Source organism: Desmodus rotundus, chromosome 3 (genome assembly GCF_022682495.2).
Source record: "Desmodus rotundus isolate HL8 chromosome 3, HLdesRot8A.1, whole genome shotgun sequence".
Lineage (NCBI taxonomy): Eukaryota > Metazoa > Chordata > Mammalia > Chiroptera > Phyllostomidae > Desmodus > Desmodus rotundus.
In genome coordinates, this window is record NC_071389.1 from 85,044,167 (window position 1) to 85,590,413 (window position 546,247).

The window sequence follows — 546,247 nt, forward strand, 5'->3', positions numbered from 1 at the left end:
GGAATAGAACCCAAAACCCTTTGGTTATAGGTCAACGCTCCAACCAACTGAGCCACACCAGCCAGGGCTCTTGCTTTTTTTAAACCATCAAAGCAATTCTTTTTTAATTTAATTTTTGTTGACCTGAGGTTTCTTAGGAATGCAACCATGGCCTTATTATGTAATAGAGTGCACCATGAAATCTCAGTTAACCAGAACGCCATGCTCCAGTTAAGCAAGCATCAGAGGGACTTTATGCACAGAGCACTGGGTCAGGCCTTGGTCGGGATACATAACAATCCACCAGGGCACCACTGCCTGGTGGAAGTTATTTCCTACAGGGCTCTGTTCCTTTTGTTCTAACTCTGTACATCAAGTCATTGCTACCCTCCTCTTTGGTGAAGCCCATCAGGATCAGCCCACTGGGAGGAAAGGCCTTGGGCATATGACTGGCCTTGATTTTAGCCAGGTTTTTATCAATGAGAAATAATTAATTTCACTGACATAGAAGGGTATTCCCAATGTACTGTTAACTAAAATATCAGTTTGAAAAACAGTACAAACACAATTTTGTAAAGGGTCTACTCCAAGATTGGATTAGGGAAGAAGGTTGAGTGACAAGAATAGATAAAGGGAAAAAACACAAGGAGAATGTTGCAATAATCCAGACAGATGACATGGCTTGAATCAGCACACTGAACAGAGTGGTAAGAACACAAATTAATGGAATTTTGATTAATTGGATTATAGGTCACAGAGATTTTAATGTAGGTTATATTCAAAACCTTATTTGGCTCAAGTGCACCTCTCAGTCACATGCTTGAAACTAGGTATTAACCATTCATTGCTAATATATAAGAGGGAGTGGCCAATTTATTGTATCAGTCAGGGCTAGGTTATATACTTAACAAACAACCCCATCACCTCTGTGGATTAAATTACAAGCTTACTGCCCTCTCCCTCCATTGGCCAACACTGGTCAGCTCAGCGTAGACAATCAGGCCTCCAGCTGACAGAGGCTCCATTTCAAAACCTGCTTCCACAATTACCACAACAATGGGGAAGAAACTTGGTGAATTGTACCACTTCTGCTGACATTTAATTGGCAAAGTAAGTCCTGTTTTGTTCCTCAGTTTGGTTAGCGTGAGTCATTCCCCTAGATAACAGGTAACAGATACAATCCATTCTCAGAACCTGAGAATTTAATTAATGACTGACTAAGGAAATGGCCCTAGGAAGTCTCTGTCTGCAGCAAACGGTCGATCTGTTTCTTTACATTTCCATTCCACGTGTGTAATAGATCTATGCATTTGCATATGTGAGTTTGTATATGCGTGTGTATGTAGGTATACACATGAGTGTACCTGTAAAAAACCATAGGGGATTGAGTTAAAATCTTCATGGACCCTAGATGGACCCTATAAGAAGGTTTTCTGAATAAATGCTTCACAGAGGCAGAGTTGAAGGGGAAAAAAGTGGGCTTTGAAATCAAATAGTCATGTCCATTATTAGCCCTGTCTGTGACTCCATAAATTACTTAGCCTCTCAGCCTCAGCATCCTCATATGTAAAAAAGATACAATAGCTACCATGTGGCTATTGTAAGTAAAGTACCTAGAAACAGAATAAGTATATAGCAAATGGTAGTTGCTCTTTATTTCATTTTGTTTGCTAAAAAAAAAAGTTTTGTGTTTATTTGCCTTATCTTCTAATAAAATGGCATGTATAAACATTCTTACTAATTGACATCTGATTAAATAGATACTGATAAACAAACATTTTGTTTAAAATGCATGTTGGCATTCAAGACTATTTCTCTAATTTCCTTATCCTGGGTCAGCTCTGCTATATCCTCCTAGAGTAACTGATTTTATTGAAATGTCAGGGATAGCAGTTCTATTCTCATCAACGAAGGCTTGGAATCATGAACAAACTTTGACTTGAGAAGCTATTTATACACTACATGAAAACATTTCACTTTGGAAACTGAGTATTGTGTCATATCTTAAGATCAGTCAGCAATGTGGTGCTTTTCTGCTCTAAATTATCTAAGATGTTAAAAGATTTTGCATCCTGTTGTACCAGCAACTGATATTTTTATTCCATTTCAATGAGTACTTTTTAAAGTGTCAACACCCATTTATTCCATCCTGAAGGGTCAGTCCCTTATCGCCCCCTCTGCCCCCCCAATTTGACAAGCAATTGCTTCACTTGCCTGTTGCAGTTGCAATCATCCACTGCCTCGTGGTGGTAAGCACATGGTAAGCCCATTGTGTGTCTTCATCGCACATCATTATACTGCACATGTAGTAAAAGGATTCCTTAACTCTAATGATAATATATAGGGAGGATGTCCAAATTCATATACTTTCTGCTCTAAGTCTTTTATGGCAGTGATTTTCAACCTTTTTCATCTCATGACACACATAAACTAATGACTAAAATTCTGCAGCACACCAAAAAACTATTTTGCCCATCTGACCAAAAAATTAGGCATAATTTTGATTCATTCATACCAGGTGGCTATTGTTGTATTAACTAGTGTCATTTTTTTTTATTGGACAACCTAAGGGAAAAGAGGTCAGTGCCTCTGCTAAATAGTCAAGTATCGCATGTCTTAAAAATTCTTGTGGGACACCAGTGACCCGTGGCACATCAGTTGAAAATTGGTCTTATGGTGTTAGAACTGCTTGCTTCAGTTCCTAAATATGCAAAAGTCAGGGATCTATGACTATCTATCTCAGTGAAGACCCCAGTATCCACTGGAACCATGAGAAACGGGTCAACACAATCTGTAAGTGGTCCATAGTTGATTTCAGTCCCTGTGTTTTTGTTGACAAGCAGAACAAGTGTTGGTCATACTTTTTGTTTTTGAGAGATAGAAAACATCTCTTTTTGCCCTTAATAGTACATTTATGAATGTATTTATCTTTATCTTTAACAAAAAATTCATATTACGTTAAATAGAAAATGTATCATACTAATTGAAACAAATTGCCTATTTCTATGATCAAAATATATATTAATTCAAATTCACGTAAGAACATTGTGATATTTAGTGAGTGTATATTCAGCAACACCCAAATTATACCTAATTAAATGGCCAGAAAAAGAAAGGTAACATAAGATGATTTATTTATACTACCTTACTTGCTGTTTGTCTCTCTCTTTTTTAATCCTCACTTGAGGATATGTTTATTGATTTTAGAGACAGAGGGAGGGAGTGAGAGAGAAAAACAATACTGATGTGAGAGAGAAACATCAATTGATTGCCTCCCATATGGTCCCCGACCAGGGATCAAAACTGCATCCTAGGTAAGTATATGCCTTGACCAGATATTGAAACTGCAACCTTTTGGTGTATAGGACAATGCTCCAACCACAACATCTGGCTAATTCACTGTTTTATTTCAATCCCTAACTATTCCCCATTTGCCAAATCAAGTCATTCGCTTCACCCTGGATTTCTTATAATGGCTGCCAATATTGTCTGTTGGTTATTAGTAAAGTTTCCTTTGGCTGGTCAGAAATTTAGCAGGTGTGGTACAGGGTCCTCTTCCCTTTGCATTCTAGTTGGTCCTCTGGAAGGAGCTAAGAAAGACTTCAAAGATAAAAAGCAAGGCCATTGTGCTCACTTAGCTGAGTCATGCCCTATGGCCATATACCAGATTAAATCTGTGGGCTGGTCAGAGATGAGAGGACTCCTAGGTCAGCTGCTCTCTTAAAGAATGAGAGAAATGCCCTAGGTTGACCATGCTGGAGGTGATTGATCCCCTCGAGCAAGGGTGAAACTCATGACCTATTCAATAGGCCCTCAGATTCTCCATCACCAAGCTGTGTCCATTGAAACCTGGGCTAGTCATTGATCTCTTTCTGTAAAATTAGATGTCAGAATCTCCATGGTGGCACATCCATTGGATTGTCTCATTAACTACCCGCTTAGTACATAAACAGTATCATAGAATGAAAAAAAGTTAAATATTTTTGACACGAGTGGCTCTCTGTAGGATTCCATCATGAAAATAGATCTGAGCCTTAAATTCATCACCTATAAACCTGAGGTGAGTAATACTTCCCCTGACCTCCACCTACAGGTATTAGAGGATCAAATCAAATGAGAATGAGAGCAAATGTGAACAGGCTTGGGGAGCTGCCAAACTCTGCCCAAATGGGAGCCAGGATTATTTAGGCTGGAAACATGCAGTAACCTTGAGATGATTCTTTAGTCAATTCGCTATAAGCACAAGAAGATCAACTATTTGGGGGTGTGATCATTTTTTTGATGAAGCAAAATGTCAGAAATACAGGATGGGAGACCTCAAGACTCCTTATTTTGAGATTTGCCTGTCCCAGACCCAGGAGACTGCTTTGGCACACTTCCAGCACTAAGTGTGACAGGGGACCCTGCCCACCTCTCCTCTCTCCCATGGCACTCTGCCCTCCTGACACATTAAGAGAAGCCAACAGTATCAGAGCCCTTTCCCATTCTCTGCTTTCTCCTCCTCTCTACTTGGTCTGTAATCTCTTCCCTACATCAAGACCTAACTGAAGAACTGGATCTCCTCACACAGGTGGTCCACAATTGAAGGCTTAGCCAGGAGGAGAGAAGAAAGGGGTTCATCAGCTGTCCCCAAATCACCAAGGCAGAACTGGGATAAACTCTCCATATTCCTTTCCATCCATGGTCTCCAGATGGCCCTTTGTGATGTCCTTGTCCTTAGAGACAGTCTGGATGATTTGTGAACCATCCCCCAATGAGACACCCGTCTGATAATGTGAGCAGGTCCAGGGAGCACACACATGGACAACGTCCCCTCTCACTCGTCCAGCACCCCGAGGGATTTAACCTCTAGCATCTCTGTCAGACCAGCTACTCCTCAGCCAAGAAGGGCTCGACTCTAAATAATATAGGCATTCTCTCCTCCATCGTCTTTTGTTTTCTTGGGGTATATAAGATAGGATTCAGATCAATGTACCCCACAGCAAAATATGGACAATTCACCACTAGCCACGAACTGGTATTAATTCCTGGAGGTTGATCTCAGATGAAGTTATAGATCCAAATTTCTGAAACATCAGCTCAATGAGGGAATGAAGCATTACACAGAGACCATGACACATAAAATGGGTCCCTGCCCAGAAGAGCTTATACACTAATACATATACAGGCAGGAGCAAAACATGTTTTTCCCATACGGCATGCTGTTGAGATCTTGCTCTTAATGGTATAAACCTTTGTAAATCCTCCAGATTGAAAGATTAATTGAGGGAAGCTGGTGTGTATAGCAAGAGGCATTTCAGGCTGCCTGTGGATAATGTGACAAGCCCAGAGACTCACAACCAGAGTTACTGCGTGGAGGGTCCTGCCAGGAGGGGCAGGTGCTGCTACTGCTGAAGAATATCCCTTCAGACTGTTCTCTCTGATACCCTCTAAGCCTAAGCAGCCACCCCGCCTGGCCTAGCCCACACCCACCTCCCAGAAAGAGCATGCCAAATGCCAGCCAGCACTCTGTTAAGACTGGGCTTGAGTCATCACTGGGTTCCCAGCACCTAACACCAAAGCAGGCACAAACAGTTCATGCTTAATAAATATTTACTGCATGAACAAATAAATAATTTATGCACCTGTGGAAAACAGCACTCCTTAAAGAACTTTCATTACAGGATAAACATGAGATACATCCTTGGTCACTTTTATAAATGAATGTCTTAATTTTGTTATACTCGCAACATGGGATCATTGAGTTGTAGTATGTTCAAGCTTGAAAGAATTTTAGTATTGGCTGGTCTGACCATTTCCTCTTCCTCATGAAAAAACATTGATTCTACCACGTGGGGAGCAGCTTAATTACTTGTCAAAATAGGACTTCAGTAACCTAAAGGCAAATAATTTCCATGAGATAGCATAAGGACCACAAAACCCTGGCTAGACCCAAAGAGGTTTTTTTTCAGGGGTTTACACTGATTTACATTGTAAATCCCTGTTTCATTGTAAATTCTACAAGGTTAAGAGGTCTATTCATGGGTGAGAAGAGATGGGCTTAGATTTTCTTTTTTCTTTAATTTTTCCTTTTTTTTAATTATAAAGATATATCTAGCAGCAAGAAATTCTTTTAAAATTCTTTCAAACTTAACACTTACTGAATACCTGTTACATGTAAGGTGCTCTGATAAGTACTCTAGAAGGATCCAAAGATAAATTCAATATCCTCACCCCCAGAGGCTCTTGATTTCATGAGAGGACAAATATGTACAAATGATCTTGATACATCCTGATATGGACATGCTATAATAGAGGGAAACGTTTCAGAGAGAAAATGAATTATAGCCAACTAGAGCCAAGCAGGTGGAGAAGGAAGGGTGTGACCAGGCCTTGAAGAGGAGACAAAAAATCAACAGGCAGATGGAAGAAAGCAGAGGTGTATCACATGAAGGAGTCAGTCTTCACTAATGCAAGGAGTGGAAGGGAATATTTTTTGTTTTGCACCAACTATGTGTTGGGCACTTTAAAGTACAATCATTTAGTACTCACAGCAACTCCATGAATTAGGTGCATCTATTTCCTGGAGGAGGAAAGTGAAGCTTGAAAAGATTAATAATGTGCTAAGTGAGGGTCAAGATTATATAACCCACATGGGGGCAAAGCCAGGATTTAAACCCCTGCATGGCTGAGTCCAACATCAGCGCTTTTTCCATTTCACAAGGCTGCTGCCCTGGGGGGAATGAGACAACCACATTTCAGGGACTTTAGCTCAGTGTGGCTGGTTCACTGGGACAGGGAAACATGGCAGAACCTGGACCAAAAGAAGGAAAAAGATGATAGAGGAAAGAGGGAGGGAGTGAAAAGAAAAAGTAAAGGCTTTGTCAATGGTTTTTTTTAAGGTGAAGGAATTAGTGTCAAGACTCAGGGCTCAGAGGAAACTGGGGCTGAAGATGAGGAGAGGTGACGAAGGAGCAGGATTGTATAGGAAGAAGAGATGATAGAGCGAGGGGCACAGGGTTAGGGTTAGCCTTGGAGCGAATAAGGAACACTTGTTCCCCAAAACAGGGTGAAAGGAAAAAAGAATAAGTATCCATGTTAAAGGAAAGAGATGGGAGGGAGGGAGGCGAGAAAGCTCGGTAGATGGAGGGGAGCGTTTCTTCACCAGTCCAGGGAAGCAGTCTGTTCTGGGGTGAGGAGGCAGTAGGGTCAGTTAGGGCTTGAGCAGAGTGGAAAAGATTTGAAGCAGCTGTTGTGGGAATCTGATAGGGAGCTAAAAATGGAGTTAAAGGAAGATGGCTGAGAACATAGCGAGAGTCCAAAGGAAGGAACAGGCAGTGAGTCCGATTACTTTCAGTGCACGAATCCCTTCAACAGAATTCAGCAGTTTGGGATCAGAAATGGATGAGAGGGTCATCCAGGAAGACACCAGGAAGGTCAAGAGGGTAAGGGAATGGGGCACCTTTGAGGACTTGGCCAAAATCAAGGAATCCAAACACGACAGGGAGGGAGAGGACAGCTGGAACCAGGATGGGTCCAAGATGCTCCCAAAATAGGGAGGGCTCCAGGGGGCACAGTAAAGGTAAAGAAAAGATTTAATAAGAATGAGTGAATGGGACATGGCTACAAAAGGCATTTCAGATGTGGCGATCTTAAAGGTGGAGTCCCCTGTGAAACAGTGGAGCCTAGGGTGTATCTGTGCACTGAGAATAGAGATGCAGGGGACAAAGAGGATAGGGAGCAGTATGACTGAAGATTGTCCTGCACACATTGCAGAGGAGCAGGGCAGGTCAAGGGCAGAGGGAGGACCAGGAGCCATGTGCTGATGCCCTCTGCCAAGCGCCCAGCAAAGGATGGGGCTGGTCGGGCACTAGACAGAGGTAGAAGGGTGAAAGAAGAGTTAACTTATTAAAAGGGAAGATGAACTTGATTTCTAGTGAAATAATGTCACAAATACTGCTGTCCTCCCCCCCCAAAAAAAAGAACAAGCAAGTAAAATAGGCTTTGGAGAGTTCTCCCAAAGTAGACGAGCTACAGTAGGATACTGTGCAATGCGAAGGAGGCAAGGGTGAGTAAAGAGAGTAGGATGGTGAGGAACAAGCCGTGGGTGTCATGAGTGGAAAACTGCTGAGGCTGAGAGCTTCAGATCCAAAAAATGTCCACTTCTTTGACCCTCTGCCTTAAATAAAACTAACCTACCCATCTATCCAAAACTCAACAGAAAGGGCCTCTGGGCATCCCAAATGCTATTTACAGCAGAAGTCCCAGAACGCACACACACACACACACACACACATCACACATCATGCATGCCAGCTTCTTCATCAGCTCCTACTCTAGACCTGCATGGGCTATGCTCCACCGCCCGGCCCGGGTTCATACACTGACTTGAAACCAAGTTTGATTCTATCTGGCTAGGCCGTGAATCTTGCCTGGACACAGTTTTAGGGTCACCTATAGCATCCACCCCCCAATGCTGCCAGTCCTTGCCCACTGCAAGAGAACATTTAATATAGATAACATTTAGAGGTGCTTAGCACCTGCAGGGCCTGGACTGAAGAAGGCCTTCAAAGTCACTCAGTTCCATTTTTATTGCTTTTATAACATTTCTACCAAAAACCATCCCACTGTTGCTTGAATATCCCAGCACCTAGGAACTCACTCTCATGACAGTCTGTCTTGCTATTGGAAACTTTGCATTCAGTTATGCAAAACAAGCCACATTCCTTTCCCTTCTGATAGGAATCTGAAGACAACAGTCATATCTCAACAAAGCCTCCTCCTTTCCAGAAGAAATAGCTCCAATTCATTATACCTTTTTTGATGAGGCACCGGCTCAGGTTCCTTCACCATCCTGCCTGTCCATGTGCCAAAGTCCCTCTTAACATGTGCATAATAAATGGCAAACACGGAGTGCTTACTATGTGCCTGCCAATTTCTAAGCCCTTGGTGCATATTAACTCATTTAATCCTTATACCAATACTATGTGCTATTATTGCTGCATATATTATTATTCCACTGTGCAGATGAGGAAACTGAAGCAGAGAGCAGTAAATAATTTGCTCAAGGATAGTACCAGCAGCAGAGCCAAGATTCAACTCAAACAATTGGATGTGCTCATAACCCCAATGCCAGTGGTTTTCAAACTTGGCAGTCACTGAAATTACCCTGGGAAGTTCTAAAAACTACTGAGCTTGGGATCCTCCCCTAGAGATGCAGATTTTATTGGGCCATGTGTCATCTGGGCACCTGAACTTTTTAGAGATGTCCAGGTGATGCTAGTATGCAACCAATATTGACAACACCTGGCTGTATAATCACAACCCCTTCAGGGCAACCTGGCCAGTGCAGGGTAGAGTTGGATTAGAGGGGAGTGATGGAAATTTTCAAGTTTCCCTCTTGGAAGATAACACCGGGACAGGCCCAGACGTGGTGACGAGAGGGAGCCTCGCAGGAAGGCTAAGCAGACGATCAGCTGGTAAGGCCCTCATTCTCCAAGGGGAAAAATAAGATAAGGGAAAGAAAACACAAAACCTTTCCTGATCAGACACTTGGCTTCAAGGGCTTCCTCTGAGAAGAACTTCTACCATCCCCAAACCACCTTAGGCACAGAGCAATAATTTCCCCAAAGTAGCAGCTACTTCTACAGTCAACAACAGCACAACCTCCCAACCTCCTTTCAAAAGCTACAGATGGATAGAGCGGGGCTGCCAGCCCTCCCACCCCTCACCTCCTCTTTTTACTGATTACCTGAATTCAATCAAGAAAGCACTGGGGCTGCTGGCCCTACAGGCTGAGGGAAAGCCCAAGGTACGCTTCAGCCCCTACCTGAGAGGTCTCCAGGCCCACGGGACACCTCAGTCCATTAGACATCTGCACTGGGCTCTCCCACTCTACCACAATTTCCTGTCCCTCCACTGTGTTCTCTGTGGACCCTACACTCAGGTTGTTGCTTTCTAACGCATGAGGATGTTTCATTGGTTAAAGATTGGCCACCAGACGTTCTCCAGTTGCTGGAAACTTCCATATCTCTCAGTTCCTTGAACTTACTGTTAGTGGTCTGGGCCACAGTGCCAGGGCATAGGGTGAGGACCTGAACCCTGGGCTGCTCACAGGGGTATGGTCTCCCTTTCCCTTCCTCCCTCCCTCTCTCCTCCCTCCCTCCCTCTCTCCTCCCTCCTCTCAGAGCCAGCCCTGCAAACCCCAGATAGCCATGGCAACCCGAGTGTGAATAAAGGAAAAGCTACCCTCACCCCCAAACCCTATTAATATTTAATGCAAACATCTGAATGCAAATTGACCTCACTTTTGTTTTATTCCCCTTCCTCTGATCTCTCTCTCTAATTTAGATGCCTTTCATCCAAGCCCCTGGAGCCTGGGTGCTTCCCTCAACTAGGGATGCAGGGCACTGTCCTGTCACTGAGGAGACAGGCAGACAGTCCACTGCACGTGGGTGGAGCAGATTCTACAACTCCAACTCCATACTTTTAGGATATTTCCAAATCAGGCCTTATTCTCCGTGAAGTCACAATGAGTTGTGGAAGTCTCAACTTGGGAGAGAAATTCTACAAACAGGGAAACCCCTAAAATAGTAGCCTAAAAGCCTAAAAGCATTCTGCCCCCAAACCTGTAAATCCTCTTTTTTTCATAGCAAAGAAAAAGCAGAAGTTTCAGCAGACGTTTTTGTTCCCATTCCTCTATCGTCTATGAACCTGGCTTTTACCTGGTCTGTGTTGCAAGACTAAGGTTCAGAGTGTTTAAAAAGGGGGGTGGAAAGGTATTAAATGTTAAACGGAGAGTGAGAAAGGCAAATGTTGATACAAACATACTTAATTGCTTGGGACAGCAGAAACATAGGTAGGTGCTTGAGGAATAAGAAAATTGAACAGATCTGGGGTTATTTTTTAATGAGTTACGTAAGTTTCTGGTAACTGGCTAGGGGCAATGTTTTTGCAGGGAGGGGAGTGATAACAAAGATGCAGTCCCAGGCAAATGTCTATTTACTGTGGGATGCATTTCCTTTTTTGCCTCTCCATCAGTGTATACGTGCGCACGCTCACACCAGGAGAGTAGATCCTCCCTCATGTGAGAGGTGTGTGTACGTATAAACAATGGAAGAAACTGGGGCCAGAGCACAAATCTGTTAACACAAAACATCTGTGAGGACAAAGATGCCATAATTCTTTAAGAATTGCTTTCTAGCTTTGCAGGAGACGGGTAGCATCCAGAGAAAAGAGACTCAGCCAAATAGGCTAAACCATGTACCCAAGGCCACACACTGAGTCAGGGATCAGCCTTGGAGGCAGCCCCTGCTCCGTGGACTCCTCACCCCAGTTCATGTATTCAGTGGGATGTGTTTGGATGCGTTCCCCCTGTCGTTGTGGGTGGCCATGACTACCAAGGTGAGCCCAGGACCCACGAGGGGCACTCTTCACCTGTCTATCAGAACACTTCAACAGCAACACCAGGGTCAGGAAAGAAAACAGGGCAAAGGGGTATAAGGCAGGGGAAAGAAAAAATAAAGCAGAGTTACACAGGTTATTCTCAGATGGTTAGATCTAGAAGTTAATTTTTAAATCTCTAGCCAGCAAATATAATCAGTAACAAAGTCTACTAATTTAAATAGGAACTCAATTTACATTCTCAATACTTTTTCAGTGGATGTGAGGGAGAGAGAATAAAACCCAAAACACCTGGACTTTTAATCATAGTAGAAACATTTTCCTCACTGACATGTGTAAAATAAGGGTATTTCAGTGGAGATGAAATGCTGCCCGAAAAGGAGGATGTGTAGTGGTGACACGAGGCTGAACAGCACTTCCACACACCTGAGGGTGATTCTGCAGCAGGAGCTGCCTAACAGGTGCCTGACTCAAGCTTTGAGGATCACAGAAACGAACAGCAAATACCTCTTAGACTTAGGCTTTATGTAACCCTGCCTTCACCTTTGTAAATAAGTTCTGTCATTAAGTTCTCCTAAATGACCTGCTGAGACAGTGTCTTCTGTTTGCTGCCAGGAGCCTGAGAGCTATGCCAGGGTGCTACAGGCCTATTGATGGAGGACTCTCATTGGGAGGGGGATGGGTGGTAGTCTTCCTAGAAGTGTTTGCTAAGCTGGGTCTGTTTCTTCCATGGTTTAGTAGAATCACACTAAGTCACTCAGTATTCTTTGGAATTCTACATGATCCATGCAGAGCCTCACATCATGTGCACAGGGTCCTTGTGAAGAATTTGTCAAGCTGGGAATAACCACTGAGAATTTTAAGTTTCTCATATAAAAATAGTGTGGGAAACACAATGTAGTAATCATAAAACTAACTGTAGCTTAAAGAAAGTGGGTGGGAATCATACGTAGTTTGAAAAATCCTCCTCAACCTGATAATAGTTATGTCAGCACACTAAAGGGATTGTTTTTGAAATACTCTAAAAAGTAAAATTCAGCTGGTTCTGTTTGGCTGTTAGAGGCCCAGCACATGCTGTCCCCCTCCTCAAGAGTGCCAGCCATCTCTCACAGGCACATTAAAGCCGGGGGCTGGGGCGGGTGACAAAGGAATGTAATTTGTGTATTTATCAACAGCAGGTAGAAGTTTTAAAGGGTAAAAGAAGCAAACAAGCAAAGGGTCCTACCAATTTAAAGCCTTGTTGCTCAGCTGGTGTTCAGCACCCAGCTTCAGCATCTCCTGGATCTTGTTTAAAGTGGGAAAGCTTGGCCCCACCCAGACCTAGAGAGTCAGAATCTGCATTTTATCAATATCCTCAGGAGATTCCTATGCACAAGAAAGTTTAATAAACTTCAGATACCCTTTTCTGTGTGTCAACAACAAACTCACCACAAGCCCCACCCTGGGGTACTGGAAAAGGAGTTTCATCACCAAAGGAGAACAGTGGGGGGATGGGGGGAAATGGACGAAAGCTAAGTGGCTCTTCCCAATACAGCCTCTTTAAATAAGCTGTCCAGTCCCTTTTTAATACTCTGCATGGTCCTAACTATGCTAGCTACTTTGCACTAACTTTGGTAACAAATTCTTTCAGAAGTTTGCTATTTTTTTCTTAAATTAGAGGATATGACATTTGACCAGTGTTTCTCAACTATTATGAGCATAGATGTCTTTAATCTCTTTCTGTATGGGACACATCTACATATTTTGACACAATTATTCTAATTAACAGGCTTTGCTTTTGCCATTGTGATCCTGTGTTCCCTGTCACAGTGGGTCACAAGCCCACCCAGAGAACCCTTGCATGGCAGTACAATGACGTCCCAGCTGGCTTGCCAGACTCCTTCCCTTGTGATGACATTTCTAATCCTCCACTCTTATACACAGAAGACTTGTGAATATTACTGTGCATGCAACGGACCTTCCCCCTTTCAAGTGATTTCCTGAGGCATGGTTCCTGACATCAAAGATCTTTCATAACAGTGTGGGACACAAAGATGGCAATATGCAAGGTCATACAGTTGGGCAGGTGGTGGACATTGGGTCACCTCCAGTTTTACTCTCCTCCCCTTCTCTGCCCTGCTCTCAGCTGCAGGTTGTTGGCCTTTATGAATTGTACCCAAGGCTTCCCTTGCCTCCTGGCTTCTACAGAGCTGACCAGTACAGGCTCTAGTAGGAAGGGGAGAATAGGGGAGAGGAAGGAGAATTCCATCCCTGCCAGGCCACGGGTTGTCACCTTACATGCACCCCTCCCAAAACTTCTATAGGAGTCTTCTCTGAGCTTCAGGAACTTCTTTTTCTTCCCCTTCAGACTTAGAGATGGTCATGGTTTCCCTGATGCTAGCCCAGGTGCCCCACCTTCCCTTGTTGGCTTTACTTAACCCTGCCTTCACCTTTGTAATAAGTTCTGTCATTAAGTTCTTCTAGATGACCTGTTGAGACAGTGTCTTCTGTTTGCTGCCAGGAGTCTGAGTGCTACGCCAGGGTGCTACAGGACTATTGATGGAGGGCTCTCACTGGGAGGGGGGATGGATGGTAGTCTTCCTAGAAGTGTCTGCTAAGCTGGAATGTAAAAGGCAAGGACAAGTTAGCCAGGCATGGGAGTCAAAGGGTAAAGGAAATATCAAGAACAAACAGAAAGGGTGAGCTTTTCACAGTGGCAGTATCATAGCCAGTGAGGTTTATCTGACATGTGATTACTGGTAATTGAAAATAAATAAATAAATGGAGAGGGGGAGAAGGAGAACCAGTGCATTCTAGAACCTCCTAGAGATTCAGGATGGCTGAGGCATGAGAAGACAGGTGGCTGGAGAGAATGGAGAGGGTGGTCTCAAATGCTTCTGTGAATTAGGGCAGGTCCGTAAGAGGAATTTCATGAAACTGTTAAAAGCTCTGTTTACAAAGACGTTTCAATGACTTAATAGAGTCACTCAATGAATATCCTCAGTTCTAGGCACTGGGGATAGAGCTTGAACACAGATAAAAATCCCTGATCACATACCTTAATGATGGTAGAAATGCTTATGGTAAAACAACAATGAAGAAGACAAAATAACTGCTTATCTATATAGATTATATATGATCTCAAATCAGGAAAAAAATGAAAGAAAATACACTAAAATGTCAATTGACAATATCTTTAATGGATAAAGTTATTAGCACTTCTTACTTTTTCTTTATATTTTTCTATATTTTTCAGATCAAATTTTTGTCAATGTTTTGTTTTTATATTTTTAAGGATTATTTTTAAATGTTTGGCTTAACACAATTCTTCCTTTGTAAAGATGGAAGCATCCATTAATAATTGTGAAAAACTACTGTGTGTCATGTTCAATATTTTTCACCCAGCACTTTACTCACAGATGCCCATCAAACGTTGTCTTTAAGACAACCCAAAAGAAAACAAGAAAGCAGGATCTTGGGGCTTTAACAAGGAACCCTAAACCAAGGAGATTACCTTGGACAACACAAATCTGCTCCTCAAGCTTCATTTCCTTGTACTTCACTCACCTGGGCTGGCCCAGGACCTCAGCTGAAGTTCACCTCCAAATACTGGTATCTGTTCCACTGGTTTCTTAAGTTTTCTGCCCAACACTTGGTGAGGGATCTTGCTGGCTTCCACTCACAGCCCCACCCTTGCTCACAGGCTCATGTGGCATTTTGATTGATGACAGCTGTTAATCAGCTCTCCTCTCCCAACCCAGCTTCCTGGACACTATTTGAGTGCTCTCCCAGCTCCTTCTTCAGTGACACACTCACCTCCACCCCTCATTGTAAGGCCCTAGTTCCTTTCTTGTTGTGCCCTGCCCCATGGTACAAAAATGACATCTCCAAGCTGACAGCTTCCAGAGCCTTTAGAGGCTACCTCAGGTTAACCAACTGTGACATCCATTGCTAACTGAAAACTGTGTTACATTTGATAGCAACAGTTTTTAAAGTGGAGGCCTTTGGGAGGAGGTTTACTTGGAGAAGGAAAAATAGTATTAATATTGAAGAAAAGCAGGCATTTCATAAAATGCAGGACCCAATCCCCATTTTAAGAAAATATGATAAAAACTATGAAACCAAAACCAAACATTATTAAACAATGAAATACTAAAGCTTTTAAAATCTGGACTAACACATAGATGGCTCCCTCACAAAAATCACTCAATCTACTTTTATGAATTCTCCTTAATGCCAAAAGATAAGAAAATTAACTAATATTAGAGAAAATAAGACTGTATAGATGTGAATATACAGAAATAGATATACAGAGTGAGGCAAAAGTAGGTTTATAGTTGTGAGTATGCAAAACACAGAGTTTATTCTTGTATTATTATTTATTAATTACTATGTTATTTACTATATGAACAACTGTGAACCTACGTTTGCCCTGCCCTGAATATGACTGTACATGTAGAAAACTAAAAGGTTCTATTTTTAAAATCTATTATAAATTGAGAAAATTTTATGAGGTAGATACATATAATAAAGGTACCAAATTCAAAAGTTCTTATTTATACTAACAATAACCAGTTTAAAAAGGATATGGAGTTGCAGGACACTAGGTTAGTATACAAAAGTCTTTCGCTTTCCTATATGTCAGCAATAAACAAGTGAAATTTGAAATTAAAACCACAATACCATTTATATAAGCAGCCCCAAAATGGAATACTTAGGTATAAATCTAACAAAACATATATAAGATCTATATGAAGAAAACACATGACTCCAATGAACAAAATCAAAGAAAACTTAAAGAAATGGAAAGATATGCCATGTTCATTTATAAAAAGACTCAATTTTCATAAAGATGTCAACTATCTCCAAACTGATCTACAGATTTAATATAATCCCAATCAAAAGCCCAGAAAGTTATTTTATGGATATCAACTGATTCTAAAATTTATATGCAGAGACAAAAGACCCAGAATAGCAAACAAAATATTGAAGAATAAAGTTGAAAAATTGACACCATGCAACTTTCAGACTATTTACTATACAGCTACCATAATCAAGACGGTGTGGTATTGGGAAAAGAACAGACAAATCAATCAGTGGAGGAGACTAGAGAGCCCACAAATAGACCAACATAAATATAGTCAACTAATCTTTGATGAGGAGCAAAGGCAATTCCATGGAGCAAAGATAGTCTTTCAACAAATGGTTCTGGAACAAGTGGACATCACATGCAAAATAATTAATCTGGACACAGTTCTCATGAGACACACAGATAGACACACAGCTTGCAGCATGTGTGGCTTGCCCACCCATGAATAAAGGCATGCCAGACATCCCAATGGCTCCGTGAATATTTTTCTTTCTGCATGAATACCATGAACCTCACAGGTCTTGAAGGGTGGCAAAACAGTTCACAAACCCACCCACCCAGGAATCACCACCAGAAGGGCCCAATTTGCTTATGGGAAGTGAGGGAAGTAATGGAAAGTGGGACAAGAGCTAAACAAACGGCATTATTCCCTCTATGACCTCTCTTCCATAGACAGCACCAGAACGCAGAAAACAGGGTTGCCCCGCCCTGGCAAATACCTAAGGCTCCACCCCTTACCACATAACAGGTGCGCCAAGACAAAGAAATATGGCCCAAATGAAAGAACAGATCAAAACTCCAGAAAAAGAACTAAGCAATGAGGAGATAGACAACCTATCAGATGCAAACTTCAAAACACTGTTAATCAGGATGCTGACAGAATTAATTGACTCAGTCACAAAATGAAGCAAGAAATGAAGGCTACACAAAGTGAAATAAAGGAAAACAGAGAACCAACAGCAAAGGGGAGGAAATGGGGACTCAAATCAACAATTTGGCACAAAAGGAAGATGCAAACATCCAACCAGAACAGAATGAAGAAACAAGAATTCAAAAAAATGAGGAGAGGCTTAGGAACTTCTGGGACAAATTCAAATGCTCCAACATCTGAATCATAGGGTGGCAGAAGAAGAGGAAGAGCAAGAAATTGAAAACTTATTTGAAAAAATAATGAAGGAAAACTTCCCCAATCTGGCAAAAGAAATAGACTTCCAGGAAGTTCAGGAAGCCCAGAAAGTCCCAAAGAAATTGGATCCAAGGAGGAACACACCAAGACACATCACAATTAAGTTACCCAAGATTAAAAATAAGGAGAGAATCTTATAAGCAGCAAGAGTAAAGGAGACAATTACCTACAAAGGAGTTCCCATAAGGCTATCAGCTGATTTCTCAAAAGAAAACTTACAGACTAGAAGGGGCTGGAAAGAAGTATTCAAAGTCATGAAAGGCAAGGACCTACATCCAAGATTACTCTATCCAGCAAAGGTATCATTTAGAATGGAAGGGCAGATAAAGTGCTTCTCACATAAGGTCAACTTAAAGGAGTTCATCATCACCAAGCCCTTATTATATGAAATGCTAAAGGGACTTATCTAAAGGAAAAAAAGATCAAATCTATAAACAGTAAAATGACAACAAACTCACAACTATCAACAACTAAACTTAAAAAACAAAAACTAGGCAAATAAATAGAACAAGAACAGAATCACAGAAATGGAGATCATTAGGAGGGTTATCAGGGGGGATAGGGACGGGGAGAATGGAGGGAAAAGGTAGAGGAAATAAGGAGTATAATAGGTAGGCACAAAATAGACAGGGGGAGGTTAAGAATAGTGTAGGAAATGGAGAAGCCAAAGAACTTATATGTATAACTCATGGACATGAACTAAGTGTGGGGAGAGGGAAATGGTGGAGTGGAGGGCTGCAGGGAGGAGGGGGATAAAGGAGAAAAAAAATGGGACAACTGTAATAGCACAATAAATGAATATGCTTTAAAAAAATCCCCAGAATAAGAAAACAAACAGCCCGATTAAAAAAGAGCCCAAAGACCCTAACAGACACTTCACCAAGGACAATATAGAGGTGGCAAATAAACACATGAAAACACATTCCACATCATGTATCCTCAGGGAAATGCAAATTAAAACAACAATGAGATACCACTACACAACTACTAGAACAGTCAAAATCCAGAACATTGACAATACAAAATGCTGAGGAAGATGTGAAGCAACAGGAACTCTCATTCATTGCTGGTGGGGATACAAAATGGTACAGCCATTTCAGAAGACAGTTTGGCAATTTCTTACAAAATTAAACATGCTATTAGCATACAATTCAGCAATCACACTCCTTGTATTATCCCAAAGGAGTTGGAAATTTATGTGCACAGAAAAGCCTACACAACAATGTTTATATCTCCTTTATCCATAATTGTCAAAACCAAGATGCTCTTTGGTAGGTAAACTATAATACACCCAGACAATGGCATATTAATCAGCACTAAAGAGAAATGAGCTATCGAGCCATGTAAAAACATAGAGGAAATTTAAGATATATATTACTAAGTAAAAGAAGCCAATCTGAAAAGGCTATATCCTGCATAATTCCAACTATATGACATTCTGGAAAAGGCAAAACAATGGTGACAGTAAAAAGATGAGTGGTTGGTTACCAGGTTAAGGAGGAATCAGTAGGCAGAGCACAAAGGATTTTTAGGGCAGTGAAAATACTCTGTATGACACTATGGATGCATGTCATTATACATTTGTCCAAATCCATAAAATATACAAGACCAAGACTGAGTGGAAAACAGCATGGAATTTCCATTGAAAACTAAAAATGGAACCGCCTTTTGACCCAGCAATTCCACTGCTGGGATTATACCCTAAAAGCCCTGAAACACCAATCCAAAAGAACCTATGTACCCCAATATTCACAGCAGCACAGTTTACAATAGCCAAGTGCTGGAAGCAACCTAAGTGCCCATCAGTAAATGAGTGGATCAAAAAACTATGGTACATTTACACAATGGAATTCTACACAGCAGAGAAAGAAGGAGCTCCTACCCTTTGTGACAGCATGGATGGAACTGGAGGGCATTATGCTAAATGAAATAAGCCAGGCAGTGAGGGACAAATACCATATGATCTCACCTTTAACTGGAACATAATCAACAAAAGAAAAATGCAAGCAAAATATAACCAGAGACATTGAAATTAAGAACAATCTAACAATAGCCAGAGGGGGTGGGGGAGGGGATAATGGGGAGAAGGGTTTTCAGGAACTACTATAAAAGACACATGGACAAAAACAAGGGGGAGGGTGGAAGCAAGGGAGGGAGGTGGGTTTGGCTGGGGTTGGGGGGGAGCGGTGGGGAGAAAATGCAGACAATTGTAATTGAACAACAATAAAGTAATTAAAAAAAAAAGACCAAGAGTGAACCCTAACATTAACTATGGACTTTGGGTAATTTGTCAACGCAGGTTCATCAATTGTAACAAATGTACCACTATAATGTGGGATATTGATAATGGGGGAGGCCATGTATGTATAAGGAAGGAGTACATGAGAAATCTTTGTACCTTCCATCCAATTTTGCTATCTAAAACTGCTCTTAAAAAATACAGTCTAATATTAATAATAAAAATGGAAAAATAATCTTATTCATAGTAGAGAAGGAAAATATCTTTGAATAAATGTAACAAGAAACATAAAAACTTAAGCTATAGAATTTTATTAAAAGACATAAAATAAAATGATCCTGGATGAGAAGACAATGAAATAATATATCTTCCAAAATTAATATAATGATTTATTAAGAATTCTAATCAGAATACCAGGAAAATGTTTACATGCTAGATAAGAGGATCTCAACATCTCCTTTGAAAAATAAATGTATAATAATTGCTCCCAAAAGTTTTAAAACAAAAATGGTGAGGGAGCTTACCCTTCCACGTATTAAAACTAATTTTATAGCCATTATAAACTCTATAGAATTGGCACAGGAACAGACAAATAGATCAATGAAAAGAGAAAAGAGAACCCGGAGCAGATCCAAGGGTATATGAGAACTTACTATATGATAGAGGAAGCACACCAATTCCAAGGGGGGAAATGATTTATTTCATATATAATGTTGGCATAACTGGAAAGTATCTGGAAAAAATTTAAAAGCCTGTTCCCCATACCATATTACAAAATAAATTCCAAGAAAGATTGAGTTTTAACATCAACAATAAGCAATAAAAGTTTAAGAAAATGTTGGAAGAAAATGTTTGCTTAAACTAAAGAAGGCCTTAGGCAAAACAAAAATCTCAGAAGTCAAAAGAAAGAAAGAATAAGAGATTTGACTACAAAAAATTTTTTGCCATGTTGTCATGGTGTGATGTGTGGTGACAAAAGAGACCACAAATCAAAAGATGATCCATAGGCCAAAAGGAAATATTTGTATCATATGACAACCTTAGGATTAACATCCTTACTATTTTTAATCATATAAATGAATAATAAAAAAGAAACTGTCCCTCCAAATATGAAAAATAATATATAGCCAGGCAATTCACAAGAGAGAAGATGCAAATAACCAATATGTTTATGAAAATATGTTTAATCTCACTAGTATTCAGAGAATTAGAAATAAAAACAATGAACTATCAGACAAAAAATTGAAATACTGACAGCATCAGTTTTTGTGAGAATGTGGAGAAATGGGCTCTCATACATTGTTGGTGGCGGTGTGAATTGCTCTATTTTTCAAAAATTAAACTCTTTCAATGTATGCTAAAACTGGATGTACCCAGCAATCCCACTTCAAAATATCTGTTCTACAGAAATAAAAGCTTCAATACTTACATATACAGGATTTCAGTTGCAATATTATTTATAACAGCAAAAAACTAGAAACAATTGGAAAGTATATCCCTAATTCATAGGACTAAATAAATTACAGCAAATTTGTGTATAGAAACATGCAACTCAAATGATTTAGGTCTCAACACATTGATCTGGGGAGATATTCGTGATATATTGTCAAGTGAAAATCAAATTGCAAAACGATAGGTATAATATGACTTCACCTCTTTAATACAAAACAATCTGATAAGAGATTTGCTTTTCTATAAGGTGGAAAAGAACAAGAGTCATATCCAGTTCTCTGGTGATGGGAGAAACCAGAAGCAAGGAAAGGAGAGGATTAAGTTTTCTTCTTTATGCTGTTCTTTGTATTTAAAATTGTTTCAATCAACATGTAATACTTTTATAATAAAAAAAAAAAATCATGAAAGGCCAAGAGAATTATGTACCAGGTAGAAAGAGGCCCACGGGCCTGTTATTTCCCTGGTGTAAATCAGCAGTGCCAGGTGGGGCAGTGGGAGGTGGGGTGGAGGGGTGGGGATGGGTGGGGCAGACTCAACCCCAGCTGCCTGTGTGGGGAGATGGAGGGAATGAAAGCTATTAGATTAGGTTGCTGCCAGGCTTCTGATTTAGTGGACAGCCCAATGTTTGGTGTCCTGAATGGTGACATGAGCCAGTGCCCTGTGGCCTCAAGTGGCACCAGTCATAAACTCCGCACCAACCCTCCCTAAAGCTGCAGGACAGGGAGGGAGACCCTGTTCTTCACTCCAAAGTCACCTTCACTCCCAAGGCCACACTGTGAGTCCTGTGTCTGAGGCCTCTGGGTCTACCTTTCCTTTAGCTTTCATCTTTAAAGAAAAATTAAATGTTAGGCCTTTATAAACTACCCTCATGAAACTCAAACTCGTGTTGTGAAATTCCTTTTAAGAACTAAATGATTGAAATGTGGAGGCTTGGAGACATTTTGCTCACTCAAAGCTCTGTGTCAGTGAATGGCCTTCAGCCTCTCCTTGACTTCTGTTTCTGAGCAATCTCTAGTTAACCTGCTACAGACATGTCTACTCATAAACTAAGGATGGAGGTCAGAATTCACAACAGCACTCACTTTCAAAAATTTTTCTTTGTGGTATTACAATTTACCTCAGCCTTTTGATTATTCATTTGTTGAATTTAAATTGAAGGGAAATTTGAGACTTGCACAAAGAGAGGAGCCTTTTATGGAGACTTCCATCTGGGAAGCAGATTTATGAGGCCTTTTGAGACCCAGAATAACTTCACTGTGATGAAGCACAGGGCAGGACTCCTCCCCTCCCCCTACCCCGGAGCGGTGGGTGTAGGGCTCAGGGAAACTGAAATGCAGAAAGATACACAGATGCAAGGGTTCAGGAGGCATCATGGTTGAGCCACAAATGAAGATGAACATTTTAGAGGGAGTCAATAAAGCTGGGCTATTCTTTAAGGGCTGATTATTTTTTTAATGACTTCTCAACCAGGAGTCTACTCAGGCTTTGGAAGCTGCATTTGAAATACAGGGATGGAAGTGACAAAGTGATGTAGCAGGGCAGCTGCCAGTCTCAAGTGAACATGTGCAGAACGTCATAAAGGAGCAGAAGAGCTGGGAGCCCCGCATCACACCGGGGGGCCCTCCACCCTTCACAACCTCTCTACAAACCACATGTTGGTGAGTAAACAGAAAGATCAATGGCTTGTCATGCCCTGAAGTGAAATTAAAAGTGGGCAATTTAATAGCAAGATTCAAAGCAGGAAGCAAAGTAGCTTTTCCACAGGTTTATTGTCAGAAATATTTTTCCAATCATTTTTTGCTTGGCTTTACAGTCTTTAGTATTGAAAGAGGACCTCAAAATGCTATTCTGGGAGACTGGAAAGAATATTAATTCTCAGTGCAAAAGATGACACAGGATATGAAAACAAGCAGGCTAAATTGAAAGCAGGGGCTGGAATGGAAAAAAGAGGGCCCCATCCAAAAGCTGTAAGTGAGAGCAACACTGTTCCCAAGGGCCAAAAGGTGGACACAGCCTGAGTGTCTGGCAATGGGTGAATGGATACATGAAATGCAGTGCGTGTACACAACAGTAATGATTCAGCCTGAAAAGGGAAGGAAATCCTGACACATGCTACATTAGGGATGCACCTAGAGGACAGTATGTTCAGTGAAATAAGCTAGTCACAAAAAGACAAATATTGCTTGCTTCCACTGATATGAGGTACCCAGAGTACTCAAATTCATAGAGAGAGAAGGCAGAATGTTGGGTGCCAGGAGCTGCAGGGAGGAGGGGATGGGGAGTTAGTGTTTAATGGGCACAGAGTTTCAGTGTGGGAAGGTGAAAAAGTCCTGGAGGTGGATGGTAGGGATGGTTGCACAACGAAGTGAGGGTGCTAAATGCCGCTGAACTGTATGCCACTGAACTGTACACTTAAAATGGTTAAGATGGTGAATTTGGTTATGTATATTTTAGAAGAATAAAAATAATAAGCTGGCAAGGCTACATTTTTTCATGAATTCAACAAATACTGCTTGAGCATCCATTCCATGCCAATGACATGTACCCATGCAAAACCACACACTGAGAAAACACGATTAACAATCCAAGTCAGGCCCCAACTCAATGTCATCCCATACACTGAAAAGGGTGCACGTTCAACTCTCATTCAGGGTACATACCTAGATTTCAGGTTCAATCCCCAGTCGGGGTGCCTACCAGAGGCAGCCAATACATGTTTCTGTCTTACATTGATGTTTCTCTCTCTTTCCCTTCCTCTCTCTATAAAATCAATAAATATATCCTTGGGTGAGGATTTTTTAAATAATAATAATAATCCAGTTCAAGTCTGACTCAAATGCTGCGAAGCATCTCATTGAGAATGGAAGAGAGTAGGTACATTCAATCATTTAAATATTTCCATCCCAAAGTTGGGAGTGCTAAAGACAGATTACATATTCCAAAAATCTTATTTGCTTCTGTGTGAGTTTAATTTCCCAACTCTCATCATTTTGCCTGTGGCTAAAAGTATGTTTGCAAATCAACAATTCAAATTTTTTAGGGTAGCAAGCTCATTTTGTATTAAATATGACCTTAACCACTAGTACCTTCAGAAGACACTGAACTATTGCTCTTTTGAGCCCTCCCACTGTGTTCTGAGGGAATGGACCAGGTAAAAACAGGCTTTCTTTAGGTGAGACAAAAAACACCAAGAGACTGAGATGGTAAGACTCATCAGGGTGAGGCACTAGTCAACAGTAAAGTTAAAGATAAATTCAGTTCTCCTTAAGTTTCAGTTCATGAAACAGTATATGGCAGTGTGTGGTAATGGGAACAGTTAGACAGAAGAGCAATTTAATCCTAACTCTGCCATGGAATTAATTATGTGATGTTGGGCAAAAGCAAATTTCTGAACCTTGTACCCTCAGACATCAAGTAGGGGAAGTCACTGTAATTTCACTGGGCAGAGTTCTCAACAGGAGGGCTGGGGAAGGGAGGCTGCTCTCCCCTACCCACCCCTTTTCAGAGTCCCTCTGGGGTCCAGGGTCAGAGCACAGTGGATAGGAGACTCTATTTTAAATATAATTCAGAAATCAAAGGCATTTATGTACACCAACAATGAAATATCAGAAGCAGAAATCAGAAAAAAAATCCCATTTGAAAAAACAACAATAAAAATAAAGCACCTAGGAATAAACCTAACCAAGGATGTAAAAGACATATACTCAGAAAACTGCACAACACTGAAGAAAGAAATTAAGGAAGACACAAACAAATGGAAGCATGCACCATGCTCATAGATAGGAAGAATTAACATCATCAAAATGTCTATACTACCTGAAGCAATTTATAGATTAGATGCAATCCCTATTAAAGTACCAATGACATATTTCACAGATATGAAACAAACATTTCAGAAATTTATATAGAACCATGACCCTGAACAGCTGCAGCAATTTTGAGAAAGAAGAACAAAGTAGGAGGGATCACAATACCTGATATCAAACTGTATTACAAGGCCACTGTAATCAAAACAGCCTGGTACTGGCATAAGAACAGACACATAGACCAATGGAGTAGAACAGAGAGGCAAGAAATAAACCCAAGTCTCTATGGTCAATTAATATTTGACAAAGGGGGAAGAAGCATAAAATGGAGCAAAAATAGCTTCTTCAACAAATGGTGTTGGGAGATCTGGACAGCTACATGCAAAAAATGAAATTTGATCACCAACTTTCACCATACACAAAAATAAATTCAAGGTGGATAAAAGACTTAAATATAAGTCGTAACACCATAAAAGTCCTAGAGGAAAACATTGGCAGGAAGATCTCAGACATTCCATTCAGCAACATCCTCACAGACACGTCCCCTAAAGCAAGGGACATAAAGGAAAGAATAAACACATGGGACCTCATCAAATTAAAAAGCTTCTGCATGGCTAAAGAAAACAGCATTAAAATGAAAAGAGAACCAACTATATGGGAAAACATATTTGCCAATGATACCTCAGACAAGGACCTGATCTCCAAAATATATAAAGAACTCATATAACTCCAGGAAGACAAACAATCCAATTAAAAATGAGCAAAAGACTTGAACAGTCACTTCTCCAAGGAGGACATACAGAGGGCCCAGAGACATATGAAAAGATGTTCAGAGAACCAAGATGGCGGCGTAGGTAGACACACTGCGCCTCCTCGCACAACCAGAACTGACAGAGAATACAATGGCAAGGAAGTCCGACAGCAAGGAAATGGGAAATGAACATTCATCCAGACCGGTAGGAGGGGCGGACACAGGCAGCCGTGGTGGAGAGGACTCGCATGGTCGTAGTGGGACTGAGACTGGAGGAGTGTGGGACAAACGGGGCAGGCAGTCTGACCACTGGCAGACCCTGCGGCCCCACATTTGCCCGGATAAACCGAGAGGGCCAGTCTCAGAGTGGCAGAGAACAGGGCAGGCAGAGTGGTGGGTAGCACCCCGCAGCCCCACATTCGCGCACAGATAAACAGGACAAACGGCGGGGAGCAAAGCAGACCGAGGAACCCAGGGCTCCAACGGGGGAAATAAAGCCTCAAACCTCTGATTGAAAACACCCGTGGGGGTTGGGGCGGCAGCAGGAGAGACTCCCAGCCTCACAGGAGAGGTCGTTGGAGACACCCACAGGGGCCTAGGGCATGCACAAGCCCACTCACTCAGGAACCAGCACCAGAGGGGCCCAGTTTGATTGTGGGTATTGGAGTGAAAGATTGAGGTCCGGTGGAGAGGGGAGCAGGCGCCATTGCTCCCTCTCAGCCCCTCCCCCATGTACAGCATCACAGCGCTGCAACTAGCCTTACCCCACCCCAGGGAACACCTAAGGCTCCGCCCCTTTAAGTAACAGACGCACCAAGACCCAAAAAAAAAGGCCCAAATGACAGAACACTTCAAAGCTCCAGAAAAAATACAACTAAGCGAGGAAGAGATAGCCAACCTATCGGATGCACAGTTCAAAACACTGGTTATCAAGATGCTCACAGAATTGGTTGAATCTGTTCAAAAACCAGATGAAAAAATGAAGCCTATGCTAAGAGAATCAAAGGAAAATGTACAGGGAACCAATAGTGATGGGAAGGAAACTGGGACTCAAATCAACGGTGTAGACCAGAAGGAAGAAAGAAACATCCAACCAGAAAAGAATGTAGAAACAAGAATTTGGAAAAATGAGGAGAGGCTTAGGAACCTCCAGGACATCTTGAAACGTTCCAACATCTGAATTATAGGGGTGCCAGAAGGAGAAGAGGAAGAACAAAAAATTGAAAACTTATTTGAACAAATAATGAAGGAGAACTTCCCCAGTCTGGCAAAGGAAATAGAGTTCCAGGAAGTCCAGGAAGCTCAGAGAGTCCCAAAGAAGCTGGACCCAAGGAGGAACACACCAAGGCACATCGTAATTACATTACCCAAGATTAAAAATGAGGAGAGAATCTTAGAAGCAGCAAGAGAAAAGAACACAGTTACCTACAAAGGGGTTCCCATAAGACTGTCAGCTGATTTCTCCAAAGAGACCTTACAGGCAAGAAGGGGCTGGCAAGAAGTATTCCAAGTCATGAAAGGCAAGGGCCTATATCCAAGATTACTGTATCCAGCAAAGCTATCATTTAGAATGGAAGGGCAGATAAAGTGCTTCTCAGATAAGGTCAAGTTAAAGGAGTTCATCATCACCAAGCCCTTATTATATGAAATGTTAAAGGGACTTATCTAAGAAAAAGAAGATAAAAAATATGAACAGTAAAAATGACAGCAAACACAGTTATTAATGACCACACCTAAAACCAAAACAAGAGCAAACTAAGCAAACAACTAGAACAGGAACAGAACCATAGAGATGGAGATCACATGGAGGGTTGTCAATAGGGTAGTGGGAGGGGGAGAGGGAGGGAAAGGTACAGAGAATAAGTAGCATAAATGATAGGTGGAAAATAGACAGGGGGAGGGTAAGAATAGTGTAGGAAATGTAGAAGCCAAAGAACTTATAAGTATGACCCATGGTCATGAACTATAGGGGGGGAATGTGGGAGGGAGGGGGTGGGCAGGATGGAGTGGAGTAAGGGGGGTGGGAAATGGGACAACTGTAATAGCATAATCAATAAATATATTTTTTAAAAAAAGAAATAAGCCAGGTGGTGAGGGACAAAAACCATATAATCTCACCTTTAACTGGAACATAATCAGCAAAAGAAAAAAGCAAGCAAAATATAACCAGAGACATTGAAATTAAGAACAATCTGACAGTAACCAGAGGGGAGCTGGGAGGAGATATTGGGGGGAAGGGTTTTCAGGAACAACTGTAAAGGACACATGAACAAAACCAAAGCGGAGGGTGGGGAGTAGAAGCAAGGGAAGGAGGTGGGTTTGGCTGGGATGGGGGGAGTGGTAGGGGAGTAAATGCAGAAAACTGTAATTGAACAACAATAAAATAATTTAAATAAACAAACAAACAAACACTCCCTCACCCCCATTAGCTATAACACACCCTGCATCTAACAGAGGGTCATTATCATGGCAGCTCTTTTAAAGGATTTAATGAGGAAGATGTTAAACACATCTGGTTGAGCACGGAATAAGTAGTCAATATTATTAATATTAGCTTCCTTCAGGCCTCTAAACAAAACGTGTTTGAGTAAAGTCACTTCTGTGAAGGGTCAATAACTTTTCTGGCATCCCTTCAGATTTCTCCCTTCAGAACTCCTACATATAATGCACATAAAACATGGGGTTTTGCCTTCATCACTCATGCATTCACTTGCAGGTGATATTTGTTGAACATCTTCTATATTCCAATGAGGTGGGCCTGGCCACCTGCTGTGGCTGCTAAGCAGTAAAACCACAGAAGGACTTGCCTCACAAGGAAGTGGGCAGACCCAGGCATGCAGACATGGCCCAGCCCCCAGCTGAGCCACTGGAGACTGCTCACTCGCTGAGGGCAGAAAAGACCACAGATCTTGGGGGAAGGAGGCCCTGGAAGCTTGTCCACTGACTCTTTTGTAGCCATTACTCATATTTCCTTTGTGCTCTTGAGCAGCTTGCAAGTAAATCAAACTGTGAAAATTTGTCCCGCAAAATTGTGCAGAGCCTGAAGGTCATTTTGCCAACTTTTACTCCAGGACTGAACTCAGGCCCTATGGGAAGTGCTAGCATGACAAGCCTGGGGAGGCAACTTAGCACGATGGTGCCAACAACAAGCATAAATGTTAGCAAAACATGGATTTAATATTGACTGGATCACCTAACAGCAGGGTGACCTCAGTTAAGAATGTAACCTTTCTGGGTCTTTATTTCCTCATCTATAGAACAGAGGGGGGGGGAAACTTGCAGAGTTTTGTGAAAATTAACTGGGGCAAAACACATAACAGATATAGCATATAATAAGAGCCCAATAAATAATAATAAATAACATCACAAAGGAACAAGACTCGGGCTTTCTGCTCACCCTAATACCTAACATTTATTGAGCATTTGCTATGTGAAAGTTACTGTGTGTGTGTATACACACACTCACACATACAACCTCAAGCCTCACAATCATTTTATGAGGTAAATGGCATCTTCGTTTTGTAGATGAAAAAAACAAGGCTTAGAGAGATGAAATACCCAGCATAAGGCTACGAAGGGAGTAGCAAGCAGAGCTGGGATTCAAAGCCAGTCTATGGTACTCGAAAGCATTTTTGCCTATTATCTGAGGCAAGGTGTTTAATTCTTACCTAGTCAAGGTAAGAATAGGTAGTCAAGTATATGATGTTCCACTCCATCTCCCTCCCAAAGTGAACATCCAATGACATGATAAATACAGAAGGTTCATACAGTCTGTGTAAAGAGGTGGACAAATGCAAGGTGAAGTCAATATTAAAAGACATGGACTCTGCCCAGAGAACCACAGTCTAGCAAGGGAAGACAGACAAGGCCACCAGTAACTATACCTGAGGATAGGAAACGATCCACTGTGAGAGTGGTACCAGTGCAGGACAAAGAGGCTGTTATTCCTTTCCTTTTTCTTTCCTTCTTTTTTGGGAGGCAGGAGGACTAAGTGTTCATACTCCACAGGTAGAAGACAGAGGGGCACATCAGTCATCCCCCTCAAAGGGACTTTGAAAGAACACATTTGCTTTGACTTGAGTTTGCTTTGGCAGGAGAGGCTACATGAGAGATAGCTGTAACATACACATACATTATATTGTCTTTGTACTTGCTCCAAAGTATGTTTTACTCAACTAGTTATGCATCCTGAATGAGTTGTTGTTTACCTACGGGACAGCAGGGAACTCATCAGGACTGTCTTCTGAATGAGTGCTCTTGGGAGGAGGAAATGGGCAGCCCTGTGACCATAGGCCTGGAGAAGACAGGACCCAGGACCTCAAAGCCACACAGCATCAGAGTGAGGAGGGTCCTTGAAGACCATGGGGTTCACTCTTGCCTCAGCCTCCAGCCAATGCTTGCAGCCCCGAGCCAGAGAGCTGGTCAGGGGCCTCCCAGCCCATACTAGAATATTCTCAGGATATTCAGCACCCATTGCTGCCCCCCTCCTAGTATCCCTCTGCTGTGGCTTCTAACCATAAAACCCAGCTACACCCCCGGGAAGGTACGAATTTCCTGAGGAATGGCTTTAGTAACACATTCACAGATTAGGTGCTTTTGACAGCTTGTAGGAGTTTAGTGAGAACAGAATTCTCTTCTTTCGAAAATAGGTCCCAACAGCATGTGTTATGTATAAAATTCCCTTTCCACAGAGACATGGTGTTTTTGTCATTTGCACTTGACCACTATGGCCTTGGTCAGTCCATCACTATCCCTAGCCTGCCTGTTCTCACAGCTGAAGCTTACAGACCCTGCGCTGCAAGCCTAGCTCAGCTATGGTATCCAGGATCGGGACCCAACCCAGGCAGAAGGGGTTTAAGGACTGTCAGCTCAACCCTCTGACACTAATTATCTCCCTCTATCTCATCCAACTGTGTCTCATGTTTCACTCAGCTGTGAGTCTGTGGATTGTACCAGACACCATAGCCCTACCCTACATTTCAGTTCCGAAAAATGAAATTTCATCTCATTCCCCTTGTCTGGTTGTTCTGGAAATCAGCTTCCTCTCCCCAGGTCATCTCAAATACCACTTGGACAGGGGTTTTGCTTTGCTTTTGCAAGTAATGAGGCATGTTACTCTGAGGGCCCACCAGGCACACAGGCAGCTCTCTCCATGAGACCACATTGCCACCTTGGGCTTTGCTTGAGCCTGGTTTTGGACCTTCCCCAAAAGTAGCCACCTATAGACCAACCTGAGAGGTAGATTGTGACCTACCCCCTTGCCCACTCTCAAACTATGTCTTTATTCTAAGGATTTCTAACTATAATACACACAGAATCAACAGGGAGCAGAGTGGTAATAGGAAGTAGAGAGAAGTATAAGGAATGGCAGCAGAGGGACCATGAGGAGGCAGGAAAAAGAGCCAGTCTAAACAGCAAGAGAGCAGACAGAGATAGTGGAAGTAGCAGGGTTCCCCCACCCCCACCACCCCAGTTTCAAGGGAAGAATGACTGGTTGCTAGAGGAACACTCGACCTTGAACAACCCTCCCATTCTCCATGAGGCCTATGGAAATGTTTCCCACCTCCCTTCCTTCCCTGGGCATCCCCATACCAAACCCCAGCACCTGAGGCAACCCACTCTGGTCTCTGCTTTTTACCACCTGAAAGAGCCGAACTAGCTCAGCAAGGATCTTTTCCAGGGGCCAGGTCCATCCCTGAGCCATGATCAGGCCTCCCATCCTGCTGTACCACTGAGACATGCCCAGGCCTGACTCCGAGCACAGCAGCCTGTGGCCCACACCAGTTCTCAGAAAAGGCATGTGCTCCAGAACAGGAAGACGGAGCTCTGCAGCTGTCCCTGCCTCTTCTGTCAAGCTCCATATTTTCTCTCTGGTCATTTCCTTTTCTGTAAACTGAAATCAATAGTACCTGCTCTACAAACTCACGGGGATGATGGTAGGGGATCAGATGAGGTCATGGAAGGGCAAGTTGTCTGAAGATCCTCTCCCCTCATCCTTCCCTCTGCCCTTGGTGGGTTGCCATCCTGCACCTCAGACCCACAAAGCCAGCCCACCCCTTGCAAGCCCTTCCCCAGTTGCTTTGACAGGAACCCCTGCTTTATCAGGGCAAACTCCCAAACCTTGCTTCTCACTGCATCCCTCTTTTCCTCCACTTTTATAGAACCTGAGCCTCCCTTACCCCAAAAGTCTAATTTCCCTGGGGGCCATCAATATCACTCAGAGACCCTACAACTTCTAATACCAACAGATGCAACAGGTGAATCAGAGGACCTGGGGTCACACTTTGCCAACTTATACTGAGTTGAGTTCATCAAACTGTCCCTTTTCCACTCTTAAACTTTCACATCCTGGACTTCAAGACTAAAAGGCACTTAAATCAATGGCCCACTCTGGCTCTAGCTGACCTCACTGACCTTCAGAGAGTCTGTGGCCAGGTGCTGTACCAGTGGTTCTCAAAGTGAGGTCCCCAGACCACCTGGGAACTCATTAGAGAAGCATTTGCTCAGGCCCCATCCCAGATCTCCTGAGTCAAAAATTCTGGGGATGGGGCCCAGCTCTGTGTTCAAAAAGCTCTCCAGCTGATTCTGATGCACTTTCAACATGAGACTCACTCTCCTAAATTATAAGCTTCTCATCCCCTGACTGCACCAAGTCCACTATGTGCCTCCTTGGCTCCCACTGAGGGCATGTTTGGAGACCTCCCCCAGTGGAACTGAAGGACCTCTTCCACTGATGAGTTATGAATGCCAACAGGTTTGCTCCCACCCTGGCTCAGCCTGGTTCCCGGTCCCTGGGTGATTTCCCGCAACAGTATCTATAGATGTCCTTCTTTCTTTCTAAGCTCCCATTCCTTCTCTCTCTCCCTTTCATTAATTATGTCCTCTTGTTTCCTGGAGAAGACTGCTGAGGGTCATAATAATGGACACTGAACTTGGAGTTGGGAGACCAAATGTCACCACTTAACACTGTGGAAGCTGAGGAAACTGGGTAAGTGAGCAGCAGAAGGAAGGACCTGGCCCAGTGCTCAGCAGGATGACGGAGCACAACTGTCCAGGGCACCCTCCACTCCTCATCCCTTCTCAGATCTCTGCTTCTTTGGAACAGTAAACCTGCTTCATATTGGCCATATCATAAGTCATATGCACAATAAGATGGTGGACAGGAGAGCACTTTGTAAACACTAAGCCTTGATGATATGAGTGTATGAGCCAGTAGCAGTGGCATCCCCTGGGAGTATGTTAGAAATGCAGAATCTCGGGCCTCACCCAGCCCGACTGAATCAGATCCTGCATTTTAGCAAGACTCCCAGGAGATTCATCTGCACTTTAGAGTCTGAGAAGTGTGATTAGAAGAACTAGGAAAACATAAGATATCATATATGTGTTACTATCTTCAAGTATCTCCATCAACCTTCTCTTCCTCTCAACAGGGCAGCGCTCCTCCCACAAGAAGAAACGCCATCCCCTTTCCTAGGTCTAAAGCCATCATTCTTCACCAGCTGGCACATTAGAATCACCTGGGCCAAATCCCAGACCAATTACTAAGATGATCTTGGAAGAGAGCCCAATATCAGTATATTTTTTTAAAAATCTCCCAGCTGGCCCTGGCTGATGTGGCTCCATGGATTGAGCCCCAGCCTGCAAACCAAAAAGTCACCGGTTCAATTCCCAGTTAGGGCACATGCCTGGGTTGTGGGCCAGGTCCCCAGTTGAGGGCATGTGAGAAGCAATCAATTGATGTATCCTCTTGATCGTTGATGTTTCTCTCCCTACCTTTCTCCCTCCCTTGCCCTCTCTCTAGAAATAAACAAATAAAATCTTTAAAAAAAACCTCCCAGATGACTCAAAAGTGGGTCCAGAGTTGGAACACCCCACAAACCAACACACTGCAGCTCCATAATATCATCTCCTGGGACACTCTGCTGCCACACTCTCTGCCTCCTCTCTGCTCCTCCACTTGCTCCCACTCCCACCCCTGCATTATCCACTGAGTTTTCAGATCCCCACCCCCTTTACATCACCATCCCCAGCTTGCTTGCTTTTCTCTTTGGTTCCTATCACTGTGCCTGCCTTTCATTTAATGAGAGTTCAATATATAGGGGCCAGCAGACGTAAGGTCTGCTTGAGTGTGGTTGGTAGGGTAATACTATAGGTGTAATAATTTATAGTTTAAATTTGAATATTTCACCTAAAATGTCATATGGTATGCTTGAGTGTGATACGGTTATGTTATAGAATTACATGCTTATGATTCTGTAATAAAAACTTTTGTAATAAAAAAGTTATTTGTGCCAGACCCCATACACACTGACAGGGATTTTTAACCTCACACATAGACAAAGCCTTTCAGCTGGGTCTGAACTCTCCCCTGGATCTCATTCTCCTTCCAGCTCTCATACTGCCCTGGTTCTTTCCCAGCCAGTCCACACACACACACAGCTCCTGCCTGCTGCCTCCGTTTCCTCAACAGGATGACACCCTGCTCTTCTTAAGTCCGAAAGCCTCTCCTGTCACCTCTCTGAGGCAGTCACACCACAGCCTTCAGACTACCCCCTCAAAGCTGGAAAACTCTATAAAAAGTTGTTAAGAGGTCATTGCTATTAGGTAAACAAGGGAGGAGTCTTCTTGGGACCTCCAGTTTCCATGAAACAATAGATCAAAGAGCAGCCCAAATATGCCAAGGAAACACCTGCCCTAGCACCAGGGACCTCAAGGGATCTTTTTCCTTCTGAGGAAAATGAGCCAGAAAGGAGTTCCACCTGGACCTGAAGCAGAATCCAGACAGGACCAGAAGAACGTACATCTTCTTGAGGAATCATGGAAAAAAAGCCCCAGGGGCTGACCCCTGGCACTGAACAAAGGAATCAGGAGCTTGTTGCTCTAGGAGTCAGGACTGAAACTAAGTAAAGCTGTATGGACCATCCCCTCCCTGTGTGGTACTCTCAAACACACATACCTGTAGCTTGTAGGTATTGAATTCTAAGAGCCAGACTTGAAAATAAGCCATTGCTCACTACTTAGCCTTTAATCACTTATTCATCAAATATGTGATCAATGCCTTCTCCGTGTTAGGTGAGAGAAACACACATGGTCACAACACAGCTCCTGATGCAAGGACCCCGAAGTCTAGCAGGGGTGTCCAACCTGTGACCCATGGGCTGCATGTAGCCCAGGAGGGCTATGAATGCAGCCCAACACAAAATCGTGAATTTACTTAAAACATTGTGAGATTTTTTTGTGAGTACATGTTGCAATGTATTTAGTGTGTGGCCCAAGACAACTCTTCTTCTTCCAGTGTGGCCCAGAGACACCAAAAGTTTGGACACCCCTGAAGAGGGAAAGACGAAAACATGAACAGATTACAAAGTGATGCCAATAGGTTTTTATTTTTTAAAGGGAAGTAACCAATGTTATGGGACACAAAGGAGGGACCCACCTGTGGGACTAGGAGATAAGGCAAGGTTCATGGCCCTGAGATCACTAAAAGCTTCCAGGATGAGAGCAGAGACTCATGGGGACCTTACCTTATAAAATGTGATCCCTTTCACCTATTCTTCCCATTCCCCATAATTTAATGAAATTAGGAGATCAAAGATCACCATTTTTAAGGTTTCTTGTCATAATTGTGAAATGGTTGTCTGAAATGGATGTACTACCGATCCTGCTGGAGAATATGAGAATGTCCATTTTTAGAAACCCTTAAAATCCCTGGGCACTCTCATTGGTGAATGGAATCTAATGGTTGTGTTGATTTTTATCTCTTTGATTACTAGTAAAATTAAGCATATTTTTAATCGCATGGAATTTACCTTTAATATGCTACTTCCTTCTTTAGTCCCTACTCTAAAACCATGTTATTTTTCCTTTGACAGAGTCTCTTTACTTTGTTCCTGTCTCTCTATCTTGATGTCCCCAACCCAGTCCAAGTCCACATCACTGCTCCCCTATTTGCCTGGCTTAACTTGGCCCCCTGACCCCAGTCTTCCCTTCCTCCAGCCCATTCTAAACATTGTTTATGTCACTAAAGCATCCCTTTCATCAGATCACTCCATGAGAATCTCAGAGGCCACCAGTTGCCCAAGGATGGAGTCTTCTGCTAGCTTTCCAGGCCTTCCAAGGAGGGGCCCTTCTCTGCTATTTGAAAATCCTCCTATCCTTCATCTCAGCCCAGCCCTCTTCCCATCCCTGACTCTAGCCAACACTGCACACGCCTTCCAGTCATCACACTTTGAGCTACTCACCAAACCTTTCCCTAGTTACTCAATAGGAAATCTATGACTTGTCTCTCTACAATGCAATATAGTTAGCCATTTGTGACTAAGAACACCATATCCTATGGAAACATGTTAGATGTTGATAGGCTGCCTCACCGAAACAGCTAAAACCTGGAACAGAGCTGAACCACAGTGCTGATGGTCCTTCCCTACATTCAGGGTTTTGGAAGGTGTATGGTACTTCTAGAAACAGCACATCACATCAAAGAGACCACAGCACAGTAAAACCCCTGCCCTACCATCCACCACACTGTGACCTTGGGAAGGTTAACTCACTCTCTACACTTTGGTTTCCTTGGCGTCACAGGTTGGGGGTTCCAGTGTGAAGATGCTGATGTGGAGTTTGGCTCACAGGCCATTTCTTAGGAATTGATGCCTGCAGACAGAGGAAGTGGGGGGAATCAAGGTTGGGTAGAGGGAGAAGAAGCTAAATTGCAACAAAGCTTCAGTCAACCCTGTGGGGAAGCCTGGACCATACATGGTACATCAGAGTTGGCCCCTTTTGGCTGGGGTGGCCAGGCTTTTACACTCTGGCCTGGATCCATCATCTATGTAGACACCCCAGGACATATATGACATTGACCAAGAGGCTGACTGCTAGGGGCTCTCTGCTGACAGAAGTCCCCCCTGCTGGGAAGTACAGGCTTTCCTCTCAGGAGGGCCTGGCTGTGCATCTCTATGCCCACTACACTGGTGTGTAGAAGGGGGATGATAATGCTAAGACCGACCCTATGTTATTGTGACAATGAAATAAACTAAGCATTTAGCACATAGCGTATGTGGCACAGAGTGGGTATTTTATAAATATTTGCTATTATTGCTATTGTCATCACAGGTAGAGCAAGAATTGGAAGGAGAGGTCTCCCCTTTTTTCATTCATCCAAGATATATGTATGGACCACTACCATGTGTCAGGCGGTTTTCTACAACCAGGAGCGCTGGGCTGAGGATATATGTATTCAATAGATGGCCATGGCAGGCCTCATCAAGGAGGGACAATTTGAGCCAAGACTTGAAGTAAGTAGAAACAGGTGGGACAGCAATGCAATAGCACTGTGGAGGGAACTACCCTAGGATGTACAAGGCCAGATGGGGCAGAAACAAAATGAGCAAGAAGAAGTGGTGTGGGTGAGGTTTGATAGGTGACAAGATCACTTCGCAGGGGGTTGTGTGCCCAAACAAATCAAACTCGATGTGGTCAGATCTCACCACCAATCAGAGGTTCAGAAATCTAGGTGATGAAGCATCATGATAAGCAACTCCCTGTAGGTGTAATCAGCAAAATTAAAACTGTGGGAAACTCCACAGGAAAAATGACCTGGTTTCTTCTAAAGCAACCAAAAATTCTAAAAATTGTAAGGAAAAAGAGGTAATCTATAGATCAAAAAAAGGAATCTATAGATCAAAAAAAAAAAAAAACATGTCAACCAACCCTACTACATAATGTGGATGCTGATTGAAACAAGTAAACTGTCTTATAATTAACAGTAATCATCACCATTTTATAGTCAAGAAAATGTAAATGTTGAGAGGATATTGAATGATAATAAGACTCTGGAACGGTTCTGGTGGCCGATGATTTAGGGAAAGGAGGTGGTAGAACTGTAATCTGCTGAGAATTAAGGGAGGCCTCTGGTCCCAGTGCTACAGACAAGCATTTAGATAAAAACTTTCTTTTACTTTCCCAAATTCTTGCCCAATGTGTGCAGGAAGAGCAACCCCAGGCTACCCTGGTCAGTATGGCCAACAGTCCGAGGACAGTCCTGGTCTTGCCCATCACGCCTCCTTTCCTTGTAATTTTATGTGAGAACCAAGGAAACTCGTCCACCTCAAATTCCAATCGTGTGCACAGTATACAACGTTGCCATCAGTCTCTCTGCCTTCAACATCCCTGCCTTCTCTTCTCAGCTCTGAGGAAGCTCTCTGTCTTCATCTTCATACTCAGATCCTAGACTGGAAGTCCAGCTTTTGTCTCAGACTTGACTTGAAGACTGTCCCACCAGACCCTTCATACGTCTTCTCTCCATAAAGAAAGCTCACACTCAGTGTATTCTGAAAATCAAATGCATTGCACGTCGAAAAGCATGCCCCTAGATCATGTGGAGTACTTTTTAAAGTATCATAGGAAGGAGGTTACTGAATCAAATGATTTCTACTGATACCCTTTTGCCCACAAAACCAATTTATGTCACCATTTGTTCTATCTAAGAAACTGCTTAGCTTTACCTGGTAACTGAGCTCTTCAGAGCCATTTCCCTGTGACCAATACAGCTTGCACTCCCCCTGACCCCAACAGACAGAATTGCATTTGCTTTCTGCTAAGTGAAAGATTCGCTTGAAGACACAGTATCCAGAAAAGAGTAACTAATGATATTCTTCATAAATGCTGTTTCACGAAGGAGTGACAAGAGAAAAAAAAACTTGAAGTAGAACCAATTTTCAAACCTGCCATGAACCAGCTATTAGACATCTTTTGCCTCTTGAAATACTAATTTCCTCATCTGTAAAAGAAAGCATTTAGGCAACATAATGTTCATGGCCCCTTTTACTCCAAAATGCTGTGATCTTTCTAATTGACTGCGTTCTCTCACTTATTTCCAGTGCAGTTAACACGAATTGAATGTATATTCAAAACAAAATAAGGTAATAAATGATTATCATGCAATATGTAGTAAAGGTTCAGTAAGTCAAATAGTTGCTAAATACATGAAAAGATGCTCAACCCCACTTAGCAATCAGAAAAATTAAAATGAGATGGCATGTTTCCTCCATCAAACTGTCAAAAATGTAAAGGATTAATAATAACTGTTGGCAAGGATATGAAGAAACAGGAGGCATAACTCAGTTTAAATTTGGGTGATAATTTTGCATTATCTACCAAAATGTGAATGTTCATAAATCCTTTGGCCTGGCTCTATGAACTTATCCTTTGGAATATTTGTATATGTTACATCATTGTGTGTAATAAAACAATACTTAACAAAAACTAAGTGTTTCTACAGAAGGGTAGTTAAATACAGTACAATCATGCTACAGAATATCTGAAGCCACCAGAAAGAATGAGGTAAATTTGTGTAAATTGATAGCAAATTATATCCAAGATACATTGTCAAGAGATAAAGTATGACTGAGTGGTGAAGGATAGGTGGGAAGGCAGGTGGGGGATTCTTGGCATGTGTGTGAAAGGTACCCTATAGCCAGAGCACTAGATGTTGTGAAAGAAATGAGGGAGTTGATTGCATGCAAAGAATTCTGGAAGGGATTAGACAGTTCATGGGGAGCCACTGAAGGAAATTAAATGGGAGAGAAACACAACACCTGTTTTGTTGTTGTTGTTGTTTGTTTGTTTTCTAATATAGCCATAGTAGTGGTCTGAAAGATGACCTAAGGAAGCAGGACTAGCATCAAAAAGATCAGCTAGCTAGTCTGGGCATATGGCCTTTAAAAACTGATAGGTCCAGATAAGAAATGATAGTAGGCTCCAAGGTGAGCCTACTATAGTCTGAAATAAACTGCATTATGTTGAACCTCCAATGTTCTTCCATTTGATACCAGGTTTGAATTTTAAAATGATACAGAAATTTAAAACTCTGGTTCCAATAACACATTCTTGACACCAACCAGAAGAACAGAAGTTGACTAGATATGCTTCATCCAAAGTTTGGTTACAGATATTTAGCTTTTTTTTTAAAGGAATCTGCACATTGGACTTGGGGTTTAAAAAGAAGAAGTTGCACTTAACTATCTTCTCAGCCACAAATGAAAACCAGCCACTTAGAATTAGTAGCTTTCCTTTTTCTTGCATCAAGCACACACATAGCTCACGTTGCAAAATGGAAGTTCACTTCCCCACCTTTCAGGCCATTCTTCAAAACAGTAAAGCAAAATCAGAAGGAAATCAGGCAGGCAAAAAGAGAAACCCATGAAAAGGCTCTCTCTTTCCCTCAAAGTTGAGAACTACTTTCCTGTCTGCAAAACAATTGGGTGAGTCAGCCTAAAAAAATCGAACGATTACAAAATTCCACACGTTTCGCCTACAGGTAACTTCACTCTGATCTTCATTATTTCATAGGGTCAAAAGCCAAAGTGAAGGGAGAAAATCCAGGTCAGCGATAGCAGAAGGAAGACCAGTCAGAAAACAAGTCCATCAGGACAGAGGGTGTTATTTGATCGTCAAGTTTAAACAAGACCCAAGTGCTGCTAAGGGGTGCTGCCTACAAAGAAAGCATTTCAAAAAGGAAGGTAAGGGATGCAAAGAGTTTTACAGATGATAGATACTTCTCACAAAAGCACAAATTTTTAGCTAAAAATTTGCAACTTTTCCAAGCACATTAAAAATTAACTGAAGCCCTGACTGGTGTGGCTCAGTTGGCTGGGCATCACCCCACAAAGCCTAAGTTCACTGGTTTGGTTACAGGTCAAAGCACATGCCTGGATTGCAGGTTCGGTCCCTGGTTGTGGTGCATGCGAGAGGCGACCAATCCATGTTTCTCTCTCACATCAACTTTCTCTCTCTCTTTCTCCCTCCCTTCCCCTCTCTCTAAAAATAAATAAAAAAAAATATTTTAAAATTAACTGAAAAAGAAAAAGTTCTGTTCAGCCCATTCTTTTTATATTTGGGGTGTTTTATTAACCCATATATATACATAGGGGTTAATCCATATATATACATATATTTGTAATAATATATATATTTTATATATGTGTACATATATACATATTTGTGATAAATATATATATTTTATATATGTGTGTATATATACATATACACACACACATGGAAAGCATTTTTATAAAATAACCTAGATACAGATTCTAGGCTGAAGAGTTAACCATTAAGTACACACACCAGTAAGCACTGCCAATTTCCACACCAACTAAATGCCTTTAACAAATCAATATCCTGGGTGTTTAAATTTTCCCTTCAGGAGCCCAGTGTTTTCACAAACTCCATCTCATTTCCATGGGCAATTTTCCCTGGACACTGATAGAGGCAGAGATTGTTCCCATTTTATAATTATAAAAAAGTGGGATGCCAAAAGGCTTACTGACTTACCCTAGGTCACAGAGTCATTAGTCAGGACCCACCAGCCAGGCAGAGTTAACAGGAAACTATCTGTGCTTCTCCGAGGCCAAAGCCATTGACACTAAAAATAATAATTTTAGCATTTCAATAACCACTTTGGACCTGATCTTCCCCCAAGCCGAGCTGTAATAGAGTTGTCATTTTTGTTCCAAAAGTGCTCTTTGATGGTAAAGAGTTCAGCAAGCCTCTTCCTTGATCCAAACTGGTTTGCCCAGACCTCCTCACTCAACAGGTGGGAGGAAGTGAAAATCTGGGAACCAGAACCGGCAAACAGAGCCAGCTCAAAACAGAATCCAATCATCACCACAGCAAGTTTCCCCAAACTGGATACTAGGTTAATTCCCACTCTGGGCATAAGTCAAACCTTTACACTTAGTGTAAACAGCAACCAACCAGTGAGGTCCCTAAGGGATTTTCTCAACGTGCCTTGACATTGCCTGCTCATGCAGCCCTATGAGACTCTTCAGAATCGAGTTTCAGTTCTTGGCTCCAGTCATCAGGGGATGTGCCATGATCTCTGTCACCTCTGGGCTTTGCATATGCCAGGTGTCTCTCCAGAAAACTGTCTGTTTGTTCCCTCCTCTGCGCCATTCCTTGTCCACTTCTCTCTGCTCCCATGCTATATGTCACTTCTTCCATGAAGCCCTCCTGACCTCCCTAGTTTATGTTACCCATTAACTTTTACCCCCGGTTTAAACCATAAACTCCATGAGGACAGGGTCTGGGTCTGTCTCTTTTGCCATCATATCCCCAGTATCTAGCATAGTGCCGAGTTGTAAATAAATGATTGAATAAATATTTGAAATCAATGAACATTGGTGGCTTACCATGAAGGGCAGGCATGTTACTAGACACTGGGGATAGAAAGATAAAGAAGTTATGTCTTCTGCCGTCAGATAAATTATAATCTATTAATCCGTGATGACTCTTATCTTTATTTCACATACAAATAGGTTTTTCAAAAAAAATAAAATAAAACCCCTACCCAATGAATGAACTGTTAAGAAGGGGCCCAGTGAGCCCTAGAGCTGGTTACAACTAGCACAGGAAGGTCCTTCTCTTTGGTATCAGTGTTATTTCTGAAATGTTTAGACTCAGATCTGATCTTTAAACTTCTGCTTCATGAGAACTAATAAATAGATGAGAATTTTCTAGGCCACAACATAGCATCTTGCCTTAATACCAACTAAATGGCCAGTTTCCCAGAGCAATAAGATCCAAAATGCAAAGCTGAAATCTGAATAGGAACAAAGTAGAGTGAGAGAGGAGGGAGACTCGGGTTTCCTTTTCTTTGCAGCAGTTCTTTCCACAGAAGAACTGCAGATAACACGCAGCCCCCATCCCTTCCACCTCCAGCCAACTAAAAGGAATGCAGTGCTCAGCCCTAGACCTAATCTTCCTGAGCTCTCTTTTCTAAATTAGCCCTCACCCTTGATCCCTGCTCCCCATATCAGTGGTTCTCAAAGTATGGTCCATCATCTGAGGATTTATTAGACAATTCCGGTCCCTCCCAAGACACACTGAATTAGAAATGCTGTGTTTTAAGTGACCCTCTAGGTGAGCCTAATGTAAGTGTGAGAACCACTGCCAAGTTCTTTATCTTCATAATGCTTGCTGCTCGCTGAGTCCTCTTGTTTATTTATTTCAGCGCTTTATTTATTTCTTGTTCTTCCTTGCTGGAATGGAAGCTGTATGAAAACTGGGGACTTGTCTGTCTCACTTAGCGCCCTGAATCTTCTGGGGCTTAGAACAGGTCAATAATGATGCTGAATAAAAAAAAACAAATCTCCCCTTTTTTGCTCGTTTTCCCCATTTTCCCCAGGGAGCTGATCTTGAACAATCCCAGAAGGAGTTAAACCGCCCCAGTGAGTCATCTGGCCAAGACTGGTTATCTATCAGCAGATGATGATAAGGCCCCAAGGACAGGACCCGTAACAAGGCCAACTTAATGACCCTTTTGCCCGAATCCCCAAGGCTAGAGTGCTTACAATCATTCTGAATTCAACTATCCAAATGTCAGAGGCCTGATGTCATTCCATAATCAAGACATCTCAGGCCCCAAATGAATTCAGGATCACCAAAGATCACCCTGCAGGTGAACCGACTCTTTGCTCTCCCTCTTCAGAAAATAGCTATGCCTAAGAAAAAAGATAATAGCTGCCACCTATACCAAGCTGCACTCACTGTACATACTATGATGTCTGTTTTCCTCAGATAAGGAAACAAAGGCTTAGAGAATAATCTTTCCAAGGCTTATAAAACCGTAGACATTGACCTCCAACCTCCAACCATGGTCTGACCCCAAAGTTATTCTTTTTTTTTAAAGACTTTATGTACTTTTAGAGAGAGAGGGGAAGGGAGAGAGAAAGAGAGGGAGAGAAACATCAATTGATCACCTCTCGTATGCACCCCAACCAGGGACTAAGCCTGCAACCCAGGAACGTGCCCTGACCGGGAACCAACCCAGCAACATTAAAGTTCACAGACTGGCACTCAATTCACTGAGCCACACCAGCTAGGGCCAAAGTCATTCTTAACCTCTAAAAACTCATGACCATACTATAACCCTTGGGAGCCTCCCTGACATGGGCCAAGCCAGTTGTATTTCACCCAAAAACCTGGACATTAGGGAAAGAGATAATGAATTTTCAGGAGGGGAAAACCTGGGTGATTTGAAGCATTTAGGTAAAGAGGACTCTTGGCTCCTGTCTCTGCCACCCAGCCACCCAGAGGATGCCGCACCTCTCTTCCTGGATTTGCCTTGGGCCTGCCTGGACAGTTAATATTAACCTGAGGTGATGAACATCCTTGCTGGGTTCCCAGGGCCTCTTAGAAAGGTGTGATGCTGACTCACTGCGTCTGTGACTGCCATGTGTTTTCACAGCTCCCAGGAAGCAGCAGCTAGCAAGGGGCAACCTAGGATAAGCAAAAGGTGGTCCTCCATCTGGTGAGGAGGGAGAAGTGGCTGGTTTTCAGTGTCTCCATCAAAGAAGGAAGGGTGGAGGCACATTAGCAGTGGAAGGAGAACTTACCAAAAGCTTCCTCTGATTGGCTCCTTGCTGCTCCCTCTGCCTTCTACATCTCCAAAGACTTTACCCATTTTTCATCAATCATACCAGCTAACATGCAAAGGGATGCTAGGGTGTGGTGGAATGAAGATTTATAAAAAGCTCACTGACACAAGCAAGAAAGGGTTAAAGGCTACCTATGAAGTGTCTGCAGAATGCTGAGCTCCTCCAACCCACCCCTGTGGTCTCCCTCCCCCTCTGCTTCCCCCCTCTCCCCGCCCACCCCCAGTCCAAATTCAGGCCTGCCCTGAAGACAGGGGTGCCTGAGGCTTTCACCTACCCCAAGCTGTTAGCAAACCTCTGGATAAAGATAGAGAAACAGGACTTGACACACCTTGCCTTCTACCCCATGGGCCTCCAAAAACAACAACAACAACAACAAAACAAACAAACAAACAAAAAACCAGAATTAAATAAAACGAAAAAGTTATGAGGTTGTGAAAACTGACCACTACAAACTTGGCACATACTGGAAATAACAGGTGACAGCGCTGGACCCACAGATTTTCAATAACATTCTTCTGAATGGAAGTGCTCAGGCCCCACTACTGCTCCTGATGCCTTTAAACCTAAAAATATCACAGAGATGCTGAGATAGACTGGGGTAGGCTGGACCAGATATATCCATCCACTCAGCTCTGGTACCCAAGAAGATTTGAAACCTCAGTGAGTACCAGGAAAGCCACCCTCCACCCCTGAGCTGTTGGTATTGGGGAGGTGAAAAGGCAGCTGAGTGGAGGGAGGAGGGGGACCGGATGCACCCGCAACAGTAAATGCAGCCCTTGGCCGCAGCCTTGAAATAAAGCCCTGACTGTCGGGAGGCTGGAGCTCCTGCAGCTTCTGTTCCGCTGAAACATGCCTGCCTGCTACATGCTTGTGGGTGCTGGCTAATCACTGCTTCTGATTCACACCATTATTAAACCGGCAACTTGGGCAAGAAGTGAAATCAGCCAGGACTCAGCACTTCAGGCAGAAACTGAAGAAAGTGCAAACTTGGAGCACACAGGCAGATGGTACGTATGGTGTAACTGCCGGACCCACTTCTGCCCAGACAGGGCTGCTTTTCCTCCAAAGAGGAGGGGGCCTGGAGTACAGAAGCCTAGCTCCCCATGGACCACATTTGCTTCTCCAGGGAGTCGCTGCTTCCCACTACCATCACAGCCTGTTTTAATTCACCACAACAGCCCAATGGGCTGCGGGCAGCCTGTTCCTGCTGTGCAGGTCGGAGCATGCGGTTGCCAGCCAGCCAGCAGTCCGGTTAGCTGTACCGGGACCAGAGCCTGTTCTTCCTGCGTATGACCCCAGTTGCAACGGTAGGTTAAAGTTCAGAGGCAAGCTGGTGAAAACATCCATGGTGACAAGCTGCACCCCTCCTGATAAATAACCCAGCAAGAGAGAACACAAGGCCTCTACACTGTCCTTCCCGCAGCCTCAGTAATGAAGGCCTCTCACCAATCTTTCTGGTGCTGATCACCAATTACAACAGGAATAACAGAATTTCATTATTTTTTCCAAAAGAAACAATTATTCCAGCACTTTATTTTTTAACATGCTGCTTAACATCCAGCTTCTATTTTTAAATTTAATTTATTCAAACTAAAAAAGAAACAAAGAAATGTTCACCCATTTCTTATATTTAGTAAAATAAACCACCAGTCTTCCTAGGGATGTGTTCAGAGCTAAGGCCAAGGAGGTTCTTCTCCTTTCAGGCTGCTTATGGAATCAGGGCTTGGAATCCACCAAGACACCCAAGAAATGTTGATTCAGTGAGTCAGTCCTGAGCCCCAGCTGCTGGTAGGAAAGACACGGGTTTGGGATTTTTCAGGGGAACTGAACTTTGTCCTCTAGTCAAAATATTTAACTGGACCCAGAATCTTCAACTAAGGTTCCCATAGCCCTCATGGGGGAACTGTACTAGGGTTAGCTGGTTTAGGCTGAGGGGGGAAAGAACACAAAAATGAAGCTCCACTGGATTTGGGAAGACAGGAGCAAAACACAGAAAACATTGACAGAAACAGAGCTGTTGAACCCAAAATTTCTCCAGAATCATGATTATTTAGATGGCACATGAGTGGTTTAGAATTTAAAAGGATGGGGTAATGCAGATACAAACACAGTGGGCTGTGGGTTTGGAAAGGGATCATGGGAGGAGGGACTTGAGTGGATCTGATAGGAATGGAAACTGCTATTGTTCCTCAGGACCTCATCCTACTACCCTCTGTACCCTTTCTCTTTCTACACCATCCTCCCCACCCCCAGGGCAATCTCACCCACAGCTTTAACTACTACCTCAATACAATGACCCACAAATCTTTATCTTCAACCTGGTCCTCTTTTTACTGGAAAAGGGACCTGGCCCTGAGCAGGTCTGCCTTGGATCAGCCCCTAGTGTGTGGGTTCTTGACTTCGTGCAGGAAAGATTTCAAAGTATGAGTCCAGGTGATTTTTAGAGGACATTTATTAAAGCTGGGGACAGTGAATGTAAGGAAGGGCCTAGGATAGAAGCAGCAGGAGAGGGACTAGGTGGGGAAATGAGCCTAGGCTGGGCTGCCTTAGCTCACTGAGAAGTCAGGAAAAAGGGGGCCTTGGGGGCAGGTTCAAGGCTTTATCCCAGGATGAGATGCTGCTGCCCATTGCTCCTCTGGTTGCAAGCCTCATGGGGTCCCTTAGGATTTAGGGGATGCATGCCTGTAGGGGAAGAAGAGGGGAAAGGGAAAAGTGTGGGCAGACTCTGGGGAGGAACAGCTTGCTGGGTCCTTTGCCCTAAAACCTTTAAAGCCTGGGGCTTAAGAGAGGTCTTAGGGAGGACCTCAATAGAATATTCATCAGCTTTATGCTGATGTGCCAAAATGAGATTTATTCCCTTAACTTCATCTGTCCTTCAGTGTGGTTGGCAAATGGCACTAATTGGATTTCTGCTATCTGTCTTCCTGAGTAGAGTAATCTAAGCTATTTACCCTCTGGTTGGGGAGAAGTGCAAACCATTTACTCTTAAGTGTCCTTGGTTTAGGGAAGGTAGGATTTACTGGATGGCTGAAAACTGTTTAACTATCTGCCTCAGTTTCCCTATTCCCCATTCCACTTGTCCTGGCTTACTAGCCTGTCTCTTTCTCCCTGACTCCAAATTCCAGTGGTCTATAAGGTAATTTCCCTTCTATCCCACCTCTGACTTGTCACCTGTGTCCTCCCCACATACTTGTTTTGGCTCTTCTCTCAAACTCCTATCTCTGTGCACCTACCAAAGGAGGATGTCCAAACCTGACAACCCATGCTAATTGGGGCTGCTCCTTCCCCTCCCCAGACCCCTGTCAGGCCAATTATACCTTTGAATGGACTCATACACCAGCTCTCCTCTCTATCCCAGGTGCATCGTGTCTTCATTTCAGGTCCTCATTATTTCTGTTGCCTTCTACCTGCTCTCCCAGACTCTAGTCATGGAGCCATCTGATGTTCCTTGGCAGGTTGTCCCCCTATGATGAGATCTGCTGAACCTTCCTCACTGGTTCCTGGTGAGTGCAGGGCCTGAGACCTGGGCTTTGCCCCAAGGCCTCAAACTTTAGTGGAAAGCATTTTACGGTAATGATTTGTAAAGCTTAGAGTGTACTTAGCAAGACTAATTAGTTATAATAAGAACTGCCAAATGGTGCATAGTGTTAATGACACCCATTGGTAAGCCACCGAGTAACACCCCGAGTTGATTGTGAAGTGCTGTCCCTGTAGCTGCCCCTGCACCTAAGTGGTGAGTTTGTGCTTTGCATGTGAGACTTTCCGAGCGCAGCTCCATTTACCTTCCGGGCCTCCATGCAACCTGAGTTCCACCCACTTTGAATCACTTGACAGTGCCCGAATGGGCCAGTTCTCTCCCCTCTCCATGCCTGTGCATGAAAGACTTTTTCCTCTGTGATGTCCCTAGTGACTCAGATTCTCTACCAGGGGCAATTTTGTCCCCCAAAGGACATTTAGCTATGTATGGGTACATTTTTCGTTACTATAGACTGGACAGAGAAGGTTACTATCCCCATCATCTAGTGGGTAGAAGCCAGACTCTGCTCCACATCCTACAATACACAGGACAGTCCCCACAACAAAGAATGATCTGGTCCAAAAGGTCAACAGTTCCAAGGATGAGAAACCCTGGTCTGGATTTAGCTCAACCTTCACTCACCCTATTCCCCCAAAGCTCTCCTTTCCTCCATGAAAGAGAGAGAAGCAGTGGCCCTGCATCAGGCCCAAACCTCTGCAGTAACAAGAATCATGTTGCATATGAATGTTTAGTTCTCAGTCCCTTCCTGAAGCTCCTTGGGGGCAAGGAATTTGTCTTCTTCTTATGCCACTAGAACCTGGTACATAGTAAGGTCTCAGGGACTGACATGCAAAAAAGAAAAGTAATGGAGTCTGATCTAAGCCAGAAAGTGTTACACAATGTATTGAAAATAAGGTCTACCTCTGAGATTCACATCATCTCTTATTTATACTACCATTAGTGGCATTTAACATACCCCAATGTGCTAAATATCACAGAGAACATAGATTTTAGACACGGCTTGTTTTTTGCTTCGGCTTACACAATCAAATTCTGGCAAGCCAGTACATCAAGGTCAAAAGAGTATTTCAAATACCAAAAATTGCTCTTAGCCAATCATAAATACATATATGTACACTCTCAGTACATGTGCTGCCTTGCAAAAAGGGAGGAAATAGAGGAAGGAACATCAGTCAGAAGACCAAATGCTTGGAGAGATTGTAAAAAGGAAAGAGCCCCAGGAGTTGTTACCCTCCCTCTTGACCACAAGCAATGAAAAGTTAGGTATAAAATGTGTGGAAGGAAAAAGACAAAAATTCCCCCAAAGCAAAGTTTCCTCCATGTAGCTAACAATCAGATTCTAGAAGGCTACTGAAAGTCAGCAGATAGGAAATCATATGTGTGAAAAAGTGAGGAAAATGTTTTTTAAAATCTGTTTCGGTCCCACCCAGCTCAACCAAGTGTCTTCTCGATGCTACCCAAAAGAATGCTCAAGATGCAGGTGCCCCACTGACACTGTCAGTGTCAGGAGGCTCTTTATCCAAAAGCCTGGACCACCATTCAACCAGCCAGGAGAATGAAACTCACCACAAGGAAGGACAGATATTCAGATAAATAGGCTGGAAGAAAAAGAAAAACAGATTCAACACCAAAGAAGCTAATTAGAAACCATGAACCTCCTCCTTTCACCCACATGGATTTTCTGTTCCCTTTGCTAAGGGATCAGGAGGTCCACACCCAAGGCACATGTGCCAAGATGCTCCAGGTCACTGCTGGCCCCCAGCACCCACACAGGAGCCACAAAGAAGGCTCATGAGTGAGATCACATGGTCTCATCACTGAGGAATGCATCTTCACCCAAGGACTCTGCTCATGGAACCACCTGAGGCCACTATGAGCCCCTTTAAGATGAATATGCACTAGCAAGAGATCAATGTTGTGCTGTGATTGTTTGTGTGATATAGCATTTGATAGGGAAACCATATCAGATGGTAATACCCCCTGAAGATCAAGATCTTCATGGACAGTGTTGCTCTGGAGCAGTAGGGTTGCACAGGTGCACTCTGGAGAACAAGTATGATGCCCAGATGTGGCAGCAGGTGGAGAAGGGTTACCCCTGCTTTTTCTCCCAGCAAGCCCAGGATTAGCTAGCATTGATTCCTCATGGGCCGTGAATACTCTCTCACTGGCTTTCTAGCTATCTTATCAGGTATAGAAGTGTCACACTGAGGGGCTGGGCCTTCCTGGGGCTTAGCCAGCAGGATCAGTAACCCTCCAGCTAACCTGTCCTTAAGGAGTCTCTAGTCCAATAGGACAGTCAGCCACTTACTTGGCCATTTAAACATATTGTTGTCAGCACTGTGGGGGAGACTTACATGGAGCAAAGCAGAGGGTCATTTAATAGACTACTGTTCTGCTTGTCACTGACAAGTACTACAGTAGTCGTACTTCACATCTCTCTAAAACAACACATGGAAATAAACTCTCCTTCCCTCCACTCCTCAAGAATTTAGGGGGGAAGAGAGCTGAAAATCACTGGTTGTAAACCCTAATCAGAAAACATGTGTTCTGTTCCAAAAAACACTTACTGAGCATCTCCTGTATGGGACCCTCCAGATGCTTACAACTTGTAGAACTTTAAGTTAAAGAAAAGGTATATACTGATTCGATTTTAAGGGCAAAGAAAAAACTTAAACTAAGGAAGAATTTTTCCCAATAAGCCCAATAAACTCTTGTATAATAAGTGAAGAAACTCATTTTGTGACTGGCTATGTAAATGCCATACCATGCTTGAGCATATGGCTGAAAGTGTGTCCATGCAGTTTACTTACTAGAAGAGAAGATCACTTTCAACAGAGCACAGGAGTTTGGTTTGTCTTTGGTCAAATATCTCTATGTGTTAAACCTCCCAAACCCAAAGCAATAGTACTTCCTACCTTATTGGACAGGAAAACATGAAGAAAGTACAGCCTTATTTGGCACCTAATGGGCCATGTGCCATTGTACTTTTTAGAATGTGTACCTATTGTTTATTTATAGCTTTAATTAAGCATCTGAAGGTGCCAGTACATCTCTATACCCATTACAAAGATGCCTACCATTGCTGTTAAGAATGTCAAATGGTGCAGCCACTGTGGAAAAGTTTGGCAGTTCCTCAAAAAGTTAAACATACAATTACCATCTGATCCAGCAATTTCACTTTGGGATATATGCCCAAAAGAATTGAAAGCAGGGACCCAAATTGATATGTATACATCAATATATATAGCAGTATTATTCACAATAGCCAAAAGGTGTCCATCCACAGATGGATGGATAAAAATGGGGTATATACAATGAATATTATTCATCCTGAAAAAGGAAGGAAATTCTTACACAGGCTACACCACCAGTGACCCTTGAGGACAGTATGCGAAGTGAAATAAGCCAGACACAAAATGATAAATATTGTCCTTTTCCCACTTACATAAAGTACCTAGAAGAGTCAAATTCATACAGACAGAAAGTAGAATAGCAGCTGCCAGGGAGTAGGGGGAGGGGGGGAGTTAATATTTAATGGGGACAGAGTTTCAGTTTGGGCAGATGAAAAATTTCTGGAGATGGAAGGTGGTGATGGTTTCACAACAGTGTGAATGTACTTACTGCCACTGAATTGCACACGTAAAAATGGTTAAGATGGTAAATTTTATGTATGTGTATTTTACCACAAAAAATAAAAATAAGGAAAAGCAGTGCTTACTCTGAGGATAATCTTCCCATTGAGACCAACTCAAGAAACCCTTAATGTCTGTGGCTACACTGGCCCTGATCTTTCCCAGCCAGACCTTTAAAACTGTCACCCTCATCAGTAGGTGACAGGTAGATGCTCAAAGACATTGGAAGATGGGAACTTACCCCACCTGGGCAAGATTAACATATTTCATAAAGAGAAAAGAGAAGAAGAGGCCTCATTTTCCAACAGTGTCAACATAAGCCAAAGTGTTTGAGTATCTGCTATATATCACCATCAGGACAAAGGTGCTTTCTTTCCAGCTTTCCAAGGCCCTTCTGGATTAAAGTAACATGAGATGGTCCCTCTTAATTCCAGCTGTCTATGGTCCTTACTAAAATTAAGAGGGAGAGGCAGGGTGTTGATATGGGAATGGGAGAGGAAAGAAGTTAGTAGGGAACAAAGAGGAGGGGAGGGAAGACAGATAAATTCATGGAAGCCATTCAGAACAGCAAACTGGAACCAGAGTGTGGCAATTGTGTTCATAATTTGCTAGTCCAAGAAGTCAGCATGGCAGGGAGGAAATTCATATTTCTGAAAATTCTGTTCACAAAATGGTAGGCTCTTATCTTAAACCAGCATTGCACACCATTTATCACAGCTACAAACAACAACAACAACAAAAAACATCATATCAGCCCCAGCAGTTCTAACAACCTGCAGGAAAACAGGTGGGTGGGGCTTTAGGGTAAAAAGTGCAAAGAGTTTCTTCCAAATAATACCAATCCTTCTGCACTTTTAGCTGCTCTACTTAACTGTCAGCCCATTTCACCCACTCCATAGAATGCAAAGCAGCAGGACAAGACAAAACTATTGCAAGTCTTCATCATGCAAGAAATCTATACATTTAATTGAATCAAATTTTTACCATGTCAACAAAAAATAAAAGTAAAAGAATATGCACAAGAAAGTATTCTGTAAATTTTATTTAATAATTTTTATATATTTTTTCATCAACATTTAGTCCCCTCTTACTCCCCTCCACCCCACAATCACCACAGTGCTTTACATGTCCACAAGTGCTTTTTCCTTAATCCCTCTATCCCTACCCCCTCTTAGCTGTCATACTGCTCTCTGTCTATGAGTCTGTATCTATTTTGCATGTTAGTTCAGTTTGTTGATTACATTCCACATATGAGTGAAATAATATGGTATTTGTCATTCTCAACTGGCTTATTTCACTTAGCATAATATTCTCCAGGTCCATCCATACTGTCTCAAAGGGTTAAATTTTCTTCTTTTTTACAGCCCAGTAGTATTCCATTGTGTAAATGTCCCACAGTTGTTTTATCCACTCATCTACTGATGGACACTGGGCTACTTCCATATCTTGGTGATTGTAAATAATGCTGCAATGAACATAGGGGTGCTTATGTTCTTTTGAATTAGTGTTTTGGGTTCCTTCATATATATTCCTAGAAGTAGGATCGCTGGGTCAAAAGGCAGATCCATTTTTAATTTTTTGAGGTATCTCCGTACTGCTTTCCACAGTGGCTGTACCAATCTGCATTCCAATCAACAGTGCAAAAGAGTTCCCCTTTCTCCACATCCCCACCAGTACTTGTTTTTTGTGGACTTATTGATGATAGACATTCTGACAGGTGTAAATGATACCTCATTGTGGTTTGAGTTTGCATTTCTCTGATGATTAGTGATGTTGGGCATCTTTTCCTACATCTATTGGCCATCTGTATGTCCTCTTTGGAGAAGTGTGTCTTCAGATCCTTTGCCCATTTTTTTCAAAACATTTTACCTTTTATTTATTTTTTTAATATATTTATTGATTATGCTATTACAGTTGTCCCATTCCCCCCCCCACTCCTCTCCATCCTGCCCACCCCCTCCCTCCCACATTCCCCCCCTATAGTTCATGTCCATGGGTCATACTTATAAGTTCTTTGGCTTCTACATTTCCTACACTATTTTTACCCTCCCCCTGTCTATTTTCCACCTATCATCTATGCTACTTATTCTCTGTACCTTTACCCCCCTCTCCCCCTCCCACTCCCTTATTGACAACCCTCATGTTCTAGTTGTTTGCCTAGTTTTCTCTCGTTTTTGTTTTATGTGTGGTCGTTAATAACAGTGAGTTTGCTGTCATTTTTACTGTTCCTATTTTTGATCTTCTTTTTCTTAGGTAACTCCCTTTAACATTTCATATAATAAGGGCTTGGTGATGACGAGCTTCTTTAACTTGACCTTATCTGAGAAGCACTTTATCTTCCCTTCCATTCTAAATGATAGCTTTGCTGGATACAGTAATCTTGGATGTAGGTCCTTGCGTTTAATCTTGGGTAATGTAATTATGATGTGCCTTGGTGTGTTTCTCCTTGGGTCCAGCTTCTTTGGGACTCTCTGAGCTTCCTGGACTTCCTGGAAGTCTATTTCCTTTGCCAGACTGGGGAAGTTCTCCTTCATTATTTGTTCAAATAACTTTTCAATTTTTTGTTCTTCCTCTTCTCCTTCTGGCACCCCTATAATTCAGATGTTGGAACGTTTCAAGATGTCCTGGAGGTTCCTAAGCCTCTCCTCATTTTTCCGAGTTCTTGTTTCTTCATTCTTTTCTGATTGAATGTTTCTTTCTTCCTTCTGGTCCACACCATTGATTTGAGTCCCAGTTTCCTTCTCATCACTATTGGTTCCCTGTACATTTTCCTTTGATTCTCTTAGCAGAGGCTTCATTTTTTCATCTGGTTTTCGAACAGATTCAACCAATTCTGTGAGCATCTTGATAACCAGTGTTTTGAACTGTGCATCTGATAGGTTGGCTATCTCTTCCTCGCTTAGTTGTATTTTTCCTGGAGCTTTGAAGTGTTCTGTCATTTGGGCCATTTTTTTTTTTTGTCTTGGTGCATCTGTTACTTTAAGGGGCGGAGCCTTAGGTGTTCCCCGAGGCGGGGTGACACTGGTGGCTGCGCTGTGATGCTGTACATGGGGGAGGGGCCGAGAGGGAGCAATGGCGCCCGCTCCCCTCTCCACCAGACCTCAATCTTTCACTCCAATACCCACAATCAAACTGGGCCCCTCTGGTGCTGGTTCCCGAGTGGGTGGGTTTGTGCACACTCTAGGCCCCTGTGAGTCTCTCCAATGACCTCTCCCATGAGGCTGGGAGTCTCTCGTGCTGCTGCCCCAACCCCCACGGGCATTTTCAATCAGAGGTTTGAGGCTTTATTTCCCCGAGCTGGAGCCCTGGGTTGCATGGTCTGCTTTGCTCCCCGCCATTCGTCCAGTTTATCTGTGCGCGAATGTGGGACTGCAGGGTGCTACCCGCCGCTCTGCCTGCCCCGTTCTCTGCCACTCTGAGTCTGGCCCTCTCGGTTTAAATGTGCGCGAATGTGGGGCCCCAGGGTCTGCTAGTGGTCGGACTGCCTGCCCCAGTTCGTTCCACACTCCGCCAGTCTCGGTCCCGCCACATCCACTCGAGTCCTCTCCACCCCGGTGCCCGTCTCCGCCCCTCCTACTGATCTGGATGAATGTTTATTTTTTATTTCCTTGGTGTCGGACCCCCTTGCCGTTCGATTCTCTGTCAGTTCTGGTTGTGCGAGGAAGCGCAGTGTGTCTACCTACGCTGCCATCTTGGTTCTCTATCCCATTTTTTAATTAGGTTGTTTTCTTGGTACTGAGTTTTATAAGTTCTTTATAAATTTTGGATATTAACCCCTTATCAGATATATCAGCAAATATGTTCTCTCATTCTGTGGGTTCACTTTTTATTTTGCTGGTGTTTTCCTTTGCTGTGCAAAAACGTTTGAGTTTGATATAGTTCCATTTGTTTATTTTTTTCTATTGTTTATCTTGCCTGGGAAGGTATATCTGATAAAATATTGCTGCCTATGTTTTTTCCTATGATTTTTATGGTTTCCAGTCTAACATTAAAGTCTTTAATACATTTTGAATTTATTCTTGTGTGTGGTATAAGAAGGTGGTCTGGTTTCATTTCTCTGCACATATCTGTCCAATTTTCCCAACACCATTTATTGAATAAACTATCTTTAGCTAATTTTATGTAATTGGTTCCTCTGTTGAATATTAATTGGCTGTAAAGGTGTGGGTTAATTTCTGGGCTCTCTATTCTGTTCCATTGATCTATGTGTCTGTTTTTATGCCAGTATCAGGCTGTTTTGATTATAGTGGCCTTGTAATATAGTTTGATATTAGATAGCATGATTCCTCCAACTTTGTTCTTCTTTCTCAGGATCGCTGTTGCTATGCAGGGCCTTTTGTGGTTCCATATAAATATTTGAAATATTTTGTGTAATTCTGTGAAATACATCATTGGAATTTTGATATGAATTGTGTTGAATTTATAGATTGCTTTGGGTGGTATGGACATTTTAATGGTGTTAATTCTTCCTATCTATGAAAACAGTATGTGCTTCCTCTTATCTGTATCTTCTTCAATTTCTTTGTTCACGGTCTTATAATTTTCCAAGTACAGGTCTTTTATATTTTTGGTTAGATTTATTCCTAGTTATTTTATTCCTTTTGAAGCAATTGTAAATGGGATTGTTTTTTCAATTTCCCTTTCTGTTAGTTCATTATTGGCATATAAAAATGCAACTGATTTCTGGATATTAATTTTATATCCTGCTACTCTACTGAATTCATTTATCAGTTGTAGTAGTTTCATGGTGGAATCTTTGGGATTCTTCTGTACAGTATCATATCATCTGCAAATAGAGACAGTTTTACTTCTTTCTTTCCAATTTGGATGCCTTTCATTTCTTCTTGTCTGATTGCTGTGGCTATGTAAATATTGGTTTTCTTCTGTACTAGCCTGCTGGGGCTGCCATAAAATACCACAGGCTAGATGGCTTAAACAAGAAACATTTATCTGCAAGTCCAAGATCAACGTGCCAGCACTGGTTTCTAGTGAGGCCTCTCTTCCTGGCTTGCAGATGGCAGCCTTCTTATTCCATGCTCACATGGCCTTTCCTCTTTGTGCGTGCACAGAGATCTCTCTCCCCCTGTGCACGCACAAAGAGGAAAGAGGCTGGTGTCTTGTTTTAAGGACACCAGCCCTGTTGCATTAGGGCTCACCATTATGACTTCATCTAACCTTAATTACCTACTTAAAGGACCCATCTCCAAATTCAGTCACATTGAGGATTAGGCCTTCAACATAGTAATTGGGGGAGGAGGGAACTGAATTCAGTCCATAACAACTTGCTACCTTAACTGCATAGAAGTCTACAGTTGTCAAAGCACTTTCATGTGCATCCTCATTTTTAATCCTCACAACAAATCTGAAGAGAAACCAAGCAGGCATTACCCCACTGTACAGATGTGGGTTCCATGACTCATCCAGGGACACAACTGGTATGTGACTGAGCTAGAATTCAAATCCAGGGTTGTGGGACTCTAGTGCCCTTAACAAAAATAAAGAATTTTACTAGTTCAATTACAAACACATGTAGTTAGTGCTTGCCCTGACACTTTGTTGGTGAAAGTATAAAAAATGAGAGGTGCCACACAGAGTGAGAAGCACGTGGCCTTTGGAGTCAGAAGCATGCATGCATATGCACATGTCCAAGACATACCTCACTTTCCTGCCCATTCCTTTGGCAACTAGGTTGGGTAACTCCTTCTCTCCCAAAGCTCTGCAGCTCATATGACCTTGCCCTACTCTGAGATGTTGGTCTCCGCCACTCTTTTGAAAATGAATTGCTTTCTGCCTCGAAAGTGCTTCCAATTTTCATGGATTTGCCCAGCTTCAGCCATGCTCTGGATGTAAGTCTGATTTTGCTCTATGTTGCCCTAGCACAACAGTTCCAAATGTGTTTTTGAAAGGTCTCCCTGAATCTCAGCTATCGTCTGTGAAGAAATTATTGTACTAATAACAGCATAAATTTCAGTGACATTACAATGTCCTTCTGACAAAGTTGAAAAAATATGGAACAAAGAACTATAAATCTCGGCCGTCATGGAGTCAGAATGTCACATTCTCTGTTGTCCAGGTCATGCACTCCTGTGTGAGAAGTGTTGAGGGAATTCCTTGTCTTTATTTTTGCTTTTTTCTAGGAAATTTTTCAGAATAAAGAGTTCCTGCAAGTTGGTACTTCCTGAGTATTCCAAGAGGGAGTAAATATTCCCTCTTATAGTGCAGTGTTGTGTAATTATGTTTGTTCTGGAGACAAAGTGCCTGAAGCATTAGTGACCCGACAATGTGTTCAATTCCAGACATGAACACATGACTATCTATCTGGACTCTCCAGGGCGGTAAGCCCTGTGTGCTTGTCCTCAATCAGGCCTATACCTGAAGCATTGGGAAAAAATGGCATGCAGCTGGCTCATCCTAGAGAATGGAATACTCTGTAAAAGTGATACTCTAAAGTTTATCTTTTTCAGGTTGATGAATGCATTTTGAGATTACAATATCATTGTTTCATCAAGTAAACTAAATGCAAGAGGTTCTTCTAATTAAAACAAGTTGTTTTCAACATTGTTTTTAAGTTTTAGGTTAACCAACTATCCAGGTTAGCCTACAATCATGGGGTCTCCCTGGATGTAGGATGCAGTGTTAAACTGGGAGAGTCCTGGGCAAACTGGGACAGTTGGTCACCCTATTAAATTATATGAAACTGGAAACCCATTATGGAATGCATAGTCTTTGGGGGGTGAGAGGGTTTCTGCTTGGTTATTTAATTATTCTGTACTCATTCCTACATTAGTCCTAAAACAGTGACACTATCACTAGCTTCACAGTTCTGTCATGAGAGTTCAAGTACTTAGTACTTGTGCATGTATACAGAGTCAACACTTTGCATTGTGCCAGGTGGGAACTGGAAATATCGGGGAACACTCTGTAAAGTATATGATTGTCTAACCACTATCCTGTACACCTGAAACTAATACAAAGTAATATTAAATGTAAACTGTAATTGAAAAATAAAATTTAAAAATAATGAAGTAATCAGAGAAAAAATACTGTGCAGTGTTAAGAGGGGTTGTGGGCAGCTATGATGAATAAGGATGCAATTGGCTGCTCCCAGTGATCGTAACCTGGCACCTATGTAGTTTCCCTTTGAAAGGTGTCTATGCCTGGAGTGTATGCAATATAATTAGTATCGAGGGCAAAGATGAGGTCAGGTCTGGGACACAAAGCTGGGCTCAGAGACACACAGACAAGTTTCAATATTGAAGTAGGATATTGGGTCAGTGTTGAGAATCCTAAGCAAGAGGGTCATAAGCAGTGCCTGGAGGATGTGCAGGCTGGGCCAGTCAATAGAGATGTGAGCCAGGCAGCAGGCACAGGACACCTGTGGTCAGAGCAGAGAGGGATATGGAGCTTGGAGACCAAACTGAGACAGAGGGCGCAATCCAGAAGCTATTCCATTCATCTGGAACATGGCTAAGAAGCTAGAAATATGAAAGAAAAAAAACAACTCAGAAGAGCCGAAATCAACATCACAGACAGAGACCTCATAAAAGAGCTCTTCTCAGACAACTCTTGAGAAAGTGATTCTAAGATGCTGGGTTATCTGTGTTCCGTTGCAACACAGAAGTCCAAAATCAGCAAGAGAAATGACATACGCAGGCTGAATGTGAGCAGATAAATGTGTCAAACATCAATCTAATGGCAGAAAAGAGAAGAGAAGCAATAAAACAAATGATCAGTCTGGTGCCATTTACCATACCTAACACCTGACCTTGAGAGGCCATGTTCTACTCTCACTGATGCCACCATCCAAGTTTACAGGACGGCTTATGCTTCTCAGATTTTCAAGATCACTCACATATACTCAGAGGATGGATAAGTGACTTGTGATACACTCCTGCAACAGAATATTTCAAGCAATAGAAAGGAATGAACTATCACTAAGCAAAACAATCTCAAAAACATTATGATATGAGGGGAAAGGGCAGATACAGAAAAGTTTTAACTATGTGATTCCATTTAGATGAAATTCTGGAGCAGGCAAAGTTATCCCATGGTGATGGAAGTCCAAAGTGGGTCTGAGAAAGTGAAGGGACTTTTTGAGGTGATAGAAATGTTCCGTCATGCTTGAGTTGGTGATTTCACAGGTATATACAAATTTTCAAATGTATTAACCTAAATGTTTAAGACATGTGCATCTTATTATATACTAATTATACACCATTTTAAATTAATTTTTAAAACACATTTAATGATGGCATTTTTTTAAGATTCAAAAATAATGTCAATCTGCTGTTTCAAAATTCGGAAAATCAAAATAAGTTTTAAAAACAATATAATTACTCAGTACTTTATATATATATAAAATTCATTAGCTCTTCCTATATGCCCAACATTGTGCTAGTCACTGGAAATACAAAGATGAATAAACATTATTCCTACCCTCATACCATTGACAGATGCATGGCCAAATGCTTACAATATAGTGTGATAAGGTATGAAAAGAAGAGAGAGATTGGGAAGGGGTGGGGATCTAGGAAGACTTTCTAGCACCAGAAACATTTGAGCAGAGTCTTGAAGAATTGCATACATCACAGGAAGATGAGGAAAGGAAAGATGGAGAAGTCCAGGCAGAAATAGCATATGCAAAGAAAGAGGCATAAAGTTACTTTTACTGCAGAACAGGGAATCCTGAGCAGCTGATGCATAGAGTGCAGGAGGGGAAAAAAGAAAGTGAAATTGAGAAGACAGAATGGGGCCAGACACTGAAAGGCGAAAAGACTTGATCCTGTAGCCAACCAGGACCCCATGGAGGTTTCAAGCAAGAGAGTGAATGATCAGGATTGCTTTATCCGTAGATAAATAGATACTAAGAGAATGACCTAGAAAGGGGCAATAATAGGGCAAAGACACTAGTTAGTCTATGTAAGGTGACAGATGTTAACGAGACTTATTGTGGTGATCATTTTGCAATGTATATAAATATTGAATCATTATGTGGTACACCCAAAACTAAAGTAATATATATTCTAATGATACCTCAATTTTAAATATAAATAAAAATAAAGACAAAGTTTCCCCTTCTTGACACATCAAATATATATATTATAAATTTAATTACAAAATAAAGTGTTACCAACTAAAAAGAGAGACAGACCAGTTACCACAGCTGTAAAATCTAGCAGAGATAACCAAGACACACACACTCTGAGGCAGTAGGAAAGGGGATGGGACATTTGGGGAGTGGGGAATGCCATAGAATTTAGTGATGTTGAGAATAAGAGAAAAGAAAGAAGTGGAGATAACTTAAAACATTCAACTGGGGCATTTGACCAAGAAGTGACTTCCTATGAGTAGAAAGGCAAGCTGAGAGAATGGGGGATTTGCTTGAGGTACCTGCAGAAATACCAGCTGCATTTGTCCCAGTTGGTGTCTGGAAATAAATGTCTGGAATTCAGAAAGCAGTTGTCAACTAGAGATTAAAGCTGGAGAGTCATCTTCCCAACTGCAAATAAATCCAGCCAGAACACAAAACATTGATGTGGGCGTATGAATCTGGACTAATCAAAGAGTTGCTAAAACATTTGAAACTAAAAAGCACACCTGTCTGTCCACAGGTAGGGTTGGCAAGGAGAGTGTGGGGTTTGGAATCAGGAGACCTGGGTTCTGATCCCAGCACTCCATTGTAGGGTGAAGGCTAGCAACAGAAGGGGAAGGAATGAACCTGCAGAAAGAAAGAGGCGTCAGACAGGAGTGGGGTAAAGCCAGTACCTATAAGGGAGCTCCTTCCACCTCCTTCTTCCACCTATAGTCACTCTTCCCCTCGTCATCACATAACAGAGCTATGCAACCTGCCTCTTGAGGTCGAGGAAGTTGAGGGCAGTTATGACCTCCACAGGAAGAGACCTGGGCACTTGAAAAGTACAAGTGTTAGTGCTTTTAAACAAGATTTGCTGCATAATTTCTGGAATGCACTACAGAATGAAAATTCAGGGCCTCCTGCTTAAAAAATTATTAAAAATTTCAAGATGGTAATAATAGAGCATTAAACCATACACAGGACAGGCCCTCTCTAAGCTCGGGGACCAGTGGCAACTGCACAGATTGCATGCTGTGAACTTGAACAGCTTAATCTCTAAGCTTTAAAATTCTCTGTAAAATAAACATTGTTCATAATGTTCTTGGAAGGATTAAATGATAAACATGCCTGTGAAAGAAGCCTGACTCATAGTAAATGATCTCTATACATGGTAGAATTTTTCGTACCACTGAGCAACTCCACTTGCCCTCAGAATCTGTAGTGGGCTCTGCTCAGCAGGCTCTCAACTGCTGATAACCAACACCTCCTTAGAAAAATAGTCAGTAGTTGTCCTTCTGGCTTGTCTGGGTAAAAAAGTGTTCAGACTAGACACTCATTAAATGACATGCTTCAGACACTCTTAGCAAATATAGCAGCAAAAACAGGAAACAAGGCAATGTTAAAGGAAGCTTCCCTCCCCTAGGAGTCCACCAGTTGTCATGTTTCATTGCCCACATTGTATTGCTGGGCACTGTATGTAGTGCTATAAATAACATATTCTACCAGGAACCCTTGGCTGGTACAGAAATGAGGAGTCCATTTACTGAAAAGATTAGACAGACGTTGTCCATCACAAATTTGTCAACTTCATCTGCCGTGTGCTTATTTAATTCCTATGCAACTTGGGCCATTGTGATAAAAGAACTGAAGAAAGCTGTGTTCTTTAATTAACAGGCAAATGTGTAAAGATTTCTTTTTTTTCCTGAATATCTTTATTTATAAGCTGTGAGAGTTCATTCCAAAGCATGCTAGGACCTCTGTGGCAAGCCAGTAGGGAAGGTGAACAAGTTGGGATATACCAGGAAAGGGTCAAAAGCAATTGAATTGTGGTACAATCACAGAAAAAATGATGCTCAATAGTACAATACACAAGATCCTAAGAGAAATAGCCGAGTGGCTTGTCCTCAGTCCATAGAAATATCCAAAATGGCACAAGATCACATTTGGGGTGCTTCTGTTGATCTCTAGAATCAAAAGCTCTATGTACACACACAGCCAATTTATAGTGATTAAGTCAATCCAAAACCAGTTGTCCAAACAACTGGTTTGTGAGATAAACCAACCATTTTCCCAGTTCTAGTCAGATAAACGGACTTAAACTCCCTAAATATCACAATTTCATTATTAAAATCAAATTAGGAGTCTTTAACAAACACTATCTTTACACTAGAAGTTACTTTAATGCCCCTTAATCCTAGCAAGTCATTAGCACAAATATTTCAGGCATTTGGGACCTGTGAAGTCTGTCAAATGTCATTACAATGACATCAACCTGGCTTTTCTGTGTAAAAGCCAAGCTTTGTCATGTACATCTACAATGGATATAGTTCATGCATTTTCCATGTCCTTCCTACATTAGAGCACTTTCAATCTTATGAATCCCACTTTCACAAGGTGGAAGCCAGAAACTATTTTCCCAGCCCCCTCTGCACCTAGAGCAAAACATGTGACTTAAACTCAGCCAATCAGATACAACTGCATGAGATTTTTTTTTTTTTTTTCTGTTGTGTTAGGAAGTTTCAAAGAGAAACACATACAGAGGGAATTCTAAGAGGATGGAGACAGGGGTATAGTTTTTTAATCTCTCTGAATCCCCACGTAAAAACATATAAAGTAACTAGATAGCAAAACCAAACTGCCATGTAGAACATTTACAACAAAATTAGAGTGTAATATTACCCCCACAAACTGCAAATTACAAGACCATCAACTGTCACCCTATGTGCATGGCCTCAGCATTTGCGCAGGAGAAATCAGAGAGAAGCAAAAGGGTATCTGCTGGACCTGAGAATCAGAGAACTCCCAAACAGCCAACAGGGGTGTAAAGGAGAGCTCACTGGGACAATTTGAGAAGAGCAGCTGAAGCTGGAAGGGCTTTTCCCACTCCAATAGTGGGTGAGTACAACAGGCTTTCAATAAGGACCAATGGGTCTGGAGAAGTCAAGCTCCTGTGAATTTTTTAAAGTATTAAGTCAGGGCTTTCTTTCAGGGCAGGGCTCCACACTCAGGAGAACTTCTAGAAATAGAATCAAAATTGAGATGGACAGAGACAAAGGAAAGAGACGGTCCAGTTAAAAGCAAAGAAATATGTAATATTTCTGACTGTTACAGAAACAGTCAGAAATATTACATGAAAACAACCAAAGATAAAAGTTAGAAAGAGTACTGTCAACCATGGCTCCTTCTAAAAGTTTGAGATAATTAATTTTTAAAATAAGCAACATAAATATTTCAAAACCAAATTCCACATGAAGTTATTATATTTTTAAAAAGAGATTGAGAAGCTGAAAAATATCTCTATAGATCACAAAAAGCCATATGCCTAAAAGACATGTCTAGAAAAACAGATCAAAAATTTAACTTTCTATTTAAAAAAACTAAAATATAAACTTAAAGGATACAAGGCATAAAAGGACAACATAAATTAGAAGTAAGAAAAAGTCAGAAATAAGATGACAGAACTCAGGAAATAATTGTATATAAAAGAAAACATCATTTCAAAAATAAAGAGAAAATTACAATGAATAAATAAAATAGATAATGCCTTATGAGAAATAGAAAAAAAATTAAAGAAAATTTAAAAATAAACAAGAAATGAACAAAAATAAAAAGGATATGGAAGAAAGTAATAAATATTGACAATAGGCAATAAAGATCCAACATCAAGTATAATAGGAGACACTGAAGAAGAAAACCATAACAAGGGAGCAGAACAAATACTAAAAAGTTTATTTCAAAAAGTATCCAAGAAAAAGAAAAAACTAATTGAAACTACATTGAAAGAGCACATGGAGCATCTAAAAATATCAACTCAGAATGACTAACACCAAAATATATTCTAGAAAAAAATTACTGGACATTAAAAGGCCCTTTGTGCATCTAGGCAAAAACAGGTAGTGATGTTTAAGATAAATTTTCATCAAACTTTTTGACAGCATGACTGTATGCCAGATGAAAACAAAATAATATAAAAAGATTCTGAAGGAGGAAAGATGTGATTCAAGGGTTTTATATCCTGAGAAAATGATTTTAAAGTATAAAGAGCATAAACCATTAACATGCAAAATAATCAGGGAATATTATTACTATCCATAAGCTTTTTCTGAGGAATGTAATGGAGAACAAGCTTTAGACAACCAAAACGGCCAGAGAGATATTGACATTAGGACTGGTATGAGCATTAAACATACAATTATTCGTAGAACTAAGACTAAATGAGGTTTAAAGGAGGGAGACTACAGTATGCAATGACCATATGTTCAGGTACATTAGATATATCAACTATTTAAAAATCAAAAGAAAGGAACACATGAATAAGATATTAACTACTCACAATTATTCCATTTGTGGTGGTGGTAGCAGTAGTAGTATTACTCTAAGACTATTGTGTGGTTAATATGAGAAAAAAATAAAGGGGTAATCATAGGATATTCTAATTATATCATCCTCTGCATTTTTGAGGATCAGGGTTTTCAGTATGAAAAGAAGGATATATAGATTTAACTTAGAAAAGGTTAAGTTAAAAAAAAAGAACTAGTTATTTGAATTGGAAGTTAGAAACACATGAAATACTTTGTCTTACCTTTTATTTTATTGTTAAAAATATATATTACATATGTGTAATATTACATGTATAGATCTTCCAGCTCTGCCCACTGAAGAGACTCAGGAATAATACCAACCCAGTAACAACAAATATTTGTGACCAGATCATGGTCTTCAAATGCTAGTTCTCACTAAAAGAAACCAGGGCTTCTTGAAGAAATGATTGATTTTAGATTGAGGCACAAAATGTACAAAATGAGCCTGAAACTCTTTGTCATATCAGATAGTGAGAAAAGTATTAAAGACCACAAAGGTCATGTCAAAAGACAGGCAGGAGTCTGTTCCGACTGGTGAGGCTCAGTTCGTCAGGCATTGTCTGCAAAGAGAAGGGTCACCAGTTCAATTCATGGTCAGGGCATGTGCCTGGGTTGGGAGCTAGGTCCCTGATCTAAGTCAGGCACCCATGAGAGGCAAACAATAGGTGTTTCTCACATTGATGATACTCTCCCACTCTTTCTCCTTCCCCTTACTGTCTCTGTAAAAATAAATAAATAAAAATCTTTTTAAAAATATTTTATTTATTTATTTTAGAGAGGGGAAGAGAGAAAGAGAAGGAGAGAAACATCAATGTGTGGTTGTCTCTCACTCACCCCCTACTGGGGACCTGACCTGCAACCCAGGCATGTGCCCTGACTGGGAATCAAACAGGTGACCCTTTGCTTCATAGTCTGGCACTCAATCTACTGAGCCACACCAGCCAGGGCTAAATAAAAATCTTAAATCAAAAAAAAACCCCAGCAGGAATCAAATTGAAGAAGCTTCCACTAGCAAAATATAGACCAATTGAGCTGCAAAAATGATAACTTCAATTTGATTGAAAAGCATCAAATATGTTTTTATTCAAGAAGTCATGCTAATGTATTTTTTTAAAAACTAGTCATTTTAAAAGAATAATAGGGTGCTAGGAAACCAATTTATGATCTTGAAAACTAATAAATAAAGGGAGAGAATCAAAAATCAAATACTTGTCCTGCCTTTCCATTATGATCTGAACAACCAAGTAACTCAAAAGTAGATAAGGGGAAGAGTATCTTTATTAAATTATTTTAACTAAAATTATTTTAAAATATTAAAATTAGAATAACCCCTGATGAATTAATGGGTCTAGGCAACAATTACCAATAGCTGATATCATCACAAAAATAAAAATAAGCGGACACATATGCATCCTGATAAAAGAACATTCCAGAGGGGATATTGTCATATGCCGTAGTGCATCATGTAGGAGACATGCTATATCAGATTTTCTCACTATTAGGAATGCCAAATTTGATCACTTGGTTAAGGGGCTGAATGCAGGAGATGTTGATTTGGAAAAGATTGTTTTAAAAAATTAAAGTTAAAGAAAAAAGGAGGAAGTCTCCCAGAATCCATAGTGGCAGAGCACAGGGAAGGGAGGCATCGAGTTTTCGGGGCAACTTGGCAGAAGTTCTAGTAACAGTGTCTCATGCCCAATGTTGGCAGCAGTCACTTCTCTCCTGGAACAGCCGGCAATGTAATCAGTGTAATTCAGCCATTGTTTCTAAGTACAAAACTCTCCTGGAAAGTTTCTGAAATACCTAATTGCCATTGCTAGATTTATCCCCTCTAGAATGGATTCTGTTGTTTGTAACTAGCAGACCCTGACTGATATAGGATCCAAAGGGTTGACAGTCCTGTGTGTGTGTATGTGTGTGTGTGTCTGCTTAAACTAATGACTCTCCAAATGCCATTAATTTCTCCAAATTCATTTTAAAAGCCTAGATTGGCTGACAAAACAGAACTATTTGCTTTGATCGGTGTTTGTTCTGAAAGCCTTCAAGAAGATAAACAGAAGCTCGGCTTTCATAAAAATCTGTGTATTTGACAACTGTTGGGAGTGTATGTACAGTAATCTTTTGTTTTATATAAACCTGACAAGAGAGTTACAATGACAAGCCTTTCTCAGAAAATTCTTAAAGAATCATTTATTCTGGAAGCAATTAAGCCTGAAAGCACACTCAGCGTTAATGTTTTATTCAGCGTTTACTTGTCTTTTCTGTTCCATACGTTCTTGTCCTTCCTACAAGTTATTTTGTATTGTGGTAAACTGTAATGGTGTTCAAAAATACTTGCTGCCTCTACCTAAGAAGGAATTTTATTTTTCTTTCCAATTGTGTCAGACTTGGCTATGTGATTTGATTTGGCCAATAGGAGGTGAGAAGTAACGTGCAAGATCTGTCCAGAAAAAGTTCAGCCATTGTTAAAATAACAAAAATGGTTTGTGCAACATCGATGTAACCTGGCAGCCAAGGAGAGTGGACTGGAATGTGCATGCATGAACACTGTACCAGTCGGTGGGGGCAGTAGATGCCATTGAGTGAGAATGTGCACTGTGTGCCTGTGAATCTGCATCAAATTTTGTGTTAAGTTTGAACATTTCTCCACGGAAACTATTTGGATGATTCAGAAGCCTGCAGCTATGGGCAGCTGGTGATTGGCAGTTTCATCACAACAATGCACCCACTTATGTATCATGTCTCGTGCAGAGTTTTTGGCAAAACATTAAATCACCCAGGTGACTCTATAGCCCAGATTTGGCTCCCTAAGACTTCTGGCTTTTCCCAAAATTAAAATCACCTTTGAAAGGGAAGAGATTTCAGACCGTGGACAAGAGTCAGAAAAATACAACGGGGCAGCTGATGGTGATTGGGAGAACTGTGTTGTGAGGTCCCAGGGTGACTACTCTGAAGGGGACTGAGGTGTCATTGTCTTATATACAACGTAACTTGTATCTTCTTCAGTAAATGTCTGTATTTTTAATATTACATGGCTGGATACCTCCTGGACAGACCCTGTATGTCACTTTCATCTCTAAGAGCTAGTTTGGGCCTTACCAAGTTCTCTCTTTCCTCTGCCCTGGCATTCCTGGTAAAAGCTCTCAGTCAGCCTGAGTCCCAAGGAAAGATGACTTGGAGCAGAGCCAAGCCACCCCACAATGGACAGAGAGAATAAACACAGGGAAACAGAGCAGCAGTAAACCACTGAAATCTAGAGCCCCTTTTGCCACAGTGTAACCTCACTTGTCATGGCTGGCATGATTATTAATTGCTTATTACTGATAATAGCTAGTATTTTGAAGCACTGTTTAGAAACTACACACTTGCATTCCTACATCATTCTGAGGTAGATATTCATTTATCCATTTTATAGATGAGGATACAGGAACTGAGGAGGTTAAATAACCTCATACCTGACTAGAAGCAGATTGAGACCTAGACCTGCATCAGTTTAACACCAGGGGCTCCTGCTCTTACTCAAAACTACCATCACATCGAAAATCTGGCAGACACAGCCAACTCTGTGTAGCCTCCACGGTGTTTATGATATCGTCGCTAGGCTCAGGAAAGCACTCAGCAAACGCTTACAGCCCACTAACTGAAGGGCAACCACTAAGTGACAACTTCTGAAGGTGTGAATAAATGAACAATTACTTATTAAATTCCAGCTGACAAATTCACTGTATAAAGTTGCTTAGAACCTCTCACAGAACACAAAAAAGATGTAGACTGCACCCACAGAAACTGTATGATGGAGCAGAATGAACCAGGCATAAGACTTAAAAGCAGACTGTGTAACAAATGGAGCACCAGACCCGGAGTCCAAGGGCCTGCACTCCAGTCTCTCCCACTGCTGTGTGGGGCTGGCCATTATCTCACCTCCCTGAGGCTGCTTCGTCATAAAAAGAGGTACTAATAAAACTCTCCTGGGTGTCAAATGCAAGAATGCAGGTACATCACTTTCAATTCTATAATGGGGCAAAATATCCAAACATAGAACCTGGATGGACAGGGAAGTAACTGAAAAGATTCCTTATTCAGGGGCCCTAACCTCTGAACTTTGTGGCAGGGCACTTGGAGATAATAGGATTTTTGAGTTACTAAAATGTCTCTTTTACAGAATAGATTAGGACACATTGATTTTTTTTTAATGTTATTAAAATGTCCTGACTTAAAATAACATACACCATAAAGACTATAAAATTCTAAAAGATTAAGGAATGCAAAACTGAAACGTTTCATATACAATCTATAATTCAGGACCTCTTGTAGGTAGACATAATGAGAGGTGGTTTCTCCCTGTTGTCATGGAGAGGCAGGGAACCCCGATGTAAACATTAAAGCTCTCGGCACACATACATATACACCAAAGAAAGAATACACCGCAGCCAACTGAAAAGGCTTCATGACGTAAGAGACTTTGCACTCTTGTCAGTGAACTCCAGTTTTAGAAAGATCTTTAAAGGAAAGAACAAGGAACTAGCACATACTGAGTGCCCTCTGCATGGTGAAAATCTTACATAAAGCATCTCTAATTTTCACAGCAACTCTGCAAGGTCTAGCACTTAAGAGGGTTGTATAACCTGTCCAGGACACACAGCTAGTAAGTGACAAGAGCAACTCAAATTCTTATCTGTCTGGCCCTCAAGTTCAGCCTCTTTCCACTATACCAGGTGTTGCCAAACTATAGTTCATGGACTAAATCTAGCCCACAACTTTTGTTTTGTACTGCCTATGAGTTAATAATAGTTTTTATGTTTTTAAAGGTTTTTTTTTTTAAAGAATACTCTGTGGCATGTAAAACAACATAGAACTCAAATTCAGTGTTTCACTGGAACATACCAACACCTATTTATTGACATATTTTCTATGGCTGCTTTGGTGCTACAAGGGCAGAGTTGACTGGTTGTGACAAACCACATGGTCTCCAAAGTCTAACATATTTACTGCCCAGCCCTTTAAGAAAAAAATTTGCCCACGCCTGCTCCAGACCACATAGCCTATAGGTGACCCAGCCCTCTCCTTTTACGAATTAGGAAACAGAAGTCTGTGGAGACTGAATAAATCTGCTCCAAATCAGTCATTGTGGGAGACAGACAGGTCTGACAAATGAGAAATGCTAAATGACACGCACAGTAGGTTGAGAGGGGATCACAGGCCGGCAGTGCATGTGGCTGGCCATGATGGTGAGGGTGAGTGGGGTGGAGAGGGAAAGCAGAGAAACTGGCCCACTATAGAGGGTCCAGGAGTTCACACTGAAAATTTAGACCCTGGTGGAAAAGCACGGAATCATTTTGGAAAAATGGAATGACAAGAAGGCAGGGAAGATGCCCTCACCTGCAGCACAGAGACTGCATGGAAGAGAACTAAGGGAGGCAGAACCACCAACCAGCACAAGGCAATCACTCTCGGAACTTTTTCTTTCACTCAGTGACATGATAATAAATGAAAATGTGGTACAGAAAACTGCAAGCTAGTCAATCATATGGTGCCAGGATCAATTTCCTGGTTTTGATGGCAAACCATATTATGTAGGATGTCACTGCTAGGGGAAGCTGGATGATGGGTTCATGGAACCTCTATTTTCCAAACTTTTTGCTCATCTAGAATTAAATTAAAATAAAAAGTTTAAAAACCTATTAGATTGAACTATATGAAGTTGTTAATACTTGGTTGTTTTTGATCCACAAATACAGCAAAGTTTGTATAGCTAATTCTATAATTAATCTAAAGGAGAGCTTTAACCTAACGAATTATATTTGAACCTGTCTGGAGAACTCTAGTAAGAGATGTAGGGTGGTCTTCATGGAGTATGAGAACCCATTGGCCTTGTGGGAAGCATTGGTCATGAGGCTATCTCAGGGCTACCAGCTCCCTTTGCTTGGGTGCATCCTCATTAAGCAGCACTGGACTAGGAGCATGGGTACCCCAGTTACCAGAAAGTCACACACCGTTTGACATGCAGGCTTATACATCATTCCCTTAAAAGTTTTATTGTCATGGAATAGTCTGGGTAAGTGGACAAAATTAAGTTTCAGGCTCTATAAAGACGAGGATAGCCCTTAAAAGTGAGGGTCACAACAAGTCTGCTATGGTGAGGATCTGACTGCAGAGGAGGCTGCTCAACTCTGCGACCTGGCTTCTGAGTGGTCAGTGCAAGCTAAAGACATATAAGGATAGTAGACCTCAGAGGCACCCAGAGTGAGAAGTGGGACCTTTTAGCAGCAGCTCCACAGAACCAACGATCCTGGTGCTCGGGCCACCCTTCTGACATAGCTAGGAACTGTGGGTGATATTTAGGCGAAGAAGAGGAGCACATTGTCTATTAGGTCGAGTTGGACACAAAACTGGGAGATAATAGAAACTCTGGGACTGGGTTGAAGGATAAATAACCTTGGTGAAAATGCCAATAAAATCCCTAAGAAAAATTGTCAAATAATTTGCTTTAGAAAGTGTTTTTCACTTTGTGGCAAAAAACAAAAATAAACGAAACCTAAACATCTTAAAATTAAGTGGGGTGATTACTCCTCCCTTAATTATTTTGCCCTGTTACCACGCTCTTTTCAGGACTAAAAATATGTGTATTAGGGAGCGTTAAATATGTGGGTGAGAGAAAAAGCTGACACAGAGCATGCAGCAGACAGCCAGTGAGTGTGCATCCCAGGAGAGCACTGAGTAAGGGGAGCGTGCCCATTTTGGGGATGGCATGACAGAGGGCCACACACTGGGTGGCTTACACAACAGGAATGTCTTGTGTCACAGCCAGAAGTCCCAATCTGAGGTGTTGTCAGGATTGCTTCCTTCTGAGGACTGCAAGGCAGATTCTGTCCCAGGCCTTTCTCCTAGCTTCCAAGTGGTCTGCTGTAGCAGGAATATCTTTGGCATGTAGAAGCATCACCCTGATCTCTGCCTTTGTCTTCACACAACATTCTCCCTGTGTGCATGTCTGCGTCCAAATTCATCTTTTTATATGGACACCCATCCTATTGGATTAAGGTCCACCCTGCTGCAGTATGACCTCACCTTAACTAATTACATCTGCAAAGCCCAGTACCAAAGAGGGTCACATCCTGTGTCTGGGCTTAAGACTTCAACATGTGAATTTTAGGGGACCAATTCAGCCCACAACAAGGGGCAGAGAACAGTATTCACACTGAAACCTCCCAAACTCCTTCTCTTGTATGCACTCTCTTTGTGGTTGTCTATAGTTACACCTCTTTCATTAAGTAGGAAATGTACTAAAAGTGGAATATCCGAAGCATCAAGAAAACTGCCAAAGGAGAAAAAATCTGATGCCAAGTCACTGAAATTAAATAATTTTAGTAACAGAAGGCACCCTGGCCTGGACATTGAAGCATGTGGGCTGCAGTCCTGGTTCTGACTCCAATCAGCAGGAGAAGTTGGAGCAAGACAGAGGGGTGCACAGCAGGGTCTCTGAGTGGGTCCACCCACCAGCGTGGTCAGAAGCAGAACTGGAGCCCAGATCTCTGTTTGCCTGGAGCTTTCTCCAGTCTACCTCCATGGTTCTGAGATTCCAGGCTCAGACTTTCCCACTCTAACTGCATGCTTTAAATCTAACCTTCCTCCCAAACCCCTGACCCACCTAAAGATCAGTAAGTCACCCCATAATCTTTCCAGAAGGCCTGGTGGCTGGGCAGCCTGTAATTTCCATGACTTGCATCACCCATCCCCACAGAGTGTAGAACTGGTCTCAGCAGGACAATCACTGGCATTTAGAAGACTCTGAATTTGCTCATCTCAGCAGACGGTTTCCACAGCCACAGTCCTCAGAAGGCTGTCTGGACTCATGCTGAAACCAAGTTTGGGTAGTATTACAGGTTTGCATAAAATCAGATCCAGCACAGCAAAGTTTGGTTACTCCCACTCCTGTGCCCAGCAAGGATCTCCACAGGGGTTCCACACCTCTGAAAATGGAAAAAGCACTAAAACCTTAACCATTCACCTTCCCTCTGACTGTGCCATTTTGCACTCCCAACCAGCACAAGAAGTCCTTTTTCTTTCTCCCCATGAGAACAGTCTGAAAATGGTTAACACAGATTGCTAGTTAGCATTAACCACAGTGAGGGAATATGTAAGACATTAATGTCACTTTTTTATATAGCAGTGTGAACATTTGAGGATAATAATAAACTCTTATTTACAGGGTCAAACACCACAATATGTACATATTGCTAAAGTGTGTTTGCAAAATAGGCAATAACTGCTCTAAATAGACTGTCTCCGAATGACTAATAAATAATAAGCATCTTGCCTTCAAAATTAACAACAGAGAAGAAGCATATTATTTTGGGCACTACAGTAAGAAGTAGGTTTCATTGGGAGGGGTGAGGGCCATAGCAGGAGTGCAGGCCTCAGCTCTTGTCCTCACGTTACTCCCCACAGAACAGGGAGGCAGGGCCACGTAAAGTCATGGCAAGAGCAGAGCCTGCAGAGTAAACACTGCCTGAACTTCAGAATGTAGATCTGGAAAGAACCTTCGTATCCCTTGAACTCCAGCCTGCCCGGTCCTCAATTTGCAGTAACGTGCCCAAGTTCACACAAGGCAAAGCAGGAAATACCCATGAAAACTTTCCAGCCAGGGACATTCAGATTCTGGGGATTTGGTAGAAATACAATGGCCTTGAATGCCAGAGCATTCACCCCCAGCTCTGTTCCTGCGTGACATGGGATAAATCACTAAACCTCACAGGACTGCATGTTCCTCTGTACTAGAAGAAGCAGCAGCTACATCATGCTGCTATAGGGATTAAATGTAACAGAACTGTGCAAATGTAAAATGATGGCAAATAAAATACTAACAGCAATAATGTAAGAAATGCTAGAGTTTTTAAAAGTGATGCTGTTACTCTGATAATAAAGTCTGACATAGCCGGTTGTTTTCAAAGTTGATCAACATCACCACCATCTTTGCAGCACCAAATAATTGCCCTGGGCCTCAGTAACACAAAAAGCTTATTTAGATATTTGCTGGTTTCAAAATCTCTTTAAAAGAGCCATCTGAGTTGATTCTCACTAAGGAAACCAAGGGAAAAACCAACATTCAAAGAAGGGAGCAACGTCCCCAAGGTCACCAAGTTAATGAATGGCAGGGCTCAACTTCCAAATCTGCGTGAGGTGTTCTGTTGACAAAACCGCATGGCCTCTGGAAAGAAACTGGCTAGTCTGGGCAGACCAGAATCACCAAGCCACTGCCCACTATTGACAAAGATTCGTCAGGACCAGGACTGCTGCTGGGCTTGTTTGTAACATGACATGGACAGTTCTAGAGGATGGGGTTGAGTGTCCAGCCTTTCCCCATGCAGCAAGGACCTCACACAACCGTTCCAGTGGGAGACCCTCCATCCCAGCTTCACTCTCAGGGTAGCAGGAAGTGAGGCCAGTCTTAGCCCACAGGATGACCCAGATCTCACACCCTCCCTCAGGCTATCATCAACTCCTGTAACAGTACAAATCCCTGAGCCCTTCCCAGCCCCTGATCCTGGATCCCAGCCAGACCTGCACAGGGTACCAATAGTCCTGTCTCTGAGTACAGAGACGTGTTCAAGTACCAAATCTCTGATAGATAGATCATGGAGAGCAAGAAATCAACCAAGTACCCAGATATTTGACTCATGTGGTGCCAATAGTGTGCACTTGTGAAATTTCTTTGTGAAATTACTCAGTTGAATGTGTAAGTTTGGTTTTTATCAGAACATTTTTTCACCATAAAGAGAGTCACAAAGACAAAAAGAAAGACTTTCTACTACTCAGTTTTCTAGTGTTAAAACTGCAGTTATTTCTGGAAAGCATTTTGGCATTATCCTTCAAGTGCTTTAAAAATGTTAACACCCACTAGCCCCATCACTTCCTTTCTAAAAAACACTATGAGAAATTTAAACAAAGAAACGTTCTTGGAGATGTCTTCCCTTATGACTGGGAGGACTTACCCACAATGCCAGTGTTCACTATGAAAAGGAAATGTGCTGAAGTGTTCACAATGATTGCCTCTCGGCAACGGGAGTATAATAAAACTTTACTTTTTTCTTTTTCTCTACGTGTCTTTGTCTTTTTCAAAATTATCTTCGGTGAGAAACAACTCAAATATCCATCAACAGATGAATGGATAAACAAAATGAGATATAAATGAGACATATACAGACAATTGAATATGATTCAGCCTTAAAAAGGAAGTCAATTCTGACACGTGCTGCAACACAGATGAACCTTGAGGACATTATGCTCAGTGAACTAAGCCAGTCACGAAAGGACAAGTACTGTATGTTCAATAATACTTGTCTGAGGTTCCTAAGGTAGTCAAATTCATAGAGACAGAAAATGGAGCAGTGGTTTGCGGGAGCTGGGGGAAGGAGGGGCTGGGGAGTTAGTGTTTAACAGATGAAGAGTTTCAGTTTGGGAAGATGAAAAGGTTCTAGGGATGGATGGTGGTGATGGCTACAGAACAACGTGAATACACTTAATGCTATGCAACTGGGTAAAATGGCAAGCTAATGTTATGTCTATTTTACCAAAGTAGAAAACTTTAAAGAAGAGTATCTATAATGAGTATGTGTTTTACTCTGATACTCAGGGAAAAAATAAAATCTAAAAAATTAAATGAAAACACTAGTTTTGACTAGATGGCCTCCCTTCCAGCTTCAGCCTTCCCTGCCTTCACACCATGTTCAACATTCAGCTTCAGCATAAACATGGTGAGTGCCCCAAGGCTGAGCTAAAGAGAGAGCTTCAGACTCAAAGCTCAGATGAATGGAGGGGCTGTTAATTAAGTAGAAAGAATTAAGCCCGATTATTTTAAATTTTTTTATCCTCACCCAAGGACATGATTATTGACTTTAGAGAGAGGGGAACAGAGGGAGAGAGAGGGAGAGAAAGATCGAACAGTTGCCTCTTGCATGTGCCCCCACGGGGAACCGAACCCTGAACACAGGCAAGTGCTCTCACTGCTCTGACCGCTCCAATCAGGAATCGAACCTGAGACCTTTGGGTTACAGGGGAGCTCCAACACACTGAGCCACACTGGCCAGGGCAAGCCTAATCATTTCCTTTTGATAAGTTTTTTAAATATTTTATACTAAATATTAACACTCCCCCTTAACAGGGGGCGGGGGGAGAGGGGGAGAGAGAGAGACAGAGAGAGAAAGAAAGAAAATAAATAAAATTACAAATTGAAACTCAGTGTTTTATGGTAAAAGATATAAAAATTTTCATAATCATAAGAAAGAAATTGAGGCTGGTGTCACATTACCTGTGAATTCCTATATTATGTCACATTTGTTCCATTTATTTTTCAATATGTATTTTCTTTAAGATTTTATTTATTTTTACAGAGAGGGGAAGGGGAAGAGAAAGAGAGGGAGAGAAACTTCAATGTGTTGTTGCCTCTCACGCGCCCCCCACCGGGGTCCTGGCCTACAACCTAAGCATGTGGCCTGACTAAGAATTGAACCAGCGACCCTTTGGTCCACAGGCCGGCACTCAATCCACTCAGCCACACCAGCCAGGGCACATTTGTTCTATTTAGATGAGTGATAGTACTTGGCAAAATGCACTATCCCTTCCCGTTCAAGGATCTGAAAAACAAAGATGAGGCAGAGTCATGACTGTTCAGACCTCTGCCTCTCCAGGCCAACTGTGGTTGGAGGACCTGCTGTGTAAAAACCAGGTGAAGAGCTGTGGTAACATGTTTCCCTACTTTTAGCAGGTACAAACCAACAGGGTAAAATAAAATGACTACAAATTGAAATGTGATGCACTTGTGTTCTCATATTGATCAATTATCAAGTATCAGCACTCACTTTACATTCAATGCAAAATTTTTATTGTGACAAAATAGACGTAACATTTTAACCATTTTTTAGTGTACAGCTCACTGGTATTGAATACACTCACATTGCTCTGCAGCCGTCCCCACCATCCATCTCCAGAACTTCTTCATCTTCCCAAACTGAAACTCTGTGCTCATTAGACACTAACTCCCCATCACCACCACTCCCAGGCCCTTGCAAGCACCATTCTACTTTCTGTCTGTATGAGTTTGACTACTGTAGGTACTTCGTGTATGTAGAATCACATAGTATTTGTCCTTTTGTGTCTGGATTACATCACTCAGCATAGTGTCCTCAAGGTTCACCCACACTGTAGCTTGTATCAGAATTCCCTTCCTTTTTAAGAATGAATCATATTCCATCATTTGTATACACCACTTTTTACTTATACATTCATTCATTGATGGATTCTTGGGTTGCTTCCACCTCTTGGCTATTGAATAATGTTGCTATGAGCATGAGTGTACAAATAGTCAATGCAAATTTTAAGAATTGGTGAGCTGCTTATGTCCAGGAAAGTCAAGGTGACCTCTATCTCACTTGAGCTGAGAAGTCACTCATTTCATGGAATCAGAGCAGGAAACTGTTATAAAATCATCATCTACATTCATTAACAGATGAGGAAATGGACATGAAGTGACTTAACCAGGAGGTTTGTAAAATGTTTAGTTCCTACACTTTTCGAGTCAGATAACCCCTCTCCCAGACAAAAACATCTACCCAACTTGTCTTGCCACATACCTCAAATTCCCAACACCGGAGATGGATTTACTTAGATGAAGGCACTAGAACTTTTTACAGGAATCTTCTAGTAAAACAAAAATAGGTCTGCGGGAAAGTCATTATTGTCCCCTGTGCCTTACCTTGAAAGTCTGGTTTTCCATGGGACAATAAGCTCAGTGGGGTTCTTAGGGAATAGAGACTGTACAGGAGAGCTCAGTGAAAGGACTGGAGGTGGTGTCCCAATGAATTTTAAGCACAGATGCCTCACAAAGAGACCAGAATCACCTGGGGAGCTCTGAGCATCCAGGGGCAGTCCACACCAGTGTTGTGTCTTAAGGCCCAGAAAAATGAAGTAGAAAAAGCTACAGACCTACTTGGGCAACATTACCATTTCTCTCTGGCTTGCTTCTTACTATATATCTGCTTCATGCCAAAGTATAGGTCTTCCATAAATGACTTGGGACCATGAGTCAATTCTAAATGTTAATAAAATATTTTGCTAGGTTTCCTCAGCCATATAGGAATGACATTTTTTTTCCTGTTAGCAAAAATGAAGTATGCTCAAATGTATCACTAACTGAGGAGTCACTTTGCTTCAACAGGCTTCAATCTCTCATTCAGATGTGCTTCAGGATGGAGTTGAGGGAGCTCTGTCAAAGGTAGTATTCAAAGACCATGATAACGCCATGATTAGCACAAACATCTGAACATTCCTCGGATCAGAAAGTGCTTACTGTAGGTGCAATAAGTATATTGGCTTCATAATAACAAGGTTGATTCTTAAGGGGAGCATTATTTCTACCTCCAATCCAGTGTTGTGTAGTGGTTCCACTATACCTGTGTTAGAAGTTTGAAAGTAGTATTATGGTAGCCCAAGGAAAGCATGTGCATACAAATACATTTGACAATTGATACAAATGAGGTATAGAGATTTTTGCAATCCTGAAAATCAAGGCTAGTGACACCAGAAACCTTTCTACTCATTAAAATAATGACAATTAACCAGGCAATAGGACATAAGATTTACTGTTACACCTGCAGAGAAGTCAAGAGGATATTGAAATTGAGTAATTAAGGCAGAGCCAGATATTAGTAATTAGGGAAGTTTTATATACATTACCTTTACAGATTATGAAACTAGGAATCTATCATGCTCTCATGAAAATCCAGAACACAGTATTTCCAGGGTTCAGCCGTAGTAATGTATAGTATCTGATAAGGAAGTCCACACTAACAAAATGTGTTCACACTAAACTAACCCAAACAATAAAAATAAAATAGCAACATTAATCTAATTCCCGTTGTGGTGATGTTTAGTTTGCATCATTGGCAAGTCAATTGAGTAAACATCTGTTCTGTTCTCTCACATCTCCCAGTAGGGCAAGCTCACATTACCTATTAAAAGCCTTCCCAGAGGTCTTCTTAACCTCTGTCTCACACAGCCGAGGGAAGCACCCTGAACTGCTTTCAGCTAACCCCTCGCTGACAGGGCCCGAGACGATCTTCCCTACAGATCCTGTCATGTGGTTGGCCACCACCAAGGACTGGATCAGGATAATCAGGGATGCCAACAAAGGTTAAAATTATATATACAAGACACACTATATTAGTACATTCTCTTATAAAAGACTGTAGAAGGAAGAACGGAAGAACAGAATATTCGTTTTGTTGGTTTGGTATACTATATTCTTCTAGCACCTTTTCTAAGCATTTGTGCATGTCCTTTTCACTGTTCTACAACTAGAGTAGTGTGTTTTGTTCGGGAAATAGGGCTCAGATCCTAGCTCTTCTGTAGGTTCCCTGTAGACTTTTTAGCAGAAATGGGAGAGGGGTTGGCCTCTAGACTGCCCCCTCAGAACTTGCCCCTTTAACCTGCTCCCTCAATCTAGCCCCTCTCACTTGAGTAAAAGTCACATAGAAGCAAAGCAATTGCCTATCTCGACAAATGCTGTGCCAGAAGGGATTGGCTCTGGCCAGACCAGAAAGCATGCTAGAGACCAGAGATCCAAATAGAGGTAGCAAGGGAGATCAAGAGCCACATCTAGGAAGGCCAGAGAGGGAGACTGTGGACTGAGCTGCAGCACAGAGCCAAGGGCCCGGAGTAAAAGGAGAGATGGAGTACAAACATGCGAGCAAGGGTGTGATGTGTGGGCTGGTCAGCCAGATTTAAAGAGTTCAGGATGGTACAGACCAAAGAACAGACCACTGGAACCTGGGGAAGGGAATAGGAAAGTGGGGAAAGAAGAGACAGCTGTGAGAGAAGAAGAAGACAGCTATTGGACTTGCCCCGGCAGGCTCTGGGCAAGTGAGAGCAGCAAGGAGTCCCACGTGACCCACAGTGGGCGGAGGGTGATGCGGGCATGGAAATGGGGAAGTACGGGCCTGGGCAGCTTTGGAAAGCATGGGTGAGATAAACATGCTGGATGGAGAACAGGATAAGTAGGCTTTTCCTTCTGGTTCTTTCTCCCTCCCTGACATTATTTAGTATAGTGAATTCATGAAGGAAAGGGGTGTCTAGGTGAGAAAGCAGGTTACTTGTAATGCCCTAAAGAGCCTTCAGCCCACCATTCTTCGGGTTGTCATCCTTGCCTAACTTCTATTCCCTACTGGGCTCTGGGGTCCCTAAGAAAAGCCCATCTGTCTTCCCCCTTCCCCCATCCCCTGTAATACTTTATAAAGAATTCAAAGGAAATTTCAGGTTTGAAAAATCTCCATCCTTCATACCTAACTTAGAGTGGCACCTGCACCTGTGGTCATAACAACAGAGGCTCTGAAGCCCACCTAAGTTTTCCAAGGGTGACCCACCCAAAGAAGGTGCGATGCAGACTGCTGAGAGAAGTACCTACCAATGATCATGGCATGGAATCTGTCCAAGATGTCCTGGTCACAGCCAAGCCACAGGAAGGAAGAGGCGGGAAAAGGAAAGATGAGGAGAGGCTATGCAAAAGAGACAGAAATGGGAAATTCCAGGCCATCTTCATAGAAAGTCCTTACAAAAATGTAAGTGGAAGTTATGCCTAGGGGAGAAAAGAAATGGGAGACAAAACCCCCATGGTTTAGCAAGCTCAGAAGTTGCACAAAACATTTGGAAACACTGTGACTCCTTTTTGGCATGAGAGCAAATATGAAAGTTGACAGATTAAATTGGGATCTTGAGTGGCATGGTGCAGACCCAAACCTGGAAGAAGATTCCACAGGTGTCCCTGCAGGGACCTGGGTTCAAGGTCAACCAGGTGGCTCATCCAACCAGCCAGACTGATTTACTGGCAAAAGGCAGTAAGGACCTCCATTTTAGCCAAGGTCTGGAATAGTTAAAGCCAAGAGCAAAGATGAAGTAAAAAAGTTGTTGAGGAAAAAGCAGACTTTGCCAAGAGTGGGGGTTAGGGCCTCTGGGAGCCTTCATCCTCCTCCAGTCTGACCAAAAACCAACAGTAGAACAAGTTTCTCAAAAACAAGTGAACATAAAGTAGGGGGAGGGGAAGTGTCAGAAGCATTTGCAATGTAAAAAGGATAGTCATCTAAAGCCACTTGGCTGCCTCCACTTTTGGAGATGCATTGAGGAGTCAACCAAAGACAGGCCTTCCTGGGGACCAGCAGCCCGTCTCCCAGAATTCTGGGACTGGTGAAGGTACCACAGCAGGTCCTTGCCAGTGTTGGAGTCAGTTCATCACTGGGCAGTTGTGTGCCTATATATAATTCTAGGTGAATAAGAATTATTTCATTGTATTTTCTCTCAGGGCTCCAATCTGCCACAAACATTTTCCCTTTGTTTTTGTCATAGGGAGATTCATATCCTGAATTCCAGCTTTTCTGAGGCAGTGCCTAGGGCTCTAATTTTGAACAAGGAAGTATGACTTGAAAACTTTTTTTGAGGAGTTAGAGATAAGAATTGGTGGAGGAGAGGTGAGGAGAAGGGATTGAGAAAGTCAAGAAATGAAAATGCATAGATGAGAAGAGGGGAATGAGAAAGCCAAAAAGCCATTCATTTCACTGGATTTGCTTTTCTTAATTTCTGATTTTGGTGTGCTCTGCTTTACTGCATTTCCCCTTAGCAAGAAAACCCAGTGTCTCCCACCCCACACTATGTAATTAGCTCTAGCACCTCAACCTTAGCACCACCCCTACAAAAAGGAAACAGGGTTAATGACTCCAGTGGTATTTAAAAGAAAAACAACTAGAAAGCTAAGTTTTAGTGATAATTAATACTTAAATAATGTTTGCCACTTAAATCCAGGTGTTTGATTTTTAAAGTTTTTATGATTACTTCACCCAAATTCAGGTTGAGTAAAACCATTTTTTTCTGATATGGTTTTGCACCTGGCTGGTATAGCTCAATGGACTGAGCACTGTGAACCAAAGGGTTCCTGGTTCAATTCCTAGTCAGGGCACATGCCTGGTTTGCAGGCCAGGTCCCCAGTCGGGGGCATGCAAGAGACAACCACACACTGAAGTTCCTCTCCCTCTCTTTCTCCTTTCCTTCCCCTCTTTCTAAAAATAATTAATTAATTAATTAATTAGTTAATTAAAGTAAATGAAATGGTTTTGCAGACAGTGATTGTTAACTGTTTTGTTACACTTTACACCATACAAATTCACTGAAAAGAAGATGGAGAAAAACCAGCCAGGTCAGTTTCTGGACATTACCCTCTCCCCAACAGGACAAGCATCCAGAGCACTCTGTACCTTTTGGCCTATCCCCCCAGGGACACTGAATACCTGGCTCTCCCAGGAGGACTTGCTGGCATTTATCTGGAACAGACGCACCAGGAAATGACAAACGCAGAGGTGCAGGCAGGGCCTTGACTTTGGAAAAATGGCTGCCTCCTGCTTTAGCATGTTTTCCAGGAGTCTCAGGAAGAGGGGGTGAGTCACTCGTACTTACCCCTTCCTTGTCCATCCTTGGACATTGGTTGCAGATCTGTACTGGGCAAGGAGCTCAGCCACACACTAGGAATAGCAAGATGAGTTATCCTGGGCCTCCAGGCTCACTGGGCAATGGGACAGTCAGATAGGAAGGCAGTTACAACCCAGTGTAGAAGGTGCTGGACCGAAGAGAAGGCAAGATTCCATGTAAGCACATCAGAGTAGGGCCTAAACCAGAATGGGGTGGAGCAGGAGTCAGGGAAGACTACCTGGAGGAGGTGACCCTACCACCTACATCCATTCAACTGATATTGAGTGCTTCTCATGTGCCCTGAGCTGCTCTAAGGACTGAGATAGAGCAGTGGACCAGATACACAAGGTCCTCCTACTAGAAACTTACATTGCAGGGGGAAGAGACCTACTAATGCACAGAATAATGTGACAGAGAATGACTTCATGGCCAGAGAGCCTTGAGGAAATGGTGTTTAAGCTGAGACTTTAATGATTAGAAGGAGGGAGGGGTTTTTCAAGCAGAGGAAATGGCCTCCAAGGACAGGCTTGTTGTAGGGAGGAAAAAGGACCAGTGTGGCTAGAACTTAGTGGGCAAGGAGCAGCATGAAGGGGCTGAGATAAGCAAAGACCAGATCACACAAGGCTTTACAGACTGGGGTTACAAGTTTGGATTTTATTGTATACATCATGGGAAATTGTTCAAAGGTTTTAAGCCAGAAAGTGACATAATTAGATTTGTGGTGTAAAACCCAGCTGCTTGGGCAGATGAGGGAAAGGGGAAAAGAGTGATGAAAGCAGCAGCATGTACAAAGGCCCTTGAAGAGATAGCCCACTCCAAGGGATGTGTGCAAGGCCGGATGCAGAGGACCAGGTGGGATGCAGAGAGGTGAGGCTGGAGACACAGGCCAGGGCCAGACCCCCAAGGTTGTCACATTCCACACCGGATGCACCGGCTTCACCCTAAAGGCTCCAGGCAGGTTCTGGAGGCCTTGAAGCAGGACTGACATAATCAGGATTTACTAAGCTCACCCCATAGCTTTTAGATTGGTGGGTAGTGGGAAGGTCATGGATTCCCCAAACAGCAAGGACACAGCATATAGATTAAATTATACCTTTAACAACCCAAAATGTATATTATCTTTCAGAGTTACCAAAATGTATTAATAGTTACCACATTCTTACACATGAAAAACAATGGTTTTCTCATTCTCCAGGGTTCAGTGGCTAGAGAGTAATAACCCCCAAGGTGATTAATATCGCTACTTTATTGTTGTTGTTACTTACCTTCCTACTGCACCTCACACTGATCGCTCACTTCCTTCTTCAAACTCGAGACCATTCTGACGTTGCTTCTTCTTCCTGGCTGCTCCTTTTCAGATTGTTTTTCTTCTTCTTTACCCTCCCACTCCTGAGGGCATCCTCAGATCCCTGGCCTCAGTCCCTCCTCTGCAGCCTCGCCCCTGCAGCTGTCTCAGCTATTACTTCTCTATGGATGACTCCCACACCCTCCTCTGCTGTCCCACCCCCCTCCCTGAGTGCCACACCCAGGTTTCCAACCTTGGTGCTCCATTAGATGTCACAGTAGCTTCTCAGATTCTGTGGGAGTCAGTCTTCTTGGCATCTTCCCCAAACCATTTCCTTCTTCTGAAGTTCTCCTTGGGTGTGTGGCTTCTATTCACCCAGATGAGAGTCCCCAATCATTTTCGACTCTTCTCTTCTATGTTTTCTCATCAATGTCTTTGGAATACATCCCCTCCTTTCCTTTCCTGCAGCTACCATCCCAACTGCAGCTGTCATTCTACACTGTTGTAAGTGCCTCACACTCGGTCTCCTAGACTACAGGACTTTTCCTTTATCTCTAGGTGCTGCCCTCAAGTCCCAACACCGCCTCCAAACTGGCCTCATGCCACTCAGAGTAAAAAGAAGCGATTCAATTTGAAATTTCTCACTTTCCATCCCAAAATATGAAGTCAACATAGATGAAACTGTGGAATACAAGAAAAAGCAGCAAGCAAAGCAATAGTTTTACTATGGTAAACTTGTGGTAAAATCTGAACATGTCTGTCCAACATGGTAGACAACAGCTACCCGAGACTGTTGAGCCCTGGGAACGTGACTAGTGCGAACTGAGATGTGCTGTAGGCGGAAACCATGCCTTCAAAAGACCTTATACAGGAAAAAAAGAATGAAAAAGTACTACTAGCATTAATTTTCTTTTTCTTCTTGTTTATTTTTAATGTGGCTGTGGTTACTAGAAAATTCTAATTACATATGCAGCTGGCATTTGTGGCTAGCATTGTATTTCAACAGGACAGCATAAATAATTGGGGATGACATGGCTGCGACACTTACTGTAACTGTTCAGAAACTGTTCTGAAGGGAACAATGGAAGTACCGATAGCCCAATGGAAAGTGGGCAAAGGATGTGAACATACATTTCTACAAAGAACATATACAAATGGCCAATGTTCAACATCATTACTCACTAGGGAAATGAAAATTGCAGTCACTAGGATGACCATATTGGAAAAAATGGAAAATTACAAGTGTTGGGGAGGATGTGAAGAAATCAGAACCCTTGTGTTTGGTGTAGGAATGTACAATGGTGCAGCCACTGTGGTAAACAGTTTGCTGGTTCCACAAAATGTTAAATGTGAAGCTACCACATGACCCAGAAATTTATTTCACTCCTAGAGAAATGAAAACATATTCACACAAAAAGTTGTACCAGAATGTTCACAGCTGCATTATTAGTGAAAGCTAAAAGGTAGAAACAACCAAATATCCATCAAATAAGGACTGGATAAACAAAATGTGGTATGTCCATACAATAGGTATCAACCTTAAAAACATTATGCTAAGTGAAAGAAGCCAATCACAAAAGACTACATATCTTTTATATGAAATATCCAGAATGGAAAGCCTGGAAGCAGAAAGTAGATTGTAGTTGCCTAGGGCCGGGAGTAGGGAGATTGGAGAAAAATGGGGAGGGACAGCTAATGAATACAAGGTTTTTTTTGAGATGATGAAAATCCTCTAAAACTGAATGTGGTGGAGGCTGCACAAGAAACAGATAACAGTTGTCACTTCTAGAAAGGGAACTTGACAACAAGGAGACAGGGGTACCCTGTATACATATTTTTACTGTATATCCACTGTGCATATTGAATTTTGTAGCATATGTATAATAACATTCACAGATAAAATATTTTATAAGAAATTACATTAGCAATGGCAAAAGAGTCATAACTATAGATTTGATAAAAATTCAAGAAGTATTCAGAGAACCTCATTTAAATGTTCATACCAACACATATATAAATCTAAAGGGTAGTTTTTAGGAAAATATAAGTGTTAAAAACTGCCTCAAAGATAGAAAAATAGACCAGGCTAATGGGCAGACAAGGAATTAAAAACATAGCCCTGGCCTGTGTGGCTCAGTTGGTTGGGCATCACCCTGCAAGCGAAAGGTCATCAGTTCACTCCTGGGTCAGGGCACCTGCCTGGGTTGTGATTTGGTCCCCAGTGGGGGCCTATGAGAGGCAACTGATCAATGTTTCTCTCCTGCTCTTTCTCCCTTCTTTCTCCTACCTCTAAAAATAAATAAATAAGTGAAATCTTTTTTTAATAAGAAATTAAAAAGGTAACCAAAAATATACCCTTTCCAAAAAAGGGAACATCAAGTGCAAATAGGTTTATAGGTGACTTCTTCCAATCTCTCAAAAACCAGATAATTATTACCTATAAAGTATTTCCAAACATGGGAAACTACCCAAGGCATCCTCACTCATTTAATAGGAATAAATACCGTTGTACCAAAAAATAAGTAAGGAGAGCAAAATGGAATGGAGCACAGGGAGCACACTAGTGGTCTTGTTTGACCCATAAAATTGGCTGTATTGATTTTTTTAATTAAAATATAGTTGATCATTGACCTATCTATTAATTTTGATTGGCTGAATTTTTTGCCAACATTTTAAAAATTGAATTTTTTCATAAAAATCACACTGAAATAAAACATATGCAATGATTATGAGAGTAATAGGATATTTATATATTCTTTAACTTTAATTTTTTTGTTTTTATTATTGTTCAAGTACAGTTATCTCCATTTTCCCCCTACCACTTCCCCCCAACCCAGCAATCCTCACCTCCCACCCTCAATCCTACAGTACATTTACACAATGGAATACTACGCAACAGAAAGAAAGAAGGAGCTCCTGCCCTTTGCAACAGCATGGATGGATCTGGAGAGCATTATGCTAAGTGAAATAAGCCAGGCAGTGAAAGACAAATACCATATGATCTCACCTCTAAGTGGAACCTAATTAACAAAACAAACGTGCAAGCAAAATATAACCAGAGACATTGACATTAAGAATATTTGTATTCTTAATTCCTATGAATCAATAGCAGTGAATATGATGATGGTGATGATCAGTAACATTTATCAAGCACTTAGGATGTACCAGAACCTTTTTATATTTTTTTCATCATAGAAGAAAAAATACCCAAACTTTATAGAGTAAAAAACAAAGAATATTTTTGTAAAAAATCAAAAATGGGATACCATTTTTATTCTCAGAGTTGCAAAACTTAAAAACTGATAATAATCAGTGAGAATATGAGAAAATAGAAAGTTTTACTCTCCCCTGGTGGGAATGTGAGCTGCAGGACAATTTGAAGATAATTATTAAAAATGTAAACGTGCATACCTTCGAACTCCAAGAAATCCATTGCTCTATGTCTGCCACAGGGAAATACTGGAAAATGTATTCAAATGGTCAAGATATTAGTTTTCTATTGCTGCATAACAAATTACCACAATTTTTGCAACTTAAAGCAACGCAGAATTATCTCAGTTTCTGAGGGTCAACAGTCAGGCACATTTTAGTTGAGTCCTCTGCCCAGGATCTCACAAGACTGAAGTCAAGATGTCAGCTTGGTGTGTTACAGTCTGCAGGTTCAATTCAGGAAAGATCTGCTTTTGAGCTCCCTCAGCTTGTTTTCAGAATTTCCTTGCAGTAGTATAGGGAGGTCCTGTTTTCTTGTTAGCTATCAGAGACAGACCAGTCTCAGCAACTACAGCCCACTCTCGGGAGCTTGCCAAGTGACCCCCTCCTTATTCTCCTCACACTTCAAATCTTTCCCTTCAGAGATTGCTTTTATGGGATTCCCTGTTTAAACCAGGCCCACCCAGAATAACTCAGGTTCATTAATCAAATCATAGAAGTTCTATATCTCACCCTATTCAAAGGCCTGTATTAGGAAAACAAGGCTTCTGGTTGAAATTGGCCCCAGCACCCCTTCCTCAAGGTCACCCATTGGGTACATGGGGTGTCTTAGGTGTGAAGGACAATATTCTCAAAATTGGGGGACAGATGTATTGTCAATGGTCTGTGGTCCAGTTGGGCAGCAGTTGTGGTCCTGGGGCAGGCCTTATGGGATCCCACTATGATCTCTTACTCATAATGGGGTGTACTCTCAGGGCCCCTCCTTCCAGGCGGGACACCCTGTTCCTTACATTGGGTCCTCCTGGGTGCTGATTAAACTTCTATCGCCTATTGTCATACTTGCAACTGACCATCTTCTTCCTCCTGAGAGGACCTCCCTCCCTCCCAACTACTGCAATGGGATGCCTCTCCCAGAACCTGCTCCACCCCTTCCTGCTGCAAGAATGCTGGCTCCCTGCTGGGTGCCCCACGGGCCCCCCACAAGGGTGTAGTGGAGAAAAGGGAGAGGCAGGTTGTTGTCTATTTGTTCACCTATCGCCCATTTCCTGAGCTCTTCTCTGGGCTGAGTGCTGAGCTGAGTGCCAGGCTGGTTGTGATGGAGAGGAGCTCACAGTCTGCCAGGGAAGCTCAGTCTGTGAGCAAATGATCCAGTATAGACACTGAGTGCTGGGAAACAGACACACAGATGAGGGGATGTCTGACAGCACAGAAAGGCAAAGCTCCCACAAGAGGGGGAACCTGGAAGACTGAGAAGGGAATTCACTTGCTGCCTCATGAAGCAAATATTGACTGGGCCCCTATTTTGTGGCAGGCACCAGGGGATGCAATGATAAGCAAAATCAAAAAAGGTTCTGCCCTTGTGGAGTTTAGTGTCTATTGGGGGAGACAGATTATCAATCAAATAAGCACGATGATACTGAATACAGAAAAACTATAGGAAGGATGAGGAAGCATGGAGAGCTGACAGGGGACCTAGCTGGTCTGGCGGGTGGAGGAAGAACTGAGATTGGAAGAAGCAATCAGAGTTAACCAAGTGTACAGGGGTTCACTGAGAGCATTTCAGGCAGAGGGACAGGGCTGGTGAGGGCTCAGTGGTTGGGGGGGAAACCAGGCATCCAGGGAGCCATGGCTAGAGCACAGCAGTGGAGAAGGGGAGAGGCTGGATAAGCATTTGTTTAGGCTTTCTCCTAGGCATGATGGGAGTCCAAGGCCAGGTTTTGAGGGTGGTACAGAGCAGGTGCAGGACCAGATTCTGGCAGCAAAATAGGGGATTACAGAGTATAAGAGTAGAGGCAGGAAGTCAATATTTATTTATTTATATATAATGGGATTCTATTGTATGTGTTGTTCTATAACTTGCCTTTTAAAAAAACTTATTATGTCATATTGATCTATCTCATTCAGTTTGATGATGCCTCCCAATATTCTGTAGTATAGAGGTACATGATGGCCTGTGCAACCATTTGTAGTTTATTTGATGATTTCTAAGTTGTTCTTAATTTTTCATTTTTACAAACTCTACTGGCAGAAACATCCTTGAATGCGAGTGTGGTAGGTAGAATTCTGAGATAGCCTTAAGATTCCCACTCCCATTCCATGCCCCCAACTTTGAAAATACTGTCCTCTGCACCTAAAATGACACCCCATGCACCCAAGTGGGTGACCTTGAGGAAGGAGTGCTGGGGCCAAGTTCAACCAGAAACCTTGTTTTCTTTATACAGTCCAGAGGGAGGAGGAGCCTGAGCCAGCTGGAGAGAAGACCAAGGTCAACACCCTCATGGCTATGTCCTGTCCCAAGGACTAGGCTATAATGCTGAGACTCCAGAGCAGAAAAGGGCAGAGCAAGCAATCAGTGTGAGCACAGCTCAGGAGGAAGCTTGTGAACACAGCAATAGTGTGGAAGTTCCCCTATAACCTGGTACCTGTAGCCATTTGCCACATTGGATAGCCACCCCTCTGTTAAGCTTTCCCAGATCCTCAGCTACAAACATCCCTTTCTCTCTCTTCTATCACCAGGCCGAACCATATAAAACTGCCAACAGTCCACTGGGTTTGCCCCCTCTCCCTGCCACACACACACAAAATGGCAATTTCATGTGGTTCAATTTAAAAGACCAAAAGCTTTTGACGGCAGAGCCTCCATTCCTCCATCCATTTCTCCACAAGTCTTGCCAGGTAGTGGATAAAACAAATGTAAACCAATGAAGTTGTTGGTTTTATGAATTTAATTTTACTGTACCAATTAATTCACCGGTAGTTCTTAGAGAGTTGCTCTAAAGCCCTTAAATAAAAATCAATTTGTGCACAACCTTTTGTTGTGTACAGCAGGGCACAGTCCAGGGACAGTAAACACAAAGAAGAAGGGGACTGAACTGGCTGAGAATCTGTTGGTGACACTCGCTGTACTTTTATTCACTCTTTCATTGACTCACAATGACAAACTCAAAAGGACCATATTCTTGGTCTCATTTCCAAAATTAGAAAATTTGTCTTATAGATCAATCTTAAATATAATAAATGACACATCCCCTTTAAGAAAATAGGGAATTGAGCCCTGGCTGGTAGGGCTCCATGGATTGAGTGCTGGCCTGTGAACCGAAAGGTCACCAGTTTGATTCCCTGTCAGGGCACATGCCTGGGTTGCAAGCCAGGACCCCAGAAGGGGGCGTGCGAAAGGTGATTGATGTTTCTCTCACACATTGATGTTTCTCTCTTTCTCCTTCCTTTCCCCTCTCTCTGAAAATAAATAAATAAAATCTTTTTTAAAAAAATAGGGAACTGCGGCTCCCGGATGTCAAGAAATGTATTGACGATCACATAGAACTGGTATAAAGGACGGTTCTAATTCTGGTCTATATGTCTGATAATCTTTCAACCTCACCACCAAAGAGATTTTCTTCTAAAGCCTTTCATTCTTACTTAGTGAATGAACACACCCTAAAGAAGGTGAGTTCATCTAAAACACAAACACAAAGCTTGCAAAGAAGAAAAATCATTGAAAAGTAATGAAACCCCTCTTTAAAGATTCTGATAGTATAGTTTCTTTGCCTTTGTAAAATATTCCATTCTGGTTTGAATTGTGCACAACTCACGTGTACCTGTCACTGCTATTTGTCCTGTGTGTTCCAAGTTCATTTTGTGTGATCCTCCTTGTCATTGGTAATTGGGAACCATGGGTTCTTGTGTATTTCTGGATTTCTGGAAGTGAAGCACCTTTCAAATGTAGCAAGACTTGCTATGCAGATTGAGGCGTGTAAAACAGTATTGATGAGTTTACAAAACAGGGGCCTTGTTTCTGAGGCAGCCCACATTTTTGCACGTAGTAATGTTGAAAAGTACTCCCCTTCCGCCCCATGCACAGCAAGCAGCTCCCTCATGCTTGATATCGCCTGTCAGTGAAGGACAAGAAGTGGAACCTTGACCCTGAATTCTAAGCCCTCTAGGCCAATATTTTCCTAGCGGTTTCCCCTACTGCTTCTGGTTCTGTGCTCTCTTGCTACTTGGCATCAAACTCTGAAAAATGAAGCACTGAGCAGCGATGTGGGCAGAAAGTAAAAGGAAAATGATCAAGTGCAAGGCAGAAAAATCAAGAAATAAAAATCGTAAGGGGTGTAAAATGAAAATGTTCCTTGCTAACTGTTGAGAGCAGTACCCTCCCTCCAGTAAGAGATGCAAGTCACAGAAATTTGAGAAAATCGTCATACCAAAGTCACTTCGCACATTTATTGGGCACCACATGCAAGGTTCCCCAGCCAAAGGTCTAGGCACTGGATCACTCCACTTCTCTGTTAAAATCCATTACTCTCCATTGTGCAACTCACTCAGATAAATCTGACTTTCAGAACTGAGCCCCAGAATTTACAAACTAAAATGAAGGCAAAACTAGGAAAAAACAACTGAAGTTATTCAAAGGAACTTCCAAAATAAAAATTCCCGTCTAATAAGGACATTTAGGCTTTCAAGAATAGCAGCTCTTGCCTTTACTGCCTTTCAAAATAGTGTGCATCGTACAGGAGGCGCTGTGAACAGCGAGGCTATCCTGGATTGCAAAAAAGAGAATCACTGCCAAGGAGAGGGGGAAAGAGCATTTCAGCACTTCAAAAGCCGAAAAAACAAGCCCCTCCCTCTTCCATCTCTAAATGTTCTTAGTAAAATAAAGTTGGAATTGGGGTTAAATAAAGCCATCCAAGTTCCTGCCCCTATTTGGTTTGTGCCACAAATAATCCATTTGCTGCCTATAGGACCTTATCTGAAGCTTATGTCTTAAGTTATCTGCATGGGGATAAGAAAATCAAAAGAAATTTAAGCTACATGCTTAAGCTACTGGGGTTATGTAGAAAGTTGGACTCTGTTTCTGCAAAATAGCTACAGGAAAAAAAAATAAAGCAGCTACAGGTAATTTTCTAAGGGAAAATTTCCCTTTGAAAGAACTAAAAGGAAAAAGAACACCAATACTTGGAAAATAATGAAGCACAAGAAAGGGCATCATGAGTGGGCACAGGATCCCACTTCAGTCACCCGGGGAATAACACCTGGCAGAGAAATTTGCCCAGGCATTCCTGGGTCCCATTTGAATGAATCTCATTATTTTGATCATTACCTTAGGGAATTGTGATACAGGTTTATCCTCAAATAAAATTATTCTCAACTTGCTTTAATTAAAAAAAATATTGGCAGAGGGAAAGTCATTAATCAAACAGAAAGCAACATGACAAAGGAACTTTAAAATACTTGGTAATTATTGACTTACTTTATGGTTCCTTCCTCAGATGCCAATACCCACCTTTAAATATGTTCCCTTTCCCTAAGTAGTATAGATGGTAGGTACAAAATAGACTGGGGGAGGTTAAGTATACTATAGGAAATGGAGAAGCTAAATAACGTACATGTACAACCCATGGACTAAGGTGGGGGCGGGGCAGAATGCTAGTGGGAGGGGAATACAGGGCAGGGGGGAATAAAGGGGAGAGGAAAAAATGGGACAACTGTAATAGCATAATCAACAAACTACACTTAAGAAAAATATTCCCTTTCCCTTTCTCTTCTTATCCATGTAGTTAAGGAGAATGTGCCCCATTTCACTCTCCATAACTCAGGCAACAAATAGCCAGTCTCTGTCCCAGTCTAAGTTTCTGCCAATATCTCAGCTGTATAGGTATGAAGCAGGAGTCTTCAATCAGTTGACTTAGCAGAGTAGCACCACCAACAGTCTCGTAACCAAAAGCAAACATTTTGACAGTAAGAAATTTTCTGCAACGTATCAAACAAATAGCGTACACATGTCACCACCACCACCACCTTAATCTTAAACTGTCAGAAGCTACTAGCAAGATTTCTACTTCAGAGAAATACACATATAAATTATAAAAAGAATGGCTCATTTGGAGTTGCTGATTTAGGAAACAAAAATGAAATATAGATCCTCAACTGGCATGGGTAATGCAGAATTTTTTCTAATCACCTACCTCTGCCCCCAATAAAAAATAAGTGAAGATGGTATAATATTATACTGCTAATATTCACTGAGCACTTATATGCCAAGCTGTGCATGGATTATCTCATTTTGGCCTCACAGCAATTATTGTTCCCATTTTACAGATGATCAGCTGAGGCTTAAACTGTCTAACAAGAGGCAGCACCAAGCTACTCACCCAGACAGTCTTCCTACAGAACCCATACTCTTAACCCTGGCCTCCTTGTAGAAGAGTGGGGACAGAGCACATGATAGGAGTCAGGAGACTGACCCAGCCTCAAGTCTGACTTCTGGTAGCTGCCACTAGCTCATTCTAAGATACTGAGTAACATAGAGGAAGATCTGAAAAAGTCCGGCCAAACTATGCTCTACTGCTATTTTCTACTCTGGCTTTCCAGAACCACATGTTTGACTTCCCTGAGTATTAGGGATTGCTGGGGAAGGAAATTAGGCAATCTTTGCAAACAAGTGTTAAAAAGGAGGAAGGGCTGTGGCAGAGGTTGACAACCTATCAAAAAGTGAAGTCAAGGTTATGGCTCTTTCCATGGGCTCAGGGACAGGGGTGGAGGTGGGAGAAGGGCCCTGGGGGGTTCCCCAACTCTCTGAACAAGACAGTAGTGACAGACCTCTGTGCTGCACAAACTGAAGCTTCTGTGAAGTGCACACCCTCACACATCATGGAGAAATTGCACCTACACAGTTCCATTTATTTGGCAACCGATGTGTGCAAAGTTCTGCACTAAACATGATACACCTCAGCTTTGTCTTCCAAGAGCTTATGGTCTGAGGAGATAGAGGACAAATAATCATGAAAAAATGGTTCCAAAATATACATTAGGAAATAAAAACAAGGAAGAGCTACCATGAAAAGCACAGGGGTAATGAGAAACAAGCAATGGAGATGGGTGAAGATAGACCCAGAACTGGCACAGTGTGAGCGCAGCAATGACAGGACCCCTGGGGTAGAGTGGCCCTTTGGCCTTTGTCACACACATGTTTGAGAGATGAGGCACCAGGGCCACCTCTATTTCTATGGTTTCCACTCTCCCAGGGGGATTTCAGCCTTCTTCTACCCAGAGCAAGTCCTTCAGTAGCAAGTGCTCAGTAAGTACCTGGCTGAATCAATTAATAAGGGGGAGGGGCCTTATATTGGTGCATTTATTCAAAATGTTTCATTTATTTAGAAAGTCCTGTGGTGGTTTCAAAATATGTGCACACATTCTTTGATACTCTTGTCTATCAAAGTGTGCTAAATACAGTGTGACTGCATTTAGTCAGTTCTAATTAATACACTGTGACCAATCGGCTGTAACAGTGGTTTACCTGCAATTAGGACATACGACACATAGCAGTTCCCATGCTCTCTCTCGCAAATCACTCTCCCTGCGAAAAACCAGCTGCCCTGTCATGAGGATACTCAAACAGGCATTTGGAGAAACTCACATGGGGTGAGTGGCTAAGGCCTGCTGCCAACAGCCATGTGAGGGAGCCAGCTTGGAAGAAGAGCCTCTAGCCCCAGTCAAGACTACAGATGACTGGGTGATATTGTGACTGCAACCCCATGAGAGAACTGCCCAGCTGAGCTGCTCCTGAATTCCTGAGCCACAAAAACTATAAGACAGTAAATATTTGCTGTCTTAAGCCATAAAGTTGTGGGTCTTTTTTATGCAGGAGTAAATACCTCATACAGGCCTTTACTCTATTACTTGCAAGACTCTGGAGAGAAAACGTAAGATGTTCTGTCCCTGCCCTCATGGAGCTCAGTCTTTGAGGCAGCACAGACAAAAAACAGTTAATATAGAGTGACACATGCTCTAATAGAGGGAATGAGATTCCAACGAGGGGGAGCTTCAGAGGAGCACAGAAAAGGGTCATCTAGTCCAGTCCAGGAGGTCATAGCTAAGTGATTACTGAGTTTGGGATTTAAAGGATAAGCAGGAAATATCCATGTGTCTTAGTCTGCTAGGGCTGCCATAACACAGTCCCATGGGCTGGATGGCTGAAACTGCAGACAGGCATTCCCTCACTGTGCTGGAGGCTGGAAGTCTAAAATCAAGGTGAGGCTGTGAGGGAAGGATCTGTTGTAGGCCTCATTCTTTGGCTTACAGATGGCCATATTTTCTAGGTGTGTCTTCACCCCATCTTCTCTCTATTCATATCTGTGTCCAAATTTCCCCCTTTTATAAAAACACTAATCATATTGGGTTAGGGCTCACCATAATGACTTCACTTTAATTGGACTACCCTATAGAGACCCTACCTCCAAATAAAGTCCCACTCTGAGGTACTGAATGTTAGGGCTTCAACATACAAATGGGGGGAGGAGGTCACAATTCAGCCCCTAACACCAGGTGGAAGCATATTGGTAGAGGAGAGAATGGATCAGGCAGACAGATCAGTGTGTATTAAAGACTAAATAGGCAAGATATAGCATTTTAAGTTGCAGAATTATGAGTGTGAAGCAAGAGAATACACCATAAACAGGGGCGGGGCCACACAGGGTCTATAAGCCACGTTAAAGCATTACAATTTTATCCCCAGAGCAGTTGCAACCACTGGGAAGTTTTAAGGAGGGGAGTCACATCATCCACTTTAGAAAATCCACTTTAGCTGTCTGGATTGGTAGGAGTAAGAATTCACAAAGAGAAGACTCATAGAAGGCTATTACAAGAAGCCAGCAGCAGATGATGGCCGCATGAATGAAGATGGCAATAGCAATTGGATGGAGAAAAGTAAAAGATTCCAGTAATTACAGAACACACAACAACAGAACTTGTTGAAGGAATAGCTGTTGTGGGGAGAAAAGAGGGGAGAATCAAGAACACTATCATCAAGGCCCCTGGTTGAGCAAGTGGCACATTTCACAGACAGAATGTGAGAAGAGGGTTTGGGGTAAAGAGGACAAGTTTGGTGTGGGGCCTACTGAGTCTGAGGTGACTGTGAGCCACACAAACTAGGTGGGCATATGTTCCACACTTCAGAAGAAAGAGCCAGTCTGGAGACAGACTTGGGAGCCCTTTAGGTCAAGCTGTTAATTGACACCCGGAGAATGAATGAGATCCCTGAGAATGAGAGTGCTTTGGAACAAGACAATATATCTTTGGAGAGCACCGATACCAAAAAGACAAATAAAGCATTTCCAGAGAGATGGGAGGGAAATCAGGAAATCAAGAGCATAGATTCATTCAAAAGATGGCAGTCAGCAGCACATTATTCTAAAGGGCACATAATGAGAACTGAGATGTGCCCCTTGAATATAACAACAAGGTCTCTGTTGATGATCTTGGTAAGTACATCGGCCTCAGGGATGCTCATCTGAGGTCTACAATGTAATCTTAATAGTTTTAAATACATTATAAAAATGTTTTTCTTCATGAATAGGTGAGGGAGAGCTACTTTGCCACTGGAGTCACCCCAAAATTTCCCTTTCTAAGGAGATAACCCCTCATTGCATTGGCAGAATGACCCAAAGTCCAACAGAGAGCTCACTGAGCCTGAGGTAGCACTAGGTTAGAGGAGCCTAGAATCCAAGGCATCGATGTGCTTCAGAACACAGCAACTAAATTCAATGTTCCCCTAAGACAAAAGTAACAAATTCTTTTTTATTTTCAGGGAAATGTGGAGGAGAGGACTTAATTTCTAGTGTTATCCCAGGTACAGGCAGGACCAGATCCAAAAGGGCCCTGGTCAGTTTTTTTTCCCTGGACAGCATAGACTCCCTACCTAAGTTTGAAATTAGCTAATAACCTATACTCTTACTTAGCCTCCTCAAGTCTGCATTCCCTCACTAGGAAAATAAAGATGAAAACAGAATTCAGCACAAAGACTGAGTGAGGATTAAAAGAGAGTACTTAACACATAGAAAGGGCTCAGTGAAATATATTTATTATAATAAATAATAACATCATGCTATGAATGACTATTGGGAATATTATGAGTACTAGATCCCAAGTACCTTAAGAAACTTCTGAGTCAGTGGGTCTTTCTAACCCTCCCCATCACCCTGCACCTCCATCCCCTGCCCCACCCTCAACACTGCTCTCAGAGAGCAGGGACTCAAGCCTCATAGCTCCCATCACACACGTAGTGTCTAGGGTGCCTCACACATGCAGGAAGTCAATCGTGCTTGTGGAATGAATTAATCAATTCCAAGTGTATCTACCAAAATGTACTGATGAGAACAGAGAAACGCTGCTTCCAGGAATGGCAAAGTCATCTACGAGGAGCCCAGGAAAAGCTTAGTCTGAAGAGGAAGAGATCTGAGGTTGGCACCACATTCTGGACGACAGGCATGGAGGTCCACTCTTCAATGAGGTTCAGATAATGAGCAAAGCAGCAGAGCAGCCTGATGGAACAGCAGGAAGAAGAGATAACAGCAGTGTGGGTTTTGTTGGCTTCTGCCCTTACAGGGGAACTCCCTTTGTAGGCAACAGAACCAAGAGGGTAGTTACACACAATGCATTATCTCTTGGTAAGTGCTGAGGCCTACACATTTCTATCACACTGTGAATCAGGAGGTAGAAGTGGCAAGGGTTCTGGTGACCAGTGATGATTTGGGAACATGAAAAACAACCAACCAACCAACATAATCCAGCAAAACCCAACAAATTATATGACATTTCAAACCCGGCAGGAGACAAAACACAGGACCCCCTCCCCAAAAGAGGAAGTGATATATTCACCCACCCTAGGCAAACAATGAGGCCAACACTTTGAAAGGAGAAAAGAAAATCAAGTACAGATGGACAGCAGAAATTCCCTAAAAGAACATGGAGGGTTGTATCTGCAGTTAGCAGCATCCCATCCCTTTCCTCAAAAACACCTCTCTCTCTCTTTCTCTCATCTAAGTTCTGGAATGATCGTAAAGAAAGTCTCCTGTTCAGAAACAAAACCATGAGAAAGAAAACTTGAAGTCCACAGGGAAAAGAATAAAAGGAAAGGGGGAAGGAATGTCTTGAGTGGATAAGCAGAAAGATTGTCTGGAAGACTGAAGCTATTCCGTGTATGCCTGGAGTTGACAATAAAGATGTAATCTTCCATGTAATGATGCTTTGCAGTAATAGGACCTCTTAATCCCAGTTATCTCAAAGAAGCATAAACAGTAATTAGGTGTTCCTGATGCCTCTAGGGGAATTCCATGTTCATCCTTCATTTAACTGAGAAACTGAGGTACAGAGAAGCAGAAGGATATCGCCTAAGGATGACAGTGTGAGTCAGCAGCCTGACCAGGAAGCCGGGTCTGTGACTGTCACTTCCTGGTTTCCTCTATAAATATTAGAGTAAGTTCCTTTCAGAGAGGCAGCTTTCCAGGAGGGAAGTGGAGGTTCGGGTCATTCTGGGGCGGGGCAGGTACCTGACACCAGGCACACAGGTCAGCAGATACTGAAATTGCTTCTGAGATGGGGCTTTCCCTTTCCTTCACCCGCCTTACTCAGCCTAGAAAATCAATGTACCCGATGCCCCGACTTCCTGCTTCTTCACTGGGTATCCTCCTCGCTCACACTCTAAAGCGGTGGCTGCACAAATTAGCAGCACTCTGGCCCGGGCACTCCAGAGCCAACTTGTGCCCCAGTGTATGCTAGAAGCTTCCTACTGATGTGTGCTGTGATTGTAAAATGTTGGCACGTGCTTCACCAAAGAATTTTGTCCTTAATGGCCACCAGAAAGTTTGTTTGGCGATCTGTCCCTCTAAAGCCAAAAAAGGAAAAGAAAAGAAAAGGCTGTGGACTGCTTATTATAAGCTTCCAAAGCTCAATGGAGGCTTAACCAACTTCAAAGCAAGTACACACACACTAAACCCCCAACTGCTTGAAGACTTTCCACTTTTTAATGCACTGGAGCTGATTCTGGAGCAAAGGGCAACAGCGATTATTCTAGAAGTTATGTCATAGATGGTGTAACATTACCTTCTGCCCACTGGCATCTTATCAGCCATGTGTGCTGGCTCTATTTTGAGACCCATCTGAGCCTGCTACCTGGGACATGGATAGTGTTAAATCAACGGATGGTTGACAAGGGTTTAACCTGCCTCATCTGGTCAAGAACAACAGCCAGAGCAAATGGTCTCTCGGCAGCTGAATGTGGTTTGAAATACTGCATTTTCTTCCACATGAAATTTAGAGGCATGGTGCAAACTGCAACTGTAACCCAAATCAACCAACGGGGTGGGGGGGGGGAACATAGACACACATTTTTATTTCAATTTCTTGGTTATTCAGACAAGAGGACAAACAGTATTGAAAACTGAGCTCTTTCCATGAGGCAGGGCTGAGGTCAGGAGTCCCAGGCAGGCAGGCAGGTGTGTCAGGCCCCAGGTGAGGAAAGGCTGTCGTCTGGCCCTATGTATGGGAGACCCTGGCTTCTCTTCTTGCCTCTGGCAGGCAGCCAGCACTCTGGGCCTAACCTTGCACTGTATTTTCAGCTACTTGCACAAAGTATGCAGCCTCTCAGTCTCACTGAGGGGTGAGAGCTGCTTTGAGAGGCAGAGTCTGGTCTTCCCACTGTCCTGTTCCCCACCTCTCCCCCCACAGGCTTTCTGCACCCCCTCCCTCCCCACTGACCCCAACCTTGCCGCCACCACCACCACAGGCCCAGGGCCAGCAGCTACCTGACAGCTGGCACATGCTCTCAGCTGTGCTGTCTCACTGCTTCCTAGGACCCAGACACCACTGTTTCTCTGGCCTTGTTGAGACACTCCCCTTCTTCCCAACTCCCAAATGTAAGTGGCTTCCTCCTACTTCTGCACCAAAGGAGTGATGATGATTTATGCAGTGCATGAAAGATATTATGTCAGCCTGTGCTACTGCCTATATTTGGTTTGGGTCTTCCTCATAAAAGAAGGGGAAGAGCTTATTTCTGGCAGACAGTCCTATTGAATTTTAAGTAGAGGTGGTCAGAAAGGCTTACTCTTCATCCCTCTCAATGAGAGGTACATTGATGAAAACGGCCAGTCCTCAGCTATGATGGCAAAATGGCTTAGGGTCCTGAAATGAGTTTAGGAGGCGAAGAGAGTGAGTTCCATGTCAAAGCACTCGAGAGGCTAGGGGAGAAGTCACATCAAGATGTCCCAGTTTTTTAGCCACTGTGTGGTAAGTAGTGGGATCGTTCAGTTTCCACGTGTCATTACTGACTTAATAGCTATTGTGTGCAATATCCTTTTAATTAACTTCTACTAGACAAATAACAAATAAATAATCCCCCTTTCTAAAAGCTAGGACTCATTTGCCTCAAAAATAATTTCCCCCTTCTTTAAGGTAGTAAGACCTGAGTAAGTCTTTCGAAATCTCCCCTTTTTTGATGACTATCTCTAGAAGTGAAATGTTAGAAAGGCCAGAGTAATTAGGTTAAGTCACGACTAGCCAGTGCCATCTGTGCATAAAATGTGCAGATGATCTTGCTAACAGTTAAGCCACTTACTAACCTACTATTCACTGGGAAGTGATGAAGGAAAAAGTGACTAATGATGGATGGTCTGAGGAAACAGCTGCCATTATTTTGGTTCAGCTTATAGCACTTCTTGCCTCTCTAAAGATAAGAATAGGCAGGTGCTTTAGGCATTAAACCTAAGGGCTAGAAAGGAGGCCCCACAAGAATTTAAACTCCTGTCTGAGGTGGAGTCATCTGTACTGGCTAAGGGATTGGAGTCGCAGCCCTAGGTTTAGCTTCTACTTCTGCCAGCTGCATGCCTTAGATAAATTACTTAGCCTCTTTAAGTGTCAAATTCCTCATCTGTAAAATGGAAGAATAATAGTGTCCACCTTGTAGGGTTGTTGCAAAGATTAGCATAACGTGCCAGATGCAGAGTAAGGGCTTAGTAAGTGGCAAATAATTATTGGCGAATAAGTGAAATGAAGAGGATTTGTTAATAAACAAGACTCTCCCAACTAATCCCACCTCCAGTTATGATTTGGGAGCTTGGTGTATCATCCTCCACGCTGGATCTGCTCAGCAATGATGCCATCTGCTTGTTTGCTGTAATAATTCGAGACTTACATCCCCCCAAAACAACAAGATACCCTGCTGAAGGGAGAGTGCATGAAAAGCAAGGAGAGAAATGTAGAGACTACAAATTTATTGTATTAGCTTTCTGAGACACTCTGAACAACATTTAAATTTCTGACAAGTATCACCTAATTTTAAGTTTCCATTACTGTAAAAAGTTCCTGCAAAGATGTATATCCTGGGTATTTCAGGTCTGATAGTGTTCATAGATGGCGAAACTTTTCTTGGCTTTGGACACTAGAATGTAAAGAAGTGGCAAAGAAGGTATGCCTTCTTTAGCCAAATAGTAAAATAAATCAGACGAGTGCACTGAATTATTCCTGGCACCAAGAGATTGTGTCATATACTATTGTATGTAAGTAAACAAAAAAATTGTGTTACTCGGAATAAGGCTAGAGAGAGAATTTGCTTTACCAGATTGATGAAGAAGAGCCTCTCAGCTAGACAGCTGGTTCTCCTGTTTGGCCCTCCTCCATACAGAAGATGGTACAGTTGGCCCTTGAACAATGTGGGGGTTTAGGGTGCCAACCCTCTGTGTAGTTGAAAATCCATGTATAACTTTTGAGTCCCCAAACTTAACTGATAGCCTACTGTTGACCAAAAGCCTTATGTTAGGTTACTGACAACATAAGCAGTCAATTAACACGTTTTGTATTTTAAGAAAATCATAGGTAAGAAAAGATACATATATAGTACTGTACATACTTACTGAAAAAAATCCATGTATAAGTGGACCCACACAGTTCAAACCCACCAACTGTAGTCCTGCTTTCAGTATTCATTGATTTAAAAGACACTTAAGAACAAAGTGATAGCATACATTTTGAAAAACTTTTAAGCGGATTTTTAGTTCATCAATTGACTAACACCTCCATTTGGAGAGAGTACATCTCCATGCCAGTCATTTTATTATTCAGTCTATGGAAAGTGTTTGATACTCTGCCCCCTTGCATTAACTTGGTGTCCCTGAGGGGTATTCAGCTGCCAACGGGGAATCGCTGAAACATGACATGAAAACAGGAAGAGATGCCGAACACATCCTTAAAGTGTTTTCTGTACGTATGCAAGGTGAGACACAACTACTTTCCCCTAAACACCTGTGCACATGAAGTTAGTCTCATCTTGAAATCAGTCTCATTTTTATGTGCTTGGAAATCCCACCCATGTTACAGTTTTCCAGCTCTCTACAAAACAAGAAGCGTTGCCAATAAAATATTTACTGAATGATAATGATCTTGCTTATAACTTCTGTGGTGTCTATTCCTTTAATTAACCGCGTTCATTGTGTTGTCTTTATGATATTTTGATAGTTTCCAGATGCAGGTATAACATACGAATGGGGGAAAACCCAAAATTACTCCAGATAGGACCAGAACTGTAGCTACCACATGTGTTTTAAATATATTACCCATACAATTAAGAATACAGTATTATAAACCAGCTCTATAAATCTTATAATAAAAACAGTGACACACCAACTCTTCTTAGCCACAAAGAGGCCCTTAATAATACTGTAGATTCCATGATAGTGTGGCTTTGGGATTGACTTCATACTCCATAAGAAGAATGTTAGCTGGCTGAAATAAATCCTAGCACGTCCCCTTTCACATACCTACAATGAAGGGCAAAATATCTTCTTGCAAGGCAGAAGCAGCTCAGCATGTGCCTGGTTCCAGTATTCCTGGAAATCCTTCAGATTTTTACTGCCACTTAAAAGTGCTAGGAAAATTTAATTTTCAGACAGGGCTTCAGGCACACAAGTGAGATCCTTTGCCTTCCACTTCAGACCTAAACAAATCAGGAGCGTGAAGAAAGGTCTGTGTTGATGTGAAGTGAGTTTGTAAATTATAAGGCGCTGGCCTATGCAAATGTCAGCAATTAAAATGACTGATTATGCTTCTTCTAACCTCGACTCAACAGTTAGGAAAAAGAACTTTCTGAAACTTCCAACAAGAAGGTATTCCAACATGATGAAGAGCTTTTCTTCCTGAGGTGGTGGGGAGGGAAGTAACAAGTTTTTCTGTTACATAGATAAAAGTTTAACTTTGGAAATTTTTGAAGATACACAAAAATAGAGATAATAGTATGAATTCACACATACCTACCTCCTTGTTTCAGGATGTGGCATCGTATTTCATTGATTGTCATTTCTTTCCTTCCCTCCAACAAAAAAAAGCTGGATTATTTTCATACCAGACATCACATAAATTCAGTGCAAATATTTCACTATATATGTCTGAGACACGGAACTCCTTTTTTAAAATAGCACAATGACAAATCGACTCATACTTAAACCAGTAACAATAATTCCTTAATATTCTCTAATATATAGTCAATGTTCAAATTTCCCCAAATGTCCCATATTTATTTTTTATCAAATATATCTTCAACTTTTAATAATAGTGGCTGTTTTTAAGGAACTCACACTGCTGAAATCCCCTTGCAGTTCCTCTTAGAAATATTTCTGTAAGTGCTTAGTCATGGGACATTTTATCACAGATTTAACAACCACTCTAGGCCTTTATTGAGGTGGGCCCACACGCAGTACAACTGGAGAAACAGACCCCACTAAGGCTACTTCTCACCGTCTCTAACTGTAAGGCAGCACCTTATGGTGCAAAAACCCGGGAGTCAGGAACCCCTGGTTCCGACCTTAATTGTGTCACTATATTAACTGTGTAACCCTGAGCACACCCATGTTCTTCTCTGTGTCTCAGTTTCCAGGCCTGTAACCTCTGAATTTCTTTCTGGCTCCTAAGGTTCAATATGTTCAATTGTACATTACATTTCAAAAACTGTATCTACATGATGTCATTTGCAAAAATAAGAGTATGTCTGTTATAGAAGAGAGCAGGGATCTGAAATCATAAAAGCAGTTAAATCCTGAACTCTAGTTCCCTTGGATAAGTCATGAACATTTCTAAATCTGTCATACTGTATTACAATTATTTATCTTACTTATCCATCTCTCCTATAGATGTAACTTCTAGAGTGATATTTTCTTATATTCATTTTTCTCTTATCAAAGCCTAGTGTCCTGCCTGGAACCTGGTAGAGACTTGATACGTGCATGTTATATAAACCAGTGGATGGATAAGCAAGCTGAGGTGAAACAAGCTAATATATGAAAATGCACCTTTTATATTATGTATTAAAAAAATTAAATGTTATTATTTGTTATTTTAGATATTCCAAGTAGAATATTTTTTTCACTTATAAAAATCCAACCTTGCCTCTGACCTTTGGTAAGGGACAAATAATAGGCATGTTTTTCTTTCCCATGCTAAATTTCATCTCTTTTTGGAAATTTTTATATGCTTCTTTCTTTCTCTTTTTCTTTTTAATTAAAATATACTTCTACATACTCACCATCTAATTTTCCATGATAAACATTTATGGGAATTTGTTCTGAGTAACTAGTTAGTAGCTTAGTGCCAGTCTAATTTAAATAAGGCTTTAACTTCTACAAAAAAGAAATAATGCAAGAGGTAGTATACAGCAACTGTATCTATCAGATACATCAATCTTCTAAGGACCTAAATATTCACTGGAACTAATTCCCTAAAGATGACCCTGATTTAGTTTCTACTATAGCTGAATGTGAACAGCTCTACCATTGAATATTTCCTCCAGGGTCTCTCCCCTACCCCAGGACCAGCCTCCCCTGCCAACTTTCCATCCCGCCAGCGCCTGCCTCTTTTGGTAATGATGCTAAATTTGGTATATCACTTAATGACTCCTGATTACACTTGGGTACCATTTTGAAGGGTGAACATTTCCCTTTACTGTGTTCAAATCTGGCACAACCCTCTGAGTAGCATTTCCTGAAAGGATACTAGTCCTAAGCAATAATGCTCACAAAAAAATGGTGAGCGGACAAACACATTTAGGAAAGTTTGCTTATTTTAACCTCTTTTTTGGTGATTCAAAAACACCTCAGCACACAGAAGATTCTCAAAGGCCTTGCAAAAAGCTCTATATTGCATTTTTGGTTGTAGAACCAAAAAAAACCAAACTTGTTTAACTCAGCATTTCTCAAACTTCCTTATTTTATGTACCACTAAGAAAGAAAAACGCTACCAATTAAGCTAGGACTCAATGCTAAGATGCCTCGAGTATAACAGAGATGTTAAAATTTATAAATGTGTATGTGCATCTGGGAACAGATGAAATGTCTCTGTCCGCAGCCCCCGCCCCCCCCTTTAAACATCATCCCTGGACATGCTGAGGATCGTGTCCTCTGGAACAACACTCTGGAAAACCATGCTCTAGTCTAGAGCCTTCAGTTACTGCAGAGAAAAAGGGTAATGCCTATTTCTTCATAGTAAGAAGTAAAGGAAATTTAAAAATTTGAAGATAAAAAAAGAAATATTGGTCACCCGGTTTTGGTGTGAAATAGATCTTGTTCAGTTAAAAAAGTAATTTCCAGGTCCACATCAGGATGTAACTGTCCAGCTGTCCTCAGTGAGCGTATAAAGCTCTTTAAATTAAGGTGCCATGTAATTAAATCATTCAGGAAGTTGACAGGCTTCTCAAGGAAGGTGGTTTACTTTCGCTTGAAGTAACTAACCCCTTTGCCTCTGAAAAGCCCCACACCCAGTAGTGACTGACTCAACTTCGTAACATCGTCATTAAAATCTCTAGCATTTTACAGGCAACAGTCTAGAGCGTAAAGAAAGTATAGGTAACTCTACAATGAGTTAGATGATGTGAGTGTTGGAGGTAGTTTGGAAGATTTAGTAAATCCGTTTACAATGAAAGTGTGCGGTGGATGGCTTGGCTCTTGGGGGTCCCTATGCAAGCGCACAGCCTGACCGAAGTCTACCCACTTACACCCCCCTCCACTTTGCCAATCCGACTCCTGGGAGGGTGTGGGCATGAATTCTGGGACAGCGTGTGCCATTCCCAGCCTGGCCCAGGGCCCCCCGCACGCCCAAATTTAGCCCCTCCGAAGCTCCTTAAAGTCTGAACTGGATGTATCCACTTTTCCGAACAAGCGCCTGGCGGTTCCCCCAAGTTCTCCGGGCTGGTGGGACCGGTCAGGCCCTCGCGCCGTCCTTCGGGGCCAGAACAAACAGCAGATGAACCCCTGAGGGCCGAGTCTCCTTCGCACTCGTCTTTACGCCGCAACTCGCAGCTCTCTCCTCTGCCCCGGGACCCGTCTCCCCAGCCGGCTTTCGGCCCGGCCAGGGCTTGCCTCTCCAGGCGGCACTCCCTTTCCCCAGCCTGGAGGAAACTGCGGGGTGGGAGGAAAAACTTGGGCGACCTCAGTCTCACTTCCTAGGGCTCTGCATCCGCCGCTGAGATGCTGGCAGTCTGGGGACAGCCTCCCGAGGCCCTCTCCGTATTTATCCACCCCGCACAGTTTCCATGGCTCCGCCGCCATCCTCCGCCCCCTTCTCGCGCCCAACCGGACCGGGTGGGAGCCGTGGGGGGCGTACGCACCGCGGGAACCCGGGGCGGGGATCGCGCGTCGTTTCCAGGACTGGAGTGCGTAGAGGCGCACCCCCAGTCTGACCCCGGGGTAGCGGTGCCACTGCCGCAGCTCCAGCCCGGCCCCCTTCCACTCGCCTGCGCCCGGGTCTGTTCCCCGCCGGGCCCCGCGCCCTGGCCCCAAGCAGAGCGCAGCCCCCGGCCCGGCCTGGCGGCACGGGGGAGGGGCGCGGCGCAGGCAAAGTTGCTGAGTTGCTTTGCACGCTCAGAAGTTGCAGCTGAGACGGCAGCTTCCCTCCCCCTTCCTGGACTCGGCAGCTCGGAACACACACACACACACACCCGTCACCACCCGCTACCTGCCCTCGCCCCAGCGGCCCCCGCCGAGACTCCGCAGCATCCCTCCCGACGCCCGCGAGGAGCCCAGGTTTCCAGCGGAGGCGGGCTGGGGGCGGACGCACCCCACCTCTCCGCTCCGCCGTTGCGGGGGCGGCGGGGGAGGGTGGATAGGGAGTGAGGGGAGGATGCCTTCCATCAGGGCGCCGTACCGCCGTGGCACTTTTGCACTTTGCTTCGCCTGCCGGCCCCCTTGCCCTCTCAAAGCAAAGCGGGGTGTGCCCAACGGGAGTGGGGATGTGTTTCCATCCCCTCCGGCAGGGGGCTTCGCCGGAGGCAGCGGGAGGGGCTTTGCCAGAGGATGAAGTCGCCAACAGGTGCTCGCGAGCCCATGTGACCGGGGAGGGGCCGCGCGGGGGAAGCCAGGGGTGGGGGCAGGGGCCGGCTCGCTCCCAGTCTGCAGTGGAGCCCGACGGCCCGTGCGCCCGGCCCGCAGCGGCCTGGGGAGTTTTGGCGAGTGCCCTCGCGGCCTGCCCGGGAGGAGAAGGAAGAGGAAGGGGAGGGAGGCAGAGGGGAAGGGAGGGATGCAAAAGTGGGTCAGGAATGTAACTGGACGCTGCGCACCCACGACGCAGCGCCCCCTCTCCGCCCCCGTTCCGGGTAGAGGCGGCCAGTGCCAGCCGTGGAAAGCAAGTCTTTACTGTTGTGGTTCCCCAGCATTATCCGTGGACGGTTACCAGGGGATCCCGAGGGATGTTTCCCTGTGACCTTTGGGGAAGAAAAACTTAGTTACCTCAGTAACCGACTTTGGCTTGGATGCAATGATACAGTGTGTGTTCTAGGTGTGCCTGAGCAAGAGGAGGCTGCAGTTGCACTGATGGGGGTTGGGAGGAAGATATTTAACTTTTTTTTATTACTGACCCAAAATGTGAAAGGAAAGCTGGAGAGGAGGTGTTTTGTTGCCCTGTTTCATGTTTGTTTTTTACTGTTTCAGAGAACATAAAAGATTTTGCATCAGAGTTTGAGTCTCTCCAATGCAGTCACAGGCTGCCATAAATTTACCAAAGTTCTTAGCAAATGCCGACTTAGTTGTTACAAAGATTTGAAGTTGGTATCCTACAGTTGGAAGGAGCAGGAGACAGTGACAGTTTTGTATTTGGGGAAGGCTTGAGAAACAAACGTGAAAAGGCTTTTATTAAAAGGAGAAGAGGAGGAAAAAATAACAACCCCAAACCCCAGACCTCCTCAAAGCAGAAGGAGAGCAGCCCAGTTAGTTCCCGCCCAGCACAGTGGCACCTTACATCCAAACCTGTGATCAGGGGAGGGAGGGGTCCAGAATGAAAAGTGATGGGCTTTGATTTGAATGCTGGTGACACAGGCAGAGTCCAGGAAAAAATAAAACTAAAAGATGAGACTGCAAAGACAAAGCTTAGTTGTGTCGTGTTTGCAGCCAGCTCTTCTTGAACACCTTTCCCAAGTTTGGTCCCATTTTTCCGTCTGCTGGTTTTGTCCAGTGCACTGTAGTCACACAGCACGGGATAGGCCTGCAGAAGCAAGCCCAACAGCCATGGTGCCGAAAACTCAAAAGAAACGTGTAGTTGCTGGAGTTTTATTCAGAAGTCAAAACGTTGTGTTATCCTGTAAAAAAGATGTTAAGAGTTATCTGAAAACTTAGGACATGTAAATTTCTGTTTCCAAGGCAACTCTAGATCAATCTAAATTGAGATGCATTTTGAATTAAAGAGTATATGTTCATAGGAAGCAAAACTAGTAAGTTGAACTTTTATAAATTGAATCATATTCTAAGTATGTGAAAGAGGTCAGTTTGTTGTGAAAACTTGTCATCCTGCCATCCTCAGTTTGTCTTTAGAAAGTAAAAAAAATTCCACTGAGTTGCTCATTAGTATAATACTACTACTAATAATAAAATAATAATAATAGTTGGCCTTCTTTGGAGTGGTAGACTGGACATTGTTACGTTACTGTCTAGATAGAGGATCTTCAGTTCAACTGGCAAAAGCCTTTATTTTCACTTATGGTGTTTGCCGAACCTGTAGAACAACTGTAGTTGGAAGCTGACAAATTCCATACGTTCAATAGTCTTTCATTCTGAATGAAAATGACAGAGTTATACAAAAGTTTTCTGGAAACTTGAAAAAAAATGAACATATTCATGATCTTAGATTTTGTCACTCTTTAAGGGGCATGATTCCTTCTTTTCAAGATAATTAGACTTTAAAATCTTAGTTCAAACCAGAATTGTTGCTTGAGAAATGAATTGAAATTTAAGTTAAAAATGAAGTGGCAAACTTCCTTTTGCTCTCATTCCTTCTCCCTACCCCCCAAGTTTTATCTGAATTGATGAAACGTATACAGGTTGATCTTCATTTTAGTTATAAATCAGATTATAAAGCAAATTAATTAAAGAATGAATATCTGTTAAAGGATTAACAATAAGATTCTTAAAGTGAAATGTTCTCATATACTTAAAACAATTGTTACGTAAGTTTGCGGGCACATTTTAAGAAATCATTTATATGTAAGCAGGTTTTTTCATAGATTATTTTGGACAGTGCCTTTGTAATCATTCACTTTCCTCAAAACATTTTTTTGAATGAACATATACTTTAAACATCTTAGCCACCTATTTCATGTATAGAATTATGTTAAGCACTGTGGAGATTACAGAGAAACATATTCACGTTCCTAAAAGAGTCAAGTCTAATATAGTTTAGTTGGAGGTGACAACTAGATGACAAATATAAGAAGTTTAACTGTTCACACACTGGCCAGGTGGCTCAGTCAGCTGGAGCATCATCCAGTACACCAACAGGTTGCTGGTTGAATCCCCTGGCAGGGCACATACCCAGGTTGTGGGTTTGATCCCTGTTTGAGTAGGGGAGGCAGCCCGTCAATGTTTCTCACATTGATGTTCCTCTCTCTCTCTCTCTCTCCTTACTCTCTTTCTCTAAAATCAGTAAGTATATCTTCAGGTGAGGATTCAAAAAAAGTTGTTTAACTGTTCATTAATTAAATAAAAACACAGTAAACATATGCATATAGGCATAAGAAAAGATGATGGATTCATTGGTGAAAGTTATGAGTTAAAAAGTAGAATAATGAGGGGTAGGGTGGAGGGATGGGGTGAAAAGGCATACAACTGTAATTGAATAACAATAAAAATTTTTAAAAAAGTAGAATAATGAGAGATTAAAAAATTTTTTCTTCTGCATATTCTCTAAAATGTTGACAATGAACTTGCGTTGTTTCTGTGAAAAAATAAAGGTTTGCTTATTGTAGGGAGATGTTGCTAGGCAGCCTTTATATAGTTGACTGTCAATGGGAGTTCAGTCATAAAGTGCCCAACAACTTCCTGGGGGGGTTGGGGGCAGAGAGCAGAGGGTGAGAGGGAAGGTAAGAGAACACACCCTTACTTAAGAAAGGCTAAGATGTTGCAGGGTGCTCTTTGAGTTCTGGGAGGGTAGCAGTTGGCAGCCATCAGGAAGTACTCCAGAGGGAGTTGGTAGAACTTGTACTTAGGTCTTAAAGGATGCACCCGATTTTTATAGCTAAAGAGAGTAAGGCCTTTGTAGTGGTAGAAGTGAAATAAACCAAGAGGCAGAAAGTTGCAGGAGATGGAGCAACTATGAAATTATGTCATTTAAATGGTTGTTTAGGGACAGGCCAATGACAGGCCATAAATGCTTGGCCAAGTTTGATTTAGAACTGTGTTTGCAGTTGATGGGGAATTGTGGCAGAATTTTGAGAAAGGGAAATACACAAAGTTAGATTTGAGGAAAATTAATCTCGTGAGTTAGAGTAGAGTAGGAGTTTAGGGACCACAATGGCTATTGCAGGGGTCCAAGGAGGGCTGGGAAAAGGTAGTATCAGTGGGAATTGGCTGGAAGACAATGCTTTGTGGGTTGTTATAAAAGAAAATGGACAATATTAATAGTGTTTGGACACAGTACACAGTGGACTTGAGTCCAAGGTGGCCAAGGATTTAAATCTAGATGCCTTGAGAGGTAGTACATCAACAGAAATTGGAACAGGAAGCCAGTGTTCGAAGTAAACTGAAGAGCTGATCTGAGACAGGAATTTGAAGCCATGATTGGCAGTTGGGTTTAGGAAAGATGGATGGGTCTTAGCTGAAAGCCAAGATGTAATTTATCTACAAGAAGTAGGTGATTGTCAGTCAGAGGTGCAGAATGAACTAAATTTGAACTTGGTGGCAAATAACCAGTTTTAGGGGACATTAGAATATACATATAAAATTTTCAAAGTTCTCCTCCTTCCTCATAAAAGCACAACAAGGTCATCATTCCTGGGGCGTTAGAAATGATGTACTGAATCAGCACTGCCTCGCCAAGTGCCTTAACCCAGTAGCTCCCTAACCTGGCTCATCAGAGTAATGGGTCCCACCCAGTAGGCACTGAATTACAATATCCCGGGCTGGCTGGCTGCATTTTAAATAAACTTTACAGGTCAGTCTTGTGTGGATTCCTTTGGGGGTACCAGTGCCTTAGCCAGTTTGTTCAAGACCTCCCCCTGAGCGTGCTGTCTTCCCTTGGGAGAGCAAGAGCTCTTACTTTCCATGTGTTGGCTTCAGCCTATTCTTTTGCTTTTGTATCTCATGGACAGTCATTGATAGGCAGTGCTTGAAATTGTTTATATCCAGATGACCTGCTGCTTTCCAAATTTAGCACTGGTTTGGAAGCCTGGATGGGTATGTCAAAAGTTCCCTGCCCCGCTGGGTAGGAAGGATTGGGGTTGACGTGCCATGTGTGTGCTGAGTGACTCATGCTGTGTCCATCGAAGCGTGTTGAGGGTGATGCAATAACTCAGGCCCTGGGCAGACCACTTCCTGTACCTTTGGCTACGGAGACTCAGGGTGTGGCATTTGGCAGTATTCTTAGGAGACTGACTGAGCCTCTCCTAGGGAGAGTAGTCAGAGGTAAGGCAAGGTAAGCTCTTGGCTCTAAATACCACAGGTCTTCTAGTTTAGAGAGAAATGAGTAGTCAGAAATGTGGGCTTGAATTTCTGAAAGGTGACGACTATTCACACCTCTCTCAAGGAATACCTGTGTGTGTATAATATATATTTCTCTATTATCAGAAAAACAAAAGTCTCTCCTGAGGAACAACAAACATTTTGTCACAGGTGACTTTCAGTTAGCCTAATGCCAATTGTCTGGCTACAAATGATCATTTGCTCTTCCTTTTCCTTTCTTGTTTATAACCTATAAAGAGACAAATTCACATGTCCACATTACTGCATGTCTGGGGGACTAGTAGGCAGAAACTAATGATAAAAATTGATGGTGGAGGTTGTAGGGACAGCAGCCCCTCTCCCACACATACACACTTAAACTCCCCATTTTTCTAAGCCTATAACTATTGTAGCCAAGGGTGGGTTACTTAGTTGCTGAGCCTTTTCCCCTCACCAAAGAATAGTAGAAGATGATAGAATATAGGGTTTTTTCCTTCATTGTGGTAAAATACATATCACATAAAATTTACCATCTTCACCATTTTTAAGTGTGCAGTTTATACTGTTAAGTACATCCACTTTGTTGTGCAAGAGATTCCAAGTTTTTAAATCCATTTAGAATATAAGGGAGTATTCCTAAAGTGTCAGAAAATGAAACCGAAGTTACACACACAAAAAACTCTGAATGAGACAGAATAGGGTTACGTGTAAATGCATACAGCATTCATATTTTCTCCTGCGAGGAGGCAGGTAGATGCCTGTGCATGATGGGCTTACCCAAGTGCATCCTTTCACAGCAGCCGATGTGTAGTTAATCAGTACAAAGGGAAAAGACAATTTTGTGCTTGAGATTAAAGTTTTTCTAAAGCTGTGAGTATAGAATGAGAGAAGGTGCTCAGTCAAATGTGAATTTAAGAATTTAACTTACATAGTTTCCTAGAGTTTCCAGAGTTTATTGTTGTATAATCTATGGAAATACTTTCTTGATGTACACTGATGGCCAGGTAGTATTTGCTGTTCTCCTACTTTTTCTACTGAAATACATCTTTTTATGAAAATATGGGTATCAACAAAAAATTATAAATGATCAAGCACCTTTAAATTTATTGATGTAAATGGTCACATCATTAAATGAAACAATTTTTAAGGTTAAATAGTTAAGATTCACAGGAAAGACTGGAAACATTATTGCTATTCACCAGAGTTCTTAGTAGACCCACTTCTTTTTTTTTAACATTAGGAAATTTATTTTTACAACCCCTTACTGTTTGCACTCGGTCATTCATAATACCCACAAAACTGGTTTGAAGCTAGTCGGTCCAACAGGATGTCAACTGCAGTTCCAAAGGAGTTGTGGGTTCGTGTTTTACCAAGGGAGACGCGCCCTCATTCATATCTCCTGGCTGTGGACGTTTATAGCTTGTATAGCAACCCTCCGTTTAAAAAGTGCTGCTGATCGAGAAAACTTAAAGAATCCTTCTGAGTTTACCTTATTCAAAACTGCCTCAGTAAACTTTTGCTTATCAGTCCTGAGAAGATGTGTTAAAACCAGTTTGGCAACTTTTTTTTTTTTTTTAAGTATAGCATGCTAGAGGGCTTTGAGAAAAGAGTTTTGAAATAATGTCAGTGTTGGAACTAAAACTGAACGATTTCTTAAAACAAGACTATTCATGATATATATTTCTCGGTGCTTTGGAGGACTCATCTTTTAAAAGCCGAGATTTCATGGTAGGACTTAATTACCAATGGAAATGTAATAATGCCAGGCATGGGCAATTGAGAGTTCCACTAAACTCAGAAGACAGTTTCTTTTGTATGAATACTGACGAATTCACAGTCCTGCACACATGCATACCCAATATAATTGACTACTTCTGGTTTTTCTAAAAAATCCATTTTTTTTTTACTGTAAACAAATCAAAATATATTGGTAGCATGAGGTAAGTTGCTACTTTTGACTTTTCAGCATTCTGAATTTCTTTTCTTTTTGCATTTTTTTATTTTTCAATTACAGTTTACTTTCCATATTGTTTTGTACTGGTTTCGGGTGTACAGCATAGTGGTTAGACAGTTGACTGATTCTGTTTAGAATCAGACTTCGAATACTTTGTAGTCTACTGATACAGAAATACAGTATTTCAGATGAGAGCTCTCTCTCTAAAGGATTAACTTGGAGTCAATTTGAAAGGTATGAATCAACTATATCATAGGGCAGTTTCAGATGCAAGTTCAGATGATCCTGGGAGTCTAGCATACCTCAATCTTGACTTTTAAAACTGAGTTTTTACTTTTTACTAGAAAAATGTTCTTAAAATCCAACCATCCTGCAATCCACATGAGCCTATTTTACGATGAAATTCGATGATAAACGCAAGACATTTCTGTGCTGCGTGTTAGCACAGAAACAGATTGTTCTACTGCAGCCATGCCCTGCCCCTTTGCTTTGTCATTTCTGTGTTTAGCTGGGCCTCTGCCTCCTGAAATGTCAGTCCTCCGACTCATGTGTATTTTGCTTTTGATTACCTTGGTCCTCAGCCAGCCTCACATTCGACACTTTCCGCATAGGCTGTGTATAGGTGCTTCTTGATGTTGAGCTGTTAATCTTTTTATTATTTCCTGTCACTTTCGCCATGATTGATGCTCTTGAGCCTGAGGGGGGATGGGGGGGAGTGATGAAATGACTTTGAAAACAACTTTGAAAAGGAGCATTTTAAGTTGGAGTTGGGCCTTACCTGAGACCATAACAACGATTGAGAAAGCACACAGTCTGTTTTGTGAGGTGGTGCTTGAACACTTTGTAGTAGAAGTGAAGAGGCTTTTCCTGGTGTTTTTGCAGTGGTTCAGATCTCCAGGTCTGTGGGGTGAGGTGTGGCGAGAACTCACAGAAGGCTGGGACTTAGTGCTGTGGGAAGGTTGCAGAAAGGGGTCCTCTTCCTTTGGGATTAAAATAAAATTATTTTTGAGTTGTAGGCATTACCAAAACTCAGACTCTGTCATCTCCCTGATATTTCCCCTACCCCATACGCACTACCCTAATGCTTGGTTTGGCTTTGGAAGTTCTTCCCCCACCCCCACCCAGGCCTATAGCATTCAAGTAACCCACTAGAATGTGAGAAGAAAATGTTAGAACCTCTATTATATTTTCAGCTTGTTACTTTATTTATTTTTTTACTTTGTTAAAATTGTGGTAGAATAGATAAAACATAAAACTTGCCGTTATAATCATTTTGAGAATACTACAACTCAGTGTCATTAACGACATTCAGTATTTTGTACAACCGTCATCGTGGTCTATTTCCAAACTTTTTACCACCCCTACAGAAACCTACACTCCTTGTGCAGTAGCTCCCCGTGCACACCTTTACCCTCTGACCTACTTTCGGCCTTTCGTGCTCATTCTAGATACTTCCTACAAGTGTGATCATACAGTACATGTCTTTTTGGATCTGGCTTATTTCATTTAGCAGAATGCTTTCAAAGTTCATTCATGTTGTAGCATTTTCTTTTTATGGTTGAATAATATTCTATCTCTATATAACCACATTTTGTTTGTCCATTCACCTATTGAGGGAGATTTGGGTTGTTTTCATACTTTGGCTATTTTGAATAGTGCTGCTGTGAGCTTGTACAGCACAGCTGTACAAGTATCCGTTCAAATTCCCATTTCTGGCTGTGGGGTATACACCTAGGAGTAGAATTGCTGGGTTGTGTGGTAACTCCATGTTTACCCTTCTGAACCACCACGCTGTTTTCCACATTTTACATTCCCGCCAACAATGTACAAGGGTTACAATTTCTCCCCATCTTTGCCAGTCCTTGTTATTTTCTTTTTATCATAGTCATGCTAGTGGAGATGAGGTGCTATCTCACGGCTTTGATTTTCATTTCCCTGATGACTAATGATATTGAGCATCTTTTCATGTGCTTATTGGTCAATTGTATGTCTTCTTTAGGGAAATGTCTATTAAGTCCTTTGCATTGTCCATTTTATATATGTTTTATAGTGTCTAATAGTAGACTATGGTTTATAAATAAAAAGATGAATATGCTTGGATATATGCATCATGTTTTTTAAATATGGGGGACATACTTTTAAAAGTTTGGAGACCATTATGATGGACTATAATAACGATCCATTTTATTCATTTGCTTAACAGTAGGAGACTGTCGATGAAAATTCTTAAGCAATTCTGATTTTAAACGAATATAATGTTTTTACTGGAGCCTCCATATGAAACTAACTGCAGGGTCCCAAGGCTGCCTTTTAGGATGTTTTCTTTTGGTGCTTAAGAAAGTAAATCTTCTTGGATGGGTTTCAAGTTAGACTGACCTTATGCTCAATCCTATTCTGTAGTTAATAATGGGATTTCAGGGTTCTAGTGTATCTTATTAAGAGATAGAAATGGTCTTTTATGCTGTGTCACATAGGAGAACCACAAGGTATAGAATAAATCTAAAGGGAGAGGCTTGGCTCTAAATAGTAATAATAATAATAGAATGTCATTTATAAGATTTGTTTGATTATGTAAAGAGATTAGCTTTTGGAGGGATTGAACTGCCCTGTTTAATGACCAAGTAAGAGCATTTTTGGCCTTGGGTTGATTTTTTTTTTTTTAACAGATAGGTTTCCTATTGTTCTATTCTTTGAAAGTAAACTTTGTGACGTTGCCTTAAAATGCCAGCTTTTGTCAAGGGCGTGACATCACCATCCTAGCACATCCTGGCGTATTTCTTGGATAGGGTCCACTCTGGCAGGCGTTTTCCAAATAAAACATTTGATTCAGTAAACCAGTGTTTTATCCAGCAGCCCAAGTGGAGAATTTTAAAACCAGTGTTTGTTTGGCCAGCAAACATTTTGTTTCAATCCTTGCAGCTAAACAAGTGGGTAAAATTTAAGTGGCCTGCTAGTAAAAACAAATGCAGAACCCACTTCGGAAAACTCTGGCTGACGAGAAATCTATTTGCTGTCAGAGTGTTAGTTTAGATGTTTGGGAAAATAATTTGTACTTCTGTATAGCTTTGTACTTAGCTGCAGTCAGAGTGGAAAGTCTTAGGTTTGGGCAAGGGCTCTTAATTCTTTTTTTAAAAAGGAAGAAGATGAAAAGATCAAGATGAAGGAATGTAAAAATTATTAAATAAAAAGTATTGTTCTATTGCTGTATTTAACTTTTATAGCTTGCCTTTAAAACGTGACCAAAACATCAACACATATTTGCTCTGCTCTGCATTTCTTTCTGCTGCTCTAACTCTTTCAGTGGTGATTCCTCCGGCATCCACCACCACCCAACACCCATGCTTCTTGTCAGGCCCTGTCTTTTAACTTTTATAAAAATGGTAGTAAAATCAGATTTTGATGAGCTTGTTGTTGCTTTTACTTAGGATTTCTTGTAACCGAACATTCTTGCTGTCTTTAATGGATTATCTTCTGAAATACCTCTTTGAATTTTTGAATTTGGAAGTTTGTGGTGTACCTTTCTTTTTAAAAGGCAGATCTCTTCTAATCGGGAAATGAATTGCACTTTCTTAAGAGGATAGTCAGAAATTAGGGAATATGGCATACATGCAGAAGAATGTAGAAAATACATGTACCGCTGAATGAATAATTGGCAAGTGGACACACATGTAACCCCGTCCAGATTAAGAAATAGAACATTGCCTTAGAACCTTCTCTACTTCCAAAACCACCTTCCTTTTCTCTCCATAGGAAGCTTACAATTATGTAGATACACTTAAACGGCATCATTTAGTTTTGCAAGTGTTTGATATGTAATACTTTTTGTTTTGTTTCTATCAACAATATGATTGCCAGACTTAGCCACGTTGATGCCTATAGGTGTGGTTTATAGGTTCTCACTCTGGAGTATTCCTCTGTGCCGGGATAGTGCGTTAATCCACTTGCTGCTGACAGATGTTTCCAGCTTTTGGCTTTTATGAAAAAGGCTGGTGAGAACATTTATATATGTGTATATATAATCTCCTGGCACAGATATGCCAAAGATCTCTAGGATGTATGTGGGAGATGGATTGTGAGGTCATATGGTATTTGTATGTTCAACTTTATACCACATTCCAAACTATTTTCCGAAGTGTTTGTTCTGGTTTGTATTTCCTTTAACGGCGGATGAGAGTTCTGTGGCTCCGCATCATCACCACCGTTTGGTGAGGTTGGACTCTCTAATCTTTGTCAATCTGGTGAATGTGGTATGGTGTCTCATTTTGGTTTTCATCTGCTTCCCCTAATTAATATAAAGCTTATCGGCCATTTGGTTACCCTTTTCTTCTTTTAGCATTTATTCAAATGTTTGCCCATTTTTTCTTTTTTTTTTTTACTGATTTGTAGGACTCCCTTACATATTCTGGAATTAATCTTTTGTCAATTATATGTGTTGCAAATATCTTTTACTACTTTGTGACTTGTCTTTTTACTGTTTGTGTTGCCTTTGTATACACACAAACTCTTAATTTTAATATTTTTGGACTTTATGGCCAATAATTTTTGTATCTTTAAAAATTTTTTTGTATTTGGTTTAAGAAATTCTTTCCTGTCCCAAGCTCATGAGTATATTCTCCTTTATAGTTTCACCTTTCATATGTCATTTTATTGTATTTTATTAACCTGAAACTGATTTTTGTGGAAGTTGTAAGGTAGGGGTGTGTTTTTGGATTTTGTCTGAATGAATAGTTGTCCAGCCACTATTTACTGAAGTGCCTCTCTTGTCCACATAATCTGGAATACTGCCTGTGTCATATATCAAGTGGCCATCTGTGCTGTATCTGTTTCTGTGCTTTCTATTCTGTTCCATTGGTCTTTGTCAGTCCCTCATTCAACCCTACACTGTCTTAATTATCACAGCTTCCCAGTGAATTCATGACACCTGGGAAGGCATGTTCTTCCCTAGTTCTTCAAGCATGTCTTGTCCTTGGCTTTTTGCCCTTTTATATAAATTTTACAAACAGGTCAAATTCTCTAACAGAACCTGTTGGAGTTCTTGTTAGGATTGCACTGAATTTGCAGACCAGTGTGGGGAAAACTGACATGTTTACAGTGGGGAGTCTACCATACTGAAATGCAGTATGCACGATCTTTAAAAGGATGCTGCCCAGCTTTCTGGGTTTGGATCTACCACTGGAGAATTTATTTAACCATAGTGTGCCTCAGTTTCCTTACTTGTACTATAGGGATCATAATAGTACCTACCTTATAGGGTAATTGAAAGGATTAAAGGATTAAATGTGGTACGAGCTGTATGTGTAAAGTGCTTAGAATAGTGTCTGGCGCACGTAAGCATTATATAAGTACATGAACGTTGATTTCTCTGTGTCTACTTATAACCTCTTCAATGTGTCAAGAAAGCTTTATAATTTTCTTTATAAAACTATACAAAATATATGAAATATATTGCTACATATACATATATGGAAACATATATAATCCTTGAAACTTAAAAATTTTAATGCTACTATAAATGGTATTTTTAAAGTTTTTTGTGGGCGTAAATATTATTGTGGTTTTATTAGTATGTTTTATAAGCTAATTAGGATAATGTGTGATTACTACTTAGCAAATGCATGTGTCGCATAAGAGGCTTCTAGGAGCAGGCAAGAAGCACGGACACTTCCATCTGGGTGAGTTCCCGTCCCAGTTGCTGCTCTGGTTTCACAGGATTGAACATTTTATGAATTTTGCATAATTTTAAACAATTGTATCTCATGGATTTCTGTTGAAACCTGTCTGAGAGTTTTGGCGGCCTGGCTCATTTCATCTTCTATAGCAGGCTACCTCCAGCTCATTGTTTCTTTTAAATATATGAGATCATTATGTATCAATATTTGCTTATAGACCACCCACAGTGTGCTTCAGACCCTTGTAGGTTTTATGTCCAGTGCTCCTATTTTTTCCCTAAATTCTGCACGGAAGACGCCACATCTTTGAGACTGGAGTCACAGTTTTGTGCATTGACTCACATCCAGCATAAGTTTTCTCTGGATGAAAACTCATGTTGTTCCTTTTGTATTTGTCAGACATGTCACACACATCTCTTTAGGGTTATAATTTTTCTTTTTTAAAAAACTTTTTATTGATTGATTTTAGAGAGACAGAGGAAGGGGGAGAGAGAGAGAAACATCGATTTGTTGTCCCACTTATTTATGCATCCATTGGCTGATTCTTGCATGTGTACTGACCGGGAATGGAACTCACAACCGTGGTATGTGAGGATGATGCTCTAACCAATGAAGCTACCCAGCCTACTTAATAAAAAGGAAGAAAGGAAAGGAAAAAATAGAGAGATTCCCCTTGACTAGCTAGCGTCTTCCTCTGGTTTCAGTTCTAAGCTTTCTGGTCACATGGCACTCCACCTCACGTGGGAGGCAAAGACCCAAACTGCCAGGCTCTGTGTGATTTCACTTTGTGTCGCCGGAGGCAGAAACTCAAAGTGAAACCAATGAAAAAAACCAATGTGTTCTTAATGGTTTTACCCAAACCATAAATCTGTCTCTTGGAGGGAGAGGGGAATCACCCAACATTTGATCCGGTTTCTTCAGCATCTTCCAGAGTAGTATTTGTCAGTTCAGTGAGCACCAGCTGGGACTCACTCAAGGGGGTCATTGAAAATGCAGATTCTTAGGCCTGACCTAGGCCAAGGGAATCAGACAGGAGGCAGGGATTTAAATATTTTAAGGTGCCCTGGTGGTACTGACAGTCATCAGGACCTAATAACAAGGCTGAAGTTGTAGTAGGCTCAGGTTTTCATTGATCACATATCACTTAATGGAAAGTTTCACAAGAGGTTTAAAATACTGTAGCCAACACCTGAGAAGTGATGTGTGTTAGGCATTTCACATTTAAATCTAGGAGTAGACTACTGTTATTAGTGACACTTTACAGAAGAGGAAACTGAGGAACAGATAGGTTAAATAACTTGTCTAGAGTCAAACAGCTGATACACAATTGTCATTTTTTTCCTGGACCCTCAAAGCAAAATCCTGACCTTTGTTAATTACCAACCCCCCCCCCCCAAAAAAAAACCCCAAAACAAAAACTGGCCTAGAGCAGAAATGGGCCCAAAAGGTCGACTTATATTAAACTGTGCCTTGGTATTGTGTTATGTGCCTTAAAAATTGTTCCTTTGGGAAGTCCTCATTGAACATTCAGAGACCCCATGGCCTGGGGTAGGATTCCACAAAGGGAAGGCATTTATAGGAAATTATAGTCTCTCAGCAAACCAGTAATGTCTTAGCAAGTGCCCATACAGAGATGAGAGGACTTTGGAGTAGAATAGAAAAATTAGTATTCATTGAGCTGTTTCCTTGTACCAGGCTCTGTGATTAGTGTTTTACATGTATTTTCCCATTTATTTCTCAAAGAACTCTCTTCACTAACTTCTGTTAATAATCAGTTGGACAGGTAACTAAGGCTTAGTTACATAAAGAAACTCGTCCATAGTCATACAACTTCCGCATTGTGGTTGTGATATGAAGACAATGCCTCTCTCTTTCCAGAGCCTATCCTTATTCCACTGTATTTTATGCTTTTGACTGCATAATCAAATAGAATTCTCTGTTTTCTAGAGAATTGTTATCCATGTGATAGTAACGCAGACATCCCAGTCACTAAGGTCATTGTGAGGTTTAAAGAGACCTTTTTGATGACTTACAATGTCATTGATCACTTGCTTGGCTTTCACATTTTATTCCTCGGTTCTGTTGTCTTTGCCTGGTCTCTGGGACAGGTAAGAATCCTTCAAAGCTAATATTATCATGGCCAGGATCATGGCCTCTAACAGGACTGACAGATGTCTAGAAACTGGAAGAGGACCAGATGTTTTTTAAGAAATACTAGAGCTTTGCCCATAAGCTTTACTCCATTTGGTTACCACAAAAGGGGGTGGCCTTCTGTGCCCTAACTGGGTTCCTTAATTTTCATGAGAGGATGTTCAAAATCTGGTAATGTGCTATATGCAGGTGGGAATTTAATAAAATTGTTTTTAGAGTTCTTGGTCATGAAGAAACCTTAGTAATAATCTAGCTTGCACAGCAAAGGAAACCATCAACAAAATGAAAAGACAACCCACCAAATAGGAGAATGTACTCGCCAATGATACATCTGATAAGGGATCACTAGCCAAAATTTATAAAGAACTTACAAAGCTCAACACCCCCCAAAAAAATCCAGTTGAGAAATAGGCAAAGGACCTGCATAGATACTTCTCCAAAGAGGACATACAGATGGCCAATAGACATATGAAAAGATGCTCAATGTCACTAATCATTAGAGAGATGCAAATTAAAACCACATGAGATATCACTTCACACCTGTCAAAATGGCTATCAGGAATAAATTTTTTAACAAACAAGTGCTAGCGAGGATGTGGAGAAAGGGGAACACTCATGCATTGTGGATGGTGGAAATGCAGATTGGTGTAGCCACTGTGGAAAACAGTATGCAGTTTTCTTGAAAAATTAAAAAATGGAACTGCCTTTGGACCCAGCCAAAGCACTTCTGGAAATTCAAGGAAACTTGAAACACTAATTTGAAAAAATATATGCCCCACTATATTCATTGCAGTGTTATTTAACATTGCCAAGATTTGGAAGCAGCCCAAGTGCCCATCAGTAGATGAGTGGATAAAACCGCAGTGGTACATTTACACAAAGGAATACTACTTGTCTGTAAAAAAGAAGGAAACCTTTTGCAACAGCATGGATAGACCTGGAGAGTATTATGCTAAGTGAAATAAGCCAGTTTGTGAAAGACAAATACCATATGATTTCATTCATATGTGGAATCTAATGAACAAAATAAACTAACAAACAAAATAGAAACAGACTCATAGACACAGAGAACAGACTGACAGTTGTCACAGGGGAGAGGGATTGGGGTCTGGGTGAAAAAGGTGAAGGGATTAAGCAACCACCACAACAAAAAACCTCATAGACACAGACAACAGTCTGATGATTGCCGGGGGGAAAGGAGGGTGGGGGGACATAGAAGAGGATAAGGGGGGATAAATGGTGATGGAATAAGACTTCACTGGGGTTGGTGAACACAATACAATATACAGATGATGTGTTACAGAATTGTACATTTGAAACATACAGTTTTATTAACCAATGTCACCTCAATAAATTCAATTAAAAAATTATCTAGCTTGCCCTGGCTGGTGTGGCTCAGTGGATTGAGCTGGCCTGTGAACCGAAAGGTCGCTGGTTCGATTCCCATTCAGGGCACATGCCTGGGTTGTAGACCAGGTCCCTGGTGCAGGGCGTGTGAGAAGCAACTGATTGACATTTCTCTCACACATTGATGTTTCTCTCTCTCTCTTTCTCCCTCCCTCCCCTCTCTCTAAAAACAAATAAAATCTAAAAAAACAATTTATCGAGCTCAATTTCTCCATCTTACTGAAAAGGGAAGGACATATCTACATATTAAGTGACTTGTTCGGGATAACTAGTGGCAAGACTAGAACCTGTGTCCTGACACCCAGCACAGTACCTTTGTTCTACCCTTTTAATCTGATTACATACTGGCACTGCCTCAGGCTGAATTATGGCATGAATAAGCCATAAGAATTTTAATTTTAAAATGATTCACATGATAAGGCTTTCCTTGAAATGCTATTTTAGATGTCTAAATATACAATGGAAGATGCTGGGAGAAGCTCTCCTAAAATATTATCAAGCCTGCAGGATAGTGTCATACTCAGCAAAGTGGAAAAGCTACTTAGGGATATTACATTTGTTTATATATATATTTAATGGTGAAGAAGAAAACCGAACAAAAAGATAATAAAGGAAGAAGTATATGCTGCAGTCACCATCATCATTACTTTTCAGTCTGTTCAAGGCCGCCTGCCTTACTGTGGAGGCCGCAGACACACATGCATGGGTTGTAACTCATGCCATCCCTCTGACCCAGCGTCCTTGGAGAATGAACATAAGAGCAGAAGGGACCTAATAAAGAAGCCATTCATTAAATTCAGTATTTCATTCATTAAATATAATCCCATCAGTGTTGAATAGATAAGGCAGCAACATCAGGGCTCCTGCCTCTCAATTCATCACTTGGCCCTTCTGCTCCCCTTCATACTAATTTCGTCCCATTGACTTTGCACTGAGAGAGTAGAAAAGCCCCATGGCCTTTTTCTCTCTGACATTTTACTGAAGTGTGATAGTCACACAGAAAGCTGCACATATTATGAACGCACTACTCCCTGAATTTCACAAGGTGAACACACCCCGGCAGCGTTGGAGGACCACACACCTGGTTTCACATTGTGGCTTCACCACTTAACCATCTGCATAACTTCAGGCAAATGTTTTAATCTTTCTGAGCCTCAGTTTGCCCACCTATTAAATGGGAAAGAAATAATAGCATTTCATAGGTATTTGTGGGGAGCAAAAGATAATACATATAATTTACCTGGCATTCTTCTTCCTTTCCCTAATCCCAGGAAAGTTCTGGAAATGAAATCCCTCAAAGTGAAATAGACATGTGGAAGTTGAAAGTTTGTAATGTTTGGTAACAGCTCATATGAGTCAGGAATTGTAATGAATAATATGGACTATAGAAAACAAATGGATACATGTTAACTGCTTCTTTGCTACAACTGATTTTGGCCCATTCTCTTCAAGGGCTCCTCTGAGAAACTTAGTTTGAGGTAGATTAAAGATTCACGCTATGTATTTATTCACATATATCCTGCTTCATCACAAAAAAGGATTACAAAAATACATATAGCACAACAGTATTTAAACTAAATAAATAGGTGAATGGAGGCCAAAGTAGAAATGTAAGCTAAAGCTTGAGGTAAGGTTGATACACAAAGTGCATGAAATTCAGATCATTTGCTAGGTGTGGTTTTCAGAATTGGCTTTGAGCTTCCTACCAGTCAAAGCAAGTAAGGGAAATGATTAGTAACAAAGTTCAGAGTGCCCTTGTAATATGAAAACAAACGAGTGGAGCAGGGGAAATACAGTTTTATTCTGGCACCAAGACCTTCCATGCGTCTTCACAAAGAGAACTTGATGTAAAGTGGTGGGATTCCCCATATTAAATAAAAATGATCTGGTTTATAGTACTGTATCTTAGTACTATTAGTACTGTATACTATATAATACTGTATACACTGCTCTGCCTCAGTGTATACAGGTGGTACAAAACAAATACCTAATTTAGTACAAATAGTCTCATAAATGATCATAAACTGATAAAATTCCATTCTCCATTTTATTGCAGTGATACAGTGCAAATCAATAGTACAGGCTGGTTACATGCATCCAGTAAATCTGTCTGTGAAGTTTCTAACCCCACCAAGCAGTGGCGTGGTGAGCAGGAGTTGTATGTTTAGGCTGGATGGGGAATAATGAATTTTCAACAACTCTTCTAAAGAAGACTCGAAGAGGGAAGCATCATTTTTAGGAAGTGCTTGGGAAAATGAGGTTGGGAGAAGCTGAGGCAGAGTGGACTTTCTAGGTGAAAGCTCCACTCTGAGAGAGATGCAGGCCTGTCCCATGAAGGACTTGACCTTGGGGAGGTGAAAAGTATGCTTCCCTGAAAGGATTATGGTACCCTCACCACTGAAGAGCAGGTTTAGGAGTAGGATAAGGAGGTTCTTTTGGACATGTTGGATTTGCAGCTTCCCTGCATGGGAAGCTATATTCTACACACACAGACACCCCTCACTCACTCGTACCCTTGTCATGTTAGCTGCACTCTCTGGCAGATTCCTGCTGAATGAAGGCCTATACATTGAGGCAAATGATTAAAAATGGGGTTCAGTTTTGAAATTTGGATGTGTGTAAAATAAACTAGCATTAATAGAAACAAATACAATGTTTACTGTTATCAGTGGTCAAGTAGTCGGTCTCAAAAAGTCTGGTTTAGGGGCCCCCAGGGATCCCTGATAATCCTTTCAGTGATCTGGAGAAGCAGCACATGAGGGAGGTCAGAACTGTTTCTGTAACAATAAGATTTGTGTTGTTTTGTTTTGTTTTGTTTTTTTATACTGTTTTGCTCTCTGGACTAACCCAGAGGATACATGATGTGATATCCAGTCACCTTCTCCAGAGCCTGGAATTAAAAGAGATTTGAAAAAATGTAAAGCGATGCACATTTCTAATAAAGTTTTGTTTTGGAAAATAGAGGGTTTTTTTATGTAAAAATATATGCTATTTATGTCAACATGTGATAGGTTTATCATTGTTATTTTAGATAAATTAGATTTAGATTGAGTTTTAACATGGAAAATACCATTATATATAACTGACATAAACAAAAGCTCTTTGGAGTCATCAAAGGAGTCCTGAGAACAAGAAGTGTGAGACCCCCTGTGTTGGGAGCATGTGTACCAGAGTCCATAGTGGCGCCAGGCATTAATCACAGCTCAAAAAGCAGTGTGGTCCCGAAGTTCCAAGACATGCTCTACATCACTGCCTGGACACTACCCTCCAAGCATACACATACAACTGTCCCAGATAGTGTGGGCATATCTGCTTTGTTTATCAGTGTGTTCATAGATATTTAGTTGACATTGGGGTTATGACAAGTATTAAAACAGAAAAGGTCTCAGCCTTCATGGAACTTATTTCTAATAAATGTGTGTTGACAAAGCAGGATTGTCAAGCATTTACAGAACAGGATAAATATATACATATTACAGATAAATACATATACTTGGTATCCAGTTGTGACTCTGGAATTGGTACAAAGTGAACCTCTGACTGAATGAATACCTCTGTTCACTGTGGGCCAGGCCTTGTGCTGAGTGTGTGTGTGTGTGTGTGAACTTCACAGTGATCCTATGCAGTATATAACGTCATGTGCCTTTGCAGGAGAGGAAACTCAAACTCAGAGGGTTTAGATAATGTGTCTAAGTTGTCAGCTAATAAGAGATCAAATCAGGATTTGTGCATTTTTTTAGCATCTTTGACATAGGTAGTCTTTCTGTTTTAAGGAAACAATAGACTTCCCCTTTAACGATCCCCACATCCCAGTTAGAGAAGGGACTGGCCTTGCTGTACTAAGGCAGCATGTCTTTGGACCACGTGCTTGCACAGGTGCAGGGAGCAGCGGCAAAGAAATCTTCACAACCAGGTTGGGGATCTTGCACCACCAAAGCAGCCAGTGAAATAACCACCGCAAGGCCTGTTTTCTCATGTCACCTTTCTGCCAGTGAAGATTTCACATCTTTTCTTTCCTTGCCAGAGCTGAATATTGTTAAGTCTCTCCTAGATTGGACCTTCCTGGACCTGTAAATGGCTTAATTTGGACCCTGATAGGTATGGGGTGCCCAAAATAAGAGGACCTTTGGCTTCGAAGCCACTAAGTTTCAGCCACTTGGGTTTTCCCTGGCAGCTGCCACAGCCTGGAAGAGCCTCCTCTGAGCTTTCTGGTGCACCGGCTCCCCTGCCCCTTCCACCCTCCCACAGAACTCTCTCCATACCTGCCAGGTGACATTGTCACTGGTCAGAGCCCTGTGTAGTGACTGCTTTGTGTATCAGCACCTCCAAAAAGAAAATCCAAAATCTGTGCCTAATTCTGGAGTCTTTCGGAAGTTTCCAGACCTGGAAATGTCTCATCTAAATGGAGATTGCACATGCATACACACCCACAAATAATCTTAATTTCAGGAGGGACTTAGGGCCTCTGCTTGCCAGAGTTTTGAGTGACATCCTAACTCCATGCATATCGTTCTATAGTTTGAAACACTTACTGTGAGTGTAGCCAGTGACACATGGAGAGGTACCTGGAGTGGTGGATGGTGCAGAGAGGAACACTGTTTGTAACATAGCTGAGCTCAAAACGTTCAGGTGTACCAGTTTCTCTGGATGGTTTCTCCTGTGGAAACTGTAGTTAGCTTGCCAGTGAAGCCCCTCACCTGTGATGCCGTGTTTCATCTCACTGTCCTCCCCTTTGTGGCCGCCCGTCATAGCATTTACTTAGCTACAGCAGTCTCAGCTGCAGGCCTCTTGCCCAACTGATCAATCACTCCCTAACCTTTGTACTGTTAGCTTGGTGAACTTTTGGTACATTCACAGGGCAGGCAGGAAAACAATACCTCTGTGCTCAGAACAGTTTCCCCTGTTTTATTCCCCAGTCTCCTCCTTACGTCTTGTAACTCTTTCGACCATAGTTTAAATAAGGGCCCTTCCCCAGCTTTCTCCAATCTGGCATCCTGGTTTGTGTTTGGGGGAGGGGGAATAGAAATTCCAGGAGGGTATTTACAGCTAAGTGTGTTTTTAGCTGGCGAGCAGTAATTGTGAATTTACTCCCTTTCTCAGAAATGGGTAGTCAGCTTCTGCCTTCCACCTGGCGTTTCAGCAGCTGTGTCACGTCCTACCTCAGGGCAAGGCACGTTGGTCCGGGAGGGAGGTATTCTACAGACTGGTGCCCTTCAGAGTTGGGCACCTAACAAAGCAAGTTAGATTTGTTGGTCTGGTTTAACCACAGCCCCTTTGACGACGGTCAGAATCCTTATTTCAAGTAGGGCCCAACCCAGTTGGAGAGACACCCCCCCGCCCCTGCCCAACACACACACACTGGTGCTACTCCACTGGCAACAGTGCTGGTAAAGTGGGGACTTTGGAGTGAGCTGGGGTCATTCTCACCTTAGGCAATTTTACCTGTCTAAACCTGTCTTCTATACAATGGGGGCATGTATCTGCCTCCAAGGGCAGTGGCAAGGGTTAAATGGATCATGTAGGCAAACCTTTGGGCTCAAGACTGAGTCAGGGCTCTTGATACATGCAAACTTTTATTTGTATCCAACTTCATGATCTAAACCTGCTCAAGTGCCAGTTTTTGTTGATCTGACCCCTCCCTACAATTAGCATTAATAAGGCCAAAGGAGACCATGTCCACAAGGGTGTCTGTCGTTCCCTGCTTGGAAGGATGAAAGTGGAAGAGAACAGAGCAGCAATGAGAAGTCATGCTTCAGGCAGCTTGAGACTCCTGGGGAACTGCTAGACAGAAGGCCTGGAGGCGGATGGAAAACAGAGAGGTGCAGGCTGGGGGAGCCATCTGCATATGTGTGTGCCCCAGCCTGCTGGCCAGTTAGGTGCTTTCCCCTCTTTTCCTGACTTCTTTTACTACTGAACGGGCTGCCACCAGATGACTGGAGAGCTTGGCAGGGTTCTGGGACTCTGTACCAATGCCATGCCTCCTGACCGTGGAGCAGACGCAGATGGTGCTTGCACACGCAACGTGGCCTTGTCAGGCTGCCTTCGCACTGACGCTAGCACCAGTGAGTGCAGTTCCACTCCAAGTAGTGAGAAAGAGCCTCAGCTCTGGGAGTCAGGAGACCTGAATGCAAGCCCCAGCTTTGTATAGCTTTGGACCTTTAGTGAGTCACGTCTTTGTGACTGTGTGTGTGTGTGTGTGTGTGTTACACTTGCTAGGCCCTGAGGTCTTGCCCACATGGACATGTGCGCATTTGAAACCCTCTCTCTGGGCCTTTTCCTTAGAGGCAGCCCCACCTGGTCAGGATTAGTACCCGAGGAGCAGTTTCTAACTACCAGCACCTCTCAAACCCTGATCTGTTTTTGAAAAATTAGTTTTTGCACTCTTCTACACAACTGTGACCAATGTTGCTGGAACTGGGAACTCACCAGCTCCCAGCACACCCTGCAGCCCAGCTGCCCTGCTGCTTGCCCTCAGTTCAGCCTCTCAGCTTCCACCAGGAACCTGCTTCTCCTCTGCCACACAACTGAGAGTTAGAAACTTACCAATGAATCTTTGGCTCTTGCTGTGCTCTTCCTGAATGAGTCGTAACTCCCCCCCTTTTTTTTTCTAGCTTTGCTCTCTGATCTCAAGAGCCACATCCAACAGAATGCTCGTGTTTTGTTTTTTTTTAAGTTTTTTTTCAATATCTCTATTAATCAAAATGACCTTGGTTTAAATCGCATGCCTTACACAGACAGAACTCACTTAGAAGACTAGAGTTGTTCGTTAGAAAGTGAAAGTAGCTGATAATCCTTTTTCATATGTGAAAAAACCAGCAAGTCGTTTAAACCTTTTTCCTCCTGGTAACTTAGAAACAATAGCAAAGTTACTTGAATTGTGTCGCCTTTTATTTTTCCCTCCTTGTGCCTAGGATAAAGATGTCGTAGAAGCTTTTATGTTCCACTCTCCTGCTAAACTCTTTAGGTAGGAAAATAATTGGCTTTTTCCTTAAGAGGAGGGTAGGAACAGACTGTGTCTGAGCTATTCTTTTGCAAATCCCGGTGGGTAGTGAATAATAAAGTCTGTCTAGCTTCTAGTCCGCAGCTCTTCTCACTTTCCTTTGAACAAGGGCAGTAAGTTGCTCTTTTCCTGCTCAGTTCTCACACTGAAAAAATCCAGTAGGTGGCCAAAGAGTCTTTAAAAGACTAAAGACAGCTTCAGCGAGCCATTGGAAAGAAAAGTGTGCTTGTAACTTTGTCCAGCAAACAATGCTGGAGAAGTTGAATAGTGCTTCTGGATCCCGGCTTAGGGACAGGTGACTTATTTAGGCAAGTTACAAATGGACATGTTTGACTACAGCTAAATTAAGTCCTCAAAATAATCCCCCAAACTGGGGCTCAGACTGTTGAAGCAAGTACTCAGGCCAGACCTCTCAGCTGGCCTCCTTCTAGCTTCATTTTAGAACAAGGTGTCATCATTTGTGGCGCCACAGAAAGAGCGTTGCAGGGCTCTCTATGGAGCGTGAAAGAACTCTGTCAGCACCGCAGGAGCCAAACCCCAGGAGTTCCGTGGGCTGAGAACTTTGCCCTTTGTAAATTGCTTTTGTAAGAAACTCTAAGTTGAGGAGACGGAGATAAGGAAATTGCTATTGCTTGGCACTGTTTTGTGGTTCTAGCGTTGTGTCCTGTGGTGTCCCGTGTTCTTTGATTTGAGTTATGTGAAGCTAAGAAGCAAACACCACCCTGCTCTTGTTACCTAGAACTGGCTACAGCTCAGTGCACAGCTGGTTACCTGTATGAGCTGTGTCACTGAATGTTGCCAGGAGCAATCTTCATCTTTGAGTAAAATACTCATTGAATGTGACTGGTGCCTTCAGCAGTCTCATGTACACACACACACACACAGCAGTAAAATATACATTACATAAAATTTACCATTTTAGCCATTTTCGGGGACATTAAGTGCCTTCATATTGTGCTATCATCACCGCCATCCATCTCCCCATCGCCCCACTGCCCAGCCACTGGCACCCACCATTCTACTTTGTATCTGATATAAATGATCATAGAGTATTTGTTTTTTTGTATCTGGCTTATTTCAGTCAGCATACTTTCCTCAAGATTCATCCATGTTGTAGCATCTGTCAGAATGTCATTCCTTTTTAAGGCTGGATAATATTCCTTTGTACGTGAACACAACATTTTGTTTATCCATCTGTGAACACCTAGGCTGCTTCCACTTTTTTGATGTTGTGAATAATGGGCTTTTGATTCTCTTGGGTAGACATGCAGAATTGGAATCACTGGATGGTAGGGTAGCTCTACTTCTAATTTTTTGAGGAACTGCCATACAGTTTTTCATAGAAGCGGTACTATTTTCTATCCCCACCAGCAGTGCACAAGAATTCATTTTCTCCACATCCTTGCCAACAGTTGTTGCTTTTTGATTTTTTGATACTAGGCATCCTAATGAGCAGAAGGTGGTGTCTCATGGTGCTCTGGGACAATGGTTGCTGTAATGTTGGTGTTTGCTGACATGCACAGCTGAACTCTCCTGCTGGGTTCTGTGGGATAGAACAAGGCCCGAAGAGAAGGCCCCTTACCCTTTTTGTTTCCTGGAGTCTGTAGCTGCAAGCATGTGTTCTGTCTGCCCTAGCTGAGCTCTGAGGCTCTTCTGGACCACTACGGAGAGGAGACGTGTGAGCAGGACTTGCTCTTAGCTCTATCCTGAAGAAAGGAGGCTTAGTAGCTTGGGATGGGTCAGGACTCCTTGAAGATTTTTGTCCCAAGCACATAGGCAGGAGCTGAGGCACTTAACTGGACCAGTCTGCTGAGGTGTGTGCTTTCATTGGGAGGCTAACTCATCACTGACACATTTTTTAGTTTTACAAAGATCTTCTACTGCTTTTAAAAAAGACACTTGCCTACTGCAAAAGCATTAGTTTTCTAGGGTAAATGGAAAGATGCAAGACCTATTTATCACAGGTTTATGTTTTAAGTGGAATGATTGCTTTTTAGATGATTTTGAAAATTGTGTCTCCAGTCCCAGATTCTGTAATACAAGGAGACAACACACACAGTTCAATATGTGTAAGACTCTCTACTTAAATTAGTAAAATACAGTAATGCTATTACATGAGATTTGGGAAATAGAAAAAATATAACCCTCTTCACTTCTTTTTATTATTTTGGTAAATTTATTTCCAGTCCTTTTCATTTATTTTTTAAACACGTAGCTGTAATAATATGTACATATAGTGTAAATAAACTTTCCTAAAGGTTTATGCCCATTTACAATGCCACTAACAATATAGCATATGAAAGTATTCACTCATTTTATTATACCTCGACGGACTTTGGGCATTTTTTCTAATTTAAGAAACAACTAAAAGCTACTTTGCTTAATATATATTTGTTTTGTAATTTTTGTTACAAAATATTTTTTCCAGTTTGTGTTTTGCTTTTTTATGTTCGACACAGAGATGGTTCACATTTATTTTTCCCTTCCTTCTTTCCTTCCTCCCTCCCTCCTTTCTTTCCTTCCTTCCTTCCTCCCTCCCCTTAGAGCTTAGGAGAAAGAGTTAGGCAAGGACAACGCACCTGGGGAAGGGGATGGGGAAAGGCTTAGACGTGCTCCACAAAGAGAGCTGCAGAGATGGTTTATATTTCTGTATGGTTAAGCCACATATGGTTAAACCACTGGTTTTCAACCTTTTTCATCTTGCGGCACACATAAACTAATTACCAAATTCTGCAGCACACCACAAAATATATTTTTTGCCAATCCGACAAAAATTGGTATAGTTTTGATTCATTCACATCACACACACTGCTATTGTTGTGTTGACTGTTGTCCTTTTTTTTGACAGTCTAAGGGAAAAAGGTCAGTGCCCCTGACTAAATAGTCAGGTAAATTGCATGTTTTAAGAATTCTTGTAGCACACTGGTTGGAAATTGCTGGGTTAAGCAATTTATGTTCTTTTCTTTTTTATACATCCCTTTAATTTCTAATTTTATGTAGTCTATTCCTTATTTGCATTCAAGTTTAAAATTTCTTTCCCTCCCAGTGCTAGAATACATTTTTTTCTCCCCAGCAGTATGACAAATATTGTTTTATTCTTATTTTTCTGTTTTAAAAATACATTTCTAACTGTTGACCCTAAGGAATTTATTTGGTGTAAGGTGTGAGGTAAGAATTTACCTTGATGTTTCCCCCAAATTGGTAGCCAATTGTTCCAACAATAACTAATTACTGAATAATTCTGTCCATCTCTGATGATTACTGGTGCTACCTTTAACATACTGACTTCTAGTAAGTATATTAGATGTAGTCCTAGTTTATCTATTCTTTTCTATTAATTGCTTTTCTTTTCTTGCATAGTCCTAGGGTCTTTTAACTATAGACGTATAATTGTTTTAATATTACTACCCCTTTTGCCTATAGTTCTTTGCAAAATTTTCTGGACTATTTTTACTTGTTTGTTTCTTTTAGACACATGGCAATTATCTCCCTATAAAATATTTAATCCAGTTGGGGTTTTGATCAGAATTGCATTTAACATAAAAATTAAATTAGCATATACATTTTAAATATTGAAATTTATTCTTCCTATCTAAATCTTGCCTCATCTCTATTTCTTATTACATACACACATACACACACACACACACAGGGTTTTTTTTCCCTTTCTTTGGTTACACACAAATCTTGTTGAATTTATTGCTTTGTGAATGGGGTTTTTTAAATTAGACTTTTGTGAGGGTTATTGCTTTCATATAGGAAACGTGTGTGTGCACACATGTGCCTTATAACTATCCACTTCATAGAGCAAAGCATTGAAAAGAACACAGTCTGTGCAGTCTTTGAGATTGGTCAGCCTTGAGTTTGAATTTCAGCTCCCTGCCACTTAACAGATGCCTGACCCTGAGAATACAGCGGTACAATGTTGGAAACACAGGGTTTTAATAAGTGATAGCTATCACTGTTAGGTTTCTCTTGAATATAGTTTCCCCTTCATTTCTTTGGGTTTTCTATTTAGACTATGATATCATCTATAATTAATGATAATGTTAACTTTTTTCTCCCCAAATTTAAATATCTTTATCTGTTTCGTGTCTTATCGCATTGGCCAGAAAAACTTGCAAAACAATACTAAATAATTTTTTTCTCTCTAGGAGATTTTTATTCTTATTTTTAAAGGAATTCCTCTAGCTTTTCACTATGAAGTATAAAGTTGGCTGTGGTTTGAAATGGATACCATTTATATGTTGGAGAAGTGTATTTCAGTTCTTACCTTTTAAATGTTTTAAAATTAGAAATCAGTTATCTCAGAAGATTCATACAATTTGAACAATTTTATTTATAAATTCAAATATTGATGTTACCTAAGAGGAAAGGTAGAAAATTAAGGATCAATCCTATCTTGAATATACATGTTATTATTTCCTCTAAAAATACCTATCTCTGAGATTTTTATAAATCCTCTTATGGATTTTAATACTGAAAAGCAATTAATCTCCCAGGGGTGAGCTGGTGATGGTGGTAGGTTGGAAACCTTCCTTTTAATGCCTGACTGCTAGCTTCTTTATATAGAAATCTGTACCATGCTTTTATATCTGGTTCGGGTTGCACGGGAACCTTTAATCTTTGATTCTTACTTTGAATTTCCATGTATACCAAAATTTAGAACATTTAAATTTTATAATCTTAAACTAGGTATTCTTCTGATTAAAGTCTACTGGTATTTTAAAATAAAAATTGTCTTCCTGATATAAAAGTAATCTATATTTATTGTAGAAATTTGGAAAATGTGGACAAGCACCAAAACAAAAATTAAAAATGGTACATACAGTTTTGTAAGATTTTTTTCACTTACTGTATTTTGAACATTTCCCAATTTTAAGTAGTTTTATACATAATGATTGCTAATGGTTAACATGTTATTCCATCATGAAAATATTTCACCATTTATGTATCAAAGCCCTATTAGTAGACATTTAGCTTGTTTTTAGTTTTTAATAATGGTAAATAATTTAATGACAACCATCCTTATACAAATATCTTTGTTATATCTCTGGGAAAGTTTCTAGAATTCTTTTTTTAGAAGTTGAATGGCTGGCTGAAAGAGGTATACATTTTTAAGGACAAAATGCTTAAATTTTTAAATCTTTGTTTAAGGTAATTGAAAGCAATATCACTCCCAAAACATATATCTATTTTTCTTAGTTTTGCCAAAATTAGATGTTGAAATTTTAAAATATTTTTGCTAATTAATAGGGAAAAATATCTTACAGGATATTTCAATGTACATTTCTTTTGTTATCACTGATGTTTAACATTAAAAATATGTTCATTAAGTATTTATATGTGTTCTTCTGTAAATCACTTTGCCCACTTTGTAGCTGAGGTGTTCTTTTAATATTGACTTTTTAAAAAGTCAATAGAGCATAAAAGTTAGGAGCATGGAACTGAGAAACAGTTATATATCCAAATCTCCGTTCTGCTACTTATTCACTATGAGACCTTGGACATGTTACTTCTTAGCCACTCAGTGTTTCCATTTCTTTATTTTAAAAGTGGAACTGCCCTGACTGGTGTGGCCTCATCCCAACTGAAATATCACCAATTCAATTCCCGGTCAGGGCACATACCTAGGTTGCAGGTTCAGTGTATGAGAAACAACAAATCTATGTTTCTCTCTCACATCATTGTTTCTTTCTTCTCTTTCTCCCTCCCTTGCCGCCCTCTGAAAATAACAAATAATGAAAAATAAAAAATACAAGTGGAACTAATTGTATCTCCCATATAGGATTATGAAGCGATCTTGAGTGCAAAGCACTTAGCTTGTCTTACACCTAATAAGGGCTAAATACAATGTAGCTTTTATCATATTGAGGTTCTTCACCAACTCTGCCTGTAAAGATGCTTTTTTCCTAGTTTGTAATTTCCCTTTCAATTTAGCCTATAGTGTCTTTTATGTATTTAAACTTAAAATTGTTATGTAAATGAAATGTAGCTTATTCCTTTATAGCTATTCCTTTTCCCTAAAAAACCCTTCTATACCCCTGATGATCAGATAAATATGTACCTACTTTTCTTCTGGTTCTTTTATCATTTTATGTTTTACATTTAAATTTGAAACATTAGAATAAATTTTATTTAGCCTTTGGTGTAAAGTTAGTGTGAAGTTACTATTTGGTATAATTTTTTTTCTTCTTTAAAACACTTTTATTGATTGATTTTAGAGAAAGGAAGGGGGAGGGAGGGAGGACGAGAGAGAGAGAGAGAGAGAGAGAGAGAGAGAGAGAGAGATTTGTTGCTCCACTTATTTATGCATCCATTGGTTGCTCCTTGTATGTTCCCTGACCTGGGATCTAACCCACAGCCTTGGCATATGGGGATGGCATTCTAACTGTCTGAGCTACCCAGCCAGGACAGATTTTTCCCTTTCAGTTGTTCTAACTACATTAACTAATCTATCCTTTTGTCCCAGTAATTTGAAATGCCATACTTCTCATATACCCAATACTTGCAGAATTTCTGCTTGATTCCATCGATTTGTCTATCATTACATTGGCACCATAGCATAGTGGATATAGCATATGCGCATTATGTACATTCTAGCTTTATTGCATGTTTAGTATCTGGATGCACTCATCCCCTCTCCCTCCTGTATATATTTTTTTGGAACTGGAAATTTGTTTGTGTATGTAACTACAGGCTCACAGCCTACTCGAGATTTAAATGTTTCTGCCACTCTATTCAGTGCAGGAGAGAGAACTTGGGCTTTAGACTTCTAGGACTTGGATTCCACACTTGGTTCCACCACTTCCTAATTGTTCAAGTTGGGCATATCATTCACTCTCTGTGTACCTTAGGCTGTCTATTGAAGTAATCATGTGAAAATCAGTACTTACTCCAAATTCATCTGAAGCAACAAGACACATCACTCACATCTGTCCCACTCTAGAAAATAAGTCATTGTTTTAATGCTGCAGAAAATTTCAAAGTCAGTATTTTGATTAGAACTATTGTATCTTGTCGATTGTCACCATAATATAACTTAAATAACGTTAAGATGGTATGAGCCACTTTATAAGCACCTTGTATGCATACACATCACATGTGTATAAATTCAGCTTCATAATCATACTCATAAATGAATAATGATCATGGGGCAGTTAAGAAATAATGACCTTGATGTGGCACTTTTGTGGGTTGTTTTTTTTTTAAGATTATGTGAGGAGTATGATGCAACCTTAACACTTTCATTGGATCAAGATGTATGTGTTTGGCTGCAAAATGTAAGTATTAAGTATCAAAGTTTTATATGTATAATAACAGTTACAGTTTACTGTACACCTATCATGGGCCAGATGCCTGTTTTGCATGCCTTATGCATGTCATCTCTTTTAATCCTCATGACAGTGCCCAGGTGGTAGTGACATCTGTTTTGTAGTTGAAGGAACTGAAGTTCACCAGATTGGACACCTGTATTAGTGACAGCCAGTAAGTGTTAGGGCCAGGATGGAACCCAGAGCTGTCTCATGTCCTAGTCAATGCTTTTTCCATGTAATCTGCCACATCCAAGTACATTTGTAGCTTTTGTTTTGCTTTACAAAAGCCAATTTCTGAGAAGCTGGAAGAAAAAGAAAAAACTTCTTTTAGCTGAGCCTGAAACTTGGATTTTAGTTTAGGAATAAAATACCATCTGATACACAATGTTATGGCTGTAATCCGCAGGATATTTGAAGAACTGATGCAATTATAGTGTAAAGATAAACTGCGGGGAAGAAGAATGGATTTGATGTGTGTTTTAAAATTTGAATTACCTGTATTGTCTATCACATTCTGTAGATAATTGCTTCAAATCCTTGACTTTGATGAAGATACTTATGACATTAAACATAGTCACATCGTACTTACCTGGCAGAGGAGATGCCCTCATCACAAAGGTGGTTTTCCAGGGCGAAGCTTGTGCATTGCACTCCGGATGTACTGACCCCTGAGACACCCCAAACGTGGGAAACTCGACTGCATAATTTGTGGCAGTGAGGGACTGTGTTCATGCTCTCCCCTAAAAATTAAAAAAAAATTTTTTAAAGATAGTCACTTCATATAATGGATTTAATGAAAGGATTTAATATTTTTCCTTATAACAAAATCATTGCATGCTTATTGTAGAGAAATAAGAAAATAGAGATAAACAGAATGGTGAAAGAAAAAGTCCCTCATAATCTCATAGCCTGGAAATAACCACTGTTTAACTTTTTGGTGTCCACGGTTCTGTATCTTTTTTAATTTATCTGTGAGTATATAATTTTTTTTATAAAAATGGGGTTATCTATTTGTAGCCAGATTTTTTTCACATAAAATATATCATGAACTTTAAAAATGAAATTAAGTATTCTCCAGGATCATTTTTAAATTTAATTAAATATAGTTGGTATACAATATTATATTAGTTATATTAGTTACAAGTGTACAATACAGTGATTCGACATTTTTATACCTTACAATGCATTCACCCAACTAATATAGTAATAATCTGTCACTGTGCAAATTAATCACCGTATTATTGATGATATTCTCCTACCTTTCCCCTACCTTCCTCCTCTCCCCATTTTTCCCACCTCCTCTCCCCATTGGTTTCTGTCCAGGATCATTTTTAATAGGTATCAAGTATTCATTTCATGGATGTATGATAGTTTAGTAGTTAGTTTCCGATTCTTAAACAGGTTGCTTCCAGTTGCCTTTACTTGTGGGATTATCACAAATTTTACTTACTATGATATCTAACACTGTCTTATTCCTTTAGGCTCTTCTCATTCCACTGTGTCTACACATAGGCAATTAGATGCCAACATCCTAGCATATAGCTCTAATGAAATTGCTCTAGTTTGTAGTTACCCCATACACTTGGGCAGATAAGGTTTAGGCTGTGGAGGCTGTATCAGTCTGCTAAGGCTGCCATAACAAGGTAGTATAGACCGGGTGGTTTAAGCAACAGACCTTTATTTCCTCACAGTTCTGGAAACGAAAAGTTCCAATTCAAAGTGTCAGCAAGGTTGGTTTCTTCTGAGGCCTCTCTTCTTGGCTTGTTGATGCTGTTCTTCTTCCTGTGTCTTACATGGTCTTCTGTGTGTGTGTGTGTCTGTGTCTGTGTCTTAATCTACTCTTCTTACAAGGACATTAGCCACTTGGATTAGGTCCCACCCTAAAGACCTCATTTTACCTTCATTACCTGTGTAAAGTCCCTATGTCCAAACCCAGTCATGGCATGAGGCACTGGGGGCCAAGACTTCAGCATATGAATTTGGCAGGGACGCAGTTCAGCCCACAACAGAGGCGTATAACTTTATTGTAAACGGTCCTACTGAGGAGGCAATTTGTAGAGCAGCTTTTAAAGTGTCATGACAATTTTTTGTTTCACACACGGTGAACAACTCTGTAGGCCTGCTGCGTTGTTGCTTAGCAAATCTTAGCCTGTAAGACTCACTAGGGCAGGGATCGTGTGTGCTTTGCTTGCTGTTGTATGTAGAGCCTGGAACATCATCAGTGTCTACCAATGTTGATTGAATGAATGAGTAAATGAATGTCAAGTTTGTTTCATAACATGAAGTAACAAAGTCAATCTACATACTTATTTTCTGCATGTATTTCATTACTTACCTGGGGTGTGCACTTGATGCAGTGCCTGAAATTGCCAAGTTAATCACCATGTAGCAGTCAGAAGCAATGGGTAAAATCACCCCAGTTCTCTACTCACCATGAAATAACAAACACTCAAGCACTAGATATGACTTTCTTTCTGAGGGCTATACACATATTATTTTCCATGTTTACAAATGGTCAGGGCTTTTCAGGGCTATCCAGGTGTGTGATTTTACTGCAGCGTCTTCAGCACTTTTTACAGTTGAAAACTCTGGTCTGATCCTTGGACCTGGGAACGTGGGGACCTGTTCCGTGAGCAAGATGAGCCAGGCAGTGTGAACAGCGTCACTGGGGGTATTAAAGCATTGCCAATGGTCTCCACTTATGCGTGCCGTTTGGGGGTCTACTTAGCTGAAACTGCAGGAATTCTACTTTAGTTCTCTGCATTCCCCATTCACTGAACACACAAAGGTGCACATACAAGCTCCTTATTGAAGTCTTTTATTTATTTATATTCTGCTTTGTGAATGAAGAGCTCTGTCTTACAAAGAAGCAAATACTGAATTATAAGTATTTTAGGCACAGAAAGAATCTTCATCCAATGAGAATAGCACAATGTTTTCTAATATTTGCTATCTTGTTTAAAGTCAGAAGGGGGAACAACTGTGTCCCCTGAAGTTAAATCATTTAAAAACTCTAGTAAGCAATGAATGTTACCTCATGGAGGGAAGGTTGGCGAAGAGAGTTATTTAGCCTTTCCTGATATTCTGATATCTTTGAAACAACTTTTATAGTTTAGAAGTATGATAATAACTCATCAGTGTAAAATTCAACTGAGAATCAGGAAATAAGCAACTTCTGGCTTCTGGGCAGCAAAAGGCGATGCTCATGCTCATGCTTACTATCCATATATTTCTGACATCTTGATATTCAGTTCTCTAATGTCTGTAGATCAGAAATGATCAATTAGAAAGGCAAGAAGAGGTTGCTATTAGCAGTCTACTGAGTTCAGAAAGAAGTGATAAGTGATAGCCAGATGGTAAGGTTGGAAAAAGAACAAAACTAGACAAAAAACTCAAGTTGGAATTTACGGTGGAGTCCTAGGGTGTGCTAGCAAATAGCAACCTCAAAGATGTGTAGTTTCTGAGAATGTGACCATCTTGTGGCCTAGTATAAATCTTGTTATAAAAAGTAATCTTTTTTTTTAATCCTCATCCAAGGACATGCTTACTGATTTTAGAGAGAGGGGAAAGGAGTGAGAAAGAGGGAAGGAAACATCTATGTCCTGACCGGAAATTGAACCTGCAGCCTTTTGGTTTCAGGGAGGACGCTCCAGCCAGCTGAGCCACAGTGGTCGGGGCTAGCTGTAAAAAGTAATCTTTTTATGACAATCCAATGTAATATTTGAAGTTTATGATAATGTTTTGTGTATATATTAACTTTATGATTTTTTAGAAAAGGGAGGAAAAAATAAGGCAGTGTATAATACATTTTAGAAAAATTCTACTCCAAGTGGTTACCATTTAAAGGGAAAACCATTAGCCATTGGAAATAATGCATTCCTCAAGTTATCTGGGTAAAGTAGTGATGTATTTAGGGTAATAGTTACACAAAGATGTTGTTAGGAGCCCATCCCTAGGACTGCACTGCTTATCTGAGAGGGAGAGCTTAACTGGCTGCATTACTATGGGGAGTTGGAAATTTTAAATATCTCACTCCCTGCCTCGAAGCTTCTGCTTACTTGCCACTCCCAGCAGGTCCCTTATCCCCCCAACCTCTTCCACATTGTGCCACTCCTCCTATGTGCCTGTTCCGCCTCTGCACACTTTACAAAATATATTCCTTAAGAACCTGCAATATGCCAGCCCTGTGCTGGCACTGGGATAGAGAAATAATTAGCCAAGACTTGTTTCGACTTTCAAGAGATATCCCATCGATTAAGCCTGTGGAACCCCTTGTTCTGAGAAACTCAAATTCTCAGGCTTCTCCACAGCACTCCCCCTACCTCCACACCCCAATGGGAACTTGGTTCCTCCTTAGAGATATCACTTCCTTCAAAAGCCTTTCCTCAAGAAGACTAGTTCTCCCAGTTCACTGGGGAGGCCATGGAGTCTACGAATGAGTTTTCTGCTATCCCTTCTACACCAGGCTCACCATCTCCTTCCAGTACCCCCTTCCTGTTTCAGTCAGCTTGGGATGCCTTAACAAACAAGAGAAATTTATTACCTCAACATTCCAGAGGCTGGAAGTCTGAGATCAAGGTGTTGGCAGTGGTGGCTTCTTCTGAGTTGTCTATTCTTGGTCTGCAGGTGCTTCCTTCTCTCGGTGTCCTCACTTGGTCTTTCCTCTGTGTGTGTGGAGTATCAGTAGGAATACTTACTCCTGGTATCTGTGGTTCCACAAGGGACATTCAAATTTTCTGATGCTGAAGATTTGATGAGTCCAACAAAGATGTCCTACTCTAAGGCCACCAGTCCTATTGGATTAGGGCCCACCTCAGTGACCTCATTTTACCTCAGTTACCTCTGTGAAGACCCTATCTCCAAATACAGTCACCTTCAGAGGTGGTGGGGACTAGGACTTCAACATATGACTTTTGGGGGACACAATTTAGCCTATAATACCTTAATAATAATATCCTAATAATACCTTAACAATAATATCTGATGTTGGTGACATCTGTTTATGCTTGCTTCTCCTCATCTGTACCCGTGTGATCTACTGATCTTTAAGCCCTTCCTTCACCATAGCCTGAGACACTAACTACACATTTTTCCTTTCCAGCCTGTCCCCATCTTCATTTTCAGTGACAGCACCATCCATATCAAGGGCATTATCCTGTCCTTTTTTCACAGTTTTCTCCATTTCCTCAACCCTGTGAATAGGATTTCTGCTCCATCTCACAAGCCATTGAGTTCTCTTTTTCCTCTGAGGTCTCCGGCCCTGTTTCCCCACTCTCAGTCCCTTTCTTTTCTTCACACCCTGCCTCCCCTCCCAGCCACTAAACCTGCTGCTCTCCTTCATCTTCCTGTCCCTAGACCACTCCCAGTTCTCACAGTCTCAGCCCCCTTCCGGTGTCATCCCCCTTGTGATGGGTTCCACTCATTTCGATTTCCAACCGTCAGTAATCCCTACCATCTGCTTGCTTTCCTCTGTGGCTGCACGGTTCTGAAGCTAAAGCAGAACTGAACTTTTCTACCACCAATTCCTGGTTTCTTCTCTGGGGCTTTCCTACACTGCTGCTTCTCCATATCCAGAGACATCACATAGGAACCCCTGCACCTTGCCTTTTTCCCATGGCTAGTTCTCGGTATGTTCCTATTTTCTTTCCCCCTTCCCTCCTGTCATAGAATACGAATTGTCTTTTTACCTAAGGAGGATCTGTCTGCCATTCCTTCTCTACCATAGACAGACAGATAAACACACCCCCTCCCCTTGTTTCTGTCTCATATATCTGTTCTCTCCCCTCTGGAACTACATTCCTTTCCTGTTGACATAAATGGGCTGGGTGGTTACCTTCTCTGAAACCCCTTTCCAGGCTCCGATATTCCTAGAGATCATTTTCAAGGCTCTGTTGAGCAGGGAGTCTAAGCTTTGGCACCATTGCCATTTGGGGGCTGGATAATTTTTTTGTTCTGGGTGCTGTCCTGTGAATTGTAAGATACTAAGTAGCATCTCTGGCCTTGACAAATGACCCATAGATAACACTGGTACCATTCCCCCAACTTGTGACAACCAAAAATGTCTCCAGACATTGCTGAACATCCTTAGGGGTCGGAATCCCCCCTAGGTGAGACTCACTGGTGTAGACGTAACAAGGGTAGACTTTGCTAGATCACCTGTAGCCAACAGTGCTGGGTACAGAGAATATCCAGCTACAGCTTTAGAATATGGTCTGCACATATGGAATACAATACTTGGAAAACAGAAAGAGGTTCATACCTTAGGTTGATGTGAAGGAGAGGTAGTTAGGAAGCAAATTAACAATACTTAATGCTGTACATTCACTTACCTTTCCAGTTAAATCTTTGTTAAACAACTGTACAGACAGCAATGGCCCTTCTGCAGAACTCTAATCCAGAGCATTTTCTTGAGATCAGTCACGACAGTCAAGTAGGCATTGCTATTAGCAAACTAATTCTCAATTGACTAACAATTGACCAACAGCTTTTGGAGTCAGACAGCCTGGTGTGCATCCCAGCGCTGCGTACCTGCTGTGTGATGTTGGGACTTGGCTTCAGTTTCCTCAGCTGTGAAGTGGGGAAGATAATAGCACCTACCAAATTGGAGGTTGAGCGGACTAAGCAAGATAATACACAAGGCCTTTGACAAGGCCTGGCACATTGTGGGTGTTCAATAAATATTAGCTACTGTTATCCATGCTCTTGATACTTTCCTCTCTGTCCCTTTTATCATTGCACTTCTCAGGGATCATGGCCTTCACTTCCTTTTCTTTGAGTCACTGTTTAACCCTTTGTTTCCTGGGCCTTGCCTTTCACTCTCAGGTCACCTTAGTTTCTCCTATCTCACCTTTTTTTTTTTCAGCTACATGCCTTGATTTCTCTTTAACACTGTTAACCACCTTTTCCCTTGCCAGCCCTCCCCCTCAGTGCTTCCTTGACTGTTCTGCTTCTTTACAGGAATGTGAGACAGCACTTGTCACTCCTTTTTCTTTCACCTAATCGCAGGCATTTCCCTGGGTTCAGCCTCTAGCCATTCATTGTCTACCCTCTTCATCTCTCAGGTGTCTCTCCAGGCATTTTTCCTGGACCTGACCTCCTCTAGTCTTCCACACACTACCTCCTCCTCCCCATCACCCACCCAGGTGCCCGAATTTTCAACCAGAGAAGCAGTCTTCCTTCATGCTCTTTTCTTCTCACTCCACAACCACTTGGGACCAAACCCAGTGGATTCCATTTCTTTAACATCTCCTACTTCTTGTCCCTCTGCCTGTCCCACTGGTTTTGCTTTAATTCCTCACGGTCATGGGTCACTCTACCACTGCTGCAGTGATTTACCTGCTTTTGGTGACACACCTTTTGGTCAGTGCTCCAGAGGGATTTTTTTTGTTCTTCCTCTCATATTGAGTTGGTCAAATTCTGTTGAATCTACGTCCTAATTGTGGCTCAAATCAATCCATTTCTCCCCACCTCCAGAGCCAGTGGTTTACTAGGTCCTTATTGTTTCTTAGATGGACTCTTCTATTAATTCCTAACTAGCCTTCCTGTCTTGAGTCCTCCAGACCCTTCTCCACAGTACCATGAGGGATGCTCTGTCTACCCTCCTCCTTAAGCCCTTTCAGGGCCTCACTGTTCGATAAAGTACGCATCACCTGTGAGATAGAGCTCTAGGTGGTCTGGCCCACTGGCTATTTCTCCAGCTCCATCTCTTGCTGCCTCCCCTCCTCCCTCTGCTCTAGCTACAGAGGGAGGTATTTACAGTCCGGGAGACTGACTTTGTTTTACACCTCAGTCTCTTGCACTTACTACTCACAGCTCCCTCTGCATGGAGGGCCCTGCGCCCTCCTCTCTGCCTGCGGGACACCTACACATCTTATGAGATTCAGTAGATGTGTCACCTTATCCAAGTGGCCTTTCCCAATGTCTACATCCTTTCTCTTCTTGATTCTCTTCCATGGCAGAGCTCTGTTTTCCATAGATTTCAATAGCACCTAGTCTGTCACCTTGTACTTCATTGTGCTCCCACCTCTGACTTTCTCATTTTGTCTTTCATTCTCTCAGTCACCTGGCCAGGACCCAGCATTATCTTGTTCCTCACTTCTTCACCCCCACATTCCCAGTCCATCAGCTGATATTCTATCACTTCCTCCTCTGAAGTGGTTCTTAATAATCTCTTCTCCATTCCCTCTATCTCTACCCTAGTTCACCCTCATACCTAAGGTTTTCCACGGATTGTATTCAAAATTCTTGTGGGGCAGCTTCAGCTTGCTCACCTCTCAGTCTCATCATCTCTATATTCCTGTATACGTTATAATCCAGCCACACTGGAATCCTTACTGCTCTGAACAGGACCCATGACTTGCTACAGTCATGCCTTTGTACCTGTTGTTTCTAATCCAATCCCCACCTACAAAATTTCTAGCCATTCTCCAGGGCTCAGCTCCATTGCTTTCTCTTCCATGAAGCTTACCCCAGTTATTCTGATTAGAAATGACCTTTTTTCTCTGAGCCCCTGAACTTTGTACTTATTTAACAGTTCTTATGATATGTTGTGGGTTTGCATTTCAAGATTACTTCAGGTACTTGTGAACTCTTTTAAGATGCAGATTATAAATTATCCATTTTTGTGTGGCTTCTCCACTACAGAACCTAACACAATTTCATATAGGTATACACATATCAGCTTTATTGAGACATAACTTACATTCCATACCATTTGCATATTTAAAGTATACAATTCAATGGTTTTTAATATATTAAGAGTTGTGCAGTCATCACCGCAATCAATTTTAGAACACTTTTTATCACCCTTAAGAGAAACCTCTTACACATTAGTCAATCCCCGTGTCCCCCCAAACCCTCAGCCCTAGGCAAACTATTTTCTGTCTCTGTAGAGTTGCCTAGTCTGGACTTTTCACAGAAACAGAACCATACAATATTTGTCCTTTTGAGTCTGGCTTATTTCATTTAGCAGGTTTTCTACATTGATCCATGTTGCAGCATGTATTTGTACCTCATTTTTTATGGATGTATAACATTCCAGGTATGGATAGACCACATTTTGTTTATTCATCAGTTGATGGGTATTTGGGTTGTTTCTACTAAAAAGCTATTATGGATAATGCTGCCCTGAACATTCGAGTACAAGTTCTCATGTGAACTTATGTTTTCACTCCTTGTATATGTACCTAGGAGTAGAACAGCTGGGTCATGTGGTAACTCAATGTTTAACATTTTGAGTAATCGACAAGCTGTTTCCAAATGTGGCTGCAGCATTTTACTTCCCACCAGCAATGCACAAGTGTTCCAGTTTCTCCACACACTTGCCAACGCTTGTTATGTGTTTTTGATTTAGCCATCCTAGTGGATATGAAGTAGCATCTCGTTGTGGTTTTGACAGCATGACTCTTTTTACCTATTAATTTGATAAATATTTCTCAGATACATGATTTTTATATATAATATGAACAAACAGAACTTTCAGCAGGTCATTTGACTTGCAAGTTTATTAATCAGCTAGAAAAGATGACACAGTGCCCAGTATCATTAGAATTCAGTTTTTAAAAGTTACTTTTAAACTGTTTTCTTTCTCTTTTTAGTTGCCAGTGTTATCTAGGTGACATTATAAAGGTGGTGATTTGTCATGACAAATTCATGTAGCTTTGCAGATTTGAATGTATTCTACAGAATAAGCTAAATCACAAGCAAAATTCCAACTTCGATGTTTTTCCTACTCAAACCCTACCACTGAATGAAGAAACCAGGACAGGCTAATTCCTGAGTCCAGGACAGAGCACATGAATAAAGTAGCATCCCCTACACGGCCCTTCCTTTGCCTTGTCATTGGAACTTGTTACAACTTGGAAGCTCCAGACACCAATTCTGTGGTGCTGTGTGAACTATTACTCCTGCTTAAAGACTTCCTCCCAAGGCAGACCTGTCTTCAAAAAAGCATTTGATAATACAGGTGGGGACATGGGGTAGAAGAGACTTAGAAAAATGCAAGTGCTAAAGCGTCTTTGCACAGAGTTTTCCTCCGTAAACAGTAGACCATGGGAAACATAACAGGTTTTGAAAACTTAATTTTGATGAATCTGGACATCAGAGATACAGCCAGCTGAATCAGTTCCCTCTTGGGCAGTGGTTTAGCCTTATCTCAAGTCAGAGGTAATAGTCCAACTGTTTTTGCTTTGTTCTAGAGAGTTCTGTCTTGGCCAGGACCCATCCATTTAGTCCATCCCTAGTTAGACACTTCTACCTGCAGCCCTGAAAACTAGAGTGCCACTGAAGGCTGGAAATTAAAGGCCTATGATTGGGCCTAAAACTTTGTCTGGTGTGCAGGTGTCCTCAGAGGAGCTGGTGTGGTGGAGTCAAGGTCAAAGGTCGTAATAAGTAGAGTAGGGACCTTTCTGTACATATACAACATCATCTTGCCTAACTAGTCTCAAGTGCATAATTCTACAGTAGTATTCTCTGCAACCATTAGGAAGCATATTTGTCTTTAGGATTTGGGGTGTGTGGTGGTGTTTATTTTCCACAACCACAGTCACCCTTTATCTGTCTGAAGTTGTTTCCAAAGGCCGAGAACAGGCCCTTTCAGAACCTCGGTAGGAAAAGTATTAACAGTTGGAAACATGTCAGCTGCTTTAAGGAGGAAGCACAGCCCAGGCCTGGTTTCCCTGGGCTCCCTGATAATTTGGGCCACAGCAGCCAGGGCTAAGCACGGTGGAGGGAGCTGTAGAGATGGAGAGCGGCCCGGAGGAGGCCCCTGCTTTTCAGAGTTGAAACAGGAGCCCTCTGAGAGAAAGAGATATTGCATGTGGCTTCCCTGATGCCTAGGAGGGTGATGTGGATGACACAGCATCAGCCGTTCCTTCGCGGGGTGGGGACACTGTGGCCCTAGAAACCTCTGCCTTCCTGCCCCTTGGGGGCCGGCAGCTCCCGCCTAAACATCAGTTGTGGAAGGTGGTGAGGAAAGAGTGACAAGGGCCAAGTCAGCGTTGAGTTTGTCGGACGGGGAACACGCTCCCGGATGGCAGCACCAAAGTTGAAAGGACCAAGTACCGCTCCCTGGGAGAAAAAGCCCTAAGTTGGGGGCCGGGTGAAGAGCCTGTTCCTTTATCTCCTGACCCATCATCTACTCGCCTCACCTGGATGCGGAGCGAGAACCTCGTGGAGAGGGAAGGGCACGGGTGGGGTTCACCTTACCATTCACCTCCAAGATCCCAGAGGGGCGGCGCCAGGCCAGGCACCTCGACCCCCACGCTACCCCCTCCGGGCCTCCGAGGAGCCCCTCTCACACACCGGGGCGTTGCTACCTCTCTCCTCTCCTGCGTTAAAATAGTGAAACAAACCACGGAGTAAAGTGATGGAAAGCTGGGGGCGGAGAGTCGGCTGCCGTGAGGGGCGGGAGGGGAGGGAGCGCGGTGGTCCTAAAAGGTGGCCGGCCCGCGAGCGCTGGGCTGATTGGGATCAGGCTCAGCTGCGGCCGCTGAGACCCTTACCCTGGGGCAGCCCGACCCAAGCCCTGGCCCGGGGCGCCTGCGGAGGGCTCGCGGCAAACCTGGGGCTGCGGTGGGGGTGGGGTGGGCGACTGCACCTCCATCCATCCTGGAATGGAAACAGCGGTCACCCCGCTAAAGCCGGGGCGGGGGGCCAGGCGGGTACCGCGGCCCCTCCCACCCCCAGCCCGAGCCGCCGCCGCGGCGGTTCTGTAACACGTCCCCAGGAGACTGGCAGGAGCAACACGTGATGTGTCTACTTATCAGGGTGAGCGGGGGAGAGCGAGTCTCCGAGCGTGCGGGCGCGGACGCGGGGCGGGGGGCCGAGGCGGGGGCCCGGACGACGGCTGGGGCGCCGGGGGCGCCAGCTCCTCGCCCACCTCCCTCCCTGAGGGAGCAGAGGAGGAGGGGAAGTGACTACGGAGTTGATGAACTTTGCACATCCAGAAACGCCATTTTGATTCCTTTTCCGGAACAAGTTTGCATCTCTCCTCGCTCTCTCCCCGAAGCCCACCGGTCCCCACGGCATCATGCCTGGGAGCCGAGCGCCCGGCCCGGCCGTAAGTACGCGCCCGGGGTTCCGGCTCCCTGGACTCGGGTGGCAGCGAGGTGTCCGGGGCTGAGTGGGAGCGACCTTTTAAAGAACTTTTGGGGATGGGGAGGGTGAAGTCTCCACAGCGCGTCGTACTTTTCAAACTCGCTGTCTCGCGGAGTCGAGGACCCGAGCGCCCCGCGCCGCGCTACGTGCTCCCGGGGCGGCGGGGCTGGCCCGGGATGAGCTGGGCAGCCCTCTCCCCTCGGGCTGCGCGCCGGGCCGCTCCTCCTCCTCCCCCCCCGCCCTCCTCCCCTTCCTCCGCTCCTTTCCCCTTCCCGAGCCGCCGGCTCTGCCAACCAGCTCCCAGCGCGAGCCGCCGCGGCCGCCGCAGCGCCCCGCCGCCGGGACCTGATGCGCATCCATATTAGCCGTCCGAGCGCAGGAATCCGGCCCGACCCGCGCCGCCGCGCCCGCCGCCCAATTTATTTTTAACCACCGCCGCGGGGACTCGGATGGTGCACGCACCGCCGCCTGAAACATCTTCCCAGCGCTGCTCTCCATCTTCCGCCCTCGCTCCCCCGACATCCTCCCCCCCCATGTGGGAGGGGAAACTTTTCTCCTACATACTTTCGAGTCCCTCTCGGGCCGAGCAGCGCGGAGATGACGGCGCCCGCCTGCGGCCGCAAGGTATCGGGGGGTGCCCGCCCAGGGTGCCGGCTCGGGGGTGCCCGCTCGGGGCTGCGCGGTGGGAGCATCCGCCGCACCCTGCTTTGCGGACTTTGATCCTCCCCGGCGGACGGCGCCGGCCGGGAGGGGGCCGCGGGCAGCCCTGCTCCCTCGTCCGTTCCGGGCTCGTGGCTGGGGGTCACGCCGACCACCGTCCCGGGTGACCGGGGGCTGAGGGGGCCGGAGCCCTGCCCGCGTATTGTTCCCTTGCCCTTCCGTTGGCCGTGTACGTGTTTTCGTGGGAGCCATCGGTGCGGAGCTGAGCCTGCATCGCGGTGGGGGGTGGGGGGGCTCGGCGCCCGGCGCCGTCACGAGCACAGGAAGGAGGCCGGGAGCATCCGAGGCGGGGCCGGCTGCCGGGGCCCGCTTCGCCGCCCAGCTGTGGAGCGCTCTCGGAAACTTTTGTCCGCTGCCCGCTGGACCAATTTTTTGCGAGTTCCTGGAGCTTCCTTCCTCCTCCCATCCCGGCCCGCAGCGCCCAGCGACGGTGTGGGGGCGGGGGGAGCGGCGTCGAGAGGCTGGGGACCCTGCGCCCCCCCCACCCCCGGCCTCGGGCTCAGCCCCCCGCGCCCCCTCCCCGCTCGCCGTCTCTTAGGAAACTGCGACCTTAATGGTTGCTAAGGAGCGGGGAGGTCCTTCCCGTCGCCGGCCCCCTCCCTGGGAAGCGGCGTGTTTTCTGAACCCGGCCGAGGGTCGCGTCGAGGATGTGGTGACTTGTTCCCCGACCGTTCGCTGGGCCGCGCGAGGCGCGTGAGTGCGGGACTCCGCGCGACGGAGCCCACTTCTCGGCGGGGCCACTTTACTTTTCGGGCGGTTGCGGGTGGGTAGGGGTGGGGCGCAGGGGGCTCGAGGACCCGCAGGCGGGCCGGCTGGTTGACAGGCGCCGTGGTGCAGCTCGCTTCCAGCGTCCGCGATGCATCCGTGATGGGTTATAAAAGAGGAGGAAAGTATTTCTCCTTGCTCAGCAGATTTGCCCTTCCTCGCTCCTTACTGGTTAGAAGATAGAACGTGAGCCCAGATCCGGACGAGCAGTTCACATTCCATTACGAAATTCTACACGGCTTCAGAGCCAGCAGCAGCACACATTCGGGGCACTTCGGAGTTTTTTCTTCTTTGGGGGCGGGTGATGGTGATGGTGGTAGAGAGGGATAGAGGGTGAATAAAAAATACAACTTTTTTGTATGCTGAAAAACCTGTCCGAGGATTTTCCTCAGTAGTGGTATTAACTCTCATGCTTGTTTTAGAGTTTAGGTTTAAGCTTAGACTTTTGAAAGCCAATGGAAATAGAGTTTGCTTGTTGGATAAGGATGCTGGAAATAGCGAGGTATTTCTGTCTTGAAGAGGAGACTTGAGACGATTTCTGCAAAGACTGAGTAGCTAATGTGCATCCCATATTTTTGAGATTTTCTTCAGATATGCAGTGGTCTGTGCATGCGCGTGAGTGTATTCTGAAATAAGTTTAATTGAAGTGGAAGGTGGAGAAGAAGGAACTGCAAAGAAAATTATGTGGTTTTTTGGGGGAGGGGGTTGCTCACCCCCCCCCCCCTCCGGTCCCCACCACCACTTTCACAGTCCTTAAAAAGCATCCCCCAGATCTGGTGCCTTTTCGAGTAGGCAGGTATGGTTCTAACACATGATGTAACCCGGAAGTCTAAGGCTGAAGTCTTGGCTGAAACTTCTTTCTTCTTCTTTTTTTTGCAAACATTTAGTTCTGTGCTTCCTTCAAGAGTCACAAAGAACTTTTGAAGGACTGAGTTCGAAATTATTCTTCAAATTTATGCAAAGGTGAACCACTAATTTTAGGGTTATTTTTGTTTTTGTTTTTTTATTGCTGCTCTCTGGAGGGAGCCTTCTGGGTACCGGCTGATGGATCCTGCTTTGATGTGTTTTGAGCTTTGGTTACACTGATGAATTAAACATTTGAATGGCTTTTATCAAGTTTTAAATGTGTGAAAAAATACTTTCTCTCCTACCCCATTTTTACAAAAGAATGGGAGAAACCCTTTGATTTAGTTATTTGTTTAGCTTGTACTTCCACTTCAGGTTGTTAATGAACTTGCACTGTTTTATTATTCTGAAAAATACTGCTAAGCTGGTTGCAGTTTAGGATGTTTCTTTTTAAAGAGGATTTGCTGGTTATGTGATACTCTTAAATGCTGCTGCTTAATGTTATATGGCATATGAATCTCTGGGTTTTCGTAGACGCTACTTATTTCTCATCAGAAAATCAGAATCTAAGCCCTATGGCCGAGAAGTGTTTGTTACTGATGGGGAACGTGGGTCTGACTCAGCTGGCACAGGTGGTGCATCCATTCCAAATTGCTCACATCATCCAACAGGTGACCTTTTGACTCAAGGGTCTTTTATTTTAGATTTCTTCAGGCTGACCCCTGAGGTCTTATTTACATCTGAGACAGGCACAGAATATTGAAAATAAACCTAACCTTGTTAATCCTGCACCTGATCAACAGCTGTTTGTTAATTACAGTAGCTAGTTGCTTTCATTATGTAGCTTTCATTTTTATGTACAATTTTTGAATTGCTGTGTTGGTTCACTTTCTAGGCCAGTTTGGAAATCTCGATATCTTATGCTTAGTTGTCAACATCATTTATTACCTTCAGCAAACGGTATTTTCTGATTTATAAAGTTTAAGAAATCCTACTCTTTTAGGGTTTTGTATGTCATAATTAACATAAATTTAACTCCTGCAAAACTTGGTTAAATGTGTTTACTAGAAACAGTCAGAAGTGAATCCTTTTGATGTGTCTCTTCATTATCCTTCTGAAAAGTAGGTGATGCTCAAAAGGTCATAGGATAAGGGTTGCTAAGCAGCTAAACAGAAGGATGCTAAAATTAACCGAAGCGTTTTTGAAAGGGAGTTCTTTCCCATTTTGCATTATTTACTAGATTTAATTGATTTCTGAGTCCTCCATGTCCTTTGACCCAGGAAGGTAGGGTGTTAAGTTTGTTTTGTTTTTGTTATCATATTTAAATAATCTCTCTTTTGTAAGTGTCTTTTAATTGAAGTTCATGCTGTCTGACCAACTCTGGTGTCAGATGGCAGCTTGTCTGGGCGGACTTCTTGTCCATTACCTGTGTGTTCAGGTTAAACCTTCCCTTCTGGAGGGTATGTGTGAGTAACATCACCATACTTCATTTATTAATAACAGAATTTTTAGTTGTTTTGGAAAATCTACCTAACACATAAAGTGATGTCTAACTTCAGTCGTTATTAAACAGATTTGCATTTAAAAGATAGAAATGCAACATAGTATCAATAGAAAGTATGCAGTGTAGTCTCTCCTGATAACAAGACACAGTTTTCTTCCCCCTTTACTGAGATTATCATTCCTTTAGGTTTTGATAGGGCTTCTCCTTTGCATTCCACTTCTCCATCTCAGTTTACTCAGCCCAGTTCTTAATACCTTTAGAAGATAATTATATTAGGTTTAGAATATCTTTGGAAGGACTGACCAAATGTTAGGGAAAAAATTGTGATTTACATTACATTTTTACCCGAAGTGTGTTAAAGGATCTTGAGTTTTTTCAGTGAGATAAAATGGTTGAATGCTAACTGAATCCTTGGTTGGTAATCATCTCTTTGCTGAAAGTCAAGTCCTCTATAAGTCAAAAGTTTCCCTGCCTCAAGGTTACTTGTGTGCATATGACCTACTGAACAGGCGAGTTGGGTAATATTTTTTATATCCAAATATAATTAAGAAATTGGATGGGTTCCTTTGAGGGGGTGGGGTGTGTGAGTTTTCTGTCTCTGATTTAGGAAATGATTTTTGGGTAGAAATAGCCATGGCACTCTTCAAAACGCAGGGGTCACATGCTGGTTTCCACATCTTGGGAGGCCTCCCTATAAATCAGAGGTGAAAGGTGTACTGTATGAAACCGAGGGGGAGGCATGCGACTTGTTTTCTGAAATGCATCACTTATTTTTAATTCCCCCCACTCCCATAGGAGGCAGAATACAGAGAGGAACACCATCTGCTGTGTTTGCATTACAGCTGGGGTAGAAGAATGAGAAAGATGGGGAGTGAGGGTGATGGACTTTTCCCTTTTGTGTTAGCTGTCCTGTGGGACAGTCATCAACTGTGCTGATCTGTTTCTTGGCTCACCTTCCCTGGGCATTGACTGCTGGTGGAGATGGGGTGCGGTGGAGAGGAGGAGAGGCTGGGGAGGAGGGCACAGGGAGCTGTTTCTTCCAGTTACTGGTGCATCTTGTTTCTGATGGTACTTCAGAATACAGGTGAGCCAGTCAGCCATCAGTAGAGGTGGCTGCTGGTGAATAGGTGCTCCAGATAAAAGGAGTGGGAGAGGGTGGAGACTGTTTGTTCAGTATGATTCAAGCAAGTAATGCTAAGAGAATTTGAAAGCCTCTGTAAAATCCCCAGGACCGGGCACTGACTGCTCCTGCAGGATTCACCTGAGGCCTTTCAGACTCCATGAGGGCGGGTGGTCCTGATGGGGTGGAGAAAGCCCAGTGAAAACCCCCACATTCTTTGTCAGCCGGCCAGACTGCAGAGAAAAAGTCTCAGTGGGGGTAATTAGATAAAGCTTTTAAATGGCTCTATTTGTTTTTCCCCTGGCCTGCTAGGTATCTCATCTCTTTTTCCCCCTTTTTCAGAGATTGGGGGGCAGGATTGTTATACGAATGTTTGGAGACTTCTAGTGGTTTAATTACTTAGAAAATTTCCTTTTTCATTAGGGTGTACCTTGGACAAAGTGAAGAAGACGCTTATAAGTTCCAGTTTTATCCTCAGAGCAACATAGTGAGGGTTGGGTTGGGTATATTAACCCGTTTTACAGCTATGCTTATTTCCACCAAGTGGTTGGCCTTAAATCAAACCTAGGATCCAGAATTCCTAACTCCAGCTCAGCTCTGTGCAATGCCTGCTTTTTTCTTTTGTAAATTTTATTTATTGATTTTTAGAGAGAGGAAGGAAGAGAAGGAGAGAGAGAAACATCAATTTGTTGTTCCACTGAGTTAGGCATTCACCGGTTGACTCCTGCCTGGGCCCTGACTGGAGATTGTGCCGCAGCCGTGGTGTTCCAGTGTGGCACTCTAACCGACAGCCATCCGGCCAGGGTCTACACCACCTGCTTTTTAAAGTCTTCTTGGCCTCAGAAGACTGAGCAATAAACATACAAAATACCTCTGTATCTGTGTGTGTGTGTGTGTGTGTGTGTGTTTAAAATGGGACCAGGTCCTTTTAAAAATAATTCTGTGGTTGAATCTGAAGATGTAAGCCAATTAAAAAAGAAACTTTTTAGCCTTTGGCAGCACTTCGGTTAATGAATACCATTATGCACGTTTTTTCAGCAGCTTTTCTACACCGTGGGGTTGTTGTAGGGATGAAATAAAAGTTCCAGAAAGTCAAAATCTATATATGGAAGAAAGTAGTATATTTTGAGCTCAGGAAGCTTTGTGGGTGTCCACTCTGGATTTCCTTTCCAGAATTGTGTACAACACCATTACTTTAGGCAGAATTTGCCTAGGAGTTTATGTTCAAATGAGGGGAGGAAGCACTTTCTTTTTGCTTCGAGTGCCAAGAGACAAACGGAACTGGCAATATATTCTTAGTGAATAAGGACTGGATAAGGAAGAGGTAGACTGTCAGCTTTAGACTCTGCCTTTAAAGCGGTGGTTCTCAACTTGTTGGTTTTGCCTCCAGGGGGCATTTGGCAAAGTCTGGAGACATTTTTGATTGCTTTGCTGGGGGAGGGGTGCTCCTGGCCTTTAGTGGGAAGAGGCCAGAGATGCAAACCACAGTGATGGCCTCACAGCAAAGGATTACCCAGTCCCAAATTGAGTGGAGGACTAGCAAGTGTGCTTTAAAGGAGCTGTAGCTGTAGCCTGTGTCTTATGTGCAGGTAGCCTGGGTGTACTCATAGCATTACATGTGATATATTTGGACATCTGAAATTTCATAAAGCAAGGAAGGTCTTATTACATGCCTGTAAGGTATGATGGTTGGCAAGTTCGAGGTTTCACAGAAAATTTGGGGTTGGGGAAAACCTTAAGTGGCATCAAATGTATTTTAAAACCTCTTGGTAAATAAAAGTTCTAGAACTCATCTGCTTCTAAAGCAAACCAGATTCATTGGCACGGGGAAGCTGTTCTGGTAGTTGGCTCAGCTTTCCAAGTCACTTCTTCAGTCATTTAGGAAACTTGCTCCGTGCTGTCATCTGCCAGTCCTCCCTCCCATTGTAGCGTAACACGAAGTATACCACCATGGCCCCCTCCCCACCCCTGCCCCCACCCTTTTTAAAAGTGTTGGAACTAGCCCTTACTCACTTGACAGCTAATGCTTCTGCTCTCCTAGTCTCCCTTATTTTGCCTTCTCAAGTTTTTGCAAAATTCTTACATAACTATCCACCCTTTTTATGGGGCAGTGTTTTGGAGTCTGGCTTTCTGTGCATGCATCTCTTTGAGAGGGTGGATGGCAGACCTGCTGCTGGGGCTGGAAGGAATGGGGAGGAAACACGAGGAAGAGACCATGGTTATTTTCATGTTCTTGGGACTCCTGGACCTTGATTTAAAAAAAAAAAAATGTGTACAAATATAAAACTGAATTCCTCAAATCAAAAATGTTTCCGATAGTGACAGGAGTGATCGTTTAGCCACAGGAGCCACTAGTCCTGGTCGTTCCCCCCCCCCCCCCCCAGGCCTGTCACACAAGCAGGAGGCATGGATGAGGCTCTGATGTGGAGAAAGAGGTAGGAAGAGAGTGGAAAATCCAGAAAAGGGACGGCTGCCTGGGTGGGAAGTGATAGTTGCCCCCTGGATTCCCACTTCCCATCTAGAAATGTGACTCTCAAAGGTAGCTCTTCTTAACATCCTTAACTAGTGGACAGACTGCCAGCATCCAGTTCACATCCATTGGTGCTGATGGCGCTCAGTGACCTGCTTGCTCCAAGGCCACCTGTCCCCCCTCCCTGCCTCCCTTAACCAGAGGTTTTGGTGCTTTTTTTCTTTTCCTCCAGCCTATAAATTGGTGACTCGCTGCTCTCCGTCTCCATTTACAGCTTTTCCCAACCTGGAACCTTCTGTCACCCAGGTCACCTGTAGGTACCTCAGAGGTAACGTGTCATATAAAAGGCATTTTCCTCACTTCTAGAATGGGATCTGAAATTCACCATCCACCCTGTCTTCCAGGCCAGAAGGCATGTTGCTGTCCTTGACTCCTGTCTCCTTCAGCCCTCAGCCCCACAGTCCTCAGCAGATCCTCCCTGAAACTTCAGTCTCACACTGAAACTGACTGTCCCACTGCTCCTGACCTAAGGCCCTCATCATGCTGCAAACACCTCCTCAGTTAATTTCTTGCCACCAGTGTGTCCTTACTCCAGTTCACTCTCTGCTGTCCTCAACAACTAAAACTGCACATGGTGTTTGCCTGCTGAAAAACATCGCATGGCTCCCTGTTGTCTACAGAAGAAATCCAAACTCCTCACCTTGGCACACAAGGAACTTTATCATCAGCTTCCAAACTGTCTTTCTAGTTTCAGCTCTTGCCATTCTCTCTTCTACACCATTGCCACACTGAATACTTTCTCACTACTTATGCTTTTGCATGGATTGGTCATTCTGTTTTATCCCCACCCACTTCTAGCAAATGACATTCCTTAAGTCTTTCAAGACGAATTTGAAACAGCACCTCCAGGGAAAATGAGGTCCTCCACCCAGAATAACCCTTATCCCGGTCTGTTGAGTCTGTCAGTTGTAATTTACCTGTTGACATGTCCCCCACCCCCAAGACTAGAGAAGAGACTTGTACTCATATTTTCTCTCCATCTTTTGTACCTAGCACAAGTATTGGGTAGTTGGTGCTTATTTGATAATGGGTGTTGATTGGAGTTGTTTTCTAATGCAAAAATGAGTTTTTGAAGAGGTACAGGTTATTTTTGGAGAAGAGCATGTGTAATTTGGAAGCTAAGTTCTAAATATCAGTACAAAGTAAAAGAAGGAAACTAATGTTTTCAGCACATCCATCATGCAGAAATTTGGTTAAGTACACACTAGTGAGAAAGAATTTTGAATTACAGACGTTTTAAAATAAACGTTTGCTCAGCTTAATTTACTCGAAATTTAAGAGAAAAAAAAAATCTATGTTAATGCCTGATTACACTAAAGGCTGTCACACTCGAGCCCTTACTAATTATAACCACTGTTGATTGGCTCTTGGTTTGAAGTTTATGTTAAATAGGAGAGGTGGGCACACAGATCAAAGCCCAAAAATCATTTTAGAGCTCCAATGTGTGGGCCCATTTTCTTTGTTTAGTTAGATTTTTGTTTCATTAGTGGTATGAGTTAATAGGAGTATTGGTCTGTGTATAATTTAACTTTTCTTTTTTTCTGTTACTCCTTGGATTTAAAACAAAATACCAAACCAGAAACCTATAGGATACGGGTCTTACTTTCTTTGTGTTTGTGCATGCTCAATATACGTACTTGACTGAGGTTGATTATACGCAATATTTATAGACAGAATCATCTTCACTGTTTTATTTATACCAAGATTTAATTGTAGAAAAAGAGAAAAACTACTTATGAATATACAAAGTCATCTTAAAATCTTTTCTTACCTTTCTTTTAAAAGTGGTACAAATATCTCCAGAAACCGGAGAGGAACCAGGAAGATGGGGTGAGCAGCGTTTTGCTTATGGACACTCTTTACATTTTGAACCATGTGAATGAGTTTCCTTTTCAAACAAGGAATTACAAACATATAAAAAGCCGTTTTCTTTTCCATTTTAGGGCTTTTAGTTGTTTTGAGGGATAATTATATGAAACTGCTTAGTGACATACCAAGCAGCTTTCCCACGACTTACTTAGTTAAACCTATATTGGATTAAATTGTCCTACTTAACATTTTAAACCAAGTATAATTTAAAGGAAGCTTAACTCTTATATCTCTGAATTTATAAGATTTATGAAAACCATTTGTGGTACAAGAACTTTGTAAAGCTTCATAACCCCTTCTAAAACGTTATATTAATTTGGATTCAGTATCAGATTCAATATCCTTTTGGAGTATAGGCAGTTTTGTAACCCCAAATTTGCCACCCTCATAGTGGTTTTTGTTTTGTTTTGTTAACATTTACAGATCTTTAGTTATCAACTTTTATTTATCAATAAATATGTGAATTATCTACTATATATCTGAATACCATGGGTATTAGTATAAGAGACAGTTGCTACCTCTTTCATAGATGTTGAAAGAGACACATGCAACCACTAAATCATTTTTACATCTGTGCTAAGTGCTAAAAGTTAAGTTTGACAAGAACATGAAGTGAAATTTGGCCTTTGTGTCTGTAGCAGAGGATGCTGGAAGGCAGGTCAAGGAAGGCACCCCATGGAAGTAGCATATGAGTTAATGTCTGAAGGATGGTGAAGGGAAGGAGGGTATGCTAGAGAACAAACAGCTTATACAAAGGCCCTGAGGTGGGAGAGGAGGGTATGTTCACCGAGGTGAGTTGTGTGGGTGGATAGATACAGAGAGAGAGAGGAAAGACACAGTAAGAGTAAATGACGTGTGTGGTGAGGTAGAGAGAGGCTGGAGCATACTGCTTGTGGCTCACCTTTACTTGACTCTGGAAAGCTGTGGAGGGTGTTAGGCTAAGGAATGTCATGATGAGATTTGTGTTTGAAAAGATTACTCCTGCCCAGAGTGGAGAATGTGGAGAATAAACTAGGGGAATAGGCTAGTTTTTCAAAACGTTGAAAACTAGTGATGGCTTGCAGAATGGTGGCAATAGAGGTGGGAGCCTCACTGGGTTTGGTAGAGATTTAAGTGGAAGGAAGGAAGGACTTATTGTGGGGTGGGGTGGGGTGGGAAATAGTGAGGTGATTTTCAGGTTTCTAGCGTTTGTAGTGGGTGGATGGTGGTACGCCTTTCTTTGAGTTCAGAAAGTGGGATTCAGCAGGGATTAGGAGGAAGGTATATTCCCTACCCTTTAAATAGTTAAATATTTATGTTTTCAATTTTTTTCAGCATTTGTTTCTATTGGTTAAAAATTACATACCTGACATGGATGAAGCTCGAAAAGTACTTACAAAAGTGAAAAAGGAAAGCCATGGTCTTCCCTGTGGAAACAAATGAGTGGCTCCCCCCCGCCCCCGGGGTTTTCCTCCTTCCTTTTAATTTCCTGATGCCAAAAGGAACTGTGGATGATTTCTTGTAGATAGCCTGAGCTTCTGAATGATTTTCAGATAAGATATACAATTAAATCTAAAGAGCCTTTAAGTTGCTGTTCCTTTTTGTGATGCTTTATCTGACCGACTCTGCAGCACAGGGCTGAGGGGAAGAGGTTTCGAGTAAGCACCAAGTTAGGCCTCTCAGAATTGCTTGAGCTTCCTTTCCTCAGGAGTGGCATCTCATGACCTCATTTTCCAGTTTATTTCTTAGTGTCTCAGTGATCACCTCATGCTCTGAATGTCTCAGACCTACATCAGTATTTTGCTTGACCAGTAATCTCTGTGAAAACAGAGTTCATTCAGTAAACAAAACTTGGTGTGTGTCTTCTGTGTACCAGGCTTTACACCAGATCTGTGGGTGCCAAAGAAAAAGATTTAACCCCTTTCACAAGGAATGGGGGCTGTCCCCTCTGAGCGATTGTGTAGCCTGTATTTGAACACCTTTGGTGATGGCCGACTTGCTACCCCAGGCAGCCTTGGGTTTTTACCGCCTTAATTAGCTTTCTTTTTTTAAGGCAAACGAAATCTTTGTGGAACAAGATAGAAAGTGATGTGTTTTCCACTGAGTGGGTAAAAACTAGAAACTGGAGTGTAGGCAGGGTGCCTTGTGCATTCGGACCCTCTCTGGGCAACTCCATGAGGGCCATCCTCAGTTACTTTCCCCCAGGCCCCACTCCTGCTTCTGAGGGGTGTCTGCCACCCCTGGGTCTGAGCTGGGTCACCATCCTGGACGATAGCAGCGCTCCCAGATTTGGGTAATGCTTTTTCTCTGATGTCATCCAAATGACTCATCGAAGCCTCAGGTGAGCCCCGGCATGCCCCAAAGCTGCTTCTCCTTTAGGGCATCAGTCCTGACGATGTAACCTGAAGGTCTCACTGGGCTCCAGAGAATCCTGGTCTCTTGCCCGCACTGGGGAGAAGGTGATTTCCCACCTCTTGCTTAGCATAGGTGTTCACTGTAAATCCCAGAGAACAGGTCACACTTTATTCTGGCCCTGCATTTGATGAGACTAACTGATAAGGGGAAAAGCCTCAACAAACACCTTGCTCCCTCCCACTTTTTAAATTAAATAGCGTGGTAAGGAGGTGCTGGTATGAAAAGTTTTTAAAACTGGGTTTAAACATGTTTTTCGAAAATTTTAATCGTAAGGTATTGTGTAAACAGCTCAGTCTTTCACCTTTCTGTGACCTAAGAGGTCCAATAAGAAGTTTGTTGTAAATACAACCTACGAGGTAATGGCCTTGTGTTGAATATCCAGAACTGGTGTCAGTGACAAATGTATGTAAGCTCATTTTCGGAGAACTCGTGCATAACTGCTAGCCAGTGGTGACACTGCACTGTGTCTGTTAGGGGATTTCTTTTTCTTCAAAGAGTTGTGTACTTGCATCCTGGGTGTTGCTTTTTGAGGGGTTTGTGGTGTTAGGTTTCCTAGCCTTTGGGATATTGGAATGTCTTCTACCTGGCTGCCTTCTGTTAGACCCTCTGCTGTGTTAAGATTAACTGAGTGAAAATTGAGTATATTTTATGTAAAGTGTTTGAAAGGTTAATGAAACAAGTTAATAAAGAAATACATGTTTTGGAATTTTAGTGAGCATTCCTCAGAGAAGTTCAAAGCGCTATCAGTCAGACCAGGCTGTGTGATACTTCTTTAGGGTGTGCGATATGTCCTTTCGTTGTAAACCCAAAGCCATTGTCGTCTTGCCGCGTATGGCATCGGGATGCCTGCTGGAAGGATTCCTATTTCCTCAGGAAGTGGCCGCTCTGCCTTAGAGTGAGTGAGTGTGGTGCATGCATGGGGCGGTCGTGTTGTAGCCGAGTGGGGGTGTGGTTACCCCTTTTTCGTTTTCATTGTTTTTGTCTCTTTTTGAGCAGCTCTTAATGTTGATGTGCGTGAATAATCATGGCAAATGTCTTGTGAAGCTTGCTTTGAGTCTTTGTCAGTCCACTGGAGAGTAAATGGTGTGTGGTCGTGTGACCATGTTGTGGTATAGGGAAGAAAAAAGAGGGGAGGAATGTGTGTGTATAGGGGAGGTAGTATGGTTAGCAGTGGTCAAATGATTGTATTTAGAGAACATGATCAAAATGTCCTGGTAGCTTTATTTCGTTGTATTCTTATAATAAGTGGAATTTTGGAAGGGCACCTCTGGCTTGCTTGTGTCTGGGAAGTCTGATGGAAGCTAGTGCTGCTACTCTATCTCCGCAGCAAACAGAGACGTAGGAATCCAGCCTTTAACCACAGAAATGATGATGTGGTTATTCATATTACAAACAGATCTACCTAAGGTGCTTTTCAATATATTCGACAGACTGCATTTGAGTTACAGGCCACCTTTGGTGGAAACATCATTAGTCAAGGCCTATCTATTTGCTTTTGTTTTTTAAAAGATTTTATTTACTTATTTTTAGAGAGAGGGGAAGGGAGGGAGAAAGAGAGGGAAGAAAGATCAAAGTGTGGTTGCCTCTTGTGCACCCCCTACTAGGGACCTGGCCTGCAACCCAGGCATTTGCCCTGACTGGGAATCGAACTGGCGACCTTTTGGTTCTCAGGCCAGTGCTTAGTTCACTGAGCCACATCACCCTGGGCTGCCTATATTTGCTTTAAGTCAGATAAACCAGAAGTTGTCTTTCAGTTTCTCTTCCGCCCTTGCTGGACTTAATCCATATGACTCCATCTGATAAGTTAAACATCTTATATTATTCCACTTTAATTTTCAGCAGTTTTTGGTTGTTAGGCTTTTCATATGGAAAACTCTTAGCACGAGAGTAGTGGGGACAGCGTTTATTGAACTAGTTACTGTTGTCCCAAATTCTTGACATGGGTCATCTCATTCATTCCTCATAACAACCCTCTGACCTTGTGATGTAGGTACAGTTATTATCCCCATTATTCAGATGAAGAAATTGAGACCCAGAGAGATGCCAGTTAGTAGGAGTCAAACAGTGCAGCCTGGCCCCAGAGCTTGAGCTTGTAGTCACTGCCAGACTGCCTCCCCTGGTGGCGTGAGATAGTCACCAAATCAGCATCCCCTGAACACCTGTGTGCGGAGCTCTGTAGTGCATGTCTAAGGGAGTGATGGGTGAGAACAAGTATGTGATGGGGCCGCTGGCTTCTGGAAGTAGCCAGTTAAAACTTAATTATGAATCAGGTCATTCTGTGTGGCATTTGACAAAGTGAGTGAGTTAGACCATGGCTTCAGTGGAAGATTAGGAGGGGGACTTGAAGAAGTGCTGGGTCACAGGTCAGCCAGTGGGGAAGTGGCTGCCCCAGAGTGTCTCAGGCCAGTATTGTTGGAGAGACCCTATGAAAAGGTAGGGTGAGGCCCTGGAAAAATCCTGCTGGAGGGTAAAATTGCCCCCAAGTTCCCATTCAAGGGGTTCCCATGGAAGGGAGGTTGTCTTTCACATGGTGGGAGATGCTCCCACAGTGGGAGAAGGTAGGCTTGGCTTTGGTAACTTCTGCTGGTCCTCTGTGTGGTTGGCAATGGGTACGTGCCTGTCTCAAATTCTTTCTTGTGAACATTTGCTTTTAACTTTACTGAAAGTGCTTCAACTGTATTTCGAAGTAGGACTAGTATGTCAGCCACTTTTGAGGAGCTGTAAGCACTTGGGGCATCGAGTGTTGCTTTGGATTTCTGTAGGGCCAATGCTTTGAAAGCAGGCCCCTTGTTGTTTTATGTTATAATGGGTTACTTTCATTTTATTTAGTATGTAAATTCAAGGTTTTGCCTTGAAATTGGTATTGGGGGTCAGGACTGGTGAGGGAAGAGGCCCATTGATCTGTGGTACTGGTGAGGTAGGTGCAGCAATTAAATTGGTCTAATTCCTAACCTAATCATAAAACATGGAGGAGACAGTCTCTAGGAGGTGCTTTGCTGTTTTTGTTTTGCTTTTTAAGCAGTGGGAGCCATGTACACTGGAGGACATCCAGTCTTTCTTAGGACGTTTTTGGGATGAGGTTACCAGTGTGCATTGTTCCTCCCCTTTTGTGAGGGTGCCTGAGCAAGTCACAAAACTGGCAGATCTTAAATTATAGGAGCACTTGATGGTCTATTTCCTGTTTCTGCTGGGTCTGTGGAGGATTGTTTTGAAATTAGTAACAAATAGGAAATTTCAGCCTGTGTGCCACAAGCTCAATTATAACTGAACTGTCTTCCATTGACTGCTACTGTTGTTGTTATCATTGTTATTTTGTTCATGGCAGTTTGCTAGTATCAGCAGAAGAGTTGTGAAAAGGAGTCTGAATTGGGAGACTAGCATTCTGTGCTCTCTCATCTGTGTAATACTGCCTGCCATCAGCCTCCCTGTTCTGGAAACCACCTCTTGATACCACCCCAGGTACCAGGGTGTAGGGGCACAAGGGTGAGTACAACACAGTCCCTGCCCTAAAATTCATCAGGACATCAAACCAGCAGAGACACCAGGACAGGCAGGGGACCCGGAGGTGGGAAGTGGTCAGGGAAAGAGGAAGTGATATCTTCAGATGGGAAGGGCTGACCAGTGGAGAAGCATGTGGGGAAGGGAAAATGAATTTCTAGGCAAAAGAACAGTGTAAGTACAGGCCCTGGAACAGAAAAATGTGAGGTTTATTTGGGGACAAGGTAGGGCAGGAGTGTGACCATAGAACAGGGTTGGGGTTGCTTTGCTGGGTTTGGAAGAGAGGGGTTTTGAGAGATGATCAGAAAAACAGATAGCTCCGTTGTGTAGGCAGTTATGGGCCATCAGATACTTTGAAGCAGGGTATGATGTGAGCAGCTCCGTCTCAAGAGAACACTGCTAAACCTTTATAAAAATGAGGCAGTTCAGCAAAGTGCAGAATGAACTTAGAATATGGTGCCACATTTAGCAGAATAATACCTCCCTCCAGCCCCCTTTTTTCCCCAAGAGATTTTTTTAGCCCAGGCAGGATCTATGGGCAGCCACCTGCAGTGTTGTCAAATGATTAAAAAGGTGGGACCTTTATTTTCAGCAAAAGCAATTCCGTTAACAACGCTTAAACTTCCTTAGTTGCGTTTTAATCATTGGTACTTATTTAAACTCACTGAGGGTAATGGAATTAGTTAGAGAAAAGAGACTTTTTCCCCCTCAAAAATACAGGGTGGGGCTAAAGTAGGTTTACACATTGAGTCCACAAAACACAGAGTTTATTCTTGTATTATTATTTATTAACTATTGTATTATTTTCCATACGAATAACTGTATGCCTGCTTTTGCCCCACCCTGTATTGAGGGTGGACGCTGGTTGTCGGAAGGGGAGTGCTTATTCATTATAAGCACCATTTTGTCAGCGAGGAGTGAAAGTGGGCGTGGAGTGGGAGCAGGAAGAGGGCTGGTAGCTCTTTGCCCTCTTGATGACCCTTTAGGGGCTGCAAGCCACAGGTGGGAATAGACTCTGTTTGGGCCATGCTCACCCGCATTAGCATTTGCACTTCCCCATGCTCCCAGGCTTCTGCTGGGATTCTAGCCGTCTCACTCAGCCAGGAAAGGGAGTGCTGTGTGCCGCCCAAGGCCTAAAAAATCGGGGCGGGGGGGGGGGGGGGTGAAGGGAGTCAAATAGCAGGCCTCAAAGATACTTAGTGGTTTATTAATTGCTGTAGAGATATAATGTTGCCTTTACACTTAGGTTTTTAGAGTCCTCTGTCCTCTCCAGAGGACATACTCACTTTTTTTGTATGTGACTTGATGCATTTCAAAGTATACTCACAGACTGAGGGACCTGGCTAAGAGGGTTGTGAAAAACCGGGCAGGCCCCTGTAGGTTCGGTAGGTTGGTAATTCTCATCATCAAAAACTGACTTGTATATGTTACAATTCAGTGAGCTGTTGGCAGCCTTTTTTTGTTGTTGTTTAGTTTTGTTTTTTTAATGTTCTCTCATTTGAGCTAGAATCATGCCGGAGGAAGTGGGATGCTGGTAAGCTGTAGCAGGGCTTTGGGGCCCAGGAGGGAAATTGGGGCAGGAGGCATCTGAAAGTCCTAATGAGCAGTTCCTTTGCCTGTGTGACTAGCCAGGGCATACTGGTGAGGGCAGGAAGGCACCTCATGCCCAGGGCTGGTGCCAGGGTTGCATGTGCTATTCCACAGTTAAGGTGCATTATCTCCTTTTTTAAAGATGGGGAAACACACTTAGAGATGTTCACACTTCTTACAGCTAGAGTTAGACTACCAGGAAGTTTTAGGATCCATCCCCTTAGGCTTAAGGGACTTTCTTTTGTTATACAAAATCTCATTAGACCTGGGTACTTGCAGAGGTCCTGGTCCAACAATTCTGAACCTTGACTTGGTTCATTTGTCTTGATTCTTTAAAAGTTTGCGTAGATTTGAGCATCACATTATTTCAGTGCCTCAAACTGTGTCTGAAATACCTCTAATTTAGCATCTCCTGCATGTTAGGATGCTAGTTTTAGGCACCGTAGAGCATGGTTGGTTCTTTTTTTGGGGAGTGCAGTCTGGACCCTGAGCCAGGTACCCCTGGGAACGCTGAGACTTACAGAAAAAGCAAAAGCATGGATGAAGTCCAAGTGGGAAGGGAAAGGGTGGGTTGGAGTTTTGGGTGTAATTTGGGGCTGAGGACCCTGTACTAGAAGATGATAGGGTTGGAGGGCTATCTGGAGCAGGGGTGTGCTGGGGCAGAATTGGAGCTTTTCTTCTGTAAGGGGGAGTCCTAAGGTTTTGAGCACAGAATTGACTGGCTGGCCTGAGGAGGCTTTGCAGATATCCTTGGAAAGGGAGCGTGGCTGTGCCTGTGCATTGGGTTGAGGCTCTCTTGGCTGCTTATTTCTGGCCTGAGGCAGAGAGTGTGCATCCCACAGCCGCTAGTACTGGATGAACCAAGCAGCACTGAGAATCTCTGAGTTGCCTGAAACCACTGGAGTGATGCATACACACAGTCAAGCTTTAATTTTTTACAGTCCTAGACTTGTTTAAAAGCTGAATCACATACTCCAGCTCAATATTTGACTTCTTAGCTACCAAATCCTGGTGAGCTTCCCTCGAGAGGGTACACAGGGCAACAGGAGACCTGTTTTCAGTTTGGACCCTGACATTGGAAGTTTGGGTCAGATCCCTTTGGTCTGCTCCCTTTGGGGCTTTGTTTACTGAAAGACTGTGTGATATTTATAATGTTGACGTATTGGCTTCTCTGTTAATAACACTGGTTTACTGAAGGCAGGGTGGAAAGCTCTCCTGGCTCCTGTGTTCTGTCATGAGATCTGTGGCAACCTGGCCAGCAGCACTGTGCACACCTTGCCCAGGTGTTGCAGCCCTGGGTGAGACTTCAGCCCTGCCAGCATCCCCCCACCCCACCAAGTTTTCAAGTCTTTACTGTTTGGCATTCCTGGTGGTGATAAGTCAGCTGGTAATACCTGCCACAGCCCAAAAGGAGAGAAGGGGTGCCCTCTCCTGCCCTAATTGAGGGCAGTAGGAGGCCAGGATGTCTGAGTTTTAATGACACTACCCCAAATCATTTTTACCCTTCACAGCCAACATGCCTTTCTGTAGAAACCTGCAGAGTATAAATCCCTTCACACCCCTTTCCTTTGCTCCTTCAATGCTCTGGTAAAGCTGGAAGGGTCTAAAGGAGAGGTGACCTAGAGCCTCAGCCTTTGTGATCCACACATTCTGGATGTCACCACGGTGACTCAGATTTGGCTGATCTGTCAATCCACAACCTTCTGCATCTGATCCTGCTCTGGACACACTCGGCACTTTTGCTAGGAGCAAAGTGCTCTTCCTTGGCTCCTAACTCTGGGTGGCCTTCCCAACTCTTTCCATTTGGAGCTCTGCCTGGGAGGGAGTGTGCCATCCTTGCCCTTTCCCCATTCATTAATGTTCATAGTTATTTTTAAGAAGCACATATGTACCACCATATGCCATTCGCGTGAAGTGCTTTTTGTGCTTATCTCCAAAGTCTTCACAGCAGCCCTCCTGAGTTGGTGTCGTCCACATTTTGCAGATACGGAAGATGGGGTTGCAGGAGATGGCCCTGATCATACCAGGTGCCTTTAATATACAGGAGGCACTGTACCTCCTGCTTTTTGTTCTGTGTCTCATTTGATTGTTGCATCGATCTTAAGAGGTTGTTGTTATCTCCATTTTACACTTGGGGAACTGAGGCTTTGAGAGTTTAAATAACTTGACTGAGGTCACACCAGCCATAAGGGAGAAGAGTCAGAATTTGAGCCCAGCCAGTGTACTCCAGTACACGTACTCTTGATCTTTGCTCTTTTGTGTTTGTTTATTAAATAAAAATTTCTAATGTGGTGCTTGCTTATAGCTCGTGGCTTCTGTAGGACTTGTTTTCTAATGCTTCTCCCATTCCTAAAGTGGGAAGAGAGAGAGAGGGAGCTCACATTCATCAAGCACCCACCACGTTTTAGGCATGCATTGTCTGGTTTCCTTGAGCTAGAACGTAAGCTTCACGAGAGCCTTTTGTCCCTTTTCATGTCTTGTTCACCCATGACTCTAAGCACCTACCCTCAGTGCCTGGCGTATCCTGGAGGTGCAGTCGATCTTTGTGGAACAAATGAATGAGGCAGGGATTATCATACCTGTTTTACAGGTGGAAGCTTTGAGACGGAGTTTTTGGGTGACTTGCCCATAGGTACACATCACAGTTCAAAATGCTTGCTCTTCACACCACAGATCTTTTTTTTAAAAAAACTGATCTTTTTTACACATGGGAAATTTAGAGAGTAATCAGATTTAGGTCATGGGAATGCAGAGCATAATGTAAAGCACTATAAATACTTACCCAGTACCTGGTGCAGCATAAACATTCTGTGAGTGGCATTGCGTTTGTTGGGTTTCAGGCCTCTGGTCTGCAGATGCCCTCATTTTGGGCAGGGTTACCGTACAAATCAGCAAGCTGAAAATTTGCTAGCCACTGAAACTTTTAAAAGACATGTTTTATCAATCTAATGTTCCTGTCTTGGGTATACTGTCTATCAAGCAATACAAGTAGTGAAAAACAGTTTAAATCTACCCTGGTTGATTGGCAAGATTTGATTAAACTATATTTGCATCTTCTCTTTACAATCACAGAAGGCCTCAGGAATCACTAGCCTGTTATCCTTCTCACACTCCTTTAATGTACAGGTGAGGAACACGAGCCAGGAGAGATGTTCCTGAGTATAAAAATGGTTTTTCCCGTTAGGTTTTTATTTCATTACACATATTACTCATTTTCACCATAAAAAATTCTAAACGAACAAAAAGGAAGAAAAATACAATAAAGCACAGAAGAAAAAGTAAAATTATTTACTCTCATGAGTCAGAGATTACTTTATATCTCCTTCTGGTTGGCTGCCTCTGCATATTACAGAAATGAGATTTCTCATTTTACATTACTCATATTGCAGAAATGAGATTTATTGCATTTGTAGGCAATAAAAAGTTCATGTTTGCACGTGCCTTTTAATTATACCATATCTATTAAAAATTTGTGGTATTATGTATTCAAATGTTCTTTGACATGAAAATCACATTATTTTGATGTGGCATAATTTGTTGGGTGGGGGTCATAGGCTATTATTGTTTGAATTATTGTGCATTCCCTGGGTACTTACTGAGTAAGGTGAGGAAGGTATTTTCTAGGTTGATGAAGCCAATTTAAGGATTCAAATTTTTACTGTAAATATATGAATACGTAGTTAATCATAAATCAATTTATTCTAAAGAGGTAAAGACTGCACTGGCAAAATGTATTTGTTTTTTTGATTAGCGTATATTCTGTCATCTTATTACTCCAAACAACTTAGAGTCGTCTATGGAAAATAAATTGAGCAGTTCAAAAGGTCCTTCTAAAGGGTCAAATACTCCTGAGAGGAAGCTGTTTTCCATCTTATAGGATAGTGTGTTGTGCACACATTATGGATGATGTCATATGTTAATTGCCTGTGGCTGTATTTTTTTTTATTATTCTTTTATTCTCAACCAAGGACATTTTTTTTCTTTGCTCATGGAGAGAGAAATGTGACGGAGAAACATTGATGGGCTGCCTCTGGTACACACCCAGACCGGAGACCGGCTCCCGGACTGGGAATCCCTCCAGACCAGGGATTGAACCATGACCTAGGCACGTGCCCTGACAGGGAGTCGAGCCTATAACCTTTTGGTTATGGGATGACGTTCCAGTCAACTGAGCCACACTGGCCAGGGCTGAGAGTATTTTTAATGGGGTATTTTTGCTTTAATCAATGTCATGTTGTTGGGACATTTAAGAGTGGTTATTCCCAATCTTTTCTAAAAACAAAAAAAGCACCTCTTTTAATGTAAAATTTTTCCAGAACAAAAAAATTTTAGTTATATTTTTAGATATTGTTAGGAAGCTTTTACAAAAAGTCCCTTTAAAAAAAACACTTTTAGTGGAATTTATCTATATTAATTACTTCATATAATTCCCAAGTAATAGTACATAATGTGTATTATTCATTTGGTTTGAAGATAATTTGGTTTGATAAGCATATTAATAAGTGGGCCTCTGAAATACAGCTCCCCAGAAGCCCCTGCCCTAGAGGAAGATAGATTTTGCATATAATAACTCTAAGTTCTAATATTAGGAAAATAACAGATCATTTCTGAAGGACAAGTGCCATTCTCTAACTCCAGGATCCACTGTGTAGGTGGAGGATCTGAAGGCCATTCATTGTATGGCAAGTTAGGAAGAAGCGTTTCGGTTCCCCCCTGCTTCCTGCTAAAGTTCCCAGAGCTGCCTACCTCACCTTATTCTCATCATCATTTCAAAGGAAGGAATGTTGTTGGTGAAGTGAATTGAATCAGAAACATTTCAACATACCTCATGACATATCTTTCTTGGCCCTTTTAATTAATTTCACATCATCTATTAGAGAGGGCTGGATTTGTTAGCTAGGAGACTAAGGTCCTAAGCCAAGCCCAACCTTGAAGATATGCTACCTTGTGCCTCAATTTTTTCATCTGTAAGATGGGCAGAATCTCTTTTCTTTATCGTATTCTTAGGAGGTGATGTAATAATGTCCCAGGCAGCATTTTCTTGTCTTTTTAATCAGTAGAAACAAACAACTATTTTTGTGTGTTTAGAAGCTATTGTTCCTTTATATAAAGAAGTACCCTTACACTCAAGAAATGCTAAGCATCCTGAAAGCTTCTTTAAGGCAGGTTAACAGCCAAAAGACCAGCCAGTGGAGTGATTTACCTCAAAAACTGTGTCTCCATTCTCCTGTGGTTCTGTTTTCTTCTTTTTAAAATATGGATATTAGTGGCTTAGTAATTGTTGTTTAACAGTGATGCATCTTATAAAGCTATTATTGGGCTCTGACACAGAGTTTTTGCATTGGCTTAGCCCCCAAAATGCTGGTAGGAGAAGCTGCAGAAAAAGGGCTAGGAGCAGGTTTTCTGTTTATGTGGGGAATATTGAATGTAATCTTTATTTCAGGCTTCTGTAGCACTTTTAAGATTGCTCCAGGGAATCTTCAGTAGTTTCTTAGCAAAACATGATGTACAGTAAGCAGGGTACTCATATCAGCTGATCCTGGGAATGAGTAGGGTTTGGGAAGCTACTATTCTGAAAAGACCATGCTGTTTGGATTTTCTGCAAATAAAAAAACTATATTCTTACAAAGCAGGCAGAAAGAATTCTGTACTTCATTAAGTGGGCCTGGTGAGAGAAGCAGTATGTGACTAGAGTCAGCTGACCTTAGTTACAGAGCAGTGGCCATCTGCACAACAGGACCAGTACCACCCCTGACTGGTGCATCAGCCACCTTGAGGCTGCTGTGTGGGCGTTGAAGGTGACAGTTACTTTTGAGGGACACAAAGGTTTCCAAGGAAGAAAAACCTCCAAACATAATTTCAAGAATTCATTCAATGCCTTCTCTTGCCTTGGTTTTTATAGATGTTATAAATTATCATTTTAAAAATAGAAATGAATCACAAATTATGTCTTAAGGGTCTTAGTTTTGTTTATTGTGAAGAGTTGTTCCATCACCTGGGCTTTCTGGTGATTGTTTCAGGCCCCAGCGGCTAGGCAATAAGAGCAAGTAACTGAGCTTTTTGTAAGAGATGTTTTTTGAGGAGGGAGTTATGAATGCATAAAAACTTAGCAGTACATAAGTAGAGTTTTCTCTTTTTGAGCTGGAGAAAAGATGATTTTTAGACATGATAGTCCACACACAAAGTAATGTATGCCAATATCTTAAATACATTAAAATTTAAATCTACAAACAAAGGATAAATATCTTTATTCAGAATGGATTGTGTTCTGAACCCTGACACTTCCAAGAGTACTTTATTATCAGGTGGCTTGTAAAAGCATGTTGTTAATCAAACCTGTTGTGTTTTCCTGCAGAATTTCATTTAAAAGGTATGCATACATCAGATCATATACCCCTTATGGGAGGAGGCAGTGAAACAGAAACTGGATAGAAATACTAAGGAGGGGAAAAGATAAAGCCACTATAGCACCTGGGCCTCCTTGTTTCACTTCCTTTCCCAACTCTGCCCCTTCGAGATGTTCTTTGAGAAGATGGAGGAAGCTGCTTGCCCTTGGGGTCATCACCCTGGATCTCGAGCTGCTCTGGATCTAGGGAAGGGAGTGGCTCGGCACTGGGAGTTGCTTCCCCAAAGTCCAGCGCTGACTCCTCACTTTCAGACCTGTCCCTGGGTTTCCTGTGAATGCCTGGGAGGAGGAGGCAGGAGCAGGGAGGGACTGACAAGGTGCCTTCCTCAGGCATGCCTTTCCACAGCCCCCTGGGCCACCAAGGAAGGAGGTGACTTCTGGAATGGGTGCAGGGAGGGGGTCAGGGAGTTGGAATCCAGGGCAGAGGGCAAAGGGGCTGACCGCAGTTACTGGCCATTGTTTCTATGCACACCAAGCTATGGTTCAGAAGTTGTCCTGCTGTTGGCATTTTGTCTACAGATTTTGGCCTTCAAGTGAATGCATTTGATAACTTTATGGTTTGCTAATATGAGTGTGATATGCATGTCCATAGCTCAGGGTACTGAAAAGGCAATAAAATTAAAAAGCCAAATGTTAAAACAGTTGTTTTACCGATTAGTTGAAACTAATCTATCTGGCCAAACTGTGGAAGTCATTTGCTCTAACTATTCCAGGTAGGAATTTTTGTTTGGTCTACTAAAAAAATTACTTAGAAAGGTGCACTATCAGATAAAGGAGTGGTAGGCTGCAGTTCTGCTTTCGTTGGACGCCTGCTCTGTTCTCTTTCTGTTCTTTCTCTGATGCAGAAGGAAAGGATGGGAGATGAGAGTCATTTCTCAGCCGCCTGACTCCTCCTCTTCCTCTCCCTGCCCTGGAGCTGCAGCTTCAGTTTTAAGAGTATGAGGCCTGGTACTACACCCAGCGGTTGTGCTTTAAAGTATTTTTCAGTAGTTTTCAGGATTATCAGTCATCACTTGCAGAGTTCCTTTTCATTTTCAAGGGCACCCAGTATGACCATTCAGCTCCCTTTCAATCGTCCTCCTGACTCACTTTATGCCCAGTCAGGAAGATTAATAATGTTAACTGATTTACTGTCACTGCAAGAAAAAAAAATTAGTTAATTAGACTTTCACACCTCAGTCAGATGGTATTAGACACCCTCTGTGTACTTTAACTCAGGGATGTTAAAGACCTAAGTCTTCAAGAAAAAAAGGAAAGAAAGAAAAAGGAAAGGCACTTTTCCAGTTTAAGCTGCATGTTGGTCCATGTTAATTAGGCATTTGTCCCTTAGTCTGGAGGTGATAGAAAATGCCAGTTACTGTGGTATCAAACTGACTTCAGACTCCTGTTCAAATATTTCAGCTGGGCCCAAACTTCTCTCTTAATTGATGAAAAGGAAAACTTCAACACACACCCAGAAAAAGGAGGAAACTGTTACTTACATTTAACATTTAAAAATTTCATTCTGAAGGATCTGAAAAACACTTGCAATTTTTTTTATTGACTATCCAGTTGAGCTTTTTAAAAACAGTAACAGGACTCTCCCCCAAAACTTGAGTTACCCCCAAATGATTAGCTTTTATAAGGTTTCAACAAATGGGAGCTTAGTAATTGATGTTATCCAAGGTCAAAAAGTTGGTTATTGTTTTTCAGTGCCCTTATAAATTTGTGTATCTGTTTGGTGCCATTTTTATAAATTGAATTTAATTTTTAGCTTACAGTCAGATTTATCAATACCAAAAATCCACAAGTGGGTTAAGGTGTTACACCAGCAATAAACATATTTTTTCAGTGGCGGCATATTAAAAGAAAAATGCCGTCATGGTTTTGTAGGAGTAAATAAACAAAACATGTCTTTTTAAAAATATATGTTTTAAGCAACTTCTTCTGGTTGCTAGAGAAGGTAAATTTTCAGTGACAAGTGTAGTTTGTTGTATCTATAACACCTGTAAAGCAATTCTAAAAACAATGAAAATATTTTTTTTTTCTGACTCAGGGTACCTTATTTGACTTTAAATCTTATTTGCTTTGTCTATGGTTTCTAGCCGAAGGTTCCAATGGTTGAGAGCACTTCATTTTCAGTACTGAACTACTTTTTCGTTCACTGAATGAATGCAATATGTTAACACTCCTGTATGGCCCAGAATTGCTCGGCTGCCCCTTGGCCTGTCTGCCTGGTACTGGCTGAAAAGGTACCATTGTTTGTTCTGCAAACACTGGGTGATGTTTGTTTCCAAGGTGACTGGTTCTATTGCTGCCCTTTAAGCAAGGGGGGTGGGGTGGGGAAGAGAGAAAGTTGGCTTTAAACACCTGAGCATCCTGTTCTGGATACAGTCTCTGTGTGGTACTTGTGTAAGTGGAAATATTATTTTAGCTGAAATAATCGGAGAAAGGGGGACACTGTGGAGATGGGAGAAAAAGACATTATCACTAAATTAAAAATATCAGTACTTTCTCATATTTAACTCAAATACACTTAGCGTGAATGTAATATCAAAAATGTTGAAATTAAAGATCTGCTTAAAGTGAAATTAACTTTTCACATTTGAAAAACTAAAGGCTTAAGGGGAGGAAAACATTTTAATGGTAACCACTGAAATGTTAAGTTTTTGCATGAAATAGTTCTTCAGCTGTAATCTATAATAGCAGCCACTCAAATAAGTGTTTAAGAATATAATTTAAACCACTTATATTGATTGGGTAGCCGGGCCTTCAAAAAAAAGTGAGAGAAAACATGAGATGTAAAGAGATTGGTTTCACTTTTAAATTCTGTAAAAAAAAAATAGAGAAATGTTAAATAGTTGAAGTATACTTGTATTGAAAATCTCTCAAAAAGAATGAAATAAATTAAAAGGCATCGTTGGTGATACAGATCAACTTATTCATCAGTAAGAAATTTTGAGTTCAAACTATAAAGAAAAAATGATTCCTCTCTTCTTGTCCCTGCCCCTGCCTTTTTTTTTTTATTGTACATGGATGCTGTTAACAGAACTTTGCCTTTTCACTGCTATCAGGTTTAGTACAGTTCATGCGCAGGTTTCAGTAAACATTAACCACTTTTATCAGGACTTGCAGTGTGCTGAATGGTTAGCAAAGAGAGTGTACTGCAAGAGACAGATGAAAACGAGAGTCCAAGGTCACATGGATGTTGAATATTTAAAAATTATTTAGAATTTAGAGAAAAGACATTGTTTCACACTACATACCTTCTCTTTAGTTTTGTGGGCCTATGAAGAATACTTTTGCCTAGCATTTCTGTGTAGCAGGGTTATAAGAAAATTTCAGATGCTCCCTCTGAATGGCAAGGCAAGTGATTTTAAAACATTGTTCTTTCTTTCGGTAAAAAAAAGTCTCAGTTGTATTCAGGGCTGCCTTCTAGGATGAAAGGTTCTCAAGGTCTCAGCAAAGAAGTACTGCAGTAATTATAGTAATTCTGAAGATATCTTTCAATTTGATAGGAATTTCCTTTTTTTCCTTCTCAAAGATTATTTGGGATTGCCTTCTGATAACTAATTTCATTTCCGGAGTTAGCACATAAAACAAGTGCTAGAATGAAATATTGCCAAATATAGAATAAACATGCTTGTTTTGGAAATCGTATAATATTCTAAAACTTTTGCCTCTCTGTATCCTTTTCCATAATAGGAATGTGATTTACGCTCTTTAATTAAAAGGGCATGCAAGTTTTTAAAGATTACTGACAGTAAAAATTATCCTCCTCGTGCCTTCAGTGCAGTGTGTGTGGAAGCATCCAAATAGTTTGCCACTGGGCTTCGCTTTTTGCTCCGTAGCTGTATGATCGTTTGTGCATCTGCCCTGGCGAATATCGCAGACAACTTTGAAGGGTGAAGCTAGGGAGAGAAAACACGAGTCGTGCGTAGGGTCCCGTCTCATTCCTGGAATCCCTGAATTAAGGCTGTCGGGCAGGATTTCGGTTCTGTGCTGCCCCTCAGCAAGACGTGGTAACGGCTGAGAGGGTGCGGGGGTCGGGGGCGGCTGGCTGGACCCTGGGAGAGGCCCCGCGAAGACACTGGGGCAGAAGGCGGCCTGGGCCACCGGCCTTGCCCTCGAACCTTTGTGCACAGGGGACGCTGTCTAAGCAGATGTGTTCGCATAGCTGAAAGCGCATCAGCCCTGGTCCCGGGGGACTCGCCAACTCAGTTCTAAAGAGTGCGGCGAGTGGGAGGGGGGCGGACGATAGCCTGGCCGGCTGGGGTTGACGATGGTGCTGCTCCAGCCCGGGCTCTCTGGGCTATTCGCCCCACCTCGGGACCCGCGATGGGCGGACCCTGAGCGGGCAGGGAGGTTGTCAGTCAGAGTGGTGGGCGCCGATTGGTCGGCAGGCCAGTGGGGGAGGGGCCAGGCTCTTCTTCGAGTGGGGAGCGCCGGCGTGTCTTCCAAGAAGACCTTGACGCTCTCATCCCGGTCAGCCTGAGCAGCAATTTAAGGAACTACCACAGATCTTCAAAGAACCAGTTCAGTAATTGAGCTTGTTTTTTTTTTTTTTTTAAGTGAATTCCTCTTAGAGAGAGATTAGGAAATGTGTGCTCTCAGAGTGAAGTCCTCCCTCTCTTTTTTTTCCCTCCTACTTTGAGGCAATTTAGCTTGGGATCACTTAAAAATTTTTAGAAGTCTTGCATACATGTGAGCTAGCCCATTCGCATTTTGTACTTATTTCCCAGAAGTCCGCGTTAAGACCTTTGGTTTACCTAATTGCTATTTTAAAATGAAAACAGCAGGTAGCTAAAAAATTACCCGCAGAGCCGTTTATTACAAGGAGGAGGGGTGTGGACATTCCCAGCAGCAAACCCGGAACTGGAAGGAAAGGCAGTGTGTGTAGGAGAAGGAGAGCAGCTTCTGTATAATGAGACAGGAGAATGTCAGCAGCGGGGTGCGGAGAGCTTGGAAGCAGGACAGGACAGCTTGTGGTCCTTTCTGACGCTGAGGATTGAGCAACTGTTTTCTCCTTTCTAATGTGACCCGCCCTCTGAGAGTGGAAGCAGAGGGACAAAGTAGAACCAAACAAGCCACGGTGGCTTCAGGTTTTAAATTTCAGCCACTTCCTAGGGGTGCCGGAGTCAGACCCTATGCGCCTCTCCTGGAAGTGGGGCACCCCATTCTCCCTCCAGAATCAGTATTTTAATAATGATCCCATTCAGCTGGGATGCAGTTTCTTGATGCTCTGTACTTCCAGTACATGATCAGTGAGGACAACAGGTCGTTTGGTAACTGTCAACCTTACTTCTGATGGCCAAAGGCCTGCCACACAGACACCCTGCTGAGTGTGCCCTATCTTCCAGGCAGGCTCTGTGCTATGAGCTGGCACAGTGGACAATGCACATGGCTCCTGCCTGCTTCTCTCTGTGGTCATGTGGCTGGGGCAAAACCCAAGGCGGCTGGCTAACTGAGCCAGGGAGACTTCCTCCTACACAATGAGCAACATAGGTAGAACAAGTCCATTGACTTACTTTTCACAGCCTCTTCACTTTATGACTTGTCTAATTTTTGATGTATTTTTTTGGTGATCACTTTTCACTGGGCTGCAGCATCCATACAGTGATTCTTAAAATGTGGGAAAGCTTTTCCCTAACACACCTGCCAGGGCCCACTCCAGGAAATTCAGATTCGGTAGGTCTACTGTGAGGCTGAGGCCTGTCCATTTGAAAATGCTTTTTTGGGTGACTCAAACAGGTTACTTTTAGATTTATATCTAATGAGACAACTGAATACATTCGAGCCACTGGGAGTTTTTTAAATAGTGTTAGGAAATGACAGAAACCTTGAAATTTGCCCATCTGATGCTTGCTTGTTGCAACCCTGTGTTTCCTATTAAGCCAGGTATTGTGGTACCTGTGCTAGATCCCTGATAGGCTGTCTGCATTGGTGAGTGTAAATGCCACTAATTAATATTTTAAGAAGTTGGCGGTGTGACAGAATTATCGGGGATGCTGAGTAGCTGGTACCAGATGTTTCTTTTGTTAAGGCCCTGGAGAGGTAATGTCACAGGTAATAAGGCTACTGGCATCTAATCCTTTGGTCTGAGGCTGTGGATTTCGGGATGCTGAGTATTTTCTTTAAAATGGGTAGGGGAGGATGTACTCTCTGGTTTCTACTTGGCCTTTTCCCCTTGCAAGGTTCTTGCAGTATTATCTTATATACAGGTGTTTACTCAATTATCATTAGGCCCAGCTCTCTTGTTAGAAAAGGATATATGGTACTTAGAGCTTCTTTATCTAGATCCTTTTGCTCACCATTTTGCCACAGCTGAAGGGACAGCCTGTGTCTGTAACTGAATTCAGTCCTTTTTTTCACTCCTCTACTGTGGAAGAACAGCAAAGTCGGCTGCTCATCATTTCGTGTGCAGACTTTACAGCCTCTAACAGCCCTGGCTTTCGCAGTTTATGAATGCACCATTTGTTGTTTCAAGCACAACTGTTGCATACAACTGGCCTTGCAGCCCACTCTGCCTGCAACCAGAGTGCATCACTCACTGCCTTCGCTGCTGCCTCCCTCCCTTTCTCTCTTCTCTTTCTCTGTCATTTCTGCATGGGCCACATTTTTGCTTTAAATACCACCATTTTGTCCACACTACACTTTCTTTGATTCAGCTCACGTTTTTGAAATGTAAGTTTCAGAAATAGGGTTTTACTTGCTCAAATTGTTAGTATAGGGGTTCTGAATGAATGCAAGTCTTTTACTTTATAAAAGGATTAAAGGAGATTATTTTTGTGGCTTGGTTTTGCGTACATGCATTTTAAAATAATCTCAAAGAACCATGTGACTTTGAAATTGTGTTTTAAATTTCATCGAAGTTAGGAAGTTTTGTTTTTTCCTGGGTCATTATATTTCCTTCTTTTTAAACTTTACACACAATCTTTTTGTCTTCAAGTATTGTCTTCAGTTTAGAATTTAAAGGAAGTTATCAAAACCAAACTCTTAAAGTGGTGTCTTAGAATATTTGGATATCATCATTACAAAAAATTTGCCATTTTTTTCTCCTCTTGAAATAGGGTCCCATCCCAAAATGGCCCCAATAATGTTAACATTTTTACTTCTGTTTTGTTTTTCTCACATATACATTCTTGGGCCCTGTAATTCTGTATGCCTTGACTGTATTCCTTCTAATTGTATTTTAGTTAAAAGAGTGTATTAACATGTTTTTCTGCTGTGTTTTACATATTCAACAACTGAGCCAAATCAGTTCTGTCTGCTTTTAAGACTCCTTTCTTCTGGCTAAGGAGACAAATTTCTGTTAAAACAGCAGTAAACATCCTACATCAACCAACTGTACAATCCTCAGCATCCTAGAGCTTCCAAGAAGGAAATACTCACTTGCTGGAAATGAAGAAGTTTTCTGTAGTTGAATTTTAAAGCAGATATTTAGGTTTCAAGGAATATTTGTCTTTCAGAGATGTTCTGGAGGCCTGGGGTTGCATTTGCATTTTTTAAAAATTGAGACATCCATGTTTAAGGAAAAAAGTGTAACATTTTGTGAGATTCATGCTTTCCTTTTCATCTCACTATTTGGGCAGGGCAGGAGGAGGGGTGGGGGCGTGGAATCTGCCTTTCTGTATCTGTACCGATTAAGTCTCCTACTGCCTGAAGAGTCCTTAAGGTCCACGTAAAGACTAAGCAGTTACAAACAAGCTCAGGGGAAAGTGAGCCGAGGTTTAACTGATTCCAAAAGCAGTTTTCTCAACCCTGAGTCTGCTCTTAACTTTTACAGCATGTTTTCTCTATGCAGTCCTGCATTTTCATGCTTGGTTTGATCTGTACCTTTAAGCTGGGTGAACTCTCATCAGACATTTCTCCCTGGTTGTTTCTTGACTGCTCTTTTCATGTGATTAATATGTCGCTTAAAATGGCAACTGAAACATCACCAGGTATTTTCACCAGGTAGAAGCTGATTTTCCTGTGTCAAAACAACCAGTGTGGCTTAGTTGATGCTGCTGTTGCTAAGCAGGTAGATTTCTGGTCTGCAGGCTGTCTATTAACCCTGTAAATGCCTACTCTCAGACAAAAAAAAAAAAAAAAACAAGAAGAAAAACCATTAATTTTATATACTTCCTTCTTACATAGTGCTTTGTTCAAGTGCATGAAAACTGGGCCTAGCTCAGCCTAACTTCAACCTCCTCTGTTTTGGAGGACATAACCTCACTTTGTGTATTTTCAGGGGGAGGAGGAGATTTAGAAGATGGAGAGGGTTAGGAAGTTGATATTATCCGGCAAGATGAAAGGCTAGGAGCTAGTAGTGAAGGTCTCATGCTATATGATAAAAATTATGGGTTTGTGTCTAGTTAGTAATAGGTTTAGTCTTTTTCTTTTGGACCTTTCTCTACAAGTCTGCCTTAAATTGCAGTATGACTGTGGGAAAAGAAGAGGAAAGAAAGGGGTTGCTGTTTGCATGCATTTGCCAGAAAGGAGTTAACAGAACATACCGCAGAACAGGTTGGGCAAGACTGTTAAAGCCAGTGATGAAGCCTGTCTCTCTCTCTCTCTCTCTGTCTCATTCTCTCCCTCTCCCCCTCTCTGTTTTCCTCTGTCTTCCTCTCTTCGTCCTTCCTCCTGTGTTCCCCCTTTCCTCCCCAGAACTTTAAAACATATTCAGATTATCCCTACCCACACATGCCCGCCCCGCCGCCACCCTCCCCCCCACCGCTTCAGTGTCTGGCTTTCCCTCTCCAAAGCAGAACATTTGATGTGATGAAAATACTCTGCTGATGAGGAGCCTGTGCGAGGGGCCTCAGCATTGCCAGCTGTTTCTCGAGAATTCGATGGAGTGCTTGTCCTTTCCCTTCATCATGTAACATAGGCCCCATTCAGCAGACATTCTTCACTGTGCAGTTATGCTTCTGTGGGACTGTGGGGTGGGTGCCCTGTGAGGGGGCAGTGGGAGGTGGGGAGGGCAGGAGGCAAGGTCGGGATGGAGAGTAGAGGGCAGTGAGGGGGAGTCCCTGCATCTGAGCGCCAGGAAATCATGAGACATTGCTTCTTGAAGCATCTGAAGTTAGCTTAGGCTTACGGGATATCGTGTGGCCATAAATACGGACAACCCGACCTCTTTAAAGCCAGTTCTGGTCTGATATAAGTTCTTTGTGGTGTTTGTATCTCAACCCTCAGTAAACAGACCATATATAGGCATGCTTCAGCTCACTATAACACACATCACAGGGAAATCTCTCCCAATGCACAGATCCTCCTGTACCTAGGACCAGGACCCAGCCATTTCTGGTGTGGTTTCTTTTTCTTTTTTGGAAGGAGGGGGAAGGGGGCTTTTTCCCTTGCCATCTTTACACTGTTTTAAAACATGTTTCTGATCCCGTTGTGTCTGGCACTTTGAAAACTAAAGAAACTATATTGCCACGTGAAGAGAAATTGAATTGTCGTTGTACATCTGTTTTGGAATAAAAACCTTGGTTGTTTTAGTATCTTTAACACCACACACGTTTTGTGTTTTATGGTCCCTGGTCTTCAACTGTTTTGTTTTTGGAGCATCTTTTAACATTGTGAGGGTGATCTCCCCTGTAACATGTATTATTGGCACAGGGGAGAAGTTGCTTTAATGTCATCCCCCACCACCAGCACCCCTGCTTCCTCCCAGGTCCTCTCTGAGCCGAGCTGTCCTCCTGTGTTTACTGTGTTTACCACACTTCACCCTGGGATCGCCAGGGCAAAGTGTGCAGCTCTCCGAAGGACTGACGGCAGCCGTTTCCACTTGGCAGGGCCGGGTCTGTGGAGCGGAGCACGTAGTAATAAGAAAGAAATGCAGTTGTTTTTTTCCTTGGAATACCTAAGGATGGGTACTTCAGCTTGTTGGAATGAGCCTTGTGGTTCAGATAAGAGACTTCTCCCTCTTCCTTTTTTCTTTTCCTTCTTTCCCTACTCCATACAAAGGCTGTTGCTTTTCTTCTCAGGCCACATGTATATTTTTATAACCTTTGTCGAAAAGGTGGTCTGCAGTGCTGGGATATCTGGGTATTATGTAAAGGGACAAGATGGACACTTTCTTTGCCTTGTTTTCTTTCTTTGGCCTCATCAGAGTGAATTATATCTGACTGTGTGACAGTTAATTGTACCATTCTTCCCATTTCCTAAGCTGTTAAGCTCCTTCTGTCTACCTCCATCAGGCCTCTTTGTTTGAGAAGTTCCTAATGCAGTAGAAGAACAAGGTGGCAGTTTTCTTACTTACTGAAGTCTCTAAAGCACATTTATTATGTTCTTTATCATCTCCTTTTTAGATCTTTATTCCTTCAACTTATATAATTGAATTGTTCAAGTAGTACAATTGACTGATGAGTTAAAACTTCCTCAAAAACACCAGTGAGTCCAGAAGAAAAGTTGTAATTTTTTAAGGCTATTTGTATTCATTTCAAAGTATTAACAGGGCTTGGTGGAAAATGTTAGAGTACACCACTGGGCACTGCCAGAGTACCAATTATGAGTATGGAAACAGCAACTAATTAGCTAGTACTGATGAACTCAGAAGTAATATATCACTTATATGGAGATCACTTATTTGGAATTCTTAGGTCCAGAATATTCAGCATGTGAGTGAGGGAGAACCAGCGGGAGGTGTGGGGGTTATACAGAATAAAACTTTCAAAAGCCATGCAGGGTAGGAAGTCCTGGTACCAATCTGCCCCATGGCCAACCCCCTTGATTCATGATGATCCCTTAGGACCCACACTTTAGCATTATGTGGTTACTTTAGATATGGCCATGACCAGGACCACCTTGTTTCTCCCATTGCTAAAGTTGGTGGTTGGAGGTGGGGAAAAGCTGTCAGAAGGAGATACCCTGATAGCAACAAGAAAGGATGTCAGGGGTTGAGACAGAAGAATGCAGACAGTATAGCTGGTTACCACTGGGGGAAAACTGGGCAAAGTGAACAAAGGAGCTCTCTCTGTTATTTCTTACAACTGCATGTGTATCCACACGTTCTCAACAAAAATTTCAGTTTAAAAAAAAAGCATGGCTGACTGAGGCCTATGGTGTAGGGGCAGAACTGAAGCAGGAGGGATATTATGCTAGTTTCTGAAGGTGCCTTGTGTAATAATTCTCGTTCATTGCAATGATCCTGAGTCACTGCCCAAAAAAGTTAGATTAATCACACATTGATTCACCATGCTCTGCTTAAGGACAGGGGGAAGTTTGAAAGATGCTTTAGAATGATTTACACCCATGAGTTTTATATGGAAAATTAACTTCTGAATACTTCCCCCCACAACGCCCCTTGGTGATTGATGTGCAGCTGCTTTATAAGTTGACATAAAGGGTTAGCATGAACCTTCCAGTGTGTTCAGATAGACACTAAAATGTAATTTATGTTGCCCAGATTTGCAGAAAAATAACTTATTAATAGATTCAAATGATGTCCCAATTATTATTAGGTTCTTTGTCTGTATTCTTGATGTGAATTTGTTCATATTTTTGACTAAAGTAATACATAGAATATCATGAATTTTAAAAAGCAGGCGATAGAGAAGACCCTCCATTTCTTGGGTACTAAAGAAGTCACGGATCCCTGGGAGACACTGTCTCTGTGGCAAAGGAGTTCCAATCTTAAAGGAAGCCTCAGAAAACTTAAATATCTAAACAAGTTAAGTTTAAACCATCAAATGACAAATAGAAGGAAGGAATGGTATTTTTTTTTTCCCTCATCCCAACTACAGGCTTATTCTAAGAATCATAGAATTTAGAGCTGGAAGGGACTTTAGCAGACACTTGGCCTGTTTTTATGAGTTTGCCTTCATTTTCCTCAATATTTTTCCATAATTCGTACCTGTGCCCAGAATTGAACGTGTCACCTGGAATAGTGTCTGCATGGGGTTTTTTGGCCAGGAAGAATAATCTTAACTTGAAATATTAAATAGGTTCACTTGACAGAGTTTCTTATATTTTTGAGGATTGTTGTTAATTTATTCTCAGTAGCTCCACTTTACCGATGGAGCTGACTGCAGCACTTCATGGTGGGACACCACAGTTTTTCCCGCCATTATTAAGTATTTACAGACATTTTCATGGAAATCTCAGGGTTGAAAACTCCCCGGGGTAGCTAATACCTGCTAATGGTTTTCAAGCATTTTTATTTGATCTGCTGCAGTGTGGAACACTGCTGGGCCTAAGTTTTAATAATCATACTCATAGATGTATTTTAATTACTCACATATTAGCTTCTAATAGTATTAAATTTAAGTCTTTTGTGCCCATAGATTTGCTGTAATTCATAGTTGTACTTGAATGGCTGTGCGGAAGGGGGAAAGTATTCTCCTGTGGTTAGACATTTGTGCCTCTGTCAAGGAAGGGAAATGTATGTGAATTGCATTTAAAAATAGGTATTAGTAATCTGGGTGTTAGATGCTCACAGCGGATTGAAAAGTAATAAAAACCTTATGTCCTAGAAAGTGAGGAGCAGGTAGGTCTTTACTGTGACTCTTTGGGTGGGGAAAGGGCAGAGAGAGCTTACAGGAGGAATGCGGCAGAGGGTGAAAGAACTTGTGTCTCGTTCTGTGTGTAACCTGTGACATGATCTGCAGCTCCTTGCACTGGCTGAGTTTGAGATGACGTGCTGTGCAGCACCCGCTGGGGAGGCAGGCCACAAGGACAACTGTGGAGCTGGAGCTGGAAGTGCAGGGTAGGAGGACATCTAGGCAAAGATTTGAACAGCTGCTGGCTGCCTGAAAATCAGCCTCTATGAATCTCACAGGCACAGAGAACTCCTCTGTGTGACTGGAGGCCGAACATGAAGAAGGAAGGGAGCATGTTTTCAGTCAATACTCTGATGCCCCCAGAGCTCTTTAAAGGCATGACAGAAATTTGTTGGGCAGTTGTGAAGAGTCTCAGTCCATAATGTCCATTGTAAAAGCTTTCCCTTTAATTTTATTTAAAGCAAATGCTGTCAGTCTGCTTTAAAAGCTGACTAAAATGATTTTTACTGGACATCGGATTTATTGGCGGAGTGGTGTTGAGAACCAAGGAGAAGAACTTGATCGATTGATTTAAGGCTTTTGGAGGATTGAAATGTTACTTGAATGCTGATCTTATCCAGGATTTCAAGATTTTTTAAGGAAAAGTGGACAGTGCTTGCTTTTATCCAAGGGATTTCAGGCATCGTATGATCTGCACAGCAGCCTCTGGAGCAGTCTCTGTTGTGAGGCTGTGGAGAGGATGAACTTCAGAGTGTGTGGCATGTGCTGGTTTGGGAGTCATTTAGTTAAGACTTGGTTTTCCTCATAGCCTTAGGTCTGCTTGAAAGTTGTACATCACAGGGACATGGCTTTCGTATGGCCTGAGATCTATTTTGGTGCCAGTTGGAGGAGGCAGCAGGAGTGAGAGCAGTGGGAGCAGCTCTGCTGAGACACGTGCTGCAGTTCCCTGCGCCACCTGGAAGAGGGTGGCCTGCCCTGCTGCGCTGCAGCTGCGGGGGGAGAGAGGACCATCTTGTTCAGCTCCCAGAGTAATTCCCAACATGTGGACAATGTATGGAAGTCTGCAACCACAAACCTCTTGGGGCATAAGTAAATGAAAAGGGGCTTTTGGCTATATGAAGCATAATGTTTATAAACTCCCAGAAATTTACTTACAGCTTGATTCATTATGAAAATGACTCTGGAAGTATTAAACTAGAAAAATTAGACTCCAAAAATCACATGAGAGCGCTTTTATATGGCTTTCATTTTCTAAATGTGGATGTTCCCATTATGTTTCTTGCAGATGCACGCAGTGATTGGAGGATATATTATGAGCATTAGAAAATGAACTTGCTAGGTAATAGAGAGTTTTCAGGGGCTTTATAGGAGAATACTAGCAAGATGTGATGCTGAATTTTTTTTAGCTCTGTGATTATTAATACATCCACCTATTATCTAATTGCACATTATTCCTGTTATCTTTGGTATTCCAAAAGGGACTGTCCCCCCAGTGTTAGCTCCTTAATGAAAAATAAAGAACTAACCTTGTTTTGGGGTATTCATGGAGATTGTCGGTCTCCTTAGTGTCCTAAAAGTAGTGTGTCATACAATTTTTTTAAAAAAAGAAATGTTTAAATTTTCAGGTTTTCATTTTTTAAAATGACTTTTAAGTCTCCTGAAAGAAATGAAAGAAAAAAGAAAAAATTTCACTCACCAAAAAAACCCAATAGTTGCTGAATAATTAGAGAAATTCAGCTTTTAGTGTTTGGGTCTTTTTATTATTTTCAACTCTGATTTTATAGCTGAGTTGTAATATGCGACCAAATTCATTACATGAGTGTTTGCTTTTTTTTTTTTTTTCTTTTTTGCCACATGGAAGTACCTAAAGAGTTGGAATGTGACACACCCAGAGAAGGAGGCACTCAAGGGACCTAAGAACTTGAGAAGGCCAACAGCAGCAGGATCCCTCCTCTCTACACCAAGCTTTGCCAGTGCTAATTGGGAAGCAGAGAGCCACTGAGCTCCTCGGAGGATGAGTTTGAAAGTGTGTGTGCGCGCTCTGTCACACAAAGGCTTGATCTTTGTAGAAAGAGTTAGGGAGAATTCCCTCACCTGTGAGATTAGTTGTAGATTCTGCTCAACTGAAGTCCTCCTCAACCAGAGCCCTGCAAGAAAGCACTCTTTTGCTCTATAGACCAGGAAGGACCCATGTGATTCCAGTACATATTTTTTAATTCTCTCTCCTTAGTTCTTGAATTTTGTATTTCATACATTTTCTAGTTTAAGTTGTTTTAAATTGTACCTTGTTTTGGCTCAGTGTGAGTGTATGTTGGTAATTTTTGTAAGAGGAAAATTTTTATGTTACTTACACATGGCATAGAAGGTAAATTGCAGATTTTTTCTAGGCTGACTAGAAATTATTATTATATTTTTTAAAGAGCAGTTTTGTGGTTAAATGGTGATGTTTTGCTTAAAAGAGACCACTTTCTCCTGTTTGGGCAAAATTTGTTATCAGTTTGCACGTACTTTAATGGATAAAATTGAAACCCTTTCCTCTGGAAGACACTGGAGTCAGGGATTCCAACAGTGCATGTGCTTTGTTCCACGGGCTCTTGGTCTGAATCCTTCCATCTACTTATTTTCACATTTTCAACACTGCTTAGCACATTCAGCTTTCTAAACCATTGGCAGCAACCGTTACATAATCATGTTGCAGTGAAGAATTTTTACATTTGGTTAGAAACAGACCCCAAGTAGGAGATAAAAAAACAAAAAACTTGTGAAAGTGGATGTGAGAGTAGGGTAGAAATCCTAGCTAACTGATTTTAACCTCACATGTATGTTTGATAGGTGGGACCCAATAAGGCTAATGTGGCTAATATAGGTCCCTTTTCTAGTGAAGATAGGAATTGTTTTAGTTGGGTTAAGCTAAGCAATGCTGAGTATCAAACCAACTTTATCTGAGATCTCAGTAGCTCAGCCCCTAACATGCCATTGCTTGTTCATGTGAGATTTACTACAGGGTTAGTGGCTCTCTAGTGTAGCTCCCTTCCAGGCAGTAGCCCAGAGTTCCAGCCTGCTGTCATCTCTGCTTCCAGGTCACCACTGTAAGGAAAGTGGGTCACATCAGCTTTTAAAAGTTTCAGACTCAGGAGTGATGCACATCTTTGCTTATGGCCAACTGGTCAGAATTTCTCATGTAGACTGCTACCTGCAGAGGTGTAGGGGTGCTAGGAAATGTGGAGGAATACGTGGGTATTCTCTGAGCAGTTAACCTCTTTGCCACAAGCATATTTACCACTCTCCTTTCTTATTTTACATCCTTAATGCTCATTTTGCACATAAGTAAACTAGGTAAGGCTTAGGCCTGAGGCATGGAGCGTAAGGAGTTAACTCTTCCATAGAGCAATGGTTCTCAAAGTTTGATCTCCAGACAAGTGCATCAGCATCACCCGAGAACTTGTGACAAACAGAGATTCTTAAGCTCCACCCCCTAGGCCTTCTGAATCAGAAACTCTATAGAGTTGGGGCCCAGAAATGGTTACAAAAAGCTCTCTCTGTGCATGCTCCAGGTGAAGAACCATTAACCTAGATTAGTAATTTTCAGCCTTTTTCATCTCATGGCACATATAAACTAATTGCCAAAATTCTTAGACAACACCAAAAATACGTATTTCGGTGATATGAAAAAAATAAGTATAATTTTGATTCATTGACACTGGATGGCTATTGTTGTGTTGGCTGTTGTCATTGTCACTTTTTTATTTGACAGGCTAAGGGAAAAGAGGTCAGTGCCTCTGACTAAATAGTCAGGTACTGCATGTTTTAAAAGTTCTTACGGCACACCAGTTGAAAATCATTCCCCTAGATGAATGGACTGTCTTTCCCACCTGTTGAACTGGTAGTTAGTGAATCAGCCCTGCAGTGCTGATATGCACTTTCTAGTATATTTGTGTAGTATATTTGTAAACATGTGCTCCGTTGTGAGCACGTGTGCTTGTTAATAGGAAGCACTTTGAGAGTTTGTACTGTATTTAAGCATTTTACAGATTTAACTCATCTGTTTGTCACAGCCATATTAAAGGTATTATCATTGTCCCCATCTTATAAATGAGGAAACTGAGGGAGAAAGTGGTTCCGTAACTGTCTAAGGGTGGTGCCACAAGGTCAAACCACTTACCATAGCTGGCAAGTGACAGGATTTGAACCTGGACAACTGGCTCCCAAATCCACTTAACTGCTGTGGGAATCTGCTTGCTGAGTTTAGGATGGAAATCTATTACGCCCTGCAGTAGTTCTTCACTTTTCTTGAATGGAGACAGCATCAGAATTAGCAGGAAGTGTGCTGTGTCAGTGGCAGTTCACATTACAGGTTCATTCCCCTCACCACCAGCTTCATTCGTTGGTGGTTTACTTGTGTGGTAGAGGGGGTGGAGGGAGAAGGCGGTGACAGTGTTGGCCAATCTGAAGATGCATGGCTAGGCAGCAGTGGCCGTCATTTAAAACTGAACAATAAATAGAATTAGAGTGGGGTTGTTAGGAGTAGAACAAAGTGGCTAATGGGAAGTGTTTTCTCGGAGTGAGGTTGTTCAGTCACGCTAGAAAAACATTTTCTTCAGTTAAACTGTGTGTGCGCTTCAGGCTTATGAGAGAAACCTGTTCTCATAAGCTTCTCTTTTGACTGTTCTCAGGTATTTCATTTTTCATCATCATCTGCCCTCTCTGAGATGCTCATTGGAGGCCCGATTCCATGAGGCAGTCTCAACAAGGTTTTGGTTAAGTTTGTATGAGCAGGACTTGAGTTTTAATAAAGAAAATGTGTTTTTACTTCCAAGAAAATTGATAAAAGGTTATTCCTCTTCCACTAGGGAAATTCAGGTAGAGTTAAAAGACAGATGTGATGTGATCTGTTGAATTTTGAGCTGATTTGATTGAAAAGGATTTTTCAAATGACATTGAGAACTACTTTTCAAGCAAGCTGTTTTTCCTTTAAAGGTTTTAAATTATTAACTGCATTTTCTTTCTTACAGGTGGGTCTGTTATTTGTTGTGTAGGTGTACTTTGCTGTCCCATGCATTCCCTTGCCTTCTTTGTCTCTTGTGCTCAGCAGAGTAGAACTGAGACAGCTTCTGGGCAGCTCTGCCCAGCACGGTACCAGCTTTGACTCTAGGTAAAAGATAAAGTTAGAATTGACCCTTTCGGTTTTCATGTTGGCCAGGAACAGCTGCTATGCTTTGTATAGCTCTGAACATAACATTTCATTCCACGATTGCTGAAATTTTTAGTTTTCTGCAAGCCAGGGCTTAACCACGGGGTTTTCACATTCAGACTTAGAGCCTAGAATTTCCCTTTGAGAAACAGTTGCTTGTCTAGGAGTTTAGTAATTTACAAGAACAGAAATGGTGGGAGAAGGTGGAGATTATTTGCCTAAGCTCTTTTAAAAATCCAGTTTCTTCCTTTCCTTTCCTTTCATCACTTCCTTTTCCATCTTAAAAATGTTTTAATTTGCTTAGGTACTTTAACAGAGATATAGATAATTAAAGTAAATCTTGAGTCAGATCTAAACTAAAGAAGAAAGAACTAACCTAAAAAAGAGCAGCTGAACTCAAAGTAATTGAATCACTGAGCCCTGAGCACAGAATTGCCAGACCAGCTTGCCTAGGAGAAAGACTTGGGGACCCTGTGCCTGTGGAGGGCTGTGTGCCCTTTAAGAACCAACTCCTGTGAATACCGTGTGGTGTCCTAGTGGCATTCTGCACTGAGGTATATCTGGGTTAGAGTTGCAAAGTTCAGCTGGAAAAAAAAAATGAAAGCCATTTTGGGTTGGGTGTTTGGAAAACATTTTCTCCCTTCTCCGAGACCTAGTGCTCTTGGTATTTGTAGAGAGAATCCACTTATTTTTTCCTGTCCTTGCTGTTTAGAAGAGCAGCTACATATGTGAATTGAGTATCTGTTGGAAGAAACGTAACAGGGTTGCTTCAAAAAGCAGGAATAAAAGATGCAACCATTACAAATAACACAGTTTTCCTCCCTTCTCCTTAGCCAGCCGTTCAGAGTAGGAAACAGGATGCCAGACTCACGCTGAGTAGGAGGAGAGGTTTCCCAAGGGCGGCTTCGCTTCCCCAGAGCCCATTTTTATTCCAGAGTACCTCAACGCCATGTGGTTGTAATACCTAAGCTGAGAGTCCTCCTCTGTTTAGCTTCCTAGTGCCTGGCCACAGGGAGGCCTTATTATCACTAGTTGCCACTGTCCTCCTCCTGCTTCCCGGGCTCCTGTGCTTCATACACCATCAGTTCCCCTTTTCTCTTCCTCCTGCTCACAGCATATGACCCACTGCCTATTTTCTTGAGATTACTAATCAGTAAAATAATTCGAGTGCCTATTGTATGCTCATTTATCTTTCCAGACTCTGAAGAGTTAGGCCCCTTCATTGCTAATGCTTTCACATTTATGTGGACACCACACATACTCTCCGTCCTGGGGACTTCATTCCTACCAGCCCTCATTGCCATTTCAGTGGCTTAAAATGGATATTCCTCATTTTCGGTCCTGGACCCTCTTATCTCTGAATGTCAGCTCACCTAGCTCAGGCCTCACCTCTGTGGATGGGTCAATCCCACAAGCACTCATTATCCCAGATTTCTCACCAATATGCTAATCCCATAGTACCAAGACCTCCCCTTCTGATTCCTCTTCTTGTCTTCACTTTCCAAGTGTCTAAAAGTGACATTCTCCTAACCCACTTAACAGTCACCTTTCCGGTGCCCGGGGAAATCTAGCCTGTGGCAAGAGCGATTTACTCCCTTAGCTCCCCCTGCTTTTTCAGGTCCCTGCAGGTCTTTGAAAGGTGTTCGGGCTTACCTTTCCCTATCTGTTCCTTTTGTTCCCATTGTAGCCAGGTCTCATTCCCCTAGTGTCCCATACCATTCAAACAGGTTTTCTTAAAACTCTTGAGGGTATTTTCCCCTACTGCTCCAGCTTCCCCCACCCACCCCCCAAGCCCCCTACCCACCCCCACACACACCCTCTGTAATCAGATCCTTACTTGGTATCAGCTCCTTCCACCCTCTCTTCCAATTTTAATCTGGACTTAAAATTAGTATTGTTTTGACAACACTTAGTTCTCTTACTTTCTCATGTTTTCCTTTTTTCCTCAACTAGGTGGGGAACTTCTGGAATCCCCACCCTCCTAGTCTAGTTAGTAGATCAGTAGTTACTAACTGAGGTAACTGACAGATGCATTTTAATATCAGGAAATATTCGAGAGCCTTAAGTGAATATTCCCCACCCCCCCAAAATCATTTGAAGAGAGATTTCAAGGTTCATTTGTTTATTTTTCAGAAAGGCTTTTTCATTCTCACCTTCAAAGGAGACAGTAGAAAACAAGGACAGAGCTGCCATCACCCCCCCAACACCTTTTAATCAGTCACTTTTCCCACTCCCTTCACTGTGACTCTTGAGTCCCACAGTTAACATAATCCCTTTTATAACCAATTTATTTTATTTATGCATTGCAATTTAAGTAAGAGCTGTTTATTCATAGAAGACTCAGTTTTAATTCTTGGCTTCTATTTAAAAGGCTCAGTAACGCCCCTATTACTTTTTGTTAATTGCAAAGCAAACATCCTCCACAAGACCACACACTATTCTGGGACCCCTTTGAGATTCCCAGGAATTGCTAGTGCTTGGGCCACATTTACACCTACATGTGGATTTACAGAAAACCTCCTCCGTGCCTTTGTGGCCTAGAAGTTGTGATAATACATGCATTCAGAAAGTTTTAACCTAAGAGTCAGCATCAAAAAAATAACTCGTTAGTCTTCTAACAGTTAATTATTCCTGGAATAAGTGGAAGGATAGAACAAAACCACGGACACCGAATGACATGGATGGGGCTCATAAGGATCTCTGCCCCCTTCCTTTCTTTAGGATGAGTTCTGCTCCAAAATTGCAACTGTGTATAGCAGGCATTGGGAGATTGTTTAGGGGATTGATTTCACTAACTTTTATTGAGTTATTGCCATGTATGTGTCAGATGCCATTTAAGGTGAATTACATGGTTGATCTTCACAAGAAAAAGGAAGGTTTGAAAGTCTGATCAAATTTATGGAATCTTCCCTCCCACCCCCAATGAATACCACATAAATTTTACATAGTTTCAAGGGCATGAATCTTATCTGTAGAAACCGAGTGTATCAGCCCTAAAAGGCGCCCCACAAGAGGCTCATATTTACAAAATGAACTAAGTAAAAGCCTACTGTGTGCCGGGCAGTGGGCTGTACTAGATTAAATTGGAGGGAGAGAGGGAGGTGTACAGTTTCATATCTTAAGAAGTTCAGTTTATTTTCCTTCTTGTATATTTTTAAAAATAATTTTAAATTACAAAAAAATCAAGTGTATAGTGACATTAAATTATGCTTTCATTTTTTGAAAATCACCATATTCCAATGATATTTCAGGTTGCATTTAAAAAGCAATACCTGCTTTTTAAGCTTGATTGTACTTTAAAAATATTTTCTCACGTTTTCACACATTGACCTTCATGTTTGAGGTAGGACCAGGCCTGAGCAGGTTTTGGGGAGATGGGGCAGGATGGTGATGACTCACCTGGGAGAAGTCTAGTTTAGGTGACATCCCTGTATTGTTGGATTCAAGGGTTATTTCCCTTTTTTATGCTGGACCTGATAAACACCTGGAAGAGTGAAGAATCATAGTAAAGTAAGTTACTTTTGGGATCAATTTATCCCCTCCCCTGCCTGCAGGTAAAACCATGCTAGGTCATCTTTTTTTTTGCCTTAGGGCTTAAAAGCTCCAGGGAGCAAACAAAATAAGGGCTGCAATCTGGTACTCAAGATCACGGGAGAAAGAAAAAACACAGTAGACCTGCGCTGCATAGTGTAACAGTCAGACAGCTGCTGGCCATGTGTAGCTATTTGAGTTTAAGTGAAACTTAAATAAAAATGTAAAATTTAGTTCCTTAGTCACATTAGCCACATTTCAAGTGCTGACTGGTCATTGTGTGGCCAGCAGTTACAACGACACTGGACAGTACATATAGAGAATGTTTTCATCCTTACGCAACTTTCAACTGGACAGCTTTGCTCCACATCACGTCAATTCAACCAAATGTTTTCACTCAGTATCTACCATGTTAATTTGATATGATAGGCTCTTTGAAAGTGAGAGAAGGGTGGGTTTCATTTAATATTTGAAGTTTTGTGTAGATTTGTAACCTTAAGTTTAGGTTTTTTAAGCACTGTCCCCCACATTGGCTGCTTTATGATGACCCATTTCCATTAGTGATTTTCATGGTTTGACACTGATACTGTACATATACTTCATAGAGCTGCATGTGTTAGGTATTTCATAATCACAAGTGTTTCATTTTCCAATGCCTGGGAAGCCCCCTGGCCCTCCTTTCCCTCCTCCTCCAGGACTTTATTTCCCATCTGCTCCTTTCTCTCTCTGGACATTATTAGGTTTTCTTTTCAACAGAACTGGCTTAACCCTGCTACTCCACAACCAGTTTCTTCCTGCTGTATTCTCTTTATTCTCTCCTGAATGGGGAATGTTTTTCTGTATCTCAGTTAACTGCTTTGCCTCATTCTGTTGCCAATGCAGGGAGCCCAGTGTCTCTCTGGTCCTCATTCCTCACACCCAGGTTGGCCCCTTGTACTCTTCATGTCTGTCCCTGAGATGGTATTGCAGTAGCCTCCTAGCAGGGTTATGTGCCTCTAATTGCCCATATTTAAAACTGCTGCCCAAGGCTTTTTAAAAATATGATTAATTTCACTGCAGGGTTGAAAAAAAAAAAGGGAGACCCTTCAGAGGGTTTCTACAGCCGTAGGATATTAAAGTCCATCCCTGTGAGATGGAACCTTGACTTCCTCATGACTTTGCCAGCCACATCTTTGCCATTTCCCCCAGTCCACTCTCCCTCCTTTCACACTACTAGTGTAGTCGAGTCTCCGAGGGCTTTTGTTTTAATGGGCCAGAAACTTCTGCAGTTAGACATGGGATTGCTGCCGTTTTTGTTTTTGTTTGTTTGTTTTTGCCTAATAAGGGCATTAAAAAAAGTCTCTACCATCTACTGTCTTTGTCATCTGATTTTAAAAGGGCATTTAAACCTTAGAAAAATGGAATCAGCATTGTGAGAATCTCAATAATTTTTCATGTCACTTGAGAAGGGTGAAAACTTAGGCAGTTAGGAGCTAATGCTTTTGTGACGCTATGCTCCATCCAGATGTACCTCTTGGGTGTCTGTGCTTTTTCTGCATGCATTTCCTTCTAACTAGAGGAAATGACTTCTGAAAGTGGAATCTTTCCTTCAAGCTCAGGTTTGCTTTTGCCCTACTGCAGCAATTTTCAAACAGTGTACCACGGGAGTTTTTAAAGCAGACAATACCTGAGTTTAGTCAGGGGCACTGACCTCCTTTCCCTTATATTGTCAGATAAAAAAATAACAATAGTCAACACAACACTATCCAACTAGTGTGAATGAATCAGAATGATACCTATTTTTTTTTTTTTTTGGTCAGATCAGCAAAAAAATACATTTTTTGATGTGCCTCAGAATTTTAGTAATTAGCTGTGAGATGAAAAAAGTTGAAAATTGCTCCCTGGTGTTTGACTCATAACCCATTTTTCCCCTGGACTGGAATCCAGTTCTTTGTGTCATGTCTCCTCTATCTCCCAGCCCAACCGTCAGCCTTCAAGGCCAGGGTCTCTGTCATTCAGCTCTTGGTAATTTTGACATCTGAAATAATAGTAGACTAATGTCCGAGAAAGATCGTCATCCTATTTCAGGTCTTCACATTGATACCACATCTTGCCTGCCCTATGTCTAGGGTACAAAATAGTATAGAGCATCCTAAGTAACTAATCTTAACCCTTGCAGAGAATGCACATTGTTCTGTGTACTCGGCTAGACTGCTTCAAGCACACTGAAAGCAGCAGGGATGGCCCTGGACCTCAAACTGCAGGAAACTAAAGAGACCCATTTTTTAAATGAAACCTGTTTGGTGGCTGAAGCCATAGAAATGATAAGTAGTAAGAAGCTGTGAAAGCTTTAAGGCCTGGCAACTTCAATGGATTAATGTGTCCCTTTGTTTTCTCTTTCTACAAGCTTAAAAAAAAAAAAAATTAAAGGAACACTTGCCTAATGTTGTGAATGAGAATAATAGTATTTGACTATAAATTTGGGTTGTATGGAATACATGAGTAGCATGATTCTTTCGAAATCTTTATATAAGATAGACAGAACCAGAATTACTTTCCGTATCTATCTTCCAGACTCTCATCCCATTAAATGAATCTTGGCTAGTAGCATGCAAAAAAAGTCATCATCACAATTAGTGGTTGCTTGTGGGTAAAGCGTTGAAAGGATTCTTGTCTTGGCCAGAGCACAATGTGAGGGGTTAACTATAAGAAACAAAGAGAAACTAAGGGTTTTTTTCCTTATATCCTGCAAACAGCATTTTTACCGTGGCCAGGTAGCAAACTGTTGTATAATCTGTTAGACCGTTTTTACCCCTTTAGGAAAATTCTGTTTCCAGATTGGGAACATTCCAGGATGTCACTGGCCTTTAATAGAGTTATGGAAAAGTGTCAGTTCCAATTCCAAATCTGTTAAGTAACCAGGGCCACACTCTTGAGGTATATTTTGAATTCTACGTTTTGCTTGTGGGGCCGGCAGAGCATGAGGTTGGGTTTGTGTGAACATGTACGTGCCTGGGTGTAGTGGACTGCTTTTTCTTTTCAGAGTTGTAATGAAGCATCTTAAAGAGCTTTGAAAAAGTTTCCTCGGGCATATTTAGTGAGCATGGTAGATGCCGTTGTTTCGCAAGTTTTCTACTTTCTTTGTCTGTACAGGTTGTTCCTGACTTCATGGCTGGGAGGAAATTGAGGATGTTGAAGAGTGCTTGCCGTTTGGCTGGTGGGGCCAAACCGGTTAGCTGGCTCCTGTTCTCAGATGTCCCAATGACAGGGCCAAGTCCTGTGGCTGTAGGAGAGGGGCCACTTGCTCTGGTCTCTAAACACCCTTTGTTGCCCCGTTATTTAGCCTCATAAAAAAAGATCCTAAAAATATTGGCTTTGTTTTGAAGTGGTTGATGATGTGGATTTAATCTGTAACCTGGCACCTGTCGCTTATTTGCCACCGTTTTCTCCATGGCCGTGCCTCTGCTGTCATCACCCCACTGTTTCTCTCCTGCCCGGCCCTCTCTCCTCTGAGACTGTGAGGGGTGATGCAGTAGTTAGGCAAGGATGCTTTTCTTTTCTTCAATTGACTTTGGAAAGATTCCTTGTAGTCCAGAAACAGGAACACTGGGGGACTGTTTTAAACATCAGATCTTATCATCCTCTGAACCTGTTAACCTCACAGATGTTGGTGTGATGCCAAGAAAATGGAACTCCTGGCCTCAAATGGCGGGGAGTCAGGGTCCTCTGCTCTGATGTGTGAACTCTGGCTGGCTGGCCCATCCCGTAAGTGGAGCACAGCCCTACAACGGCCTTGAATAAGAAGTGGAGTTTGCTGCCATTTCCCGTCCTGGATATTCACGGGAATGCTCATAGTTAGGCAGGTGGAAGGGCTTTTGACACCAGACTTAAAGACATGCCAGCATTCCAGCAGAGCTGAATCTCATACGCAGACTTGGGCCTGGGAGGGATATCAGAGATCACGTCCTCATTACTCTGCAGACGAGGGGACCAGTGTATTCCAGGCCATTTGCTTATGCAAGGAAGCACATGGTGTACTGTTCTGTGTTCCAGTGGTTAAAGGGTGTTATTAAATGCTGCTGAGTGGTTTTAATACTAGTAGTTTAAACTCTAGTGTTTTACTTAAGCTACTGTAACTAACTTCTGGGATATATGGGTTTTGAAGATACCTCTTATGTTGGCTACAGAAAGAAAGCAAATACATACGTGAGCCCGGAAAGTGAGGTCTCCTTCTTGGAAGTGGCCAAGCCCCTCCCACAGTGGGGCACAGGGAGTGCTGGTACATTGGACTTGGAGACTTTAAAAGTTGGAGCTGAAATGGATGCTGGGTAGGTGTTGCTTAGGCATTGTTCCAAGGTTCTAGAGGCCAGTAATATTTTAAACAAGTCAAACAGCCCCTCGAGGCGAGCCATAGGAAGTCCAGCCCTTGGCTTCGTGTTGCTGCGTGGTCAGCGGGAGATAAAAGTGTGGACTGTTGGAGGCAAGGCCCCTCCTATCAGTGGATGGCAAACTGTTAAGGAAAGATAAAAGGAAAGAGCAGGGATGTTCTTTTTGAACAACAGGAGGGTGCCTTTATCACAGACATTCAAGTAAAATGAAGGGGGGAGCAAGAGATCCTCTGCTTTATGATTGCAAGTGCACTAAAGCAGTTTCTGTCGTGAAAATATTGGTAGAGGCTGTCTTTTTTCTACCAAAATAGTCCATTCCACAGGGAGTGTTTGCATCACATACTGCTGAGGTGAATGGGCACGAGCTTGGGTTTTCAAATCTTTGTGCTCCAGAGATTTTCCCTGTGGAATATTTGACCCACGGAAACGTGGTGCAAGTGTCAGGCTGTCTGTGAGCTGAGCGGATGAAGACAGCAGTCCCACACAGCAGTGGTGTTACTCTCCCCTTTTAGAGTTTCCTAACTGTTCCTTTTAACTTGTGGGGGTTGAGGGCTGGCATATAGGAACTTGCAAACAGGTATCTATTTCTCAGGGTGGGGTTTGTAGAATGTGAACCCACATGGAAGAGCCTGGGCATGGTTGGCTCCCTGTGTGAGCTTAGTCAACACACAAAGGGACCAATGTGCTTTGGGCACATTATGCGAGTATCAGAGGCTGCTGGGCTGGGGAGCTCAACCCCTGTGCGGGTGCAGCAGCAGTGCAGTTAGATACCCTGGTGGAGCAGTTGTCCTGCAGTAATCAACCTCCTCCTCAGAAGATTAGGGAGGAACGACACAAGGGCCTGAGCGCCTCAGACTTCCTCCAGTAGCAAGCCAGCGCACACCCCTGCCTTCCTTTCGAGGTGCCTCTGCTGGTCAGATCATTGCTGCAGGTGGGGGCAGAAACCTGCCCCATGTGCCACCTTCCCTTCCAATGCCCATCCTGCCCCTCAGTAGCTCTTAGGTTTGCTCAGTTTATGTTAAGGAAAATCCATTGGCTTGCTAGTGTTTTTTGGTTGGTTGACTTGTGATAACCACTTATCAGACACATATATCGTGAAGTATTTGTTTTTCTTCATGGATATAGTGGTGAATAATTTTCTTAGAGGCAAAATACAGAGGGAAGAAGTCGTCCGTTAGAAGGCATGGAGGGCAGGCCATCGAGCTCTGGTAAATTCACCGAGCACAGTCATTCTCAGCTGACGGTTTGTGATGTCTGGTGGCCCACTGTGATATTTTGACCACAGCTCACCGCTTTTCCAGTGGGCGAGGAAAGATGTGAACTCCTCCTTCCACTGCCTTCTCTGAGCTGGTAGAGTAGAAGCATTTCAAGCAACACTATCTTTGACAAAGTAATTTTTATTTTATAAGGGCTGCCGTGCTGAATCACCCTGAATTCTGGGGATTTGAAGCCCAGATCCCAGGTTAATCACCTGCCCTAGGGGTGCTTAGCTTGCATGCAGCTCCTCCTCAGGAGAAAAGTAGAGAATCCTGTTTTTGCAGCTGCTGACCCTTTACCAGAGCGTGTCAGAAAGGCCAGCCCCACAACCTCAGGGCCTGTGAAACAGTTGCAGGATATTGCCTAAAACTCTCAGCAAACTGCTACTGAACTTTACCCCACCTTCCTCCCCTTAGGCTGTAAATGTGACTGAAGACAGGACATCCACTTCAGAGGAGTGTCCAGAAGAGTCCCATCACTATGGTCCAGTTGCCTGAGAGTTTGGGGTGCAGTGCTGCGTGTCAGCTGCACTGTGCTGGGTTCTGCAGCTGAGAGGGAAGAGGTGTGGGGACTGTGGATGAGTGAGCCTCCTCCTGTGGGAGCCAGAGAATGAACTTCCTTGATTAAGCAAATGTGAAGTGGACCAGGATTTATGTCAGCAGCAAACTGAAGCCAGAGGGGTTTTAATTCCTGTTCATCATACAGCATGTTCTACTACTCCTTATTGTCAGTGGGATTGCGTTTGCGATGAGCTCTATTATATTTATAGTTCATTGTTAAGCTTAGGGGCTGGAGCCAAAATATTTTTAAGATCCTAAAACTGGCCCCTGCCCTCAAAGCACTGGCAGTCTGAGAGTGGAGGCCCGTGGGTGAATCAGAGCATTGGAGAGAGCTAGCCCAATGGCTAAATAAACTGGAATGTTGGGAAGTAAAGAGCATAGCATTAGTAACTCGTCCTGGGGGGTGCTGTACCATCTGTAAAGTGTTTTAATAAATATTCTTTTGATTGATTTCGTAGCATAGGGTATGATAGGTGTAGGTATTATTAGCTTCATTTTCTAGATGAGAGAACTGAGGCCCAGAGACTTAAAGTTGCACTATTGGTGGCCAGTGGAGTTTCCAGCCCAAGATTTAGACTCCACATCGTGTGCTCTTTAAGTTATACTACTATGGTTTATTCTCCTGGTACATGCTTTGGAGTCCTACAGTATTATGGAAAAGGGACTATCCCTTTAGAGGCCCAGGATCTGGATGTTATAAGAATGATCTGATTTGGTCTCCCACCCGCTGCAGGATCCTCTGCTTGAATATTCCCATGGACAGCGAGCTCGTTCGCTTGTGGAGCCTCATTCTGTTGTGGGCAGCATTAGTTGTTCCAAGCTCTGGTATAAAGACTAATGGAGTCCCAGACCTGCTTATTTGTGCCTCCCACTCAAACCTCATTCCTGCCGTGGTGGGCATGTGGGAAGAATGGGCCCCTCTTCCACACACCCGGCCTTCAGGTGTCTCCAGTTCTTGCTCTTCCATGGGCTACACATCTCTAGTTCCTTCGGCTATTTCTTGCTTTCTCTCGGACTTGGTTCCCAGTTCTCTAGTTGCTAATTGCCCTTCTTTGAAGGGTTTTTTAGTGGTCCTCTTTGTGATGCAGCCGAAAGTACAAGAATTTTCACCGTCCCCCATAAGAGCTGGGTACCCCCGAGGGGCGGTGATACGGTGCACAGACAATGTGCTTGAAACTGTGCACCCGAAGCCTGTGTGATTTGGTTAACCAGTGTCACCCCGGTACATTCAATAAAAAGGAAAAAAGAAAACCAAATAAATAAAAATTTAAAAATAGATTTACAATGTCAAATATTGGTAAGAATGCAGAGCAGCCAAAACTCTCACATGTAGCCAGTGAGAGTGTAAATTGGTAAAAGCTTTCTGGAAGCCTGTTTGGCAGTCTCTCCTATAGCTTGTATATGCATACCCCATGACCCAGCAATTTAGTCCTAAGTAAATATCTGTCTGTATGCACATACCCCCCAAAACGCTGTGTAATAACCAGCGAATAGGCTAATCATTGCCTTACAAGATCTGGGGAAGAATTTGGGGGTGTATGTAAAGTACCTAACAAAGTTTCTGGCTCAGAGTTTATGTCACAGACAGTCAGTGCCCCGCAGTTATTGGGAAAGGGACATGTAATTGGGTATACACTAGACTTCTGGCAGACTCTGACTTAAACTGCATTTTCTGTTACAGTAGGATCCTTCTTTTCTGTTTTTAAACTCCTCAGTCAAGGAGTGACGTAGAAGCCTCTCCTAACCAGTTTTTGATAAGCCAGCAGAGTAGATCTTAGGATGGGGTGGGCTCTGGATCTTAAACGTAACCCCCTGCAGGGCACTCTTCCTGAAATATCTTCTGCCAGAACCTGGAAGACCCTTCTCTGCCCTGGGGGATCGTTGAAGGTGCTCTAGGCCCTCAGCCCAGCGTGAGTGCTTCCTTATTCAGGCTCCCTTGGCTGCCCACCCCCTTCCTCACCAGTTTCTTTGGGCAGAATAGGAAACCATACAGGTTTCTGCGGAGTTGGACAAGAAAATGATGAAATCCCAGATCCTGGTGGCCTGGCAGAAAAGCAGTGTGTGGGAGAAGACAGACTCACCTGGGGAAAGGGGCAGGGCGCCCGCCCAGAGGAGCAGGGCACTGGAAGACAAATGGCTGCTGTGTGGCGGCTGCGTCTTGGCCTCGTGTGTCTGGCCGCAGTCAGATCCTGTCTGTAAGACCTGCTCCCGGGAGAGCTGCAAGGAGTGGACTCTGCCTCTTCGCAGTCTTACTTACTGACAGCAAAGCCTATAATCAGGACTTTGACCCATTTCCTCCCTCTAAAAAAGCCAAGAGCCCTGTGGAGAGATGCAGGAAGAAGAATGGGGTATCATAGGATGGTTTTATCTAGCATGTACCAGAAAAATCTTCCCACCTTTCCAGCAGTTTATATTTTAAATAGTAAATGGAATCTAACTTACATAGAGAAATCTGGTAAGCAAAACCCTGTCTTTCGAATCAACATTTGCCTGTCTGCTGAAATTGTATGTAATGTGACAATTAAAATGTCCAAATTATTTTTTAAGAGGGAAACTCCTTCCAGTATGGAACCTGTCACTCTCCCATAATCCCCCCTTTGTCCCCTCATTTTACTGAATAAAGTTCCTTTACCCAAGGACAGTGAACTGTGCCTTTTGAGAAGGGTGTCAGCAGCTCCTGCTAGACCTGGTACCCACTGGAGCAGCTGAAACCTCATCAATAGGGGGCATGCTCCAGGCAGCTGGGATGAGCTCTGTTTGATTTTTCTTCCTGGAGCTGTGAGTCCCATTAAGACACAAACCACAGTAGGAGGTGAAGTAGTTCTGAGGCCAAAGGGGAACCATGCATAGGCTTGCTTCCCCTCCTGGCTTTCCTCCCGAACCCCCCTTCTCACAGGCTTCTGTGGCACATTAATGTCCCAGGGACATCTGAGAGACTTGGGGACTGTGAGGGTGCCCAGGGCCTCTGGAAATTCTGGCCGAAAGGCTCAACAGCACCCTCCAAGGAGCTTTTCCTTAAGTGGCACAAGCTTGGTGGATGCCATCTGCTGGGGAAAGATGGCTTTGAGGGTCCATAGCTGGGTGGAGGCCAGGCTGAGTGGTTTTGTTCCCCCCAAACTGCTGCTGGCCCTGCCTTGTCTGAAGCTCACATCCCACACATGCCCATTTCTGAGGAAGCTAAAATAGCCTGTGTACACATTAATTCCCTCCTTATTTATTATTATTTTATTGTGGTAAATAAAGCTAAAGTTAGAATGAGTGCCTGGATTTTTGCTCTGAGGGTAGCTCCTTTCAAATCTTCGTGGCAGAAGGGTTTTTCAGGGAGAGCCTTGGTTTGGTGTTGCCATTCTTCCAGAATTCTGCGAAAAGACAAGTGCTGGTTCCCAGGGTTGGGTCACAGCCCCCTGGGAGCTGACACTCAGACCACTGGGGCGAGGCCCGAAAATCTGAATTTTTCAGCCCCATGTAAGTTTAAGCACCACATAATGACCTCCTTGTGTTGAGAATCTGCATTTCTGACAAAGGTCTGTGATGTGGCTGGACAGGGACTACTCTTTGGGATGCCTCTGTTGGAGGTTCAGTGACAGGTAACTTCTTAATGACTCCATGAGACTCTTTTAAGATTTTCTTCGCTTTGTATTTGCTTAATTTTTGGTCTGTGCACTTCTGGCTACTCACTCCCTACCATCTATCCTCCCCATCGCCTGCCCCCCACTACTTCCCATGCACACATGTTTTTGGAACCCCAGCACCTGAAAGCATAGGCACCCCCCATCAGAGTTTCCTTTTGTTCCAGGTCTGCATTCCATTTTCCTGGAAGCACAAGTGACCTGAGCACACAGGTCACTTCTCAGGTCGAGCTCACATTCATAGATCAGTTAGACCCAGCCACTCAGACAGGACTGGGCTGTGTGGGATCTCAAGCAGAGCCTGGTGGCTTCCTTCCTGTCTCCTTGCCCGAGTGCTTCTAGAACCTGGCTGTGTTGGATATGGAGTTCCCCATCCCTTTGTGCAGTGAGGGCAGTGACTGGTTGCAAACTCTTGCCCTGCCCTATGAACTTTTTAGTCTGAGATGGAAGTCCAGTGCTGCCTCTTGCACAGAGAGTAAGGCAGAGGTGAAGATGGGAGGAGAGAGCTCCTTCTGCCTGCCTAGAAATAGAAGGAAATGGCAGGCTAGGCACTGAACAGTCTGGAAGAGCAGAAGTGACTCAGAATGTGATTGTCAGAAGTCAGAGTATGTGACTGCAGGGAGTGCATCTCTTCTCTCAAGCTCTGTGCTAGGAGTTGCAAATTTTGCCCAGAAGAAACTTAACAAAGGTAGACACTGGATTCACATTGCTCTACCACCATGGTGTTGGGGGCAAGTTACTTAACGCTCGCCTACATCTATACCTTCGTTTTCTTTTCTGTACATTTCATAGGGTGTTTGTTACGAACATTAAAGCATGTGATACATGGAATTCAAAAAGTATTAGCTGTGCTACTACTTCAGAATTCAAGTTTGGAACTAAGAGCCTGGGGTCAGTGGGGATCGGGGAGGCTATGCTGCCTGTGGAAAGTGGCCCCTGAGGGAGGGGATGGTGAAAGTAATGTTCTGGGAGAAGAAACTGAACAGAGATAACTGTGAAGACTGGTGACCAAGAAGGCCAGAAGGGGCTTTGAATGACAGGTTAAAAAGTCTGACTGTTTCCTGCAGTCTTGAGGCGGAGATCAGAAGACAACCCAAGGGGAGGCCCACATACCTGGTTTGGGGTCCCAGGGTTGCAGTCTTCCCCACCCCTTCGTACTTTGCTGTCTTGTATGTGGGTCTAAGGGTGCATTCCCCCTTTTCTTATTGGTCCCCAGAACTGGCTGGAACAGATCACAGTGCCTGTTTGTGCAGGGCCCGCTCAGTGTGACCCTCTAAGGCCCCATTGGACCAAAGCTCATGTCAGCAGGGGGGAGGGTGACTTGCATGGGTGCCGCCCTATCCAAGGCAGAGGCTGTACCCTAAGCCAAGAAACACATCAACTTCCTGGAACTCAGAGCTGTCATCGCAGCTGTCCCAGGCCTCAGAGCACACGGAAGGCTGTCCTGGTTAGAGGAGACGGTTTTGCCCTGAGCTTGGCAGGCAGGGGAGAACAGGCAGTGCCATGCTGCGACATCTAGTCTGGTTTGGTTCTGGCCCCAGCTAGCCAAGACTGGGGAAGAATATTTCTTTTCTGCCTCAGCCCATCTTTCCAGAGATGTCCTTGTTGCTTTTAAGCTCCGTAGTAGCTCACAGCATCTTAGTATCTGAACTCTTAAACTCTCTCAGCCTGTCCTGGGTCCTGTGGAACTGGCCAGCTAGTTAAGGCTGTTCCAATCACTGAATCAACCATCCCAAGTATTTGAGGACTTCAGCACGGCCCCTCTCCTGGATTGGTGTTGTAAAGTTCACTATCCTATGGCCCGGAGGGAGGGGCGGGGCTCTTCTGTCATCCCAGGCATCTAAACTTAGCCCATCTTTCTTGGGAGCCTTAGGACAGATTTTAGATTTTACCTCAAGAATCTGCAGGATTTTCAGGAACTGGATAGTTTTGTTTCTAGATTATCTTTCCTTTTATCTTTCATCTGTCTTTTTTTTTTTTTTTTTTTTTTTTTTGCTGTCTTGGACCTGGGGACAGGCTTCTTAATCTTCGGAGCTTTACAAAGCATTGTCCCTTATCTCCTATGGTGGGTGGGGGAGGCTGGGCTTCCCCTGCCATCATCCTCACAGGAATGTCTGCCCTCTTCCCCCAAGTCATCCCGCTTCCACTGGATCTGGGTAGAGCCTGTGTGGGGATGCTAACCCAGAAATTCAGCATCCTCCCTCAGGAGCCAGAGCCTCACCATCCCCAGCCTGTGTTGTCACATTTCCCTACAGGAGTCCTCTTCTAGGGCATAGGCTCTGTCATCGGGCTTCCCCCCCCCCCCACCCTTTTTTTCCTTTCCTCCCGAGGTAGTGTTGATAGAAGTAAGGGGTATCTTGGGTTTTCATCCAAGAACTGTCCTGTACTTTTCCACTGTGAGTTCTGTGAATCCCGCCAGCCTCGTGGAGCCCAGGGTAAACAGGGTAACGACTCTTGTTACTGAGCTTACTTGCAAGACATTCTCAATATTCAAACCATTTACATTCCAGATCAGAGGATGGAAGTTTCAGGGTCAAGTCTGTCAGGTTGGCCCTTTTCCTCCCCGTCTTTCCCCAGGTGTACTGAGAGGTTACTTGGACTTTTTAAAGTATGTTTTTTAGATAAAGGGAGAGTATGTCCAAATTTTGATACTCTTACATTCTGAAAAAATTTCAGAGACTTGTCTCTGTGATGTGTTTTTATTACATATAGAAATGTTCAGTTATTTGGAGATCTTGGTGGTTTCTAGAAAAAATCATGGAACAATTCCTCTCTAGACTCTATTCCTAACAAAATGTGCCATTAATTAAAAAATGAATAATAACAGGAAAACCTTGCTTTTTTTTTTTTTTTTTTACAGTGTTTTACTTTGCCTTAGGCATCTTTTAAGTTTAGATGGCTGGGGATGATCTGAAAGGATGTTTTGTTCCTGTATTTCTGAAATCTCATAGGAATTTTAATAAAATTGACTTGATTTTCATAGTTTAAAGGAACATGGGTTATATATCAAGTAGAACAAGGATTCTTCTTCCACTTATCCCAGATGGGTTTCTGGGGTCCCCGGCCCTCCTAATACTGAAAGAAAATATTAGATACAGAGACTATGCATGTTTCTGTGGGAGGGTCCACAATTTTCCTCAGATCCTTGCCCCATTCAGTGGTTGTCCCTATGAGCTACTCCGTGTTTCGTCATACCGTATTTTGCTGTGTATAATGTGCACCTTTTTTGCCAAAATTTTGAGGTAAAAATAAGGATGTGCATTATACATGGGTAGTACTAGTTCTGTACCTATATAAATTTTTAAATTCTTTTATTTATGCTTATGCGTTAAAAGCGTAACTCTAGAAAGCAATAATGATATCTGTATGAAAAATAATAGCCTGGAATACAATAATTGGTTTCAATAATTGAATGAAAACATTAAAAGGAAAGAGTTTTTTCCTGAAAATTTGGGCCAAAAACGTGGGTGCGTAGGATACACGGGAGCGGACATTATACACAGCAAAATGCAGTGCTTTGTTCAAAATCCAGAGATCTTTTCAAAAATGAAAGGCCCGAAAAGAAAATACTGAAGCAATGAGGTGTGCAGTGAGAGAAGCTGTCACAGTGTCAGAAACCATGAGGAGCTGCTTCTAACAGAAACAGCTCGGGAGGCTTCCTCACTCCCCTACGGCACAACAGGCGGGTCTGACAGAGGTTTGCTGCCTTAGGTGCTCAGTAACTCGTGCACACAGAGGCATGTCACTGGCATGTCACATGATCGGGCAGCTTTTCTTGATGCCCTAAAAGGGAATAGACATGTGAAAACACACCAAGCAAGTATTTCTCAGCAGGTTTTGTCTGTGTGGCAGTCCATTTTACTTAGTTTTTATTTACCAGTTCTTCACTCTTCAGTTTGGCTATGGGATGCTGTTTCAGAGACCTAGAGAGTGGCCAAATGCTGTCGCTCTGGGAAATGCTGCGTCCCAGTTTTCTCTCGCATTGTGGAGGGCCAGACACAGCCTTCTCCCCAGCCAGGCATTTGAGGCCCTTGGCACCCATAATAGACGTTCTCAGGCTCTTGAAGGGCGCATGTAATTGGAGTAGTTTTCTGCATCTTCTTTACAGAAAAGAAAAAATAAGGCATTTGGTCCTATTTGAACTGTTATGGACAGTTTTTCCATCACTCAAGAAAAGATGTATAATTCTCCTTTACATTGAAGGGCTGTTCTATGTTTTTTACTTTCTTCGGCTCTTTTTTTTCCTCTCTGTTTCCAGTAGTACTTAATAATGTCTTGCCCTTCGCCCATCAGCATTAACATGCCATTAAGATTCTCAAAGCTCCACCTGGAGCCAGTGGTACAAGCCATTCTGAGGTGACACTGTCTTTGGCATTGTTGGAGCATGCTTTGGGAGTTCCTGGCTGTCTCAGACTCCCACTGCTCTTGCTGGATGCTAACAGACCACTGGGTGGAATCAGCCTAGGAACTGGAAGCTTGCTTATGAAGTGCAGGAAGCGGGTGGGAAATGTTTTGTTCTTAATTTGTGCCTCCTGGTGGTATTGAGTGGAGAAATACAGAGGTGGGATCATTTTTGATGTTGGCTCCCTCATAATGTCACCTTTTCTCATTTTTGTAGGTTGCTCCTGCTCTGCTGCAGAGGTGGTGGCTCTGAGGTGTGACCCTGCCCACATTTGGGCCCAGCCAGTGCCAGCTCCTCAGTAAGGAGGGCCAGTGTGATAAGACCAAAAAATCCCAGGTCAGTTAAACTTTATTGACTTTCCTTAAGTCACAATAACTCTGAATGTTGAGTCTTCCTTTCCCTCCCTCTCCCTCCCCATGTTCCCTTTAAGTTGCTCTCCCTTGTCTCCAGGTTGACCAAGGCTTTGATGCAAAACCACAGTGAAATTGTAACTGAATTGCTAGTTCTTCTTGACCTATTGGACCTGAGTCGTGGGATGAGAAATCTCGGAAAGGGTTCCTAGTGTTTTGTCTCACAAGAAAAGCAATGCTTTAGGCAACCCCATTTCCTGCTTCTTCCTCCCTACCACTAATTACAGACTGTTTGCATTAAAAACTGGAATACCAGGCCAGTCCACTGGGCCATGTCAATGAAGATGATGATTTCTTTTCATACCTGTGATTTGGGAAGTTTCATCTGGGTTCCCAGTCTTCTCTGATCCAGTTGGAGAAGATTGTATTAGAATGGAGCCAGTGATTTTTATTTTTATTTTGTTTATTATTATTATTATTTGCGGTGGTAAGGCTGATATGCAGGATGCTCTCAGGGAGAAGAAATGGGACAAAGGAGAGAATAAAAAATATTAAGACTATATGAATATCAGTAAAGAAAAATGTGCTTTGTAAATGGACCTTAAACTGTTAAACTTATCTTCATTCCCTGCGATTGGGTATCAGTAAGTTTAGGTTAATTAGTTTAAGTTATTACTCCAATATAGTCAGGGGTCAGGTGTCGGATAGGTAGAATTGACTGATACTGGCCAACTGGCCTCTGGTTAAATTAGTGCATAGATGGGCTCAGTGTTAAGGTAGTTTTTTCCCAACATGGAATAATGTTCTACATTGTGTTTCACACCAGGTTCTTTCCATTCTTCCCTGCTCCGTCGCCATCATCCCAATGGGGAATTCAAGGATGAGACTGAACTGCTGTAAAGTCTTGCAATAGCTCCAAGGGGCTGGTTTGGGTTGCTTCTGAAACAGCTGTTCAGGGATGAGTATAGTGACTCTTCAAACAGTGTAGCTGGGAGTTTTGTTTTGTTATCTGCATTTTCAGAACAGAGATGAGAAGTCTCTGTTCTTTTTTAAAAAATTGCTATTTACTTACCTTTAAACCAGGAAAAGGAAGTAAATGTAGGTGATCTCAGCACCATCAATGGGTAACGTCATGCTTTATCCCTAAGGAGGAAGTAAACTGAGCAAGTGTCTTCTTGTCTGGACAAAATGGGAAACAAGTTTATGTGACTTTTTTCCTTTTCCAGTTGGGACAAGCCCTTGTGACTTTCAGCCCTTTTGTAGATTAGCTGTTGTGACTATTGCTAGGTATTCTGTATTTACGACATGAAGTTTGCAAGAATGTGTCTTTGATGTTATAGTGACTGCAACACAAATTCTTACCAGCAGTTTGGCTTTTCTTACTGAATATATTTTTGTTAATTTCATATTGACTGTTTTCCTCCTCTTCACTTTCTTTCCCTACATGTTGATAGAATTAAAATATTTTTTTTACGCCTGGCTGGTGTAGCTCAGTGGATTGAGCGCAGGCCTGTGAACCAATCAATGCCTGTTCGATTCCGAGTCCAGGGCACATGCCTGGGTTGTGAGCCAGGTCCCCAGTAGGGGGCGAACGAGAGGCAACCACACATTGGTGTTTCTCTCCCTGTCTTTCTCCTTCCCTTCCCCCTCTCTAAAAATAAATAAGTAAAAAAAATCTTTTAAAAATATTTTTTAAATTTGTTTTTTATTTTAACTTAAAATTTTATTTTTAGTTTTAAAGGTGTTTAACCTATTTTCAGATTTAAGTGAACTCTACTACGTTTTTCTAAGTAGAGTCATAGGACAAAAGCAAGATAGTCTTCTAAACTCCTATAAACTAGTAGTAAGGTTAATTTTCTTTTTATTGACATAATTGTAAAGATTTCTAGTCAGCTTTTATAATTTGGTGTACATTAAAACTATGGGGGGAGTATATTTAAAGAATGAAGGTGATTTGGGAATTGAAGGTGTCTACTTATTTGAATCAAACAATGATTACATGCTGATTGATCACAACAATTCTAGGGGACCGATGACACTTTAGTTTGAACTGCGTTAATAAAGAAGTGAGGTGTGTGTGCACTTGTGTCACATGGTCTTTTTTAAAGAGAAATTTCCCAAGTAAACTTTCAAAGGCAGTTAAAAATGGGAAGTTTGAAGCACAATCTTTAATAAGTTTAAATGGTCTTCTAGCATGGGGAAACTTCATGGAAAGATGACAGTTGGATTTTTTGGTTTAATTTCGATCATAACTTTCCTTTTCTTTTTTCCTTCAAACCCTTGTGTCGAGGGTTGACTTTCAGTAGATCGCAGCAATGGAGCTGCTCTACTAATAACTTTTCCTTTCTTTGTGAGGAGTGAGGCTGAATCAGCTGTCTTAAGGAGTGTTTCTGCAGTTAGTCCTTTCACCTACCATTTGGAAAACCCTTAGTTTCATATCTTCAAAATGTCTGCTAAGAAGAAAGTATGTTTTGCCTTTTTGACAAGAACAGTGCTGTTCCTGAGATCCTGTATGATTTTCCTGGTAGCACTTTAGCTTGGGACTTGTGAGCTGATGGCAACATCACCTAATGAAGTTACATTCCCAGGCCTTTCCTGCTCTGGTGCTGCACACACCTGTAGCTGCTATGGGTATTCCCACTAATCCTTTCCTAGGTCTCATTGCTTAAAGTTGGAGGAGGAAACCACTAGAATTCATGTTGTTTCTGGTGTTCTTCCTAAGCATTCACTGTGCTGCTGAGCTAACGAGCTTGCTCACTGACTGCAGCGGTGGCGGGCCTGTCAAATACGCTGATGCACACTGTGGGAAAGCAGGGTATATGGCTCACTGGCAGGGCTGCAGCTAAAGAATATCTTCTGGGGTAAAATGAAGGAAGTCCCTGACCTGTGGACTTACATCTGGCCATGCCTATAGCCATCATCCTTCTGCTTGCAAGGAGTAGAACTGGGGAAGGGCTGAAGAGGCAGGTTTTGGTTTTGCTGTGCGCCACAGTGTTCCCTTTGGTCATTCTTTTCACATTACCTGGTTTCCTTTAGGTCTGACCTGTCCCTTCCAGACTGTGAGCCTTCACTGAATTCCTTCCTCAACTGCCTTGTCTTTGGCCAGTTTTAGGTAGGGGTGGGAGGTGGGTCAAGTCAGAGTCTGAGAGTCCTGTGGGTTGTGGGGTAGAGTTTGAAAGGAAATTTGATACATATGCCTCAGAAAGTAAGTTACCACAAAACCCTTTTGGCTATTGGGAGTAAGGGTGACAGCACCATAGGGAACATCAGTGACAGTTGAAAAACAACCATAAAATGCGGTTTTGAAGAAAAAGGAGACTTAAAAATCACCTCTCACTTGTGCTCCGAGATTGTAGCCAATACATGGCTTCAGTTTTTTCTTCAACTAAGGGAAAAGATATGAACTGAATCATTTTGCCTTTGCTTCCCTTCCAGTGGCAACGAGTGATACCAAGACAAGAAAAAAAGAAGTGAAACACAGACTCATTTCCTACTCCACGTGGATGATAGCTATAGCAAGGAAAAATCTCTAGTATATCAGTTGGGGCAGAAAATGGAGGTAATTGGCAGTGGGGGCTGGGTTTTCTTCTGTCCATTTTCTGGGGTTATAGGTATATTACCTATTTGTAATTTTTAAGAAGCAGTCTTCTTTATGTTAATTTGAAATTTGGTTATAATCTTGATAGGGTTGGCATCTCAATTGTCTTATACAATTTGGGCTTCCTATTGAAATCACTGGATTACAGCAGTGGAGTTAGGTGAAACCTGAAGATCCTCAGCTCTCAGGTCTACACCATTCCTGTAGTAGTAAATGAGTTAGGTTATTGGGAGGGTGCTGGCCAAATGGCAGCACTCTGGGCTTTCTAACTGTTGGCTCAGCCTTTGCCATTCTGCCTAGTGAAAGATCAGGAAAGGCAAAGAGACCTGCCTCAGGTGGCTTTGGGAGTTGTGTTGGTGGCACATCCTTACAAAGGAGCAATGTTATTGTTTGGTGTGACAACACTTCATTTAGATGAAAGCTCAGGACATTCTGGGTGTGAGTGTCGGCTTGAACTGAAGACAGTGGGCTTTCAGCGTTTTTGCCTTAGAGTATGGCAGCCTTGGCCAGTGCCACTGGCTCTGGCAGGAGCCTAAAGGTGCCAGTGATCACATCAGCAATTTCCGATTTTCAGTTCTATGGCAGAGGCTTCTTAGACGCTTAACCCTTGTCCCAATGACGTCAAGTTCGCCCATTGGCTTGGAAGGTTCAGACTTGTCTTCTATCAACACCATGATGTCAGCGGTAATGAGTGTAGGGAAGGTCGCCGAGAATGGCGGGAGCCCCCAGATCATCAAGTCTCCCACGAAGCCTCCAGGACCAAATCGGATTGGCCGAAGGAACCAGGTAAGCTTGGTATGCTAGGTGGTGACATCTGGTGGCTTCAATCTCTGAGAATGATGGGAGATGGATGTTTCCTTGAGCTTCAGCTTCCTAAGACAAAATCTTGGTTGTGCAAGAGGGGACCCCCCAAAAACCTGGAATTTATTTATAAAAAATTCTGTATCCTTACATGTTTAAACTTCAGTCACCTTCAGAGTACTGTCTACTTGGTGCAATACATCTATCAAGATGTTTTTTCCACTGCTCAAAACAGTATTCTAATTCATCACTTTTGATGCTTTTTAGTGCTGCTGCCATTTTTTGTTTCACCTCTTCTGCACTGGCAAAATGTTTCCCTTTGAGGACTTTTTTTATCCAGGGAAACAAGCAAAGTGGCTTGGGGTGAGATCAGGTGAATAGGGAAGGTGGGGCACAGGGGTCGTGACGTTTTTGGTCAAAAACTACTCAACATTCAGTGAGATGTGGGCAGGTGCGCTCATAAATCACCCATCATGAAATGGGCAAACTTTCTGAAAGAGTCTTAAAAAAACTCACTGAAGCCCAGTGCAGCCTCTCAGAACATCCCCAGCTTGGGCACTGATGCAGATGGGTTCCGAGAACACTTAACCTAGCAGGGGAAGCCTGTACTATACAAGGGGCTCACCCTCCAGAAGATAATTCCAGTTTTTGGCGGGGGGGGGGGGTCTCCCCTCGTACTGAGAAGTAAATAGACATACCCAAAGGTTGTAATCATTTTTCAAGCGTGAACTTTTCATGGCTTATTTCAGTTTCCTTGACCCATGGAGAAAATTTTCTGTGCTGTGGTGTCAGTGTGGGTGAAGATGCCCTGATTCTCTGCCCTGTAAATTCATTTGAATGTCATCTTTCTTCATTTGATGTCCAAGGCATAGAACTTAGTCCTCTACTGTGATGTAGTTCATTTCCTTACTTACGTTACTTACAAAAACGGTTAATTTTTTCAAAGCCACCTGATTGGCTATTTTTTTTAAGTGTCTTCAGATTTGGGAACAAATAAGTACTAATAGTGCTGCGGCTGCTGCCCAGCTCTCCATCCTGGACAAAGCACAACGTTTGGCTCCAGAGAATTCCACTTCAGAGGTGATTTCGTCCTTTTAAACCTGTAGTGGGCATCAGATCAGGAGAAGAGGGAAAGAGTAAATGAGTGGGCAGGGATTGGGAGGAGTAATGATGTAGTAATAGCCCATGTCTACTCCATGGGGAAATGAGATGAACCTTTTAAATGACGCACCAAGGGGTGCTTGTAAAGTGGCTGCTGTCCTGTTAGCAACGTGTTTAACAAAGCTCAAGGAAGGAGAGTAAATAGATCTCATTTATTCTCTGAATCCACATCATATGAACTGACTCCTCCACATTTGGTTTTTGGTTTAACTGATTTAATGGGATTATGCGAAACCCTTAGGGAACGGGCAGTCTTAAGAGTTTGCCTGGATACCAGGGGTGGAGACCAAAGTAAACCTGTTGGGCTTTTGGGAATTAATTTCTTTTAATTAACAATCTTACAGTGACTGCCCTTATACAGAGTTGTCTGAGCACATCTATGATGATTTTCTATAAATTCTTAGAAGTGAAACATTAAGTAAGGCTTTTGATACAACTTGCCCTCCAGGAAAAGTTGTACCAGCCTAAAATCCCTCCACAGCATGGGAGTGTTCATTTTCTTCACTCCTTTCTCAAGGCTGAAGACTTGGCAGAATTAAACACTGTTTTAGGGTTGGAGCATTGATACCTTTTTCTCTCTTTTTTTCCCTTGTCTCCATGTGCTTCTCTTCCTATGGGTCCCTGAGAAAATACTCAGCCTGTATGACTGTGGCCTGAGTCAAGGAGGAGCACTAGCTCTGGGAAGAAAAGGTTTACTTCCACTCTCACATGACTGTCTATCCTTCCATCTGTTTGTTCATTTCTCCACCCATTCACTCAATTCACAGTACATACCCACTCCTGCTTCCAGCCAGGTACTGCACCAGGGTGTTAAGCATTTTGGGATGAATGAGATAGATAAGGTCATTGTCTCCTCTTCCTTCTCTGTTCTCCCAAGAGAAAGTGGTAGGTAGGGATCACCTCCTCTTTAAATAGCCCAGCTTAGGCAGAGGTGGTGCAAGTGCAGGCTCTGGGCCTTTCCCAGTGGTTCAGAGACAGTAGGTACAGCCCTTCTGTCCCTGTGTGTTAATTGTGGGTGACTGTGCAAGTGTGGTGAAGCAGATGGTACAGGTGTGTGCCTGGGCTATTTTCATCTGCCTCCTGTGTCTCCAGGTTCCTTGGGGCACTGGCTTAGTTTTCAAAAGGGAAGTCCGGGCCAGTGGTATCATGGGAAAGTCAGGTGCATTGGAAGAACAAACAAAAACAGAATGCAGTCGGAGGGGAGAGAGTGCTTCATCCTCACCTGGGAGTGCCGTGGAGGGCTGAGAGGGAGCGCTGGGGAGGAGTGCCGTGAGTGCTAGCACCGAGTTCCAGGACAGATTAGCCGCAGCCGGACGCTGACACGGGTGCCAGATTGTTTCATTATGGAATGGTTAGTTATCACATTAGCTGCTAATTTTATCTGTCATCTCAGGAAGTGTGCTCTTTCCACTAGCATGGCCCCAATAACTGCATTCAGAATTCTCCTGCAGGGCTTCTTGCAGCATTATGATGCTGTCTTTTCTGTTTGGTTTGCTTATAAAAATTAAGTCCGAGTTCACAGACATCCTTCTCCCAGAGCACCATGGATTTTGTGGGTCTCTAGTATGGTCTGCAGCATGCCACTGCCAGCCTCAGAGAAAGCTGGGGTTCCAGTTCCTGATAAACCCCAGAAGCAATGCCAGTTAGCTCCACGGCTGTTCGGTGTGTCTGCCATCTACGTCAAGGTGAATGAAAGATGATTTAAAAAAAAAAAAAAAAATTTGTCTCCTCCAGAAGCTGATCACTTGGCTTTTTAACATTTACATCCTACTGATGAATATTCCTCTAAAAATTTTTTTTTAATATATAGTATTGCTAATCTAATAATTCACCAAAAACACCCAAGCCTGAGTTTTGGCCTAGTTTTGGGACATTTCTCATTATTATAGTGAGTGCTCTTATTTTATGTTGCTACTTTTGTTTCTGGTTTTTTCTTTGGTGATTCTTGACCAGCTCCATTCTGACTGTGGGAGAACTGGGCTAAGGAGTCAGGGTGCCCCCACCCCACCCCCAGGTACATGCATTGGACCTCTATGAGGAGTGGAAGTCTGCAGATGACTCAGTGAGTCTGGCAGGTTTTATTGTTTCTGGGTTAATCAACTTCCTTAGAATTCATGTCTGTAAGTTTTTAAAATTTGAGAGTAAAAAATATGTAGCATACCTAGTTCTCAGACCCAGTGCCACAGACTAGAAAAAGGTTTGTCCAGTAATCCTTCCCTTATCCACAAAGGATACTTTCCAAGGCCCCCAGTGGATGCCTGAAACTATTGGATAGTGCTAAACCCTTTATTTACAGTACTGTGTTTTTTCCTATACATACAAATCTTTTCACTTAAAGAAAGCACTTCATGGCTTCTCTTGGGCACGTTTGAACTGCCAGATCACTACTCTTGCATTTTGGGGCCATTACAGAGTAAAATGAGGGCTGCTTGAATGTAAGCACTGTGATACCTCAGCAGTCAATCTGAAAACCAAGATAGCTACTAAGTGACAAATGTGTACACAGCACGGAGAAGCTGGACAAAGGGATGATTCACGTCCCAGGCAGACAACAGGATGGTGTGAGATTTCATCACACTACTCAGAATGGCGTACAATTTAAAATGTGTGAATCGCTTATTTCTGGAATTTTCCATGTAATATTTTTGGATTGGGGTTGACCATGGGGAGCTGAAACTATGAAAAGTGAAGGGGGCACTACTGGAGTGCTTAAAATGAGGCTTGCTAGTCTTTGAAGTGTGAGAGGGAACCACCGTAGGCAGCTACGTACTAGACATCAGCACGCATTCACTCCACCCCATCTGGTTTATGGTGCCATTTGTTCTTATAGTCTTAGGGGTGACTTTTGTTTTCATCATCTCTCATAACCAACCACATGGGTGTTTCCTTTCTGTGCCTTGGGGTTCATCTTTTTTTTTTTTTTTTGGTCAGATTTATATATTTAGCATGGCCTGTTGAGAAGCTGGCCTGGGTTTTAATCCTGAGTCTCTGTAACAGTTCTCTGATTTGGAGCAGGTTACTTGCCTCTCTGTACCCCAGTTTCCTCATCCAGAAAGTGAGACTCGTAATAGTGGCTGTGTCTTAGTGGTTGTGAAAAAACTGATGTTTTTGTATGGACAGAGTTTAGCACATCGTAAGTGTTCAATAATTGATGCTATTTTCAAGGAACAGAAACTCATTCAAATGAGCACAAGGAAAAAGAAGGCTATTGAAAGATGCCCACCGGTCCAGCCCTCCCTCTGTCTGGGACTGCCTGGTCTCCCACTTGCCTTAGCACAGATGGCTTCCCCAGCTGTGTGTGTGGCTTGGGCTCACCACGCCTCTGGGTCTGGCCCCAACCCTGCGTGAAGTTTCAATTCAAGTGCCGGTGATCACCTAACTTAGTATCTTAGTCATCCCCAAACCTAGGCACATACCAGGGTCTCCTGGGAGCTTGTGAAACACTGTAGGGGTTCAGCTGCCTGTACCCCAGTGATTCTGATTCAGCCTGTTGTGTGTCTGATCTGGAAATCTGTAGTTCAAAAAGCTCCGCAGGTGATTCTATTGATCTTTGGGAACCCACAGATCTTGGTCTGTAGGCGTCTCAGTTCTGCATTCCTGGGGAGTGGTGCCCAGGCCTTGATCCTGTTAGTTCTGGGGGTGAGGACAGAGACCTATGGTGCCTTCGGGTTGAGTGTGTGAGATGGCTATGACAGGTACGCCCATGACAACTCTCCATGAAGCGTTTGAAAGAAAAGTTGTATGGGTAGTGTATAGGTAGAGAAGGAGCCTGTCATTTTCCTTAAAGAGGTAAAATGTATTGCTTGCAGGAAGCCTGTCCTATGGGTTTCGAGGGAACATAAAATGAGCCCCTTTTCCAAATAGCGAGCTGGTTCTTTTGTCACCTCTGTGGAAGTCTTCAGTTTGGATTGTCATTCTTTATCGCGGTTTCCACAGGCCAGCGTTCTGATTCTTATTTACTAAATATTTGTGAGCAGTGTCAAGCAGTCGCCAACAGGGAGTGAAAGGGTCATGTTGATGCCTGTTGGGCACACAGCTGGGCCCTGAGGCCTCCCACTGTTGGGAGGGTGGGTTTTTATCATGAGAACTTCATTACATCTCATGTGTGGAAAAGAGTGGCTGGAGCCTGGTTAGATCAGGGAGAGATTCCTTTTCTAGCTCTGCCACGATTTGATGCTTTGTTTTCCGCCATCACTGATGATTAGTTGTTCAGTGGGTTGGCTGGTGTGTAGTGATCTGGGTCTCAGTGGTATCTGTCTAATAAGAGCACTAATATTTATTGAGCACTTACCCTGTGCCAGGCACTGTTCCTGTGCCTTACGGATATTGACTGAATTAATCCACATCACAGGGTGATGTGATAGAAGCTATTATTCTTAGCATTTTACAGTGAGGAAACTGAGGGCCAGTGGGATGGTGACTTGCCCAGGCTCAGACCACCAGATAGGCTCCAGAGCCCATCCTCTCAGCTGTTTCATTGCTACAGCTTGAGATACGGGTGCTCATAACAGAAACAAAGAGGCACTAGTGTACTAAGGTGAAATTGATTCTCCGTTTATTATATCTTTTCAGGAAACGAAAGAGGAGAAGTCTTCCTATAACTGTCCCCTGTGTGAAAAGATTTGCACTACACAGCATCAGTTAACTATGCACATTCGTCAGGTTTGTGCTGCTTTTATATTTTTGTTTTAATCATTTATTGAGAGGACAAGGTGATTTGATCTCAGTGTGTGAATTGTGCCTGTGTTTAATTTAGATTTAATATTTTAATTATTTTGAGAGGTGGTTATGAAATAACTTTTGTGTACGTGTTATTGTGACAGAGTCCTAGATCAATACAGAATACCTTTTCAGAATTTAGCAAATATCGCATTAACTGACCACATATAGCAGAAGACTTTGAATCATTCACGACTTGTCAATATGAACCAAATCCCCTCGCAGTTCAGTGAGACTGTAGGTATAGACCCCTACTTTTTACAGTGTTGCAACCTTATGTCATGCAGCAGGGAATTGACTTGATTTAGGAATCTCTTGGCTTCTCTCCTTTATAATGAGATTTTTCCTTCTCCTTCGCCTGCTATGACTGGTTCATGATGAATTGTTGATAAATCTGGAACAGTGAAGGAGTGACGTTATATTAAAATTATAACATGGTACTGAATAATAACATCATTTAGTAACTGGGTTTGGATAAGAAGATTCCTTCTTAACATGTTTCAGCTGCCAGGCCTCTCAGAACTGTGCAGATTCCAGTTCTCTTCCCCTGACAGTAAGCCTGAGTCGTCAAACTTGAGGAATGGATACTGACTTAACGTGAGGACCATATTTCACACACTTTCTTCATAGTTGACAGTCTTCCCGTTCATATGATATATGTGGTCAGTTAACCTACATACGTCTTCGAGAAAGACCTTCAAAGATTCCAGCTCTCTCAGCCTCGCAGAAGTACGTTTCAAAACAAACATGGGGGTAGAAGAAAATTGTACAGAATACATATTTTCCTATGTTCCTGATAGATTTTGACATTTGGGAGGATATTTAAAATGAAACAAAAAAAATAGATGAGAAGTTTTACTGGTTTTATTATATCTAAATTTGCATTACCAAGTTTTGACCCACCGAAGTGACCACTGTGGTGATTGCTTTCTGCAGCACAACACGGACACTGGAGGGGCAGACCATTCATGCAGCATCTGCGGGAAGTCGCTGAGCTCAGCCAGCTCCCTGGACCGCCACATGCTGGTGCACTCTGGCGAGAGGCCTTATAAGTGCACTGTGTGTGGCCAGTCTTTCACCACCAATGGGAACATGCACAGGTGGGTGAGGGCCACCTTGGCCTGGTGACTGGCATCTGAGGTTGACAAAAAGTAAAGTGGCCTCTGAGCCATCATCAGAAAGAGGACTTGCCTAAAAACATTAAAAGTTCTGAACCTGTTCACTGTATGGAAAAGCCAGAGGTGGTTTTGTTTGCCTATGATACTATCTCCAAAGTATTAGAGGTGTCTCTTCGTGGGAAACTGAGGTATCTGGGCTAGGTCTTTGGCCCTTTGGGGACCAGGATGAAACAGAGTCCTCCCCCTTTGCCAATTGCAGTTTCTTTATTTGGGTGCCAGAGGTGGGCAGCTTATCAGATACAGAGGAGCCCTCAAGGAATAGCACAGTAACCCTTGCCTTTTAAAAACTAGTTGCATTATGCCTACTAGGTTCCCTGCAGGTCTTTGTCTTAAGAAAAGTTTCTAGGACCTTTGAATAAATAGTTAAGTTGAATGGTCCTAGGGCTTCAGGGTAAGATAGGATAAAATGAAGAAATAAAAAATCTGATAAATGTCAGGAATTCTTACTTTCTTGAGGGAGAAAGAGGCTCACTCAGAAGTGAGAGGGAGCTCAGTGGTGGGCATATTAAAATTTTGTTGGATGAACCAGTGGAAAATATACTTTATAGGATGATTACATATGTTTTGAGGGGTTAAAACAGACTTTTTAAGTGCTTTTTTGTACACACAAACATTTTAGGAACATTAGAACTCTAGGAAGATTTTTTAAAGGTACTCAGAATTTCAGCTTCTCAGAAAGTCAGGCAATTTTTTTTCCATATTCCCTTTTAGGCATTATGCTGTTTTCTTTTTAAAAGTTGACTAACGTCTTTTTTTTTTTTTACATATTTGAAAAGAAAGCTTTATATATAAGTATTGTGAAATTGCTGTTTTATTATAGATAAATGTTAATACGAGATGTTCCAGTCTATTCCACCTAAAATTGTTTCATGAACTACTGATGGTATACTTGGGACACATGAGTATGTATGATAGTAAAGTTCTGGACTTTGAAATTAGGCACCTGATTTCAGATTTCAACTCGGCCATTTGTAGATTTTCTATCCTTGAGCAAGTTACTTAACCTTTGTGCCTCAGTTACCTCTTCCTTAACATGAGATTTTTAATACTGAACCAGGATGAGGATTAGGAAATAAGTTCAGCACACAACCCCAGCACATGGTAAGCACTCAACAAATGCTGTTACTCGTGTTTCTAAGTAATGCTGCAAAGATTTAAAGCCTATGAATTTCATAGTTGGAACTTCTATAAATTAGAGTATAATATGACTTTCTGAAAGTTATGAATATTTTAAAGAATTTTTTACAATGTGTTTTACTTTTCTTTCCATATAAAAAGTTCACATCTCTCTATTTGCCCCTCGTTTCCTCCTAGGAGTATTTTTGGGTACAAAGAAGGAAGTGAATACTGTTGCTATTTTTTAATATATTTTACATTTTAGCTTTTTGTTTTCTTACCACCATAGCAGCCCATTAATATCATCTTACCTTCTCTTTGCCATTTTGTTTTGTTTTTCCTGCCCCTCCTACCTCCCGCTTGCCCCCACCAAATGTCCTCCCTTACTTATTCACCCTCCTAAAATCTGGTCCTAAAGGCATTGTTGTCCATCCCTTCTGGGGCAGTTCCCCTGCTGTCTCCATTACATTTAACCCATTTAAAGTATGCAATTCAGTGTGTTTAGTATATATTCACAGAATTATGCAACCATCACTATAATCAATTTTATGATATTTTCATCATCCCCAAAAGAAACCCATACCCATAAGCAGTCATTTCCCCTTACTTCCCACCCTGCAGCCCTAGAGAAACACCAATCTACTTTCTGTCTCTGGATTTTCATATTCTGGACATTTCATATAAATGAAATTATATGTGGTCTTTTGTGACTGGCTTCTTTCACTTGGCATAATGTTTTCAAGATTCATCTATGTTGTACCATACATTAGTACTTCATTCTTTTTTGTTGTCAAATAATGGACCATTATCTGATGACACATTTTACTTGTCTTACAATTCATGGGCATTTGAGTAATTTCCATTTTTTTGGCTATTATGAATAATGCTGCTGTGAACTTCATTGAACAGATTTTTTGTGGATGCATGTATTTATTTCTCCTGTGTAGATACTTAGGAGTAGAATTACTAAATCACGTGGTAGCTCCATGTGTAACATTTTGAGGAACTACCCCACTGTTTTCCAAAGCAGCTGAACCATCATTTTATATTCCCACCAGCAATGTATGAAGGTTCCATTTTTTCTGTATCTCTGTTAACACTTGTTACCATCTGTCTCTGTCATTTTCCTTATAGCCGTCCTAATAGGTGTGGAGTGGAATCTCGTGAGTTTCATAATTTTAATTCTTACATTTAAATCTACGATCTATTTTGGGTTAATATTTGCATATAGTATAGTCTTTTGCACTATTTATTGGAAAGACTTTTCTTTCCCCATTGAATTGTCTTGCTACCCTTGTCAAATGACCATAAATGCAAGTGAGGATTTATATTTGTACTCTGAGTTCTGCTCCATTGGTCTATATGTCTTTTCTTGAGGCTAACACTATATATGAATACAGTCGCTTTTTGGTAAGTTTTGAAATCAGGAGGTACGGATCCTCTAACTTAGATCTTTTTCAAGATTGTTTTGGCTATTCTGTGTTGCTTACATTTCCATATTAATTTTAGGATTAGCTTTTAAGTTCTTTCCAAAAAGGCAGCTGGGATAATTATAGGGATTGCAAAACATGTAGATCTATTTGGGGGCATTGCCATCAAAATATTAAATTTTTGATCATAGGGTATTTTCCGTTTATGTAGATCTTACTGGATTTCTTTCAACTATGTTTTATAGTTTTTTTCAGAGTACAGGTTTTATATTTTGTTGAATTTATTCCTAAGCGTTTTATTCTTTTTCGTGGTATTGTAAGTGGAGTTGTTTTCTAATTTTATTTTTTGATTCTGTATAAAAAATAATCATTGCTAGTGTATAAAAATACAATTCAGACTTTGTATTGATCTCACTTCCTGCAACCTTTCTGGCCTTCTTTACTCATTCTAATTGTTACTTAGTGAATTCCTTAGGCTTTTCTGTATGCAAGATCATGTCATCTGCAAGTGGAGATAGTTTTATTTCTTTCTTTGAAACTAATCATGTGCCTTTTATTTATTTTTCTTGCCTGCTAGCCCTCACTAGATCCTCTACCACAATGTTAACCCAGAAGTGAAGAGAATGGACATCTTCGTCTTGTTTCTGATCTTAGGGAGAAAGCATTCAGCCTTTTCCCATTAAATATGGTGGTAGGTGTGGGTTTGTCATAAATGCCCTTTATTGGTTTTGAGGTTCCTTTCTACTCCTGGTTGGCTGATGTTTTTTTAATCATGAAAGAGTGTTGGATTTTGTCAAGTGCTTTTTCTGTATCTACTGAGATGGTCAAGTTGAGTTTGTCTTTTAAAGATTCTATTCTCTTTTGGGTGGTAAACTAACTTTATTCCTGGGGTAAATCCCATTTGGTCACAATGTGTAATCATTTTCATATATTGATGGATTTGATTTGCTAGTATTTTGTTAAAGATCTTTTGCCTATATTTGTGAGAGATACTCGTCTATATTATTCTTTTCTTAGGATGTCCTTAACTGGCTTTTGTATCAGGATAATACAAGCCTCATAAAGTGAGTATTTCCTCTTCCTCTGTTTTTTGAAAGACTTTGTGAAGAGTTGCTGTTAATTCTTCTTTAAATATTCGGTGGAATTCACTGGTGGAGCCATGTGGGCTTTTCTTTCTGAGAAGTTTTTAAATTACTAATTTATTCTCTTTACTTGATAGGTCTGTTCACATTTTCTATTTCTTCTTGAGTCAGTGTCAGTAGTTTATGTCTTTTCTGGGAATTTGGCCATTTGTATGTCATCTAATTGGTTGGTGTACAGTTGTTCTCCGTATTCTGCCCCCTTATAGTCCATTTTATTCTGTAAAGCCAGTACTATAGCACATTTTTTCATTAAGATACATTTCTCACTTGTGAACAGTGTGTATTGGAGTTGTTGGTAAATTACTGTTTATAAATATATTTTTTAAAGCAGGCCTTCGTGATAATTGTGTAATTTGGGGTTTTGTTCTAACTTTATTTACGGTGAGACATCTTGATTTGGACGAGAGGACTAATTATTGGGGACCAAGTTCTATTTCTGCTTCTAATTCTGCAGAACTGTGAAGAAATCTCTTAATATGTCTGTACTTTAACAACGTGGCAAAATGAGGTAAAACCTCGTTTAGAACTTGCGCTCAAGAACGCAGTGTTTGTGAAAACTTTCTGAAGGCTCATGGTGTGCTGTGGGAACATTGGCGGTGGAGGGTGCTTCTCAGTTTGTGTCGTCAGAGCTGAAGCCTCTTACATCTGTAAGAGGTGTGCCACTCTCAGCTTTGTGACCCTGGACAGGTTATTTGACCTTCCTGTGCCTCAGTCACTTCATTTGTAGACCTGTTACTAACATGGGGACATTGTGGTGACTCGTGAACTAATAGATGCAGAGATTTAGGGTGATGTTTGTTAAGCAGTGCTTATAAATAAACGGTCACTAATATTATTGTTATGTGCCACTGAGGGAAATACCGAGTAAGCATTCACAGAGTCCAGAGAATAAATTAAGAGGTTGTTTTTGTTTTGCTTTTTGCTACTTGAAATCTATAATTTAAATAACAAAAAAACTTACTTAGAATGTTTGAGTTGATCACACTGTATTTATTTTATGTTCTCTGCAGAAAATTGCAAATAATGGGTTAAAAGAATATTTGGTTTTTGGTGATCAATCACAATGATTAACATCTTCATTTGTTGGTGAAATTTTACTTTTGAAAAAAATTATGAAAATGGGAAAACAGTTTCAAAAATCTGCCATAGAGAGTGGAGTTAGATTTATTTGTCCCAGTGGATCTGTACTCGAATCTGAAACTCAAATGGTGAGCAGATACCTGTGTAACATTAATCAGGGGCCAGAGCTGCCCTGGGACGTGTGTGTGCAGGAATGAAACAAAATCGAATTGTGAAAACCCAAACTGATTAGCTGTATCCTCCTCACTTGATTTTGAAAGCATGGAAGGAAGTCACTCTACCGTGAGTTTTGTGCTGAAGACCTAAGTTCTTTTTCTCATTTTCCTTCTGTTGTTTCTGCTGCCTGAAGTCTGTGGATCAGCTAGGATTGAGGAGAGCCGGAGCTGGCTGGGGCCTGGAGCCCCTGCTGAGCTGCGTGGTTAGAGACCCTCCAGCCTGCGCTTCCCTCAGAGCCCTGAGCACACAGCCCCCACCTGCCAGTGTCCGTATTCATCTTGTTAACCTGCTTGCTCTAGACCCTACTTTTTCTACAGCTTCATATGCTCTTTGATTCTCAGTCTCTCCTCTGAGCACCACAGGCTGAGTAGAGCCCCTGCTCTGACAGGGCTCCCGTTGTGTGGATTTCAAGATGCATTTCTCCAAGGTTCGATTCCACAAGGTTGCTCAGGAGCACGGTGCATTTTGAAGCACATAGTGCACCTGCCCCAGCCTCCTGTTCAGCCCCCTCCCCCAACCCTGTCTGAAGGTCGCCTGCACATGCACATGTGACACATATCTCCGAGTGTGCACATTCCTCCAGGTGAGCCTTGCCTGCCAGTGTTTACTGTGAGCGGCTGCTGTGAGAGACACGTCTGGGCTCCACCCCAGTCTGTGTTACTGCAGCTCTCAAAGGATTCACTATACAACACGTATAATGAGGACCCCAGGAACTCCATCCTTTTCAGTTTCAGGTTATTCTTAACTGATGTGGAGGTACTCTCTGTAGTCACCCACTTCATAGAACAACTCATTTTATTTCCTTTGACTAGTCATTTTTTGTTAGTTATCTTTGTTTATAAGGTGAGTCCATGTTTTTGTAATTTTCCTTTGTTTTAGTTTTACGAGAAGACCATCAGCACCTAACTCAGCTGAACTGTTAGTAAAGAAAACAAACTTCACACAATCAGTAGCAGCGTATGAACTTAGGTGTGATCGTGTTGACAGTTGCATTGTAGCTCCGATAAAGTCCATGACTTCTTACAATTTAACTTTAGCAAATAAATTTAAATTATATTTGCAAAGTAATTCCATATTTGGTAAGTAGGGAGACAAGAGTGTTGCAAATTCCAGCTCATTTTGAAAAAGGATGGGGAAGAGACCATCTCAGCTTATTACTGTATCTGGTATAGTATTTCAAGCTGCCACTTCCCTGTCTGCGGATTTTTGTGTTTTTGAGGTTTGACAATCCTTTATCCCAAACCTTTCTAACCACAGCCTAGTTCCTGAGCGGAATAACAGGTCACCATCAAGTACAAAATATGTATCGTGGAAACATCACTGTGGCTCCAGCTTTTAACTTCCCAGAACTCTTTATCAGTTGCTCCCACGTTGAAAATTTGGATTCAGCGGTGCTCGTCTTCCAAAACAAACTTGGGAAACTGAGCCAGAGCCCGCCCTCAGGAGAGCTGGATGTAGGAAAAAGGGCACTGAGCTTGGCTATTTGCAAAACTTTCCAGAAAGTGCTGGGCTGCAGAGCTGTGAAGTAGTGATGATACTTGACAGAGAGGATTGAAACAGACCTCATTTGGAAGAAATCCTGTCTCTGAAATGGGTGTCTTTTTGTTTGTTTGTGTCTGTTTGTTTGTTGCAAAGTGTGTACCTGCCTTGGGAAAATAGAAAATTAACTCCCACTTTGCTCCTTGTTTTACAAACTATAGACTTTTAAGCTGTAAAAACAGTTGTGGAATGTGTGTGATGGTGAGAACACTCTGAAGACTCTGGCAGGGGCAAACTTCCCTGACTGACTTCCCCATTTGTTCTCCAGAGAGCAGGGACGTGTGCTCATTTCTGCTGTGGCATCAGGAGAGTGAAGAGGAGGGAGGGAACCCCCTGGAACATCCTCTAGTAGTTTGCCGTGGACTTCTTTCGTCATGCAGTAAGCGTGACTTTTTCTGTTACTAAGTAAGGTACATAGACCCTGAGGATGCTGTTGGGTAATGGACAGTCTTCAGAAACAGAGGTTTGTGTGTTCCTGTTATTCTGGAAGAAAACATTAGCTGCACAGCAGTGCGACCTACCCCATGACAAATGAGGCCGTGATGTCTCTGAATTTAGCACGCTGCTCTCTGATGCTTAGGCAGATCCAGCCCCTGACATATATAACTGAACTTGGGTATTTGAACCGGTGGCCAGCATTAAAGGACAGAAGGAGCAGAGGTAGGACACTCACTCAGAAGGGGATAGTCACTTCTTTACCCTCAGAGCCCAGCAAGGAGAAGGGCTCCGTGAACCTCTGCCATGGGAACACCAAATTTAAAGACACGCTGTACCTAGCACTGGTACTTGCTACTTTTCAGGAGTGGAGCTGACCACTCAAAGGCTCAGCTAGTTCCACCTTGAAATGAGTCTTATCACCAGGTGCCTGCTCCCCTGACCAAAGGAATCCAGTGTGCTAGTCCACATGGGTTTGTATACACGAAACTTTAATGGTATAGACCCAGGGTAACCATGTGAACTGGCCTGGACATGTGACCCTTGCATGTGGTGGGTATTCAGTGAATATTTGGCCATTTCCTGGGTATCCAGGCAGTTTCTCTACATTTAGTACTCTGTGTACTGAAATAGACATAACTCCCAGGTATAGTTTAAAAAACATTTCTTTAATAAGTGTTGAAACTCTTCTCTTTGTAACCAGAAAAAAATTCTACAGTGTTGTTTGATTATAATTAAATGTTTTTGGCCTTTCTTTACATCTCGTTCACTGGAGTTGAAACCTGTTTGCTTTTATTCTAACTTCAGTAGTGGTTTATATGAAGGCAGCCTGTCTGTGTGTCCTCTCTGGTAGGGCCAATAATGATGCTGCACAGAATGGCGAAGGGAGCTTTCTTTTCATCGTCTTTGACAGGGTGACATTTTGCTCACAGATTTTGTTATTGTCAGAATTAAATGCTATAATATATGCCCACGCCTCTGGTTCACATAGATACTCAATTGTAGTTCCCTTCCTTTCTCGTCTCCCTTAGGAAAACTTAATGCATCAGTCCCTCTGCGTGCTGGTAAACAAGAGTATTTTCAAGGCCAAGAAAATAGACTGTTGTGCCCTTCAACCTTGACGGTACCCAACAGTCTGAGAACAGTGTATCATAGGCTGTGTGCCTTATGCATAAATTTCCTCTACCAAATTGTGCAGATCTTTATTATTTGAACACCTTTTGGGGGATTTCTTGTTTTATGGTGTTCTTACATTTTTCACGTGGATTAGCACTTATCCTATTAGATCACCATCCGTGGTCCCTTTCAGAATTCCTTACATTTTAGAAATCTGCACAAAGTAGGAAGCTACCACTGTTCCCTGAGAAAAAGGACAGGTCAGTGGAGACAGCGAATCATGACGTTGTACACCTGAAACTAATATAATGCTATGTCAGTTGTACCTCAGTTTAAAAATAAGAATAGGTCAGAATCCTGTGACTCACCACAGGATTTTACTATTCCAGTAAGATAAAAAGCATAAGGAAATCGCAGAACTGGAAGTTGACCCATTTCAATTGATAGTCTTGTGCTGCCTCTCTTGTGTTTGCTGACATTCTCTAAAACAGTTTCCCTTCCACTTTGGTTTTTTTTTTTTTCTTTTCCAGTATCCACTAACAATCAGAATAGTTTATTTTTCTTTGAAAGGACATTTTGAAAACTGTGCTCACTTTTGAGCCTGCATTTTCTCTGAAGGACAGGCCAAAGAGCTCACTCATAAGACTGCCTAAGCTCAGCACACCAGGGGAGCCTTTTTCATCCTTGAAATGATTCTCGAATTTACAACCTGCTTCATAATTAGTTTGTTATCATTTGGCTGACTAGATACTGATGTTTATAAGTCAGGTCCTCTTCTGTTTTGGCAGAGGTGGTTGTGCATTTGTTTTTTGGAGGTTAAGCAGATGCCAAAAAAAAAAAATTGTTCTTGCATCCAGGCAGTATGGTCATTTTGACATATCTTGTTGAAATATTTCAAAAACTCAGTTGCACCAGGGAAGACTGATGAATGGCATCACAGTCTGGAGCACCTCAGCTTGCCCGCACTTGAACAGCCTGGCATTTGTGAGAGCTAGAAATTAGGTCACAGAAAGGAAGGTATGTGTTTGCTGGGGGTAGGAGGAGGAGTGGAGAGCTGGCCGCTGCTCCAGAGTGCCCGTTCCCCTCTCCCACCGTGCCACTCCCTGCTGTCTTAAGCACTTTCAATAGATCCGGAGTGTGGGTCCAGTTTAGTGTTAAAATACGAAAGTACAGAAGTACAGAGAGGAGAACGAGCCTGGTCACCAGTGTCAGATCACAGACGTAAACCTGCAGGTGCTGGCGGCAGTCCCACCACAGCACGTCCTGGTTTATGCCTTGCATTTTTCCCCCTTTGTTTAAATATTCAACCTGTCCAACCTGTTTGGGCTGAACAAGCTGGTGCTAGCAAACATCTAAACATGCCCACTCACTGTCAACGTTTTTCTGATTTGTTAAGGAAGGTGATTAGCAACAAAATCTGCCCCCCAACACACGCACTAAAAATTGAACAAGCTGCACGGAAATCTCAGTATATATATGCAGCACGTTGGGTTCCACTCACTCCTCATGGGCGTGTGTGTCGTGCCCATGGGCCTTTCTCCTCTGTGTCCTCCTAGATGCTGGGTTGATGGAGAGCTTGTTGGCCTTCAGTGGGGAGAGATTTTGTATTTCCTCAAACCAGAGATTCAGTTGCATAATGGGTTCCTTGGTATGTGGTGTTAGCACTTAATTCTTCATGCTTATATAGCCCAGCTCACCTGGAAGGATTGTTCTAGTTGCACAGGTGGGAGAACTGAGGTCTGCAATGTTATGGGGTTCAGCTGAGAAGTGAAGTGACCTCGGCCCCTCTCCCTGGAGCACGTCACTTGGTGACTTGTCGCCTGTGGCAAGTGGAGGTCCGTGTGCACCACCTTAATCCCAGTTTTGAGAAACGGCAGCTGCACTGCTGCAGTCAGGCAAGGGCATTGGTCTTCACAGGTGACATTTCTCTTTGGATTCATTTGCATCATTTCTCTCTCATAGTTGGACTGATTCTGGTACCCTGTTCCTCTTCAGCTCTTTCTCACAGCCTCTAAATAATGTGATATGTGTCCCCATTGTGGTGCTGTCTTTCCTCTTCTCCACACTCCTTCCCTGCTCCCACCACCCAGCCTCCCAGGTGCCTCTGTGGCAGCAGGCCCTCTCGAAGAGCCCCACCGAACTAACATTACTCGTTCCTCTTTTGGAAGCAGCTGAGGAGCAGCAAATAGTGACTTGGCACCACCTTATTATGGTGATAATCATCTCTTCCTCCTCTGTAAGAAGAAAGAGGATGTGAATGACTAGCTTCTGCCATCTTAAGAAAGCTAAAGCTAATTCCCTCAGGGCTGAAGTGAGAAGAAGTGTCAGTGACCAGTGACTTGAGCGTTTCCATTCTACCCTGGATCTAAGGTTTGGGGGTTGGCCTAACTATAGTTTTTTAGCTGTTTGCCACAGAAGGGCTTTCTCCAGCTGTGGAGATGGGATTGCTTCTCTCAGGGGTAATGGCTCTGAGAATGTCAACTTCAGATAGGCTTCATCATGTGGTAAGGGAGCCTTGCTGCAAGGCCAGCTGTGGGTATGGGATTGGGACCCCAGGCTGTATGAGAAGATTGAAGAAATGGAGGGAGTATAGCCTGGGGAAGGAGAGCCCATTCCAATATAGCACCTGCCCAGAAATATCTAAGGGAAGGTGGTAACCTTCTACTTGCTTCTCTGGATTAACACAGGGAAGGTCCAGGCCATTTTCAGCTCTGCATGAATGAGGGGGTTCTCTTTGGGTGAGATGGAGGTCAACTCATTCTACCTCTGAGGTCTTTTGTTTGTTTTTTAAGAATTTGTGATTTTTACATGGATATATGGACAATGTATTTTTGTAGGTATTATATAAATAGGTATCCAGGGGGCCAAACAGGTTATGAAGCATGTTGTAACAAATGAAATTTTGTTTTAGTAAAACAAGGGAAGGCAAAGGAAAAATAGTTCAGGAGGGTTTCGGGTGTACTGATTCAAAGGCATGGTAGTTAGGAACAGGGTCTAGAGTCAAGATTATTTTTAAGGTTGATATTTATTGACATGGGCCACCTGCCAGGCTCTCCTGCACTGTATCTGAAAGTTGGGAGAGGAGGAAGGAACCTCAGGATGGGCAGTGAAGGGCCCTCTGTTTTCCAAGTAGATGGTCAATAACTGGAAAACGTACCTTGATTCTATTCTGAGGTCAGCAGCTTCCAGTATCAGCAAAGAAGTGGGGGGGAAGAATGCAATAGCTGAAACGTTACTTTTCTCCTAACTGAAGGATGGCTGAGAGATTGGGAACATTGAGGGGTAAACGTTCTTCAGGCATCATCCTCCCAGCTCTGTCCATCAACAAGAAAGTATTTATACCAAGGTCTTACATGAGACCAAGACGAGGAAAGAATTGCCTTCTCTGTCATGACCAAGGAGACAGGCGCTGATGGAGCAGGAGCACAGGATGGAGTGGGGGTTCTGGCTGAAACTGCACCCTGGAGTTGGGGTTGGTGAGCAGCTCTGGTCTGAGGAGCAGGAGAGGGAGAGAGTGCAAATACATTTGTGAAACTGAACCCCTGGCACATCCCTACTTTGGATTAAGATTCCTTAACTTTTTATACAGTTTCAGTTGATGGCACCACTAGAGTGTCAGGCTGCATTCAACAAGGCAGCATGTGGAATGTGGTCTTTCAGACACCTCCCTCATCTTCTGCCCAGTGTAGGCAAAGGCAGCAGGAGTGAGCTTGAGTATCAAGACCAAGGTGCAAACCTCCCCTTCATTCTGGCCCGTGCTGGTTACACTGCCTGTGTCAAAGGACGTGGGCTCTCACTGGCTTGTATTGGGGTGGGGAACATAATCTCCAGAGCCTTGGGAGCAGCCTGGTGGAGGCATCCCCACAGCCAACCTGCAGATAGCAGAAACACCTCCCTGAGGTAGGCACTTCATGCTAAGCTGACTTGAGATGTTTCTGAGAGTTCTCTCTCCTTGGTCAGCAAGGCTGCTCACACCATTGTCCAGCCTTCCTCCGCACCCAGGCGGAGCTGGTGTGACCTGCCTTCTGGATAAGCATGACTGAACCTGAGTAACACCCAAATTACTAGAAGGTGCCTTTGAGCTCACAGGTGGGGTCACACTGGGAAAGGCCAATGCTCTGCCATCTTGTCCCCAGCCCCGTGTACACCTCCGTCTTCACTACCCTGCCCCTCGTTTGGTGCACAGGACTCTGTTGACATTACAAGTATCACAGCTCCCTTCCCTTCAACTCCCCGCTCCTGCACATCTGTTACAGAAACAAACACAAACCTTTCTGGAGGCTTTTCTTTGGCTCAAAACGTAGGTTGCAGAGCTGTGATGCTTTCAAATCTCATTCATTCTCTCTTTGGTTGTCACATGGCTTTGCTGGGAAAGCAAAGGTAGCACAGGGCACGGGTAGGACTGGGGAAATGCCCAGAACCAGGCTGTAAAAACCTGTTTGGAACCTGTTGACCTCAGTCTGTGGGCCCTGAGCAGTGCTGACTACTATTTGTGTACAGTTTGTGTCCCGTGTCTGAAAGAGTGACCTTTTTTATAATGCCATTCACTCAGAGGATGAAATAATTCAATTCCTAGGTAAATAAAATCCATGAGGAAATTAAGACTGAAAAGTTAGCAAATGTTGGAAGTATGTAAATCTCTCCTGAGCTTTGACCTTCACATGTAAGTTAGATACAGAAACACCTGAAGAATGTTTGAGACTTGCCTTGAGGACACCTTCTACTAGTTGAGAGTTTTCTAAAGGATTTTACCCTAAAAATAATTTTATGAATGTTAAACTTTAAACTTTTTTTTGTTATGTATTTGTACCTGGTAAACATGTGCAGGGACTACTGGTGACCCTGGGAGAGGCTTAATGCTTATATCCAAAAAATGTCAGCATCTTAGAAAGTTAACCAGGTCCGTGAACAGTGTAAAGGGTTAGAATTTTCTTGTCATCCATTGGCCTTCACACTTGAGTATCACCTGGAGGGCTTGTGGGAAACCCAGGACACTGGGGTCAGGCCTGAGAACTTACCTTTGTAAAAGGCTCCAGGGGGATGCTGATGCTGCTGGTTAGAGGACCATGGTTTGAAAACCAGTGCTTTTCGGACAGGTGTCCCCAACCTCCAGACCGAGGGCTGGTGCTGGTCCAAGCCTGTTATAGGAACTGGGTCACACAGCAGGAGTGAGCTTGAATGTAATGCCCTTGAATCATCCCAAAACCATCCCCCCAGACCCTGGTCCATGGAAAAACTGTCTTCCATGAAACCGGACCCTGGTGCCAAAAAGCTTGGGAACCGCTGCTCTAAGAGACTGGTTGTATTCTCCTGGGACATTTTACAGATGTGAAAACTGAAGCTGAGGTCACCTAAGTAACTTGGGGAGTCTACATGGTTACTAGATGGTAGAACCAGAATATGGCATCCGACATGTCTCACACTCCCAGACTGCCCACGCCTTCACTGCCATCACAAGGTCTCTGTGTCTCCTACACTATCTTCCCACACACATTTGCTTTTTTTCATACATCCCGATTCTTGATTGCTTCTCAGAGCAAGCCAGTGCTTGAATGGTCAAGAGTTTACTTCTATTCCCAAGTCTACAGATTTGCATACCTAAGAAAGGTCAGCAGAAAGTTACCGATTTGGAACTGGAAATGAGGATGTTCAGGGAGGGAGGGTAGGAGGGATGTGCTTTAGAAATGGATCTGTGTCCTTTGAAGTACTGTTGTACAAGGTGTATTTGGTTTAACTCTGATACATTCCTTATTCTCACAGACAGCCTACCCTAGCTACAATGGATCTTTTCACATTTTAGAAAATAAATGATTTTATCCACAGGAGTAACACTTTGAGTTGAAAATCAGCATCCATCCTAAAATTCAAAGTAGGCTCCTATCAGTGCTAGAAAGTACTCAGACTTTTTTCCTAGTTCAAGAAACATCTTCAATGTTAGGGTGGTCGGTGATGCGGGCTGTGAAAGAATTCACAAAGAGAAGAAAGTGTGTAAAAACTTTATTCTGTACACTTTCTTCTCTCTGTGAATTCTTTCACAGCCTGCGTCACCGACCACCCTAACATGCAATATTAGTTTTGAGTCATTACTGTAAAAGCTCCTTGGGTGCCATGAATGGGAGAAAGCCTCACTTGACTCCTGAAAGAATTCTGATAAAATTCCTTCCTTAGACCACAGTGTGGCAGGATTGCTACTATTGAAGTGGCTTGCCTCTAAAAGAAAATTCTAGAATTTTATGCCAAAAACAGATGCTTGTTTTGCATTTATGGTAATTCCTTTCTGCTATGAAAGTAGGTATAGTTTTAAATGCCCAAACACAGATTAACCCCAATAGAGAAAACATCAGCATGTGTCCTAAGTGTTCACATTTGGGGTGTTTTTCATTAAAGTCTCTTCAGTATATAGCACTGTTTACAGTTTCGTATCAGGTTTGCTCAGAGTAAATCCTAGTAAAGCAAATTATTAGCTGTCTTAGAGACTGAGGACATATGTTGTAGTGATGCTGAAAGTGTAACAGATGTTCTGCATTTACTTCATCCTTCCTTCCGTTCAGTGATTCAACACTTACTCACTAGTTTATTTATCCATTCAGGTATTTTGGCAGGTATTTATTGACTACCTACTATGTGCCACCAGGGGGCTATTGCAAAGAAGTATACTTCACCATACCAACATTGCATATTTTTCATCCTTGCCAATCTGGAAAGTGTGAGGAAACAGTAACTGTTCAGATGCAGAATGGAGGAGACATGGCTTGGTAGCAGTTTGAATGAAGAAATCACAGGGCTCTTATGAACTGAGGGTATAATGTTGCTGTGAAACGCGTAGGGAAACCCCAGCTCTGTTTACAGAGCCACCGGAAGGTGGTCTTGGCCCTGTGGCTCTCACTCTCACACCACATCCAAATTGCTCTTCACTTCTGATCCAACATTTTGTGAAGGGCAGTTACCAGCTGGAGAGTACTCCAAGGTTAACAGTGATTGGTATAATTAACAGACTTGAGCTTGAGCTAGGGGAAGCTGGCTAAAGGAGCTGGAGTTGTTCGATTTGGAGGTCATTTTGGAGAAAGGCAGTCATCATCCCGAACCATTGGAAGGGCTGCCATGTATAAAAGAATGTAGACCGATTCCATGTTGCCCATGAGGACAGATAGACATTCAAAGGAAAGATGGAATTTTGACTCAAGGTTGGGAAGATGACTTTAACAATTAGCACTGCTGAAATGGAGAAGTCCTTGTGGCTGGAAGTATTTAGTCAGAATTGAATGCATATATCCAAAAAAAAAGGGGGAGAAGACTTTCTGTGCTGAGTGGGAAGTTGGGTATCATCCCAGCTCCCTTCCAATTCTGAGATTCATTGTAATTTATTGATTCTTAGGGCACATGGAAATTAGATGAACTAGCCCTTGAAATAAAACCTGAGAGAAAAATAGATCCAAGTCTTCCTCGGTTTTGGCCATGTTCTGTGGGAGAAAAGCCATGACTGACTCATGGTGACTCGCCCCACTTCCTGTGAGGGTATGGGAAGAAATGGACAGCTAGAGACCAGGGAAGGAAAGTAGGGGTCAGGTGGGGAGTACTGTTAACCACAGACCACAGTCAACTCCAGAAATGGTTGGAACTCCCAACCCTGGCAGCTCAACTGTTGACTGAAGCCTGCAGCTGTTGGTCCCCGTGTAGCTGAAAGGACAGATTGGGAATGCCCTGTGTCTTGGCCAGCACATGGAAATTTAACCCTAGAATGGATATTGCTTGAGCTTCAAACCTGGGCCTCCAACTGGGCACAGTCCAAAAACAGGAGTGGGTTGATGTGTTCGCCAGCCTCATACTTGCCACCAACCCCTCAAGACTGCTCTAATCTGCTTTCTTCTCCCTGCCTTTGACAGCCATGCAGTTCCAGGGCAGTCCCAGTTTTTTCAGAATAAGACAGGCAGGATTTGAGGTGGGGAATGTTCTTGCCTGACCTTGGACCCTTCACTCCTTGTTGAAATTTTTTTAGTGTTTGATATCAGATGCTAGGCCTTGGGCCACAGTTGCTCAGAAAGGCAGTGTCCAGACTCAGATTCGAGCCCTAAGATTGTAGCCCATGATCCAGAACACAGATCCAGAGGCTTGGCCTTGGGAGGCAATCTGGAGGGGAGGCATAGACTTGAGTCGGCACACTGAGGTCCATCCCATCCCAGTTATGAGGCCCTGGGTGTGTCAGCCTCTCCACACCTCAACAGCCTCATCTGCGAAATGGAAATAATAATCTGTGTCAGTTTCCTACCAGATACCGAGTGCTAGTCCTAGTCCCTCTTTTTCCTCTCTGTGAAAACAACTTGTCATAAGTCCTAATAACTACATAATAAAGTATCATTTTGCAAATAGTGTCATGTGATAGAAAAGGTGCAACTTGACAGGAGCTGGTGAACAACTGACAACCTCTGGTTTGCAGTATTCTCACAGGTTATTGTAGCCTCATGTTCATCTGTACAAGTAGCCTACTGACTATTGAAAAGGGTATTCGAGTTATTTATTGAAAGGATAGGTTTCATACTAATTTGCATCCCTTAGTATTATCATACTTCCTCAATTCTTAGGTGCTATGAAAAAAAATCATTTACCTTTCTAAAGTTGGAATGTGCCATACATTCAATGTCAAAAGAAACTTGCCAGCCTTTCTTTTTCCCTTCCAAACACTGATGATCTCCTTAAATAACCTTAGAATGCAGCAGGTACTTAGAATAAGGCTATTTGTTTTCATTAACTTTCCCAAGGCTTTAGGTGACCTGGAGTTAATGATAAAGCATCCTTTCCTAATAATCTAAGCAAGAATTCTGTGGATGTGGACATTATGGTTGGGATTCTTTTCCATTTTGTCCCACTGGATCTTTCTGCTCCGCCACACCAATTCCCCCTAGCAGGACAGAGATTTGACCTGAGCCTTCTTCTCTGAGGCCCATTTCCTCAAGCGTTAGGCCACATCTAACCTGCCTTTGAAGGTTGGGCTGGTGCTCTTTAGGCAGGGGCTAATCTTCTAGAGTGTGTCTGTAGAACCAGAACAGGGGAGGTCAGCATCTTAACCTCCACAAGCTCAGCAACAAGGACTCACAGGTATCGCAGAGCAGGGTTATATGAGGGAAAGGCACTCTACTTTAGCTGTCATTGAGATGGTGGCCTGAGAGCCTGTATTGCTGCTGCTTCTGGTTCACCAGCTTCTTTGCCTTTTCATCTTCATCCTGTCTCCTTTGAAGATGGCCCAGCAGAAAATCAGCTGAACTACTTTTTTCTAAGAATTTTTTTTTAAGATTTTATTTATTTTTAGAGAGAAAGAGAGGGAGAGAAACATCAATGTGTGGTTGCCTCTTGCATGCCCCCTACTGGGGACGTGGCCTGCAACCCAGGCATGTGCCCTGACTATGAATCGAACCAGCAATCCTTTGGTTCACAGGTCAGTGATCAATCCACTGAGCCACACCAGCCAGGGCTGAACTTCTTTTTACAAGTGTGACAGGTTAGTTTATAAAAACTTGGTTGTTTTTCCCATTCCTAAGAACTTCTCCAGTACAGTAATCTTGTAAAAGTTATTTATAAAAAGCCATGGCTGCCTTCTGACATCTGGCATTTTAACCCCAGTCAAAGATGATGGTGCTGATTGTCATCAGGAAAACTAAACCTTTTATGTCACTAAACAAGGAAATGGAGATGACTGTCTTTGTAATGTCGTTTTTTCTTTTCCTCCATGTCTTGGGACCTTGTTCTTAGGATGTTTGTTTTAGAACTTGTCAAGTTAGGTCACTTTAAATCAGGTATCCATAAAACTTTTTGGAACCCATAAAACTCTTTACTGTAATATGTATGTTCCTAGTGTCATAGATGGCGGGGTTGCAGCATGTAACCTACTGATTTTATTGTCCCAGCTCTTCGCATGAGCTATTAACCCATGTAATGCTACATGGACAACATGGAAAGGGTTTTGGGCCTTAATATATTATTGCAACCCAGATATTTTTTCAGTCAGCACTTCTCAAATTTGCCCCCCAACATTTTTCAGAAGGCAGAAGAGAGAGAACACACAGTACTGGTAGAGGTGGGGTGGGCTATGAGGGCAAATACAGAGTGATTACTTATTTTATGAACTAGTGGTGTCTGGGAATTCTTTATTCTATAGAATTATGTGTCCTAAAAATACAGGGTCTGGCAGAAGTAACTGCCTGTTTGAATGTGGTTGGTAGGGTAATAATATAGCTGTAATAATTTATAGTTTTAATCTGAATATTTCACCTAAAATGTCATAAATGGCATTATTTGTGCCAGACCTTGTAGCATTGGATTGGCCAAACAGTCTGTATGATTTTTTTCTGAAAAGTAGAACACATTTTTTATTTTCATCAATAACTTAATTGATTTGGATATTTTGAATATGTTGGCATTTTCCTGTTCCTGCATGATATAATGTTGATTGTTCTCAATTAATGTCTCAATTTGATTGTTATCAACTTCAACTTGTCTACCCAACCGTAGAGCATTGTCCAGCGAGAAATCTCCAGCACGAAACTTCACAAATCACTTTTGACACGTTTGATCAGTCACAGCACCTTCTCCATCTACTGCACAAATCTTTTTTTCTTTGCATTTTTACCTGTCTTGAAATAATAAAGCATGATATGTTAAAAATGTCACTTTTTTCTTCTATCTTTATATTAAAATAGCTACACAAAAATTCAGCAATTTTAATGTTTTCATTTTTTATTATATTTTATTGATTATGCTATTATAGTTGTCCTGATTTTTTCCCCTTTGCCCTCCTCCACCAATCACCGCCTACTCTCTCAAGCAATGCCTCCACCATTGTTCATGTCCACAGGTCATGTACTCCCTTTCCTTTATTGTACTTTACATCCCCATGGCTGTTCTGTATTTCTTAATCCCCTCACCTCTTCACCCATTCCCCCACAACCCCCTCCCATCTGGCAACCATCAAAATGCTCTCTGTGTCCATGATTCTCTTGGTTCTGTTTCTGTTCTTGATTGCTTAGTTTGTTTTTTAGATTCAATTGTTGATAGATACGTATTTTTTGCCATTTTACTGTTCATAATTTTGATCTTTTTCTTAAATAAGTCCCTTTAACATTTCGTATAATAATGGTTGCTGATGATGAACTCCTTTAGTTTATTCTTGTCTGGGAAGCTCTTTATCTACCCTTGGATTCTAAATGATACCTTTGCTGGGTAGAGCAGTCTTGGCTGTAGGTCTCCATTGTTCATGACTTTGAGTATTTCTTGCCAATCCCTTCTGGCCTGCAAAGTTGCTTTTAAGAAATCAGCTGATAGTCTTATGGGAACTCCCCCATAGGTAACTAACTTCTTTTCTCTTAAATTTTTTTTAGATTTTATTTATTTATTTGTAGACAGAGGGAAAGAGGTGGAAAAGAGAGAGGCAGAGAAACACCAGTGTGCAAGAGAAACATCAATTGGTTGCCTCTTACACACTGGGGACCTTGCCCACAACCTAGGAATGTGCCCTGACTGGGAACCGAACTGGTGAACTTTCTGTTCACACTTGAGCATTCAATCCACTAAGCCACACCAGCCAAGGCTCTTGCTGCTTTTAAGATTCTCTCTTTATCTTTAACCTTTGACATTTTAATTATGATGTGTCTTAGAGTGGGCCTCTTTGCATATCTTGCTTGGGACTCTCTGTGCTTCCTGGACTTGCAGACTCGCCTGTCTATTTCCTTGCCCAAATTAGGGAATTTTTCTTTCACTGTTTTTTTAAGTAGAGTTCAAAGTTTTCCCAGAGGCTGTTTATACTATTCTCATTTTGGGGGGGGTTCTTTTTTCTTCTTGTTGTTCTCATTGGTTGTTGTTTGTTTCCTTACATTTCAAATCATTCATTTCTCTGTAAATTGTTCTTTATTTCAATTAGTGTGTCCTTCGTTTCTGACTGGATTTTTTTTTTTTACACTGTTGAGGTCCTCACTAAGTTCCTAGAGCAATGTTTTATCCTTATAACCAATGTTTTGAACTCTACCTCTGATAGATTGCTTATCTCCATTTTGTTTAGCTCTTTTCCTGGAGTTTTGATCTGTTCTTTCATTTGGGCCATGTTTCTTTGTCTTCGCATTTTGGCAGCTTCCCTGTGTTTGTTTCTATGTATTAGGTAGAGTTGCTTTGACTCTGTCTTGGTAGTGTGGCCTAATATAGTGGATGTCCTGAAAGGTCCAGTGGCACAGCTGCCTCTATCACCCAAGCTGGGTCCTCAAGGTTCGCCCTTTGTGTGGGCTGAGTACACCCTCCTCTTGTAGTGGAGCCTTGGTTGCTGTTGGCAGATCAATGCGAGGGATTTACGTAGGCCAGTCAGCTGCAAGGACTGGCTGTGACTGCCGACCACCAACTCCCATCCTCTGTGGAGGATCAGCTGTGCAAGGGGCAGGGTGGTGGTGCTTCAGCATGGTCTGTAGCTGTCCACTTGGTTGGCTGATCCTGGGGGTTCCTGGGTGCTGCAGGCCAAGGTCAGTCACCACTTTCGTTTTGCCCGGGGCACCCTGCCTGAGCTATAAAGCAATCTGAGATGGCTGCTACTTGTGTTGGGCTTGGAGATCCCATGTGAAGCCAAGCTGTGAATCTAGGCTGCCTGCTGCTAATGCCAGGCCTGGAGCTCACTGAAGATAGCTGTTGCTTGTTTGATAGGTTTTAGGAAGCAAGAGCCAGGACCAACCATTCATATGGAAAAGCAGCTTGGGTGAGTCTGTAAGTTGGATGGGAAATAGTCTCTGGGAGTCTCCAGGTCAGGTCAAACAGTGTTAGCCAGTTTGATGGAATCTCAAATATAGCACCAGCTTGCTGGCTCTGTAGGGGGAGGGTTTAGAAAAAGGGACAACGGCCTCTGCTTGTCTTGATGCCAGACACTTCAGTTCCTCCCTGTATACCACTGGTGCCTTTCAAGCTGCTGCTATACCACCTGGTGCTAGAGCTCAGAGGGAGTGAGTCTGAGTAGGAGAGTCTGTGTGTAGGTTCTTTAAGAAGAACTGCTTGGGGCTCCAGCAGTTTCTTCCACTGACTCAATTCCCACTGGTTTTTGCAGCCAGAAGTTGTGGGGACTTATTTTCCTGGCACTGGAACCCTGGCCTGGGGGGCCTGGTGTGGGACTGGGACTGTTCACTCCCAAGATAACCCTTCCAACTTTTTATCTCCCACACCTGGTTGTGGGACCAATCGGCTCCACATCTACACTCCTCCTACCAGTCTGGGTGGATGTGCTTTCCTTAATTCCATAGTTGTAAGACCTCCATTCAGTTCGATATCTGACGGTTCTGAGTGATGGTAGTTCCATATTTTAGTGGTAATTTTGATGTGGTTGTGCGAGGAGGTGAGCCTTGTCTCCCTACGCTGCCATCCTGACTGGAAGTCCTAATACGTTTTTTCTAATGCATGTTGATATGATAGCTGTTATGATACTATCTAACAAAATTGTTTTGAATGACATTAAAGATAACTATGCACTACTAGAGCCGTCTTATGGAAAAAAACAAATGAACATTTTGGCCAACTGAATACATTTTGCCTGATATGAAGAATGGATCATCAAATAGTTACTTTTCATCTCATTAGTGCCAGTGAAGTTCATGAATGTCTCCCAACAGACAACAAAGTATTAGGTGACATTTTTGAATAGCACTTGCAAGAGATTTAAGAGGGTTAAAGGAAGTTATAGGTGTTTAAAGGAGAGAAGTCACTGTACAAATTATACTTCATATCTCTTAGGAAAATTTACGAACATCTAAATATTAAATGTAAAAATTAAAAAGAAATAAACCAACTCAGTGATTGGCTAGATCACATTGTGTGTGTGTGTGTTTTCCAGACACATGAAGATTCATGAGAAGGACCCTAACAGTGCCACAGCTGCAGCCCCTCCATCCCCGCTGAAGCGCAGGCGGCTGTCCTCCAAAAGGAAATTCAGTCACGATGCCGAGTCAGAGAAAGAAGACCCAGCACCTGCTAAAAAGGTCCTCTGCTCCTAGCCTGGATGTGCCTAACCACGGGACTCTTGGGCGAAATACCCCTAGTCTTTATTTTCACAGTTTGGGGTCTTGGCAGCCATCCTCCCTAAGCTTAAGCTTTTGACCTGTTTCCTCCACTGTTTTGTAAGGTGTCTACAGAAAAAAAGAATGCCTGTGCATTTCTCTGTGGAGCCCCCTGGCTGAGCCCACTGATGAAATGAAGAGCTCATCCCATCGCTCCTCTGCTTCTCTTTTTTTCCTAGCTAGAATGGGGGCTTCATATGTGTTAGGGACTCTTTTGTCCTCACTCTTTTATTCCCAGTGTCAGTCAGGTTCTAGGTGCTCTGTAAAATGTGTTGAGAGGATGAGGGAGGGTGGATGGGTAGATGGATGGGTGGTATTTTTAGTGAGTATTCATTGCATGAATGAAAGGCTAGTCAGTAATATCCTAAATACCTAGGAGGTGGTATCCCATTTCTTTAGATAGCCTCTGGATTGAGTAGGCATCTTTCAGAAGCAAACCCATTTGGGAAGCCTCCTTCATGACTTCACTTTTTTCCTTTCCCCTAAGATGGTAGAAGGTGGGCAGTCAGGTGACTTGAAGACAAAGGCTGATGAAGTGTTTCACTGCCCAGTATGTTTCAAGGAGTTCGTTTGCAAGTATGGACTGGAGACCCACATGGAGACCCACTCGGATAACCCACTAAGGTAGGAGAAAGGGTGGGATATACCTACACTCTGGAAAACTCTCCATTCCTGTTTTTCTGGTAGATGACATTCCCTTTTTTGTCACTGCTACATACTGGGCTGAAATCATTTAACTTGGGTATGAGGACATTAGTAAGGCCGTTAAGAATGGTGTATGAAGTTGGGCTGGAAGGTATGCAGCAGGAGGTGGCTGTAGCCACAGAATGTGTTCGCTGAGGTTCACTCTGCTTCCTTCACCCCTGGCGAGCCCATGCAGCCATCACTATGAGCTCCCGGTGCACGGGAAGTCTCCTCTCATGGGGCTTTTAGGCAACAGGCACACTGTCTTTGCACAAGGTGTTGCAACCCAGTAATTGTTAGCTGTGCAAGAGTGTGTGGTAAGGATAGGAACCGAGGGTGTTTACACTGGACTGGACTGGTGACACAGAACACTGAGAATGCCTTTTGGGGTGACACTGAGTTCTACTTTGGACAAGGCATTCAACTTAAAGGGAAGTGATTGTTCTGCTGGCCCAGCCTCAATTTCAGCTCTTCGCTGGCTCTGGTTTTTCTGATCCTCAGCCTTCCCATGCAGAAACGTGGATGGTAATGACTGTCCAGTAGAACTTGGGGCTATGGGGGAACTCAGCTTTTATCACTACCTTCTCTGAGAACTTTTTCATCAGGCAGAAAGCCCTGTGTTCTCAGTGAGCAGGTAGGCTTAGAAGCTTTTCCTATATAACTACCACTTTTAAAGTGCCATGCCACAGTTTTTGAGCATTGAAAAGAACAAGGCACCATCAGGAGCGACTGGTGCAGTGTGAGGCTGCAAAATGGCCCGTCCGCCGGGGTCACCCAGGGCAGAGGCGAGCACATATGTGGCTGCAGTGTTGGGTTGCAGAAGACAGTTTGGGGGTATAGAACTCTGGACATCTGCTTCTGTGACTCACTGATATGTGGACCAGATTTCCTTCCTGAAGGCACATGTTTGGTTTTGACTTAGGAGAGAAAGGGTCTGAGCAAGCTGAAGACTTCTGTGTTGAGGGAAGAGCCTAATTAATTATACAGTAACTTAAAGCTGTGTCAAATATCATTATCTTTAGTCACATTAGCTTGATATTTTTCCAGTGGGGGGAAAAAGGATTTGTGACAAGTTTAAACTGCTGAGCAGTTGAAGGGCTATAAAATGCCTTTATGTAACTCCCCCATCTTGGGAAATTACGTAATGCGTGGGAGTGGGCATGGGCCGGTCGTCAGGACCCTGGGTCCCAGTGCTGTCTCTGCTCATGTGGGACCTTGACCAGCTGCATCTGAACCTTGAAAGAGAGCTGGACCAGATAATCCCAGTGTTCCCTTTCAGGCCTTAAATTCTGTGATTCTGAAATCTGTCTCTTAACAGTTCTTTGTTTACCAAATAAGCATCTGGCATGCTCTCTTATAGGCCCTGTAATTCTGAGAGATTCAGAAACTTGACTTCATGGTTTCATTAACATCCACAGCATCCCTGAATGTGGGCTTGTGGTGGATGATCAATATCGAGATAGTTCTCTAGACTGAGGACGTGAGCAAACAGATGAGCCTCACATGGTGAGTTGTGGGCAGAGGCAGGAATAGCCTGTGGGACCCTCAACTCCCGTCACTGTAAGATAAGCACACTGCTAGTCTCCGAGTTCCTTCATATAACTTTATTTCGCTTCATGCTTTAATCTGTGCTCACGTGTCATTAGGAACCATGCACTTGCCCCCCTCTAGATAATTCTGCCTCGTAGGGAAAATAATTTGACTCTCCATAGAGGTTTCTGGGTGACTAGAGCCTGCATAGCACAGTGTGTCACACTGAGAGACAAAGATCAGGTGTCCCCTTCTCAAAGGCCAGCCTGCATGAGGGTGTGGGTTCTCCTGGAATGGAGCCTTCTAGACAAACTGCTTCTCCAGAGACAGGCTGGGCTTGCTACTCAGAGAGGATGGAGAAGGGAATCGCACTAGACACTGGTGGTTCCATTCTGCACAGTTTGGTGGGTAATTCACTGACCATGTCTCCAAGGCCTCCAGGGCCACCAATGGGCTATGGTGTTGAAACTCAAGTTCTGCCTGATTTCCTTGCCTTCTTAGTAGTAATGCTCTTTGGTGATGGGTTGACTAAAGAAGTTTTGTAGTCTGGCAGGGACTCAGTTCTTCCCGACAGGCCTCCCTCCCATGGAACTCCTGGGTGCTGCACCCATAGTGCCTGGCAGTGGCCACAAGAAGGGGCTGCCTAGTTTCCATTGTGGGGGACAGTGAGGACATCCCCTGTCTAGTGGCTGTTGCTAGGTGGGGTGAGGCTTGTGTCTGGAAACCAAAAGGAGCTGATTACAGAACATAGTTAATTTTCCTTTTCTCCTGACTGCTCTGCCTTTCCACATAATAGCCTGCTATCAGAGGAGGCCATGGAGCAGGCAGGAGCCAGCGGGGCCCAGCTGGGCAATGAACTGTGACAGTAGCTGGTGGGAGAAACTGCTTGTTAACCCAGAGCTAAAATAGGCACCAACTCCATTTGCAAACCCCAAAGGCAGCAGAACCACAGTGGGATAGATACTACCAGTTTAGGCAGAAAGTTTGTAACTCAAAACAGCTGCTGGCTTCTCTTCTCTCCTGCCCCTAACCCCCCACCCCCAAAAGCTGGCAAGATGCCCGTTGTTCCTTAATAAAAAGTGTTGGAAATCCAAACACGTGTAAATGCTGAGGCTGTTGTCCTCCATTCTCCTGTGTTTCAAATTAATGAAGTGTCAGCAAAGAACAACAGGAAGACACAAAGCTGCTTGTAGCAATTCTAGCCCTTGTCAGTTATTGCCTGGGCCCTGGCATGACCAGCAGTAAATCCACCCTCTGTACAGCTCCCCAGACAAGGAGAAGCACAGGGCTTATTGAGACTTGGCATGTGGAATCCGAGGTGATGGACAAGAGTGTTCAGTGAGCAGGTGGGTGCAAAAAGGACATCCCTGTGTGCGGATGTTTCAGGGTGTTGAATGTCTTGCTTGGTTGTAAGAATAGAACAGAGTAGCGGGTCATACACTGCCAGGGAATAACGTTAGCTGGAGGGAAGTACAGGTCAGTGCCAACCCACACAGGATGAGAGCCACGTATGTCATTGTAAATTTCTAGTAGCCGTATTTAAAGAAATTTTTTATTGATTAGAGAGAGAGGAAGAAAGGGAGAGAGAGAAACATCGATTTGTTGCTTCACCTGCTTACGCATTCATTGGTTGATTCTTGTGTGTGCCCTGACTGGGGATCAAACCTGCAACCTGGGCATATGGGGGTGATGCTCTAACCAAATGAGCTGCCCGGCTAGGGCTAATCTAGTAACCATGTTAAAAAAATATAAAAAGGAACAGGTGATTTTGATCATGTTTGGTTGATTATACCAATATGTCCAAAATGTAATGTCAACATAGGTTCAGCACAAAAATTGTGAGTGATATGTTTTACATTCTTACATGTGCTAAGTCTTGACGGTCCAGGGTGTGTGGTGTGATTGCAGCCCGTCTCAGTTTGAACAAGCATGGTGCGTTGCAAGTACTCCGCAGCCCACCTCGCAGGTGCAGGGCCAGGACAAGCCCGCCTGTGGCAGGGAAGGCTGCAAGGCAGTGAGCGGCTTGGCTTTGGAAGCCTCTGGTCTTGTGTCTGAGTGACTTATCTCAGGCTGACTGAGGCTGGACCTGGACGGGTAATAGCTGCGTGGTCACCATGGCAATGTGACTGCAGATGAAGGCAAAATTTGGCAATAGTTACTGTTTAATCTTACATGGCTTCTTGATTGAAGGAGATGAGGTAATAAATAATTTTTAAGTCATTTCAGCAAATGATACAGTGTTTATTAAGTGTCAGGCGATGGACTAGACTTGAGAAGATAATAGTGCTGTTTGAGACAGCACCCTTCAGAGCCAGTCAGAAAACAAGTAAATGGGCAGTAAAAGAAAGCAAGGGGGGTGAGTTCAGGGCCCAAGGGACACGGTGCCCATTGTTCAAGCAGAGGGAGCCCCATCCCGCTGGTCTGAAGCTTCCCTCAGCATTTTGCTTCAGATGCGCTCCCTGCGTTTCCACCAGTGGAGGCCCTCCTCCATCTGATTGAATGACGGGTCTTGGTTGTCTGTGAGATGACTTCCACATTTGAATGCAATGCCTGTAAATCTGTCAGGAGTTAGTACACAGGGAACCTAGGTGGGCTCTGGCGGGGGGGATTCTCAAGTGTTCCAAAGAGTGTTCCATTCCCTTCACTGCACTGCACACACACACCATGACCTGCAGGAAGACCCTTGGACTAATTTACATGGCATTGGTCCCACACCTGTTAAATACCATTCTAAAAATAGGGAAAGGGGATCACAGAATACTTGTCAGCATCTTGTATTTGAGTCTCAGGGGTCTGAGGCTTGGCCAGGTGGAAGCAGATTTAAAATGATGCCAGTGGCTGAGGGTGGAGAGGAGCAGACTTCCCTTCTCTCCCTCCTCCCCAGTGGGCCTGGCAGCTGAACACACCTTTGTCAGGGCTGCCCCCTCTCCACCCTGCCCAAGGATCCTCTCTGTGACCTAGGCCGTGCCAAGCAGGGACAGCCACTAGCTTCTGGGCTGTGGTTTGGTTGAACAGTCCGTGCAGCCTGGCAGATTCCTGGGCATGGGGAGGGCAGGCTGCCGCCCACCACTGGCCAGGGCCCTGTCACAGGGCCTGCACTCTTGCTCTCAGCAACTGAGAGAGATTAGTGCAGCTGTCGGTTGTCAGTTCTCAGCTGGGACAGGACTGGAGGGGAGGATGGGGTAGAGGGCAGAGGAATGTCTGAGCCGGGCAGGGCTCCGAGGAGAGGTTGTTTGCACTTAGCACTTCTTGCCTCCAGAGACAGAGCAGGAAAAATCAAGCATGAAATCCCTTTTAAAAAGGAATGTCAGTCTCTCCATTAAAACACTGTAATGAGCAAGAAATCCAGTATCTCAGGGAATTGGCCAGGGTGAGTTTTCTTAGCAAGATATTTTACAAGGTTCTGATGACTGGGGCTGGGCCCATTGGCGGCTTGGGGGTGTTGGTGCTCAGAAAGGCTCCCAGTGGAGCCACTGTCCAGGGTCCAGGCATCAAGAATGTGGCATGGGTTGTAGAAGGAGCTGGATATCTGCGCATTACTGCTCTCTGAACAGATAGCATAGCAGTGTGGCAGGGAGGAGTTATGCCCTTGGTTCCATCCTAGCTGCCTGGCAGCTCTGTGGCCTCGGTGAGTTGAGACTCAGTTCCACCATCTGCAAAATGGATTTCAGGACTGTTGTGAGGGGCAAGGGGACAATTTACAGGCCTTAGACTGTGAAAATGCCGAATGAACATGTACCTTTGATACTGTTATTTAGAATGTGTCCTTTTTAATATTTTAAACCTTGCAACATTTACATTTAGGGTTTTGTGCCACTCTTTGGGTAGCCCATTCCAGTGAAACGGGGGAGTCAAATTCCGGGACTTCTCCCGGGTACTATTTACTTCACAGAAACATGAACGCAGGTTGTCCTTAAAGACTTCATTGTTACAAAGAGCTGCTTTTATCTAGTTTTACTTTGTAAAGATTGGGAAAACTGAGTGGCTATTTCATTTGGTTTGAGCCCTACCTACCAAAATTTTGTAATCTACCTGTGTTGAAAGGCAGATATTTAAAAGCTTGAAGGGACTTGATAACCTCTAAATAATAGAACTGCACATCATCTTCCTTAGATTGCTGGAGAAACCCGAGATTCTAAAGAAGTATGTTCCATGATGTTTGAAATTTGCCAATGCATTCTTTTGAAAATACGTTTGGCATAAGGGAAAAGATTTTTTCTTACCCTTTCTTGATGATGGGGTCATCTGTCTGTCCCTAAGCTGCCACAGTGGTAGACTTGAGAGAATGATATGAAAGTCAAGCACCCAAAGTTTATTGCTTTGGGCTGCTCTGAAGCTTTTTTGTTGACTTGGGGGTTTTCATCTTGTTCTGGAGGGTTAAGGTCACCAGATGAATAAAATGTTACTGTAGCAAGCACTGGGAGGAGCTAATCCCAAAATTGTTTAGCTACGGGTATATATATTTTTTTAAGCTTTTTTTTTTTAAGATTTTATTTATTTATTTTTAGAGAGAGGGGAAGGGAGAGAGAAAGGGAGAAAAACATCAATCTGTGAGAGATACATGGATTAGTTGCCTCTCACATGCCCCAAACCGAGGACCTGGCCCACAACCCAGACATGTGCCCTGAATCGAACCTGCAGCCTTTCTATTCGCAGGCTGACACACTCAGTCCACCAAGACACACCAGCCAGTGCAGGGGGAAGGGAGGAAAGCTATTTGGTGCATTTTGGTGGCCTTGTTTTCACTTCTATAAATCCCATTGCTGATGAATTTGCCTTCAGACCTGACTCTTAATCTTTAGTGTGTAAACAGGCTCCTGCCCATTTTACAGGTTTGGGAATGTTGTTTGGAAGCTTGCTAGTGCTTATCAGGGCTGATACCTTTGCTGGTGACAGCTATTCCTGTTAGTCCTACTGTGAGCCATCGAAACTGCTGGCTGCACTAGGGTTTCTCTGCCTCACTCGTATGCAGAATGCCCATACAGGAGGAGCACATCTGTCACACTGCATTTCTATCGCAGCCCAGAATTACACAGTTTTCTTAGAAAAAAAGAAAAGAAGAACAGGGATCAGGGCACCTCATTAGGCAAGCTGTGGTACATGTCAGTTCTCAATTTAGTGAGTTTAAAATTTTAACTTTTTTTTTAAGACTAGTCATGGATCTAGCTATGAACAAGAACATCACTAATTTGCAGTAAAGTCCTTTGAGAATTAAAAGGACTAACCTTCAGCTGACAAAGAAGAGTTGTTTTGGGGGTTCTTTTTTGGCCTAACGGCTGTGGCTTACTCCATCCTCACCTTGCCGTCCCTCTGAAGTTCAGCGCTGGCTGGCAGATTAGGCCCCTCTGTGGCTTCAGGACCACGGCAGTTCACCATTCTTGTGGGAGTCAGACTTCTTTACCATGGTAACATTGTGCTTTCTAGCCCAGCCAATGTTAAGGTCAGAGCCCGTGTGCTGTGGGATTTTGTTTGTTTTGTTTGATTTCCAAACGAGAAGGGACAAGAAGGGCGCAAGTATACGCTGAGGGCGCTCTCTGATCAGGGCACCTCCCTCCAAGCCCCAGCGTTGGCAGCTCCCCGTCCTGCCATACCCGGGGCCACAGTGAAATTGGGCTCACCACCCATGCTTCCCTGGGAGTGCTCCCCTGCCCCCAGATCCCCACCTCACCCTCTCCTTTGTGTGTATACACCTACCCATGCCCCTTCAGTGACATTGTAAGTGGCACTGAGGAAGAGACAAGATAAGTTGCAGGCAGCTGCTTTTCCCCTGCTATTCAAGAGATCTCAACTGCATGCCCCCAAAACTGTAGCTCATTGCGCCCACCCCGACAGAGCTGCTAGATCCCCTGCCCCAGTCACAGGGACCACCTTGAGGGAGCAGCCCTGTGAGAGGCAGGACCGGGCCTGGGATGTCACATGTGGGAGAGTAGGGGTACTAAAATCTATTTCAGTATTCTAAATTAAGTTTCATACTCTCTCATAGAAGCACTTGCTAACATGTGCTGGAACTTAGGAGCTTTCTGGGTGGAATAGGCTCTGGTGAACTCCTTGGGGGACAGAAGCACAGTTGACGTGAGCAGAATGATTTGGTGTTCGCTTACAGGTGACCATCCTTGCGTAGGTTGAGGATGAGCTGAATACCCACATTAGCTTTCATCCCTGTGTTTATGGAATCTCACCTTTACTCAAATTGTCCTTTGCAGGTTTTCCACTGATGAATTTTTGTTTTCCTTAGAGTTACCTATTTCCATATGTGATTTAAAAAGAGAGGAAGCAAGTTTCGGTTTTAGAAGAGTCGATGGACTTTTATTAATTTGTTTAAATCCTGCAACTAGACACACTTTGTCCCAAATGCATTTGTCCTACTGAGAACGAAGTCAGTTTCCATTTTGGAAAAGTTACCCTCAACTTCCCACATAGGGCCATCTCTGTTTCCAGAAAATCAGAAAACAGCCTCTTGGGTTTGTAAAATTTCCCTCTGGCACACGGTTGAAATCACTTTTAAAATGAAATCATGCTGCAGGGCTCCCCTCTCCGGCTCTTAAGTACAGGCCTCCACTGACATATTTTGCAATCATGCTATTCACAAGTTCTGGCAGAGTTGAGAGACCCCCCAAACTAGGGGAGAGTTGTGAGGACCACCTGACCCCCATGGCTATGACGTTTATGAAGACAGGCCCAAGTAAGTTTAGCAAATACCCCAGGAACCGTGCCTGCACCGGCTCTGCATCCAGCAGCATTGCTCACAGATTTACAGTGACCTTCCTGGTCTTTGGAGAGCTGCTCAGAAACAGAGTTGCAAAGCATTCTTTCTGGGGCCTTGAGAGGGGGGCTGGTTGAACTGGGGCGTCTCCAAATTACAAAGGTTGATCCAAAATGTTCCTGGGTGATGGGTTTCCACACCGGTTTTATTTAAGGTCTGTCAACAGGTGCCCAGTGTGAGAGGGGAGGCATTGTTTTTCTATGGGTGTTTTTTTCTTCCTTTTAACCAGCCTCATGAAGTGCTTTTGGTTTCAAAGCAGATTTTTTTTCTCTGCCACTTTCAAGCAACTTGTTTGTAAGATGACATTCTATATCTTTTCAAAAATGAAACAGGAGCCCCCGTGGTTGAAATCCCATGAAAACAGAGGTGTGAAGTTGTCGATCTAGGGCCTTATTTAGACGTTGTTAGAAGGCTCTGAGTTTGTGTGCCAGCTTCTCTTGGTGAGCTCTGTGGCTCCAGGTGGGGTGGCAGGGGTGACAAGGAAGCAGGTGTTGTAGGTAGGACAGAGGGCTGGCCAGGAAGAACACACATTTCTCCCCAGGAACCTCAAGATTAAAGAAAAGTAGTAGAAATAATTATGAAGTTCTTGAAAGTGAAAAGAGAGAACACATCTTTTTGAAATAAAAATTCCATTTTTCCTGCATTTTCATTTTGCTCTGATTGCCAGGAAATGAGCTATTCCTGATTTTTCCTCTTGTTGTTTCTGTTCCTAGCAATATCAAATAGTGGTTAAATTTTTAAGAGCACCTTGCAGTTTTCCAATTATTTTGGTATCTGTTATTCATAGGAGCTCTAAAGGTCCCCATATTACAGATGAGAAAGAAAACAGGTTTAGAGAAGGAAGGTGAAATAGCTCTCGCAGGCTTGTAGCTTAAAGTGTTTATAGGTTCAAGATCCTTTCACTTAATTCTCACTATAATTTGTTTTTCAAACTTGTCTAACTATGAGTTACCTGCTATGCTTGTTCACATACAGATTCCTAGGCCTGTCTCCTCCTTAGATGGATTGTGATTTCTTAACAAGGTCATGAGAAGGTTCTTATTTCAGGAATGTTTGTGAAATTTTATATAGCGAGCAACTAAAATGCAGGTGAAATAAGTCCTGCAAGGTCACACAATTTGGACTTCCTTGCCCAGTGCCCCTGGTCCCTGGGCCCATCCCCCCACCAGTCACACCTGCCTTCCACAGAAGACACAGCGCTGTGGTTGACACTGGTTTATTCTGTTATGTGTTTACTGAGCACCTACTATGTGTGAACCTCTGTTCTAGAAGCCAGAAACGAGAGATTATAAACTGAATTAGAGAATACAGGAAGAGATAGACATGTGATGAAAACTCAATCTTACTAAAAATCCATCACTACAGTAGAAATGTAGCAAATTCTGATTGCCCTATTAAGAGGGACTCTCCAATGTTTTGGGGTTTTTTAAATATATTTTATTGGTTATGCTATTACAGTTGCCCCATTTTTCCTCCCTTTACTCCCCTCCACCCTGTACCCCCCTCCCACCTGCCCCTTAGTTCTTGTCCATGGGTCATACATATAAGTTCATTGGCTTCTACATTTCTTATACTATTCTTAACCTCTCCCTGTCTATTTTGTACCTACCATTTATGCTTCTTATTCCCTGTACCTTTTCCCCCATCCCCCCATCCCCCTCCTCTCTGATAACCCTCTATGTTGTCTCCATTTCTGTGATTCTGTTCCTGTTCTAGTTGTTTGCTTTGTTTGTTTTTGTTTTTCTTTTTTTTAGGTTTGGTTATTGATAGCTGTGACTCATTTTACTGTTTATATTTTGATCTTCTTCCTAGATAAGTCCCTTTAATATTTCATATAATAAGGGCTTAGTGTTGACGAACCCCTTTAACTTGACCTTATCTGAGAAGCACTTTATCTGCCCTTCCATTCTAAATGAAAGCTTTGCTGGAGAGAGTAATCTTGGATGTAGGCTGTTGCCTTTCATGACTTTGAGTACTTCTTTCCAGCCCCTTCTTGTCTGTAAGTTTTCTTTTGAGAAATCAGCTCACAGTCTTATGGGCACTCCTTTGTAGGTAACAGTCTTCTTTCCTCTTGCTGCTTTTAAGATTCTCTCTTTATCTTTAATTTTGGGATATGTAATGATGATGTGCCTTGGCATGTGCTTCCTTGGGCTCAACTTCTTTGGGACTCTCTGTGCTTCCTGGACTTCCCAGAAGTCTATTTCCTTTGCCAGATCAGGGAAGTTCTTCATTATTTTTTCAAATAAGTTTTCAGTGTCTTGCTCTTCCTCTTCTCCTCTGGCACCCCTATCATTCAGATATTAGAACGTTTAAAGTTGTCCCGGAGGTACCTAAGCCTGTCCTAATTTTTTTTGAATTCCTGTTTCTTCATTCTGTTCTAGTTAAATGTTGATTTCTTCCTTCTGGTCCAAACCATTGATTTGAGTCCTGGTTCCTTCCTGTCACTGTTGCTTTCCTGTATATTTTCCTTTATTTCACTTTTCATAGCTTTCACCTTTTCCTCTATTTTGCATTTGTACTCAGCCACTTCTGTGAGCATCTTGATGACCAGTGTTTTGAACTGTGCATCTGATAGGTTGGCTGGCTCTTCATCGCTTAGTTGCCTTTTTTCTGGAGTTTTGATGTGTTCTTTCATTTGGGCTTTTGTTTGTTTGTTTGTTTGTTTGTTTGTTTGTTTTTGGTCTCAGCCTGCCTGTTACATAGTAAGGGGCAGAGCTTTAGGTATTCACCAGGGCAGGGCAACCCACATGGCTGTACTGTGGTGCTGTACATGGGGGAAGGGTCCAAGAGGGAACAGTGCCTCTTGCTCAGCAATCAGCCGGCTTTTAGTCACTTTTCCTGCTACCCACAAACAATTTGGGCCCTTCTGGTGCTCATTGCCAGGTGGGTGGTTTTGTGTACATTCTAGGACCCTGTGGGTCTCTCCAACAAACTCTACTGTGAGGCTGGGAGTTTCTCCCGCCACCACAACTCCCTCAGGTTTTTTCAGTCAGAGGTTTTGAGGCTTTATTTCCCTGCACTGGAACCCTGGGTTGTGTGGTCTGTCTCGCTCCCCAGTTGTTCCTCCCAGTTTATCCGCACACAAATGTGGGACCACCAGGTCCGCCAGCCTCACCCACTCTGCCAGCTTCCACCTCACTTGCCCAGGTCCTCTAGCTACTGCCTTGCCAAGTGTCCTCTCTGCCCCAGCTGCCTATCTCTACCCCTCCTACTGGAGAATGAATGTTTCTTTAACTCCTTGGTTGTCAGACTTCTATACATTTTGATTTTCTGGCAGTTCTGGTTGTTTTTTTGTTTTTAAATTTGTTGTTGTCCCTCTTTTGGTTGTGCGAAGCACAGTGCATCTACCTATGCCTCTGTCTTGGCTGGAAGTCCCTGTTTTAATCTGTTTTGTTTTTTAATAAAACCTGCTTATGTTGCCTCTCACAGTAAATACTCATGGCCAGTAGGCTGTGCACTAGTGCAGAAGTCTCAAAAGTGGAGGGTGTTTGGAAAGATCTCTAAGGTACAAAAAAAAATATGACTCTCTTATGTCACCCTGTAAATTTTTCTGTTTTTATATTTTATAATGACTTGGCACATCTCATACATAATACACACATTTCTCGGTTAAACAACAAATAGATATGAATGCATGGTCAAAATGTTTTAATTATAAGGTGTACAGTTCACAGAGTTTGCAACCCACTTCTGAGGCCCGCCTGCTCCCCTTTTGCAGTTGACTTGCATGTTACTAAGAGTCAATATTATTTCTTCCCAACCTGTATAGGTTTCAGTAATACTTGTAATTATTTGATATGATTTTATTGAATTTTGTATAAACCAGTGAAATGTTGTTTTTAAAAAAGAATAGCCTGAGTTGGGCAGACTTGCTTATTGTCCAAATTGGACCTTTTTTTATTCGTGTCATCTTAGGGTGGGTAAGACATCTATAAACAATTGAGAGAAATAATCATAAAAATGTAGGATTCTGGTTTAGTTTGGTTTGCAAAAATGTAGGTTCTTGCTCTCTCTTGAGGAGTCTAAGCTGGAAATCAAAGATGTTATGAGTATGATTCATGCAGCAACAGCAACATGGAAGTTCACTCAGTGGAAGTAGACTCACATGTACGATGGGTGAACGAGTGTACAATAGTTCTTGTTATTCACTGTAGTTATTTTCTGTAAAGGCACTGTAAACACAGAATTCATAAATACTGAACCATTGACCCTAAAGGAAACAGGGTCACAACACTCATTTTATGTGTGTTTTTGTTTAAAGACACCTTATTTAATAGATACTATTGACTCATTAACATTGAACTCAGAATTGACAGCACTACAACTCATGCCTGAATGAAGCTTATCTAAAGCAGGTACTTTCTCCATAAGGTACATCACAGCCTTCTTGCACGTCGGAACTAGACAATGCTTCAGCACTATGCTTGGAGGCCATTTTCAACAGCAGAATCACCAACAAAAAGCACTATAAATAGACTGCGGCACTAAATAGACTGCAAGAAAGACACTTGTTTACAGTGTGAGAGCTGAAACAAGAAGGCAGAGTGTCTCCTCATTTGACCTCAGCTGGGAAAGTGTGTCTAGGACAACTCAAATTTTTCACAGCACTGTGCACATCCATGAATGACCAAGAAAATGCTGCAAGTACTAATTTGGGGGTTACAAGTAAATTTTAATGAACAGGCAAATTCACAAACACAGAATCCACAAATAATGAGGATCAACTGAATGTGTTTTGTCATCTGATGGTTGTTGGTGCCAATTCAGACACCAATAGGAATCCCCAATTTAGGGTGCGGTGAAGAAGGAAACTTTATTTAGTGCAAACAGCTCAACAGTAATATAGCATGGCTGCGAAAACAGCACTGTTATGAAACAGCTTGTTGTGAGGCTGCTTGGGATCCAGACATCCCTAAGACCAGGCCCCTCTTCAGCTAGGCAGCTGGTGATCGTCCGCTCCACTCCATGTAGGTCTGTTCTGCTACAGTGAGGAATCCATATTTCAGCTCAAGGTAGGAAAAGGCAGTCTTCATGGAGGGGAGCTGGCTTATATAGACAGAAGACACCACCACTGGTCCCTGATTGGTCAGAATGCAGCAGCTCTGATTGGTCAGGGCTGTACAGCTCTGATTGGCTAGGGAGAGCCTTGGTCCTATTGGTTGAAATAGGATTCCAGGAAACCCTAATAAGGACTGACTCAGGCTGCAGCAATACAGTGCAGGCAGGCAGTCCTGTGCAGAGACTGGCAGCTTAGCAAGGAGGCGCCTCTTCTACATGTAATTTGTGTGAGAGGCCCCTGTGCAGAAATGGCTGCTAGGATCTGCTTGCATTTATTTATTAATTAATTAATTAATTTATTTATTTATTTGGCCCAGTTAGGCACCAGGAGTCCTTAGTTCTCAGCGTTCACAGTTTATTTAAGGTTAAGTAAAATACTTAAGGTGTGCGTGAATTATTTTCTATGAGCCCATCTCCCCCCTTTACCTGACCTTGGTTAATGAGCCCCTCTCTGCAAGGCAAAGTAAGGCCTGCAGTTTTCACAGGGGAAAGATGAGCTTAGGAACAGGCCTTGACTTTCAGGCATGATTGAAGAAGCACACAATCATTGCCTCTTACTGATGCTGTTTGTCTCTCTGGTTGTTAGGATGAAATGAGTTTAGGTATTTGTTGCAGTGTCACAGCATCCAGGACAGTACCTGGCACTGGTAAAAATTAACTTAAAACACTGCAAATGTTCTATACAAAATGTACGTAGGCAGTGCTAATTATGAATTTGAGAAGTTTGCATTAGTGTGAGTTCAACTGGAAGATGCCTGTAGGTCCCACTGGGTTACAGAAAGTACCAAACCAGATGGTCCATGGGCTTGACCACCCAGCCCATACTGGGTGGCTCACTCTGCCAGCCTGTAAATCCCAGGGCTCTACCTGAGCCCTGGGTACTATCTGAGCCCCAGGCTGAGTGCCTCCTTCTAGGTCCCCGGCCCCTCTGTCCAGAACATTTGCTGAAGATACAGGCTCCTTCACATTGCCCACGTCACAGTGAGACTCGGTGTAGGGGCTTCTCTTCTGGAGTTTTTATAGATTGAGCTTCAACACACACACCTGCAAATAGTGGTTTGGACATTGTTGAAACTTGGAAAAAAAAGTCAGCCCACTCTCATTAACCATTAGTAATGAGATTTTTTTGATTCATTCACACCAGATGGCTATTGTTGTGTTGTCTGTTGTCATTTTTTTTATTCGACAATGTAAGGGGAAAGAGGTCAGTGCCCCCAACTAAGTAGTCAGGTATTGCCTGTTTTAAAATTTTTTGTGGCACATCAGTTGAAACTCACTGATCTAAAAAATTAACGGTAATATCCTAATACCATCTGTCTGGTTAGTGTTAAATTTCCCCAATTCAGATATTTTCTCAACCTTTCAGTAGATTGATGGCATGGGGATTGGTGGCCACATGGAGCGTACCACTGAACTTGAGCCTGGGAGGACTAAGTCAGGGTGACAGAAGAGGAAGCGCCCTTTCCAGGGCAGTAGGACAGGACAGAGTGGCTGTAGGGCTGCGAGGGTGGCAGCTCCTGGAGTATACAGTGTGGTACTTGACCATGTTCTGGCCAGAAAGAGCCTCGCCCAGAGTGGCTGCAACCATTCTGCTTCCCTACGTAACTGTCCCACAGTCTGTGATTTTGCCTTTTGGTACTTTGGCAGGGAATGGTTCCTGTGGTTTGAGGTTTGCCTGAGCCCCCTGCCTTGAGAACTTTCAATACCTAAAGGTATTTGGGGCTCTTTGAAGCCATCTCTTCCCTAGAGCCCTTGTCACAATGGGGAGCTTCAGCAGGATTCCCTCAAAAGGCATTTCGCATTTTGAGTGACTTGGAGGAGCCCATATTCTAAATTTAATTGAATGATGACAGGAATCTTGGTGGCAAGATGCAGCCGAGTTAGCAGTGGAGATAGGAGAGGCAGGTGAACAGCAGGACCTCACTGGCCATGTCCTGCCTGTGCGTGACGAAGGAGCCACAGTTGCACATACTTGGCACTTCTTTCTTTCATCAGCAGATGAAAATGAGCTTAGCTACTTCACAGGTGACTTTGTTATCTCTTTATTTCCAAAGAAGAATTTCAAAGCAAAAGAAGTTGCCACTAAGGTGTATGCAGTGTTGCTTTATTCCTCTGTGCCCCACATTCTTTCTCCATAAAGCGATAATAGGACCTGCCTTGGAGGGGGCAGATGCACATGTACATGGAAGTGCTGGAATGACGCTTGGCACATGGTGCTATGACCATGGGAATGCGCCCATGAAACGAGGACATTTCAATTAATTTAAATAGCCCCATGTAGCTAGTAACGGTCTAGATTTTCAACCTGTGTGCAACAAGAATTTTTAGAACATAAAGCACTTGACTATTTAGTCAGGGACACTGACCTCTTTCCCTTTACATTGTCAAATAAAAAAATGACAACAGCCAACATAACAATAGCCATGTGGTATGAATTCAAAATTATATCTGTATTTTTGTCAGATCAGCAAAAAATAGTTTTTTGGTGTACTGCAGAATTTTAGTAATTAGTTTGTGTGTGCCATGAGATGAAAAAGGTTGAAAACCGCTGGTATAGAGGATGTTGATAATATCCTGATTGTATAGTTTTTAACATGGTGGTTCTCAGTGAAGACCTAGAAGAAAGACAACACAGGTTTGAAAAGTGGAAAAATATTTTAAAATGGTGTTTCTGGTGCATGTGTGGCCCAGGGCATTCAAGGTGAAGGAGGTCATGCACGATGATGGTTAGAGGGACTGTGATGGTGGAGGTTTTCTAGTAAAGGGAGACAGCCTCACAGTAGGTGGCGGTGGGGCATGAACAGGCCTCACATTTTGTCTTTGCTTCTTACAAGCTACATGACCTCAGCCTGAGGGTCTTCACCTGTCAGATGGAGGTCAGGATGCTCGTCCATCAGCCTACCAGGAGCGTGCACGCTGCCCTGTGAGGTGTCTTGTGCTTAGTGTGGGCTTAATAGGTGGGAGCTGTGGCTATTTGTCAAATAATGATGGTAATATCAGAATTGAATACATAATTACTGTGTTACTACTTCAGTTAAAGAATTTGATTATCATTTTATCCTGATTACATACCAGAGATGTTGCTATGATTGCTCAAGACATGTAATTCTGTGCTTTTTGACTTTCAAACATGTTTTATGATCAGGAGCCACTGAGCAGAGAAAGGGAGAAAATGTATGAAATGAACACTCTGTGGGATATAATTTGGGTGAGAATGAGTAGGCTTGTGACAATGTATACACCTGCATTGTCTGCAAAGCTTGGATATCCAGAAGTTGTTAGGGTATAATTTTTTTTAAAGGAAGAGTGTTTTGTCGCTAACCGTGAGCAGACTGGCTTCTTGATGTCATATCATTTCTAATATTTTCATTTATTATAATATGTTATATCATTTTGTTTTTATTTACTTAAAAATGAAGTGACAAAAAAATTCAGTAGGACTAATGGACAGGTGGAAATTCTGGGTTGGCTGCCTCTTATATCCTGTCCTATTCTTCTTCCCAGATGTGACATCTGCTGCGTCACCTTTCGAACACATCGAGGATTGTTACGCCACAATGCACTTGTCCACAAACAGCTTCCCAGAGATGCGATGGGAAGGCCTTTCATCCAGAACAACCCTTCCATTCCTGCTGGCTTCCACGACTTGGGATTCACTGACTTCTCCTGCAGGAAATTTCCTCGGATTTCTCAGGTATGCTCATCAGCCAGCAGAACCAGCAGCCTCCTCCTCCATGGTCCACATAGTTGGACTTCACTTCCTCACCCTGAGATTCCCCGTCCTTAAAAAATGAGGTCTGTTGGGTTTTCTTCCAACACCGCCTTCTCTCTTGATTTAATTTGGCCCTTGTAGTCTTCTTTGAGTTGCTGGGTTGAGAAACGTAGGTGGCCTTTCATTTTTTGAATTTCACATTCACTTGCATCTGAGTCTAGCCCATCAGTGCTTTTGCCTGTTTTTCAGGCATTTGGATTTAAAGTTACAAATTGTTGACCACCCCAATACCAGCCCTATCAGAACTGAATTTGTGATATTTTTTAATGTTTCTTTAATTACATTGCAGCTAAATATTTTTCAGCATTGTAGTTTTTGTATAAAATGTTTTCGGTCTTTAGTTAACCTGAGCTCTATTTAATCTTTGCTTATAAAGCACCTGCTAAAACTACTTTAAATCTACTTTTTTCCAATTTTTAAAAATTGAGCTCTGGCTAGTGTTGCTCAGTGGATTGAGTGCAGGCCTGTGAACCAAAAGGCCACAGGTTCGATTCCCTGTCAGGGCACATGCCTGGGTTGCAAGCCAGGTCCCTGGTTGGGGGTGTGGGAGAGGCAACTGATCATATTGATGTTTCTTTCTCTCCCTTTCTTTCTGCCTTCCCCTGTCTCTAAAAATAAAAGTAAATAAAAGCTTTTTAAACATTGAGATAGAAGATAACAGTGAAATTCTCCCCATTGCATAAGCCTCAAGTTCAGTTCTGTATGTAGGCACCCGTGTGTGTGCACTCACATAATGCAGGTGGCACTCCCTCTCTCCCGATAGCAGAGACAGCTGGTTCTCCATTGATGGTAGGTAGTCCCCATCAGTTAGTTTTGCAGGGCACCCGTTTTTAAAAAGAAAATCCTGCCGTCATGGTATTATTACTTTACTATACTTCATTGCTTCTCTGCAAAGATATCCTGGGGGTTGATGTCATTCAAGAAAACATGATTCTTAAGGTGCATGTGGTTTTTCTCCTTATTCAATCCAGGAGTTAGCGATCAGGGAAAGGTGGCTCCGTGTACATTATGGAGAAAGGTGGATATTGGGGCAGCTGTACAACAGATACTTTCTGCATCTCAGTTTAGTGAAGATTTTTAAATCCTCCTCTTTATTTTTTTGCTTTTGCAGGCCTGGTGTGAGACAAACCTGCGAAGGTGCATCAGCGAGCAGCACCGTTTCATCTGTGACATCTGCGACAAGGCATTCCCCATGCTCTCCTCGCTCACCCTGCACAAGCAGACCCACATCCCTGGGGACCAGGGACGGGAAAGGCTGCAAGCCAAGACCCTGTCTGGTGACACCCTAGACCAGAAGGTTTTCCTGGCCTTGCTGGGCCTGCAGCACACCAAAGATGTCAGGCCTATCCCGGCCGAGGAGCCCCTGCCAGATGACAACCAAGCAATACAGCTCCAGACACTCAAGTGTCAGCTACCTCAGGACCCTGGCTGCACCAACATGCTGAGGCTATCTCCTTTCGAAGCCTCTTCCCTGGGCGGTTCTCTCACGGTCCTCCCAGCTACCAAGGAGAACATGAAGCACCTGTCCCTGCAGCCCTTCCAAAAAGGCTTCATCATCCAGCCTGACAGTAGTATTGTGGTCAAGCCCATCTCTGGGGAGTCGGCCATTGAGCTGGCCGACATCCAGCAGATCCTGAAGATGGCAGCCTCAGCGCCCCCTCAGATCAGTCTTCCACCTCTCTCCAAGGCCCCTGTCACCCCTTTGCAGGCAATTTTCAAACACATGCCCCCTCTGAAGCCAAAGCCCTTGGTCACACCACGGACGGTGGTGGCCACCTCAACACCACCCCCTCTCATCAATGCCCAGCAGGCCTCCCCTGGCTGCATCAGTCCCAGTCTGCCCCCGCCACCCCTGAAGCTCCTCAAAGGCTCAGTGGAGGTGGCTTCCAACACCCACCTGCTGCAGGCCAAGTCTGGGGCCCAGCCACACACGGCCATGCAGCTGTTCCTGCAGCAGCCAGGCATGGAGCTGCCTGGCCAGGCAGAGATGAAGACGCAGTTGGAGCAGGACAGCATCATCGAGGCCCTGCTGCCACTGAGCATGGACGCCAAGATCAAGCAGGAGATCACAGAGGGAGACCTCAAGGCCATCATGACGGGTCCCAGCAGCAAGAAATCTCCAGCCATGCGCAAGGTGCTCTACCCCTGCCGTTTCTGCAACCAGGTGTTCGCCTTCTCGGGGGTGCTGCGTGCACACGTGCGCTCCCACCTGGGCATCTCTCCCTACCAGTGCAACATATGTGACTACATTGCGGCTGACAAGGCTGCGCTCATCCGCCACCTGCGCACACACAGTGGTGAGCGGCCCTATATCTGCAAGATCTGCCACTACCCCTTCACTGTCAAGGCCAACTGTGAGCGGCACCTGCGCAAGAAGCACCTCAAGGCCACCCGCAAGGACATCGAGAAGAACATTGAGTACGTGACCAGCAGCGCAGCTGAGATGGTAGATGCCTTCTGTTCCCCAGACACAGTGTGCCGGCTGTGTGGAGAGGACCTGAAGCACTACCGTGCCCTGCGCATCCACATGCGCTCTCACTGCGGCCCCGGCCTGGGCAGCTGCCCCAAAAGCCACAAGCCTTTCGAATGCAAGGAGTGCAGCGCCACCTTCTCGGCCAAGCGCAACTGCATCCACCACATCCTTAAGCAGCACCTGCACGTGCCGGAACATGACATTGAGAGCTACGTCCTGGCAGCAGATGGCCTGAGCCCCAAGGAGGCCCCCTCTGCCGAGGCCTCGGGGAGGATGGAGGAGGGCAGCGGGGCCTTTGGTGAGCGCAAACCCCTTGCCACCTTCCTAGAGTCTCAGAATGGCTATCTTCACGGGAGCCCCACCCAGCCTCCACCTCCCCACGTCACCATCAAGTTGGAGCCCGCCAGCAACTTCTCAGTAGACTTCAATGAGCCCCTGGACTTCTCTCAGAAGGGCCTGGCCCTGGTCCAAGTGAAGCAGGAAAACGCAGCCTTGTTCCTGAGTCCCTCTTCCTCAGCCCCATATGACTGCTCCATGGAGCCCATTGACCTGTCTATCCCCAAGAACTTCAGAAGAGGAGACAAGGATTCTGCTGCTCCCGGTGAAGCCAGAAAGCCTGAGCAGGAACCAGGGAGCAGGGAGCAATCCTCTCCCTGTCCGCCCCCATGCCCTACTCTGCCAGTGACCCTGGCGCCCAGCGGGATCTTAGAAAAACCCTTGGCCCTTTCAGCAGCAGCCTCGGCAGCCACTACTCCAGAAGCCCATGCTCAGCCACTGCAGGGCTCCGTTCAGGTCGCTGTCCCCATTTACTCATCAGCCCTCATCAACAGCTCCCCTGTCTTGGGCAACTCCACCCTCATTAGCAGCCCAGCCTTGTTGCGGCCACTACGTCCTAAGCCACCCCTGCTCTTGCCGAAGCCCCCGGTGACAGAAGAGCTGCCCCCACTGGCCTCCATCGCCCAGATCATCTCATCGGTGTCCTCAGCCCCCACCCTGCTGAAAACCAAGGTGGCTGACCCAGGGCCCACAAGTACTGGCAGTAACACCACAGCTTCAGACAGCTTAGGAGGCACTGTCACCAAAGTGGCCAGTGCCCCCACTGACACCACCATCCCAAAAGAGTCCAGTGATCCATCCCCTGATGCCAACAGTCCAGAGGCAGTTTCACCCACTGAGCAGGGGCCAGTTGGCTTGTCAAAGAAGAGGGGCCGGAAAAAGGGGCTGAGGAGCCGACCCCGCACCAGTAGTGGCGGGGTGGACCTGGACTCCAGTGGGGAATTTGCCAGCATCGAGAAGATGCTGGCCACCACAGATACCAACAAGTTCAGCCCATTTCTGCAGACAGCAGAGGATGACGCTCAGGATGAGGTGGCCGGCACCCCCACTGACCACAATGGGCCCAGTGATGAAGAGCAGGGCAGCCCCCCGGAAGACAGGCTGATGAGGGCAAAGCGGAACTCTTACACCAACTGCCTGCAGAAGATCAACTGTCCCCACTGCCCCCGTGTCTTCCCTTGGGCCAGCTCCCTCCAGAGGCACATGCTTACACACACTGGTAAGAGAGCCCGCCAGGCCATGGGTGCTACTTCCTGGCAGGGAGACTGGCCACTGGCCAGGGTGAGAAGGAGAGCAAGGGGTGGTTTGAAAGTGTGAGGCTCTTTTCCTATGGCATCATTCCCAGCTTCTCTTCCTCTGAAGTCTCAGAAGCAGGGGTCTTCCTGTGGAGGCCGTGTGTTCACGTCACCAGAATTCCTGGTCCCTACTGCGTGAGCCCTCTGAGGGCTGCTGGTGAGGGGGGTTGTTAAAGTAAGGTGTGTAGGTGGCAAATGATCCTAGACCCATCAGTCACTCACTGCCATGTATCCCATCCCTGCTGGGGAAGGCAGCAAGGTCATCCACATGGTTGCCCATGGGAGGTGGCTTGGGAGAAATGGAACTTTGTGTTAAGACCACGCAACTCTCGATTATAATTTACTATATAATTATACAGGGTTTATGTCACTGAACTAAGGGTGAATTGTGTGAGATCCTCAACTTTTAGGTATTTGGATAACCAAATATTTAATAGATAGTACCTAAAATCGAATAAAGTGTTAATGGTACAGGATTGCCGGATAAAATTCAGGATGCCAATTAAATTTTAATTTCATATAAATAAGTAATTTTAGTGTAAATATATTTTCTTCCAGTATTTGGGATATGCTAAAAACTTACGTGGTATTCATCTGACATTCAAATGTAACTGGGTGACTTGTATTTTTAGTTGCTAAGTCTGCAACCCTAGGCGGTTTGGAGGCTCACGATGGTGTGGTGAGGGCGGTGTTGGGAGCGGGGTGTGAGCTGTGCTCCTCACCCAGGTGGAAACACTGCATTGAGGGTTGGTCATCACTTGAAGCTTCGGAGAAGCCCACAGAGGAAGGCTGTTTCTGTGACTGGGAGAGGAAGAGAGTATGCAGAGAGGGGATGGGAGGGGAGCACAAGCTGTGGGGTCTTTTCTGAGGCTGGTGGCCACACAGATGGGGCATTTCTCTCAGGGCGGTGGTACCCAGCGATGGCACGTTGGGCCAGCCTGTCCTCGGAAGACTTGTTTAACCAGAACCAGAATTTCTAGACTTGGGAAGTATATGCCGCATTTTCCGGCTGTCATTTTCTTTCCATTGGAGATCATTGAAGCCTAACAAAGAGAAGTAATAGTTCTAATGAAGGGAGCAGTTCAGAAGAGGAGATGCATCTTTTAAAGAGCAGTTGCTCCACACAGTCTCTCTTGCTACCCTTTTTGGGTGACACTTTTTGGTCACTTGCAGAGTCTGGAGAAGGGAGTATTTCTGTTCCCACTCTTTAGGAGGCAGGTGGTCTGGACCTGACAATGAGCACGGCTCTTGCTCTGCCTCCCTCTTCCCCTCACTGTCAGCCTCCCCTCCAGCCCGGAGTCCTGCGCTCAGTGGATGGATCCGTGCTCATTACCCTCAGACGAGCCCTTTCTTCCTGGATGTTCTCTTCCTAGCAAACCATCAGTCTCCCCAGGAGGACTGCTGAGGCCAGGAACTCCTTTCAAGAGTCGTGCCCATCAGACATCTTTGAAGATGTCTGATATAAGTTCCCATTTGTGAACCCAGTCATTTTGATTGCTTGGCTTTTGAATGCCAGAACTGTGTAGTTGGTTTAAAATTTGGCAGCACCTGAAACCAAGCAAAGAAGATGGGAGGGTTGTTGGAGACAGGGTAGGGAGGGTGGGTAAATAGAAACATGTTCTGCCACTTCTCCCTGTGCCATGCCTACACCCTTCGTGGCTGTGTCTGTCTCGGCCTGTCCCTGACATCCCGTCACACCGTGTTCTTGCAGCGAGGCTGCAGGCCTTGACCCATGCGAGGAGCACTCAGGGTTGGTAGAGATTTTCAGAGCCAGTCTTCTTCACTCTCCCATGAGGGCAATGTTGTCCACATTTTGCCATGAGGAAGTAGAGGTTTAGAAAGGCCAACTCGGCTTATGGTCATATGAGTAATGAACAATGAGCAGCAGAGCTAGAGTTCAAAGCCAGGGTCAAGATCCCTGCAAGTTCCCCACAGTCAGGGCAGTGTGGCTGCTGGTCCTCTCTCTGAACGAGTCTAGGTCATGTCTCCGCCCTCCCCATGTCTGCACATGTCCCGGTGCGGAACTCTGAACAGGTTTGAGAAAAAGTTAGAAGACAGATGTGGGCCAGAATGCCATTACCAGAGACTAATGATCATGAAAGGGTGTGAGCCACACAGACAAAGCCACACAAAGGTCAGCACCCATCGGGCTATCGACTTCCTTTGCTGTTTCACTGCTTCAGCTCTCAGCAATGATCTCCACATCACCTCTGTTAAATCACTTTATTGAGCACTTGGCTGTGCTTGGTGCTGTGTTAGAACACTGCCCATTCATCAGGTGCTGGCGCTGGACAGAGCCTGGGAAACCATCTGATCCACCCCCTCTTCCAGAGGCCTCTGTCTTTCTGGTAGGCGGCTCTGCTCTTGAGGAATCTCTGAGCTGCCTGTCTCCCTGCTCCCCCCGGCTTTCTGTGACGAACCCCCTCCAGAAACTTTCAAATAAGACTAAGGCTCACACAAAAGAGAAATTAAACATGGACTCTGAAATGATCTCGCGAACAAGTGTTACACAGGGAAGAGGTTTGTTTTTGTTGTTTTTTTTTTTAATTGTAGCATTAAAACCTAGCTGTGTTGCAGCCAGAAGCTTTGGGCAGTGTCCAGTTTTAGATTGCATGTAGGCGAACTGTGTCTGTATCTTGCGAGTCAGCTTTCTCCTGACCACTCGGCAGATGCAGAGTTATCATCATGTCTGTCTGTTGTCTCATAGATATGTTTCCAGTCCACCCCACCCCCCAGATGGGCAGCATTGAGTAAAGCAGGTGTTAAGTGTCCAACTAGGGGTTTAATGTTGCCGTGGGCAAGGGGCACCTGGTCTCAGCCCTCTCTCTGCATGGCTCAGGTTCTAGGAATTGTGTCTTACAAGGAAGCTGGCATCGGCTGTCAGATTGCATATCCCCTGGCGTGTTCTCCACTCACAGCTGAGTTTCTAGCCTCCACTCCTTGCCTGGCCCACAGGGTCCTGTTGCTCAGGGACATTTCCTGGTTCCTTACCTTTCTCTGCCTGGCCAGTGTTGGCGGAGGGCAGTTCACTGTTCCTTCCTTTTCCCCCTTGTGAGCATTTTGTGTGTTTTCAGGCCTCAGGTGGAGGACTGAGTGCCAGAAGCACAGCCAGTCCATTGCCGCCCTGTCCTCACCTTCTTTCTCCTCTACTGCCTTTCCTCCCCACAGCATGCAGGGGCCAGGACCCGTGATGGCTGAGGTGCCTGCCAGCTCCCACATTCTGGGATCCTGGCTCACTCACTTTCTCACGGTTGGTTTTAATGCTTTTTCTTTACCAGCCTGGGGCCCTCCCCACTTATCTCTCCTACCTACTGCTCATGGGCCACAGACATTGCAGTTAAAATCAGTAAGATGTGCAAACCTCAGTGTGAGTCGCTTCTGACACCAAATGTATTTGGCTACTTGTAACTTTCCTAGGTAGCAGCTTTGGCCCTTTTAACGGAGCCAGCCTTACCCTACATGCACCTCTGCAAATACAGAAAGAACCCTTCATCGCGAGGACGGAGGGATGGCAGAGAAAAGGCTGAGGTGTGAAGCCACATCATGATCCTCATTCTCAGTGCCCATTCTTCTGCTCTCTATTGCCCCAGTGCCTGCCAGATAGCACTGTTTAGTACAGAATTTCTCTCTTCCCTTTCTGACTTTTCTGTGAGAGTGAAAACTGGCTGGCAGTGGCTTTTACTAAGGTGGGGTGGAGGGCTGTCTCAGGTCCTGGCACAAACGTAACTCCTTGTGGTTACAGGTACATTTTAAAACACCCCTGCTAAAGCATTAATTTGTAGTAAATAAAATCATTTGATACTTTCTATATAGGTCACCAGTCAACAATTTGAAACCTGTGCAATTGTAAAATACTGAAAAGAGAGCTCATGTTTTCCTCTGTCCATGCAATCTAAAAGCACACTGCTCTTTAAAATGTAAGATTTATGCAGCAAAATGCGAATTTTTAGACTCCTGTTATTGTCCCTTTGGGAATCTGCATAATCTGATACAGTACTTTGGTGTCACGGAACTCTTTTCTCAATTTAGCATTAATATGAATCTTTATCATGGGACATTAGCCTGGCCGTCCAACCCAGTTATAAAAGTGAGACATTCACCAACTTAAAAATTATAGAGTAAATTGTGTAATAGGTAGAAGCAAGAAACCAATTGTTTTATTTGAAATCAAGAGTCGTGTCATAGTTCATAGTCACAGCTTCTGACTCATTTTCCTCTTGACCTCGTACCCTCCCCCTCACCCGGCCTCACTCAGAGAGGCCATGATGTTGCCTTTTCACAATAAAATGTTAAAGCAAAAGCATTTTTTTCCTACATAAAACAGAGTCCAAATAATTAAATATTATTTTCAATTTAAAATGCTTTTAAACCTAGTCTTTATGCAAAAGCGTGATTTTATAATATTAGCAGAAACCACTTACTGAGCTCTGCAAAGGTAAACTGTTTCCACCCCCGACCCCCGCCACCAGGTTTAATTCCCTGGTCTTGGATTGTTCCAGGCATCTATGTTCTGTTTTCCCCCCTTATTTATTTATTTACTTTTGTATTGAATTTATCGGGATGACACTGGTTAATAAAATTATATAGATTTCAGAGGTATAATTCTGTAATTCTTCCTCTGTACAGGCATCTGTGTTTTTGGAAAGCCCCATGGGTGATTTGGAACTATTGCCTGCAAGGGCCTTTCAGCTCAGGAGGGGATGAACCTCCCCTTTCTTTGATTAGCACTGACGCTTGTACTTGGTGGGGCAGTGGTTTCCGTGGTGCTGGGTCTTGCAGCAGCCGCTCTGCATGACTGGCACCGGGAGTTACACAGCAGGGAGATGATGACACTAGTCCCTCCTTCCCCTCGGAGAAGCCCAGGAGCCGCCAGGCCTGTGCTGTGTGCGTTGCAGCGAGTGCCTGGGCTTGTGCACCTGCACGAGTTCAGGCCTCCTTCATGGTATCTAAGTGGTCCAGGTTGCCCTGGCTGGTGTGGCTCAGTGGATTGAACGCCGGCCTGTAAACAGAAAGGTCGCTGGCTCGATTCCCAGTCAGGACACATGCCTGAGTTGCGGGCCGGGTCCCCAGTTTGGGGACATGCCAGTGGCAACCACACATTGATGTTTCTTTCCATCTCTTTCTCCTTCCCTTCTCCTCTCTCTAAACATAAATAAATAAAATCTTAAAAAATAAATAAATTAACGGTGCAGGTTGACTTTCTTGACAGTTCTTTATTTTTCCCCCCAGTCCACAGTCATAATCAAATTCCATCAGCTAACCCAAAAATGTCCTTTTGAGCTGCTTTTTTCTAGTCTACAATCCAGTTTGGATTCCTGCATTGCATTTAGTGTCGTGCTTTTTAAAAATTATTTTATGATTATTATTTTTTATTCCCAACTCCCCTCCCCTTTAGCAACCATCAGCTTGTTCTCTGTATCTGTGTGTCTGTTTGTCTTGTTTATTCATTTGTTGTGTTTAAATTCCACATATAATTAAAGTCATACAATATTTGTGTTTCTCTGACTTATTTTACTTAGCATAATACCCTATAGGTCCATCTATTTTGTCACAAATAGCAAGATTTCATTCTTTTTTATTGCTGAATAATATTCTGTTGTGTGTGTGTCTACATGTATATTCTCCTGTGCTGATATGTGCTTCCTTCCTCCGGCCCCCTACAGAGCCATGAACGGCCGCCCAGGGCGTCTCCTGCCACCTTTCTCCCCCCTCCAGCTTCTGTGTTTCCTCATGCTCTCTGCATGGGCACCACTTCATCTGAGGGTGGACGTCTGGGTTGCTTCTGTACCTTGGCTGTTTCTCGTAATGCTTCAGTGAACATAAGGTGGATATATCTTTTCCAACTACTGTTTTTGTTTTCTCTGGATAAGTATCCAGAAGTGGAATTGCTAGATCATGTGGCAGGTCTATTTTTTATTTTTTTTCTGTCATTTCTTAATGTGTGTCTGATTGTGGCATTCCCAAGGTTACAAGACAGATGTATTGGGCTGCAGCTCTGAATCTGTGTTTGTTAATACACAAACCTTTTGTCTTGTAAAATGAAAAACTGGGACCTTAGAATCTAGAGATTGGGAGAAACAGAAGAATCCAATGATACAGTAAATGATTTACCCCGCTCTTCTCTCTCTTGAGGCCCACCTAGTCACTTCCTTCCCCCACCCCTCTCTGTCCACACTTTCTGCTTTGGTTCTTACTATTCACCTCACACCCATCCATGCAAACAAGGGACAAGTTGCAGAGGAGCCTGGCTTGTGTTTTGAAACATCATGTTTACAGCACAAAAGGAATCCAAAAAAAAGGAGAGGATAGACAAACCAAAGCAGGTCATTCCTGGGGAGAAGGAAAGGCATGCCCCTCTCTCAACAGGTGACCCCATTGGTGGAGTTGGGTGGGACGGGAGGCTGTTCAGTGACTTCTCTCCAAAGGCAGGTCTGTTGAGTGGAGCATATGATAGCCTAATGCAGACTCAGGATTTGTTGGTCACTTACTTACTACTAGCCAGAGCCTAAAGCGGCAGAACAAAGAACCTTTCATGCAGTGACCAGACCTCCTCTGCCTTGCTGACTGAGGGACACGGTGACCTTGGGCAGAGGTCACTGCAGGATGTCTGGTCAGGTCAGACAGGAGGAGTTCTGGAAGGTGGAGCTCACCACCCCCTCTGTGGGAGGCCAGGCCCTTGGAGGTCAGGGAGGGGCACTCGCCTCTAAAGATACCCAGGGGCTCCAGATTCCTGCAGGAGGGCCTGGGCATCCCCTTTGCCTTTCCAGCCTGCGTAGTAGTACTTGCAATGCTAGAAATTATTCAAAGCTGTCTTCTCCCTGGGACAAACTATACATGTTTTCTTGCTGTTCTCTAAAATCCCTTCACTCCTTGTTGTTGTAATTAAGATTTTTAATTGTAATACTGTTGTTTAAACGTTTGTTTCTTGGTTTCATTGTTCACTTTTAGTATTTTGAAGTCAAAAAACATTCATTCCATCCCACTCAGACTAAGGGAAGATGATCATTTGACTTGTTTGTGTCCAGGGTTTTTTTTTTTTTCATGTGTTTTGTTTATTTTCTTAAAAGAATGGGGTGGAGGAGGGAGAAGCAAATGCCAATGATCCCAGGAAAATGAATCGAAAGTGACTTTTTTATTGCAGTAGAAAGCCAGATAAATATCTATTTTTTTTCCTGCTTCAGGTCAGAAACCCTTCCCTTGTCAAAAATGCGATGCCTTCTTTTCTACCAAATCTAACTGTGAACGCCACCAGTTGCGCAAACATGGAGTTACCAACTGTTCCCTGAGAAGAAACGGGCTTATTCCCCAATCAAAAGAGAGTGATGTTGGACCCCATGATAGCACAGGTAGTGCTTCCAGGTGATGGAGAGGAGAGGGACAGAGGAGAACCGATCGCTTAGCCAGGTTAACCTTGCTTAGCTTCCTAGCAAACTCCGGCCCTCCAAAGCATGGCAGGCTGCCTTTGCCACTTCCCTGTAGGACTCCACAGTCCAGGAAGGTGGGCCCTGGCGAGGGCTGGGAGCATGCAGCCGGGTGGGGATGTGGGAAACCATGGCAGTGTCCCCAGATTGCTTTTCTGACTACTAGGGAAGGTCTGCTGCCCTCCCAGCAGACCTCTTTGTTCAGGCTGTGGGCCTCACTGGAGGTGGGACATGAGGGAGGGTGTACAGTTTTAGCTCTTGGTAGCAACACAACAACAACCTCAAAGGCTTGGGGTGTTTTCTTCAAGCCAAGCCTCTGCCGAATCCCGCTGAGCAGGGATGGGCTCACAGATGTCAGAGTATTGCAGGAACTAGGGATGCCCGGCCCTTGTCAGGGAGGGTGGGGTGTGGTGTTTCCTTTTCAATAACTCTCTTCCCAGTAAAACAAAACTTTGTCTTGTTTGAAAAAGCACTCTGCATGTCCTTTCCTTAATCACATCTCTGCTTGACCTGAATCCGGGTATTATTCTCCTGTGCTGATACACGCTTCCTTCCTCCAGCCCCCTACAGAGCAATTAACAGCTGCCCAGTGAGTCTCCTGCCACCTTTTCCCCCTTACAGCTTCTGTATTTACTCATGTTCTCTATTCAGTACATTGGTTATCTCCAGCTGCTGGGGTTCAGCACTCCCCCCCTAAGACAATACACAAACCGGCTCCTGCAGGACACTTAGACACACAGGTTCCTGGCCATTGGTTAATCACATTCTCACTGGTATGGATTCAGTTCTGCAAATCTTCAAAGCATGACGTTCCATTGAAGCTGATGAGATTCCCCCCAAATGTATTTTTCTATGGTCGTAATTCTGTCCTGTGCATTTCTCCCTCAGAATTGGGTGGAGATGGGGTGCTGTGTTGTCTGGGAGTCCTCCCCCCAAGGCAGTGTGGACTTTAATCTCAGGCCCCCTTATCCTTATCTCAGTTATTTACTCAGGGAGGGGGCACATCTGGATGGGTAGCATGTCCAGGAAGAGGATGTGATCCGGAGCCCTCTGCTTTTTAAACCTCGTACCTCCCACTGAGCCCCTAGTGAAATAAGCCCTTGAACTGCCAGGCTGTTTAGTTAAAATCAAACCCTCTAAGGGTATTAGAATGTAGGCCAGTTTGCTGGCTCCACCCCTAGCTTGCATTCCCACATAATTTGCCAGGATCTTTGAGGAAAGAAAGATGTGGATGCCCACGGAATCTTGCTGTGACTTGGATCCCCTTGAGCCAGAGGTAGAGGAGGATCTGCTGTTCAAGCCCCAGGAAACCCGGGGCGATGCTGGCAGAACCACTGCTCTTAATGTTTAACAGTGGGTGCTGCGTGACCTAGTGACAGCCTGGTTTAGAAAGTGACTCTGTGATTCTACCCTCAGTGGTCCAAAGGAGGGTGAGCAGTGGACAGTCGAGGTGGTCGAGGGTACCCTTGGCTTGCAGATTTCACAGACAGGTCTTAAAGAGTAATAACCATGTGCTGGATGCACACGTGGAGTTCACCTTCTTGATCACACTGAGCAGTGCCAAGCCTAGGACTCCCACTGACGTCTAAGGGGGAGGCTGCTGTAGAAGCCCGCAAGCACCAAGCTAATAGGAATTTGTATCTTAACTTTGGTTCAGCACCAAGTTTTACATTGTGGGTGTGTTTGGTTTTTAAATTTGCAGTTCGGAGTTTCATTTTTCCAAGTCGCATCAGAGTCCTTCCTCACCTCTGCCCTGTAGGTTTTCTTTAAAGGAAAAAGCCTCTGGAAAAAGAGAAGTCACTGGAAGTTGTAATGTGAGACCAGCAAAGAGAAAATATACGTTTGGTTTCATTGTGGCCACAATCCATGCTAGAAAGAGGACTGAGATTTAAGAAGGGGAGGAAAGGGGTTAGGGAGGTGGGGTTCGGTGATTTCAAGGAGAACTTTTCAAACCAGGTGAGCATGATGGAGGGGTGATGGTTTCCTTCCAGCACTCCCTCCCATGAAGTTAAAAGTGGGGCCTTAGAGGAAGACCATAAACAAACAAAGGCAGGAAATGACCAAGGAAGTTCTGGAGGGGGATTCTAGATTTATATGCCTGGGTTGCATTTTCTCCAAATCCCTAAACGTGTTTTATAACATAGGTCTGACTTTTTCCACCACATGAGGTCTTTCACAAAAATATACCCTAGATCTTCCCCAAAGGAATGTGGGAAAGGCTGTGATGGGAACAGTTCTGCTTAAAGGGGCACACTGCTCTTTGAGAGCCGAACTGAGCCACCTCATTCATTTCTTACAGGCAGAGAGGTACCAGGGCTCACTTTGCCCTGGGGGAATTCTTGCGTGTTTTTTTTTTCCCCCCCTTCAGATGATGCCTTTAGGAGCCTTCATATTTGTGGGCACCTTCATGTGCTATTTAAATCAGCATAAATGTGAAATTTTTTGAACTGTTCCATAATGGTTGGCACTGCTTAGCAGCCCAGAAGCCCCAGGTGCTTCTTGGTAGGTGGGTGAAGTACAGTCAGAGCAACCTGAACAGCCTTGCCCCTGCCCAATCAGGTTAGGTATTTAGGTTGGTGGTTTTTCACATCGGCTGAGTAACTTGGAACTTCTAGAAGACAGTAGATACTTCATTGTTGAGCTGACGTGGAAGTCCCCACTTTCCCGTAGGAGGCAGTGCTGTCCAGATTCTGTCCGCTTCCTCAGCAGTGTTCTTAGGTGTAGCACCATGAGTGAGGGACAGATAGGGACAAAGAAATAAGGTATTAGATTAACGTAGGTAGCATTGATTATGAAAGTCATTGGCTACCTGTATTTGGAAGTGTGGATGGTTGGGGAGGGCAGGGATCAAAACAGGACCTGGGATTATAAGATGGATGTTCCTGAGATGACGAGAAGAGGTTAAGCCTATTGTTCCCAAGAATCACTAATAAAAGTTGCTTGGTCCTTGAAGGGCCTAGGCTCCCCTGCTAACACACTCCCCCTAGTGGAAGTTTGATAGAGCACAGCCAAGCCTCTTCGTTCACGAGAAGTTGGCTGGCCTTCGGTTGAATTCAGGGTGAATGACCCACACTAAGGAAAGACCCGGGAGTTAGAATGATCTGATCTTAGTATATTTACTTGGGTTTAGTTTCAGAATTCATTATGATTTTTTTCCCACAATCATCTTAATATATTCTGTAATTGAAATTTAAAATAATCCATGTTCTTTAGTGAAAAAAAGTTAATGGGAGAAACAACCTAGAATGTACTGGAGCAAATAGGAAGTAACCAGAGATTAAGCCTCTTATTTAGTGACTACTACAAAGCCAACAAAAAAGAAACTGAGCGTCTTATATTTTTTTATTGAAAAGTTTATACCAAAATCCATTTACTAAATGCCCCTTATTAGAATGATTCAAGAAAATGAGCGCCTGGTTTATCCTTAGCATATGGCCCAGGCATTGGTATGTATAATTCAGGATTCATCTTCTTTAAACTTGTGGATAATTTTTTAAAATCATTGTCAGAAATTTTATGGTCACACCATAATTAGTTGTTTTCCCTCTGAAACCTCTTGAGATACTCAGACAGTGGCTGCCAAGTGACATGGGCAGAATAAAACCAATGAAACGATGTCAGTGGAGGTACCGAGCAGACGGTGGTAGGTAAACCAAAAGCCCGAGGCAGGTGTGCCCCGAGAGGGCCAATGCCATGTCCTTCACCTGAGCCCAGGACCACCGTGCTGGCAGATGATCAAGCACCTGGGTCAGTGATGGACGTGGGTGGACATGGCTGTACATGGCATCCGCCCAGTGAGGGTCCCGGTGAAGTGCGAGTCCGCTGGCTCACGCACTGCATAATCAGGGCTCTCCCACAATGGGGGCGCAGCTCACGTATGTGCTATGAAACAGCGACTTTCATCAGCCTAATAAACTGAACATCAGCTCTGTAGTTAAATAGTAGGTCTCGGGAGACAGCTTCACTGCCGTAGCACCTAATTAAAAGCTCGGTAAGCCCTGTCCGACCTGAAGGGAGATGATAAATCCTGCCATCGGTTCCACGTCGTCAGCTTTGACACCGTGTCATCCCTTAAGGTCTTAAAAACTAATGGACTCCCTACCTTTGGTTTCGCTGTAGAGAGCGGACAGGTAGAGATGCTTCCACTCCCTACGTGGGGCCCTGGCAGGAGCCCGGAAGGCCCACCGGTGCGCATGTGTCTCCTTTTGCCTTGGAACTCCATGTGGAAATTGGGCGTCAGGCGAGAGTGTGTACCATAGCACTTTGGGCCATTTCATCATCAGGCACCGTGTTTGGGGGTGGTCCCGTGTCTGTTGCATGTTTGTATGATCTCTGCATTGAGAAATAACTTACAGCTCAGCTTCCTCAGCCTCCCTTGCACTGCGAATCTCTGGAATGCACCAACTCTCCTCTTCGCCATTCCCTCTGTCTGTGCTGCCCGCAGTCGCTCACACCTCCCTGGGGCCTGAGCATCCCTGTGTGCGGCAGGGGAGGGCGCCGGGCACCGCCAGTGGGCAGAAAAGGGGAGCGCAGCTAGCTCTGTGACCCCAGCTTGTATGTACCTGGAAGGCCTTTCTGTCTTTTATAAATTAACCCCAGATTCATTTGGGCCCTCAGGGATGGTAATAAGGAGTGATGATTTGGGGTGGGAGTCACAATGGAGCCCTTGGAAGGGGCACGTGTGATGGCATTTAGTCTCAACCCATGCCCCTGTGCTTGCTCCCACAGATAGCCAATCAGATGTGGAGGCATCAGCCGCAGGAGGCGAAGTGCTGGATCTCACCTCTCGGGAGAAGGACCAGCTGTGGTCAGAGGGAGCCCCTGAGCCCAGCCAGGTCAAAGAAGAGCTTCCTGTAGAGGAGCTGACTCAGGGAGCTGCTGAGCCTACAGATGGGGAGGAACAGGGAACCCAGGAGAGCCCAGAGCCTGAGGGGAAGCAAGGTGCAGAGGACAGGGATGAGGACGCAGATGGCCCGGAGGAAGACACGGTCAGCAACAAGAGCCTGGACCTCAATCTTGCCAGCAAACTGATGGGCTTCAAGCTGGCCGAGGGCAGCTCTGGTGCTGTGGGCAGCGGAGGCCCCTCCCAGCAGGACCAGAAGCACACCTGCGACACCTGTGGCAAGAGCTTCAAGTTCCTCGGGACCCTGAGCCGCCACAGGAAGGCCCATGGCCGTGAGGTGCCCAGGGAGGAGAGTGCGCTCCCAAGGGAGGGCCAGGGCGAGAGTGGGGTGGCCGAGGGGTCGATGCCTGTCCCCGCTGCTGTTGCCCCTGCTCTAGAGCCAGAGGAGAAGCCCGAGCCCCCAGCTGAGGGGGAGGCCATGTCGGAAGGCGTGTCAGAGAAGCAGAGTGAGGAGGCTGAGGGCATCTCTGACAGTGAAGGCACAGCTGAGAAGAAGTCCTCGGAGAAGAGCGACGACGACAAGAAGCCAAAGACAGACACCTCCAGAAGTGTGTCCAGCAAGGCAGACAAGAGAAAGAAGGTCTGCACCGTGTGCAACAAGAGGTTCTGGTCTCTGCAAGACCTGACCCGGCACATGCGGTCCCACACGGGTAAGGGCAGCCTGGCCTCTGGGGGGCCTGGGGTTCTCTCCTGGCGGGGCCGTTCCCCGGCCTCCTAAGTGGGGGCGAGTTTGGTTCCGTCTCTTCCCTCTGGCCCACCTGTCTGGAGGATGTGCCTCCCCAGACAGTGACAAAACCCGGGCCAAGGGCAGAGAGAAGTGACAGAGCTGGCACATGTGCCTGTTGAGCCCTGCACACTGGGAGTCTAACAAGCTACTTTCTGAGCTCCTGGCAGGGAGCCGTGGGGTGGGCCCTCAGCAGTCTGTTCTTGAGAGCACCTTGATCAATTCCCCGGAGCCTCAGTCTTCTTGTCCCTAGAATGGGGGTGAGGGCTGCATTGGGCCCGAGGTGTTAACAAGTCCTGAGCCTGGAAGGACTGGGCAGTGTGGCCTGGGGAACAGGCAGTAGGGACAGGTGCTCTTTGGGGCTCTGTTTGGAGGCTCCTGGGTTTATCTTATGATGAGCCTTCAGGTGGGAAGTTTGCCCATGAGGAGCATCTCCTGTCTTGGTTGTAGGCCCATTAGTGGGGGGGGGGGGGGGGGGTCTGTTTTCACTCCTTCTGGAACTCACAGAATATGAGGTTGAGGCTACAAACCCCACAGCAGAGGCTATAGTTTTGGTAGAAAGGAGACCTGAATACACTCAGGAAGCAAAGAGATGCAAGCATGTTGCCCCCCTCTCCCATTTCCCAGGTTGGGGGACAGACCCTGGTCTTAGATTGGCTTTCCTCTTGCCTCCCAGCCAGCAGGGTGCACACACATGCTCCCCACACACCACCCTGCCTCATGTGGTCTGCTCTGCCCCGGGCTGGGGGGTTTGGAGGACTCCTAACAGGTGGGGGTCTCAGCTGCTCGCAGCCTGGTGTTTGTGAGCCAGAGGGAAGCTCCAGCTGCTCGAAAGCAGGACACACAGTGCCTCATGCCTCTGACAGAGGAGGTGCCACTGTTGGTAGAGCCCTCAGGAGCAGTGGCTGCCCCTGTGGGAAGGAGCTGCTGCTGTCCTTCCATGAGACCCTGGCTCCTGGATCAAGAGATGGAAGGAAAAGGGAAGTCACGCCTGGCACCTGGCATGTCTGCTTCCCCATGCTGCCAGTTCAGACGAGTAAGAGGGTTTCCCTGCATAGGACGGAGTCCCAGCCCCTGCCTCCTGCTGCCCCTTGCCTTTCTCGTGTGACTGGTCTCGGGCAAAGCCAACAGGTGTTACTGGTGGCCTTACCATTAACAGACCTAACGTCTTTCCCTCATTACTTCAGGAGAAAGGCCATACAAATGTCAGACATGTGAGCGAACCTTCACCTTGAAGCACAGCCTGGTTCGCCATCAGCGGGTCCACCAGAAAGCCAGGCACGCCAAACATCACGGGAAGGACAGCGACAAGGATGAGCGGGGTGAGGAGGACAGTGAGAGCGAGTCCACCCACAGCGGCAACAACCCCGTCTCAGAGAACGAGGCCGACTCGGCTCTACCGGCCAGCAACCATGTGGCTGTCACCCGGAGCCGGAAGGACAGCCTGGCCAAGGATGCCAGCCGCAAGGAGGACCGGGCTGTGGGTCGGACTGCTGGTGCTGTGCAGGCTGAAGCCGGCAGGGGTGCTCCCAAGGCTACTCCCCCAGGCAGCCCCAAGGAGCAGGTGCCTCAGGGCGACCCTGACCCAGACAGCCCGGTGGCCCTCATGCAAGACCTTCTGGAGCTGAACAGCAAAAGGCCTGCCCACCCTGGCCTGGCCACTGACAGTGCCTCGCCACTGCTGGGAATGGAGTGACGGCCCCTGCTGCCCCTGGCACACAGACAGGCAGCAGAGCACAGTGCCCTGAACGGACGTTTCGTGAGGTTTCCTGGAGCCCTTCAGCTGTTGGAGAGAGGGGAGCCGGAGAGGGCCAGCCCCTCGGTGCCGTAGCCGCACCACGTGCCCGCGCAGGAGACCAGCAAAGACGATTCGAGTGCCTTAACTACTTACCGGTCCTTCAGCATCGTCCTGGGTGTCGTGTTGTCCCAAAATGACTTTAAAAAACAAAGCAAATAATTGTAATGAATTACTTGGAGAGAACCTTTCATTTAAGCATTAACGTGACCTTCTGTGTTGCTGTGTGAGAGCTTGTTTCAGCGAGTCTGATAGTAACGTTTGTTCTGTGAGCTGGAAACAGAAGAACAAACATGCCCTGGGACACCCATAGCCAATAACTGGAAGCAAAGATGTGAATTTCATGTAAATTACCAGGGATAATATGGATGAAATGCTCATTTCTCAAATAGACTTTTTTTCTTTCTTTCTTTCTTTCGGTCTGCTACATGGTGGCGGAGCTGTCACTTCGTCCTTGGTATTGCAGGGTGTGGTTGATGGAGGTTTCCAGTTTAGTTCAGGCCAAAACCAGGACAGATTCTAGCTTCGACCTCATACCTGTTCCCACTCTTTCAGCATTAGACAAGCTGTTTCCTGTTCAAGACACTCAAGACATTTGTTCGTAACTTACAGAGAAGAGTTACCCTGGCAACTTAATGTATGGAGAACACACACAGACGTCATGTATCTGGTTTCCCCCTTTCGGTATATATATTATTAATATTATTATTATTATTATTATTATTAGTTCATCAGTTTGCTGGTCTCTGCAGTCAGCAGAAACAACTGGGCAATATTTGTCCTGGAGACCTGGGTACCTGGGTCACGCATAAGCATCTGCCCGTAGCTTTCCTTGCCACCCTTGGGTGGGAGCTCTTCTACTGTACTTAGACAAGCCTTTCTTCCGGGACTGCAGACTCCAGCAGTTCTCCACGTGTGGCTGAGGAGCAGCTCAGAGGGAAGAGTGAGGGTGCGTGCACCCGGGGCTTCTGAGGGAGCCAGGCAGTGAGGAGACCTGCTGCTCACTGGTCTTCTGCCAAACCCAGCCCAGCCTTACCCGCGTGTGCTACTGTCATTTGCAAAGCGAGAAAATACTACTACTGGTAATAAAACTGCACATGCAAGATTGAAGACAAGACATAGATTTATATTTACCTTCCTGCGATTTGGGATGGGTGCTTGAAGATAAGCTTGTTGTTTCTAGTTTCTGAAATAACGAACCCCTGGGTGCAAAAAGGCAGGATTTTTTGTTTTTGTTTGTTTGTTTTTTGTTGTTTTTTTGAGTATCCTATGCAGGCAATAGACTTCCCTTGCTGCAGGTGCCAGCAGTGAAAAGAAATATATCCTACTGTAGCTGAGCTTCTTCAGCATCCTGTCCTGCAGCTGGGACCTCCAGGACGCCCGAGGCTTAGTGCTGCCGGGCCTCCTGTGCTGCTCCACCCCACAGACCCTCTTGCCTTGCCCTGGGGGAGCCCCAGAGTACCCCACCTCCCTTCCCAGGTCCCTGAGTGCACCTCCTTCACACTCGGTGTAAGTGTGCAGCAGAGACGCGCGGACCCTTTTCTCCCACTTCCTCACCAGCTGCTGGTGGCCAAAATCCAACCGCCCAGACTTCAAAGGAAGATACATAGTCTTGAATTAGTGAAAAGTGGTATCTTTGCATGTGAAAGGAAAGAAGTTGAGGTATATATATAACTTTTAACTGTATTAGGGATGTATGAACCAGTCTCAGAACGAGGTGGTTGTTTGCTCCAGCTGAGTGCACATCAGAACCAAGGATCCCTGTACCACTTCACACCCAGTGTGGTCTGCTTAGTTAAAACCAGTTCATGCATCCCTTAATTTTTTTATGACGATTGTTGGGGGGTTTTTTTGTTATTATTATTTGGGGTTTCTAGTTGTTTTTCTTTCCTTTACAACTCTCCACACTAAAACTTGCAACATTGTGGAGAGAAGCCGTGACTTAACTCTACGCTGCAGTGAGATGTAGCAGGAATCGCCCCAGCAGTGCAGCCGGGGCTGCCGCTCGCAATAATCACTATTGATTTAAAGCTTTATTTAGCCTTCCTCTGTGCCCTCTTAGTCAATAAGGTCTTGCCACATTTTATTAGTGAGGTTGAGAAATGTATTGTTTGTTGTTCTGCCCCTTCCCCTGTATTAAACTGTGAAATTTGTGATTTGTTTAAACTCTGGGTGAATCATAGCTTAGTTGCATGTCCAGCTAATTTGTTTCTATACATTTTGTTTGATTCTCTTTCTCCTCTCAGGGCTTTTACAAAAAATATATATATATGGATCTTCTGAAAAGTTTTTTGAGGTGCAAGTTTCTCTCTTGTTTTTCTCTTTGATTTGTGGACACAATGCTGAGATTCAATCACTACATGAAACTCCCGGCTGTGAAAACAAAACAAAAAACCCAAAGAGCTGTTTCTGCGAGCAGCCCGGGGAGCTGTGACAGCCGGGTGCCCGTTTCAGACAGATGCGTCGTGCCCTCAGCCCTCTCTCTTCGTCCTTCCTCCTCTCTGCTCTTCAAGAAGGAAGTTGATCCTAGCGATTTCAGCCCATGCATTAAACAGGAAACAATAATAAATATGTAGAATTCATATTTTTCTAAAGGGAACTTAAAAACTGCTGCTACATATTATGTACAAAACTGGTTTATGCCACATGAACAGAATCACAAGTTTAGTTTTGGTACTTTTGTTCCTCTTTGTATTCAGTTGTATAGTACTTTCAAATTCAAAATGAGAAGAAAAGCTGTTCTGTATCAAACCATCTAAGCAATAAATGTTATATTTTTAAAACGGCAGATTGCTTGTCACACAGTTGTCCTGTGATTTGCTGTGATCCCATCAGTTTGTCCTGCTTCCCGCCAGCCGGGTTCCCACGAAGGCCCCGTCACCTGGTGGCCCCTCAAGTTCAGCCACAGTTGTGGGGCCGCCTGGAGTGAGAGTCTGGTCAGGAAGTGCTAGCACAGGGCGGCCCCTCCCAGGGCCAGGAGGTGGGCCCAAGTGGGTTAGCAACAGCTAAAGCCAGGAATTCTATCTTCTGGGCAGCAACTGCTGAGAAGTGCGCTTTGCCTTTTCCTTCCTTTGCTGGTTACAAGGGATAGAGTTGCCCCTGCATCAGGGAGAACCCCCATAATTCAAGGGAGAGGCCTGGATGGGACCATGATTCCAGGGCTGGAGACAGAGGAGATCCAGACGCACTCTGGATTTTTTTTTTTCTTTTTGCAGAAGGTCTATCATTAGAGCAGCGAATGAGCAGAGTCCCGAACGCTGTGTGTAGCAAGCGTAAGTAGCAAGCAGGGGCGGCTGCCAAAGGACAACTCTGGAGGAGCCTGGGCTCAGGAAGCTGGTCATGGGCGGTGCTGGCCATGCTCGGGTTCCGAGTGCCAGGCCTCAGCAAGACCGGGGCCCTGCCGCCACCCCCCACCCCACACACTGTCCCAGGGGGCTGGCTGGGCTGGGATGCCAGTGAGGGGTGCCAACTTGCACTCAGTGGAACAACCAAAGGGACTCGGGAATGGTTATGGCAGAAACGAGCAGCTCACAGGAGGCATGCCTCCCCACCTCTCCCTTTGGGGGGCGGTGCTGGTGGCCACCAATGAGCACCATTTCCAGTCCCCACGTGGATGGAATCGTCTTCCTGATGGAACATGCACTGACCCTGGTCAATGTGAGGGCAAAGGGGCAGCGAGTGGACTAGGAAAGACTCGGAGTGTGGAGGTGGGGGGCGGCCTCACCCACCTAACGCCACAGCTTGGGGGATGTTGGGAGGAGGCATGTGGGAGGTGAAAATGTGGAATTTGTCAAGAGTGTTGCCTGTCAGGAAGAGATCTGATGTGATCACGTGTGGCCCCTCTGGGCTGGTGCCTCTCCCACTTCTGGTTGTGAGCCGACTGGGGCTGCCAGGACTGGGCTGCCCTTCCCTCCAGCTGCCCCGCCCCTGCCCCACCCTCTCCCGTGGCCCCTCACTCAGGTGTCTGTCTCCGGGTCCACACTAGCCGACACCTGACAGACATGGAGAAAGCGCAGGTCTCGGCTTGCATCCGGTTCCCAGGCAGTTGTGCTGAAAGAAGAAGGGAGTTAGGCACGTGCAGGGGCATTTTTTTGGCAGAATTTATTAACTCCAATAATGACTGAGCCTCTTCATTAAGAATAATGCATTTATTAAGTTAAAAAAAATGGGTTTGGGTGTTCTTATCTGCTGTGCCTTCAGAGAGTCCCACTCAAGCACAGGCAACCCTCACAGACAGCGACGGGCCCCCGCCAAAGGGCGTGCTGCTCTGCTTCCTCCCCGCCACCCCGTTCTCCGCGTGACGTGACTTTCCCGGGCAGAAGAGGAAAATGAAAGGAGCTGATGTTTAAAAATCAGTTTTACCTCTGTAGTTGTCAAACCTCACTAAGGCCTGTGACCTAAACCGAGCCTTGAGATAGTTCTGGTCTCCTGTTCCAGTCCAGCATCCAGACGACCTTGATCCTGCCTATTCCACAGAGCGTCTGCTGGGCAGCCGCTGTGAGCCAGGTACTGTCCCGGGCGCAGAGAACACAGCAAGGAGCAAAGATTTCCTTCCTATGAAAGTTGGGTTTTAGCAGTGGGAGACAGTAGACAAACTGGACTAGGGATGTACAGAGATAGTGCCAAGTCCAAGGGGAAAGAGGCTGTGAGGGGCAGAGCCTGGAAGAGATGCGCAGGTGGACCAGAGAAGTCAAAGGACAAGCAGTAGGGAAGTCATCTGCCCAGCCCTGGCCAGCGTGGCTCTGTAGGTTGAAGGGTCATCCTGTAACCCTAAGGTCGCCGGTCCTATTCCCAGTCAGGGCACATGCCCAGGTTTCAAGCTCGATTCCCCCATTGGGGTGCATGCAGGAGGCAGCTGATCAGGTGTTTCTCACATTGATGTCTCTCTCTTTTTCGCCCCCTCTCCCTCTCCCCCCTCTCTTGAATGAGAATAAAACAAACCTTTAAAAAAAAAAAAAAGTCACCTACCCAGGGAGAAGGCCCCGGGGAACACGGTGGGCCCTGAAGGAAGTACCAGGACTGGAGTGGGGTAAGGGGCAGGGTGAGGGTGAGGAGGGGTACTAATCGGGGAGGGGGAGGGGGCATGCTGGCTGCGTGTTGACAGTAGCATAATGGGGACACGGGCAGATGCAGGGAGACAAACAAGAGGCAGGCAAGAGCGGGCAGAGGCTTGGAGCAGAGGCATGGCGTGAAGATGTTGAGGTGAGTTGAGGGTATGTTTTCAAGGGGAGCCAAGAAGAGTGTTACGACAGATCAGAGATGAGCTACAGAGAAGTCAAAGCTTTGAGAGTCCCCAGAACATGGGCTCAGAGGTTGCTTGTGACTTCTAGGTGTTTGGAATTCTAATGGAAATGGCTCCATTCCTGAAAAATAGCCTTGGTAGTGGATGAGCTGCCAAGGCAGAGGAGAGGGCAGCAATCCTTGACCCTTTCTGTCCAGCCACATAAGCACCTTACTGTGGCTGCTCACGTCCCTGTGGCCAGGGGCACTCGAGCCTTTCTGTGGTGGGTCCCAAAGCAGCAGCAACCCCTCCCCCAGTGTGATTTCTGGGCTGCACCCCCCACCCTGACACCTGCCTCTCATCCTCGTATTCCCACTGTCCTCTGGAGGTCACAAACCCAGCAGAGGCTGCAGGACCTCTCCCTGAGAAATATGCCTGAGGGATAAGGGGCAGCGCCACATGCTGGGGCACCAGACACCTTGTCTTCAGTGGGACTGGTCCTGCAACCCAGTGGCTGTGCCTGAGCAAGAAGAGTTTCCAGGAGCTGAGTGGACATTAACCCAAACGGACCTGCCCTCGATTTCTGGTGACTGTCCCCAGGCAGAGAAGAAGGTCACGATAACAGATGCAGGAGCGTATCCATGGCTGGGTATGCTGAGCACTCTCACATGGTTTCTGACTTGGCCCTTGCTGGAGGAGCCAAGGCCGATAAATGTGGGGCTGAGCTTGACGTCAACTTGCTTGACTCCAAGGTCAGTGCTCCCGACCCCCGAGGCGACCATCAGTCCCTGCGTGCCCTGGAGACTGCGGTCCAAGCAGGCCCTTTTATCATCCCCCCCCCCCCCCCCCGCTCCGGAAATGACGTCAAGGAGTGAGCACTTACCTCTTGCCACTGGTCCCAAGTTAGAACAGCACGTGTGAATTTGTGTGTGTGATAAAATACATAACCTAAAATTTACCATCTTAACCTTTTTCAGGTGTACAGTTCAGTGGCATTAATACATCCACAGAACTTTTCATCTTATAAAACTGAAACTCTGCCCCCTTTAAACACTTCCTCCTGTTCCCTCTCCCTGCCACCCTGCCCCTGGTACCCACCATTCTGCCTTCTGCCTCTGTGGTCTGACTACCCTGGGAACCTCATGGAAGCAGAGAACATCATCCCATGTTTGAGAACTGTTGGGGCTCGGACAAGGGACACGCCTGGAAAGAAGTACCCAGGGCACAGGGGGAGGGGAGCTAGCCCTGGGCGAAGGGTCTCAAACATCAGGTCATCCTGCCTGAAGACACAGCGAGCCGCCTGCCCTGCGTCAGGCGGGGCGGAGAATGGCCAAGAGCCAGGACTCAAGGCAAGCTGGCTGGTGAGCAAGACCCAGCTCTTCCTCTTAGGCCTGATGAATGGCCTCAGTTTCCCCATCTCTGAGGAGGAGGTAACAACAGTACCTGCTTCATAGGGTTGTGGCGCCGACCAGGTGAGTTAATACACACAAGGGACTTGACAGCACCTACCAAGTAGGCACGACAGGCACGTCGGGGTCTCTCTAACTGTGGGTTCTGTGGGCCTGTCATCACAAGAATGCTGTGTTTGTTGCCCAGGGAGGCAAGAGGGCAGAACTTCCATGGGACACATTCGTTCTGCAGACGTTGGGAGACAGCCTGGGGGGGTGGTTGCGGAAGATGACCGAGCTTCAGGCACTGCCCTCAGGTACACTTCCTCCACCCTGGCTGAGGCCGAGCCCCTGCTTGTGTGATGCCCGGTGTGAGACAGACAAGCAGGGATCCGCAGTCAACCAGAAGTCCCCAGAACGCACAGGTTTCTTCCCACCCCTTGGCCTGCCTGGCCTTTGCCAGTCTGACTGATGGAGAAGAATGGGCCCGAGAGAGAGTTCTAGGAGCCCCCCGCCAACCCCTTGGGCCACCTGCTTGGGCCCACCCAGGGCTGGGGAAGCATGGGGTCCCAACCTCACCAACCCGACAGAATGCTCCCTGCAAGAGAGAAGGGTCCCAGAGAGTGGCCGGCCTCCTTTGGCTCTGTAGTTCAGTCATCTGCCTGCTCCCAGCCACCAGCCTCCTGGGGGTCCAGGACTTGGTGTTTGTCACAAGCCCCCACCCTGGAATTGTGTGAGGGAGGTACCTTGAGCTCTCATTCCTCCCTCACACCAGGCAGCGGCCTAGGAAGCCCCTTGTCTCGGCCCCCACTGCAGCGCCGGCCCGGTCTGTGGGACTGTTGTAGCCCCAGCACTGGGTGAGGACCAGCCCAGACCTGCGCTCTCGCAGCGCAGGAGCCCAGGGGATTCGTGCACACGGTGAATGTGAGAGAGGCTGGTGCCGAGCCTGAAGCTGGGTTCTGAGGAAGATGGCCCTGGCAGCTGCTGCAGAGACAGCTATAAAGTCTCACTCCAAAGACAGAAAGCCACTCGGGGGAGGACTGCAAAGCCAGATAGGATTTAAGAGTGTGCGGGTTCGAGCCCTTCTGTTGGCCACTCCCCCAGCCGCTGCTGCGGCCACAGCCTAAACACAGGAGCCAGTCAGGATCTCCTTCACTTTCTGCACCTCTGCCCTGCACATGGACTCCAAAGGCTCCTTGGAGGGGCCCAGCTGGCTGCCCCACGTCCGGTGCCAAGTGGTCTAGGCCCCTCCTTTTCCATCCCCAACCCCCCAAGGGGCCAGGAACTAGGGAGGACGGCTGGGTTTATTTTAAACTTAAAATTGAAGGTTGCTCTTTAACAACAGCAACAACACGGTCCCCGCCAGCTCTAGGCTGCCAAAGTCAGTGTCCTGAATTAGAAACCAGCGGCACTCCTTCCCCAGTTGCCTGCCATGGGAAGGAAGCCACAGCCAAATGTGGACTGATGCACCTGGTGGCCCTGGCCTGTGGCCGCCTCAGCCTCACTGGCTGTCCGGGCAGGGTCAGCACAGGCCGGCAGAGGCCAGCGCGGGGCACTCCTTCGTCCTTGGACTTGTGACAGCTCTTTTACGGGGCTTTTAAATAGAAGGGATACCTGCTCAGGTGAGAAAATTTAGGAGCTACAGGAAGATAGGAAGAAAAAAATTAAAGTCATCATCTTGCTTCTCAGATACTATTTTTATTCATTGAAAATTACTGTTTTAATTAAGCCCAGCTTTTTTTCCTTCCTCATTCTTGGGTGTGTCTTTACAGCACTTTGCACATTGCGGAGTGTTTTCCTGTGCCTTTTGGTTTTTGTCGTCACCCACACCCAGTAAGCCAGGGAGGAAAAAATCCTTATCACCTCAGAGCAGAGACGAGAGTTGAAATGATTTGCCCCTGTCTGCCTGCTAATGAGGCCTCGTTGGGGCGACATTGCCTCCCGTGAGGTTCCAAAGTCCAAATCCAAATGTGGCTGGTGCGGGTGTCTGTGGTGTGTGTTGACCACTGAAAGGGCTGTCACAGAAAACTAAGAGCGTGTGCTGTTGGTGCTCAGTCACCCTGTACACCGAGGTCACAGAGAGGCCGAAAGCAAGAGGGACCGAACTTGGCACCTGCCAAGTCCACAGAAAGGCCTGAATGGGGGTCAGTCACGTATACCGTCCAGGGTCTTGACAGCACCTCACTCTCTCCAGGCTGTACCCTGAAAACAGCTCCCGCTGTGGGAATGGTGGGCATTTCAAAGGCAGGGGCAATGCGAAGAGCCTCAGATTGCCCAAGGGTCAACCAGTGGCCATGCCCTCTCGAGGACCTCCTCCAACACACGGTTCTGTGACACAGATGTGACTTGGGTGGCATCCATATATTCCTAAGGTCACTCAGTGACTTCCCAACTGTTCCAGCTCAATTTTGCTGCAGAACCAACAACACCCAAACTTCCAGTTGGGATTGGGCAGTAGGCAGGCTCTGCAGGGACGGTTCCCCTCTGCGCGCCAGCGTCTGCTGAGCCAGGACCTCCTGAACAGTTTCTTCTCCCTTCCACAGTGCAGGCAACCCCTCCACTAGAAGGAATTCCCTGAATCGCTCATTAAAAATTCAATTTCACACCTCCCGATTCAGGATCTCAGGGGGTGGGACACAGTCACTTGCATTTTTAGGACATTCAGAGAGTTCTGAAGCCCAGGGAAGGTAAAGACTGTCCCAGGCACCTGCCCTCAGTTGTACCTTGGCACCATGGCCTGTGAGCAAGTGCCACTACCTGGCTTGCCTTCCTGGGACTTTGGGCCGACCTGGCTTCTGACACCTGCTTGTCCAGTAGCCCCTAGGGCCCGATGCAAAATGAAACTGTGGAGCCCTGATTTAAAAAGCAGGCAAAAACCTTTTCCTTTTCTCTCTCTCCCTCTCTCTCCTTCCCCCTCCCCCTCTCCCTCTCTCTCTCTCAATGATTTTTTTTTTTATTAGGTATTTAAGGTCACATCCCCTTGGACATGGAGACCCTTGTGGCCACGGGCACTTGGGGCCTCACTGGAACTGAGGCCCATGGGACACACTCGGCCACCTTTCCTCTGTCCACACCCAGGCCTCCACCAGGGACCAAGGGAGCCACCATCTCTGGGCAAGGGTGGGCAGCGAGAGGCCAGGGCCCCAGGGGGCGGGAAGTGGAGGCTAGGCAGGCGCACACAGGAGCCAAGGCCCCCGAGAGCACTCCACTGTGTCTCCGCCCTTCACCCACAACTTGTCGTTCAAAGGTAAAGTCATAAAGGATTTCAAGATGGCACCTCAGAGCACTGGTCTGTGTCCCTGCACTGGTGCCGCGACACGCCTCCGTTCTCCTCTCTCTGAAGCCCTTCCCTCACAAGTCCAGAACCCAGAACCGTGTTTCCATCGGCCCCGCCCCAATGCCCAGCACCCCTTTAGTGTCCCCCGCCAGGCTGCTGGTTGCCTGGACGCTGCTGTCCCCGCACTGACCTCAAGCCCAGAACTCACTTGCTGTCCCTGGGTGTGCTCAGTGGTGTTTGCTGCTTTCCTGAAAATGCCACCTAATCTCACGATCAGCACTAGTGAGGCTCAGCCACGCCGGCAGTCACGTTGGGTTTGCCTACTTCCCATCTTCACCGCACAAGGCCTGTGCTGAGCCCCGTCCTGAGCTCTTGGTGACAGTGCAGGACTCTGACACGTGTGGCGTGTGCCCTCTCACCAGTGACGCCCGGTCTCCCGCTCTGGGACGTGCAGGCCGCAAGGGGCCACACCAGCCAGCAGAACTGCCTCAGCTCCCTCGACCGCCCCAGGTATGTCCTGATTCCCAGAGGTTTGCACCCTGGGGGTGAGGGTGGGGTGCAGTGGGGGTGAAGGTGCTGTGACGGGAGTGAAGGGCGGCAGGAGTCAGAGGGGCCCGGGCCCCGCCGTGCGAAAGGAGAGAGTGAAAGCAAAGCCAGGGAGGATGTGGGTCCTAAAAGCAGAAAAAGGAAAACAGTAGTTTTTTTTTAATTGAAACTGAATTTCACCATGCCAAATTTTCCTGTTACGTATTGTGTCTTCTTTAACTGAGCGGAAGATACAGAGACTTCCCGTGTATTCCCTGGCCCCCACACAGGATCGGCCTCCCCCATCATCAGCACCCCCACCAGAGAGGGGCATTTGTCACAATGATGAAGCTACAGGACACATCATAGTCACCAGAGTCCATAGCTGACATCAGGGAACACCCTTGGTCCTGTTTCCGTGGGTTGGACAAGTGTGTGATGAACCCATTGTTACAGTATCACCCAGAGCAGTTTCGCTGCCCTAAAACCCCCCTGCGCTCGCCCCACTCACCCCTCCCTCCTTGCACTGGGTTGTGTTGGGACACCAGTGCGAGGTGGAGACGGGGGAGGGGGGGGGGGCGAACCAGAGAACACAAAGAGCAAGTTTTACGTTTAATTGGGGAAAAGAAAGGATCGAGAAAAGGGTGTGCAGATTGGCTTCTCTGAAAGAAGGGTGGGGATCCTGGCCAGCCAGGCAGGAGGCAGGCTCTCTGGCAAGTTGGGATCACCGCGCAGGAGGCGGAGCCAGAGGCCACCACGAGCTGGGGCTCAGTGGTAGGGCGTGTCCACGCCTTTCCTCTTTCAGCAAATACTTGCGTGCGCCCAGGGGGTGCAGGCTCTCGCAGGAAATCCAAAGATGAGAGTGACACCGACTCCTCTGCTCTGCTCAGCAGGAGTGTGGGAGGGAAAGACGTGGGCAAGTGACCTGGTAGTGGGGACGACGTTGTTCAAGTGCACCAGGCGAGTGAGCGCTCCAGCGCTCGGAGGCGGAAGGATACTTCCGGGAGGGGACTCAGAAGCCCTGGAGAGAGGCACCTGGTGGGAGAGTGTCCGCAGGCGAGGCAAGGGGGAGGGTGGGACGCCAGGGCCAGGACGCCTGGGGAGAGTGCTGGGGCAGTGGGGTGCAGGGTGTGGGCCTGCCAGTTGGGTGGGCCAGTGGCTGAAGGGTAGGAGGGGACACTGCCTGACCCACACCGTGGACAGTGAAAGATGCTGAGCAAGTGAGTTAGGGAATCAGGAGAGCTTTGAATACTGGAACCAGATTCTGCTGGCAAGTGGGGCCACTGAAAGATCTTGAGCATACCAGTTAGCAGGTCCGAGCTGCATTCTAGAAGCACGCAAGCAGCAGAGTGTAAGGTAGAGCGGAGACAGGGAGCCCACTGAAGAAAGTATTAGAATAGTCTAGGCTGCAGAGAACAAGGGTTGGTGGGAGAGAGGCGCGGTCAGAGGGGTAGGTGCCTGGGCCCTGAATGAAGCCAGGACACCCGGAGGAGGAGCGGCGCTGCTGGCTCATGGTGACTGGGGGTTCAGTCTTGTTTGAGGTGCCTGTAGGAGGCCTTTGATGGCAAGTGACAGAGTCCAACCCAGACCAGCTTATGCACAAGGTGGGAATGGGTTAGCCCCCATCGCTGAAAGGCCCAGCGCAAGCTTTGCTCACAGCGTCCACATATTCATAAACGGTGTTGGCATTGCCTTTTTCTTTCTCCCCCTTCTGTCTTTACACTGCTTTCATCTTCAAGGGGGGTCCCCGACATGGCAGCAAAGGGACCCAGCAGCCAGCCCTCACATTCATCTGTTTAGCAAACCCGGCTGCAAGGTCTAACTCCGCACCGGATTTATTTGTCTGGCTGGCATGAGCCACGTGCCCATCCGTGGGTCACAGGCCATCCTTGGGGCAGTGGGTGAGTCAAGTGTCCCCATACTTCCTGAATGGGACGTTCCCCAGCGGGAGAACATGGGGTGGCCCAGGAGGAGAAGGAGAGTGCAGGTAGGTGTGTCCGTAGCTCAGGGCACAGGGAGAGCTAGGGCGGGTTTGAGTCCTGTGGGAGCTGCAGCCCTAGGAATGAATGAGATCATAATGGGGGGGTTTGGGAGGGGGAGCGCCTGAAAGAGACACAACACCCCGGGGAAGAGAGAGTCAGAGGAGAAGAGGGTGAAAAGCTCTGAGACGCAGTGGGCACAGTAACAGCACCGCGCCTGAAGTGGTGCGGGGGCTGGGGTGACCATTCCCATCAGCAGGGAGGATGAACGGCCTTGGGTTTGGTGACTTGGGGCCAGCGCCTGTGCAGAGGGGGTGGAGGCAGAAGCCAGACAGGAGCAGCTGGGACTGGAATGAAGGCAAAGATATGATGTGGAGTTTGGCAGAGTCAGGAGGGATCCAGGTGAGATTGTCACCAGTGGGGATTGCAGGGTCCTGGGGAGGCTTTCAAGGATCAATAGAAAGAGCATGGGTTTGGGAAGGGCAGTGAGGAAAATTCTGTCTCCCAGTGGGGAGGGAATCATTGATAAGGAAAGAGCGAAAGTTGAACAGGGTCCTGGAGGAGGCAGAAAGGAAGGAGAGGATGACCTGGCTCTCAAGAACAGCACCACCCTGGCCAGTGTGGCTCTGTTGGTTGGAGTCTGAACCCATAGGCACAGAGGTCTCAGGGATGTTTCTCTCTCTCTCTCTCTCTCTCTCTCTCTCTCTCTCTCACTCTCAAAGCAATAAAAAATGGCCTCAGTGAAGATTAAAAAAAAAGAAGAAGAAAAGAAAAAGAATGGGCAACATATTCCTCTGAGATGGGAACCCAGGAAGAGTGGAAAATGCAGGCCCCTGACCCTGACCCAGACCCCCCTGGGGCTGAGGAGTAAGAAGTGAGCAATTCAGGTGAGATGGCTCCCTTGTTGTGGTGCAGTCCCGGGTCACCTGCAAAGAGCAAGGTGGAAGGGAGGAGGGTGCAGCACCTGCGGTGGAGGTGCAGAGCAGCCCCCATGGAGACCAAGTGACAGGGACCAGTTAGGGCTGGGTCAGTAGCAGTGCAGGTGATGAGCATCAAGGACCCTGCTCAGCTTTGCAACATAAGATGCAACTCAGTTCAAGACAAGCCTCATGGTGTGTCCAGGAACAGGGCCTTTGTTCATTTCAGCACTGAGCTGGGATGGGAGGGCAGGGAGGGGCTGGTGGGAGGCGCCTGGAAGAGAGAAGACTGGCACCACAAGGAGGTGGAGGGAAGGATTAATAGAGTTGCTTGGGCTCTTTTGAATGCAAAACAGCAGAACTAGACTCGTTTGTGGGTGTCCAGGTCCTCCTCTCCGCAGGGCACCTCAGGGTCTCTGGGTCTCTCCCTGCTACCTCTTGAATTCCCAGGCAGAGGCATCTGATTGGCCTGGCTGGGGTCAGGGGGGACCCTGAATCAACCAGCTGTGGGCGGAGGCAGGGACACATCCACCTGATCCTCTCTTTTCTGGAAACATCCCAATGTGCAGGGCACTGGGCTAAATTTTGGAGGGGGCACCAAAAAGTGTGCCATAACCCTGGGCATTGGGATGTTTCCAGAAAAGAGAGGATCAGGGGAGAAAGCCAGCTGCCTCCATGGGGGCAGGACTAGGGAGTTAGTTGAAGCCTTTAGGCACAGCAGCCAGAGTGAATATGGTCCAAAGGGCACACCAAGTTTTCACCAAAGACAGGCCTTGCTGAAGGTAGAGGCCAGGCCACCCACATCCTGGCCAGGGGCAGCGGCAGGGGCAGGAGTGAGAGCTGACGGGAGTGCTCCAGCCCAGCCCTGCTCTGCCCTTGGGGCAGAACTGGGTCTTTACTGAACTGGGTCTCCTCAACTAGATTGAAGGACAGGGCAGGTGCAGTTACACTTTTTGGTGCCCCCTCCCAAATTTAGCCCTGTGAAGTAGCCCTGCAGTTCCTCTCCTGCCTGCAGAGCCTCCAGAAGCAGCAACACGTTCTCTGGTCCCTGGAAAAATGTAAACTGACCCATCATACAGGAGCCTTGGTGAGTGTGTGTGATAGGGCAGTGGGGGGGGGGGGCAGGGGATTCAGACCAGGCTTACAGTCACCTGACTCTTGACAGCAAACACCTGTCTTTTCCTTCCCAGCGGCCACTGTCACTAGGAGTGAGTGCTTGGCTGTGGGGGGCCCTATGTGTGGGGATACTGACCTGCAGAAGCTGGCACACACCCAAATCTTCCTCAAGAGTCTTCCCTGACACACATCTCCAATGGCCTCAGGGCTTGGAAAATGACCTGCAAACCCTTCTCCCCCAAACCCTGTCTCCCGAAGGACTGCTCCCTTAAATGACCACACCCCCAGATTTTCCCAAATCCAGTTCTGTGCCTTCAGTCCCACTTCCTCCCTGGAAGTAGTCAGGCCTTCCCTGACTACTCTGGCTTTTGAAAGATCCCTCACTTGGTTCTTTGTCTTTTCCCTTTTTTTTTTTTTTTTTTTACTGAACTGGGTCTCCTCAACTAGATTGAAGGACAGGGCAGGTGCAGTTACACTTTTTGGTGCCCCCTCCCAAATTTAGCCCAGTGCCCTGCATGTTTAACTACTCAATAGTTATTTTCACAGATGGAAACAAAGCCTGAGCAGCACCCGTGAGGGGCTGTACGGTTTGGGCAGTAGATGGGATGCCAGTTTTGGCTCGTGCCCAAAGCAGGCCAGCAGCAGGACTGGCATTTTCGCCCAAGCCAAGATGATACACAAGTTTTCTGTTAGTGACTCCCACTTACTCTCAGAGAGCACAGTTGCTTTGACCTTCCCTCATGCTGTTCACGGAAGGTGGTTGTTCTTTGCGTATTGGACTCACCTGGGGGCCTGTGACGGGGCCCCACCCCAGGCCAGTTCCATCAGTGTGTCTGAGGTTCCAACGCACACTGAGAGTTTTAACCTCCACCCCCGTCGCTCTTCCTCCCTCCCTGCCCCCCCCCCCCCCCAGAGCCTTCCGTTGTGCAGAAGGCTGGAACCTGCCACTGACAGGTACCCTGGAGGGTGATACAGTCAAAGTTTCCCAGACTTGGGGCCAAATAGCCCTGAGTTCAAATCCCAGCCCCACTGTCTGTGTGCAATTCTGCTCTTCCAGACCTTGATATCTGTCCCCAAAATGGGTATAAAATGTCCATTTCCAGAACATAAGGTGCATACAGAGCTTCAAATAAGTAGAAGCCCTCTAAAGTGACAGTCCCCAGGCCTCCTTGAGTCCTTGAGTCCGTCACTGAGATAGACCCGCAGTCTTCCACATCCAGGGACATGTGGCGACAGCAAAACCATGTGAGTGCTGTGACTCAGATGATGGCAGCTGAAGTCGTTTCACAGAGCTGGGGAAAGATAAGCCCTAATTTCACTTCTGATTATAGAGAAAAGGATTCGTAGTCTACCTAACTTGATGCATTGTTCTTCTATATGTTAACAAAATTATGTATTATCTATTCATTTTAGAATTTCTCTTTTTCTAATAGGCACTGGGAGACCCTGAGTCGGGCCATCTTGCAAAGTTGGGTGCTGAGTCCCTCTGCTGGCGAGTCCTGGCCCTGCCCCTACCCCTGCCCCTGCCCCAGCCACGAGCAGGGTCCTGGACTGGAGGAAGGTCCCCATCCTCCCCTCTCTCACTGAGGGAGTGTGAGCCTCCCTCCGAGCCTGCACCGTCTGTGGGAGGCAGCACATTCCTGATGCCCCCTGGGGGGATGAGGAGCCTTGGCCAGTGGCAGTTATGGGTCTCTTTGCTGTCCCAGGATGGTTGGACAAGATCCTGTACTTTGTATTGCGGCCGGGAAATTCTGGGCCCAGAGTTCAATTTTTATTTATGATACTAGAGAGAGGCTTACCAAGAAGTTGCTTAGAATTCTAAAACTAGGATGGACTTCACATATTTTCAAGAGTAGGAGGCTGAAAATCATTCATGTTTATCTGAAGTCAGACTTCACAGGATCATGAAGTAAGGAAGGGCAGCTTAAATTTCAGAGATGCTACTTAAATTATTTTTGAAATATATTTTATTGATTATGCTATTACAGTTGCCCCATTTTTTTCTCCCTTTTATTCCTCTTTGCCCTGCACCCCTCCCCCCACCAGCATTCTCCACCCCTTAGTCCATGTTCATGGGTCGTACATTGAAGTTCTTCGGCTTCTCCATTTCCTATACTATTCCTAACCTCCCCGTCTATTTTGTACCTATCAATTATGCTTCTTATTCCCTGTAACTTTCCCCCCATTCTCTCCCCTCCCCCTCCCCACTAATAACTCTCCATGTGATCTCCATTTCTGTGGTTCTGTTCCTGTTCTAGTTTGCTAAGTTTTTGTTTTTTTAGGTTCAATTGTTGATAGTTGTGAGTTTATTGTCATTTTACTGTTCATAGTTTTAATCATTTTTTCTTAGATAAGTCCCTTTAACATTTCATATAATAAGGGCTTGGTGATGATGAACTTCTTTAACTTGACCTTAGCTGGGAAGCACTTTATCTGCCCTCCCATTCTAAATGATAGCTTTGCTGGATAGAGTCATCTTGGATGTCGGTTGTTGCCTTTCATGACTTGGAATACTTCTTTCCAGCCCCTTCTTGCCTGCAAGGTTTCTTTTGAGAAATCAGCTGATAGTCTATGGGAACTCCTTTGTAGGTAACTGTTTCCTTTTCTTTTTAGATTCTCCCCTTATCTTTAATCGTGGGTAATGTAATGATGATGTGCCTTGGTGTGTGCTTCCTTGGGGCCAACTTCTTTGGGACTCTCTGAGCATCCTGGACTTCCTGGAAGTCTATTTCCTTTGCCAGATTGGGGAAGTTTTCCTTCATTATTTTTTCAAATAAGTTTTTAATTTCTTGCTCTTCCTATTCTCCTTCTGGCACCCCTATGATTCAGATGTTGGAATGTGTAAAGTTGTCCCAGAGGTTCCTCAGCCTCTCTTTTTCTTTTTTTTTTTTTTAAATTCTTGTTTCTTCATTATGTTCTGCTTGAATGTTGATTTCTTCCTTCTGCTTCAAATCATTGATTTGAGTCCCCGTTTCCTTCCCATCACTGTTGGTTCCCTGTATATTTTTCTTTATTTCACTTTGCATAGCCTTCACTTTTTCCTCTATTTTGCAACCATACTCAACCATTTCTATAAGAATCCTGATTACCAGTGTTTTGAACTCTGCATCTGACAGGTTGGCTATCTCTTCATTGCTTAGTTGTCTTTTTTCTGGAATTTTGATCTGTTTTTCATTTGGGCTAAATTTTTTTGTCTCAGCTCACCCTTACATTGTAAGAGGTGGAGCCTTAGATATTCGCCATGGTGGGGCAACCCACGTGGCTATGCTGTGGTGCTGTATGTGGGAGAGGGGTCTGAGAGGAAACTATGCCACTTGCTCCACTCTTGGCTGGCTTTCAGTCACTTTCCCTGCTACCCACGAGCAAATTGGGCCCTTCTGGTGCTGATTCCCAGGTGGGTGGTTTTGTGTATGTTCTAGGACCCTGTGGGTCTCCAACGAACTCTCCTGTGAGGCTGGGAGTTTCTCCTGCTGCCGCAACACCTACAGGTTTTTTCAGTTAGAGGTTTTGAGACTTTATTTCCCTGCGCTGAAACCCTGGGTTGCACAGTCTGTCTCGCTCACCAGTTGTTCCTCCCAGATTATCTGCACACAAATGTGGGAACACCCGCTCTGCCAGCTTCAGCCTCCCCTGCCCCGGTCCTCTCTGCCCCAGCTGCCCTTCTCCACCCCTCCTACCAGTCTGGATGAATGTTTCTTCTTTAACTCTTTGGTTGTCGGACTTCCATACAGTTCGATTCTCTGGCAGTTCTGGTTATTTTTTGTTTTTAACTTTGTAGTTGTTCTTTTGGTTGTGCAAGGAGGCAAAGTATACCTATGCCTCCATCTTGGCTGGAAGTCTACTTCTTAAATTATTATTTAAAGTCCTTAACCACGTCGTATATAATCAAGTTTATAGTAAAGGAAATACTGCCTGTAATGGGCCAAATTGTATCCCCCACCCCCAAATTCATATGTTCAGTTTGTTAAAATAAAGAACAATCAGAGACCAGCCCTAAATATTCCCCGAGAGACAGAACCATACAAATTTTTGGTCATACAAATAGAGCTTACTTTAGCTTATTTTGCTAGGCTAACTTAACCGGGTCATTTCTTGCTTATGTCTCTGGAAATCACAGGAAAAACTTGAACTGCTTCCCAAGGCTGATATGAGGTGAGCACTGAAAATTCTGACATTATAACCAATCGCTGTGAAGAATAAAGTCACGTGGTTCCTCACTATATAAGCTGCTTTATAACACTCTATTCTTGGGCCTCCTTCCATGTTTTGGTTCAAGTGCTCTCATTTGCAAACTCATTTTAGTGTCTGCATAAACTCTCACTGATTACTACAATACTTTGGTGATTTACATTATATTTGTTGTTTCTGAACTTTTAAGAAAGTGTATGCCTCCAAAATTTAATACCTAGTATATCAGAATGTGACTGTATTGGGAGACAGGGCCTTTAAAGAGGTTATTGGTTAACATGAGGCTGGTAGGGTGGGCCCTAGTCCGGTCTGAGTGGTGTTCTTAAAGAAGAGGAAGTTTGGACACAGAGACACCAGAGATGTGCTTGCACAGAGGAAAGACCATGTGAGGACACAGGGAGAAGGCGGTCACCTGCAAGCCAAGCGCAGGGGCCTCGGGAGACGCCACGCCTGCCAACACCTTGATCCAGGACTTCCAGCCTCTAGAACCGTGAGAAATAAATGTCTGTTGTTTTAACCACACCCCTCACTCTGACTGTGGTAATGGTTATGGCAGGCTCGCAGACTAAGACACTTCCCTGGTTTGACTTTCTGGGTTATCTTTGGGTTAGAGAAGAAAATGGACTCTCACGAGCTCCTGCTTGTAAGGCACATGGCAGAGGGTCGGGCACTCAGCCAGCGCCCAACAAATGCTGGGGGTCGTTACGGCATTACTATTAATGGTTATCTTGATCTTCACAAGAGGAGAACACATGGCCCACGTTCCAAGGGCTGTGCCAGGTGAGGGTGAATCAAATCAACCGATCTGCTGGGCCAGCAGGGCCAGGCTCAGTAGGTAGAGTATGTGTCACACTGTCTTTCCCTCACATTTCATTAAAATTTCTTTATAGAACCAGAAAAACAAGAAAGCGAGTTTTGTCTTTGTGTTTTGAAAGTCAGGATATTCCCATGGCCTATAACTAGACAACCTGTGATTCAGGGTGAGGTGTTTGACTCAGAGTGCCTCGCTGAAGATGGATGTTAATGGTCTACTTGCTTATTTAAATGGCAGAGCCCCATGGGAAACAGAGGGAGGCAGAGAGAACAGGCTGTGTGGCCTGAGCAAAGTCACTTTGCATCTATGATGTGAAGGGATTTGACAGAGAAGCTCCTAGGGCCTTTTCCAGTCCTGTTTGATTCCTCTGACCAAAGAATACATTTGCTAAACTCCTATAACCTGGACTCTTCTGTCAACAACGAAACGATCTTTGGGAATTGTGCCACTTGTCAATTTAGTGCAGCTCCAAGGTTACCCTTTGTTGGCTGCTCTGAGAAAATGGATCTGGGCCCTTTAAATTTTTGTCCTTTGCTGGCTGGCACAATGCTAAATTCTGTCAGCAGAGGGCAGTGGAGACACTGAGAGAGGAGGGCTCCTGGTCTCACTCGGCAGGTTCTCCTGCCCCAGGCTCCTGCAGGGCAGTGGTCAGCAGCTCCCAGTCCTTCCTCTACAGACACACTTCCGTGAACAGTTTATCCCGGGAGCCTAGAAGCTGGATTTCCAGCAAGCCCCACCCACCTGTGTGGCACCACCAGCAACTTGTCAGATGGAGGGAGGGAGGGTGGGGGAAGAGAGAGAAACATAGACTGGCTGCCTCCTGGACATGCCAGAACCGGCCTGAACCCGCAACCTGGGTGTGTGCCCTGACGAGGAATCGAACCCACAAGCTTTTGGTCTATGGGACGATGCTCCAACCAACTAAGCCACACCAGCCAGGGCTCCCTGTTCTAATTAATTAGTGGTTTCCTCTCTCTTAATTGATCCTTGACTGGTACAGAACTGATACCATGAGCAGTCCTGGGAGACAAACCTGCAAAGCTGGGACTTGGGAATTGGTTTGGTTGTGCCTTTGGGCTTGAGCCCAAATGGCATGGTGGCAAGAACAGACTTGTCATTTCAAGTGGAGCCCAATTTTGTTGTGTGGGCTGCTCATAAATAAATGCCTCTGGACCTAGGCAGTGACCAGGTCCCAGGCGTGATGCCCTTTCAAGGAGCATCTGGGAATTTCACCTGTTACCTCAGAAAAACCAAAACCATTTTAGGTTGCAGGAACCTGGGCATTGCATGGATGCCTAGGTGGATATGGGGGGCCTCAGAGCAACAGGCCTCTGCAGGGTCTCGTGGGGGGCAGACAGCACAGCCCAAGCACGGATGCCAGGTGCCTCAGCAGGCACCACTGACAGCCTGGCCTAGGCATGCCAGGCAGATCAGCGAGCACTGGCATTTGTCACATGCCCCAGTGCCACACTTCTGTCAGAGGCTTTGAAACCTAGAATCTGTGTAAAGACAAGACGGACACATCTGGTCAAAGCTATATGTCCATTAAGTGTCTTGACTCCTGAGAGTCTCAGAAGACCCCTGCAGTCTGGCTGGATTCCTGGAAGTTTTTCTCAGATGAGTTTCCTTTCAATCAGCATCACCCCCTGGGAACTTACCAGCAAAACAAGTACCCAGGCCCCTCACCAGACCAGCTGACTCAGAATCTCAGGGGTGGGCCCAGCAGTCTGCGTGTCCAAAAGCCTTCCAGGGGATCCTGATGTGCGCTCAGTGGGACAGTCAGTCACTGGACACAGGAACTAACCCTGACGCTCCCACCTTCTGATCATTTAGTGGCTCCCTACCACGCAGCAGAGGCTCACCCCCCGCCCCCACAGTGAGTCTCCAACTTTAAATTCACTTGCAGAGTCTGTTGTAAAGTGCAGATTCCTGGGTCAGCGCCCTGAGATTCTGATGCATGTGGTTCACGGGCCGCATCTGAGATGTGGGTTCGTCGTGGGAACACACTGTGCACGTGTGTCCATCCATATCACCTACCAGCTGGGCAGTTACTGGCTGCTTCATGCCATCCCTCTTCCAGTCCTCACACACAGTGTGCCTTTGCTCCTGCTACTTTCTGGGTCCATAAAGCCCTTCTTGCCTTTACCTCCTTCTCTCTGCAGTATTACAGTTACAGGCCTGGCTAGAGTGAAGACAGGCACTGTCTGTGATTCCCCAGGGCCAGGCACTCAGCAAGAGATTCATACTTGTTGGTAGGCCTTTCAATTCAGTTTATTTCAGTCCAATTCAATGCAATGCAATGCAACGCAACTCAATTCATGTCAGAATTAAAGCCCTGGGGAGCCCTTTATGAGCACCCACTTGTGGAAACCAGGCCTCAGAGAGTGGAGGGAGGAAGGACCCCACTCACTGGTAAGGCATGATGACTTATATTCACATGAAGCATTATTCCTCAGGGCACCGAGCTCCTCCTCCAGAGGAGACCCAGTGATTGCTGCGGTTGCCCAGGGCTTTTTGAGGCCCCTCCCCACCCAGTTCACCGGGAACATTTCCTTAAGATGAAACTGGAAACTGCTAAGGTACCTGTTGCAACCATCATATCACAGGGGCTCATGAGCTCACCTCACCCACAGCTGTCTGTCTCCTGACCTCAGTCACCATCGACGTGATGGCATAAGAGCAAGCCGAACTGAATGCCCCACAGCTTATCTCCACCCACAAACAATGCACATCAGCTGTTGTTCATAAGCCACAAAGCCCTGGTCACACAGCCATTCCCGGTGATGACGTCTCAGCAGGAGCCAGTTGAGAATCTAGCCAAGTTGGATTGCTGCTGTCCTAAGTTTCACAAATAGCAAAACGGTGCAGAAAGGATGGCCAGGCTCCAGGAACCACACACGTCCAGGGGTTTTCCTGTGGCAGCCCTGGCTGAGCGCGCTGCCTGGGCACCTGGAGACCATGGGAGGGCAGAGCTGCAGAGAGGCCTGATGACATCAGTGCGTCTCCCTCCTCCTGCGTCTGAAACAACAAAGGGAGACAGTGATCCCCTGAGAGGCTCCGGGACCACCCATGATCACTTCCCTCCCAGCGTGGCACTATGAAAGACACTTCATGCTGCACTTACAAGACCAAGTATTTCACACGATTATCGGTTAACAACCAGAGAATCTCCTCTCACCCTGCTCCCTTCCTCTCATGAAGAAACAAATGGAAAACTCTAGGACTGGGGTTCTAAGTTTGTAAAATTAGTCCGCTCTGTGATTCCCAAAAGGAAGGATAAACACTGCACCTCTCTATTGGGATTTAGTCAGACTTTCATGCATTCATCGACAATCTGGCATAAAAAATCCAAGAATTTAGCCGTCTCCATGAATAAAGTAGGCAACACTGCAGACAAAGACTCATCTGGACAGATTCGGAGGGTTTTGCTTTGTAACTGAATCAGCTCCCAAATAGTCGCATTCTTTCATTCACTCAACAAATGTTTACTAAGCTGCCACGGGTGAGCGAGGTGTGGTCCTCGCTCCCATGGCACATCTGCAGAGTGGGGAAGGCGGGCACACCACCACCAGGATCCAGTCGGTCATTGTGAACTGTATCAGGCCCGTTATGGGAGCAGACACCTAACTTAAGTGTGGGTGATTGGGGTGGGGGTGCGGATCCTTACAAAGCCTCCTTCAAAGAGGTGACAGTAAAAATTGAAGAAAAACTCAGCAAGACCCCTCCTTTCCCAAGTCCCCAGTATCAACATCACAGTAAAGGGACAAGCCCGCCTATCAGGTGACTCTTGATTGGATGCACTGAAAAGGGTTTGAGTCAATTCCATGCTGTCCCTGCCCCGGAGCCATGTGAATCTAATCAGGAGCAAACAGCACACCAGCTCTGGCCGAGAGCAGAGCCTGTGCTCCTTAGGAATGCAGGGTCCTGGAAGGCTGAGGAAATGTCTCAAAGACTTCAGGGACATGCCAACTAAATGCAACACGTTGTCTGGGACTGGCTCCTGAACCAGGAAAAAATAGCTGTGAGGGCCATTACTGTGCTGGAGAAATTTGGCTGTAGCCTGTGGATTAGAAAACACTGCATTTGTGTGAAATTTGCTGATTTTGATAACTGTAATTTGGTTTTGTCAGAGACTATGTTCTTAGATGATCACTTGTGGTGTTTTCAGGGGAAAAGGGTCATAATGTCTGCAAGTCACTTGCAAATAGGTCAGAAAAAATGTGCGTGTATGTATATATGTGACAAAATGTCAGCGCCGATCTGGGTGAAGGTGAGGGGTGTAGGGAATTTCTTTGTACTATTTTGCAACTTTTGAATAAGTTTAAAATTGTATCAAAATTAAGGTGACCCCCAAGCAGCAGGTAGTCCCAAGGGGCAGGGACTCATTGCGGCCTCTCTAGGGGGAGGTTTAGCTGTGCAAGGGTGGGAAGAGGCAGCCACGTGGTGTGCGCAGGAACCGAGCAGTTCAGCTGGGACATGGGCTTAAAGCAGGGGCTGGGAGAGGTCGGGCTGGAAGGTTTGGCAGAGGCAGACAAGGGCGGGCTGGGCCTGTGACCTGCAGGCTGTGGGGACTGCTGAAAGGTTTGAGCAGAGGCGCAGCACGGGATGAGAAGGCCATCTTAAGGCGATCCCAGTGGCTTTGTCGGGGGTGGGTTTGAAAGGACAAGATGGCACAGGAGGCTGGGCCAAGCTCTCACAGCACTTGAGGCCACGGTGTACAAGGGCTGCTGCACTGTCAAGTGCTTCCTTTACGTGCAGGGGCTGAGCTAAGGGCTTCCCTGCATCCAGTATGAGGGCCAGCAGCAGGGCCCTGCCTCCGTGCCTGGGGGACAGAGGAGCTGGACTTAACAGACTCTAACAGGTAGGATGGAAGAGAACCTGTGAAAAAGGGATTTTCCTGTGGAAGTGATGGCACCAACCAAGAGAGTGACCTTCTCTTACTGAGAGAAAACAGTTTACGGGAAGAAGAGGTCCAGTCCCCACGTGGAGTTAGAGGGGCCTTTGTGACACCAGTGTTTGGCACATGTGTCTCAGGCTCCCAGGAGAGTCCAGGAGCCGTGGCAGAGCCAGTGGGCAGGACCCTTGGAGTAGGACTGCCTGTGTACAAACTCTGGGGGGCCTTACTCTCCTACTGGCTGGGACAGCACAGGCAAGTTGTTTATCGTTTGTGCTTCCAGTTCCTCAGCTGTAACCTGGGGGTACCAGAACTTAATTCGGGCAGGGCTGGTTGCTCAGAGAATGAAATGAGCACAAGTAAAATGCTTAGAAAAGCCCCCAGATTAGAGGAAGTGCTCAAAAGGGTCAACCACCACCACTACCACTCCCGGTTGGCCTCTCAGGCGTCCACAAGGGCAGGAAACAATTAGAAAGAGGCAAGTGCAGCAGCCCCACCCGCACAAGGAAAAGGCTAATCCAGCCCAGGCTCCCCACCACGGGCTGTGGTGCAGATGCGCCCAGCCGTGGGCTCCCCGGGGTGGGCACAGCAGGCCAGCTCCCTGTGGTGCAGACAGGCAGTGCCTTCAGACCCTGGGGAACGTTTTACAGGAGGGCTTTGTGAGAACCACTGTTGCTTATTAAAATGCAGATTATTGGTCACAGCTCTGGGCTAGAGTCAGAAGATCTGGGGATGGTGCCCAGATCTCTGCACTTCAAACATGGGTCCTTCTGCCCCTTGCCCCCCACCCCACTCTCCCTCATCTTATGGGTGATCAAGTTTCTGAATGCTGCCTCAGACTGAGAAATAATTGTTGAAGTAACGCATTTTGCAGGGAGAGAACTAATGGCAACTATTTTAATCCTGTATCTCAAATAATCATTTTGGACCGTTTAATTTATATAATTTAATGAAATATGTAAGATTTTGTGTGGCCAGACAATTACCACATGGAAGTTTATTTGGGTTCAAGAAAGAACAGTTGAGCTGTCCAGTAATGGAATGGGCCCCCTAACCAGGTGGAGGTATCCCTATGGGGGCCCTGTACAGGGCAAAATGCTGGACTCATTCTTAAGATTCTTTCCAACTCTAATATTATATGCGACTCCATTAAGTACAGAAAAAAAGAGGACCACACCTTTTAACAGAATATCAATTCTAGAAAAAAAACACTGATTTTTAGTTGACTGTCAAACTACCGTATTTTGCTGTATATAATGCGCACATACCATGGGCATAAAAACCCCATGTATAATGCACACAGAGACGTGGGCATGCACTTCACATGGCAACACTGGTATTTCTTATGCAATGAAGAAAAGAATATTCCTCAAAGTGAAATCAGGTTTTCCTAGGCTAGGCATTGAGATCAAGTATTTCTTTTTTTTTTTTTTATATGCAATAGTTTTAAAAATTCAATATAACACTTGATAGTTAGGACTTTATATTCACTGATTATCAATAATTAATCACTATTACCCACATTTTACAGATGAAGAAACAGGTTACGACCTGTTAGGTGACTTGCTAAGGTTATCTTGCAAGTAGGTGAGTCTTGATTCAAAAAGAGCTAATTCCAACAGCAATTAACCATCATACTATAACTGATGTCCAAAGAGTGAAACATTTGATTAAGTCATCCAAAATAAATATGATGGAGGGGGCCATTGGCTTTGTCTATCCTCTGAGACCATATTTCTCTCTCAGGAGACAAGATAAATCTAGAGGACACATCTTGAGTGTGGTTGGCTAGCTCTAAGGTGATCCACAGGGGGCCTTTTACAGCATTCATCTTTCTACTGACATGATCATTCAAATAACTTAAAAGCCCAAACCATTTCATTGGTGTCTTAGCAAAAGCAATATTTTTCACTTTGATGTCTACTTTTGGGGTGGGAGGTGGATCACAGGCATCGGCTGGTTGGAGTAAGTAGTACCTTCTTTCCAATCCTTTTGTTCCTTTCTGGCAATGCCAAGGGGCAGCACTGGGAATGAGTTCACTGCTATACCACTAATGAGCAGCAGAGGGCAGCAAAACACATTCATGCTGATTGTTACCAGGAGATACAGGGAACCACCACTATGCTTTTTAAATGCTTTCATATCATTTGGAGAATTCTTGCAGAATAATACTACAGGCTTAAAATGATGAAAATGAGCTTCTTTAGTTGTTTCAACTTGGTATAATTCGCTAAGCTTGTCATTATGCATTTAAGAGAGAAATATTTAAAGTTGTAATTCACTCACAATTCCAGAACTAACTTTTCATTTTGAAGCTCTGGCTGTTTCACTTCCTTTTCTAGAACTCACCTAAGGAACTGACTGCACACGAACCACACTTACAGCAGCTCCTGGGTGCTTGCTGGCCAGTTTCCCTGGTTTCATTTTGGTAAGCGCTTCCTAGTGGAGCTGCATGTAAAACCAAGGTGCCCCCTTCTGCATGAGCCAGCAAGGTTTGTGCATTATGTGCAGAGGAGACTTGGGATATGTGAGCCCAGAGCATGACAATTCAATTACAGAACTTCCATATCATGAGGCAGCAGGGTGAAGTATCGTGTGAAGGCTCTGGACAGACAGGCCTGTGTTCCAGTATCAGATTTGCCACTTGACAGAGTGACTTTCAGTTATTTAAATTGGGTCTTCAATTTCCTCATCTACAAAACAAGGATGTGTACCCACTTCACTGTATGGTTGTGATAATTAAATAATTCATATTGATCAAACATCTACCATGTGCCATGTACTGTTTTTAGAACTGGTGATCTGGTGACTTAAAATTATTGCTGTCATGAAGCTTACATTTCAAGATTGTGACAGGTAATGGAAGGACAAAGTCATTTCAGACAGCGGTGAGGGCATAAGGACAATAGGCAGAGTGGTGTGAAGCAGTCTTTAATGAGGTAAGCATGTCAGGGAAGGCTAGTGAACAAGCAAGGGATGATGTGGGGGCTGGGATGGGCAGAGGGACTCACTGCTGAGGCCAGGGCGGCGGGAAGGAAGTGGAGGAGAGGCTACAGGCAGGTAAGGACCAAGATCCCAGAGAGCCTATGGGTGATGGTGGGTGGAGACTCCAAGTTCACACAAGTGCAAGAGGAGGCCAGATGAGGGTTTCCAGCCAGACAGGGGCAGAGGGACCAGAAAGCAAAGGGTGGGACAGGAGTAGCAGCACTTAGCACATTGCCTGACACAAAACCAGCTGTAGTTAAAGGTGGCATATTAATTTTTTAAAATAACAGATGGAGTGGATCAGTGGATTGAGCACTGGCCTGCAAACTAAAATTAACAGATGGCTTGCTTCTCAGCCTTGGACTAACATCAAGTACAGCATCTGTTCTTATTAATTTAATATCTGATATACCCTCTATCTCAGGAGAATATATTAAATGGATTTTGGGAACTAGGAGATGGAATAGGACATTGCTCCATCCACTCCACACATCAATCTGGTAATGCGGTACGTCCAGGAATGATAACAACAACAACAACAACAACAGATGAAAAGCAAAGTTTGGATTCCTTTAAAGAAAAAATAATTTCAAGTATTTTCCGGCAATAATCTACCTTGATTTTCTTTGAATATGCAGTAATAAGACACTCAAGTTTTAAAAATGGGCTCATTTTCTTTTTGCGTTACAGAAAAGCTGCCCACAAGCACCATGACTATCACACTCGTTGTAAAAGGCTCAGATAAATTTAATATTTATATTTACTTCTTCTGTTATAAAATATATGTACATTACAAACACTTTAAAGCAGAAAAAAATCCACTACCTCACCACAAAAACTGCTTTAGCATTTTGTATTATTTCTTTTCAGATTTTGGACAAATCTAAAATTTACTTAATCCCGAGCACCTCAAGCATTGTAAAGAATCTATTTACATGATGGTTCTTGCTGTCCTAATTAAATACTTTTGATTCTTCCTATTTCCCTTTCAGCAGAAAACTGAGAACATCACATAGTTCCAAAGACTAAATCTCCAGTTTTCACAGATCTTAATCAAGTTCCTTTTTCTAACTCAGTTCTAAAACCTTGTAAAGAAGTATCTAGGCACTACTGACTCACTGACGCACAGAAGAGGAAGTTACACCAGAGACCCACCTCTGCTCACTTGAAAATGTGGAAATGGTCAGAGCATTCGGTCTCCACGATTACTGGGAGCCCAAACTCTCGTTCCGTGTCTTATGACCGTCACCTGAAAAGTCAACTAGCTGACAGCCGAGAGCACATGTAAAATCACCTGAACGATTGTTATTAAATAAATAACAAGACTTTGTAATTTAAAATACCTAAATCTCATACGCAGAAAATATGTGAAGCTTTTTACAAATTCCAGGGGATAATTAGACTATTTTAGTTTTTTTCTTTTTTTGCTTAGTGTTGTAGATTTCCTTTGTGCTTCTCATCTTTAAGATGTAGAAGGAAAAAAAAAAGACCCAACTATAATATGCGCTGGCACTTTAGGAAACATTTTGTACTGCACACAAATAATTTGAAGATCACCTTTAATTAAAGGCTGTTTAAATAAAAAAGATGCATTTGCCAGGACAGCAGACCAGTTTAAGTGTTAGGTCAGACTGATGCAAGTAACCAAGGAAAAAAGGTTCTCTTGGGTTTACCACACTGTGATTTCCACATACTTCTTCAGTAGGGACATTTCTTAAAGCTACACAAGTTTTACGGATTCATTCCGTCACTTTCACTAGCTGGGTAATATTCTCAGTCAACAGATAAAACCTCATACTGCACAAGTTTTGTCATAAGCAGCCTGATGAAAACACACTGCTAGAAACCACAGTTTGAGTGTGCAAGCATTAGAATTAAAATAGCAAACCCAAGACCTGAAGATTTTAGGAAAATATATAAAAAGATAAATTTTGAACCAGAGGTATATTGCCTATACTGAATGACTTTGGTTTTTTAAAAAGATTTTATTTATTTATTTTTAGAGAGAGGGGAAGGGAAGGAAGAGGAGGAAAAGAAACATTGAAGTGTGAGAGATACATTAATTGGTTGCCTCTCACACACCCCCAATTGGGGACCTCGCCCATAACCCAGGCATGTGCCCCGACTGGGAAACGAACCAGCGACCTTTCAGTTCACAGGCCAGCACTCAATCCACTGAGCCACACCAGCCAGAGCTCATTTCAGTTTTTTTTTAAAGTTCTTAGGTTGTTAGATTTTGAAAAGGCATAACTGAAATCTAATTCATAGCAAAGCTAACGTTGGTAAGAATTTATTAAATTCTTACATGTAAGTTATCATACTTGGGAGTCTTAAGATTTAATGCTGGTTAAATGGGAGAGTCTCATTAGTTAAGAATGAAGAAGTTAGACTGGGGAGGCCTATGGAAGGAATAAACACCTGTGACTTGTTGGTCTGGGGTTAGTCTCCTCGAGGCTGTTTCAACCTGGGTAAGGGGTTATCTAGGGTAGTTGTGAGAATTCAATGAAAATGCATGTGGAAGAGCAGAGCAGAGGCCTGATACACAGAGGCTCAATCTAAATACTATTGACTGAAGTATTTCTCAGTGCTTTCTAAAATGCCACAACGTGAATGGGATGGGTGACCAGACAAACGGATTTCTGAGAAAAAATACGTAAGACTGATTCTCTTTGGGTGGCTTACAGTCTGAAGTCGAAAGAAATTCTAAGTTCCAAAAATGGAAATACTGGAACACATGCAGCCTCTTGTTCTGCAAAAGATAACTGTCAATTGGGTGTGCAGGTTCTAACAAAGTTATTACAACAGCAGCAAAAACTCCCTGTGGTAGCCCTATTACTATGGTTCTGGTTCATTATTAAACCCACAGAACCAGCCACACTACATGTCCATCTTAAAACTTACACTTTAGTTAAAAAAGAATACTGTTTAACTTTTCTATTCAATAGAATTTAACTATCACTCCATGTCAAAGTCAAAAAAGTACCACATACACTTTCCCCTCACATGCTTCACAGAATGTTACCACAATACGGGGCTTCACAAGAGCAGCAGCAATCACTCGCACGGCTTCCTACGTCCTGGACAGCGTTGTAAGCACCCAAAACTAAAGCCCAGTGAGGTTATTCACCTCCAACTAAGAGAAGGGAGCTGGGATTTTGAACCCAGGCAGCCTGACGCGAGTCCATTCTATATCCTAGTTCATTTTTCTGTTGCTGAATAAACTAGATTTAAGGAAGAATCACCTAACATTGTATTAGTTAAGGGTATATAGGTAACAGAATCAGACAATTTGGAAGTGACACTTCAAGTATCTCTTAATTTAAAAAGCACACACCAAGACTCCAGAGACAAGCTGCCGTCTGAAGGTCACACCATGGGTAGAGGCCCGGGCTGACCACATCCTAATCCCCACGCTAAGTACACTCTATCGTCTCTCTTCGTGCAACCTCACAGAACTACCAATGCGCTCGGGTTAGCACTAGAAATACTTCTGCACATTCGCGTGGACGAATGGCCTATGAAAACTGGCCCACATCCTCTTGTTCTTTCTCTGAAACCTATGATAGGTTTCTGCCTGGAAATTATGACCTAGAAGCTGGGAATAAGAAGCAAACAAGATAAAAAGCTCACGGTCCAACAGAGGGGGATAGATATGCCAACAAGATGATAGATTGCCACAGGTGCCCCAACAGAAATCTATGTAAGGGACAGCAGGGAAATAAAAAAAGCCCTAGTCAAATCATCTTTGGCTATGATTTATCAACTTAACCTATAATCCCAGTTCTAGCAATGTCTGGTCGTATAACCTGAAGAACAGGTACTTCACTCCCATCTCTAATGTGAGGATGAATTCTTCAACCCATTACAACTTGCAAATACAATCAAACTAGGAAACCTATTTTGAAGAAAATGTTTTAAAAGACTATGATTTTATTAATCAAGGGGACATTTAAAGAGATGTGTCATTGTTAGAGATTATCTAGGGTATTGTGGGTAATTATCATATAAAAATGCAGTATCAAATTCCCCAAAATTACATATACATACCATAAACACACACAAATCAATTTATAACAAAGAAGATTCTTTGGAGTTTAATTGTGCTCTGGAATTGAGTGGCATTTGCACACCTCTGTACGGTGCAGCCAGTGTGTACATACAGCATATTCCGTACTGGGATTGTATGGACTTTGATTGCTGGATTCTGGAAAACCAAGTACCTGGAAGCTGCCCAAATGCTTGGCTTTATAAAACTTTCATTAAAAAAAAAATTCCATCTTAAACATTGTGCAGGAGAAAGAACATTTGAGTTTTAGAAAAAGACAGCTCTGAATCCATATGCAATGCATAACCTTGAGCAACCTACTTAAACTCAAAAGGTTTTGCTTTTTTCCACCTATAAAATGAGAACAGTACCACTTTCCCTCAGTGAACTGTTGTGAAGGTTTATGAGATGAATGAAGTTCCAACAGGAAAACAGTGCATGGCTGATGTTTAAGAAATGAATTCCTTTCCTACTGCCTTAAAAAAGGGCAGATAAACCTTATTACTAAATAATCCCTAAATCCAAAAAAAGAAAAGTTGCAGACCTTTAGGTTACATAATTAGTTACTATAGAAGTCTAGGTTTTTATATAAATAAAAAAGGATAAAATCATGCAAATACTAATTAGTAAAGTACATAAGAGTCCTATAAAAACCATTATTTAGCTTTGCAAGTTAGTTCTTCAGTTTTGTTTATCCCTAACATCCTCTAATGATGTTCTTATAAACAGATAAGCTTAACAACAAAACCTAACATTCCACTTACACTGGTGTAAGCTTGCTCTTCAGTAAGCTGGAGATATAGTTCAAAAAAAGGGAAGGATATTATTTAATAAAATCAGAAGAAATTTATTAATTTTACAGCTATAAATGGTGCTGTCCCAAACTGTGGTAAATTACTTCAAGTGTATCAGAAGTGTTTTAAAATTTAAGCCAACATTTAATTTTGTAACTAAAATAAAGACTGAAAAATCAAGGGTGTACCCTATCAAAATCTTGGTGAGAGACAATTGCTAAGTTTATGGTTAAAAAAAAAATCGTTATTTAAATGCACTAAACATGTAAATGTTCCTTCATTCCAAGGGTATGGATATCATTGTACAACAAAAGCTAAATGCTATGTAAGAGCCTTGTATATTATATTACATTTATCTACTACTGTAGTTCCAAAATAACTCAAGTCATTAAATGAAAGTTTTGGCATCACCCTACCATTTACTTCTCCCGAACAGAGCCAAAATACAATTCCAGGCTGATGCATTGCAAATACACCTTTAAGGCAGTAACTTTTAAAAATATGTTTAAGAGCTAAATTTGCCTTTTTCTGTCAATGTCACCATTTTATGAAGCTTATATAGAATTAAAAACACCACTAACATCAAGTCAAGGCTCCTCCTGATCTGTTGTCCACAGGCTTCTACCTTGTAGGTCCCATTTCCCTCCTCACCCCCTCCAAGCATCTTAGATCGCAGAAACAGTTTTAAAAGACACTTGCTATTGAAATCCATGAAATGAATGATGAAGCTATACAACCAAAGCAAGATCCACGCTTTATAAACACATACTCTCACGTCTGAATTGGTACACAAGATTCTTAGTTCATTTACAGATTCTGAAACCAAGTTGTTCAAAAGGTTAATTCTAAAACCATGGTCCATGTAACAAATATATCAAAACAAACAAAAACTTCATTCAAATATTTACATTTAGAAATTAGGCTACTTATTAAGTGTGCTTGAACAAACCATGTGTGGAATTGAATTCCATTTACTATGGAGTTAGTTTCTGCTAAACACTTACTGACATTAGAGAAGACCCCTGGCATCTTATTTTTCAAGTGTTCCCAATCTATGCTTAAAAAAAAAAAAAGACAAATAATTGCTGAGGCACTAACTTGAACCTCAGAAGTGGAAGGACTCGTATGTAGGGCAAATTACTTGAGAGTCAGAGGGCTGGCACCTGTAACTCAGTGTGGCTTTGCCATTGCCTCAGTACCACCAGGTATTCAATAAAATTCTCTAGAGGTCACTGAGATTTTTCAATTACATCTCACTGCATTATGTTCTAGTAGTTTAACAATCTTAGAATTTCACAAAAATATTTGGGCATATATTCCTTGGGAAGGTGGAGGGGTCTCCTTATTATATTAGACAAAAAACCATGCAGTTTCTTAGAGCTCATAGAGCTTTTTCAAAATAAACTACTGATCGTACAGCCCAATTAAAAACTCCAACACTTTATATTACAGGTATAGAAAGTTTATAGTTCAGCAATGCCAACATACATAATTTGACACCTTCACCCCTACTTGCAATGCCATTAGTATCTACACAATGACTTCTATTTTATTGTCACTGACTTTGGCTCAGATGGTTTAAATACTTAAACAATTTGGAAAATTTTTGTGTGTATTTTGCTGTTTTTGTGTGGGCATGGGTGGAGAGGATCATAATGAAGAGTATTCAGTTCACTATAACAGAGACAACCAGGAATTTAACAGCCACTAAAATCTCACTTACCATTTTCTTACAAAATATGTGTGGAAGAATATGGCTTAAAGACAGAGGGAAAAAGCCTCTTATTTGCTCATACTATTGTACTTTACCCTTTATTCAGTCTGACAGTAATGCCAAACTTAATTTACTATCTAGGACAAGACTAACTCTCTAAGAGGATTTTATGAAATCCAATTTATTTTGGTTCTTAGATATTGAGTGCTTAAAATTTTGGAATTGTTCAGATTAACTAAAAAAAGGTTGTATCAACAACCAAAATCCTCAAAGGATTAGATAAAAAAACAACTGGTTAACCATTTAAAAAATACCCAACAATGTTTTTTAACAGGCTAGAATTAGTTGACATATATCTCTGCCCCTGTATTGACTTTTTACTTAATCTATAGCCAAGGCAGCATTTCTTAAGCAAAATGCTTCATTAAGAAGACAAAATATCTCTAAAAAACAAATTAAAAAAACAAACAAAAAACCCATAAGTAAGTCTAAAATCATTCCAAGGCTATCCCTTGGGTAAGAAATAGAACAACAATGGACAAAACAATTCAGTTTCCACAAACATACCATTTTCTTTTTGATTAAAAAAAAAGTGTGGTTGATTTGATACATATCAAAATCAGAAGAATTTTCATGTTTCACAATTTTGTTTCTAGAGATCCTCAAATCTCTTGAACTTATTTGGGAAATGTTCTGAAGGTGCATATTATAGTAAACAGCAGCAAAATACCAAAACAACTCTATTGCTAAAAAGCAGCTGCTCCTGCTTGTGCCTTTAGAATACTAGTTGTAAGACAGCAACAATAACAACCAATGCTAATTTGTGCCATCAATTGGGATTCTAAGGAAGAAACAAATTGTTTTCTTTAGATAGTCCAAAGTGGGACATATACAGTCATGCTGGGCAAATACTGACTTTTGGGAGAAAATACCAGAGAATGTTAACAAGAAAGAGACAAGAGCATTATATTCAGTATTCTAAAGGCATGCTTCAGGTAGTTCAACAATGATTCTGGTAACACCAACTGCTCACATACATACACACGCACACACATAGATTTTAATGGTTTTAAAAAAAAATTTGTTACTTTAGAAAAATGAATGCAGTGCACTTTCAACAATATTATCGCCACAGACTCTGATTGCTCAGTCCACACATAAGTAGTAGTTGCCTTCTATGGTGATATGGCTTCTCTGCACTAATTCCCATCAGGCCGAAAAACATTAGGGCAGGTTAAGTAAAGACTGAATTGTTGCACAAAGGAACATTTACTCATCAGATCCCACTGATCTCTTCTGTGCCCGTTTCCTGGGCAACCTTCTTGGTGAAGCTTTATCTGGAAGAAAAGAGAAAGTTTTAACTTGCCTATTATAGGTATGTTAAATTCAAAAGACATTTTAAAAAGCATTTCCCTTCAACTTTAAAATTAAGTTCAAAAAACAATACACATACCATCTAATAATAAGTGCCTCTTATCTAGTTTAGGTATTTTAACAACCCTTTAAAATAATCCTTCAAGAGGTAACAACTAAAATGAGACCTTTTGCAATTAGGCTGGGAAAAGAGCTACTCTTAGTTATTGTAATGTTGAAGCTACCATGCAAAACCTTCTTGAACTCTACAACTGAACATGATTATGCATGCATAAGTAAACACTTTAGAAACAGAGTAAAGGGTATGAAACTTGCAGCTCAAAAAACTTATATTGGTTACAAAATTAAGACAGAATTACAAATGCAGCCGTGTAGTCTGCCTAATATTGGCAATTTCATAAATTACCTGCAGAAAGAAGGACAAAGGAAATGAGGCAGTTGATTATTAATACTAAAACCATCCTACACACACAAACATTATTATTTTTTAACTTTTTTCTCTTTATAGCTTATGTTAAGAGTCTTAGTGGGGGCATCTGCCAAACAAAAAATAAATTGGTGAGTTCCTTCTATTTCCATGCAGTAAAAGAAGTCATCTCGCCTAGAACTGACCATAGGATCATTTTTCGGATAATGATAGCTTACAGCTTTCATCTGATTTACTACTACTGCCTTCATACAGTTGACCAATTTCCAAATAATTCTTAAACAATATGCTGAATGTAATTTTTGAGGATTCAAAAAGTATTTTAGAATCTAGTGGCCGTCTGTATGAATATAGCTGAAGTAGCGATTACTTCCAATAATTTCAACCACCTACAGCTGGTTTTAAAATATGGGAATATGTGGGAAAAAACCTTCATCACCCGCCTGTCTAGCATATCAAAGTTAGGAAGCAGACAAATGAGAAACAGAGCATTCTGGAGTCACTGAGCTTTTGGGAAAATGTCTCCAATATCTCAATAGCCCAGAAAGCAGCATTTATTCCAGCAAAGAACAAGGTGTATAATGTTGCTTTTCAGCCCAATTCCCCACTTACCACCACCACCCCAAAGCCTAAAAACCCTTAGAAATGAATTAACTGTAGTAAAATCACAACTCACTAAAACTCTCTTCATTTTTAGATGACCAAGGCAAAATCTTAGTGAAACTTTGAAGAAAAAACTTAGTAGTAGTAGATTCAAATAGTTTCTAACTACCCTTTCTTTGTTTACATTCTGATGAGTGAGACAGAAATGAGAAAAGCTCTTGACAAATACTGGCCTCTTATATAGCCTTCTCTTCACACCACCCCTCTCCAAAAGTAAGTTAATTCCTCAAAGCACCTTCCAGACACACCTCCTCCTCCAAGATCTTCAAAGTTTCTCTGGTTTTCTCCATTCTGTCCTCAAATATGCAAAGTACATGTCTTATCCAAAAGAAATAGCTAGTTTTCCTAAATTACCTGCCATTTGGCTTAACCCCTTTACCTAGGAAAACAATGTTCTAAGAAAGTGGTTCTCAAAGTGTGGTCTGTCTGAACCCGCAGCCTCTAAATCCCTTTGAAATGCAAAGCTTTAGCTCCTACCTCAGAACTACTCAGTTGGAAACCCTAGCAGTCCAGGTGATTCTGGTGAATGCTAAAGTTTAAGACCTGCTGCTCTAAGCAATCAAGTATAAGAGAAAAAACAAGCACACAAAACTAAGTAAAAATACTGTTAAAGTTGAACTGAAAATATCAATATGATTTTGTGATTTGAAAAATATGAATATGTATTTTCTATCTCAGTTCATAGAATGGGCCTAGAAACAATGTCACCCATTATTAATGACATCTCTCCAAAAATAAATAAATAAAATCTAAAAAAAAAAAAGAGAAAAATATAGCTAAACACACCAATTCTATGAAAATCCAAGTTTAGAGGTTATAATTTTAAAAAAGGAGAAAAATTTTTTAAAAACCTCACTTGTCAACATTTGGGGGCCTCCTTACTTTGAAAATTAGATAATAAATGGAAGAATTTAGCATTCATCCTTTTTTCAGTAGAAACTGTGTTTTAGGGTAACCAAAGTTTCTGTTGATGAGGAAAGCTCTACCAATGTTTCTTCCTTACTTTTGCTCTGAAAAACAATGAAAAAATGTCCTCAGGTGAGGGAAAGAAAAGAAAAAGAAAAAAAATGGCAGGGCTCTGGATAGTGTGGCTCAGTTGGTTAGAGTGTCATTCCATATACCTAAAGGTGGGTTTGATTCCCAGTCCCATGCCTGGGTTGTGGGTTTACCCTCCAATCAGGGTGGGTTTGAGAGGCAACCTATCATTTTTTCTCTTTCTGCATCTATGTTTCTCTCCCTCTCTCCCTTCCCCTCTTTCTAAAAAATCAATTAGCACATCCTCCAGTGAGTATTTTTTAAAAATCTTTAAAAAAAAAGGCAGTTAGTAAAAATCAAAGAAATTTCAATTGAAAATCATCACAATCTCTGGAACACTGATTCATGTGAGCATTACCAACTAGTGAATGGTTTAGAGAGCTGGACATCTGTGTAATGCCAAATTAACACCCCACAATAACTTTTGGCTGAAAGCAGAAAGAACTCATCTTTCCTGTCACATGGAAACATGTGGCTACTACCCTAATCTAGTGCTCAATTTAGCATCCCTAATGATGGGACATGATACTTGATGTGATACAGGAAGAAATACTTATGAGCTATGAAGTATGCCAGAGATTTCCAACCTGTGTGCCTCAAGAATTTTTAAAGCATGCAATAACTAACTATTTAGTCCAGGACGCTGACCCCTTTTCCTTAGCTTAGCAAATAAAAAATGTCAACAGCCATCACAATTGCCATCTGGTGTGAATGAATCAAAATTTTACCTATTTTTTTCTTGTCAGATTAGGAAAAAAATATTTTTTAGTGTGCCACAGAATTTTAGTAATTAGTTTACCTGTCATGAGATGAAAAAGGTTGAAAATAACTGAGGTATTCTATTAGCTAAAAAGATCAATTTAAGTCTAATCAAGCCTATAGATTTATCTTCCAGGTTAAGTAACTTTTAGCTGAAGATACCAGGAAAAAAGACAAATGTGGCAGGTTGGACTTTTTAGAGCCTTAGTACTCAGTGTGATCAGTGGGTCACCTGGAAACTGATTAGAAATACCAACGCTTAGACTCCACTCTACAACTGCTGAATCCAAACCTATGACACAACAAGATTTTCAAGTGATTTGTGCAGAAATTAATGTTTGAGAAGCCCTTTTCTACAAAGTGGCCAATCTCTTGAGCTGTTGTAAATTAAAATGAACACAAGGGGTGTTAACAACTACATATACTGTATCACCCTATAGAAAAAAAGTCATAAATGATATTTTTGAGACAATTTAAGAAAGTTCGATATGGACTGGTTATTATATATAATAAAATAAAACTTTTTGTCAGAAAAGTGTTATCTCTTTGCAAACTGAAATATTTTAGAGGTACTGTGTGATAAAAAAGGGGCTCTGTAGTAAATCTAACTGAAATTAACCTCTCAGGATGATCTGATCATAAATTCCTAACTGGGAAGGTCCTGCTTCAGGCTTGTAACTTCCCTAGTAAAAGGTCATCTTAGGCAAGCCCTGTCCACTGTTTTTGTTTCCCCTCTTCAGACCCCTCAGAAGTGTAACCACCCTCAAAAGGGCACATAATCTTGTTAACTATCCTGTAAAAAGATTTCCTTGCCTTGCTTTCTTCCACTTCATGTAACCTTCCTTAAGGTCCCTCCTTAACTCCAAATGAATAAAAGAAACTGCAAACTGTGTATTCTGGAGAGCATTTGAGATCTTCCTTACTGGCATATTGTTAGTTTGCCTGAAATAAACTCTATAAAAATTTTTTTCCTACAGGTTTAGATGTTTCTTATGTCAACATGTCATATCTGTAATTTAAAGTATCTCATATTACAGAAGTTAGTTTTAAAAAGTGACTTTTGTATAAAAAAAGAAAACTATACTCTAAAATAGAAAATCATGTTTTTGCCAACTACACGTATTTTTTCACACCCTCCTCCTTAACCTCTAGATTTCTAATTTCTGAAATGCTCTCAGGATCCCCTTTGATTTCCCAGGACATGAGGCTTCGTGTGGGGCTCCCAGGGTTTACTGTAATAGCAATAAAGGACTGTGGTTTTATGTGTTACGTGACTTCCAGCCATTTTCAAATTCCAAAAATTAATCAGCAACATGCCGCCCAATGGTAAGCTTGAATATGATAAATTTTTTCACCCCAACTGGATAACTGGATCAGCTTAAAGCTGTTTAGAAGCTCCCTTATTGTTTATGAAGCCTCTCAAAACAAGGAATTTCACTTAAATAGGAAAGGAGAAGGAATAATAAAAGTGTCTTTGGTGGTAAAATGTGGTCCTAAAACAAACTCAGGCTGGACAATCAGATTTTGAGCAAGATAAGCAGGTGTTGTTAAAAAATACAGTATTTAGCAACTTTAATTCTACCTATCTTTGAGCATTGGGTCTCACAGAGAAAATATGAACTTTAGAATAAGACAAATGTAGCTGTGAAGCATGGTAAGTTACTTTTTCTTTAAGAGAAATTTAATGAAAAATTGCTCTTAAGAAAAAGTAAACTGCATTTTTTAAAATTGTATTTATGTATTCTCATAAATACAGAGGCAGCAGTTTACCTTGCAGAATGAATGCCCAGTCTACACAAGGTAACTAACATCAGTTCAATTCTTCCTTCAACAAGGCCTCTGTAAGTCGTGCATATTATTCATTCCAGCACATAATCACATACTACTTCTGATTATTCAAATATTTCATGTATGTGCTTTATTTTCCTCAAGTAGAAATATAAATTTTTGAAGAAAACAGTTACTTTAAGTTCTTTTTAACATACCACTCAGAACCTAGTAGAGTATTACAACGTAGTATATACTTAATACTTGCTGAATAAAAACACAATTATAGTTCAAATTTTGCTATGTGAGTGTAATAATTCTCATCTGTAAGTTCATGTCAGGGAGGAAGATACTATAAAACGAACCTTCCCAATCTGTCATTTAAAAATTCTTTTGAAGAGGTAAATTCCACAGCAGTTACAGTGATTTAAATTATAATTTTTAATGCTTTTCAAATGCACTTTTATCTAATTCTATGAAACTTCAATTTAAAAATAATTATGTTTGAAGAAATCATATTTAAACATACCACAGACTTCAAAATTAATTCTGATGCATCATAAAGATGCTATGGTATACATTTCAACCCAATTATATTTTCTGCCATGGTGAATGTCAGAATGATATGAGAAATTTGTCCTGAGAAAGATTTATTCCCTCAGCTACCACCTATGCTGCATATCCCATCATCTCCAAATCTTGTGCTCTGAACACAACTTCAAATGCTTCCTGGGCCTTCTCATCTGGAAGTTCCATGGGCTCCTCAAATTCAACGGATCTAATCCAAAATCATCTCTCTTCATGCATACTCGTTTCTCTTCCTATATTCCCTGACATCATTCCACTCAGCTGCCAGAGCTCAGAGTACTCTCGCTCCTAAGATATCCAAACAGTCACCAAAAGCCTGGTCTGCTGAACTTCTGAAACATCTTTCTACTCAACTTTCACTCCCATCACTACTGTCGTAGCTTACTGAGGCCCTAATGATATCTTATATTTTTTTAAAAAATCATCTTCCAGTAGCTCCTGCTTGTTAGCCATCCTCCACAAAACTATCATTTCTTTTGAAACATAAATTTGTTATTTCTCTGCTTTGAAGTATCTGATGGCTACTTTTTACAGCCTAGAAGGAAAAGTCAGAAGTCCTTAGCATAGCACATAAAACTTTTGACAACTCCTTCTCCCCTAACTTTTCAAAGCTCTGGTCAAATGTCAACTCCTGTGAATGATTTCCCTACTGTCCTATAGGGGGAAGGACCTCCTGTGTTCTCATTACTTTGTATCCACCTCTATTTTTTTAAATTTTAATTACTGATTTTTAAAGAGAGAGGGAGAAATATGCATTTGTTATTCCACTTATTTATGCATTCATTGGTTGTTTTTTATTTTAATTTTTGATGTTGTTTGTGATGCACAATGTCTGCAATAGGGGTGTGTCTTCAAAGCATTAAGGGGTTTGTTGTATTTAGTAGCAGAACCTAACTGCTGGCTCAGTGCATGTGTATGTGAACCATTCTTTTACATCTTGAAATCTTCCTCTGTACTCTGAGGTAGTATGGCAGAGGCAGCTTCAACGGGAGAAGGCCTAGTTTCATCTGTTACCACACTTGGGTAGAAGGCATCCTTTGGTAGGGCTCCTTGCATTGACTGTGAGTGCAGGAAAGAAACATCTCTTTGGAGCTTGCCAACCTTGGTTTCCAGTACTGTCATCTTAGTATTAAGAAACTGCAATTGTTTGCAATGCTTAGCCATGTCTGCATGCAGACTGTCAATTTTCTTCTCCAATTGCTCTAGTACTGAGGCAGATTTGTTGTGGATGGTGTTTTCTTCATTGCTTGACTGGCTGTCAAATGGCTTATTGCTTCTCTTCCTATTTGTTCTTGCAGCTGTTACTTTTTCTGTGGTGACTTCTTCAGCTATCAGTTCTGAAACATCTAAGGAAGGAGTCTCATGATCAGACTCAGATTCTTCCTCTGTAATTAATTTAGGACAGCCACAGTATGATGGACATATTGCGGGGCTGGCAGGCAACGGGAATGGTTGTTGAGAGGTCCAGGGGACCATTTGGGGGAGCCTGTTTCTTTTGTGAGCTCAGCCATTCTGTGTCTTTTAAGATGATTCCCATTGGTTGATTTTTGTATGTGCCCTGGTGTATTGGACAATGTTCTAACCAACTGAGCCATTTGGCCAGGGACTTTGTACCCACTTTTAGTAAAGCACCTACTATGCAGTAATTATGTTTCAATAGAGAGTTCACTGAATAATATGGAAATAATAAGGAAAACAATTCAATTTGCAAACAAACTTGTAAACAAAACAATTTGTAAACCGAGAAAGGCCTTGAATTCACAGGAAAAGAAATATATTTTTTTAAATTTTTATTGTTATTCAATTAAGGAAAAGAAATATTAAGTGGCCAATTAGTATGTATAAAGAAGCCAAACCCCATCCTTAATTGTAATAAAAAAGATGTCATTTTTATCACTGACAGATTAAAACATCTGATAATACTTGAGAATGATAAGTGCGAGTACAGGAGAAACAGGCAACATTGTACATTGGTGAGAATATAAATTAGCACTATCTTTTGGAAAGCAAATGAGATACTTTCCTTAAGAATGCATAAGTTTAGACCTAACTGTTCTACTTTTTAGAAATTATCCTTTGTGGGGAATGGGAAAAATGGGTGAAGGGGGTCAAAAGGTACAACCTTCCAGTTATAAACTAAGTCATGGGATGTCATGCCTATCATGGTGACTACAGTTGACAATACTATATTGTATATTTGAAACTTGCTAAGAGAGTAGATCTTAAGTTTTCATCATAAAAAAATATTTACTATTATGTGTAGTGATGGATGTTAACTAGACTCACTGTGGTAATCATTTTGCAATACATATGAAAAATTGTTTAAACCCCATAAATTTAAAAATAAGAATCTTCATTAGTGGTTTTTTAAATAAATGCTTACATATGAGCACTGAGTATTATTTGATAATTCTGCTTCACTCACTTTTATAATACTACCACGTTAGGTAGCATAGTACAGTATTTAATTGCACAAACTCATCTGCGTACTGGCTCCACCTCTTAATAGCTGTATGACAAGCTTCTTCATTACAGGTTTAAGTTTAAGATTGAAAAACTCAAAATAACAAACATCCTTCAATAAAGAATAGATTTAATCTATCATGACACATTTATATAAAATACTATCCAGTTATTAAAAAGAATAAAGTACCAAATAAGTAACTATCACAGATATATCCAAAGCATGAAAACTCCTTGTACAACATGTGAGATACAATGCCAGCAGTGTAAAACAAAGACAATAGACGCATAAGCTGACATATGTATAGAAAATACTTAGAATAACATGCAAATACCAATTACTTATGGAAATTCAATCAGTGGATCCAGGAAGTGATATTAGCTTTTCACTTCTATACTCTTTAGTTTTTACAATGAGGCCTTATTACCTTTACAATAAATGTTTTTAAAAAGTTCATTTACAACTGGAGAAAAACTTCTATTCTTTTATAAAGATTAATATTTTAACTAATTGCACATGTAATAAAATTGAAATGTATCTGTTATGGAAGCTATCATGCAGTATTTTAGGTTTATTTTTCAAACTATTCTGGGTAGTTAGCAGTTTTTCCAACAAATTGTGTTAAAAAACTGTTTCATTACTTGTTAAACTTATTGTAAAGTACAGCCCCCAAAACATAGCAAACCCCATTAAAAAATTAATCACCTCACCTCTTCTACTTTGCACTGAAGCAAGAGGAAAGAAAAGAGACAGGAAAAAGATTAGAAAGAGAATTCACACATTTGTATGTAAACTGCAGATGTGGAAGCATTTCTAAATTAAAATGTAAAAATACTATACAGAACAAAATTTCAAAGCACTCATTAAACATATTATACTAGATTCTATACAAGTAATGGAAAAGATTAAGTGTTAAACAGCACTGACCAAGCACTTTCGCTAAATCTAAAATGTTTAATTTCCATTTCAGAGAAAAAGTTCCCAGCCAAATTAGTAAGAGTACTTACTGATCTGATTCAAAGTTTCCTGAGGAATCCAACTCATGTCAACATCATTCTGACTTGCTGTACCCATCTCTACTTTCTGTATGGGTCTCTTGCGCTAAGAGAACATAAAAACAGTATTTTAAAGGAGTTTCACTTCATTGTTTACTGTAATTTTAAAAAGAGACCTATCAAGCTACTTAAATATCTTTATAGACAAGTATGTTTTCTCCTTGTTTTAAAGCATACTCCTATCCAAGTTTTTATTAATCAATGAGGGGCAATCATGTCTGGCACCAATTATAAAGAATAAGTAATAAGGAACAGATCTTCAAACAATGATTTATTTTCAGACTTTAAAGACATTTTCCTCTGCTATAAAGCTTCATGTTATGAAGACTTTCTACTTAAACAATCATTTTCTTTCCCTTTTAAATGTTAAAGACTACATAAAATCTTTAAAAAAAAAATAAATGTTAAAGAATACATTTATTTTTACATTCAACAAAATTCAGGATAAATTCCTGAAAGGCTACACGCAGGCAGACTCCTGCATTGTTAGTTAAATACACTTAAACAGGTGGCATAGAAAAAATAAAATAAAAACATAAAATCCCATTTAAGCTAACAACCTAAAACTTTGTCCCTAGACTTTTTGTATCAAAACTGCTATTAAAAATAATTCAATTCTATTATTTAGCCCTGCTCTTAAAAAACAACAAAAACCCTAATTATTTACCTCAGAGAGTATTAAATATACAGTCCAAAAATTAGATTCTGAATACACAGAAAGGTAACCACAGCTAATTTTTTAAAATGGCTTCATTCAAATGGGAAGAAATTGGAGATGCCATTATACCTAATACATAAATTTATAGCAAAAGCACCAACTATTATGAAAATGAGGCGAAAAAAGTTATAGAAACTAACATTTAAACACTAAGCATTTCTCTTTTAAAGAGAGAGTGCTTAGTAGTAACACTTATTGCTTATTTCACTGTAAGGGTCCAGTGCGTATTAATATATCTGACACAAATCATGTCATACTTTCCCATGGAAGAAATAGTATGAACAGATGTTTGTTTTGCAGGACCAGGGAGTGAGATGAGGACTGTGGTGAAATTAGCTACCATGTCCAGAGAGAGAAACCATGATTATACTGTAGCAGGAGCTTCTGTGTTGCCTCTTTACTACACCCACAAGAAAACAGAAGTCAGACTGATAGAACAAATACAGCCAAATTCATTCTTTCTTAAATGAAAAGACTCACTTAATTGCTAATTAGGAATTAACCTCTATGGTTAAAGAGTACTGAAGCAAATATAAAAGCTTCAGTGCTAACAGATAAAATAACATATCCATGAAAAAGTATAGTGAACAGAAAAATAAAATCTTATGTCAGAGTGTAAGAATAAGAATTCTAGTATAATTCTAGTATAACTTATACAACAACAATAAGAAGGTGAAGCTCACTCTGGAGGGTACAGACTAAGGACACATTGCACATATGTACAAAAGCCTAAACACATCCAGGTCACATATCCAAGGTTTTACTTTAAAAGGTACAACAAATCTGTAAATATACAAACTCACAGTGAAAGCAAGAAACCACAAATAACTGGACTGAACTTAATTTAGTACTGTTAACAACTTTTGGCTATAAGAGTCATTCACCCATAATTACCTTTCTAGATTCCAGGAGTTGATGAAGGCCAACAACAACCAAGAGCCCAAGACCCGCAAGGAACATATACATAAAGATACTAATATAAAAGGAGAAAATAAAAACTGCCTTAATTCATAGGAAATATCACAGCTAATTAAAACTATAATTGTTTTAACTTATAAAAAAAAAAAACTCCACAGCTAATTACATCTATAATGCGAACACTATGTAACTTATAAAAAACACCATAATTATATCTATAATGCTAACACTATATAAGCTTTCCAAATAACTTGTTGGTAAAAAGGATACAATATTTTAAATTCAATGTAGACCCAGGTAATAAATTTTATAAATTTCTTTACTTTAATTCATCACTTACAAAGAATGCATTTTTCAAGATAAACTTTTATAGTTTACATTTTCAATGGCAATTTTTGAGGCATGCAACTTAGATTACACAAGTGATCAGCTTAAGAGCACAGGGTGAAAAGATTTTACAAGAGGGGAAGAATGGAAAGCCAAAGCTATCTTACTGTTGTTAGTTTCAACTGCCTTTCCTGACTTGGTATAAATAATTATAAGAATCATCTAAACTACGAATTTACCTAGTTAGGATTTCATGAAATCTATAGTCCATTCCATTTTCATCATTTAATAAAAATAGTTTGACAGGAGCAAGCCTTCCAGTCCTACTTAAGGAGATCAAGATCTATGTATCTCAACTTTCACTTACGTTTCTCCATCTAACCCATCCTCTCTTTCAATAATTGTAACGGTTTGATTGAAGACAGCATCTTGAAATACATTGCCCTGTTAGGAAAAAAAAAATCCCACAAATCTGAAATGCATTTCAACAATGAAAGCCTACAAGAGTTCTTAAAACCATCACTCTAAGATATACAATGATAGCTTTTTTATCACTTAGAATATTAAGACTTGACAAAGTCACCAGTAATGGCACTAATTCAGTGTCAGGGATTCAACATTATGAAGTTTATTCCTTTCTCCTACAAAATAAAAATACCTACAACTTGGCCAAAATTGTCTCCCATTTTCTTTTGGGGGTGGGGGAAAATTAAAATGTGTAGAACGAAACAAAGCCCACAGAACGCTCTTACAAATACCAGCCTGAGGTCCTGTTGTGTGTGTAACCCTTCAAAACAAGGCAGAAAGAGCACAAACATGTATAGCAGAAGCGGGTCATTTTAAGAACTAGATCTGAACAAGTCAAATTCATGTTTTAAATTAACAATGGGTTGGAAATCAATTTCTTTGTAATAAATAGGTTAGTGATCTTCAGTATCAAAATATTTTTCTGCTGTGACCTTAAAGCAATTTTGTTAGTTCAACACAATTTCAGTTTTCAAACACATCCAAACACTGTAACAATACATATTTAGCCATTTTCAGTGCTTGATGCTTTGCACAAAGGTAGTTTTTAAAGAGTGTTACTTATGCTAAACTGCATTTAGGTAAGTAAAATTTTACTTTAAGATCTTGCAGTTTGCACTCCTGTGTTCACAATTCCAAGAATCAGAATACACTCATGAAACTAACATTTGAAATGGAACTGAAACTACAAATATGCCTGTTGGATTAAGTTTTCTGTTTGAAAACAAGATGAAATATATAATTCTTCAAGTCACTTAACTATAATGTTTAAAAAAGTTTAATATTTTGGAGAAACGATGAAACCCTTTATAACCTCTACTAAGCAATTTAAAAAAAAAAAAGGGAAAGCTTAACTGCAGCACAAGAAATTTAACTAAGACATAAGGTAAACATGTTGACACTACATGATGATAAAAGTCTGAATAAGCTTCCAAATGGGATACAATTTCCTTCTTTGAAAACTTTTTGAAAAGGGAATGGTTTACATATGCTCTTAACTGTAGGCGGACACAATAGTTAGCATCTAGAGGTCAACTCCCAGCAGTGCAATTGTGGTGGGTTTCTCTCATTCGTTCATTGAATATATACCATAACATTAAAAATCATAAGAAAGACAACAGAGCTTTTATTAGGCTACTTCGCTGTCATAAACCATAAACTTTACTTCTAAAACTGTATTACAAATAGGAGACTCTATTGTGTGCTTTCCTTTCCTTTTAAGATCCAGCTCAAGTCACCTCCACTTTCATACTTTAGCATCTAACACTCATCTCTAGAATGTATCACTTATCATATTGTGATATTGCCTGTTTACACCCATTTCCTCCAGTGGATCATAGGCTTTAAGACAGAGACAATTTTTCTTTGCTTCCCTGGTACCTGATAGTTTCAACCACAAAATAGGCACTTGAATGACCAAACACAAGAATATTCAAATGTTAGTTGTCCTCATCCATCTCTAATAAAAAAAAAAAAGAAAAAAGAAAAAAGAAAGTAAGTTTAGAGGGTCTTACGTTCAAATCTTTGTAGTTCAGATTGATGACTAGACCAAAGGGTCTTCCGCCCATGGGCTCTGCAGGGATGAAGGAGTACTCAAAAGTTGCCTGTCTCTGGGGTGGCACTACAGTGTTCAGAGGGAGAGCTGTGAAATTCTGGATATAAAACTGGTAGTCCTGAGGATAACGGAATGAGGCATCTAGGGATTCAACAATAAAATCTTCTGTACCCTTGTTTGTAAAGCCTACCAGGAATTTCACAATGTTATTTGCTGGAAAATCTAAGAAAAAAGAAAAAAGAAAAAAACAAAAGCAAAGAGACAGAAAGATTAGAAAATGTTCAAAGGGTATAAAATAAAAAGTAGACATGCCTAAGAGGCTCGACAAAATTACATTATCTGTTAGAACATTAAAAAAATCAAGCAATCCCTACCCACTTTGAGCAATTAGTCAAAATGCAAATTTGAAGGTAAGACCCAAAGAGGAAGCTACAAAAATAAATGGGGGAGGGGAGAGGACTCTTTTAATCAAATTATACTTTTCTTAGGCATAAAGTTGGAATGCGCATGGGAATAAAACACAAAACTTAAGAAGGCAGAGGAAAATTAGTAACTTCAAATAATAAGTTTTCAATTATATTGTAGCCTACAGAGCTGAGTTTCACCCAGTACAGCACAGGCTTTGGGGTCAGATGGATCTGGATCTGAATCCTATCTCCACACTCTATTTACTACCGGGCAACCCTGAACAAGTTGTTAACATCTCTAAATCTCAGTTTAGCAATAGTAACTAACCTCACAGGATTTCTGTTAGGATTAAATAATACATGCAAAGTATTGAGAATACTGCCATATAGACCATTATTTATTTTCTTTTAATAAAATCTAGGCTCCATCCAAGTCCAAATTATAAAGATTTAATATTCCACTCAAAATATGAGTTACTTTATTGTGGCAGTTTAAATACAGTTTCTTTCAAAAGAATATTTAACTTCTAGTTAAAATGGGTGGTTTTTCTTTTTTCCCTTAATTTGAATGCCAGGAATACTACTCTAAAGACATGGTATTCATACGTATATAAGAGGGTTTTCTCAAAATGTGTATTTACACTACCCTTGTAAGAAAGGAAGACGAATCTTAAGCATTACTATCACCTCCCAAAAAGGTTAACCTTGTCACTTTAAAAATTCCTACACCTGATTTAAAACTGCTATCTGTTACCTTCTCCTTTCACAAATAGGATAGTTGTATCTGCACTTGGTGAAGCTTCAGGTTCACCAGATACATCTTCTTCCTCTTTATCTTCTGCCTAAGAAAAACAACATTAGAAAGGGATTACTGTGGGGGGGGGGGGGAGATACCACAATTTAGACATAACAAGTTCGCTAAGATTTGGAACAAAGTACTGTCTCTACAAGCCTTTGTGGAGATTAGCAGTGGTATGATTTCGCTGTAGTTCACTGGTTAATATAAAAATTCTAGAGCAATGCATCTCAAACAGTAATGTGCATTCCCAATTCCCTGGGATTCTGCGGATCTGATTCAGGTCTAAAGTGAAGCCTAAAATTCTCTATTTCTAAAAAGTACCCAGGAAATGCTGATGTTGCTGGTACTCAAACCACACGTTGAACTGCAAGGTTCTGTAGTGTGGGTTGGTAAACTTTTTCTGTTAAGGGCCAGAGAGCAAATATTTTTGGCTTTGAGAACCACAAGGTGCCTGTTGCAACTATTTGACTCTGTGGCTGCTTTCTATGTGGCTACAGTGTGGAAGCAGATACACACATTACATAAAACATGGGCAAAGCTGGATTTGGCGTGCAGCCACATTTTGCTGACCCTGGTCTAAAGCACCTTATCAGCCTACAAAGACATCCATCCTGATTAACACAACAATTTTCCTGTGAGAATCTGTCATACAACTGAAAGAAATTGTCGTCCCCCCCCCCCCCCCCCCCCCCCCCGGCCAAAGAAGGGACCAGATCATACCAGATCATACTGGGGTAATGGAGATGTCCTAAAATTTGATTAAAGTTGCACATCTTAGTACATTTATTAAAAATCATTAAATTATATGCTTAAAACAGGTGAATATTATGGTAAATTACACCTCAAGAATACTGTTAAAAAATGTGAACAAATTTTAGTTTAAAATTTGAAACCTCAGATATTTCTCCCATCATCACTAAGGATTACAAAAAGATTCACATTCCAGGCCCTTAATAAATCAGGATGCTTAAGGCCACCATTTTTTTTATTAGCATTTAACTTTTTCATTTATGTAAAATACTTTTCTCAATAGGCAGAATTCTCAAGGGCAAAGACTGTCTTACAATTTAAAAATTCTCCACACCCGGCCCATATGCTTATGAGAGAAGACACTCAAACATCTGTTTCATGACTGCAATTCTGGGTTTTAAGTATCCTTAATGATAGCATTCACTTAACAAGAGTTAGTGAAGTTTTGCTTTTGGGAAAAGACACCCACAAGTAGGAAAGAGACCAACGACAGGAGCCATAGCTGTAACAATAAAGAGGAAGGGGTATACTTGAGAAAGAGTTAAGGGAAACCATCTCTAAGATTTGATTAATGGGTTGTGCAACAAAAAGAAAAGTAGCAAGGCACAAGTTGGAATCACTGGAGCCATATCAAAACGAGAAACAGTTTATGCAGGTGGGATGGATGGTATATACTGAATTCCATTTTGGACTTACAAAATTTGAGCATCCAGATGGTGCTATACTGCAAGAGGAAGCAAATACAGGTATAAAGCTCAGTAACTATAAAATAGGTGGCCAGAAATGAAAACGCAAAGTCGTCAACATAAAGTGGTGGTGGCTGAAACTACAGGTTTCATCAACGTTAAAGGGGTGGGCAGAGGGAGAGAACGTAGTAGAGATGAAGCAGCAGTAACTGGGCAGAGAAAAGTCAGAGGGCTGCAGCAGAGGCCAACATGAGGGGACTCAAGGATAGGGTAGCCCGCAAATGCTAAAAAGGGTTCAAACAGGAAAGCAACAGCAAACACGCCCAGAATTGGGCAATTAGGTCACTGGTGACTTAGCGAGAACACTTTTACCAAATATAGGCGATCAAACAACTTAGAGAACAAATGTGAAATGAGCACTAGAGAAAAACTGTAGTTTGCTCTTTCAAGAAGCATGCTGGTAAAGAAAATGTAGAAAGGATGCGTGAATAATAGAAGTATAAAGTTAAAAACTTGATGAAGTTCGTCCTTCCTGGCCTTCACTTTTTGACACTGAAGTCAATGTTGCCAAGAATGAAGAGGACTGATTTCAGAATTTGAAAGTGGTAAATGTTTGGAATAACAGTTGTGAAGAACTGGAAAGTATATGGAAGTAAAGGTAAACAACTCATTTATCTTATAGCTAATTAGCATATGATAAGATATATTACTTAGTATCTGCTACCTGGTTGTGCTCTAAAATATTTCGGCTATGACAGGCTATATCCCCAGGAAAGTAAAGAAACTGGCAGTACTGTGGAGATGACCTCAGCACCTGGAGGGCAGGCATGCAAGAGAAACTTTTCACAATATACCTTTCACCTTTTAAATTCTAATCCACTTGAATGTATTCTCTCTTTTAAATAATACTAATATTTTTATGTTAGCATCACTACTCTAATGCTTGTTTTAATAACAATCAAAACAAAAATTACTATCACTTCTGTTAAAAAAAATACTTTCAAAGAATGATGACAAGCTATATTGCAACCTATAGCTTTAGACTAAAAAGGATAGTCAAGAGGGTAGAGAGGGTAGAAAAGCCCAAGATGACTTAAAAAAAAGTTTTCAGTGCAAACTTTTAAACCAATAACTTGTATCTAAACCAGCTGTTGGTATCTCAGATCTTAGGAAAATCTCCCTTCTGTCCCTTGACTCCAGACAAAAGCCCAGTGGCAAAGGATCCTTCCATAACCCCCAATTCCTTGATGTCTAAGGCAACTGTATACAAGCTGTTGATAATCGCGGGGAACAACAATAACAAGATAAATTCTAGGGCCCTCAGTTCTGGAGGTAACTTTTCTAGCAACTCTTGCCCGAAAGGCCTATCTTTTTTACTCTATAGGGTTCCACACAAACCTACCACTGCTGGTACCAACTTGGTCTAAAGGAAGGAAAACACTTTCCCCACCTTCCTGCTTCAATTTCCCCTAGCCATTTTCTGATTTGAGAAAAGCAACACAGCAAAGGGTACTAACACTTTTGAACTCATTGGCCACAGTATGGAGCAGACAATTTGAGTTACTCTTTGAAGTCTAACAGTTCTCAAGACAAGGGATATGATCAAGGCATAGAGAAGTTCTGGCTAAACTGTACCTATAGCAAAGACCTAACAGTTTCCTTCTCTACTCTTTTCCTCTACAATAAACACATTCCAGTGCTAGACAGCTGAAGTAATTTCAGAAAAGTGGGTATAGCAGTATCATCTATTACTAAATTTCTGTGCATGCCCAAATTTCAAAGCCCTAAATGCCAACTCTAATCCTCATTTTCTGGATAGATTCCCCCTCCCAATGTTCACTCCAATTTATCTTACCACAAGTGGCACTTTCAGAACACTCAAGTTTTTGTTACCAACAGTGATGGAGGAATGTGCTGACCTAGTTAAAGTAGTGCATCAAATGAACTGGGTCAAAGATGCAGAGCCTAATATAAACCCTAAAAGTATGGGTGAATACATGTATGTGAAAAGCTTGACACGTAGTAATCAGTAAAGGCATCTTAAAAGAGGGAGAATTAGAAAAGTACAAAAATTAGTACAGATATTCTAGTCAAGTAAAACAATGTGTAGAGATGCATAAAAATGGTAATTTAAAAATCAACAAAATAGCAAGCAGATTAGCTTAGCTGGAAGGCATACGCCCAAAAAATGCTATGTCAAAAGACTATCTATACACAAGGCTTATTATTCTGATGTCGACATAACAGAAAAATAGGGATGTGGTTTAATCTCAGAAAAAAAAAGGTAAAATCTAGAATCACAAACATTTCTAGGTTCAAGTGTGGCAAAATGAGAAGAGAAAGAAAAAATATCTGTGTAGCACAAATTACAACAATCCAAGAGAGGAAATGAAATTAGCTAGAAGCATGCTGAAATAATCCTTATTCTAGCTCAATGTTCTGTCATACTATTTTATGATAAAAGTGACAGCTCTGTTTTTTTTTTAATTGAAGGTCCCTCACTGGTCCTGCTTCAACGAGTGGCCACCACCAGGTAGAAAAGAGGAAGCGAGCCAGATGGCACGTGGAGGGGTCATCTCTGCAACATTCCATTTATACACAGAACTAAACAAGCGCAGAGTCACTACTACAGATAGAAGTTGGCAGCATGGGAAAGGAGAAGAACAGGTAGGGAGTTGGGGTGTCATTACAAAAATACAGGCCCTGCCCTGGCTGGTGTGGCTTAGTGGATTGAACACTGGCCTGTGAGCTAAAGGGTCTCCAGTTCGATTCTGAGCTGGGGCACATGCCTGGGTTGCAGGCCAGGTCCTCAACAAGGGGCCTATGAGAGGCAACTGCACATTGATGTTTCTCTCCCTCTCTTTCCCCTCCTTTCCCCTCTCTAAAATAAAAAAAATTAAAAAAGAAATACAGGCCCCCCCCAAACTGGGGTGCCTAGGGGTGGGGAGACTTGGTCTGCTTCAACCCAAGAGGAATCAGAAGATCAAAAGTGGTTTGGAAAGGCCAAAACTGACAGGGGTGAAGGGAGGAGGAAGGTCCAGGGGATAGGGGGCTGTTTGGAAAACTGGGTGAAGGGACTGCCCTCCCCCTGCTGGGATCCCCCCAGCCCCTCTGGTCTGGCAGGAAGGGGGCAGCCTGCAACCCCCCAGGCAGGTCTCTGGCTGCCAGATGCTACAGGCAGAGGGCTGGAGGGAGCTCACAAAGGCTTGCCCTCCAGGGACATGACAGCACTGCCCCCCAGCTTCTCTGCCATAGTGCAGCACTCCTTGACCTTCTCTTAGCAGTTTGCTTGTAATTCATGCTTTATCCCTGTCAGCTTCTTTCTGTTTTTTTAGAGAGAGGGGAAGGAAGGGAGAAATAACGGGAGAGAAACATCATGTGTTTGAGAAACATCTATCAATTGCCTCTGGCATACCCCTAATACGGGACCATGTGTCCTGACAGGGAATCCAAGCAGCGACCTTTTGGTTTGCAGGCCGGCGCTTAATCCACTGAACCACACCAGCCAGGGCAGATCTTCTCTAGGCCCTTTACTATTCACAAAACACACTGCATATATTTTTTATTGTCTGCTTCTCACGCCCTGCCACCAAAACATAGACACTGCTCCAAGAATATGAACTCCATGACAGCAGAGAAAATAGCTGGTTTGTTCACCCCCAGCATCCAGAATAGTGCCTGGCACATAGGGCACATAAATATTTGCTTATGGAAGGAAAGAAAAAAGGAAACTCAGACCTAGAGAGACAAGCTACCCAAGGTCAGAAAGCTAAGTAGTATGTATCCCAAATATATCAACAAATGGTCCGGATCTAGTCCCACTATGCTGTTACCCTCATAGACATTATTTCCCTGCCTGTTCCAGAAAATATGAAAAATCCATCCCAATGACTGACCTCTGCTCTCCCAACTTCAATTCACACCAATCCTAGTAACAACAGTAACATGGAAGCCACTAAAATCAAGAATTTTAAAACCATATTTATCTATAAAAAGGATAAATTCCAGATATATACGTGCATTAAATCATACATCACACTAACCAAATCTGTGGGTTCATCTTCTTCCACTTCCGCTTCATCATCTTCATCTTCAATTATTGAATCTTCCACTGTTTCTTCATCTTCTGTAAGATCTTGAGCTGCTGCTACTGAGCCTAACAAAATATAAAACAAGCAGTTAACTACCCTGTAATACTAATGTTTTTCATTTCAAGAATATTCAACAAAACTTTCCTCTTGGAGCAATTCAATCATTCAGTGTACTTGCGTGATATCAAATTATAATGTGTGTAAGAATATTCATATGATTTTATCTTAGTAGTCTTAACCGCATGTTAATTTTAATGGATGCTGTTTAATTTTAAAAAGCACCTAACAGTTGAAAAAATGAACTCTTGAAACTAAAGATGTCTTGAAGTTCAAATAAAGAACTTCAAACAATTTTATTAAGCAAATAAAAACAACAGTTTTAAAAGAAATTCCAAAATTTAATCTGTCATTAACCATACAAAATGAAACAAAAAAATACTCATGTCTGAAGAAAATAAGCAATCTCAATATCTAGGCAAGAAACACTGTTATGAGAGTTGATTACAACTCAAACTCTTAGAACTTGATTGCATGTAATTACAAGGAACAAACAAACATCTGTGTGGCATCCATGTAAAAACTAGCTTGCGTGAAACACATCATTTAGTAAAAAACCTATACTGTCAACTTCAGGGTTGATAGCAGAGAAAGTATGCATTTATTTTTGCACATGGCTTCAGGTATGATACTTTGTAAATTTCCTCTACACTTAATATACAAATAAAAGTTGAACAGAACTATAATGCCCAGAAATTATAAATTCCAATTTTACATACAAAAGTATTCTTAATAAGTCATATTAAATCTATTTTAGGCAAGACCTTCAAAAGAAATTTCAAAGTTCTAGCGACTCCTCCAACATTTCTCAGGAAGAACGATGATGTGGCAATTCAGCGGGGGGAACAAATGTGGGAAAGGAAGCATGTGCATGTGCTGCAATACCCAAGGGAACCCTTATACAGTACGGACCGTGCATGTGAAGTCTTTTCAGTCCTACCTCTTCCTGGACATTTTTAAAAACTGGTAAGAAAAAGACCAAGGAAAAAAAAAGGAAAAAAACCCCACAAAGAAATAAAAAACCTGTAAGAAAAACATCTAAGTATGACATAATAAAGGTGTATTTAAATTTCAGGACTGAGACATAATGGCTTTTCATCCTACGTTTCAGTGGATATTAAACTATTTTAATGTAAACCAGTAACACTTTTGTGCCTATGAAATCTAATAATTTTCAAATGGAAAAATTTAAGAGGGAGTATCTTTTTTAAAGAAAAACTACTTCTCACAAAAAGAAAGTTTAAACATACCCAATTTATTATAGATACTGATGTTTCTTTGTAAGGAAAATTTTAAAACCTGAAAAAAAGTCTGGATTCTATACAGAACTAGCAATTTATCTTTAAAAAACAATAACAAAAATGAACTGATAACAAACCAGCAAGCAAATAATGAAGGAAAAGAATCCCTCAATCTGCAAATGAATTAACAGTTTTGATTAATTTTCACACTTGGTTTTCTACTCACTAAACAGAAGCGAGTCACTTCACTTTTTTTTGCAAAGTTTGTGGATACTTGTCACTACCATTCATTTTGCCACACAGCTTGCTTCAACTAGAATTCTGGTGATCATTTAGTCAGACTACAATCTACAGATGAGAAAGATCGAAGTTCATATATAACCAGGGCAAAAAGCCAAATCTCCACATTTTTAATGTTCTGCTATCTAAATTATTTTCAAACCAGGTTAACTGTTATAGGCAATAAACCTGAATAATAAGCGTAAAACTAGAATTAGACTACTTTTTCAGGACGTGGTAATTCCAAGAAACAAAAATACCTACAAAAAAAGGAGAGGAGAAAAGGGGGCATAAGTAATAGACATCCCACAGAGAGTCTTCAGTCTGCCTAGGACTATAGGATGGACAATGCGGGGTGAGACTGGGGAGCTTTTCTGAAATCCAAGACTCCTGGCAACACACAGGGACCAGGGGCTGATAAACGGGAAGATCACCAGAAAGATAAAAAGTGCTCTAAGAGTTTAGGTGCCTAGAAAACAAAGGTTTCAGCAAATGAATGGAGACGGACTCGTAGCGTGGAAACGAAAGACACGTCAGCCCAGAGTCAAGGGGAAGGGGGTGGCGCGGCGCTGGAGGCGGCCAGAAGAAATAAAACCAGCTCGCAGCGCGCTCCAGGCTCAGCCTTGCCCAATGCCCCCTCTCTTTTTCCTGCAAACGGACCCGCCAGCTCCGAATACAGTTGCCGGCGTTGGTCCGCGAGTCAAGCTCCCGAGCGGCCACCCAGGAAGGTCACCGGCACAGCCTCGCGCTCCGCGTGGAAGCGGCAGAGGCCCCAACATGATCTCAAGCCCCACGGGACCCGACTACAAGCCGGGGATCGAGAAGGAGGTGGAGAAATATCAGCGAGGTGGACGCCGGACCCAGGAGCCGCTGCCACCGCCTCTAGCTTCATGCTTGCGGTCACTGCCAGGTCCTTCCCTGCCGAGTCCCGCCACCCACTCCCCTCGCCTCACCTCCAGGGCCGCCTTGGAGCAAGAGGGTGGCAGGGAACACCAGCAAGAGAAGCAGAAGCAGGCGGGGGAGGAGTCTCATGGCGCGGCCGGTCCAGTGTCCAGTCGCCGTCCGCGAGATCTCTCGGCGGCTCCGGCGATAATGGCGTTACTCTTCATCCGGGCTCCGGGCGGGGAGGGAGGAGGCACGTACCACGTACGGCCCTTCGCCACGCCCCCTTGTGTGGCTGTGAAGCGCCGCCGACGTGGCTGAGAATCGCCTCCTGTCGGTGGTGCGCGGGAGGCCCTTGGAGTCACGTGGCTGATTGCTGGGGCCTCTGAGATTACCGCGAGAATCACCCTTTCCTTAGTGCGGCTGGCGACCTGCGGTTGGTTGCCTGCCGTGCCCTACCTGTCCCACCCCGTTTAATTAGTGTCGTTCGGTAGTGGTTACTTCACTTGAATGACGTTACGCCGCCCGGCGTGATAAAGTCTTTATATAATTTTAAATGCTTGGGATAGAAGGAGCATGAGCTGTCTTTATGTAGTGTTGAAAAGCAAAAATATGTTTGGGAATAGTTTTTTTTAAAAAAAACCAAAAGCATGAAAAATACACAGTGGTAAATCTTTTTCTCCATCCTCACCCATAGTAACAGTTCTTAAATTCTTAGATGACATTCCAGTGTTATAAATCACCTAGAGCAGTGCCTGGCATATAGAAAGCATTTGGCAAATATATGATGGGGGCAGCAAAGGCTTCAGTTTCCTCATCTAGTTTGGACTCTGTTTGGGTTGCTTCCAACAATCTGGTATTTCATGCATTTAAACAATCTGAATATCAGGTATTGTTGGACTAGACCAATGTCACATGTCATATGGATGATGAAACAAATAAACTAACCCTTATTGTGTGCTCTCTATTGCCAGTCACTGCCCCTTAGAACTGTGCTTTCATGTATAATCTAATTTAATCTCTGAAAATCCCTATGAGCTGGATATTATTTACTGAGAAGAAAACTGAGACACAGAAAGGTTAGTAATTTACGCAAGACTTAAAAAGTTAGTCAGTGGCTGATGGCAAGATTTGAACCTAACAGTCTGATTCCAGCCTCCATGCCCCACACTGTCTTAGAACATCTTCTGTTCCACTCCTTCATTGACCCAGCTTACGGGCCCCATTGCCCTGGGGCCCCTGTAACAGCAGCTGGTGGCTGCTGCAGCCACTAATTTTGTCTGCTAAAGTCACCACCTGACACGGCTGGGCTAAACCAATTCCTCTCCACTCCTCTCTGCCAGGCCACCACCAATGCTGCCATGGCTGCTGCCACTGAGGAACCCAGCAGAAGTAGAGGGACTCCCTAGAAAGTCATCCTCCCACTTTGCTGCTGCTTGCTCCTATGCATGGCTACAAAAGCTGCCTCTCTGTGCCAAAGCCACCAGGACTGGTGACCTCACTTACATGTGGCTGGGAATCTAACTTCCCAACTCTGAGGCACTTTCTGTTTCAGACCTGCTCTGAGTTCCTGAGTCTGGCAGGTGTTTTGACAAACACATCCTTCGACTTAACTTGCTACTCTCCCCTAGCACCATAAAGAAACCGGTGTGGACTGTAAAAAAAGATGCAGACATTCTGCTAAACTCAAAATCACTCTGTCACTGGGCCAAGGGTCTCTCACAGACTTTCTCTTAAGAGGCCTGATTTCCGGTGGAGAAGATTCTCATTCTTCATGTTAAAGAGAATCCTAGTAGTTCTGTCTCTCCGGTTCTTTATGACATGCTTAGACATAGCCTAAACCTGTGAGGATAATCCAGTTTAGGCTTAAACTGGGACTTTCACTCCAATTATGTTATTAAATGATCACTAATGGATTTTAATGGCGACTTGAATTTTAGACAACCAGCTACTAAAGATACAGGAAGGACAAATACAAGTGTACCACTCTGGATGTGACTGATGCGATGAACCTAGGGAAACAAAAAAAGCATACAAACAGAAAACAGAGACCTGTGCCCAATTGGCATAGAAAGCAGTAAGCTATAGATCAGGGAAATAAAATCCTCACCCTCATCTTAGTACCCACAAGTTCTGCATTTTTGTGATCTACATTCTCCCTGTAGTAAGCAGCTTACCCTTGGTGCCCATGCAAGAGCTCTCTCTCCCTTAGTTGGTTCCAATCTTTAATTTATGGAATTAAAAATTCCATCTACTAGTTTATTTAGGTCTGTCCAAGTATTCCCCCTTGTTATCTCACTGTCACCTCTACACCTATCACCTTGAAGATAACTGTTTCCCAGGAAAAGCACACAGCTCAGGAAAATCTGCAGTTGATTCTCCACCTTTGTTACTTTACTAACTTAGAATTTATAAAAGCAGAGCCTTCTTTCCCTTTGATTACTTGAGATTTCCCTCATCAGCATTAGTAAATGTGCTTAATAGCACTGGTTTTTCTGTTTTATTCTGCAGGTAACTGTGTAGCTAAGGAACTTCCTCATGTCCTTTAAACCTTTGCTCAACTGTCACTTGTCAGTGGGGCTTAGCCTCACATACCAATTTAAAACTACAGCCCTCCTCCCTGCTTCCCCTGCGCTTGCTCATGCTCTCTTTTCCTCTCTCTCTCTCTGTGTCTCTCCCTCTCCATTCCCTTCTCTCTACTCTCCTGTTTTTCCTAGCACTTGTTATCCTCTAACAATATGTATTTCACTATGTGTCCTGCCTGTCTCCTGTCAACATTGTGAGGCCTGGAATCTGTTTTTGTTTTATACACCTTTAAAAAAAATCTTCCCCAAAAGGTATGTTTATTGATTTTAGAGATAAGATGACCCTGATTTTTAGAGAGATGATTTTAGAGAGAGGAAGGGAGAGAGCGAAACACCGATGTGAGAGACATCCATTGGTTGCCTTCTGGACACACCCTGGCTGAGATTGAACCCGCAACCTAGATATGTGCCCTGATGGGGGATCAAACCCGCAACCTTTTGATGTACAGGTTGACATTCCAACCAACTACGCCACCTGGCCAGGGCAAAGCCAGAAATCTTTGGGCCTTTGAGTCAATGTTATAGAATAGTGCCTGACACCCAGTGGTAACTCAGAAAATATTTATTGAATTTGTTGTAACGTGACATTTTTCCTTCTCATATTTGCAACCTAATTTCAATTGTAGACCTGATAAGAAATGAAAAAGTATCAAGTAAAAAAAAAGTTATGTTTATTACATGCAAGCAAAGACTTAAGTGTTCTTTCACCTAGTAAAGGCTTAAAAAACTCACTAGGTTTTGCATACCATACATGTGACAGAAAAAAAATTTTGTGATCCTTATGAAAAGGGGTCATGATGGGAAAAATAAACAAAAAATAAGGAAGGCTTTCAAAGGAGTCCTGGTTCTCCAACCCAACTGTTTACTGAGAAGGAGGGCCTGCCTTCCTTCCCCCACTCCCAGAGCACTGTTCCCATCTGACCCTCTTTCTTCATAATTCACAGACCTCCCCACCAGCTCTCCCAACTCATTTTTCATTGAAAAGAAGAGAAAAAATCACAAGCACATGATTACTCACCACAAACTCCACTGCTTACCTCCACCTGTACACTCGTGGTCTGCCCTCCTTGCTGTTACAATAAAAAATGTTTATAGACCTATCAAAAACGATCTATCATTTGTGGTTTGGATCCCATTTCCTGCTCAAGACATGTGATTCTGAATGTAGTCCTCTCTTCTCTACCTCCTGATAAATGTCTTTTCTCCAGTTCATTGTGCCTATCAACATACAAATAAACTATAATATTGCCCATCTTAAAAAGCAAGATTCTCCTGTGGCCTCTGTTCCCTTTCAGCAATGGCCTCATTTCTCGGCTCTCTGACACAGTAAAACTTCACTAAGTCACCTTTTAATTTTTTTCTCTCTCTATTCCAATTGGGCTTTTATTTGTACCCCTGCACTAAAACATCTCCACTTTGCTAAATCCAAAAGTCATCATCTGAGCCACCCCAACCCCTCTTTTAACACTAATCTAGGCTCAATGACAACCGTGCTTTCCTAGTTTCCTTCCACCTCTCTCACCCGCTCCTTGTCTCTGCTTGGCCCCTCAATGTGGGCCTATTGGAATGGATGTAATACTAAGACTGGAAATTCACCAGCACACGTTCTGTGACCAGCCCTGGTGGTCACTCTGTTACCCAAGCAATAAGGAATGCACGAGTGAGGGGGAATCCAGGCTCGCTGAGAGCAGTGGTCAGCTGTCCTCCATAGACCAGGGCTGAGGGGAAGAAGTACTGTGTATGGAATGGGGCTGACAGCACTGGGGATGACAGACAGCCAATGGCACTATTTAACCAACAGAAACAAGGTGGGCACAATTATCACCATGAGCTGCAAAGTCAGACTGGGGGAGAGGTAATGCAGATGAACAGGAGGAGTAATCTGTAGAGAGCCATGGCACTGGTTAATGAGATAGATGAGCACCCAATGTATTGCTTAATTTTTATCATTAAATAAATCAAGAAAGATCAGTAGGCTAAGGGCAGTCACCCCAATAAAAAATCATGCTGTGTTTCTCAGCATGGCCTGAGCCAGTTCCCAGGCCCAGAACCCAGTAACTGAGGAGAAGTCAGCTTCCTGTGATGGGGAGCCCTGAAACACCACCACAATTGCCATTCAATAGTGAATACCCCATCCCTCCTCAAAGGAACCAATGGGCATTTACTCACAGTAATTATGCATTGAGGAAGGGGAACACCCAGACTTTTGCAGGCTTGTTGAGCACAAGGTCTGAACTGACATTATATCCAGGACCCAAAATACCAACTTGACCCCTTTTTAGAATAGGACTATGTGGGAGCCAGGTCAAGCTAACAGTGGGTCCCTGAGGTTATCAGGCCTATCCATATCTGGTTCCTGAATGTACAGAAGGAATGGTGTTTGAAAGAACCCTCACACCATTTCCTAGTAGGAGCTATTAAGAATATTAAGAGTATGAAAGGCCTAGTGTAAGTTTATGAAACTGCCATCAACACCCCCCTCCCCAGACAGAATAGTAAATTAAAAACACAACTACCCCCCCCCGAGGTCAATGGTAGGATGTGTGCCATTCTCAAAGGGGTGTTGGTCTCTATTAAACTCCAATTTAACTTGCCAGCTGGCCTCTACAAAAAACAAGATGGATCATGGCAGAGGACAGGAAAATACTAAAGCTTAACCAGGTGGTCCCCTTAACATCTCATGCTCAAACACAGCAGTTGATCACAGTTTGCCTTAATAACCCTTCTCCTGAATGTTCCCTGCAACAAGACTGACCAGAATCCTAGAGAAATTGGGGGTGGAAGCAATGATGGACTGCAAACAGGTCAGAGGAAATTTTGGGAGTGGAAGTGATGGAAAAATAGTCTAGAACTAGATGTGGTGATTATTGTATGACTAAAATTTTACTACAAACCATTACCTTGTGCACTTACAATAGCTGAACTTTGTAGTATATAAATCATCCCTCAATAAAGGGACAAGTGTGTAAAAAGATCTTAATTATAGTTATTCCTCATGCGTTTAGGTACTGCAGTTTTTATACCTATTTGTAAGGTAATAGAAAAAATATATATTGGTCTGTGCCCCAGTTCCTGGCACAGAATTCCTGAAACCCTTGTAAATTCCCATGTGATAAGAGCACTAGGAGCATCTTTTGTTATAATAAGGTGACCCTGGGTGGACTTTTGAATGGGGCTGCTCACCAGAAAGTCCAAACCATGATTAGAAGCTTGGAATTTTCAGCCCCACACTCCATTCTCCAGAAAGGGAAGGGGAACTGGAAATGGAGTTAATAATCAATCATGCCTCCGTGACAAAGCCTCCATAAAATCCCAAGAGTATGGGATTCAGGGAGCTTGCAGGTTGGTGAACACACTCAAGTACTAGGACGGTGACATACCCCAACCCCACAGAAGCTCCCAGACCTAACCCGTGTGTCTCTTGATTTGGTTGTTCCTCTGTTTTTCTTGTCTAAACTGGTAAACATAAGTGTTTCCCTGAGTTCTGTGAGCCACTCTAGCAAATTAATGGAACCTGAGGAGGTGGTCATTAGGAGCCTCTGATTTATAGCTGGTCAGAAGCACAGATGACAACCTGGACTTGGGATTGGCATTTGAAGTGGGGTGAGGGCAGTCTTGTGGGACTAAGCCCTTGATCTGTGGAATCTGATGCTGCCTCCGGGTACATACTGTTAGAATTCAGTTCAATTGTAGAACAGTCGGCTGATGTTGCAGAGAATTGCTTGATGGGGGAGAATCCACCACAAATGTGGTGTCAGAAGTGTTGTGAAAGTGGTAGTACGGTGAGAGTGAGGGAAAAACACAGAAGGGAAAGAACTGAGTTTTTCCTAAGTGCCATTCTTCCAGTACCAAAGCCTTTGGTCAGGGCTATTCACATTCTGTCATCCAAATGGAAGTGCAGGAATGCATCAGTGGAGTAGTTGTGCCATGAAATCTTGAAAATTCTGTTTTTGTAACACCTTTGACCTTGGCCTCATTTCCTATAAGTATCCCCAACTGTTTTCACCATGTCATACTAAAAAAATTTTTTTGAAAGGTCTAATTGTTCTTCAGGCAAGCTCAGCCTTGCTAAATACAGGAAGATCGTCCAGTTTCACAACTTACCCCTGAATGAGGTACAATCATGAATCCATACTAACTCCCACAGTCCTAGTATTTTTCAGACTGGATCTACTAGATTTGAAATATATATGTCACTGATTCATATTGAGTTATTATTTTTATAGGCAAATGTTATAATCTATTAAAAAGAAAATGTACAAAGTATTTACATTTTTACATTAATAGTAACACAGTCCTATAATTTCTCTTAAGATAGTGTGACTATGAACTCAGTGTCTTACAACACCTAGTATGAAGGAGTGGGGTCTGAACTTAAATCTCCTGATGCCATGTTGAGTTTCTGTATATACTATCTCCCAAGTGCTCTCTAGAATGTGGATAAAATGGAAGAGCTAGGTATTACTTTCAGATAGGGATGAAGGTGACATTTAAATTAGCCCTTGAAGGATACAAATGTTTTAAATATGAGGAACTGCATGGTGGAGCTGGAGAAAAGAAGAAGTTTAGTTTACTTAGGACAGGGACGGCTTTCTCAGAAAAGCAAATACTGTGGGCCAAGTCTCACAAGTAGTTTGGCACCAGAGCATGTAAGGCAGGACTATGAAGGAAAAACTTGAAATCGTGTCCACGAAACATAATAAATTATATATATATTCTGTGGAATATTATATAGCTTCTAAACATGAGAGTGGCATATTAACACTGCCACTATGAAAAAATGTTTATCAGAAACACTGTCAATTGAGATAGCCAGTTGGTTAAGATAATATGTGCTTTGTAAACTATAGATAATAGTCTTTCAGGAGGTACAATGGGAAGTGAAAAGAGAGGGACCATGACAGTTTAAGGGGGGAAGAGGGTTCAGGATATATTTATTTTTTAGGTTAGGTAAAGAATTCAATAAAGAGTTATAAACTAAAGGTGGAAGAGAGTAAAAATCCTTCATGGAAAGATGCAATGGGTCAGAATCAAGGGAACAAGGAATGAGGGAAGGAGAAAAAAAGTGAACAAAAATACAGAAATTGAGGCAGAGAGAAAATTGTAACTCCTTGTAATATCCTGTGAGAACCAAAGCTTCACTCTGTGGAGGCAGAAGCTGTGGCTATTTCAAACCTTCGTCTCTCCCCTCTAGGCTCCTACTGGTAGAAGAGAGTGAAGCTTTCAGCCTCATATAAGCTCCCTCAACTTACTACATCACAGCTCGTAGTTGTTGAACATGCCTGTCCTGATTTCCTTTCTTCAGTCTCAAAGGAAGAGGTGTCCCTGTTTTTATGCTGTGCTGTGGAACCTAGTTCCTCTTTTCTCCTCTGAGACCTTGATTCATTAGTTACGCCTACTTTGTGCTTTATCTTTAGTCCCTTCCCAGACCACTGGATCCTTCTCAACATATATTTAACTACTTACTAAAAATTTCCCAATGTTTCACAGCAGCCTTACACTCAGCATATCTTTCTCCAAAGCCAGCTGTTCCTCTTGGATTCTCTCTTTCAGTTAAGATGACTACCACCCAGCCAGAACCCTGCTAGGTCTCCTAGACTTCTATCTCTTCACTCCCATAGCTAACCAATTCCTGACCAAGTCATTTTCATTTTGCCTTTGAAATCACTTGGCACTCATATCTTCCTCTTTATTTCCACTGCCATTATTTTAGTCCCCGGGCTCAGTTTTTCTTGCCTGGAGCACTGTAGCAGTATCTTAACTGGTACTTCTGTTTCTAGCATCACCCACCATCAACCTACCTTTTATATTATTATTAGGGTGATCTTTCAAAAATGCATGTCTGATCCCATCACTCCTGTCTTTATCCTTCAGAGCTTCTTATATGTTGAAGACCAAACTTCTTAGCATGGCATTTAACATGATTATCTTCACCTCTTGTCATAGGAAGAGCATGGGTTTCAGATAGTATTTGTGGTTCACGGAACACAACAGGGTGTCTCAGGCCTCTGTGTTCTGAGTATGCTGTTGCTTTCCTCTTCCATCTATGGGACACCCAGTCAGCTATAATGATCTGGCTTAGGTGTCACCATTTCTGTAAAATCTTCCGAGATTTTCTCACATAGTCCAGGGCCATTTCATCTATGCTTTTAAAGCACCCTGGGCAATTACACCTACAACATTGTGGAACAGAGTTTATTAACCTATCTCCCCCAGTGGATTATGTCATCCTTGGTGAGGATCTTTGCTTGATTTTTCTTCATATCCTTGGCATCTAACACAGAGGCTGTCACATAGTTTGTTGATAGTCACTAAATGTTTATTGAAAGAAGGATCTCCTGAGACTCTGCATACTTGAGACTTGCACCAAAGAAGGCACATTCATTTTGAGACAAACTGAAGGTAAAAGATCATAAACGTCTAATAATACACATGGCAAATGCAGCACTTAGGCACACAGTCCTGTATAACAACCCGTGTTAATCCTTGCATCCCAACTGTTTCGTCACTTTCATGTGCGGATTCCGGGTGCTGCTTTAGCCATCTTTATCTTAATATTTGTCTTTCTCCTATAATATTTTAATTTTCCCTAGAGGATACCATGAAACTGATGGTGATGATGAAGATAATAATAATATCTCTTTTTAAAACTTGAATCACTTCCAAAGCTTTCAATGCTTAATTTTCTGAAACACTGTTATACCTGTAAACTGTGCATTTCTGATGGCTTGTCTTATATTTTATTGCAACTCTTTGTATTTGAGAAATTAAACAGATATTATGTTTCAAAATTCATGTAAGACCTGTCTTAAAGAATTCTCCAACAAAAATAACAACAACAATAACAACAGCTTTTATTAATTCATCACTTTCTTCAAGATCAGATATACGTATTTGCCTCTTGTGCTTACCTAATTTAAGTACAAAACTAATTTCAGAGAGATAAAATAATTTCTTCCATTTTCACTCAAGGTATGTGTGTGTATATATATATATTTTAATTAATTTATTTTTATTCAGTTACAATTGTCTGCATTTTCTCCCCATCCCTCCACCCCACTGCAGCCAGTCCCACCTCCCACCCCCACTTTACCCTCCCCCTTGATTTTGTCCTTGTGTCCTTTATAGTAGCTCCTATAGACCCCTCTCCCCACTATACCCTCCCCACTATTTTTGATTCAACACTTACACCTCCATCCTGGCTCTGAGATTTATTAAAAAGAAAATAAGTATGTTATGTTCATTTATCTTTCTGATATGTCTCACAAAATCAGATATTTCTGCTTCCTTTGTTTAAATTTAGAACTAATTCCTCAAAACTATGTTAAGGTGGAAATTAGAAAAGTTAGGTCTCAAAAGACCAGTACTCTCCTTTCACCTCGGGTTTAATTCCAAAGGATTTCAAATTAGTGTCCCTTTAAATTTGGTTACCAGTAGGCAGAGCCTACCTGCCTAGAAAGAAAAAGGATGTCCTACAGCGGGGAAAAGAAGGCTGAAATGAGATACATGACTATATTTATGTGTCATTAAAGACCTGATAATATGGTAGTGACATTCTGTGAAAATGAAAATAGACATTTGGAAAATAAGTTGTTATATTCATCTAGTTTTATTAAAGTAGAATATGTTTGTTTACAGGACGAAATTAGAAAGTAATCACATTTTTTAGAATGTAGAATTTCATCAGTTATGCAATTTTAATGTACCATTTGTACAAGTTGATTTGGGTACTATAGTGACTCTGCTCCTAGAGTGGTTGAAAAAATGATTAATGTTTAATCTTCAGTCCTGTTTAATCTAAATCATTTTTATTTCCTTCGAAGATATCTGGCATCTATAAATAAAAGGAAAAAATGTTAAGTTTTCAAGAAAGACAGGCATTCAGTGACAGAATAGCTGATGTTGATTACAAATGGAAAAGTGATACAAGGAAAAGCTTTAGATAGATGATGGTAATAAATAATACCAATACTATATTTTAATCATTATTTTTGTTTGTTTCAGCTTTTTCCCATTAAGGAACATGATAAGGAACAAGGCTGGTTGTGTTTCATCTTCCTTGACTTACCTGCCAGCTGGAAGAATGGTGAAAAAGGAATAGAAGCAAGCATCTAATAAACCATGAAATGACTCACCAGCACAGTATAACTAAGAATCGGTAGTATTAAGATGTCCTCATAACTCAACTATTGCAACAGCTGGATCTCAGTGGGGCATACAGAGTGGAGACCTTTGATTGTACTCCTCCTCCACAGAGCTGTGTCACAAGTAGGCCATGAAATTTATGAATACATATCCATGGCCTGGGCCGGACAGGGTCAGCGGCAGCGGCAGCTGTATCTTCTATTAGAAATTACACTAGCGAGTGTAACTTTGGTCCTGGGCCCCAAGCCAGTCTGATATTCACTCCTGTTTAGCACCTATAATGGAATAGGTGCTTGGGGATACCAAAATAAATGTGAGACAATTCCTGCACTAAAAGAGTTCTAGTCAAGGGGCAGGTAAGCAGAGAACTGTAATGAAATGTTAGGGGTGTTTTTGCACCAGAGGTTACAGTGTGGAAACATGGGAGAAAGCAAGTCAGTTCCATCTGGTAGACAGAGCAGGAAAGGCTTCATAGAGGAAATGGAGCTTTGAAGGGCAGGTACTTGTGAGGTAGGAACTGAGGTAAGGGGGAGGAAAGGAGTCAAAAGAGAACATTCCAGGTAGGGGAAGATGCATGGGCAATAACCAGAAGGCATAAAAATAATGCATGTTTAGAAAGTTTCAAGTTGTTATACATGGTTGGTGTGTATAATGACAAGGAGGAAGCAGTGAATGAGAAGATTGGATAGGAAGGAAAAGGCTAGACCATAGAGGACCTTATGTGCTGGGCTAAGAAGACTGGATTTGATCCTAAATGCAACTGAGAATCACTGAAGGGTTTATGTAGGGGAAGGGTATAATCACATTTTGCTTCTGAAATAGCACTCTCTCTACTCTGTGGAAGAGAGAAGGCAGGGAGCAAAACTGGAGGCAGAAACTCCAATTAAAAGATGACTGTGGCTGGCCAAAAGAAAAATGATGAGGGCTTCATGTGAAGCAGTAGCTGTGGGGATGGAGTTAAGGAAAGGTCTAGAGGGAGGGGCTTCCAATCACAGGATGAACTATGATCAGAGGTCAAAGGGGCCCTCATTTGAGGATAGAGGGGAAAAGCTAAGCTGAACACTACTGAAATGTAACTTCAGGAATTAATATCTACTCCTGTGTTATTGTCAAAATACATGGCAATATAACATTCCATGTTATTATATAATGTGATGATATAATCATTATATAATATGATGATATAATGATCATCATTATAATGGTCATCATTATGACCTACCATGGTCATGAATTTTGGATGATTTTCTAATCTTCTTGGTCTGTAGGAAATAGAAGAGGAAAATATATATAAAAGAGGTGGTGGTGGTGTGGAGAGCTAAAATATATAGTGAACCAAATATGTTGTTATTTAATATATTCTTTCCTTCACTCAAGGAGAAACTGACATTTGGTGTAGAACTATAAGACCCTAAAAGATTAAGATAAAGCTTTTCAGTATGTATGAATCATTTTCACTGTAAATTAAGTAAATATATTGAGTCACAGTCTCATTATGTTTTAACATTCTCATAGATTTACTTAGGATAAAATTCTGGCTATGACTTGAGAACCTAACAAATTTCCTTGAAAGTGATTAAGAACTAGGGGCAAAAATAAGACATGTAAGGCTATTAAAGCATCTACTTTTCTCTCTGTATATCCCACTTTTTCCTCTCCTGAAGATTATTGGCAAAAGCAGTATCATAATTTTGAGATGATGCAGAGGTAGTCTCCAGCGTGTTCCCATGCTGAGTTCAGTGTGGTCATTCGGTTAATGAAAGGCTTCATGGACAGTGGTGGCTGAAGGCTGATGTAAGTCTTAAGTTTTCTAAGAAAGAGCCTTAATTACTCTTCTGCTCCACCTCACCCCCTTGCTTCAAAGCCAAGCTTAATCTATACAAATGGGCCTCAAATTTGTTGTGAAAATAGGCCCCATGTTATTTATACAGTAAACAAGTATCTGAACCAGGGAAAAATGTGTACGTATATATGTAAATTTTCTTATTTTGAGGTAATTCTAGAAAAAATATTTCACAGATTCAGCAACTCAGAAGATTCACATTCAGTTTAAATTGGCAATTACTGAGCATCTGTGACAGGCCAAGCATCAGATCATACCGTTTCATATTAAGAAAAAAAAAATTGGAAGAACTTTAGCTTTGGAGAACCAAGATGGCGGCGTAGGTAGACACACTGCACCTCCTCGCACAACCAGAACTGACAGAAAATCGAACGGCAAGGAAGTCCGACACCAAGGAAATAAAAAATAAACATTCATCCAGACCGATAGGAGGGGCGGAGATGGGCAGCCAGGGTGGAGAGGACTCACGTTGCTGTGGCAGGACCGAGACTGGTGGAGTGTGGGACAAAAGGGGCAGGCAGTCTGACCACTAGCAGACCCTGCGGCCCCACATTCACACAGATAAACCGAGAGGGCTGGACTCAGAGTGGCGGAGAACGGGGCAGGCAGAGCGGCGGATAGTACTCCTCGGCCCCACATTTGTGCACAGATAAACCAGACAAACGGTGGGGAGAGAAGCAGACCACGCAACCCAGGGCTCCAGTGCGGGGGAAATAAAGCCTCAAACCTCTGATTGAAAACGCCCCTGGGGGTTGGGGCAGCAGCAGAAGAGACTCCCAGCTTCACAGGAGAGGTCGTTGGAGAGACCCACAGGGGCCTAGGGCGTGCACAAGCCCACCCACTCGGGAACCAGCACCAGAGGGGCCCAGTTTGATTGTGGGTAGTGGAGGGAGTGGCTAAGACCCGGTGGAGAGTGGAGTGGGCGCCATTGCACCCTCTCAGCACCCCCCCCACGTACAGCGTCACAGCGCAGCGACCAGCGTTACCCCGCCCCAGTGAACACCTAAGGCTCAACCCCTTTAAGTAACAGACGCGCTAAGACAAAAAAAAAAAAAAAAAAAAAAAAGTCCCAAATGACAGAACACTTCAAAGCTCCAGAAAAAATACAACTAAGCGAGGAAGAGATAGCCAACCTATCAGATGCACAGTTCAAAACACTGGTTATCAAGAAGCTCACAGAATTGGTTGAATTTGTTCGAAAACCAGATGAAAAAATGAAGCCTATGCCAAGAGAAACAAAGGAAAAGGTACAGGGAACCAATAGTGATGCGAAGGAAACTGGGACTCAAATCAATGGTGTGGACCAAAAGGAAGAAAGAAACATCCAACCAGAAAAGAATGAAGCAACAAGAATTCGGAAAAATGAGGAGAGGCTTAGGAACCTCCAGGACATCTTGAAACATTCCAACATCCGAATTATAGGGGTGCCAGAAGGAGAAGAGGAAGAACAAGAAATTGAAAACTTATTTGAAAACCTAATGAAGGAGAACTTTCCCAGTCTGGCAAAGGAAATAGACTTCCAGGAAGTCCAGGAAGTTCAGAGAGTCCCAAAGAAGCTGGACCCAAGGAGGAACACACCAAGGCACATCATAATTACATTACCTAAGATGAAACAGAAAGAGAGAATCTTAGAAGCAGTAAGAGAAAAGGAGACAGTTACCTACAAAGGACTTCCCATAAGACTGTCAGCTGATTTCTCCAAAGAGACCTTACAGGCAAGAAGGGACTGGCAAGAAGTAGTCCAAGTCATGAAAGGCAAGGGCCTATATCCAAGATTACTGTATCCAGTAAAGCTATCATTTAGAATGGAAGGGAACATAAAGTGCTTCCCAGATAAGGTCAAGTTAAAGAAGTTCATCATCACCAAGCCATTATTATATGAAATGTTAAAGGGACTTATCTAAGAAAAAGAAGATCAAAAATAGGAACAGTAAAAATGACAGCAAACTCACAGTTATTAACGACCACACCTAAAACAAAAACAAGAGCAAACTAAGCAAACAACTAGAACAGGAACAGAACCACGGAAATGGAGATCACATGGAGGGTTGTCAATAGGGGAGTGGGAGGGGGAGAGGGGGGGAAGGTACAGAGAATAAGTAGCATAAATGATAGGTGGAAAATAGCCAGGGGGAGGGTAAGAATAGTGTAGGAAATGTAGAAGCCAAAGAACTTATAAGTATGACCCATGGACATGAACTATTGGGGGGGGGATGTGGGAGGGAGGGGGTGGGCAGGATGGAGTTGAGTGAAGGGGCAGAAATGGGACAACTGTAATAGCATAATCAATAAATATATTTAAAAAAATTGTAGTTAACCTATCACTTTGCAAATACTAGCATAAATATGCTAAGGGTTTTTTTAAAAAACATAAGTGTATTAGCAAATGGTATGCTAAAAAAACATGACCCATGATATAATCAAAATGCAGATTTAATGTCTGCCTCTTCCTTCTACTTTAGACTTTTGTTTCTCAGGGAGGAAGCTTTTCCTTCGCCATTGGCTGACTGCACAATGATTTTTTTTACTTACTCTAAGGTAACAGTCCTCACCGTGAGGCATAAACACAATCTCAATTCAGTAAGCAGAATATCCAGTCTTCAATATTAACCCTTTAATCTTCATTCAAAAGTAGAACTTCTCCTCCTCCTTTATCAGCCACGGCTTTACATTAGTGTAACACCACAGCTAACATTAGTGTAAGAAAAATCTTGGCAGAGAGTGGGGAAGAGGAGAGAAGAGAGTTCTTTGACTCTGTCAGGTTGTGAGCTCCCATTAACCCCAAGTAATTCTACCTCTTTTACCTAACCACTTGTGAGTGGTTTCTAGGAGATCACCTAAAGACCTTTGAAATTCTTTTCCTAAAATTGGGAAACAGGATATGATGCACTCATGCCTGAGAAAATGAAATAAAGCAAGACGTGGCAGCACAAGGACAGGGGGGCTGCATTGGGGTGGCCTAGTCTCCTTGAGGTTGTAATCAGAACAAAGGATGTATGTGATAGTTTCTTAAGAACCATGCAGGTGAGAGCTGAGTTATCTGGGCTCTGCCCAAGGCTGCCTGCAAGGGGACCAGCAGCAAGAAGCTAGTTGAAAGGGAACGCCCAATTCTTTAGGGCTGATGAAGAAATATCAAGTAACCACTGGAGGACAGATGCATCAGCCTGAGTCAAGGGAATTGTAGGACAGAGGTCTTTAGAAAAGGTGAGCTCCAAAGACAGAGAGTCAGCTTTAGCCATTTGCCAAGCCCAGAGATTCTGTAGCCAACCAGCCATGTAAGAATGTCCTACAGCCTTACTTCCCCTCTCTCCTGCTGTAAATGGAGGAGGTTGTGAGCAAAGAGAGCAGAAACTGACTTCCAAGGGCAGATAGTGTCCACCAACTAAAGCTAGTGGACATTAAATTTGCATTTTGATTATATCATGGGTCATGTTTGTTTAGCATACCATTTGCAAATACAACTATGTTTTATGTATATATTGGATCTGGCCAAGGGATATGAGTCATGAAACGAGTTCTTCAAACCTCTGCACATGGGGAAAACTCACTCTCATTTTGGGAACTAGTAAATGTTAGCACCTCAGGAATTAGGCCAGGAACAGTCTGATTTTAAAATCCTACTATAGTCTTAACCCCATTATCTTAGTAAATATATCTTATAGTATCAAATGCTGACAAGAGTTAACATTAGTGTAAGAAAATCTTGTCTGCTATATATTTATAGCAGAGTAAGCTGTTTTACTGCAGACAAAATCTTAACTCATAATCTTTATAGTGTCTTCCTTCGAAGTGATCAGAAGTTCCATGAGGGCGGGGAATCTGGCTTTTCAATTCAGATCACACAAAAAATTTATCAAGAAACTATTTTGTGCTAGGCAAACAAACAAACAAAAAACAAGCACATTCATATAATAGCTTGTTTATCTTAAATTGAGATAAGAAGAAAAGCTTTTAAAAATATATGACTTAGGCTCCAGCTCAGTAGCTCAGTTGGTTAGAGTATCGTCTGTATACACCAAGGTTGTAGGTTCTATCCCCAGGTCAGGGCACAGACGAGAAGCAACCAGCAAATGCATAAATAAGTTTAACAACAAATTGGTGTTTCTCTCTCTCCCTCTCTTCGTCCCTCTCCCTCCCTCTCTGTTTCTGCCCCTTTTCCACCCTCTCTCTAAAATCAATAAATAAAAATTAAAAACATTTAATTATTGCTTATTATTATACATATATTCTAATGTTAAAGACATTATTTATAAAAAGAAAAAAAAAACTTACCTTGCTTTTCTGACTCTATCTCTGGGCCTCTTAATTAAGTCTTCCAAATGTTTATTTCTCTCTTCTAAACTGAGAGAAGAAATTCAAATTTATGACTAAAAGTGACTTCTATAAACCAATATTTTATAGATTCATTGGAGGATTTGAATAGATAAATTCAAATGTGATCTAGCTTTCTCCACATCATCCATCTATAACTGAACACAGGTCCAGCTTCTGCTGCTACAAAAGTCAATACTTGAGAGGCAGGTGCCGTCATAAAGGAAAGTGGTTAATTCAGATGCTGGCCATCTGGAAGATGGGGGACTCATGTCTCAAAACTCATCTCCACATCTCAGTGGAGGCGGAGGATTTTATAAGGAGGGAGAGGGGAACAGAACAAAGAAATCAAGGGAGGGGTTTGAAAAGTTATCTATGTGCTGACAAGCACAGTCCATTCTTATAAGACAAGAGACAGTCCAGTGTGCATCATCCTGGTTTAGTCCTTCTGGATTCACGTCATCCTGGCTTCATGTCATCCTGGCTCCACAGATGAAGGTCAATAAATCTCCTGGAGCTGGGATGCCTGAAGGTTGGAGTCTGTATCTTTTGAAATTAGTTCCTAGTATTCTTATACAAACATGCTGTTTATCCACAAGCTACATATCAGTCAGAGTCAGCACTTACAGAAATGATGGCAAAAGAATGATGGAGTGGGTTACAATTTCTCACTGTTACACATCTATCTCATTGTATGAGTATTTGGGATTCTTTCCTAGCAACTCAGATTATTTAATCAGCTTTTCCCCTTGTAGGTTCCAGTGGTGATGAAGCAAAGTAGATAGTAATAAACCTAGAAAGTGATATTTAGGTGTTCTTCTATTCATTTACATGGTGGGTAGAGAATTGATCACTCTGTATGAGTAAACCCAACATGATCCTGGGGATAACCTGTTAAAAGCAATACCCCTGAGCTGTGAACTGCTTTAACATAGGACAATGCGCAATAGTGTTACAGGAAGGATCGCAGCATTCGACTGGCCTGCTAGAAGTTTACTGTGTTTTGTTTATATGGCTTTTAGCAAAAGAGATACTAATGGGTTTCCCTGTTGCCTGTAGGAGGGTAAATTCAATTAAGATAGTCTCCACTCAAACTCACATTCCTATCCAGGGAGAGTACATTAGTGCTCTGTGACTGCTGTAACAAATTACCACAAATTTGGTGGCTTCAAATGACACAAATTTATTTTCCCATTGTTCTGGAAGTCAGAAATCTGAAATCAGTTTCACTGGGCTGAAATGAAGGTGAACTGTAAGGAAATGCCCTCTCCAGAGGCTCCAAAGGTGAGTCCCTTGCCTTGCTTTTACCATCTTCTGGAAGCTGTCCTCCTTCCCTGGCTCATGGCCCTTCTCGTCACGTTGGCTTTTCTCCACCTGCTTCTATGGCCGCATTGCCTTTTCCTGTCATCACATTTCCTTCTTCTTCCCTCTTGTAAGAACAATTGTAATTGCATTTAGGGCCCGGATGCAAAATCCAGGATAATCTCTCCAGATCAAGATCCTCAATTTAATCACATTTAAAAAATCTCTTTTATCATGTAAGGAAGTATCTACAGAGTCCAGATATTAGATATGGATATTTTCAGGGGCCATTACTCAGCCTGCTATAGAGGGTAAACAGATCCTTAAGGTAAAGGCAATTCTGTTGTAGGGGTTACAACCTCAAATGCTATGGGAGAGTCAGGCAAGCATGTGACATGATGGAAGCCCAGTAAATGTGCATTCAGACAAACCAAAGATCACATACCCCATTCCCTGCCTAAAGGAAGAAGTTGCTGTTCAGATCTTGCCAAATGTCGCCATGTGAGAATGTTGCAGCAATGATGTCAGATCTCTTTTTAAAGAGAGGGAAATCTAAATTTTTATAGGGAATTGTCCTTTTAAAATTTTAGCAATAATTCAAAAATATTTTAAATATCATATGGATCAAAAAAAACATCTATCTGCCTCAGGCTATAATTTGTAGGGTGTCATTTTGAAACCTCTGCCTTATTGTCCAAAGCTATCATGCTTTTGTTTTCAAGGGGTAAAAATGAGAAGTTGTCCAACCCAAGAAGTCATGACAATATTTATTAAATAGGTCGGTCCTCTGTTTACCAAGCCTTAGTCTACCACGTCTTATTATCAGAGAAATGGCATGGACTAAATCTTTTGTATTTCTAGGATTGGGAAAATAAAGACCCAACTCTTGGGGGAAAAGGATACCCAAAGACAGAAAGAGTTTTTCCAGGTATGACCAAAGCACCAGTGAAATATATTCATACACAGTGCTTCTGTGTATAGAGCTGAGGACAAAAGGCTAAAACCTGAGCCTAAGTATATGGAGATCCTTGGTTTACTATGTAGGACCTGATGTACTATCTTGAAGGGCACCAACAGCCCATGCAGAGAGCCAGGCAAGCAAAGCAGCAGCATACAGGAGAATGACGGTGCTGACTGTACCATGCAATCAGGTAGCATGATCTCCCACTTGGAAGTGGACATCTCCTCACTTGGGAGGAGAAATTAGACTTACCCTCCATAGAATTTGCACACATTTAAAATGTACCATTTGATATTTTAACATATATAAGTTCTATCCAGAAGGTAATATGAAAAATAGAGACATTTATTGAAGAAGATACAAGAAACATTGTACATAGGACAATGACACCTCAGTCCCCTTCAGAGTAGGTACCTTGGAACCTCACACAGTTCTCCCAATTGCTATCAGCTGCCCCATCATGTTTTCCTGAGTCTCACTGACAGTCTGAAACCTCTTCCATTTCAAAGGTGATTTTAGTTTTGGGAAAAGCCAGAAGTCACAGGGCACCAAATCTGGGCTCTAAGGGGGCTCAGAAAGTTTCACCAGAAAACTATACCAGAAAGATGTGTGTGATGCATGAGCAGGTGTGTTGTGTGATGAAGCTGCCAATCCCCAGTTGCCCATAGCTGTGGCCTCCTGAATCATCCGAATGGTTTCCGTGGAGGAATGTTCAAACTTAAGGCAAAATTTGTTGCAGATTTGTTGCTCTACGCATTCAATCATTTTGAATCCTATGGCCACACAGTACACAAGCTCGCTCAGTGGCATCTACCGCCCCCCACTGACTGGTATGCTGTCATCATTGTTCATACATGCATTCCTGTCCCCCTTCCATGGCTGCCAGGTTACATCAGTGTCATGCAAACCATTGTCATTGTATTAACGATGGCTGGACTTTTTCTGGGACACACCTTGTGATATATACAACTGGGAAACAATCATCACAGTCAAGATATACATCACCCTTGAAATTTTTCTTATATACCTTTGTTTCTCCCCCCTCCCATCCCTCTTTGCCCCCACACCACCAGAAAACTACTGATCTATTTTCACCATAGATTAGTTTGCATTACCTAGAATTTTATATAATAGAATCTTACACTCAGCCTAATTATTTTGAGATTCATCTACGTTGTTGCATTAATTTCACTGATTGTTTTATTGCTGAGTAGTATTCCCCTATGTGGCTATACCACAATTTGTTCATCATTTCACCATTTGACAGACATTTGGGTTGTTTCCAGTCTAGGGCTATCACAAATAAAGCTGTTATGAATGTTCATCTTTGTGTAAACACATGTTTTTATTTCCTTGAATCACACAGAAGTGGGTGGCTGATATATAGGGTAGTGTATATTAAATCTTTTAGGTAGCTGCCAAAGTTTTTTTCAAGGTGGTTGTGCCATGTTGCATACCCACTAGTAGGCTATGAGTGCTTCAGTTGCAACATCCTCGCCAAACGTGGTATGGTCAGTCTTTTAGACATTCTAATAGGTGTGCAGTTGTATTCATTACAAGTTTAATTTGCCTCTTAATCATGTTGAATTGAATATCATTTCACATGCTGACTTGTCATCCATATATCTTCCTGGTGAAGTGTCTGTTCAAATCTCTGCCCATTTTTATTGGGTTGTTTTCTTTTTATTGAGTTTTGAGAATTTGTTATATATTCTGGGTATAAGTTCTTTCAGATGGTGGCTAGTCTTTTCATTTTCTTTTTTTTTATAGACGTATTTTTTTGATATATTTATTGATTATGCTATTACAGTTGTCCCATTTCCGCCCCTTCACTCAACTCCATCCTGCCCACCCCCTCCCTCCCACATTCCCCCCCTATAGTTCATGTCCATGGGTCATACTTATAAATTCTTTGGCTTCTACATTTCCTACACTATTCTTACCCTCCCCCTGTCTATTTTCCACCTATCATTTATGCTACTTATTCTCTGTACCTTTCCCCCCTCTCTCCCCCTCCCAATCCCTTATTGATAACCTTCCATGTGATCTCCATTTCTGTGGTTCTGTTTCTGTTCTAGTTGTTTGCTTAGTTTTCTTTTGTTTTTGTTTTAGGTGTGGTTGTTAATAACTGTGAGTTTGCTGTCATTTTTACTGTTCCTATTTTTGATCTTCTTTTTCTTAGATAAGTCCCTTTAACATTTCATATAATAATGGCTTGGTGATGATGAACTCCTTGAACTTGACCTTATCTGAGAAGCACTTTATCTGCCCTTCCATTCTAGATGATAGCTTTGCTGATAGAGTCATCTTGGATGTAGGTCCTTGCCTTTCATGACTTGGACTACTTCTTGCCAGTCCCTTCTTGCCTGTAAGGTCTCTTTGGAGAAATCAGCTGACGGTCTTATGGGAAGTCCTTTGTAGGTAACTGTCTCCTTTTCTCTTGCTGCTTCTAAGGTTCTCTCTTTCTGTTTCATCTTAGGTAATATAATTATGATGTGCCTTGGTGTGTTCCTCCTTGGGTCCAGCTTCTTTGGGACTCTCTGAGCTTCCTGGACTTCCTGGAAGTCTATTTCCTTTGCCAGACTGGGGAAGTTCTCCTTCATTATTTGTTCAAATAAGTTTTCAATTTTTTGTTCTTCCTCTTCTCCTTCTGGCACCCCTATAATTTGGATGTTGGAACGTTTCAAGATGTCCTGGAGGTTCCTAAGCCTCTCCTCATTTTTCCGAATTCTTGTTGCTTCATTCTTTTCTGGTTGGATGTTTCTTTCTTCCTTCTGGTCCACACCGTTGATGTGAGTCTCAGTTTCCTTCGCATCACTATTGGTTCCCCGTACATTTTCCTTTGTTTCTCTTAGCATAGGCTTCATTTTTTCATCTAGTTTTCGACCAAATTCAACCAATTCTGTGAGCTTCTTGATTACCAGTGTTTTGAACTGTGCATCTGATAGGTTGGCTATCTGTTCGCTGCTTAGTTGAATTATTTCTGGAGCTTTGAAGTGTCCTGTCATTTGGGCCTTTTTTTTTTTTTTGGTCTTGGCGGTCTGTTACTTAAAGAGGCGGAGCCTTAGGTGTTCACTGGGGCGGGATAACACTGGTCGCTGGGCTGTGACACTGTACGTGGGGGGGGGTGCTGAGAGGGTGCAATGGCGCCCACTCCACTCTCCACCGGGTCTTAGCCACTCCCTCCACTACCCACAATCAAATTGAGCCCCTCTGGTGCTTGCTCCCTAGAGTGTACACACTCTAGGCCCCTGTGGGTCTCTCCAACGACCTCTCCTGTGAGGCTGGGAGTCTCTCCTGCTGCCGCCCCAACCCCCACGGGCGTTTTCAATCAGATGGCTGCAGCTTTATTTGTGGCGCTGGAGCCCTGGGTTACTTGGTCTGCTTCGCTACCCACAGTTCATCCCAGTTTATCTGTGCATGAGTGTGGGGCCACGGGGTATTATCCACCGCTCGGCCTGCCCCCTTCTCCACCACTCTGAGTCCGGCCCTCTCGGCTTATCTGTGTGCAAATGTGGGGCTGCAGAGTCTGCTAGTGGTCTGACTGCCTGCCCCGTTTGTCCCACACTCAGCCAGTCTCGTCCCACCACAGCAACTCGAGTCCTCTCCACCCTGGCTGCCCGTCTCCGCCCCTCCTACGGGTCTGGATGAATGTTTATTTTTTATTTCCTTGGTGTCGAACTTCCTTGCCGTTTGATTTTCCGTCAGTTCTGGTTGTGTGAGGAGGTGCAGTATGTCTACCTATGCCGCCATCTTGGTTCTCTCCTGCCTCATTTTCTTAAGAATACTCTTTTAAAGAAGTTTTTAATTTCGATGAAGTCCAATTATCAACATTTTATTTTATGGATCACACTTTTAGTGTCTTTTCTAAATTAGTACCTAACCCAAGGTCACAGAAAATTTTTCCTATTTTCTTTTAGAATTTTTATACTTCAGCTCTTCTGTTTAGGTGTAGTATCCTTTTTGAGGTTTTTTTTGTATGTGATAGAAGGTATAAATCAAAGGGCATTTGGTTTTTGTTTTTCAAATGGATATCCAATTATTTCAGCACTGTTTGTTGAAAAAATCACCCTTTCTCCACTTTATTGACTTTTCACACTTGTCAAAAATCAGTCGTCCATATAAGTGTGAGTTTATATCTGAACTCTTTGTTTCTTTGATCTTCTGTTTTTACACCAATGCCACAATGTTTTGATTATTGTAGCTTTATAGAAGGTCTTAAAATCATGTTTGACCTCCAATTTTGTCCTCCTTTATCAGAATACTTTGGACTATTCTATGTCCTTTGATTTTCCCTGTGAATTTTAGAATCAGCTTGTCAATTTCTGTTTTAAAAGCCTGCTGGGATTTTGATTGGGATTGCATTTAATTTATCAATCAGCTTGGGAAATGGAGTCTTAACAACATTGAGTCTTAAGACCCATAAAAAAGGTATACCTCTTTCTATATTTAAGTCTTCTTTTTCTCTCTCAGCAATGTTTAATACTTTCCAGTGTATAGGTCTTTTACATATCTTGTCAAATCTATCCCTATGTAGTTCATATTTTTAGTGCTATTGGAAATGTTTTTATTTTTTAAGTTTAAATTTCTGATTATCTATCACTAGTATATACAAATACAATAGATTTTGTACATTAATCTTGCATCCTAAACTTTGCTTAATCTCACTTAATAGTCCTAGTATTTTTTTGAAGATTCATCAGATTTTTCTATATAGATTATCATGTCACCTAGAAAATAAATTTATTTTTGCTTCTTCGTGTCCGACCAGGTGCCTTTTATTTCTTTTTGATTTCATTGGACAGGACTTCCAGTACAATGTGAATAGAAGAGTATTTTCTAATCTTGAGAAAGTATTCAGTCTTTCATCATTAAGTATGATTTTAGCAGTATTTTTTTTGTAGATGCTCTTTACCGTATTAAGTTCCCATCTTCCCAGTTTGGTTAGAGTTTTTTTAAATCAAGAATGGATGTTGGATTTTTATGTGACTATTGAAAACAATTATATGCTTCTCACTTTTTAATATTTAAAAATATGTTGAGTTACATTAATAGAATTATTATTTTAAGATAAAACTGATACATTTTTGCCATCTAAGGTAGCATTCACAGGCTTCAGGGGTAATTAGGTGCCATTTTTCAGTCTGCCAGAATTATTGTTCTGCCATTGACTTTCACCTCTCCTTTTCTGGTGCTAACTCTTTTTCATTAAAACAAAAGAAATAGAAGTCAAAGAAATACAATTTACTTTTAGATTTTTATTTTATATTACTGTTATACGTTTGTTTTTACATTACTTTTACTTTTTACTTTTACCTCTCCTTTTCTCATTAAAAAGAGAAAAAGTAAAAAAAGCACAATGGACATGTGACTATAAATCAGGCAATATTAATATTATTTTAACTTGCTATATATTTAAATGTGGCTATTTGTTGGGTATATAAGTTTTAGAGGTAAACACAAGTTCACCTTATTCTCTGTGATGAAGGAATACAAACCATGGATTTTTAATAGGATGTTCAAGCCAAGCAAATATTGTTGATCACTCTGTACTCAGACTATAGTGGAACTTAGGAAGAAAGGTTATAAATTTGCATCCTGAAATTTTCTGTGATTCCTGATTTGGTTTTGCATGGAAAAATATTAATGGGAACTTCATATGGGTAGAAACCACAGTTGCTGTAAAGGGCAGTGAGTTGTTTTCTCTGAATTCAGCTTTGTCTGTAGGAGACATGGCATTGGAGGTACTTTTCTAGGACTCAATTAATACTGGAAAGACAGTTGATACTGAGTCCTAGAAAGTGATGAATAGCAAATACATTACTGTCGATGACTTTGATGAGTACCCTCAAAACATGTAGACTATAACCATGGACCACAGGATGGCAAACAATGGTATTGGCATAAAAAGATACACATAGATCAATGGAATAGAATGTAGAGCCCAGAAGTAAAACCATACTTATCTGGTCAATAAATTCACTACAAAGTAGCCAAGAATATATGGTAGGGGAAAGGACAGTCTCTTTAATAAACAGCATTGGAAAAACTAGACAGTCACATGCTAAAAAATGAAACTGGACCACTATCTTTCTTATACCAATCACAAAAATCAACTCAAAACAGACTAAAGTCTTAAATATAATACCTGAAACCATAAAACTCCTACAAGAAAACATAGGTGGTAAGTTCTTTGACACAGATCTTCATGATGATTTTTTAAATGTGACACCAAAAGTAAAAGTGACGAAAGCAAAAATAAATAAGTGAGACTACATCAAACAAAAAAGCTTCTGCACAGCATAGAAAATTATCAACAAAATCAAAAGAATAACAAGGTAGCATGCTGGATAAGATGGGATGCCAGGGGAGGAAATCAACTGGGACATTTTTGGGAAAGGATACACCTCTCACTAAAATGATGTCATACTAGTGCTGGGAAGTGGGGTAGGAAAAACAACTCTAAAATTTTGTAGGGAGGTGTATTCCAGAATCAGGAATATATGGGGCAGGTATTTCCACACCTTAAACTGAATTGGCCACAGGTGTTAGAGAAAGTGGTATTTGAGAGACAGAAAGATTTAACCACATGAATCTCTGTAGCAGTGTGGAAAAGCTTTCTCAGACTAGGAAGACAGCGGATGTCCCTCAAAGGAAAGGGCAGAGATTTGAAGAATAGTAGGACATAACTGGGGTGAGGGTAGCTTGAGCACTCCAGGTGGAACAACATATGCTGAAGCCCTGAAGCAAAAGGAAATGTAGTACATTTGAGGATTTATAAATATCTTCAGTGTAGCTGAAAGCAAGGCAGGGAATGATGAGATGAGACTGGAAAGACAGGTGGGAGCTATACCATAAAGAAACTTGTAGGCCTCGCTAAAGATTTTTGCTTTAACCAAAGGTGATGGAAAATCACTAAAGTATTTTAAAGGGAATGATCAGATTTATATTTCAGAAAGATCATTCTAGCTGCATATACAAAGTGGGCTTCAACAAGTACCTTCGTTTAGTCTTTTAGAAAAATCAAATATCATTAATGACTTTTATAAGTAAACAGCTGATTTTAAATTTCAAGGCATGTCGAATGCAGGTCAAGATGGCAGCACAAACATGGTACTCAGAACCTCCCACGACCACATCAAAATTACAATTAAACTACAGAACAGCCATCATTCAGAACCTCCTGAAATCTAGCTGAACAGAAGTCATATAACTAAAGACATAAAGAAGAAGACACATCAAGACTGGTGGAAGGGGAGGAGACTTGAAATGGTTTGGTCCCATACCCTTGTGTGGCTGATAAAAACTGAGAGGGCTATCTTGGGTGCAGAGGTTTCTCATGAGAAGCCAGGAATCCCAGCCTCACACCAAAATTCCCAGCCCAGGGTTCCAGTCCAGGAAGAGAAGTCCCCATAAGTTCTGTCTGTTGAACAAAAAAGAAAAAGGACTCATGGACATGGGCAATAGGGTAGTGATTGCAAGCATGAGGGGGGTATAAGGGGACTAAATGGTAATGAAAAAAATACAAAAATATTATTAAATTAAAAAAATAAGATGTGTCTCCTGTAAGTAGTATATAGTTTTTCTGAATTCAATCTGACAAACTTAGTTTTTCAATAAAAGTATTTAATTGAAGTCTATTAATCTAAAGTAGTTTCTGATGTTTGAGTTCAAATCTACATTTTTATAAAGATATATGCACCCCTATTTTCACTGCAGCATTATTCACTGTGGCCAAGACATGGAGACAACCAGAGTGTTTTCAATAGAGGATTGGATAAAAGGTGTTGTACATGTATATACTATGGAATACTACTCAGCCATAAGAAAAGATGAAATGCTGCCATTTGTGACAACACAAATGGACCTTGAGAGAGTTGTGTTAAGAAAAATAAGCCAGAAAAAGCTAAGAACATATGATTTCACTGATATGTGGAATATAACACTGAAACTCATAGACACAGACAACAATATCATGGTTACCAGAGGGAAGGGGCTGAAGGGTGGAATAAAAGGTAAAGGTGGCCAAATATATGATGATGGAAGATGATCTGACTTTTAGTGGTGAGCACAGAAGGCAAAACACAAATCATGTATCACAGAAATGTATACTAGTAAAAATAATAATAATAAAAACAAATCTACCAAAAAAACGCAAAAGGTTAAAGACAAAGAGAATCTTAAAAGCAACAAGAGAAAAACAGTTAGTTACCTACAAGGGGGCTCCATATGACTTCCAATTGATTTCTCAAAGGAACATTGCACGTCAGAAGGGACTGGCAAGAAATATTCAAAGTGATAAAAAGCAAGGACCTACAACGAAGATTACCAGTGAGGATATCATTGAGAATCAAAGAACAGATAAATAGCTTCCCAGACAGGAAAAAATCTGAAAGAGTTCATCACCCAAACCAGTATTATAAGAAATGTTAAAGAATCTCCTTTAAGAAGAACAAAAAAGATTAAAAATATGAACAAAATGGTAACAAATACATATCTGTCAACAATTATCTTAAATGCTGATGGATTAAATGCTTTAATCAAAAAACATACAGTGGCTAAATGGCTAACAAAACAAGACGCTTTCATGTGCCATCTACAAGATACTCACTTCAGATCCAAAGACACACATAGACTTAAAGTACAGGGATGGAAAAATATATTTCATAAAAATGAAAATAAAAAATTTAAAACTTGGGGTAGCAATATTTATACCAGACAAAGGCTATAACAAGAAACAAAGAAGGACCCAGCAATTCCACTCCTGGGTATCTATCCAACAAACTCAAAACACTAATTTCAAGACATATACTTCCATATGTTCATTGCAGCATTATTTACAATAGCTAAGATATGGAAGCAGCCTAAGTGACCATTAATAGATAAATGGATGAAGAAGAAGTGGTGCACATATACAATGGAATAATACTCAGCCATAAATAAGAACAAAATCTTCAGTGTGCAACAGCATGGATGGACGTAGGTGGTATTTTGCCTAAGTGAAATAAATCAGACAAAGACAAATGCCAGATAGTTTCACTTATATGTGGAATCTAAAAAACAAAATAAACAAACAAGCAGAACAGAACAGATTCATAGATACAGGGAACATGTTTGACAGTTGCTGGAGGGGAAGGGTGTTGGGGGACTGGGTGAAAAAGGTGAAGGGATTGAGAAGTACAAATTGGTAGTTACAGAATAGTCATGGGGGTGTAAAGCACAGGATAGGGAATATAGTCAATTGTATTATAATAACTGTGTATGGTGTCAGATGGGGGTACTAGATTTATTGGGATAATTCATAAGTTATATAAATGTCTAATCACTGGGTTGTACATCTGAAACTAATACAGTATTGTACATCAACTGTCATTGAAAAATTAAAAATTACTTTGAAGAAATCCAAGGCACGTGAATTGAAAACTTACAGTATAGCCTTTGAATGTATTTGAAGATATTTCAAACACTGCTAGATTTTAACAGAACAGACTACAACCAATTTAAAGAAATATTGCTCTGATGATGAATATATTTGTTAATTTTTGAAGCAGCATATTCCTTTTAAGGAGATCAGAACTAATTCACTATAATTAAATTAAAATACTGATATTTGTGGATATAACAGACTATACTTGATTTTAAAAAATGACAATCCTAATCACTTAAAACAAATCAACCCAGGTGACATCTGGCAGTGGTTCATGACGTGTCCAGACATTAAAATCATTTGGATAGCTTCTGAAATATATCTATGCCCAGTTCTCACCAGGTGTTTTAGCTTATCTGATCTTCGAGTACAGCCTGGGCATTGGATATTATTAAAGAAGCATTCAAGGCAATTCTAATAAAGCTACCACAGGCCTCAACCTTTTAAATAATGTTTATGGAATTCAGATGCCAGATTTCTTCTTGAACACAAACCAGATCAACTACTCAACTGAAATATAATTTTAAACTTTTTTGAATTTTAAAAATAACTGGAACAAAGCAATATAGCCAAAGTAATGCTGTGATGTTGTTTTAAAAATATTAGTTATTCTTTACTTTTATATTTTCACTACAACATGGTGAGTGGACTGTTTTCTTGGTTCTAAACTAAGGGAGAGTCTAATTTTACTTCTCTTGAGTGTATAACAACATCCTTCTCACCCACCAAATTTAAAACTTGCCTGCATCAGTCTGAAAAGTGAGAAAATTGTTTGGTTTTTTTTTTTTATCATTCATTCTGCTTAGAAACAATGGTGAAAAACTAAAATAAACTTTCCAAAGTACAAACACCTATGCTGTTTTTCAATTATGTTGTAATGTGTTAGCCCTATAGAAAGTTCATATTTGGGTGGAGGGGTGCTTAAGTTCTAGAGATAGCCAGCACAGTGTAAATAAAATTGGAGGAAGGATGAAGGAAGAAGCATATGAGAAATAAGGATAATAAAGAATTTATTAATGCAGAATTAATAATGCAGAATTTAAAAACACCAATTTGGGAGTGTTTCAAGCTAAATCTCATTTTAATGAGAAAGTTTAATTTGGTACTTGATATATGTATGTCTATTTCATTTGGTATACATTCCAAAGAAATTTGTGAATAAATCCTAAGCATTTCAAGGTTATTTTACTTGAATACTATAGCAATATCCTCCAAAGTTTTTGGATGTTTCTCACTAATTCCTTTATCCCCTGCCCTGCTTCCCCTAAATCAGAGAGAACTCTGAGAAAGGAAGATGAAAATCTGGTGATTCAAATAGTCCAGATATTCAGCAGACTAACTACATTATTGAAGAATGGTCTTAATTTATAAAACTTCACATTTTTCTTCTTTCTAGGAGTCTAAGAAAAAAATGAATTTAGCAAGCCAGAGAGCAAAATAAAATACCAGTAAATGTTTACAAAATTAAAAACTAAGATTTTTCAATTTACCGTGCAATCTGGGAGTGAGATCTCCTGAGCCGTTGATCAGCACATTCAATAATTTCTTCGTATGATGTAACCTTGAATAAAAAAGCTAAACAAATTATTCTTGGATTAATTCTAGAATTTTTATTTAATTTTATTTTTTTGCTTTAAAATATCTACAAGTTGAAGTTCAATTAAATGACTCCCATCAATGAAAGTTTTACAATAGGCAAAACATCTTCCTTATATTTTGAAAACAGAAATAGAAATGGAATTATGTCTATTCAACATGCAGAAAGTGAAGCATAAAATAAATGGACAACTGTAGTGAATCAACTATTATCCAGTCATCTCTTAGACAAGTGGTATATATCTCAGCTGAGAGATGTAGTCCTTTTGGTCAAAGTTTATGCAGTTTTAAAAAATTGTATTAACAATATATTAAGATATAATTCACAGAGCATACAGTTGACCCATTTAAAATATACGGTTCAATGGCTTTTCATGTATTCACAGATCTGTGCATTCATCACCACAATCAAGTCTAAGACATTCTCATCACCTCCAAAAGAAACCTCCTATCTCTTAGCTGTCACTCCCCACTCCCTACATACTCCAAATCCTGGGCAACCACTAATCTGCTTTCTGTCACAGATATGCCCATTCTGGATTGTTCAGGTAAATGGAATCATATAATATGTGACTGGCTTCTTTCACGTAGCATGATGTTTTCAAAGATCTTCTATGTTGTAGTAGCACTTACCAGTATTTCATTTCCTTTTATTGACAAATAATATTCCACCACATGGATATGCCACATATTATTGACTCAGTCATCAGGTGATGGATATTTGAATTATTTCCACTTTTTGGCTATTATGAATGATGCTGCTTTCAGCATTTGTGTACAGTTTTTGTGTGGACATATGTTTTCATTTATCTTGGATATATACCTAAGCATAAAGTTGCTGGATCATATTGTAAAGTTTTTAAAATATAGAATCATGTAAAGGAAAAGTCCCTTTTTTTTACATTCAATATTATTTTGTATTAGTTTCAGTTGTAAAGCATCATGGTTAGATAATTATATACTTTACAAAATGTTCCCCCGATATTTCCAGTACTCACCTAGCACTATACATAGTTATTACAGTACTATTGACAAAATTTTATATGCTATGCTTTACATCCCCATGACTATTTTGTGACTACCAATCTATACTTCTCAGTCCTTTCACCTTTTCCACCCAGTTCCCCAACCTCCTTTCTCTATGGCAACCATCAGTCTGTCCTTTGTATCTATAAGTCTGCTTCTTTTTTGTTTGTAATTTATACTATTCTTTAGATTCCACATATAAGTGAAATAATATGGTGTTTATCTTTCTCTGACTGACTTATTGCACTTAGTGTAATAACCTCTAGTCAATCCATGTTGTCACATAAGGTAAAATTTCATTCTTTTTTATTGCTGAGTAACATTCCATTGTACATATGTACCACAGCTTTTTCATCCACCCATCTATTGATGGGCACTTGGATTGCTTCCATATGTTAACGCAGTTTCTGAAAGGCAAACTAGAACACTGAGTTGGCAAAATTTAAAATTACCCTCAAAATGAAGTAGCAATATTAAGAAGTGAAGTTGCTGACAGCAGGATAGATATACGCAATGTTCTTTTGCTAACTTTCAGCCAAAAGGCTAATGGGGACGTTTTATAATGTCATTATGAAGTAAAAGAAAATCAATATAAATGTGTTGTATCATCTCTCAGATTCTCTTTAGCTACAAAATTCTATTATTTTAATATTTGGCATAGTTTTTAAAAGACAAATTTCTGTAAGAACATTTGTACCTTATTTATTAAATTGCCTAAATGTCTTTGATACTTGTCATTTTCTTCAATAAGTCTGGTACAGTGGCCTTCTTTTGACTCTAGAAGATTTCCCAATTTTGCAATCTATGGAGAAACATAAGAAAAATATTAACCTGGAAACATCCATGAAAGCATGGATGCTAAGAACATGTGAGAACTGTGAGCTATACTTTATTCCAATATTCTCTCAAACTGAGTTTTACTGTAGGCGAATCAAGAGATCCTGCGAACCAACACAGACAGCTTGTATGGTGGCTACCAGAGGGAAAGGCGGGAGGATGCAGAGGTAGAAAATGTTAAATGGAGTCAAATATAGGGTAACAGAAGATTTGACTCTGGCTGGTGAACACACAATGCAATATATAGATGATGTATTATAGAACTGTACACTTGAAAACTATACAATTTTATTAACCTATATCACCCCATTCAATTTAATAAAATTTTTTAAAAGTTGCTATGAACCAGATCCTAGTTAGACTGCATTTAGAATAGAAGAGCAGAAATTATGTTTCAGCTTTTCTCTAAAACTCTGAAACAGCTTTGCAAATAATTAAACACTTGTTGGTGAATACAAATATTTATTAGCCCCCAACTCTTCCCTACCTTCTTTCCACATGTAACCAATATAAAGACTTACTTGCATCTGAGTAAAACACTGTTGTGCTTAACGATGCATTTTCAGCTGTGATAAATACTCTCACTTGCATAAATGACTGCCAGTTTTTAAAAAGGCTCAGCTCAATGTATGTCATATTCTGACCTATGGTTGATTTTTTATTTGCAGAAAAAACATTAAAAATTAAAATCTGTATTCTAAAAGTGACATCTAGGATTAATTATCAGGAAAGGGTGTTCACAAGTTCCCTTAGCAGTTACCTTAATTTTCAACACAATTACAAGAGAAAAAAACAGAAAATTACGACAGAAGAAAAACAACAGAAATGTCCCCATTAAATAACCATGTTAAGAATGGCCATCAATCTTCTAATGTCTTAAAGTACCTACATGTCCGCAGGAAGCAAAGGCTAACAAATTCACTTCAGAAATAGCAACTTGTTTTTTCTTTCTTATGTAAATGAATTAATGGGATGACTTCAAATCAGTGGCCCTACTGAACTGACTGCATACATTATTTAAACGAGGGAGTACAGATATTATCACCTCAATTTAACAGATGAAACCAAGGTGAAGAGAATTTAAAAGATTTTTTTAAAGGATATGTCTAGAAGTGGAAAATATTTATTAACCATTAGCATACATTTTTTCTATTCTGTTCCTTTGTATCCCATCTCCTCGCTCTTGGAGGGTAGAATTCCACTCTTAGCTTCACATAACTCAGGATGTTTTACTGCAGCAGTATGGAACTCCTCCTCACTTCTCTTTTTCATTGTAGACTTCATGGAATTCTTTAAGAAACTCATATTTTGAATTTCTTTAATAGCTTTCCAGATCAAAGTAATAAGTCCTCGATTAAATTTTTTATTTGCTAAGCTCAGATTAAAGAAAGAAGAGCACAGAATTTCTTAAAGAATATTTATTTTTGAGATAAGATGATACCTTTTCATGTGCTTATTTGCCATCTATGTATCTTCTCAATGAAGTGTCTGCTAGAATCTTTTTGCCCACTATTTTTTATTTTGTATTAGTTTCAGGTGTAAAGTATAGTGGCTAGACAATGATATACTTTACAAAATGTTCCCCTAATATTTCCAGTACCCCCATCTAACACTATACGTAGTTATTGCAATATTATTGACTATTACCTATGCTGTACTTTTCATCCCCATGACTATTTTGTGACTACCAATCTATATTTCTTAATCCCTTTACCATTTTCACCCAGTCCCCAAATCACCCTCTGCTCTGGCAACCATTAGTCTGTTCTCTGTCTCTTTCTGTTTTGTTCGTTTATATTATTTTTTAGATTCCATGTATAAGTGAAATCACATAGAATTTGTCTTTCTCTGACTTACTTTACGTAGCACCCTTTAGGTCCATCCATCCTGCCACAAATAGCAATATTTCATTCTTGTTATGTTTTCCCACATTTCTAATTGGGTTATTTTCTTATTATAGAGTTTTGAGGGTTCTTTACATATTCTTGATACTAGTCCTCTATCAGATCTGTGACTTGCAAATATTTTCTCCCAGTTTGTGACTCCTCTTTTCATTGAGAGCCCAATATTTTAAAGTTTATTTATTTTTTGGTGACCTGATTTATTTTTTAAAATAGATTTTATTGTTCATGCTATGATAGTTGTCCCACTTTTAGCCCCTTCATCCCCCTCCACCCATCCTGCTGCCCACTTCATGATGAATCCCTACATCCTTGTCCATGTATCTTTCATACATGTTCTTTGACTAATCCCTTTACCTTCTTTCAGTCAGTGCCACCACCCTCTCCCCTCTTACAGCTGTCAATTTATTCTACGATTCTATGCCTCTGGTTCTGTTTTCTTTTCTTTTTTTAAAAGTATATTTTATTGATCATGCTATTAGAGTCATCTGATTTTTCTCCCCTTCATTCCCTTCTGCCCTGCACCCTCCTCCCACCAGCACTCCCCACCCTATTTCATGTCCATGGGTTGTACATATAGGTTCCTTGGCTTCTACATTTCTATACTATTATTAACCTCCCCCTGTCTATTTTCTACCTACCATTTACACTTCTTATTCCTTGTACCTTTTCCCTTATTCTCTCCTCTCCCCCTCCCTGCTGATAACCATCCATGTGATCTCTATTTCTGTGATTCTGTTCCTATTCTAGTTGTTTGCTTAGTTTGTTTTTATTTTTGTTTTAGCTTTGGTTATTGACAGTTGTGAGTTTGTTGTCATTTTGCTGTTCATATTTTTGATCATCTTTTTCTTTGATAAGTCCCTTTAACATTATGTAATAAGGACTTGGTGATGATGAATTTCCTTTAACTTGACCTCATCTGGGAAGCATTTAAACTGCCCCTCCATTCTAAATGATAGCTTTGTTGAATAGAGTAATCTTGGATGTAGGTCCTTGCTTTTCATGACTTTGAATACTTCTTTCCAGCCCCCTCTTGCCTGTAGGGTTTCTTTTGAGAAATCACCCGATAGCCTGATAGATGGGATCTCCTTCGTGGGTAACTGTCTCCTTTTCTCTTGTTACTTTTAAGATTTTCTCCTTCTCTTTAATCGTGGGTAGTGTAATGATGATGTGCCTTGGTGTGTGCTTCCTTGGGGCCAACTTCTTTGGGATTCTCTGAGCTTCCTGAACTTCCTGGAAGTCTATTTCCTTTGCCACATTGGGGAAGTTCTCCTTCATTGGGTTTTCAAATAAGTTTTCAATTTCTTGTTCTTCCTCTTCTCCTTCTGGCACCCTTATGATTCGGATGTTGGAAGGTTTAAAGCTGTCCCAGAAGTTTCTAAGCCTCTCCTCATTGTTTTGAATTCTTATTTCTTCATACTGTTCCAGTTACATGTTGATTTCTTCCTTCTGTTCTAAACCATTGACTTGAGTCCCAGTTTCCTTCCCATTACTGTTGGTTTCTGTATATTTTTCTTTATTTCACTTTGCATAGTCTTCACTTTTTCCCCTATTTTGCGATGATACTCAACCAATTCGGTGATCATCCTGATTACCAGTGTTTTGAACTGTGCATCTGATAGGTTGGCTATCTTTTCATCACTTAGTTCTAATTTTTGAGCTTTGATCTGTTCTTTCATTTGGGCCATATTTCTTTATCTTGGCAAAGCTGTTACATTGTTAGGGGCAGAGCCTTAGGTATTCACCAGGATGGGGCAACCCACTTTGCTGTGTTGTGCCACTGTATGTGGGGAAGTGGTCTGAGAGGGAAAAAATGCCACATGCTAGGCTCTCAGCTGGCTTTCAGTTATTTCTCTCGCTACCCAAAGCAAATTGGGCCCTTCTGGGGCTGATTTCTGCATGTGTGGGTTTGTGTTATTTCTAGGACCCTGTGGGTCTCTCCAATGAACTCTCCTGTGAGGCTGGGAGTTTCTCCTGCAACCACAAACCCCACAAGTTTTTACAGCCAGAGGTTTTGAGGCTTTCTTTTCCCGCACTGGAACCCTGGGTTGCTCGGTCTGTCTCAAATGCAAATGAGGGACCACCTGGTCTGCCAGTCACCACCTCACCTGCCTAGTCCTCTCAACCCCAGCTGCCCATCTCTGCCCCTCCTGCCAGTCTGAATGAATGTTTCCTCTTTAACTCCTTGGTTGTCAGACTTCATACAGTTGGATTTTCTGGCAGTTCTGGTTATTTTTTGTTTTTAAAGTTGTTGTTGTCCTTATTTTGGTTGCACCAGGAGGCAAAGTGTATCTACCTACGCCTCCATCTTGGCCAGAAGTCTCAAGTTTAAAAAGATATTTCATGATCTGGCTGGTGTAGCTCAGTGGATTGAGCATGGGCCTGCAAACCAAAGGTCGACGATATGATTCCCAGTCAGGGCACATACTTTGGTTGCAGGCTAGATCCCCAGTAGGGGGCATGCAAGAGGCAACCATACATTAATGTTAAAAAAAAAAAGAAGGTATTCAAAATAGAAAAGTTTTGGAAGACAGTTTATTGTCAAATCACTGAAAAATCTAAAATATTTTTATAAAAGCATACAAAAGAGTACCCTTAATATGTAAAGTAGCATGTATATATGTAATAATTTAAAGGTGGCAGCAACATTTTTCTTTTGTAAAGGAGTATATTGTGAGATAACCCTCAACATGGATATTTGACTAATATTAATATTATACTAATATCTGTCCTTTAATGTGGTGTCTTATCCTTGATGTCTCAGAGATGCTATAAGGCTTCAGAGCTGAATGCTAGGAAACCTGAACCCACTCAAAGTCTCCACCAAAGAAAGCAGATTTGAAAAAAGAGAAACGAAAGGTTAGTTAAGTGACTTTCTATGCATAAAGACCATTGTGATTCAAACTGATGATAGCACAGGTGAGGAGCAGCACTCCAAAACTTTGTTCTGCCCTAGACCCTCCCATTCACCAGACAGTGCACATAGGCAAGACTTCTCCACTTGCCAATACTCTACCTGGCCATTGACTTCTAGATGCATAGATACTTTGCCTGGTGACCCCACACCCGCACCCCAATGTCCTGTTTGGTCCATGATTCTTGGGGCTTCCCTTCTAGGTTTTTAGCATGACACTCATGCATGGATTTTGCTCATGTTTAGTCCTCTGATTTTGGTATTCTCTTTTGCCTCCAGTGAAGATTTCAGCTCTCGTGGAGATACCCTTCCCCTATCCCTCCCATCTCCCTAAGCAGTGACCACACCTAAGTTAAGGAAGAAGAAATCAGATTTGAGCACAAGATAAGTTGAAGAAAAAGAAGAAAATCTTTACATGGGTACCAGGCCCAGGAATGCATACTCTACAGATTTAAACCACTTTGGCTTGGAAAGCAATCTAGAGTCTGCACATAGTGGATGTTATTTATTCTGTTACAATTCTTATTCTTTGAAAATATAATGCATCTGTTAAAATCTGTGTTAAATGAGAATTGTTAAAATCTGCAGATGCAACTGTCTCACAGAAACAATTAGTAAAAGCAATGTATTGAAAAACTTTCCATCTTATTACAGGTATAAATTAAAAGGGCAATAGTTTACAAAAATTTCAAGTGATATTAATGTCAGCAATTTTGGTTAAACAGTATCACTGACACACTGATATCTGTAAGGTGAAGTTCAACTCTTGGAAATTCATGTGTACATTTATAGCTTTAAAAGCAGTACTCTCATTTCTATAATTTATCTTAAGGAAGTAACCCACAATGGAAAAGCCTCTCCAGATAAAATTAAAAGAACCCAAATTTCAAACTATTTTAACTATTCAAGGGGAATAGTTAAAAAATAATCATTGTATTTCCACTTTATGAAAAATTATACAATGATTAAGAATGATATACAATCTATAAGGATAGCATAGTAACATGTAAAATGTGTGATATATTAATTTTTTAAAAATTAAGAGTTTATGGACACTAAGATTTCAACTCTGTAAAATCAACTGAACAAAGATTGGATGTATCTGACATGTTCTAGGGTGAGCTATAGTTCATTCATATGTTAAAATACTATAGAGGGATGAAAATGAGTAAATTACAGCTATACCTACCACAAGAAAGAATCTTGCAATTATAAGGTTGGGGGGGTGGGAACTTAGAAAAGGATATAGAAGATACAATTTTAAAAGACATTATGTATTGTTTAAAAATACATATGTATGCAGGAAATTAAAAAATGCATTAAAGGTTAACCCCAAATTCAGGATAATGGTTACCACTGGGTGGAGGGGCCTCAGGGGGCTTGAACTATAATCACACTTTATTTCTTAACCTGGGTGGCAGGTACATGGATATTTCTTTCTTTCTTTATTTATTTTTATTTATTTTTTAAAAATTTATTTATTGATTATGCTATTACAGTTGTCCCATTTCCCCCCCTTCACTCCACTCCATCCTGTCCACCCCCTCCCTACCACAATCCCCCCCCCCTATAGTTCATGTCCATGGGTCATACTTATAAGTTCTTTGGCTTCTACATTTCCTACACTATTCTTACCCTCCCCCTGGCTATTTTCCACCTATCATTTATGCTATTTATTCTCTGTACCTTTCCCCCTTCTCTCCCCCTCCCACTCCCCTATTGATAACCCTCCATGTGATCTCCATTTCTGTGGTTCTGTTCCTGTTCTAGTTGTTTGCTTAGTTTGCTTTTGTTTTTGTTTTAGGTGTGGTTGTTAATAACTGTGAGTTTGCTGTCATTGTTACTGTTCCTGTTTTTTATCTTCTTTTTCTTAGATAAATCCCTTTAACATTTCATATAATAATGGCTTGGTGATGATGAACTCCTTTAACTTGACCTTATCTGAGAAGCACTTTATCTGCCCTTCCATTCTAAATGATAGCTTTGCTGGATACAGTAATCTTGGATGTAGGTCCTTGCCTTTCATGACTTGGAATATTTCTTGCCAGCCCCTTCTTGCCTGTAAGGTCTCTTTTGAGAAATCAGCTCACAGTCTTATGGGAACCCCTTTGTAGGTAACTGTGTCCTTATTTCTTGCTGCTTGTAAGATTCTCACCTTCTGTTTAATCTTAGGTAATGTAATTATGATGTGCCTTGGTGTGTTCCTCCTTGGGTCCAACTTCTTTGGACTCTCTGAGCTTCCTGGACTTCCTGGAAGTCTATTTCCTTTGCCAGATTGGGGAGGTTCTCCTTCATTAGGTTTTCAAATAAGTTTTCAATTTCTTGTTCTTCCTCTTCTCCTTCTGGCACCCCTATAATTAGGATGTTGGAATGTTTCAAGATGTCCTGGAGGTTCCTAAGCCTCTCCTCATTTTTTTGAATTCTTGTTTCTTCATTCTTTTCTGGTTGGATGTTTCTTTCTTCCTTCTGGTCCACACCGTTGGTTTGAGTCCCAGTTTCCTTCGCATCACTGTTGGTTCCCTGTACATTTTCCTTTGTTTCTCTTAGCATAGCCTTCATTTTTTCATCTAATTTGTAACTAAATTCAACCAATTCTGTGAGCATCCTAATCACCAGTGTTTTAAACTGTGCGTCTGATAGGGTGGCTATCTGTTCGCTGCTTATTTCTGGAGCTTTGATCTGTTCTTTCATTTGGGCCTTTTTTTGCGGGGGGGGGGGGGGGGGGGGTCTGGGCATGCCTGTTACGTAAAGGGGCAGAGCCTTAGGTGTTCACTGGGGCAGGGTAATGCTGGTCACTGCGCTGTAGGTTGGGGAGGGGTCGAGAGGGAGCAATGGCGCTTGCTCCACTCTCTGCCGGGTTTCAGTCACTCCCTCTGCTACCCACAATCAAAGTGGGCCCCTCTGGTGTTGATTCTTGAGTGGGTGGGCTTGTGAACACTCTCGGCCTCTGTGGGTCTCTCCAACTACCTCTCCTGTGAGGCTTGGAGTTTCTCCTGCTGCTGCCTGAACCCCCACCAGTGTTTTCAATCAGAGGTTTGAGGCTTTATTTCCCCAAGCTGGAGCTCTGGGTTGCGCAGTCTGCCTCACTCCCCCACCGTCCCTGCTGGTTTATCTATGTGTGAATGTGGGGCCGTGGGTTCTGCTAGTGGTGGCACTGCCTGCCCCGTTCATCCCACAATCCGCTACATCTCTGGATCCAGCAGCGTTGCCCTGAGTCCAAGTCCGCTGCGCCCTGGCTGCAGGTCTCCGCCCCTCCAACCTGTCTGGATGAATGTTTCTTCTTTATCTCCTTGGTTGTCGGACTTCTGTGTGGTTTGATTTTCTGTCAATTCTGGTTGTTTTTTTGTTTTAAAATTGTTGTTGCCCTTCTTTTGGTTGTGCGAGGAGGCTCAGTGTGTCTACCTACGCCTCCATCTTGTTTCTCCCTGGATATTTCTTATATTAGTTTTCAGAACGTAGTTCAGTGAGATAGCATCACAGCCCTTACATATGTGGGGATAAGAAATAAGGTCAGTCAGGACTTCCCCACCCCTGAGTGTTTGAGGGCTGAGAGTACATGCAGCAGCAGCAAGTTCTCCTACCTCCCTAGCTCTCCTTTCCTGTGGGGCCTGCCCATGTGAGCTGGAGCAGATGCCACAGATGCAGACCCAAACAAGTTGTGATGGGCCTTGCTAGTTACCTTGAAGAAGCAGGCCCCATAGGCAGGGCTAAGTTAGGCCGAGGAAGAGTACCCATGTCTGGCCTTGTCCACAACAACATACACTTGAGCACAGTAGAAGAGGAAGTCCTCTTGGAAAGCTGCTCCTATGGATGACAGGGACTGAGAGGCAGAGAAGCTGGCTGGCTGCTGGTGCTGGATGAGGTTCACTCAGTCCAGGTAGGACTGCCCAGTCATGAAGTCCTCCAGGGGAATATTTCCTGGGTTGTATCCCTTCTATAGTCATTCTGTATTCTAGTTTTGTAGACATAGTTCCAAGTTAATATATTAACTTTCCCCAATATATTATGAGGCACTGAAATCTGAATCACTAAAAAAAAAAGGTCCACACATCTTGCATTAGTTTTTCATTGCTGCTAAAACAAATTACCACAAATTTAGTGGCTTAAAACAACACATATTTATCTTACAGTTCTGTAAGTTAGCAGTCTGACAGGGGTCTCACTCAGCTAAAGTTGACCTGTCAGCAGGACTATGTTCCTTTCTCCAGGCTTTAGGGGAAACTGTCCAGCTTCTCAAGGCTGCCTACATTCCTTGGCATGTGATCCCCTTGCCCTATCTTTAATGCCAGCAGTGTTGTATCTCTGACATTTTTCAGTAGTCACATCTCCCTCTAACATGGCTGGCTACAAGTGAGTGGATTGGTTTTATCCTGATAATCCAGGATGATCTATAATCTATTTCCACATCTCAAGGCCCTTGTTTTAAATACATTTGCAAAGAGCCTTTGGCATAATTGCATGGATTCCTTTTTTTATTAAGGGATGCAAAGTCCATTTTTCATGTTCTGGAACTAGGGTGTGGCCATCTCTGGGAGCCAGTATTGTGCCTAGCACATACCTCTAAGAGGTTCACTGAAGCCTCTATCACCTGAGAGGCAAGCTGCTCAGCCACACAGTCAAGAAGTTTGGCTCTGTCTTCTAGGATTCCTAAGAAGTGTTTGCTTGCAGTAACACTTTTTCCTTAAATGGGGTTTTTCTTACACTCCTCTTAGTGTCAACTTACAGAAGTGTGTCAAAGTAGAAATAACATTCACCATGACAGTGGATGGATTGGTCATCATTATGGATGGCCTCGAAGATTAAGATATCTGAAGGTTAGCTGGTTAATTGATTTCCCACTTCTTTACACTAAGGTTCTGAGATTGAATACATATAATAAAATATAAATAAAAAACAAACCATTAAACCAGAGTGAACAGAACAACATGCAGTTATGAAGACAATTAAGCCTACAGTGCCACATATTTGGTACTAAACTGAAATGTGGTCAGTTGCAAGATTTTTCATTATTTATGCAATGAAAACACACCTGTTTCTAAAGAAAAGCTTTTCCTAGTAAGCCTGAAGTCTCAAAGGAAATTCTCATCCAAGTAGCACTAAGTGAAACAATAATCTCTCTGTAGTAAATGGAAAGGGAGTTTCCTAGGATTGTTGAGGACATAACACCAAAACATAGCTTGGTAAAAGCGGTCCTGTGAAGGCCAAGGCAGCATGTTACCAGCAGAAGCTTTCTGATAATAAATATGATCCAGGTTGTAACTTTTTATTAAGTAGTAAAATGAATTTATGATCAACACACAAAAAGAAGTAGAATAATAAAACCAGTGTTTCTTTTGTGTGAGGGCATATATAATATATTTGATCAAGATGTAATATATATTTTTACTGTGGGTTGGTATTAAAGGGATGAAAGGGCCTGAACAGAGAACCTCCAGATATATAAAAGGTCTTAAACAGTTCTTGCTAAGAGTTGATCAGCAGACATATTGATGTTAATATCCTCCGACTAGGGTCTACAGAGCAAATACTATTTCTTGTGCTGGCCTTAAAGTAGGATTTAGAGAAATCAAAACCAAGAAGGTGAGGATAGGTTCAGAGTATTAGAAGAATGCCCCGAATGCCTAAGAGGACAAGAAAACAGATGGTAAGATTGACATTTTCCTACGGAAGCTGAGGTTCTGCCTGGCTGGACAGGTTCCCACCTGTATGACTTGAGTTCTAGTGAAACCAGACTCTTCCTCAAGAGGTCAGTCAGTCGCAGAGAGACCCAGAAACTAAAGTGTACTCAGGGTAATACTGTGCCCAAATCCAGGAAAGTGTAGGTATCTTTCATAGTTCAGATGGACCATGAAACACTGGGTTGATTGTTTTCTTTTGGCTCAGTTAGGACATTTTTCCTAGAGTAGTAATTTTCTGCTTTGCAAAATATTTGTTTTCTTATTTTTATGAGTATAGGAGATAAATATAAAAATGAAAAGAATGCACTACCTTTTGAGCATTTTGTTTACAAGTTAACACACTTATAACTTTAGAGGCTACCAAAGTAATAAATTACATAAATGTTTTATGTAATATATAGAATGCTATAGCGAAGTGGTATGTTTTGGATAGTATTTCAGTTTTTAATCTTTAACTATTCTATAATAATGGCTAAAGTATATCTTTTATAATACTGGTTAAAGAATATCTTATTTTATAAAAAGGTTCCTATTTTACTACAGATGGAACCTAGGAGGAACTTCAGGGATCATTACAATAAGCCCAACTTGAACTCTGAACATCAGTATTGTTAATTGGACTCTTGTTTCCTAAACGAATCCCTGTCTTTGGTGTACCTTATTAAGGACTTATAGGACTATGAGACGTTTTTCACACTCAAAATATGAGAGCCAGACAGAAGACAAAGGTAGGTCAAGGACCCTGTCTCAGGAGGTTAGTGAAGCAAACAGCAGAATCAGAATCGTGAATAAGAACCAAGAGCAAGGGGTCAGAAAGACCATGAGAAAACCATAGGACAAAGCATCAGACAGGGTTTGAGCCATCAAATTCAACTCCAGCAGATGAAGTCTTGCTGGTCTAGACTTCCTTAGAAAATAAGGAGTGCATCTTCTAGAGCACATTTCTGCATTCCCAAAACAAAGAACAAAAACAAATACCTTAGTGTAATGAACCTCCTATCACTCCAACAATGATCATTTTTCCATTTTTTCATCTGTCTCCAAATGCCCCCTACACACAATCACACTCACTCACTCTGCCACCCTATTATTTTTCTGGAGTATTGTAAAGCAAGCCTAGTCATCATATTAATTCACTCATAACTACTTTTCAGTATTTATCACTAACAGATGAGAGCTTTTAAAAACACAATGATGCCACTGTCACATCTATTAAAATTAATTTCTTAATATTACTAACACCCAGATGGTGTTCGATTTTCTGCTATTATCTCACAAATATCTTTTTATAGTAGGTTTGTTCAAATCAAGATCTACACAGGTTTCACAAACTGCATTTGGTTGACTTGTCTCTAATCTCTTTTAGTCTGTAAGAGTTATTCCTTTCTTCTCCCTCCCTCCCTTTTCTCATGTCAATTGTTTATTGATGGGAATTTTTCACATCTGGATCTATTCTCATGGTGTCATTTAATGTTTCTTTATCCAGTGTCAATTGCTAGTTAGGTCCAGCAGCTTGCTTTCAGATCCAGTTGTATTTGACTAGATTACTTTGCAGATTCTGTGTGTCCTCATGCATTAGCTCAGGGGACTCAGGTCTGCTCGTCTCACCTCTAGTGGTGTCTCAAGATTGATCAGCGGGCTCAGATGTTTATCAGTCTGGCCCATTCATTAACTGCTCCCTGTCAGCTTTAAACTTAGTTTTTAACAGCCATTATTATTGCCTTGATTCCTTATTTTATTCACAGATGCAAAATATAATTTTATGATGTACTTTTCCTGTTTTTATTTTTTTAATCCTGTTTTTTAATATATTTTATTGATTATGCTATTATAGTTGTACTATTTTTCCTCCCTTCATTCCCCATTCCCCTCTGCCCTGCACAGCCCCTCCCATCCACATTCCTCCCCCATCCACCTTTAGTTCATGTCCATTAATCGTACATATAAGTTCTTTGGCTTCTACATTTCCTATACTATTCTTACCCTCCCGCTGTCTATTTCCTACCTACCATTTATGCTACTTATTCTCTGTACCTTTTTCCCCTTTCTCCCTCTTCCCCTCTCCTGCTGATAACCCTCCATGTGATCTCCATTTCTCTGATTCTGTTCCTTTTCTAGTTGTTAGCTTAGTTTGTTTTTATTTTTATTTTTTGTAGGTTTGGTTGTTGATAGTTGTGAGTTTGTTGTCATTTTACTGTTCATATTTTTGATCATCTTTTTCTTAAACAAGTCCCTTTGACATTTCATATAATAAGGGCTTGGTGATGGTGATGAACTTCCTCTAACTTGACCTTATCTGGGAAGCACTTTATCCGCCCCTCCATTCTAAATGATATCTTTGCTGTAGAGAGCAATCCTGGATGTAAGTCCTTGCCTTTCATGACTTCGAACACTTCTTTCCAGACCTTTCTTGCCGGTAAGGTTTTTTTTGAGGAATCAGCTGACAGTCTTATGGGAACTCCTTTGTAGGTAACTGTCTCCTTTTCTCTTGCTGCTTTTAGGATTCTCTCCTTATCTTTAATCTTGGGTAATGTAATTATAATGTGCCTTGGTGTGTGCTTCCTTAGGTCCAAATTCTTTGGGATGCTGAGCTTCCCAGAAGACTATTTCCTTTGCCAGATTGAGGAAGTTCTCCTTCATTATGTTTTTAAGTAAGTTCTCAATTTCTTGGTCTTCCTTTTCTCCTTCTGGCACCCCTATGATTTGGATGTTGGAAGGTTTAAAGTTGTCCTGGAGGTTCCTAAGCCTCACCTCATTTTTTAAAATTCTTGTTTCTTCATTCTGTTCCGGCTATTTATTTCTTCCTTCTGGTTCAAACTGTTGATTTGAGTCCCAGTTTCCTTCCTGTCACTGTTGGCTCCCTGTACATTTTCCTTTATTTCACTAATCATAGCCTTCACTTTTTCCCCTATTTTGCGATGATACTCAACCAATTCAGTGAGCATCCTGATTTCCAGTGTTTTGAACTGTGCATCTGATAGGTTGGCTATCTCTTCATCACTTAGTTCTATTTTTGGAGCTTTGATCTGTTATTTCATTTGGGCTATATATTTTTTTGTCTGGCATGCCTGTTATGTAGTAAGGGGCAGAGCCTTAGGTATTCACCAGGGTGAGGCAACCCACGTGGCTGCGTTTTGGTGCTGTATGTGGGGGAGGGGTCCGAGAGGGAACAAGGGCGCTTGTTCAGCTTTCTCTCAGCTCTCAGTCATTTCTGCCACTAACCACAAGCAAATTGGGCCCTTCTGGTGCTGATTCCCATGTAGGTGGTTTTGTGTACATTCTAGGACCCTGTGGGTCTCTCCAATGAACTCTCCTGTGAGGCTGGGAGTTTCTCCTGCCTCCTCAACCCCCTCAGTTTTTTTCAGTCATAGGTTTTGAGGCTTTGTTTCCCCACACTGGAGACCTGGGTTATGCGGTCTATCTAGCTCCCCAGTAGTTCCTCCAGGTTTATCTGCTCGGAAATGTGGGGACTACCTGCTCCACCAGCCACCACCTTGCTGCGAGTCCTCTCCATCTGGCTGCCCATCTCTGCCCCTCCTACAGGTCTGGATAAATGTTTCTTCTTTAACTCCTTGGTTGTTGGACTTCCATACAGTTTGATTTTCTGTCAGTTATGGTTGTTTTTTGTTTTTAAATTTGTCGTTGTCCTTCTTTTGGTAGTGCGAGGAGGCATAGTATGTCTACCTACACCTCCTCCTGTTTTCAATAGCTTATATTCTTTAATGAAGAACTCTCCCTCATCAATTATTTGGTTTCTCTGAGGTAGTTTGTACAAGAAAGATGGAGCAACATTTTTAAAGCAACACAGTATGTCTCACACACTCCCATTTTTGTCCTTTTTCTCATTCTGGTTTCCCAATATTGGGTAGATTAAGATCCATTCTCATCATATTTTACATCTGAAGCATAGAACTGTTAATGAATGACAGAATTTATTGAGTGCTCTCCTATTAAATGCCTATACTCAAATTTTAGTAGTCTTCAAGACCTAACTCTCATCCCCTTTACAAAATTTCCCATGATTGTCCCACTTGGATGTCATCTGTTCTTCCTTTGAACTCATCATTCTACAGACATTTCCTCTCTTAGATGCTAGTCACTGTATCTCTTTTTAAGAAACTTTCCCTTTACTCTTTGTAAATAATTATTTATTTTATCTTCTTTCCTAGATTCCCTAGAAGCAGGGGCTATGTTTGATTTAGCTATCTTCCTAGTGACTAGTGTTTCTTAACCTTTTGTGGGAAGTCAATTACTTTTTAATGAAAAAAACAATGAATTAGAAAAGAAGAATATTTAAGCCTTCACAATAGACTTTTTCTTCTTTTAAAGATAAATGGGGCTCTCTTGGGTCCTCTCTTCTAAGATGACCACCTCCCCCACCCCCAAAAAGAAAGAATGATGATGTGCTGAAATAGGCCATGCCCATGTGCAGCCTATTCACTGCACCAGCTATGCCTGATGTGTGCCCAACTACAAGCCCATCAAGAAACACAGTAGAGGCAGCAGCTGTTAGGGATGTTTCTGAAGCGAGTGTCTTCAATGCTTATGTGCTTCCCAACACAGTTAATGAAACTACATTACTGTGTGAAGGTGTTATTCACAGCAAGGTAGTCAGAAATCATTCTTGTGAAATCCAGAAAGACTGAACACCCCCACCCTGATTTAGACCTGTTGGTGCTGTCCCATGACCTCCACCAAAGCCCATGTAGGGAGCTAATCCTAAGACTGAAGAAATATTCTCTGGAAAAAAATAAAATGTAAATTATACTTAAAAAAAGATAAATGGGTATGTTCTAAATTTAGCATATATGCATATTTTTAATAACTTAGAAGTACAATAGACTTCTTTAAATAACTGCTATTAAAAATAAATTATGTTAATTAACCACCTTTTCATTATAGTGGGATCCAAATGGATTGTAACTCTGTAACTATCTAGCTACCAATATCATATTTTCATTTTCTTCTAACATATTTCTCCTATTTATCTGCCTTTATTTTTTTCCAGCTTTACTGAGATATAATTGGCATACAGCATTGTGTAAGTTTAAGGTATACAATTTGTTGATTTGATACACTTAAATACTGCAAAATGATTCTCACCATTCCACAAGCTAACACCTTCACTAAGTTACATAATTACTATTTCTCTTCTGCAGTGATGCCCTTTCCTTTAGGTGTCATCTAAAGTAAACTATGAGTGCTGTTTCTCAAAGCACCCCTTAATCATGGTGGTTGTAAACAGGTATCACTGTAAGAATGGTGGTAGCATATGCAACAATGTAAATATGCTTCATTCACTATGAAAAACTGCACATATTTTTTGATTTCTACATTTGAAAGAAATTAATCTGATTAGTCTAAATAGAAATCAGACGGGACATTATGTAAAATTTCAAAACCTGAAAATGCAAAAGTTCAGTTCTCTACTTTGTAGGTGAATAATACTGCCACAATACCAGTGTGTGACCATTTTAATGAGCAAATTTCTTAAACTTGTTAATAAAATGGTGTTATATGTAAAAATGATAGTAAAGCAACAAAAAGTTTTTCTTACCAAGATATTAAGCTCTTCATTTAGACTGTGGTACTTATCCAGTTTGGCTCCCAATACGGTAGGTACATCTCTGACTTCATTTGAATTCACACTCTTGGCTTCATTTGAATCAAAATCTGTAACCTGAGATTCAATATATGTGTGCTCTCTTCTAATACTTTCACACTACTTTGAGCATTTAAAAATAAATACTTTGTTAGTGAAACAAAAAGATTTTCAGTGGCTAGAATAATAGAAGTGTAGAACTTAGAGCTAGAAGGATTTAAACAAATTACCAAAAGAATATAAACATCTGAAATTATATTTTTGCATATTAAAGACAGTACATAGTAAATGTTAAACTCACGTCAATCACCTGATCTTGAAATGCTTTCTCATTAGCAATTAACTCTCTAAAAGTTGCGATTCTGTCTTTATGTTTTTGTAGCTAGGGGAAAAAAAAAAGCATTTTATACTTCAGAGAAGAAGAGTAAAAAAACTACATTCTATAACATTTATAATAAAATCATCAAACCATGCAAAGTCCAATTCCTGGTCTCCCAAAAGACATGCTGTTTTTATAGCTTTTGTCCAGAAAAAGAGTTCATACAGCAGGCCTGAGGCTGCTACCCTTAGAAAGGCCTGCTAGCCAGGCTGCCCTCTGACTGTATCTGGGAACTTGAATTGTGGGAGGGTTTCTATCCTTTCCTGATATGAATGGCTCATTGTGCCTAACATATTTGTACAAGGAATGTGGTTTATGCTGAACACCTCTTTCTACCTGGAGGGTTTATCATTTTGGTATGTGCTAGGCAGAAGGTGCTTATGTGAACAGCCCCCAGTAAAAACCATGGGCACTGGGTCTCAAATGGGTCTCTCTGGTAGACAATACTTCCCATGTGTTGTCATAACTCACTGCTGGGGGAATGAAATGAATCCTATGAGACTCCACTGAGAGAGGATAGATGCAAGCTTGAATCTGGTTTCTTTCGCACCTTTTCTGTTCGCTGATTTTGATCTGTATCCTCTCACTGTAATAATACATCACAGCTCACAGCTGTGAGTACACTGTATGCTGGGTCCCTTGAGTCCCAGTGAATACCTGAACTTGAAGGTGAGCTTGGGATCTCCAGGGAGCTTATCCTAATATTCCATTGTTTTTATAATCAGGCTATTAAAATTCTTCTTCAAAGAAAAAAAACTGGTCAACTTTCCTATATGCAATTTATAATCATTTCTTATTTGTTCATTTGTTCCTTCAGTATAATAAATCTTAATATTCAAACATTGCCAAATATCAGTGAAGTAAAGTGTGCTGCACAGAATATTTTTTATTATGAACAATTTCCAGTATTTTTAAAAAAGAGAAAAAACTTTAATGAACCACCATGTAACTATCATCTAGCTTCAACTCTTAATAGCTAATGGCCAATCTTGCATCATTTATATTCCCAACCACTTCATTCTTTCTCCATGCCCTTCACCAGATCAAATCATAGGTATCATGTAACCTCATCAGCCAATATTTCAGGAACTACACAGAAATTTACCAAAGAGTATAAATATCTGAAATTGTATTTTTGTACCATGCTGCTCCAACCCTCAACTGGGCTTATTTTTGAAGATGGGTTTCAGAAGTGGAGGCCAGTAATTTCTGTGCATGTTTATTTCTTGATCCTTTTCTCTACAGGTTAGCTAGGAGGCAAAAGAGTTTCCCCAGAATACTTGTAACATTGATTTTCTATCCCCTCAGTTCATGGAAGTAATTTCCTGATGGCACAGAACTAAGTTTGTTACAATTATCCAAGATTTCAGATTTAAATATGTTTTTATTCCTTTAGCTAGATAAATTTGTCACTTTTGTATTCCTCTCAGATTAAAAATGGCACAAGTTGACATTCTGTTAATCACCATCCCTATCTAACTTACTCTCTCTCTGTTTTTTATCCTTACCCAAGGACATGTGTATTGATTTTACAGAGACAGGGAACAGAGGGAGAGGGACAGGGAGAGAAACATCAATCAGTTGCCTCTCGTATGTGCCCCAACCAGGGACCGAACCCACAACCTAGGGGTGTACCCTGACCAGGAATCGAACCAGCAACCTTTCAGTTTATGGGATGCCACACCAGCCAGGGCTTAACTTAACTCTCTTAATTTTATCTTTTAATTTCTGTATCACTACACCAAGAAAAGAATAATTGAAGAAATTTCAAGAGCCTCTCTTCCTTACCCTTGTTCCACATAAAAAATAAAATGATTTGTTTTCAGTTTATACATTATTCCAAGTGATAAAGTTTGTAATCACTATAAAAATGTCAAAATACACTATTCTTCAAAATCAGTAATGCCATGCAAAAGTGAAAAAATAAATATACCAATTTTTTTGGTAGATGAACAAGACTTTATAATACAGATCTACATTATTACACAAGTCAAATGTTGCACGATATATCTCCTTAGTGAGAGCCATAGTAAAGCTAATCTGGTCCACAAAAACAATTTTTATTTTATTTTATTTTTTATTTCTTAGAGAGAGGGGAAGGGAGGGAGAAAGAAAGGGAGAGGAACATTGACTGTTGCCTTCCATAAACACCAGGCAGTGAACCTGCAACCCAAGCATGTGTCCTGACTGATGACCTTTTGGTTTGCAGGACAATATCCAACCAACTAAGCCACACCAGCCAGGGTGCACAAAAACAATTCTTTTTAAAAATATCCAAATTTTAGGATTCTCTTTTTTAGGATACATTCATACTGCCTTTTACTTTGACTGTTTTTTCACTAAAAATGATACAATTTTTATTTTTATTAAAATTGTTTTAATTGAGAGAGAGACAGACAGACACTGATTTATTGTTTCACTTATTTATGCATTCACTGTTTGATTCTTGTATGTACCCTGACCAAGAATTGAACCCACAACCTTGGCACATAGGGATGATGCTCTAACCAACTAAGCTACCCAGCCAGAGTGATATAATTTTTAGAACGAAGAATACATACAGTACCTCTTCATCTAAATTTTTCTTTTTAAGATGGAAACTCTTCAATTTCTGCAGCATTGTATCACTAACTTTCTCACTCTCTTTGAAATGTTCAGCATTGAGATTGCTGATGTCCTAAAGAAAACAGTTTGAGAAGCTAGTTTAAAACGTTTTCAGTAAAGCTAAAAGAAGGGAAAAACACAAATGAAACAAATCTCCCTCCCAAAATAAGTAATCAAACCAAAGGAGGTTAAATAATATTGAACTCAATTCTTCAATTACTCATCATGAGGCATCCAATAAAGGGTTAGTGTGGAAAGAATTCATATAGATTTACACTTGTATATAAGTGTTATTGGGACAGATTAATATAATTACTGGGAGGTTAATACTCATTTATAATAACTATACATGCTCATGCATTTATACATTCATCCCCTCCTAACCTAGTCAGTTTAAAAATTCAAATTCTAGACAAATTATTGTAACTGACACCAAAATAATCAGACATCCTCAATAATATAAAACTCTAGAATGAAGGTACTTGTACCAAAATAACCTAAGGGTCAAAAGTGCATGCACAGGAGTCAGACTGCCTGGGAGATTCTGCCTGAGCTCAACCATTTTATCATATGTGAGACTTTGGACAAGAAACTCAATGATTCTAAGCCTGGGTTTGTTAATCCATATTTTTGTTTTGTTTTGTTTTTGTTTTTTAATATATTTTATTGATTATGCTATTACCGTAATTCCATTTCCCCCCTTCACTCCACTCCATTCTGCATACCCCCTCCCACCACATTCGTTTATCCATATTTTTTAAAGCCTGATAATAAGTATAAAGAATGGTGTAAGAGCTAATCCATGAAAAGCAGGAACAGTAAACTTAAATGGCTTCAAGGACAGGTTGGGAAGTCAGCAAATATTTGTCTACTAGAAGCTTAACCAGTGTGAGGTATACAGGACATACAGCATACCAGGTCTCTAATCTTGAAGGCTTATGTCCTAGAAGGGTGGGAGACAGAATAAGCAAACGAAGTACTGGTACTAAGAAGATCTTAGTTCATTACTGAGAGGTCTGGTAGAGGAGAAGCAGTCAGCAAATAAAACGGAGAAAGAACAGTAGCCACCAGTGAGATGGGAGAAAACCAAGCAAATATGGTGAGTAAGCACATGTTTGAAGGGCAAGGTGCAGTGAAAAGTTCTGCAGCCAAGAATAGACTGTGCCACAATCAAATCCCAATATTTAAACACACAACTTTAGGTAGATATAGTCAGTGGGCCACTACTTTGTGAGCTCTGCATAAAACACTTAGCTCCGTGTCTAGCATTCAGTAAATGCTAGTGTTGAACACATTTGAGCTAAGACAAAATAAAAAATAAGGTTTGTGTTGGATCAGGAACATCACAAACCTATGCCATCAAACTTTGGCTCAGATGAATGCACTTAAGATCAAAGAAATGTAAATAGAAGAAAAGTGGAAGAAAAAGAGCTATCTAATTTGAGAAACTATCAAGTGTCATGTCCTTTAATACATTCTCATTAAGCATGGTGCTCCTTACCTTCCAGGGTAGTAGCAAGTATCATTCCCCTGTTCACGATGAGGAAACTAAAGTAAAGTTACTTGGCCCAGTCACACACCCAGGAAGTGGTGAAGTCAGGATTCAAACTCACCAGATACTTATTTCATTTTTCATTCTACTAATGTACACAGCTCCACACTGTCCTTCCCTTTGCCCCCAAGCAATATTTTTAGATTGGGTAAACAGTTCATTAACGCAAACAGTAACTTATCCCTAGGAGCAGACTGACCCAGAATGTAAGACTACTGTTCTGAAAGAGCTTTCCTGAAAATGGGAAGTGCTACATGAAGAGTTTCACTGGGAATCTTTATTTTTTATCTTATTATGTTACTATACTGTAGACTTGTGGGATTTAGGTGTTGAAGAAAGATGCAATAGGGGGAAGAAAAGGCTGATTGGTTGGTTTAAGGGTCTTTATTTTATCCTCCATTATTTGATTTCATGATTTAATTCTGTCACCTCACATTGCCTCTTTTGGTTTAAGTCTAACCTTGGTAATTTCTCCCCACCCAATAAAAATAAGCATTTTTAAAAATTACCTGGCATGTGAGAAGTCTTGTCATCAGAGCCATAAGATTGTGAATTTTGAAGGCCGGCTGGAAAGTTCTTTTCACATCTGGGGGATTCAGGCTCTCTTCTTCACAAGGTGAGTAATTCAGGAACAAATTAGAATGTATCATCTTTGCATCCTATGTGTACACAATTCAGATTTGTCACAATAAGACAAAGAGTCTGGATTACTTTTAAAGTAAAATGCTGGAATCAAATACCACTCCTAAAAGCTCTGAATTGTGGTTCTCAAACTTTTTGATTCTCAGGACCCCTTTATACTCTTAAAAATTACTGAGGAACTCAAAAACAACTTGTTCATGTAAGTTATATCTATTAACATTTACTGTATTAGAAATTAAAAGTGAGAACATTTAAAAATATTTACTTTTAAATAGCAATACTCTATTTTGTCAATATAAATAACAATTTAATTAAAAAATTACTGCATTTTCCAAAAAAATTAATGGAAAGAGTGGGACTGTTATATTTTTTGCAAATATTTTTAATGCTGGCTTGATGAAAGACAGCTAGACTCTCGTATTGGCTTCACACATTGTATCAGCGATGGAAACAATTACAACATCACATGTCACTTAGTTTCTGGAAAACTCCGCTGTATACTGGTGGAAGAATGAGAGTGAGAAAGGCAAGAACATCTTTATATTACTATGAAAATATTTTTGACCTCACAGACACTCCCAGACCACACTTTTGAGAAAATGGACCTAGAGTTAATAAAAAGCAAAACCAAAAGCAGAGTAAGGATGATTTGGGGATATTAAAGAAATTGATTAGTCAAGAGAAAACAAAAAATTTTACTTTATTTTTTAAAAAGCTCAAGAAAAATATCATATATTGTGCTCAACTTCTGTACATTTACACTAATTCATTCAGAGTTTACTACTTTAAAAACTGTTATGATTTGGTTAAGCAGCTAAACTTAATGTCATGTTTGCTTATGTTAGTGGTTCTCAGAGTGTGATTCCTGGACCAGCAACATCAGTGAGACCTAAGATCTTGTTAGAAATGCACATTCTTAGGCCCCACCACACACCTTCTGAATCAGAAACTCTGGGGTGGGCCCCAACAATCTGCACTTTCACAGCTGATGTTGATGAATGCTAAAGTTTAAGAACCACTGGCTTAGATAATTCTTCCTTCTTTCTGGAGAAAAGATCACGGAGAACATTTTTTAAACAGAGAGAGTGGTTTCCTAAGAATCATTAAAAATAGAATTATTTACTTGCCAACAATATGTGTGAGTATATGTACTGATTACAGATTCATGAAAGAGAGTCTACCCAGGACATCTTCAAGGCAAAATATCAGCTCAAGGTATAACAATTATAAAAAATAAACTTACACATTTTTCTTGTTCAGATTAGCCTTCTTTCTAAGTAGTCAAGAGTTTTTAAGATTGTACTATTTTAAGGCAGGCCTATACAACTGAAATAGGTTTACTGTCTTGTGAAAATTATTACTTCCAGGACATGCTTTCAGGTTCTTGGTTGCCAAAAAAGCCATTTGAACTGCAGAGAACACCAAATTACAGCCCCTCCAAAAATACTGATATGAGGCTCTCATACTCACACACTGTTTTTAACTGATGTTAACTACACTTATTGTGGTGATCATTTTGCAAGGTATACAAATACCAAGCCATTATGTTGTACACCTGAAACTAATATAATGTTATTTATCAATTATATCTCAATAAAAATGTTTATAATTTTACAAAATTAATGTGATATAGGTTGGTAAACCAAATACAGAATTATATTATGTACTTTTATTGTTGAAAAGATTAAAATCCCCACTTAGAAAAATCCTTTCTCAAAGGATGCTTCAGATTATTGGTCAGAGGTACCCACAAAAATTCCAATGTTAATTTTCATCTTTACCATAATAATCACAAGAGACTTGAAATGACTGTTCTTTAATATGAGTAGCTAAGAACCAAAGAAACTTCTCTAAACCTGTGGTGCATTTTCCATTCTCTTTTTGCTTAATAATTCTTTCTGCAAAAAAATGTGTCATGCCTAAAGATGCATCACCAAATTATTAGAAACCCCTGAAATTCTGCATTAGAGATTTTGAATTTGTGATAGTACCTTTGTGATATTTGATTTCATTACTTCCTCTAAGTGCTCCTTTAGCTGAGCTATCCCAAATTTAGGGACATAATTTTGCTCCTCACTTCTTGCAACCTGCTGCTGAAGTTTTGCATTTTCATTTTTTACTTCGTTGATCTTCTGCTGAAGCTTTGTGTTCTTGGCCCTTTCACTTTCAGACACGAATTGCACATTTTTAAATTGAGCTACCAATTTCTCAAGTCTACATTTCAGTTTCTGTCTTTCTTCCAGGTTTTCCTTTTCACGTTTCTGAAATTCCTCTTGTAAAGACAGGAACTCTTGCTCCCAGGACTCTTTTTCCCTTTTCAATAAGTTCAAAGCAGAAGTTGTGGCACTTTCCAATTCTCCTTTGAGTTGCTGCAGTCTCTCTACCTCTTCTTCTTTCTTGCTTAAGGCTTTGCCCATCTCTATGTACTGACTAACAGTGTCGTTTTTTTGTTGCATTTCAGTTACGTACCTTTCCTGTAGACAAACATAATTTCCCTTGATCCTCTTAAGCTCTACCTGTAAGATTTCCTTTTCTTTTCTAGATTCCTGAAGATGTTTTTGGGTGTTAGTTAAAATGCCATGCAAATTCTGTAATATCTTGTCAGTTTCACTCTTCTCTATCATTACTCTGTATTTGTCTTCAATTAATGATTCGACATTCTCCTTTAGCTTATTTATGATATCAACCAACTCCTGCTGCTTGTTAGTCTTCACCAGTAATTCTTCAACTTTCTTCTCTAAGTACATGTTAGTACACTGTAGGTTTTGGATCAGAGTTTGCTGCTTTTTGTTAGTATGTCTTAATTTCTGTAAGACTTCATTCAAAGCCATATCCTCTTCCAGAGGTTGTAAGTTTTCCAAGCTTTGCTCTGCCTCAGGTATCCTGCAGTCCTCCCAACATGCCCCACCACTCCAAGAAATGCCTGCAGGAGAACAAGTTGACACAATCTCTAGACTCTCCATGTCCTCCACAACAACTTCCTTTTGGTGACTGACTGACATCTCAGGAATCTCCCCAGAATCCTGTATCCCTTTTGAAGAAACTGCAACCTATAAATTAAGAGTAAATAAGAGTGAAAGAGTAGAATTGCCTTGAACTTTGAAGTCAGAGTTGGCATTGAATCGTAGATCCCTAGTTTGGTATCCTCAGCCATAAAATAACTATCTACTTCCAATAATAACACCTACTTAACAAAAACACTTAAGTATTAATTGCTAAATGTGTGAATAGCATCTAACAGCATAGCAGAGCACAAACAACAGGTATATGATAAAAATATGTATCCCACTTACTTTTACAAAAAATTCAACTTTGATACTGTCATCATTTTCTCTGATACAAGATTTTCTGGATACATATAACATGCGTTCTTTGACTTCACATAAATTACAACAAATTTATCAATTACCCTACAGACTGTGAGGCCTCTTTTGAATCCTTTTTTCATTCCTCTTTAAACCATTATCTCATTGTGCTATGACTCTTGTAAACATTAGAATGCCAGATGAACATGTCTTGTGGTTGATTTCTGTCCAAAACACAGATTTGTGTGTGTGGGGGGGGTGGTTAAAAAGGACAGTATGTTGTAGGAAAACAAAGCTGAAATGAATATGACATTTAAAAAAGCAGTAAAAGATACTTGTAGGAGTGGGCTGTATCACTTTCTGGAATTTAGATATTGGACCCCTATATTTTCTATTTTCTATTTTACTTTTCCAATCCTCACCCAGGGATATGTTTACTGATGAGAGAGACAGACAGACAGATAGACACATCGATGTGAGAGACAAACATCCATCGGTTGCCTCCTGTATGCACCTTGACCAGGGATCAACCTTACAACCTAGGTATGTGCCCTGACCAGGAATGGAACTTGCAAACTTTTCGTGCATGGGACTACACTCCAACCAACTGTGCCACCTGCCCAGGGCTGAACCTCTGTATTGTTCTGGGATAAAGACAACTATCCCTACTAGAGCCTACAAGGTCCTAATATCTGATCTTGATATCTGACCCATGCTACTCTCCATCCTCATCTACTACATCCCTGTTGCTCCCTCCAACTCACCAACCATGGTCTTCTTTCAGGACCTAGTAGGGACCATGCTCCCTGCAGCCACAGATTTTCTGCACGTTACTTCTGCATGGAAGGCTCTTCCACCCCCAGTTACTTAATTAACTCCTACTCATCTTACAGAGCTCAGCTCAATACCCACTACATCTGGGAAGCCTTCTCCAAACTCCCTGACCAAGACTGTAAGACACCTACCTTACTTTTATTTGCAGCACCAATCATTGCTGCAAGTTTATATGTAATTTTACATAATGTTATATACATTTTATGTACACTTTATTTTTTTAAAGATTTTAAAGACTTATTTTTGAGAGAGAAGGGAACAGAGAGGGAGAGAAGTATCGATGTGCAAGAGAAACTTCAATTGATTGCCTCTTGTAACGTCCCCAACCAGGGGTGTGGCCTGCAACCCTGGCCTGTGCCCTGACAGGGAACAGAACCAGTGGCCTTTCCAGTTCGCAGGTCAATGCTCAACCCACCGAGCCACACCAGCCAGGGCTACTTACAATTTATATGCAAGTTTTATTCAAGATACTTACCGTAGTTGAAAATTCGCATTTATTTTTATAATTATGTGATTCATGTCTACCTCTTCTACTAGGACATTTTTTTCAGTATGACAAAATTTACATCTTTTTTTTTTAAACTATTATATAACCAACACATAGCACAGGGCCTAGCCTATATTAGATGCCTGAAAGTATTTAATGACTGAGTGAATAAATGAGTAAATGCAATGGAAATAGGAAGGTATAATCTTTGGAAATCCTAATTAAGCAGATTTTTAAAATGTTATTTTCCAGAAACAAACATAGGGAAGTAAAGTCCTCTTTTAAACGCTGCTTCCAAGCTTGTGCATGGCTAAAGAAAACATCAGCATAATGAAAAGGGAACCAACTGTATGGGAAAATATATTTGCAAATGATACCTTGGACAAGGGTTTGATCTCCAAAATATATAAAGAACTTACATGACTCTACTCCAGGAAGACAAACAACCCAATTAAAAAATAGGCAAAGGGCCTGAACAGATACTTCTCCAAGGACATACAGAGGGTCCAGAAACATATGAAAGGATGCTCAGTATCGCTAGCCATCAGAGAGTGCAAATTAAAACCACAATGAGATACCACTTCACACTGGTTAGAAGGGCCATCATAAACAAATCAACAAACAAGTGCTAGCCAGGTTATGAAGAAAAGGGAGCCCTAGTACACTGCTGGTGGGAATGCAGACTGGTGCAGCCACTGTGGAAAACAGTATGGAATTTCCTCAGAAAACTAAAAATAGAACTCCCTTTTGACCTGGCAATTCCACTGCTGGGATTATACCCTAAGAATCCTGAAACATCAATTCAGAAGAACCTATGCACCCCAATGTTCATAGCAGCACAATTTACAATAGCCAAGTGTTGGAAGGTACCTAAGTGCCTGTCAGTAAGTGAGTGGATCAAAAACTGTGGTACACTTAGACAATAGAATACTACATAGCAAAAAAAAAGAAGAAACTCCTACCCTTTGCAACAGTATGGATTGATCCAGAGAGCATTATGCAAGTGAAATAAGCCAGGCAGTGAAAGACAAATACAATATGATCTTGTCTATAAATGGAACCTAATGAACAAAACAAATAAGCAAGCAAAATATAACCAGAGACATTGAAATAAAGAACAAACTGACAGTAACCACAGGGGAGGAGGGTGGGGATAATAGGGGGGAAAAGAGGAAGGGTCATCAAGGAACATGTGTAAAGGACACATAGACAAAGCCAAAGGGGAGTAATGGAGGGAAAATGGAGACAACTGTACTTGAACAACAATTAAACAAAAGGAAAAAATAAATAAATGCTGCTTCCAAATAAATGAACAAAAACTGGTCATACTAGCATATTAAACATAATAATCATAGCTTTTCTCATCAAACTCACAATAAAAAGATATTATTTATGCTATTCTTTGATTTTTTCTGCTTGCCCATGCCAATTCTTAACATCTTTTTGGTCTGAGCACACAGAATTTATACTGTTAGTATCTTTAGTGTTCTTAGGATACTACATGCACAGGATTAATAAATCAAAAGACAAGTTAATGTTTTCACTTTGGTAAAAAAAAAATTTTTCCTTGCCAATACAAATACCATATGATAGAAAAATCTTAAGCATTTCCTGCCAAATAATTTAATACCTCTGTACTGCTTGCTCTTCACAACATTTTTCTATTTGTATGCTGAGTTCTAGCCAACTTAATTCACCAAATATAAGAGCTTATTATAGTCAAGACACCATGTAGGTGCTAAAATGCATAAAAGAAGTAAATGTATAAAAGCATAGGACAGAGCCCTGATGCTCAAAGAAATTATTGTTTGGTAGAGCAAATTTCCAAGTTATGAGCTTGATTTTATTAGAAAAATTTATTTCTAAATTGATCAAGTTCTAGGAAGGCATTTTCCCTATAGAAGTAATGTGCTTTGTGCTGATTAAATAATTTATCATGGCTTGGAAAGGTCTCAGATTATACACTTAAAACAAAACATCCAAGCACATATAATGGGCTAAAGATAGTGCATTCAATAAATGGTATTGGGAAAATTGGACAGATACATGCAGAAAAATACACCACACACAAGAATAAATTCAAAATGGATTAGAGACTTAAATGTTAGAACAGAAACCATAAAAATCATAAAAGAAAACATAGGCGGCAAAATCTCGGACATTGCTTGTAGCAATATTTTTTCAGATGTTATCTCCCCAGGCAAGAGAAACAAAATTAAAAATAAACAAATAAGACTACACTAAACTAAAAAAGGTTTTGCACTGCAAAGGAAAACAGCAACAAAATAAAAAGACAACCCACAGAATGCAAGAATATATTCGTTGATATATCTGTAAAGGGGTTAATACCCAAAATTTATAGAGAACTTACACAACTTAACACCAAAAGAAAAACAAACACTCCAATTAAAAAATGGGCTAAGGACCTGAATAGATACTTCTCTGTAGAGGACATACAGATAGCCAATAGACGTATGAAAAGATGCTCAACGTCACTACTCATCAGAGAAATGCAAATTCAGAATGGCTATCATCAATAAATTAAGAAACAAGTGCCAGTGAGGATGTGGAGGAAGGGAAACTCTTTTGAACCAGATTGCTGACTGGTACAACCACTGTGGAAAGCTGTATGGAAATACCTCAAAAAATTAAAATGGATCTGTACCCAGCAGTCCCACTTCTAGGAATATATTTGAAGGAAACCAAAACACTAATTCAAAAAATCATAAGCACCCCTATGTTCATTGCAGCGTTATTTACAATCACCAAGATATGGAAGCAGCCCAAGTGTCCATTAGTAGATGAGTGGATAAAACAACGATGGGACATTTACACAATGGAATACTACTCAACCATAAAAAAGAAAGTTTTACCCTTTGCAACAGTATGGATACACCTGGAGAACCTTATGTAAGTGAAATCAGCCAGTCGGACAAAGACAAATACCATATGATTTCACTCATATGTGGAATCTAATGAACAAACTGAACTAACAAGCAAAATAGGGATAGCCCCATAGATAGAGAGCAGGATGACAGCTAAGGGGTACAGGAGGTTAGGGGTGTCAAACTCATTTTCACTGGAGGCCACAGCAGCCTTGCAGTTGCCTTCAAAGGGCCAAATGTAATTTTAGGACTGTATAAATTTAACTACTCTTTAACAGGTAAGCCAGAGCTTGGTGCTGATACTGGGTAGAAACAAGGTGCCGGGCCAGATTTGGCCCGAGGGCCTTGTGTTTGCCACCTGTGGCGTAGAGGGATTGAGCAAAAAGGAAAAAAGAACTTTGTCCATGGATATGGACAATGGTATGGTGATTATGGGGCGGGGGATTGAGGGTGAGTAGAAGGGTATGAGGGGACTAAATGGCAATGGAAAATATACAATAAAAAATTTTTTTAAATGAAGTTTTGACATTTTGCTCGAAAAGAAAACATCCTTCAATACTATACAGGCTGTACTGACCATGAAAAATCTTACCTCCTCTGTTTTATCATTAGCTCTCTGATCATACTGGTTAAAGCTATTCTCTTTGTAAAATGGGTTTTCAACATCACTGTGTACACATTCTTTACACAAGAAGCTTTCAGGTTGATTAGGGTTCAGGGCAGAGTCCTCGGCAGTATTTTTAGCCAGTGACATGTCCATGAATTTCAGTGTCTCTCTACTGCAGTGGATTCCAGGAGGACTTCTAGGAGGTTGCCTGACACATTCATGAACAAGTTGGTCTTCATTTGTGGAAGTGCTAGTTTCCCCTGAATTTTCTTCATTAATTGAATCTTCCTTTATATTGTTGTCTTTTGCATAATTATATACATGACTTTGCATTTCTGGCTTCTCTGTGTAAGGAATGCCACCTGTCAGATTTTGAAATGTTATGTCATCATTACATATTTTCATCTGATGAAATTTGCAAATGGGTTCACATTGTCTGAAGGAAGAAATGCTGGTGTCAATGGGTCCAGTTAGCACATCCTGTGAATAATTTCCATTGTAGACATCTCATTAGAAAGAGATAGAAGAAAATAAGAATTAGCTGACCATAAATTTATGTATTAACAGTTCTATTAACATTTATGAAATAAAGTTTTTGAGCCTTTTAAGAATTATATATATTTCAACCTTTAGCACTGAGTGGATTTTAGCATGGCTTTGTGCTAGCAAACAAAACAACTTTTCTATGGCAGAAAGAAGTTCTCAAATGACTGCTTCAAAAAGCTTGTTATATATTATTCTGGTCAAATACCGGTACAACAAAGTCCAAGATATCATCAAAATTCTTTTGTTATGCTGTAATTTTAAAATGTTTTAATTATAAAATGTTTCAAAAGAATACAAAAGCACAGTGAATAGTATATAGCAAACACACTTACCCTTTTTTAATCTCATGACAATCCCATGTGGGGACTGTTATTATCTTTGTTTTACAGATAAGGAAACAGACATGAGATATTAAATCACTTGCCTAATATCACAAAGCTGGTAAGATTCTAGGATACTACTTCTAAATGGTATGCTATATACAGTTTCTCAATGAGACAAATTACCCAGATTTAATATTTTTAAAAACCAGAAGCAAATAAGGCAAAATAGAAAGTGTAGCAAAAATAATTAATGATCCCTCCCTTCTATCTAAATTTCTTCCTTTTTCCCTCCCCAGAGATAACCACTATTGCTGAAATTACTATGTATTCATTCCTCCCATCCATATTTTCTTTTACTAGTCACTTATGTACCCTAAATACTATATATCAAGTTCCCAGACTTTCTCATTCTGTGACACCTCAATATCTCAGTAGTTTTTTCACAGAACCCCTATACCTAACAGTTCCACTTGTTAAGTAGTTAAGTTCAAACAACTTAATTATTTGTCCTACCAACTTAACAGCTGTTTCAAAATAAACATAAACCAAAAGAAAAATATTTTATTTCATTCTTAAACAACCAAACTCATTACTCGATTGCAGAGATTGGACAAGGCCAACCCTCAGTATCTATTTCACCTTGATTTTCATGCAATACTTGCTTCTTATCATGGCAATCTCCAAAACCACATCTTTGTAAATAAGATGTTAATAGAAAGGATTGTAGTGTAGTTTTACAGTCAAACCTCAGTTCTAGAATGTTTCCCATCTTGAATAATTCAGTTCTCACCCAGGTTGTTCATGAAAAAAACGTCTTGGTTGTTGAATAAAACTTTGGTTCTCAACCCAATAACCCTTTCATGCTGACACCTATATGATCAGTTACACATCTCTCAGGTGTGATTCAGTTTTCAAACAAATCACTTTTCCAATAGCCTTCAGGAATGAATTAAATTTGAGGACTGAGGTGCCACTGTATATTGAAATAGTGAGCTATCTCATGCTAGTAATTTGTGGGGCCCAAGAGATGTTTAGTACCACTGTTTCCTTCAAATTTCAAAATATACTGCAGCACCCTCTGCAAACCATGGTTATACAGTATTGTTTTGTTTTAAATTTTTATGTAAAAAGCATCATTATACATAAACACATATGCACATATGTATAACTTTATCTCCCTATTTGTTTAATCTGTACATAGAACACAAAAAGATCTTAGTTTCTTTGTATATTGCAAACAAAGACATACTCACCCCCTAACAAATCATCTAGTGTGCTATAAATTTCTTCAGAAAGTGTGAGTTTAGGCTCATTTTCCCTTTTTACAGTCTTTATTTCATTCTGTATTAATAATAAAAAAGATATCAATATTAATACTTCAAACATCATAAGCCTCTTCTAAAGGTATACGTACATTGCTATGTAATTTTTGTCAGAATTTTTTCTTGCTCAGGTAGAATGTGCTTTTCAGTATCTTTCCCCACTGCATATTTGAGCTCTCTTTTAGGAAAATCATGCTAATAAAGTCATAATATTTAATTTGAGAGTTAAAGAAGTATCTTGCTATTTTAATACTTTGGGTTTTTTGGTGCGTCAAATTGTGTTCCTATAAACATAGGAGTATATGATAACCTATATATCTCTTACTTATAATTCCTTGACGTTAGTTAAATATGGTCTATTCAAGTTTTTAACCATTGGATATATAAAATAGGGATATGGTAATGAGGTGAAATCTGAATACAGTAAATAGAAATCTATAAAAATTCATGTAGGGCTTGTTCTCAAAGTTACCTTAATGTTATCTAAGATGAGAGGGTGTATTACATAAATTAACAGTATAAATGAAATAGTAAGAAAAATATTTTAAATGTTTAAGGAAAACATTGGTTCAATCACGAACAGTATATCAAGTATGTGGAACTAAATGATTCTCTAAAAAAGTTCTTATCTCTTATTAAAGTCAGCTGGTTACAAATGTCTATTAAATATGCTTTTCATAGCATTGTTCCACTTTCTGAACATACCTCAAGTACAATAAAAACTGAATTATATTTTATAACTATCTGCTGTTTGGACTTGTTGCTAATTTAGACCATTTCTCCTAATTAGATTTTTAAAGTATCAGGAATAATATACTTGAAAAATAAAATAGCACTACTCGCATGTATTGATGTTATATTCACACAAACTTTTTGGGACTCTACTGCTCATTGAATTTCCAAGATCACTTCTGACTCTTGTCTTACATGGTTTTACTATTTTTAGCTAAAATTAGCCTTTTATTCCTCTGATCTATATACTTTCTATAATGAAATCCAAGAGGGAGGACCTCCTCACTCACATCATTTAAGCATTCATTCTTTATAATTCAGTACATAGTAACTTGGGTCCTGATTAGCACCATAGTATTATGACCAAATATTTTTCAAAATGAAAATATTGGTCAGGCTCCTTGTGTTCTTGTTCTTACTCTGTGACTGAGTTGTTGCAGCATGTCTTCTGGCTATACTCATGGGACTTCATGAAGAGGCTAGAAAGGATCAGTTTTAACACTCTATTTGTAAAATTCTTTCTTGAAAACTATTTCCACTATTTCTCTTTTCTAGGCCTCCACTGGAGATTTCTTTATTGTTCCTTATATTTTTGAATACATTTTCATATGGAACACAATGTGAATGCTAAGTACATCTGTACCTCCCATTACTTATAAGCAATGCACACCTGAGGCAAGTCTGTAGTACTGCTGGTTTCCATATGGAAGGGAGAGTTTGCGTATGTTAAGTCTTGAGAAAGACTGCTGAAATTCATGGCATCCGCTTCTGACATGTTTTCTAATCTTTCATGAGAAGCATCCACTTCAAAATATACAGGATCTGAAGGTGATGACCAAACTTTTTGATAATTCTTGGTCTTAACTGTTGAATGATGGAAGGCTTTTTTAAAAAAACATAATTTTAAGGCCTATTAGTATATGCAAACAAAAAGCTTTCCCCCATCCCTCTGCATACTAAGAAAAGAGGAAAGTTCATTGTTCTAAATTTTAAGATTTCATTTGTCAAGTTATTGGAAAAATTAAAAATTTTTGTCTGAATATACCACAGCAACTTTGTATGGTAGTAAATACTAATTTGAACAAAAGCAAATCAATATGTGTCGCTACTATTCAATAATTACATAGAAGCCTTGGGACCCAGAAGGTGAAGGGATCTTTAAGTTATTTATTCAAAAGATAGTCACAAAATATTATCAGAGACCTATAAAGTTCCACCAACCACTGTATTTCTATTTACTTGATATGTGCTATTTGCATATCTCTATCAACTCGAATCCAAGATTGTAAGTGAATTTTCCCTCACTTCCCTATACCACACTTACTCTCTCAGGCAGTTAGAGTTTGAAAGCTTGGCATCCTTCTACCTTTGTCCATGCGCTGCTCAGTTACCAAGCCCTGTCCATTTATCCTTTAAAAACAATTTTCACAAGTCATGCTTTCTTTCCATCCCTTAAGTCATCACACTGGTCCATATTCTTGTGATTCCTCTTCTGTTAGGGGATGGGGATGGAAAGGATGTCCAATCACAATGACTTAAAATTCTTCTGCTTGACTTCCTAGGTTTTACAAAGCCTGAACCCATTTTACCTAGCCAGTATTCCTCTGCTCTGGTAAGGTCAGGCTCGCTTCCCTGCAAACAGGTCATGTTCCTTACCACTTCATTAGTCTGTCCCGGCGAGTGCTTCTCTCTTCTAAAACCTTCCTATTTACCCATTCACCTAGTTTTTAAAATTCCTACAAGGTCTTTAGTCTAAATCTGTCCCACAATTCGGTACCTATTCGTTTTACTGTTTTAGTCTTAACCATTGCTTCAAGGATTATATAGATTATACATACTTGGAGAGGAGTCCATTTACGTTTTCCAATACCCCTCTACAGCGAAAAAACTCCACTAGTGTTGGCCAAAGTAAATATTAATAAATCCTGCATTCCAATTATTTATTTCTATTAGACCTTCTCAATCTACAGTTGCTACCAATTTGCCTGAATTATTTTATTGTCAAATAAATAATTTATTGAGGATTAAGTTTCTTAAAACTTATGTCATCCTTTGATTAAGTATAAAAAAGCCACTGAACCTAGCAGGCTAGTCAGGGTTGGTGAATGGTTCAACTTCATGCTCAAATTTTTCCCTTTTTCCAAACACACAAATGCTACCTACGTTGTGGTGAATGTGGTTTGAAAACCTTATTTCGTTTTCCAAATGAAAAAAACCGGGAAGGGCCTTATTTCTTAAGTTTGTGAATCCAGAACTTCCTATTAAACTTTTACAACTTTGTTCGTACGGCACAATCAGCCAATTTATTTTAAGTTAGGCTTACTTTTTCCATCTTTCATTCTGACTTTACCAGATGTTATACTTTTAAAATATTTATTCAAATGTTTCCATAGATATTCCAGAGACACTCAATACCTGTTTCAAAATGGGCATTAAAAGAAATGTCACTGGATCTCGCGGAAGGAGACTGAGGGGGCGGCCGCGGGTGCTTCCGCCCTCGCGTTCCGCACCCTCACTGGGCGCTAGAGCGGCTCCCGAGACCGCGCGGGGTGTGTCGTTGGGGGCTGGGGGCTGGGGGCTGGGGGCAGGGTCCGCACGAAATAAATCAAAGTGAGTTATGCAGGAAAAAAAAGAGGGGTCACTGGACAAAATACTAAGGCTTTGTTTTTAAGTTCTTTTCGGACGTATGACAAAGTTTCTAAAAACAACTCATTTTCACCTCAGAACACTGCACTAAATGCTTTAAATCGTAAAAGTGTGCTCACTTCCAGAGTCCTTGCCGTTTCTTGCAGCCACCATACGGATTTCTGCTCCCAACCCCCGCACCAGATTTTGCGGGAGGGAGAAAACTTTTCAAGCTCATCCGCGGATAGCTGTTAAGAAGTCGCAGTTGGAATGTGGGAACGCCATAACGTTCCAGTGACACTCGCCCGCTCACCCCGGCCAATCTCCGCAGGGGACGGCTGAAGCCAAGCCTCCGCGCAACCTGCGGGCTCTGCCTGGAGGGCTTCGAAGTCTGTCACCCCCGTTGAGAATGGTGGGTGTGTGCTCCAAAGCCGAAGAAACTATGGGCTGGTGGACACGTCCTCAACGGGAGGGACACACAAAGCAGGGTGCAGAAACTGAACTCCCTGGGTGGTATAGTAGACACAGGCTGACCGACCCGGGTGACTCAAGGCCACCTCACACACCGCTGTATCCCTCCCGCGAACCGTCCGGCGCAAACTCCTGCCAAGGTGGGGCGGGACTTCCGGCAAAACAAGATTTCCGGCGGGGCGGGGATTCCTGTCGAGCAGGGGCTGCAGTACCGTGGTTGTAGGTTTTAATTCCTTAAAGCACGTGGCGCGCGCGTTTGGCAAAGAGGACTTAAGAGCGGTGTGCGAGGCGGACATCCGTAGAGAGGCCGTGAAGTTGAACTCATTGTGTGTTTCCTGGCCCAGCTCTGGGTGAGCGGCTTCCGGTGGCGCTAAAGCTGTGCGCGTTCCGTCATGGACTACCGGCGGCTGCTGATGAGTCGGGTAGTCCCCGGGCAGTTCGACGACGCGGATTCCTCCGACAGGTAGAAGGCGATTGATTAAGTACACCGACTCCTTTGGGATTTCTCTCTCTCTGCCGCTCCCTCTCCCGTGGGGGAGTTAACACTGGTTTAGAGGGAGACTGGTAGTTCATCACTTTGGAGTTCGCTTCACAGCCTTTTGCATCTTTCTCCATCCCGGCCGTGACTTTAGTCCCAGTTTAGGCAGTTATTTATTGAAAGCCACTTGTCAAGGAGGTGCAGGGTTTCCAGGCTGATTAGCATCGCTGAGAGGCCAAGTTGGAATTAGCGATTAAGAAACATAAGTTTTTGCGCTTTAACTACATTCAGTGTTCAAAAGTACGTGAGCGCCCAATATACCAGATTCTGTCTTTAGCGCTGGAGATAGTGATAAACAAGATAAATTAAGTCCCTGTCATTGACTTTTTACTTTCTACTTGGGAGGGAGGACAGAGTAGTACAGACAAATATTGAAAAAAAAAAAAACAAAAGAACAGACGATGATGCATACTATGCAAATAATTTAAATCAGTTGATAGACTAAGTTATGATTTGGTCAGGGAGGGGTTAGGGCCAAAAATGCACAAGAGTGAGCTAACCTCAGGAAGAGGCGATAACAGCCATTCAGGAATAGGGTACAGCAAGTGCAAAGTATCCATGGTGGGATCCCGCCTGGCTGTGAAAGGAGTATCTAGTGGCCTAGAGCAAAGGTAGTTGAGAAGATAGATGTAGGTAACGATGTAGAAGTGAGAAGGGGCCAGCTCATGTAGAGCCTTACAAGTGGTGGTGAGGAGTTGAGATATTCTAGGTCTTGAGAAAGTCATAGAGGGATTTTAGCAGAGGAATGACATCATCTGATTTATTACTTAATCACTCTACTATGGAGAGGATGGTTTTGGAAGGCATGGTGGAAGCAGTACAAAAATAATAAAGTAATTCAGTTCATAGCTGATGTACATTAGAGATAGGATCATAGAGATACGTTCTGGAGGTAGAAGTGACAATTCAGTGGTAGGTTGAATGTGGGACATGAGGCAAAAGGAATTAAGAATAACTTTTAATAAAAGAAATATGAAATAATTATTTTAGAATTCAAAGAAAACAGATCTTTGTGTTTACAGTAAGGTTTCATTGTATGTAAATTTTATGAATTGTAGATTTTTCAGTAAATATATGTTGATTGCTTTCCATGGTCAGATCTAGTGTTGGTAGGATTGCATTGGTAAACACCACTCTGACAAAGAGCTTGTACTCTAGCAGGGTGAACATATTAAATAATTAGACAAATGATTTGTATTAGAATTGGGTCAGTAGTACAAAGGAGAAATGGGTGAAGAATGGGAAAAACTTACCTGAGCAAGTGATAGTAAGCTAATACTGGAAGGATAAGTAGGATTTAGCCAGAGAAATGAGGACATTCCAGATTTATGTTTACACATGAGCATACAAAAATCCTTAGGGAAGAAGTTCAGGGGAAAGAAGAAACACAACTAGTGTGGCTGTTAAATGAATAATTCAATAATTAATGAGTGTGAACTGGTTTACCGTCCATCACTGGATGCTGTAAAGATAAACCAGTCGATTTTGCACCACCACCCGCCCCCCACACCCCTCATGACTTTACACAGTTTCTGGAGACATTTTTGTTAGTCACAGCTAAGAATGGGGCTACACTAGTGGCATCTGGTAGGTATAAGTGGAGGCCAGAGATACTGCTTAAAAATCCTACAAGGCACAAAACAATCTCCCACAACAAAGAATTGTCCAGCTGAGGTTGAGAAGTCCCAGTGTTACTGAAGGTATAACTTTAACATGCCACTCTCGATTATTTGCAAATGAAGGATCAATTTATGGGTTATGTTTATGAAATCCTAGTAAATAGTGGGTATTTAATGATTATTCCATGGAGATTTGAAGCCCTGTAAACCATAGGTAATTAATAAGTCAAGATTGATAATCTGAATTTACTTAAACTCACATCTTAGTTTTTAAGCTGGTAGTGCATATTAACAATTATTTTATATGATTTCTGTCCTTGTTCTCTACATAAGATGTTAAAAGTGGTAGTATCTCTGTTCAATCTGACTACCAGACATGTTTTGTTAGGTACGCGCAATGTTTTGTTAAAATTGAATATGCCAGTTAAGTGGGAGATTTTACACAAAAATCCATATTCCTGGCTTCTCTTGAAAAACTAAGAAGATACGGTAACACTGGGTCTGAATTCTTACCTGGCAAAAACACCCTATTGTATTTTCTCTGCTTTGGGCCTGTTGTTTGGGTTTGACAGTCCCTTCATCTGTTTAGTTATACCCAGCCTACTTTCTCATTTGTGGTGCTTGTATTCACCACTTCATCCCTTCGTGAGCAAAGGTGATTTGAAGTTCTTTGTGTAACAGGAATTTTGAATACAGCTTCATATGTTGCAAAGTGGTATTAAGTTCAAAGTAAAGCTGCTTCAGACTTACTTTCAAGTTTTGTCAGAAAGGTTTATTCTCTATTTTATTTTTTTTACCCACTCTTAAAGCAGTTCTGTAAGTAGTTTTCCTACTCAGGTATAGAGTACTGATCAAAGCTAGTTCATTCAACAGAGAAGATAGCAATATAAATTCTAACTTAAGGCAGAGGTGCATTTCACACCCGATGTACTACTTTAGTAGGACGTAGAGAATAAGCAAACAACTGGAACAGAACTCTGAATAAACAGGAAAACTTCTTGGTAAGATTGACTTATTGGCAGATACGTAGTAAGGGAACCTTTTAGGCATAATTTATAATATTGTAAATAAATATAATCAATTGGACTTACATATGTGTTATATTGAAAAATAAGTACATATTTAAGTCCAATTAGAGTATGTGTAAACACGCTAAAACATTGTTATTTCTAGTGAAAACATTAACTGGAAGATAAGGAAAGAAGAAGATGACTTTCTGTGTGAAGACTTTCAAAATAATGTGAATAAAAAGATGGATGAAGGTGAGATAGAAGATGAAGAGGAAGAGGAAGATTATGATGACGACAATGATTGGGACTGGGATGATGGCATTGGAAAACTCACCAAGGGTTGTGTCTCAAATGGAGGGAGTAACCCACAGGTATTATAACTGAGTCTATACATTTTTATGTTGTTTGCTTTTATCTTCTTTATTTTAATTTTGGGGAGTCTACAGTTCTTTTTTATTGAATTTATTGTGGTGTCATTGGTTAATAAAGTTACATAGATTTCTTTTTAATTACATTTTATTGATTAGGCTATTACAGTTGTCCCAGTGTTTCCCCCTTTGCCCCTTCCACCTAGCACCTGCCTCCACCACAGGCAATCCCCCCACCATTGTTCATGTCCGTGGAAAGTTATATAGGCTTCAGGTGTAGAGTTCTGTAATACACCATCTGTATATTGTATTGTGTGTTCATCACCCCAAGTCACATCTCCGTACATCACCACTTACCTCCCCTTTGCCCTCTTTTACCTCCTGCCTCCCCTCTTTTCCTCTGCCAATCACCATAGTGCTGTCTGTGTCTATAACTTTTTTTTCTTCACTTAATTCCTTCACCTTTTTCACCCAGCCCTGTAGCGCCACTTCTGTCTGACAGCTATCAGTCTGTTCTCTATATTTTTTAGTCTGTTTCTATTTTGTTTGTTGGTTTATTTTGTTTACTGGATTCTGCATATGAGTGAAATCAAATGGTGCTTGTCTTTCTCTGACTGACTTATTTCACTTAGCATAATACTCTCCAGGTCCATCCATACAGTCACAAAAGGTAAGATTTCCTTCTTTTTTACTGCTGAATAGTATTCACTTGTGCTTTTTTAACCATTCATCTACTGATGGACACTTGGGTTGCTTCCAAATCTTGGCTATTGTAAGTAACGTTGCAGTGAACATAGGTATACGTATGTACTTTCAAATTAGTATCGCAGGTTTCTTTGGATATAGTCCCAGCAGTAGAATCACTGGGTCATAAGGCAGTTCCATTTTTACTTTTTTGAGGAAACGCCATACTGTTTTCCACAGTGGCTGCACCAGTCTGCATTCCTACCAACAGTGCATGAGGATTCCCTTTTCTCCACATCCTCGCCAGCATTTATGGTTTGTTGATTTATTGATCATAACCATTCTGACAGGTGTGGAGTGATATCTTATTGTGGTTTTAATTTGCATCTCTCTGATGATGAGTGACATTGAGCATCCTTTCATATGTCTATTGGCATCTGTATGTCCTCTTTGGAGAAGTGTCTGTTCAGGTTCTTGGCCCATTTTTAACTGGATTGTTTGTTTTTTGGTGTTGAATTTTATAAGTTGTTTATAAATTTTGGATATTAGCCCCTTATAGATGATTTTCTTTGCTGTGCAAAAACTTTTTAGTGTAGTGTATTCCTATTTGTTTATTTTTTCTTTTGTTTCCCTTGCCCAAGGAGATATATTAGAAAAAGTATTGTTGCTAAGAGAAATGTGAGAGACTTTGCTGCCTATGTTTTCTTTTAAGACTAATGATTTCAAGTCTTATATTTAAGTCTATCCATTCTTGTGTGTGATGTAAGAAGGTGGTCTAGTTTCATTTTTTTGCACATATTGGTCTAATTTTTACAACACCATTTATTGAATAGACTGTCTTTACCCCATTGTATGTTCTTGTGTACTTTGTCGAATGTTAATTGACCATAAAGGTATGGGTTGATTTTGGGCTCTCTATTCCAGGGGTCCCCAACCCCTGGGCCACAGTGGTCCCTGGCCTGTTAGGAACCAGGCTGCACAGCAGGATGTGAGCAGCAGGCGAGTGGGTGAAATTTCACTGGCATTACTGCCTGAGCTCTACCTCCTTGCCCCTCTCCCCCCAAGTCTGTGGAAGAATTGAAAATTGTCTTCCATGAAACCAGTCCCTGGTGCCAGAAAGGTTGGGAACCACTGCTGTATTCTGTTCCATTGATCTATAGGTCTGTTTTTAGGTCAGTAGCATGCTGTTTTGATTACTATGGCCTTGTATAGTATGATAACAGTGTGATCCCTCCAACTTTATTCTTCTTTCTCAAGATTGCTATGGCTCTTCAGGCACTTCTGTGGTTTCATATAAATTTTTGGAATATTTGTTGTAGTTCTGTGAAGTATGCTGTTGGTATCTTCATAGGAATTTTATTGAATCTGTAGATTGCTTTGGGTAGTATGGGCATTTTAATTATGTTAATTCTTCATATGCGTGAACAGAGTATATGGTTTCACTTATTTACCTTCTTCAATTTCTTTCTTCAGTGTCTTATTATAATTTTCCAAGTATAGGCATTTTACTTCCCTGGTTAAATCGATTCCAGGGTATTTTATTTGATTTTTTTTGATGCAAGTGTAAATGAGATTGTTTTCTTAGTTTCCTTTTCTGATAGTTCATTATTGGTGTATGAAAATGCAACTAATTTCTGGATATTTATTTTGTATGCTGTTACTTTACTGAATTCATTTCTCAGTTCTAGTAGTATTTTGGTGGAATCCCTAGGGTTCTGTGCATACATTATCGTATCATCTGCAAATAATGACAGTTTCCTTTCCAATTTGGATGCCTTTTGTTTCTTTTTCTTGTCTGATTGCCGTGGCTAAGACTTCCAGTACTATGTTGAATAAGGGTGGTGAAAGCGGACATTCCTGTCTTGATCCCAACTGAGCTACTCAGCCAGGGCTGATTTCAATCTTCTTATACTTATTGAGACTTGTTTTATGTTCTAACATAGTCTATCCTAGAAAATGTTCCATGTACACTTAAAAAGGATGTATATTCTACTGCTTTGGGGGTAAAATGCTTTGAATATATCAATTAAATCAGTCTGATTTTGTGTGTCATTTAAGACTGCTGTTTTCCTTGCTGATTTTTTGTCTGGAAGATCTGTCCATTGATGTCAGTGGGGTGGTAAAATCCTGTACTATGTCTACATTACTGTTGATTTCTCCACTTATGTCTATCAATAATTGATTTATATATTTAGGTGCTTCTTTGTTGAGTGCGTAAATGTTAACAAAGGTTATATTCTCTTGTTCCTTTTATCATTATGTAGCGTTCTTCTTTGTCTCTTACTATATAGCCTTTGCTTTTAAGTTTATTTTGTCACAAATAAGTATTGCTACCCCCAGCCTTTTTTATTTGCATTTGTATGATATATCTCTTTTTATTTCTTTATTTTTGGTCTGTGTGTATCTTTCATATGAAGGTGGGTCTCTTGTAGACATTATGTATGTAGGTCTTGTTTTCTTATTGATTCAGCTACCCTGTGTCTTGATTGGAGCAGTTAAGCCATTTACATTTAAAGTGATTATTGATAGGTACATATTTATTGCCATTTTATTAATTTAACTATGTTCCTCTTTTTTTTTTTTTCTTAACCCTGAAGAGGTCATAGTCAAAAAAGTTACAGTGTAGGTTGAGTGTATCTGAGAGATAAATTCATTACTAGTATATGCTGAAATGTGAAAAAAAATTTAAAAACTGCAAATTTGCATTTCTTATATTAATTATTTATAATAAAATACATGGAAGTTGATAAAAAATATTCTGTGGCTGTTTTCTATGTTGAGTTCTATTGGATTTTTGCTCCATTTTGATTTTTTATCTTTTCTAAAAAACATTTCTCATGTCTAATTCATCTTCACTAGAAATATGTTGCTTGGTATCTGAATCTTCTGAATGGACTTCCATATAATCTTCATCTTCTAAATCACTTTCATTTTCACATTTGACTCTATCATTATCATCTTCGGACTTGAGTAGCATTTGCTGAAGTTCTTCAGCATCTGTTAGATTATTTCATTGTTATATTTTTCCAGTTTTTTTCAATGGTAAGTGAAAAGAACCCCACAACAGACTGACTTTGAAATTTGCGGAAAAATACACCTATATGAACACTGACTTCGGAGTTTGTGGTATCTCTCAACTACAATTTACTATCAGATATTACACACCCTTAAGAAACCTGTTATAACCAACTGACAGCTTTAACATTATGGCTTAACATTAGTCATGTACAAACGAGCAGCTAGTCATGGCCTTATACCTATGCACCTGATGTTTGTAACAGTTTTTAAGAAAAGAGTTCATTTGTATCTCTCAGATTAGCTGCAACCTCCACAGGGTTAAAGAAGACCTTTTAATACTGGTTGGTGGTAATGAACTCCTTTAGTTTTGTTTTTTTTTTTTGTTTTTTTGTTTTTTTTTTTTTTTTTTGCTGGGAAGCTCTTTATTTCTCCTTCAATTGTAAGTGATAGTCTTGCTAGGTAAAGTAGTCTTGGTTGTAGGTCCTTGCTTTTCTATTGAGAAGCCAGCTGACAGTCTTATGGAAACTTTCCTGTGGCAATTAACTGCTTTTCTCTTGCTGCTTTTAAGATTCTCTCCTTATCTTTAACCTTTTCCATTTTAATTATGTGTGTCTTGGTGTGGGACTCTCTGGGTTCATCTTGTTTTGACCCAGTGCTTCCTGTACCATGTGTCTTTCCTTCACCAGATTAGGGAAGTTTTCCGTTATTCTTTCTTTAAATAGATTCTCAATCCCTTTCTCTTTCTCTTCTCCTTCTGGTACCTCTATGATGTGGATGTTATTACACTTCATGTTGTCTCAAAGGTCACTTAAACTATACTTATTTTTAAAAAATTTTTTTTTCTTGCTGCTCTGATTGGGTGTTTTCTGTTACCTTGTCTTCCAAATCACTGATTTAATCCTCTGCTTCATTTAACCTGTTGTTGATTCCTTTATCTAGTGTATTCCTCATTTCAGATACTGTATTCATTTCTGACTGATTGATTCCTTTTTATGGTTTCTGTGTCCTTTTTCATGACTTTGTAGTGCTCACTAAGTTCCTTGAACATCCTTATAACCATAACTTTGAATTCTGTATCTGATAAATTGCTTGCCTCCATTTCATTTAGCTCTTTTTTTCTGGAGATTTCTCCTGTTCTTTCATTTGGGGCTTGTTTCATTGTCTCCCCATGTTGGCTGCCTCTTGTATTTGTTTCCATGTATTAGGTGGATCTGCTATGACTCCCAGTCTTGGTAGTGTGACCTTATGTAGTAGGTTTTCTGTGGGACCCAGTGGTAGTCTCCTTGACCACCTGAATTGGGTGCTCCTGGAATGTCTCTTGTTTGTGTTTTGTGGGTCCTCCTGTTGTAATTGAGTCTTGATTGCTATTGACCCATTTGTGTGTGGGGTCTACCCGAAGGCTGACTGACTGTGAGGATTAACTTTAACCATAATATATGAGCTGCTGTGCAGATACTGACCACACACAGCAGAATTTGCCTCAGTAGGGTCTGGTGCCTACCAAGATATCCCTTTGGATATTCTGCTTGTGAAGCTAATTGTATCTTGCTCTGATGTTGGCTGAAGTTGACCACTTGGGTGTATTGTTTCTGGGGCCTCTTGGGAGGGACTCTGGTTCAGCACAATGTCAGATGCTGCCTGTGACTGACCCTGGGCAAAGCGTTTGGAGCTAGAAGATGATCTACAGTTTGTGATTTCCTCTGCTGGGCCTGAGTGTCGTTGGGAAGGACCATGCTGTGCACCAAGACTGACTTTTACCAGCACTGGGCCCAGGGACAGTTTCCCAAAAGTTGCAAGGCATCCTGAAATTTACTTCCACCTGTTTCTGCCTGCTGGCTGACTCTTAGGCTCAGTCACTGAAAGAGCCTCTGGCATAATGTAGGTTCTCAGTGAGTCATTGGGTAGGGGCGAGTAGTATTCAATATATTGATACAAGTTCAAACTCAATGCCAGTGCTGGGTCTGAGGCCATTCAGGAAATAACCTGGGGTAAACCAAGTCTAGGTGCCACTTGCTGGTTGCTCACACACCTTCATGGTAGGGCAGGGTCTCAGAGTCGTCAGGGTAAGGCCAGCAGAGTTTTATCAGACCAAGATTTATCTATGTGAAGGGAGGGCTTTGCACTGACTGGTTGGTCAGTGAGGGGAAAAGTGGCCCTTGCCCTAGAGCCACACAGCTCAATCTTACACAGATTCAACCAGGAGTCTGATTTCAGCAGGGTGGAGCTGCTGGGATCCCGGAGAGTGTGACTAGCAGGTCTTTCATGAGGGGGAGGTGCCAGTCAGTTCACCAAAAAGTCAAGGGGGGGCCGAGAGAACCAAGATGGCGGCATAGGTAGACACACTGCACCTCCTCGCACAACCAGAACTGACAGAAAATGGAACGGCAAGGAAGTCCGACACCAAGGAGATAAAAAAGAAACATTCATCCAGACCGGTAGGAGGGTCAGAGACGGGCAGCCGGTGCGGAGAGGACTCGAGTTGAGTTGCCGTCGTGGGACCGAGACTGAGACTGAGACTGACGGAGTGTGGGATGAATGGGGCAGGCAGTCTGACCGCTAGCAGACCCTGTGGCCCTACATTTGCTCACAGATACACCGAGAGGGCCGGACTCAGAGTGGCAGAGAATGGGGCAGGCAGAGCGGCGGGTAGCACGCCGCAGCCCCACACTTGCGCATAGATAAGCCGGGACAAACGGTGGGGGAACGAAGCAGACCGCATAACCCAGGGCTCCAGCGCAGGGAAATACAGCCTCAAACCTCTAATGGAAAATACCCGTGGGGGTTGGGGCAGCAGCAGGAGAGACTCCCAGCCTCACAAGAGAGACTCCCAGCCTCACAGGAGAGGTCGTTGGAGAGACCCACAGGGGCCTACAGCGTGCACAAGCCCACCCACTCGGGAACCAGCACCAGAGGGGCCCAATTTGATTGTGGGTAGCAGAGGGAGTGACTGAAACCCGGTGAAGAGTAGAGCAAGTGCCATTGCTCCCTCTCGGCCCCTCCCCCACGTACAGAGTCACAGCGCAGCAACCAGTGTTACCCTGCCCCCGGGAACACCTAACGCTCCGCCCCTTTAAGTAACAGACTGCCAAGACCAAAAAAAAAAAAAAGGCCCAAATGACAGAACACTTCAAAGCTCCAGAAATAATTCAACTAAGCAGCGAACAGATAGCCAGCCTATCAGATGCACAGTTCAAAACACTGGTAATTAGGATGCTCACAGAATTGGTAAAATTTGGTCGAAAACTAGATGAAAAAATGAAGGTTATGCTAAGAGAGACAAAGGAAAATGTACAGGGAACCAATAGTGATGTGAAGGAAACTGGGTCTCAAATCAACGGTGTGGACAGAAAGGAAGAAAGAAACATCCAACCAGAAAAGAATGAAGAACCAAGAATTCGGAAAAATGAGGAGAGGCTTAGGAACCTCCAGGACATCTTGAAACGTTCCAACATCCGAATTATAGGGGTGCCAGAAGGAGAAGAGGAAGAACAAAAAATTGAAAACTTATTTGAACAAATAATGAAGGAGAACTTCCCCAGTCTGGCAAAGGAAATAGACTTCCAGGAAGTCCAGGAAGCTCAGAGAGTCCCAAAGAAGCTGGACCCAAGGAGGAACACACCAAGGCACATCATAATTACATTACCTAAGATGAAACAGAAAGAGAGAACCTTAGAAGCAGCAAGAGAAAAGGAGACAGTTACCTACAAAGGAGTTCCCATAAGACTGTCAGCTGATTTCTCCAAAGAGACCTTACAGGCAAGAAGGGACTGGCAAAAAGTATTCCAAGTCGTGAAAGGCAAGGACCTACATCCAAGATTACTGTATCCAGCAAAGCTATCATTTAGAATGGAAGGGCAGATAAAGTGCTTCTCAGATAAGGTCAAGTTAAAGGAGTTCATCATCACCAAGCCCTTATTATATGAAATGTTAAAGGGATTTATCTAAGAAAAAGAAGATCAAAAACATGAACAGTAACATTGACAGCAAACTCACAGTTATTAACAACCACACCTAAAACAAAAACAAAAGCAAACTAAGCAAACAACTAGAACAGGAACAGAACCACAGAAATGGAGATCACATGGAGGGTTATCAGTAGGGGAGTGGGAGGGGGAGAGAGGGGAAAGGTAAAGAGAGTAAATAGGATAAATGATAGGTGGAAAATAGACAGGGGAAGGGTAAGAATAGTATAGGAAATGTAGAAACCAGAGAACTTATAAGTATGACCCATGGACATGAACTGTAGGGGGGGAATGTGGGAGGGAGGGGGTGAGCAGGATGGAGTGGAGTGAAGGGCGGGAAATGGGACAACTGTAATAGCATAATAAATATATTAAAAAAAAAAAAAGTCAAGGGGAATGGCCTTCGTCTCAAAGCTACACAACTCAGTCATTGACACACCCTGAGTCTGTCCAGACCTCTACACCCGGGCCCTGGTAGCTGACTCCTCAGCAGGACACAACCTCTGCAGGGTAGGATAAGAGGGAATCCAGAGTATGAGGCTATTGCATTCCCCCAGACTGATACCATATGGATGGAAGTCCAAGAAAAACAGTGTCTGCAGTGTGGGGAATGTACTCAGCACAGGGATCCTGGCGGCTGTCCCTTCAGCTCTGTCCCCGGAGCCATAAACCCAGTTTCTTCTCACACGACTCGAATCCACTCCACCCTCCCTTTACAGGAGCCTAGGATGAGTAAACAAGATTTTGTGTGTTGGCCCTTTAAGAAGCCACCTGTGTCTCTAGCAGACCTCTGCCTTTCCACGGCAGACAGAATTTTTGCTGATTTTCACAGCCAGATTTAATATGCGTATGTCTTTCTGGCTCTGGTACTCTGGACTGGGGAGCCCAGCTTGGAGTTGAGACCCCACGCCTCTCAGGGAGAACCTTTTGCATGCAGCTGAGATGTCCATCCAGAATCTCAGCCACCACCTGTGGGAGCAGAGCCAGCCCTTTTTGTGTTCCTGCCCTTCCCATCAGTCTTGGTGTGGTGGCAGCTTCTGTAAATCCTTGGTTATAAGACTGCTCTTCAGCAGTTCTTCAGTTGGTTATTTAGGTTGCTTGCTCTATATTTTAGTTGTTATTCCAGTTTTGTCCTGGTAGGGGGTGAGTATAACATCCACTTAATCCTTGCCATCTTGAATGTCTCTATGTGTCTTTTAAAATATTTTATTTTATTCATTTTTAGAGAGAGGGTAAGGGGGGGAGAAAGAGAGGGAAACATTGATGTGTGAGAGAAACATCAATTGGTTGCCTCTCACACGCATTCCCGAAAAGGGACCAGGCTGCAACCCAGGCATGTGTCCTGACCAGGCATGGAACCAGCGACCTTGCTTTGTGGAACAGTGCTCAACTAACTGAGCCACACAGGTCAGGGCCCATCTTCTTTTTATAAAGGACTTTTTTTGGTTCTGGAATTGAGTAACTGAAAGATTTTCTTTAGGTTATATTGCTCTGTAGCCCCGCCTTTATTGATTTTTATTCATTCTTTCCATATTTCTGGTAATATCACAGGTATGGATTCCTTCCATAATCTGTAAGTTCAGAAAGAGTTGTGGAAGTTGTCATAAAATAATGAGCTTAAAAATCTCAAGAACGGACATGAAGAGTCAGTTTTCTACCAATGTAGAAAATGTTTAATTTCATTAGTAATTAAAGAAATGCAGATTAAATATGTAGAGATGCCTTATTTTTTTTAACCTATAAGGCTGACAGAGACACAATATATATAACTGATGGTCTAATAAATATATACAAGTATTTGGAGGATAAGCTGGTATTGATAAAAGCTTATAAAATAACTACTCAGCAATTCTTCTAGGAGTGTACCAAGATTTAGCTACAAAATGATCCTCCAGTATTGTTTCTAGTAGCGGAACCTTGAAAACAACCGTGCCCTGGCTAGGTGGCTCAGTCGGTTTGAGTGTTGGCCAGTATGCCAAAAAAGGTGTCCCTTAGGGTACACCTCTAAGTATTGATGCATTTGTATCCCAGTCAAGGCACATACCTAGGTTGTGGGTTTGATCCCTGGTTAGGGTGTGTGCAGGAGGCAACCAATTGATGTTTGTCTCTCACATCAACCTTTCTCTCCCTTTTTCTCTCTCTCTCTCTCTGTCTCTGCCTCTGTATCTCTGTATCTCCCTTCCTTCCTTTCTCTCTAAAATCAATTAAAACATATCCTTGGGTGAGGATTAAAAAAAGAAAGGGAAAAAAAATAAACCAACCTTGATTAAATTTGCTATGGGGCTGGTTCACAGAATGGGATATTATGCAGCCATAAAATGTTACAATGGAAGACTCTATTAATGATGTGGAAATATGTTCATGATCTACCATCTTCTACCATGTTCAAAACACAAGCTACCAAACCATGTAGAGCCTGCTTCTCAAACTGGAAGTACCAAGTGTCAGGAGTTTACAGAGCCATGGGATTAATATAGTGCATCTTACTGGAGCATAAAGGTACCTGAAAAGATAGGGAGGGGATAAAATAAAAAATATTTATTTGAAAATTAAAACAACTCTATTGTGGACTAGAATGCATGCATTTTTAAAATAACCAAAGAAATTTCACACTTGTAGTCTTGTTTTGGTAACTTCTTCATTGATTGATGCATGGGTGAGACATTTAGCAATTTCAACAGTGTAATTTATTTTAGTAAAGATAGGGAAATAACTATATGCACTTAAATGTTAACTATTGTCTTTGGGCACTTGGGATTATAGGTGATTAAAATTTTATCTGTGTTTTGTACTGTGAAATTTTATGATTTTAATTTAAAATTTATCTTAAAATTTATTCTTAATGGGAAAAATTTTAAGTTTTATGAAACAAGAAACAACTCAGCCTCCAAGTTCCAGGCTTCTATAACAGGGTTGAATCAGTAATTATTACAGGCCCTTTTTATGTATACTCTCTTCTCGTATTTATGTGTTCTGGATGTCACCTCCTCTTTTTCTCTTTTTGCCATTATTGAAGTTTGTACATCGCACCTAAGTGTTAAGCCTCATTCTCAGTCTTGTCTTTTCTTGAGATACTAGGCCCAGAGTGAAATTCTTAGAACCAGTTGGTTATTGGTCCTGGCTCGTTACTATTTATTTTGGGCCCAAATGAACATGTTCAAGTTCTAGATTTATAAGCCAAATTAGAAAAATGCATTATTTTTTTTTAAATAATGAGGAATATGTTGTAAAAAGGTTTTGACAAAGCCACTCAGATTATGCAAACCCATTGTTTTAGCCAGTAACTTTCACCTTGTATTTCAGATGCCTTTAAAAATTTTTTGAGCCAATTTGATTGATTTTTACCTTTCCTTAGGGTACACCTCTAAGTATTGATGCTTTAATAGTTACAATGAACCAAGGAAAAAAACATATGATGATAAACCTTAGGTTTGTATATATAACTAGTGCCTTAAATTCTGGGACTCATTTCTTCTAGGCAAATCGACAGCCTTCCAGCTGTAATTCAGCCAAAATGTCTACTCCAGCAGACAAGGTCTTACGAAAATATGAGAATAAAATTAATCTAGGTGAGTTTCTAAAATATATTTCCTCACTAGGCCATGAGGAAATTCTTCAGAAATACATGAAATGTTATAAAATTTTATTGGATCAAGAAATTAGTATATTCAGTGTTACTGACTGAATAATGCTTGGAGAAAATAAATGCTTAGTAATTTACAAACTTTGCTTTAAGGGAAAGACTTGAGCTTATGCTTTCTCAGTTCTGTTTTCGTGCCTGTTGTACAAATACAAAGTAACAGATACCTTCAAGTTATAATGTCTGTTTTGTATTAGGTTTTATAGTTGGATTATATAATGGTAGGATGTTGAAACTACTAGAACATTGAATATAATTAGATTTTGTTTACCAAGGACATTTTATGTAGGCATTAATCACTTAGTGAGCTGCTGAATGTAAGGAATCAGAGTGTTTTGAGCTACCACCTCTTGAAAAATGCATGGTCATCTTTCTCTTGTAGATACTGACTTTTTATTAACATAGCACAGCATCTCATAACCTGTCATTGCCTATCATGGACTATAATTTGAAATGAAACTTAAGTTTTTAGAATTAAACTTGGAATCCAGGCAGTTGAATTATCTATATTAGTTGTACAAAATATTAAGTGTCTGAAATTCAGCAGAGGCAGATACAGTATTTTTTAGGGGTTTCTGTATCTAGATTTCTATGGCTCACAAATTATAGCTGTAGTGACTAAAGTGACACTTGTTATTAAGGAAACACAACTTAGTGCTTACCTTTAAAAGCATGAAAAATGTTTTTCATTATTAAAATATATTCTATGTATAATAAAATATTCAGACAGTACAGAAGAGGGGAGAAGTATTCTATTCAGACAGACTATTAATGTCTTTCTGTTCTACATGTTTACATTGTGGATTTTTTTCTATTTTTAGATAAGCTAAATGTTACTGATTCTGTCATGAATAAAGTCACTGAAAAGTCTAGACAAAAGGAAGCAGACATGTAAGTAATATTTTAACTATTAAAAATATGGTGGATAGGGACTAATTCTAGACAAATTAAGTGGTGTATTGGTCATAATTCTTATAATTCTTTTGCCAAGGATTTTCTTTTTTTTTTGTTTTGGGTGGGGTTTTTTTTTGTATACTTAAACTTTTTTTTTTTTTTTTTTTGTATACTAAGTGAGGGTTTCTTAAGCCATTGTAAGTTGAAAACATTAAATGAGTCTTCTTTAGAAATATATGGTAAAACTGTACTATTATGAAACTTAAAAATGTGCTCTTAGGATAACAATGTTTGTAAATTTCTGTTTAAATGTTAAAAAGTTAAAATCTTAGCATAAAAATGCTCCCTTTTTAGGATTTATTAAAAGTTGTTTCCTTCCATTATTTTTTTAAAAATCAAGATAAGATTTAAAAGTGAATACTGTTATAACTGAAAACAGATTGCATTTATACTTCTGTTCTCAAAACCATTTGTGTAAGATCTGCCTAATTTCTATATGCTGTTAACTCTGAGGCATTAACAATATGTTATAGAGAATGACACTAAGATCATACAATTAGTAATGTCAGAACTGAACTTAAAAACCAATTTTCTTCTGACTAAAAACCAATTTTTTTCTGGTTTATTGGTATGCACAAGAGATAATAGCTTTTTGAGAAACACCATGGCCATTTGTTATCTCATTGATGTGTCTGAATCTTTGTGTTTGAATCTTTATTAGCTGAGGTTAATGTACCAATTGAGTCATTTAGTGTGTGAGCTGAAGCTAATCAGATTTTGCATTTTAATACAGAACTCAGTAACTATCTTCAAATGATGTCTTGACTTATGTCTGAAGAAAAGCACTCTAAAGAGAAAGCCTCATGAATTGACTTTAATTCTGTAGTAATAGAATCATTAAAGATTTGAAGGACAGTATAGACTTAATCTTTTCTTTTTTATAGCATAGTTCACATTACCTCACCTGTTCTTTTTATTTAATGCTTCTAAAATATGAATAGAATTTTTTTCATTGCAGATGTGCTCCTTTTGCCCTGGGGAACTGAATTCTTATTAAGGGGAAATGAAAGAAGTTTCACTGAATGATGAAACTACAAGATCCTGAAATCTGTTTTTAAAGAAACTACTTACTAAGGAATTTCATGGGATAATGTACCTGTAGAACCTTTTTATTTTGGCTTCTCTGGCTGAATTTTGAATGTCACCTTTACTATTTTGTTTTCGGTTAGGTATCGCATCAAAGATAAGGCAGACAGAGCAACTGTAGAACAGGTACAATGTAAATGTTACAAGTTCTTATTTAAAGTAGCATTTCTTTTCTCTTTGAATTGTAGCCTGCTTTTATCCTTCTTGCTTAATTCTAATGTTACCTAAAATTACTCTTGTATAAAATTATTCCTTATAGGTTTGAGTTTAGAGATCTACATTTTGCTTTATTTATAATAGAACTATTAGCAGACAAATTGGAGTGATGCCTCACTCTGTGGCCCTGTGAAGCCACCATGCAATGCTTTCATCTTCTAAGGGGAAACAGGATTGACTATATAACTAGATATCTTTTGTCTTAGACAAGGTCTGCAGGAATTTTGTGAACTTTCTCAGAAGATAGGTCAGGTATCTTCCCCAAAGTACATGGGTGGTAGTGTGTGAGAGCGACACACACACAAGTAATGCCTTAAAATTTTCAGTTAGAAATCCCTTACTTGGTTTAGAAATCACTGGGGTATGCTTGTTTGGTTCTTTCTATTCAAGAATGGGGAAAAGTTGGCCCTTAGTTTTCCCACATGTGGAGGGTTGAGGTCGGATTTTAGCATAGACCCAGATTTTTTATGTGAACAAAGTGATAAAAAGGGTCAGAACATTGCTACTGCAACCTATCACCCACTTTCCACCATACACATATGCACAAACACATTTTGGAATAGTGGCCTCTTTGGTTTAAGACATAAGCATCCCTTCTATTACTTACCTCAATCCCCAAAGGAGTAACACCCAACTTGTGCTCTGGAACCATTTGTGTAAGTGGAGAATTTCACATTTAGTCTGGCAGGAGCAGATCTGGGTCTGTGTCTTCATAGTCCTCTAATTTATTTATTTTGTGTGATTTGTGTGTGTGTGTGATTGAAAACAAAGTGCAGTCCAGCTCAAGAGATGAGGCAGCTTTAACTTTCAAAGACTTTAAAATGACTCAGGCAGAAAACCCCTTCTTTTTCTCTTATGAAATTAATTTTGAATGACAGTATGTATTTTGAGTCTTATGGTGTCTTTATAAAACATATATTTGTAAGTTTATTATCTTATATTTCTCTTTCCCTATTTTATTTTTAAACTGTTTTCATATGTCCTTTATATTTCCCTAACTTGGCTACCTACTAGTTTTGCAGAAGCCCAGGTCTCTATCTAGATTTCTATGCTCAACCAGCTTACACTCCTGCTGTTTACCTGTGCAGTAGAGAAGGAATATTAGTTATTACCTGTTCACTCACTTTCCTTTCATTATTTTCCAGTTGCCACTGTTTGTAGTTTGGGTTTTAGTCCTGGAGTCTTTTAAGGTTACTTTGTTTGTACAAGCCTTAGGTTTCTGGCATGACCACAGCCATCTCATTGAAGGACAGACCGTAGAGTAGTGATTTTCAATCTTTTTTTCATCTCGTGGCACACTTAAACTAGTAACTAAAATTCTACAGAATACCAAAACATATGCAGGGGTGGGCAAAAGTACCTTTACAGTTGTTTGTATGGAAAAAGACACTCAGGTTATGATTATTACAGTAGGTTTATTAACTCAAAAGAGTGTCACAATGAACCCTGACCAGTGTGGCTCAGTTGGTTGGGCATCATCCCACAAAGCAAAAGGTTGTCAATTCGATTCCTGGTCGGGGCACATATGGGCTGCGAGTTCAGTCCTCATTAGGGGTATGACAAGCAACTGATGGATATTTCTTCCTCTCTTTCTACCTCCCATCCCTTCTCTCTTAACATTAAATAAAATCTTTAAAAGAAAGTGATGTTGCAACTGTAAATGTATTGTTACCCCCCGCCCTCCCCGTGTTATAGTTTTTGCCAATCTGACAAAAAACATAGGTATAATTTTGATTCATTCATACCGGGCAGCTACTGTTGTGTTGGCTATTGTCTTTTTTTTTTTTTTTTTGACAATCTAACGGAAGAGGTCAGTGCCCCTGACTATGTACTCGGGTATTGCATGTTTTAAAAATTTTAGCAGCACACCAGTTGAAAAATTGCTATTCTCGTATAGTTAGATTTGGCCATTTGACACTGGCTCACTTAATAGAGCTGGAGGGGCTGCCTGAGCCATGAAGAAGTTGTGCAGGTATCCCTCGAAATTGTATGTGAATATGCGGCTGCTTCATCTTCAGACATGGACAGGAGCAGACTTTAATTCATTGCCTTGTGTTAAAGAAGACTTTGGGGTCTTTTTTACTCAAAGCTGACTGCTGTGACTTTGAAGGAGACCCTTCCCCGGATTACTCATCTATAACAAGGGGCCATAAACTCTTTTAAAGAGCTAAAGAATAAATAAGCATTGTGACTGACAATTCTTTTTTATTTTTTTTTAAGAAATTATTTTTTTTACTAAAAGATTTTATTTATTTATTTATTTACTAATTTTTAGAGGGTGCGGGGGAGAGAAACATTGATGTGAGAGGGAAATATCGATCAGTTGCCTCTCATACATGCCCCGACCGGAATCAAACCTGCAACCCAGGCATGCACCCTGACTGGGGGTCAAACCATGACTTTTTGCTTTGCAGGGCGATGCCCAACCAACTGAGCCACATTAGTCAGGGCACAATTTTTTTTTTTTAACAAGTATTTTAAAATGTAAAAAACCATTCTTAGTTTGAAGACTGTAGAAATGCAAGCTGCAGCCTGGAGATGACGCGTGAGCTGTAGGGTGCTGACCCCTGGTTCAAAGAGAGTGGCCACTGAGCACTTGAAATGTGGCTGATATGAATTGAGACATGCTATAAACGTAAATACACACCATATCTTTAAGACAGGGCAAAAAACAATGTTAAATCTCTCACTAGTAACTTTTATATTAGTCACATACTAAAAAGATAGTGATTTAGATATATTGGAATAAATACATCTAAATGTGTTTTATATCTTTTAATGTGGTGACTAGAAAAATGTAAAATTGCTTATGTAGCTTACATTATATTTCTATTAGCAAATGCTGGTGTAGGGTCATTTACTGCTTCCTTTGAACTTGGTAGCCTTTGATTTCCATGACTGAATGACCTTGTTGGTTTACTGTCTCTCTGGTTCCTTTGGCCCTCACCTCCTATTCTCTTTACTAAAAATTAGATTAAATAAAAACTCCATAATAGTAATCCTCATTTAGCCAACCAGGATTTCATGGTACAGTTAAGCTCTTCAGTTTATTAATTGTCAAATTCTTCAATATCTTTTTGAACTTTCTGGTTTTTGCATTTCTTTTTAGGTGTTGGATCCCAGAACACGAATGATATTATTCAAGATGTTGACTAGAGGAGTCATATCAGAGATAAATGGCTGCATTAGCACAGGAAAAGAAGTGAGCTTTTCTTTGGATACCTGAGTGTTTTCATGTTAGTTCTTATTTCAGATAACAAATGAAACTAAGGCACTTAGAAATAACATGTGCCTTTAAAAGGAAAAACTATATATAAGCCAGGATAGTTTAATCAGTATTTTTTAAAATGGCTTTATGATCTCACCTTTAACTGGAACATAAGCAATAGAAGAAAAAAGCAAACAAAATACAACCAGAGACATTGAAGTTAAGAACAATCTAACAATAGCCAGGGCGGGGGTAGGGGGTGGGGGCGGGGATAGTGGGAAGAGGGTATTACAGGAACTACTATAAAGGACACATGGACAAAACCAAGGGGGAGGGTGGAGACGGGGGAGGGAGGTGGGTTCACCTGGGGTGGGGTAGAGGGATGGGGAGAAAAGGCATACAACTGTAATTGCATAACAATAAAAAAATAAAAAATAAAAAAAATAAAATAAAACATGAAAAAAAAATAATAAAATAAAATGGCTTTATTAATATTTATAGATAGGTAGGAAGTTGTGCACATAATTGTGCCTTTTCACTGCCGTAACTTTACCACATTGTTGATCCCAGCTAGTTGTGCTCAGCAGTAAGCCTAATGGTCGGGTTACTGCAGGCCTGAGTCCTAATCAGAGAGTTAATAATAGGGGTGGGGCTTATGGCCTAGTTTCTGTGAGTCAGCTATTGTCTCTCATTTTTTTATATATGGATATGCAGAAAGACAAACATGGTATTTTTAAATTAGTAAGTCTTTTTTTTTTAAGATTTTATTTATTTTTAGAGAGAGGTGAAGGGAGAGAGAAAGAGGGAGAGAAACACCCATGTGTGGTTGCCTCTCACATGCCCCCTATTGGAGACCCAGCCTGCAACCCAGGCATGTGCCCTGACTGGGAATTGAACAGATGTCCCTTTGTTTTGCAGGCCAGCACTCAATCCACTGAGCCAGACAAGCCAGGGCTAAATTAGCAACTCATTCTATGGGAAGCAGTTCTCAGTAAAATTCAATTTATAAATCATGAGCTTGTAAGGATGTCTTCAAATATTTTTCACATGCCTGAGATATAAAAATGTTTGAAAACACCTCTCACGTGTATTTAAATTGGATTTTACTACATATGTAATTTGGAGTTATATTTATTGTACCTTTTAATTCACATATTCAAAAGATGACAGTGTTCCTTATGCATGTTATTTCAGTTCACTTGACTTTAACTTTTGAGGATAGAATCAAATAAATTGAAAAAGTAAAATACTGTTTGTACTTATTTAACCCAAACTTAATTTTCTTTTGTTTTGACTTAAAATAGGCTAATGTATACCATGCTAGCACAACAGATGGAGAGAGCAGAGCAATTAAAATTTATAAAACTTCTATTTTGGTGTTCAAAGATCGGGATAAGTATGTAAGCGGGGAATTCAGGTGAGCTCAGATGTATTTTTTCCCAACTGGCTTAATTTCTGAATCCTAAAAAAAAAAACTAGAATGGAATGATTTAAATAACAAATATTTTTGTTGTTCAAGGTTTCGTCATGGATATTGTAAAGGAAACCCCAGAAAAATGGTGAAAACTTGGGCAGAAAAAGAAATGAGGAACTTGATCAGGTGACTATCTGGGGGTGTGTCTGTGCTGTGCCCTGGGCATTGGCCTCAGCTCTTTCCTACCGGCAGATCCCAGGGGGTTCTGTCCAAAGGTAGGGACACAGCAGGGCTGTTAAGTTCTGTTAGATCTGCTGAGGTAAGCTGAAACACACTTCTGGACAACGAGGAGCTACCTTATCTTGTCTGTTTTAAGAACCCAGGATTCACATTTATACAGCAAGGCTGGATCATTTAAAGAGCCTTAGAAGCCATGTAAAAATGTTTAGAATTTGTAGAGGATAATAAGGAGCTGTTACAGGATTTTAAGCAGTGAAGTGACTTACTCAGGTGGTGAGATTGGTGCATCATTTTTAAATAGGTATTAGAGTTTTAGAAAGTTTTGTTAGGTTCAAAACTCTTTGTTTATCAGTTTCCTTTTCTTCTTTCAGTCCAGTTTTAGACACATTTCTATATTCTTTGAGCTGACACCTTCTAATATGCTGTCATAGGTGACACACTGGCTCTTTTAGTATTAAGCAGGTACTAATGCTTGTCTTGAAAGCCCTTCTGAAATCTGCATGTATGTGCTTAGCTATTAGGTATGAGTCCTGACTAATCATTGTTTTCACTAATAAGTTGTTCAGGCCGATCAACTTCAAAAGATCATTGCAGACGTAGCCGCTGTGTTTTGTCAACTCTAAGACGCACATTTTTTCCACAGTTCAATATTTCTGGAATTGGATAGAATGATACAAGCCTTGGGATGTTGTGGTTGAACTGCCACTGTTGTGTTCTTTGTGGTGCATGATGGTGCGACTTTAAATCACTAATGTCTTAGTAGTTTTTGAAATACGATAGTACAGTTGAGAGGCTGTGGTACATTTTCCAACAGTAGTATTAATCTCGTGTACTGCAGCTATTGTAATTTGTTTTAGATGTTGTTTTGACTTTTCATTTGTCCTTTTGTCTGTTTTAATATCACAGGCTAAACACAGCTGGGATCCCATGCCCAGAACCTATCCTGCTAAGAAGTCATGTTCTTGTCATGGGTTTCATTGGTAAAGATGACATGTGAGTACGTAGAAGGCCCAATAGTTACATGCTCAGAATTATATTTCTAAGTGCTTTGAATTACCCAATACATGAATATTTTCTATTTAAATAGCTTGTTTTATCTTGGAATATTTTTTATGACTCTTTCGCACTGTATTAGTAGACAGAGTTATTAATTTATTTTACCACCCTGACTGATGTGTCTCAGTTTGTTGGGCATTGTCCTGCAAAGCAAAAGGTTGCAGGTTCGATTCCCGGTCAGGGTGCGAGCCTGGGTTGTGGGCTGGGTTCCTATTGGCGCGCGTGTGAGAGGCAGCTGGTAAGTGTATCTCACATTGATGTTTCTCTCCCTCTCTTTCTCCCCCCTTTCCCTTCTCTGTAAGAATATGTAAATACAATATTTTTAAAAATTTATTCTACCTTTTTAAGTCTCACAGTGCTTCAAGATAACAAACTTCACTGTTTTTTGAGGAATATTTTGTACAGTAAGCTGGGGAAGTACCTGTTGGTTGACAGCTTTTTGTGGAGTGGTACCTCTGTTGTGAGTCAGATTGTTCAGTGATGAGTTATAGAAGAGAAGTGCCTATAACAAAGTAGTGTAAAGCAAGAAAACTTGTCTTAGTCACTTTACCTTCATTGTTCATTTTATTCTTATTAAAGGCCAGCACCACTTCTGAAAAACATCCAGTTATCAGAATCCAAGGCTCGGGAGTTGTACCTGCAGGTCATCCAGTACATGAGGATAATGTATCAAGATGCCAGACTTGTCCATGCTGATCTCAGTGAATTTAACATGCTGTGAGTGTGTTTTGTCCCTTAGAAACCTCCCATAAGTCATTTCATGTCCTTTAAAAAAAATAAACAACACCCCAACCCAAGATGCCATGCTAAATTCAAAATTATCAAAGTTGGCTTCCACATGGTCACAGTATAGGATGTGTTTCCTGCCTTTGGTGACCTTAGTCGTTGAATTGAGCCCTCACGTTACCATAGGGGAATGTGTACCTTGCTGATGTCTCTCACAGTCCCTGCCTGTCTGGCCCACAGGTACAGTGGTGGGGGTGTGTACATCATTGATGTTTCTCAGGCTGTGGAGCATGACCACCCACATGCCTTGGAGTTCTTGAGAAAAGATTGTGCCAATGTCAATGGTGAGTGGAAATTTTAATTTTTTACCAGCTTATTTGTGTGTGTTAGTTATGTACTCTGTTAAGCTGGGGATATAAAATGTTGGGACTAAATCGTTCAATGCAGTGACACTAATACCATTAGCTGCCAGTGGTATATTTTCATTGTTTTGTTAACTGTAAAGTTGTTGGAATAATAACCTTTTCTCTAGTAAAGCTGTCACAAATGTTTTCCTCCTGACAGACTTCTTTCTGAAGCACAACGTTGCTGTGATGACTGTGCGGGAACTCTTCGAATTTGTCACAGACCCGTCAATTACGCAGGAGAACATTGATGCTTATCTCTCAAAGGTGAGACGGGCAAGGAAGGAAAAAAACAGAAAACAGCAGTAGTAATTCGCCTTCAAGTGGCACTTCTGAGAAATTGCTCAGCATAATTTTTGTTCATTTGACAGCTTCCTGAGATCTTTTCCTTCTGATTTCACAGCTGGGGAATCAAAAGTATAGTAAAAAGCCAATGGTAAAGCCAAATTTCTTGACTTTAATTGTTAGGCAAGATTACATAGACTGTCAAAAGTTATAAACATTTAGTAAGAAACCTGTTGTTAGCTTTTGGTCATTAATGCCTTTCCCTTGTTTCTCAGAGGCCTTTCTGAATCACACAATTTTTAAAAATGTGGTAAAATACACAAAGTGTAAAATTTACCATTTTAACCATTTAAGTATGCAGTTCAGTGGCATTAAGTACAGTTACATTGTTGTGCAACCATCACCACGAATCATCCACAAAACTTTTACATCTTGTGAAACAAGCTTTTCACAAGGTACACACTAACTTCCCATTTCTCCCTCCTCCCAGCCCATTCTCCTTTTGGTCTATGATGTCGACTACTCACATTAGTGGAATCATACACCATTAGTTTTTTTCAGCTGACTTATTTCACTTGGCATAATGTCCTCAAAATTCATTCATGGTGTAGGATGTGTCAGAATTCCCTTCTTTGGGAGACAGAGTAATAATTCCATTGTATGTACATACCACATTTGTTTATCCATTCATCCATCTGTAAACACCTAGGTTGCTTCCACCTGTTGGCTGTTACTGAATAATGCTGCTGTGAACATAGGTATATAAATATCTCTTTAAGACACCGCTTTCAATTCTTTTGACGTAGACTCGAAAGTCAAATTACTGGCCCTGGCCAGTGTGTTGTCTTTAGTTGGAGCATCGTCCTGTGCACCGAAAGGTTGCAGGTTTGATTTCCCGTCAAGGCACATGCCTAGGTTGCAGGTGCGGTCCCCAGTTGGGGCACGTACAGGAGGTAGCCAGTCGATGTTTCTCTCTCACATTGATGTTTCTCTCTCTCTCTCTTTCTTTCTCTCCCTAACCCCCCCCAAAATTGGTAAATGTATCCTTGTATCTTAAATCCTGATTTAAGAAAAAAAAGTGGAATTACCGAATCATGTGGTAATTCTACTTTTAATTTTTGAGTAACACCCATGCTGTTTTCCTAAGTGACTGTACCATTTTACATATCCATCAACAATGTGCAAGGGTTCGATTTTGCTTTATTTTTGTGGGGTTTTTTTGAGTAGCTGTCCTGATGACTATGAGGTGGTGTCACATAGTTTTGATGTGCATTTCTCAAATGATGTTCAGTGTCTTTTCATGTGCTTGTTGGCCATTTGTATATCTTCTTTGGAGACATGTCTATTCAAGTCTTTTGTCCATTTTTTAATCAGATTTTTTTTTTTTTTTTTAGTTAAAGGAGTTCTTTATATATTCTGAATATTATTAACACCATATGATTTACACATATTTTCTCCCATTCCATAGGCTACCTTTTTACTCTGTTTATTGCATCCTTTGAAGCACAAGGTTTTAATTTTGATGTCCAGGTTTTCTATTTTTCTTGTTACCTCTGAATTGTAGAATATTGAACACATGGCATATATGCCCCAACACAAGTTTTCAAATTTTATCGTATCTTTTCATATTTTTTCTTTCCTTGGAATGCCTTCCCATTTCTACCCTTGCTTATCTTTCTTTGTTGAATGAAATTTAAAGCTCAGATCAGAAAGCTTTCTTGAGAAATCAGGCAGAAATAATTATTTCCAACAGTTGTGCCATCATCCCTCAGGATCCCAGGAGGACTGGTTCCAGAACCCTTCTAGAGGACACCAAATCCAAGGATGCTCAATCCCTAGTATAAAATGGCATAGTATTTGCATATAACCTATAAATAGTTGCATGTATACCCTAAATCATGTCTAGGTTACTTACAATTCCTAATAAAGTGTAAATGCTGTGTCAATATTTGTTAAGTTGTATTATTTAGGAAATAATAACAAGACAAAGTTTGTACATGTTCAGTACAGATAGAGTCATCATAGGCCTAAATACAGGGTATGTGTCAACAATGCTGTTAACACTCTTTTTGGATATTTTCAGTCCAAAATTGGTTGAATCTGGGGATACAGAACCCATGGATATAGATACACAGATACGGAAAGTCAACTGCAGTTTCATGTTATGTAACCATTATAGAAGTAGATAGAAGGGTTTTGTCACTCTTTTCTAGACTATTAACTCTTGAAAGACAGGGATTTTATTCCTGTATTCCCTATACCTAATTAGTACCTGGCAATAGTAGGTAATCCCATATGTTAATTGAATGACTAAATATCACATAATTTTTATTCCTTAACTCTTAACACTAATTTTAGTATCTGATCTTAAAACAAAAAGCCACCTAATACTTTTCTTTCTTTTTTCTGTATATTCTAAATAGAGAACAAATCTTCAGTTTTATAGTTTTATAAGCCAAAGAATCCTGTAGAACCTTTGTCATGTTTTTAGTGTCAGTCATTGTTCAGATTGCTTTCTTTAGTGGTTTATGCTGCAGCAGCATTAGAGCCATATACTCAAATTAGAGGGTAACCCACTCTGATGCCCTTCACTCACTGCTCAAGAGTTAAGGAATGGTTCTTTCATTCTTTGGGTCTCAGTTTTCCTTTAGTAAATATTTTTGCTAGTTGTTTAAAAATTAGTAAGAGTAGAATGCTTTTGTGGAAGGAGCTAAGGATTCCCTGAGGCTAGCCAAGTATGATTTATTCTGTTACTTTTGGGTCGATGGCAATCTTTCTGGTGGGGTCTAACATGGAGAACTAACCTGACCACTGGAGTACACCAAGTCCTTTATTTTGTGAAGAGGTGATACCAAGAGAGATTAGAACAGATTTATACTTAAGTTGGGAAATGGATCTATCTCATGAAGGTTGAATGTAAAGAAAAGTAATTGTTTTTTTTTCTCAAGGCCATGGAAATAGCATCCCAAAGGACCAAGGAAGAAAGGTCCAGCCAAGATCATATAGATGAAGAGGTAAGAGTTACCATCTGTTCACAGCCTTAGAAAACACTTGTGCTTTGATGTCTTTTTAAAAATATTGTTAAGGTGCCTTAACTGGTGTTCAGTTTGTTGGGTGTCATCCCACAAAGCAAAAGATTACCAGTTTACTTCCTGGTCAGGACACATGCCTAGGTTGCAGGTTTGGTCCCTGGTTGGGGCACATGTGAGAGGCAACCTATCGATGTTTGTCTCTCACATCAGTGTTTCTCTTCCTGTCTTTCTCCCTCCTCTCCCTAGTACGTAAATATTTTTAAAAAGTACTGTTAAGGCATGAACTCGCTTTTAATAGATAAGCAGTTTTTTTTTTAATGATGATATTTCCTTGAGATGTAATATGTTACTTACCAACATTATTCCACTCATCAACCCATTAGCCCATTGCCCTAGATGGAAAACATTTTAAAGAACCTACTGGAGTATATGATTCAACAAGAAAAAGCCTGTTTCAATTTTCAAATGTGGATTTTTAAATGATTTAAATGTTGATTACAGTAACATCATAGATTTTAAATATTTATGTTTGGTAAAAAAAATATTTTAATTTTGGGAGTCAGTGTATTGCGAAGGTGATCTGTAGGTAGCTTTATTTTATTTTATTTTTTAAATTCTCACAGCTATTAGTGTGCTGGATAAATATAAGGTACCCTGTATTTATCAGCAGTTCTGAACCTTTTTTCATGGTAGCAGAGTGGGTGATATTCCTGTGTTAGAACGTGTTCCTTTGTAAGGCATAGCCAGGTAATTATATTCCTTGTTCTCCCACTCAGAAAAAAAATTTGTAACGCAAAGCAGGAGGGAGAAATGTTATTCTAAGGGTAACCTTAAATCATATTTAGTCTGTTATTATTGGTAACAAATTACTTTCAGCACAGCACACAGCACATGCAACACTGGCCTGTGCAGACAGCCTGGCTGAGCATTAGTGTTGTAGATGATGGTGGATTCTTGTTTTTTTATGACTTGATAGCGGGTGAGGATGCTGAGTGAAAGTAAGAAATATGTAACAGTTTCAATTTTACTTTTCCTCTGTGTGTGTTAGGTGTTTAAGCGAGCATATATTCCTAGAACCTTGAATGAAGTAAAAAATTATGAGAGGGATATGGATATAATGATGAAATTGAAGGAAGAGGACATGGCCATGAATGCCCAACAGGACAATGTGAGTAGCTGGGTTTATATGGAGCTGTTGTCCCAGACCTGCAGTCTTGAATGTTGGCTTCCAGTCTAGTGAGCTGGCTAATTCCCTTTGCGTTAACATGTCCTTTGTGCACATTGGATGTAAAAAGGGAATTCATTGGTATTTATGAAAGAAAATGACACATTTGAATGAATCTAAAACTATAATTGTAGAAAAGGAAAATTTGTATAAAAGTCTAGGATATAAATGGATATTATACTGGATCCATTAATACATGTATTTCAGGGTCTGGAGATTTTTTTCTGTTAAAAGGCCATACAGTAAATAGTATCCAGCAAAGCTATCATCTAGAATGGAAGGGCAGATAAAGTGCTTCTCAGATAAGGTCAAGTTCAAGGAGTTCATCGTCACCAAGCCCTTATTATATGAAATGTTAAAGGGATTTATCTAAGAAAAAGAAGATCAAAAATACGAACAGTAAAAATGACAGCAAACTCACAGTTATTAACAACCACACCTAAAACAAAAACGAAAGCAAACTAAGCAAACAACTAGAACAGGAACAGAACCACAGAAATGGAGATCACATGGAGGGTTATCAACAGGGGAGTGGGAGGGGGAGAGAGGGGGAAAGGTACAGAGAATAAGTAGCATAAATGGTAGGTACAAAATAGACAGGGGAGGTTAAGAATAGTATAGGAAATGTAGAAGCCAAAGAACTTATATGCAGGACCCATGGACATGAACTATAGGGGGGGAATGTGGGAGGCAGGGGGTGTGCAGGGTGGAGTGGAGTGAAGGGGGGTAAATGGGACAACTGTAATAGCATAATCAATAAATTTTTTTTAAAAAAGGCCATACAGTAAATATTTCAGGTTTTGCAGGCCAAGAAGCAAAATTGAGGCTATATTATGTAGGTCATTATAAAAACAAAAATTTTCTCCAAATTTTTATTGATGAAATCAAAAACACTTTAATAATAATTGACTATAGCTTTTCATGATACAGGTCTACTAATGGAAGAATGGAGTTACTTGGGGGAGGAGAATATTTTTCACTTCATTGAGATTCAGAGTTAGAGTTTTCCATCATCAAATTCATCTTAAATGTTCATCGGTAGAAACCATCAGTCTGTCAGTGGGATTTGGCCTGTGGGCTGGAATCTGTTGATACCAGACAAGAGTAACACCCATGATATATACTACTTTCTTTGTTACTGTGAGATAAGTTTTAGGCACCTTTTTATAATCCCACAAAATACCATTTAGCCCACAGTTTTCTTTATTAATATATTAATACTGGAGTGTGTTATTTCATTGTCTAGTTTTATGTTAATTTTTGTTTTTTTCTTTGTGGTTACAAGATTCTATACCAAACCGTCACAGGATTGAAGAAAGATTTGTCAGGCGTTCAGAAGGTATAAAGAATATGTGTTGCTATTTATTTATGTGAAAACTCTTAAAAGGTATATAATTTAATGTAAAGTATTATTAGAATTAACAATGATATAGTTCTTAACAATATATACTTGCAAAGCCTATGACATTTTCAGAAATGCCCTTTTTGTGTTCATTCTTTTTAACCATAAGACTGAAATACAGAAATTTAGGATTTATTTTTCATTCTCCGTCTGAATTGCTCTGTTGTTATAGCTGAGGCATTGATCCTTTTTGTATCCTGGTCTTCATTTGTGAAGTTATTAATGATAACCATGTACTTCTTGATGGTTTTACAGCCGGCCTAAAAGTATGTATGAGAAGCAATCTCAGGAGTTTAACAGTCTTGGAGTGCTGGATTCCTGTAGTGTTACATTCTTAAAACAGTCTTGTTTTGTTTTACATTTTAGAATGACGAGGATTAATTCTAGTTTAAGCAATAATAAAGGCAGTTCTTATTTCTTTTAATGTTTTTAGTTAAAGGCTTAAACATGAAGGATCTCAGTTTGCTCTTTGAAAGTTTATTTTGTCATCTTTGCGAAGAATTGCCTTTTAAATGTTTGGTTCTTTTCTTAGAAAACCTCCTTTTAAAAAGTGCTTCCTGCTGCCTTAAAAACTGGTAAACTTCAGGAAAAAGGAAAATTTCTTTTGCTTAAATATCATCCTCCCACTTGATCAAATTAACAGTAATCATTGCTTAGAATTTGATTCATAAGAAAACAGCTGTAAAGTTACCCAAATAAGTGTTGGTTACTTCTGTCTGTATTTCACAGTCATCACTGCATTGCAGTGTTTCAGTCAACAGCGGGCCGTATGTACATGATTGTGGTCCCATAAGAGTAGAATGGAGTAAAATTCCTATCACCTAGTGGTATAACAGCGTCATAGTACAACATATTACTCACATGTTTGTGACGATGCTGGTGTGAATAGACCTGCACTAACAGTCATATAAAAAGTATAGCACGTGCAGTTACAGCATTAGGCTGTACGTTTGCACAATGACAAAATCACTAACAATGCATTTCTCAGAACATATCCCCATCGTTAGGCAGCCATGGCTGTACTTCCAAATCCCAACTCAGCCTCCTTTTCTGGAGTAGAACAGTTTTGTTGCTCTGGGTCATCCAGTAAAGCCCCATTTTCTTCATTTGAGTATATTCTTGAGCCTTACTGGCATGGCTACTTCTAGGCTTCCTCCCTAGTGTTGATTCTGTGGTTTTGATGTTTTAGTATAGACTTCTGCTTTTCAAAATTTTTCTGGAAGGCTAAAATCTGAGTTGCAGCATTACACATTGAATAACAATAGATAACTAACTGGTTTGGAATAACATGGTTCTGAAATATTTTCAAGGTGCCTGCACTCTTAGAAAATCAGGTTAAGGAAAAGAATTGTTCTGATTCAGAAGATGATGGAAGCTCTGAGTGTTCTGATGTAGCTTCTGAAGAGCAGGGAGACCATGCCTGTTCCAGGAAATCCACCACTGACCTTGAAGTTGATAAAAAGGTTAGCCAAGAATAAAAGTTCCCTTGTTCTCTACCATGGCAGCGTAGCCACTCTTGTTTCCCTTGGTTCAAGTATCTAGATTATGGGGGCTGCAAACGTTACTAGTCAGTAAATACCTCTAACTATAGTTTCAGTTCCTAAGCATGAACTTTGTTTTTGGTTGTAATATTATCTAGGGATTGGGCTTCTAATGGGAGCTCCTTGACACACTGAATTCAATACATTGATTAAAGATGATTGTCATGCACTTGATGTTAGAGTTGCCTCATGGTGAGATACTGAAGAGCCATTTCAGGGGGGCTTTACAGCCCAGAGTTTCCAGATTCTAAAAGACTATTTCTTCCACTCCTGGCTGTACAGAAGAGACACTAATGGTTGGATGATACGTTACAGCTGTGTAACTATTACTCTTCATTCTTACCTTAATCTTTTAAAATTTATAAAGTTGGGTCTTAAGACTTCTGAGAGACATACCCAACATGTTAACCACATTTTTCTCTCTTTCTCTACTGGAAATAATTTTTTTTTCTCTTTCCAACTTTTATTTCTGTTAGAATATTAATCTTGTAAAGTAGTTGCAAACATTTAATAATGTCCTCATGGATATTTCTGTTTGGCTATCTTCATATTCTATTAGGATACCTTTAAGACCGTTTTATCCCAACCCTGGCTGGGTCATTCCATTGGTTAGAGCACTGTCCCAATATGCCAAGGTTGCAGGTTCAATCTCTGGTCAGGGCACATACGAGAATCAACCAATGAGTACACTAATAAGTGGAACAACAAATCGGTGTTTCATACCCTTGCGCTCTCTCTTTCTCTCCCCCCCTTTAAAATCAATAATTTTTAAAAAGTATTATAGAAAAGATAATTTCATCCCAAATTCCACCACCAAACCATAATCATTTTTAACACTTTTTATTATTTTACATGTATCTTTTTATTTAATTATAGCAATATGCATAGTCCAAATGAATGGAATTTTCTTATAAAAAGAAAACCTCATCTTTTAAAATAGTGCTTCTTGCTGCTTTAAAATCTGCTAGATATCAGGAAAAAATGAAAATTTATTTTGTTTAAATACTGTCTTTCTCTTGATTGAATTAGTAGTGTTACTCAAAATTTGATCTATAGGAAAACATGTGAAGTTATCCAAACAAGTCTGCTTTTTACTTCTATCTGTATTTCACAGATATTTTTTGTTTTTGTTTTACAGGAAAGAAAAAAGATGGTCAAGGAAGCCCAGAGAGAGAAAAGAAAAAACAAAATTCCTAAACATGTGAAAAAAAGAAAGGAGAAGACAGCCAAAACAAAAAAGGGGAAATAGATCAGAACTATTATGTACAATACTTTGCCATTGGTTGCATTTCTTGCCTGTAAGTTAAGCTGCATCTATAAGATAGGATATTGATTTTAACCAGGTGGTTATTATGACAGTGCCTGAAGACTGATTCAGGTGTTCTCATGCAATTATGTAAAAAAAGCTCCAAGCTCTGTTTTCTAGATGCAGTCACTGGCTCTGTCTGGTATTGACAGAGAATTTATTTAAACTATTTTAATGAAGAACTTTGTACAATATTATATTTATATATTTTTTCTCTTCCAGTATGTTTTTTGAAGCATCGTAAATATTTAAAGGTAATGAATGTCCACTATTATGTAAGTGTAAAGGCACTTTGGGCAAATCTGCAACAGCTGTTTTGCTTTGTTTGCACATGCTAAAGACCTATCTGAAATCATATGATTAAAACCATAGTATGTATAAAAGGAGTTTCACTTACAGAGAAATCATCTGGCTATTGCTGTAATCATTCCTGCAACTTTGTTCTGTGTACATTGGTGATCATTTAAAATGCACTCTTCATCTTTAATATTCTTTTTTGAGCTAGGACATCCCAGTTTATAAGCTATTTCATGGTTCAACTTTTTGGCATGTCCATTCATTCATCATATGTTTGAGTATTGGAGGTGCTGGGGATACAGCAGTAAATATAGCAGACAAAAATTGCTATCTTCAGTTTGTTTTCATTTTAATAGGAAGACAACATTAAACAAAATAAGTGAAAACAGTGTATCAGCAGGTGGGAAATAGTGCAGAGAAGAGAGAACGCCTGGGGGAGAAGTAAATTTGCCCTTTTAAAATAGGCCACACTGAGGCTATAGTTGAACACATACTTGAGGATTAATCATGTGCATCTCAGGAGAGAAGAGCATCCTAGATGAAGCAAACAGCAAATGCCCTGAAGCAGAAGTATGCCTGAAATGTTCCAGAAAGGAGGCTCGAGCTTTATAACCAAGGGAGAAAATAGATGAAATCAGAAGATGTTAGGCTATTGGAAGGTTTTTGGCAGAGAAATGATAAGATCTGACTTGTGTTTTGAAAGATTGCTATCACTCTGGCCTCGGGAGAATTAAGGAAATGGGGTGGGAGAACAGTTGGGTATTGTAGTCACCACAGGAGAGATGATGATGACGACTACTTGCTCTAGGATAGTAGCAGGGGACATGAAGAGAAGTGGTTGGATTCTAGATAGAACACAAAAGTGGAATGAACTAGATGTGCTAGGGAATATTTGAGGAATATGGAGAAAGAGTAAAGGATGACATCGGGGATTATGACTAGCAACTGAAAGGCTGCTGGAATTGCCACCTACTGTGTTGGAAAGAAATGCGGGTGAAGCAGGTTTGGGTGAAAGGGAGTAAGAGGGTGAGATGGCAAAAAGGCACAAATATTGGAAGAAATCAGATTTCTTTTATTACCATATACTTTACATTAGAAATGCTTGCATTAGCCCTTGTGTCAGAAACAATTTCTGTAAATAAACTTAGTTTCCTTTAAACTAAACCTTGTGCCTGCTTGTTTGAGAGTTGATGGGCTATTGGGAGTTGTCAGGGAAGGTTTCAACTGAGCTTTTAAAATCTTAAGTCAAATTTATTATGTTCATAATATAATATCTTCCCCTCTTGGATTTTAAAAGTTCAAAATATGGAATAGAATTTCAATGAAACAGTCACCACAATGGAATATTCTACAGCTAACAAATGAGAATACAAACCAGATTCATTAATTCTGTGTACTTTGGGGGATTTTTATCTTCAAGATATTCTAGTTCTTGTTTTATGTTTTTTGGGGGTTTTTTTTCCAATTACTGTTGACATTCAATATATTAGTTTAAGGTGCCCAACATAGTGGTTATATATTTCTGCAACTTATGAAGGGATTCCCCCAAAAGTCTAGTACCCACCTAGCCCCATATATAGTTACTACAATATTATTGACTATATTTTCTATAGTGTACTTTTACATCCCATCACTATATTGTAACTACAAATTGTGCTTCTTAATCCCTTCATCTTTTTCACCCAGCCCTCAACCCTATCCCACCTGGCAACCACCAGTTTCTCCTCCGTGTCTGAGTTAGTTTGTGTTCTTGTTCATTTATTCTGTTCTTCAGATTCCACATATAAGTGAAATCATAGGATATTTGACTTAGTTCACTTGGCATAATAGCCTTAAGTCCATTCATGTTGTTGCAAATGGTAAGATCTCATTCTTTTAGGGTTGGGTAATATTCTTCTGAAGGGCAAGACTCTTCGGTGTAGGCTCCCCCAACTAGGTGAGTGTTCTAGGAACCCATCTGTATCAGTGTACCAGCAGGTGTTGTTGTGAGAGGCTGTGTTCTGCTTCTGTAAATGTTTTTTTGAAGACTTTCAAGGCATTTGCCCATTTCGTGCTGGGTGATTCACAGGTGCACCGGCCCACACCACGCTGAGTGTTCTTTGACCAAAAGCAGCAGGACCCCCATACCCCACCCTCCCTGTTCACCCGATATCACCTCAAATGACATTTTTTGTTGTTTTCTTGCATGAAAAAAGCCCTCAAAGGGAAACATTTTGCCAAAGTGGAAGAGTTGAAACAAAACACGGCAGAAGCACTAAACATCAAAATCAACAAGTTCAAAAACTTGAGCAGTGGAAAAAAGTCTTGATAGGTGTATTGCCTCAAATAGAGAGTACTTTGAAGGTGACTGAAGTTTAAACAGGCAAGAATACACAATTTTTTTTTTTATAAATAAATTCTGGGGTTGTTTTTGGGCCCCCCCTCATATATACCACATCTTTAGACAATTGCTTTTTGGTGCACACTTAGGTTGCTTCCATACCGTGGCTATATGTAATGTCCTTAATCTCTTGTTATAGCCTTGTTTTTAAGTCTGTTTTGTCTGACAAAAGTATTGCTACCACAGCTTTTTAAAATTTCCATTTGCATGAAATACCTATTCCGTTCCTTTATTTTCAGTCTGTCAGTTTCAAGTGGGTCTCATATAGACAAGCATATATATGAGTCGTTTTCTTAACCATTCAGCCACCCTGTGTCTCTTTAGATTGGAACATTTAATTCGCTTACAGTAGAAGTGATTATTGATGGGTAACAGTTATCGCTATTTTATCCATATTTATCTTTTTTTAAAGAAGCCTCTTTAACATTTCTTATATTTATTTGGTGGTGATGAACTCCTTTATCTTTTTTTTTATCTAAGAAGCTCTTTCTGTCTTTGATTCTAAATGACAGCCTTGCTGGATAGAGTGATCTTGGTTGTAGGTCCTTGCTTTTCATGACTTGAGTACTCCTTGCCAGTCCCTTCCAGGCTGCAAAATTTCTGTTGAGAAATCAGCTGACAGTCTTATGGGAGCTCCCTTGTAAGTAACTAACTTTTTCCCTTGCTGACTTTAAGATTCTTTGTCTTTAACCTTTGGCATTTTAATTATGATGTGTCTTGGTGTGGGCCTCTATATGTTCATCTTGTGGGACTCTGCACTTCCTGGAATTGTGTGTCTATTTCCTCTACCAGGTTAGGGAAGTTTTCACTCATTATTTCTTCAAATAGGTTTCAATCACTTGCCCTCTTCTCCTTCTGGTCTGGTCCTCTTGTGGTGCAAATGTTACCCTCGATGTTGTTCCAGAAGCCCTTTAAACTATTCTCATTTTTTTTTAATTCTTTTTTCTTTTTGCTGCTCTCAGAGGATTGGGGTTTCCTGCTACCTTGTCTTCAGATTGCTGATTTGATGCTTTATTTAATCTGATGTTGATTCCATCTATTCTTCATTTCTGTCTTTTTTTTTTATGGTTTCTATCTCTTTGTGTAAGTTTTCACTGACTATTCTTTCCCTAAGTTCATTAAACATCCTTATAACCAGTGTTTTGTACTCTGTATCTGGTGATTGATTGCCTCCATTTTATTTAGTTTTTTTCTGGAAATTTCTCTTGTTCTTTCATTCGGAATACGTTTCTTATTGTCCTTATTTTGGCTGCCTCCCTGTGTTTGTTTCTGTGGATTAGGTAGATCTGCTGTGTCTCCCAGAGTTGGCAGGGTGGCCTAATGTAGTAAGTGTTCAGTGAGGCTTAGTGGCACAGTCTCTCTGGTCATGTGAGCTGGGTGCTCCATGGGTGTCCTTTCTGTGGGATGTGTGTGACCTCCTGTTGTAGTTGAACCTTGATTGCTGCTGGCACGTCAGTGGGTGGGATTAACCCTCAGGCTGACTGGCTGTGAGGACTGGTCATGACAACAGTGAATGAGCTGTTGTGTGAGGGCTGACCCCATCGAGTGAGATTCAATACAGCAGGGCTCTGGTGCCTGCTGAGTCCACTCTTTGAGTGTGTTGTCTAGGGAGCTAATTTGGTGGTGCTCTGTGGTGGTCTGAAGCCAGCCAGTGGGTGTCTTGGTTCTGGGGCCTCTTGGGAGGGGCTTCATTGCAGGCTTAGGTCAGCAGCTGCCTGTGCCTAGGCCAGGGCAACCTGGTAGGAGCTACAAAGTGATCTGCAGTTACTAGCTACCTATGCTGATATTGGAGGCACCTAGGAGAGGATATGCTGTGAACTGAAGCCGGCTACTGCTAGTTTCAGGCTGGGGGCTGCTTAGCAAGAGGCACAGGGCACACTGAGGCCAAGTGGTACTTGTTTGGGATTTGTGGACCTTTGAGAGATTTTAGGAAAGTCCACAGCTCAGGCTGAGGCTGGCCACTTACAAGTAACAGCCTCTGAAAAAGATTCAAGCTTGTACATAAGTTGGGTGGGGTGGGTTCTCAGGGAATCACCAGGGTGTGGGGAGTTTGATGGAGACTCAGATTTGGCGCCCACCTGCACATGCAGGCTGTGTGTGGGGAGGGTTCAGCAAAGGAGTAAGAGTACCTGTCAGCCCTTTAGTTCCCAGAGAGCTTCCCCCTGGCCCTCACTCTGAAGCCAGACAATTCAGTTCCTCCCCATACATTCCTGGTGCTTTTCGAGCTGCTGCCCTAGCACTGAAGCTCAATGAGTGACTCCCTTAGCGAGGAAATCCATGCATGGGTCATTCAGAGAACACAAGGATCTATAGCAGCCCTCTGTCTCACCTGGGCTGGATGGACTCCCCACTGCTTTTCACTTCCAGCTGTTGGCGGGGAGGGGTTATTCCCAGCACTTGTTCCCAGATAACCCTCTCTCCACAGCCAAGATATCCCTCCTGACCTATAACCACCACACCTGGGTGTGGGACCAGCCCATTTTGGGTCTCCAGCCCTTTTGCCACTCCTGACGTGGCTTCTTTCTTTGTGTCCTCAGTTACCGTCCTGTTCAGCTAGTCTTCAGGTGGTTCTCAAGGGTCCTATAATTTAGCTATAATTTTGTTGTCATGGGAGAAGGCAAGCAGAGTGTTTACCCATTCCGTCATCCATCTTGACTGGTAGCCAGACAATGTGTATTTGTACCCCGTGGTAAAGCTCCTCAGAGCTATCTTTTGGTGAATCTAAAGCAATTCTGTTTGGAATCAATTTCACTTGGGCAAAAGCAGTGTCCACAGAATTTAGGGACGATTCATTCTCACATTGCTGCCAGGAGGAGGTGGCTTGTAAAATGCTAAGATTTGGGACTTTAGGAGGATTCTAATCTGAAGAACATTTTCCCCATAACTCTCTTGCTGAAGTGGCTCTATCCCTGTTTGGATTCTGGTCCCTAGTCTGTGGCTGAGTAGTAACCACTGGTAATATTCTTGCCAGTCTTGTGTGAAACTTTATTTCTCTCAATTCTATCCTTCTAACCAGAAGGCTTGGAAGAAGAAGCCTATTCTGCCTAAGAACTTGAGGCAGAACTCTTAGTCAGAATAGGCTTCTTCTTCCAAGCCTTCTGGTGGGGTGGGTTATAAGGCTACTTGTTGACTGATTGCAGTTGAAGTTTGAGTGCTTGACAGTTAGATTTTTGCGTCCATGAATTATTGTTGCATAGTTACTTTCTGTTTGGAGGGATGAGGTTTGGGCCTCTTGGTGCAAAGGTTGGGACATAATTTTGCCAATTGCAGATGTATCTGACTTTCTGTCACATTTTGCTGATTTTCTTATCCCTTCAAATAATGCAGGTGTTTATAAAAGTTTACTGTGAGAAACCTGGATAATATCTTTGAAGCACAAAATCAGTTATTTCCTATGCTGCTCAAGTTCTTATGCTTCCTCTGCTAAAGCAGGTCAGGAACAGGACTTTCACTGGTGCAGAAGCTCCAGCGTTCGAGTGTGGCCTTGGAGTGAAGAGGTAGGACCTGGGCAGCTGTGGGCTTAGGTCTGATGAAGTGTGCCTCCATGGTTCTGGACTGACATCACATTTTCTTCAGCTTTCTAACTTGATGAAGGTAGACTCAAGAAAAACTTTACAGTTCGGTGCTAAGAGCTGTGTGAGAAGATTTCCACTTTTCATGAGTTTGTTTTTATTTTTTAATTCAGTGCAAGTGGCTTGCTGTTTCTTGATTGTAGGCATACCCTGTTCTGTGGCTGTATTTCATTAACATTTTGGCTCAGAAAATGAGTTGGAAAAAAGTTCCTTTAGAAGCTTGTACAAGTGCATCTCAACTGTCATCGGCTCTGAATAATGACATTTCTAAAAAATCCTTTTCATTTCAAAAGCTTAACAGGTTTTCTAATTTTTAGTTGCCTATACACATAGTAAATGAAGACCAGAACAATCAGCTTTACTTTGATTTGGGGGATTTACCTTTTAATGATGAAAGAGCTGCAAGGATCATCACCTAGAGCAAATTTTCCTCCATGTGTAGCTTCCCATGAAGATGTTTTGTGACCACATCAAGTGGGTAAGTTATCAGCCATTAGTGATTATAAAGCAAGAGCTCTCCACATTCTGACTCTTGAACTGGATTAGGTTTTCACATTTCCCACATTCAGGTTGGAGTTTTTAACTTCCATATCCCTTGGGTTTATGTTGCATTGGACATAAAGGCTTTTATAAATTCCAGGGGAAATTGTAATGTCAGGTAACAAATCAGTTCATCTAGTTTCCAGAGGAAAAAGCTGCTTTTTGTGTATCTGTGTTCTGCAGAGATCTTAGTCCCAGTTGATAGTGCTGTGGAAATCTCTGAACTTGAATTTGGAGAATCAAGACTTGAATTCGTAGAGTTCTTGAATTCCGTTGTCACCTCCCTTTCATTTTCTGTGTCTACCACATCCTGCTTTGATTGCTGGCAGGCTAAGATCATGAGGAGGTGCCCCTCTCACAGCTACACATAGCCACCAAGCCACCCAATCCTTTTTCTTTCATTTCTGTTTAGAATGGTATGATGTAACCTAATGTGTGAGCACAGCTATCTCCAGATCTCTGAGGGGTTTCCATGTCTCATATAAGTGCTACTTGATACAATAGTTTTGTTTAAAGGCTGATTAACTTTTGCATCTTTAGGTGAAGTTTCAGCCTTTACAAATTCTGTATTTAGCTGTCATGGGGTCATAAATTTGTCTGTGAAGAAGTGGTAGGTCCTTAGGGCCCCAAAATTGTTAGTCAGGAGGCCAGAGTACAAGTGCTCGAGAGACAGGTCAGAGAATGGGATGTTTAAGGTTGTGCTCACAGAGGGTTGCCCTTGTTGGGGATGCCTAGGGTACAGCCATGGTGTGAATGGCTGCAGTAGGGTAGTAGATAAATGCATTGAAGGCTAGAAGTTCAGGGAGCTGAGGCCAGAGTTCAGGAAGGGCCATCTGAGATAATAATAGTGCCTGCCTCGTAGAGCTACAGTGAAGGTGCTGGGCAGAGCTTTGGGGAGCAGGGTATGGATGGATCAGGCTGATAATACTGGAACTCATTGCTCAGTTATTAAAAGTGGAATAGCCAGATACTTAGTGCTCCAGTTGTGATGTAAAAAGAAATACACAGAACCACCTATAAAGTATCTTGCCTCCCCCCACCAAAAAGAAAAGCAAAAACAACATTGAACTTGAGTCTATGTATGTAGCCTCTAGAAGTAACCAACACTTTATAGGAAAGATATAGTGCAGTGGAATAGAAGAAATAATGTAAGGAAGATAAAATCAACCAAATCTGAAGGCAGTGTCTATAAGGGAAAGAAAGGGAGGGAGAACTATTATAAAAAAAAGAAAACATACAAGGTCTGTCCAGAAGGTAACCAGCCATGCAATATGAAAAATGAATACATTTATTGAAGAAGATACAAGATACATAGGATAATGATGCCTCAGTGCCCTTCAAAGTAGGCACCTTGGGACCTCACTCAGTTCTCCCAATCACCATCAGCTGTTCCATCATATTTTCCAGAATCTCATTGATGGTCTGAAATCTTTTCCCTTTCAAAAGTGATTTTAGTTTTGAAAAAAGCCAGAAGTTGCAGGGCACCAAACCTGGGCTGTACAGGGGTTGAGTCACCTGGGTGATTTAATAGTTTGCCAAAAATCTCTGCACAAGGCATGATGCATGAGCGGGCACATTGTCATGATGAAGCTGTCAATCACTAGTTGCCCATAGCTGTGGCCTTCTGAATCATCTGAATAGTTTTTGCAGAGGAATATTCAAGCTTAACGCAAACTGGATGCAGATTTGTTGCTGTACTCTCTCAGTTGTTTTGAATGTGATGGCCACACAGTACACATGCTCACTCGATGGTGCCTACTTCCCATGACTAGTACAGTGAAATCGTCATAGTTTATACATGCAAACTCCAGTCCACTCTCCTTGGCTGCCAGGCTACCTTGATGTCAAGCAAACTGTTCTTGGTATATTAACAATGGCTGGACTCTTTCCAGACAGACCTTGTATACCCCAACACTGCAGACTTCATTTAGATCCTGAGGAGGTCAGACCAGTTGTAAACAGGTGGGCTTTTTTATTAGACAAATAATAAATATTAGGCAGGGAAAATTAGAAATGGAGTAGGAATTAGATGTAAGGAATTGTTGACTTTGTTGGATATGACAACAGTGTTGTGGCATTTAAAAAAATTGTTCTCTCAGGTGTACTGAAGTCTTTGTGGGTAAAATGAACATTATATCTGTGATTGCTTTAAAATACTCCTTCTTGGTCCCTATCCCTAAAGAAAAGTGATAGGTAAAGCAAGACTATCAGAACATAAATAGTTGCAAAAGCTGGGTAATACATATGTAGGATTCACTATACTATTCTCTCTAATTCCTGTATAACATTTCTAAGAAAAGTTTTTTTTAATGAGTTAAAGTACACTAAGTACTTAAAACAGGACTTGCACATTATAATACTATATTATGCAAGTGTCTATATCTTTATCTTACTTGTTATTGTTGTTAAGTAACTTTTTTGCAGAGGCATCAAAGTTTAAACATGTGACCCAGAGAGTAGATGTAGGCGGAATTGCAATGCCTACTGGTACTGGCCTAGCATGGTGTCACTCGAAATGCCTTTTTGGTTCTGATACTTAGATTTTACTAGTGGATGCACTTACAGAACTTGTAGATTGAACAAATGCTGGTAGAATTTTTAGTTCTGCCAAAACTGATCCTTGTTTTAAAATATATCTCCTTCTCAGTGACCTATTCTGACCACTCTATTTGGAATTGTGGCCTGCCCCCCTCCCTCTGGCCCCTACACACCTTATTACCTTTACATGATTTTTCTACAGCTCTGTGAGGGTTGGCCCCCCTAACCCCGCACGTTGGCATTGTTCAAGGGTCAACTGTATGTATCACGTGTCCTTCCTCACCTTCCAACCTCTGACTAGAAAGTAAGCTCCACAAAGGCAGGGATTTTTACATTTGTTCAGTTTTGTCTGAACTGAATGGTGTCCAAAACATAAAATGCTCAATATATATTTAAGTGAATACCATGTTGTGTTTCTTAAACAAATTTGAGGCTATTATGTGAATTGGACGTACTCCTCACATTTATGCAAATGAAAACCAGGAGTTGATGTGGATTTATTTGTGCCCTCTAGCCCTGCCCTTTAGTGACCAGTGGCTCCATTCCACAGTGACCAGCCTCAGAGCCACAGCAGCACTCTCTTATCGTCCAGCTAATGAAACGGATGAATTTAAAGCTCAATTGTCATTTTGACTTCGACTATTCACCAAAGTGCTCAGCCAAAAATGGATTGTCTGATGAATTATTCAATCCTAAATCACCACAATATGAGAATGGGAAACTTTGAAACCAAGGCTTGTAACTGCACATTTTGCCATCTCTTCCCAAATATATTCTTAAAGTTTTTAAGATAAATTGATTTTAAGAGATGATCCTGATTTTAAGTGAGCCCTTTGCTTACTTGGAAAGCTGACAGACTCCCACAGTGAAGCACCATCATGAATCTCTCCTTCAACAGGGCATAAAACAGTACCCCAGCCCAAGAGACAGCACGATCGCTCGATCGCTCGTAGTTGGTCTTGCTCAGCCTGGATTTTCATTTCAATGATGTGATATTGACAGTAATATTGGGAGCTTGTCTCCTGCTGCCCCAGCATGGAAACATTGCCAAGGCTTGCTCCAGGGGCCAGGGGAGCCACTAGCCCAAGATCCCTCTCTTTCCTAGGGGAATGTGTAAGCTGCTTTCCTTTGGGGGAAATTTCTCATTTGTGGATTAAGGGAACTGGGCAAAATGGCCATACTATTTCTTCTTTACAGTTCTATGATTATCAAAAGTGTAGCAGATCAATGACTTAGAAAAGACCTTCAAAGACTGACAGACCAAGTTAAAATTTCATCTCTTAAAAGACTTTTGTTTATTGCCCAGACTGGTGTGACTCTGTTGGTTGGAGCCTCAACCCGTCACCAAAAGTTTGAGGGGTTGATCCCTGGTTGAGGCACATATGGGAGGAAACCAATGTTTCTCTCTCCCTCTTCCAATCTCACTCTCTAAAATCAATAAAACTTTTTTTTTAATTAAGAGGGTTTTTTAAATTAAAAATATAAGTCAGTGAAGAGGAGAGAGAAGGAGAGAAGAGTGGAGGAGAGAAGGGTGCTCTCGAAGAGAGCTGCATGGAGAGGGAGTGAAGAGCAGAAGGAAGAATAAAGGGGACATGAAGCATCAGGAAAGGAACAGAGAACCAGGCTTCATGGCAGCACCATAGCCCATGAGAATGAGCACAGCCTCTGGGAATGTGAGCTCTCCACACAGAAGCACAAGAGTCAGGCCCTGCTGAGACATTTATAGTGCAGTTGTGCACTGCTCTACCAAGAGACCCATGGCATTCCTCAGGGAATACTTCCAGAGGCTGTAGAAGGAGGAGGCAAAATAGATTCAGAATCTGCAGAGTTAACACTCTCTGTGGAGGTTCAAGGGAGGATGAAATCTCTCCTCCACCCAACCCAGTGGTTAAAGGTCAGAGGCAAGGTGAAGGTGCTATAATCGCTGAAGTCTGCAGGGAGAAGATGCTGCATCACATGTTAGAAAGGTTATACCAAAAGATTATAAGACAATGGATGCATTAGCCAAGGTCATTAAAAAGCATGTGCTGTTTTCACATCTTGATGATTATGAGAGAAGTGATATTTTTGATGCCATATTTCCAGCTTCCTTTATTGCTGGAAAGACTGTTACTCATCAAGATAATGAAGGGGATAACCTCTATGTGATTAATCAAGAAGAGATGAATGTCTATGTCAACAATGAATGGGCAACCAGTGTGAGGAAGGAGACAGCTTTGAAGAACTTGCTTCCATTTACAAAACACCTAGAATAGCCACTATCAAAGCTAAGACAAATGTGAAATTGTAGCACATTGACCAAGACGGCTATAGAAGAATCCTTGGACTTCCAGCCAAGACGGTAGCATAGGCAGACATAGCTCACCTCTTCACACAACCACATCAAAATTATGACTAAATTATCCATCACTCAGAACCATCAGAAATCAAGTTGAATGGAAGTCTGACAACTATGAAATTAAAGAAACCACGTCCATCCAGAATGGTAGGAGGGGCACAGGTTCAGAATGGTCTGGTCCCTCACCCATGTGTGGTGGATAAAAATTGGGGAGTATCTGAGGAGCAAGGAGTCACAGTCCCACACCAGGCCCCCCAGCCCAGGGTACCACTGCCAAGAAGATAAATCCCCACAACTTCTAGCTGCAAAACCCAGTGGGGATTGAGTTGGTAGAAGAAACTTCTGGAGCCCAGAGCAGTTTCCCTTAGGGAACCCACACAGGGACTCACCTACTCACACTAACTCCCTCTGAGCTCCAGCAGTGGGGTAGCAGCATCAAAGGCACCAGTTGTGTAAAGAGAAGAACTGAAGTGTCTGGCATCAAGGTGAGCAGAGGCCATTGCCCCTTTTCTAAACCCTCTCGCCACAGAGCTGGTAAGCTGGTTCCATATCTGAGACTTTATAAACCTGGCTAACACTGTTTGACCTGCCTTGGAAATTCCTAGAAACTCCACCCTACCTAATTTACGGCCCCACCCAAGCTGATTTTCCAAGAGAATGGGTGGTCTTGTCTCATGCTTCACAACTTTCTAAATCCTCTCAAAGAAACAACAGCTGACCTCAGTGAGCCTCAGGCCAGGAACTAGCAGCAGCCAGCCTAGAGTCACAGCTTGGGTTCACCTGTGAATCTCCAAGCCCAGCACAAGTAGCAGCCATCTCAGATTGCTATATACTTCAGGCAGGGTGGCCCTGGGCAAAACACAGGCAGGGGCTGACCTTGGTCTGAACCACCTGGGAAACCCCAGGGCCAGCACACCCATTGGAAGCTACAGACTACACTGAAGCACCACCACTCCGCCCCTGCACAACTGACCCTCCATGGAGGGTGGAGGTTGGTGGTCATTGGTCACAGTCAGTCCTTGTATTTGACTGGACTGTGTAAACCCCTCCCACTGATCTGCCAACTGCAACAAAGGTTCCACTACAAGAGGAGAGTGTACTCAACCCACACGAAGGGCACACCTCTAGTACCCAACTTGGGTGAAAGGTGAGGATATGCCACTGGACCCTATAAGGCACCTACTGCATTAGGCCATGCTACAAAGACATGGACTCAAAGAAGCTCTACCTAATACATAGAAACAAGCACAGGGAGGCTGCCAAACTGAGGAGACAAAGAAACATGGCCTAAATGAAAGAACAGATCAAAACTCCAGAAGAAGAGCTAAATGAAATGGAGATAGCAATCTATCAGATGCAGAGTTCAAAACACTGGTTGTAAGGATGCTCAAGGACATTAGTGAGGACCTCAACAGCATAAAAAAGATCCAGTCAGAAACAAAGGCTACACTAACTGAAATAATGAACAATTTACAGGGAAACAACAGAGTAGATGAAACCAAGATTCAAATCAATGATTTGGAACATAAGGAAGAAGAAAAACCAATCAGAACAACAAGAAGAAAAAAGAATCCAAAAAAAAATGAAGAAAGTATATGCAGCCTTTGGGACAACTTCAAGAAGTACTACATTTGCATTATAGGGGTGCCAGAAAGAGAAGAGAAAGAGAAAGAAATTGGAAATCTATTTGAAAAAGAAAAAAAAAATCTTCCCTGATTTGGTGAAGGAAATAGACATGCAAGTCCAGGAAGCACAGAGAGTCCTAAACAAGATGGATGCAAAGAGGACCACTCCAAGACACACCATTATTAAAATGCCAAAGGTTAAAGATAAAGAGAAAATCTTCAAAGGTGCAAGATAAAAGAAGTTAGTTACCTACAGGGAATCCTTGTAAGACTATCAGCTGATTTCTCAAGAGAAACTTTGTAGGCTAGAAGAAATTGGCAAAAAATATTCAAAGTCATGAAATGTAGGGACCTACAGCCAAGATAGCTCTACCCAGCAAAGCTATCATTAGAATCAAAGGGCAGATAAAGAACTTTCAGACAAGAAATAAACTAAGGGAGTTCATCATCACCAAACTATTATTATATGAAATGTTAAAGGGACTTATTTAAGAAAAAGAATATCAAAACTATGAACAATAAAATGGCAAAAAATACATGTCTATCAACAATTGAATCTTAAAAAACAAGCCAAGCAAGAAGAACAGACAATCATGGATACAGAGAGTGTTTTGATGGTTGCCAGATGGGAGGGGGGTGTGTGGGAATGGGTAAAGAGGTGATGGGATTTAGAAGTACAAACAGGTAGTTACAGAATAGCTATGGGGATGTAAAGTACAGTATAGGAAACAGAGTCACCAAAGAACTTATACACATGACCCATGGACATGAACAATGGTGTGGGGATTGTCTGAGGGAGTGGGGATGCTGGATGGAGGGGAGCAAAGGAGGAAAAATGATGACAACTGTAATAGCATAATCAGTAAAATATAATTAAAAATAAAATAAAAGAGAGAAAAAGAAGAATCCTTATGGGAAACACTCTGAGAAAGCAGATGTGTGAGGATTTCCTTTCTGAAGTGTCTCTTTTAGAATCTCTGGACAAGTCTCCAGGTAGCTGATGCATTTGAACCGGTCCAGTTTGAAGATAGGCAGAAAAACTGTGGGGCAGAGAGAAAGGGGATGAGTTCATCATTATTTTAGCAGGGTCAGCTGCTGTGCTACAATGTAGGTCAGGAAATGAAGTGTTTGTTTAAGTGGGAAGATTGGGGTCTCCTGATTATTTTGGTGAGATAGCACTATTGATAAATCGTCCAGGTGCAGCCTCAGTGGCTGCTTGTGGCCCTTTGAAGTGCATTAACCTGGATTAACCTAGATTCAAACATGGTCTTGGCCCGTGCTCAGATATCCTCAGACATCCATCCAGCAGTACAAGTTTCATGTCACCCTCGGTCTGAAATCTGCCTCCTGTGCCTCCCTTTTCTCCTCTCCCCGATCCATGCTTCACTCTTGCATAATGTTTTATTTTCCCTACATGTAGCACCACGTGGCCACAGGTCTCACAGCTTCTTGTCTATGTTAAAAGTTGCTTTTATTGCAATGTTTTGAATTTAGAGCATTAACTGAGTGCTCGTGCATAATTAAATAGAGTTCACAGACTCTGCTGTTCCTGCTTTTCTGCATTCAGGTTAGAACTCAGCCTGGGCAGCACATGCTGTGCTCTCGGGTGAGGCCAGATGCCTGCACCAAATGTATTACCATGGAGTAAGGATGTAACAGTGCAAGATTTTTTCTTAAGTGACATAATGTTTTAGTTATCATAAGCATATTTTAGGCTGTGGCCATGTATGCTGTATTTCTTTATAGAATAAATGATTTCTCATTAAGCTTTAGAGAATTAGGAAAAATGGATATAGAAAAATCTTAGGAAGATATCTGCCTATATTTAAACTAGATTAAAGGTGGGAAAATGCCCATTTTTGCTAATTCCAGATGGATCTAATCCATTCCATCTTTTTTTTCTTTTTAACCAGAATTTTTGTTGTCAAGCTAGTTTGCCTGGCATTGGTTATATCTTGTTATTGTTTCCTCTCCGATTCTGAAACATATTTAGGGGTGGCTGTCCATACCTGCCTTTTGAATTTGAAACTAAATCATAGGCTGCAAATATTGGGTTATGATTGAACAACATCTGCCTCAACTCACAAAATCTGATTAGACTTTTATATATCAAGCTGCTGCCAAACACTGATCATCAGATGCTGAATTAAGAGTAAGAATTTGAGGTGTATACTCTTGGTTGTTAACTTAGAGGTTTTGGTTGGTGTCATCCTTCAGCTGACTCCAGGATTATCTGCTATGCACATTAAACACTGATTCCAGGAGACTGGGTTTGCTGGGAATAGATGCACCATGTTATAACAGAAAGATGGAGGTGATGTTGCTAAAGTGAGAAATGCCAGGTGGACAAGTACAGTGTTAGGAACTTTACTCCACTAAATTCATGGGGGCAAAAGATTTGCAAAGAAGATTTTTACTCTGGTTTGACCTTCCCCTTCCTTTTTACATTAGCTAGAATTTACTGTGGGTTGGCAGTGGAGTAGGATGGGTCTGAGTTTTTTCAAATTAGTCTAAAAGACCATCCTGCTGAAAAGTTTGGCTTTCCTACTTAGCATTTATTTCTCTGACAAATTTTTTGTTTTTTTTGAAGTAAGCTTGTGTTTTGAATTTTAGCTATATTTTAGTATTTTCCAGCCTTATCAACCTTATGTGTTACATTATTCCACGCACACCAATGATAACCAACATTTTATTTTTGTTATTTTTTAAAACAAAATCTCACAGTCCTGTAATGTAGGCACTTATATTTCCATTGTGATTTATATGTAACGTAGGGTTATAATTGGGAGTGACTGCAAGCATTTTTTCATTTGTATTAAATTGGCTGTGATATTAATCCCCCCTCCTACCCTTTCCTGGGTAATTTAAATTGGTCATGATTGATTTTTTAGATATATAGATTTGAACAGTTTTTAGGTTGTTACTAGGTTTGGAGTATAAATCTGGGAAAGAGGGTTTATTTACATTTTAATGTGGGTTAGAAAGCCACCTTATTACAATTTATTTATGTTTCAAAATAATCTATATTAAATGAGGTTTTTCTGATCTAATTTTGTGTTTAGCTACATTTTTATACTTAAAAAATTAAAAATAAAAATTATGTTTTTATTAGTGGAATAAATCGGTTTGAGGTGCCAGTTATCTGGCACCTTAATCACAAGTCAGTTTTGCCTTATACATGAATCAGTCTCTAACAGCAACTTTTTTCATACTGGGAGCCACTTTAATTGTGATAATACTTCAGTTCATTCTCCTTGCAATAATTTTTGCTCCTCTAGAGGGAGGTGTGCTCTTGAAATCTAACTATTAGCACAGACTGCAAGTACGGAACGATGGGGAAGCTGTTGATTGCCAGATCTTGAAGACTTACTGTGCGGGATGCATAGCACTAGTCAAGCCCCCTCTTTACATTCCCCTTAAAGAAGGATTAAATGAACAGATCCCGATGACAGCAGCTACATGTTTGGTGGTTGGTTGTTAAATTAATCCTCTTGAAGAACTCCTAAAGAAATAACTCCTCAACAACATTTTCCAGAAGTTGTTAAGTTCATTTAATCAGGTGTTTGTTTTGCTTTAAAATAATACACATAGTTCAAGAAAAACACACACACAAATTTAGACTTTCAAAGGGCCTTAGACTGGGAGTCTGACATGCGACTAACTTGCTAAGACTTTCCTCATCTTTCTGGGCCTCAGGTTCCCCATTCATAAAACGGAGATGTTGGAGAGATACAGGGCTGCGCTTTTCACTCTGGTACTGTAGCCACACGTGACTGCTGAGCCTTTGCAATGGGATTAGTCTAGATTGTACGTATAAAATACACACCTGCCCTGGCTGGTGTGTGGCTCAGTGGATCAAATGCTGGCCTGTAAACTGAATGGTTCACCAGTTTGATTCCCAGTCGGCACATGCCTGCGTTGTGCCTGCGTTGCGGGTCAGGTCCCTGGTTGGGACATGAAAGAGGTGGCTAATCAATGTATCTGTCGCACATTGATGTTTGTCTACCTCTCTTTCTCCCTCCCTTCCCCTCTCTCTAAAAAGTAAATAACTAAAATCTTTAAAAAAATAAAATAAAATACACACCAGATTTTGAAGACTTAGTATGAAAAAAGAATAATAATTACAAGTTGAAATGATAATATTTTGCATATGCTGTATCATATAAAGTGTTTTTAAACTAACTTCATTTATTTTTATTTTTTTGTGGGGTAGAAAGTTTTAAATGTGAATATGTGGTATAGAGGCTACAACAACACACGAACAAAAGAATGAGCAAGGCTTCCCCCCAAATCTGAATAACCTAATCTTCTATTGCATATATTTAAAATTTCATATTTGGGAATATTTATTATTTCTGAAGATAAAAATTGCCATTCCACTTTGTTTAAATACAGATAATATATACATTGAATGAGGGGAAATGGGGCTTCTTAAGAATAAATAAATAGAACTAACAAGCAAAATAGACAGGCTCATAGATTGAGAGCAGGACCACGGCTACTGGGGTGGAGGGACTGAGCAGAAAGGAAAAAGGACTCATGGACATGGACACCAGTATGGTGATTGCAGGGGGAGGGGGGCCCAAGGGGACTAAATGGTAATGGAAAATATACAATAAAAAATAAATAAATAAAGGAGACATTAATTACTTGTTTTTTTTCCAACAGCACAAGATATGGGAAAAGTAGGTTTACACTTGTGAGTACACAAAACACTGAGTTCATTCCTGTGTTATTATTCATTGATAATGGTATTGTTTCCCATACGAACAACTGTATGCCCTGTATTTTCTCAGCTTGTCCTGCTCCTCCAATTTCTGGGCCAAAGGTAGTCTCATGGGAGGAGCAGAACACGGCCCCATGCTGCCTTCTACTCCACCTCCAAGCTTTTCATGTCAAAAGAAATCTGAAATTTCTTTCAAATCTCTTGTTTGAGCTTAAAAAAGATCCATGCATTCCACTTTATAATAAATTCCTGCAAAAACCTTTTGGGAAGTTTTAAGTCACCACCAGGTAATATTGATAGCCCAGGCGTCGTGCTCCATGTTAATCTGAGGTTTTCCTGTGGTGCCTCAGGACATTATAATGTATATTAAACTCTGTTCTGAATGAGCATAATGCGGCAGGATTTTTGCAAGTTCAATTCCACCTCCAGGATTTGCTAGCTGGAAACTTGGGTAAGCCAAACCTTCTGAACTTGTCCCTTCATCTGAAATGAGGATGGGATGGAAGTCAGGTGTGATGACAGTGAAAGTTCAAACCTGACACAGAAAATTCTGTTAACGTTGGTTTTCTCTCAGAATCCTTGGAAATTCTAACACAAGTTCACCTGCAGTGTCACTTTATTGCTCTGTTACCCTCTCCCCAAAAGAATACATTTTATTTTACAGTCGGGATCACTTGGCACTTAAAAACCAAGACCTCGAGAGCCAGTGGTCTTTCAGTCCTTGACAGCCTTTGTAGAAGTAGGAAGGATCACCAAGAAGATGACCTTCACTACTAACACTCTGCTTCTGGAAAATGTTTTTAAGAGCATGAGAAGGAGTTTATTTTAATTAGAGATAAATTCATGCTAAATTGTAAGTGGCTAATTTCCATTGAGCAAATCTTCCTTAACAAGGAAGGCGGAGAGCAGTGGAATGCCCAAAAGGGTGTGGTGGGAAGTGAAGAGAGAGGCACAGAGAAAGAAGAGGGTGGAGACGTCCAAAAGCCGAATTTCCTGACTTTACAGTTTTACGTAGGGCTGGCTGGCCCTGCCCTAGCTTAGAACAGTGAGAGGAATTAGCTTGCAGCCTTCCCATCCTGTTAGGAAAGCACTCCCTATTTGGGGCATGGATCTGAGCTGCTGATTGTGGGCTAAGGTGGAGCTGGCTCAGGGAGCTCACACCCACACCTAGCACCTGAGTAGGAGAAGCTGGCCTTCCTCATCAGGTGAGGGGGTGCGTGCTCATCCCCGGCTGGCTGTGAGGCTGAGGCTAGGAAATCAGCCGAGCATCCGACTTCACTCTACCTTGGGACCCCAGAGTTCCTCTGGGCATGCAATCCAAGTTGTAATTAGGATTCTCAAGTAGAGCCATGGGTTTTCTTGGTTGTTCTGCTTTTTGGCTGTTTTTGGTTGCTTTTGTTTTGATGCAAGTTCATGGCAGCTTTATGGAGCATCTAGTTACCCAGCCCATTGGATAGTGGAGAGCTGATGGCTCTTCATTTTGCTGGAAGGCCCAGCTCTGGTTAGGTTCCCCTTCCTTCCTGCAGTAGTGTCACTGCTTCTTTTCCAGTTTATGAATGATAAACTGATATTGGATCCCCAAATTCAAATTCTGATACTGCATCGTGGTAGTGATGGGACTTTGAGAAAGCCACGAAACCACTGAAGCTCAGTCTACTCTCTTACTCAACAAGCATCCACAGGAAGGCATTGCATTGCTGCTAGGGGTAAAAGACAAGAAAAGACTCTTAAGTATCTCACAATATATTTGAGGCATATGAAATATTTTTTCAAGTATTAATTCATTTAATTGTAATTAGTACAAAAACATCTATCCTACAGAAATAATGAGTGAACAGGCAAACAACAGAAAGGGAGAAAACATTTGCAAATAATGTATCTGATAAGGGGTTAATATTCAAAATATATAAGGAACTTCTACAACTCAGAAAACAAAAGAAAAACAAATAACCTGATTTAAAAATGGGCAGACTTGAATAGACAGTTTCCCAAAGAAGAAATACAAATGGCTAACAAACATATGAAAAGGTGTTCAACACACACTACTAGGCAAAGCGAAGTGCAAATCAAAACCACGATGAGATAACTAACACCTCACACTCATTAGGATGGCTACTGTCAAAAGAGCAGAAAATAACAAGTGTTGGCAAGGATGCAGAAAAATTGGAATGCTTATGTATTGGTGGGAATGTAAAATGAAACAGCCATTATGGAAAACAGATGGCATTTGCTCAAAAAATAAAAAATAGGATTATATGATGACATATCATATAACTATATAAAATTACATAAAATTATATGTAATTATTAATAGAATTAATATGATCCAGCAATCCCACTTCTGTGTGTCTATCCAAGAGAACTGATAGCAGCATCTCAAAGAGACATTTGTATCCCAAGTTCAGAGCATTACTATCCATAATAGCCAAAAGGTGAAAGTAACTGAAATGCCTATTGACAGAATGATGGATGAAGAAAATGTGGTATGTACTTAGAATGGAGCATTAGACAGCCTTTTTAAAGGAAATCATGTCACATGCTACAACATGGATAAACATTGAGGGTCACAAAAGGGTAAATACTATATGATTTTACTCAGATAAAGTATCTAAAGTAGTCAAAATCATAGAAACAGAAAGATGAAAGGGGCTGGGGAAAGGGGGAAGGGGAAGTAGTATTTAGTGGGTATAGAGGTTCAGTTTTTGCAAGATGAAAACTTGTAGATCTGTTGCACAACAATGCAAAGATACTTAATACTACTGAACTGTACAGTTGAAGATGGTTAAGATAGCAAATTTAATATTATGGTTTGCTCTGGCTGGTGTGGCTCAGCGGATTGAGTGCCAGCCTGCAAACTGAAACCTCACCAGTTCGATTCCCAGACAGGGCACATGCCTGGGTTGTGGGCCAGGTGCCCAGTTTGGGGCATGCGGGAGGCAACCAATCAGTGTTTCTCTTGCACATCAATATTTATCTCCCTCTCTTTATCTCTCGCTTCCCCTCTCTAAAAACTAAATAAATAAAATCTTTATTATTATGAGGGGTTTTTACCACTATAAAAAAGTACCTATTCCACAGAATTCTTGTACAAATGAAGAAATTGAATGAGAAAACCTGCCTGAAAAAATTCTTCACACATAACAGGTACTGAAAATGTTGTTTCACAGTGGCCCGGGCCCTCATCTCCAAGCAGCATCATTTCCAGAGCTTTGTAACAGGTATCCATGCCATCAATGTTTCTGCTTCTCAATCTATTCCACACATGACTGTAATGAAATGTCGTTTCCATTCTACCACCTGTCCCCATGCTGTCATTTACTGCCTGGTAAACTCTTCAGGGTGCATAACCCCTCTGGTGCTCAGGTACAGCTTTTCAGGGGTTCCTGGAGATTCCATGAGATAATGTATGTAAAGTGTTTGGAGTCCTTGTGGACTGCTGGTGGGACTGCAAATGAAATAGCCGTTACGGGCAACAGTATGGAGATACACAGCAAGTGCTCACCAAGTTGTCATTAGCAGTACACTAATGGGTTTGCTGATTGGATCAGAGCTTCTTCACCTGGAGAAGACCATCTATACATGGTTGCATCTTACTTCATGTAACCTAGCTAGACGCACACTGTGGGCTGCCTACTCAATGCCAAGTTCTCTTTCCCCCCCGAGAGAACCCAAAGTTCACTCAAGTACACACGCACCTCTGGGTGGTGAACATGTACTGCAGGGAAACTGGCCCCTTCCTGCCATAGGATTAATCCTCTCCATTTCTGGGTCAGCGACTGTGCTGTGGTGCAGTTCTCATGGAGATCTGAAGGGAGACTGCTGAACAGACCTGTTCTTGGCTGATAAAAAGAAAAATAGGAGAAAGAAAAGGCCTTTTTTCTACCTCTGGATACTGTCATGAGAATAAGATGCACTGATCATGGCAGGAGAAAATACTACAAAGAGCCAAGACCTTGGATTGATGTATGTACCATCCAGAATGGTCCTACCTCTAAAATTCTCCAGTGAGAAAAAATACGTTTGTCTTGTTCAGGGCTCATATTCAGCAGGTACTCCCTGCACCAGACACATGGGTTGCTAGCACATTGAAATATTCCTGTGCTGCTCTGTTAAGAGCTGCTGTTCAGAGCCCCCTGAGTGACTCTATTGTCCCAGTCTCCCATTCCTCCTCTGGAATTTGCTAGACTTTCCCGTATCCCTCCACAATGGGTAAATGCTGGTCATGGCAGAGGCCTCCAAAACTCTACCCCATCACCACAGCCAGGGTCCATTCTGATTGGTTATAATATTAAAAGCCATGCCAAAACAGACAATAAAAAATAATATTTTTCCCTTACTGTTTAAGCTGCGTGAATCATAAGCTCTCTGCCACAAGTTTAGCTTTTCACCCTCCTACACCCCAACAGAACTTACCATTCCCCAGTCTAGCTTCCAGCATCACCCAGCCACTCCAGGCCACGTCCCTGCTCTGCACATCCACAGCATACATTGCCTGTGCACACAATTTAGCACTTAAAAAGGCTTGCGTTATTTCCTAATTGTTCTGTGTATGGGCGTGTGTGTGTGTGTGTGTGTGTTTATTTCATCAGAAAATAGTAACATTAAAAGGCAGGAGCTGAAATATAGCCATTGTATATCCCACAATAATCATCAGGAGGCTTAGAATAACATGAATTTCAGGGTAAAAAAAAAAAAAGAGTGAATGAACTATATAGTTACTGTTGATTTTAATTTATTTTCTTTCCTTTTTTTTGCAGGGGGATTTGTTTTTATTTTATTTTATTTTGGGGGGCGATGGGTGTTGGAAAAGAATCTAAGGTATGCAAGTGTATATTTATGGTAAAAATTTACTCCCAGCTCTTAAACCTCTTTTGCAACCTTCGACCCAACTCCATGTAGTCAAAGCCTCTCTGAGAATGCAGCATGAAAGATACATAAACCAGATCCCAAGAGAGGTTCTGGTTGGTATTTCATTATGCTGTTCATATTTCTACTACTTCAAAAAAGCCCAACACCACAAAACCCACAACAGACTTTCAGGCGGCTAACAGGCTTGTTAGCAAGTGGTGCGGTCCGTGGAGTTTGAGGAGCAGCCCAGAGCAGCCTGGCCACTCCTATGCAGGGAAAATCGAGCTGCCACAGTCAGGCTGTTGCCCTCCGAACAGCAGCAGAGTGCTTACCATTGTGCCTTTCCAACTCTCCGCTCTCCCCTGGTCTTCTTGTAATTGTGTGTGACAGAGAACATCTAAGGTCCCTTCAAGAAAGATCCTAACAGGGCAACAAAAAGTGGACCCCATTTCTACACCCAGGGCATAGATTTTATGACAGCCCTGCCCTTAACTGGGGTCAACAAAATGGGCAGCGGCCAGGAAGTGCCTCAAGGCTCCTCCAAGCACCTGGACCTCTGGACCTTCCATGCCTGCTTTGAGGAGCTGATCTAAGAGCAGCCCTAAGTGCGTACCTTCAAATCCAAAACTGCCTGATCCTCACCCACTTCCATCTCCCTATGGAGCAATGCAGGCTGCGTGAGGCTGGGTTTCCAGTCCTGTGGGTGTTCACCAGAACTGGCCACGCACATTCCTAAAAACACGGGTCCAGATGAGTCCTACACCACCCCTGCTCACAGGCCCTGGCGGCTTTCCTCATTGTCCTTCACGGTCTGGAGACAGTGAGTTTCCAGGTGTGTGGGTGTGCATGTGCTGTGTCAGACAGCAGCAGCACAGCCACCCCAACCACACCCCGCCTCCAGCAGCCGCATCCAAAGCTCCCTTAATATGCATTCTTAATATCACTCTGACTCTTCCCCCCACTCAACAGACATGGTTTTAGAAAACAGACTCCTATGTTCGCTGGGATGCTGCTACTGGTTGGCCCACGGCCCACCATGAGGGCTGAGGGCCCCAGGAGGTGGTTGGACTAGAGTGAGCCCAGAGGCTGGGTGGGGCCTCCCTTGGGCTTGCAGATAGAAGCAGCTGAAATTTCAAACCCCAAATAGAACCATTCAGAGATCTTTTATGTACTTGCCTTCTTGTAGGGGCCTGTTCCTTCTTTGTTACAAAAAATGTTTTCCCGTAGTTAAGATCTCTGAAGGATTTTTTTCCGTTTTCTTTCTTTCATTTTCCCTAGGACTGCCTTGTCTGCAGCAAGCCTGCCCCAGTCAGAGCTAGATTTCCATCTCTGTGACACCTCTGGAAGCCTTGTCTCACTCTGGAGGGCTGCTCCCAGAAAATCCGCTCTTTGTTCCCCACCCCAGACTTCAGGGGCAGGGGCACTTACCCACTCTGGGCCACCCTAGAACTCCCCAAGGTCAAAGCTATTTCAGAGAGATGCTGGGATAGTGATTCCAGCTAATGCCCATCACTGCTCCCTGCTTTGTGTGTGTGTGTGTGTGTGTGAGAACACTCTTCCTTGACAGGCACTGGCTAAAAGCAACAAGCATAAAATTTGTCCTCATTCATACATACTCTTTCTACTATACTAAGGATTCTCAAATCACTGTCAGACACCCTCCTGATCTAAAAACCCTGAGTCCTTGCTTTGATTTCATGAGTGAATGATGCATGGTTTCAGCAATTTTCATTGTTAAATGTGGTGATGGCTACTCACTAGTGACCTGCTATGGGAGTTAGTAAATATTACTAAAACATAATATTCATCAACCAAAGTTAGCATATTACTTGAGGTTCCCGAGGACTCAACAGCCATGTTTCTTTTAAGAAGTCTGATTTCTTAGGAACTCTGGAAACATTTTGACGTTATCTACTAGAGTTGAAGTTACCATTTGGTTACTTGCCAATTCCACTATTATGTATATACCTTAGTCCTGTGCTGTCTAATATGGAAGCCTCTTGGTTACATGTGACTATTTAAATGTTTATTTTTTAATTAAAATATATTTTTAGAGAGGGGAAGGGAGAGAGAAAGAGAGGGAGAGAAACATTAATGTGTGATTGCCTCTCAATTGCCTCCTACCGGGGACCTGGCCTGCAACCCAGGCGTGTGCCCTGACTGGGAATGGAACCAGTGACTGTTTGGTTTGCAGGCTGGCACTGAATCCACTGAGCCACACCAGTCAGGGCTATTTAAATTTTAATTAAGTGAAGTGAAATAAGTAAAAATTAAGTTTCTCAGTCACATTGGTCACATTTCAAATGCTCAATGGCCACATGTGGCTGGTGGACACTGTATTGTCCAACACAGATGTAAAACATTTCATCACTGCAGAAAGTTCTATCAGATAGCGCTGTCCTAGAGAAACTTGTACGAATGTTCACCAGATGCCAGAAACAAGAATGTTCATAGCCCCATTGCTTGTAATAACCCCAGACTATTAAGTGTCTATCAGCAGTAGAATGGAGAAAGAAGCTTATTCATATGATGAAATATTTTGCAACTAAAAATGAATAGAGGTGCATGCAACAAAGTATATGCATCTCACATGTGTAGGATTAAGCAAAACAAATAAAACACAAAAGAAAACAGATTGATTATTATACAGATACTCTATTTGTATACAGCAGACCCCTGTTATCTTAAGGGGATGTGTGCCAAGACCCCCAACGGATCTGAAAATACAATTTTACCAAACCCCCTGTATATACTATGTTTTTTCATATACACACACACACACACACACACACAAAAGTTTAATTCAGAAAGTAGGCACAATAAGAGATTAACAGCAATAACTAATAATAAAACAGAACAGTTACAATAATGTACTGTAGTAAAGTTATACCAATGTGTTCGCTCTCTCACTCTCTGTAACCAATCTGATAATCAGATGGGTCCTGAGTGACTAATGGTCAGGGAGCGTACACAGCATGGAGATGCTGGACAAAGGGACAGTTTAGATCCTGTGCTGGACAACACTGGATAATGAGATTTCATCACATTACTCAGAATGAATGATATGCACTTTAAATTTTATGAATTATTTATTTCTGGAATTTTCTACTTAATATTTTCAGGTCTCTGTTGACCACAGGTAATTGAAACCATGGAAAGTAAAACTGTAGATAGTGGGGGACTACTGTACAGTGGGCAAATAGTAAAGAAAAGCACTAAAATTATTACCACAATGTTAGGATAATGCTAGGATAGTAGTCCCTTTCTGTTTGATCTTCATGGAGACCTATACCAATGGCTTGGTGAAGGAAATATTTCTGTTCTTTCAGACTACTGAGAAGAAAGATAAGATAGTAAATACCTCTGTTAATTAATAAACCCACATAAAACTCTTCTAAGGCAGGTGCTATAGGCTGAATGTTTGAGTCCTCCCCAAATTCGTATGTTGAAACCTACCCCTCAATGTCATTGCACTACAAGCTGGGGCCTTTGAGATGATTAGGTCATGGGAGTGGGACCCTCATGAATGGGATTAGTGCCCTCATAAAAGAGACCCCAGAGAGCTTCCTGGACCCTTCAGCCATGTGAGGGCACACCGAGAAGACTGCTGTCTCTGAACCAGGAAGTGGGCTCTCAGCAGACAGTAAATCTGCAGGCACCTTGATCTTGGACTTCCAGCCTCTGGATCTGAGAAATAAATTTCTGTTGTCTATACACCATTCAGCATGTGGTATTCTGCTATAGCAGCCTGGATAGACTAGGGCAGGTAGCTGCTAGTGTGGGAATTATTTGACATGTTATTTTAAAGCAAGGGTAGTGTAATTTACCATTTCCTCCTGATGGGATGTTTTAAAAGTTCACAGGGATTGTAGTCATTTACATAATGCTTAAAATATTATATAAAAATAAAATCCCACTTACTCAATCCTACATTAAAAGTTTTGCTTCACTTCTTATCGCTAGTTATTTTGGGCAGGAAGAAGAGGGAGCATAGAAACTGATGAATGTATGTGGCTCAGTGTCAGTGCAAGGTTCCAACAGAGTTGCTGACAGATGACCAGTGCTAAAGGTGACTCAGTGCTTCCTCCGCAGATGCTGTGTTGTCCTGTCTGAACTTGTTTATGTGGGGATGGATGTACTGCTTTACCCAGTGAATTCGTTTCCCAGACCCAATTCCAGCATGGGGGAAGGAGGGCTCCACACACCACCTAGCAGGACACCCAGCTGGTGTCTGAGAATTTAACTCCGTTCTGATGCAACCTACAGATAGCATTAGATTCCACAGGTTAAGGATTCAGTCTTATAAGATTGTCCATTACCTGACCTCCCCCCCGCCCCCCAACACACACAATTTAGTTGCTAGCTGCAAACCCAGGCTCTTACCTATGCTTCTGACCAATTGGCTATAGATCAGAGGTTCCCACCACCTCCTCCCACTCAGGATGACAATCACAAATCCAACTTGTTACCTGGACTTCTGACCAACTGGCTATAAATCAGAAGTTGCCACAATGCCCTTCTTGGGCTTGGCTAATTTGCCAGAACAGTTCATAGAACTCAGAAAACATGTTTCTAGACCATTGGTTTATTGTAAAAGGATCAGCCAGGTGGAACGGTTGCATAGCCTGAGGTATGGAGAAAAGGCACAGAGCTTCCATGCACTCTCCAGGTGGGAACCCTCCCTGCATCTCCATGTGTTCACCAACCCGAAAACTCCCTAAAGCACCTCCTTTGGGGCTTTATTGTAGTCATGATTGATGAAATCATTGGCCATTGGCAATTGATTTAACCTCCAGCCCCTCCCAGGAGCCGGGGGGCATAGAAAGACCAACCCTCTAATCACATGCGTGGTTGTTTCTCCTGGTAACCAGCCTCCATCCTTACATGCTTCTAAAAGTCACCTTGTTCACATAACAAAAGACACTTTTATCACTCTTAGTACTGAGGGAATACCAAGGGTTTGGGGAGCTGTGAGCCAGAAACGGGGACTAAGACCAAGTATGTATTCGTATATAATTTTAAATATTATGTAACATATTATATAAAATCACAATATCACACCCTCTGAATGTATTCCTCTCCTGAACTGGGCAGCCACCTGGAACATGGGCTCTGGACTTGGTGCCCAGCTCAACCTTGAGTGGTGAGCAACCCTTCCTTGACCAAATGTCTCCAGGTTTGCAGGAAACCCAATTCAGTCCAACAGGATTCTAGAAATGGAGAATTTTGTTGTTCAGTTTCTGGATAAAATCATTTCTGTGATTTTGTCAAATGTGCATTGTCTGTAACTCTTACCTAGATCAAAACATTGGTCCATGTGTGACTTGGTCATCTTTGTAAGGAAACATTTCGGGTCACCTTTAGTAACACCCTTGACTACTAGTTTGCATTGCTAAGCAAACTACTAGCTGGTCAACCCATCCTACCCACTCCTCAAATTATTAGAGCTGCCTAGTCTTGGCTGTGTCCATGAATAATCCACTTCAGGACACGGCAGAAGACAGCCGAGCCCTGTGACCTGACTCAGAGGTCAGCCCCTTCACCCACATCCTTGCTCTCACATCTGGCAACCAGGAAGGAATGCATTGCCAAGAATCAGGTATGCTTGAACTAAAAGCAATTTTTATCTGTCTCCTTGCCTTCTACATGCATGATTGCCAGTCTCTTCTCCAAAGTGAAAATTCCTCAACAATTAAACAATATATTTGATAGCTTTTCCCACATCTTGGTCATCACTTCTTCCATCATAAAAATAGACGATGTCATCAAAAAAACAAGTTTTAAAAAGTGAAGTTCTTTGTTTATTTCTCTTTTTGTCATAACAGTGGGGACTTGTAACACACTCCACCCTTCTTTTGACATTGTTTCTGTAAGTGCTGGCTCTAACTAACACGAGTATGGAACTTGCAGATAAACAACACGTTTCTATAAGAATCCTGAAAACTAACTTCAAAAGATAGACACTGACCTTAAGGCATCCCAGTTCCAGGAGACTGCTGACCTTCAACCATGGAGCCAGGATGACTAAACCAGGATGACGCACACCAAACCATCACCTGCCTTATCGGAATGGACTGTGCTTGTCAGCTTGTAGAGAACTTCGCAACCCCCTCCCTTGATCTCTTTGTTCTGTTCCCTTCGCCCTCATAAAATCCTCTGCCTGCACTGAGATATTGAGATTGGCTTTGAGACAAGTCCCTCATCTTCTAGATGGCCAGAATCCCAACCTCTTTCCTTTGCATCAGCACCTGCCTCTTGAGTACTGGCTTTTGAAGCCGCAAGCAGCAGGATCTGCATTTGGTTCCAAACTTATAGTGGGGCTTTAAGTGTTAAGAAATTTGAAAGTTATCAGATCTGGATGTGGGGAAGCAGATGAACCCCTACACTGGTCCAATGTTCTCACAGTTCCGGAGGCAGTCTGCGGTTTAAGGAGAAGGAAGGGGAATATCCTACAAACTTTCTCAATCTTGTTCTGGGAGGAGCTTCTCTGAGAAATAGACCCACGTGACAGGTGTGTGTCTGTGGGGGGTGGGGAGGAGCAGCATGGGGACAATAAGGAGGGAGTGTTAGGCACTAGTTACAAATGAGCAGTGGGAAGAAGGAGGAAGGGGGCTATTGCCCTTGTTGACCCAAGGCAAATAGTTGAAATAGTTCCAGTTAACTGCCCTTGTTAGCAAATTTTCATTGCTGTTTTAATCCCATGTGGGCAGTCAAGGAGAATTAGGGAAAAGGGCATGCGCAGAAGAGACTAAAGTTATATGACCAAAGTATTTGTCAATCAATATAGAACCCCTCCCCTGTGCTAGTACAATAATCATGCATGTACATAAGGCAGCAGATTCAGGAGACTCAGGTTCTTCTCATCACTCTTGGCAGGCCTGTTCTCTCCCTTGAGGATCTACTAATAAAACTCTTACTCTTCCACTTCCCTCTCACTGATCTGTAATTCTTTACTCTGTTGTCAAGAAGACTAGAGCTCCAGTAACATCTTCTGGTACCGTGACTTTGGATTGTTGGATAGGACCCTCTTTATGGTCATATCCCTGGTGATGACAGTTTTCAAGTCAGCTTCCTATAGTTATTGCTTTTGCTGAGGGTTTCTTGCTCTCTCCCTCTTGAGAAATTGCTGCACCATGCTGGTACAGGCGAAGCATTTAAAAGCCACTAGGGTGCTTGCCTCTAGAAGTCTCCTGTGAAATGATAAGCTGGTCATGAACCTGGGAAGAGACACTAGGTCCCCTGCCAGCTGCAAGCAAATGTCCATGCAAATGAGGAGCATTGTACAAGTAATCACACTCCCACCTCTATTAGGAAGTGCTTCCCCTACTTAGGTTTAACTCTTGAGAGGAAGAGGCAAGATTTTAACCTTCAGTGGAAAATTCTGGGCTTTCTAAGCTCTTTTCTTTTAACCATGCATTCTTGTTGAATCAGCCTTACTCATAAGTCTTCAACTTTCCTTTTAGATCTAGCTTCTCCTGCTGCATTTTGGAAACCCTGTTTACACCTCTACCTTCTCTCCTAACCCTGCAGGCAGGGCGGCTGTTGCAACTGCTCTCTTGACAAATGATGTCCATGTTCCTTTGGGCCATGCGTCTTCACTAGCTATTACCCAGCTGACAGTGACACTATCCTTCCCCTCTCTTGCCTCCATGAACATTGTTTATGCTGCCATTGGCCAGAAGCTATCAATAGACAACTCCTGATACTTGGTAGCCAGTTATGGCTCTGCCTAACGTTAGTCCACCACATTGAACCCAAGGTTCTTAGACTCTTTACTTGCCTGTTCCGAACCCTGCATCTTACTCCTGTTCCAAACTGGGCTTGGCCCTGTTGTGTCCACATTAAGTGGAAACAAGGGACATTTTGCACATACCTCCCGAGGGGCCTCCTGCACACTCTTTTGAATAAGTTCCACTTGAAAAGGCAGACAAGTTGGCACGAACCTGTCCTTTGTGTGCCTTAGAGGGGCAGAGGGGTCAAATTTGGGTTTGCAGCCTGTCTGTCTGGTTCTTTACTGAGACAGAGATCCCTCTCCTCCTCGGACATCTCTTTTATTTAAGGCCTGAGGACTCATGAGATTGGGTCAGTCCCGACTGTTGGTCCTGAGAGTATTTCCCCATTCTGAGAGTCATTGTTACTGGATTAGTTCAGTGTAGGCCCACAACCTTATTGGGACATGTGGTTAAGGATTCACTCAGTGCCAGCATTATAGCTTTTAGCAAGAGTCAGCTCATAATCCCTCCAGCAAGCAGGCCAAATTTGAAGGGACCAAAGTTTTCTCCTTTGCTATGCTCCTGCTTAGGCTCTACACTACTCCACATTTCTTATTTTCTCTTCAGCCCTCTATAATTTCCTCCTCAAAACCTGGTTGAGCCTTTTTGGCTCCCACCCCTGGTCAAGACTTTTTGGCTCCCAGAAGAATGTGGGAACTACCAAGACTCTCCCTACAATTGGTAGGCAGCCCTTCAGGAAGGAAGGAGCAGACTTGTACCTGTCTCTGCCTCTACTCTATCCACAACAGAAATGTCCATTTTGGATCCCAGGGTGTCAGGATGCTGAGTCCCAGATCCCCAGGTTTCAGGACACTGAAACCCTCAGATTTAGACCCCAGGATGCTGGGATCTCTAACCTCACGACACCTCTCCCTTCCAGATGGGAAGCCAAGAAACCGTTCCTGCTGGCATCCCTCTAGGATATATCCTTTCCAGTTGGCCTCGGTTTGATCCCCCAACCCTGAAGAAAAATGGACTTTAATTTTTTTGCAAAATTGCTTGGCCTCAATATTGACTAGAGAACAGGGAGGTTTGGCCACAAAATGGGACCTTAAAATTATAATACAATCTTACAGCTTGATCTTTTTTGCAAATGTCTTGGTAAATGGTTCAAAATCCCATATGTATAGGCACTCTTTTATTTAAGGGGTCATGGAGATTTATGTCTTAAGTGTAAGCTTACTCCCATACTACTTCACCTGGTTCCTTTTCCTCTAATTCTCAGACCCCTTCAGAGCCTACTCCAGCTGTGGGACCTCAGGAAAAACTCTCCTTCCATTTACTTTACTGCCCCCATATCTGGGCCCCCCAGACCCACTAATGGCCCCCACTTCCTCTACTCCTAAGATGCCTCTAGTAGAGACCATGGGAGAGTTTGGGCCCCAGTTAATCCACAAACCTTTTTTCCAGTCAAGTTTAGGCAAATTAAAACTGACTTAGGAAAATATTCTGACAAACCAGATAAATATAGAGATGCATTTTAGCACCTCACCTTGGCTTATGAGTTACCTTGGAAGGATGTATGGTTGTCTTGGGACAGAACCTATCAGATATTGAGCAGGAGAAAGTAATCAAGGAGGCCAGAAAATTTGTTAACATTTTAAATTTATCAGATAGAACCGTGTTTTTCAGACTATAAGACACACTTTCCCCCCCAAATTTGGGATGAAAATGGGGGTGCATCTTATAGTCCTAATGTACCTTACCTGGCTCACTGGTGGGGGGGGCTTGGCATTGGAATGGGGTCACAGGAGGCAGGAGCAGGACCACATTTTTTGCTTCAAATTTTTTTTTCCTATTTTCCTCCTCTAAAACCTAGGTGCTTCTTATGGTCTGGTGCGTCATATAGTCCGAAAAATATGGTAAATGTGCCACAGGAGAAACAGCAGAACCACCAATGGCTCCTGAATGGGACTATAACAGCTCTTCCCAGAAGTGGGAAAGGAATCATTTCCTACTCTGCATTGAAGCAGGACTTAGGATGGCCATCAGAAGGCCCTTAACTATTCCAAAGTCTCTGCCATTAGTCAGGGTCCAGATGAAAATCCTACCACATTTCTAGAAAGGCTAAGGGAAGCACTTATCAAACACATCAATCTAGATCTAGAATCATATGAGGTCCAGGTGATACTAAAAGGCAAATGTTTAACTCATTCGGCTTCTGATATTAGGAGAAAGTTACAAAACCTCATTCAGGAGCCTGGAGTTTCCTTGGACGAAATGTTGACGACGGCCAACGCAGTCTTTTACAGTCAGGACCAGGAGAGGCAGGCCAGGGCTCAGGAGGAGAAAAGAAAGGGGACTAGGCATGCCCAAATTCTAGTCACTCTTGTGGGACAATCACAACCATACTCCACAGGCCCCTCCAGGTCCACCCTAAAGGACACTAAGTGTCATGTGCACCTGAAGGTGGGGCACTGGGCTAAGGAATGTCCAAATCATAACAAGCCACCTCAGGTGCCATGCTGTAAGAACAAGAAGGCAGGCCACTGGGCAGAGCTCTCTGTCCCTTGAGTTGGAACTCAAGTTTGCAGCTGCCTTGCAGATGGTGGCACAGGATTGAAGTTGCCCACTACAGCTGGCCCCACTTCAAGAGGTCACCATTACTGGACTGGAGCCTAGGGTATACATGGATGTGGCAGATAAGACGGTAACTTTCTTATTAGATACCAGGGCCGCGTACTTTGTCTTTACTTGCTTCTCCAGACACCTTTCCTCACAATTCTGTATTGTCCTAGGAGTAGCTGGGAAGCCTACAGCCAAAAACTTGACTCTTCCTTTGCATTGTCTCTGGAACAGGTATTACTTCACTCATTGTTTTCTTGTAATCCTAGAGTGTCTGACCCCTGCCAGTGGAGACCTCCTTCAATTATTAGGAACTAGAATAATTATAGGGGCAGCCCTACATTGAAGTCCCCACTTGACATGTTAGTCATACAGGCTAGGGACCACCTGGATACATTTACCCCTTCATGGGGATGCCAAATCGACCCAGCAGTATGGGATAACAGGGTTCCTGCCCAAGCCCTTTACAAACATTTGAGTGGTAACCCAACTGTTGAGGTATTAAAAATAACTGTCTTTGTTTTACAAATGAAGTCTTTACAGGGCCAAAGGTGTGGCTCCAGAACATCGAAGCCCACCAGATCCTTTTGATTTTCCAAAACCTCCTCTAGTCATCTCAAAAAGACTTATAGATAATTGACTTTATGGAACCACATCCTTCTAGAAGAAGCTTGATCTCCTTTCCTACATTTTTGAAATGCAAATACCTACTCTTCTCCAAGAAGTCTTGTCTGGGCCACCTTTTAAAATACAAATTTGGGGGAGATAACTCTTATAAAAAGGGGAAAACCTTAGCTATATCTAAACAAATCAATTTAATTTATTTCAGCTACTCTTTTCTGAATTAATAAATTCTGGATTAGTGGGTTTAAGGCATATTGAACCCTCCCTTCACAGTGGAGGGGAATTTGCTCTCTTGGTTACATCCTTCCTGAGGTCTCCACAGCCTGGGAAAATGCCACTCTCCCATTCCCATGAAGGGCACAAGCACACTTAATCAAAAGGGCTGGTCCCCTAATTCCTCTAATATCACTTATAGGAATTCTCTTGGCTATGGGAATGGTCTCGGCTATGGGAACTGTAGTAAGGGGAGCCTCCTTAGGCATCCACCATTGCCTATCCCAGGACACTGCCAAAGCACTAAAATGGGGGAGACTTTAGCATTCCCCCAGGAACAGATAAGCTCCCTAAGAGGAGTCGCCCTCCAGAATCGAAGCACATTAGATCTCCTCACTGCCTCAGAAGAGGCACATGTCTATATCTCAAAGGGCAGTGTTGCTTCTATGTCAACAAATCAGTACAAGTACAATGCAACGTTCAAGGTATCCTTGAGTCTTCATCCAAAATTGTAACTTCGACCTCTTTTGGGGTTCGAAGTCATGGCTCATGGCTTTACTCCTCGCTTTTGCAGCTCCCCTTCTAACAATCCTAATTACTGAACAGCAAGTTGGGGTCCTGCTGTCTGCCGCTACCCGCTAGGCAAAATTCCAGAGGCAAAGGTTTGGTGATAAAGGAAGGAGTCTTTATTCAAAATCTTCACAATTTTGGAATAACTCTTTAGTTACAGTTTTAATCACTTAAGCCTCTCAAGGCTAAACTTTAACACCTGGGTTCTCCTAGCATTCCTCCTGTTTTTAGTTATCTTATTTTCATAGGCTTAGTTTACAGACTAAAACATGAGATACAAAATCTACACAATTTTGAAAGAATGACAGGCTTCTGCCTCAGAACTCATCCCCTCTAGGACACCCAAAGAATAAACCTGCCACCCTCTGCCAGGCCAGCCTGATCCTAGGGTAGGTGTTAAGTCTTCGTGAGTCTTAGGGAAAGTGACTCTATTTGGGCCTTCTTCCCTCCTCTTCTCTTCTCTTCTCTTCTCTTCTCTTCTCTTCTCTTCTCTTCTCTTCTCTTCTCTTCTCTTCTCTTCTCTTCTCTTCTCTTCCTCTCTCTCTCTCTCTCCTCTCTTTCTTTCTTGTCTTGAGAATAATCTGTTTGTCTAAAGGACAAAACAAAGGCTTTTTAGTTTTATATGCTTTGCAACATGACTGGTAAACTTGCTCTGAGGTTCCTCAAAGAAAGCTTGGTCAAAGACACATAATATTCCAGATTCTAGCTGAGGGATTCTCAGAGATCAAAGGGTCTGGTGCTTCTAACTCTCTGACTATGAAAATTGTTTTTTACCTTGATTAAAATGAGAGATTTTAAGGTAAGTTTTCTTTTTTTAAAGTATATTTTATTGACTATGCTATTACAGTTGTCCCAGTGTTTTTTCTCCCCTTTATCCCCCTCCTCCCTGCACCGCCCCTACCCTCCAGCATCCCCCCTTGCCCTTAGTTCATGTCCATGGGTTGTAGATATAAGTTCTTTGGCTTCTCCATTTCCTATACTATTTTTAACCTCCCACTGTCTATTTTGTACCTGCCAATTATGCTTCTTATTCCCTGTACCTTTTCCCCCCATTCTCCCCCACCTCCTCCTCACTGATAACCCTCCGTGTAATCTCTAGTTCTCTGGTTCTTTTCTTGTTTTAGTTGTTTGTTTAGATTTTGGTTTTGTTTTTTAGGTTCAGTTGTTGATAGTTGTGAGTTTGTTGTCATTTAACTCTTCATATTTTTTATCTTCTTTTTTTTCCTTAGAAAAAGTCCCTTTTGATATTTCATATAATAAGGGCCTGGTGATGATGAACTCCTTTAACTTTACCTTATTTGGGAACCACTTTATCTGCACTTCTCTTCTTTTTTTTCAAGATTTTATTTATTTATTTTTATAGAGAGGGGAAGGGAGAGAGAAAGAGAGGGAGAGAAATATTAATGTGTGGTTGCCTCTCACACGCCCCCCAGCTGGGGGTCTGGCCTGCAACCCAGGCATGTGCCCTGACTGGGAATCCAACTGGCAACCCTTTGCTTCCCAGTCTGGCGCTCAGTCCACTGAGCCACACCAGCCAGGGCAGCCCTTCCATTCTAAATGATAGCTTTGCTGAATAGAGTAATCTTGGATGTAGGTTGTTGCCTTTCATGACTTTGAATACTTCTTTCCAGCCCCTTCTTGCCTGTAAGGTTTCTTTTGAGAAATCAGCTGATAGTGTTATGGGAACTCCTTTGTCGGTAACTCTTCTTTCCTCTTGCTGCTTTTAAGATTCTCTCCTTATCTTTCATCTTGGGTAACTTAATTATGATGTGTCTTGATGTGTTGCTCCTTGGGACCAGTTTCTTTGGGACTCTCTGAGCTTCCTGGACTTCCTGGAAGTCTATTTCCTTTGCCAGATTGGGGAAGTCTTCCTTCATTATTTGTTCAAATAAGTTTTCAATTTCTTGTTCTTTCCCTTCTTCTAGCACCCCTGTGATTTGGATGTTGGAACGTTTGAAGTTGTCCCAGAGGTTCCTCAGCCTGTCCTCATTTTTTTGAGTTCTTGTTTCTTCATTCTATTCCAGTTGGACGTTTATTTCTTTCTTTTGTTCCAAATCGTTGATTAGAGTCCCAGGTTTCCTTCCCTTCACTGTTGATTCCCTGTATATTTTTCTTTATTTCACTTTGCATAGCCTTCACTTTTTCCTCTATTTTGCAACCATACTCAGCCATTTCTGTGAGCATCCTGATTACCAGTGTTTTGAACTCTGCATCAGATAGGTTGTCTATCCTCTCATTGCTTAGTTCTTTTTCTGGAGTTTTGATCTGTTCTTTCATTTGGGACATATTTCTTTGTCTTGGCACACCTGTTACTTGGTAAAGGACAGAGTCTTAGGTATTTGCCAGGGCGGGGCAATCCTCTTTGTTGGATTGTGGCGCTGTCTGTGGGAGAGGGGTCAGAGGGAACAATGGCAGTTGCTTGGCTCTCATCCCATTTTCCATCACTTCCCTTGCTTCCCACAAGTGGATTGTACCCTTTCAGGTGCTGATTCACAGGTGGGTGGGTTTGTGTACATTCTAGGACCCTGTGGGTCTCTCCAATGGACTCTCCTGTGAGACCAGGAGTTTCCCCTGCTGCTGCAACCCCCACAGATTTTTTACAGCCAGGGGTTTTGAGTCTTTAGTTTCCTGTGCTGAAACCCTGGGTTTTGCGTTCTGTCTTGCTACCGTGTTATTCCTCCTGCATTATCTGCATGTGAATGTGGGATCATCCAAGCCATCTACCACCTTGCCTTGCCACAAGTCCTCTCCACTCCTCCTACCAGTATGAATGTTTCTTTAACTCCTTGGTTGTTGGACTTCCATGCAGATGATTTTTTGGCAGTTCTGGTTGTTCTTTGTTTTTAAATTGGATGTTATCCTTCTTTTGGTTGTTCGAGGAAGTGAAGCATTTCTGCCTACACCTCCATCTTGGCCAGACTCTTTACGGTAAGTTTTCTAACAAGGTTGCAAAATTCTAAGCTATTTTCATTTATGTATATACTGAAATATGGAAAATTGACTTTTACAAAATTCTGCTTCAGTTTTGTAAAAAGCACTGGTAGAAATACATTTCCTTTTTGTTGACTGGCATTTTCTATGAATAGTTTTGTATGTATTATCATTCTTTCAGAAATGTGTCACAAATATTGATTATGTTGTACACCCAAACAAATATATATCAACTATATCTCAATAAAAATATTTTTTTCAAAAAATATATTTTAATGTGTCATAAACTTCCTGTAGCATTTGAATTATTAAATTATTGAATAATTCCACCTGTTTAATGTAAGAAATTTGCTTCATTTTAGTATTAAGCTAAAACAGTGTTATGCAAAGGATTCTATTTCTTCCCTGTTAAAAAAAGTGTGTAAACACTATATTGTCAATCAATGGTGCCAATTCAACCTCAATAGGAACCAATAGGAACCCCTAATAGGAACTCCTATTTGGGGTAAGGTTAAGAAGGAAACTATTCAGTGCAAATAGCTCAATTGTGACACAGCACAGCTATTAGAACATCTCAATAGTGTTATAGTCCAATTATGAAACAGCATGGCTGTGGAATAGCATGGTTGTGAGGTAGCCCTGGGGAGAGGGTGCCTCTGAGCAAGCCTCCTCTTCAGGTAGACAGATCTGCTCCACCCACAGACTTCTTAGGTGTTTTGTCTTTGGTGTTTCAGCTCCAGCTGGAAACCATAGTCTTCACTCTTAAATGAAGAGGGAAAGTGTGCTCTCAGAGCCAGAGGAGAGCTGACTTATATATAGAGAACTCCCAAGTCTGGTCCCTGATTGGTCCATCCTCATGCAAATGAAGACTCCGAATTTTTGAGGTTTGATTGGTCCAAAAATCACTGTCCTGATTGGTCATAATGTAGTCACTCTGATTGGTCAGTGAAGATTCTGTTGGGGATAGTTGCAAAGCTCTGATTGGATAAGCAAAGTCTCAGTCCTGTATATTGAAATAGGATTCCAGGAACTCCTTTATAAGGGTTGGCTGAGATGGCAGCAACACAGTGCAGGCAGGCAGTTCAGTGAAGGAAGCAGGCAGCTTAGTACAGGCTGTGTTCAGTACAGGATTCTCCCCAAAGTGTGGCTTGTGTGGGAGGCCTGTGAGAGGCCCCTGTTTAGAAACTGCTACTAAGTGGTGCTGTTTTTTGTTTTCGTTTTTTAATTTGAGCCCAGTTAGCCACCAGGAGTCCTTCTTGGTAAGTATCTTCTTTCCTGGGGTCCACAATATTAATAAGTTGCTTTAGTTTAGAATAACACTTTTCTCCTCTTGCAAATAAATTCCATGTATTTTTACTTTTCATCAAATGTGTATATATGTTTATTTTTAAAAGTCAACTATGCTGTGGCTGGTATGGCTCAGCAGATTGAGTGCCAGCCTGTGAACCCAAAGGTGGCTGGTTTGACTCCCAGTCAGGGCACATGCCTGGATAGCAGGCTGGGTACTCATCTGGGGGCGTGAGAGAGGCAAACGATCGATATGTCTCTTGCACATTGATTATTTCTCTCCCTCTCTTTCTCCCTTTCTTCTCTCTAAAAATAAATAAATAACATCTTTAAGAAAAATAAAAGTCAACTGAATAATCAAACAAAATATAGTCTTCTTCTATGGCGGGATGGACAGAGATGGGACATGGGAAACCCAAATAAACCTTGTCACACCACAATCTCCTGTGTGTGGGTCTGCGAAATGCTTTCCTCACCACCCTGTGGAAGAGTCTGATTTCCACTGGCAACAGACCAAGAGGTTTTTCTGGTCTCTCTCTCTTTATAAAGATTTAAATATCATACATAGCTTTACTTAGGACAAAAAGGAAAAGAATCACAAGAGGACAGGGTTACCTGGAGGGGAGGGGGAACCAGTAGAATTTTATCACTGACTTTGTTTAGAATTACTAACACATGTTGATAATCAAAAGCAGTGGGTTTTAACTGGCTTATTATCTTCTTTAAAATTACAATACTCAGTCCAGCTGGCATGGCTCAGTGGATTAAGCACCACCCCATGAACCGAAAGGTTGCCAGTTCCATTTGATCCCTGGTCAGGACACATGACCAGGTCACCTTTGGGGGCATGTGATTGATGTTTCTCTCCCTCTCCTTCTTCCTCACTTCCTCTCTCTCTAAAAATAAATAAATAAAAATCTTTTAAAATGTATCATAGCTAAAGCCATCCCTTATTGGCTACACCTAAGCTGAAGGCCCCTTCCCCTCAGGACACAACTGCTGGGTGGTTTGAGCTGAGGATGCTGGGGAAAAAAGGATATAGTGATGATGTGGAGTTTTTAGACTTCAGGCAGAACATGGAAAGTTTCTGGGGCTTCAGATATTTTTAAACTTTAGAAATTATAAAAACTGTAGCTTTTCATATTATTCCATCTGTTTTTAACACACAAATTCAGCCAAGTAAATCTGAAGATCTAATTGGCTTTATTGATTAACTCTAGAATCAACCAGCATCCCACTGTCACAAGCGCCTGTTTGTGATACAGTCTTTCCTGTAAGTCAGCTGGGCAACTGCTCGGCTAGCTGCCTGCTGAGCAGCCCAGCACCAAGGAATAGACAAGAATCGCACACAGTAACTATGCTATTCACTCATTTTTATTGAGTGCAGGTTCGCTCAAAGTAGAACCTGAACATACTTAATATCGTACTCACACTCTAACAATTTAAGAGAGTATAACATATACACAATCAATCAATGTGGGATAACGAACTGGAGTCCCAGAGTCTCTCGGTCTGCAGGTCTGCGAGACAGCATGGTGGGCAAGGGAGTTGCCAGCATCTTGCAAGGAAGGATCTTCAGAGCCAGGTGGGCGGTAGGGCAGGTGAAGTCCTTAGCCCAGCAGGGCAGAGCCTCCGGCCGCTGATGCCAAAGGAGATCAGTGTGGCCTGGAGGAGCACTCTGGTGTGTGGAGCTGGGCTGTCTCAGCAGTGGTCTGGAGCCTACCTCAGTTATATCTTCAGGGTGGAGTACTCCACCCTTCTGGGTCTTTTCGATAAATGTCCTGGCACCCCTGATGCCAGGTGTGGAATTTGCCTAATAGCCTATGGGTGGTACATGGCTGTTCTGCTTGACACCCCTGCTGGCAAGTGTGAAATTTCCCCAGGAGCCCATCTATGTGTGGTCCCACTCTGCAGACATGGCTACTCTGACCACATGTGCAGATATCTTAAGTGTGTCTCCTTGCCAGATGTGTCTGCTCTCACCACATGGGCAGATATGTCTCCTTGCCAGACGTGTTTACTCTGACTTAAATAATTTTCCTCTTGAAAAAAAGTGTCATGGATGACTGGCAGCCATTTCCGTTGACATAAGTGACTCCACTTTGTTATATACTTTATGCTATCTTAATCGGACCAATGCCATTCTATTGGTCCTGCTCTTCACACCGACCTAGTAAACAGAGAGGTGCTCTGAGGATCTGTGCACAACAGAAGGTTCTTATAGGGAAATGGCTGGGACAAGAAAGTTATTAGCAAAAAAAAAAAAAAAAGGGTCATTTCAGGAAAGCTTGCCTGCCTGTCTTTGGGGGAAAGGCAGCAAAGGTCCTATCAGGCAGATTACCTCACTACCTTGATCAAGAAATTCCAGTTTAAAATTCCACTCCTGGGAGGGGCTGAAACTGTAATTAAGTCTGGTTTGCTGTCCTGGGGGCAAGTGACTCCACCTTGGGCCTGTTTCTTTTTCTTTAACGTGGAAATTATGTGTTTTCTTATATTCATCTTCATCCAGTCATGCATTTAATACGTATTTATTTAGAACCAATTATGATCCAGCCCTGTGCTGGGAGTTGAGAATGCAAACCTATTTAAGACTTTCCTCAGAGAGTTAGTCTGTAGTCTAACTGGAGAAAGCAACATCTTTTTTTTTTTTAAAGTGAAATATAGATACAATGTGCTAAGTGATAGAGTAGTGTTGTGTTTTTGGTTTTTTTTTTAATTATAGTTGCCACACAATGTTATATTAGTTTCAGGTGTACAGCATAGTGATTAGACATTTTCATAACTTACAAAGTGATCCCCCCAATAAGTGTAGTACCCACCTGACATCACACAGTTATTACAATATTATTGACTGTATTCCCTGTGCTGTACTTTAAATTTCCATGACTATTTTATAACTGCCAATTTGTTTCTCTTAATCACTTCACCCAGACCTAGTAGGGTTTTTTTTGTTTGTTTTTGTTTTTGGCTAGGAGGAGGCCCCGAGGAGGATGGAACTGATTTTTCCAGGGGGCGTAAGGAAGTCCTCAGTTGGCCGTCTGGACAGCGGAATACCAGGGCAGAGAATGGGTGTACCTGTGGGAAATGAAGTCATGGAAGATGGCTCAAGTTTGTTGAGGCCAAAGCACTTCAAAGGAATCTGAAGTTGATTCTTCTGGTAAAAGTGATTTTCAAAATCAGGTCCAAGGCAGGGCTAATAGCCTACAACTCCTTGGAGATTCTGACTCAGCCTTTCTTGGGTCCTTGGAATCTTTAGTTTTTATAAGCTCCCAGGTATATAACCGGGTTTCAAAAACACTGCTTTAGGTAGGATTCCAGTGACAGAAGTTAAATAGGGAGAAAACATAATCAGATTGGCATTTTAGAAACATCTCGTTGGCCAAAATTTGGAAGTTGGACTGAACGACAGATTAGGGACAGAGAAGCCATTCTGTAGGCTAACGAGAGAAAGCAGGGCCTGAACTAAGACAGTGGCAGTTGGAATGTGGAGGGTTGAGCCTGACAGCACATAGAGACCAGAAGGGAGAGCAGTTTCTGGCTCCTAAGGTATCAGGATAGACAGGTTTGGAGAGAAAGAGAATGAGATACTTTGGGGCACAATGAGTTTTCACTCTGGGCAGGCAACAATGTAAACAGATGTAAGATTTGGAGGTTGCCCCTTGGGGAGGGCATAAGTAAGTCACCTGGACAGAGTATGCAGCGTAGAGAAGGGGAGAGACCATTGCTTTCAAACTTGAAGGCAAGTAGGTCAGTGAGTGTGGAGGTGGGACAAGGTGGAGGAGACAGGAAAACTTTCAAGGAGGACAAAGTGTCCCTCAAACAGAGGGAGGACAGCCTTAAAGAAGGGTGTGGTCACCCATGCCCATTTCTCCCTGGAAGGCCACCACCCACTCTGCACAAGGCATCCTGGGATCGGGTAGCCTCATGCCCAGAGGGGAAGGCAAGGAGAGCAAAACTGTGGATCTCTGTCATTATTTTTAATCTCCTTGAAGATTTCCTCAGTGCTCAGCAGCATTTTCTCCCAGAGACAAAGCTGGAGGCTTGGGGCCTGGGCGTAGCTCCCGAAGCTTTAGTTGCTGAGTGAGAAGCTGCTTCAGAGCTCCAGTGTCCAGGCTTTGGAGGACCCAGGCCATCCACTCTTCAGGAAAAGGCCAGCTCTGAGCTGTACATTGCTTTGTACATTTCTTCTGATTTTGGCAGCATACACCCAGAGCTCAGAAATCATTTTAGATACTGCAAAAATGTCTAAAGAGGAAAAATAAGTTTTTCCTCCTTATTCTATGCTCTTCACTTTTGTGTCATGAGTTTAAATTAATTTAAAGGAGAGTATTTGAGGCCCTGCTACCAGGTGAAATATATTTTGTTTTATGGTTTGTTTTTTTTTTTCATCCAGTAAGATTTTAGTGTTCTTCAACTGAAGATCTCAAGTCTCATTGGGCACACAAAGGAATTAATCTATTCAGCACTCCTTGTGAACTAGGAAAGAGAAACTCTCTTTAGTGGAGCTATTTTGCAGACAGATGATTTTGGATAGATAGCCAGGTTGTCTAATAAATGCTATGAGTACATTTAGTCACTTATTCATTCAGCAGATATTTATTGGCTGCCTACTCTGTACAAAATAGTGTGTGTGAAACTGTGCCCCGCCCACAGGGACATAGCCAGTTGGGGAAACAAGATATAACATGCACACAAAGCTTAAAAACACTGTAAAGAACAAGGGCCTATGCCATTGCTTGCTGAAGAGATGCAGAAGGTAAAAGTTTCTGGTGTCAGGTGCCCTCACTTAAGTCTCTCTGACCCAGGAAGATGTGGGCCTCAAAGTGAGAGGCAGTAGAGTGGCTAGCAGCACCTAGCCCTCCAGCCACTGTGAGCTCTCAGCCTCCCCCTCTCTACAGTGGAGACCTCTACCTACCTAACAGCTGCTGAAAGCATGCGGTCAGTGTGGCTGATGCTATCCTTCCCCGGCCCCCTCCCCCCACTAGTTTACACTCCCCCAGAACCCTGCTTTGCAGTCCCATATCCCTTCTCATGCTGTGTTAGAACCGCCTGATGCCTTGTCGCTGCCCTCACTCGCCCTGGGTCACTGTGAAGTCTCGCCTCCTGGCACGTAGTGGGAATTTTGTAAATATTTGTTGAATGAGGGAATAAAGAGCTTTTTAGACAGAGAGCAGATAAGGCAGTCCCAGCCAAGGCTGGAATGTGCTTGGGGGTGTTCAGAGCAGAGTGAGTTGACCTGTTTGGTTGGTGGAGAGGATATGTGTGGGAGAACAGGGAAAGACAGGAACGCAATTGTGGCACGTCTTATATGTCCATGCACCAGCAAGACTTTGTCCTGCTGGTACCAGAGAGACATGGAATGGTTTAGAACAGGGGTCTGACTGACAGGGAAATGTGGGAGGAGGATCAGCCCGTGTCACTCTGTAGGATGGTGGGACAGGGCAAGAGGAGAAGTCAGAGCAATTAACTCTGTTGCAATCCTTCAGGTGAGACATGATGCTGCTATTCCCAGAGTGGGAATATGAAGGCAATGGTATAGTTAAAAAAAAAAAAAACCCCAACAAATGTCTATATTCCATTAAAGAGGATTTTAGCCACTGATAGGGCAATGACATTTATAATGAAAAATCCAAACAAGTTTCATTCACTGATCTGAAACTCCGATCTCTGACTGCTAAGGATGCCACTCTTGTAAATAAGGCCTGGTCTCCCCACTGGGAGGGAATGCTCTCCGGAGCCTGGATGGACGGAGATGGCAGTGCAAGAATCTGAGCTCTTATTTTTTGTGTTTACCTTGCCTCCAGGGAAACTCCAATCAAAAGAATTTTCTCTGGAGGGAGTGTGTGTGCATATGTGACTTCCCTCCTGTTTCTCAAGGTCTTATTTGTAGCTAAAACAAACACTGCCTTCCAGCTGCTGCTGATCATAATCTCTGCGAAGAGAGTCTCTGGGGCTCAGTAACCCTGGGCTTGAAAAATGCCACAGCTTCAGATTTTCGGGAGAAGGGGGCAGGGTGGGTTTCAACATACCCCTGGGCCTATAGGCTAAGAGCTAGTGGCAAAAATGGCTATGCAAAGAAAGCTCGGGTGTGTCAGCTTTTACATTTTTTCCAGGATGAATTAATATGGCAATGATGATTATACATGCAGGCAAACAGAGAGGGAATGAAAAATGCATGTTATGAGAAGCAAGGTGCTTTCCTGGGAGGGAAGCAGGAGGGACTGGAAATGCACAAACACCATCAGACAGAGAAGGGAGGAAAAGACCAGAAGAAACAAGGAAGTTGGGTGAGAAGTGCATGGGATGGAAAAGGAAAAACTGACCTAAATGGAAAATTGGGCTTTTTCGTAGTTGGACCAGAATGTATTTTAAATGTGTTTGAAAATGTGTACAGAAAATATCCATCATGTGGCAGTACATGCTGCCCAATTCTTGTTATGAGTATTAGGAAATCTTGAAACTGATGTGAATAAAAATTTGCATTTCTTTATCTTATTGTGTTTTGTTTTATTTATTGAATTTATTGGGGGATATTGGTTAGTAGAATGATATAGGTTTGAGATGTACAATTCTATAACACATCATGTGTATATTGTATTGTGTGTTTACCACCCCCAGGCAAGTCTCCTTTCAAAACTGTGCGTAGCTGCAGCGTTATTAAGAACAGCCAAAAAGTAGAAATAACACACTGTCCATCAACTGACATACAAGATAGTCACCCGGTAGTTTGACTCATACCATGGGGTATTTTTCAGCCATAAAAAGGAATGAGGTTCTAACATATGCTACAGCACGGATGACCCTTGAAAACATGCTAAGTGAAAGAAGTCAGTTGCAAAAAATCACATATTGTATGACTCCATTTATATGAAATATCCAGAGTTGGCAAATTTATAGAGACAGAGAGCAGGTTAATGATTACCAGGCACCAGTGGGAGGGAGCAAAGGGAGTGACAACTAACATGTACGGGGTCCGTTTTGAGTGATGAAATATTCTAGAATGAGACAGTGGTGATGGCTGCACAGCTTTCTGTGTATACTAAAAACCACTGAACTATACACTTTAAAACGATGAATGTTATGATATCTGCATTATATCTTAATATTAAAAATATGAAAAGAATTTTCCATTTCCATGATTTCACTTCCCAACTTTGGGCATATTCAGTTTATTTTGTTTTGTTTTTATCTAAACTTTCCCTGCCCCTGCCCCTGGAATTAGTATTTTAGTCATATGTTTCAAAATTCAAAAGATGTAAAAGGATATAAAATGAAAGTCTTTCTCTCACTCCCCTTCATCTTCCAACTACTCATTCCCTTCTTCAAAAGTGAGCAATATCATCATTTTCTTGTGTGACTTCCACAGGTTTTGTGTATATAATCAAATATCTGTAAATATTCTTTCCCCTTCCCCTTTTACACAAATGGAGACATTCACATTCTCTGCACCTTGCGTATTTCACTAGACAAAATATCTGGTTGAAATCCCTCTCACACCAGTACAGACAGATCTCTGTTATTGTTCTAACTTGTGCATAATATCACACCGTTTAACTAGGCCAGGATTGATGGACATTTGGATCTTTTCAATCCTTTGGAATTTTAATGGATTATCTACTTCATATGTGATGTCGTAAGCTGAGGCCCAAAACAGGCTGCCCCAAAATATCCCACAATGGCATACTGATTACTTTAAATGAAAGTTACTTAACTGGTGCCTGGTGTCAGAACAGCACCTCGACCCTCCCTTGTCTTTCTGAATGCAGAAAATAAATCTCTCATGTAAAAGGAATCCTTCTGCACCTCGAAGATGCCCCTCATCACTAGAGTTAAACAACTCAGAGCCAAAGAGTCTGCGTCATCAAATCTTACGGTCTCTTTTCTGATTTACTACTTTGTCTAAATTCTTCATTAGTTAATACCCAAACCTTAGATTCCTTTCTAAAGAACACTATTTTTTTTTGTTCTATCAATTTCTCGGAATTTATTGTTTCTTTCTTTTAATTGCTTAAATAGTATAACAATGTGCCTGGTTCGATCATTTCTTTAAACCTCATTTTATGATCTGAGCATCATATTGTGATTCTCCCATGCACATGTATTAACCTAGTCTTGTGTCAGTTTTATTGTTATTATTAGTCCACCTATAAGAACTGAAGGGGGTGGGGTAGGGGAGTTCTCTTTGCTCCAAGACGTACATATATGAGGATATTTGTAGGTTAAATTCTTAGAAGTGCATTTGTAATTTTGGTAGATATTTTCAGTTTTCCCTCCACGGATGGGCATTGGTTTACTCTCCTGCCAGCAACATATGATGTATCCATCCCCAGATTCTTGTCAACACATTGTTAACATTTTTATCTTGCCAAACTACCAGGTGAAAAGTTACGTCAGTGGGTTTTAGCTTGGCGTTTTCTTATTATGAGAGAGGCTGACAGATTTTCCTGTGTGAGGAGCCTTTTCTACGACCTGTTTTTGCCCATTATTTCATTGAGTTTGGCCTGTTTCTTTATTAATTTTTGAGTCCTTATCTATAACTTTGTCTGTGATCTGAGCTGCAAATACTTTTTCCCGGTTTGTACTTTGTTTCACTTTGATAGGTTTTCTCATGAAGATTTATTTTTTAATGGAGTTGAATTGATTGATCTTTTCTTCAATTGTTTCTGGGAGTCATGCTTAGAGACAATTTCAAGATAATAATATGTTTTTATGCTTTATTTTAGTTACTGGATAGTACTTTCATGCTTTAAAAAAATTAAATCTTTAACCCGTGAGGCTAATTTCGTTGACATAGCACCCCAACATTTTCCCCCCAGCTGGTTCTGTAGCTGGTCCCAACACCAGTGTGCTGAATAGTCCATCTTCTCTCCAAAGATTTGAAATGTCACCTCTATCATAGATTCAAATTCTCATAATTTGATCTTTTTGTGGATTTTACATTCTGGCTTATTATCTATTCATGCAGCATCATCATACTTTTAGAAATTGTTGTGACTTTGTAATATGTTTTAATACTTGTTGGGTTAGTCTTCTCTCATTGCTCATGGTTTCCAGATTTTTATTTCTTGCTTTTTATTTCCTTTACAAACCTGACTCTAATTACTGTGGGTTTATAATCCCAAAACACTGGGTTATCTGGGTGCCTCCTTGGAATATTTCATTAAGTCCTTGATTTAACAGTTCCGACCTGCAATACCTTCTGCTATGCTCCACAGTTTTTTCTATAATAACTACCACCAGTGATTTATTTCAGATTTCTTCACGACCTTGAAATCAGCCTCTAAGGAACTCACCAAACCTGGCATAAGTCATTACTCTACCCTAACTGGTGCTTTTGGGGCCCCGGCTTCACTGATGGGGGCCTTTCCACTCTCAGCACCTACTCCTTTCCTTCTTTCACTCCCTCTTCTCTGTGCATGAGAGAAAAGTCAGTCTCTGTGGCGCCCACAAATTCACTGACACCATGTCTTTAAGAGGTGGGGCTTAAGTCCCCTCTTCTTGAGTTTGGACTGGACCTAATAATTTGCCTCTGTTGAAGAGAGTACTAAGTGTGGTATGTAACTTCCCAAACTGGGTCATAAAAACCATGGCGGCTTCCTGAGCTCTCTCGTGTATTCCTTGCTCTGCAAGAGTCAGCTGCCATGTTGTGAGGACACTCAAGCAGCCTAATAAGGAGATCCACTTGGTGAAAATAATGAGGCCTCCTGCCATAGCCATATTACTGAACTAACTGGAAGTGGGTCCTCCAGCCCCAGTCAAGCCTTCAGATGACTGCAGCCTGGGTTGACATGTTAACTATGACCTCCTCAGAGATCCTGAGCCAGAACTGCCTGCTCAAGCTCTTTCCAACATCCCAGTGCACAGAAACTGTATGATAATTAGTGTCCATTGTCATTTCAAGCTGCTGAGTTTAGGGTAATTTGTTCTAGAGCAATATAGTCTCTATTTGTAGAAATTACAGTTGAGATGTAGCTCTTGTGCCTGTGGCATCACCCATGGTTGGATACAAATATATCAGAAGTACCACATTACCCCCAATTTTAAAGCTCTGAAATGATACCCAATTGATTAGCTTGGAGTACTGGTGTTTTCCTAAATTTCCTCTCTTCCCCACTTATCCCCTTTAGGAATCAGTGTATGGCTTAAAAGTCAGTTTTGTTCACCCACATAGTGGAAGCTGCTGTCAGCAGCTCTGTAGTCAGGCAGGGGATGTGACTTCTTGCCCTTGTGCTACGCTGACCATCTCTATTGGCAAGAGAAAGAGCTGTATTCTCAGCCTCCAACACCCTCCCAGCCTGTTCAAACCTACTCTTTGGACTCCTTTCTTCACCCTTCAGGTGATACTTAGGGCAGATCCCATACCTTGTCTGGTCACTCTCAGGTGATAAAAAATCTCCAGTCACCTCAAGTCTTGCAAATCAGTTTTGTTTTTGTAATTCAAATGTCCAATTTTGTGTAAGAATCAAAATGCAAAATCTTTGCACCTCATTTACACTTAAAGCCTTCTCTCTTCCACACTTTGTTCTGATTTAGGCTGGCTGCCACTATTAGGAAAGAGAGTGAGGAGACATGGACACTACTTCCTCACCTTGAGATTCAACCACTCCTTCTAAACTTGCTAACCATCAGCTCTGACTCTCCAGGGTCCAAGTGAGGTGGGGAAGAGACAGTAGGCTGGAAAGGTAAGGGGGTGGGGAACAAGAGCAGTGTTCCTGGAGTTGTTCTATCTTGAGCTGTCATCGAAGTCCCCTGGGCTTGGCAGATATTAACAGTTGATTATCTCATGAAGCACTTTGAGATTTTTAGGGCTGCTCAGTGTCCACAGTTCTGTAGAATGGATCCCTGAGGGTCTCTCCCTTAAACTTTCTTTAGCACAGGTGAATGCACTTCCGCCAGCTGGCCATGGCAGTGTCTGTCAGCTGACCTCTCCTGCCCCATTAGGTCACCCTCTTGGGCAGGTTCTGTGACAACTTCAGGCCAGCTTTCTCTAGACAGGGTCAGCTCTCATCCATGGGAAAAGCTCACAAACTCTGGAAGTATGGGCTGTTCTCAAATCAGCCATGGCTTCTTGCATTGATGGGTTCTGAGACATGAGTCTTCGTCCAGCATTTGCCCATTGTGTCTTATAAACTTGAGGGGACACAGGTCAAGCTCTCCAACTGGCCCTCTTATGGGTCCTCCCACTGACCTTGAAGCAGGGGAGATGCCCTCCTCCTTCCCACCCCCATTGTGGAGAAGGAGTGGGAAAGGTCAGACAGAGCACTTCAAGAATTATTCCAAAGAGACCTGGCTGGGAGGCTCAGTTGGTTGGAATGCCATCCTGCACACCAAAAGGCTGTGGGTTTGGTTCCTGGTAAAGGCACATACATAGGCTGTGAGTCCGATCCCCAGTTGGCATGTACAGGAGGCAAGCAATCGATGTTTCTCTCTCTCTAAAATCAATAAATATATGCTCATGTGAGGATTAAAAAAAAAAAGAATTATTCCAAAGAAATTCTCTCTTCAATCTCTAACTCCCTTTTGAAGTCTTCAACCTCTTGTACAGAATTGGAGGGTGGTGGTCAGCTATGGAGCACAAAGATAGTCTTTGACTACTTCCTTATGAGAGAGCACTTTTGCTAATTTGAAACAAATACTAACTATTGCGGTCATGTATGGAGGGTTTCCTATGTGGAAGCAGATTGTTAGGGCCCCACCAAGGCCTTTCTCTCTAAGCTCCCTTCCCCTGCTGGCTCACCTGGACAATGGGGCTGTCTCTCGGACTTTCTTCCCAGTCTCCGGGCTCTCTTTCACACATACCACCAGACTACTGGCATTCTCTGCCTTTTCTGTTGTGGGGGAGAAAATTAATTTTCTTTTTACCTTTCTACATTCTTCTAGCTGGTCTGATAATCAAATTAACATGAACAGATTAACAGGAGAAAATAACCAAACTTATTTTTTTATTTTGAAATTATTTTAATTTAGAAATAGAAAACATCTGGGAAAAAATGAAAGAACAACACAAAATATTCAGGCAATTTTTTTTACTCCACAAGCTTCTCAAATCCTCTCTTGTTGACCAATCCCCAAGATGAAAAACCCTCCACTAAAAGGTATTCAGCTACCCACAATGATGTTATTAATTGTGATATGGATCAAATTCACAAAAAAGCCAATGAGCCCCATTACAGCAAATTCTATTGCTGTTGCCATGGCAATCTTCTGGAATTGTTTTCTATTGGTGCATCTTTTCTATGGGTTTGTTGAATGTTTTCATCAGCTGAATTGAATCCTTCACAAACTGCCAACTGGGCTCAATGAACTGCATTTCCTTGTCCATGAGGAAATTTTCCTGATCCATTTCCTGCCCACCGACATCGCGGATGCTTGGGACAAGTAACACAGGAGCCCCCAATCTTAGTATGTATGTACATATAGGGGGGTTCCATAAGATTATGGGGTCCTGAGGACAAATTGGGCAGTTGAGGCTTATATGTTGTGTTGCGACTGTTCAAGGCTGGACAGGTTCATGGAATTCGGACAGATAGAAGAATATTCACAGAGCCGTTGGGATGTCTGACATGCCTTTATTCACGGGTGGGTGATCCACACACCCTGCAAACTGTGTGTCTCCCTGTGTGTCTCTGCATGTCACACTTCATGTCACCTGTCTCCCAGCGGGAAGTCCCAACCCCTTATATACTAAATACAGACAAAGCTGGCAGGGTACCAGGATACATTGTATAACACAGGGAGATTCTGCACATGTAAGCCCACTCAAGGCTATGGGAACTGCTTATCAGGGCCATTCTCAAGGCTATGAGAACACTGCTTATCAGGCTCATTCTCAAGGTTATGGGAAACTGCTCCCTTATTTGACCAGACATCTGGGTGAGGAAGACAGACTGCCTGTGTTTACCCTACATATGCCATTCTGGACTAAGGAGATGGAGACAGGGATCTGGGACTTCAAAGGGAAAGTAGGCAATTCACAGGTAGATGAGAAAGAACAAATATGTGGTAAACATTCTTGCTGGGCCACCCAGAGATAGTGGGCACTGAGAGGGGTCTAACAAACAGACTTCATGTGATTCTTCCCCATCTGCCACACTTAGTTCGTATTGTGATGGTAAGGTGATAGCTCCCCCCCTTTAAGCAGATTTTTTCTATCTGAATTCCTTTAGACAGTTAAGGGGGAAGTTCAAAGTTTCTTTCTGAGTCTACTATTTCTATAAAATAACCGGCTTAAAATAACCAATATTTCAAAGGCATATTTTGGGGTAACACTCTGTTTCCTCTTAGTATGACTTGGATCACTCCCTTTCCTGCTTAAAAACCATGAGTGGCTCCCCTTGGCCTGTATGCAGAGCAAAATCAATACCTCTTCTGATTTGGTTCTCTGCTCCGTTTCAAAATTTCCTTCCTATACACTCCTTTCAAATTGAACTTTTCCAATCCCATCAGGTGTAACTACCCACTGTTGCCTGAACATCCCTTTGTTTTCTCACCTCGGAGCTTTGTCTGCTTGGATTTTTGTAATCCTCTTCTCCTCTTTCTTCATGTGTTTCTATGAGAGCTTTCCGGATTTCTGTCCCTGTCCCAACCCTGCCACTAGAATTGATCTTTCCCTCCTCCAAACACACCCAGTCCCTTTTTGGTACCTCAGATGTGACACTTTCACTATTTTTTTTGGATGTCAAATTTCTTCCACTAGATCTAGCAAGCTCTGAAGAAAAGCCCCCTGTCTGCTTTATATTTTTTAAGTATTTTTTCCACTATGATTTTTAAATTTTAATTGTGGTAAATTACACATAACATAATTTATAATCTTAACCATGTTTAAGTGTAGAGTTGTCAACAATAAATAAAACTGGGTGTTAGTTAAAGCAGTGAAAACAAATTTTATTCAGTAACTACTGCAGCAGGGAAACAACTGAGCTCTTCTCTGATTCCCCAGCAACAAATGGGCATTTTAAAGGGAGGAGGGAGGAGTAGTGGGCAGGGGCAGGGATGTGAATTAAACACCACAGTAAGGTGGTGAGTCGGTTGCTGTAAATGCAGTTAGGCCAGCTGTGTCCTCTAACTGGCATTTATCAAAGTTCGCTTCTACCCTCCTACAGGCACTGGGAGCCAGAGGCCCAATCATTCTTGATGATTATGTTTAAAAGGATTGGCTTTTTAACTTTTAAAAAAATTACTGATTTTGGAGAGAGAGAGGAAGGAAGAGAGAGAAAGAAACATCGATTTGTCGTTTCACTTATTTTGCATTCATTGGTTTACTCTTGTTTGTATGTGTAGGATTGAACTGGCAACTTTGGTGAATCAGGACGATGCTCTAACCAAGTGAGCTCCCTGCCCAAGGCTAAAAGGAATGGCTTTTAGTTCCTTCAGAAAGATACTCCTGAGTAATAGCAGAAAAAATATACATCTCTAATGAGGAAAGATGTACAATTTTTCTAATGGTAAGCTTCTTTTTTGGTAAATGCTTTAAGAAAGGAATTGATTAGGTTTTGGCTGGAAACAATGGTAAATTCTTTGGGCAACCTTGAGTTTTTCCAGAAACAGGATCTCAGGGGGGATTTGGGGCTTCCCAGTGACCAGGTCTTAGACTGTTAGGAGCCATGTTAGAGTTTGGCCCCTCTGTGCAGGGGTTTGAATGGCGTTGTTTGAGTGGAGAGATTACGGAGTTCTCACGGTTCAGTGACATCAGTAAGTACACTCATATTGTTGTAGAGCCGTCCCCACCTTCCATCTCCAGAGTTTTTCCACTTTGTAAAATGGAAACTCTGTCCCCATCAAACACTAACTCTTTATTCCTTTCTCTCCCCAGTCCCTGGCAACCAATATTCTACTTTCTCTGCCTCCATGACTTCTACTACTCTTAAGCACAGGTAGAAGTATACAGTATTTGTCTTGGTGTGTGTGTGTGTGACTAGCTTAATTCACTTAGCATAATGTTCTCTGCTGACTTTAAAAATAAAATAGTTAAAAAATAAAACAAAACAGTTATTTTACCAACAAAAATGGTTTTATTCAGGAAGAGCAATAGAATTGCAATCTTGGAAATGCAAGCTATGACAAAACCATAGTCAAGCCTGGAGGACAAAGGAGAGGAATGTTTTTTCACAGAGGAAAGGTGAAGTTAGGAGGAGCTGTTATAAACAAAAAGTCCTTTGGGGGAAAACTGGAGTTTGAAGTGAAATGGCTTTTCACTGGATGGGTTCTGACAGTCTCTATTGGCTAAGCCATTGTGGGGTGGGGTGGCGGGTGGGAGAAGAAAATCTACCTTCCTCCTGCTGGAGTAGTAGCATAGAAAACATCTTCCTGTTTGGGGCAATCTTCTAAGAGTGGCAGGGTATGAGATCCTCCCCCGCCCCCACCACAGGCCTTCGCAACTCCAATATTTGGTGAGGTCTTTATTAATTTTCACATCTGCAAGTTTTATGCAAGTTGTGTCATGTGTCAGAATTTCCTTCCTTTTAAAGTCTAAATAATATTACGTTATGTATATATCACCTTTTGTTTATCCATTCATCTATCCATGGACACTTGATTATTTCCAGTTTTTGTGAATTATGCTGCTATAAATGTAAGTGTAAAAATATCATTGTGAGACCCTGATTTCATTTGTTTTGCTCTCCCACACTGGCCATGTGTTAGCTACTCAAGAAATTCTTGTGTAAAATCTTATTTAACGAATTTCTCGGCAGTGGGAATGGCCACAGCAGCTTGACTGAGGCCCACAATGGAGAGATTCCCAGAGGTCCAGGTGGAGATGGGGGTCCTAGACCAGGCCACATGGTCAGTGCTCTGGAGGTAACAGAGCTGGCTGCTGAGATGAGGAGAATTGGGGAGCCTCAATTGAGGCTCAGGAGCTGAGGTTCAGTCCCAGGCAGCAGCATGTTGACTTGCTGGCCTCAGAAACCTGCAGCTGCAGTGAGCCTCTGTCTAACACACTGCTTTTCCAGCTCTTTCACCTCCTTTGATTCTCAGATCTTTTATCTCCTCTTCCAAGAGACCCTCCCCAACCACCACAGAAGCAGCATCCCCATGGCCAAGGTATTTTCAAGCATAATACCCTGTTTATAATCTTTAAAGCCTTATCATAGGTTGTAACTATTTCATTTGTCCACATGTTTTCTTATTTATTGTCTGCTCCCCAACCACCATGTAAGCACCACAAGGACACGGGTCTTGTTTGTTTCCATCCAAGCAGTGCCTGGCACATAATAGGTGGTATGAAAAAGGGTAGAATAAATCATGATCAGTTTGTTTACATGATGAATATAGGTGCCTCTGGTTGTAGTTTAAACAGTGCTGGGGAGGAGGCAGTGACCCAAGCCTCTGGTCAGCTGAGTCCTCACTGACATGGGGAGAGGGATACAACAGATACCTGGAGCAAGCAGGGAATAGAACTCAGGCAATCAGATATTCTGAGTGGGGACTGGCAGTCCAGGCATAGGACACAAGGCCCTGGACCCTGGGTTTAAGCTCAGGTGTAAAACTCTATTCATCAGAAGAACCAGTGAGAGTAGACAAGACTTAGCCAAGAGGAACCAGACACGAGGCTGCAGTTGCTAGCCTGGGTTGGACCCAAGGGGTACTAATGGGGAGAACCCCATGAGAGGGCCCAGGGCATAAGATGTAAGTGGAACCTGGCCCTCTGATTGCCCTCATTTGGGCAGGTTGGTCTGGATCCTGAGTTGGGGATGAACAGCCTCTGCATCATGATTTTAGGATGATGGGAACCAGAAACAAAACTAACCATTGAAAAAAGCGTGGCAAATTTTAAAAGTGTTGCCTCATGGAACACAAAAAACAAGGACCTTAAGGAAAGGGTGAAAAAAGTGTATGTGTTAAAACTTAATTTAATTTTATTTTTTGTCAAAAAACCGTATAAACAAAGATGGACTGAAACAGGTAACTTGGACATCTATGTTCAAAGCAATATTATTCACAACGGCCAAAGGTGGAAGCAACCCACGTGTCTGTCCTTCAATGGATGAATGAGTGAACAAATGTGTTACATATACACATACACAATGGATATAATATTATTTAGCCTCAAAAAAGGAATGAGCTGGGGGAGGGGAAACAGGGAGTTGTTAATGGGCAGAGAGTTTCAGTTTGGCAAGATGGAGAGAGTTCTGCGGATGGATGCTGGTGATGGTAGCACAATAGAGTGAATCTACTTAGTTCCACTCAAGTGTGCATTTAAAAATGGTTAAGACGTTGAATTTTATGTTATGTGCATTTTATCGCAATTAAAAGGAAGGAGATCCTTCCACATGCCACTACAACATTAATGAAACTTGAAGACATTATGCTAAGTGAAATGAGCTAGTCGCAAAAAGATTAATACTGCATGATTCCACTTATATTGCTTACCTAGTGCAGTCAAATTCATAGAGACAGAAAGTAGAACGGTGCGTGCCCCCAGCTGAAGGGAGAGGGACAGGGAGTTTGTGTTTAATGGGGACAGAGTTTCAGTTTGAGAAGATGAAAAAGTTCTGGAAATGGGTAGTGTTGATAGTTGCATAACATTGTGAATATATTAATGCCATTGAATTGCATACTAACAAATCGTTGAAATGGTAAATTTTATGTATGTATTTTACCAACATGAAAAAAAAAAGGACAGGATAAGTAGGAAAAAGACAAGATGGAAACTAGGAGAATATATATCTAAGTTTTTATATCTGTATACATGTATTTACCCTGAATGGAAATAGGAGGTTTCTGGGTCAGAGAACAGACCTGTTATTTGCTCACATATTGGTTTTACTGCTAATTCCCAACAGGCGACTCAGTGAGGGCCAGAGGTACCCTGTGTGGACAGGGCTCGTGACGCAGGGAAGGGCTCTGAAACTGGATTTCAGAACATGCAAAGATGCCGCCAGCGCTTCTGTCCCGCCCACTCTGGAGGGGGCCAGAGAGACCTTTGCTCTCTAATGTAAACAAAACCACCCCGGGGAGAGGAGAGGAAGGTCTCTGGTACTTTTTTTTAACCATTTGGAATGTAAAGGAATGGCTCTGGGTTTATCACCTTCAGAATCTGAGCAGTGAAGGGGCCTGGGGAGAAAGGAGGCGTTCTCTGTCTTCGGAGCATGTTGGTGTCAAATATCTGCGGCTCTGAAAGGTCTGGACGGTGCAGCCACACAGAAATCCAGGGAGGGTTGCCCTCCGACATCTGCAACCAACAAAGGATTCACATGCAGAACATTTGACTAACTCCTACAAATAAACAAGGGGAGATAATCAAGTCCATTTAAAAATAGATTAAAGAATATAAATTGACGCTTTTGAGAAGAGGAATACCAAATGGCCAATAAGCATATGAAAACCTTATGAGACTTACTAGTAATTTAGGGGCATTCAAATTAAATGGGCACCAACCACATATTAAAATATTTCCCAATAATAAAGACATGAAACAAACTGTTATGTAATCAGGTGGTAAGAATTCATGAAGAGAATGAAAGTATGATTTCACCTGTATGAAATGTCCAGAATAGATAGGCAAATCTATAGGGACAGAAAGTAGACCAGTGGGTGCCGAGGGCTGTGGATAGGGAAGAGGGAGGGAACCGGGTGAGGGCTAAGAGGAGCTGGATTTCTTTCTCAGGTCATGAATATGTTCTATAGTTGGTTGTGGGACGGAGGCACAACCCTGTGATTATATTAAAAGCCACTGAATTGTATACTTTAAATGGGTGAGTTGTATGGCATAGGAATTATATCTCGGGAAGGCTATTTTTAAAAGGTGATGGGTATACCATTTCCCTCCTACCAGACTGCCAGAAAGTAAAAAGTATGACTACTCTATTTGTTGGCAAAGATGTGGGGAGATGGGAACTCTCACAGCTGGTGGAAGTGTAAGCCGGTTCATTTAGGAAGAGCAAATTGGCAACATCCGATAAAAATAGGCCTACTGGGTCCAAACAATTCCACTCCTAGGTAAGGAATCTAGCACATGTGTACAGACTTTACAAGTATGTTCGTGGCAGCCTTATTTGTAAGAGTGAAAATTTTACATGGTCTCAATGCCCATGAACAGAAAAGTGGAAAAATAAAATGGTTTTAAATCCATGCAACAGAATACCACACAGAAAATTAAAATGAATGAACTACATGGACACATCTCACAAAGATAATGTTTGGTGGAAAAAAATCAAGTTTTCAAGAAGATGGATATAGTGGGATGCCATTTATGTAAAGCCATGCAAAATAATAACATATTTTTATCACATAACATGAAATAATAGTGTAAAACTCACATGCAAATGATGAATAGCAAAGTCATGATGATCGTTAGCTCTGGAAAGAGAAAGAGAAAGAATATTTGGGAGGAGTACATGGGGAAAATCAACTATGCCTGTACATTTGTCTCTTTCAAAAAAATTTAGTGTTGAGAGTTGATAGAGCTAGTATATGCACATATTTACGGTATTGTCTGCCATTCTCAGTACATTAGAAATAGTTGCCAATATTAAAGGAAAAGGTAAAGTTTTATGTTGTTGGACTGGAGGAGTTGGTGCAGAGGATGAAAGAAGAAGCCAGCTGCCTCCACCCCAGGTGGGAGCGCACGGGGTGGACTGTCAGAGCTGTTTCCACCATTCTGCCTACACAGAGGCACGGGGTGGGGGTGGGATGGGGGTGGTGCTGGTGGGCAGCAGATGTTACCAGATGCACCATTTGTCTCTACCCTTGATGTCTGGGTTAGAGGAGCACAGGCAAACATTTGCCATGGTGAATGTCTCTTGTAGGCCAGGTGTGGGTTGAAGTCTCCAGTCTGGGAGGGACTTAGACCTTGCAGTATACCTTATTATTTAGAAAATTTGCCCCGGAGCCTCAACTGCCTCTTAGAGAGTGACAGGATGGAACAATTAACAAAATGAGACTGCCTGGATGACTGTGGCATTCGTGGGTGTTGAGAAGCCACAGCTGGTGGTTATCAGTGTTGCCATGATGATGGTAGGGAACATGAATTACATCATGGGGGTGAAAGGTTGTGTCAGGCACTAATGAATGTACATAGTAAAACCTCTTCTGTGCCCAGACTATGTACTTGACATGCATTGGATGGTTGATTTTGAAAGTAATTTTTCTTTTTACTCTAAGTGACCTCCTATGAAGTTTACTTTTTTTTTTTTTTTTTTTTTGGTCTAAAGTGTTGGAATGTTGCTTAGCAAGTACCCATTATACCTGGTACTGCTCCTTAAAGGGGCATGTCTATTAACTATGTGAGATATGATAAGAGATGGTACTATCTCCTTAGTTTGTGTGGTCTTTAAACAACCACAACTTTCTTACCTCCTTCAGGGGCTGTGATATGCTAAGATCAGCACAGTTTGCAAGTTAGACTCTAAAGAATCAGAATGATTAAGCTCCCAGAAAGCTGCTGCTAAGAGAAGGAATGGCTAGGCCTCAAGAGTTATTTGTCTACAGATGGCTTTCTCTGCCTAGCTACTGGATACCCTAAGTGTGGTCCTTCAACCACCATCAGCAGCTGAGACTTTATTAGAAGTTCAGAGTCTCAGACCCCACCAGATATTGGATCAGATCCTGCATTTTGGTAAGATGCCCAGGTGATTAAATTTTGGGAGAGTCTTATAGCCTGAGGCAACTATCTCCCAAGAAGATGCTGGCATTGTAAGAAATAAAGTTTTCAGAAAGGAAAGACACTCAGGAGAATTCAGGAAGAAAAGCTTTTCTAAAAGCCACAAAAACATAGATTCTCTGGGCTGTTCCAGAGTACTGGGTTACTATTTGTAGATTATATTTTGTGTAAAGTTGTTATCCCCTTTCCCCATCTGTTGAAAATATGAGTTTGATTCTGGAAAATAGCAAGAAAAAATAGGGAGAGGGACTTAAAAGTAACATGGAATTCCGAAAGTTGTCATTGGACCATCCTTTTGTGTGATATTCAGCATGGTTGTGATCCCCATTGTGCCTTAATTTCTTCAACTTTGAACTAGCCTTCCTCATATCCCAGGCCTGCATGAGGATTCATAGTCAGTGCTTTTAAGGACTTTGAGGTCCTCAGATGAAAGACATGGCCTAGGCAGAGGTGTTATTGGGACCACGCTGCAAAGGTCAAGCGGGCTCCTGATTAAGCAGCCTCCCTGCACTCGGGCACAGTGTTTCCACTTTCATCTAAGTCCCTGGCTTCTCTGGAGGAAAGGACAGGGAGGGCACCTGGGTGGGACAAGAGAGATAAAGCAGCTTTGTGTATGGATGAGTCAGAGGAAGCTTCATTTGTGGTTGGCAGGTCCATTACTCATCAGGCTCTGGCACTCCCACTGATGAGTGAGAGGAGCTGGAGTTTCTCACTGCACTTCGGTGATGTGACGGGAGCTGTACTCATGTACCAGTCTCCCATGGAAGGGATAATTATAGAATGACATTATTAAGCAGCAGGTTGGTTGTCACACACATAACATAGCAATAGTGAGTAAATGGTTACAACTTTCAAAGTGATTTTTAGACACAAGCACAAAATAAGATATTTGTAAATGAGTGCTTCTCACAGAATCTCCTTGAAGAAATGATTGCAAATGGGCAGCTCCCACAGAAAAACATATCTGAAGTGTGCCTGGCTTAAGAAATTCAATACATGTAAACTTGAATTTTCTAATTCAGATTAGAAGGGGAGGAGGTGTGATTCCTCACATTACACAAGAGACTTTTGCTTTACAAAGGGACTCATCTATGGGCTCCTTTTTTTCCCTCCCCCAAATCTTCACCTGAGGACATGCTTATTGATTTTATTCATTTTTAAATCATTTTTTAGTTCCAATTACAGTTGACACACATTATATTAGTTTCAGAAGTATGCTCCAGTGGTTAGACATTACTTAATAAGTGATAATCCCAATAAATCTTGTACCCATCTGACACCATACATAGTTACTAGACTTTTATTGACTATATTCCCTATACTGTACTTTACATCCCCGTGACTATTCTGTAACAACCAATTTGAATTTCTTAATCCCCACGAACCTGACTACTCTAAGTACCTCATATGAGTGGAATCATTCAGTGTTTGCATTTTACTGTACATGCTGCTGAAGCGAGTTCTATGGTGTTTGTCTCTTTGTGTCTGGCTTATTTCACTGGAATATATCGTCAAGGTTCATCCATGTTGTAACGTGAGTCAGCATTTCCTTCCTTTTTAAGGCCAAATAATAGTATATTCCATTGTATGTATTTATTACATTTCGTTTATCCACTTATCCACTTATCCAGTAACACTTGGGTTACTTCTATCTTTTGGCTGTTGAGAAAAATGCTGCTGTGAACATGAAGTTCATATGAACTTCATATGAACGTGAACTCTTTGAGTCCTGCTTTTAATTCAATAACCTTCAGTGGAATTGCTGTACCATCTGATAATTCTATGTTTAATTTTTGAGAAACCAACATACTGTCTTGGTTTTAATTTTTCCACCTCCTTGCTAATGTTATTTTCTGGATTGTTTGTTTTTTAAGTGGGTTTGTTTTTTTAAGTGAGTGTGAAGTGTCTGGGTTCTTTTAAATGGCAATACTTGAAAATGTAATTCTGTTTATCAAAAAAAAATCTATGCCCAAATTTTAGGTAACGAATACATGAAAGAATATGGTAAAATCTACAGGCTCTCCTAGTTTTACTTTAAAAGTAGGATAGAGCTTAAGGTATAGAAAGTGAAGTTAATTATTCTCCTCAGTTTGCAGTTGGTCTTACTTTGGATCTTGCAAGGCTCCTCTCCCCACTCCCCATGCTGTCCCCCTCCACCCCTGCCACAGACAATGCCATGTGACAGCTGCAATGGTAACACAAGATTGTAATCAGGGGCCACAATTATCCCCAAAATACTTTGAAAATAGCTCTTTTGTTAATGATCTCACTACTCACCTTTCTCACTCAGGCCACTGTGCTGGGGTTGAAAGACTGCTCTTGAGCTCTCAAGAATCTTATGACATCATCTGGTAGATGCCTACAGGCCGATGAAGGCTGTGATTGAAGGCTGGCTGAAGGCCTTATGGTGCAATGGGGACCACAAAAAGGCACCCAGTTCTACTTGTCAAGGAACTAAGGACTCCAAGATGGCTGCCTAGAAGTTATTCCTAAGCTGGGCCAAAGGGGGTGGAGGGGAGGAACATGTGCAAAGGTCCAGAGCCAAGAGAGAGCCTGAGTTGTGGGAAGAGCCAAGAGTGCTCAGTGGGGCTGGAGTTTAGTTTTTGGTTGTGAGAGGGGTGGTGAAGGAGGAGGTAAGTAGGAGCTGAATCCTAATAGGCCTTAATATCATGGGAAAGCCTGTACTTTATCTTGTGAGAAATGTGCAGCTGTTGAGTTTAAACAAGGGTATGACATGACCAGGGTTTCTTTTCAACATGATAATTTGAACTGAAATGTGGAAAATAAATTGAATTGGAGTGTGGGGAGGTATGTTAGGAATCTGCTTCATCCTGCCAATTGATGAAAAGGGCATTGGCAAAAGAGATAAGCACATTCATCTGTTCATCCTTTCAATCATTCATTAATTCAACATCCACTCACCATTGTTACTGAGCACCGGTCTACTATGTGCTGGCATTGTGCTATGTTGTGTACAAGCAATACAAAATAAACAAGATAAGCTTGGCAGTTCAGGAAAGTACAAAGTCGGTCACATTTAGTGTATAAGTGTTAAGATGGTACAGAGCATTTTCAGAGCTTATATCACAGGAGAGATTTGGAGCTTCAGAAAGACTTCCTGTAAAACCTTCCTAAAAATGATGTCTAAGTTAAGACTGGAAGAAGGAGCAGGAGATGGAAGGGGTAGAGAGGTACATGGAATAGTTGATGTAACCAGAGGTGAGAGATATCAGGGCTTTCTGAATGAATGAAAAGAAGTTGGGTATGACTGGACCATAGGAACTAGGAAGGGACAAGGTTGATGAGGCTAGTGAGGTAAACAGGGATCCAATATTAAAGGGCCTGTGAAGAAGGCTGGGTCCCATTATTATAGGAGGAATGGGAAGTTACAGAGAGAAAGGGTCAGATAGACATTTTGGAAAGTGCCCAGTCTGGAGAGCAATTGGATAAATAGTAAAAAGATAGAATCAACAGGACTTGGTGAACCATTAGATCTGGGGTTGTGCAACAAAAGAGTATGGAATCTCCCAAGTTTCTGACTTGGGTTCCATAAAACAGTAAGAGAACAGAGTTTGGAGAATGGTAAGTTCCATTTATTTGTACATGTTGATTTTGAGGGACATTCAAGTGGAGTTCTTCAGTAGGCAGTTGATAATCCCCTCAGAGATGTCATGCAGGATCCATAGGTGGTCCAGAAATCATGGGAGTGGGTGAAATCAGAGAGATGAATCTCAGGGTGAGAACTGACAAGAGCTGAGGAATAAACCACGGGGAATTCTAACATTTACAGCTCAGGCAGAGGAGGACTCTGCAAAAGAGGCTGGGAAGGGGTGGCCAGGGGTATGAGGAGAACTTAGAGGCAGGGATCATGCACTCCAAAGAGAGAGTTTCAAGGAGGGAGAGGTCAAGTGTGTCAAATGCCTTGGAGAGGTTAGGTAAAATAGTGACAAAAGTGATCATAGAGTTTGGCAAGAATGGTTTCAGAGGAGAGGAGGAGGTGGGAGCAGACCACAGTATTTGGAATGGTGGGAGGTGAGAAGAGACTGAGTCAATGAAGGACAGGCCAGTGTGCCCTTGGTGGTAGAGCAAAGACTAAGTCAACCAGAGGAGAGTCAGTGGAAGTAGCATTCACTGAGGCAGATTAAGTCCATGGCTGCAGGAGGACAAGGCCAGTGGGCACTGGGGGAACAGAGGTGTTTAAATAATTAAAGACCAGTGATTTTGGCTGATAAAGGATGCAGCCACCTACCATGTTAATTACTGTTGCTATTACCTTCAATTTTTGATTGCATTCCCCCAGACAGGAAGCAAGGGTTCGATTAATGTTTTTTTAAACACTCATTGGATATTTATTGAGCACTTACTATGGGCCATGGCTGGCATTACAAATATGGTTCCTGCTCTCTAATATCTCATTCATGTCTTTGGAAAACCTGTATTTTATTTTTTTAAAGATTATATTTATTTATTTTCAGAGAAGAGGGAAGGGAGGGAGAAAAGGAGGGAGAAAGAGAGGGAGAGAAACATCAATCAGTGGCCTCTCTCATGCCCCCCAACTGGGGTGGCTGGGGGCCTGGCCTGCAACCCAGGCACTTGCCCCACTGGAGTCAAACTGGGGACCTTTTGGTTTGCAGGCTGACACTCAACCCACTGAGCCACATCAGCCAGGTCAGAAATACCTGTATTTTAAAAAGGCCTACCTGGCTGGTGTGGCTCAGTGGGTTGATTGCCGGCCTGCGAACTAGAGGTCGCCAATTTGATTCCCAGGCAGGGCACATGCATGGGTTTCAGTTGAGTCCCCGAATGGGGGGCCTGGGAGAGGTAACTGATGAATGTTCCTCTTCTCTTTCTCCCTCCCTTCCCCTCTCTCCAGAAATGAATAAATAAAATCTTTAAAAAATAAAAAGAAAAAGGCAGAGTAAAACTCTAATTTCCAAACCATCAAAACCAACAAAGAATGTAGATTTTAATAAAACCTTACTTGATTTTCGTTATATTGGTGGGTAGGTACGTGGAGTTTTGCCTTTACAATTCACACTCCCAACATCCAAGGGGGTCAAACAGCACTGAAGGCACATAGTCAAAACCTAAACCTGAGGCCTTGTGTAAGTGGGGCCTTGACTGAAGGACTTGGGGTCAGGGTAGATAGAGAAACAGACCACAAGGCAGGGACTAGAAGACAAGCTCATGACCAAAATGTAAGTGGTGTTATCCCACATGGGTATAGAGTAAGAATGGAAAAATTGCTTTTGATTTATTTGCTATGTAACTTTTGGGGAAAAAGGTGATTATACATAAAAATAATAAAGGGAAGCACAACAAAAATGTTAACTTATCTCTTGGTGGAAGATAATGGGTGATTTGATTTTCTTCTTCATAACTTTTCATATTTTATTTATTTAGTTAGTTTTAGAGAAAAAGGGAAGGAAGGGAGAAAGAAAGGGAGAAAGATAGGGAGAGAAACATCAATGTGTTTCTCACATTGTGAAACATCAATTGATAGGTTGCCTTTCACACCCCAACAACCGGGGACCTGGCCTGTAACCCAGGCATGAGCCCCGACTGGGAATTGAACCAGAGACCTCTTGGCTAGCAGACCAGTGCTCAACCCACTGAGCCACACCAGCCAGGGCCATATTTTAAAATATTGTAATGCATAGTATTAATTTTATAATCTGAAAAAAGGTGCTATTTTTATTTTTTTGTAAAGATTTTATTTATTTTTAGAGAGACGGGAAAGGAGAGAGATAGAGCAGGAAACATCCATGTGTGAGGGAAACATCAATTGGCCACGTCTTCCATGCCCCCAAAGGGGGACCTGGCCCATAACCCAGACACCCTGACTGGGAATCAAACTGGTGACCTTTCAGTTCACAGGCAGGCACTCAACCTATTGAGCTACACCAGCCAGGGCAAGGGTGCTATTTTTAAGACATAAGAAGAAATATCAAAGAGAGGCAGGATGATGATAACATTGCTACATTAAAAAAATGGTGGTAAATAGAGTATTGGTAAGAAATACTCAGAAATAACACTGGAGACTTAGGATCAAATGCTATGCTTAACTTTGTCACAAAGTCATGATGGTCCTAGGCATTCTCTTTAATCTATTTATCATAAAATCGAGGAACAGTAGATCTAACCGTGTGACTGTGTGCTAACCCCTGCTCATGTTTCCTCCAGAAGAGGAGAATGACTTGCCCAGGCTCACACAGTTATTCTCTACATTTTTCCTGTTACGTGATATATAATTTTCTCTTGCAATTCTCAGGTAGAAAGTGGAGCATGAGGGTAAATAAATATTAAGAGTTATAATTCTTAATTGTGACAGTTTTATTTATGGAAAAAAAGAGTTGATGTATCTGATGAGAGCGTAACACATTCTAAAATAAAGGTCACTACTAACTGAAATAGAGCTTTTAAGGTTAATTCATTTGGTAGGAGAGAAGTTAATCTTTTAAAAGACACGCATGGCTATTCTTAAATTCAGTTTCAGTAAGTATTTGTCGGTAGGTAGGGAGAGATGGAAATTGGGTTTTGAGTACATATCCTTGTTTTAAATACAATTCCCTTTTATTAGCTTCTTGGGAAGGAGACCATCTTCTCTTTGAACAAAATTGCTAAAAGATAAAAAGAAGTGAAGTGCTGGTCCTGCAAGTTGCTTCTTGTGTTGGCAGGTGAGTGGATATGCTGCCACTGGTGTAGAAGAGAAGCTTTCTGCTTTCCACACCCATTCCTGAATTGCAAGAAAGAACACCTACCTAGAAGCTGGAAAGAATCCAGAAGACATGGACAAACCCACACCTTCTCCCCTGAGAGAGAGGTGTGTCTATTCCTTTCTTGGGTCTATTAAAGCCTTGAGAAATTAATTGAGGGATTGCTTGCCTTAGAGGCCTTTCACCTAAGCAGGCTCAGTCCTGATCTGCAGCGTTCTAGGCTGTCCAATAGGCACACTCGGGCACTGCAGTATGTGAAATCCCCAGAACGCAGCTGTTGACCTATTGTAGAGTGGCTCAGCCCTTTAGGGCCAAAGCAACCCAGCAGGGAACAGGCCTGGGTAGGTTTTCCTTTCTTTGTCATGTTTTCAAAATAAATTTGGGTGAAATTTGAGAAATTATTGGCATAACTTTCAATCAAATTTTCTAGATGGAAAACAAATTACTCTTCTATAAAACAAAAATCTGAGTTCAGAACCCATCCAGGATTTTTTAGTTCCCCAGGGGGTCAACCTAAAAATTACACTCCCTTTCCTTCCAATGCAGATGTCCACCAGGTGTTGTAATGTGGTTTTCTTCCAAGGGACCCAGCTTGTCAAATGTGGTAACAGAGAGAAAAATATTGGTAAGAAATATTGGTGAAATATTTAAGATATTTGGCCCACCTTTAGCTTCATTCACCTAAGTGAAATAAAGCAAAGAGCTATTTATCAGGGATTTATTTTTTGGTACATTTTTTGGCATTAGGATGGATGGTTATTTAGCTCCTACATTTAGGTCTATGAATGACTTTTGTGTGTAGTGTGAGATAAAGGCTATATTTTTCCCCTTTGCATCTTTATTGAAAATCAATTGATTGTAAATATCAGAGCTTATTTCTGGACGTTTTATTCTCTTCCACTGATCCACATGCCTACGTTTATATCAAAACGAGGTTTTCTTAATTACTGTAGCTTTATAGTAAGTTTTGAAATCAGGCAGTATAAGTCCTCCAACTGTTTTTTTCAAAATTGTTTTGCTCTTCTCTGTTCTTCACATTTTCACATAACTTTCAGGGTCATGTTGTCAAATTCTATTTAAAAGAACCCTGATTTTTATAGGGTTTGTGTGGAATCTTTAGATCAATTTGGGGAGAATTGTTTTCTTGACAATAATGAGCCCTCTAATTAACATACATGGTATGTCTCCCCATTTATTCAACTTTTCAGGTAAATATCTTACTAATGTTTTGGGTTTTTAGTTCATAGGTCTTATGCTTCTTATGTTAAGTTTATTCCCAAGTATTTTGTTCTTTTTGATGCTATTGTGAATGGAATTGCTTTTTAATTTCATTTCTGGATTGTTCATTGTTAATATATTGAACTACAGTTAATTTTGTATATTGGTTTGGTATGCTGTAGCCTTGCTGATCTGGTTTATTAATTCTAGTAAGTTTTGGGAGACTGCTTAGAATTTTCTACATATAAATCATGTCTCTGAATAAAGGCATTTTTACTTCTTTCTTTCTAATCTACATACCTTTTATTTATCTTTCTTTCATTATTTCACTGTCTGGAGGCTCCAGGACAGTGGCGAGAGCCAATATCTTTGACTTGTTGCCAGACTTACAGGGAAGGTACTCATCTTTCACTATTTTATTTACTTACTTTTCTTTTTTAATTATAAAATATAAAATATAATAACAAAATTTATCACTTTAACCATTTTTAACTGTACAGTAAAGTGGCATTAAGTACATTCACATTGTTGTGCAACCATCTCAAAAATTCTTTTCATCTTCCCAAACTGAAATTCTTTTTTTGGCGGGGGGGGGGGGGGGGGGCTACCAAATTACGTTATTTGAAGGAATGGTACAAATTAAGGGCACAAGTGGATGATTAGTACAAGTTATAGAAAATGTAAAGGTAGCTCCAACATGCGCTCACTGCTTTGGTGACCAGGGAAGTCACTCCCATGGCGGTGGGAAGGCAGCCTAAGGCTCAGCTGTCTGTACTGTCTCCCAGAGTGTGCTTGTCAAAGAGATCCTCTGCCACGCAGGGGCCCCCAACCTGCACAAGTTGGTTACGTGGTCACCCAGTTCTTTGATGGATTTCACCTGCTCATCCAGGTAGTGAGTCTCAATGAAGTCACACAGATGAGGATCATTTTTTTCAGTGGCCAGTTTGTGCAAGTCCAGTAGTGACTGATTCACACTTTTTTCCAAGTGTGATGCACACTCCATTGCATTCAGCCCATTCTCCCAGTCACCGCGTTCTGGTTTCTTGATATCGTGGAGGAAGATTCGGTCACCTCATTGGTTCTGCAGCTTCATCAGTTTCTCAGCATGTTCCCTCTCCTCATGAGATTGGTGAAGAAAATACTTGGCAAAGTTCTTCAGAGCCACATCATCGCCATCAGAGTAGTGAGACATGGACAGGAAGAAGTAGGAAGAGTAGAGCTCCAGGTTGATCTGGCGGTTGATGGCGACCTGCGAGTCCTGGCGAACCTGTGAGTCGGAGGTGGTCTTGATGGCTGGCGGCTGAGGACAGGCGTCTTCGCAGCGCTGGGGCGGTAGCAGGGACCTCGTGGTGGCCCGAGGGCGCTGTGGGGAGGTGGCAGAAGGATGGATCTGGGCAGCAGGCTGGGACAGGGGCGTTGAGCCCTGGGTTCCGTACAAGCACTGTTGAAGCAGAAAACACGGTGACTCTCGGTGAAGACTCTCCCAAACTGAAATTCTTTACCATTAAACACCAACTCCCCATTCCTCTTCCCCCAGCCCCTGACAACCACCATTCCACTTTCTGCCACTATGAATTAGACTATTCTAGGTACTTCACATAAATAGAATCATATAGTATTTCTCCTTCTGTGACTGGCTTATTTCACTGAGCATAATGTCTTCAAGATTCATCTATATTGTAGCACATGTTAGAATTTTCTTCCTTGTTTAAGGCTGAATAATTATTCCATTGTATGATCAGTGTTTCACTAATAAGTATAACATTCTTTGAGGAAGCTTCCTTTTATTCTAAGCTTATTGAGAGATTATATCATGAATTAATTTGGATGTTGACAAATAATTTTTTTGCAGCTATTGAGATGCCCATGTGGTTTGTTCTTTTTTTTAATTAACAGTGAATTATATTAGTTGAATTTTGGATGTTAAAACAACTTGGCATTCCTGGGATAAATTTCCAGGAATGCACCATTGGTCATGGTGTATTAGCCTACACTATTCTTCTAAGACATATATAGTTCTAGCTTTTACATATAGGTCTATGATATATTTTGAGTCACTTCTTGTTTACCATGAAAGGAGCGGGTCCCAAAACATTCCTTTGCATGTGGATGTCCAGTTGTCCTAGCATTATTTGTTGAAAAGACTATTTTTTCCCATTCAATGATCTTGGCACCCTTGTTGAAAATCAACTGACTGTAAATACAAGTGCGTATTTCAGACTTTCGATTCTGGTTGCTTGATCTTGTGTCCCCCTTGTGCATGCCACACTGTCTTGATTGTAGCTTTGTAGTAAATTTTAAAATCAGCAACTATGAGTTCTCTAAGTTTGTTCTTTTTCAATACTGTTTTGGGTAATTGGCATCTGTGTTTCCTGAAGTCCTTTTTAACTTTCCCTCACCTGGGAAGTATTGCCTTCACTCAGCTGTGAGTTAGGGTTATGCACTGTGCCAGTAGTACTTCAGGTTGGCGATACATAAGAATCACCTGGGGAGCTTTTAAATGTCTGTGGATAATTGGGCCCCATCCAGACCAGTTAAATCAGCACCTCTGGAGGGTGAGGCATAAGCATTAGTGGAACTGCCCAGCTGAGCTCAGTGCAATTTGCTGACTCTCAGAATCATAAGCAAAAAAAATGGTGGCGTCAAACTTTGGGGTGAGTTGTTACACAGCGATAGATGACAGATACAACAAGTGTGTCCCAGCTTGAAAACCTCTCTATTAACCTTTACTAGAGGGTCTTACTTTACTTACTGCCCTTGCTATAGGAATGTGTGATGGGTATAGTGTCTACTTGCTCACGAGGTGGGGAGGGTAGAAGCTAATGTGGAACTGTGTATGAGGAATATATTTTAGAACTAAGTGTTTAGAAAAGCTAAGCATTCCCAGAGGAAGTTTCTTTTCCTCTCTAACAATTAGCACTATGTAGCTGACCATGGTTTCTTCCTTAGTTTGGCTGCTGGTAAGCAAAAAGTAAAAATGGAGGCAATTAGCAGCTATATAATTTAGCCTGCATTTTTATGTTTTTTTCCCCTCTTCTGTCATTAACTTTTATTTCAACTATTTATATTTATTTTATCCATTATCCTATTATTTTATTCTTATTTATATCTAGTTACATTATTTTATGTAACTTCGTGGCAAATCACTTTAAATCCTTTTGGGAAAAAGTGGGATAGAAATAAAAACATTTAAGACTGACTTTTCCTTTAGAGGACCTAATATAGTATACAGAACTTTCTGTTCTCTACCAGTACATGTTTTGAGCACTGATATCAGGCATGATAACTGGCTGGGGTGAGAAGGCAGGGAAAACTGGGTAAACTAGTTGAAAAACTAGTTAAACAAGTTGAGAGACTTCATCAACTTGATTAGGGACAAGGATCCAGTGTGGCCCATCTACCAGTTATCAGCCATCTACTGTGCTAGATTCTTGCCTAGACCATTGTGCTCAAAACTGGGCTGGGTGATGGTGGCTGCTAGAGTTCCCAAGAACATGGACTTTATGATTATATTCACATCTGTAAAATGGGTTGAACAAACCTACCTCACAGGAAGGTTGAGGGGATTAAATGAGATTACACAGTTAGAGCACCCATCATAGAGTCAAGCACATAGTGTGTTTATCTTCTTTCCTCATACCCTTCCTCAATTAGACAACTTACTAAAATTATATTTGCTTTACAAAAATAATTTAAGTTGTTGAATGCTCAAATGAACTTTGCCATGTCTTGATCAGAGGAAATTTCTCATCTTTTCAGGAGGTCATGGGAGGAAATGGAGTGGGAGGCAGGGCACCCCTCATGACCTGTGACAAACACAAGACAGCTGTGCGTGGAATCATCACTGAGGGCTTGGGTGGCAGAGACATTATGATGCTGAAGTCATTAAAAGAGAAAATAGACCCAAGGGCAGGGGATGCAGGTGTGGAGTAAGAATTGCCAGCAGCAGCCATCCTTAGAGAATGGGTAACACCCCCCAATCCAGCCCTCTGCAGGGGGCTTGGCTCTACTGCCTAAAAAAGTGATCGGTTCTCCAGGCTGCTGTGCATTGTGCAGCAGGTAGGACCTTGCTCTGCCTCCACACCTTCTCAGCCTGGACCCAGGACACCTGCATGTCAGCAGCAGGCCCCGCTGTCACCCAGCCCACTGGGAATGGCCCTAATAGCACCCGCTTCTGAATTGTCTTCGTTTTTCCGGCCTTACTTCTGATAAACTGACACTTTTAAAAAATCGAGGACAGAAAGTGGCAAGAGAGATTCTTTTTTTGGTGCTATTCTGAATATTATTTTTGAGCTGTAAGATTCTTGGTTCAATTTTTCTTAGGACCTCTCCTTCCACCTCAATCATTTTTACAATCTAATAACCCAGTTTATGTTGTGTATTTTAAGATGAATTACCTGTGCAGTGGCTTCCTTTATTTTACTCATTGAGGAGGATAAAAACGGAAATCTCAGGCCTTACTCTACCTCACATATTACATTTTCAGCCTCATCCCCTACTTTACTCACCAACTCACAGCAGTACGAATCCACAAGGAGCTGTCGTGAACCCACCCCTTTTTTTTGTGCCTTTGGACATTGTGTTCACTCCCCCTGGAATGCTCTCCTGATGTATGTCATGAAAATGTCTATTCATTCTTTAATACTCACTTTTGATTTTTGCCATAAAGACTATTACTACTCTCCAACCTCTATTCTTTCCTTTTTGTGCTTTTATCAGATTTTATTTTAATGATTTAGTTGCATGTCAGTCTCCAAGTTATACTGTGAGTTCCTTGAAAACAAAATATCTATACTATTCACATTTGTATTTTCAACTGTATGACCATCCTTGTACCTGTGGGTGTGATAAATGTTTCTGCAATTTTATGTTAAAAGAAAAAAATTTATGAGGGCAATTTCTAAACTTATTGTACCTCAACAGATTAACAGTTTACTGGTAGGGTTATTCCCATCTTTAGTTATTGGTTAGAATGAAAATTACACCCTTTTGGGGACACTCCCAGAAAAGCTAGTAAATTTTCTCAAAGTCTTTGTTTATCTATAGGATGGCATCATGCCATAAAATAAATAATTATACATGTGAAGTATATAATATTCTGTGTAATTAAAGATGTGATGCTAATTGAACCTACCACCTTGCAAGAGCTGTCCCGTGGCCTTTAGCATTTAGGGCCAGCTGTGTGGTGCACCTGCGTAGTACAGTTTAAACAGACAAAGCAGCCGAAATAGCAGAAAGCCAAGCAAACTAGCCATCACATCAAATCTGCCCAAAGGTCATCTCTGCAGAAATGCACACTGTTTTTAAAGGTTCTCTTTTAACTTTTAACCAGTATAACATATTCATCAAACTTTTTTATTTGTGCGTTTCCGGAGGCTGTTCCATCCAGAAGGTTTAGATATTGGAGACCATGTCTGATTTGCAGGCAGATCACTCTTTAATTCAATAGTGGATATCCCTGAAAGTCAATTTCTGATCCGCTGGAAGGTTTACAATTATCCAAATGAAACTGCAGGGATTTTCAAAGAGGCTTGAAGTAAATAACCATAGGCACCCTCTTAACTGTACCCTTGTCTGAAAATGAAAGGTGAACTTCATTGGTATTCTTGACCATCATTCATTCTGTCCCCACAATCATCTTCGTTCTCCATCTCACGGGGAACCGGGATTCTCTATGTTTACGGGCCCATTTTGAGCATCTCCTATATGCCAAGCACCTTGGATTACATGGATCTCAATGCTCAGGCCATGTTAGAGATGGTGGAACACCGCCACACCCCGCAGCCAGCATCCTAGGAAGTGGGTCAGGCAGCGCCCTCCTGGGTCAGCGGGTGAATCCTTGACTACACCGAGATGATGATTTAAAGTCAAATCCCTGGCTTTCTCTTAAGTTTACAGAATTTGTGATAATATAGAATAGTAAATGGGTATGTTTTGTCTTAAAAAGTAAATTAAGCCTTGGCTGATGTGGCTTGGTGGATAAAAGGTCACCAGTTCAATTCCTGGTCTCTGCATATTCCTGGATTGTGGACAAGATCCCTAGTTGGGGGCATGTGAGAGGCAACTGTTCGATGTCTCCCTCCCTCTCTTTCTCCTTCCTTTCCCCTCTGAGTGCTTAAAATAATAAAAAGTAAATTAAAAGTGCTATGCAAGCAATAGTGCCTTTTGTTTTCTTCAGAGGAGAGGCTGGAAGTTTAAACATTCCTAGCTAAGCAAGCTTTCAGGCACCTGTCAGCTGAGATTATTCTTTTAAATATTATTCCCATGTTTGATATGGGATGATAGCTTCATCATGAAGGAGAAGTACATGCTACCACAATTACGAAACTTGGACATAGAAAGTGACTTTTGAGATCATTATCTCAGCACCTTGGGGTGGGCCAGAATACCTATGGGTCAGTCTCCTAACTCCAAGGCTCAATCTTGCTTCTCCTGTGTTTGCTGGAGCAAATCTTCCCAGCCTATAAATTTTTTGTATTTAGGCATATTTTGGTGCTTAACACAAAACACTTTAGGAAGAAGAAGCTGGCCATCACCACCCGCTTTGCCAATAATTACCCATTTCACAGAGCGTCATATCCACATTGCATTCATTTCTCCTCCCAGCTGCCAATTCTCATTTTATTAAAAATCTTTTTATTATGGTAAGATATATACATATATAATAAAATTTGCCATCTTAACTATTTTAAGTGTTTAATTCAGTGACATTAAATACATTCACAATGTTGTACCAGCCCCCAACTACTGATTTCCAAAACTCCCAACCAGAAACTCTGTAAGTGTTAAGCAATCACGCCCCATCCCACTCGTCCCCCAACCCCTGGTGACCTCTACCGCACTTTCTGTGTCTAGAATTTGCCTATTCTAGGTGTTTCAGGTGGGTGGAATCACACAACATTTGACCTTTTTTGTCTGGCTTATTTCATTTAGTATAATGTTTTTAAGATTTAACCATGTTGCAACAGAACGTCATTTCTTTTTATGACTGAATAATATGCCATTGAACGTATACACCATATTTTTTATCCATTCATTTTTTGATGGACATTTAGATTGTTTCTGGCTATTGTAAATAATGCTGCATTAAAGATGGGTATACAAATATCCTTTTGGACACTTGTTTTCAATTCTTTAGGGCATATACCTAGGAGCAGAATTGCCAGGTCATTTGGTAATTCCATGTTTAGCTTTTTGAAGAAACACCAAACTGTCTTCCACAGTGATTGCATCATTTTACATTCTTACCACATCTTCAGCAACACTTAGGTTTTTTTTTTTTTTTTAACATAATGGCCTTTGAAGTAGGTATGAAGTACTATCTCATTGTGGTTTTGATATGGGTTTCTCTAATGACTAATAATTTTGTACATCTTTTTATATGCTTGGCAGACATTTGTACAATTTCTTTGGAGAAATGTCTATTTAAGTCCTTTGCCCATTTCTTAAATTTGGTTGTTTGTCTTGTTGAGTTTTAGGAATTTTTTGTACATTCTTGATGTAAGCCTTTATCAGATGTTTCATCTGCAAATATTTTCTTCCAATAGAAAGGTTGTCTTTTCAATTTCTTGATAATGTCTTTTGATGCACAGAAGTTTTTAACTTTGAAATCTGATTCATCTATTTTTTTCTTTTGTTGCTTGCACTTCTGGTTTCTTACACAAGATTCCATTGCCAAATCTGAGGTCATGGAGAATTGCCCCTGTGTTTTTTTAGGAAGAATTTTATGGCTTTGGCCCTGGCTGGTGTTGCTGAGTGGGTTGAGCATTGGCCTGTGAACTGAAAGGTTTCTGGTTCCACTCCTAGTCAGGGTACATGCCTGGGTTGCTTGTGGGCCAGGTTCCCAGATGGGTGCATGCAAAAGGCAACCAATCGATGTTTCTCTCGCACATCAATATTTTTCTCCCTCCCTCCCCCTCCTCTAAATAGTAAATAAAATGTTTTTAAAAAGAATTTTATGGGTTTAGTCCTTATATTTAGGTCATTGATCCATTGGAGTTAATTTTTGTATATGGTACAAAAATTATGGTATGATAGGGGCCCAACTTCATTCTTTTGAATGTGAAAAATCCTGTTTTCCCCATATCATTTGTTGAAAAGACTGTTCTTTCCCCCATTGACTGGACTTGGCACACTTCTTGAAAATCATGTGACCATAGATACATAAGTTTCTCTCTAGATTCTCAATTCTATTCCACTGGTCTGTATATCCATCCTTATGCCAGTACCACACTACTTTGATTACTATAGCTTTGTAGTAAGTTTTCAAATTGTGAAGTGTGAGACCTCCAAGATTTTTTTTCTCTCAAGATTCTTTTGGCTATTTATGGTACCCTGTAATTCCATATGAATCTGAGGATCAGCTTTTATACTCCCTATCCCATGCCATCCAAAATTGCTAACCATCCTTTGTCCTCTTCCCATAAAGAGTATTCAAACAACTGCCTTCCTCCATGAAGGCCACCCTGGCGCCAGCTCCCCTCAGGCCCTCTGCATTATCTTAATCACAGCTGTTAGCCCCACCTGCCTCCCAGGACAAGTTAATCATCTCAGTGGATGCAGACTGCCAAGGGCCTGGTCACTCAATCCTTTTATCAACATTATGCATATGAGATTAAGTCAATTTTGAGTTCCTAGTAGGAACTAGTAGGGACAAGTGGTGTGATGAGGGTAGATGACAACAAAATCCATGACAACAAGGAGAGAGTTTAGTGCCTCTCTGAACCAACAAGAATCTGTTTTAGTGTAACCCACTGATATTGAAGAAGAGAGAGGACCCAGATGCAGAGCCAAGATGGGGCCAGTATCTGGCTTTGTATCAAAAGGAATTGTCTGGAATCATTGGTATCCCAGCATATATGAGCTCATCTTGCACAGCTTTGCTAATGACTATTTTTCCAGTTTCTACAGGGCTCATTGTTCTCAAGGTGAAGGTGGAGTGTGGCCCTCACAGACACAACAGCTGGGTGTAGATGCTTGAACAACCCCCAGGCACACCCATCTGTCTCCAGCTTTTATTCTGTGGCCACCACCCTGGTGAGGCCTTTGTCACCCCACACTTAGAATGACAGAAGTAGCCTTTCATCTGAACTTCCTGCCCCCAGGCTCCCCTCTGCTCCAAACCATAGGGCAAACCAGTGTCATCCAATGTGCTTACAACAACGTCAACATCATGGTGTTCCTTTGCTCAAGGGTATCTTAAAGCTCAGATCTGGACTTCTCTCTCTGGTGCTCAGGGTTCTTTCTCCATGATATTTCCTGCACTAGGGTCTCACAAACTTCCCACTGTACCTACAAACAAAGCAGTTACATTGCTTTATTCATTCAGTTTTCAACCATTTCCTGACCATCTACTATACCTCAGGCATAGGCACTTTGATGGGCTGAATTACATCCCCTCAAAATTCTTATGTTGAAGTCCTAACCCTCAGTACCTCAGAATGTGACTGTATTTGGAGATAGGGTTTTAAAAGAGGTGATTGTTAAAATAAGGTCAGGAGGGCAAGCTCTAATTCAATATGTCTGGTGTTCTATAAGGAGATGAGATTAGGACACAGACAGACACAGAGGGAATACCATATGAGATCATAGGAGAAAACAGCCATCTACAAGCCAACGAAAGAGGTCTTAGAAAACTCCAATCCTGCTGATCCTCTGACCTTGGATTTCCAGCCTCCAGAACTGTGAGAAATACATGTCTGTTGTTTGAGCCACCCAGTCTGAGGTACTTTGTCATGGCAACCCTAATAAACTAATACAGGCACCTGCCTCAGCAGTGGCTTCCCTTACTTCACACATCACACTCATTGCTTCCACTTCCCTCACATGTCTGCTCCTCTAGCCTGCTCTCAGCTAGCCTGTCCACACTCCTCAAACCTAACTCAGCCCCCTCGTGCTTTTTCTCTGGCTACTGCAGCCATAGGGCTCTCTCTCCTCAGATTGTGACACATCTATTTCCATTTATTCTCTAATCCTCTTTTGTGCATTATCTTTTTTCCTCAGATCATAAAACTTAGCAAGTTTTATGTGACTTCCCCCATCTTCTATGAAGTGAAAGAGTCAGGTGTGAAGGAGAGAAGGAACCGAGAATGACTAATTCCTGTGTTTTTGTCTCAAGCCTCCAGGTGGATTGTGGTGCTTGATGAGATGGGAAATACCCAGTGAGGAAAAGATTTGGGTATTTATATGCATGTGCACACATTATTTTCTTACAAAGATGATATACTATACATATGTTTCATAACTCAAGTTTTTAACTTAGCAATGCTCATGGGACATCTTGCATGTCACTGTTTGCTCCTACTGCATTCTTTTTCATATATGCATAGTTTTCCATGTACTTCCCTCAGTCTTTTCAGCAGAAAAATATCAATGACATTAATTTTATTAATGCTCTTAGAATCTATAATATGAGTAACTATATACTTTATTCAGAGACTGGTCTAGATGGCCTTCGGAGAGTGAAGATGGCCTAGAACAAACTTTTTATGGGAAGGACCACAGAAGTCACTTCCTACAACTCCCATATGTTAGAGATACAAAACCAAGGCCTGGAGGATTTAATGGCTTTCATAAGGTCATTCCAATGATAAATGTGTGAACCAGTGGAAGAATCCAACCCTCCAGAGTCATTCCCGCTATATCACAGTGTTGCTCAAATAACAAGACCATGAGACCCTTCCCTGGGGCTGCTGTACTGAGTTTAATTTGGTTAACCTATCTAACAGTCATTTTTATTAACCAAAAATAAAATTGAAAAAACAGAACTCAGTGTGACCCTAGAGGTCAGCTGGTCTAATTTCATCTTATAGTTGAGAGAATTGAGGACTTGTGTTCCCTGGGTAGGTTTCTGAGTGTGATAAATGTTACATATAAATAAAATCACACACTATGTGGCCCTTTATGGCTGGCTTTTTTAAGAGAAAATATAAATCTGATTGTGTTCATCTACTTTGGTCCCTTTCATAGCTTCCTATTACACTTGCAACAAAGCCCACACTCCCTACCGTGGCCTCAAAGCTTCATTCTATCTGACTGCAAAAGCTTATCTTTTTCTTCCCCTTTGCTCACTCTTCTTTTGCCACACTGTCCACCTTGCTGTTCCTTAAACAAGTAGGTATTGATTGAGAAGCTTTAGTGTAAGACCAACTGGCAGATGTTAGAAGAAATACAAGCACATAAAAATGGGGGGCTGGTTTTTCATCCAATCATTCAATACAAGATTATTATCCGTGTACACATTCAAGGTCCAGAGCCAGGCACTGGGGACACCAAGTCCAATAAGACGAGGACAGCAGGGAGGACAGCCAGGTAAGCTAGTGGTAAAATAGCATGCGCTACGTGCTGGGTTTATGGGATTACAGAGGAGGGCTCCCTAAATCTCCTGGGGGATCTGGGTGGCTTCTCAGGGGAGGTGAAGGCTGAGAGTTGTGTCTTGATGAACTTGGGGAGTTAGATATAGAAAGCGGGGTTGGGGGGGTGGAGGTGGGTCGGGAGGATTAGAGGGCTCTAGAATAGCATGTGCAAGGCTTGGTTGTGTGGAAGGGCTTGCTGCACTTGGGGGACGGCTTGCCTTTCTGTCTTCAGGACAGGTCAGAGCAGTAGGCGGTACAGCTGGGCCACGGTGTGCATGGCCTTACAGGTTAAGCTAAGAAAAAAAAACAACGTTTTATTCTGAGAGTTACTGGCATTAAAAGCAAAATTATATGTGAGGTTTTTTTTTTTTTTTTTTTTTGTAGAGCTATTGATGACACAGCAAGCACTGAATTCTATTCATGTGTCACTGCAGCCAGTGGCCAGTTAGGAAGTGGTTTAGTAATTTAAGAAAAAAGTTATAAATGTATAATTTTATGAGTGTCTAGTTTCTATAATATGCTATCCCCTCCCTTTATATGTTGTGTTTGTGCAAAACATTTTAAAGAGTGTTTTTTTTTAACCCCCTTTTGGCGGTAAGGAAACTGAAGCTCAGAAAAGCCGAGTAACCTCCTGTGGTCCCATGGGTAGCAAGCAAGGTGGAGATTGGAGGCTGCCTACCTCAGTGCCACATAGAAGGTCCTGGGTGAGGATGGCCTGAGCTAATGCAAGCAAGGGAGGAGGAACAAAAGGGGCAGGCGGGAGATATCTGACAGAACTTGAATGTAGAGTGAGGGAGAGGAAGGAATCTGGAATCTTTTCTAAATTTCTGGCTTGAACAATGAGAAACGGTGCCACTTGCTGAGGGTGGGGAAAAGGATGAGGAGCAGGTGAAAGACTACAAGAACAGGCAATGCTGTGATCCAGGGCAGGATGGAGGGACTGCCATGTGCTCGAGGAGGTCAGGAGAGCGAGGCAGAGCTTCTAGTCTAGGGTCTTGAAGAGGTTCCAAGCAGGCTGTGACATTTAACATGAATTTTGTATTAGGACAAAAGAGCTTTTGTCTGGTGACACTGCAAGGAAGAGCATTCTAGGGAGGGGAAACAGAGGCAGGGAAGCGAGGTTGTGTTTAGAGAGAGACGATAGTAAATTTTGGTAAAGGTCATCAACTATGACTTTGAATGGCATGCAGAGCAAGGTGTTTTAGTCAAAGAAATACAAATCCTTGACAAGTAGGAATCCTTGACGAGGCTTGACAAAGGGAACCTGTCAGGGTTGATCTAGGGTAGAGACTGGAAGTAGGGAGACCAAATAGTGCAGGGGAGAGAAAATGGGAGCCTGGGTTGGGGACACAGGCAAAGAAGAGGGCGACGTAAATCAGTGAACATAGAGTCAATAAGCTTTACTAGATGTGAGGATGGGGAGGTTGCCGAAGATCCTTTTGAAATTTTTGAACTTGGGTTGAAAAAAATAAATTCTGTTTTGGAATTGTTGATTTAAGGCCAAAAGAGGATGGAAACTTTGTCTGGAGTAAGTTTAAAACTAGAGATAAAGGTTTGGGATGGTCCCTGTGGAGGTTACAACTGAAGTGTTGAGAACAGATGACATTGTAGGGGGCGGAATGAAGACACAGGAAGGGAGCCAAAATGGGCCGTTTATGGGCAGGAGGGGGAGCATTCGAGGTGACTAGGAAGATGTGGGAGGAGAATGACAGCAGTGGAGAGTTTCAGAAGTGTGGAAGAGGAGGTGGCATAAATAAAAAGTCATTTCAAAAGCCAGAACCTTGGTGGTTTAGCATGTTATCACTTGTTCAGTATTTTGGCCAAAGAGTAGATAGAACCCTTTCCTTTTCCCCCTATATTACTGCTTTGATATGTTGGGATTTAGAAAAGTTTTGTCCCCAGTACTAACAGAGGACAAAAGAGAACACAGTAGGCCCTGGCCAGGTAGCTCAGTTGGTTAGAGTGTTGTCCCAATACACCCAGGATGCAGGTTCAATCCCTGGTCAGGACGGACACATAAAGAATCATCTAATGACTGCGTAAATAAGTGGAACAACAAATCAATGTTTCTCTCTCCCCTTCTGTCTCTCTCTCCTTTCCTCTCTCTAAAAACAATCAATAAATTTTTTTACAAAGAGAGAAAACAGTAAATATCAGATTTTCAACTATATGGTTCTAATCTATCACAGCCAGTTTGCTCTGAGGTGCTCATTGATTTCATCCCAAAGGGGAGCTTGGGTCTCTGTACACTGTCCTCAAAGGTGGTACAGCTTCTCTGGATCCTTGTCTGGGCTCTCCCCTTCCGAGGGTTTGGCTATCTGCACTTGACTGGCTTCCTTCTGCCACCCTCATTCAGGAGCCCCCTTCTTTCTCTCTTGGCATTTGGAGTCCATATGTGAGGGCCGCTCAGCCAGAGCCTGAGTTCTCTTTTCCTTTGCCCATCATGAGTGACCTCTTGTGCTGGTCACTGACACTAGGTTTATGTCACTCTTCAGATGAGACCTCAACTATACTCAGGGCCAAGAGTATAATGATAGGTTAGAGAGATAACTGTGCAACCTTGGAAGGGTGCAGGAATGCAGTGTGAGGTGGGGTGTGCAACAGCGGGAGTCAGTGTTCTTGCGCTGTCAGGGCTGGAGACCGGGATGGAGACAGCCTCAGGAACATGATGAGAAGGGCTCTGGTGGCTTTTGGTGGAGCACATCAGTAGTAGGGCTGGTGTGATGAGAGACTGCCAGGGGTTACAGAAGGAGTGTACAGGGGGTGGACTCCACAGCCCTTCTGGAGACATGTGACCTCTTATCTCCTCCCTTGGAAGTATTATTATTCCTGCTTTCTCTTTCATCCCAAGCAGCAAGTCTGCCCCCAGTCCCTGCTCCGGTAATACTGGTCTGGGTGATTCAACCTAGTAGAGGCAGAGGCCTTGCTGTTCCTGTGGGGCTTGCTGCCCTCTTGGAGTGGGGCCCCTCTGCCTTTCTCAGCACCAGCTCTGGAGGCCCCTTGGAATGTGTTCCCCGAGCTGGTCGCCATCACTTCTGACTGTCCTTTCATGCCTGCTTCTCTGGCTTGTAGATAGCCATCCTGTCCCTAGGTTTGCCACCCTACAAAAGTCCTAAATCAGAGTTCTGAGTTCAGTTTGCAAGGACAGGAAAACCAGACTGTGGAATAAGGGAGCTAAACACATCAAACTTCATTTGCTTTTGTTTTGGAGCCATGTTTATCACAAGGGGTAAACAGCCTGACCTCGATGCGTAGCCTGAAAATCCATCATTTAGGACACATTATCAGACTTGCTCTCTTGTCTCTTGTGACAAATGTCTACCAAACATACCACTTTTTTTTTTTTCTCAAGGGCAACCAAGCCTCTTAATTTTGAGGATAGCACAAATACATGATTTGTGTCCAAGCCGCTCCATGGTATTTCACATAAATAAGTATGACAAGAATAGTGCTCACTGCCCTGGCTGGTGTAGCTCAGTGGATTGAGCACTGGACTGTGAACCAAAGGGTTGTTGTTTCACTCCCCAGTCCTGGCATGTGCCTGGGTTACAGTCCAGGTCCCTGGTGGGTGCACGAGAGGCAACTGCACATTGGTGTTTCTCTCCCTCTTTCTCTCTCCCTTTCCCTCTCTAAAAATAAATGAATAAATAAATAAATACTTTTTAAAGAATAATGCTCACTACTCATCTTGAACTCTTACAGGGACTTCCAGGATAGGTCTACAGTGGGTAATTTTTTTTCTTCTGAGAACCTATTTTTGAGATAACTGTAGTCTCTCACTCTCTGTTGTTATTGCAGTAATATCCTCCTCGCCCTATTTTTTGCCAGGATGCCGGGCCTTGGGTGACAGGACTATGCTCTAGGCAGCCATTCACTGGACTAGGATGCAAAGGATGTGGATCCTAGATTCTGACACTCAGTAGTAGTGTAACCCTAGGTAAGTCATTTCCCCTTTGTGGGGCTCAGTTTTCTATACATAAAAGGTTTGGATGAGATCAATGATGTGCTTGGAAAATTTTAAACAACAAACTTGGTGGAGGAGCAGGCAGGGGAAACCCTGATTTGTTGTGTTTGTCAATTTCTGGGGTGTAACTTTCCCCACCAAAGACCTATTTCAAGGTACAAACTTGAAGTCAGAGGGCTCACAAATTTCCTAGAAATTTAACAATGGGCTCTGGTGAGACAGTACAGATCTGTTTCAGGACAACTCTGGATGAGATCAATACTGTACATTATTTTAATTCTGAAATTCTTTGATATTATGTATCTAAAATCCCTTTCAGGCCTAAAATGCTACAGTTCTATGATTCTGATGCTGACTGATTTTTTAAATTGTCAGGATACACTGGAAACCTAATTAACAGTGCTCACTTGCTGCATAACTTCATCAGCATCCTGATTAAAGCTGGCTTTGGTCCAGATTCAGAGTTCTGGTCCCTCTTGAGCAAGCAGCTCTGGTCAGGAGGCCTTTGAACTAGAAGCTGCTCTGAAACGATCATGGCTTAAGAGTTGGGAACTTGGGTCTTGACACTCAAGGATTCATTTTAATGCTGTTCCTGCCTTCATCTGAGCAGTCGGATGGGTTATGATTCATTGCCGTGTTATTTCAGCCACTGTTTCCCAGGGTGCCTAGGAGCAAGGAAGGCCTGAGAGCATGAAGCAGACAGAAAAAACAAGAACAAGGAGAAAGGGAACACGCCTAGGGCAGGGCCTTGCTGAGTTGTAGGCAGGTGTGAGTCACTCCTGTCTGTCTTGACAGCCACACCTTTTGTCGAGTTCTCAATGCAACGTGGAGCATTTGCCTACACCAAGCTCCATGATCAAGTTACAACACGTTTCCTGAAAGATCATTCCCATTAAAAGTAATGAAACCAAAATAGGCTGATCTCTCTTAAAATGTGATTTCTTTTCCATTTCCTAAATGCTTACAGTAGAAAACCCTGAAAATGCAGAAGAGAGGAAGAAGCATACTTTGACATCCAGGAGCCTGGGGGTTAGGGGGAGGGGAGGTGGTTTATATCCATTCCTACCCTCCCAGCCAACCTAACCACATTAGGAAGACACCAAGCTGAATGCAGAGGAATCTTTCCATTATATGTGTGCGAACCTGCAACTGCTATTGAATTAAGAAGAAAAAAATCTAGAAGGGAAAGAGTGGCATATAACTAAATTGTACTTCCAGTCACACCTCATATCCATTAGGACGGCTATTATCACCCTCCCCCCAAAGAACACTCAAAAACAAAAACCTAAAAATAACTGTTGATAAGGATGTGGAGAAATTGGAACCCTGGTGAACTGCTGGTGGGAATGTAAAATGGTTCAGCCACTGTGGAAAACAGTATGGAGGTTCCTCAAAAAATTAAACATGAAACTACCATATGACCCAGCAATTCCACTGCTGGATATATAACCAAAAGAATTGAAAGCAGGATTTCAAAGAGATATTTAAATTCCCACGTTTATAGCAGCATTATTCACAATAGCCAAAGGTGGAAACAACCTAGGTGTCCATCGATGAATGGATAAACAATATATGTGATATAGACATACAATTGAATATTATTTGACTTTCAAAAGGAAGAAAATTCTGACATGTGTTACAATGTGAATGAACCTTAAAAACATTATGCTAAGTGAAATAAGCCAGTCACAAAAATAAATACTATATGATTCCACTTCTATGAAGTACCCAGAGTAATCAAATTCATAAACACAAAAAGTAAAATGGCAGTTGCCAGGGGGTGGGGATGGGGAGTTAGTGTTTAATGAACACAGACTTTCAGTTTGAGAAGATGAAAAATGTTCTTGAGATGGGTGGCGGTGATGGCTACACAACCCTGTGGAGGTACTTAATGCCTCAAAACTGTACATTTAACAATGGTTAAAATGGTTATTTCTACCCCTGACCAGTGGCTCAAATAGGTTGGGCATTGTTTCACAAAGTGAAGTGTTGCTGGTTCAATTCCCAATCAGGGCACATGCCTGTGTTGCGGGTTTGAGCTCCTGTCAGGGCATGTGCAAGAGGCAACCAATTAATGTTTCTCACATCAGTGGTTCTCTTTTTCTCCCTCCTATCCTTCTTTCTAAAAATAAATAAATAAAATCTTTAAAAATGGTAAATTTTATGCTAGGTGTATTTTACTACAATTTAAAAAATCTACACACAAACACAACCTGGGGGACAAACTGTCTGGGTTTGAATCCCTGTTCCACAGCGTGTTAGCAATATGAGCTTACACCTCCAGTCAAGATGGAGGCATAAGTAAAAACAGCTCACCTCCTTGCACAACCACATCAAAGTTACAAGTAAAATATTGAACAACCATCACTCAGAACCATCAGGAAGTGAGTTGAATGGAAGTGTGACAACTACGGAATTAAAGAAACCACATCCATCCAAACTGGTAGGAGGGGTGGAGATGCAGAACAGGCTGGTCCCACATCCAAATGTGGTGGCTAAAAATTTGGGGGGGGTATCTTGGGAGTGAGGAGTCCCAGCACCACACTAGGCCCCCAGCACAGGGTTCCAGTGCCAGGAAAATAAGTTCCCATAACTTCTGGCTGCAGAAACCAGCAGGGATTGAGTTGGTGGAAGAAACTCTGGAGTCCCAAGCAGTTCCCCTTAAACAACTCGCACACCGACTTACTCAGACTCATTCCCTCTGAGTTCTAGAACTGGGGTAGTAGGTTGAAAGGCACCAGTGGCATGCAGAGAGACACTGAAGTGTCTGGCAACAAAACAGGAGTTGGGGCACAGCTCTCTCTGACAGAAATGTGGGCAGAGGCCACTGTCCCTTTTCTGAACCCTCCCCCCACAGAGCCACAGAGCTGGCAGGTGGGTGCCATATCTGAGACTCCATCAACCTGGCTAACACTGTTTTTCCCACCCTGGAGATCCCTTGAAACTCTGTACACCCAATTTAGGGGCCCACCCAAATTGTTAACTGTGACTTTTCCATATGAAAGGCTGGTCTTGGCTCATGCTTCACAACTTCCTAAATCCTCTCAAACAAGCAACAGCCAGCCTCAGAGAGCCCCCAGTCCCTGTACCTTTTGCTAAGTGGCCCCACTGGTACTAGTAGCAGCCAGAAAATATTCACAGCTTGGTTTTGCCTGAGAATCTCTGAGCCCCTAGGACACGTAGCAGCCATGTCAAATTGCTTTATAGCTCAGTCAGGGTAACCCTGGGCAGAACACAGGTGGGGGCTGACCTTGGCCTGAACCACCTGGGAAATCCTAGAGCCTGAGCACCAAGTGGACAGCTACAGACCAGGTCAGAGTACCATCACACTGCCCCTGCACAGATGATCTTCCATGGATTGCAGAGGTTGATGGTCATTGGTCACAGCCAATCACTGCAGCTGACTGACCTGGGTAAATCCCTCCCATTGACTTACCACAGGAATCAAGTTTCAACTACAAGAGTACACTGTACTCAGCCTCCACAAAGAGTACACCTCAAGTACCCAGCTTGGGTGATAGGGGAGGCTGTGCCACTGGACCCTACAGGACACCTACTACATTAGGCTATGCTATCAAGACATGGAGTCATAGCAGCTCTACCTAATACACAGAAGCAAACACAGGAAGGTTGCCAAAACGAGACAAAGAAACATGGCCCAAATGAAAGAACAGATCAAAACCCCAGAAAAAGAGCTAAACAAAATAGAGATAAGCAATCTATCAGACGCAGAGTTCAAACTCCTGCGTTCACCATGAACAATGGTGAGGGGATTGCCTGAGTGTGGTGGGGTGCTGGGTGGAGGGAGACAAAGAGAGAGAAACTGGGACAACTATAACAGCATAATCAGTAAAGTATAATTTAACAGATATGAGCTTAGTCAAATTACTCGACCCACCTGGGCGTTTGCCATGTGTAAAATGGAGATGATAATGATGCACACTTCTAGAGCTGCTGTAAGGTTGAATACAACACCTCAGGTATGGCACTTGGCACAGTGTTCAGCACATACTAAGTGCTAAATAATGGTAGCGCTTGCTGTGGTTGAGTCCTCAGGTGTCATGGTTTAAGATCAACTAGAAGCTGGCCATTGACAGTCTTGTTTTACCTAATCCAAAAAAAGAAATAATAATTTCTCACCACACATACTTACATGCATAAAATACATGCACCTTTAAGACTCACATACACACGGAGTAAAGACAAGCCATTATCTCTAGTTAGCATATTTATTTCATGTATTCTAAACTCGTGTTTTCTGCTGATACATGTTTTGCTTTGCCCTTAGGCAAGCTGCATCAAAGGGAGAGATGTTTTATGTTTCTTAACACCATCAAAGATTAGACATTTGTGTTCTATGAGGAATTGCGGGAATAATGTCTGAGGTGTTATGGTGCTTTTCACATAGCTTCAGCGGAGGCCAGCAGGAGTCAGGCTAAGTCTGTGGTTAAGGCAGCAACCATGGCAGAGCAGGCCTCTGTTCCCTAGCCCTGAGCATCGAACTCACGGACCCTCTAGGCCAGCTCTGTGCCCAGCTGCAGCAGGCAGCATGCCACCTTCTGGAAAGGTCGTGAGATGAAGGCTCATGAAGGCAAGGACAAGGAGAAAAGCAATTAAATAGTACTAGGAAATCTAATATGTGGACTTGAAATCTTTGAGTCAATATTTAGGGATGAAATACCACAAAATATGAATTTGTAGTATCACAATTCCAATGAATGTTTTCAGAACAGCAGTTCTTGGTGGGGGGTTTGCCCCTTTACTCCCCACCCCAGGGGACATTTTGGACATGTAGCAATGAATAAGACATTTTCGGTGTCACAACTAACAGGGTGGGGGAGCTGTGTACTACTGGTGTCCAGTGAGTATAGGCTGGGATGCTGTTAAACATCCCACAACATACAGAGCAGTCTCCACAGCAAAGAATTACCTGGCTTAACATGCCAACAGTGCCGAGGTTGAGAAACCCTGCTCTAGAACCACCAGAAGGGCTTAAAAGAAATTATTCCCCAGCTGAGAGAAGCATGAAAGAAGACAGCTGCCAGGATGGGATGGTTGTGGAGGAGGCTGAAATCAAAAGGATGCTTTTGGTATACTATTTGGTATTTAACTTTCTTACCTTTATAGCCTCTCTCTCTCTCTCTCTCTGTCTCTCTCTGTCTCTCTCTCTCTCACACACACACACACACACAGAGTGACCAGAGGCTACATCTATTATATTTATTTGTCTTCTCTTTGCAATTGAGATATTAAAATAAAATGAAAAACTGGGTTTGGTTAGGAGAGGAACATTAGAAACTATTAAAGCTTCTGTATTTAGATTGTGGCTGTATTCGTTAGAACTTGTTTTTTATCTTGCTCAACATTCAGAAGGAATTTGTTCAAACACGAAATCCTGTAAACTTCACAGTGGATTACACCTGGGAAAGTGCTTTATGGGCCACAGATTAAAGTGGGAAAAGGTTGGAAAAGATGTACTAAAGCATCCAGGAGAACTGTGACAGAATCCTAAACCACAGCATCGCATGTTCCCAAAACACCGTCCGCGACAGAACAATCAGCAGAGTAGCTACTGCGGGTTCTGGGTGTGATGGGCTGGGTTCCAAACTGCCTTCAGGAGACAAGCTGGGGGACCTGAGCAAGTTACGGACCTTCTTTGTGTGCTGTTTTCTCATCCAGGAAAACAGGGGTACCAATAGAATGTACCTCACAGGGCTGTTAGGTAGATTAACTGAAATAGTTATAGAGATGAACCATCAGCACAGGGCCAGGGGCACTGCAAGCCCTCTAGGGATGTTAGCTGTGCCGGTGGCGATGGAAAAGTGGGCCACGGGTATATTAATAAAGGTGAAAGAACTGAATATATTGCCTTTTAAATATAATCAGGTTGTTTTAAAACTGGACAAAAGGTACTTAATTTTCTTTTCTGCCACTCCAGAAACTACCAGCCATAATTATAGAAACACCAAAGAATGCTTACAAAATTAGAAAATAGGGTTGGTGAAGAAAGATAATTTAGATAATTTACTGTGAAAGGAAGTTTAAGAACAGGATTTGTGTTTATGCAAATTCTGTGTGTTCAGTAAATGTTTATTGACAAATGAAGCTACCAGGTATTTTTTGGAAGATGAGAAGCAAAATGATTTTAAGGAAAGGTTGAGTAGGAAAGAGGAGAGAAGTCACTGTAGAGGTAAGGCACTGGGCTCACAAAATACCGCAGGTGTTCCGGAGAGCTCCAGCAAGGACACTCACAGTGGTTTTTATCCCTGGCTGCACATGGGGGGCACTTGTAAAAATTCTAGTTCCCAGCGCCACCCAGACTGATTCGGTCAGGACCCTGAGAGCTGGAGCCCAGGCGCTTGTGTTCTTAGAATCCCCATAGGATCCCAATGTGCAGCCAATTTTGAGAGACAATATACTAGACTAATGCTTCTTAAACTTAAAAGTCATAGGAATTGCTTGGGGATCTTATTAGAACTCGAATTCTGACCCAGTAGGTGTGTATAGGGGGACGGAGCAGAAGGACGAAACAGATGGCCACGATATTGCATTTAAAATTTTTTTTTTATTTGTTGATTTTGGAGAGAGAGAAAGAGAAAGAGAGAAATATTTATTGTTTTTCCATTTATGCATCCATTGGTTGATTCTTGCGTGTGCCCTGACTGGGGATCGAACCCACAACCCTGATGTACTAGGATGACACACTAACCCACTGAGCTACTGGCCAGGGTGATGCTGCATTTCTAATAAATTCCCAGGAAGTGACAAGTCTGAAATTTGGGGGTCTCATTTGGAGCCATAAGTCTTATATGGTTTTATAATAGCTCCATATAAATAAACATATGATATCCTTACAAAGTGCTACTGTTGTTCTTTGGGTGGAAACTCACTTACTCAACAAATATATAATAACCTGCTGTAGCTACATGCTTTGAAGGGAAACAAAGATGAATAAGTCTATCTCTTCCCTGTAGTTGTTTACAACTCAATTTATGGTAAATATCATTTAAATTGGGCAGAAAACAAAACTTCCTGACTGTAAGGTTTTCTGACGGCAGTGAAATGGGGTGGATATTGAAAGGTATTGAAGGGGTACCGAGGGTGTGTTCTGGGGGAGTATACTAAAAGAAAGGGTTTTGTTTCAGAAAAGTACTGAATGAAGACTATCTGTGTGAAGCAACAAAAAAGGCTGGAAAATTCAGGGAAGAAATAGAGGAAATGGATGGAAAAAGGAGACTGAGCACCAGGGTTTTTAAAAAGGAGTCTATAGACGGTGGTGAAGATTTGGAGGTTTCTTAGGAAAAGAAGCTTCTTGTGGAAGGTAAGAGGATCTCAGTACTGGATATGAGGTTTTATTGGGGAGCTCCTACTGGCCCATTTATTCACTGGGCTTAGCAGGTAAACCAAGCACATAAACTCAACACTAGAATTTCTCTAAAAGCTTCGCCCTCATAACATTTGCATCTGCTGACTTTCAAGCCACGTACTATTTGCATCTGATTTATATATGTTGAGGCCTACTTTGTCAAGTGCCGGTATCTAGGTATGTTAGATCACGAATCTTCCTAAGCACTTTCTCATCACATCCCCATGAAGTTCATATTATCGATCAATGGTGGCAATCCAGTATGAAGGGTATTTAATTTATTCCTAAGTTGTCAGGGTTGGCAACAGATGGAGAGACTCCCTGGTTATTGGGAATTTCATCTTCATCAGTCACCTGACTGACAAGAAGTCAGCTGAGCCTGGCAAGCACACCACAGGATTGCAAAGTCCCTAATTGCTTATGAAGCATAAATGGACCTGCTGAATTTTCAAACTGCAAGACAAACCTGCTCCTCCTCACTTACGTGCCAACAGGTTTAGAGGCGCCTTTGATAATCACTCCCCAAACTTGAGCACGATTAAATTTTTTAAAAGGGGTTGTATTCTCTTTTTTTTTATTAAAAAGAAATACCTGCAACTGATTTTAAAAAATGTAGAAAGCATAGAAGAAAAGAAAATAAAAACCACCATGATCCACTATCCAAAGATAAACCGTGTTAATGTTTCCATCAATTTCCTTCTAGCCATGTTTGTTATAAATGTGTGGGATTACACAGCATAGACAGCTCTGCTATCTTGCTTGTTGACTTAGTATTGTTGTTAAATAATATTTAAAGGGGAATTATTTTTCTTTTTTTAGTCTAATATCCATTCAGGAAAATAGCTCTTCTCTGGTAGGAATTCACATCGTAACACCCATCTGTGTCTACCTCCTGGGCACAGCATTTTGGAAGAGAATTATCTTGCTCTCCTCAGGCTTGTACTGAGATTGCGATTTGACTCAGTAAAGAGTGATTCTGTCTGTGGTAGGAATTAATTATGGTCGGTAGAACTTGCTTAGTCCCACTCTCGAAGTATCTGGGGGACAAGGTTGTCTCAGGCTTAGGCTAGCAGCCTTCACTGCCGAAGAGGCCACCAGTGCGCGTGTAAAACAATCTGCAGACAATTTGCTTTGCTGACCCTGTGCTCTACCTTCGGGACATATTTCCACATTAAATGCTCATTGTTTCTTACACTCGCCCATTTCTCCTCACCTGTCCAGTAACACTGATTCTCGTTGGGCAATTCAACCAACGAGCATTTATTGAACAGTGGCAGCGCTGGAATCTTAAGAATGGCCATGATCATGGCCCTGAAAACCTTCGCTGGGAGATGACAGTGATTAGATGAGTGGTTTCGGGAGCCCATGAGAGATAGTTCTCATTTCCTGGCTACCGTCCAGTCCTCTGGGAAGCTTTTGTGCTGAGGCTGCACCTCAGACCAGGTGAACCAGCATCTCTGAAAATGGAACTCAGGCAGGTAGTTTTTGAAGCTCCCCCAAGTGATTCTGGTGTGCACCCAGGGTGGAGAACCCGTGCCACAGCGAAGTATTTTTTTAATCTATTTGGCTGTGTGTTAGAATCACCTGGGGAGATTTTTTAAAAATCAAAATGCCTAGGCCCCACCCCAGAACAAATGAGTCAGAATCTCTGAAAAGGGAGTCTGACAACTGTATTTTTTCAAAGCTACTTCAGATGATCTACCCCACAGCAAGTGTTAAGAATCATTGCTATAGGCAATCCAAAGGATAAAAATCTAGATTTGAACCCTTTCTGGCTGTTTGGCTTTGCAAGCTATGCATGCCTATAGGATGATGGGTTACTTCTGGGAGGCCACCTGAGGCATTGGAAACAGCAGTAGCTGGGAAGTTATGAAGGGACCTGAAGGCATGGTTCAAATCTTGGTTTACCATTGTAATGTTTGCTATGCAACGTAAGACAAGTCACATAGCTTCTCTAGGTGGGCAGCCCCTGTCCACCTACCTACAATCTCTGCTGCACCTAGTATTTTCAGAATCTCTTTCTTCCTTAATTGATGTTTTACTGGTTTTTATTTGATAATTAGTACATAAACATGACGATCAAGTTGCATATAGTTCTTAATGCAAGTAATGAAAATATAAAATGCTATGTAATTATAGTTCTTTTCCAAACAGTTATTCTGTTGACTTTCTAGCTTAAAATTTGGAGACAAATAATTCTTAAAAAGGCTGTCAAAGGACTTTGAGGGCATAATGCCAAGTGAAGTAGGTCAGACAGAGAAAGACAAATATTGTGTGCTCTCACTGACATGTGGCATCTAAGAAAGCTGAACACAGTGAAACAGAGGAGAATGGTGGTTGCCAGGGACCAGGGGTGGGGGATGTGGGGAGGGGTTGGCAAAGGGTACAAACTTCTAGGTAGAAAGTGAGTAAGTTCTAGGGATCTAATGTACAGCACAGTGACTGTAGTTAGCAATACTTTATCATATACTTGAAAGCTGCTAAGAGAGTAGATCTTAAATATTCTCACCACGTACATTTAAAGGTAATTATATGAGGGGTTAGGGGGCTGGTGAAAATGGTGCAGGGATTAAGAAGTACAGATTGGCAGTTACAGAACAGTCATGGCGATGTAAAGGACAGCATAGGGAGCACAGTCAATAATATTTTAATAACTACATACAGAGCCAGTGGGTACTAGAATTATTGGGGTGATCACTTTGTAAATTATATAAGTGTGGAACCACTATGCTGTACACCTGAAACTAATATAAAATAATACTGAATGTCAACTGTTAATTGAAAAATTAGAAAAGATAATTTTGTGAGTGATGGGGGTGTTAAGTAACCCTACAGGGTAATTGTTCTCTAATATATATGTGTATTAAATTGCTATGTACACGTTAAACTTCATAATGTTGGATGTCAAGTATATTTCAAGAAAGCTGGAAAAATAAGAGTCTCTCAAATACCGTTATCCTGTAACATTGGAAATCTATTAGGTCTAAAATTGTATACATTCATGATTTAATATCATATACCCTACATGCTCAATACTTTTCTTTTTCTTTCTAATTTAATCTTTATTGTATTTTCTACATTACCTTTTAGTTCCCTTATACCCCCTTCCCCCAGCAATCACCACACTGTTGCCCATGTACAGTAGTCCTTTTTCCTTTTTGCTCAATCCCTCCCCCCCAACCTCCCCACCCCCCACACTAGCTGTCACCATGCTCTCCATCTATGCGTCTGTCCTCATTTTCTTTGTTAGTTCAGTCTGTTCACTAGATTCCACGTAGGAGTGAAATCATGTGGCATTTATCTTTCTCTGACTGGCTTCTTTCACTTAGCATAGACACTTTTCATTCTTTCACAGCACATTAACAAAATTATTAGGAAAAGCGGAGCTGAGTCTCAAGATGGTGCCCACTACGAAGATGGCAGCTACAGAAGATGCCAATGTACTTTTGAAGATCAACAAAACATAAACAAATTTGCATGGAATACAAGCAGAATCACAGAGCTGAAGGAAGAAATAGACGTAAAAATGAAACAACTCCATAACTTAGAACTTGCTTGCAAGATCATCATGCTTGCAGATGACAACTGCTTAATAATACCCTATTAAATTGATGTTTTCATCAGCCATTCTCAAGAAGAAACACAAGAAATGTTCAAAGAAGCAATGAAAATTTTTCAAGAAGAAATTGATGACCTTAGAGTCCCGAAGTGGGATCAATTCAGCAAGTATTAGCAGATTAGAGTTTAGTTATATGCAAAATTTGGGAGCAACAAAAACCTTAAAGCTGATGAAAGTTAAACATTTTATAATACTTTAAAAAATTTGTTTAATTAACTTAAATATTGTTTAAATGATAATTTCTGTTCTTCAAATGATATGGAAAATGAAACTTTCTTTTTAAAAAAATGTTTACTTAATGGAAATTAGCCTATTTTCACATCTTGGTTATTAATTTTATTTATTTTTTTACAGTACTCATCTACATATTTTATGTAACAACTATAGCAAGTTGGGGTTTTATGTCATGTTATTAAAATCAGTTAAGCAATCTTTTATGTGCCTATACTATCATTTAGAATATCTGTTGCAATTTTTATCAGAAAATTTAACTTGTGTCATGCTGTGTATGTGTACCTATTTCAGTTGCTGGAGATGGTGAAATGACTCCAGAAAGATCTAATGCTACATCTGTCTGCTTTACTCACTTCACACCTAAACCTTTGTTGTATGTTAAAAGTACGTATATATTTTATTTAAATATATGCAGTATATTATATCTGAACATAATATATTTCACACATCCCTTACATATATATCAGTGTCATAGATCTTGGGAAAAGAGCCAGCTAATGCTGAGGCTTGTTGAGCTTCATACAAACATAGAGCAGAACTGAAGAATATTCTAGAAACCAAGAGATGTATCAATAGAAATGTTTAGAGTTTTTTAAAATTATGTTTTAGACTTTATTTTAGTGCCTTGTCATTGATGTAGAAGTTAAGCAGCTGCCTATTTAATAATAAGGCTTTTTTTCTTAAATATAGAGTTCATTTATTCCCTGACCACCCCCCTCCGCCGACCCCTAGAAAAAAGAGAGAGGAAGAGCAGGGCTACAGCAAACAAAGATGTCACAGGCAGCACCTAATTCTGTCAGGGGAAGCCAAGGTCAGGGAGAGGTTTTATAAATAATTCTACTAAAGGACAGTAGGAGAATAAACTTAATTAATAGGATATGTTATCAAGCTAAATGCATGATTATGATTTCAAGTAGCCATTTGATTATGCTTCTTGTTACTGATTTTAAGAACTGCCAGCACACTCCCCTCACTCCTCCCCAGCCTATGATCAAAACCTCCCTTAAATTTTATTAATTTCTGGTTGTGCTGAAAAATAAACAACAAGCCCATGAACTCACTTCTCAAAAAAGTATTTACTCTTATCAAAAACTTTTTTAAGGCATAGAGTGGGTATCTTACTTCTTAAAAGTGTATTTCTAGAACTATTTAAAAAACTTGCGTTTATAAAATAGTTGATAAAATAGTTCCTCTGGATTGTTCACAAAGGGCGATACTGAGACAGTTGATGAAACTCGGCTTTGATGCAGATCAGATCTGGCTTCTTTCCTGCTTCATCAGAGGCTGGTCTTTTGCTGCTTGCAGCTGCTCTCTTCTGCAGGTGAGTCTTTAATTTCTTGGTTGGTCATTTTGGCTTTTTCCTTTTTGTTCTCCTTGCCCCATTTGTCTGCACCTTTTTTGCCTGATGATTTTTTTAAGACACCAGTTTCAATGTTTGCAGGAAGAGTTTGGATGATGATGTCTGGCCAGTCTCTCCCTGAGCTCTCTCTCCCTTTACTGCCTCTTGAGCTGAACCACCCTCTCTGTCCTGGGCATCTTGGCAGACACTGTGGGGGGAGCACTTGGGTGTTTGTGGGCACAGTGTGGGCAAAGCCTTTGCAGAGCTGAGCTGGCTGGGCATTGCTTCCCTGGCCACCCCTGAGCCACTGGCTTCTATTTCCGAGCTTTGTAAAAGCATCAGAGCTCCTTTCTCCTCATGAAATCTTGTACAGAATCCGACATTTCATAGAACAAAAAGAACTGTCCCTGTTGAAGCAGGAGTGCACCTTTGTGGAATGCTGACAGACTTGACTTGAAAATCCCACCACTTCATCATATAATGCTGCAAAGATATTTACCTTTGAGTAAAAATGATAAAAGTCCTCATTGGGTTTTTCCCCCATGAACAGGAATTATTTGTCACTTCTGCTAATTCTGAAGATTAGAAACAAGCTAATGGGGTGGACGCCTACAGTGGGGGCTTTAGAAACTGTTAGCTCTCAGACACCTGCCTCTCAAGTCAGGGAGCTGGGGCCCTGGATGAAACACACTCATGGACCAGGGCAGCTGTCAAATCTGGGGGCCCCGGAGGTTCAAATAGGGAACCCCTGCATCCTAGATTGTGTTTGTCTTTCCCATTGGTAAGTTCAAGGTGGAGGGTGAGAGGAGCATTTACATCTGTGTGAGGATGTGGTTGTGAGGCAGCTGTGGTAACAGACCTGGTCACCCCTGACGATCAATCCAGTATGAAATAGGACAGATATGAACTTTCCTATTAGGTGACCCATGACCTCGATTAATGGCCACTAATCTGCATCCAGTGTTTACTGGCAGGCTATTAGTAAGGGCTTTAATGATACCAGGGGAGAAAACAATTAGAAAAGTACAGGCTGGATGACCACATGACCTGAAGAGGCCTAGACTTTTATCTGGCCAGTTGGTTTGGGCTCTGTAGGAAATGCATCCCCATATTTCCTTTAGTTACATGGCACTAGTTTCTCACCTCCTGGGGAAGCTCAAAACTTGGCTCATGAATAAGCACTCTTTCTCTTAATGTTAGTATTCTCTTAATTGTTGGTATTCTACCCATCAGCCACTTTTTTTAAAAAAAGAAAATACATATAGTTTTGAAATTGCTTATTCTTTTATATAGATTTAATTGACAGTTTATATAGAAATTGGCAATTTCTCTATAGGCATTTTTAGGAAACTTTTTGTTGAAGCATCATATACATACATAGACATATACAATGTATGTACATGTAAGAGTACAGTTGGATGAATTTTCACCCACGTATATGCAGCATGTCTCCAGGACAAGGAATAGAACATTACCGTCCCACCAGAGACCCCCCTCTTTGGCCCCTCCCAGTCAGTCCCCACCAAAGGTAACCACTACCCTAATTCTAACACCATACATATTATTATTGTCTGGTTTCAAACATTTCCATTTTTACAGTTGACCAGTTTAAATCTGTTCCAATGGACAGAGAGCTGCTTCCTTGTTAATATTTTTACTTCAGCAATCATAATTCTGAAGAATGCTATATATTTTGCCTTTTCTTTTGTGCCTTGTGACTTGGACCAGCTTGATAGAAAGTCATAGATGGCGTCAGTCTTTTTGTTTCATCATTCAGCCGCAGAAGAAGGGAGATGTGTTCTGAGCATCTCTTTAGTGGCTGAGGTACCTCACTGCTCATTTGTGGATCAATCTCAAGCCATATATGTTTGAATATTTTTATTTTATTCACTAATGCACTTGCACACACACAGAGCTCCTTGTTCTTTTCTGCGTTGACTTACCTGTTTTCTTTTTCTATTCTCGGTAGTCAGCCTTCTCTACCCCATGCTACCCTGGCATACAAAGCTTCCTCAAGAAATCTGCTCTCCAGAGTTCATCATGTCTGCTCACACTGCCTTGAACCGACTTTACTATTTATCATACAAAAGGCACATACAACCTTGGAGAATCCTTTTTTACTTCCGCTTTTGATGTAACATTTACTGTTCTTCTGATAACATTTATAGCTGCACAGATCACATCAGCTGTGTGCTATAGTCCTCCTTTCCCACCTCCTCCTCCCCAGGGTCGAGACCAGGCAGGCACCCCACCTGGGGTTTTCTCTCCAGATCATTACTTATTGAGTTAAACCTCTTGGCCAGTTAAGGAACAACAATGTTTCTTCCTGGGGGCAGTAGCTCACTGACTGTCGGACTGCCCCTTTCCTCATCAGCTCTGCTACCAGAGTGAGAATCATAGTCTATGTTTGTATATTGCTTATGGTTTAAAGTCTTACGTCACAAGGGCCTCTAGGCCTCTTTAAGGAAGCATTAGGTAGATGTAGGAGCAAAACACTGAATAACCTTTTCATGTCATGCAATGAGTTATATATTTTGTGCTTCAAATGATTTCTTGTATGTTCATTCAGAGACACTCTAACCAGATAATATAGCCTTGCCTTATACAAAAAACACAGAAGACGTATAATAAAAGTTGAACACAGGGCACCAGGATGAGGATGATAGTAGTGGGGGGAGTGAAAAGGCAATTCTCTTTTTCCGTGGCAAACACTATTATCAGTTGACAGTGTACACATTTCCAGCTTTGACTGGACTCAAATCTGTTAACTCAAGATTTCTCTGAGATCTGGGCTATGCAGAGGTTGGGGGCAGGTAAAATGAACTTGCTGAATTGTATTTAAATTTGTCCCACTGAATCCAGTCCTGCACATCCTATTGAGACCGGTTGTAATTACATTGCAGCGAGCTGAGAGCCACTTCTGCTTTTGTATTCTCGCTGAACTCAGAAGAGAGATAAATGTCAGAGCTCTGCCCTAAATTAAGATTCCTCTCCATAAAAGAATTCTGGACTCAGAAGGAAAGAATGTCCCTTTACAAGGTGACATTCTGTCCCCACTTGGCTCAGGGCCAGCAAACTCATAGATCGGTTGTTTCTATGGGCTGTGGATGCCTGAGGCGATGAGGAGTCTTTGTCGTGGACTTTCAAGCACTATTTATGACAGTATAAAGAATGTTTTACAGGCTGCATCCTTTTCAAACTTCCTGTCTCTTGGCTTTTACAAATCTTGTCGGGCAAATTTGACATAATCACAGAAAAAATGAAATAAATTAAGAAGATGCAAATAGAAAACATATAGTATATGACCAATTGCCCAATTCTTTGAGCTGAGAGGGAAGAGCGTGGGAAGGTAGAGGGAGGGAAGGAGAGAGAAAGAGGCGGGTGGTGTGGTAAGACAGCCTATGTACTGAGGAGTCTGGACATCAGGCAGGTTTTTATCCACGCATTCCTGGCTCTGCTGATTGTTATCTGAGTGACTACAGACAGAAAGCCTGACCCTAAGCCTCTGTTTTATTGTCAATAAAATCAGGATTAGAATACCTCCCTCAGAGTGTTATTGTTAAGATAATTTATAACAAAGTGTTTTGAATGATTCGTACTACCCCTGGTGTAGGCCATGTGTAAACAGAATGGCAGCTATTATTCTATTAGATTGTCAATCCTGCCAGCTTTGAAAAAATGACTTATTTATTTTTGTTTCCTCAGAACCTAGCACAATGCCTGGCTCATAATAGGCTCTCAAAAAATATTTGCGAAATGAAAAGATGGAAGGTATAATGGATTGATAGTAGAATGAATTTAAAAAATGAACCACAGGCTTTGGTGACTTGGGAGAGTCTCATGGAGAAGCAAGACTTAGGGTGGATCTAGCAGGATGTGTGGAGAAGGGGCAGAATTGCAGTGGGGGTGGGCATGAATCAAAGTCAGAGGCAGGAGGGCAGGGTGGGCACAGTGGGTAGATCGGGGTACAGTTGCTGAGGGCTGAGTGCCGGGCTGAGAAGTATGTATCTTATCTGCTGATAGTGGAAAGTCAGTGCAGATTTTGAAGAAGAGAATAACATGAGGAGAGAACTTCTCAGAAGGTTAGTCTCGTGCTGGTTTATTGTATGGAATGGAAAAAGGAATGGGGCAATCCATTCTAACTAAGCAGGACACTGTCAGATCCCTGACCAGCACTACAGCTATGGAAATAAAGAGACAAAGAAAAAATTAAGGAAGGGGCAGTGGTCTTTGTGTCTTCTCGATTTGTTCTGAATTCTTAATGTAGCTATTTAAACCATTTACCAACATGCATGCAGATGATTTTGAAATATATAATACAAGATGACATTTTTGAAAATCATTGCAGGCACATGTTTAGCTGGAGAGGACACAGGCTTAAATTGGAAGGTTGGATTGATGAGGGGTGTAGAACATGTAACAAACCCTGAGCCAAGAAGAAAAGGTGTTTTGAGGGACAGCCTTTTCCCCCCTACCCACCTTGGACACATGGGAAGATAAACAGTAGTTAGAGTTAAGGTAGGCAATGGAAATGTATTAATCTATGAAATTTGAAACTGAACTGGGCAGCTGATATGCTAACAAGAGACTCACTTGCATGGAGAAAGGTGAATTGGATGAGGTAGAATAGGAGTCCCATGGGGGTGGGGAGACAGAGCTGTCTGAGAGGAGCTGGAGAGAAGGTGCTGGATGGTGCCCCTCCCCTCAAGTGGTGAAGAGCACAGGGGATGAGTCAGGCCTGGCCACACGGCTTCTCCTGTCACCTGAGCTGGCTTCGTATACTGTCCCTTGCCACTCCACTCTCTCTTGTCTAGGAGGAAGCAGGTGATGCCTGGGAAATGGAGCTGGAGGAGGCTGCCTGCTATTATTGCATTTCTAGGAATGAGGTCTGTCCCTCTGTGGAGGAATTTATTCTTCCCAGATAAAGGAACCATCTCTGGAAAGAGGTGTAGATGAAAGGAAGGAAGGAAGGAAGGAAGGGAGGGAGGGAGGGAGGGGGGAAGGAGGGAAGGTGAGAGGGAGGGAGGGGGGAGGGAGGGGCCCTTTTTTCTCTATTAAGGGGAATTCATTCATTAATTTACCATATTTATTAAATTAAAAATATCTAACTTCTTCTTCTCCGAATAACCGCCATGTTTACTGACTACTGACTTTTTTGCTGCAGCGACTCCCTGTGATCCATAATACATCTCCTGCATTGGGGACCAAGCAAGATGGGCATTTAGGGTGACCCCCCCTTGATTTTATGTTCTAAAAATGATAGAACATCCTGATTACTGCAGCTTTCACAAAAATGTACAAAGGACCAGAGTAGCTTTGAACCTCTCAACAGCACCTCTGTGAAGAAAAATCAATAGGGTGATACTTCCAACAATCTGAGGGAAAATTATTTCCAATCTAGCATTTCATACCCAGCCAAATTATCAATTAAGTGTGTGGTGCAATAAGGACACTTTCAGAGACACAAGTTCTCAAAAAGTTTATCTTCCATGTAGTTTTCTCAGGAAAGTTGGTGGAAGATATGTACCGCCAGAATGGTGGAGTAAACCAAGAGTGAGAAAGGCATGGGATCCAGGAAACAGAGGGTCCACCAATACACAGCAGGCAAAGGGAATGCTTAGGGTTAATAAGGGAAAAAATGCTGAGATGTCCTAAATTTAGTAACAGAAGGCTGTAGGCTGGGAAGAAGAGACTAAGGAGAGTTAAGTAGCTACCTGAGCTGAAACCAGCAGAAGACTGCTCACATTCCTGATTATGTTTAAACTTGGAATCAACTTCCGGGCAGCTATTTCAGCAATTATCTAGAATAAAAAGAATAGCCAACTACCATACGCCACTGTATCCTGATCATTCCAGACTCTTGCCCACAACCAATCCAGAAGCATCAAGTATTTCTCCCTTATATACTATTCACCTACCCCAGACCTTACCCTTGCCTGCCCCCCTTATCTATAGACAATGTAAATTCTTTTAAACAACTTACATCTTCCATCTCCAAACTCATTGTTTAAGAGAATCCCTTCAACCCCAGGAGGATGCCTTTTTCATTTAGCCCTGTTGCCGGTGGTTTAGACTGTAGGCCACAGGAACCGGCCCTTTTTTGGGTATGGCTCAATAAACCCTTTCTTCAGGTTAATTTTTGACCTTGAAGGTTTTTGTTTAACAGGGTGAAGGTAAAGGGAGGTCACACATAAATGATGAAGAAGCAGGTGTGGAGAGCAATTAGCTCAGACTAAAACAAGTCAGAATATTCCAGGAAGGCTTTCTTTCTCTTTCTCTCTCCCCTTCCTTCCTTCCTTCCTTCCTTCCTTCCTTCCTTCCTTCCTTCCTTCCTTCCTTTCTTTTTTCTTCTGTTCATGAGGCTGCAATACATTTAAATTTTTTTATTGAGCTGTAAATGACATATAACATAGTATTAGTTTCAGGTGTACAATATAATGAATTGATATTTGTATATAGTGTGAAATAATCACCACAATAGGTCTAGTTAACATCCTGAGATAAAAACTTTTAAGATCTACTCTCTTAGCAACGTTCAATTATGTGACACAGTGGTATTAACTATAGTTAGCATGCTGTGCATTACGTCCCCATGACTTATTTTACAACTGGAAATTTGTACCTTTTGACACCCTTCACCTGTTTTGCCCACCCCCAACCCTCACCAGGAAGAATTTCTTCAAGCGGATGATATGGAATACCTGATGTGAATGTTTGCGTTGAGAAAATACTTAGTCAACTAGGGGAGTTTGGCGATCAGTTAATGACAACAACAGACAACTAAGCAAAAGAAAAAAAGACAGTTATTTACTCTGGTAGCAGGGAAAGTTGTAAAGAAAAAAGTTTATAATAATTTTACTACTTAAAAAACAATATAGCAGAATTGTTCACAATAATCAAAAGGCGGAAGCAACCCAAATGTCCATCAGTTGATGAGTGGATAAACTAGATGTGGTTAGATACACTATGGAATATTATTCAGCCTTAAAGAAACAAGAAAATTCTGCCACATGCTAGAACATGGATGAACATTGAAGACATTATGTTAAGTGAAATAAAGCTAGACACAAAATAACAAAAATTGTACCATTCCACTTAGATGAAGTACCTAGAATAGTCAAATTTATAGCAACAGAAAGTGGAATAGAGGTTCCCAGAGGCAGGGCCAGGGGAGAGGGAGTAATTGCTTAGTGGGCACAGAGTTTCAGTTTGGGATGATGAAAAAGTTCTGGAGATGGGTGGTGGGGATGGCTGCACAATATTGTGAATATTCTTTTTTAACTTCCTTTTTTAAATCTCACTGTAGGACATTTTTTTGTTACTTTTATTTTTTATTTTTAAAGATTTTATTTATTTATTTTCAGAGACAGAGGAAAGGAGGGAGATAGAGAAGGAGAGAAACATCCATCCATTGCCTCTTGCTCACACCCAACTGGGGACCTGGCCCACAACCCAGGCGCGCGCCCTGACTGGAAATCAAACTGGTGACCTTTTGGTTCTCAGGACATCACTCAATCCAGTGAGCCACACCAGGTTTTGTTACTTTTAGAGAGAGAGAGAGAGGAAGAGAGAGAGAGGAAGGGAGAGAGAGCAACATCGATTCATTGCCTCCCGTATGTCCCTAAATGGGGGTGGGGGGTGGGGATCCTACCTACCTGGACTGGGAATTGAACCCTCAACCTTTCTGTTACGGGATGATGCTCCAACCAGCTGAGCCACTCAGCCAGGGCTTGTGAATATTCTTAATGCCACTGAATTGCACACTTAAAAACAGTTGAAAGGGTAAGTTTTATGTTATATATATTTTATCACAATTTTAAAAATGAAAAAACAATAGAACCCTGAAAGGTGCTGTACAAATGAATGGAATAATTACTAATTTTCTCACATTGATAAATATCAGATTTTTAAGACTGATATGTTAGGAATCTTCCTTTCATTTTCAAAATCAGGTATGAAAGCCATCTTTTTCTTGAATAATTGCATAACTTTACCTGAAAGATCTATTATTAGAAATGTACACTCTAACAAATAAAGGTTCTATACACCCATCTTCCAGTGATAGCTTCTATGCCTTAAGATCACTTTATGTGTCTTTTAATACATAATTTTTATATTCATGACAGCATGGATGAAACTGGAGAGCATTATGCTAAGTGAAATAATCCAGGTGATGAAAGACAAATACCATATGATCTCACCTATAAATGGAACCTAATCAACAAAACAAACAAGCAAGCAAAATATAAACAGAGACATTGAAATTAAGAACAAACTGACAGTAACCAGAAGGGAAAGGGGAGAGGGATAATGGGGGAAAGAAGGGAAAGGGTTATCAAGGAACATGTATAAAGGACACAAGGACAAAGCCAAAGGGGGGAAGGATTGAGGGTGGGAGGTGGGGGTGGGTGGGGGCGGGGAAGTGGTGGTGTGAAAAATAGAGACAACTGTACATGAACAACAATAAAAAATAAAATATTAAAAAGGTACATAATTTTTAATGTAAAAAACTGATAACACTGTGACTTAACAAATGCTCTTTAAAATAACTTTATAATATTGTTTGTCTTCTTTTTACATCCACGTCTATATAAATACCCCATGTTTAACATTTATTTTTAATTACTCTGGGATCAAATGAATTTCATATTAATATAGAGACCTCTTCTAATTCCTTCTGTAGTTACAAAAGCAGCTTTAAAAACTGTCCTTTTGCATATTACATTTTTTCTCATAGATACATTAAAAGGGAATATTGATTTTGATTTTAAGAACACAGTAATTCCAATTTTAAATCATAAGATTATTTTTTCTTTATTCAGTAAAGCCAAGTAAAAGATTCTTTGGAGAGGATAGATAACATTTGTTCTAAGTCCCTTGATGGGAAAGGACTCCAGATGCTTGGCTTGACTCTACACTAAGCCAAACTGCTAAGCAGTTAAAACTTAAGCGAGCAGTGAGCGGTCAGACTGGTTTAATGAAAATGATACGAAGCTCTCCACACCCACCTTTGCAAGACAGAACTGCTTCCTGGGTTTCTTGAAACTGCTGTGGAACAGTGCTATAACTTTTTCCTAAATTTGAAATATTTCTGTCTGATGTTCAGTATGGTTTAAATGTTCCAAGTTAAAATTCTGCAAATCAGTAAAAAATGCACAAACCTAATCAAGTTAGATTTGCTGTCCTGGGCATTAACTTATGGCAGAAGACACAATCCTTTGGGCTCTCCTCCTGATGTGCATGGCTTTTTCTTCAATCCAACTGTTGTTAAAGGGAAGCTTCCTCACTTGGAGACGAGCAGTCAGTTCACTAAACCTGGAGGAGCTGGCTAAAGAAACCAGAAGCAGCCCAGTCTTTTAGAGCTTTCAGGAGGAGACCCTCTGGTTTCTGCTGTTCATAGCCCTATGTTGAGGGCAGGTACACACAAAGTTTCTGGGAAGACCCTCCAAGGACACGCCTGCATCCCCAGGGCAGGATTGTTCACCTAAACACGCATTGCTGGCTATCGTAACTGGCTTCCATGAAGTGACTGCTCATTGCTTCAGCTCTGCCTTACCCTCTCTCCTTTCCCACCCACAGTGTCGGCTATTTGCCATTGACGTGACAAGTTCTAGAACAGTGGTGAATCACTGACACGGAAACCTCCAGGATCTGCACTGTGTGACTTTGAAAAGAGCCTTAAAAAAAATAGCATGCACCTTTTTACAGCAGTGCTAACAAATGAGGTTGGAAAATGCTCATGATATAATGCTAAATTAAAAAGCAGGACACAAATTTGCATATTAGTAATGTTGATCAGTTAAGTAAAAAAAAAATCATTAAAAATAAACTAGAAGAAAATCTACCAGAGATGCTTAGTGTGATTGCCTTATTTGGATGCTATAATTATAGATAAGATTTTTCTTAGCTTCTCTCTATATTCCCTTTTACCTTTCTGAGTATTCTACAGCAAACATACATATTTTTATAATCGAAGAAAAACACTAACTTTAGGTTCATCCTTCTAAGCAAGGCTCTTACTTAATTTGCTAGCAAACTCTCAGCTCTAACCTGGGTTCTGCCCCTCACAGGCTGAGACCTTGGCAAGTAATACAAATGCTCCTGACCTCACTTTCCTTTGTATACAATGAAGAGTTTGAATAGTTTCTTTCCTGTGATCTGTGATCTTACCATGTCTCTGACAAAATTAAACTATTGCAGCAATCCTAGATTAGGAGAGCCAGTTAAAGCTGGGGATGGTTTTGATTCTGCTCCCCCACAGCTTCTGTTACATGTAAATGCTCACTTTTCGTGTTTTTTGTTGGTTAATGTTTCATAGCTTGTCAGTTTATGTTTCATATTTTGTCTTCTGCTTTAGATATTAAGATAATCGAAGATAGGAACTTAGTTGAACTTCCTCGTGCTGATACTTCTCTCAGCAGCAAGGCAATGATGTGCGTACAGTACGTCCTTCGTGATGATGAAGTAACCATGGCTATGGGAACTTGTTACTCTCTATTAATGTCTAAATTTTGAAATATGGTCACTCCAGAAACTAGGTTACACTTTGTTTGCATTACACTCTACCCAAAGTTAGATATCAGATCATCTATGGCTTTGTTTCCATTCTAGTTTTACGTTGTTTGTACATGAATCTCTAATTCCACTTTTTCTAAGAGATCAAATCTATATTTAAAAAAACAACAAAAACATGCAGTGTGATTTGAAGATGTCAAAAAGACAATTACTTCACCTATAGGAATATGATTAAAATTAATAACAGATTTTGGTATGACTTTTTTGCAAAGCAGGCTGGTTACTTTATACTTACTGCATTTTGAGACATCATATGTGTCCAGTGTAGGAAAATAAGAATTAATTGGATAGTTTCTTGGTTTCAGACTGATGCCAAATCATTGCTCAGAAAGGCATTCTTTCATGTCTGACTGGACAGGAATTTTGACATAGTAGAATGGGCATGAAGCTAGAAACAGGCAGAATTCTGATATTTTCGATATTAAGTAACTCAGGGAAGTTTCTTAACCTCTGTGGGATTCACTATATCTTTTATTCAAATGTGTGTTTGGGTTTATATGGTGCTTTGGTTGGGGAAATGCTGGGGTGGGGGGCAGAGCATGCGAAGGTATGGTCTAGGTGCAGAGGGTGGGGATTGGGTTCCCACCAGGTTACAACCAGTTTGCCACCATCATCATTTGTTTCACCTACTGACTGTCTTCATCAGGTTGCATTTGTGGAAAGAGTTCTGAGGCTACAAAAGTTTTGAAAACAGCTGGTATAAAAGTTCTTCAAAGCAGCTTTCATTTCGGAAATTCTCTATGGAATATTAATTTTGACATCCTTCACATAGATTAGCACAATATATGTCCATGTGGTGCAGCTGATAACTGGGTTTACCAGCAGTAATCTGCACCTTGACTTTATAGACGTTTGAGTGTTCCAGTCTCAGCATAGCAGTCCCCCAAAGTCATCATAAACGTAAAAACTTGGAGACTATATTAAAAAAGGCTAACATCTCCTGTATTGTTTTTATTGACTAAAATTAATGTGAGTTATTGTTTACCTTTGTGGGTTAGAAGTCACTTGACCAGGTATGGGTTCTCACCATCATCTGTAACCTTAACCTCCAACCTCTCCCATCGCGCAAACTTGGTGTCTTAATGAAAGAGAGGATCAGGCAGAAATGTATGGACAAATTCCCCATATCCATGCTTTCCAGCTAACGACAGTCAAAAAACAAACTCTGAAACCACAAACAAATAGAACTCTGTGTTAGCTGTTACCTGTGCAGAAACTAAAACAAGTAGCAACAACATAAAAATCTCATCACTACAGTGACAGGAAATATTTTTGAAATATTCCTCTCTGCTATTTAATTTCTTAAACGTTAATCACCTTCCCCTGCAAAACACGAAAAAACACTACAAAGAGAAAAATTCCCCTGTCCCTGGAGGATACCTGAACCAAGGAAAATAAAGATAGTTCTGATCTAATATATATATTTCACCAACATTTTTCTTTTTTCTAAAATGGAATTTATGTGATTTATCAAACTGCTTTCTTCAATGAAAGCTTTGAATAGTTGCAACTTTAGGAGAGATCAATCTGATTTTTATGATAGTAAGAACCCAGATCTCATTAATTCTGGTGGATTCTAATTTATTCATACAAAAGACAGAGTAAGTAAGAAAGGGTAAAGAGATATAATTACTAAAAATTAGATTGCCTGCCATTTTAAGCATTAACCATTTTAACTATTAGGCATTTTCTTTATCTCATTATAGTTCCAGTCCTAGCTTCTGCAGTTCCGATCTGTTAGGCAGAACAGGCAGGCAGAACAGGTCTTTTAACTGACAGGCTGTGAATCTTTCCTGCTGCAAAGGGATATCATTTACCAAAAAAGAGATGTAAAACAGTTCCCATGGGATTTTGAGCAAGTAAATGATTCCTCTTCAGCTCATTGAAGTTCAGGTGCTCTGTTTAATTTTAAAAATATACTGGGGATATGACTGATGTGTCTTTCCTAACCGCAAGGTCGTTTCTAAGGTCAGACAAGGTTCCGTGTCAGTGATCTGTCTCTAACAGCACGGGGGGAGGTATCTACAAGTGGCAGGGAAAAAATAGCTGACCTTGGTCTGGTCAGCTATGAGGACTTTGCCAGACTTAGATTCTGAACTTTTAAAACCTAGTTATGAGAAATGAGCTTTTAAACCCTTCCACCGTGCTCCTGCAATTCCATAAATATGCCTTTATGATAGCATACCTAACATTGTATCATAATGGTTATCTTTCTGTTACAGACCCGATACCCTACAGACCAAGAACTGTGAACTTATTCATGTCCATGTGACCAGCACTGCGCCTAACTTGCAGCACTGAGTAGATGTTTAATAATGGCTTTTTAAATGAATGAATATTAAATGCCTACAAGAAGAAGTCTTGCTGATTCACATGTGGGATAAGAGAGAAACACTAAAGGTTAAAATTTTACATCCAGCAAAGAGCTTTGGGTTTAACGGGCAGTACCTTGGCTACATAATGTTTCACAGTTTTCAAGAATGTTCACATATTTTATTTCATTTGATCCTCTGTGTAGAGCTGGAAGGTTGGCAGGGCAAGTATTATCATTTCCACTTTGTACATGAGGAAATCGAGCTCCTGTCCAGTGAACTGTAGCACAAAGATCAAAACTATGGCCTTCTGATCCCCAGCCTTCACTGTGTGCCTTTCGTGAGAGGAGCCAGCTTAGACCAATGTGTGTATGTCTGTGTTCCATCTACCACGTCAATCTATTTATTTCATCCTCTTATCTTCCTTTATTATCGTTAGACAAAGGTAGTAAGTGAAAGTCATTGTCTCCCCAGACCTAGCTGTTTGGTTAGCTGGGAATACCTAAAGAAGAGGGGAGCAGTGAGGTTGGCTCAGAAGCAGTGGAGGTGCGTCATCGTCATCGGTGGGCTGTGTTTTTCATCCCCCCCCCCACCCCGTTCTGTAAACAGATTGAACAGCTCTGTGAGATGTGAGACTGGGTGGCGTCTGGGTCGTGACTTAGCTGGGAGCTCTCAAAGGAAACCCCTGGGTTGAATGGAGCTTTCGTCATCCCTGGCAGGAGGTTCATACATGTGTATTGTTTTTAAGGAGAATTTTACTGTGCAATTTGCATGATCTTATTGCATATTATCAGGATAAAAGAATCCCTGAATTAAAAAATTTTAAGTTTTACTATAACATTTTTAAGGGCAGTGACTGTGCTTTATTCATCCTTGTATTTTCCAAAGTCTAGCATTGGCCCTTCCATATTGTAAACACTAAGTATTTGCTGAACAAATGAGGTGCATAGTGGGAAACATCCTAAGTCAAATTCTGTACACTGTGCACTGACACCCTCAAAATGGCTTTTAACCTTTTGTGCTGGGCTGACTTACAGTCGTTGATTCAGTTCCCGAGGTAACACTGTCCTGTCCACACACCAGTGTTCGCGGAACTATTTGAACACTTTATTGCATTTGTCTTTATTAAAAATGACAGGAAATTGGGACAACGATGGGAATTACTGCCAACAGTGGTCAACTTTCATTGTATGTTTGGCTCCTTGGATTTGAGCTGGTCAACTCAGTGCTCAATTGTGAAGAAAACGAATGGGACACTTTGCCAAAGATTTGCGCCTAAAAAATGAACTGTAATTATATGGGAACGGTTAGAAAGCTCCCCCTACACCAGCTACAACATGCAAATATAGTTCCATTTTTGTTCTTTTTAGTCCATAAACACTTGAGAAATATACTGCTTAAGAAGACAAGTTAATTCACATTGTTTGGGAAGATGACAACTATTCATTCCTTTAATGTTTGTTTAAGAGTAATTTAACACTTTTCCACATTTTAAAAACAGCTTTTTATGGATGGTGTGACGGGCCTGTATCTACACCCGGGCCACAGAGACTATGCGGTAGCTCGCCCTCAGCCACTGACTGGGCGGGGCCCCGGAGGAGGTCGCTGGAATGTTCTGGCTCAGAATTACTCACTCGAATCGAGTGGATGATCCCTGTCCAGGGTTCTTTGCTGCTCCGAGACTGACGTCCCAGGAAGGCCGAGTGTCGAAATGGCTGGGTCTAGGGAGAAGGTGCTCGGGGTAGTGAGAGAAAAGCCTTCCCGTGGTTCTTTTACAAAATTTGGAAACTGGATCAAAGGGTGGAATTCTTTGCAATTTCTAGTTTTAAATGACCACGAACAGGCAAAAAAAAAACAAAAACAAAAACAAAAACACTGCAATTTATATGGTGACGTCTGCTCCGGAAAGTGGTGGTACTGTGTAAAAAAATCATTTTACAGGGCAGC

At 41.9% G+C, this 546,247-nt stretch overlaps 4 protein-coding genes, 1 long non-coding RNA gene, 2 other non-coding genes and 4 pseudogenes across 15 annotated transcripts; 7 read left to right on the top strand and 4 right to left on the bottom strand.

Moving 5' to 3' along the window:
• Nucleotides 1-957: 957 nt before the first annotated feature.
• LOC123478905 (uncharacterized) lies at nucleotides 958-32,611 on the top strand. Its single transcript, XR_006654316.3, has 3 exons — nucleotides 958-1,089; nucleotides 22,558-22,745; nucleotides 32,545-32,611. It is a non-coding gene; the product is annotated as an uncharacterized lncRNA (long non-coding RNA).
• Nucleotides 32,612-106,317: 73,706 nt separating this feature from the next.
• Nucleotides 106,318-281,363, top strand: RREB1 (ras responsive element binding protein 1). 6 transcript variants are annotated; one of them, XM_024552288.4, is made up of 13 exons: nucleotides 106,318-106,733; nucleotides 208,088-208,207; nucleotides 211,657-211,780; nucleotides 212,394-212,605; nucleotides 218,354-218,443; nucleotides 219,437-219,600; nucleotides 241,599-241,743; nucleotides 242,309-242,445; nucleotides 259,361-259,550; nucleotides 260,740-263,656; nucleotides 270,914-271,078; nucleotides 275,882-276,706; nucleotides 277,968-281,363. In XM_024552288.4, the coding sequence occupies exons 4-13, from the start codon at nucleotides 212,435-212,437 to the stop codon at nucleotides 278,474-278,476; spliced, it is 5,313 nt and encodes a 1,770-aa protein (XP_024408056.2). In that variant the 5' UTR covers nucleotides 106,318-106,733; nucleotides 208,088-208,207; nucleotides 211,657-211,780; nucleotides 212,394-212,434; the 3' UTR covers nucleotides 278,477-281,363. The 6 variants fall into 6 exon arrangements, with proteins under 6 accessions (XP_024408056.2, XP_045045031.2, XP_024408055.2 ...); XM_045189096.3 differs by lacking the exon at nucleotides 106,318-106,733 and adding an exon at nucleotides 148,747-148,895; XM_024552287.3 differs by lacking the exon at nucleotides 106,318-106,733 and adding an exon at nucleotides 148,908-149,187.
• On the top strand, nucleotides 137,711-137,872 carry LOC112297676 (U1 spliceosomal RNA). Its single transcript, XR_002974081.2, has one exon. It is a non-coding gene; the product is annotated as a U1 spliceosomal RNA (small nuclear RNA).
• An 18,862-nt stretch (nucleotides 281,364-300,225) lies between the features above and the next one.
• SSR1 (signal sequence receptor subunit 1) lies at nucleotides 300,226-336,054 on the bottom strand. Of its 2 annotated transcripts, XM_024552291.4 has the most exons (9): nucleotides 335,871-336,054; nucleotides 333,293-333,405; nucleotides 327,769-327,856; nucleotides 326,567-326,829; nucleotides 324,895-324,971; nucleotides 324,177-324,255; nucleotides 322,517-322,610; nucleotides 313,706-313,769; nucleotides 300,226-301,018 (listed from the first exon to the last, which is right to left on the bottom strand). In XM_024552291.4, exons 1-9 carry the CDS (start codon nucleotides 335,947-335,949, stop codon nucleotides 300,994-300,996), a joined length of 882 nt encoding a protein of 293 aa, XP_024408059.2. In that variant the 5' UTR covers nucleotides 335,950-336,054; the 3' UTR covers nucleotides 300,226-300,993. The 2 variants fall into 2 exon arrangements, with proteins under 2 accessions (XP_024408059.2, XP_024408060.2); XM_024552292.3 differs by lacking the exon at nucleotides 300,226-301,018 and having other exon boundaries at nucleotides 310,748-313,769.
• LOC112297659 (U2 spliceosomal RNA) lies at nucleotides 306,224-306,413 on the top strand. Its single transcript, XR_002974070.1, has one exon. It is a non-coding gene; the product is annotated as a U2 spliceosomal RNA (small nuclear RNA).
• A 9,988-nt stretch (nucleotides 336,055-346,042) lies between the features above and the next one.
• CAGE1 (cancer antigen 1) lies at nucleotides 346,043-403,316 on the bottom strand. 3 transcript variants are annotated; one of them, XM_024552370.3, is made up of 13 exons: nucleotides 402,911-403,316; nucleotides 400,816-401,027; nucleotides 399,345-399,432; nucleotides 397,208-397,728; nucleotides 391,096-392,154; nucleotides 388,972-389,121; nucleotides 386,873-386,983; nucleotides 384,229-384,309; nucleotides 383,883-384,005; nucleotides 367,693-367,797; nucleotides 365,864-365,934; nucleotides 352,645-352,713; nucleotides 346,043-346,218 (listed from the first exon to the last, which is right to left on the bottom strand). In XM_024552370.3, exons 1-13 carry the CDS (start codon nucleotides 402,942-402,944, stop codon nucleotides 346,182-346,184), a joined length of 2,661 nt encoding a protein of 886 aa, XP_024408138.3. In that variant the 5' UTR covers nucleotides 402,945-403,316; the 3' UTR covers nucleotides 346,043-346,181. The 3 variants fall into 3 exon arrangements, with proteins under 3 accessions (XP_024408138.3, XP_045045107.2, XP_045045109.2); XM_045189172.2 differs by lacking the exons at nucleotides 383,883-384,005; nucleotides 384,229-384,309; XM_045189174.2 differs by lacking the exons at nucleotides 400,816-401,027; nucleotides 402,911-403,316 and having other exon boundaries at nucleotides 397,208-397,702; nucleotides 399,345-399,405.
• Nucleotides 403,317-403,409: 93 nt separating this feature from the next.
• RIOK1 (RIO kinase 1) lies at nucleotides 403,410-437,636 on the top strand. The gene is made up of 17 exons (XM_024552293.3): nucleotides 403,410-403,704; nucleotides 406,572-406,779; nucleotides 417,919-418,009; nucleotides 418,902-418,971; nucleotides 420,204-420,246; nucleotides 423,446-423,538; nucleotides 424,849-424,961; nucleotides 425,064-425,144; nucleotides 426,105-426,191; nucleotides 426,834-426,971; nucleotides 427,221-427,324; nucleotides 427,545-427,651; nucleotides 430,618-430,683; nucleotides 431,750-431,869; nucleotides 433,212-433,265; nucleotides 434,639-434,791; nucleotides 436,008-437,636. Exons 1-17 carry the CDS (start codon nucleotides 403,634-403,636, stop codon nucleotides 436,116-436,118), a joined length of 1,710 nt encoding a protein of 569 aa, XP_024408061.1. The 5' UTR covers nucleotides 403,410-403,633; the 3' UTR covers nucleotides 436,119-437,636.
• Nucleotides 437,637-442,263: 4,627 nt separating this feature from the next.
• On the top strand, nucleotides 442,264-450,802 carry LOC112297592 (cAMP-dependent protein kinase type I-alpha regulatory subunit pseudogene; annotated as a pseudogene).
• Nucleotides 450,803-487,100: 36,298 nt separating this feature from the next.
• On the bottom strand, nucleotides 487,101-487,323 carry LOC112297656 (protein transport protein Sec61 subunit gamma-like; annotated as a pseudogene).
• Nucleotides 487,324-504,298: 16,975 nt separating this feature from the next.
• Nucleotides 504,299-507,651, bottom strand: LOC112297594 (ferritin heavy chain pseudogene; annotated as a pseudogene).
• Nucleotides 507,652-529,619: 21,968 nt separating this feature from the next.
• Nucleotides 529,620-530,020, top strand: LOC112297521 (prefoldin subunit 4 pseudogene; annotated as a pseudogene).
• The last annotated feature ends 16,227 nt before the right edge of the window (nucleotides 530,021-546,247 follow it).

Bases quoted from the DNA above. Each gene is read 5' to 3' on its own strand.
- CAGE1 (XM_024552370.3), bottom strand. From the start codon at position 402,944: ATGGTGGCTGCAAGAAACGGCAAGGACTCTGGAA. The intron at 401,028-402,910 runs GTGAGCACACTT...TTTTTAAAAAAG, and splicing joins AAACGGCAAGGACTCTGGAA to CCTTCCATCATTCAACAGTT. The intron at 392,155-397,207 runs GTAAGATTTTTC...CTTAATTTATAG, and splicing joins CTAATGATAAAACAGAGGAG to GTTGCAGTTTCTTCAAAAGG.
- RREB1 (XM_024552288.4), top strand. From the start codon at position 212,435: ATGACGTCAAGTTCGCCCATTGGCTTGGAAGGTTCAGACTTGTCTTCT. The intron at 241,744-242,308 runs GTCCTCTGCTCC...CTTTCCCCTAAG, and splicing joins ACCCAGCACCTGCTAAAAAG to ATGGTAGAAGGTGGGCAGTC. The intron at 276,707-277,967 runs GTAAGGGCAGCC...TCATTACTTCAG, and splicing joins GCACATGCGGTCCCACACGG to GAGAAAGGCCATACAAATGT.
- SSR1 (XM_024552291.4), bottom strand. From the start codon at position 335,949: ATGAGACTCCTCCCCCGCCTGCTTCTGCTTCTCTTGCTGGTGTTCCCT. The intron at 326,830-327,768 runs GTAACAGATAGC...CTTTTTTCTTAG, and splicing joins CCTATTTGTGAAAGGAGAAG to ATTTTCCAGCAAATAACATT. The intron at 301,019-313,705 runs GTAAATGTTCCT...TTGTTGTTTCAG, and splicing joins AGATCAGTGGGATCTGATGA to ACGCAGGAGGAGGGAGACGC.
- RIOK1 (XM_024552293.3), top strand. From the start codon at position 403,634: ATGGACTACCGGCGGCTGCTGATGAGTCGGGTAGTCCCCGGGCAGTTC. The intron at 427,325-427,544 runs GTGAGTGGAAAT...TCCTCCTGACAG, and splicing joins AGATTGTGCCAATGTCAATG to ACTTCTTTCTGAAGCACAAC. The intron at 434,792-436,007 runs GTTAGCCAAGAA...TTTGTTTTACAG, and splicing joins ACCTTGAAGTTGATAAAAAG to GAAAGAAAAAAGATGGTCAA.